Below are 576716 nucleotides of genomic sequence, written 5' to 3'. Positions count from 1 at the left end.
TCAGGGTGGGGGGTGGGGGGGTTGAAGAAAAGAAAAGAAAGAACAAACAAAGTATGCATGGCATCTAGATCCTGGGTACAATGCAGCCAGCGCTCTGTAAGCTGCAAAGCGTCTAAGTTAGTCTATATGCAGAGTTAGTCGCATCATAGCGTTTACAATAGAGGCTTCCGTGCAGTATAATGACAGTACTGTTTTAATGATGGAAAGTAATACTACTTTAACTTTTCAGACTTCTAGTGGCAGACTCTGGATGTCTCGAGCAGGAAGGTGATGGGTCTCTTTCAAGACTGTTTTATGGAAGAAAAGGTTAAAGTTTGGTGTTAGGAGCTACAGCACACATAGCTGCATCTGCTGTGAATAATAAATACTGCTAATTTCACCCCTTATAGCCCGATAAGCCCTCTTCACAGCAGAATAGTAACAGGCTCTTACTAATCTGCCTATATGTTTTTCAGTTTTTGAGACTGCTTTTAAAAACTCATGCAGAGCTTCAGCAGCACAAGGACAGGCCAAGCCAAGGGCAATTTTTTGCTCTTATGCAAGCAGGCAAAATGGCACTTCGGGGCAGACTTTGGCCATAAACTTGTTGCTCATACGAACTCTGACCATGTGGCCAAAACAAACTAAATAGTGTTCAAGAGGTTGGGGCAGGTTCTCTGTGCAAATCGATGTGGCTCTGCGAAGATAAACAGTCTTCTGCTAGCAATTGATGCTGTGGGGTGGCTTGGCCCCTCGTCATGTCTCTGCTGAAATCCTAGGGAGGCTCACCCCCATCGCCTCCCTGCAAATCTCTTTCGTTAACTTCTTCCTTCTTGACTCGGTGTTAAATGAGCTGGGGCAGCCTAATGCGGTGGTGTGGCTGAGGGCTGTGCTGGAGATGTTGCAAGGCTTCTTTTTGCTCCACGTCATAGTGCTGTTTGCTGGTGTACCTCTCTGGGTCATCCTGCTCCAGACAAGGTAAATAGAAACATGGGGCTAATCCTGTTACAGTGTCACGGTCCAAAAGGAATGGTGTATGTTTAGTCCTGTCTTTATCGTTCTACCTGTGCTGGAGATATTTTCCTTACTGCTGGGTAAGCCCAGATGTACACCATCTGCTTGTCTTATGATCTTTGACATGATTGAGAGGCCACCAAAAATACCCAGTGATTGCATACTTTTCAACTGACTGGTATAAAAGGAGAAGATGTTAATAATCAAGCAAATAATATTTTCTGTTTTGAGGCCTCCTGAAATTCTTGTGAGATACGTTTTGAAAGTGGATGCTAAACACTGTGTGTGCGTAAGCCTTTGCATATATCTCTTCCCTTAGCCATATGTTTGAATACACACAGTTTTAGATGAAATATAGCAGAGTCTATTTTAGATGTGTTTGAAAAACTCAGTAGCCTTAGATTGGCTGCCATAGCCTGCTCTTGTCAGCCGTTTCATTTCTGATTTTCTGTGAAGTCGCAGGGTCTCGAGACCAAGTATCTGAAATACGCCTCATACCTCTGGGGTAAAAGTAAAAATATCCTTCTCTGTACACTTTTGAGCAAAATACTTCATCCATTACCGTTTGGAGAGAGCTTGCCTCTGCAGGGCTGGAGCGCCTGTTGCCAGTGCGGAGATCAATGGGAGCCCGAGTCCCTCAGCATCTTGCCAGAGCCCTGCTCCAGATGTCCGATAAAACTCCACGGGGCTCGTGCTTTGAAAAGAGCGTGGGCTATGTGAATTGCTGTTGCAGTAATAAAATTGCACCTATTCCAGATCTTGTCTTCTCTGTCCAATTAGAAGAGCATGTTTTCTGCTTATGGTTTTTAAAAGTTGGCTGACCAGCTGGGTTTCATTCCTTTCTCCTTTTTTTTTTCCCCTTTTTATTTGGTATTTTCCCCCCTCTTTTTAATATATAACATTTGAATCTATGTTCAGTGCCGTTCTCTTTGATAGTTCATATGCTGGTTTATGAGCATGGCAAAAACAAAAAAGGTCAGTTAAAGGTTAAGAAAGACAGTTATCAGGCCTGTATAAGTGAGGTATTTTTAAGGCTCTGCTAATTGGCAGCACAGTTAAAGCATCATTCATAAAATAGTGGGCATTAAAATGACCATATCCACTTTTAAGAGTATGGAGATTACTCCTTTGCCAAAAGGATTAACTCCACCTTCTCATCACTGCCTTTATACCAGGGTGTTTTTCCATGGGAGAGAATAATTTTGGGCATTTTGCCTACAGTATCCAGGCTTATACCCCACGCTATTTAACTGTTACAGCTGGCAAAATCTGGGACTGAAAATGTAGCCATGTAATATGGCAACAGCCAGAACAATAAGACAGGCAAATCTTTTAAATCTGTATTTTATAAAACATCTGTTAAAGAATATTAAGTCAGAAGTTCTGTTCACATATTTGCTGTGTTTCACTTATTAAACTCAAACATTACAGCTTGCCTTATTTTTCTTAATAGAATTACTAGTCAGGCTTAGTAGAAAGATTTTGGAGGGGAGGGGGGAAATCCTGGTTTTTTAGCCTTCTCTGAAGCCTGTGGCATAATGATCCATGCATACTGGCCTGCAACCCCAGCAGATTTTACAAGGGCTGCTGGTTATATTCACCTGGTTTGGAGGGAAACGTAACAGATTTTTCTCCTGATCTGTTTGCCCGCATGCTGAAACGCTGCCATAAACTGTCCTCATTTTGTGTACAGCCTGTGTGTCAGCCTGCACTCATTTTTCTTTTGTCTTTCAACCATCTCTCATTCTGGGTCAGCAAATTCTGGTTTTCTTGAGAACCTCAGTTTCCAAATCAACATCTCAAACCCAAACTAAAACATCTGCGAGGTCTCGTGTGCCAGCTCAGTTCACAGTAACTATAAAACCGAGTGAGGACGGTCCTAACTTAATCCAAATTTTCCAGTATGTTTACAGTGCATTGGGTCAAACCATGAGAAACAGACTCAAAAGTGGTTCCCCCAGGTAAGTTCCTTACCAGCCACAGCCAGTATGGGAAATCCTGACCATACTTCTCCCGGTTAGAAAAGGAGAGAGCCACTTCAGATCTCCAACCATGAGTCCCATCATAACAGCAGAGATGGGAAAGCCCCAGCGCCTTCATTTGGCATGCGGGAGACGTGCCTGGGCGCTGCATGCTGCGGGAAACAGTTCGGCAATTCATGGGACTCAAGGCTCCATCTCACTCTGTAACCCAAGTTGTTGGATACTGTGCGGATGGATACCGTGCAAATTCTTATGGTAGATAGATACAAAAATCAATTATCTGAAAAAGCCTGTTGTTAACTCTTCTAGCACTACTGTATGATAATGACTAGAGTGTCAGGGCAAACAAATGCTTAGAATATTTAAGATACACATATATCTTGTGTCTTGCCACCTTTTCTTGTAAGCCGACAACTTACAAATGTCTTATTGAAGTGTATTACTTAAAATTGGACAGATACTCCTGGGCAACAATTTTCTACATTTGATCAGTCTTGCAAAAAAGGTTGTAGGCATTTGTGACTGCTGGTATATTCATATTTTAAGTATATATTTTATGTAAGAATTTTACCATATCTTCCATCTGAGGAGTATATATGTTTTTGGTTTTTTTACCTGGGCATACTGAAGGGTGACTAGCTGTTTCATTCTGAAGCATTTAAACCCAATAACAACACATATAGACTTTACTAGATGCTTTACTAATTTATTGTGGCAATGTGGTATTTAGACCACTGTTTAAGTGAAGTTTGCCAGTACAGTTAAAAGAAATTGGAGACACCATCATTGCTAAATCACTTTAACATTCAAAGAAGAACTGTAAACATATGCATTCATTTAATTATAATAGTACCAATTATAAGAGAAATTGTAATGCTGAGAGTAGTAGCTTTTATGTGATCATAATAATGGCATATATTTATCTTGGTTTGGCAAGTTAGGTCTTTCTTTAATAGCTGGCTTTGCTTAAATAGAATGTGGTTTGTTAAAACCCACACTAACCCCCACACCCTTCCATTTGTTATTGCCCAAATAATGAACAATAATCATGTGGTATAAATGATTAATGTATACATGGCTTAGCAAGTATCTTTGAGGTTTAGAAAGTGTTTTTATTTTCATTCTTGCACTGGACCAAGCTATAGCCCAATTACATGTTATTCTTTGGTATTGGATAGAAAATCTTTTTGCTTCGGTAGAAGTGATAGGAACTTGAAGCCTGAGTCCACTCTCTTTGAAGTCGATCAGAATTTCAGCGCCAGCCTCCGGAAAAGCGAGCTCATTGTTTCTGGGGCAGTTTGCTTTGTGCGTGTTATCTGATAAATCACAATTTAATGTCACATTTCAAAACAGCCCGCGTAGGAGAGCCAAATCCGCGCATTCCGTTCCTGAACAATTAATACAGTCCACGCGAGGAACACCCCACGGAGGTAGATGTAAGAAGTTGTCCAATTATCCTCTCCAGCTAAAATCTCACTCGGCAGCACATACGGCAGCGTCTTTTAACATGCGTGTGCAGCTTCCAGACTGAAGTTTAGCAAGTTCCGTATCTGTTTTATTTACATCTGATTTCTTTGGAGCCTAATCAGTCCCAGTGATAAAAAAAAAAAACAAAAACAAAACAACAAACAAACTCTTCCCTTTCAAGATTAATTTTTAAAGTGTCAGCCATACATGACTATTTTCAACAAGATTACCCCACGCAAATGAAGGGTGCTTTATCTTGTGCGCCACAGCGAGCGGCACAATGTTGTCACCGTGCTGCAGACAATGCCACCCATTTATAAGAGGATTCAAAGAGTTAAAAAAACGCATTACTTGAAACTTGATATAAAACCTGTGGCCAAAGCAGGCTATGGGCTGGAGCACTTGATTATTCTTTTATCAATAAATAAGAGTGGCATACAGTTAATTTCAGCACTGTAATTGAGCGGTGCATTCTGGGAAGCTGCAAAGCACTGTAAGATGAGGAAATGTTTTAGAGACTAATCATGAGAAGAAAGGAGCCTTTCATAGCCCTTATGATGCTGTTGTCAGAGCTAAAGGCAGATAATGATTCAGTAATAATGGCACATTGTGAATATTTAAGCTGAAAAGATTGGGACAAAATGAGCAGACATTGTTGGTTTGCTAAACTGAACAGTTGGTCTCTGGGCTCCAAAACTATCCACAACTCAAATTTGGGGCTCAGAAGTTGCAAAATTAAAAAATAAAGATGTTTCCAGGATGCTCGCCTGGCACAGGGGTCGTGCATGGAGCCTGCACGGGGCCTCTTCACTTACTTTTGAAATCTGAAATTGATAGTCTTTTCTTTTCTTTTTTTTTTTTTCTACGACTCTCTGAACTGGCAAAGTACAATATGCTGCAGACTGTGTAAATCTCCCTCCATTTAGGTGCCAGAAGAAATCACTTCAGAAGAAAATCAGTTTTAATAATGACCTAAAATATTAAATATAAAATGGAGAGTGTCATATTGCAAATAAGTAGACTCATTTGCATTTTGTCTCCGGGGCATTGGTAGCGCTATAAAGAGACATGCAGCTGAATTTATGTACATTGTCTTTTTTCCTCATTACTACATTCTGGATCTGTTAGTTGTCTTTCTTTAAACATCTGTTAAATGCAGTTTCATGAAGCCGTACGTTCCCATATGTTTGGGAACGGTATCAAAGCGTAGAGCTTTTGGCCTCCTTTACAACCTTTTGTCTCGGAGAAAAAGGTGGATGAGCTCTGGGGCCAGATTCTGCTGAAGTTGAGGGACAGAAGCACTGTTGCTTTCAATAGGAGCCTGATAAGTTTGCTTAAAAATGTAAAGACCAGCACTGATAGGGACAAAGAACATTTCAGCCCTGGACCTTGGTATGTATACTTTAAAAGACTTCTACAATTATTTTTTTTAAAGTGCAAAATTTAAAAAAAAGCAAACACCAAACTTTGGAAGCCCTTAGGGCAAGTTTTACTCTTCATAATTTTCTTATGTGTTAAATCTTGGAGAATTCAGAAAGTTTGCCTGCATGAAGACGGGCAGGAGAAACTGTCTCATGCACTTTTACAGGCACAGTAAGCACTAATTTATTATTATCTTTACAATGACATAAACTATTCCAGCTCTTGTATTTCTTTTATAGAAACACTTTTCTTGTATACTTTCACACAAAGCAGAAGAAACAAACTTCTGCATCTATACATCTGTTTTTCCTTGAGGAAAAGCAATTACTTAAGATAAACAGCTTCAAAACTTTAATCAAAATACAGTTAGGAAAAGTTTATCTTTTTGCAAAATTCTTTCAAAAAACATGCTTCATGTTTATAGTAACACTCATTTTTATCCATATGCTTTAAGTCTGTGTATTTACTTAGCAAGGCAATATTTTTAACCTTTTTTTCTAATCTTTATTTTTAATGAAAAGTTTCTTACAAAGTCATTTATATATTAAGAAAATTTAAAATCCCAGGACCAGGTCCTCCTCTGGGGAAAAGAAGCATTGCTGCAATAGTCCACAGGCACTACAGTTGTCTGCAATAAAAAGAGAAACCCAGTTTCTTCATGGTTTCCAGGGCCCCAATCCTGCATACTTATGCACTTACTTCACTTAACTACTGGAAATGAGATCACCCGCAGCTCTCGTGTGTGCCTGTGCCGTGCAGGGAAGGGAGGCTGCACGGTGGGATCGCTCCCACTACCAAAACAAGCTCCGGCAGACCCTGCCTGAGTCTCTCATGCTGTTTGCTGGGCAGACAAACCTCGGTGGCCTGATTTTGTAGCACTTTGCTGGGCAACTTGTGGGCTTGGCACGACGCAGCGCAGGTGTATCAGTGTTTCTGGAGCGGGGGTGGGGGGTGGCAAGGCGTGGGCAGTGCCTGCACTTTGGTTAGACTGGCTCAGGCAAGTCTCTCATTTGGATTTAGATGATGTTGCCCTCCTCCCATTTGGTTTTGACTTGTCAGTTTGTCACAATTCCCCGGGTAAGAAGCAAATTTTAGTCTGAAGCACTGATTTGATTCAGCGTGCTTGGGTTATGTTTAAGGACTGGTAACTCTACTCTGTCCTTAAAGGCTTTCTTTCATTTGCCTTGCAAAGTTCGGCAGTGTCCCTCTGTCTTGCACTACGTACTGGAATTGCATTCACGATACAGTGTTCAAGTTCATCATCATTATCAGATTTCAGGCAGCTCAGACGCAGTGGTAGTGGGAATCGGAGGTCTGATTTGCCCCAGTAATGAGGTCTGAATCATGAAATGAAGTGGTGCCGCTAAATTCAGTGAAGATCTGGCCCACAGATCCTTTGCCAAATGTAGTCAGATCTGGATGCGGAATTTCAATATCCCTAGTGTTTGGGTTGCTTTTGATCTTTCTTACCCAAGTGATAAAGGTACAAGAAGAACAGATTAGCTTTGGTCCGTCTTAACGGTTAGGAGCCGTGTTGCAGCTCCAGTACAAATCGCAGCTGCACATATAATCCATACTAATAGCTCACTGCAGCAGGGAATTCAAGGCACAAACTTCCCCTTTGCTGCCGTCATCAGAGCCTCCAGTTCACGCCGTCAAGAGAAATTCGTAATGGTCAAGTGCTCGGGTGACAAAGTCTGCGCAGGACAAACAACAATCCCTGATTTGTTTGTTCCACCCTCTCTCTCCCTCCATCCAGGCCATTCGAGTTGTCTGAGAGCACTTCACATGTTGCCCTTGGCCGAGGACAGCTCTGCCTGGAGCTTGTCCAGCTTGGCGTGGAGATGTTATAATAAAGCTCCAAATGATGCTCGTTGCCAGTGAGGAGGGGGATGAGGAAGGTGAAGGAAAAGATGGCGCCAAGGTCATCGTGTTTTGGCCTATAGCAACGTGCTTTTGCAGAAAGACACATTTCTTTCCCGATTTTACTCTCGAACACTGCTCTTAACAATGGTGATGATAATTTCATCAGTGTTGCTGATACTTGATATTTCTCATTTACATTGCATGTTTCGTCTTCAAGGCTCTTGAAGTAATGAGCTAATCCTCACAACATCCCTGTAAATATTATTCCCCCCTTAAAGAAACTCAAGCAAGGAAGTTAAGTAAATAATGTACACTATTTATATTATGATGGCTTATAGGGGTTCTGGTGAAGGTCAGGTCCTCCTTGTACATAGACATTATATAAATAAGAATCTATATAAGTAAATTACTCCTTGACCTGATGAGTTCATACTACAAATATACAAAACGAGCAAAGAATAGAGGAAATAGAGCCCTATCAAAAAACCAAAATGACAAGGAGATTAAATGATTGAATGGAGGTAGTGTCTGGAGACTTGGGCTGAAGTCAGCTCTGAATCCTGGTCTGCTGTGTATATTTGTCCTTTCAGAGAAGAGGATTGTAAAGCCTAGATTATTAGAACTTATTTTTACTAGCAGGTGACACACGTGCCTTTAAAATGTTAACAAGACCTCGATTTTAATTAAAACATATCAGTATCAAGGTTTATATTCATTAGGGATGCAGAATTACCTGTGGGTGACACAGGAACGGTAACTCACTCAGCTCAAACAGCTTTTGGCAGAGTTTTTGGCTTCCTCTTATTTGGCATTTTTTGACTGCTGAAGAACTGTACTTGACAGTCTGTTAGAATGAAACTTAGGTTATTGTCTTAATTTAGCTCGCGGCACTTGGAACTTCAGTGTCCCGTTTGTAAGACAGAAAGGGGTTTCAGTGGCATGAGGGTGAGCAAGCACATTTTTTCTGGAACTGTGGAGAATTATTTTCTTGTTTCTCATTAACTGAGGCTTCAGTTCAGCAAAACACTTAAGCATTTACCGAGCTTTCAACAGAAGTCCCATTGCTTTAATTTAGAAGAATTTACCTTTGTCACAACCTCTGCTTAGAGTCAGTGGCATGTAAGCACCAGCTTATAGTTCGGCATGTGTTAATTGTTTAAATATGTTTAGCCCTTTCCCCAAAGCTGTTGTGAATGTTTAATGCGGTATTTACACTAGCCTTAGCACAAGGACTTGTGCTGTAGGATTGATGCTTAAACATATACTTGCTCTGGAGTATGTGTCAAGTGCTTCGCTTGAATTTTCTGAATTTTTAAATTTCTGTTGGGACTTCTAAGTTTTTAAGAGAAAGCACTTTTCAAGAATAAAATGTCATTTAACATTTAATAAAGGCAACTATCTGCCTAAACCATAGAGTAACTGCGGAACTGGGAGAAGCCCTGAACATCTGCCATAGCTTCTGCGCAGCAGCACAGGACACTGCTAACGCGCCTCTGAAGCGCCAGAGTTTTCACTGCAAACGCAAGTTACGGTGTGCTAAGAGCTTAAATACTGTAATGAGTGCTTACCCCTGAAAAGGAGTACGTGTGGAAAAAATGGCATATTTGGTACTTCAGGAGTTAACAAAAGTAAGGGCAGATCCACTTAGAGAAAGGCCGGGGGTGTGTGTCATTTTTATGTAAGAATTCATTAAAAAATATAATTAGTTTATTTTAATATAGTTATCTCTTTATTATTTAAAGGAAAAGGTTACATGCAGTATATTTGGGGAAAGATTTTATTTAACACTTGGATGCGTTTTGCTCTAAAATGAATGCTTGCTCAAGAGTCTAAGAAGGCTTCATGGGAAGAGCAAAGCAATCTAAGCCATATGTATTGGGCAGTTTGCCAGTTGTTTGCCAATATGCCCAGGCCACCTGGCTATATATGCAGCCAAGTATGCCATTCTGACTAGCCAGCTTTAACCTTCAGGCTGCTTCTTTTTCAGCTCTTAGGAAACTCTAAAGCCCTCCAAAGCGCATTGCATTTCCCCCATGCCAGTAGTTTGTGTGCATCCAGACGCAGGCTGCGCGGTCGCACTGACCAGACAGCTCGCAGCACCCATTTTCAATGAGTTTGCCTTTTGTCTAGAGAGCAGTTCAGTAGCGTTGAACCCAGGCCATAAGATGAGTCTGGAGATAGCAGACTGAAACCTTTACCCATATGCCATAGTTAGACACTTTGACTGACAAGCCACAGTTTTTGTTCCCAATACTGTAGAGACACTGTTTTATGGGTGTGGTTTAGGAAGGATTTTGTTTAATGTAGTTCACCGCTATAATTTCTTTTCCCGAGTATTTGCATGAATTGTAAGAGAAGTGAAGCATTTAGCATAACTCAGGCATTAATGGCATATTGTTTCATTATTGGGGTAATTTATTTAAATGTTTATTCATTAAATTTCACTTGCAGCCAAAAATATCTCAGCATTCTATTAATCTTTAGTTACATTTTGGGTTGTGGGCAAAGCCTAAAACAAGTACAGTATCCATGGCAGCAATTTAACATTTAGTAGATATCAGATATAATTAAGCTATTCTAAATATTGAAATTAAGGTAGGAAGAAAAAAAAAGATTATATTCAATTCAGTAAACACAGCATGGGAAGTTTTGGTGTAGCAGCCAGCAAAATCTTTAACTGCATCCAAAGTAAAGGGCGTGCAGTCTGCTGTAATTGTCTTCTGTTTTAGTAGAGAGCGGTTTGGGGACGGTATAACACGGGGACTTTCCCTCGCTTTATAGCTGTTAATAAATACGGCGGTGATGGCTGCATTTGCAGGCTGGGGAAGGCAGGCGTGCTTCTTTGAGACACGTGCTCTGTGTCTGCTTCACTTTACAGAGGTACGCATATTTTTTGGCGAGCACACGCGTGCTACAAAAACTTTCTGTGCTCTGATCTCGAAGCACGGAGCCTGCGGTTCAGATCAGAAAGCTCCGGGCAGAATTCGCTCAAAATGGCCATGGTTTCCTCCGTTTGCACACCGAAGCCATAAATCTGACACAGCTTCATTTCAAAAGATCCGTGAACCTGAGGGCCTGATATTTGAGACTCAACTTCTCCGTTTGCAGGTGGGATTATTTGTGGAAGTAAGCGAGAGCACGCAGGCATCTCGCTGCCTGGCCGATCCCCTGCTCAGGTGGCAGCAGGACGTTTTTGCAGCTTGCAAAGGCGGGTATGGAAAAACTGACACACAGCCCCCCTTATTTTTTAGGCACAAAACTGAAGATTAAACAAAGGAAGGGAGGTTAAGGCTTTTGAAAAAATTGGGCCCCGAGGGAAACTTTGCCAAGTTTCTCGTGAAGCTCGAAACGAGCAACTTTACAAGGAAAGTTTTGCCATGCTCGGCTCGCCGCACATTGTTCCCATCGCCCTGAAAGCCAGGCTGCTCCCGCACCGCCACCTGCGCCCACCCCGCTCCCCGACAAAAGTGAACCGAGATCAAATGTGGAGCCCACCGGCACTGCAATTTAATCCAGCAGGGTTTGCTGTTGAGTTGCATTGAGGTATTCTTTGTCCCTACAGGCGTGCTGCCTCTGGGGAGCCAGGCATATTGAATTGCTTTAAATCAGAACCCATACTGACATGTTCAAGGTATACTTTTTGGGGAGGCCTGTCTTGGGTTTCCTCCATTAAGAAACACATTGCAGATCTGTGACTTATTAGCGGTGCGTCGTAGCTGTAGCCGTGCAACATCGGTGACACGTTCAATAAAGGCCCAGAGAAAGGCGCTGTTGCAAATGCACAAAGACAGACATAAAGGGAGCGGGAAAGTGTCCCGGTGGGTTTTGCAGTCTGGCAGGTGAGATGCAGCTGCAGCCGCCCCATCTGTGCTACCTTGGCCTGCTATGGCTGTCAGTGTAGGTAACTCGGGCTATGATGGGAGAAGCAGAGCAGAAATTGAGACAGAGAATAAAAATTAAGGTTAAAAGGGAGAATAATGTTCTACGGGCATTTTGGGGATACTAACAGGTCACAAATTTTCACTTTAAACATTCACTGGGTCCCATTTTGTGTATTGCACTAATACATGGCTGGACAAATACACCACTATAGTTTGTATCGTTTGTTTACTCAGCCTTGTATCAATCTGGTGCTTTCCATATAATATTTAATCCAAGTGATGGGCTTCGGGCACCATATTAATAGTATCTTGCCTATCACACGCTTCACTATTGTAAATCTGTTTATTGTTTTTCTGCGTGGGTGCGTGCCGTGCACACACACATTCTTTTTACATTGTTACTCTGTTATTGTCCTTTTATTTATTTGGACCCGGTTTTGCTTTCAGATAAAAAGATTAGTCATAAATAGCAGCTTTGTCATCCAAGAATTTCCAAGCACTTAAATTTTTAAAGGTTGTTCATGAAAAGTTGTTTAAATGGGAGCATTATACTACCGTATAATATTGATAATATTAAGTATCTGCAGTTTAGTTTGTTCCTTGCCAAAGCTTTTCTGCAAAAAGGACTAAGAAGAACTGTGTATACTTCATAGCAATACTGGCTTCTGAGAACGAGATTTTTTCCTCCACCATTTCTGTCTTCCTCTTCCAGCAAACCTTCCTCCCATCTGAACCCACATACTGTATTGCAAATATGCAAAAAGGCTTAGTTCCCCTCTGCTTGTAAACGCAGCGCTCCCATTAGTGGTGAGGCTGCCCATGCCTTTCAGGGGGAAAATGGACTCTGAAATGCTTGGGAGAAATAGCAAAGCTCTCATTCATGTGGCTTGGATTGAAAAATTGAACCCACTCTGCTCATTTGCACCTCCATGCCAAAAAAAAAGAAAAGTGCTGGTGCACTAGTCACAAGTGCAGATGAAGCAAACTAATACGGATTTCCGTGGTCTAATAACAAACAGGGACGTTCTGGTGCCGTTGCCAATTCTGCATGATTGACTGCTAAGTCCAGAGAGACAACCCTGTCCCATTGAAATCAATAGGATTTTTGCCATTGGCTTTCCTGGGACAAAGATTTCATTTCCAGTAATCCACCACCTGATTTTAGGCATGTCATTTAGTAACTGATTTGCTGCCAATTTACAGGAGAAACTTCCCCTACTGAAGAATGTGCTTTCCTTTTTTTCTTTTTTTTTTCCTCCTTTTTTTTCCCTACTGCCTTTACATTTAGTAATAGTTCTTTCACAAAAGGTATCCATTTTTCTTTAGATTTTTTGTCATGTTTTGTTCTGTTGGGGTTTTTTTTGTTGTTGTTGGTGGTTTTGTATTTTACTGCATACCATAACATGGGAAACAGTCCCTCCAGGCACGACTGTTTCAGACGAGGATGTGGTAAGTTAAGGATATATGTTGTTGTGTTGAATTTCATCACGCCTCCGCACATCCTTAAAGCACTGTGACATGCACTGACTTGGAACAGCTAATCCACACCTGGTGACAGGCTACATCACCGTGGTTCAAAATTTCAGCCTCTTCCCTGGTGTATGGGGGGAAGAGGTCATGTTCCCCATGCCTGCTACAGGATGCTAACAGATATAATAGTCAGGACAGGGAAACAGAAGGATCTGTTAAAGGGAGTTGTCGTGATAAACAGGTGTGATATTCAGGTTGCTACTTCAGGGAATCTCGGGAAAGGAGGCTGGTTAGCTGAACCTCAAGCAGATGGTAAGGTTTGTCTTTGCGTAAGGCACAGCCTGAAACGAATTTTGACTTGGTTAGACTGAGGAAAACCAGAGTTGACTTCACAGACTGGTATAGGACTATGTAACGGAGAACAGCACGAGCTCTGTAACTTGTTAGAATTTTGTGTTTAAAATCTGTGTCATCAAAAAGCTGATAACCTTTGAATGAACACAAATGACTGCAGCATGTTAGATAGCCCTGTCGTGGTTCAGACTCTTTTGGGTGCTGAGGTTCCCCAGCTACCACAGTCCTGGGGCTTAGCTCACTACATGGTCTCCACTGGGTTAGCACTGTGTGACTGCTCACACAGATCTGTACGCAGGTTTGAGAGTTGGTACTTAAAGTTTGGGGTTCACATGCAAACGTAGATCTACGGAGAATCAGTCTGGGAGAAACTTTGGAAGTCAGTAACTTAGTACTTCAAAAAAAGAGGAATGTAAAAAATTCTTAAATAAAGCATAAACCAAGGCAAAACATGAAATTAATAAGAACTGAAGGCAAAAATATGTAGTGTGTTAAAACAATAAGTCATTTTGTGCACATACACAACTTATTAATTTACAATTGTATTTCTGGAGGCACTATTTCTGTTCAGAGCTCTCAGTTACTTCAGTATAGGAAACTGTCAATTTCCACTCAGATTCTGTCCGCAATGCTATCAGTTTTATCAGAGTTATTTGTAACCCATATACCAACCTGAATGTAATTAACTGTATATAATTTGTAGGGCTTGCCAAATAGCGAACAGTTATTTGCTACCCAAAGTATTTGTGTAATTAAAAAAATGTCAGCTAGCGTATTAGAAACATTTCATACAGCTGGCTAAATAGTTCAGAACATATTGGTGAATAATATATTAATTCACTGATGTAATACATATTGAATAAACTGTTTTAATAAGTAAAATTGCATTTGACCCATTAGAGCCGAGTCCAATTCCGCAAAGTATTGAGTACCACCTTGAGTTGAATGGAGCTGAGGGCCCTACAGAGGAGGCTTTATCAGGTTGTTAAGTATTAGGGCTTGTGAGTACGGCAGTTAGATGTATGCTTAGGAGCGTTACTGAGTGAAGAATACGGCTCCCCAAGACACTGTTCTCCCAAGGTTTTTCAAATGTGGTAACTAGAACCTTTCTTAGGCATAAAAGTACTTTTGTACTTTTGCATTTGCAAAATCAATATGGTGCCGTTAATGCAAAGTTCGCTTTTTCAGTCTGTAATTACTATGGTCAATATTATACAGTCATTATTAAATAAAAAAAAAAGTTCCCACACTGTATCTAATCAAATTTCAGGTCCTGCATTCTGTAAGTTCATGTTATAACTTTGCCATATTAATGAGGAGCTTGTGCAGCAACCCTGGCTATAGCCATGCAGCTATATTATGTAAGTGTTTTCCTGTATGGTAAGCTTTGTCTGCAGCAGCATATAGCACTTTTGTTTGGTGTAATGCTCTCCTTTCTCTAGGTTTTATATGCCTAATTCAGTACCACGACAAGTCTAGTGAAAGCGGAAACCTAGCCCCTGCCTTGTGGCCGCTGTGCTGTCCATGTCTCTGTCCTTCACCTGTGAAGGCTGTAAGGCAAGATGCCTTGGGAATGGGTTTTTGTTGATGTTTTAGGTCAGTATCAATTCCATGAGATGCGCAAGTGATTTTGTGGCTTTTTATTGGGCTTTTATAGTGTATTCAGAGCAGGGAAACAGTAAATTTAGAGAAGTAATAAAATGAGTTTCTGTATTCTCAGTGTTTTTAATAAAATTCAGTAATTGGCATATTAAAAAGTCACAGAACGGTATAATTTTTACTGCAGGGAATGTCCATTTGAAGAAGGCTCCTGGATCGTGGCAGTGATAAGCAGGCAGCACTGTCTGTTGGGTTACTTATCCACGGCACCAGGATTGTCTGTTGTTCAGATGTGTGAGCTCCGGCCTTGGTTTCCGTTCACGGTTGCCGTGTATCATCGCAAGAGTGATGATAACGCCTCTTCAAGGTGGCATTATAGTGACAGTTTAACATGGCAAACTTCTGCTTGGCAAACAGACAGCGACTGTTAGCCAATATTGGCTGAGACTCGATGATGATACCACATAGTGTATCCTTAAAGAGGATAGTTCTTTGGACTTGATCCCGATCTGTTTTCTGTCATGTGCCTCTCAGTCCAAGGAGAAAAAAGAGCAAATAAATGTATCCACTCTCCTTTTTATGGGTGCGTTCAACTCTCCTTTTTACACGGGTATGCTGAGGAATGGCTTCCTGACAGAAGCTTTTTACTTTCTTTCCTTTTAGGAAATGGTCTGGAGTTTGCAGAATTAGAAAGCGTGCTTCTTATGTGCTAAAAAAGGGGGTTAGCATAACGCTTATCATCTTGATCACAGGGAGTACTTACTATTCATGAGAGACTCGGCAAGTGTGTCCCAGCAAACCCTGCAAGGCAGGATGGAAATCTCCATTTGGTGGGGTTTTTTCAGGTAACAGAGTTAGGGTAATCTCTGGCCTGTGCTCAGTAACTCAGCAACTGGAGACTTCAAACATTAAGATTCTTCTGCCCAAACGCACTGTTAAATCCTCCTTTGCCACTAGAGTACAAAGTCAAACAATCCATATATACTGCTTCTTAATCTCTACTGTTAACGTCTGTTAATGTATTTAGTATTATTTGAAATAGTTGCTTTGTTACCAGTGTAACTTCCCTATGATGCTCTCCAAATGCCTCTCCGTCAGTAAGGTAACTGCAAATGTTAACAAGCACACTTTAAATATGCTGCTTCTATGCATAAATGTAAGTTAACATCTTAACAGGAATTCCATTTTAGTATGTATCATAATGTTTTGATGATACCTTCTGATACTGTCTGTGTATGAAGGATCTCATTCCTGAAGTAACACTGTATTGTTATAAGGTTATTGTTACTTTACAACCTCATTTTGTGAGCTTGGTGATACAGCTGGAAGTGTACGGGCCTTGTTTCAGACAGCAGCCGCTACCGTGGCACCTGTAACTTATGTCCTCAAAAAAATGGGGCTCTGCAGATCTGAAAATGTAGTTTCCTGGTTGTATTGAGACCTCTTTGAAATTTCTGCAGAATTTTTCTTTCTTGATTTAAGCTTTTGGACTCCCTTTTGGCAGCCGGAGTACTTGGTGCATGCATTTTCATGTGCTTTGGTCACAGACTTCTGGGCATGTGCATAGGTTACTACGTGGGTGGAAGTGGAGTTGCATCTTGCTCAGTTCAGAAAAACATTGCTTTTGTCTTGGTTTGTTTTGGAAGGAGCCCTCACGGATCTTGGCTTGAGGCGAAGCTGTTAGGGTGAGGGTCATGACAAGCTGTACGATAGGCGATGAGACTGCATGAAAACCTGTGTCGTGAGCCAAAAAAAGTGCCGGCCTGAAGCCGACCAGATTTATTTTATCCCCACTGCAGCTCAAGTCAGATTGCCTTCTCTACTGCTTCAATGGGAATTTACCGTCCCTTCTTAGGTTCTAGCCCCTGACATCTCAGGAAGATGCGTCTTACTATGTGCCCTGTGCCAGTGGGACTGAGCAGGGACTATTCTCTTTTCCAGAAATACATTGTAAATTGTTGGGCCAAAATAGAATGTTTAAGTAAAGCTTAGAGGTAATCTCTTCTTAAGCATTGACCCCGGGCCTTAGATTTATAAGCTTATGCCTGCTGTCCCACCATAAAACTAAAATACACACTCAAACGTGCAGTATTTACATAATAGTTTGGTGTAGCTTTATAAATGTATGCACTCGTATTTTCTCCTTGCTGTGGAAAAAAAAATAGTCCCAAGGACTTGATTCAGCTAGGCTGTTCAAGTGCAGTGCAATTCGATCCCTGTATCTCAGAAGGTGGATTCATTGCCTGGGGAGAGTCACATCACTTTCTTGGGAATGCCATGAAGAAAGCAGCTGTAAAGTGTCTGCAGGGCTGCCCAGCGAGCAGCTGCCTCCTGGGTGTCCTGGCCATGGCCCCACCGCAACCCTGTAGCTCTGCCTCCTCTTCCTCCCAGGAGGAAGCTGGGGGTGCCTCAGGCAGGACCCCCTGGGGGCAGGATCGCTGCTGCTGGGAGCCAGCACCTCTATTTCTGTCCTTCAGGGACCTGGAGATAAGCAAAACCCTCTAAAGTTAGGAGGGAATAAACAGCTGCAAAGTGAGTTTTGCAATTGAAAAATGTAAAAAATGTAGTATATAAAAAAGAAAGTTATTAAAAACTTAAGATAAGATCAAAACATTCCAGACATTATGGTCTGTGTTCCTGCAGAGCTGTGTAAAAAATGCTGGAGCTTTACAAAAGGGAGCAGCCGAAGAGTTCATATATGTCAAATACTTGGGACCTTGCAGCCCATTAATGTAACAAATTAAAAATAACAATGATGGTCTTACTCTGATACTGTAACACAGTCACATTTTTAAAGGCAGAAAACTTTTCTCATTTTTTTACAACAATTTCATTGGGTTTTTACAGAAGATCTTCTGAGGTTTCTTGAGTGCTTTGCTAACATTGTGACTTTCAGTATAAAATGCACACTAGGATTTACACCCTAACCATACACTTTATAATTGGAAAAGGGTGTTCCTGTGGCTGAGATTCAGCTGCAAAATCCATGGGATTCAGAACCAAGCTTTCATTTTGAACTAGGGCCATGCAAACTCCAAATTAAACATAAAAATACTAGCTAAGATGTGAATATAATGAGTGAAACAGATGATCTGCAGAAAACATGCGATATTTCCTTTTAAATTATGAATGATCAAAATAACACCTATAGTTATTATTTTCCCGGTCTCCACGTAAGGTCAAAAGTGCCTTCAGCTACATGGATGCAAATCTGGAATACTTTCAGCAAAGTTACTGAAACACACAGCAGACTGATTTTGTTGACGAAGAAAAAGAGATGGAAAATATATGGCCTTTGTAACACCTTCTTTCCATACTGTGAATTATTTGAAGCTTTATTTTAATCCTTACTATATTTCATATTGGCTGCAGAGAGTTTTGGAAAATAATCTCTTTTAAACCTGTTGTTGTAATATATGATCAAATATTTTAAAGGCCAAGGTTGGGACTTGCCAGTTGCAAAAAAACCCTCTCTTAATTGCCTAAGTATGAAAGTCAGTTGTCCTCATATACCATCAGAAAAGATAACCATACTTTTTTTCAGCTGTGCTGTACCCTCCATATCTTACTGTCAAGAAGCTTCTTTTGGGACCGAGACGGGTCACGTTGGAAGTCAGTGGCTAATCAGCTCCCACTGCACATTGTCTGCTTTCAGCTTGAATTATCTTAGGCAGACATCCTGGCTAGCTGCAACACAAACCTCTGATGGCTTAAGCCTGAGAAGACCCGAGTTTGGCAGCCACTAAGTTAGCGATGAGAAGAGGAAAAGAAATCCTATCTCTTCTGGTGCTTTTCCCGTCTTGGTTTCCCCACTAGAAATCAATAGGATGGTCGATAGTTGGTTTTGAATTGTTCACTACATGCTGGAGTTTTCTGATGTAAACCTTGGGTGTCTGGGTTTCAGACGCTCTAATGTGTCAGAGGAGGTTTGATAGCTGCCACGGCCATCCCAAGTTACACTTTATTTCCAGTGACAGCGTTTGTAACATGAGAAGGGAATGAATTCAACAGTTATAAGTACAGATCAATCTTATACGATTACTGCCGTGGGGGAGGGAACAGGTTAAATTTTTTAGAGAAATTGATTATGGTCTTTTTTGAACTACACACTGAAGAAGTGCTGTGTGAGGTAGGGCTGCATTTTGGTAATATTTTTTCCCCACAGATGTTTCTGGCTTCATTCAAAATTCCAGGAGTACTGGGGTTTTTGTGCTCACCTCTATGTAGAAATTATTCAGCATGAAGGTACAACGGACTGGCTGAAAAAAGTTTTTATTGATTAAAAAGCACCCATTCAGGGTTCTTTTGTTAGCACTTCCATAAGCAGAACAGCTAAAATAGTAAGAATATTGCATATATGGTATTTTACAACATATGTTTTTTTCTGTTCATGTGAAGGACCTGTAAATATGAAGGAAGCTTGAGTTGTGAGAAATGTTCAGGTCTTTTCTGCATTTAATGAGACAGTCTTACCAGCATAGGTACAAGAGTTGTCTCCTGTGCATCTCTGTAATACAGATTTGTCTTTTGTGACAGTGGTTTGACGTCTGTCTGCCTCACATGCTCTCATCTTTTGTCACATCTCCTCTGAAACAATACATTTCCTCTCTTGCTTCTTGAGGTGACTCAGTTATATATTCTTAAAGCTGTAGGGTTACGGGTGCATTTTCTTCAGTGGCATACTCTAAAAAGTTTAAAAAGAGGATTATTATTTGTATAGATGACAACCCAGAAGTACAGTGAGTTATGCTAACAGAATATTGGAAAAGAGATGAAACATGAGCAGGGGAGCGCTGATGCCTCTACATCGCATTGTTGGGGAATCCATGCAGGTTGCTGCTGTCTGTCTTCTCCTGCTGGCAGATTTGGAGAAGAGACAGGTGGCTGTGCACCACATAGCAGTTCCTCTGCAACAAGACTTTACAGACTCCTCTTTACTTCATCTTCTACTCACTCTATTCACACCTTTGGCCTCAAAAATAGCTGTTTACAGAACTGGACACAAGAAGTCAGAAGGAAGTTTTGTCCTTGGGTCTACACATGGACCTCATCAACTGGCTTCAGTGGGAGTTGACTTCAATAGAGAGCAGCTGAAAACTGAGCCTGGACCATATATATTTGAAAAGCATCACATAACTTGTTGGTAGCTTTGGCAAGGACTTCAGTGAGGGTGCCTGATCCAGTAAAGTGTCCATAGATTTCAAAGAAAATGCTTAAGTTGACCTGCCTTACGTGAATATTACTTGCAAATGTGATTTTTAGATCTGAGAAAATCAACATGCTTAAAGTGGTCCTAGAAAAGTCTTTGAAAACGGTGACGATACATCTTTCATATTACCAAAATGACACTGTTATTTAAAGCGCTGAAACTGCTCTTTGAATTCTGTTTCAATATTTAACCAATAACATTTAAAGATGTGCACATGAAGCAAGTATCTTACCCCAGTACACTTTTAGATATCAATCATGCTGTATTAATTGAAAGGATTTGGTCTAATCTCATAAAGAAACAGGCAAACTCTTGGCTTTTCTCTAAAGTAAAAATATATCACTCATGTCATCCATTACTGTGCTATAATTATGGTAAGTGAAGCAGAACAGAATCGATGGAGCAATTTATCAATGCATTCCCAACTATTCCAGCATGGCTGACGTCATGTGGCTGCAGATACTGTCCTTCAATATAAAAGATATTCAGCAGTGTCAAGACTTTATTCTGATCTACTCCAGCATAATATTTTCATATTTAATATTGTCATTTCAATTATGGTTTAATTAATTTATTTCATTCACTATGAAATTACACTTAATTAGTTGGCTTTAAATTCCCCCCCCCCCAAATTAAAATTTCAAAAGGGCAAAAAAAAGGAGGAGAATAAAAATCCCAGACATTATTTAATTCAGACTTCAAGGTCAAAAAACCCTTACAGTTTAAACTTTATGCTAATAGAGCATAAACTTGATCTTTTCTGTTCCACTCTAAATTATTTCAAGATAAGAAGCAGAATATAATGTGTGTAGTAAGCACTTCCAATAGACATTTGTCTTCAGATATTAAATACTTCCCCAAAATGTCTTTTTAATACTCGGATACTGTTTAGTACCTTCAAATATTTGCCTTTTTACACACTCTGTTTTCCAAGTGTTGGATTTTACCTATATATTATCTTTTAAGTTTTATTCAAATAGGCTGACAGAGTTAGAGCCCATGTAGACTAAACTTTAGTGAAGCAGTCCTGGAGATAGCACTGTTTGTTCTGTAAAAACACTCACCCTGCATTCCTCCTGAAGTTATTAAATGTGTTTACACTACATTAAATATGAAAAATGAACTTCTTCAGCAAAGGGATTGTTTAAAATACTGGGAGAAATATGGCCGGAATACCTTGCTGTTCCCACTGGCCCTGAGGAGCAGTGCTGAGGCACTTCCCCCGGCTCCTCCGTCCTCCTCACGGCCGGAGTGTCTATCTGCAAAACACTTTTCCTACTCCTGGGCCAAAGCAGTTTCTAACAACCGTGCCTTTCTTCAGCTGGCACAAAGTCCTCCTTGGGATTTTGGCACTGTCAGAGGGAAAAGCGCTTCGTCCAAAAACCCGCTGGTCTTGTGGGGTGAGGAGAAGAAGGGAAGTGTTTGTTTACAACTCGCACTGGCATTGGGCTCTCTCAAGAAACCAGGCTTCGTAAAGATGTCTGGCTGCTGGGATGACTTTTTCATCTCAAACTTTCCTTTTTGTCTCTGGGAGAGGAGCACATGGAAAAGTTCATCAGGAAATTGAAGCTGTGAAAGTAGTTTTTCTCACACAACTGCTGCAGGTTTACATGTTGTTGTGTATAGTCTCCCTGTCAGCCCTGGACGTGGCATTTCCTTGTCCGGAGGGGCCTTTGCTCCCTGGTGGGGTTTCCGGGGCCTCGTTAAACAGCAGTGAAAGGCAACATGTCTTCTGTAGCCTTCCGTCCACGGTCTCCCCATTTTGCTGCTGGCTCTGGGGGGAGAGTTCCCTCCATCGGGGCTCCATGGGGGCCTTGGGGCTGGGTGGGCCTGGCAGGGCTTTGCCAGCACCACGCCTGGGAAAGGGTTAAGGCACCCGGGCAGCCTCCACGGAAAGCACAGTGTCCCTCGCTCTTTAAAGATGTACTTGTAAAAACCTGCTGGATGGATTTATGAAGGGTGAGTTTACCTGATATTACACGGTATTGTTTAATTTGGACTATATTTAACCAGCGCTGTGTTGAAACAGTGTCGGCGAGCTCTGAGAGCTTGCCAGGCACATTCTCAAAATGGTTGCCAAGCTGTAAGATGGCTGCCAAGGTCTGACTACACTGAACAGGTCCAAAATGGTGACCAACTTCTCAGAATTTTCCTAGTATTTTTGTTGTTGTTGTTGTTGGTTTGGGGGGTGTGTGTGGGGGGTGGGTTTCTTCCCAAAATAAGGAAGATGCTGGACTTGGCACCAGCCTCTTGGCACTACGATTTATAGTGTCATCCAGAGATTCAAGTAGTTACTGTGTTCTTGTTTCACAGCACTTGGCAGAAAGCTGTGTAGGGGAGGACGTGAGGTGAAATAGCCGGTATAAAATAACATGAGCGTTTTCCTTCCTTGGCTAAAAAGTACCAAACATGTTGGGAGGAAAAAAAAGTTTTTTTTAAAAAAAACAAAACCACATATGTGGAAGGTAGGATATTTGAAAAGAAATCAGCAGAGAGCAGCTTCGACCAAAGCTTCAGAGTTTCTTTTGGGCTCCGTGTCTAAAGTGGTACAAACTTTATCTCCAACAGGTTTAAGATATTTTTTTGATTTTTTTTTTTCCTGCATTTGTTTACTGGAGTTTATAGCAGTTTCTTTCTGGCAGTTGTGCTACTTAGCAGATTGAAATAAAATCATAAGGGTGAATTAAAACACACTGCTGTTAGTGCTGATTAGAATTTTAGCTTAGTGTAAATACCGGATGCAGTGTCCAACTTTTCAGGGACTTGGCATAGACTCAACAGGGATCTCCGGGCTGCACAGGAGACAGTGTGTGCTTGCAAGCTTTTTAAATACTTGGATAGGTGAAACTTAGTGCTTCTGCTGGCGTGTTAGCTTAATTTGGTGTATGTATAATGCATTATATAGTCCAAGGTGGCTGTAAAAAAAAAACACGGAAAAAAAGCGCAAAGGATAAGAATAAAAGGCAAATAGTTTGATCTAAGAACTTTAAATACATGGGTTTTTATTTATATTCTGACCATCCTCTGCTAAATGCTTGCCTGTGCAAGTATAATATAGTCCTAGCTAATTTTTGGATTGCACTTGAAAACAAACAGATTGCCTAAGGACAAGTAATTTTGAAAATACTAAATGGTTCTTTATGCAGCTGGAAAATATTTGTAGTTAGAATAACAGAATGGTAGAAATGCATTTTTTTTCAGTGCAAATACTTACATTCAGGTGGATTATATTAGTAAAAACTCTGTTTTTCATAGTCACACACTCAGCCTACAACTTGTCAGTTTTTATCTGTTAAGAGTTTCCAATGTTTTGAATTACTTCTGTGTATTTTCATCGTTTAAGGAAACAACAGAAAAACAAGCATTGTCATCCCGGGGTGATGAGACAGCTTCCCTCAGTCGGTCATTTGGGAGGTACTAAACCAGCAACACAATCCGCACCCAAGTCCAAATGCTTCATCTCTGCTGTTGCATATCCTCTACTAGTGCTGGGTCAATAGGCCACATGATTTCTCCTGCAAGAATGGCAAGGACCCTGCAATGTACTTTGCCCTTAACCATTTGCTTGAGGAAATTCACAGGGATGCAGATGTCTTTTGCGGTGATATTTGCTGTTTATATCTGCATTTCTCCCATAACCTGTGCCTTTATGTCTTTGTAGAGGTTATAAACATCCCTGTAGTTCGGATTCACCCTCTTTCACTGGCAACCTATATATCCATAGTACTTCCATAGAACGGGGTATTATTTTTAATGATGTAATTTGAACTCTTGATTCTGTGGTGAAAAAATGAGATTAAGACACACAGCCTCTAAAAAAAGCATTGGATACCGGTCAGGGCCCATGGAGTTTAATTGAGCCAGATGCATTTACTGAGTTTATATGCCAGATTCTCTGAAACTTGTTTTCAGGATATTTTAATATTATGCATTACCAAAATTCAGAGCAGTTCAAATTGGAAGGAAAAAAATCAAGAAAAGTCTTACTTATCAATGTGATTGAAAAAAAATCGTTATGGAAACTGGAAGTGAACACTGCTGTCCTTAGTGAAGACTTTTAAGGAAACATTAGAGCAGGATACTGGTGTCATGTTCTCAATTTCATCTCTCTCTTGCTGCCACATTAATCAAAACCTATGAATTTAGAGGACAATGTTTGGTCTGCTTTAAATAAAAAAAGCACAGTGTTTAGGAAATGCTAAACCTGGCTACAGTGCACACACCGGCATAAAAATTGTGGATAACCACATTTTTGATTGAATCTAAGAGTTTATTCTGCTGTATGATTCTTGCCTTTGTGTTTGAGGTCTAGGTAGACAAACCCTCATCATCTGCTGCAAACCCAATTTTAAATTCCTGAAGTTGACTATTTATTTACATAAATATCCAAACATACCTAGTTTATGAAAACTGAACATAACCTCTGAATGCGAAAAATTTGGGAGCCATTAGGACACATCTGTGTTGTAGCTTATACTAAATTATCTCTGGGCCATTTCATACCTTTATATTAGTGCAACTCCTGCATGTAAATTTTTTTTTTCGATTTATGCAGTAGTAGGTAGGAGGAGAATTAGGTCTATGGTACTTTGCTTTAAGTAGCCATTATTAGTTCTAGACCCTGGTGCCATTATACTCTTGTATAATGGAAACAACTCTATTGAAACTAATGAAAATGTGGAGGGAATATTTTGAAACTGGTAGGTCTGAGAAGAGGATCAGGTCTTTTAGTTTACAACTTTTCAGACCTGTGAATTTATCTCCCACGAACAGAAATGAAATCCTTCAGAAGCTTTTGGCACTTTTGCTTGTTTGTATATTCTTCATGTACACATCATGTGCATCTGTGTGTGTCTGTGTGTACATATATATGATATGTGTAAAAGTACTTTTTATATAGTAACTTTCTGCATAGGGCAACCCAAACAGCTGTTACTCCTTTTTATAGCTTCTTTAATCTATGTGCCAACAAGTCAGTTTACAAAATCTGTTTTGTTGATGACTGCTGCGATAATAATTGTGGTGTTTTGTGGCTTGGCAAAAGCCTGGGGTCTCCTCCGAGGACTCTTGCCAAAGCCTTTGAAGGGGTTGAGGTGGATTCACTGCCAAAATGAGTCACCACTCTCTATTTTATTTAGTGTCCTTCTGCCAAGGCCTTAGACACTTTCTGTTTTCATTCTTTTGTAGGCTTTCCTTCCCACATTGTGGTTTCCTTCACAGCCAGAGTAATGTGTTTGCCAGCATAGGTGAGAGAGTGTGGCTGACTCTCCAAATGCCACCGCTAGACTATGCTTAAGGGTTAGTGGTTTAGCTATTGTGCTTTCTCAAAATGAATGTGCAAGATTTAATTATATGCCCATGAATTATAAATAATAATAAAAAAAAAGACTGCTGCATCTGATCCAGCACAGTGCAATAACCTAGAGTAAGGTCAAGGGATTTCAGAGGTCTGTCAGTGTTTACTTCTCCAAGGCTCTGTACTACTGCATCCATTGAATTATTTCTCTTGTGATTGTGCTAGTCAAATCAGAGATGAGTTGCTCCTCTAGAATAAGCTTTTCTTTTGTTTTGTTTGAGGCTGGCCTTTCTACTAACTTTCTTCTCCATCCGGAAGCAGATAATCATTCTGTTCACAGCAGAATAACAGATGCATGGTAGTTATCATAACACTTTGCATGTCCCACCCAGATGTCTCAAAAAATTTGAGAAACCAAGATGAATGGATGTGACATTCTTACATCCTTCATACAGATGTGAAAACTGAGGCACAGAGAAGTGAAGTGATTCAGCTGAAGTCACATAGGAAGTCTGCGTGAGGCCTGGAAACAGAACCCACATCATCTGACTCATTGGCCTTTGCTTTAACCACAAAAACTTCCTTTTTCCCACTATACTGAAAGTGATATGTTTTGGCCTTATTCTAGATAAAACGTTAGATGTAGAGATGGCCTAGATATCCTTACAGTAAAATGTGTAATTCCTACTCGGGTGATGTTGGATGATATGAGTCATGATTTATTACAGTATCTGTGGTTTTCTTAGTGCTGTGAGGTTTTGGTTTGAATGAAGAAAGCAATATGGGGATTTCAGTTAACTGTAAAGCAAAATTAGAGCGGAAAAAACACATAGTACTATAAAGAGTAACGGCAGTATTAGCTTTTCAAACAGCTTTTCTGTTCCTCGTCAATGAAGTGCTACACTATAAGGCAGGCAGCTGAATAGTTCAGTACTGACATACGAATCTTGGTTTTAAAGGGCCTAAAGGAATTAGTCGCTGTGTTCCCCAGAATCGTGCCCTTAAGTGACTATATATACACAGAGGTGCATATAGAGGTGATTCTGCAGGATTGTGAGTGTCACATCTGTTTCTCTGGTAAGGATCTATGTGGGAGCTTACTGTTGCTCCCCAGTATATGCTATCAAGCAAAATTATTCTAAGTGCATAAATTTGAATGTTAAAAAAAAAAAAAGGCAAATGTTACCAGACAGCATAGTCCTTTGTATAGTTTATGGAGTGGAGCCAAATCAGGAGAAATGTTTTCTTCAGTGCTGTTTGCTGTGTGTTTCACTCTTTCTTGATCAAACCCATAAATGATGTATGCCTTTGGCTGGCAGTCTGGTTTGGGGTGAACTTTACCCAGAAGACAATTTAATCTCAGGAGTTTTATATGTCCTTAATGCATAGATCTCATACCCCTTCCATACAAGGAAACATTTCAGCCTTCATCCTTACACCTCTCCAACTTGCTTGGGTTTTTTCTTTCTTACTGTTTCTTCCCCTTTCCCCTTGCTGCCTTCTTTATTTGTTTGGTATGCTCACATACCAACTGCCTGGTTTTTATTTTGTTGCAACTGTTGCACCGTATATGTGCTATACATTTCAAACCCTTCTTTCTCCTTTTATTTTTGATGGTTTGTTCTCCAGGCACAGGACAGAAAATCATTGCATCTTGCTCTACCTGAAGTGTCTTCAAAAGAGTGAAACTGGCAGAAATGATGAGTCACTTAGTGGGAGTCCATGCAGATAAAAAGGCTATTTGTCATTGCCAATTAATAGTGGACATTCAGGTTGGGTTGCTTGTTATCTGCAGTTAGCACGAGAGTGGTAAGATTGTACATCCTTTGAAGACTGTGAGCCCAGGTCCCACCTGGATAACCTGGCTATGCCTGACCAGAGTTTCCTGGGATTGGTTTTGCAGATTGCAAATTGAAGTTGTAATTGGAAAGAAGAGACCACTTTCTGTTTTACAGTCTGAATTAAACTAATGGTAAATGGATTAGGCTGTTCTCTTTTCCATGTTATTCAACATGGGAAGACAGCTACAGGTCTTGTGTCCTGAGTAATCTCATTGGACTAACTGATCTCCAGAGCGTAAGGGTCGGGGAAGGGGAAAGGGAGAAGAGGAAAGGGAAAGGGAAGGGGAAAAAAAGAAACAATCTGTGACTTAGGGAGATTTCCAGGGACAGATTGTATCCCTGTCCTTGGGCACAGGGTCAGGAACAAGTTTTATGCCATTCCCTGTACCAGACACCTTCTTGCTTTTAATGAACCCAGTAATCTTAATCTTCTTTTAAGAGTTGTGCCCTTTTTTCTTCAGAAAATATGTGACGTTGTTTACTCAGGTAACGATTCAACTTTATATGGAGCCTGGATGATTGTGACTGAATTCAATATTAAGTAAAAATTAAGAGATTATTTGTATAGTTCAGCAGCAGCTTGCCTTGGTTATCTGTGTGCCATGGGTTATGAAATCTGCTTCACCAGTGACAGCATTAACAATGCAGGCTTTATTTACAAGAGTTTTATAGTGATACCACAACTGATAGCAATCTCTGTAGTTCCACTGGTTTTAATGGAATTATTCCAGATGTAGCTGTCGATCTGATCTGTAGCACAGCACTCCACATTTTAAATTACCACTGAAGTTTAGGAGAGTTCAAGCAAATTCTGGGACCTAGTGCATAGTTATCACTGGGAGAACCTATTATAATTAAGAAAACCCCACTTTGCAGTAGAGTTAAATTAGGATTTTTCACTCACTGATCTGTATTTGTTATCAGCAGCTAGACTGAGTCAGCCAGACCAGGGAAGATGCAGACACACAATATATATTTATTCCCTTTTCCTCTCATACTGTTTTTAAAGCATTTGCTGAGTACTGTAGCTCTAATTCAAAAGTATCAAAGTTAGGACGCAGAAAAATTTTAAGAGCATGTGGTATATTCTCCATCCTGTAAATGCACTAGCTAAACAAATGATTGCTTTACCTACAGATAAGTAGCAATTCAAGTAGAACAGGAAGAAAACTTTCAGTTCAGTAAAAACTTCTAAAACACAATAAGAGCCTGTGCTATACTGTATTAGAGAATATATTGCTTACCTCGCGGAAGTAGATTGAGGGTATTCATGACCACTGGTGAATTCCCTTGTGTGTAGTAATTTCTGATTATTTGCACCTGAAATTCTTCACGAGCATAATGTTCTGTAGCCAAGGCTTACATAAAGTTCAGGTTTTATTAATTCAACCTTAAAAGCACAGTACTTCGTTCACAGTCATGATTACAATTATTTACTTAAGTAGAAAGAGATATCTAAAAAACATCTTGTGGATTATTCGGAATCTCAGAGGGCTCTTTTATATACAATATTTAATGAGCAATCTACTTCGGAAAGTAACTAGATTTATTGTGGGTAGCTATCCTTTACCCAAGTGATGTGGTATAAATAAAGTGGAAGCCACTTTTTAAACTATTATAATAATAGGAGCACTGAAAGAAATAAAAAAGATGGTGGTTTTTTTTTGGTATGGCAAGCCATAAAATGTACAATGGTGCAGCAGAATGAATGAGTGCCTGTTCAGAAGGGAAACTTTCTGTGTACCAGAAGGCTAACTGCTGAAATAATGTAGCCATTCACAAATATATTTTTTTGTTTAGCAAATAATGAAAGTTGGACAATGAAGTCTTCTCAAGTGCATAATAGATAAAGAAATTAACCGCAAAAAAAGGGAAATAAAATTCCATCTTCAAGATCATGGTTGGATCAATTATAAAGTATTTGTAAAGGCTGATCCTTTGTCTGCAAGGCTGTGTGTGCACTAAAGCCTGCTGATGCTCACAGGATAGACTGCTTTCTGCACTCTTGAAAGAAGCTGAGCCCGAAGGAGTGGTGCACCCTCCAGTCCGCATGGCCTGTCGCGGCTCCGACGTTGTCCTCTCTCTTCATGTCTGGAGCTGTTTGACCTGGCGGGATACCCGTGCATGGCCAGCTGTGATTAGGGCAGCTTTGGCCTGGAGCATTAAAATGAGATCGCTGGCTCAGGGTGCTGCAGCTTGTTAGCAGCGTGGGCCTGATCCACGTGTGTGAGCGTCAGTTAGAGGGACTCTGTCTCAGAAAAAGGATAGGCTTAATCAAACTGTAAATTTTGACCCAGTCAGTCCTGAGACATAAATACTCAGCCAGCAATTATTCTTTTTGCTGTTCTTTACACTCAGCGTTAGTTTTAGGCACTTCTTAGATGTGCTCCATTATCTGTGCCTAAAACAGGGGGGCAATACAGTACATTTCTTACCATATTGCATTATTGATGCTGTAGTTAGAGCTGAGGTGGTATTTTAAGTCTAAATCATATCTTTCTGTGGTTTATATATTTATTAATGGACTTAGATGGGTATAATATGTTATTTCCTTTATGGGTTTGAAATGAAACAAAATGAACAGAATTACTTTATACTTTTTTCCATTTTTATTTATGACTGGTTGGAGCCAGAGCTCTGAAGATTTACACTTGGCAGTGGAGTAAGATGCTGTGCTTGTCCTGCTCTCCTGGTAGGCCTAGTAAATCGTAAACTCTGCAAGGCAAGAGCTCACTCTTTGTTCTTTGCTTATACAGCGCTTAGCAAAATGGAGATCTACGGGGTGGCAGTCCTAGGGGCAGTACTGATAATAATTAGTGTACTGAGACTTGGCAGTGATGCCCCTCCTGTGCAGGGTTAAAGGGTAAGAGCCCTTTCCTAGATCACGTGAAGCAGGGGCGGGCTGTAGGTGTTTCAACAGCCTCAGATATGGGAAGAGTTTCTGCTTGGATTATGGTACCTGCGTAAGGTTGATAAACCTGCAAAGTCAGATATTTGGTGCATTCATCCCTCCAGTGTCCTTGCTTCTTGATCTCAACAGCACACAGCAAATTGTCCTGGAATACATACTGGGTATTGCTTTTGAATAAGGAGTGGAGAAAAATCAGAAAAGAATTTTGCCTAGTGGGGGAACATAAGACAGTCTCAATTTATTACAGGCTTGCCTGTCATGACTAATGGATTCAGCTCTTATTAACTGAGCTGTGACACTTAAACTGTCTACTTTTCTCCAGCTTCCTCCCTCATTTTGGACCAAACTGCATACCTAGCAAGAAGAGATTCTTTTCTCCAGGGTAGATTTTTGGTGTATGAATTGAAGGGGAAGTTCAGGGACAAAGTCCACCACCGTGCATGTATGCCATAGTTGGGGTTATGTGGCACCATCACTTCTGATCATAAGTTTGAGTCTCAGGGCACATATATAAAAACACAACTGTGTAAACATCTCTAATATCTCTGGCTGCCTTCCTCTGCCACCCTTCTCCACTTTCCCCTGCTATTCCTGTTTTATTTAGCCTGCCATTATGAAATTATTATCTAGCAGTGACTAGGCCAACAAGAGCTCTGCAATGGTGTGCTGACTTAGGACTTCAGGTACCTTGGTTAGTCAATTGGATAAGTGCTCCCACCTTACTGGGATTGGCATGGTACGTCCATAATGCCTTAGTGATACCAGAATGAAGCGTCACAGGGAGAAGTGAGGTGACATTTGGAGGAAGGATATGTGCTTGCATGGACTGATTTTATCAAAGATTATTTTTGTAACTTCTTCAGTATGAGAAAACTGTTTTAAGGGGATGGGCCAGATACTTCTAGTCATTGAGTGTTGTTGGGCACTGCAGTGCAGTGAGGAATTGGGTTTTCCAACTCACTTTTTTCAGTTGTAGACACTTATTTTCAGACTTGGGTTTGCTAAATGGAGAAATTCCTCTTTTGGAACCAGCATGAAATATCTGATTTCTGAGCATGTTCACAAAATAATTTACTTTTGATAGGAAGTTTAAGGGAACAAAAAAGCAGACTATTTTGAAGTCTTACATACACTTTTCTAACTAGATCATTGGCTACATGGTAATTTTAGGAAAGGAATGCAGTTCACATTTGAGGAGTAAGTTAAAAAAACCTGAGTTTGAAATTCATCGGAGGAGAGAGACATTCCTGCTTTATTCTTACAGTTTGGCATCAAACCAGTCATATGCAAATTGTAAATTGTGCTGCTAAATAGTTAAATAAGCAGATCTAAAGGGTGTAAGGTTCCCAGATCCTTTGTAATATCCACACAGAGCTCATTTTATATCTTCTACCAATACATTTTGAATCATTTTTCTGATTTTATTGAAGAAAATGTCTGGAATTTTGATAGGAAAGACTTGAAAAAGATAGTTGAATCTGGATAAAATATTCATAGATATAAGAACTTCTAGTACCAGGAAAAGGCTGCTGGGTGCCTTCATGACTGTTCTTCTAATTTCCTAATTTCTGTTTTCCCTGTTTTCTGTGCTGTGTGTTTAAATAAACTCTTCTCCTTCTGTCTTTCACACATCATTGCTTTTTGCTTCAAAGGCTCCTTTTAATAACTTATTCTTTGGTTTAATTTTCTTTTGAACATGAATTGGGCTTCACCAAACACTCTGTATACAGCTCACACCCACAAATAGTGAGAGCAGGGTTGATTCAGTCTACATGTGATTTTGTGTATGGAGCTTAGTCTTTACTGTATTGGCTGACAGAGTTAAGTTTTCAAAATAGTTTCCATTGTAGCTCCTTCTTTTACCAATCCCCATGGTTGGGGCTGCACCTTTTCCTCCCTCGTCTTTGTGGAAAACAGACCACATTCCAGGTTTGCACAGAATCTCTTCCACCATATGTTTTTAGTAATTGTATAGTAGGGAAAAAATCACTTTTCCCTTGTCAGACATTTCTAGCAACACTATTTTTTCTAAAGGGCTTCATCAGAAGTGGCTGAAATTTGAGACTATTCATAGAAATAGTCCTCAGAGAAGATTAAGTTTGAGAAAGAAAATAGAAAATACAGTTAAGCTGTGATTGAAAAACCACTTCTGAGCATGTTCGTAGGAGCCTTGTCTTAACACCGATAACACTCTCTGTTTTTGTGGCACTGAGAAGCAGTCCAAGGGCTCAGCCGGATGGAGCGGATGCCGCGTGCTGGCTGCTGTCAGGACAGCTTTCCAGAGGGTGTCATTTATTAGCTGTTGTGGTAGAAACTTCGCTTTGCACTGGGTTATTTTTGTGCTGTTGCACCTGTGCCCTTTAGTGGGCAGTGGCTGTGTCTGTTGTCTGCTGCATGTAGATGAATCATATGGCACTTTGTGTGGCTGAGTGTAATTCCTTACTTTTAATTTGCTTTTTAGCTTTAATTTTTTATACCTTGTGTGCAAGCAAATGTGTCTTTCTTGCTGTTATTCCTCATGTCTTGCGCTGGACAAACTACTATTGGTGGCAACTTCATGGTAGGGAAGAAAGAAGAAAAATACCCCATTAAAAAAATATGGTGAGATGCTCAGTTGGCAGAGGCAATTAGGACATACAGAGGAGGCAGCAGGAAATCAAATGTTTATTTACCTTTTGGGATGAGTTGCTCAGATTGTAGATAATCCCATTAGAGTAGGAACAATCCTCTTGGATGGTGAGGTCTGTGCAGCACATACAGCCTTGCGACCAGGTTACTGAGGCACCTGGGTGGTAATGGGAATTAGTAATAGTCTTAATATCATTAATAATTTCTGTGCTCCAAAGGGTTTATAGGTATGGAAAGAAGCAATTAAGTAAAAGGTAGTGCTGGTTCTTTGCAGTCTTCCTGTGGTCTATAATGGGACTAGCACAAGGCCCTATAAATAGCTTTGAACATTTTCATCTGCAACATTTGGTGTAAATTGTAACTTTCAGAAACTTATCTTTTATGTGGTGCAGTTTGCTTTTATGTCCCTACTGTCTAATCTTATCTTCCCATGTGCTGAAATATAAAAATTCATTGCAATTATCTTTCCTACTCTAGTAAGATATCAAGGAGTTGGTACATTGTAAGGGGACTGGGTTGAAGTACAATCAACACACATTTTTTGGATCTAAAAATACCAGTGCTTCAAAGGTCATCTAAATGATAAATCCTGTTCTAAGTGTATATATAATACATATGAATGCACACTATAAATTTGTTTTATAGATTTTCATTGAAGTGCTTCACAGTCTGATGATAATTCCAAAATGTTTCGAGTTTATCTGAGGTCGCTGATTCAGTGAGCAAAGAGGGAGAGAGGTGACGGGAAAGGCGGCAGGAGGAGGTTGTGTCCCTTTTGGCCGAGGGCATAAGAGTGATTTGCCAGTATTTGCTATTGAATATGATGAAAACCCATCAGGTTTTTTCTCTTAAGAAGTTGGTTGGACAACAGCAGCCTTCTCCTATGGCCAAAGTCAGTCCTGTTGATTTAAATAGGAATAGGCCCTCGTATCACGCTGTTGAGTTCTCCTTTGTTTCTCGGAGAGCATGTAGGGTGAATGCATGCAGGGCGCAGCTGCTGGAAGTTGCGCTGCCACTGGGAAACTGGAATACTTTTCTGTGTGGACAGTGTGATCCATAACCGTCAGCCCACAACTTAACAGCATTTCTAACAGAGACAATGTAGAAATTCTAGAAGTACTCCGGGAGTGCATGTCCCCTCTCGTGTTCTTTTTCTTTCCATGGGAAAAGATGGATTCAACCAAGGCATTGTAAATAATATAATTGACCGGAGGCATTTTCAGATGCAGAAATGCTAAAATGGATTTTCTCTAACATACAGGGAGAGGAGTCTTTTATTCCTCTCCAGATGGTATAATTTATTTAAGTTTGGTGGTCTTGATATGTCTTTATTAGGAGTAAGAGTAACAGTTTAAAAAGAGGAAGCGGTCAAGGAAACTGAAGGACTCTCATCTCTTTCTCAAAATAATAAGTATTTTTAAGTAGACCCAATGTTTCTTGTACTGGACTAAATAAAGCATTCCAGAATAAAACAAACATGTCTTCCCGTTTAGGCTTTCATTGCACAAGTCCTGTTGAAATTCATACTAAGAGGGCTTGAGAATTTCCCTCCCATAGACAATCCCAGTGTCCGGCATTGTGTCCAGCCTGCTTCACGCTCATGGACAAACACAGCTGGGTGCTCAGGTTTGTGCTCGCAGGAGCTTCAGAGAGAGCTGCCGATGGTAGGAGCTCATCAAATGAAAATGTCTCACTTGCATCGTCTGCGTGACGGGGAGAAGCAAATCTAGTTTTAACTACGCTTTCTGAAGTGTTATAGGCAATACAGTTGCTCTTTTCACTGGATAGTGCTTACTTTTCTTCAGGATCACAAATACTTGAATACAATTACTCAGTCAGCTGGACATCTTTTTCCTCCCATTTCTGCTCGAACAGTAGTAGAATTTAGTGTTGATTTAAAAGACTGTCTGCCTTAAAGCAGATTGCAGAGTTTGCACACTGTGAATTGTAATTAAAGTGTAAGGGGTGCTTATTATGTCAACAACTGGCATGAGAACCCCCGAGCAGCAGGTGACCCCAAACATGTGACGTTTGTGACAGCTAGGATCCTTCTTTCACTGGTTTAGCAATCTGAAAGACCAAATTGAAAGAAGCCCAGAGGCTGTATATTTCATTAAGTCCCAAGGGAAGTGTGGGATACAGCTTCCTTCTGCTTTGCTGGGACGTAGCCAAAAACTTTCTAGAGGCTCTGTTTTTGACAGAGGCTTGCTGAAGGGGGGGGACGGGGGGACGGGGGGACGGGACCTTCCACCAATCACCCATAGGACCATAAATTTGACATTTCCCACAGTTTCTTTGAGGCACTGATGTTGCTGTGTCAGCACTATGTCCCAAATCTTGTGTTGTATTGTTTGAAAAGGAACAGTCAAACTTTCAGGGGAGCTGAAATGTTTTTCTTCATTGTCCAACAGTTCCTCTGCTGCAAAACCACAAAGGATTATAAAACGCACCTCTCAAAACAGGGGCTGATTTTATTAAAAGTAGGTACCGCACATTCACAGAGCGTACGTGTTTTCTGGTGCAGCAGAACACAGTCGGTAACATTTCATCCATGTTCCAAAGCAGACATGAGAATATCATTTGTAGATGTATACAACCTGATCACAGGAATGATAAGAAAAGGAGCGTTATGAAGCTTTATCCTGTGCTAAGTTTATCGCCAGTGTAATTGCAGTTGGGTTATGTCAAGAATAAGCTTGACCCAAAGACTGAATTACATGGTTTGCAACACAGTCTGTAATTTATTTTTAAATAATCGTAACTTCAGTGTTTAAAAAATTCTTCTGTCTCAGACCCTGCCCCATACCCCACTAATCTTTTTGTGGATGACCTGTGGGGCAGCTGGTAAACCCTTGCTTTTTCTGAGCTTGGAGTGTCAGCCCTCCGCAGCGACAGCCTCCACGAGACAGCAGGCAGCACTTCATCGGCTGGTGTTTCCCTTCCTCACTGGACTGTGCATGTTTCAATCAGGAGACTTTTCATCTTTGTTAAGAAAGTTTGACTTTAATTTTTCCAAAATGTTTTGAAAATAGCGAAGGCATGTTCCTTCTCTTCATATACTTGTTACCTGCACACACCTATCGATCTGTCCATCTATCCTACACTATGACAGCGTTTCCTACCAGCTCTATTATGTGCCTGCTGATTCCAGATACTTCACTTCGGTGGCACCTCAATCCCGTGATGGTAGAGGAGTATTTTTGTCCTCCTTAAGTCAGTTTGCATATGTATGTTTTTAATTAGCCTAGGAAGGAGGAAGGCTTTAGGATTCTTGACTCCTGAACATGATTACTGTCAGTTCTGCCACTGATCCAGTAAGTATTTCTGGTCAAGTTACTTAACCTATAGAGTCATGCTCTGCCTAATGAGATACTACAGTAACTAGCATTTTATTAAAAAAAATAGAACAAGTTAGATAAAGATAAAATAGGTTTAATAGTACTCCTATTTCAAAGGAGTATTTTATGAATTAATGTTGATGAAATTCTTTGATCTTGGATGAAAGATGCTTTAGAAATGTAAAATATCTTTGTTATTTGTCATCTCTGTGGCTGTGAAATTTTTCTGAGAAATTAAATTTCTGAAAACACATGCAGAAGGTTTCAGTGTAGCCCTGATTGTTTAATTTTTTTAGTAGACTTTCAGAAAAAGTGACTGGTTTTTTTGTGATTACACATAGCACAATATGTCAGTGTAGATGCAAGTAATCTGGAGTTGTTAATGCAACTTCCTATGTCACTCCTCATTTTGACTTCATATTTTAACACTATTAAAAAATAATAACATTACTAAAATACTGAGAATTTGAACGTAGTTTCTGAGTCCTTCCTATGTACTTTGCCTGGTACAAAACCATGTGTTGCAATTGTTCTCGCAGGATTGCACTTTTATTTCTAACTTTATATGCAGAGTGCAGTTGGACTCTGCAACTGAGAGCTAGGTCCTAAGAAGTGCTTGAACAGAATCTTTGCCATCTCTCAGCTCTGGCCCAGGGCAGCATTAGACTTAAGGTCTTTGCGTTTTTTTCAGTACAGTATGATAAAGACCTGCAAACAGCCTCTGCCCTGCCAGCAAATAAATGTGTGAAAATACTGTTAAAAATGGCAGAGGAAATAGTCATAAATCAATGAGGTGGTTACATTTGGTCTATTCTTAATTTTTTGACAACTCATTTCTTCTGAAAAGTCTTAAGTGAACCATTTTCCAAATGTTCTGTACCTTTACCTTTTTGTAAGGTCTGTTTCTGAAAAAAAAACCCAACCCAAAACAAACCCAAACAAAAACATATTAGTAATATTTTTATCTGGGAAATTTTAGCTTTTTTGTCCAACCGAAGTTTTTCTGTAATGTACTGCTTGCTAAAAGGCACACTCTACAATGCATTAAGTACAACAGAATATTCCTTTGCAGGATTCCCTTTGTTGCAGACATTATTTATGACATTTCAGTCAATATTTGCATGGCAGACTGTCCAAAATTATTTTGTTTTAGGCACATCACTGATAACTGGACCCATACTCTTTTATCATTCTTTTACATTCATTAGTCACTCTGTAGTGTTTTTAACATTTTAAAACACTCATGCAATTCAAAGGAAAATAGATTTCAGCCAAAACGCCTTCAAAATTATCTTTTTTCCTTTGAGTTATTCAGCGATTTTTAACACTTCGTATGTTTGATGTTTTTTTCTTTAGTCTCAGCAAGGCAAAGTTTTTGCAGGCTTTGACTATGCTAAAGATAGGATTTTGATAGAAAAAATGTGAGGTAAACTGAACTCAATGTGAAAATGTTATCAGACGTGGTGTAAGGTGTAGCCAGCCAAAAAAACTGGCTATTTGCCTTCTGTGTAAAAGGTAATTTAAAAAAAAAATTACAACAAACCTAATTAGCAGATATTCTAATGCAAGAAAATGTTGCTGTTAGTAAAGTTTCTTCAATATGCCAGAAAGCAGATGGTGGCAATGGAATAGCGTTTTCTTTTGCCAGCTTTTCTATATGCTTTCTAAACCTGCAAGAGCTTTTGCTATTCGGTATTCAAATTTCTGACACTCTATGATCTTTTTCATCTTAAAACAGAAATAGAAACTGAAACTTAAAAATGTAATCAAGTCAAGCTGTCTGTTCATCAGATCATAACCATGGCTTTAAAAGTTTGATTAAAATTTGGTCTACACAGTGTAGTTACAGGGTTTGAGAGCTCTGGACTTTTTTGTTTTTAATCTTTTCCTCAAAATTTAGTTTTGCAACACTGGGACCAAGTGAAAAGGGATTCAAGGTTGTATTTTCAGAGTCAACACATTAAGCTTAATATTTTTCAATGTGTGTGTGGGGGAAGGGAATCCTACCTTACATACATATGCTCAACTCTTTCATATATTTGTAATGATCTACTGTCCTTTGAGATGTAGATACATTCCATTTCTCCATGTTTTATGGTGATTGTACCTTAGATTTTTCTGTACCTCGGTGTGGTGGCTCTGCACCGAGCCTCCAGGACGTTACTTCTCTCCGAGTTTTAACTTTATCTTCCACTTGTGTGGCTTACAAACACAGCAGAAACACAGAACAAGTAGGCTGCCTACCAAAAGGCTGCTTTTTTTTCTGCCCGAGTCTATGTTGTTGATGCCAACATGATACTGATGCAACAAAACACGTCCTGATTTTTATGGTAATTTTCTGTTCTTCTTCACAGTCTACAATATTGTGAGAGTAGAAACATATCCATGGAGCAGCAATCAGTGGCAATTCTTTGTGGGCAAAATCCTCTGACTTTTCAGTTCAAGAAAGGCTTTGGTCTGATGGCAATAATTCTGCAATTATTTTTAGAAAAAAAGCAAGAGAGGGGAAGGGAGGTAGGGAGGAAAGGGAACTATCGAGCAGCTTTTTCTGCTGCATAATTATATATATATATGTATTTTTGCCAGGAGTTTAATTTTGCATAAAGCTTAAGAAAACCTGAAATGGAAATTTTTCACATGCCACGTTGAACTCGAAGTGCACAGAACAAGGAAAAGACATCTGAAAAAAAAAGTAGAAAAAAAAAAAAATTGGCCACTACAACCAAGTATGTACTTAACAGGGGCTGAAATGGGAGTCAAGTGGAAAAGTGTCAGGTACATCAAAATGAAAGAGAGTTGTGAAAATGGGGCTGCTAGTGTAGATCCACAATAAAAAAATAGTGTCTAAACTTTGTTCACATTGCCCCATCTGTAACTTGATATTAATCTGTTATTGATAAAAAGTCCATGGAATATTAGTTCTCCTTTTCTTTATTCTTTTAATAATCACACTATCTTTTATTATCAGCAGCATTTTTCCCTGTGTCAAATAGAATAGTCCTTAACAGAGAAAATTGGACTGTTCTTCAAGATACTAGTTCTTTTGAAGTATTCTTTATTCTGTTTGATGTATAGATTCCTGCTTGACTTTTTGGTTAATCATAGGAAAATTTTACAACTGTCCTTTAGGATAAAGAGGAGCATAAGAGGTTGAAAAAGGAGGAGGAGGTCAGGTTTTATGCGGAGTTTGTTGATTTGATGAAGGTGTGGTTTTTTCGGTTTTGCTGGCTGATGAAGTCTTGAATGGCTGTGGCTGCAGAGAGACCTTAGCAAGAGGCACAGGCTGAAATATACAAACATGCTGATGGTCTCCAGAAACAGCTAGGTTATTCCTGTGATGTTAGAAAGGCAAGCTTTGGAAAGCACTTTAAGAAGGCTGTGCTCATCATCAGGGAGTGGGTTTTATTCAGCTTTTTGATGGAGGGCAGGTTTGAAACATTTTTTATTCCTGTCTGCTATAGAAAATCTAGAGACCCTCCTTTGTCATGACCTTGTAGCACCGTGCATCTTGGCCAAAGGAGAGGTGCCAGACCGCCAGCTCCTGCTTGGGCAGCGCAGATAAAGAATGAGGATGGTCACTGACGAGAATAGCCTGGGAATACGCAGTTCCCTGCCTTGGGTCCCATAAGGATGAGTTTGTCACAACAAATAAATAACAAGGGGATGGTGCAGGATAGAGATTAATTGGGTGACTGTATTACCACCAATGGAGTCTCACCATATGGCGGACATAATCCTGCTTTACTGATGTTGGTTTACTCACCAGTGTAAAATTGCATAGAAGCAGACCTGGAGACTTTGACCAAAGCTACCAGATCTGCACATCACACAGTTTCATCTTCACTTGCCTTTATACATGAAATCAGGCATTGCAAAACCAGCTATTTAGTCACCCTAAATACTGTGGTTGTTATTGTTAAACTGAGTTAGAAAATTCTCTGGAGAGAAATGTAGAAATGATTTCTTGTTTTTCAAAATACCTAATAAGAAAAAAAAAAAAAAGGCAAGTGAAACAGAAAATGAGAATGACTGGAAATATCCCTTCTAGGTGACTTTGGATCCACTCTACCAAGTAATTTTCTACATAATACAGTTGAAGGCTTCCTAAGCAGGCACATTGTAATGGCTGTATTGGTGGGAGTGATACTTTATTATCTAGAGCAGTGGCTTGAGAGCTCAGCCCCATGCTTTTTGCTCCTTTTAGTAACTGTGCCTCTGAAGGTAAATCACTTAACCTCTATGCGCCTCCTTCATCCCTGTGTAAAGTGGGCATAGTTATGCTCACCTTTCCCACAGAGGTATTGTAAAGCCTAGTTTAATTTTAATAAGGTGTTTTAATTTCCAGGATAAAAGGATGTTCTATAAATATACATTAGAAGTAATAATAGTTTTAATGTATGCCATTATTTCATAACAGTGCTTTTCTAGTTTTAGAAAATTTTTAGTGGTTTGAAATTATTACAGAATCCGTTTTTGTTAATTAAAGATTGACATTCGGGCAAAATTTGTTGAATAGTTCTATAAATTCAGATCCATGTGCACTGAGCATGCCCACAGCCGTGCTCACCTGCACTTTGGGATCGTCAGTACGGCCCTTCGGCTTTTAAAACAACTCTTTGATGCATGTGCTCAGAAGTTTGATGGCTTCTAAATAGAATAGTTCAAATATTTCAAAGCACTTGAGATTCGTATAGTGTGAAGCAATTTAAAATTATTGTACTGCAATTAATTTTAAATAACTGAGCACTGCATATGTCTAGAAACCCATACAGATCCAAATGGAAGCTCTCTAAAAATTGAAATGATTCAATAAATTTAAATCACTCTGAAGAAACGGATATAAGTACTGTAAATCATTTTGTGAGGGGGATAAGCAAATTTTCTAGAAGTGAATCTGAGGGTAGAGACTCTAATTAGATTTTTTATTTTGGGGTTTATGATGATGAAATGTAGGTTAATTTATATTTCCCAGGGATATGAGGGCAGCTCTTGTTGATCCATATGGTTTCTTGTAGCTCTTACATAGGCTGCTTTTTTTTTATTTCCCAAGATTACAGAAACTTAGCAATCCAACTTTGCACATATTTTTTTCCATTACAAATATCTTTCCCTCCAAATCTGTATAAAAAGACATGAGAAAAATATTGGTCCACAGCTAGAAATGCCAAGTATATTTTTAAATGCAGCTAAAAAAATACTGCAGAATTAAAACATTGTGCAGCATGGAAGCTAACATTTTTTGGAGCTGGGCTGCTCAATGAATATGAATTTTTATACGCCTAAATCACTGGTTCAGGTGCAACCTGTATCTGTAGGTACCAAAGTGGATTACAGTCTGATAGCTGTTCGTTAGCTTAGAGCATGTTCTCAGTCCTTTCCTTACAGATGTATTAGAAAGATGCTATCTAATGTAGGAAGGCTGGTAAAAATATTGATGCGAGACCTATGAGAAAGTAATGTCATTTCCATTGGCTTCAGCTCAGCTCCAGGAAAATCCGCGTGCTGGTTCCTCCTGCCGCAGTGAAGCACCGTTGTGTGTGGCTCTCCGTGCTGTGCACTTAGCTCTAAGATTACAATTCCTCCCAAGTATCAGAGCCAGAAAGTAGAAATTAGTGCTACCACCGACGCTTGCCTGACCCTTCTGTTTCACTGTTTCTCTAACAGCCACAGAAAAAATAGGACAACACAGTTCCTCTTCGTGCAAGTGCTCGGCACTTGCTGTTGGCACGCGTGCTTCCTCCAGAGACGTTGCCACCTCTCGGCAAATGGCTTGCGAGGGTCCGGCAGCTGTCCCGCGCCAGCAGCAAGGTGTCCCAGCAACTCGGGTGGGATGGAGCCCTTCGCCGCCCAGGGTGCTGTTCCACCAAGCTACTCATTGCGGTCGGTCCGGGGAGAAAATGTGTTTTTTGAATTTGCTCCATGTCTGGTGGGCTCTTCCTGGGTGGAGGAGCCGCAGAAAGCGAGAGGGGCCCCTCTGCAGGGTCTTCCTTAAGGCCTTACCTTACTTTTAGACAGTTGTCATTATCTTTGTCTAAAGGTCATGGCTAAATTGAATAAAAGGAAAGCTGTGTGTTCCTGTCGATGCACAATGGCAGTATTGACTTTCCTAATCCAGTTTGCTGAGGGGTGAGAGAATTAAATTAGATATCTAAGCACAGAAATTGAGAGCCTTTGAAAACAAAGATAAGGAGACAGCCTGTATTTTCCTTTTCCTGGGAGCTCTGGGCTCAAGATTTTGCAGGTGTGTCATCTGATCCATGGCTTGCATCGATCAAAACTGTGCCAATGCATATTTAATTAGCAAGGGGACCCTGGATGCATTATGGCCATCATCCCTATATTGAATGGACTGTCAGACTTTCTGAATGCTTCCCCACCCCCCCCGCTTCGTTGTTTGGGGAGCTTCTGCATTTTGTCTGAGCAGCTAAAAGTTTCTTTGTTTTTAGCTGGTGATGCATACAGCACCACTGAGGAGAATACAAACAAGTAAAGTCCTAAAGTGTTTATTTTGTCTAGGAAAAAGGGCTGAACCAATTTGAATCCTTTGGGTAACGGATTTTTGTATCTCTTGGAATTAAAAAAACACAGTCGCATGATGTTTACTTTAAGAATATTTTATTATGTTATAATAAAATCTGTGCTCTGGGATTTCTTAAGGAAGCCTTTGATGACAATTTGAATTAAGTCAAAATTAACGTTTGCTACTGCAAAGGAATAAATAGAAAATGTTCCAGAAATGAATCAGTAAGCAGGAATCAAAGGCTGTAAACTGTTTTAAAAACAAACATTTAGAAGTGAATCAAATGCTTGTTTGTAATATCAAGGAACAAATATGGGAATACACAGATTCCCCACATTCTAGGCTATCACACGATAGCAGTAAATCATTTATGGGCTTGTGAGAACAAAGAAAGTTGATTTAAAATGAAACCATTTTGATACAGCTTTAGGGTCTCGCAGCCTCTCGGCGAAGTTTCATGTTCTTATTTCCTACGAGGAGGAAAGTAATCGGGAATTTCTGCGTCCAAAAAAAAGTTAGCCCAGGAGCTGTGGAGATCTTTGTTTGCATCTACCTTGGTACAAAGCTGCCCCAGCAGACAGAGTGTTGCCTGATAAACAGATGTAATACACAAAGTCTGCTTACAATACCAAGCAACAGACTGTGGGCACATGTTTTGGTCTCATTCAAACTCATCAGCATAGTCTAGCTAGCTGTTTTGTTGCTAGTCTACTTACGGGGTAGCTTAGTAGCGTCTTACTGGTGAAGTAACAAGGAGGGGTTTTGCCACAAAAGTTTTGTGGCAAGGGCTCATGGGAAAATCATTTGCATACATCTTGTTACAAAGGCTGACTACTTCCTGGCTTAGACAAAGTGTTGCCTGATAAACAGACTTAACACACAAATGTCTGTCTGGAATAAACAACAGCAAGCTTTGATTTACATTTCCATTATCGAAGATAATCTCTTTCCCAGTGTACAGGAATTAAGAGTCCTCGCCTTATAAAAAAACCAGGCTGGCACCGCAGGGATTTTACCACTGCAGAACCTTATTCGAGAGCTGTGGGGATGGGGTGTACTGTAAGGGGGGTATAAAATAAAACTGGAAATCTGGCACGGATGTGTACATGTGTGATGGTGAGGTGTATGATAATGAAGCACTTTGAACTCCCTATAAAAGTTGACTTGAAAGCGATGGCTGGAGTTAAACAGAGAGCCAGGCCTTGTAGTAGTAGCCACCAAAATAGCCATAAATAATAATTGTAGCATATATGGAGCAATCCCTATGTGTTTATATTATAATGTATAATGAAGGGAAAGTGAGTGTAAAAAAGCCTCAGTCTTGGTGCTGGTTTCTGTTTGTAAATCCCTTAAGCTTACCATGTAAGACTGTATATAACGGAGCATGATTTAGCTATTTTTTTAAAACGTATATAAATCTTTGGTAGAATCCATGCCCAAAATTATAGATGAAAAATTTATTGCATGAACACAACCCAGCCATATAAATTTTTTATTACAAATAGGACTCTGAAACTTGAATAAAATATGTCAGTTTATTATACAATATTCCCCCCCAAAAACATGATATGAATGGAAAATTCAGCTTGTGCTCTTCTGCGGTGCTTCTGTGAGGTGCTGGGCTGGCAGCAGAGGAGAGGGAGCCCACTTTATTTAGCTGCAGAGCAGGCTCAGCATGGGCAGTGGCAGTGCAGCCTTGCTCATCTGGCATCGCCAGTAATTTTTTTTTCTCCCCAATGCGGGGATCACCTTTACTGTTTAGAGGATAGGTGCATTTGCACCTGAGTTAGCACGCTGGCTGCTAGCAAAGGCTCAGTTTCTGGTAGGAGCTGGCTCTATGTAGGTAAAAAATAATCTTGACACCCATTCATTCACTTTGGGCAGACCAGCAGACAATAAGGCTGGTCCCTGTGGTCACTGCCACCCCAGGCTAGATTCAGCACACCCTGGAAAACACGGCATGCCGAGAAAGTGCAAGGACCCAGGAAAGTATCCTGTTTCTCCAAAGTCAGGTAGCCATGAAGTGGCTTAGCATTGGGAAGTGCCATGACACTCGAAGCAGGCTTTTTTGGTGAAGGCGTGTAACAACTCTGCACCATCTGTGTCACGGTCTACAAAAAAGAACAACATTGTCAGTCTGTTGACATTGGTCCTGTCCACGGGCCAGACTTTCCTGGGAAGGTTTTATTCTTTTCAAACAATGGAGTGCTCCCTTCCAGCGCCGCGAGCACTGCTTCCATGCAGCCATCATGCAGCCTGGCTGAAGCTGCGCTACTGCTGCAGCTGAAAAGGAAAATTGCATATTGAAAAGTCCAGAGCTTCCATCCTGGAGGTGAAGGTCCCTGCCTGCTGATGGTTTGAGATCAGGCAGACGGGTGTTGGTCATAACCACCTCAGTCATGTTGGGGTAGCATGTGCTTAAGAAACAGATCCAAAGAACAACAGAGAGACGTAGTAAGAAATGCTACTTTGGAAAAAAACTAGCCTGTTTTGTTTGTGTATTTTTTTTTCTTTATCCCTTAATCATAGTTGATTCTTGGAAGTAAAGACTAAAATAGCTTCCACATGCTTTTTATCCTGTTTCCCCATGATTACGGTTGATACCAGATCCCCTAGAGCTTCTCTTGTCCAGTAACATTGACTCCAGTGAACATATGCTGACTCCAGGTAGTTCAGGGTTAAAAATTCCAACCACTAACTTTTCTTCAACTAAAAAAGCCCCCAAATAAAACCCATTGTGCTATTCAAGGTTAAGCTTCCTCAAATATAAAACTAGATTCCTTCGGTTTTTTGGTTTTTGGGTTTTGGTTTTGTTTTTTTTTTTTTTTTTAAATCAGCAATCTTAATAGTGGTTCCTCACTATAATATTTCCAACTCCATCTGAAATCATTTAAATCCTCCCCTTAATAACATGCACTTTATTGTAATATACAGATTCTTTGGCTTCCTACCAGCCTTAGCTTAAGGCACCAATGAAACTCGTTGCCGCAGGGGGCCGTGGATTCAAGAGGGGCTCGCATCTACTGTATATTTTGTTTTGTATGTTTTCCAATGGCTCTAATTATTGCAGGTGGTAGAATTTAACTGGCAGTGTTGTTGCTAAAGAAAATAGGCATAAAGTGTATACTGTTTTGCAGAGTGGCTATCAAATATATAGAAAAGAGAAAATCAAATGAATTGTTAAACTGCTCTATAGTAAGTGATTTTATTGATTTAATGCAAATGCTTATGAAAACGATCTTCCATTTATATCAATTATGTATGGGCAAAAATTAATTTATTCCTCTGGTCACCTGTTTGGCTAACTGACTCAGCAGGACAGACATTCCGCCTCCCATTGTAGCCGAGCCCGCAAAACACTAAACGTTCAGAAAACTGGAATTTTAAAGTTTCCATGTGCAAAACAACAAAAAAGCCCCGACAGGAGTTACTGCCAACTGCTGAAAAAGCAGAGAGTGAGTGGTGGAGGCTGAGCAATACTCTCTCGTCCTAGGCAAGACTGTAAAATACAACGGCTCTGATTTTGCCAATCCCTTAACCATGTGGCGGCACATTTATATGTACCGGATCATCTGCGGCATCTGAATAAAATCAGGGAAGCAAAATTCTGCATATAAACATTTTGGCTAAGTGCCTTAACTCAGTCTTCTTATCTGGGGTTTCCACAAGATGCCACCTTGCATAACAATGCTGATCATACGCTTGCCCAGTGCATGTTTTCGGTAGCCTCCCCTGATCTCCACTGCAGTATAGATTGGTTTTAATTCTGCCTTGTCCTGCATTTTATTGCCCCGTGCCTCTCCATGAAGAATAGCGCTTAAAGCCTTTGTTGTCTTTTTTAGAAATTAATATTTAATTTCAGCAGAAGGGGTGGGTTAGGGAAAACGTTATCGCAGTAGCCAGAGTAATAAAAGAAGAAAGTTAAGATTCAGTATGCAAACAAATGTCCTACGGCCAGTAGAGTCTCTCTTGTGCCACTAGCTTTGGTGTTGGAAAAACAGCACTCAGCGCAAACAAAAGTACTTTGTTTCACAAAATCCAGGAGCAGCTCCCGCGCTGTGTGCTGCTGCCCACCGGCTGCAGGGCTGCTGGGGAGCGAAGGTGCCAGGCTGGGGGCTGAGTGCGCCAGCGCCCAAGCCCAGCTCCTGCTGCTGCCACTGAGCCTTCATCCCTCTCCTTGCTTAGCTGGGTTGTTTAAAATTTTGAAAGGAAAATGTGCTTTGAGTCCCATATTTCTGCAGTAACTTTTTCAAATACGTAAATTCTTTGTGGAATTCTGACCCTACTTTAAACATAAAGCCCAAACGCTGATTGAACCATGGCTTGCTGGAGGAAAAAAAACCCTAAAAAATAAGCAAAAGCCTAATGCCTGCCCTGTAAAATGAAATCCATTGAATGTTCACTGTGAATGTTAACTAAATATTTTACATTCCTAATATCTTACCTTTGTTTCTACCTTTGTGGTATTGGAAAAATGAAACTTCTTGCCAAAATCGTGTGTCCAGAATCTAAGAGCACTGTGCATGTTACCCGGTAGTCTATCTGCTGTCACTGATTTGAGCTTCAGTTAAAGGTAACTCAGAGTATCAATATTTAAAACAAAATTGCAGAAATGAGAATTAATTTTTTTCACTGAGCTTCATTAGAGAAATTATTAAAAATAATAAATATAAAAGAGAGGAAATGGATTATGGACACACTGGAAAACACATCGCTTTTCAGGACAATTTTAAAGTCATTGATTTTAAGTAGGTGTATCAGAACTGAAGCTTTCTTTCCTAAATCTTCTGAATGTTTATATTCTGAAATTTATCAAAATTTCTTTTGTGAGCACTTTTTTTTACTGGTAGTTTTTAATTTATACAAGATTGTCCTCTAAGCTTCTGAATGATACCTAATGCATACAGTCAGCAGGTAAAAAAAAAAAAATTGAATATTTAAAATAGGCATTTTCTTTATAGTGCTCTGCGGTAATTAAAATCTTCATTTGCTTAAAAGCAAGAAACCTTTTTAAAGCAATAAATTAGCATTGCTTGACCCAAGGTCAATAGTAGTACTGCTTCTTCCAGCACTATTAATACCTCAAAGAAAAAGAAGGGGTGGTGTTATCACTCTGTTGCAATAGAAGTAAGATTTTCAATTTAATCACAGTTAAGTGTCATGACCTTTTGATCTTGCATTGACTTCTCACTGAAATGTGGTCAAATTTCAGACAGCTAATTCTAAACTCTGCAAAGTCAAGGTGAAGTCAGAAAATAGGTTTGCCATGATTGGGGGTGTTTTTGATTCAGTAGCAAGTACTTTCATTCCCTAAGTTTTGTTTCACAGCAAAAACTTTTTTTACGGGATCAATAAATTACAGAAGAGTGTCGGGGTGGGGGGAACGAGATGGGATGAGTGATGATGATGGATGAACAGAGAGATGACACCAACAAATATCTTTCTATTTGTATTAATTGAGAAAACAGTACATGGAGGCATTTTTAAAAATATGTTTTTTCACACAGGTAAAAGGACCTTTTTTTCCAAATCACAGTAATAGAAATAATTGAGAAGGAAAATACTATTTGACTAAAGCTTCTACTAGGAATGATTTTTGAACCAAAGAGCTATCATCTTCACATAAAATAGAGTTAATAATGTGTAAAAAATGCAAAACACTCATATTTACACGTTTGCTTTTATAGGTCATTTTATTATTTTAGGGAAATAAATTGTGTTCGTTGGAGAGTGTTAGCTGGGAGTTTGTAGGACCCATTATTTACACAAGGTCTAAAGCAGTTCATCCACTATCTAGTCTCAATTTATACCACTGCAAATCAGGGGCAATGCCATACATTTCAGTGATCTCGCAGTACTGTAATCACTGCGAAAGTATGACAAAAATCAACTCTTCTATCAGTTTTGCAGATTTTGTTCCAGAAATGTGTAGACAACAATCTCCACAACTTTGTAGTGTTGCTTAGTTACCTTTATACGCCTGCTTGAAAATATGTTTTGAGACTTTACTATGTGTTGGATTAAGGCTCTGGTTTGTATACAACATAGAGGCTGCATTATAAAAAACATGTAGGAGAGCAGTTTAAATATGCCTTCTTTAAAAAGAAGGATTCTCAAAGCTTAATTTATGCTAACACACACACACACACCAAGCACTCTGTGTAGTGCCGTAAACAAGATTCCCTTTTTTTTGCTAGCAAAAATATTACCTAGGCACGGGACTTTTGCATTATCATGTCCTAGTGCAACACTCCTGTCCTTAAGTTTGTGCTCTCAGCCTTTTGAGGAAGTCTGGCGCCTCTGATCTATTTTCCACAGCAGACCCTGTAATTTTTGGCTGTATTTTATGTTTTTCAGATTCAAGTCAATCTGAAAGTCCCAGCCAGCCAAGTGAAGCTGATATTAAGGACCAGCCAGAAAATGGTAAGTTCTTACCTGCTGCTCCTGCTTTGGGATATTAAAACAGCCCATATTTATAAAGATTTTTTTCCTATGTCTAATATAAAAAAATATTCAGAATAATTGACATGGGAGATAGCTACAAATAGGTTGTGTACTCTCCTCATAGTTAAAATGCTACTGTTTCACTGATCTAAGGTAGCATTTGTTTCTCCAGTCCTGGAGACGACTTTTTTTTTTTTTTTGCCCCCCCCCTTTAAAAATAATTTTAATTAGGGAGATACCATTAAAGAGCCTGCTGTATGCAACCCTTATCCTTATTCCTCCATAGCAAAGGCTTTCAATCCCTGGGCCATGAGTCATGACCCCCTAGGGGTGTGTGCTTCATCGCTTTCATTTTTATCTATGTGCTTTTAACTTCATTTTGTTTATTGATGCTCTCACATGACACACTGAAGTACCTAACCTTTGGTATGTGGCCAGCCATCATTTTAGAGTGCAGGATCTCAGATAGTCCCGCGAAACAAAATGGTTGCTTTGAAATATGTTTCTGTAGACCCATTCTGCACTGCAAAAATCTGCTAAACAAAACTGAGCGGCAACACTTCCAAACATTGCAGTTTCAGGGCAAGACTGCACACCTATAAACATACCAGCCGCTCAGGCACGTACCGACTGCAGGACTGATACAGGTGCTACCGGCGTCGTCTGTATTTTTTCTTCGGCGTGCTTTAGAGTTTGTAGCTACTATGGCTAAGCAGGTCAGGGAGGCTCAACTAGAGCTGGTTGCTCCTTCTCTGTATATTTGCAATACCATTGTTTCAGGTGGCAGCGGCTTGAGCTTCTTTGGAAGTAACAGCAGGGCTGTGACTTTTGGGAACACTAATATTCTTTGACAGTTTTAAAGTAGAAGCAATAGCTTCTACTGAACCAATGGCTTGCTTTCTAAAGCAGCCTGAAAAAGAGTCATTCAGTAATAGTGAATTTCCGTAGGGATTGTATGTGAAAGAATAAGTATGTATATAAGGGAACAGCTTCTCTTCCTTTTTATGTTTAAGGTAGACCTCAATAATGTTTGTTGGCCCATCAGCAACTGAGTTTTGTCTTAGTACTTATATTTGGGACTTAGAAATAAGGTTTCCCAAAGTGAAAGTGCTTATTATGAATAGTTTTTCTTGTCTTTTTTTATCCATAGCCAGATCTTTTTGGTAAGACCTAAATGTAGATGGGGTATCCACTGTACTGGGGTCTACTATGCATACACAGGAAAGAATTTACGTGAAGGGTTTATGTCTCTAAAACCTGTCACCATTTGGGGGATATGTAAATCCATCTCATGTAATACAACTGTGACTGCCCTTTCACAGAAAAACTGCTTTTGCCCCAAATCCCTACAGCTGTGTGTGTGTTTAGTGTGCATTTGGGGGACTTTATTAGCAACTGAACAAGCTGCAAGTGGGAGTGAGGTTGAAGGGCTGCACTCATATCCAGACTGCTTTTGGATCAGGGTTTAAACGGCAGATACAATGAAGGAAAGAAGAGGTTTAGGTACATAAAAAACTTCAAAATATCAGCGTAGGACATATAACAGGGCTCATTGGGCTGGTAAGATTTTGGCATTTGGGGTTCCCGTATTTTCCTCCCATTGAAATATGAAAGGTTTCATATTTTGATAGATTTTGTGCTGTTCATCTCTAAACATACCATCTTAAAACATTTCTGTTGTTTCTGAAAGACAGTGCCTAATTTCCCTTATCAATCGTGTTCACAGATATTCTAATTTGTAGCCAAAGGATTGTGAGGTTAAGAGAAGAACTGACTAAACTGTGATTTTTGTTCTGCCAAATCTTCTATTTTTTTGGTGGGGAATATGTTGCCTATGTTGATTAAATCATATTTTAATTTAGAATGTATTAGGCACCAAGCATGTTATTATTTCATGTTTAGATAATATTCTTTCACAGCTATTAAACCACAGTTCTTCTTACCCTGCAGTTTCTTAGTCTTAAGGAAGCCTGTTACACAACAACCTCCCCGAAAAGCAGCAATGTCAGTGTTTAATAATGTAAAATCTGTAAGAGCCTAGTGAAATGAAATATCTCTCATTTGGAGCCTGACTTCTCCTTGTTAAACAAGCTTTTAGTGAATTCTTGGAACTTTCCTGGTGACCTGCAAAAGGTACTTTTTTTTTAATAAACAGGAAAAAGATTTTTCTTTTTCTCAGTTTTACTAAAGGGTATTTTTCCCCACCACAGCAGAAGCCTCCTAACTGATTACGCACCTTTTGCAGTGCCTGTGTGGGAGATTTTCTTTACAAATGCATCTAACGCAGTCGGCTGGCCCTAAAGGGGTTGCTCCCCCTGGGCAGACGCTGAGCTCATTCTCAGCACACACAGCCCCCACTTGCAGTGTACCCAGTGTGTAGATCAACAGAGATCTGCAGCTCTTATCTACTGAACGTGAGGATGAAAGCAAAACTGCAGGCTTTAGAAAATGAAAAACTGCACGCACAGAAACGGACACAATAAATCATATTAACTGCGTTGTTCTACGCTTGCTGTAGACCCACTTCCACAGGGCCTGATCCAAATCCCTCCAGAGTCAATGGGAGTCTTGTAATTGATTTTACTGAGAGTGGGAATGAGCCCGCACAGAGAGGAATTTTTTTTTTTAATCAAAGAAAAATAGTATTGTGAATAATCCTATTCCCACTGATGCTAACAGCTGAATGACCAGATTGAGGGCAGATTTGGAATAATTTTGCATGTATTTCTGGAAGGCACAAAGAAGTGTATCGATTAAGTACTACCTTTTACATTCATGCATTCCTTCATTTTAAAAAAATAAATCTTTAAAGGCCTTGTGAGGGTTATACAGCCTCTCTACTTGCCTGTTAATATCCTTTCTGTTCCACTCCATAAATTCTAGAGCTATTTATTATACACATATATTTTGCATACCTTGAGTAATGTAGGTTCAAAAGGGTCAACTATACAGCCCTGAAAAAGAAGGCCTCCTACTACAGATTTTAATTTATCATTCTAAATTGTATGTGTTATTTTGGAAAGCCTGTATGTCTAACCTTCATTAAAGTGAAGTTCATGGGAAAAAAAGGTTTTCTTTTGGAGAACCACTCCTTTTTTCTAGAGGGCTTTACAGTTGCATTTTCTGGAGCAGAATCATCACAGAGAAGATGGTGACGTCTTCTGCTCTCAGTGGTGGCTTTAACACCAACTCTAGCCTTTTCTTCAGCCTTCGTTACGCCAGAATAGTTTTCAGGGATTCACTTACCCGATCCCTGCTGCAAAAATTTTCAGAAATATTAAGTATTTAATTTTTTTTTAGCGAGGGAGATATCCAGCATGATGGTCATGAAAAGCAAACATGCAGGCGAGACAGGGCTCATTCATGTATGCATGGTCCAAGGTCCCCATGTCTTGTCCTGGAACTGGGAGGGGTAAAGCTAACACGCAACTGAACAGCGTGCACAGTGCTGCTGTCTGTCAGGTCTGTTAGCATAGGAAAGAGCTTCTTGAGAAGGGGAAGAAACCCCAGAATTTGTCTTGTTTGTTATGTAGGTGAGGAAATTTGCAGGAGGGGTGATGAGAGAGGCCAGCAACTTCATTTGAAAGGCAGGAGCATGTTCTGATGTCCTGATATTTTGCTCAAATGAGGTTTTTTTCTGACCAGCTGGGTGGAACACCCGTGTGGAAAATTCCCCACTTTTGTAGTTGCCTAATGGTATGTAAAAGCTTCATTTCAGTTGGCACCGCAAAATGATTTTGCAATTCACCCAATCAAAAAAAAAAAAAAAAAGTTTATTGATTTTAAAAGCTTGTTAAATGTGCTGGTTTGGTGTTGTATTTTATAAACAAACTAGTTTTCAGTGAACTGACGATAACAAAATGGCTAGTCTGATGTAGCAAAGTGACTGCATGCCTGGGGATCAGGAACAACTGAATTCCCGGCTCAGCACTGCCATGGACTCTCTGTAGGGCTTTTATTCTCACTTTCAGTCGTGGAAATGGCTATCGGATAGATTTTCTTTTTGTAAGTAGGATTATTTTAAACTTTTGTAGGAAAACTTTTCAGTCTTTTTGTCTGCAAAGTGGGGATATTTGTGACACTAGCTTTCAGAGATTCATTGAATATTAAAAGTCAAATCCTGCTTTGCTCCAGCTGGAGTTTAACTCTGGAGAAAGGCAAGAAGGGTGTAGCACAAACTGGTTAATAATTGTGGCACAGCACTGTGTTGCTGCTGTCAGTAAATGGATGTCAGACATCCACCAGGCAATGTTTGTGTTTGATGTAGTAGTACTGACGAATTAATAACTGCAGCATAAAGGTACACACAAAATGTGCTGTGTAAAGCAGAAGAATGCTGTGTCATTTTCTACAGACAACTGATGTCTCTCGAGCATGTGGTATTGTGATTTGATAACTCAAAGTTGGTGGCACACTGCTGTAATTGTAGATTAGCAAATTATTTTTAAAAAAGTTGGTAAATTCTCCCATTTCAAGTGAGTGTGACAGCATTCATTATTACAGCTGATTACACATGTGTGCCAAATTCATTGCTCAAACAATTTCTGTAGAGGGAGAGGCATTTATCTAAAAAATGAAAATGTTTAATGCCCAAACCAATTGCTTTCTAGTTTTAATGTATTCTTGCTGCTTTGAGCTGCAAGTACCTTAACAGCACTGCAGGAAATGAAAGGCACATTGTTCTTTGTAACATTAAAAAAAAAAAAGAAAAAAGAAAAACAATGATGTACGGTAACTCACAGAACTCGTTTTTCAACCCTGCAGTAATTACACTGGACTTGTAAATATCATCTGTGAATTGTTTGCTTAAGTAGGGCAGGACTTGAGTATTAAACCTTAAAAAAAAAATTTAAGTATATGCTTACTTTTCCATGCCTAAAAGCATAAAGGAAGAAATTCTAGTCTTTAAGCTGTGGGGGAAAGAAAAGGCAATAGTGGGAACATACGGAAAGAGAAGTTTCCTTTTCTTCTTCTCTAAGCAAGGCTGGTCATGGCAGGCGTAACACCGCTTTGGCTGCAAGGAAGGAGGGGATTATGTGCAACCTGGTAAAATGCAAAAGCAGCTTGTGGAAAGACCTCTCTGCCTTGACAAACAGGGTGCAAACTGCAGACCCTTTCTATACGCTTTTGTTCTGGCCCCAGAACCTGGCATTCTCATTTTGTGCAGTGGGGTAGCTTCAGCCAGTGGAGGTGGTGCCTGGCCGGCCTGAGTGTTAGGCACTCTCCTCGGATGCAGAGTTCAAACCCTCCTCTCAAGCTGAAGCGGGCAGAGGACGTAACTGTTCTTTGTGCTTGTCTCCATCACTCAACCACAATGTAAACGGTAGCTGAGAGCCCTTCAATTCCTTCAACAGCCAAATTTTAAACTGGTATAAATATACTGTCTTCCAAGGGCATCCCTTCTTCTCAGGTCATACTTAACCTTCCATCTCCGTTACTTCAGGTGGAGTCCAGCTGCCTTGTGGGACTGAACTGATGCCAACCAGCTTAACACTTACCAGGGTGATGCTGCAAGTGCAGCAGGACTTGAGGTGTCTGGAGGGTCAGCTGTCCTTGGACAGGCACCTTGATTCCCACCTGAGCAGCGCACGGGCATGAGCAGTTCTCTGTATACACAATGCTGAAACTGGTACTGTTAGAAAGTACATCGTCTCAGTTGACTAGCATCCCTGAAACACCTCCTTTGCAGCAAATAACCAAGCCTTGCAGGAAAAGTTTTCTATCAGTTACAGTTGCAAACAGGGTAATACAGTAATGGCAGCTTTTATTAGTGTTCTTGATCTTGGGATCATTTGCATCAGAATCTTATAAATGCAAGAAGACTCTCCTCTCTTGTTTACAGAGCAACACTGAGGAGTTATCACAGCCTGAGGGGCTAATCTAAAATTAACTTTGCTTCAGAAAAAGCTTTAAAAAAAAAAGCCCTTAGCATTTTCAATGAGGAATCTCATAGCTGGCGGTGAAGTTAAAGCTCCTGGTGATGTCAGCTTGTTTGCACCTTTGTAACTTGCCAGGACCAAATTCTGAATGGATTTGCACCCTTATGGATCATGTTGTCTGCCGGGAACAGCAATGGGGAACTTTGTCCAGGCTTGAAAGCTCCGGCTGAGCAGAGGAGCCCTGGTGGGGCTGGTCTCTTCTGCCTTCCCACGGACTAGACAGAATTGGCTGTGGATTCGAATAGGACCCATCAGCTGATGAAGGTCCAACCTGTGTTTTATCACCCCCTGAGAGAGAGTACATGTAGGCAGTTCTGAGAGCCAGCATCTCCCAAGGAAACAAAAGCAGATATGTCTGGTTATAAATTTAACTTGTGTGATTCAGTCTTGCATTTTTTTCATTTTCTTTCATTACAGATAGATCTCAACAGGAACTAGAAATACAGTGTTTTAATCATAATAGTCTAGAGCTGAAACTTTGCAGCAACCAGCTGTATTTCCCAGCCAGTTTCATAACTGTCATGAAGAAGCAACTGAATAATTAGGAAAGAAACACCATTTTCCCCTTTATTACCATATTTTCTTTGAGATTCGTACTCAAAGTCAAAAGATTTTGTCATTTAGATTGTGAGGCACAGTTACAGCATTTCCAGGATTTAGTGGGTCCTCTGCTAGGCTCAGGATTTAGCCTGCTTATCAGTAGCTGGCACTCTCTTGAGGGGAGCCAGTGACGGCAACAGCGAAGGGTGTTGACTGTCAGTCGGGTGAGATACGTGGTCGTCAATCAGGGTCAGTTCTGCAGCCTCTGCTGGGGCCGAGTGGAGAGCCTTTCTCATCAGTGACCTGCAGTGTCTGAGACTTGGGGATTGACAGAGGACTTCAGTTTTCACTGTTGCTAACCATTAACCTTCACAAGCAAAGCATTCCCACAAAAAATTCATCCAAGGCGAGTATGACAGGAAATATTCAAAGCATGAAATGAATGCTTATAGCATGACAAAGCAGTGCTTGAAAGACACGAAACGTTCATTACGCTTGGAATGGCTGAATGCTGCAAAGGAAAGGAGGAATAAAAATGTGGCTACAGTATAGATTTTTATTTCTTCATATGTGTGTACAGGAAAAAGGCAATGAACCTTTCCAGTGGATAAGGTGCATAAATACAGCTGGGATTATTCTAAGTCATTTCAAAATATATTTATATTCTGTTGCTCCGTTCCTTTCTGTGTATATTTATCCACAAGATAACAGCAAGGGCCATCTAGAGGGCAGCTTGGAAATGGGCTGGCCAGGAGCCCCGTCCTGGGAAGCTCCCGTGCCCTGGGGAGGCGAGTTTCCCCACCTTGCTCTGCAGGGCCAAGGCTTTTCTTGGCCTCGCAGCAGTGCCAGGTTGCTGCCCTTCCTCTGCCGCAGCACTGGGCTGGGGGCGGGCAGCCATGGCAGGGCGCTGACCCCGTGCCGGCCCCTTCTACCCATGCCCTGCCTTGGCGTGTTGAGAGGTGCCTCGGTGCTAACTTTAACCAGTCCTCCTGGGATCTTGGGAAGGGCGGCTAGAACTGTGAGCAATCTCCAGGTTTCACTACAACCGTACTTTTTGTCATGACTTCTTGAGAGACTTGCTGTTTAATTAACAGCTGAGAGTTGTGTTGCGTCAGAGTAATTGCTACTGCCAGAGCGGACCACAGGCTGAAGGATGCTTTTGAATACCATGCTTGCCCACCAAGAAGCTGGGCACTTAGGGAAACAAGTTTATTTGTGGTATGGGCATCGTTTTAATTTTCTGTCCAGTAGAGAGAGGATTTTATTAGTGGGAAGCGAATGTGATGCCAAGGCCTAACTTGCAAAACAAAACCCCAAACCTATCTATTTGTCTTTCGATGTAGGAATTTCCTAATGCTTGTAATGTAAGACAAAGGGAAAATTTTACTTGCAGGAAAATTGCCTTCCACAATAACCAAGAAAAAAAACACAAAACGCCCACACCAGAGCAGCATGATCCAAAATGTGAACTTTTTACGCCTCCCCAACCTTCTAGGTTAGGCTTCCAACCAAGTGATCTTTTATTATCAACATGATATACCCTTGACATAATTTGGCGCAGTAAAGCTTCTTCTGCTGAACTCGTGATTTCATTTACTAGATCTGATGAAAGTTCTGTGAACCACAGTAAAATGTGATAATTAGTAGTTTAATTCTTTTAGGGTGTGCGTATTAATTGAAAAGGCTTGAACTATAAATACAGGGCCTGTGGATAAAAGCACACTCTGAAATCAGTCGCTTATCCGAAGTATTCATTACTTCACATCTATTTAGGTAGTGTCTCTTTGCAGCAGTGCCAGTCGGCTGTTGAAGTGAGTGGGAGCCCTCCACTCAGAGATCGCAACAGCAAAATCCAGGCTGCCTCGCCGCTGCCTCTCATGCGATCGGAAGCACTCTCAGGCCAAAACTTTGCCCTTTGTGGTCAAACCACTGGAAGATGAAAATGTGTGCTGGGAGCTGTGCTCTGCAGATGGTGAAGCACCGGCTCTCTCGCTGTGCAAGCTGCAGGAGACAGAAAGGGGCTGAAGGCAGCGTTTACCGGCCAGCCACCGCATCCTCCTCTCCCGCTCAAGGTGGAGGCGGTGGCGGGTGGTGGCAGTGGGTGGCAGACTGCCCGTCTCTGGCAGCTGAGCGGGGGAACTCTTTCTGCTGCTCAACAAGTCCACCAGAGCATCAGAGGTCCCCCCATGATTCGAGTCCAGCCAGCCTGGCACTTTGTAACAAACTGTATTTTTACTCCTGTAAAAACTCCTGTAAAACAAACTGTATATTTACTTACTCACCATACCTGGGACCGTTGGCACCTTAACCTTCAGCCAGAGCTTGGTTCATTTGGATGTGAATGTTGGAGTGTAGCCCACGGCCACCAAGAGCTGCCATAAGGGATCGTGCTTTCTCGCTTGCGCTCATGTGTTCTTTTGTTCTGACGTCCTGACCGACACAGGAGGTGTTCTGTTGACTGTAGGCCTTTCCAAAGAAATATCTGTTCTATGAAAACCTGTGCTGTTATTTCACACCTTCCTCTGGTTTCTGTGTGTGGTGTAGTGCCTGGATGTATCATACCTGGTTTTACAGGTACAAGGTGATTTTCATTCAAATGGATTTCAGCCTTCATAGTCATATTTGGTTTACACACTCACAAAAAAAAAATATGCATACTGTAGATTCATGGGTTAATCAGGTGTTTTCCAAGTAGCCTTGATTTTTTAAGTCTAAAGCTATGTACGTGAGCAAAGAGGTGCACATGAAGAGCAATGCACAACTGAAATCTGTAGGCTGAACTGTTGGTGTTGTCAAGGGAGAGCACTTTGGTGAGACCAAGCTCCCAGAAAAAGCCTCATCACTTCTATAGCTAATTAGATACTATTTTTTAATTGCAGAAGTTGCTAGATAGGAAATGGAACAAAAGTTTAGGGTGACTCTCACTGAGCTGTGAGAATAAAATCCCCTCCGAAGTCTGGCCGTAGTGTGACTGAAATGGAAAAATACCAGATCTGTTTCTTGGAAAGTGAGAAGGAGACTTTTATTTGCAATGGTTCGCAAATATTTTCCCAGGAGCAACACAGTGAGCGTGGCAAAAGGGGGCAGGAGGAAGGTGAGGCGAGTGAGCCACGCTTATGAACATACTCCTTTAACTCTGCTATTGTTATCTCCTACATAAAGGGCGCTACACGTTGTTTACAGCAGTTCATGTTATTCATGTCTGCTCCTTTTTCTTCTGTCAGTGCCGTGTCTTCAGTTATATGCCTTTTTTTCTGGGTTATGATAGTGTCCAGATAGATTTTGGCGGTGGGGTGGTAGAAAGGTGCCAGTTGATTAAATGTGCTGCTTACTATGTGCATTTCATGTCTGCTGTCTTAACATTTTTTTGTTAACCACTGTTGCAACTGAAGAAAATGCTGAAGTTTGACAGTTGGGAGTTACTGCCGAGTATGTGCTGTAAACTATATCATCCCTCTGCCTTCTCCCTTTCTCCCCCTCCTGCTGAAACCAAGTGATTTATAAAATGCCTTCACATTCTTGAGTGAGTTCACACTATCACCTCCAGGCACTGCACTGAGGAGTCTTAGGAGTGGATGGGAAACACAGATCTGATAGCTGGTATTTTTCTCTGGAAGGGGTTGGGGGGGGCTGGGGGGGGTGAAGCTGATTACATTTAAAGGAGAAAAGTTTCCCGCTGTGCCCCAGAGTGAATCTGTAGTCAGTGGAGTACTTTCTAGTAAACAAGCAATGTATGTGGTTATAGTGGGCTTTTATTATTACACACTGCTATTGTTTTCCATTTTCCTAAGATTTAATTAATGAAGTCATTTTAGAGTGTCTGTAATCATCACCTCCCACCCTCCCTCACTCATACTTAAAGCAAGGGAATCTGCTGCAAGGCACACTCTGGGGTGAGGAGCCGGCACCTAGCTCCTGTCACTGGCAAAAGGAGGTACAAGAAAACGATACGGTTGCTACAGGGGATCCAAATATTTTCCTTCTCTCTCTCTGGCCTTTGCAGAAGGCATGACTGGCACCCCAAGCCCTGGCTGCAGTGTGCCCTCCCGTGGGCTCACTGCCGTGTCTCCCCTGCCCCAGCCCACTGCAGCGCTGCGTGACAGAGGGAGAAGTGGTGCTTTGGTGGTGCGGTGTCTCACCAGGTGAGCCAGGGGACGGGCCAGTAGTTTCCTACTAGCCAGGCACAAGGAGGTCAACACCATCTTTCAGACCATGGTGGGTCAAACCCTTTGCTGGCATTTCTTCTCCCAGGATCATAAGGAAGGAATAACTTGTGTAGCTTGTAACACACATTCATAGAGAATCTAGATCTCTGTCCCTGTTATTTTTCTACTTCAGTTCCTTACTCTTAAAATTTTAGCTGTAACAGAAGGCTCTTTGACAGCTGCATCCCCATCTGAAAACCTGCTGGTGTTTGGGGGGTGTCCCCACCTGACCAGCTTTGCAGTGCAGACCACCTGCAATTTTCCCACATGTTATACCTCAAAGCCCGTAAAAATCAGGGAATTTGCTTTCAGAACGTTTCCAATAGCAGAATGCAGAGAGCTAGCTGGGTCCCCCATGCCGTACAGAGGGGAGCCAATTTTATCGTACAGCAGAGCATGCCATAGCTTGAGCTGCTGGAGGAAGGGAAGAGGTGAGAAGCAGGAGAGGATGGACAGCAGCTTGATGGACTGAGGTGGCTGCGGTTTTGAGGCAGGAGGGGAACTCCACAGATTTTTGTGAGGAAAGGCTCCGAGCAGTGGTATGGTAGTGCCCCACAGCTCAATTTAAAGCAATAATAAAAGGGGCTGGAAAGGGTATGACAACCTGAGCGAACAGCTGAGGAATGAAGCAGCCCAGTATTAGTGAATCCAGATTTCTGTCTGTCATGGCCATGAAGGATGCATTTGCAGTAGGACTGGGAGCCGTCCACTGTTAGAAGGAAAGAGAAGTGAAGATCATCCCGTGTACAATATAAATATAAGTTGTTATTACTACTATTGCAATGTCAGCCGTAAACTGTTCCCATGAGAACAGAGATGCAACATCATTGAAAAAGAATGTCTTACTGTGAAATGGGCAGCAGAAACACTGTGGCATTATCTGCTGGGGAGTGAATTTACCTTAGTGATAGATCATTTATTCCCTCCTGCAAATGAACCAGATGAAGTACAGGAACACAAGGATAACTCAGCAATACTTGTATTTTACAGTCTTCTGAATTAAACAAACAAACACAAAAAAAAGTAGCCAGATATAAATGTAAGGATAGAGGAGCATGGCATATCAAAAGAGATTGCCTGTGGCAAGATAAGCAAAATTTCTTTCAGGTTTCTGCCAACATGTTTTATGGACTAATGCTTGGATTTCATCCCACCTAACATTAGGCATTAAAACGAAACACCAGCTATGAACCTAAAATCCTCACTCTCCCTCTGTAACCAGTGGAGATACTGGGTCTTCTGGGAATTCATCTCTCTCTCTGTGTTGAACCTCAGGGACATTTAAAACCAAGATGTTTCAGGTTAATGCTGTAATTTTAATGAGATTCTGCTGCTAGAGGAAGTTACCCACCCCTCTCCTGCCTATTGGAAAAGCCAGAGTAGACAGAGTTTGCTGCAAGAGCGAAGGTGGATCTAGCAGGGCACATTGACTTGGTTGAATGATTTCTTTTGGGTAAAAGGGTGGACGGTGTATTTACTGTTCATGTGTACTTTCCTCCCTTTCTCTTTTTCTCTTGACTTCTACAAAACAGGAGTTTCTTAGGTAAATTAGCATTGTGGAGAAGTGTTTATGTGCTCTGTGGAAGAATGTGTCTAGGGATGGGCATACTGGCAGCAAGAACTTCCTTCTCAACTCTTCCAGTGAAGTTTTGTTCTAAACTGCCCAAATGGAGCCATTATTCAAAAGTTAAAATGTTCTGTTCCATTTCTTGTTTTCATTCTTTTATGTGTCTGGGGACTAAACTGCTGTGAAAAAAAGCCCATTCTCACAGGATGTCTTGCCTAATTTTGCAGACAAGAGGGGTTCAGCTATTCCAATTACGAGGAGATAAGAATCTGAAATGTTGGGATCACATCCATCCTGAGCTGAACTCTGAATCTTCCAAAGTCCATCCATCATTATTTTTTCCTTTTTTTCTGTATTTCAGTAATGTGAGCAAAGAAGGAACAGAGAAGAAATGGATGTTTATGCATTATAAACCATAATGGATGGGTTTCCTTTTTACTTGAGTTGCTTTAGTTTAATGTAAAGGTCCCTGTGAGTGGAATTCCTTTTCCATTTTCATTCTTTCTGCCTGCTCAACTGCCACTCATCAGCAAAAGGTCTGCCTTTCATGTAAAGTCAGTCACAGTACAAAGTCTCATAATTCACATGCAGAGTACTGTTAGAACAAGTCTGATGGCAGTTGCAGGGCAGGTGAGCCAGGCTGCTACGCATGGTCCAAAATATGACGTCCTGGCCCCTGCAGTATCTTCAGATTGTCTTACATTGATACAGATAGGGTGTCTGACACCGCACTGCCACATTTCTGCATCCCTGTGTATCGTACTATGCCACACAGGACTGACTGCTGGGAACAAGTAGGAGGGTCTAGAGAGGCAAGCCTCCTACTGTAAGAAGAGGACTGCACAGGCTTGGCTGACCAACCCAGCCTCTAGCAACAGATTAATCTCAGGTCTTCACCTTTATACCAAAAGTGTGTCTAAGTTGCTGGAGGCAGCCTTCTGGAGTGAGACATCCCACCACTGTCATCTCAATTCCTTGAGGCACCTCATCCCACCACTGTCATCTCAATTCCTTGAGGCACCTCCCCTGGAACCCCCACATCTGCTACACATGGGATGAGCACATGAAATTAGATAAGGACTAAGAAGGCCCCTCTCTGCCCCTTCTGTTTACTTTGTTAATCTTGAATCCCTCACAATAAACTCACAATTAGTGAACTCTGAGTCCCTCTTTGGGCTCCAGTCTGAGCAGATTACACAGAGAAAATAAATTTGGTCTGTGTTCTGGCCTGACCTTGGCCTGAACCTGAGAAAGTGAATGCCCCTATCACACCAACATGTGTCTGTAGAAGTACAGTAAACACAAACGGGGGTCACTGTCCCTCTCTGTCGTACAGTCCCAGGCCAGGAGTCTAGAGTTTTGGGCTGGCCGCCCAAGCACTTGTTAATAAATGTCCATTCTTAGTCTGTAAAGGAATGTAGACAGGGCATCCTGCCCTACAAAACACAAACTTAGAATAAAACAGAAAGAGAGTCTAAGTCATCATGCGGAGCTCTGCTGCTGGTTTCCACATCCAGCAGTCTTTTCTCACTGGACTTATGCTGCTAGTTTGGGACTTGGCTGGGGGGAGTCATCCACTAAGACACTGTGGGTTCTCCACCATTGTCTGTAAGCGTAGTTGTCTGCCTAACCCCAAGTGCATCAGTCCCTGGGAAGTCAATCAATAAGTCTGTGGGGCTTCCTCCTCAATACTTGGAGGAGGCAGAGCCCTGGCAGAGCCCGGGCTGTGAGGCAGGAGATCCTGGATCACCCAGTGTGGGGGTTGTGTTGCTTCTAGGGTTGCGCAGTACTTTGCCTGTGCATCTTCGTAGTCCCAGCGGAGTCAGTCAGAGACATATTGGGGGGATGACACGTTCCTTGTGGAGACTCATCAGTGCCTTTGCTAGTCATTCCATCCTTTTGTTCTTCTCTGGACACGTCCTACATAACTAAGATGGAGTTGGTGCAGACCTTGGTGGCCATCCAGAGATTCTGTGGTCGTTGGAGGCCCCTTTGTTCTCTGCTAGCAGGCAATGAGGACAACCCCTTCAGTTCCCATCCCTCAGTATGCAGCGTCTCTGTGGAGAGGGTGACACTGCTCTGGGTGTCAGTGCTGTCTGGACAGGAGTTGTAAGCCCAGACTTGTTGGGCACATGGTGTTTGCCAACAGCAGCCTAAACTGCATCCATAAGCATCAAGTTTTGTGTTCTAGGTCTTGTGCAAGCTTGACGCATCCCTAAACAAGCATTACTGCGCTTCCCAACCCATCCCTTTCTGTCTTCTCTGCCACCAGCATACCAGAGCTTTATTTCGGAGACTTACCTTGGTACCCTGCTGTCCAAGGTGAGACAGCCCAGGTGCTTCTGGACAAAAGCTCATGAGGTTTCCCCCATCTTCCATGCAGGGATGTCTCAGGGTGGCCCTGACTGAACTTTGTGAGCTCAGTAATGTGGACAGTCAAGGACAGAACGTATGTGTGTTGTCACACCGTGTCTAGCAGGAAGTCTCTTTCATTCCCAGCCACAGAGATAACTAACACGTAAACCTAGTGGAAGTCGGCCTACTTGGGACTAAAAGTTGTTGAAGTGGAGAAATTACTGTTCTGTACAAAGAACAGAGGAGTAACAGCCTTCGGGAGAGAAAACCCCAAGCAATACAATGGAAAGGACAATAGGTAAACAGTAACATGATTTGCATGGGGTTTATCGTAAATTGAAGTTTGCTCACCAGTGCTGTCAGCAGAGGAGGGGTAAGAAGCAGCTCTGAAGGGAGAGGAAAGCCTGTGGGGAAAAGTGGAGGTGGCTGATCCTGTGACTTAGCTTCCATGCCCAGCATCTTTATTTTCACATCATATTTATACTATCTAATCTTCAGCAGATATTTCTACAGCTTCCATTATCATGGTGTCCAGCCACAGTCTTTTAAAACTGCTTTGGTGTAAAGAGAGAGGAGTGCCAGGAAGGGAGGATGAGAGGAAACAGCTGATTAAGTCACCGGGGTTTGTGTCCATATCACCCAGCAAAGCCGAGCAGGAAGGCTGCCTGCCCTTGCCTGACCCTGGCCCCGGCAGCTCCTCCTGGATGCTGGGCTTTTCTAGAGAATTCTGCCACATGCTCTGAATACATGGATTATTCCTATAACTGTAAACTAACATGCAAATTAAAAAACCCCACACCCAACACTTCTTTTTATAGCCCCCTAATTCTGTGTCCACAAGGCTTCAGACTCCCTTGGTTCAGCTCCGAGCATGTCCGCAGAGGAGCCTTGGCGGGTACACTTAGCTACCACCAGCCGAGGGAGGGTTTTATAGTTCCTAAAATAATTACAGCATCGCTGAGTCTAGTTGTATAATTTCTTGGCAATATACTAATTAAAACTAGATATTTACACACAACACTTATTTAAACTTAAGACTTATTGAGAAGAACCTGCATACTTATAATAGCTATATATCATGGCTTTATCGAGGACCGTGTTTTTCATGCAGATTGAGTTCTCGAGCGCTGTTATTAACATAAATGAGCCCACGGCTTTATGTTCAGGACCAAATACTACCAGGGCATCTGAATCATCCTGGTATTTCATTTCACCATCTAAAATTATTTTTAAAGCACTACATTTTTTTAACTTGCTGTATTATGGCAATTAGAAAACGCTCTGTGTTTACTAGGAACAGAAAGTCCAGCAGAGCTGAGTGTTTAATGTGATGAATAGTGTTAGGAGCTCAAAGAAAAGTCAGATGTGTGTCGGCACTTATCAAAGCTGTTCTGCTGCTCAGAATGACTGTTCGTGATACTTGTTTCATGATAAACTTCCTCAGAACATGATGTTACTGGAAAAAAAATGATCCACTCTGAGAAATACGCAGGTGACACAGTTGAGTCAGCAGCTTGCAACAGTGACACAGGCTTACGTTTATAAAAATCCCCACTGAACTTTTGTCTCCCGCGTGCGTATATCATAGCCTTAAAATCTGTTGCCGCAAAAGTGTCCCGTTTCTTGTCTTCACTCGGTAACTGTTTAACAAAAATCTTCCCACCACCCTGATGAAGAGGTAGATTCCTGGGCTTAAAAGTCTTAATAGTCACAAAACTTTCCTCTTTCATAAGTAATTCACCATATAAATATTAGTAACTCCGGTGACCACTGATAACCCTGGGGAAATGATAAACATGGAAAAAGAACAGACCGCTGTGGAAACCAGAAAATCCTACCTCCCATATGAGAGGGTTTAATTATTGAAGTTGCAAGCATTTCCCCGTGCACAAGCATCTCGGCATTCATAGGTGGAAAGTACCTCATGCTGTGTTTGAAATATCAACTGGATTTAAAAGAAGGCTTTGTGCTTCACTATGGACCTTTCTTAGCCTCCTGCAGATGGTCCCTATTGCTGAAAAGAGACACGACTTGTGGGACGGGGAGACCTCCGTGCCATTTTTTCGTGCTGCTGTAATCCTGCTTTACACCCATGAAGGACTTCAGCCCTTAAGCCCTTACCCTCTTTCTCCTAAATATTAAAATTATTTTCCTGAGTGTCATACTGTATTAAAGCAGAATGAAAATGGGTTTAACAATTGCTGGCATGGGGCTTCTGTACAGCATGTGTGTCACAAATCATGTCACTTTTCAGCAATAGGGCTGCTGCCAGCGGGAGGCTCAGAAATGCTCATGTTAATCAAAAATTTTAATTTCAAATCAAATTGACAGTTTACACATGGTGAGAAATGCTTCTCACCATGTGATATTTCAGTATGCTACACTGGGCAAAATGGGTGCACTTTCCTGTTAAGAATTTTGACTGCAGTATCTGCAAATTTATGGGTTTCAGTGTATTGGGTATGGTGAGTAGTTGATCTAAGGGAGCCCCTTGGAGAATAGGAGACAGAAGGGTTTTCATGCAGCCTGGCACTGGTGAGACGCTGTTGGCACATGCTGCTGGAGAAATGACAGGTATTCAATAAACATCACTATGGTTAAGAGGAAGATTTAAAGGAGGGAGGGGCTGCAGTGCTATAAACAGGATTTGAAACAAATGTGCTTATTTCAGTCTGTGATTAGTCTGAATACCTAAGTATTCCACACCAGTTTTTAAATATCCTTACATTTATTTTCACACTGATGTTCTTCACACAGCATCGACAATAATATTTATGGCATTAATACTGTAGCTAAATTCTAATTTGAAGTAGTGGAAACCCAAGTAAACTCTGCATGTATCGAGGCATGCTCCATTGGTGTGAAGACCAGAACGCAGCTACGTATCGTGCTTACGGCATGCGGCCCCAGCATCAGCTCCTACAAGCCCTTACTTCTGCCAGCAGCTTCCTGGAAGTCAGCGAACAAAATTCAGGAGGCAAAATTGCAGTCAATACTTGATGAGGAGTAAGGGGAGCAAGGACAGTTGATGGAGCCTGTGTGATTGGCCCCAGACAAACAAGTCGTAGAGACCGATGTTTTTAGGCTGTACCAGAAATGGGATGCTGGAGAAGAATGACTAGCTGAAAAGAAATTATCCCTACATTGTTCTCTTTAGGAGGTTTTTCAGCTCTCTGCAGGGTCCTGAGGTTAATGCGATGCCTAGCTCATGACATTGGGGCTTTCATTTTAAAAAGGCCTTGAAGGGGAAAGGAATGGAGGTGGCAGTACCCACCTTCACGTATCTCCCCCTCCAGTGGCCCGTACTTATCGTTCGTCTGCAAGGGTGCAAAGGTGGGTGGGTGCCCATTGCTGGCAGCCTGGGGAGCGCCAAGCAGCAGCACATGCCATCAGCATCCCCGGGAAGCTCAGGGAAACCGGGTGGTTTCTCTGGGCTCATTTGGACACTGAGTCATGCTTCAAACTGAGAAGCCAAACTGGCAATATCACCACAGACCTTGGAGATCACAGCTGTCATTACTCTTGTAACCAGGGTTGATATAAAAATATGAAGATAAATAACTCCTTCATATTATTATTTTCAGGGAGGCAGGCTTTTCTTTTTATTACTCTTTTTATTGTTGGATGCCATAAATATTCCAGAATGATTATCCCAGGGTAGATTTCATCTCATTTACTTCGAAAGGCTTTTGAGGAGGCACATTATTTTATAAGCTGCCAAATGAGTATGACCATTTATAATGATTTTTCTTATTTTCTTTAATATTTGCTTTTTGGATTGAGGAGCTGAAATCAAAATATGCTAATTTAAGACATCTGTTGTTTTTCAAGCTATAGGCCCCTATTGGTATTAATGCAATTTATTTATCAAATTGGTTATATGGTAGAGAGGGATATTCTAAATTTTTATCATTATATGAAAAAACTATTTAACTGTTTTCTCACCCATGTGAGTACCAAAAAGTACCCTACAATGTTAGGAAACATCAGAAACAGAAAACCGCAGCAGACATCTTAGGTCTTGTAGTGGTTGCCATTGCACAAGCTCCTTAACTTGAACTTGAAGGGCTTTCAATGTTTAAAGGTGGCCTTTGTCTTCAAGAGAAAGGAACTATCCGTGTGCCCTCCATTTGGACAAAATCTGACATGATTGATTCCAATCTATGATCGGTTCATTAACGGTAATAAGTTGCCATTAATTCCACTATCTCTGCACTTAAATACAAAATGAGCTGAGCCTCCTAAGAGCTGAAGCCGCTGTGGATCCGTGCAGGATCAGGCTGTTGGTGACACAGCCAGCCTGATCCACATTTGCTCTGATCCGCGTTTATGAATTTGCAACCCAGACTCTGGAGCTCAATATGACACATACTGAAATAATAATTAGGTGTTGTTACTATCAGAGATTCTAAAATGCCGTGGATATGAAAGCAACGTGCAGTGAGACGTTACATGTGTATTTCTGTTCTGATTCAGCTCTGAAGAACACCCATCGTGACGGGTTGGGTGGGTTCCCCAGTGAAGGCGTGAGAGTCCTTTCTCCGGGCCGCCTCGCAGTACCTTCAGATGTTGGTTCCCAAAGGCCACCAAGAGTTTGCAAACTGGAGCACTGGTATCAGAAGTGCACCCACGAAAACTCGCAGCACTTCACAATCCTACTGTCTGCTAGATACAGACGTTTTAGCTAAAAACCAAAAAGGCAAATCATTTACCAATGGTTTTGCATATTGTGAAGGGTTAACAAAACTTTCATTATCACACTCTATTAAGCCAGGACCAGGAAACAATTTCTAATCAACACTCGGATCTGGGCAGGGATTGTGCAGTCTTTTGTAGGAGGCCTCAGATCTGTGTTCTCTATTCTCACATGCTCACTTCCAGCTGTTGTCATTGAAATCCCACATAATCTCCCTGGGTCAAAGGGCAGTCATCCATGACTGCCGCTGTTAGGAGGTTATGCTGATTTCTGTTGTCAAATATTGGCCCTTTTCTCTTTCAATCACTCCCATTCTACTTTTTTTAACAAGAAAGATCCAGCCTAGAATTGTATTACATGACTTTAAAGTCTTAAAAGTGTTCCTCTATTGTACTAACACGACATGCCCTGGACGGTCTAATCCATCCTGCTATGGGCCACAAAGAAAGTTCTGGTGCTTCTTAAAACCTCAGCCAAAGGCAGGTAGCGAGCCGGAGAGAATAACGGTGTGTGCGACATGTGGGCCAGCAGTTGTTTCATACAAAAATGTGTAAATTTGTCCAAGGTGAGCTATTGCTATGGCATTAAAATTAAATTGGAAATAACAAGCCGAAACAGAATTAGGAGCATTTGTCAGGGAACAGGAGAGGTTTCTGTATCACCTTGAATGTATAATTTCTTGCTTAACTCTTCTATAAAAGGTCCATTAATTAAAAATGTGGTCTAATTTACCATTAAAGGTTTATCATTTACAAATTTGAGGAATGCATTTTGTACAAGGCAATTAAAATGAAGCCACTATGCCAGCTCTGGAGATCGGTATTTGGGGTCTGTAGTTAAACGCAGATTTCATTACAGGTATACCTGTCTTCCACCTGAATGGGAGAGACATTCATATGGACAGAGTATTGTGGCTGCGATAGATGGTCTCTTTGGCCCCCACATTTTTTTTAGCTACGAAGCTGACATACGCTGTGTGGCCCCATGGATCTAGCTTCCCATTTCCGTCATGGGATAGTATTGCTTGGTGAGAGAGATACTGCTGTTGAACCTGGGCAGGGTGCGAGGATACAAGTGCTTAGGCAGGGGCTGGTCACAGCCCCGGGTTCTCTCGCCGGCCACCCATGCTTGCCCTGGAGGTGGATGCTTCCCAGAAGCAAAGTACATCTTCCTCCCTGTGCGTGCCCAGGGCATGGGACCACCATGCCAGGCTGCCTGCAGCACCCTGTGTCTGTGCAGGGGGATGTGTTTCTGGAAGGGAATGCATAGGGCTGGGTCAGACCAGGCTTAATAAACTCGCCTTCCAATTAAGCAGAACGTAAATGTTCCAAAGGTCTTGACTGAAGCACGCACACTCTCTCCTTTCCTTTTTTGCTGGAGAATGCAGATTAGGACTAACTCTGTCGCTCCCATCCTCCTCAGCCAGTGCAGCTGTGGAACAGCTAATCTTTTGGGAATCCTTGGGGTGATCCGGGTTCCCTCTGATAACGTCCCCTCTCTCAAGGCCTGCATGTGCTGTGTGATACAGACATTAATTTTCTAATCAATATTATTGCTCCACATTGTTTGTGAAACATGGGATTATCTAGATAGAGGATAAACCCAAAAGGAATCAAGTTGCACTTTGAGCAGAGACGGCTTTTCTTTTAATCAGGCATTTGGTTAAGATAATAGGCTTGAGACCCTAATTGATTATTACTATTTTAAGGTTTTAAGATGGCTATGTATAGTGAGATGCGGAACATGAAAAAGGCTTTAGAAATGGCTTCAGTGCTAGTCTGAGGGACTTGTGTAATTTCAAAACACTGAAAAGGAATCAAAGTCTCCCAAAAAGCTGTTCTCCAAAGCTCCATTGTCAGTCAAACTGTAGTGGAAAATAAATAACTGGATTTGGACTTTTTCATCTTCAAAGGAGTAACTCTTTCCTGATTTAATTTAAGCTTGGATTTCAGGAAACCAGCTGTATCTCTGTTTAGAAAATACCTTGTATATTTGTGGTGCAATCTAACTATTTTATACTAAAAAAAATACTGTTGGATTACACAGGGAAGCCTGCTAATTAAATAACAATAATACCTTGAGCACCTTGAAAACATCTTCTGATATTCAATTAAGGAACAATAACCCGATGAACTTTAACCTATAGACCATATTCAGACTTTCTACATAAAAGTAATTGCATCAGTCATGATTTTCTCAAGCTACAACACAAGCTCTTGATTGGTAGCTCAACGTCTGAGACTCCTTTTTACAGCATTAATTGGGAAAGCAGACAATACTCTCCCTGTAAACTAGATTTTAGGACGAAGGTTAGTTGCCTTTGTACACGTTTACTCATTGAAATAGGAATGTTTGCTTAATAATTCAAAACAAATAGCATTAGACAACAAGTCCTAATCCTGATTTCTCCTCTGCCAGTGTAAATTAGGAGAAAATGAGGTGAAACTCTATTTGATCAGTGTAGAAAGACTTGTTTAAAACTTCTTTGAGATCAGAATTAGGCTCCAGCGATTCAAGCCTTTTCTTCTGGCATCTTTACTGGGATCTAAAAGAAGAATATGTAAATCACATTATGAATTTTCTCCCCAATTAAAGCAGTCGTCAAGTTATGGAAAGATGTTTTTCATGTGGTACTTGTTACAATACTGTTGCATCGCATTTGTATGCTATACCAAACGTGTGATTGGGTAATGGCATATTATTTATTAGTTAGTATCCTGATCTGCTTTATTCATTTGGTCTTATTAGCCTAGGGTTTTTTCCCGCTCAGGAGGGAAAAAACGGTCATCTTGTGAGCCGAAGTGAGGGCTTGCGTAATGAGCTACCTTCTAGCTGCACCTAGACTTGAGTTGAAGGAATGATTCAACAGTATGTTTAAATGCCTGCTTAACTTTGTCAGCCCATCTTTATTTGGCAGAGCAAATAAGCATGTGCTTTAGTCAAGCATGTGATTAAAATTAAACACGTGCTCTAACTGCTTTGCTGAGTCAGGGCCTGCCTTGGCTAGCCAGGTGTCTTAATTTATACCCAGAATTTCAGTGAATGAGCTCTCTTAGATTTTTATAAAGTGAGTTAAAATTCTCTCATCCTCATTTTGAACATCTGCTTTACTACCAAAATGTGACTGTCGCACAAAGCTGTGGAGATAACCCGATCATATACAGCAATTTCAATATCCTATCTTTGGGATATTTAGCAAAAGTATCACAGTGCACGTATTTCAGTAAAGTGCCGTATGAAAAGTAAATCTTGCAAGCTTTTGAGATGTTTAATCATCTTTTCAGTGAAAGAGCTAGTTAATGCTAACATCTGCATATGTAATTGCTTGACTTTACCTTTTTTTTCTCATTCAGAATTAAGTGGAACAGCCAAATTGATATATTTTTGCATTTTGACCCCAGTTAATAAGCGTGAAATACTTACTTCACATATTTTGTCAGTCCCGCTATTTCCCAGTCATTCTCCTTTTACAAGTCTAGCTTCTTTGTCCTTTTTCTCTGATTTTCTTCTTGCACTGTTATCACAGCTCAGCAAAAGCTACAGTCTTGGGCCTGGATTTTGCAATCTGAACTGTCCGGGAAGACCTTTCAACTTTCATGGAGTTCTACTGAACTGTGAATTCACAGACCAACCATGCATCAAAATGAGCTCAAGATACAGCTTTAAGCCTAGGGCATTGCTTTTAGGGGTATCGAGATATTATTAATGATTGGTGAGACGAGCCCCTGATTTCCTAATGTTTATAAGTAAATAACAAATTGGAGAATTGTGAAATTCACCTTTCATTTGTGAAATGTTTATCTTCAGTATTGAAGGATGAAAATCTAATCACTCTCATTGCGTGCTGTTGTTTAATGATTACTAATAACTGTGCGCGCATAAGAAATGTTCCTACAGAAGTGGACATTTCTAGTGTACCCGGCAAATTAAGAATAATGACGGTAGCAGGCCCAAACTAACTTAGTCAACTTTTCTTACACCCTGCGGGACCCTGAGACCTAGAATGTATTTAAAACCATTCTGTGGCGTTTTCATTTCTGGTTTTGTCTCTGTTTGCTAGGTTAAGGTAACATGGCTAGCTGTGCAACAGTCATGCTTTTATTGGATGATTACAAAGAGCTCTAGGTTTTCCTTTAACAAATCAGTCAAATGTCCTACTGTAGCTGTAATTTGGGTTTTTTTTTTTTTATTTTCATATTTAAATTTCACTTTCCCTCTTAGTGTGGTAGGAATCTGCCTGAGAAATGCAGGTGGAAGTGGACACCAGAGCAGAGCCAGTATGGTGCACTGTGAAAAAAAAAACACGTGACAGATGTTTGTAGCATTGCTGAATGCACTTCTGGAAGTTGCTCAGATACTGTCATGATGAGCACAGTATGAGAAGTTATATACCATAGACTGACTTCGCTACCAAGGGCTCTGTGGAGTAGTAAGCGTCCTGGCCCTGGTCCAGCAAGGCACTTAAGCATATGCTTAATTTTAGGCACATGAGTGGTTTCAGTGAAGACCTAAGAGAATTATTTTTAATTCACAGATCATTTAATTCAATAGGCAGGTCTGCTGCAGCATATGAAAAGTAGATCTTCATATTAAAAATACTTGGGAAATTTTCAATGAACAAAGGTCGTGTATGGCCAGCAACCACTTCTAAAAAGCAGAATGATGTAGTCATCACCTTTATTATGGTAAAATACAAAGCAGATCAGCAAAAGCATTTACAATTGTCTGAGAGCTATTTCTAAGTTGAAAATAAGGAAAAATAAAAGCTTGTAAGAACATTTTTTCATTTGAAGTAGAGAAAAATTTATTCTCTTGATGTAAATAAAAACCTTGTTTGCAGATTGAGGAATTTGTTTGTGTTGAATTTCAGCATCAATTTCAATATTTTATAGTACATTTATCTACAGCTGGAGCATGACAGATTTGTGTATATTTATATGTTTGTGTACATAATACATATGTATACACACATACACAAGGAAGCCCAAAGATATACATATACACAGTTTGAAAACTCATCATTATTGCTGAAGTATAAAAACATGCCTGATGCAGAAACTTGTCTCAAGTCTGTTAGCTTAGCAACTGCGTTCATCTGGCACTGTAGAATCCTCACAGAAACAGGGAAGTTCTTCTGTGCAGGAGCAGAATCCGCTGAGCCCTTGGCTGGAGGTGGATGGCTGACCTCACACCAGATCCCTCCCAAACCTTTCCCTGACATGTTTCCTGACATGTCACCCTCCGTAGTCCTGCACACAAAGATGTATTCCTTTTACTTCCCATTCTGCAGGTAGAAATGGCAATGGGATATGTTGTTTTTTTAAAGAAAAAAACCAGAAGAAAGCCAGGGAAACAAATGTGCAGCTTGCATTAGTCCTGTTGCTCTGGTCATTAGAGGAAGGTGCACAGGTATTGCTGGGATGAGCGTGGGGTACGGTAGAATATACTGAATGTAGGGAAATGGTACTAAATCTGGCAAACAATTAACGACAGAGCAGATGGTGCCCCTGCAAAACATTCAATAATATATGTGTGCATGCGCTGGAATCAGTGACTCTAAGTAGGACAACCTAAAAAGGTATGCCACTTATCCTGTGGGCAAGTAGGACTTTACAGTTCTTTTAATAATCTCTTTATCCTGAGGTTTCTCCTTTGACCCTGATTTCAAAAGCAGGAGGTCATCTGGCCGACTAACCGCAGACCTGTAATTGAAGTCCCAATATGTCCCGCGTGAACTGCTGTATCCCACTCCACACGCTTACACTGGGTTGCAGCCTTAAAGCTGCTCCTTTTGTAATTGATCATACCCGTGAAAATTAAATGAACATTTGGTGGTAGGCATGTTTTCAGAGAAGAAGGAAAATACTGTTATGTAAAGTGTAATAACATTTTGATACCGAGTGTAGAGGCATTCCTTGCACAAGGGAGGTGAGCGTGGAAGTGTGCACCCTGGTTCAAAAAGACAGCCCAAAGCTGAAAGTTAATACCTTTCTTAGGCAGTGATTTATTTTTATTTCTGAAAGCTAGTTTTAAATGTTAGAATATTTTGGGGGGTGGGGGGTGCAGAAAGGCATTAATTTACTTCTTTTTAACCAGCTGCTGTTTTAAAATTTCCCTAGTGTAACCTTAGAAAAATGAAGAGTACATCTTTAAATCTTGTTTTGTTTGAATGAATGGGTAGATAATCCTGATCAGATGTTTCTTTAGAGAATAATGTTTAAAACGATTATGGAACTTAGCTGTCCTGTCTGTTTCCTAGGTACAGTATTTTCATTTCAATTGTGAAGTCATTAGGGGTCATCCAAGGTAACCGTTTATTAAAATAGTCCTCTTTTGTTTCAGATTTCCTGTTGAGATGCTTTAACATGTAAAAATCTCCCTGCTGATGTGTCATGTTAGCTTTCTTAACCTCTAGATAGAAACCACAAAGCAGCCTACATAGCTGTATGACTAGTTACCCACCTACATAAACAATAATTACTGCTAAGTGGGAAATTAGATGTCACATTTTAAATCTAAATGAAAGTAAAGTATTTGAGAATACTGTCATTAAATGCTTAAAGCTAATCGCAGTTCTCTCACTCTGTTTGTTTTGTAGGACATTTGGGCTTCCAGGACAGTTTTGTCACATCAGGTGTTTTCAGTGTGACTGAGCTAGTAAGAGTCTCACAAAGTAAGTATTATTTTGTGGCCAGTTTATGTGGTTTCTGCAATCCCAGTTTTTTTTTCTTTGGTTCTTATCGTGCCCCTTCCCCAATTCAGAGACAACAACTTGAAAATTGAGAGTCTTCTCCCCACTTCTTGCCAGTGGACAGTGTTTATGTGCCATGTCTTTTAATGTGGGAAAATAAAACAGTGTAATTTTAAAAAGTAAATTAAAAAGTTTTAATTCTGCAAACTTGCATGCGCAAGTTGGCAAGCTCTTCTGGTACCCAGCTGAAAATGGGCAGACTGTATCAGAGTGCAGACAAATGCTCACAAAGATTGGCTTACCCGGTGGGTCCCTTGCAGGATCCAAGGACTGTATTTTAACCAGACCTCTAGAAATGACATGATCTGTGCACATAAGCCTGGGAATTTTCTTATGCTGCTTTTGCACGTTGTGTTCATCCATGCCACGCATACATGTGTACACCTGCAAATTGATGGACTCATTAATAAGGCCAACAACTGTACCAACCTCAGCTCTGATAATCTCCGTGGTGCAGAGGCATACATCTTGACTTCACAAGGCCTGCGTTTTCCATTAACTGTATGGAATTCTGTCTTCTAGAAGGATTTGTTTTTTGACCTTTAAAGAATGCTAATGCCCCCAGCATGAATGACACACTGCAGCATGATCATTACAGGCTTGTCAATACTCACTAACAACAGTGAATTAAGAGTACCTGTCACCACCCTGTTCCATTGATCAAAGGTGCATTGATTGTATATTGCTATGACATAATCTAGATAGTCCAAGGAGAGAGTATGGATGGTCTCTCGCAGAGAGACTACTGGTAAGCCAGGGCTGTAGGTACTAGGTCTTTGAGGGCCTTTTCTGCAGCTAGTGCAGAGCTATGCAGGAACATCACATTGCCACTGTGCCAGGCAAACCACGCAACTACGTGCCTCTTTAAAACCTCAGGGTTTGTAACCAATCTCTCCAGCACAGACAGTAATAAAAATCGTTCCGCTCCTAGGTAGCAGGGATATTTGTTTGTCTGCTGGCTCTGAGCATGTAGTTTTAAGTCCTTCTGGGGCTGGAATCTAACTGGCACAAACCTAGCAGAGGATTCGTGGGTTTGAGTCAGAACACAGAGCTTCTGTAAGGATTTTCCTGTTCTATTTCCTCTTTCAGAAAGACTTGCCGTAGCTAGTAAATTGGTTTATATTCAAAAATAGGATGCTACAAGGAAAGCATGACATCTTTGTGGGAGATACATGAATGTCAGTTACCTGTGCTGGGAGGAGATGAGAGAGAGAGAGAGAAAGTTTGAGGCAGGCATTTCTCCTGGGTTTTCCTCCCTGACAACTGGTGGGAATTTTGTGAGAACGACAAAGTTAAGAGGACTTAGAAGTCAAGAGGAGCTGCTGAGTGCTCAGCACATTTGCAAATCAGTTCACTTACTGAAGTGCTTAAATAGGGACTTTGACATCTAGCTCACTGTACTGTGTACACTAATTTGCCGGTATCTGCAGCCATGGTGGACAAAAGCAAGCTGTTGCCAATCTTTGAATGTCTCCGTGTTATGTCACTGTATTTCAGTATGAGAGTTCAGGTTTCTGAAGCCCAAAGGATTCACCCTCCCCCTCTGTAAGGCATCTCACTTCACCACAATCTTATCTTCACTGTAGGAACCCTACACAGCAAAACTGCCTCTGGACTCTGTCAGCCATGCTTCATGTGTGCACAGGACAGGGCTGCTACCAAAAGTGCCCCCATTCAGGACTTGATCCTTCACAGCCAGCCCCAGTCCCAGCCTCCCTGAGAGTTTGGCATTGACCTCATAAGCATCGTGTTTCGTGATATTTTTCATGATATCATTTTCCATGATACTTTATCATAACTAAGCTAAAACATTGTGTATCAGAAATCTTAGCATTCAGCATGTTTTGCAAACTATGAACTGTGTCTGAGATGTTCCTTCTGCTTGCCATTGAAGTGCACCACCTCCAAGGATGGAGCACCTGCATGCAGGAAGAGCAGGACAGACATGAGCTTTATTGGAAATAAGAAGGGTATTGGTGGACAAAATGGGCAAAATAAAAAGATTTAGCTTTTATCTGTTCCAGACACAGGGGTTTGCGCGCTTTAATAACCCTGGGAGGTCAAGACCTCGGTTTTATATCCCGTCTACAAGCCAGCACCTCTACCAAAAATAGTGTCCCCAAAGCATATCGGGATATCACTTCAGAACTGACTCAGAGGGAAGTGTGCCAGCAACTGATTTAGCTACACTGCTTTTGGTAGCACCCTGGATTTTCCCTGGAGATGCCCCAGACATGTACTGACCAGCCATAACCTTGTTTACTTTATGAGGTCTGAGAAGCCCACAACCTGACATGCCGTGGGTACCCAGTAGGATATGTTTAGTGTAGAGTCTAGCAGCTAATTCCCAGCAAAGTCAGTATGAATTCACATGCTCATATTCAAAGAATTATTTAACATAGACTTATTTAACTTAGCAGAGCAACAAAGTAATTGCTGAATATTTGCCTGAAGTGGCAGGCAAGGTCTTCCAAAGAGTGTGCTTTTCCGTATAACCCTTGCTGGGTTGCCTGCATGTTCCCATGTCTTGATTTGAGACCGGACTGTGGTTTACTTTTATGCTGGGGAGCTCAGCTTATGAACAGCCATCATCCAGACTCACTGGCAGCTATTAACAGTCTGTAGCTTGAGTAATCAAAATGTCCTCACTCCATTCTCTTGGTTTTACTTTCTAAAAAGTCATTGCTCCTTCAGGAGCCACCACGGCTAGGGAAGGAACAAGCCTGCCTATCCATGGTGGGCCCACACATTTAGTCTCTGCTGTCTTACTGAGTGTGCTCGCTGTTTGCTTTACAAAGAGGTCATCTTTGTGTATGCCTGTTGTCATTTTTCTTTCCACGCTTCTGTTTGATAATATGATGATAGAAACAAGTGATCTCCCATAGTTTTAACTGGCCTGTGGCTGCTGTTATCTAAAATTAATCTCATGAAATATTGTTGGTAGCAATTATGTGCCAGCTTTATTTAGTAAAGTTCCCACAGGTCCACATGACAAGGAGTCTCAAGTAATAGGCAGTTGTCTCCGTCATGCAAATTTGGGGAATGAATTAATCAAGCAAAAGGTCAGCTGTTACATTATCTATCTTACCTATCAGTGCTGATCATCACAGTTTCTGTGAGCTATTGAACAAGTCTAGACTGTTTTGGTAACGGAAACTTGCTTTCTTCAGTCCTATAGATGCAGATTTTCTTTCAAAATGCTACACAGCTACTGAATCTTACAGAGCCTAGTAAAATAGAGAAAGTAGATCATAAATGTTCATCTGAAAAACAGATAGACCCCTCTCCACCTCGTCTGATGTGGATGTTGCAGACAGTGCTGTCAGTTCTCCTACATTATTAGCAGGCAAAGGGTGTGAGCTCCTTTCTAAGTGTCGTCTGTCACCCCAGATACTGGGGAGGACCCCTTCAGATAACAGAGACTTCATGCTTCCATCTCGAGAGAGGTTTGGGCTGACAACAGGAGGCTCAGAAGTTGAAGCGTTGGAGATGTACAGGTTTTGTGAACTGACAGCCAGCTGTTGGCCAGGCAAAACCTTCTCCCTCTCTACCCTTGTTAGGAAAATATTCCGCTCCCTGTGTGCAGCTATCTGCAGAACACTGGAGAACACCCTCTGAGAAAGGTGCCGGCAGAGGGGTGGCCGTGATGCCAAGCCACTGCCAAGTGCACAGTCCTGTTCGCTTGGCAGAGGCTGGGAAGCCGTGGTAGGCTGGAGCAGAAAGAGAGGCATGGCGAACACTGTTCCCCTCTTGGCTTTGAGTCTGTACTATGTGCTCTTGCGCAGAGAGCTGCTGGGAAGATCTCCTCCCTTGGAGGTCCTTCAAGCAGCCAGATAAACTGCACTGCCCAGGATGTGAAGAAAGATTTAGGATTTATGAACATTTGCTAGAGCCAAATCAAACATATTTGTTTTGTGCTGTGTTATTTGTCAAAATGACATCATTCTTCATGCTGATAAACAAGGGAATTCTGACTGCGCCCTGGACTGAAAATGCCACGCTTTGAGTTTTAACATGTTAGTGTGTGCAGTAAGGAGCTGTAAGAGCAAGTGGGGTGACTTTTAATCCTTCTAATGAGCCAGTGAAACCTCAAGCATACAGGCAGCTGTTTACTGCTTCTGTATAAACACAGAAATGGTCTAGCTAATTATCCCTGAAAGAGTGACAGTAATTCCACAGGTAAGGTGTGCTTTTGTGGCCAAGGCGTTTTGGAAGGCTCAGGATCCTGCAACACCGAGGCTGCTGGATGTGGCGGGTGCCAGACTTGGTTAGTGGCAGCAAAGGAGGCAGGGGCTGAAGCTGTCGTGCATGAGGCAGGCAGACAAGTGCTAGAAATGAAAGTAACTGCCACCGCTCCAGGCACGGAGCATGGATGCGGTGGAGGAAACAGAGCTTCCTCATGCCTTTCATCCAGTGGCCAGGTACAGCCGAAACAAACTGCAGGGAAAGTCCTGTGAACTCCAGCACATGCTGGATGCCTATGGCGAGGTGTGGGGTGCCCCAGCTCCTGCCGTGGTTCTGGGCCAGGCAGGCAGCTGCAAGGGGCAGGGAGGAGGCTGCTGCCTTCGTGTAGCCCAGGAGAGGAGAAGAGGCTCTCCTCCACGCAAACCACGTGTGTGAAAGCTGGGGTATAATAAAACAGCGCTCTCTAAACAGCAGCCTGTATGTTTTCTGCTATACTAAGCATTACAGTAGTGAAGGTATTTAAAGTCAGCAGCATAAAAATTAACATTTAAAAAGATACTCTATATTCCTTAGCAAAGCGCTGCTATCCAAAACACACTGTGTGGGCTTGGGTATGAGAGGAAGAAAAAAATATTATAATAAAAAATAGACTGCAGGCATAGAGTGAACAGTTGCCGTGACCTTGCCTTTTGTATGCCATTACACAATTCAATGGCAGTCCACTCAAACCTTGCTCTCGATCAATATCCTATTAAAGCAGCACAAAAAGTCTCTATAAACTTAGTGGTTAGCTATGTTTATAAATGGAACTCAGCATAATTAGATGGTCAATAGCAGGCTGTACTTGTAATTTTAAAATGAACATCACACATTTCATATCTGTTGTATTCGGCAAAACCTCTTCGAATCTAATGATACAGTGTGTAGGAAACAAAGGCCTTGCAAAAAAAAGAAAGACACCCGGCTCCCCTTTCCTCTCGGCAGCAGCAGCACAGTGTGTTTTCCTTTGTTTATGGAGTCACAACACAGGAAAAAGTTTATTAGTCAAATGTCATGTTTCTCCCATTTAACCTTAAACACATTATCACTTTGCTACAGTGTTACACGTGTAATGATCTTAGTCACATCCCAGCCTGTTTGTAAAAATAAATACATAAAAATGGAAAAAAGAGAAACTAAGTATTAACATGAGTAAAAGAGAGTGCTGTATTCCAAGGAAGACAAATGCTGGCCTGGCTGGTTTTATTTAGTGGGTTTCCTGTTCTGTAATTCAATAAATTTTTCAAAATAAGTATTCCAATTGGGTTAAGTCAGAGGGCTTTTTGTTAATTTCTCTGTTATTTTTCTTGACATTTTGGGTGAAGATCTGAGCTCACAAGCTGGCAGTGGAAGGAGCAGGCTGGCAGCAGGGGCAATGCTGCCCCACATCCCTGGGAGCAGCACAGTGCTGGTGCTCAGGCAGAGGTGCCCACTTTCCTCCTCCTCCTTTTTGGGCAGACCTACTCCTCCTGCCCCTCAGAGCCAGCAAAACGTGTCCCATCTACACAGGGATTTTTTTTGTGATGCCAGCAGCTTCAGTGGGAGCTGAGGCCAGCATCAGTTTGTTTGCTTAGAAAGCCTGTGCCCATCAGCGGGCTGGGTGTTAGGGGAAGTGGGGTCCTTCCTCCTCGCCCCCCCACCAGGTCGGAGCCCTGGGTCAGATGGCATCTTGATGCCGGTGTGTAGGTGGAGACTATCGTTTTGAGTCACAACTGCAATTTCTGGCATCCTTTCCTGTTCGGGAGATGTTCCTGAGCTATCAGAAGGTCACTTTGCTGCAGAGTATTTCTTAGGGGGGGAATTGGCCTGGTTTTAATGTTGTTGCCTGGAGTTTCTGCAGGCTGCAGTGTGTAACAGCTGGCTGTGCTGGATGAAGCTTCCCAACTGCTTTGTGTGGGGCCAGAGCACATTCCTGGGGCACAGGAACAGCAATGTGGGGAGGTTGCATGGTGGACTGTCAGATCCTACAATGAAGAGATCTGATTTAGACACGGTTTTGCCACACTCGGCACCACTTTGATCCCTTTGCTTACTCTCCAAACCTGCAGCCTTTGCAGATAAATGCAAGTGTTCCCTTCCCATCAGCTTTCTGGGCCCGTGCGAGGTCGGCAGTCCACAAAGGAAGTGTGAAAAGCCATTTGGAGCAGGCTCGGGTGCCTCTTGGCTCAGCTAGCCACACCGTGCCCGCTCTCATGGCACACTGCACTGCAAAACACAAGGGTGACTAGAGGGGGGCAGGTGCCAGGCAGTGAGCTCCCTGCAGCCAAAGCCCAGCGCAGGAGGTGCAAGGAGCAGTCCAGGTCCACACACAGGGCTTCAACCAAATTCCAGCCAGGAAGCAACCTTCTGCCATGCAGATGAAAAACATTAACGTCTTCCTGACAATCTCAGGGTGGACTCCACACACCAGCATGTTGCTGCGTTTTATGATAGTAAATGGGGTAACTGCAAGCAAAGGTACAAATACCCTTTGCTGAAAGACCTGCAGGCAGGAGCAGGATTTCAGACCAGCGCTCCGTACAACATTTGCCACAGCACTTCTAGGGCCAGAGACCTTGAGCTGGTTGTGGCAGGACTATGGCTCCTCTCTGCCGAGGAGTTTCAGGTACATTGGCCAGCCAGGCACTTGAACCTCTGCTGCTTAGATCTGTTGGTGTATATTAGAGGTGGGCTTTGTTCTTGAACACACGGGCTGCAAACAGGCTGTTGAATGTGGCAAGGTGGTTTGGCCTGTGACAAACAAAGCATCCTTCATGTTTGCTACCCAGGCGGAAATTACTGTGTGATTAGCCCTTTCTACTTTGTGCTGAGTTTACACAGCATTAACAATACATTATTCCTACCCCACCCCTTGCTCTGGAGATACTTTTAATTTTCCTATAGGGCCAATTCAAGGATTGGAACAGAAGTGTCCAGGATTTGGTGAGAGCAATAACAGAGGAGAGATGAGAGAAGGGAGAGGGTCATTATCCACATACCAGTTTTTCTTCCGTATCTGTTTGGAATAGAACTGTTTCATAAATCTTGCAATGCCTAGGAAATTCATTGTGTCTCAGAAAGAAATGGTGCTGTAATTTAGTGCTTGCCTTTTTATGTTCCTGTTTGGAAAACGGTGTGCTTAACCTGTAAGTTAGGCTTTGGTAGGTAGAGGGTGCAGAGGAATTGGTCGGCAAAGGGTTTAGAGAGCACAAGTCTGTTTGGCAAGGAAGTTGCTGAAAACTGTGGAGTAGATGCTGCAGAGAGTACCTTTATGATTGATTTCCATTCAAGTCAGACTGACTGCAGTGTGGTCATTTTTCTAACCCATAACTGCTCACACTGCAGCAGTCTGCTATCTGCAGGGTGTCTGAATTATAGCAGTCCATGTCCGTGTTACCTTTTACACAAATTACTTACACCAGTTTCTTTTTCCATGCAAATTCATCAGTTTTACAGCCTCTTGTAGCTGCTGTCATGAAACTGTTGCAGAAAGCACAAATTGATAAAACGAGCTAATTTTACTATGCTAAATTTTTTCTTTCTTTCTGTTAACACACCCTCTCATATACCCAGTGTGCAGGAAGTGTATGATAGTTAAGAGAAGATGACAAAGGATTTGAGTGTTCTTGTCATAAATTACTTCCCAACTTAATTCCTTTTAATGATCATTCCAGATTTTCTCAAGTTTTAATGGCATTGTGTATTTTCCATCCCCTGCTTTTAGAAGTCCGTGGCTATCCAGGCTATTCCCTTTCTGTCTCAATGACGTTCTTAAACGATCCCTGCCAAACAACAACTAATTGTCTTGTGGGGATGATGAGGCAGCTGCAAAGCTACATTGTTCCTCTGTCAAATCTGACATTGTGAGCTCCTTAAGACTTGGGGTGAAATACTGGCCCTATTACAGTCAATGGCAGCACTCCCAGAAGCCTACGTTTCAGCCCAGACATGTTAGCTGGGTGATAGGACCTATCCTGTCTTCATTTCCTCACTCCTGCCCCATTGGAGTGAAAGATTTTTTCATGTTTGAAAATGGGCCAGATTCTCAGACCAAAGATTAAACTTGGCTCAGCATCCTGTGTGGCACCGAGACTGCTTTGCCTTTGTTGCTGTGAATCAGTGCTCTCAGACAATACATTCCAGGCCAAACTTGTGCATTTTATTGTGGAGTACGTCCTTTTTCAGATGTCTCTGAAATGCGAGAGAAAATCATGATCTGTAGTTGTCTGCTCCCAAAGTTGTATTGTCCTGTAAATAGCAGGGGAACAGCAACAGTGGATGTGGTATCATTTGCTATATAGTGGCATTTCTTTGTGAAATGCATAATCTGTTGCCTTTAACATCAAACTGCTCTGTTCTTTTTCTGTTCCCAGAAGAATACAGCACATGAAGTTCATAGGTTTATGCCTGCAAACTTCAGGGTGTGTAGGAATTCATTATATTTTAATGTAAAACCAAGGCTCTAAGGCAGGGAATTTAAAGTTATTCATATCCCTTACAATAAAACTTAGATGCTGCATAAGGCAGTGAGAGATGAACAGTGGAAGCTAACCGCTGGATAGAAGTTTTTGAGGGTCATATGTCTGTAGCTCTGGTTTAGCTGGAGGAGAGGCCAAAGGAAGACTCAGATGTTCATGGGCAGAAAAGAACTCAGGTTTCTCATCTGCTTTTGTGCTTTCTGCAAGGAGCATTTGTAACCTCTGTGATTGTGGATGTACATCACGTATATACCAAAGGTCCTGAGGTGTGTGTTTTCCTGCCTATACTGCTTATAGATTATGCCAAGCACACTACAGGGATGATGCAGCCTATTTGTAACTATGCCGATAGATGCAATGTTGTCCTAAAAGCAAAAGCAACAAGTTTCATTAAATGTTAGAATGGTATTAATAGAAAAACAGTGCTGAAAGAAAATCTTGCCGTAATTGTTTAATTTTTTTTTAAAAAAAGAATACCTTCAGAGGAATGTAAGAAAGAGTCTATGTTATGGAACATTATATTCTTGCTAAATTTTGCATCTTCTTGATTGCAATGCCAGTTACCATTAGCATTTCCTATTTTCCGTGTCCCACCTGTTCTCATTGTGAAACTAAACACACTCATGAGGAAGAAGAAAATGATTTTGAAGTGCAATTCATGCTTATTCACATGACTTACTGACTGCAATCTCTTTTGTTTCCCCAGCACCAATAGCTGCAGGAACAGGCCCTAATTTCTCCCTCTCAGATTTGGAAAGTTCTTCATACTACAGCATGAGCCCAGGAGCAATGAGGAGGTCTTTACCTAGCACATCCTCTACCAGGTAATTTAATCGCTGCCATCTACCAGGTTACTTGGAAACCCAGGCCAGCACCTTTACTCATCTGGGAAAGTAACCATTAAATTCTTTGACAAGCTGTTTGGAGACCTCAAGATATGGAGCTTTTTCAGATTCACAGAGCTGATTGTTCAATTGGATTGCTGTTAAATTTCTTTTTATATGTACAAGATTCAAATTAAAACTGCTGCATTGACTTGCATAACTTCTGGCTTGTATCTTGGTGTATCAGGAGAAGTTTCACTGGAATTGTTGGAGTTTCACTTGTGGCAGAAGAGAATTTGGAGCATATTGAGATCTGCCACTTTGTCCTAGCAGGAAAGTCTTAAGATAGACTTACATGCGTTCTTTATCTTAGAAAGTGTTATCTGTAAGACTAACATTGTTTTAGGACCTTAGCCTATAATGCATTCTCATTTTTATATAGCATTTAGAAATTTGTGACTCAGCCTTTGGAAAACTGAATTGTTAATGCAGATGACTACCCAGTCTGATTTTGATTTTGGCTTAGATGCCAGATACGAAACAAGGATATTTTTTATTTTTTCCCTTTCACTTTAACCATCCATGAGATTAGATTTATAAACAAGCCCAGTCACTCTAGTAGTCTTGAACACTATTAAGGAACCAGATTGATTTTTTTCCCCCCACAGCCAAAATAGATCACTTATTTCAAAGACATGACAAGAAAGTCTAACTTCAGCACAGGGTTCTTTTACATTTTTATCTCAGTCTGCAGTGCCACCAGCTTTGCAGTAAGCAAGTACCCATGTAAAAAGTCTCTATAGTTGGAATATAGCTGTTGTTTTTATTTTTAAAAAAATGTTTAAAGAGAGGCTCTTAGCAATAACTTCTTACAGTTTGCATTGATTGGAAGAACATTCTACATCTTGCACTTAGTGTGCACATTATGGAGCTCAGTGACTACAATTCCCATTGCATATCAATTAAAAACTTTGTGCTCTTTCTCTTTTGCGTATAAACTGCGTACCCTACAGTGCTTATCATTACCACCATTCTCAGGTAGATTTTACTTGTGACTCCAGAAGCAAAAAAGTGAGGTTATTAACGTTACTTAAGAGCTCAGTTGTTGCTCTTCTATTCTTCTGCAAATAGCTACCACTGATAAGGAGCTAATTATAAACAGCATGGGTAGTTAATAACTTGGTAATATGTTTGTTTTCCTCTCATTAGGCTGTTCCCAGTCAGAAAAAAAAAATATTCCTTAAATACACAGACTCAGCAGAATTATCATGTGGCAATTATATTGTATGCACACAATTTCCCCTATTGACACATAACAATTCTCTAAAGTAAGGAATGGCCAAACCTGCATTCCACGCATACCACAAGACTTATTCTTCCTGTTTCTCACAAAATGATTTTGCATACCTGCCAGCTCCTACCTGTGCAGACCTTTGGGTGGGGAGCTGTGGAGAGGCTGCAAGTTTTAAACCAATAGAAATTGCAGTGGAATATTTTATGTCTGTTAAATATGTTCCCTGTACATAGAGGAGCCTGTTCTTGAATGCCTTAAGTCTTAATAGAACACAGATTTGGTGAAAAAAGTGAGCTGACCCAGCCTTGGAAAAGTACTTAGAGGAATTCTCAGTAACGTCCCCACGCAGTCTGTGCAACTCATTATAGAAAATAGAGCCAAGCTGAGCGTCTTTGGCTTTGGGATCCTCTCCCTGCAGAACTACTGGAGTCTGAGTCAGTGGCCACCAGAGACCACTGAAAGGGCTCTTCTGTCTCCTGAGCCTTTGATGAGGGAGGTGTGATAGGTAACAAGGGAATCCTTTAGTACAGACACTGGTGAGAGAGAACTGTTGGGGACTTTTTGTGCTTGGTGGCATACAGTTGCAGAGTAAAATGCTTATACTTGTAGGGTAACGTGAACATTTGAACCAAGAATGGATTCTTCCATCATTCACTTGTCTATGCTTCTGCTTATGAGGCTGATATCTGGGTCAGTTTAACGGCTACTGTTAAAAGATGGAAAATGTGTTTGAACTGATAAACAATTTGTCTTTCAGAATAATCTGTGGAAAAAACTGACAGTTAAAATAAGTCTTGTATGTCATTACCATATTCATTCAAGTTGCAAAAATCACCCAATACAAATTAAATTCTTGCCTTTTTATTGACTTCTGTGTGCTTTGGGAAATGTCCTACTTTTTGGTCTGTAAAAGCCTAAATGTTAAATTATCTTCTAGTTAAACTCATGTGTGTTCAGGGGTTCAGTCTGGCCTCTGGTGTATCTCACTGACGTTTAGCCATTGGCAACAAAGCAGATCAGAAACAAAAGTGGTGCTGGGGGGTTGGGCGAGCAGGATGGCTGTGCAGGACTGAGACCTTCCCCTTCTCGGGGCCCTAAATCTGTTATAGTTTCCATAACCAAGTTAGTCTCCAGCAGGGCTGGCAAGATACGTCCCAAACAGAAGTACCTTTGTTCCTTTCCATACATACAGTGTTTATTATGTGGGTTTCCTTTCTCAGCTCTACAAAACGTCTCAAGTCTGTGGAGGATGAGATGGACAGTCCTGGTGAGGAGCCGTTTTATACAAGCCAAGGGCGCTCTCCAGGAAGTGGCAGCCAGTCAAGTGGATGGCATGAAGTGGAGCCAGGTAAGCCACGGCTTTCAGGAGCCCAAGAACATGCTCTCCAGTTGTTCTTTTTTGTTATCTTAATACACTGAATGCTGTATAGAAATGTGATCAATTCTAAACATCTTGTCATTTCTTCTGAGGAAAGATCAGTCTAATGAAAGTATTGTAGTGGTTTTATCGCTCCTGCAGCTGTGAATGTTTCTGTAGTGTGTCACTTCTGTATTTTGGCCAAATATCTGAAGTATTTAAATAATGCAGCAAAAGATAGGAGGTCTTTTCTGTCAAAATGTCCAGATTCAGTTCTGGGATAGCGGTGATAATCACTTATCAAAAAGCAGTACCTGTCTGGGCTGTGCTCTACAGTTATACTGTTTAAGTAAATAACCCTAAACTTATATAAGGTAGAAGTACTTTTCAAACATTATACAACACTTGAGCTCACTTAGTAATGACTTTTAAGAGACTTACAGGAGTTGTTTTATTAATCTGTAATACTATGAAGTGTGATTGGAGGCTTCATATCAAAATAGAATTACTGGGCATTACGCTTCATAATGTAGCAGCTGCTCTGCCTCTTCTGAGTTAATTTTTGTGTGTGATCTTTCTTGTTGATCATCTTTTGGGTTATGTTATGGTACATAATTAACTGTCCATTGATCACTTATCCTGAGATCATCTGCGTGCTTAATACTATTGGAAATATTTTTCTGGGTGAGTGCTACATGCATAGGTGAAGTTAGTGCCTCAGTTTTGCTTACAGCTAAATAAGCAAGTATTGCCAGTAAAAATAACAGGTCTTATTTGTTAGACAAAGGCAAGTCGTGCTTTCATCTTCAGCTTCCCAGTGTTTGAGAAGTCCCTCTAAACAACCCTGAGCACCTTTTGCAATATGTATTTTTTTTTCTTTCTTGTTTGTTTGGATTTAAAACAGTATGGTTTTGGTTTGTTTTGAAACAACATATGCTTATCCAGGGCACTGTGTATAATGGACTATAGAGCACAGAAAACTAAATTCAACCTGAATGGCATTAAAATCAGTTCTGTGGGCACTTGGCCAGCCACCTATATCCCTCATCATGTAGGAAACATACCCACAGCTTTCTCTGGAGACCCTGTCAAACAGCTGTCCTTTACAGCATGCCCAGAAAGTCACCAAATTTGGGCTATTCCAGACTGGGAGGGAACTGATTCCTGTGCCTGGGAGCCCTTGGAGGATCCCCTGCCAGCTGCCCTCTCTCCTCTAATGAGGAGGAGCCAGCTTGTGGGCCCTTATTGACTGCAGATGTGGCACTTTGGCAGGAGGAGAGGGTGGACCTGCAGGCAGACAAGTGCCAGGCTCCCTGTCACTGCCTTGCTGCCGCTGTCCCCAGGGCTCTGGTGTTTTCAGTGAGGTGTCCTGCTCAGTAGACACTAGAGGCTGTTTCCTCCATCAGCTCCAGGTTCCAGATGATGTAAGGCAGAGCTTCACCTTGTACTGAACTAGTCTGCTTATGGAGCAGCAAAAACACGAACAAAAGCTCAGCGCCCATTGAAAGGGAGAGATCACAACCTCCTCTGCAGACACAGATGGCTAAAAGCTGACTGGGTCGCTGCTTCTACATCATTGTCAGACTGGGGGCTGACTCCTCCCAAAGTTTGGGGTATTCTCTGTTGATGACAAATGTTCTGCATTTGTGCAACAGCCAGAGGTTGGCTATTAATTTTGCTGTCACTTCTGGTGGTTTTCCCCACATGTGGTCATTACCTCTGGCTCATCCAAGTCCTGACTAGGTGGTGGCACTCAGCTGCTGAGCTGGACAAGAGAAGTACCTAAAGCCTTACACCTCCAAAGCACCTCCACCACTCTTGGCACTACTGGGTGCCCATTATGAAGAAGCATAACTGCCCATGTCAAAATTCCTGAGGTGCTCAGAAAGGCAAGAAAAAGTCAGAGAAGAGAAGGTTCTTCCTTCCTCATGACCTTCCTCACTCAGTACAGAAAAAATCCCAGGTTCTGCTTAGTCTTGCCTGTAAAATGACAGAAAATCACCTTGCAACATCAGGGACTCAAGCCAGGTACCAACTAGATATAGCTCAGATTCACAAAGCTATCTATCACTGTCACGGCTATCAAGAAAGAGCTTTATCCTGCCTGCGTGGGATGCGCTTTCAAACGAACTTTATGCTATAACCACGCAGCCCCACCCCAATACTTCTGCCATGGCTTTCCAGCAGCCTGTCCTCTGAATTCATTGCCTCAGCTTCTCTGTAAAACAGGGTCACCACAAGAGCACGTCTGGCAGAGAGATTACCTAAAGGGCCACAGCTTATCAATGGTGAAGGACAAAACAGTACTGAGGTGTCCTTCCGTTCCAGGGCAACAGTGGCATGTCACTGGCACCAGGTGCTCCCCCGGAGGGACACATCCTGCTGTGGTCTGTGCACAATGCCCTGCCTTACCTCGGAAATCACATGTGGGTCTGATATTGATGTCTGGCCCTTTGTGTTTGGTATGGGTGCTTTATCTCCCGAAGTGTAAAATGGTTTATGAGTCTTCAATGAGGCATCTGCCTAGAAAATGTATTGGTCATCTGAAAGCTGTACAAATTATGTTAATGTCCCGTATTACTCAGTGGCTTGCTGCAGCATTCCTCTCTGAGGGGGCAGTTTTGAAGTCTGGACCTGTTTCAGATCCATCCTTCCCAATGTCTCTCCTTTCCAGGAGTAGGCCTTGCCTTTTATTTAATCTACAGTCAAAATGATGGCAGTTCTAACATACAGTAATCTCTGAGCTTCAGTGTTTCGGTTTTTTCTCAGTGAAATTCACAAGTAGAAGTTTAAAGACTAAAACCGTCTTTTTGTTTGACTTGGCATTTCTTCCATGTCGTTCATTTTATGCTGCGTGGGATAATGCAGGTATGAACAGTGCAGAATGATGCTGGTTCGGAAGGCAGGCTGAAGTTTTATCCTGTGCTGGCAGAGTAGCGTAAGCCAGGTTTCCAAACTCCATAATTAAACCCTGTCCTTTGGGTTACCGTCCAAACAATGGGAGGAGGAAATAAGACCAAGAAAAGGAAGCTGAGACTTGTCTGTGGGATAGATGTTCTGGCTGGGAAGGAAAGTTCAGAGAGGAGCCAGCAGCCAACCTCCCAGCCCAGTAGGATCCACACCAAAGATAATAATATATCCTTTGGCTTTATTGCCTTTGAGTAGACTGCTTCCTTGCAGGAGATTTAGATTTATGCAGAGATAGCTTCTTGGCCTATATGTCTTGACAGGTTTATGGGAGTGAGAGGATGAATATTCTGTCTCTGTGTGTTGCATTTGCTTAATTCTGAGGTGTGCACATGAGAAAAAGTGGGGACTCAACACAGGAGCAGGTGTGAAGCACCTGTATGCTTATACACGTGTAGAGACGGAAGTGCTCATAGCATAGAGACTATGAGAGGGTTGTAGCGAAAGTTGTTGCTTGGGACAGTGCAGGGAAATCAGGTTTGCATGAGTGGGAGACAGGAGAAATGTTGCACTTGAAAGAGAGCACAACGCAGAAGACAAAGGGAAAATAAGAAAACAATTTTAGACCATACAGAAAGAGAAAAAAATATATTGGGAAAAGAAAAAAAAAAAGAACAAAAGCCAAGAAAACAAAGATTTGACTTCCTAGAAAGGAAATATGAAATGGAATATGTGAACTCCTCTTAGAGAAAGAGAGCACTCCAGGCAGAGGGTTATTTACCGCCAGCCGTGACTAGTCTCTACATCTGTCTCCATTTTTTTCTCTTGAACAAATTCCCTTTTTGGATACTTTCTTCCTGCTTTGCTTCCCTGTGATTGCCCCTGTAAGTGGTCTTTGGAGGGCAGGCTGTGTACTCAGAACATATGTGCAAACTGGCAGGAGAACAGAAGAGGACAAAACCACTCTGTGTGCTATTTAGATTAGGCAGTGGATGCTTCCCCTTGCTGACTCTTGGGGTCTCCGCTGCGTGCAGAACACCGGCTGCACCTATTGTCCATCCACAGTCCTTCCTCTGCGCTTTTACATCATGGGTCCCTGCGGCATCTAAGAGCGCCCTGACACCTGTCTCATGTGGAGGCTTTGCTAGGTGTAGGCCCTACCTGCTTCCTATATATACCCTTGGCTGGGTCTAGATCCATATATCCTATACCCACCAGCAACATGACCTTTCCATTCATGGCGTTTCAGACTCATAGTAATGAGCAGAGGACTCAGCCTTGTGTTTTTTACATCTAGATACTTCTTGCAAGCAAGGATGTAGCACTCTCCTTATACGTCAGATGTGACAGCCAAAGCAAAAGCCAACATTAATTCCATGTTCCTTGTACTGTACTCCTTGAGTCTCACATCCATTTACCTGCACTCGAAAGCTCCTGGGGAGCTCTTGGGCCTAAAAAGGCTGGAGTCTGCCAGAAAAGATGAATTTCCTTTCACAACAGGAAGGCTCAGGAAGTAAAACAAAGCAGACATGTAGTAAATTACGTCTGCTTTTCAAATACCTTTTGCGGTATCCTCCTTACCATTACTTTATCTCAGCACTTTCAGTACATAACTCTTGTTAACTGAGAAGAAGGGCAAGAGAGGATAAAGATGATGTTAGCAAGAAAATAAGGCAACATCACACTGGCTTTGAACTCATGTGCAACGCTGGCCTGTGTTCGGTCCTGTAGCAGCTCTGCTTGTAATAAGGGTAAGCCATAATTACAGGTATAAGTTCTTTTAATTCCATAATAAGAGAAGATTGAGTTATTGTATATCAGTATTCCACTTACGCATTTTTTAATGAGTCAGTCCAGGAGTAATGTTCACATTGTGCCTTGTCAGTCATTTTGCAGTGTAGCATACGGAGGGTATTTGCCAATTCTACTTCCATTGTAAACCTACAGCGTGGCATGGAAGAAATGTTTAAGGTGCAAATTCAGGGTATCCTATTAGTTTCTTTACCTAGATCTTCCTGGTACTTGTATTTCCACAAGTGTGTTTGGTCCCTAGAGGACATTAATCCCAGGAAAGTTACTCCTTGTGCTTCATAAGATATCTGAAGGGGCAGTTAGCTCTGCTTCAGTTGTGGTCTTGACCAACTTACAGCACTGTACTCGTCTGCAAAAGGGGTGGAGCTCTGTGGTCCTTCTTCCCCTGAAAGATGGACAGGGCTTTTCATGCCATGGTCGTCCACTGTCCCTTGCCCCAGTTCTGCCCCAGCTGTTCTGCTGCTGGTCATGCTGTGCTGGGCTTTTGTGTGTCTTCACCTTGAAAACCCTGGGAACCAAATGAGACTTCCAGTGCAGAAACCTTAAGGAATTAGTAATACCACTTGCACTGCATGACTGAAAGACATATTTACAGTTCCAGGGGCTTATGAAGTTGATAATATTATATGAACCTGCAGTAAGCTAGAGAGCTCACTGTTAGACTGCTGGACACGTCTTCGGTAGTAAAGATGCTATTAAAGTCAGTCTCATGATTGCTCACTACACCACTCAGGGTAGTGCTGCTCATTCTCATGCCACCAGCTATGGGACTGTCTGAAAATAGTTTCTGAGCAATTTCTATGCAGCTGAGGAGCTGAGATCTTATTTTGGAGTATTTCCCTTGCAGTGACAGTGACAGTGACCTCTAACTTAATGGTACCATGTCTCTCCCCATTGCTGGTTAAGGAACAACCACATACAGGCAACCAGTCCAAATTCTTGTTTCAATAACCCTTTTCTTAAAACTGGCACGGGCTTTCTTCTCATCAGATTCTCAGCATGCAAGAAAACTTGTTCTCCATATTTACTAAGAAAGACTCATTCAGGCATAGATGACCGCAACAGTTTGTTTTCAAAGTCTGTTTGGAATTATATCTTGGAAATGCAAGAGAAAGTGGTATAAGGGAGGTCCTAGATTGTGTTCTTTATGTATTCTTAATGCCCTAAACACAGTTGTTGCCTGGCACTACCTAGAAGATAAAATATGTATAGTGTGTCCCAGCATCAGTGATGCAGAGTGCATCTGATCCGTCCTCAGGCAAAAGCTCTATGGGCTCATCAAAAGACTTGATGCCACACACTAACTCAGAGCTTAGAGGAGCTTCCAATGATTGTGCTACATTACTGCCAATGATTCAAGGGACTGACTGCAGAAAATATGATGAAAAACATGAGAACCATGTATTATACAAAATAAGGAATAGAGAAATAACCCCCTTTTTTACTGGGAAAACATTCAACTTCAGACCTGGAATATTCAGTATCAAGTAATTCTCTGGCATTACATTTCAGCAACTTGCTGTAGTGGGCAGTTTTCACTGGATTGTAACTAGACACAGGAATTTCATGATCTTTATTAATTTCCTTAAGCTACACTGTTTGGATACTCATAGACCTATTTAAGAAAGGCAAAACCAAGGAAATGTCTCTTTTCCTTAGACCAGAAAAGGTCTACATCCAGGATCCCTGCCAATTATATTTACTCAGTATTTCCCAGATGTGACATTGTCTTGCCCTCTGATTTGCAGTGTGTACAGAAAAGTCAGACAGCACACTCACATAGCTGTTAAGATTGTACCTGCCTTGTGCGGCAGCTTCATCACATACCTTGACACATCTATCAGCAGGCACCAGTGCCATTTTTTCCTCCATTGAACTTAATATCTTAAGACGGTGGGAACATTTCACAACCAGACAAAGCTCCAGCCCACGGCATAGTTTGGCTCTTCCAATGGGAGGTCAGAAACAGATCATGTTTCTCTGGTGGCCAGAACATATTGGTTTACAGCAGAGAGAATTTCATCAGGCTAATTTGTGCTGTTAGGCTGAAGAGATGCCATGAACAGTATGGCGAGACAGAACCTGTTGCCTCCCAGGTTCATGCAAACTTCCAGTGTTCATTTTCTCTGCAGAACTTCTGAGCTTTGTTAGACTGTATACAGTGACTAGGACTCTTGCTCCTGTTCACCCCCTTTCCCTGTTGTCGTTCAGACCTGTGCTTCATCTTATCTCCAAGGCTTTATACACAGCTCCCTGCATTTCTCCCCACTCTTACAGCGTCTTCCAAGATCCTTGTTCTGCCACAGCCAAGAAGCAGAGTGTGCTCGGGCCTGTGCAACCTTTCATGCTTCTGTTACTGGTACATGGAATTAAAACATGGCCCCAAGTGCATGCTGCCGCTGAAAAAGTTGGTTTCAAGTGAACGGGTAGGTGCCCGAAATCAAACGTACGATGGGAGCATACTCCAAGGAACTCCAGCTACTGTACAATACAGATATTTTCTTAATGTCTTTTTGCTTTCGTAGACTGCATGTGTTCCCTTATCCCTGCTCTCTGCATTACAGTATCCCATCAAAACACAAGCTGCCCAGTGGTTTTCAAGAACATAAGATTTTTCTTTTCTTGTAAGAGCAATAACACTTAGCAACTTGTACTGAAATACCATATCAGCTCCTTGTCACTGGCAGTCTACAGTTCCTGCCGCTAAAAGTTTAATGCATTTACAGGAGCACTTAGGCATCAAGACTTTGATATCACAATCTGTTAGTCACAGGTGCTACATGATAGGTTTGTGTTAGCACATTATAGATCTTTTATCAGATACTGCACAAAATGTGTGTGTTTCTCTGCCAGGCAACCAGAATCAGACTGCAGCGTAGTTGATGAGTTACTCACCAATATAAGTTGTTTATTTTACAGGGAAATTTTTCTGGAACTGCACCTTAATGGATAACTTAAACTCTAATTGGTCAAGGCCAGCAAAAATCAAGAACTTAATGTGAGCCAGGAAAAATGCAGCAGGTCAATAGTGGTGCTTTGAGCATTGTCAGTCTTTTGCAGTAGCATTCATCCAGTCAAATGATTAACACTACTCATTTGCTATAACAGACATAGTCATTTTGACAGCAAATTACCGCTGGATCAATAGCTCAGCTTTTCTTTGGCAATTCATGAGACCTGTTACAACATGCCACGCTGCTGGCATTTCTGCCTCAAAGTCGTGGAAGGAAGTTAGAGGTGGGGAAAGAACTACTGATGGAAAAGTCAGTTCAGATTGAAAAGTCCTAGATGTTTTCACATCCCTCAAAGGCTCCTTTTTTCCCAGATACCGGACAACACAACAAACTTGGCCCTGAGATTCAACCTAAACTTTACTTTCCATTTTTAATAAAATTAATAATCCCATGCAAGTGTTAGAGCACATGCCTCTGCTTTGCTGTAATCCCCAGAGGAAAACATCCCTTCAGTACAGTCCTGGAGAAGTCAGTCAAGTCAATGTTGTGGCTCTGCTTCTTGCATCTGATTCCAGATGTCAGGAAATGCATCATTTAAAAATGAGTATGGATCTGTAGGAGTTCTGAGTTAAAAAATGCAGAAAGTGTTTCCCTTCAGCTATCAAATTAAAGCTGTGTTTTCGACTGGCCTGGTGCTAGCATTATCCACACATACTATTTTCACTGATTTTAATGACCCAAGTTAAAAGCAGATCTTTGTGTGCTGTGACAACCACAAGATCACTTGAGCTACTTCTGTCTCCACAGACAGTTAGCATCATCTGAATAATTTTTCAGACTGATAGGAAAGATTTAGCGCATGGAAAACTATTCCTTGACAAAGATTGGAACAATGCTTCCTGATGACAATGGGATGCCTGTGATGGGAGTGCTGTATTGGTAGTCCTTGGACCAAACATTCCTCAGACATCATTGCTGGGTGAGCTGTGTTCTGCCACCCATTCTGTTCAACATCCACACACAAAGCAGAGACAGTGATACAGTTAGTGCTTCACTTTTGACACAAAGTGAAAACTATAAGCTTCCTTGGTATTGGGATAAAAGCAGACACTTTCTACGTCTTTCCAGAGGTGAGCTCCGAAAGACAGAAGCACCTCTGTTTCAGTATGGCTGTGCATTTCTTACTGATTTGGAGTCTGTCAAACCTGAATCTTTGTGAGCTCCAGACGGGTCTCCTCTGATGCAGTTATGCTTGAAGATCATCTGATAGTGCGGCTTGGGACTATTTAATTGCAAAATGGAATTAAACACATTGAAAGTATTGTACCTGTCTTCCAAAAGTTGAACTAGTTTTCTTGTTTGCTTCTGAGGCCAATTCAGGATGTTGACTTGGATCTATAAACTCTTCTATAGATTAGATCTTGGTTAGGAAATGGACTACATTCCTTTCATGTGCTGTCTTAGCAGTTGAGATCAGCAGACTTGCTTTTTCTAATGTGTTTGGGAAGCAGAAGCAATATTTTATCTCCTGCGGTATGCTGCTGGTACAGAAACGTTCAGGCTTATTAATTCTTCAGGACACAGGAAAAGTCTTCATCACCTGTGTAGGCAGTCATGGGAAAGCACCCACTGCAAAGACTGCATTGAACTTTTTCTTTTGGAGGCAGCTGGAAAATATTAGTAGTCTTCAGAGCCAATATACAGTACATATTGAGAGCCAGTAAATGATGCATATTATTGCAAATTCCTGTGCACTTCTGCATTTTATAAAACAGATAACTAGAATACTCACCTAGCCAGATCAGTTCCCCAAGGGATGCACATTTCCAAGTAGAGAACAAACCAAAAACACAGAACAGAACACAAATTAGCCAAATAGAATGGCTAAGTGGTTGAAACAAATGGTTTTAAGATCACCGAGTAAGGACCATGACCTCCTTTTGCATCAGTCAAGGCAACTGTGAAACTTTGTGAAAGAAGCTCACCACAAAACAGATGCTGGGCTATCTTAGGTAAATAAATTACCAAAAAATAATAATAAAAAACTCCCCTACACATTTTACAAAGCACAGCTGTGTAAATATTGCATGAGACAGGGGAGAGGGGGAGAGATGTAACATACACCCTTTTTTATGCAGAAGTTCTGCTCTCGGCACTGTTTATTAACATTCCCAGTACAACCATCACTCTACTGCGTAGCACACAGTGCGGCTACTGTACTCCATGCACATATTTTGATCTTTGCTTTAGAGGAGAAAACGGGCTTTATTTTAATGGAAACATTTTCACCCAAACTTAAAATATGCAATGAGAGGTGTTAGGGGACAGAGAGAAGATGGTACAGGACTGGGAACAGGAAGCAGACTATATTACATCTCTTTTTTCTGTTTCCTTTCTCACACTGTCTCTGCCACGCTGACTCTAGATGTTCCTCCGGTTCTGCACAGTGAGGAGCAATCTGAGATCTTAATTTCATTAGAGCTGGATACCTACTGCAATTTTCCTGTTTCTCATCTGCCAGTTACAGCACATTCCAGCCTACAAAAACTGTGGATCTGCCCACAGAGAAGAAAAAATGGCTTTTCTCAGTGAGACTGAACACTCACCTAATCCAGTATGCTGTCTCTGACAAGAGCTGGTAGCGGACACTTAAGGAAAGCATACGACAGCAGGACATGCATCCAGTGATGCTTTTCAGAGTACAGCCTCACAGATTTTGGCAGCAAGGAGCTTGATTTCATGAGCCAGAGGCTCTGTTCACATCTCTGTGTTTGACAACCTTCAGTGGACTTTTCTTTTGGAGATGTGCTCGGATGTTTTTAACCCGTTCTTTATTTTGGCCTCCACAACATCCTGTGGCAGTGACTTCCAGTTTTACTGGGTGCTGTGTAAGGAAGAACCACTTCTTCTGTCTGTTGCCTGATCATTTTGCTTGATGCTCCTTAGTGGTTTTTTTACTGCCTGAAGCAGTGAATAAATCATTCCCTGGTTACTTTCTTTACTTTCTTTCAAGTTAAGTGCTGCCCCAACACTTTGACCACAGCAGTCAGTGAGCATAGGAAAGCAGAGAAATCTGTCTAGCAGCCTGTTAGCTCAGGTAACAATTTGGCTGAGTGGCTGCAGAGCCATCCTATACCTCCAGGAATGTATATGTGCTGGGATAGCAGCTGTGTTGTTCACCCAGAGTGGGTAGTCTGTAACCTTGACCCGTAACTCCAGAGCTCATGACATGAATGCAGTGCTACCCTGTACGGCTGAGCCCCGCTGGAGTGACTGTAGTAAGGACACTACAGCCTATGTAAGGGGCTACTATTAAGTACTTTTTAATATTCTTTCATTTTCCAGCTCCACAAAAACTTAAAATTTATGCAGTATCTTCATCTAGTGTGTATACTGGCTACAGTTCTGATTTCACTGCTGTCTTGCTCAGGGGAGAGCAGGTAATCCATAGCATTCTCCACCTCTGCTTTCCCACACCACTCTTGCACAGCCTGCAGTCCTAGTGAGATCCTCCTTTCTGCTATTGTCTTATGTCAATGGTTGCTGGTATTTTTAGTGTGATATACACCAAAAAGTGTAACATAAGAGATCCTGCTGCTAAAATTAGCTGAAAAATTATAGGCTCTTTTATTGGTTTATGCAGTCTTCATTTGCCTTGCTAGGATTTGTGTGCAGATCTTTGAACCCCCAAAAGCCAGCAAAGTGAGAAGGTACCTGCAGTCTTCGTGTCCAAGAGCAGTACTCTTGAAAAGAATGGGACCATTTAATATCAGCAAGGGCTGGAGGCAAAGTCTTAAGTTCCACCTATATTCCACCTATATAAAGGAAATACTTTTTTTTTTTTTTTTGTAAAGTAAGGATTTATAATCAATGAGTTTTGGAAAATACAAATGTATAGATTATTTCTTTGTACTTAGTGTAACATCCCGTTTTATTACAGCAGCCCACATTTGTCTCCAGGAGTATTATCTGTGATGCAGTAAGCTAATGCACTACCTTGCTCCGAACAGGAGAAAGCACTTTGGATGTAGTCCAGATTTAACCCTGTCTTAGGGCTTGCCTTTACTGTTAACCGAAGTAATGGCACATGAAAGTAAAGCATCATCCTGACTCTTCCTCTGAACTTGGCCAGTCCTAGGTGTGAGGTGCATCTTTGAAGCAAAGGGTAATGGTCATTCCCGCTTGCTCCATGACTCCTCTGCCTCACTCTGCCCTTTCAGTCCTTGCAACCTACATCGCTTTTCCATTCCTTGAGTGAAAAGCACTCGGCCACGCCTAATCTAAATGTGCTGTGCAAGGAGCTGCTTCTGACAGTCAAAGTAAAGGTTCAACATCTGACATCAAATTGATTCCTGAAAATAGTCCTGTCATACAGGCGGAATTGCAAATTCTGGCCATTTGGAGATTTTAAAAATTAAAAGATCTTCAAATCAGCTGTATTTCTTATGCAAATCCCTAGCCAAATGGGAACTTGTAAGTATTAAATAAATTGTTTGCCCTTTATTAATACATTACCATCTAGAAACCCAATAATTTGGGGGGACAGGTTTTAAGAGGGCAAAGCAGTCTTACAAACAACATTTCAGCCATGTCCAGTGAACTGTTGTGCTATTGTGATTTTACAGTATTATTTCTCTACTTTTGCAGGATTTTTCTCTTTAATGTTATGTGAAAAACCCTGAACAAAACCTGGCACTTAATTCAGAGTAAACAGTGTCAGTGACTGAATAGAAACCCGATGTCAAATATACAACCACCCTGGGAAAGTCAAAATCCATTGCTTTCTCATCTCTTCCAGTTGTTGCCTTCTTAAGTGTATTATTCATAAAATTAGTGACTTAAAAATGCATAGAAACATTATTTTTATATTCATCGCGTCACTTTAAAAAAAAATGGTTAAAAATCGATTTGCTGGCCTCTTGGGGAAATGCTGTAATGTTTTTGGCTGTCTCCTACTTTCTGCTGCCAGCTAAAAGTACCATCTGGCTTGTTTAGGGCCCTTTTCCATATCAGGTGCTTCCAAAATTCTCCCCAACCAGAGGATTGTTTCATTGGGTTGCTTTGCCTGCTGAGGCATGTGTCCTGGGCTGGGAATCCTACTGCTTCTGTTCCCTGCCATCTTGCTGACGGTGGTGTGTGTATGTTTGGGCAGCGATCTTGCTGCCTCTCTCCCGAGGACATTTGCATCATTGTCAGCTGCACATATTAAATTGATATGCAGGGCTCAGAAACACGTATCCCATCTTTTGTCCCTTTGTTTGTGCAATTGTTGTGGTTTTAATTCTTCTTTGACACCTGGAATATCACAAAGCTGCTGATAATCTGTTGGCTACTAAGAGAAATGACATTGATAGAAGGATAATGTGTGTCAGACTTATATCTAGATAATTGCAGACACACCCCGAACCCTCACAGCTCAGGGAATGAATATCCTAAATCCATTATTAATTTGGAGAGTCGTATGTGGCAGTTGGCTGCGGTGTCATCCTCTTGCTGCAAGAGTCACTTGCAAGGGATTTTAAAGGACAGTTTTGGTTAATTCTGCATTGCTGTATCGAGTTACGCCTAATATGAGTCAAATCTGGTACATTCTTGCTGCCATTTCGTGGCAGTGTGAGAGGCTGTAACAAAATGGGGTTGGAGTCCTAACTCCTCGCTGAAGGAAGCTTCCCATGTGCCTTCTCCTGCACAGGCATAAGATACCAAGAAGATGAGAAGTGATGCACTATACGTGGTACCAGTTGACGGTGACACCTCCTCCTCAGGATTCTTTGTTTTTCAAATTGGCTGTTTTATTTAGAAATAGAAATTTACCCCTCAAAGGATTTATGAGTAGATTTGAAGTATCGTAGCTGCTAAGTATAGACTTTTGATGTGATCGTATGGAAAGATGGAGCGTGTTTTGAAATAGATACTGCCGTAAGCTGTCTTGTCCTATTTCTAAAATGATCTGTGCCATACACTGCTGACTTTTCCTGTTCATCCATTAAAAAGTGAATTATGAAGAGTGCTGAGACAAACAGATAGTAGCTTAACCTTGTTAGTAAATATCAGGTAGCTGATATATACTGCTAGAATGTTACATCACAGCCTTTCTCTTCAATATAGGTTTATGAAATTATCTTGTTACTATATAAACTGCCTTCGCTGTGTACATTCTTTCAGAGGTTTATTGTTCTTTGTATGTTGGCACAGTAGCATGACTCTGAAGAGTCGGTTCACAATGTGGTGAATTTTAAAGACTTGGGAGATGGCCATATCTATTTTTCAGCAAAGGAATGAAAGCTGCTTTGCCCCCTCCCCTCCCCCCCCCAAGGTATTAAAAGTTTCAAAAGATGTGCTGAAATGAAAAGGAAATAATAACTAAAGACTGGATGGGAAGTAGTGCCTCAGAGTACTGACTTTGTTTGTTTGTTTCCCCCCAAATCTTAATATTTTAAGTACAAGTTACCATTTTAAATCGAATAAACCTGTTTTGTGAACTAGTAAGGTATTTGAACTGTATCACACATTATTCATTTATTTTTGTGTGAGTGCAATAAAAATTTTACAAGCTGTAATCTTGTTCTTTTAATAGAGGGAAAACTATGCAGAATATGTTGCTTAGAGTATTAGATAAGCTACAGTGTGTTAATCAAATATTTTTGTGATATGAGGGCAGTTGAGAAAACAGTACAATTTTTGCTAATGGCACTGGTAAGTAAACGGATCTATCATTACATTGTCATGAAAAGTGACATTGAGCAGAAACACCCTGCCAATCCCTAGAAGATAAGTATTTAATGTAATTAGACAGACACTGTCTCCTTTGTTGAACGTAGCATTAATCACCCAGAGAAGTCCAACTTTATATGAAATGGCTTTTTCTGATATGTCTTTGTATTAGAAAGCTTCTTATATGGTTTTGTCATGATGATATATTTGAAGAAATGACTGCTATAGCTATACAGTTTTCTTCATGACATATCTTGCTGTTCTGTGTTCCATATTTTTTTTATTTAACAATGTTATATTATATAGCCGTGACTTGTTTTTAAGTCTAGAAACCTACATGCATTTGGAGCTGAACCTCTTTGAAACAGTTAATACATTCAACTTATGAAATATAAAAGAAACACAAATAGCTTCCATTATGTTCTTTAGTTCTTCCGATGTGGTGTTAGCACAGGTTCATTCTTAAGGCATAAGCAAAATGTTTCTTGCTTCAAATGCTAGTTCATAGCATCACGCAAAAAAATAACTTCTTTCTATGAAAATCTCATTGTTAAATTGCTGAAAAATGTTGCCCCCTTCCAGAATTCATTGGCACTACATTTTTTTTTCTTTTCTTTTTTTTTTTTTTTTTCTCCTCTGTTGCTTGTAATTTGTACTGTGAAATGCTGTCTGGTTATGAACTGGTATCAATTTGAATCAGTGCACAGCTGTGTCTTCCCACCTTCTCAGTGGTGCAGAGGGCTTTGAAGGGAAAGAATAGGGTTTAGTCAATAGTCAAAGATGACAGCAGACTTCACCGAGTAACAGGTGGAGGTCAAGTTGGTTTATTTGTTGGGATGAACAGAGTGCAGAGATGAAAAATCTTTGCCATAATAAGGTTTAGGAAGAAAATGCTGACTAGTCTAAGCTTTGATTCCAGCTGACAGATCCTTTTCTAGTGTTCATTACTTGATTTCACAGTTCAGGCAATTTTAAGAGGCTTAAAATTATATTTCTGCTCTCCGCTATAAAACTTTTCGATCACTTTCTAATTTTTGCTTTAAGTAAAGTTATAGGGACTCCCTAATATATCACTCCTGCCTTTAGACTCTTATAAAGTCAATATGCCATCAAAAATGTAAGGATAAGCTGGTTTTTTTAGACCCCCTACTTTTACTGATTCTTTTTATAAAGGAAGTAAAAAACTGACATGTAGGCACCAATTCGATTAGAAAATTAAAACTTCAGAAAAACTATACTGAGAAGTGGATAATAGAATAAGCACAGTGCTTAAGAAGTCCCGGTTCCTGTCTGGGCATACGGGATTTTTATGTGTACTGGTAGCAGCATTAATGAAGCTACGCCACCCCAGTGTGCTAAGTTTCAATCACCAAGTGCCGGTGAGCCATGCTACATCCTGAAAGGGAGTCACAGCAAGACCCCAAATAATCAGAGCAGAACGTCCTGACATTGTGTGGCAGTGCTGGGACTGCGATGACCTGTCGGCATCGTTGCATATCAATGCAGCATCACAAAGGGATTTCAGAGGGCTGAGCTGTGAGTGTGTGACTTTCTCCTAGGTTAGCCTCCTGCCCTTCCCCTGTGCCAGCTGCTGGGAGGGGAAGGTGGGCGTTTCTCCTTTCCCACCCTTTTTCTTCCACCACCACCACCTGCTTCCTACCTGCTGGAGTGGGCAGAATAGGATTATCTTTAGCCATTTGCTAAAATCTTCCCCCTCAGACTTTCTATTACTTCTGCATTCATTCTTTGCAGGGAGAGGAAACTCACTGGTCAAACCCTTGGACACCAGAATAGTTGCATGCAGTTTCCCAGGGAGCCAGATAGCTCTAAAGCTTCCCAGTGAGTGACAGTTTCTCTCTTCTATTCTTCTGAAACATGTGTTTTACACATATACTGAAAAATGTTAATATCAATTTACAGCCAGATTCTTGCTTTTTTTAAAAAAAAATATAAAATCTCCCAAAGTATATACACTTAGAGCACCTCAGCACACATGTCATTTTTTTACGTAGGAAAAAGTGTTGGATGCTCTTATACACATAACGTCATTGGGCTTGAAAGCTGTTAGCTCATTCAGAGTTAGAGGCAAGAACACTGGACTTGCCAGCACCAAACTGTGAAACCTTTTTTGTGTGACTAGTAGAAAACTCATGGGGGTAGAAATCCAAAAAAGGGGAGGAGGGGAGGTGTAAAACTGTGCATTTGGATTTGAGTATCTTCAATACCATGATATCAACTTTGTCCTAGAAGTCCTTGAATCACAAATCATTGGAGGCTGGGAGAGTATTTTGGAGAATTATCACTGTATGCTTTCCCTGGTCTTTTTTCTAGGCATCCATTAGCTACCACTGTCAGAGAGAGGATACTGGACTAGGTGGATCCCTGTAATCTGATTTGGCATGGCTATTTTTCTGTGTTCCTAAACTCATGAGATCAAGTTATGTAGGATTATTTCATAATACCAGAGCAGCAGTTTCTGAGGTTCGACAAAGCTATCTAGCAAAGTGTCTAATAAAAGAAAAATCCTGTCCCATACTGTAGCTTTCTTGGTCCAGTGAAGCAGTGTTCTCATGCATACAAATCTTGTAAAGTTGCTTCTGCTAGCTCCCTCTGTCCCTTCATTTTTGTAAGCTAAAGTGCCATTTTCCTCTTTACAGCTTAATTGAACCTAATTGCACCCATTTTCTGCAATGTGGTGTTTTGGTAATTTTACTATTCGCTCGTAAGTTTTCCCTTAAGCAAACTGAAAGCTTCCCCTTTATCACTTCACTGGGCCAAGATTTCACACAGTATCCTGCTTGCTACAAAATATGATAGTGTTCTCTCTCACCTTGTTTCTTTTTTCTTCTTTTACTTTCTTTTATAAAATTAGGATATCTAAGAAACCCCGAACACCGTGGAGCACTACATGGTGGGTGTGCTTATTCAAACAATGCCAATGCTCATGTTCTCGGTGCATAGACATTTTGTGTTGGTTGGGGGGATGTACGAGGTGTCCCTCTTGTGTGGGTTCTCCAGTGTCTAGTAAGGAGAGAGCTCGTGCCAACCACTTTGCCAGAATGATAGCACTGGAGGGAGCACTTACACGTTACCTCTGCCCTTCCCATGCCTGTTTTCATGAAACTTGCAGGGGCTTTTTCTCTGCGAGCCCTCTGCCTCTCCATCAGATGTGTTTTAAATTGCTCAGGAGATGGGAGAGGTGTTGGGAAGATCACACAAGCAGACCTGCAGGCGGCATGGTCATACATGGCTCCTCTGGAAATGATGCCAAAGCCAAACTGCTGTGCTCTGCCTTCTCTGCAATGGGAACATTTTATTTTTTTCCAGGGGGGATTCTTTGTTCCTCCCAGAATCCTAAAGCCATTGGGAATGGAGAAAAATGAGGCTGATTTCACCTATCTGATATCACCTGCCTGAGAGCCGATCTGCTGGAAAGCAGTTTAAGTCTCTGCTGCCTGGGAGCTGCCAAGACTTCCCCAGGAGCTGCCGGCAGCAGGTCTGCAGTGCTGTTCCAGTGGGCGCTCACCAGTGTACAACTGGCAATGGACACTTTCCAGTAAAAGAGCACAGCAGCTGTAGGTCAGCTACAAATTATTTTTTGTGTTACAGAGAAATAAGATGACTGTTCAGTCCTGTGACTGTCAAACCTAGAGAGTCATATGGCAGAAATACCAAGAACCACTGGATAGCAATACATAACAGTTCCATGAGTACACTCTTGACCTGTCAAATTATAAATCCATTCCAGTTTGGTACGATGCACATGAATTCAGTTTGCAACTTGTTCTTTCTTTGGAATAATGTGTAAACTCTTCACCTCAAATTGCACAGAAATCAGGTGACTTTACAGTACGTGGTAAATTACCTGAGCCCTTTTCAATCCTGACCGCAGCTCTTTTATTAATTAAAACATATGTTCAATGGCAGTGTATACCGATTAAGTCTTCAAAACCAATATTAACACCAAAGTTAGTCTTGTCATCATAAAAGTAATTTAAAAACATTACTATGCAGTAACTGAGGTCACAGGTCGAAAAAATCTGCATATTTGCCCATCTCCATCTCATGCCTTTGGCATTTAGCAGCCATCATTGTTATATATAGCCTGGATAGCCAATGATCTTTTGATGACATGCAAATAATGAGCAAATGATTTTTGAGAAAATAAAAAATAATTTTTAAAAAACCAAACATTTGAGTCCATCCTCTTCAGTTACTAAAATTCTCTTTAGTATCACTTGCAATTTAGCATCCATATGCATCTCAGGAAGATATAGTTGAAACATAAATCTATTCTGGGTCTTTTACTTGCAAAAATATCATACCTCAGCTATAATCATATGCAAAGACTTTAGAGGGCTTTGTAAATGCCATCCAAATTTATGATGGCATTTTTTGCCTTACAGCTATAGATGTTCCATCCCCAAAGCACCCACATAAAGGTACATACTCCTATGGATGGCTGCAGTTTGTCCCTGCTGCTATATCTAATCTGCCAAGTATGGTGAAAAACTCTCAAATAACATTTGAAATTAAACAAATGTAGTCATGAATTTCAGACAAGATGTCTAAAAACGTCATTAGAATTTTTTTTAATTTTTATTACAATACATGTTTATACAATGCAAAATGATACCGAAACTAACATTAAATCAACGGGAAAATTGAACTGTTATTTTGCTGTTTATTATGCTTCTCATTAAAGGTTTTAAATATAAAACTCATGCAATTATATTTTGAAGAAATTGGTAATATGTTGAGTACTAGTTTATTAGTTACTGAAAGAACCACTTTGGTGACAAAGCAGGAATGAAGCCTAATTTAAGACCTCTAAAATAATCCAGATGATGCTGTAAACATAGATACAAACAGATAAGCTAATACACTGTGGGAACATTGAACCAAACAATTTAAGGCAGATTTTAATGGGGTAGGATTTTAAAATAATTGTGAATATTGTAGCGCTTGGGTTTAAAATTCTGTAGGCACGATCTTCCAACAGCATGAAGTGATATTTCTCCTTTGTAAATGGAGCGGTGCTCATTTACAAAGGAGAAATTTCAACCTTCTTTTTCCTAAGTGACATCAGAATTTTGATTCTAACTTGAATTATCATTTTTGGCTAAAAATTGCTGAGGAGTCCAAAAGCATTTAAAACCTAAAGCCATTGAATCCATTTAATGCGCCTTTGGCACCTCTCTCTCTCAGTCCTTTTTGAACATTCTGGTCCTCATTTTAATCAATCTCTTTTTATTAAGTTCTTTGGCTCATTTACTTGTATGTGCATTTGCTTTATTTTGTTTGGAACATTTCTTTTGTAGTGTCTTGAAAAAGAGTTGTGACATTTCTTTTGGATAGCTTCTTAAGTATCTGGCAGTCACCTATGATACGATGTTGATGGGTACAGATAGATTAGCTCTGTTTTCCTGATGATCTGTCAGATGTCGAGTTCTGAGGAAACTGGTTGTGTGTGTTGGTGATGCATATGCAGTAGTTTGATAAGTGGATAGAGGGGGAGCTTTCATTTTTCTTCTGTAAAATCACTGTTTATTAAGCTGGATTTAGGCTTCTGAAGCGAGATGCTCACTGGCAGGTAGTTAATCAGAGATCATGGTAACTCAGAATGTGACCAGGGGAGCAAGTATCCATTCAGAACGTAGAAACTAAACAGCACTTCATTAGGATGAGTGAATTTCCATCTGCGTTGTATTTTGCGTATATAGGAGCAACTAATACAGTAAACTGATGGATGGCAGTTAGTGTGATCGTATCTCAGCTGATGACAAATAAAGTTTGCTCAGCACTAAGTAGAACAGACTTGCTATGACTGACAGTATTATAGCCATCAAAATTTCAAGCTTGAAATTAAGAATTCCCCAGGAAAAAAAGAAAAAGGCGGCTGATCAGCATTCCTGTTGATACTGATTTCAGTGAAACTGCTGGAATAGTTTGCACAAAAGGATGAAAATTCCTTGAAAAATTCTTCCCATATATCATATGATTTTTTCTTCAACAGCCAACTTGTTTTTCTGCATCATCTATTTGTTCTGCATGTTGTTGATTTCATGGTCCACCTGCAGATATCTGAGCTTCCATGATTCCTTTTCATGTATCCCTTGAGAATGAAGATCCACACCCTGTTTCATTCATAGGTTTTGTTATGAAATCTCTATCAGGAGTCTAGTGGCAGAGAGCTACTGGGAATATTGGGGTAATTATCCAAGGTCATCTTTGGAGATGACTATTAGCTGGTCTACCAATGGGACTAACTTGAGATGGAGTTATTGTTTAAGATATGGTGCAGTCAGAATAACGTTAGTCATTAACCAAGTGAAATTGGATAGATATACAGATACAGCTACAGCTATAGATTTGGAGAGAAGGGGAATTGTTCTCCTCTTGCACGGCTGTGACTCCATTCACTCCATCAAAGTTAATCCTAATTTCAGTACTTCTGTTAGTAAGGTGCATAGGTATATGGAAAATAGGTTCCTAGATATGTATTTGTTCTGGGAAGGATTTGTTTATTCAATTCTCACGCATCATTTTCTGGTCCATTTAAATATATATCAGCCTCATACATGAAAATTTGAAGATCTTTAGCTGTACTCAAGGAAGACTCTTATGTGGTGCATTTCTAGTACTGGCAAACATAAGGAGGTAGAGGAATTAAAACCATCAAATGCTCCAGTGCCCCTTAGAAGATGAGGAACATGAAGTATTCCTGTGCATTCACTGATTAAACTTGGGCTGGAGGTTTGCGAAGTGCAGAGTTTTGGAAAGTCTTACTGCGGGACTTCAACATCCGTGCAATGGCTCCAGTAACCAGAGTCTCTCAAGGACAAGGATCCCATTTACGCTTGCATTATGCATTGAGCAGAAGGGTGTGATGCATGATGTGGAATGAACAAAATAACTTGTGTGTTTAGGGAAATGCCAAATTAATGAAAATTCAGAAAGCTCTAATGTTGAAAAGGCGCACAAATTCCTTGATAGAAATATAATGCTGCTAACAGTTTCAAGATTATTGTTGTCTGAATTTTCTGCTTATTGTGTACTGCAATTAAAATTCTTTTCAACTGAAAAACCAATGTCAAATTAATATTTCCTTTTGGAAAAAAATACGAAAGCACACATCTTGTTCCATTTAGCACCATCATGGTCTTTGATCTGGTTCCCTCTGTCCAGTGAAAAAAATGGATTCATGTTAATGGGAGCAGGCTAAGACCATATATGTTTGGCATACATATACTTATAGAATCACATGAACACAAGTACAGTAAGTTAAAGTAACACACCCACTCAGACTTCCATCTGTGTTTTACGCCACAAATCCCTTTATTTTCTTTTTTATTTAGCAATTAACTTTTCCATTTATTCTGTAGTTAAAAGCTGCCATAACACAAAAATAGACTGAGTCTGATTTTCTTCTCTTACACTCCAAATAACATTCAGAGGAGACTCAGACCTGAATTACGAAATCTGTTTCCTGAAAGTGCCAGGTGTGACTGTGATTTGGACAACGGTCCTATACACAGAATAGTAAGAAACACTTTTAAACCCCACCTGGGTTACCCAGCCGTTGTGTTCTGGCTGTTCTTGTTTATTCCTTGCTCAGAGCAGATGGATAGAAAGAGGCAGGCAACGGGGAGGATCCTTGGCTCCATTCCCCATTCACCGGCCAGCGCAGCTGAGACGGGTTGGGGGATATTGTAATTTGTTGCTGCCCTGCATCAGAGAGGAGAGAGAGAAGAGTCGGGAGTCAGAGGTGTCCTTATGACTTGGCACTACCCCTTCCTTGGGGCTGTGTGAAGTGCTGAAATCTGGTCTTCAGTGCAGTGGTCCCCAGTATTCATTAGCTCTTGGGGACAATGCTGAGAAAAGCCATGCAAGGCAGCAGCATACTCCCTGGGCTCTGCCCAGGGTAGCTTCAGTTTTAACTTTTTAATTTCCTGCATCCCTGAGCAACACAGGAGGGGAAGCTGCGGACTGGGGACCACTAAATGTGTTAAAACTCATTAGGTATGAAACAAAAGGCCTTTAAAACTAGCCAAGAGTCTCAAAAATGGGTGCCAGAAATTAAACACCTAATTCCATATTTAGTCATTTATCTTAGTTCCTGCCTCACAGTTGTTAATATACACCATGCTGTCTCATAGCCTGATCTTCATAGGCACTGGGCACCTACAATGCTAATTCAAGTGTTGAGACTCTGTACCTAAGAGTGAGACTTACAGCATCAGATGCAAATTTTTCTGGGTGATTAAACCAGAGTTCCCTCGCTCTTGCTCTCAGCTCCTGGAAGGAGCGTCGATAGAATGACCAGCATTGTAACATATGGCTTAGCAAGGGGGAAAAAAAAGAAAATTAGTATTAGAAATGGATGGACTAAAGAATACGCAGGATATATCAGGCACATTAACCAAACATATGGTGCTAAATGAGATATTTTTTTTAAATTGCAAAAAAATTGACATTCCTGGCAGTCTCAAGGATAATGTGACATGGCTGTGATAAATTTAGAAGAATGGGACATATTTTGGCTTGTTCTTGGAAACCTTTTTCTTGCATGCCGACTGTATTTCTTCTTTTATTAACCCATTCAAAGAATGTTTGAATTTTGCTGCTAGAGCACCATGCTAGCGCAACATAAAATGTGAATGATGCTAATTGCTTTGCACTGCCTAACTTTCTGTCATACCCTCCCCTCTTAAAGGACAAAACATGCTTTGGAAATGAGCTGGCAAGCTCATCTTATTCTTTCTTTTGGTCAATATTAAGTGATGTAATTAAGCTCCTGTTTGCATATTCTTCTGAACTAGGAAGCAGCCATTTTTTTCTTGAGATTTGATGGATACAATCACTCAAAATAAAATGTGTCATTACAAACCTCAAACAAAATGAAAACATGGTATACTTGGACTGTTCCAAACCAATACATTTCAGAATACCCTGGGAAAAAAAAAAAAGAAAACCCAAAGTAGTGATAATGCAATCAGAACGATGATAGCAAATATAAAGAAAGTAGGAACCAATTAGTGGTGCCGCAATTTGTCTTCCTATTCAATTTTACAACATAGCGTTACATTAAAATCTCATTTTTCACATGAAAATTATAAAACTCATCCCCACATGAACATGACACTGCTCACCATCGCCATAGTGGAAGGTCATTCAACAGCTTTGTTGTAGCTCCTCAGGTTCCAGTGTTTGGACACAATCACATGAACTTGCTACAGCTTTAAACCATTATCCACTGTTCTCTCTACCCCTTCTCCCTACCATGGTTTAGATGAGTCAAGCAGATTTCTTAGCACAGGGGTAAAAAAATAGTTCCTTTGCTTTCTCAAAAGCTTTATTATCTTTCCCATAACCCTGAAGAGGCATGCAGCTAGAGGAGATGGGGGAAAGCAGGGAGTTCATGAGTCAGCTGAACCATATGGTGCGTAGACTTAGATCGTACTGGGTTGCTTGCCCAGGGCACAGGTACTCAATGTCCCCTCCTGGATCTCTGCTTATGGGCTGCACAACTGTCAGCTGCATGCAGGGCCTTGTGCCTCCATGCAGCAGTACTGCACAGCCTTACAGCTGGAGCAGCTCACAAGCAGGTGTATTTACTATGATAGTCCCTGTGCATAAATAGTTCCTTGTTCTGTCCATGATATTTTGCACTTAGAGGGATGGAGCCTGCCACGTTAAGACCTTCCTGAGGAGCAAACTGAGCCCCTTCCACAGCCCAGCACAGAGGAGAGGTACCCCCAGCCTTGCTGCCAGCAGCGTAGTTCCTCTACCCCTCGCCAAGCACAAATATTGCCACCGACCCTTGACTTTGTGTTTAGGGCTGGGGTTGACAATCATTTGATGCTTCCATCCCCAGTTCCTCCATCATAAGGAAATCTGGGTCAACAGCACTGTTAGTTCTTTTGAGTATGCTTGTCCTCAATCTGGACACTCAAATACAGATCAATACCTGAGTTACATCCCAACATGTCATTTGAGCAGAAATTCAGCAAGCTGCATTGGAATATTTAGTTGAAATACCTTAGTTCAGTCTCCTTTTCTCTCTTACCCCCAAACTGAACCAACTCTTTTTGCTTTTGTCCCTACTTCAAAGTCCTTAAGACCAATAGGGAAAAAAACCCCAAACAACAAAACCCATCAGTATTTTTCTTGTACAATAGTCTGTCAGTTCTAAACTTTTATTTTAAAACACTAAGTAGGTAACCTTTCTTGCTGTGAGGAAAAAGCCACCACAACAGCAAACCCTTGCAGCAGATAGTTTCGAGACAGAAAGCTGCAAGTGTAACACTGGAACTCTAACCATCCCCTTACTTCAACTTTCTGAAACATAAACTGCAAAACCTCACTGAAACCATTAAGACCCCAGCAGTGCAGCGCATAAAGTACAAGAAGGCTCCTGCATATTGCAATCAACATCCCAGGGACTATAAAACCAGTGTTATTAAATATAAAGTTAATAATATTGTCCAGAGATAATATTGTCCAGGCCTCTCTCTTTACTTTATGACAATTAAATTCTATAAAATACAGAGTTGGAAATAAGGTTGAATGACTTTGCCAGTGGAAGTTCAACTTTCACGTGATCTGATATTTTGCTTTTGTACCTGAAATCTCAACTATTCTGCACCTTTGTTTTGCTATATCCCTATGGGTATGCAAAATGTCTGATGTACTGTATATACTGGAAATTATCTGTTTTCAGAGTATGTGCAGATAATCAGAATACCTATATGCCTCTAGAACTATAAAAATATAGAGAATACTACAGACACAACAATCACACATACATGTTCTTCATCTATATGCTGTGATATTCTTTTATCCAAGCATAAATCACATGCAGAAATGGCTCGGACTTTAAGAGCCTGTTGCAGTATATTCATTCCACTAACTTCTTCGGTGCCATGGGCTTGATGTGATATCAACAGGAGTTGTTCTTACAGAGTATAACAAACTGGTTGTATTAGCATTACACCATTTCTGCCTGTCCACAGGAGAGGTTTCACCCAATGGCAACTTAACTCTGATCTTCATTGGAAGCCTTTGATATAGTACAAGGGCATAATAACAACTCTGAAATAATTCCAGTGTGGCTTCTAATACCAAGACACAAATACCATTCACCCTTTAAAAAAAATTTGAAAGCAAAAGGGAACCACATAAATGTATTACTTTCAAATACCTTTGAAGTCAAGAGAGTAAGGAGAGGCAGAGTCTGAACTCAGAAAACTTCATTCTCTAGTTGTGCCGTGAGTCGTGCAGCACATTTAAAAGATCCATTTGCAATAATCTACTAAACCAGTCAGTGAAAGACAGAACTCATAAAAAGCCTGTAAAAATCCAAATGCTCCAGCTATTACAGATTTCTAAAAATAAAGTAGAGTAGGTTTCAGTAGCAATAATAAGCTGCATCTTATTCATATTTCAGATTTAAAAGAAAAATATGGCTGCCTTTTAGTACTCGTTGCTCAGAGCAAACCATGGCCGCTTCTGCCTCAAAAAAGACCAGAAATAAAAGTGAGCTTTCGGCTTGCTGTTGTATTCCATTTCATTTGTCCTTTAAGTTTATCTAGCTGCTTCTGCACCCACTTTCACAATGCATAGGCTGTCGTTCCATGACCTAGCATTATTAAATTGCACTTATCAATCATTCTTGCCAGGAATGCCATCGCCAACTACATTAAAGAAGTCAGAGAAGTCTGGTTTCAGCAGTCCCTCGCCTTCGCAGACCTCCTCCCTTGGAACGGCTTTCACACAGCACCATCGACCTGTCATTACAGGACCCAGAGGTGAGGCCTAACCCAAGAGCCCCCAGGCAGCTTAAACGTTAGCCCTGGCACCCAGTGTCCATGCCAGCACCTTTCCACGGAAAGTCATCGCCATGTGTGAGACACCCACAGTGAGAGGCTGTGCTTCGGAAGCTTGATAACCTGGATGTTTTAGTTGTCAAGACCTGCGTTTGGTTTTGCTAGGCTGGGCTGTTCGGTAAAACTCCTGATGACCATTCAACAGTGCCTGAGGTGGAAATGCTGTTTGCTGGGGGCTTGGGGTTTTATTTGAAGAGGGTGGGCAAAGGGACAGAATGTGTTACAGAGAGTGTCTTCTGCTTGTGTCCATTCATAACATAGATTCAGTCTTAAACTGCTCAAAGCAGGGACCCATCACTCACTTCTGAACCACGCCTGTCTTCCAGCACTGTGGCTTTGTTTCTGCCAGTCATTACTGCTTGTGTTGTTGGTATCAGCGTGCTGAAGAAACACCTTGTTAGGGGACTCCTTTGAAGTTGGTTCCTGCGATGCTTTGGCTGGTTTTCTTCACAGTACTCTTCTGACTGACTTTCCAAGTAAAAGAGATGTCCTCTGGGTCTAGATGTGCTTATACATTTTTGTAAAAAGATGCATTTGCATTTAGCCTAGAAAACTGAATGCAATACCGAGTTCACATTTGCAAAGGAACTCACTTGGGCACAGTAATATACACAAATGAATGAATCTTCTTACAAACCTCTTTGGAAGATATAAAATAGGAATGAATGGTTGTGACATGTTTCTTTCTGCTATGAAATTTTGTCTCATTTAGAGAAGATTATTAAGGAATTGGTCAAATGTTGAAGCATAAAAAGACATATTAGCAATTCCTACTAGAAATTATTTTGAAATGTCTGTTGGGCATTAGTGTGGTTTTACTGAGGGCAGCATAAACCAGGAGGAGCCTCTTCGTCTGCACAGTCCAGGTGATGCGGTGTGAAGTAGTGGAATTGCACTAAATTGAAGTGAGGTCAGAACTGCACTTCATGGGGTTTTGTGCTTTGTTAAATCTACTTGTAGTTTGATTTGTTGTGGTTAGACCCATAAAAATTATTTATTACCCTTAGACACATACCTAGATCCTGAGAAGATATTTAGGCATCTCAGTTCTATACAGATTTCCCTTGAAATTTGGATCTGAGCTATTTGGCAAATATATCTTCTTTTAAAAGCCTTGATAATTGGTGATGTAAGTATGAATAATATGAATGTTCCATTAACATTATATTCAGTGCACATCAGCTGACTCTGAATTGCTATCTTTTAGAAGTTCAGCCATTTAGATTTGAGTTGTTGATTGATTAGTTAATAGGCCTTTCTTTATTTAGCTATGTTTTACCTTACACTTATTTTTTAAGATCATTGATTGCTTTTGTCTGCCCCTGTTTAGACCCTCTGTGTTTGGATTTTTGTGTGGCTGAGAGAGGAAATGCATCACTGGTGAGGCCTTGTTTAAATCTCATCTACAGTCTGTTTCACAAGACTTTTCCTGCACACAAGGGGATATTCATCAGCTATGTGAGAAGAACATTCAAAGACAGCCAGAACCTGAAAGAGCAAAGACAATAATTGCAGTTCCCAAATTTTGTTTGCTCGGAAGGAGATGTCTTTACCAACTCTATAAAGAAGTAACACAGTTTATAATCATCGTGGTTCTTAACAGGTTAACCAAAACTGTTCTTCTGCATTTACTATTTTATGCTTGTTCACAAAGTCTTTTACAGACTTTCAGGAAAAAATCCCTCTGAATCCATCCATGAATTCTTTTAAGTGTCATCATCCTGGAAAAATCTTGTTCCAGACATCGTTCTTTGTACTCTTTGGACATTCCTCTTCAGTATTCTTCTTCCACAGCACACTGGCTGTGTTTACTTCTCTTCTACAACACCCCATTCTGTTAGTAAAGGGTAATATGCTGAGATGGATTATTTTCTGCAAATCCAGCTTTGTTCTTTATCCCATTGCCTTCAGTGTACTTTAGGACAGTAAGCAGAAAAGAGAAGCTTTTCAGGTATCAAAAATGGCGACATGAGGAGTATAATGTAATTGTATAAGAGGGTATAATCTTTGAGCAGTTCATATCCACCGTTAGTTACTGGGATTTGTACCTTTCTGCCAAAATTATAGGTATGACATAGTATATACATGTTGCATGCTCTTTGGATACATACGCATTAGTTAAATGGTCAGTGGCAGGTCATTCTGAGTGGTCTTCAGAAAAGTAAGAGCAGGATTTAATCTTCTGTCTGCAGAGGTATTTCAGAGAAAGGAAAGTCTTTCTCTGATGAGTAAGTAGGTTGCAATCAGAGTAAGCTCCTCAGCCAACTGAACAATTACAAGAAGGTTCAATCTCCTTCTGATGTTCGTATGTGAAAGTTTATCACTTGGATGTGTATATGAGATGCATTTGTAAAGCATGATCAAAATAGACAGCAGAAAAGAAGCTGTAGACTATTCGTGGCAGGTGTTGTCATTGACAACCAGTGATACATAACTTCTCAGGAATATTCCTGAATCTTTCACATTCTTCCAAACATTCCTTAGAATACAGTGCACGTCTTATGCTGGGGTATCCCAGGATACTGAGTGCCCTTCCCAGCGATCCCCACAATGAGTCATTTTGGAAACAAAACTTGCTTGGAGGAAGAGGAGATCCTTAAGAGGATTCTTAGCTATAAGGTGCTCCATTCAATGAACCAGTTGGAAAACCTCTGTTCTCATGAAGCTGTCTGTACTGTACTGTGTTGTGGAAGGCTGTGCACTGGTTTCCTATCTGTATTGGTGCTGCTGCCAGTACTCAGCCCAGCTGGGCAGTAGCCAGCAGAGAGGATCTGAGCTGGCTGACCAGAAGACCAGATGTGCAGTGAGTGCTGGCACATGGATGCCAATGCTTCAGTGACTCCTCAGTAGTTCCAACAGATGGTGGTAAGATCCAAGTTTCTTTGGTGATAAGCTAGCAAAGTGATTCATGGAGCCTCACTTGATGATGGCAGTTTTTTGGGCATGACTCTATGAATGCACCATATGTCTTCTCTGGACCAGTGTGGTTAGGATTCAGTGTCTGGCAGATGGCAAATTGATCACCTATAGGGTGGCTTTAGCGTCACTATCAGTTTTAGAATTTATTTCCAAGCGTTGAAAATTCAGGCAGTTAGATCTCTGTCTCCTACACAGCATACTTTTGTTACCTGCAAGTTAGATTATTTGGTGGTCAGTGTAGCTCACTATAGTACTCCAGTATTGCAAAGCCATCATGTAATGCTGGCATCTTACAAAGTCTCCCAGACATTCGTCCACTTGAACTCTTTACCAGACAGTGAAGGATTGAAATACTATGGGTGACAGCAGTATTTACATAAGTGATTTTAGGCTGCCATGTATTGCTACTTACACTCTAGTGACTTTATTTCTGGAGCTGGCTGAAACATTAAATTGACCACGATCTTGTAAACCTAGGATATACGGCAGCCTGTGCTGTAGAGCATTCAAGCATTTCCACAGAATATAACAGCATAGATCCTGCAAGCCAAAAAGCAAGGAAGAAAAGGCAAGGAAAGAAAAAAAAATAAGAATTTGAGATGCTTATGTTAGGAAGAAAAATGAAGGAGAAACACAATTACAAGAAACAAAAATTCAGCACAAAGGGAAGAACCCAAGGAAGTGGGTGTGTGTGCAGAAAGAGAAGGGGTGAAAGTCAACTAGTGGAGTGGTTCCCATTATATTAATTTTCTCCATAATAAGCATTGCCATTGAGATTTTTATCAGGACAAGGCCTACCAGGGAAACTCCACAGGATGGTACTCTCTGTTTGTGCCAAAGTGGCAAAAACTTCATGTCACATATCTGGGAAGACATTGTGCCTTTCTCTATCAAAATTCTCCACAGGGCCACCAAAATATCAGTGCCTGTTAGCTGTCCTGTCAGCCAGCTTCAAGCAAATGTAAGTGATAATTCCAGCTAACGCTAGCTCGCTGCAGAGTTCCACAGTGTAAAAGGACATTTTGTAAGATCCTATTCCGTGGCTGCTCCTCGATGCTGTCAGCTGGCAGACTAATGTAACCTTCTACTTTCCTTTGAATTTTGACAAAAACAAAGCGGTGCAACTTAATTTCCGATACAGACACCTCAGGCCAGGGAATGGTAATGTAAGAGAACCAAAAGAGGAGAGAGCCACACCACAAGGGTAAGAAAGTTGAGTAGAAGCCTTCAACAGCATTACACTTTTGTGACAGTGAAAAGCAGCGCACCAGTTTACAGTCAGGATAGCTGACTGTGTAGGTGAAGATTTTTATTTTCTCCACTCACTTGGAAATAATATGATGCTGAAGGAAAAACACTTTCCTAACAGATGGCCTCAAGGTCAGGGTTTAGTAATTATGAGATACCCTACCCGAACTGCCATCCACTGCTCTATGCCAGGCAGGGGAGGGCAGAGAGGAAGGCTTGCAAACGGTTAAAGCTTCAGCTAAACAAAAGTCAGGAACCGTGTAATTAAAACTCTACCTTTGTTGTATTGTAAAGAGTTAGCCTGTGACATAGGAAATATTTAAAGGAGCAGGCTGTTCAGCTAATTTGTGTGTGAGTGAACTGCTTAGACAGTCCTATCCTAAATTAACTGTAAGACCACCCACTGAGATTGCCTCATAAAGGGCCATGATTGCTCAGCTTCGTTTTGTATAACCGTTCAATAATTACTAGATAAATGCATAACTAAAAGCTCTATTACACTAATAATTTGTACTGAGATAGATGTGTGGGACACCATGCTGGGTTAATTTGTCATCCCTGCAGCAAACTTCTAAAGAGGGCTCTTTTGCAGAGGAGTTGTGTTAATATGTTGCTCCAGTGAGGACATGTTAGAGCAACCAGATGACTTGGTCGCTTAATCTCCTAAAGAGGCAAAATGCCTGGAGGGTAAGTGCCAGAAAGAAGAAAGGGGGGTGATTAACACAGTGGACCCAGATTTAAACTCATCCTGACAAAAGGAGCTGATCTAACTGAGCAAAAGAATGAGAAAAGGGGAGTGTTAAAAATACTAATAGGATTTCATGCATCCCTGAAAAATAATATAAAAATAAAGTGCTGCAGGAACAAAGTATTTTACCCATGCTTTTACTGATTCTGTGTTCAGTTTCTTTGCTCTCTTTGATGTATCCGTGAAGTTAAACTATATGCTTTAAACAGTGCAGTGAACTATAATATTTTTATCTCTGCTTTATGCTAAATTCTTCTAGCTTCAGACACACACAAAAAGCACATTATTGCTTTAAATATGGAACCCATGTTTAAGCATCAGAGCTCTGGATTTTCAACCTCCTCTATTGACAGAACCATAAATCATGTTAAAGTTAAGTGAATTACTGTAGCGTGGAACTATAGCTTTAACAATGTTTATGTAGTATCAGCTTACCATCTACAGAATGAAAGGGAAAAAACCCACTGATATTAGAAATGGGAATGTGGAGTCCTATTAACTTAACAGCAATATATCACTCCAAAGTCACAGATTCCATTACCATGCCCTTTTTAGTATCAAAGCAGAATTATATCATCACACACATAAAGGTTGTGGTTTTTAAGAGAATTTACATTTCTATTGTAAACTTATCAACTGCATTTCATTATAAGAAAGACATGATATATTCTCCTAGCAGTAGTTTTTATCTTATATATGAGAATACATCATGTGTATTAAAAGCAATAATGATACGCAAAAGTTGCCAGGATTTGATGTGAAGTAGGAATGCTACAAATAGGTTAAATTAGATTGGTTTGACCTCTAGCTATGGTCTGGGAAGGGAGACCTGCTTTCTGTAGGTATGATTTTTATTTCTGTACCTGTGTAATCAGTTCTATAGTATTCTGATCTCCCAAAGGTAGAAGAATTTTGACATGTTTTAAAACAATCTGCTCAAAATAGCTAACTTAACTGGCCCCCTGCCTATGCCAGAATCTGGAACCAGTGCTTAGTTCAGCTCTACAGGTTTTCAAAAGCAGCCTGTAATACTCAGCAATCCAGAGTACACCAATAAACCCTGTGCCCAAACACAGCTTTAAGCATATTTTCCTTTTGCTGGGAACTCCGTGGGCCTTGGCAAAATGTCATTCTGCCTCCCACTTGCTACTGCAAAATCTCTTACAGAAAGTGTTTTTGAATGAAGGGTCCAGGTGGCTTATACCACTCTGGTCTTGAGAGCAGCAGAAAGGGGCTGATGACCAGGCCTGACTCGGAGACACCATGGGTCCGTTTTTTCAGCAGTGCTTAGCCGACCACCTGCACTTGACTTCTGGAGCTGCAAGATGGATGTTGTGCAGTTCAGTCCTTTTTGATGCCCATGGGCAGGAAGAGATCCTCCATCCACCATATTTAGGGTATTTGTATCTCTCTTGCATTGGTCAGCTGTTTATATTATGTTTTGAATGTTTCATCTATGTTTGCCTATATAATATAGAAGTAAGTATTAGTGGTACCTAACTTTTACCCATGCTAAGAGGGTAAGGCCTCTTTTTGTTCTCCTGCCCTGTGATTTCCCAGCCTTGTCGCTGCAAATGGGAATGCAGGACCCCATCCGTCGGAATTTGGTTCATCCATGGACCTGACAGATGTGTTACTAAACAGCCCTTTTGCATCATTATGGGACTTAAGCAATACTCAGGTTTTCCAGTGATCTGAATTCCCTTTGAAGGGCTGGTTCTAGGGCTGCTCAGGCCTACCCTCAGCAGCTCAATATTTAAGTAGAGGCAAGTCCTTGCTAACCTGAATAAGAGATCACTCTACATTTATCACTCTAAAGTCTATTCCTAATGGGCAGTAAGGAAAATGGGGACTTTCAGAAACCTTTGAAAGAGTTATGGGGACACAGCTCCCACTGATATTCAGAAGCGGTTAATGAATTCTCTCAGGACCTCCGCAAATCCCAGCCCAAGTTTCTTAATTATTTTTTTCTTGTTTGGGTAACTGCTTTCATCACAAAAATCTGTGGGCTTGAAGCTATTGTTTTAGGCTTCTATTCTTTACCTCTTGTATTGTATTATACACAGAAGTGCAAGTTCCTTTCAACAAATTTGGATTATTGCCAGATCTCCTTATTAAAAAGTCACTCTTCATATTTCCGATAAACACAGCTGTTTCATGGTGTTTGAAAGCATTTCACATCAGCCAGCATGGTGGCTTAGCCAATTAGTACTCTAATATGGTCAATTTTCAGAATAAGTACCTTTGGGATACAAAGGGTGGGATACATCTTGCATAATTCGAACTGGCACTTGCATCACTTAAATGCTAGGAGAAAGCTTGCAGCACGCAGGGAGTTAAAGCAACTTAGAAGCCTGAAGTGGAAATATCTAGCAGAACAAACTGTTCTATAACATTTCCAGGGAAATGACTTTTAAAAAAATACTTTCTTAATTGTAATGAAGCCAATTATAATGGCCTCAAAAACAAGCTGATAAAAATGATCCTGTTTCATTATGATTATAATGTTACTATTTCTAGGAAGATTGATCAAATTTTAATGAGCTATTAGTAAACTTAATTATCACTTTATAGAGGAGATATCTGAGCATTGTGCCCTAGTGAAGCCAATCCACTGTTGGCCTGGTCTGATGGACTAGCCCTTGTGCCTGTGAAGGAGCAGTGGTTTCGATTCCCGAGATCACTAGTGCCTTTTCCTGAGCGGAGAAGAGTAACACTAAATGACCCTTTCAAAGACTTCAAACAACTATATGAAGAAAGAAATTTCATTCAGTCATCTGGACTTGAAGGGGTTCGCAAGGCTTTTTGGAAGAGGAGACGGAAGGTGGATGGATCAATATGTCTCCCCCATATGCTGCGCTTTGCTGGTGGAGAAATCTGAGTGCTGCAGGTGTGATCACAAATCCCTTTACCACATCAGTGAGCGCTCTCTGGGAGCAAGGATCCCATGCATCTTTATTAGGACTGCTCCTTTGTTTCAGGAGAAGGGCCTGAGAAAGTTACTAAATATCTCAAGAAAACTATAACCTGTTTCAAATTAACTGATTCTTTATTATCTGATCATTCAGTTGAATAGAATTCACAATATTGGCTCTTCTTCATTTGCCTTAGACGTGTGGAGTGCTAACCTAATCAATGAATGCAACTTACTTTTATTGGTTCCTTAGTTTGTTATTAGCTACTACAAATCAAGAAGGGAAAAGACAAGACAGGCCTGCATAATCAGACTTTTGAATTCAGCACTCTGAAAAAGCCTCTTACTTCCATGCTGCACAGCACCACAAACCCGTAAAACACTAAAAAATCCAGTATAGTACGCAACAGCTGTACTGCATAATTACTTGGCCCAATAGCAGTAGTTTTAAAATACTGGTGTATCTGTTGCAGGCCATCATACATTATCATCTCATTTTCAATAAAAAGTCTGGGGTGTTTCAGATGAGCTTCAATGGAATTAGAATCATGTGTGCTTTGAAATATTTATGCTTGCCTTGAGATGGAAGGATAATTCTTGCCTCCAACCCCCTGACCCCCCCCTCCAAATAACAGATTTAATAGTGCCCAGCAGTCCAACTCCTCCATACCTACAGCAGGTAGAAATGAAGTTCTGATCTGGAACACGCATATTTTCATAGGTCATAGAACTTATATTTTATGTCATTTAGTGAGGTCAATAATAAAATATAAATGTCACGCAAGCTGAAAGACGCCGAGAGAAATATGGTTTGGCAGAATGCAGCTGCTTAGGGATACATAAATAATCAGTCAATAAGTAAATAAATAATAGACAAAGACCTATTTTATCTTCCATTTGAAGATCTCAAAGAATTTACAATCACTGATTGAGACTTGTAATATCCCATCAGAAGCACATCGGTAGTAATTGCCTCTTCTCATACACAGGAAAATTTGCATCACTCTAGGCATGTTTTTTGGAAGCAATGACTTTATAAGTTTTATTAAGTGTTTCTGAAAATCATGAAGGGGTTTACCCATGTTCGCTTGCCCCTTTTAGAGGCAAACAGGGAAAAAAGCAACCTGCCTCATGTCCTTCAGCTGATTAAAAATGTTTGTGAGGATCCATATATTTGCAAATACGGTCATGTTCTGCACTCAGAACTTGTTTGAAAGGCTGTTTTTGGATACACCAGAGCTGGTGACCACGACACAGCCATTGGAGTAATAGTCTGTATCCAGGCCAGCAGTTTTTAGACTTTAGCATTTAATTCCCTCTCAATGTGTAATGTTGATGAGTTTAATAGTAGTAGATTCTTCCTCATATCAAACAGCCCTTCTTTTTGCCACTTGAGAAATTTGGTATTTCCCAGTCAGAGACTGCAAAAATAAAACGTTTTGGAAATCCTTATTCCATTTGTTACTTCTTATGCTAATCCATCTACTCGGAAAAAATGAACCCTACATGTGAGTGTATGGCACAGACTGAGAACTGGTGCCTGTTTGCGTTTATTTCCTTCCCTGTCTTCCCTGTGATCAGCAGAAAGCCTTTCGAGGCTGTGCTGAGGAGTTGGCCAAGACTTCAAAGAGGACTCCTTCTTGTGGCACTTATTTTCCTGAATTATGGTCTATCATTCCTGCATTCACTTTTCTTCTTTCTCTTTGGGAAGATCACTGACAAATGCTTTTCACTTTGTTTTCTACCCTGACAACCCAAGGAGGTCAAGGCAACAAAGACCCACTACTTAAATGCCTATGAGTATTTCTAATAACCATAACATGTCTTTCATATAACAAATCAAATTATTAAATGAAGAGCTATACCATGGAAAAGCTAAACATAGTGTGGTCTCAGACCTGCCTTTGAATTTCCGTATGTTCTCCAGGTACAATGTTTTATTCCTTCTTGTTTGCTTGAAATAGAATTTCTATCTCCTTTGCACCCAGCGGAAGAAAAGGAATGGATTTATTCCCAGATGTGTACAAAGGACAGTGCAGTTGCATAACAGTCTCAAATAGTGTTAACAGAGCTTGTGCTAAAATGCATTTTTTTCATAAATGTTCAAAAAATCCCAGTCTAGTTTTTACTTTATTAGATGTTTACCACATAAATTTTCATTTCTTGCTTTTATCTTCATCCTTCATCTTCCATTTGGCATGCAAGGAAAGTGGAAACTATAAAAGCAGATACAAAGAAAGAGAGGAAGAATATGTTTTATATCAAAAAAAGGACAGAAATATTGTAGGCCGATGAAAATTTTGTTGTAGTTATCAAAATGCTTACCACCAACTTTAGTTGAACCACTATTGGTGGCAAAATATTTTTACAAGCTCTAAAATGACTGTTGCTTTCTGGAGAAGGTGATGATACGTTCATACCTGTAAAATGGCTATGATGTAAGTGTTGTTAAAGCAGTTGCACCTCAGGGGCTGGTGTGAGATCAGAGGTTGACACTTCAGGTGGAATTCACTTAACTGAAGGTGCATGCATAGACTGGAGGTATCTGCCTCAGAGCTAGTACTGGTGGGCTCCCTTCACATCCCCTAGTGAGCCATCAGTGTGGTCAGTGAAGTCTGTAGTCAAAGGCAGTGGTCCATTTTGGATGAATTGGACGGCTCCTTAGACACCACTAGTTCTGTTTAATTCTGCATTGGTTCTAAGAGAATTAGCTCATGGTAGACACCCACATTTACTAAGGTGAATCCCACATTATCTCTACTTTTAATAGCACACTTCAAAGTTACAGCCTCTCCCAGGAGTTTGGGGACGGGAAAAGAGCCTTCATTTCTTCCTTTGAAGACCTGGGTTCTTTATCTGAAGAGTTTTCAAATATACTATAATTTAAGATGCAAACTCAGAAGAAAACTATTTGTCTTAAAAGTGAGTAAGAAATAATTAACTAGGTTTGTAAAAAACAAGAGATAAGCCCAGATGTGCAGACAGGTTGAGCAGGCTGGGCACACAGGTGTTTGCCTTGGCCATGGAATAACTGTCAACATTTCCATAACAAGGAGTGTGGGATATGCTGCTTCTTGTTTCCTTTCCCCAAGTGCAGCACGGCAGAGCTAGCACGGCTGTGGGAAGACAGTTTTCCAGTTCAGCCCACATGCCATCATATCTAGCTGTTCCAAGATACAGGTACAGCCCGTGCTGTCAGAAGAGTTTCTCTGGATATACATCTACTTTGATCAGAGATAGTTGAAGGCTGTATGCTAACTTTTGGGTCCTCATCTCCATGCTTGCTTTCAACGGTGGTTTCCTGTTTAGTACCAAACATTTAGTATGCATTTCTCTTTCTCTTGTGAATATTTTGAACAGTATTAAGGGGAGCAGCCTGGGAAGACTTGTGGGGTTAACGAGGGTACAGGGGAGCTTTTCATGGCAAGGACAAGAGCTTCATGTTCATCCCATATCAGCACCCCAGGCATGAGTGTAGCTCTTTTTGGTGGTGGTGTCAAAGCGATCACTCCTATCGAGTCGTGGAGAATTACATAGAAGTGCTGCCCAGCCAACCCTTAGTGTATGTTTATAGGATAATGCAGTAGGTTTCCTTGCTGCTGCCTCTGTGTGCACGTTTTATCCATATCTTCAGGCTCTGAGTTTGCTAATGGTTTAATAATGCTTAAGAAAAAAATATTAATAAAGTGTCATATTATTAAACTGGCAATGAGTAAGACTAAAAAGCAGACTTTAGCTTTTACTTAACCGAGGGTTTTTCATAACATTAGTCCTGAAATGAGTGTTTGCTCATTTGTATTTGATTTTAGTTAACTTTCCTGCATCCCTCCAGTTTTTTGAAAAGTGCCAAAGGCTTTTTTTTCCCCTCTTGTATATTTTACTTACTTCAAAGCCAACAGATGAGTTTCTGTAGGTTACTACCTCCCTTACATAGCCTTTATCCAATCAGTCATGTGTGGTGTACAAGGGCAGTACATACACATGGACACCCTTGAAAGATTACTAGGATAACATGCAAAGGGAGCAACAGGGATGTAACAGTGACTGTTTGGTGAGGAATAAACTATGATGTATAGATGAACTTGTGCACAACCAGATTAATTGGCCATTCTAAAAGAAGAGTGAATTCTTAAAGGGGAAAGGGAGAATTCATAGCACTCTGAGTGGCAGCAGTTACTACCTCATGGTGACAACTAACAGGGGAAACCACTGTTAGCTAACAGGGGTCCAACCCGATGTATCTGGAAGGCCAAGGAACTGGGCAAAGGTGTCACATAACATAGGAGAGCATAAGAGTCTTCAGCTGCACTTGTAGTTTTGCTGAAATCAGCTGTCGTTGAAATATGTCATTGCCAATGGGCTTGTGTACATTACACCTTTACACCTTCACTGTAGTACATTTTCCAGCTGGCTTGTTGGCCCATAAATTCACCAAATTAAACTTCATCCCTGAATGCAAGCTGGGGGCTTGCTGAAGATTTGAGCCTAACATTATTGAGGAGAAACGTACATGTAATTTTCAAAACGATCTTCCCACTTTGTGCATGTTCATTAGATGAAAACATGTTACTTAAAATAAATGTTCCTAAACTGAGGTGGAAAAAATACCCAACAACAGAAAGTGTTAGACCATCTTTAAATTATCAACCATTTATAGTACAATATAAAATAGATTCATATGTGCAAATCCAAGTTATATGAAACGTCAATTAAATCAACCCTAATCTCCCAAGTACATTTTTTTATTGCCTGATTGATGAGGACTGTTCTTAAGGTGATGAATAGTTTTCACTTTCACAAAGGACTGCCGATTCCTTTATATGTGTCCACTAAAAATACAGAAAATCCTTCAAAATGTCTGGCTCTGTTTGCTTTCAGGATCTAGATGAAGCGAGTGTAGGACACAATGTGGTCTAATATATTAATTGTGAAGATCAGATGTATAAACAATACTGTACATTTTAAAAAAGGGCTAAAACTACAGTAGATTTAAACTGTTTTATTTTCCAAAGGCAAAACTCTATATAACTTCTTTGTTTTCTTTCCTATAGCAAGTCCACATGCAACACCATCGACTCTTCATTTTCCAACATCACCCATTATTCAACAGCCTGGGCCATACTTCTCACACCCAGCAATCCGCTATCATCCTCAGGAGACTCTGAAAGAGTTTGTCCAACTTGTCTGCCCCGACGCTGGTCAGCAGGCTGGACAGGTGGGGTTCCTAAATGTAAGGAAGCCGTTTTTATTTCTTCAGAAGTGTTTGTCCTATGTAAAATTAACCATGGGATTATGGGATTATTTTAACAGCATGTTGCATACAGGAACACACCTTGAATAGTCGCTGGAAGAAAAAAAAAATGCTGCTATTGCAAAAATATTTTAAAAAGCAACAAAAAACCTCCCCAAAAAACCACTCAACCACATTGTGGTGAAATTAACTTAAACTGTCAGAGAAGCTGGTGATACAGTGACCTTTTGGGTCCCTCCATAAATGGCTTTGCCGCATATGTTGTAACCCTGGTGGAACTAGGGTTAACAAAATATGAAGGCAGAATAATTTTTATTAATTATTTTTGAAGTTCAGGGGAGAGTGGGGGGGAAAGAGCAGGAAAAGGGAGGGTGAGAAACAGATGTTTCAGATCAGCTAAGTTCATTAAAAAAAAAAAATAATACTGCCTTATAGCACTTTAGATCAAGTTGACCAGTACTTGAACTCAAGATGTTAAAAGTACAGTTTATTATGGTTTGTTATTTCTGTAAGCAGTTATCTTTTCCCCTTATCTCTATGAAAAATTAAGCAGAGTTCCAAAGCTTCAAATAACCATTTTCATTTTTTTTTAATCAAATAAAGTGAATCATCTTGCTATTATTGAAATAGCATTCCGGTCAAACACAGAATTTATAAATTTTATGTAAATCAAATCTAAAATAATGCTCTGAATATTTCATTAAATGTAATGCATGTAACTTTCTCCAGCCAATGAAGTAATAACTGGCAAAATTACTGTTTCTCTCCTGACATACATACGAATCAAAGTGTTAATGAGAATTAGTTTAATTATTAGCATCTAATTTATTACACTTATTTAATAAGCTATATTGTTCTCAGTGCTTTCCTTTCCCTAGCAGAAAAACTGACTCTACTTATTCCAGCTAGTACTGGCTTTGAATAATGTCTGCAATATGTTAGCAGATACATTTATGTCTAGACAACAAATCAATATAGTGCTTTTCTTTTGCCTTGAGTATTCATTTGCTTAATTTATCCCAAACCATTCAGCATTATGAACTGTTAGCACACTCACAATGAACATACAGCAGGGGTCTTCTTGGCAGGAAAGGGACCTAATTGTGAGACAAGATAGTGTTTGAGAGATGCCACTAATATATTAGTTTATTAAAGGTACTGGATGTTGGAAAAATAAATATCCCTGAAGGATTGCTTCTTACTGCAAACACTAGTAACTGCAGTCTTTGAAGTCAGTGGGAGTGCTGTTAAGTTAAATGCAGATGAGTTTGAGTCTTATTTATGCCCTGAACCATTTTTGCTCTAGCACAAGTGTGATTTGCACCTACATGACTTTAAGGCCTTTCGTCAGTGCCAAAGCACGTGAAATGAAAATAAAGTCCCAGGCATTTGCCAGTACGAGTATATTGTCCCCAGTAGTTCAGGCTAATGGAAACCCTAACAGGAATTAAAATATTATTTTCTTTAGCAGTACTTAGAATATGGATCTGTGTTTAAAGCTGAGCTTTTATCATCAATGGAAAAGCCAATGCTCAGTGCCAGAACTGCAGTGAGATCAATTTGTAGAGTGCTGTCGAAAGTGATCTCATCATTTTTGTCACTAAAATGGAACACCTGATTCACAGGCTGTCCTACTTTCTCTTTATAATGGCATTTGGCATCTATCTGTATGGTTTTCAAGTGTCCAGGCTGCGTTACATTTGAAACGTAAACTTAACAGGTTGGGGGAAGGGGTGGCTTTTTTTTTTGAGCCTGCTTCTTGCTTTTGTGATACTTGAAAACACTTTTACTTCCAGACAGGTTTTTCTGGTGATTAATTGAAAGACCACACTTGAATAGCTGGGCCCATTCTGCCTGTGACTGACCACATCCCAGACCAAAGGGAGGGGTTTTTTCCCCACTGTGTAAAATGAAGCAGTTCTTAAGTTCAGTCATTTCTCCATATGATCCTAGTGGTAACTAAACTGTGAGCTACTAACTCAAAAGGGATGTGGGAGAGCAGTTACTTTAATATATACTCATTCATTTTCCTGTAATAAGATATCAGCCTGAGTTTTAAGACCACCAAAAATGCTTGTTTTTTTCTCTTAATGACCAGTATCTTTAAGAAATTTACACTCAAGTTCTAGGCACTGATATCCTAAGGGTACAACAGAGGCACGAGACTGGGGGATTTAAGGGGTCAAAAATATTGCTTCAGCTCTCACTGAGCTTGTATTAGTGGCTGCAGGAAATACAGTAGAATTTAATCCAGGGCAGTTCAGACCAACTGCTAATAGGACAAATGTTTAAAAGTGAGAATTTCCATAGTTTCACAAGGGTTTGAGACCAAGTTCCTTGAAGTCAACGGAGAATTTGACCCAACACTTTCTTTGCCACCTCTCAAGTAATTGTAAATGTATTGAGCATAGCTTTCAACTGGATTGTTAATACTGGAGGTTCCTAATAGCTGATTTTTAGTGTAATTTTTGTCTGTTTGCTTGTTTTTTGGCAGCCCAATGGTAGCAGCCAAGGCAAGGTGCACAATCCATTCCTTCCTACCCCAATGTTGCCACCACCACCTCCACCACCAATGGCTAGGCCTGTGCCTCTGCCAGTGCCAGACACAAAACCTCCAACTACATCAACAGAAGGAGGGGCCACCTCTCCCACTTCTCCAAGTAAGTATAGACGCAGCGGGAACCAAGGGCTAACAGCAGCAGGCAGCGGGCTGCAATCACCGTCTATCGGCTGTTCAGAGATGAGGACTGGACTAGCTCTTGGGAAGCAGGCGAGCTCTCTGCTCTGTATAGAATGGACAAAATTCTGAGCTGCTTCTATAGTAACAAGGAAAGCATTAGCATAAGGTTACAGTTTTATTTCTGACTTTGTTGGCATTTCATATAACCACGTATGAGAAAAATCACGGCCAGTAGCTAAGCTGTGACACAGACCTCAGACCTTTGGGATCCTGTTTACTGTCATGAAGGGACACGTTGGTATCTCAAGTTAGGCTTTGGAGGATAGATACTAGGTGGAAGTCAGACAGATAGCTTCATTGAAAACGTTGCTGCTTATAAATACGGGGCTACACTAACAACTCTTTCGAGATTACTTCGTTTGTAGTTCTTTTGGGAATAAGTCTTTCTAGATTAACCCAGACGTCTTTCCCTTATGACTTGGTTCCTGAGCCCTGCATTTGGGGCAAGAAGCTATGGTATTTCTTAAGCCCAGGAAGAAAGCTTTAATCCTCTCTCCACCACCCACACGGCTCCCATATGTATTTTGTGTAGCCACAAGTCAAATATACAAATTCCTGGATACACACTTGGGGATACCACTTTGGACTCACTCTTCTGGGAAACAAATGCGATTCAGCTGGGTTTGATGCTTTAAAAAAGTCTGGATGTTCAGGGAGTTAATTGTGAAATGATTTAATGAAGCTATGCTCAAACTGACATTTAAAAACAAAAGGGAAGCTTTCAGTGCTTTAATGGCAACTGTAGGGGACTTGTTCCACAGTGAAGGGAGTCCAAATAACATCCACAAACAAAAATCAATCTAATCGAAAGAGCAAATCCCTTTGTGTGCTTTTCAAGCTTATTATTTAAATGCTATATGCCACCACTGCTTGATGTGCAAAGAGGTTTTCACTATTCAGACCATATGAAGCTGAGATTTTTAAAGCTTTATATATTGTTAGGAGATGTGCACAAGTTCCAGGGGGCATTTTTAAAATCTGGTAGTTTTCAGACTTTTCCATTGCCTTCTGCTATGCGATAGTGCACAACTGCAAACTCAGCAAGATGCTCTGGCTCGCTTTGAAATTAAAATGGGTTTTAGTATGAGACAGTCTGGTAAGTTTGTGAACATGATCTTCTACAATCAGGACTTCTAGAATTGATCAGCAGATTTTTGTTTAGCTAAGAAGTTGATTCATTCCCTTCCCTCCTCTTTCTGACCTTAGACCAACACTTGTGCTATCAGGAAGTTTTGATGCTTTCTGATGGGTGATACCGTCTTTTAAGTCCTATCAATAAGATTTGGTGGTGGAATCTAAAAGGTTAATATTTAGTCATAGTTATCACTGAATACAGTCAGCAATGCCTTACTATTTCCTTGTCTTCAGAATTGGGAAAAATGAAACTAGGTCAATGTGTATTTGTCATTACAGTTGTGACTCAGTTTACTGGCAGTGTGTGGTGTCTAAAAGAAAAAAAAATACCAGCATCATTTTAGCAGTAACCTTAATACTTAACTTGTACGATACTGTGATCATGTAAACAAGCTAAATGCGTGTCTGGCCTGATTTTCAGCTGGCATAAAAACTGGCATTTGTCCGCTGAAGTTTGCAGACCACCACCCATCGGTACCCGGCTTGGGCTGGTCACTGTGGCTTAGTGTTCAGCAGACAGCTGCCATGTTAATTGGGAATTGAGGTTTCCTCAAGAGCAGCCAGTTAATGGTATTTAAACAAAAGATTAGGAAAATAATTACTGTTTGTTAATTAGCTACGCTGATGTCTAAACATATAGATCTGTACATACTCGGGCATGAATCTTCCTTTTGTTAAGGGTTTTGAATAATAGCAACTTGAGTTGTAAAGAAGCATATAATTTAATTTAGGGACAAATTTTACAGAGAAGTAGATTGTAGGAAACATTTTCTTAGAAAAAATATTACATGTATACCAAAGCCAGTGGAAGTGGCTGGCCGCATAAGGAGTAAAGCAAACCCAAACTCCTAGCCTCGCAGGGAAGGTTTTCCAGAAGGGCCCACTGGACTCCATTTAGAGTGTCAGTCAGTACCAACCCTCCCATTTTCATCCGTGTTTATTTTTTCCTTAACTAAATATTAGACTCCAAATAGCAAGTGCAGACTCACCAGAGTTTCATAAAAGCCACACAAAAAAGGTGTTTTCCATAGTTACGAACTGCTCGAGTGCACCAGTTCTGGGAGTGTCACTGGGTTATGGCTGACTGCCCTGCCGAGCTTTAGGGTATTGGAAAGCCACTTATGCAACAAAGGCAGGAGTGATGTTAGAGTTTGGCCAGACTCTCTCCTTCGCTCTGTGGAGGAGAATGAAGCCCCCCCCCCCCCCCCAAGGAAATGGAGTGAAAGGGGTTGCCATTTGCTCCATTCTCCCACCCTTTTTTGGTCTAACAGAAAGCCCTCTGCAGAAACAAAATGCAGTTACGGCCCTACCAAAAATTGGAATATGGCTCTCCTGAGGGGTGCAGGAGCCAGGAGCAGCTGTTCAATACAGCGTGGCCTCCTGGGAATGAGAGCTAAAAATCACAACAAGGTGGTTAATGATTCTCCGAGCAATAGTGAAACCCTCCAGCTGTGACATTAACCAAAACATGAACATTAGTGCTGTCCAAGGAAAGAAGAGCCCCTGGAGATGCACACCAGGGATTTGCCTCTACTGGGTGGCCAGGAATGCTCTGGGAGTTAGAAATTTCAGCTGTGAATCCTATCCCTTTGGAAAGCCAGCATTTTCCTCAGTGAGATGACACAATGGCGATGGGATTCATGAGGTTTGGGAGGGTTCATTTTTCCTCCATAAAAAGCCTTTTCAATAAGACACATCCTTGATGTCAGAAGCAGTCCCAAAATTATCTTATCTCAGATCTCTTCTAAATTTTGTTTGGTTGGTAACCCATAACAAACACAACACATTTTTTTCTTGAACTTGACAGTTTCTGGGTTTAATATCTCATTGCCCAAAGAAAACACCACTTCCACTACGTGCCAGTTGGACTTTATCACTATCATAACTGAATCTGAGCTTTAGGATCTGTGGCCCTCATTCCAGTGCAGAGTCTAAACTACAGCCATCCTGTACACGGTAATTTTCAAAGAGCTTTTTTAAACTAAACGGTCTTTTCTAAGGTTCACAACTCTACATGGGGAGAAACTTGGCTATTTTCCCTTGTTGGGCAAGATCGTTATTGGTTAATGTCCCTTTGCAGAAAGGAGTTTTCGTGTTAAACAGCATTTGTGTCAGGACAAGAAGAATGTTCTTGTGGCTATAGTAGTGGATTCATAATCAGATTGGATTTCTCTCCCTTTCTCTGCTATGCATTGACGGAGCACCCTCTGGGCAAGCCGTTGTAGCGTTCTGTTTGCTCCTTTCCCCATCCATAAAAAAGATGGTGATGACTCTATCATTTAATTTGCTAGAATTTGTAGTTCCCTCTCAGATACTCAGCTGCAGAATGCAATGTGGTAGGAATTGCTGTAGTGCACTGTGTTCCTCTGGTCAGTTCTCTCACTACAACTCCACAATGGCTAAACTGACTCCTAGTCCATTGCAAAACAGTATAGCTCTTCATTTCAAGCACATTTACCTGTCATCTTGGTCTGTAGAAGAGAGACCTAGCATTACATTAGGTTATCGCACGCCCAAATCATCTTTACCCACCAAAAGTTTATCCTTTTAATCCAGGACTGTCTGATAAATGACACACTCCTATACTTAATAGAAATTATTTCAGGAAAGTATATTTAAAATTAACATTCTCCTACTGCAGGCAACTTTAAAATACATGACATTCCCAAAACTGTGTGTTTGTCTTGTCTTTCATAAAATTTCTTGCCATTTTGGCTAAATATCAAAGCTGTCTGTGTGAGCAAATGTTCTTTCTCTGCCAGCTCCTGTTTCGCTTGTTCCTGAAGTGAAGCATCACAGCAAATTTGTGGCATCACATGCATTTCCTTGGCTATGCACTATGATGTTGCAAACAATCCTTAGTGAATTCCAGTAGCAGAAAGACTAGGCTGGGCAGGAAGATGTTTCTGTTCAAGCCCAACAGGCCAGCTATCAGCTGGTGTAAACTAGTGTAGATCTGTGCAATTCCCGTGGAGCAAAGCTGATAAAGATCAGGAGAAGATCTGCTTAAGAGACCTGGCTTCTGTTCCTTTCCATGCCTTGGCTTTTCTCTTTCCTAAAAAGGAGTTTGAAGACCCTACCATGGGCTTAGCCTATGTGTACTATAATATAATACCACCCAGCTTTAACCAGTGAGAGCAGTTAGCCCCATCCTAATCTCAGAGCAGAGCATAGGGATCAGAAGTGGTAAAACTTCCAGGCATCCCACCTCCATGTCAGACAAGGGTATTTATATGAAGACAGTAATATACAACTAGAAGCCGTGTTGGTGATGGTCTAAGCAACAGCCGGTACTGCTCCCTTTTCTGAAGCAGATTGCACCGTAACAGGTCTCACTGCTAATGTGTCCATGTCAACTTAATATTCTGAACCAAAATGGCCCCTTAAAATCCGCAAAGATCTTGTGACATTTTACAGTGAAGTAGGACTAGCATCTTGGGAAACTCCAATGTAAAGCTTGCTCTGCATATATGTAGTTTTGGTGCTCTTCATTTCTTGGCTGTAGCAATGTAGTTATATGACCTTAAGGAAATACCAAGCTGACATCCGAGTATTTTCAGAAAGCAAGTTAAACATAGTTTGGAGCATTACAGAAGAAAGGTATACATAGTAATTCACCCAGCAGGATTTAAGGAGACTTTTGTGCATATTATACAGTTTTCAAATGCTTTAGAATTTTTGTTTGAACAAAGAAGCCATTTAAGACGGCATTCTGATGGTTTCTCTTTGATTTTCTACCAAATATCACAGCAAAACTATCTGCCAGTGGGGAACTGTAAACAAGATCTTGAGTTCCTTCCCCTCTGAGTGGAACATACCTGCTCCAAGGGATTAAATGGCCTCTCCGCTCATTCTGCTTCCTTAAAAGTAGACCAGAAGAACCGAACAACAGATGTTTGATTTTTGAGCTTTAAGTTAGTTTTCCCCACTGCAGGAGGAATTTTTAGTCTTGCTCAACATAGGGTTCATTAGTTAGTTTAAAGAAAACCAAAGCCCTCACCATAAAACAGCACAGAAGAATCTTAATGCATGGCACTAGCAACAGAGGTACACCTTTTGCAAACGTGTGGCTTTGAATTATTAAGCAAATTAACACGGTAAAAAGGCAAGGAGAACATCTCACCAAATCTACTCAGTTCATTTCTTCTTTGACTTGCAGATATGAATAACAACCAGTGTACCCGTTCATACTCTAATGTGCAAGCTGCACTGCAGTTTGCAAAATCATCTCAGAAAGATGAATTTGTGCACTTAAAAATTCCTTTAAAACTTTGTGAAGGAAAGGTGTTCCTCACATGATTTTTGCAAGTACTAGCAAACTATTACCTTTTTGGAGTGAAAAGCTCATCTGACCAGAAACAACTGGGAAGGATTCATTCTTAGGAATCAGGAGTGCCTTACCTCCCCTCAGATCAGTTAAGAAATGTTAGTTCTTAATGCAGTTCCTGGGGTTATTTCAGGGGATTGCTCTTTAAGAAAGTGAAGCTGTCTGATATAATTGTAAGAATTAGGAGGCATCATGAGATTTTTATGAGACTTGGGTAGAGAGGGAAGGGAAGGATGTGGTTCCACATGCTCGTAGACTAGGGAACTCCTTGCCAAAGCGCTTTGTGGGATGCAGAACATCTGCACCCAAGGGCAGATCAGGCATTCATCAATGAGAAATCCCTTGTGGGCCATTAAGTATAGGGAGACCCTGAGCTGAAAATAATCAGAGGGTGGGTGGTAAAGAATGTGAGAAAGTAAATATGTGACCTGTTCTGACTCTTCCCTGTGCATCTGCTTATGGCATCTGTGAGAGAGAGGACAGTGGATAAGGTAGAGCATTGGTCTGATTCAGCAGTCTTAAACCAAAGGCTTCTCCAAGTAACATCTCCTCACCAAATATTTTGCCTTCAGAAAGGCAACAGGCTTTCATCTACAGAGACAACTCAGTGTCTTCTCTGACTCTTAACTCACTTTATTTTTCTGTAACGTTGAGGCCTGAACATTATATTTAGCCTGACTGGAATTTGGCAAGTAACTTTCCTTTTAACATTGCTTTTTGTCTCTTCATTGGATAGTTAGATTGTCTGGGGATTTTATTCAGCAGAATGCATTCCCATAAATATATTTAAAATAGACAGAATCACTGTTTGTATTAAGGCGTCTATTTAGGTTATTTGAATTTAGATCTGAACCTGCAAAAAACTGAGCAAGGGAGATTACATGGGGGATTTTCAAAAGAGAGGACTGAAAATGTGTTGAAAGCTTTTGAATGTGGAAGTACGTGGCATTGTGGACAGTTACAGTGGAGAATATAATGCAACAATAAAATCATTAAAGTACTTCAAGTTTGGAAGTAATCTGGGTTCTTGGCTTGCATTGCATTTAATAGCTTTACGTTCATGGGAGCCACTCCAGTTTTTAAAGGCAGCTTCAGCCTTCAGACTGATTGCACTTACCACCCCAGTGAAACTGCAACCCATTAATTTTTTACCGAAAGGATCATCCTAGTTTGTCAAACACATCAAGTGAACATTTCAGAGAGTGCAGACCATAGCAGTATGAAAACCAAAACTTTATATGAAGCGAGAATGCTGGATTAGCTTGAAATAAGGGTCTGATTCTGTTGATAAGCACTTTAATAAATTCACTGCTATTCAAAACTCCATTAAAGTGGAAGATACCACATATTTGAGTGAAAATAGTCAGGCAGTCTCAGGACCTACAGAAGTCTCTTGTGCTGTCCCATCACGGAAAGGCCTGCTGTGGTTCTCTTCTGGGATGGAGAGCCGTGCAGGTGACCCAGCACACTTCTCCCCGAGTGCACGTCATTGCCATCCTGCCTGGCAAGGAGCCCTCCCCCAGCAGCCCAGCTCCCTATGTGTTTATAGCCCCATCATTAAGACCAAACCTTTCCAGTGTCTAAAACCAAACTCTTGCTCTCTAAAACGTTTGCACATTTCTATGTTAAACATCTGCTTAGGTGGCTCTGAGACAGTGTGTTTTGGTGTTGTTCGTGTGCAATCTAGTGCCGCTTCCTCAACGCATGTGTCCCTTCCCTTCACAGCCTACTCGACACCCAGCACCTCCCCCGCAAACCGATTCGTCAGTGTTGGACCACGGGATCCAAGCTTTGTAAATATCCCTCAACAGACTCAGGTGGGCCGCTTTCAACTTCTCTGTATGCCTGCAGCCTCTTCTTCTTCAGTGTACTCTAACGTGTCCCCGCGGAGCCAGCTGCATTGCCGCTGTCACTTCACCCACATGGTCTCAGTAACTACAGTGAAATGTCACTTGCAGTTTGTTTGTCTGTTGTGTTTTTTTTGGGCTTGTGTAGTAATAACGCTGCTTTCGTAACTGGAAAGATCTCTCCTGCTTTCTAAGATAATGGCTTCTAGTGCATAGTTTTTTCCTCCAGGACTGCATTTTCAAAGACTTTTGCTCCAACCTGTTCCCTAGGCAGTGCATTTAAATGCATATGCAAAAGGAGCTCAGAGAGACCCATCAGGTAACAGTGCACCCTAGTCCCCTACCAGATACAGCGGGAGACTGCTCCCATGACTTCCATGTAGAAAACCAGTCTCGAATTCCTGGCTGGCCATTTGCATGGTGGGCTGTGAGCAAGCAGGAGATTTTGTAATCGCGAGCACATCTGTTTCCTTACACAAAAAGAAAAATGTCCAGTTGAGGCAGGCCTATAAAGCTGGGTTAACTGAATTCATAGTCCTGCTATGGTCAAATCAGAAGCTCAAGTAAACATTTGTGTTTCTTTAGGAGAAGGACGAGGTTTAAATGTGCTTTTTCCAAGCTGTATCAAATTCCCAGGGTCGATTAAGAAAATAGTTGTTGGCAGTTTTGTTAGCAGCTAATTTGAGCCAGATGTTGAAAAAATTAAGTCTGTGCTTAATATCATGTTATTGTGGTGGAGAAGGTATAAAAAAGTGGGCAGGACTAGTGCTTTAGGACAACTGCAGTTTGTAGTTTTAAGTCATTGCTTGATTACATTACAGTTCTTTTAAAGATGAACAGCAGAAATGTTTGTAATTTTGTTTTGAGCTGGTTGCGATAACTAAAAAGTAGTAATTCAAATAACTAGCAAATTGGGGAGTAATACCCTTAGCTCTTGTAACTTCTTTCAAATCGTTTATATGCATCTGCATAATTAGTGTACAGATTAATGGCTGTCACATGCCACAGTCCAGTGTATGCATGAAGACAGGCTCCTCGTTGCGATGGCTCCAGCACCTATGCTGTCAATGAAACCCAAGGTGCTCATTACCAAAGACTTTCAGTTTACAGGGCTGCAACCAGATGCCTGTGCACACAACGTGTTTTCTTGCTATCTGTTCTTTGTGTACAATTTGTTAGGGGCTTTAGTTTATAGCTCTGTCGACAGCACAGGTTAAACTGCATCGAATCTCAAACCTTCTCTGCATTAAATAGGGTCACAGAAAGTACACCAGCAGTGCAGAGCGGGGCTTTAACCCGTCAGGTTCTGATTTTTTTCATGCCTTAACAAAACGCAAGCCGCACCCCGCTTTTCAAGCCTCTTCCCTTATTGAGTTCATGTACGTGACAAGTTTTCACGTGCCTTCACATTTAAATCGTATTTCTCCAGTCATTTTGGAAACAACTGGAATACACAGAAATACACAGAAATTGGGAAACGGGGATGTTAAGGTATACTGTTAAAGTCCTTTAGCATTCGGTCTTTTCCTTCATCGCTCAGGAAACTTGAAACCCTTTGGAGAATGCTACTTACCTTTTCCAGAAGACTTGAAAAACTACTAGTTGGTGAATTGATTATGTAGTAAGACACAACAGTATTAAGTCTCCAAAATATTTCAGACATATTTGCAGCATGCAGCCTAGGTTTCCCAGATAAGTTTGTTGACTGGAAACTTTTATCCTCCTTATTTATGACTTAAATCATTTTAAAGTGCTCTAGCCTTACTTTAAGTGCTTCTATGTAATGCAGTATAGTGAATAACAATGCTGTACAGTGAAAAACAATACTCAAGCACAGCTTCCAATTAAAGTCAAACATGCTGCAGTGGGTAAGGAGACTGACTTCCAGTCTCTGACTCCAGCTGCATCTCTTGTGCTTCAATACATCATTACACCACCACAACCCACTTGGTACTAAATATATAATTTATCAGCAAAACTCACTACTTATTCATGAAACAACTCTGAAGTTGACTGTGTTTTAAATCAGAAAAGTGAGGTAAAAATACTAACTGCAATGATTTGGGACTTTCTTAGTGTTCCTCTAAACAAAGACAGGCTTTTGTACTCTTTTTTGCAGGGCATTAGCGTATAGGATGATCACTTAGGATATTTTCAAAATGAAAATATAAAAACACATAGGACTGTGTTATTAAAAGCAGCTGGGGTGGCTGCTTTCCATCAGGATTTTTATAGTACATTCAGAGTCAGCCTAAGATATGGGTCCTGAGGACCACTAACTGCCAGGCCACACAGCTCCCTTAGACAAGAGGAAGCAGTGAGCAGTCAGAGCTTCTGAAAGTCAAGCTTAAATATAAGGGTTAAGCAACTCTTTACTGCTGGAGCAACAAAATAAAAATGAAGACTGTATCTGAACATCTGCTTTTTAAAATTACAGTCCAGCTACAAGCTATAAGAAAACGTTATGGTCAGCTTTTTGGTGGCTCTGATTTTCTCTTCCGATTGGTGGGTCATTTGACTGCAGGCACTAGTTACGCATCATCGTTATTAGTCTTAAAATGCTGCAGAAGTGAGTCTGTGCACGGGGATGTGACAGTGCTGTTCAGCAGAAGTTGCATTTCCCATACATGGGCATTCACAGGCTTTCACAGAACATTGGAATAAAATCGTAGACAAATGTACAACAGCATGGCTGGGTTTGAACAAGGATCATTCTGTCCTAGGCTGTTTTCAAACAACCAAAAGCAGTACATGTCTTTCTTAATGGGCATTACAAAAATTAACAGTAGACATTTCCATTAGCAGCATGTTCTGACTTGTGTCACGTTGCTTCAGATATAATCCCTTAAAGGAATTTTATAGAATTTATATAATATTTTATTTAGAAGAAGGCCATCTTCCTGTGTCAACAAAGGTTGTAGCAGGACGACAACTCCATGACAGAGGAGAGACCAGAAAATAAACTGGTTTAAGTCAGTAGTTCTGATTCAGCAACAAAAGCCCTGAAAGGGCTGTTGCCTTTGTCTGGTTTTAGCAGCTTTAAAACTTTTCAGGGTTTGTTTTTCAATACACTGCCACTGCTTACCCCATCCATCACTCTGCCACTCTGGTGGCTCACTGCGTAATTGTCCTGTCTGGGGGGTTATTTGAATCTAAATTTCTGTTTGAGCTATTAGAAGAAACACTTGACTTGGCATCCTCTGTATATGTTGACAAAAAGGCACAGGTGTTGTAACCTTTGCTTGATAAATCATTTACTTTCGCTACTCGACTCGCAAGCAGTATGGGGGCATCAGCTTTTTAACTGCCTTTTCCATATGCAAATCAGAAATACAGTATGCCTGGGGTACACAGTCTTTAGTTTCAAAAGCAAGCTGGTCTAGATACCTCATGACTAAGTAATAGATAGGTCTCTCGTATTGCCAAGGACTTGTAATAAGGAGAGTGGTAGGGGAAAGGGAAAGTACCATCACATTAATTAGGGACTAGCCTATCAGTAGCAGCAACACTAATAAAGAATAAAGGATTCTGAGTTTGGGGTGGGTGGGTTTTTTTTCCTAACCAAGCGATAAAAGTAATTTTGAAACACAGGATATGCGCTCCGAGTACACGCAGCTGGTAGCACTAAACTAGCAACCCGCTCTTTGTGACCAGAGTTTGCGTTGTCACTCGCCTCTCTAAACAGTGTTTGCTGATCAATAATGCCCTCACTCTGCTCGAGCGTACAAAATTCCTTTGGGGATCAGTGTGCTGTATTCAGTGTGCTGCAGCTCCACTTCACACTAAACATTGTTTACTAGGCTCAGTCCTGTTTGCCACCTACTTACCCTGTATCTTCCTGGAAATTGTATTTCGGATGCTAAAAACAGCTCCTGAACAACACATGCCTGCTCCATCTAATCACTCCTACCTGCCAGTAGCCCATGTGCCTTACACAGTAAGGTTACGAGGATGAACAGAACAGAAACCGCCTCCTACTGAGGCACCCAAGCAGAGGATCAACTGCTTTACCACTGTGAGAAACTAAACAGTTTTCTTGTCCGCTTAAGAGATAAAGTGTATCATGCACCCTCCTGCCCAGCTGTTTTTGGAAAAATCCCTCTCTAAGGTAAACATGCTTTATATCGGATCCATCCCAGTTAGTTTCTAAACCTTAGTTAAGAGAAAAACTAATTAATTATTCCCTTACCTTTCTCTAGGAAAAGGTAGAACTATTTTCTAGAAGAACAGAAGTAGAAGCCTTTTCTGCTTCTGCCTTTGCAGGTTCCCAAAGCTACAGTCAGATCATGGATAGCAAGCCAGGGTCTTGTTTTCTGGCACTTTTCCTGGCGGGGCCCTCGAGCCACCCAGCTACAACAGTGCTCCAGGTAGAGTTCATCCTTCATAATGCAAAACAATTGAAACAAAAGTCACAGAACTTACCTAGCACATGCCAATAAAGTAAAAGAAAAACCCCAAAAGTCAAACAAGCTTATCTAGGCAGTGAAAAGGTAAGTACAAAAACCAGTAAGCTCAAAAGCACAGCCATGCACTTGCTACCAGACTTATAAAGACCAGGTACAAAAATGCACACTGTGAAACACACCTAGAAAAGAGTAATGCTGCCCTATAGTAAGTTGGGAGGGAAATTAATGAAGTTTAGTAAAATATTTATAGTATAAAGAAATTGCTGACTTCTTTAGATCTGCTCCTGTTCTCTGCCTTTCTTGAATTAGACAGTGGTATCTTTGTAGCTTCTTCTTTTAGGCTTTTATTTATCTCTAAAAAACCACCTTATGCCTCAGGTGCGTATACAAACCTAATTGTACAATTACTTTCTTTTGAGAGGCAAGGGAAAGACTATTTTACTTCCCCACAATCCTTTTAGACAGCAAACTGCAACCTGCAATTTTTTACTGGCAGCACTTTAAAACAAAGGGCATGAGAAAAAAATGAGCTTTATGCTGTGTCCTGTAGGTTAGCAGATGTGAGCTCTGTCAGACACGGGAGGGAGGCAAATTCCAGAGTAGATGGTCCTTCTGTGATAACAGCCAGTCGCTGCTGCCTAGACACTTAATTCGGAGGAGTGTGGTGCAGGTGATGCCCCTCACCGCGGCTGGAGGCTGTGCAGGCAGGGGGGAGGCAGGGAAGCAGTCTTGCAGGTAGCAAGGCCTGAAAGCGTATAGGATTCATAGATCAAAGTTGGCATCCTGAACAGGAAGCTAATGCAGTTCCTCCAGAGCTACTGTTCCTGCGGCTGAAACCACATAGCTGTTTTGTGCCCAGGTTCCATTGCCACCCTATGGAAGAAAGAAACCAGTGCACACATTTTTCTTCTGACAAATAAAACATATGCCTCGCTTCACAGGGATTTTCCATTTTTGCTTCTCACTGCACCCCTGCCACGGTGCCCTGCCCTTTGCACTGTCAGAAAGGGACGTGGAGCTGCCAGCCTTGCACACGGCTCGTGTTGATGTGCTTTATTAATGAGTACCACAAGCTGCTTGTCCTTTTCTGCCTCTGCACCCTTCCCTCTTTCTCCCATTTCCCCACACCCAGGCATTGCTCGGGCCAGACAGGCAGCACCTGCTGGCCCTCGGGCAGGAAGGGGAAGGTCAGGGTTTCGTGGTGTCGCTGCAGTGGGCTAACAGCTGAGCCACCGCTTCACTTCGCAGAGCAGTTTGTGGTCAGAAAAAGTGTAAGGGGTGCAAGTGGCTTGTACATTGCAGTGGACATGCAGAGAACGTGAGAGGCTGCAGGAACAAGATCAGGCCTTTTATTTTGGGGATTCTGAGCAGAACTATTTATAAGCCAGGTCAGTGCTACTTGTTGCTTTGGTGACTGTTACTCCGCAGGATAAGAATACTTATCCTCAAGGCTGAACACACCGCTTGTGTTGGAGCGTGAATGAAGAACACTAATTTGGAAGCACTTGTTCAAAGCAGTTCAGCCCCCTGAGAATTACATAGTCCACAAAGTAACTTCCCTAGGCCGGCATGCATGGCTTTGGAAGAAACTTAAGCTGCAAACACTTCTAAACAGAGACTTGACTGCCCCTTTTCTTCTCTTGGTCCATAGCAGCAAATGTAGTGACAGGTTCAGAACATCGTTTGCATGCAGGAGTAACATCTCTTCTGGGTAAAGAAGAGAAATTTGCAGAGACTAGATATAAAAACACAGTTTTGTGGTGTGGGACTGATACTTTCTAGAGCTGCTGAAGTTAGAGGGATTGCTGTCCTCCCTAACCCAGCAGGAATCTGTGGACTTTCTCATATGGGCAATGGGAAGCAAGGGCTGCTCTCCTCCAACACCCAGAACAGAGTTACACAGTGCCCAAAGTGCCATCTGAATTTTAGATTGCTCCTGAGCCTGCTCTACACCCTCATGGATCGCTTTCCTACTAGACATTACAATACACTTAAGAAATGGGACACCCAAAACACAGATCAGAAACAGAACCGTTGCAACGAGCACTTGAGTGTGTGAGAAAAGAAAATTGTATATGTGAGCGCTTAATTTATAGTAATTGCCTGGGCTGAAGGGCATCGAAGAAGAATGGGCTTTTTTAGGCATGAACCCTGTTATGACCACTGACAGTTTTGATCCCTGAGCAAAAAGTGTTTTGTTGCAGAACCAGTGGCACAAAGCTACTGATACGTGACCTGAATGTTGGTCTGTCTTTCGTCTTCCACCCAGGAAACAGCTATACTGGCCTTATCTTGAGGGTGGCCTGGAGATGGCTCTGAAAATGTAGTATAAGTGTAGAGAGGGTGCGCATAGAAATGCAATGTTAATCCCTATCAAGCATCCACAGGTCTCAGACTCTGGGAAGCTGAAAGATTTCAGATTCTGCCTTAGCTTTGTGTTTGGCCATATTAAACTCGCCCTTCTCTTTTGTTGAAATTCATCAAGGAAATGTTGGCTGAATCTTTAGCTAAGCTAAAATTGAGATGGTTCTACCATGATGGGAGCAAAGAGCCCACATGCGGCTGAGTGCAGCATGAGTGTGAGCGTGCTGCTCTGATCGCAGTTGCTAATGGCAGTCCAGAGTGTGTTCCACAGAGAGGAGACACAAAGGTGGCCAGAAAGCAGGGTCACTCCCCAACTCCCATTCCCTTCATTGCCTGCTCAGCTCAGGGCACAAAGCCCATTTAATTGAGTTTTTGTGCAGAGGGGCAGCATGAAATTTCACTCTCAGCTCAGTTCTTGAAAAGCAGAGAACAGTATACCTCAAGAAGAAAGCATATATTGCACTATAAAGGTAAAGATTCATAGAAGACTTCCCAGTACCATCATGTGGCCTTATCTTCAAAGTGGGTTGGAGCTAAATCGGTCCAGAAATGCCTGGGTTAGTCCTCAGCAGGGGAGATCCTTTTTCCTGTGCTTTTTCTTCCTCCTCCTTGCAGGCTCCAGTGAGCAGTTCAGACTTTTTTTGGAAACTAACACTAAGCATCCTATTTCCAATAGATACAGCATACAATTATTTACAATGGATATAGACGAATTTCCCAAACTAAGCAATTAAATTACTGCATTTTTTCCCCCTCCTTACAATAAACAGGAAGCCTGTGTGTAAGGCACCCTTTCTGTGGGTTTTATGGCCATTACTTATGCTCCACAGTAGGGGAGAAGAGAGAGAAGAAGTAAGTGTGGGCCTGGTGGGAAGAGTTGGCAAATGCAGAAATATGATGAATGAGCTGGAGAGATTTAATTTCTTACTAAATTCTCTACAAGCTGTGTAACCTTTCTTTAGCTAAACAATTACTCTAAAAGGCAATGATTTTCTGTGTTTTCATTGAAAAGTCTTCATAATAACAATGGCCTATGTTCTCCTTCTTGAAGAACTTCTGCCAAAAAACAGTTTTCTTTTTTCCATTCAGCAGGAAACTTTCTTTTATTTTTATTTTTTCAATCTCGTATTGCCTGCTAACATGGATTTACAAGGCCTACCACTTACTGCATGGGGCTGGGAAGAAGCTTCCCCTCAGGCCAAATCATTTTGGTCCATCTCCTTCATAGGGATTCTCACATCTTCCTCCCAAGAGGAGTGCAGCCGCTGTCACAGACATCATACCAGACCCAAGTGACCATTTAAGCTGACAAAACGTGACAGTTCCTATGTCCACAGGTACAGAATACTTGGAAGGGGACTCCCAGATTTGTCTTTCAATGGACAGGCAGCAGCTCATGCCGCTGTTGTGGTGGGTGCAGCCAGGAGGGAGAGCAGGCACTGACTCTGGTGTGGTGCGGGAGAGTCAGCAGATACTTTCATTTCATCAGCCACGCTGCAGATGTAATTAAATCAGAGTGGGTGCTGATCCTCACTGAACCACAGGGTCCTGCGACCAACAGGAGTATTGCAAGGACTTCGGAGATGCAGCATGGGCAGAGCACTTCCCTCCTGCAGAGCTGCACATTTGCTCACATACACACATGCATATGTACAGACACACACACAAATCAAACAAATAAGTATAAGGCAAGATTATAGTTATGTGCCTCTTACTGCTTTTACTTGACTTGGCCCATTTCCTGGCGACCCCACGCCTGCCCCCAACCTCCACTGCAGATAATGCTGTATTGGATTAGTCTGCCTCACTGCTGCATCAGGTCCCAGATCGATTTATTGACTCTGTCAGAGTGGCTAGTACAGTAATTGTTACAAGAGCAGAATAGAAAGCAAGAATGTGTCCACATAAAATATAAAAATGACGTTTTGTTCGTTCTTTCCTCTTTCGCCCTATAGATCTTCATGTGTTTACACAGTGGAGAGCACTTTACTTAAGTTAATCAGCTCCTTCTACATTATTAATTGCGACAGTTAGGGTGCTACATGGCGGCAAACGTATTATTGAAAACATTGATCTCACGCTCACGGTGTCGACCTGAGTAGGTTTTGTATTCCTTCCCTTCTTTCGCAACTGCTTTAGGGTACTATCAAATCACATTTCCCTGACTGACAATACGCCATCGATACCATTGATTGCAGAGAGGGGCAGAGAGATGCGCATGAGAAAGGAAGGAGTGTGCAGAGGTTCAGCGTATTCTGTAGGCTTGGAAAGGGGTTGTTGTAAGTTGGTGCTCGCAGTAATTACATGCCTGGCCTGATTTCTCTATTTTGTAAAGAGTAATAATTTAAGAGCTGGAGTTTCCTAAGTGTTGAAGATTTGCAGAGATGGTATGACGAGACCTTTTAAAATGTGTGTAGAATGTATACCCTTAAAAAAAGACATACTGACTTTTTACAAGGGGTTTGGAAGTGCCTTTGAAAGACATTTCATGAAAGTTCAGCTTTCGCAGCTGGTACCTATATGAGCTCCATAAATTCCACACAGCCTGACAAACTCCAGTGGGTGTCACATGTGACCTGGATGGAAAAGGTCAGCAGCTGAATTTATGGCTTTTGCATTTACTGGAACATTAAGATTTTTGCCAACTGCCATATATACATTTTAACAATTCTGCAACCAAAGGATTAGGACCACAATCTACAATGAAGGTCAAAAATTAAAGGCCACAATCCCTACATCCTTCCCAACGGATAGGCATTAAGCTACCTCTGTTCTAAGAATCACCTTTGCTTAATGGCCTCAACATGGAGGTCAAGGAATAAATAAGCTCCAGAGGTGAACACCTTGCAAAATAGACTGTCTTGCTCTGAAATTAATACTAAATTCTGTAAGAAGGGACCAGAAGATGAGAAGCCATTTCTTAACAGAGAAAGGCTGTCCAGTTTGCAGCAGGTTTCATGTTCCCAAGACACTGAGCATCACCTCCCCTAGTGCTGGACTATCCCACAGAAATGCAGGTATCATACAGGGAAAGGACTGGGGCTTCAAATGAAATACGGCAAAATTGCTATAATTTTGTTAAAACCTGCTTATATTTTAAATTTAGCGAAGGTGTCTGGTTTTAGTAAGGACTACTAACAGCACACCAAGTTGTAGCTTTCAAACTTTACCTGGTTTTAGTTCAGAACAACAAAAGGTATTGGTTTGTTTTAGGCACTTCTTTTTATAGTCTATTCTACTTGAACAGAGGTAGAACTGGAAAAGTTGAATATAAAACCAGGATTTAAAAAAAAATTCTACCAAAAATCAAGAGGCTGAACATGAACATATCTTGTTCGCTTAACTACGTAGCCCTTAGTTACTTTGGTTATTAACATTCAATTTTGAAAACAGTACTGACGCTATAATCATAATATTTTCAGGCATATTCACTTGCATGACCCAACTCTTAGATCATCTATACAAATACTGGTTATTACACATTAAGAAATGCAGTTAAAAACATTTCGGAAGCCAAATGAAATGTAATTTTAATTACAAGATATGAGTAACAAAAATCACTACTGATAAAATGCAGCCACCTTTGAAGCTAAACACAGTAATTTCTGCATCGCTTGGAGCAGCTTTGTACAACTTCAGGTCTTCTTTTGTGCTTTTCCCCTAGCTACATCTTTTTAGATATGACAACAGAAAAGGTATCTTGTTTTTTTTAAAAAAAGGGGATAAAGTTAGATATGAAATTTGCATGTGGGGTTGGTATTTTCATCCTAGCATGTGCTAAACAATGGGATTTGAGATTTTGCAAGAACACTTTTGCATATAATGTGCCTTGTTTGGCTCTTCTCTTTGTTTTTTGAAGGACTTACTTGTAGTCTTTTGGGTTAAAGATCGTATCTGTGAATCTATGGTATTGGACCTGACTGTACATTCATTGAAGTCGATGAGAGCAGGGTAGGGAAAATTTGTTACTGGCAAGAGTTTGCTTAGAAATACAATAATATTTTTGTTTAATTATGCTTTTATTTTGCTTATAGCTATGCGCAGTGGAATAAATCTAGTCTTTTTCAAATAAGATAAAAGTTAAAATTCACATTTTCCTTATGGGGAGGGCTTCCAGTGCAGTCATGATGTATCTCTAGAGTTTTGATTTTGTGGCTACAGGTATTATCTCTCAGTGACTCCAAAGCAATATTCCTTGATGTAGCGATGGGTTTAGTGTTGGGGTTTTCCCAGTTTACTGGTCCTGTAAGCTAAATCTGAAAGTCTAGGCCAGGTTACATTCCATCTGGTTCATTCCCAGCAAGGGAGGCTCCACAGGCTCTTTACAAACTCCTTGTCTTCCTGACATAGTATCAAGGGCAGAACTTGTCCCAGTAGTGGGAACCGCTTTATCAGTCCTGTTGATGTTGTGTGCGTCAAAAGAGAGTTCAGATTCTTCTGCAGGCTTTTCAGGAATATGAGGAGTAAAAGTAGTAACATTTAGAAAACAGGAAGTAAAAAAAAAAAAAATAAGATGAGGGAGAGCTGTAATTCTCCGTACAATGGAGCAGCTTGCTTACTAAGTACAAAGAGCCACTTCTGTACAGCCTGTTTTCAGAGAAAAGCCTCACAGTCAGTGGCTCATAAAAGCGGAGGCACCTTTTGATTTTAAGTTCAAGGTTTACATTAGTAATTTTGTCTGTTTTCTCTGTTAGTATTAATTAAATTGAGATAGTTTAATTAGTATTACTAAATTTGATCATTAGTAGTAATTCATTCTGCCTGCCATACTGCACAAATATGATGAAGCAGAAATAACTAAATTGTTTAATTTCATCTCATTTAATGACTTTACACTCCACCAAGACTTTCATTGGCATCTCACAGTATGTGTGAAAATCACTCCAAGCTAGGCCAAGACCCAAGTCCCTTTAGCCAACCATGTCTAATATGTCCCTCCTCATCCCAAGGCAGATCATGTGCTGCACAGGCTTTTCTCATTTCTCCACCGGAGCGCTGGCTACCTCTGAAGGCTGGGCTGGCCTTTCCTTGCCCTGGTCACCCAGCTCCTGTAGCATCCCGATCCCGACGGAGCTGTACGGGACTCATCTGCTAGCACGTCCCTGGCCGGGGGCTCCCCGCAGTGTAATGGGAGAAGTCCTGTCATTGATCCCCATGCCGCACGTGCTGGGGACTGAGTGCTGAGCACAGGCATGGTGCATACCCTTCCACTTTGCTTAATGAACTTTGTTCAGTTTAGCAAGGTACAAAGCATCAGGAAAAATGCAGACATCAAAAGTTCTCGCGTTCAGGAGGGGTTATTTTGTTCAGCCTCTTGGCTTTCTTTTTTTAAGGAAAGATTTGGGAAGAGGAATTCACTGCTGAATTGATTCATTAGTCCTCCAGCTTACTGTCTACTTTAATTTTAAGGTCCATGTGGCAAAAACACCAGAGATGCCTCCATGCCCCAATTTCTGTCCATGTTGATTTGGAGACCAATTTTGATCTCTTTGCGCAGTACACCTAAGACTTGCCAAAACCCCGATTCCTCTTCCTTTTCGGCAGTCTCCAAACCCCAACCTTTCTCTACCCACTTCTGAGAACATGCTGTTGTCCTTGTCCTGGAGTCCCCAGCTCCTGTGCTGTCCCCTCTATCCATCTGCACCTGCCTGGTGTGTGCCCCGCCAGCCCTGATGTTCCTGCTGCCCACAGCCAAATTCCTCTCCCATGCGTTCCGGCCCTCCACCGACCTGTGTCGTCCACCCCCCCCCCCCCCGTATTTTTTGCCCTGCCTTTATCAGGCTGTGCACGCTGCTTTTGCTATCCCAGCAGAGCCATGGGGATGCTCCTTTGCCTGCTTCACCCACAGGCACCCAGCATGGGCAGAGGCTGGGCACTGGGGGTTTTGGGGGGGGGGGGGGGGTTCAGAGGGAGGGCTCACTCTCCCCTCCAGTTCAAGTTGTTATCTCCCCTCGCTTTCCTCTTGTGCTGGGTACTCTGAAGTACTCAGGGAAGTCAAGAAAAGCAGTTGAAAACTACCTTTTGTACCCCAGACTCTGCAGAGCAAAGAGCCAGAGCCTCTGCAGCAGCCTGCCGGCCGAGCAGCCCATCCCGCTGGGACCCCTCGGCCCCATGGGCCCCTCATGTCGCTCCAGTTGCTCCGCTGCTCCCCGCCGGCACGGGACAGAGGACAGTCCCAGGGGCAAACCCCCAGAGTGTGTGTGTACGTGTGTCTCTGTGCGTGTGTGTGTGCGCTCAGGCTGTCTCGCTGCAAATGGAGCTTGGGAGGCCCAGACTGGGGGTTGATTTTCTTTGGATGACTTTCCCCGATTGTCTAAAGCAATAAAAGTAAAGAAACTTTGGGGGAAATGGCGGTTGCGGGGAGATTATTTTTGCAGTCCTGCTACAGGCAAAACTCTTGAGGCTTCAGGGGAGTTTCGCTTGCCTGAGGACTGCAGGAACTGGCTTAAATTGAATAAAACTGTAAGTACAGTATAGGGGACTGGGTAACAGGGAGTTCTGCAAAAGCAACAAAACCGGAAAGCACAATGAAGAATAGAGCGGGTTACGCTGCGGTGAAAGTATGTACTGGTTGTTATAACACCGTGCCTCTAGAATAAATTATGTCCCTTTAAAAAGTAATACTTTAACTGTGGAGCTATATAGAGACAATTAAGACGATATTGTTCTCCTCATTTCCCTCCACCCCCACCCCCCCTCTCTGCAGTAGCTCTGTGGAAACTTTTAATGCTGCAGCTTGAAACTTGGGCCTCTGGGTCTAAAATGCCTGAGAAAGCACTGCGGGCTCTAACTGTAAAACATTCCTTCGGCGGGCCCTGGAAACAGGGCGCGCTGGCGCAGGCGAAGTTCAGAGGGATCACATGTAAATGAGGGCTGGCTGCAGACTCCTGAGGAGCATTTTATTTCACTTAAACCTGAACTTGAACTTGCAAACACGCTGGCAGAGCCCAAGACAGGCAGACCGCGGGCGCGTGGGGCTGGTAGCCGGGGCTGCCGCTGGCCCCCTGCACCCACCGTCAAGGCTGGGGGGTCCCTGTGCACCCACCAGCTTTGTGCCGTGTCTAGGGGCACAAGGGAACACAGGACAACGCGGGCACTGTATTTTCAGGAGCAGGCTCATAGCGCTTCCCAAAGGGCTTGCTGTTTTCCTAACAAAACGCTGGAAAGTCCCATCAGAGCAGTGTGTCTGCCATCCCAGTTTCCATGGGAGCTCCTGGCATGACGTTATAAGCAGATCCAAGTCCCGATGCACACTTTATTTAATAAGAGGAAAGAAATAAGTGAGATTTAGCATAAGAAATATTAAAAAGTGTTGCACTCTAGCAAATTTAGCTGTGCTTCCAGCAGAGGAGAATACAGGGCTGTCTAAAACGCGAGGCGTAAAGTGCAGAATTTGAAAGCCCCTTCACAGCATATTTACTTTTAAATCACAATAGTAGATGTAAACCACGAGGTGGGCTTTAAAGTCATCTTTTACTTCTCTGATAAAATGTGTACTACTGTTTTCTTTTTCCCTTGCAAAAGGCGATGTATGTAGCAGGGGAGCAAGAAGGGTGCCGATGCCAGTGAGTGTCACCCAGGTGTGGTGGCAGAGGTGGCTGCTGGCTGGGCAGGAGGCATGGGGGCAGCTTTCTCTCCCTGACAGCTGTACTTGGCTGGTGGGTCATATTTTGGTCATTTCTGATTACTCCCGAACAATTTTGGCTATGTTTATAGCAAAACTTTGAAAGAATGAATGGACGAAAAAAATTCTTTTTGGCAGTAACTCAGGAAATATCTACAAAGATGTCCTTTCTGGAGCAAGATATTATTTCAGGGTTTGTGTTAGGATCATTTTTACTCTGTGACAGCACATAAAGAGACCAGGACAGAGCAATGAGGTCTGGCATAGCTAAAATCCCCTCTGTGTGTGTGAGGTTATATAGTTTATCAATGCAGAAACCACCACAGGCTTTGAAAAGTAAACAGCTGGCTTGGGTCTCTGTGCTGCTCTTCCGAGTCGTCTGCTGGATTTAAATGGCTAGCCTGCGATTTGTGGAGTGGGGAGAATATATATAGTTTTTCTTTAAAACATGTCAAAAGGCTTTTGTAGCCATGTGTTTTCGTAGTTCCTTTATTTGTTACAGTTTTTCTTTCTGTTTCATTTTGGTTTATTTTGCTTTTACAAACATCTTCCCTGCCACCAGCAAGTCTACAAGTAAATAAGTTTCTATCCCAGTCAGAAAACCTTATGGCAGTGACAAATATCGGAGAAAGCCATCGTCTCTCTCAAAGATTTCATCTCACCATCCATTTAATCCGCTTGCTGTACCTCAGATCTCAAGTAACTTTCATACTGTGGGCTCACTTTAATGGATAGAATCTATTTTTCATGAAAAAAGCAGGAAATAAGCTGTCTTTCGTACAAAGATTTACAAAATGTAATCATTGTTGAAATATTCTCTTTGAACTGCCTTGTCCGCAGGGGTGTCTGGCTCCCAATACCCCCGTTTCTTTAGAACACCCTTACAAGTTCTTCTGGTAGATCAGGTACACTGGTGGTTCTGGTCTTTGATGTCTTGAATGAATGAAAGAAAAGCATAATAAAAGAGAGCTGTTGATCAAGCATAAAATACTCTTTAAGCTGACAGAATGGCAGAGTTAACACATTCTAAGCTGCTTTTAGGTTTTTCCTTTTTTCCTCACATTTTCCTGTGCTTTGTGTACAGTGGGGGTTTTTATTTTTTGAAAAGTCTCTGATCTATGTAGTATGCCGTCCTCTAACAAAAAACAAAATGGGATTGTTTCTCTCTCTTTCTCCCTTTCTTTTTCCTCTCTCTCTTTCACTCCACTATCTTCCCCCCCCCCCCCCTTAAACAGCAAGGGTTACCATTTAGTAGCGTTACTGCAGTTAGCTTTCAGCGTACCACGCAAAGTTTAGAAGTTATTTTGCAGATTTAAAAGTCAATTTACTAGCAAATAAATTAAGTTCTTCAGTTAACTATTTAGAAAACTGGAGGAAAACTGTAACTGGCGAAATGTTCTCGAAGCAAAAGGAAGACCCTCTGTCTAAAAGCAAGATTGTAAACTGAAAGACGGACATAAAAATGACCTCATTGTGAGAGAACTTTCTTTTAAGAGAGTCAGAGAAAAGGGAAAGTTTTCTTCCTGTAGATCTAATTTAGATCTTAAATTCCCATACATTATTTATACATCATATTCAAAGTGCCAGCCTACTCTGCTTGCTGGATTACATTTCAAACATTTGCCATTGATAAGTCTTTGCTGTATTATATTCGGGCTAAATGCAAATATGTCATAGTGCAGTCAACCTTTAATCCGCTGAGCTTCAGGTTCGGGCAGCAGGGGGTCCAGTGCTCAGAGCATTGCTTTATACTTAAGAAACATCTGGGGCCAGCTGGGACACTTTACTGGAACATTCAGATGTCTGGAACAACAGCAGGAGTTACTGTATGAGTGTGTTTTCATAGGTTTGGGAGGGTTTGGGGTGACTTAGTTAAAAACACTAGCTGTTCCCAACTTGAGGTTTGAACCCAAGCAGAAATCTTGCCTGAAGTGAGTTTGTTGGTCCCGGGAGAGAAGTGGTTTGGACTACTATACATTTTTAATAGTCAGCAGGCAAAAGTCCATATTACAAAATTATTGCATGTAATTTAATGCAGTTTGCCACAATTGGCATTCCCGCAAACGCTATTGGATGCAGAGCTACTGTACACATCGCCTGGAGACTAGTGTCCCTCCTGGGACAGGTTTTATCTTCCCTCAAGACAGCATAAATATGCTCGTAGTGGGGCGTGCAACTCTCCTGGGTGTGGATGTTGGACAACCAGAAGATTCACTCACTGTTTTATATCCCTTTGGGGATGACCAACATGCTACTTATGTCCCTTTCGGTATTTTATTTTGGAAAATATAATTACTAAATAATTAATCCCAGCTCTAAGAAAATAACTTACATAGGCACAAAGGTGACCTTGTCTTTAACATTCACCTTTCGGTTTACGCAGTAGCATCAAATTTCATGCCTGGAGAAACTCTGGAGAAACCAATAGAGAAGTGGGATGAATTCAGATGTGGGGTAAACCAAAGACAGTCGCTTTATCTGCAGGAGCCCTCCAGCCAGTCGCACCAGAAGCTGAGTTGCCACTGCCTTCACTCACCCTGGCAGCCTTTTTGAAACTGCATCAAAGCCCAGGTTTGGCCCCTTGCTTTCACACGACGCATCGTGGGGAAGGAGCCTTCCTGGGACCTCTCACAAGGTGATATCTAAAGGACCAGTTTGCTGCTTAGCTGTTTACATTCTCATTTTATCTTTGCAAACAGAAGGACTTGTCACCCTGGTTCACCTTCCTGGGGTTAATGTTTTTGATTGCCTTGAAGTTCTTGAGATGACTGCAATGTCATCCCCAAACAAAGCCACTGAGCTGATGCGCTGTGATGAAGCCTCGCAGGTGCCCGACGGTCGTGGCTCAGGTTCAGCTCGGCTGCTCAAACAGCTGCTTTGCCGGCGAGCTCTAAAGCTGCAAGTTTTCTTTTATTTAGGCTCTTATCAAAGGTGTATTTTCCCGCCCGGGCCTGTGCAGCGGTAGCTTCCTGCAAGCAGAGCTGTGCCCGGGGCAGCAACGGCCACAGCAGTGCGGCAGCCACGTTTGAAGTCCCGATGGCACCGACCCGTCCCACCGCCAAGCAGCGGAACCAGGCTGAAACCTAAAGAAAAAGGCTAGTACAGACCAGGTCTTAGCCCTAAGTGGATTAGGTGAAGCAAAAGCTCCTATGTGTGGAGTTTGTCAGAATTTCAAATGTGTGAATGTCCTTAAATAACCTACATCGCCTGGAGAAATAAGCCAACTGTCACACCCAGTTCTGGATTCCACATTAACAACCTCCTTCCGCAGCGTTAAACTTTGCCCTTGAGGACTTTTGTTTAACTTTTTAATTTGAAAAACAGATAGGGCTGCTTTACAACCCTCGCTTTTTCTGCGAGGTGAAAGGTCCTATTGTTAGGGCAGGAGATGTGCAGGTAGGAGTAAATGTAACGTGTTTGCATTTGATTGTCTTTCTGGTTTAAAACATGTGAGCGGTGCTTAGTTAGGCTTGGGAGCCGGGGGTGAAACACGTTGTGCAGGAAGGCTGGTTTAAGAAGATTTTAATAAACAATGGGCCTGTTCTGGGTTCCTGACGCAGGCAGAAACTGCTACCGGAGTCAGTGAGGCACTTTCAGCTTTTTTCCTTTTAAATATCCTGAATCGCCAAGTGTTTTCTTGCTGTTCTTCCCATACAAAGGGCCCGATTGTCAGAAGTGGCTTGAGGATTTTTGTGTGTCTCTGCTATCTCCAGAAGAGCATAAGAAACAAATAGACTTGCGCTATCAAAGAAACGTAATTGCCATTTCAGACTTCCTGTTTAGGATTCAGTCAAGTAGATATTGTTTATGGTTCATAAAACCTTACTACTGTGAGGATTCTCAGATACTGGCAGCACAGAGTTTCAACTTTCATGGTGCTGTAAATTAGGGGGGAAAAAAAAGTGTGATAATACTCCTCCGAGAACAGTAAAATAGAGCTCTGCAATGGTTAAATGGAATTTTATAAGCACATTCGGTGTGGAACTGTTTTGCATTACATGAGTTGAATACCTTAGAGATGACACACATCTGCAGGCACTTTATTAAATCCTTAGTCAGCACTTTTCAACCTGATGAGATTACTTCTTCATTTGACTGGAGAAAGGGAAGCAAAGATCTCGTACTGGACTGCAGAATTCTTTCTGATGTTTCACCTTGAGCGCTGGGGAAGGACAGCAAGATGCTGGGCAGGACAATACAGACCCATAGCGGCACCGACAACTGTGTGGCAGTAATCGCACTGAGTGGGACCTTTAGCTCCAGTGGGTTCATTTAGCTCTAAACTGGCTGGGAGAATAGTACTGCAAACTAAACAGAGGGGAAATAAAATACTGGCTCTTTTATGAAACGTGCAGAGATAATATCGTCCTGACCGTATTGTGATAGTGCGCGTGATTTAAATGTTGATTTTAAATTAAGAAAGGCAATATGCTGTTCTCTGTCTGGGTGCAGTCAGATAGGTTACAGAATGTGAGAGGATAAAATGGGTAAGGTGGGTAGATGCGAGAGGACAGCCTGCACCACATCGAGCAGTGCTCTGAAAGAAGGCGCAAAATACTTCAGCCATCTGAACGTAGGGATACGGGCTTCTTTTTTCCCCTCTAAGCCCCCTGATTGTGCAGAAAAACTTGACAGATCCTGACTATCAAAACTCCAAATGTGTAATAAGCTTCCCAGACATTTTCATTTGACTCGCGGAGGTCTCCTCTTCCCTTGCAGAGAAGTTTCACAGGTGCTTCAGAAGGACAATAGTGCTCTTCAGACCTAATCCGGGAAGACTTAGACGTGTATGGGAGGCTTGAGGGGGATATGAGATCTTAATATTAAAATGATTAGTAGAAAAGGAGGATCATTCTGTGTGTGCATTTCAGCTGTAAGACGCTCTAAATTAAAACGGTATCCTGAGAGTGGTGCTGGTGGGATCTGATGGGTAAATGCGCTCTCTGTCTCGCTGTTCTGCTGCCTCAGCCCATAAAACATCTCATCCAAGTGGGCTTGCAGGAGCAGGCGAAGCGGGATGCAGCTGTTTGCGAGGTGCTCCGAGTTCGGATCCTGTAAAAGCAGCTTTTTAGTAAAGGCGATCCAGAGCCCCGGCATGGAAGTTTAAAAAATAGCCGCGCGGTTTGGGTCAATCCTGTAAGGGTTAATTAAGTTTTTCATTGGTATTAAGGCCGAGCGGTGTCTGCAGGAGTCATATTGACACCCTAGTGCATGGTAACTCTACTCCTTTATTGACATGTTGCTACTCAGGAGCACAATAGCACTCTGTGTCTGCAAATCATTGCTAAAATCATCTCAAGAAAAAAAAAAAAGTTTGAAAGCCCAACGCTAGACAAAGGCCCCAGAGCTGCACTGCGCCGCTAAAAACTCCGGAGTCAGCAACTTCTATTGATTAAAAACTAACCTTTAAAGTAACTCGCAGAGTGTGTGGTTAGCATTTAAATTTAAACATGTCATGAGTTGATTTGTGTTACTGAATACCAACTCAGAAGGAGTTACATTCACATCAGATTTTTTTTTTCTAATTCCCTTAAGCAGCTAAAGTATTTCATGAAATGTCAATAGGGCAGGGGAGAAAAAAAAGGTGTTTTGGAGGGAGGGGACTTACGCCCAGCCTCGCCGTTTCTTTTCCCATGCAAATAGTCACCCCAAAAAGAAAAGTGTGGGGAGCGACACACAATAATTAGACCTTTGTCTAACTTTCCCAAGTGCCAGAGAAAGACAGATTAATTAAATATACAACAGTGTTGGTTTTTGGAGTGGGGGTCTCTCTTGCTGTGGAGGTCATAAATTAGGCAGAATAAATACTTCAATGTGTTTGCAGCGGGGCTGCTACGTCAGAGCGGCTGGCGGGCGGTGGGAGGGCGCAGCGCGGCTCTTGCTAATGATAGTCACGTCTGGGGCTGTCTGGTTGCCCCTAGCAACGAGACATGATGTAACACCAGGATGAACTTGAACTTGGGGGACTTGAAAAGGGAACAATAGACCAGAGCAATCAATAAAGCCTATTTCAGTGAAGGATTACAGAGCCGCTCTGGGGTAACCTTGTCTGCAAGGCACAGGCTGAATAGCAAGATGCGTGAAGGAGCGCGGTGCGGCGGGGGACGGACCGACGAGCGGACGGCGATGGACCGAGGGGAGCCCGGGGGGAGCCCCGCTGCCGCCCCGGCCCTGGGGGAGCGCCGCCAGGAGCAGCCCCACCTCCGCACCCTCAGCTTCCTCGCTTTTTGCCTTTTTTTCCTGCCTTTTTTTTTTTTTTTTTAATCTGCTTTTGAAGCTAAAGAGGAGTGGCGAGGCCCGAGCAGCTCCCGCCATCCCGGCCGGTGGGCCATGTGGCCGGGCCGGCAGCGAGGGGAGCCAATTGGACATCTGCGATATAGATTTGAACCATCGGCTCTGAAATTTTAACCCCTGTACACTTCCACACTTCCCAGCCCGACCAAAGACTTGTCACACTCCAATGACAAGCGTAAGGGACGAGCCAGCAAAGTTCGGAAGAGTTGGGAGCTGGTGGTGGTTGGAAGTGCCGCTGGCACGGCCCGCGCTCCGCGGCCCGCGCCCGCCTAAAATCAGTAGGGCCCTGCGATCAGGGGGGGCAACGGGACTTGGCACCACTTCACAACTCCTGCCAGAACTTTCCTCTGTTTATGAACTTTACATATGAGAACTATTTGGTTTAATTGCAGCCTGCGTAAGTCTAAATATAAAATCTGTAGGCAATAGATGAAGCCGATACGGGACCGGTGTGTTTGTATTCAGAAGGGTGAGCAGAGGAAGAGTTAGTTAATGAGGTGTATTGGAAGCAGGACAACTTCTCCAATCGTGCTATTTATTTTACCGGTTCCTACCTCCATGGCAAGACCACATAATCTCCGAGTCCCACATGAAACTTGCCTCAGAGTCTTCTGTAAATGTTCATAAATCCTCCCCAGGTTGATTATGCTATCAATCACGTCAGACGCTGAAAAGGAACGGAGGAAAAACTTGGTAAAACTTGTCGTCAGTTTATACGTGCACACATATGCACCTCATATATTGCGGGAGCCGAAGTAAAAACGTGGGGTATCAGCAACAGCACTTTAATACCTGAATCTTTCTTGTTGTACTACTTCACTTCAGGCTAAATAGTTGCCGCTTGTTGGTGTATTCCCACAGCAATATGTCATTGCCAAGTAGCATCCCCCTGCGCGTACAGTCCCAGGGCCTAACACTGCTCTTATTCATCCCGGGTTCAGGTTGGTCTGACCTCACTGGGGCCGAGCCGGGTCTCCCCGGTGCGGTGGCACTGCCCCGACTCCAGCAAAGCCCACTCCAGCTTTCCGACAGTGTTTATTTTCCTATCAAGGAGCAAAATTGCTTTCTGTGCTCTGGGCATCTGCACGGGTGGGTTAAGGACGGTATTGTTGTGGAGCTGAATTCCCAGGGAATTCCTTCCCTTTGGGGGAAGGAAAAAAAAGAGAGAGGAAAAAAAGATTTTCCCAAAGAAAAGCTATTATTTGAGGTCCACGTTTTGTTTTGAAACACAAGTATGGCCAGAGATACAGGACACTTTCGCTGATCCACTTTCCCCCAGATTTACTTTATCCCGGCTTTTCTCTAGCAATCCCCATTTCTCCTAAGAAAACAGCCCTGTTGTTGAATTTCTGTGCATCTGTTCCAGTGAGACAGTTGAAGCAGGGCAGTATAAAGCAACAGATGCTTATGCTGGCACATGCCTAAATACCCAAGAAAACCCCGACTGCAGGGTGATAAATGGCACAGAGAGGCGAATGTGTATCGCCTTTTCAGGGGATTAGACAAAAGTGAACTGGAGGGATCTTCAAGCCATAATCTATTAAAAAGATTGATAACTTGTAACGTGACATGACCCCCGCGTTCATCTGTAGCTATGTCCAGCGACTGTCGATGAAAAAAAAAATATATTGATTTGTACAGTATTTTTAATTAAGCTTTGTAATTAGGTCAATTCGTCACAGTCTCAATTAGCCCCCCTCTTGGCGGTGGAGGCTGGCGGCAATGCCCGGAGCCCTTCGGGAAGCAGTGAAAGTGGGCAGCGGGGCTGATGCTTCTCCTCTCTCTTTTGCAGTCCTGGTACCTGGGATAAAAGTCTCCGCTTCCCACCACCCACCGGACAGACCACCAGACCCCTTCCCACCTCTGTAACACGGAAGCAGCAGCAACGCAGCGCAGCGACTTCACATCGGCGGAAGGGGAGGCGAGCAGACACCGACAGCAAACTAGTACATGGAAATGGCAAACGTTATGGTTGAATGGCAAAGGCCGTAACTTTTTCAAGATTTTATTTTTTTTTTTTTTTTTTAGACAACTTAGGACTGTTGTAATTTCTCATATGGTGCTGGAAATGGTTGGGCTTCATAACTTTTGAAGTGTTTCATTGGTAGTGTAAGCGTTAGGTGACACTGAGTAGAACTAGCCTCTGCTGCTGCTTACCAACTCGCTGTTGTAACACACTTTCCGTATGGAGCCTAACTGTTTTACAGTATCCTCATCGATTTTTCCCATACAGGTGTGAGACTTCTTGAGAAATCATGAAACACACTTAAACTATAACTTTTGTAGTAGCGGAATTCTGCAATATATAACTTACCGGACAGACATAGAGCATGTTTTTCTGTAACATATCGGAAAAAAAATTGCAGGTTTTTTTTTGTTGAGTTTTTTTTTTTTTTTTTTTACAGTCGGCACTTAGATACGTAACATGAACCATAAGAGCATTGTCAACAATTTTTTTCCACTCAATTGCAGAGCGATCTAAAACATCGAACTACTACTATTCACTAAAAAAAAAAGAAAAAAAAGAAAAAAAGTTTGAAATGCTGCACTTACATTTAAAAAAAAACATTTTTCAACAATTTTCAACAATTACACAAAAATTCACGCAGAAATGGGGAAGTTGGTCTGTTTTGACAGAAACTGACAGGAATCAATCAAAACAATCTAATTTTGAATTGAGTAAAGTGCAATTTCATTGGATAGCTAAATATCTTTGTAAGATAGAGATTGTTGAAAATTCTATTTTTGTTTTCCAAGTCCTTCCACCCCAGGACTCTAAATTATTGGGGTAAAAAACAGCCTTGCAAGAAAAAGGGGAGCTATTTTTGCTTTTTATGTTTTTTATTGTTGAACTTGTATCCCTTTAAAACTGAAGGAAAATTAAAAAAAAAAAAAAACAAATCTAATGGTGCTTTTACCACAATATGTTAACTACATTAAATGCTAATTAATCATTTTCTGTTATCAAAGCACATAACTAAAATGAAATCATAATATCTGTTAATTTTATAAGCTAAAAGTCACTATAATGGATTATGCCAATTCTGACAAATTTTACGTGTTTCCGGCAATATAGGGTTTATCAGTTCTCAGACACCTTGGGAATAAAGAGAGAACAGTCCAGAAAGTAAAACACCTTTGTGTCCCTGAACTGGTACATTTTTCTGGACTGCGAAGAAAACATTACAGAAACGAATGATGCTGATCTTACAACTTATGCCAGTTCAAAGCAAGGGCACTTGCTGAAGAAGAAAAAAAGAAAAAAAAAACAAAAAAAAAAAAAACAAAAAAACAAAAAACAAAAACAAAAAAAGTTTGGACCCCAAACGTCCTGTATCTTATGTACAAAAAAAAGGAAAAAAAAAAGAAAAAAAAAAGAGTGCAAGTGATTTTTTCTATCAGACAGCGGAGCACCCCTTTGCTTCACATGCAACTTTAAGAAGGTTTCCTATACTATACATATATATACGTTCTGGTTGGCGAGTCCAGCTAATCAGAGAAAGTCTCTGCATGTTCTAGTGTTAGTAACTAATTTTTATATAGTTAATGTAGGGTAAAGTAGAGTGCATTAAGACACAATATTGTAATCCCTATTCCAGGCACTTGCCTTTAAACTATGTTTGTTCGACCCTTCAGAAGGGTTTCTACTACTGTCCTATACAATCAAGTAACTGAAATTCTTGGGAAGACACTTTGCTCCTCATCTTTTCCCTGAAACAATGTTTTGTTTTGTTTTCTTAATTTGCACGAAACAAAAAAAAAATTCCATATCAATGTGCCTTGCCCTGGATAGCGATTATTTGTGGAATTGTTGCACATGTTCCTATATTGAAAGGGGTTTTTCCCTAGTCAAGCATTTGGAGACACTTTTTGTAAATGTGACTTTTATGTCAGCCATTGTCAGTTTCAACATCTAGAATTAAATAGGATGTTAGTTGTTCCGCAGATAGGAGTAGTGTTTATTGTCCTGTATGGTCAGTGGCAGTGCTATTCTGAGATCTGTAGATGCTAGATTATCAGTATTTTTGGATGTTGCTGCATTTTACATTTTATTTGGAGTCTTCCTTTTTGTTTTGTTTTCTCCCAGATATATGAAAATATGCAATACCTGCTTATATCATGTAGAAAAGCTTAGCAATTATTAATTTTTCTTTTAATTTTTTTTTATTTGACCAAAGTTGGTGCTGCACTTGACGCAGTGTGTTTTAGGTGTTTGTCTTTGTACTTTTGTGATTTTGAATGCACATGCAGGAAGGGCTCTTCTTAGAGAAGCAGTCAAACTGTGAAGCACTAAGCTGAACCCTGCTTCAAGCAATTTTTGTTTTACAACTGTTCCTTTCACAAGCAAGCCTTAAAAAAAAAAACTTCCTTTTTCTTCAGATCCCACACCCATTTTTATTAGCAGACTGCAATCAATCCACATTCAATAAAAGTATATAATGCCCATTTTTATATGCACGTTTTTAAACTTCCAAGTTCTGAAAATTGTTTACTGGTTATTCTCTATTTAAGGAAAAAATAAAATGTTTTGGATTTTCATATGTGTCTGATAAGTGGTTGAGTAGTCATTTTGCTCTATTGTATTGTGTGATTGTTAGTATATGGTATCACATCCTCTAGCCAGCATCCTTTGCCTTCCCTATAGCACTTAGCTGGGCATTACTTTATTAAGACATATGTGCACTAAAAAAAAAATAGCAGCTTTCAGTGCTTCACAGTGAAGGGAAAAAAGCCTAGACAAACATTTTGTCAGAACCTTGCTATGAGACAAGGTATTACCAGTAAATTGGTTGTATATACAATAAAATTGCACCCTTTTTTAAACAAAACAAACTAAGCAATAGTTTGGGCAGTTAGTTGTTTTTAGTGAGCATGTTGTAGTCATGGCTGCAAAGAGAGAGAATTAAACTGCCCACTCAGAAGATATGTAATTTGTATGTTGTATAGTTTTATTGATTACACTGATTTATTCTACCCTATTTTATAATGCAGGACTTTTGTAATGTTGTTTAAATGAGGAAAAATTTCTGTCAAATTAGCTTAGTGGAATTTCTGATTGTTCGTTATAAAGGCAGCGTTCATAGAATTGCTTTTTTTTTTTTTTTTTTCCTTTGGGAACTGGATTTAAGTTAAAAACTTTCCTGTTTCCTTTTTGTATGTATTTAAATACAGTTATTTTTCTTCTCTCAATGGTATAGCATATTCCTATGCTTGAGAAGTATAGGCTACTGAAGAACCATTGTAAATGGACATTACAGGTATGCTGTATTTTTGAAGGTATTTTGTCATATTAAGTTTGATGACGCTAAAGTTAGGGAACTCTGAGCAGAATTGCGAGAAAAAAAAATGTTTTAAAGGCTTTAAAACATTAGGTAGGCGGTCAAGGGTGTTAACCAACAGGGGTTGTAAAGTATTACACACTAAATTAAATTTTCGTTCACCTTACTCTCACGCAGAAAACACAGCAGTTCCGTTCTGTGCAGGTGTAGAGAACAAACAGTGTTTTAGTCCTCCGAGGCAAGCAGGAGCGGGGGCCGAGCAGGAGGGTCCCGCCGGGGGTGTGCAGGCAGCGGGCAGGAGCGGGCAGCAGTCGGGCCAGCAGCCGCAGCCCCTGGCTCCGCGGCCCGTTACGTCCCCGCTCCCCTCCGCGTCGCTCTGGTCGTGCTTTTTGAGTCACGCGAACAACTTTTTTCTCCCGTCTCCTTCTCTCCGGAAAGCGTCAGACGCACAAATACTCTGACCTGTATCCACCCCCCCACCCATCCAAATTTAAAGCCCTAGAAATGGCTTAGCGCGAATTGACTTTTTCTCAAGTTAATTCCTTTCTTTTTTCCTCTTTTTTTTCAAGCAAGGGCACTTGCTTTCATCATGCCGCACACCCCAGCAATGCCATTATTATTTATTCTTCTTCCTTTATAATAAAAACTTTCGGGCTTCAAGTTTAGGCAGCCATGGTACACTTTGTCTCTGTTGCTTGTTCCCCCTCCCCTTAAGGTCGAAGGGGAAAAGAAACACCAAGTTTTCTCAACTCCACAGTATTCAGTCAGCCCACAGGAATATGCAAAATCCCTCTAACATTTTTTTTTTCTTTCTCTAGTTCTCTTTGTTCCGTATATTTGCAGCTTTGTAGTAACAGTGTTATAAAATATTTACTGTACAAAAATACAAAAAAACCCAGATACATAGCCTAAAACAGTTTTTTTTTCCTTGTGGTGAATTTTTTTTTTTTTTTTAAGAATGTCAGTTAATATTGTACTTTGCATTGTGTCTCTGGAAATATCTTTTTTTTTTTTTTGGTAGAAGGCCTCCATCGAACAAAATTAAAACCATAACCGGCATGACAATGTAAGGAGAGCTTCAATGGCACCTAAACAATAAATAAATAACAAAATAAACCTCATGAGGTCTGTCAGAGGCAGGTCTTGTGAAGTTAACACTGCCTGCTAGGCAGGATTTTCATTAAATCAAGCTTACAATGCCAATTTTGTCTTGAAGTCAATGCATGTATTACTGTTTGACAGTAAACCCAGCTATGCCATCATCAAGTCCAAGGCTGCGCAATAGTCTAATTAGTATCGAGTACATTTTCCTTTTATTTTTTCCAATAAAAAAGCAGTGGGATGAAAATTGCTTTGATATATAGCAGGTAACATTGAAGCTATTCCATAGCACTTAACTGTAGTGAATACTGTGTCACCAATTCTGAAATCAATTTAATGTTTAATGCAAATCCATTACATGGTGCTATTACAGGCTGGCAAAATGATTTACAAAAATGTGACAACTTGGGCTCAATTCACTCTGCTTTCCAACAATGTAAATGCATAGCAGTGTTTATCTGCATGAAAACTATGCACTAATCTATCTGAAAAAAAAAAAAAAGAAAAGAATATATCAACTTTGGTATCTACTTTCCGTTTACTTCGATCCTTGCCTTTTCGGTCATTGTTATAATGCCAGCTTTAGGACAGAAAGAATTATAAGAAAACCAGCATAATACCTGATATATTAAAATGTAGTGCCTGTGAAATCTGTATTATATTGCTCTTCTGAAGTAAGATTTTTCTACACCGGTAGCCTTCGCTGTCTGTCAGAACCTTCTGATATAGGTGATGTAAAATAACCGTACAATATTAATGCATGCTATTCCATAATGCTTAGTAGCTGTATGAATATTACTCAAAGTTATGTTAGTCTTTTTTTCTGACTTGGTTCTTGTCAGATAGGTTTAAAGATATTTCACTGAGAACGCAAATTCTGTCTTTTCTTGATTTGGGGTGTTTTCAGTATTTTGGAGGTATACATTTACTTAAATTCAGTATTACTTGTGTTTTGGGTTTTTTTTCTTTTTTTTCTTTTTTTTTTCCTTTTTTTTTTTTTTTCTTTTCTTTTTCCTAGAGGGCAGGACATGGTGTTTGAGACCAGAAATCCGTGCCTGGTAAGATTTTCGTCTCAAAAAGCTACCCTAAGAATTCAGAGAGCTTGCTCTGAAGAACAGATGCATAAAGTTCAAATTTAAGGGACAGTCCTTTAAACCCACAAATGAGATTGAGCTCACATTGCGAGAGATTTCTTAATGGGCAGCGGTTAACCAGGTACCCATGCTTGACCCTTCTTCACACCAGACTTCCTCATATAGAAAGAAAATCCCTTTAAAAAAAAAAAAAAAGAAAAAAAGAAAAAAAAAACCTCATGTGGTTGTTTAGTTTCATGCACAGTTGCAATATTTTTCTTCAGACAAACTCTGTACAAACTTTGGGCCCGATTCATAAAAGCTCCTTTGCTATTAACACGGGAGGCTGGTGGGCTTTTCTCGTCCAAATTGAGGATGGCTTTCTTTCCAAGCGCACGCTTTGGCGAGCCCCGCTTTCCTCAGCACGCGCGCCTGCTGGCTTTCCTCTCCCTCCCCTTCCCCTCTCCGCCTCCCCTAACCCCACCGGAGAACAGGAGTCGATGGGAAGGGGCCACGGAGCAGGCGAGGCAGTGCAGGACCATGCTCCGACACCCCAGACGCGCAGGCTGGCAGGAGAAAAGGGGGAGACAGGGGAGAGGCCGGACTCCGTGCCGCACTTTGGCCGATGCCAGGGGTTTGTAACATGGTGGTACGAGGCTGCTCGATTACAAAAGAGAATCTTGTCCGTACCAGAAAAAAACCACGCTAGATCGCTACCTCTGAGCTCTAGAGAAAACCTTTGCAAAGGCAAACACTCGTACACAACGTGAACTTTTTGTACTTTGTATGCTTTTTTTTTTAGGGAAGACTATTTTCCACTTAGTTAATCTTCTATGCTCAAGCATGAACAAAAACAATTGTGTTGGGTGAAATCCCCCCCTTTTATCTGCATCCACAAATTAATATGGGGGGGGGGGGGGGGGGGGGCGTGGAAGACAAAAAGAAGATGAGTTTCTAGACGGAGCATGGTAGGAAGAGAGTGCCCGGCTTGGCATCCGCCGCCGCTGCTTGTTCTTGTTGCCGGCGCCCTGCGCCCGGCTGCGACTGCTGCCTTGGGGAAAGGTCTGTGAAATTCTTTGCTTTGGAAATACAATCAAGGAGAAATCTCCATTTTGGCTGGCTGTGCGGTTTCTCCGCGCAGCCGAGCTCTGACCTAGCCCTGCCCCACTGCCTGAGACTGGCCCAGCCAAGTCCCTCAGCGTCAATTTGAAATTCAGGGCGCTAAAATTTCCACCGGCCGTGTGAAAGATCTGCTGCAAATTCACTTGACACCCGTGTTAATACCATGTCGTGTTCATTTTTTTTTATGAGTCAGGCCCCTCGTGCCTCTAGTATACTTGTATTGACTCTCATAGTTACCATTTTAGTTTTACTGTGTTCTGTGAAAAAAATTGTAATTGGTTGAGAATCACTGTGGGCATCCATTCTTATTCAACTAAGTCTCCGCAGGTTTTTTGAGCTGGTGTGGATTAGTTTAACTCTTGTATTCAACCATTAGTGCTACCACCTTCTCACATTACAATACAATTACTGGAAGCAAGTACTGCATTTCCTATGCAACAAAAAAGGAAAATAAAAAATTGCTAATGCTAACAGGCTGTGTTGTTATTTACTTTCAGCTGGGGACGGGGGACGGGGGTGCGGTGAGCAGCTGTAGGACCGCGGGCATCAGCGCTGGTCACGGCATTGACCTCTCCGGGTGCGCGGCACCGGTGCCAGCCCTCTGACCTGGGAAGGTCTGGCCGTTCCCCAGCAGCAGCTTCCTCCCAAATCACGGGGCTATTTGGTTAAATCGAGCCGCTGGCATCACATCGGCTGTGCTTCCCCGTGCTGTCACTGTCCTGTCGGCACAAAACCGTTCCTCGCACGATAACAGATTAATCTTCAGCGAACCTCTTGCAGGTTAAATCATCCAAAGTAAGGACACGAAGCACATCTAGTAAAGTCCGAGGAGATTAATTAATTCTTCAAATGCTGCAATATATCTTTAAATGTAGCTAAACTTTAAAAATATTACCCCGTTTCCCAAGAGCCCCGGGTACCAGATGTCAGTCACGTTTTGGCTGTCGCTGTTGCCGCTGGCCTTGCTGCCCAGCCATGCTGCGCTGCTCTGCCAGGCTTCTGTAGGTGTGGGACCAGAAAAAACAGGTTTCTTTGCAACCTTTAAAGTTTTCTTCAAAGTCTTTCACTCTGCAACACCTTTTTCTTAAAAGATACGTGCGGAAATTGATATTTGCAGAAAGGAATTTTTTGCATTTAAGCCATTCTGCCTGTTTTCTACTTCAAAGCCAGCACTGAGGCTGATGAGAGGCGAGGGCCGGTGCCACTCTGCTGCATGGCCGTGGGGGATTGGAGAACGGGACCATCGCAGCGCCCAGCGCTTCCCAGGGCAGCACCAGCTCTTCCATTTTATTTGGGGGGAAATGAGTGTTTTCTAACAAGGGGTTGCCTGACACTCATAAACCACTGCTATTTCCTTTCTCACACCTCCATGTAGTTTTGGGTTTGGCTACAAGGCCAGGAGGGAGCTTTGGGCTGGGCGCCGCTCTAATGTCACCGTCCGGGGGGCCCCAGCTGTGCCCCTTGCCACGTCCCAGTCGTTGCTTCGGATGCGACACCCGCTGGCACCGCTGCATGGTGTGGTGGCTGGCGGCAGGTCAGAGCCCATTCAGTTCGGCAATTTTTCTGATGAAGGGGACTAGACGGTAAGGAAAAGCCAATTCTGTACTTCCAGAAACCCACAGTGCCCCGAGCAGGGGCTCACTAGCCCTGCACCCTGGGAGGAGGGAGGGAGAAGGATGGAGGGGGGGGAGGTGTGAGCCTGCACTCACTCCCACATTTGAGCAGAAAACTCATCTCAAGGCTGCAAGAATGAGCCGAAACGGTGGTGGTGTCCCTTCAGCTTGGAAGCGAGCCCGGGTGTGGGCCAGCCTGCCCTGCAGGGCAGTGGGAGCTGGGGGCTTGCTGCAAGCAGGGGCCATGAGCGGGGGGGGGGCAGGGATGGGAGGGAGGGACAGGCACCTGCCCATGAGCATGGCTGCACCAGTACACACAGAAGAATTAGAATATGCTTAAAAAAAAAAAAGAAAAAAAAAAAGTGCAATTACACCACACAAGGAAGGTTTCTCCCCGTCACCCCATCTGCAGCCAATGCAGCTGGTGCCGCGCCCTCTGCCAGCTCCTTAACTCTGCCCCTTCCTCACCCTCGGCCCCTGGCCCTGCACTCTCATCCATCCCCTCCCCCCTACAAAAATCATTCACTATTATTTACTGATACCCTTTATTATTGAGGGTGTTGGCTGAGGCTGCCCTGGGTTTCGGTGGCGGCACCAGGAGGGGACCCAGGGGGGTGGCCGGCCCCTGCCCCCCACAGGGCCTGGGCACCAGCTCCCCTTTTCTCACTTCTTTTTTTTGCACCTTTTCTTTCACTCTTTCTTTCTCGCTTGCTCTTTCTGCCTGTGAAAGAAAAGGTCTCCATCAGCACCTAAGGAAATAAATCCCATTTATTATTTATCACTATCAAAATGCGTCAGCTTGGCTGGCGACGCAATAAGAATATGCAATAGCCCACTAACAGAAAATTAAAAACTTTGGGTGGAAGAAGTGCAGGGCGGTGTTTAGGCAGAGAAACGCAGGCACTTTGCTGCTCTGCCTTGGAGGGAGAAGCGGCAGGACATGCTTACAGGGAGATTTGTATGGGGCAGAGCCTGCTGCTGTGCATGGGTGAGAAGCCTGCCGCCCCAGCCTTCCCTTTTTTAGTGAGGTGTCATTTATCACCATTGGATTTTTCATCAGTGGAAGAAATATGGGCTGAAAACCCCAACCTGGCCATAAATACCAGAGTCCGCATGCGAGCCCTTTTTTCCCTCTAAAGGATGCTCCATGGCGTGGAGGGTGATGAAGTTGCAGCGAGTGCGGTGGTGACAAAGTATTTATACTGAATTTCTACACATTGGGTGTTTTCACCTTTCTTTCCCCAAGTGCAGATTGTGCCAAATGGCTTTTGTATTGCTGATACATAATCTTCAGAACCTTTCAATCCCCTCTCAAGCTTATTCTTATTGCACAGGTATCCTGACACGATTACTCACATGTCATGAAACATCAGCCTTTTAAATTCCTGCTACTGGCAGATCTGGCTACCTAGTCTCTTCCTTAAATGTAAATGTTCCTGGTGATGCCACCAGAAAGGACTCAGGGGGTATCACCAAGGTGGCGGGTTCATCCAATGTCCTTTATCTGCTGAAGACAAGCCAAGGCTGGAAATATTTATTGGTTCAGTACTTCAGCAACATGGTATTAATTGCCTCCGCATGTTTTGATAGGTAGTTAGCACAAGGGTATAAATGAAAATAGCACCACTTCATTTTAAAATTAACTGCTTGGCCATTCAGCAACATGAGCTGATAAATTATGGCAATAAATTTGTGATGAAGATTTATGCCACCGTAACTTGTGCTCAGGCCCGCAGGCACACTCCGGCAGGGACACGGGCCACAGCTGGCGCCCTCCCTTACCCACAGGCCACTCCACGATTTCTTTAAATTCTCCCAGAAATTTGGATCCAGAAGTTCTGTGACCCTTTGGGTCAGTTTTGGTGCTCCTTTAAAATAAATGATGCTCAGGGGCAAAGGCCCGGCCAGGTGTCCAGCGGCAGAGGGGATGCTCTGAGCCACCTCCCGTTCCTCCAGGCGGACAGAAGGGGAGCCGAGCTTTCCTCTGCTGTTGTTATTTTTATCGAGGCTGTTGGAGAGGAGAGGGGCCACCTGATAAACCAGGCAATCGCTTCCCAAAAACCTTTGAGATATGGAGTCAGGCTGCTGGTGCTGCAAACTGGCAAGATCTAATTTTTTTAATATTATTGTTATTATTACAATTGGCTCGTGAATGGCCTCTCACATGCCAGCACTGGACCAGCATGTATTTATTTCTGTCCCACTCTTCCCTCCTGCAGGGCTGTGGCTCAGGTCAGACCCAAACCTACTCCTTTCCCTGGGTTCTTGTGGGGTTTTTTTGCACCATTTGCTCAGGACAGGAGGCGACGTGCAGGCAGGGGCCGCAGCCCACCCTGTGCCACAGAAATATTCATCTGCGGAGGATGAACGGCAGCTCCCTGCCTTGGGCAGCGAAGAAATTGGAAAATGTTCCTATAAATGTGATTCATACGACTTAACACCTGCCTGCACATTACATTATCCAAACCTATTAGGGTGAAGGAGACGCAGCCAACTATTTTGGTATATGGGGTTTAATTCCACACACACCCCCACCCCCTGTTGTTCATTATTTCCCCACAGAAATTTCATAACCCAGCACCTTTTTTTCCCTTCCAAAGCGAAAGAAATGCTTTTCTTCCAAAATGCTGCATTTTTGTTACTGGGAGGAAGACACACAACTTTTAGAGAAACTTCAGCTGGATGTTGCATTTATAAATAAATGTGACAAATTTAATAGGGTAGGATAGGTATTTGAATTATTGATTGTTAAATATTTAAGCTGCAAGTCCCCATCCATCAGCATGTGTAAGAAAGCTCAGGGCAGATTTATGATGCTGGAGTTTTCCTGGTTAGCTGGCACTTGGCATTTCTATTAATTATAGCCCACACATTCGGTTTTTTTCAGGATTTGTTAGAAGAATTTATAAAAGATGTCCCTATTATACCATTTAAATATTGTTTGTGCAACTGGAACGTGTTTTCTATTGGGGATTAATACACTGTTTGATTTAAAGGAAAATTAAATTAGAAGGTGTAAGTCTCAGGAGGCGAATGCTTTATTTGAGAAGGGTTTCCACCACTGGAGAGCACAAAGTTTTTCTTTTATATATAAATATTTTGCTCTGAGCGTTTCCCGGGGTCTGCGGGGGGTGGGGGTGAGAAGGCTCAAAAGTGCCCTCAGTGATAGGGAGTGGGAGAGGAGGTACACGGGGAGGGGGCAGGATGAAATACATCATCTTTATTAAAATTAAGGGATTTAGGGCCTCCCCCTCTAACAACTTCCCCAGGAAGGATGCGAGCCCCGGGGCAGGAAGGGTCTGTGCGAGGGGAGGAAGCTGCCCAGTGCCCTCAGGTCAATAACATGTCTCCGAAAAAAATACCTCCTGAAATAGGTAGTTGTATGATAGATTGTAATTGCTGAAGAAGAGCCATTATGGCCCATTAGGTCAATACTCTGCATGCCCAAAGTGCTTTAATTAATACATATTTACATCAGGTACAGCAGGGATTTCTCTGAACCATGATATTAAGCCAAGAAAGGCTACTAACGTTCATAATTCAGGGCAGGGGGGGCAGGGGTTTAGTTTCTTAATGCTTTATTGGCACCTTCTAAAAGTGCATCTTGATGTCATGAGCAGCAAGAAAATCTCTGTCTAGCAAGAGCATTGCCCTTCACCTGCGGCGGTGACCCGCGGGGTCCTGCACAGCAGGGGCGGGCAGCAACACCCCCAAAGCTTTGCCAACTCGCCCACCACAACTGCCTCGTCCTTCCGCTCCCGGATGTTCTTTTGGAGTCATAAAAAAGTTACCAGCAAGATAAGTGACCACTGCTGTGGGCTGTGTGGCGCAGCGCGCTCCAGCGGCCGGGCACCGTGGGGTGAAGGATGCTGGCACTGGGAAAGGCGCCCAGGCACCCCGCATTATTTTGGAGAGGGTGACCCACACATTTCAAAGTGTTTTTAAGTCGTAACTTCTGCTTTCAGACAACAAGCCACTGGTCCAGCGTGTGAGGACTGCAGGGCTCAGCCACCTCCCCATGTTGCCCATCTTCCTCCCGGGCACTGCTGTGACACTGCGCATGCTATTAAATACATACCCTTAAACCGCTGCAGTTCGGTGTCTGCTCAGGGCTCAGTCTGGTGGTACGAAACTCCGGGGGCATCGATTTACCTGCTCGAGTAATTCCAAGCATGTGCCTTGATGTGAGAACCAATGGTGTTACATCTCTGCCGGCTCTGAAACAGCCCCTGGGTGGGCTGTGCGTGGGCTGGGAGCTGCCCTGCGTGGTGGGCAGCAGGTTGGAACTGCCCGAGGTAACTCTAAAAATATAAATGGTATAAGGTTATTGATTTTTTTAATTTTTTTTTCCCCCCTGCAACCACAAATTAGAAACGGCACTGCTAAAAATCATTGGTCTATCCACAAATTTTAATTAAAACCTAAATAAATCATTTTCGTCGCTGCACTTGCATATAAACAATGAGGGAGATGGCACACTTACAGCGGCTTGTCAGCGTTTGGTGACTAATGAGTCGCTGTGAAAATACAGTCTGAGGGGCCGGAATTGAAAGCAGATTCCTCGGCTAACGAAGGGCACATGCAACCCTGCCGCGGCCATCGTGGCAGAAGGCACAGAAACCACCTCTCGGGGATGGGAGAGGAAGGAAAAATTTCGTTAAGGCTGGCAGGACGAGTCTTTATTAAATAAAGCGCGGCACTGTAATGCGATATTGCAGCTGCAGCCTTTCGCCACGTTATGCAGTAATGTTTTCCCCTGTCCTTGCAGCAAACAATAACCATATGCTGGATTTGTTACCAAATGTTTATTTTATTTCTTCATTAGTACACCACAAGGACTCGGAAAAACAAGGTTTCATTGCTCCAAAGCGCTCGGGAAGAGTTTTTAACCAGGGACCCAGAGATCTCCTGCAGAAGCGCTCTCGCTGCTGCCCGGTGCCTGCTTGCGGCGGGTGCCGTGGGGACACTGCGCTATCGCGTGTCCCCCTTGCACCTCGGGCCCGGGGGTCCTGGTCGGGGATGTTGGCATGTGTGGGAGCGGAGGAGCAGGGCTGGGTGCCCAGCATCGCCATCCCCTTGCTCCTCCCGGCCCGGGGCACCGGCCTCAGGGCCCTCAGGGACACCAGGAGTTAAACAAATCCTTCTCCTGTGTTTTACAAACTCTCCCTGTCTGATGGGACAGGCAGCCCGGGCGGGGGCGAGCAGTTGTGCAGCAGAAGGGAGTTTCTGGCCACGCAGCAGAGCAGAGACCTCAGCCTCCCACCAGTGAAGCCCACGAGCTGCCGAAGGGCAGCACCCATGGAAACCCTGAGGTCCTGGTCAGCTGTGGCTCCCCAAAAGCCTCTGAACTAAAAGCCAGTTTTATGTAGCAGCCTTCCGCTTTCTAAAAGTGATGGCCTTGGCCAAGCTCTGCCTGTGGCTGCAGGGGCTGGAGGAGCCCGTGGGACATTGCTGGTGCCTTCAGGGACCGTCTCCAGGTGGTGCTCCTCAGGTGGAGAGGCTGTCACTGCATCAGCAGCGCGATGGGCATGGGCATGGCTGTGCTCCACTGCAGAGCTGCTGCCCTGCATGGACCCTTCCACTTCATGTGGACCTTTCTTCCCTGCATGGGCCGCCTCCTCCCCACACGGACTGCCTCCTCCCGGCATGGACCACCTCCTCCCTACATGCACCGCCTCCTCCCGGCATGGACCACTTCCTCCAAGCATAGATTGCATCCCTGCATGGACCCCATCCCCCTCACATGGACCACCTCCTCCCTGCACAGACCAGCAACCCCCCTGCAATGGGAAGGTGTCCTCCCAATGCCAGCATCCCTGTTTTAACCAGTAAGTTTCCACAAATGCTTTGAATTTGACAAAACACGATTTTCTGAGGGAACATTTTCTCCACCAAACATTTAAGGCAGGCCTAAACTTCAAAGTTTGGGATTTTCCCTGCCAAGGGATCGAGAGTCTCCAGGCGAGAGCTGCATCTCCCACACATGCACGCACACAGCTTGGAGCTGCAGTTCCTTAAAAACACCCGACAGCGCAACACTTGCTGCTGCCACACACGTGCCAGCAGCCCTGCGAGCCACAGCAAACAATTTTCAGCAATGACCAAAGAATTGTCTTCTCCCAAAATAGCCAAGAACGATGCTATTTTCACCAAGAATGATGCTGTTACCACCAAGAGTGATGCTATTTCCACCAAGAGTAATGCTATTTCCACCAAGAACGATCCTATTTCCACCCAAGAAGGGTGCTATTTCTTTTTGGGGTGATAGCAACTCACCCCAGAGCATCCCAAGCAAGCAAATGCCTGGAAACGGGAGCTGGGCTGCCTTGCTCACCTTTGCTTTTTGGGTTTTTTTCCAAAGCAGTCTTGTGAAAAGAAAGAAAAATATTGTGTTGTGTGTGCTGCTGCTGCAATTCAAAACCTGGTCTTGACAGGGCGAAAAGAAAAAAAAAAAAGAAAAAGAAAAAGAAAAGAAAAAAAAAAATCAAACTGCTCCCAACTGCAGCACATGCTCATGGAAACAAGATGTGGCACACATGAGGCTGTCCCAGGGAGAAAGTTTGCTAAAAATAACATATGCAGATTATGTACATAAAATGTCATGAAATATCAGCACATAAAACCGTGTGGTGGTTCAGGCTGTTGCAATTACAGCTCAAATGTGCCAGATGAAGGACACGCAGCATTTGGTGTGTCTGCAGTGGGAGCCAGGCATGGGGCCAGCTCCGCTCTCCAGCCGCGGCTGGAGGCACCAGGGCCACGGCTGGCCTCGCCGTGCACCGCCCAGGCCCTCCGAAAATCAGGGGACAGGGATGACCCTTGGGCTGCCTGTAAAGCCCTTGTACCTGTGACAGGTGGGCTCTTGGGGCTGGGGAGGGTTTGGCTTGGGGGCTGCTCCACCGTCCGGGAGCTGACCTGGGCACAGCCATGGTGGGGCTGCCAGAAACCCCCAGGCCAGGGGATTTCTAGTGGTTGGAGTTCACCTGGGCACGGGATGGGGCTGCTGAACCAGCCAGACCTCTGCTTGGAAAGCACAGCTCACAAAAAGCTGGTTTTTAACCCAGAGCATCACTCCTCCTGGGTGGAGCAGGCCCCTCCCGATTACTTTGCCAGAAGAAAGATCCCAGTAACTAATTTTGCTTGTGTATGGGAGGATCTGGAGGCACTCGGAGGCACTAACGAGGCCCACCAGACTCCCCCCGGGGTCCTTTGGGGTGGCATTATAAGGCAGCTGACATTTTCTGTGTTCCCTCTTTAGTCTTCTGGCTGCAATATAAATTTTCCTCAAGTTCTGCTTTTGTTATTTGCATGCATCTACACGCTGTTTGTGTTTGTTTTTACACGGTGACCTACATAACTCATTTTAATACGTCCTGAGGCGGCAGGGCTGGGCTGGAGGGGCGCTGGGGGGTGCAGCTGCTCTGGCTGCAGGGAAGCCATCAGTTCTATATTTTGGGAGGGGACAGTGGGCGACGGCATCCCTTCCCCTCACCGTCCCGCTGCAGCCCTCCGTGCTGGTAGAAATAGTGTCAGGCCATTCCCACTGGTGGCCAAAACCCTGGATGGACTCTTCTTAACTGTCAATTTTAATACAATATTAATTTTGATTTAATTTCCAGCACCTCTGTTCTCTTCCTTCTTTGCTCCTCGTGAGGTAATGGCTCTGGTTAGTGGAAACACAGCGATGCTCAGGGAGCCCCCGACCATGGGAAAGGTGGGGGGTCCCTCAGGCCACATACTCCTGCACATATGGGAATATATATTTTGTTTTGCAATTTTTCCTCACATAAAAGCCACCAGGATGTGCTGCTGTTGTCCCCGTGGCGAGCCCAGCCTGTGCCCAGGCCACCGCTTCTGCCTCTTCTTCACTTAATATTAAATATTAGTAATTCAATATTAGTAAATATTTAGGTAAAATGGAGTTGGCTGTGATTTGGGGAAAATGATAAGTTATGGCATAAAGGCAGTGGGGTGCAGGGACACCCAGCCCGGAGGGGGCACATCCCCCCCAAGGGCATCGATGCCTCGCTCGCAGCCTGGCCTGGGACATCTCGCTGAGCACCACGTGGGCGCTTGGAGCGAGACCCCCCGAGCATCCCGGTGGTGCCAGGTGCCTGTGACAGCCAGCCCCTGCCCTCCCGCCGGGCGCCAGCATCCCCAGCCCTCGTGGGCTGTAATATTCTCCTATGCACGTTACACATTCTGACCACTTTTCTAGCAAATAAAGCTTTCACCCAGCTAGTCGGCCAGAATTAAATTGCTTTACAACACATTTTTATTTCCTTACTCCCTGCAAGGATACTTTTTATTTCAGCAAACGCGCACGGCTCCGGCGGCTCCCGGGGCCAGCAAGGCCCTTTGTGTGGCGCACAGAAAAGCACTGTGATTCATCGCTTTCTCATTATTTTGTCCTTTTGCTGGATATTGGAAGGGATTTTTTTTTTTTCTCCTTCCTTTTCTTTCTTTCTTTCCAGTCCGCTTGAAAGGAGCTGATGGAAGGAAAGGAATATTCTTCTCCCAAGTTTGCTCACGTGGCCGGCGGTGGCTCAGCAAACTTTTCTCGCCGCCATCCCCACGCACGGTACGGTGTGTGCCGGCACGGTGGCGCTTGGCAACCCCGGTGCCGGGACAGCCGTGTGAGGAATGATGCTGTTTGTTTGCTCCTCATCCAGCTATTTGTCACTGGCCATTTTGCCTCCAAAGCTTTAATATTTAATGAGATCCGGGCTGGCCGGGCGCTGTGCAGCCATGGCCGGGCGCTGCGGCAACTTTTCCTGCAGCACGGGGAAGGCTGTCGGGAGGGGGGAGCGAGCTGTGTGCTGCAGCACATGGGACTTTTTTTATTTCCATTGATTTTCAGTTAATAACTTTTAACCTCCTGCACTGAGGCAGCTGCTGACAGGACTTGTGCGGGGACACAGCCTGTGGCAGGCTGGGGCTTGGCTGGGGTGCACGGGCACCTCTCAGCACAGCCGGGGATGCCCAGGGGACCCCAAAGGGGAACTCTGTGGCTTGAGGAACACCCTGACGTGTAGAGGAATTCTAGAGGAATGAAGGCAGGTTAATTAGCATTGATAATATACAGCTGTGGACTGGCTTCAAGGGCGGTGGGTTGGCTGACGTGGATAATGTGCAGCTGTGGCTGGTTCCTGCTAAGTAGTTAAATAGCTCCAAGGGGTAGGGAAGAGGAGCTCTGGAGGAAGCAGAGGAGTGAGTGCTCTGGATGTAGGTGAGACAAGGAAAGGCAAGAAGGAGGGTGGACTGGCCTGTAGAGGATGGAGAAACAGCATGGACAGTAGATGAACTTTTGAAACCTTGTGGGGGATTGGTGGCTGTGCTGGGGCAAGGTGTGGGCACTACTTCTTGAAGTCAACCTGGTATGTGAAGGTAAAAGCCTTGTTGTAGCCAGCTAGTTTGGATAGCATTGTGACACCGATGGGGCACACAGTGTGTCGTGTGTTTGTTTTTTTTTTTATTTAGGAAACAGACACCTTAGCAGGAAGCCCACCACCCCCCCTTGCCCCATCCCCAGGGGTACCAAGCAGCCTTGGTTTCTGCACGCAGGGTAATGGGTTGATTTTCCTTGTTAAAAAAGGACAGGAGGGACAATGCAGAGATCTGAGGTGTAAGTCTTCCTAAAGGTCCCCTCTTCCCTCAGCACTCAACGCTGGGGCTCTCCCACAACTCACCTGGATGAAGGAAAAACCATTTTCCAGCATTTTTCCAGGTGGGATGCTTCCCCAGTTGGAGCCTATGTCACTGTGCTGTGATTCCCCCACCTTTACAGCCCCAGAGCTGGGATTTGGGGAAGCGTTTCTTACTTCTAAATAATACTTCTGCTCCATTTGAGAGGTGTTTAGGGTGAGATTTTGTTTTCTTACCAAAGGAAGGTTGGAAGAGGAGCAGTTGCTTGGCCACTGCTGGCAGTGCTGGTGGGTGCAGGTGGATGGCCACACCTAACATGATGCCCCATGTTCCTGGAGAGGAAAAGCATTTTCCCAGTGAGATTTTTGGAAGGGTCATCCTGGACATGGGGCAGGAAAGCTAGCAACATCTCCCACTCCCTGTAGCACAGGGAGGAGAGGAAAGGGCTGAAATTTTCTCAGTTATTGCTCGATATAAAGGAGGAGAATATAGTGTAGGGCAATTCTTTAAAAGGCAAAGGGTGAGGGAAGGAGAGCTCTCCTCCCAGCCGATGCTAGCCCTGTGCCACCCGCAGGGGATGTGGCGTTGGGGTGCCCAGTGGCAGAGCCTGTGCCGCAAGGGGAGCTGCAGGGGCATTTGTGGGAATGGTGGGAATGCTGGCTGCCCCTGCGGTGTGGGCAGGCAGAGCGAGCACAGCGGGGTGAAACCTTGCAGCCTGATGATGTTTGCAAAGCCACAGTGGCGCTGGCAGCCCTGCACGGATGGGAGCCTCCTGCTAAAGGAAAAGAAATTTCTGATAACTTCAGCTGTAGGAGCAAGGCTTGAAAAGGCACGCCATGGTGCCAGGAGATGAAGGAAAATTAGATAAAATATATTTCTGAAAAGAATTTGAGGTGAGACTCATGACTTTTTAATGGACCGGAGTGTTTTAACTCCCTTTGTGTTGCCGCTGGCTGGTGCGGCTCCAGCTTCGTGCTGTCTAGTCAAGCCAAGGGTCCTTCCCCGCTGCCACAAGATACTGCCCCAGCCAAACTCCTGTGATTCGGCTACAGGGAAGGGTGAGGGATTCATCTGGACATGCAAAGCACTGGATACTGCAGCCAGGAATATGAACTCTTGAGGTCAGCAGTTCAACATCATGCTGTTACACCCATCTCAGATATTTCATTCCCTTTCTACGTCCTCATTATGAGACAGACCAGCGGAGGCATGGCTGGTCCACAGTTTGGGATATTTCATCTTCAATGGCTCACTGGAAATGGACTTTCAAGGCTGCCACATCAATGTGGCAGAGGGCTATGGGGAATGAGCAAACTGGAAGAGGTTGGGTTGGTCATCCAGCTCCAAAACCAGGGCAGGTGTGACAGCCAGTTTGTGTCACCTCTACCTGCAAGTGAGAACGTGAACAGAGCTCACAAAAGCAGCAAAGCTACTCACCATGCACACCCCTTCAAAACCAGTTTCTTCAAACAAACACCACTCTGGGAAAACAGCTGGTTGAGATAACCAGATGTTTTGGGTGCCAGAGGCAGTTGGCCTTCATCTTTTGCCTTCGTGCACAAAATGGAATTACCTTCTGTCACCAGCTTTGTTTGCTGCTGTTGGCACAAACAGCTTTTAAGGGTAGTCTCATCATTGTTCACCTAGGAGAAAGTAATTGGTCAAATTTAATTCAAAGAGACCAATTTGAAAAGGTTGTGATGGACAGTTAGGTCACCCGCAACTCCTATAAATTGCAGGTAGAGTTTTCTCCTTTTCCATATACCAGTTTGATGTCGGAAATGGCTCATTTGCAAGCTAAAGGTTTAATTAGGAGAGAAAAAAAAAGGTCAGCAGAGATCAGATGTGAATTGCAAAGTGCTAAAGAAGTTTACTGTAGCAACGTATTTATTGAGAGCCAAGCTATAGATCTGCTCCCACTCTGCCCAGAATGCTAATAGGCAGAATTCAAAGGGGTGCTATCAACAGAAAAATCATTGATAATACATGGGATGCTTTAAAACTGTTTGTCACCCGTTTTCTTTTTATGATAATCAAAGGGCTTTGCTAAGACCAAGAGACTCCCTTACCCGTCTTGTTAATTGTGGATCCTTCTTCCCAGGTCAGGTTTCTAGAATGTGACACCCTTCAGGTTGCTGTTTCCTCTCCCACCCATCACAATATGAGCTTTGCAGAGGGTATTTATTGCTCCTCATCATCAGGGACACGGTCACGATGTAAATTGTGCCAGAAATACCAATATGATGAAAATTCACGGTGTTTCTTCTTCACCTCACTGTATTCCAGATGGTTTTTATGGGTGTGCAAACTGCAGAAATAAGAGAGCTCTGCACAAGCTCTCTTAAAAGTAACGGGAGCAATAGTAACGTGATTACATGAGGTTTTAGCTTGGTGGCAGGAGCGCTGAGCTGGCCCGGGGCAGTAGGGCCTAAAGTCAAGCCACAGCATCGCTCTCAGCTCCCAGGGTGGCTGCGGGCAGCACCTGTTTCAGTGGTCTTTGGGGACTGGGGCCCTGGGGAGGCTCAGTGGCGTTTCAGGTGCTACCAGCTCTGTGGATGGTAGGAGGAATGGCAGCCCCATGTCTGGCTTTGGACACTGGGTTGTAGCAGACTGGTAACATGCTCTGACACACCTCTGCTCCTGCAGGCAGGATGAGAAGCATCATCACTTCATCTGCATCTCCAGGAGCTGCATGAAGACTCCCCCCATTCCCTCCATCTCCAAGGGGTTCCCACTGGTGGGGACTGGCATCGGTGTGGCTGTGCTGTGACTGCCCTTTGCTGGGACCTTGCCAAGGGGTGCAGGTGCAGCTTCCAGCCTGATCTGCGCTGGGGCTGGGAAGGGTTCAAGGAGCGCTGCTGCTCCATCAGGATCTCTGCAGGTCCAGGCATCCCAAACTGTCACAAAGAACACCACGGTTTGGCCTTTGTTAGGTGGCATACATAACTAATGACTCTGCAACAGTGTGTGGCAGGGTGAATGCTGCAAAGGTCTGCAGACAGCTACCGAGGTGGAGAGAAATCGGAATGGCAGCTGGACCTGGCTGGGAGAACAGGAGCGATTTTTCTAGTCCCTTCCATTGGTTTCAGCATCACTCAGCCCTGCACCCAGTTCGATGAGAGACTGCAATATCACTTCAAGCAACACTGTGTGAAAAAGGACAGACAGCAGATCATATTATAAACTGATGTAATTAAACAGACAATGTTAATTCCCAGCACCTGAGACTCAAGTTCACGCAGTGTTGATAACGCTAATTTCAGTAATTTCAGCAAAGCAAATGGTACAAACAATAGGCGGAGGCCGGAGGAGGCTCTTCACTCTTCTGGAGGATCAGCAACTCACAGCAATTATCAGTCAACAGTTCCAGCTGCCAGGTAAACTGTTAAGACTAAAGTAAACACAGCGCAGCTCCCAGGCTGGGAACACAAGAGCTGTGATTATTTTGAAGTTTAACTATTGCCCCCACCCCTGGTACAGGGAGCGAACTGCCGCAGACCCCGGACACATCCAGCTTCCGACAAAGACACGTGATGCTCCTCGTGCAGAAATTCAAGCGTGCTTCTGGGGTGCTCCATGTTCAGCTGCGACATGCGTCAGGCCTTCAGTTCCCTCCTGCCAGCACCGCCACCTCAGGCCAGCCACGCTCCCACCGAGACATCGGCTCCCACGAGCCTCGCGAGGAGCAGGAGATCCCCTCGTCCTCGCTGGGCGTGCGGGGGGAGCTCAGCCGTTCTGACAACCAGATTGCGTCCGATATCACCCGAGCTGACTCGATAGAGATGTCAAGCGGGAGCAGGTAGCAGAAGTCTGCCTCACACTTTAATTGGCTTACGCTGCTGTAAACCCCGTGCTAAAAGTAAGGCCCTCAGGACGCCATTTGGCCAAACGAGTTGCGTGGGGCTTTGTCCTGGGCGGTGTCCCAGCCTTCCCAGTGACAAAAACAGTGCGTCTCCCAGCACGGGCTGTGTATGGTGTTGGATTTATGGAGCATTCATTATTTTAATAGCACTTATTGACTTAGGGTCAAATATCTTTTTCCAACATTTTTTTTATTTAAGGAAAGAGCCCGTATGTCACAATCTCATGCCTCATCTAATTGGATAAGTGTTTCCTTTGTCCTTGAAACCGAAAAGTAGACCGCGTATCCAGGAGCTACAGAATGAAAAAGCATCTGCCTTTGGTATTTGGCATGCCTCAATTAAAAAACTCGCTGCCTGGGCTATCATTTTTTTTTAAAATTCTGACCAGAGCACTTCTGCTCAGATTTGAGCGGACAGTTCTGAAGGTCGAGCTAGGGATATGTGGAAAAAAACCCCCAACTCATAAATTCTTTGGAACAATATATAGAACATTAATGTTTTACATACAACAGCAAAGAGGCCCAGATCCAGCAAAGCCAAGTTCAGAGTCATGCTGGAAGCACGGGAAGGGCTCGCGTGCTCGCTCCCCTCCGAGCGTTTCTGTGAGCTGGTGCTGGAGTGGAGCTCAGGTCCACTTGCAAGACATGACTCCCCTCCCTCCCACTCACACAAATCTAGCGCTCAATATGCACAAAACATTTCCATCTTTAAAAAATAATTGAAAAGGTGCACCCTGAAGTTCACTGGATCGATCCCTCTGAATTATTTTATTTAGAAGACACTTCATTGTGTCAAAGATTTAATGGAGAGGTTACGATGCCCAGGCTTAAGAATGTCAATGCATTAAAATAGAGTGTTGCAGGGAATGTTAAAATCCTCACTAACGTCTGCCCAAGCAAAACTGCCAGATTTATGAAATATGAAAATTATTATATGGAGTTTAGATAAGACATAGGCTGCTGGGGAAAAGCAGCGTAGGGGCCAGGATCCTTCTGCGCCTATCTTACAAGTAGTGGGACAAAATTCAGCAGCCTCGCTACACTCTCCCCTTTCCCTTGCAACCCTTTGAGCGCCTGCTTCCCAAGCTGAGTCTTTTGCAATGTGTGTATTTTTACGTGAGCGGTATTTCCCGGCACACTTGATGAAATACCTTCCCTTGTTATTTATTGCCCATTAAACGACATACCTTCTGCATGTACCTTCGCTGGACAAAACCTCTTTGCTATCAAATGCAGACCTCAGCATGTCTCGGGCCAGAGCAGCTTGCTGCAATGATCTCTACGCGGGGCTGCAGCTGAGAAGCACGGAGAAAACTCGGGCAGCACAGATCAGGGTTCTCTGCTTATTAAGCAGCATTTCTGGTAGCTGAGAATTACCCTGCTTCACCACGTTTTACATTTCTTGGTGCATGCGATAAGGTTATAATACAGAAGATGGCCAAAGGTTTTTCTCTCTCTCCTTGGGGAATCTCGCTCTTCAGCTGCTGCAGGAACAATTGCGATCCACCAAAGTACTTCTAGGCTGTAAAGTTTCAAGTGAAACGGAAGGGCGGGGGAAGGAATGACAAGTCCTTTTTACTGAAATTCTCTCCCCAAATGGATTTGGCAGAGCCCGGCTCTGCTGATCTTAAAGCAAGGTTTATCATTTGTGCAGGCTGCTGCCTGAAGGGGGAAAAGATCTTTGAAGTTGCTGAATGATGGAAGGGTCTCCCCCCTCCTCTCCCTCACACACATTTTTTAAGGGTGGAGACTGGGAGATGCTCAACTGCCCTGAGTCAGGAAATTACATTACAAATTAAACAATTATGTGTTTTAGTGCTGAGCATCTATTTAGACATTTAGCGTCAAACATGCATTTAGCATGAATTCCGCGGGCATTTATACTTTCCCGCATCACCTGTAATTCTACACTGCATTATTTCGCTCCTTGGCGAGAGCTCCCCCGGTCCGGTACCTACACCTTGAAGAGATTTCTTTGTCGTTTAACTTTATTAAGAAGGCACTGCCTGGACACTGTTGGAGTGACAAGGACTATTTCCTTAATTACTGTACATTGATAATAGCATTTACTCTGGCAGCTCCAGTGCTATTCAATCAAGCAAGATTCAATACAAAAAAGCTGATTTGCCAAAAAAGAGATTAGCATAAGTGCCTACAGTCACATTCTATTTTTGAAGGTAAAGCTACTGTGTCTGTGAGCTTTCTTGTGGGAACTTTATAAAGAGAGATTAATCTAGTTTATCTCCTTCAAAAGATATTTGGGGAAATCGCAGAGAGTCACTGTTTAGGGTCTTTTGGTAATAATTTTCTATAAACATGTAAAATAAAGACCTGCACAGAAAGTGCTAATCAGCAGCAGGAAGGTTGGTTGTTGTTTTTTTTTAATGTGGACATAGCCATTTGTTGTGAAAAACCCCATGTTCCCCAGTTTGCTATTGCTGTTCTTTGTCATTTAATCAAGTGGTGACTGTAGCTGTTGCACTTTAAAATTAAATGCTATTATTTATGGTAGAACTTGTTCTAGTTAAAAATGCAGACCTCAGCACTGTGTACGTTTGTAAGCAGAAGGTTAAGCAGGACATTTTAAATGGTAAAGCAAAGGGCTTAATCAAGGCTGAAGAGCAAAATGCAGTGGGATAACAGATATAGTAAATAGGCATTAATCACCATACAGGCTTAATCCAGGTATTAAGCAGTCTTGGGGCTAATACAAAGACTCACTTACATAAGGACTCATTCTACCAACCCTTAAGTAAGTGAATAACTTTATTCTTGGGAGAAATTTCATGATGTTAAAGGCCCTTGCAATATCGGACCTACGTTATGTCTTTGTAAAATGATCATCACACAGTTATTTTGCCTGAAGGGGATTTCTGAGTTAGGAGGCACGTGGGGGTGTGGCTCAAGAAAGGAAAAAATTGAATCGCCAGCCATGAGGAGCCACTTTTCCATGTTGGTTCCGTTCCGCCCCCCCCCCCCTTGACACTGTCTATTACTGTGACATCAAAATCCGAGCTAAGTACTTCTTGCCAAAGATGGACCAGATAAAATCAGGAAGCCAGTATCATCTCATGGGAGACAGCTCACTTAGCGACAAATTTAGAGACTACAAATCCAGGCTTAGAACACAGTCCTTCCCCAGTCATAATCCAGCACTTGCACACTGGATTTGCATTTAACTACCGATGAACTAAAATTTCAGTTTCAAGAAGATAATAGCACATCTATAGGTACAAAATTCACTATACAATACCTCTTTTATTAGATGCATAGACAAGTGCTTTGAAGTTTAACTAAACACCAAATATTTCAATTCTTTTTATAAACAGACATGTCACACGTACTGACGTGGCAGCACACCAACCCCAGCCTCCGGCCCAGGGTGGGTTTTGGCATCCTGGTCAAGCTCGCCTTACCTAGCCCCGAAACGGAACAGGCGGACTCACGGTAAGGCTGGCACAACCTAACCTGAGGAGAGGGGAAGGAGATGGAAGTGGGGAATGGGGTAGATGGCCATGGTTTATCTATTCAAGGAACAGCAAGATGAAAAAAAAATCCACAAACCTTTAATTGTGAATGTAGGAGAGGGACAGTGATGTAACTGTTCCCAGGGAACACTATTCTTATTTTGTAGAGGGAGGTGAGCCAAGATACTTAAGCTCTAGAGAACCTTTAACACAGGAAGCTATTTATCATAACAAGCTTGGTTGATACTGCTCCCATACTGAACCAATTAGATTAGCCTATTTCGTCATACTTCATAACTTGGGATGATAGGTTTCCAAGCATGGTACAGTGCAGTAATTGAATTTTGATCAAACACACATGGCCCATAACCCAGTATGTGAAACTTTCAGAGCAGTTCACAGCTTTTAAATATCCAGTCAACATGTTGCCAAAAGTACAGGATGTACTTGATGCAAGTGGGAGAGGAGGGGGGGAGCACGAGTCCACGCCGTAACTTGGTACAGCTGTAAAACAAACATTTTTTTGTTCCGATTCTGTTCCTACTTTAGCAAAGGAGCTGAGAGGAAGACAGTGAATGTCAAGTAAGTCGTTTTTCTCCCCAGCCCCCACACCCCCCAGGCACACATTTCCCTTTTAACATTCTTAGATTACCACAACCTTTTAAATTCACTATACTGCACTTACATACTGTATTAGACACACCAGCAATTATGTTTGTTAGCATGACACATCCATTGCTTACACTTAGTTAACAAAATAACTTAAAAGTCGCATGCATCTTCCTCTTAATAACGTTATAATCAATGGGACCATGGAATGAAAGCCCTAAAAACTACCCCCCACCTCTGCATTCCCCAGGCTTCTGCCTCTGCCAACACAATCCATATGGTGGGCAGTCTCGTCAGGCTCAAGGTGAACATTCAGTCAGTTCTTTACAGGCAGTAATCTCCTCCTACATGTTCTTGCCATGTTTTCCCCATGGTAAATCCAAGGAACTTTGAGGAAGACTCTGTGTAAAGGAAACAGAATACATTAATAAATTCATTGCTACAGCTCTACTGACTAGGGGTTAAAGCACCCACCGCAGAACAGGTCCATGACATGGAAAATGCTGTGCCAGACTTTCTTTTGAGTGAGTAATGGCTACCCACGTCAAAGCTGCTCTCTGGCCTACAGCTAAGAGTCTGGTATGCTTAAGCAATGGAGCAGGGTATCACCAACCTCTGCATGTGGTGCTGCCGACTTCTTTCTCACCTTTGAGTGCTCTGCCCTGGAAGGCAGCTCTAGGTATCTCAGCTACCCAAAGGGGAAGCACCAGGGCAGTCACCACCTTCGCTTTCATTGAGGTGGTGCAAATGACATAAAAGATGGGAATTACTGCTGCAGCCCTCCAAAGAGTGTAGGATCTGACGGTTTATCCAAGTGCTTCCAGTTGCACTCTGTGGATCGTCTGCCTCCGAGCCGTCTCACACCTGTTCTGGAGTACGGCTGTGTAAGAGGCAGCCACAGGTTCCAAGGGGAGAAACGGTGCTTTTCAGATGTAACAAAATGTACACCTCATTCAGTCTCGCTGTGGGCTGGGGACAGGTATAGTGTCCTGATTACAGCCACCACCCTGTCAGAGACAGAGTGCAGAGGATGTGCTGGATCCCTTCTCCCTCCTCACCCCATGCCCCACCAAGTTACAATGCTGCAGAGGAAAGGAAAAAAAAAAAAAAGAAAAAAGAAAAAGAATTGGTGTTCAACTTATCAGACTTGGACCAAACCTCAGCTCAAACCAAGGTTAAAGAGGCCTGTTCTAAGCCTCTTAAAGACAGGATTTATATAGCAATTACGGTAATGGAAACTGATCTTTATAATTTTTATACTGCCTAAAATTCTGCTGTGTCATATGCATCTGCAGAGCCTGAGAACTGTGCTTCTCGGAGAGAGCACTGCAGTCTTGAAAGCAGCCATTCAAATGTATAATGGAGAATTATCAGAGCATGAGTACGTTCGAGATTGTAATGCACGAAGAGTAAGAAACAGAAATCCTGGGAAAAGCAAAGAGTTTGTATTTGAGACAAGCAGTATTTTTTAAACACTTTATTTTGTTGGGAGTTTATGGAACTAGACCTTCATTACACATGGTGCAAACAGCGTTGAGACTGCCCTTTTTATTCTTGTATTTCCTTTCTTTTCCTTTGCTACACTCTTATTTCTAGAGAGTGAGCACAGTGCAAAATGCATCTTGGCCAGACAGAATCCTCACATCCACTTTCCAATTTTCTCTGTTGTGCAAGGAAAAATACCGGAGTGCTAAGTCTTTGCTGCATGATAAAGAACAACTTCAGAAGATGTGGAGATCTGATAGGGGGTTTGGCTCCACCTTCAGGAAGCAGAAGGCAAAGAGACAACACGGTTTTAACTTTGAGACGGACCTTCTGCAGAAACTGAAGCCTACAACCTCCTCTTACTGACATCTACTGCTCCCCACTGTGTCTTTGCTTTGTATATATAAAAGATTCCCTGATCTGATGCCATGACATTTCTACGTGCTTGATTCAGCTCTGAAGAGTCCAACTCCTCCTAGAGGTACTTGAGAACTTGTGGCAGGATGTCCAAAGCTAGCTGATACATGACCAAACAGAGCTGATGTACGAACAAAAGTCAATGAAAAGCAGCTTTGAGGTAAAAAAAAAAAAAAGTTGTGACACACAGGATGTCGCAGAGCTTTAACAAATATTATTAGCCATTTCCACCATCAGTGCTGAAGTTTCCATACAGAATGCAATTTTCTCTTATATTCACAAAGATTAGAAAGGTTCTTTGGGTAACACAGATGGATTGAGAGGAAGGAAGAAAGTGGAAATAGTCTTGATCAAATCTCAGTCTAGCAAAACACATTTAAGCATATGCCTAAAGTTAAGCTATTTTTTCTCCTCAGATTCAGGCAGAAGATGCAAACAGAATAATTTCTTGTGTTTCATATCTTGGCAGACTGATGCAAGCTGAACTCAGAACAAAGTAGCTGGTTAAAAAGCACGACTTAACTGAATTAAAATGATGCGTATTTTTAAAGATGCCATATAGTGACCATTTATAACAATGAAAATGGCAAAGTAGTTAGGGATGAGATGACACTGAGTTTGAAAGACTGTATGATATATTAGTGAAATAACAGGCAATCACACAATTAGTGATGGTCCTATGAAGCAATGGAAACGAACGGTTGCTTGCAAAATCCTGCCTTTGGCATTTCCCCAGCTGGGTGCTCAAGCACCCAACCTTACTGTATTCAACATCATTTTCTGGAGGAAACAGGTTTGAAAACTGCAGAGCAAGCAACAAGGATGGCTCTCAGTGCAGAAATGGACTAAACACCTAATGAATCTAAAAATAAAAAAACACCCAAAACACTGAGAAGAGATGCGAGAAGACTGAATAGACGTAGCTGTGTAAGCAAATATAACTGAATATACTCCTGAGGAACAAAGGAAACAATTCTTGATGGGGTGACAACAGATGTTCTCCAAAAAAATTCTAACAGAGCATTTCAAACACAAAGACCTTCCTGTGGAGCGGAGAAGTTTTACTGGCAGACATACAGTAATACATCTTTGGAAACATAACAAACCCCAACATTTAAGGTGTTATCAGGTCCTGAAAGCAAAGTGGTATCTTCATGTAGTTAAGTGGTGGGTGGTGGAGGAGAGAGGAACCATTAGGATAACAAAATACTGTCACAGGAAGTTGCCGCAGCTTAGTCGTGATTGAAATCACAGCAGGAATAACTAGTCAGTGAGTCTGAGTTTGTGCTAAAAGATCTCCAAATCCGCTCTTTTGGAAAATGAGCTCTAAACACAAGTGAAAGATGGTTGACCTACCTGAACAGATAGAATACAGAGTAATTTACTAATACAGCAAGCACACCTAAGTACAACCATGTTTGCACTGTGTTAATGCAAAGTGCCCAAAGCTGAATGTTTCTACCAGCTACTGTTCTTTCAGATCATGGTTAAGCACATTGCAATGGACATTAAAAAAAAAAAAAAAAAAAAAGGAGAAAAAAAGACAGGTTTACGGAGTCATTTTTGTGATGACTAAACCGCACTGGTACTTAGGGAAGATCTGGATTTAACTCCTGGCATGGATCCACAGCATCTTCAGTGAATAGCTTTATACAGGGTTTTAAAGGCTAGACACTTCACATTCTTTTTTTAAACTCTGGCCCTTACTTTTTATGTTCTTCAGTTTTACATATAAAGAATAATACTTCTTTGTCTTGATGGAATATTGAAAGGATTCCTGAATATCTGCAAGACCAGCAGATATAATTTTATCTGGGAATGAAGCAGGAGGATAACACAGTACACTCTAGTTATTTTTATTGCTTTGCAACTGTTTTGGGGAAAACAATCCGGAGAGAAATTATTCCAGTGCAGTCAAAGCAATCAGAACTACAGAAACACTAGGATGGACAACTTGATTGATAGGAGAAAGCTAAAGCAGGCAACAACACAGAAAATCATCATTGGACAGACATTTTGATAAATATTACTGTAGCCAATTTATTATTAACAAGTGGGACAGCTTTACATCTTGCATCACAACTTTTCACAGCCCTTATGGTAAACATGCCATATCTGACAATTACAAGACGAAAACAAAGACCTCAATAACTCTCTACTGGCCCTGCAGTACTATCTGCTTACTCAATTAACCCTCTCTAAACTTCAGTGAGGCAACTAAATAAGCATATAGAACCACAGATACACGCGTTCAGATACAGAACATAATTCCCACAGTATCCAATGCAAATTCCAAATGTTACGCCATCTGTGGCACTGATTTCTAAAAGGCTTTACAGACAAAGGAGAAGGTTGCGAAAGATGTGGAAAGTTGTTAGTACAAGACATGGGATCAAATTAAATACCATCTAAAGGGAAGAGAAATAAAATTTTGCTAAGGCTCACAATATTGCTCTGTCTGGTCACCTGTGGCTTCACTCTGACTGCTATGACAAAGCAGTGCAGTCCTGACAAGAGCGTGCACTGGTACCACAATCCAGAGAGCATCAGAATGAAAGAATCCCACAGCAGATTTTATTTCCAGCATTGGTTGACACACATCTTCTGTTTCTACAGAAACACTGTGACTTGGAATAGCAAGTCTTTCTCTCTGCTGGCTACTTGGTTTCTGGGATTAACAAACTATCTGATGGACCTCATTACTAACCGTATTTTCATCCGATTCGCACAAAATAGCTCCTGTATTCTTTTATGTATAGTGAAGCACAAGACCGACTGCTGAAATCATTAAGTCAAGCCTCTGCTACTTGTACACATGGATGTACATTGTAGAATGAAATCCTGTATCATGAGTTGCCCAAGGCTATTTTTTTATTATAATGTCCATGGCATCTTCCTATTTTCACAGCTATATTATCAGCTTCAGGGTTAAAAAACAAAAAGCAGACAAGTCGCAGGATGATCTTACCATGAGATTTTATTTGATCCAAACATTTATTTTCCATCCACTTCCTGTCTGTTTTTCAAAGTATTTCAGGAAACAAAACTGACATGCACAAAGAGCATTCAGTGAAAGAGACAAAAGGGAGATGTAACAAGTATCAGGCAAGTGAATGAAGCTAATGGTGTTCTTGTCTCTTTGAACCCACAAGTAAATACATGTTAGCAAGTATTCCAAAACTATGTCTTTCTTGCATGAAGGAAAGAATTAATGTTAAACCACAAGTAATACTTTGTGCTTATTCTCATTATATGGTATGTCAGGTTACACCGATATGGAAAAAAAGGATTTCTTTACAAAGCTTTCTGTGCACCAGTCCTAATGTAGATTTGAAAGAGACTAAAACTCACAAATTGCACTTTTAAAAATCTATTCAGGAATCTCATTTTTTGTAATTTCCTTAAAAATACCACTTGTGGACACATTTATAACATTTTGAAAGTTTCATCTCAAACCCAAAAGAATAGCCCACATTTCTGAAAAAAATCTACACTAAAGTTCAGATTGCATGGATTTCTCACTCAGTTACTGCCAGTTTTCATTAGAAGGTGAAGGGAATGCTTAAAATTGGTCAAGTAACATGAAGATTCTGTTAACATGTTTTCTGTCTCTGTGCGTATATACTTTTCTTTAAAGGAACATCTAGGTAAATCTTGCTTGTCCTGAAGACTTTGGTCAAAGAACTTTCAGAACACAGAATTTACTTCACTGAAACACAACTGATCTAAAATAAGAACCTTTTAAAGGCTTTATGAGTACAAAGAATTCAATTCTTGGACATTCTGTAGCTTAAAACATGTGCATCAATTTCTTTTCAGAAAAAAAAGTGTAATCCTGGCCCATCCATGCTAAAACCCTCAACAGACGGTTTGACGGACTGAAGATCAGCATAGCTGTTCTGAACAACTCTTTCTCCACCTCTCTATAATACTCTAAATTATACTTACGGAACATCAGTGCAAACTGTAGAAGTCTGCACATTTCACAAATGGTACAACTTAGTAACAAACTATGTGCTCACCGAAATAGAGCACTCACACAGAAAGTCAGCGCCTCTGAGGTAAACTCAAGTGAACTTGAGGAATTTTCATATTTTATCATCTTTGTTTAATGTACATTTAATATTCAGTTCTGATGAAGCATAATTAAGTCATCAGCAATTTCAGTGGACGACTGGCTCCATCTGCAAAAATAAAATGCACCTATGCATTTGTGACACTTACTGCCAGGGTTAAGGATAGGTCTGCATTTTCCTGAATGTTGCATTGGTAATAGTGAGCCGCGTAAGCCTTGCTCCATAGTAATCTATAATATAACTAGAGCCATCGGAAGGTCCAACGATCTACAAGAGAAAAAGAACCAAGACTTTTCAATATGAAGTGAAATATATACTTTGTGCTAATGTCTCAATTACTGCTAATTTTCCCATCATAAAATTAGTCATGCTTAATTAGTCAAACAGAAACTAGATTTATTTTGAAGTTGTGCTGTAGTTTAACTATTTTAGTGAGCGCTGTCTCAGAAAGAACATTTCCCTAGGGCTTCTAATCAACCAAATTACACAGCCAGGCGCTGGTACTAGGTTAAGCCGATGAGGATTTCAGTCACAAAGTCAGGCTAACAAGTGAGTGTGCTCCAAACCACTTTTCTTGAACAAAGGAGGGTAGACAGGCAAGAATTAGGTTGGTGATAAGTATCTTTGAAATACTGCACAGGTAAGGAGTGGAGAGAAGGAGAGAAGATCATGGCTTTTTTGTTCCGGAAATGCTAAATTGATGTGGGGTCAGCAGGGAGATGAATAGAGAGATGAAAGATACTCTCAACCGTATCTGTAAGTGTTCTGAGGCAAGATCACTGCAATAGCATAGAAAGGAATTTGAGAATGCATATAATTTAAAAGACTGTATATACAAAGATGTATACTTTAAAAATATTTTTCTATAATCATTCCTATATCCACAATGCATTTTAAGTTCATCACAATCCGCAATTCATGCTAAATGGATGCACTGTAGAATAAGACAATCTGACAATTTCATGATGTTGCAAGATGTCACCCCAGCTGGGGATTTAATCATCATGAATCCTACAGTCACAGATCTCAGGTGATACAGAACCTGTATTTGGAGGAGAGGCAGGAAAAAAAAAAAAAAAGCAAGCGGCAATGGCTTCTCTCCTGCTCACTACATGGACACCTCAGACTATGGGCTCCATCAGTATAAAGTACATGCAAATGCAGACCTTCAGGATTCTGGGAACAACAGGACATCGCCTGCAAAGTCCACCACTCCGTGTCACATCAAGATCTCACAAGTTCTGACAAAGTGAGCTTATAGTGCTACAGCTTCCAAGTTATTCATGACAAGTATTTATAGATAGCTAATCTAATTTTTAATTCAAACAGCGAATACATTAATATTTCGTGTCCATATTCTACAACATCAATCTACAAACAGAGCTGACATAGATGCCTTGATTTTTCAATACACAAAGGTTCTTAAGGCTAAAATGCTAAAAAGTATTAGCAATCAAATCAAAGCTTTAACAAATACAGATTTGGATCTTATTTTGAAAGCCCTGACTTACCTGCATTGAAATAAGTATGAAATCAATTAGGCTACCAATTCCACAAAATCCTACAGTGCAGAACTTTAACAAACCTAAAAAGGGAAAATAAAATTTAACCATAGCTTTAAGCCAGTCACTATGAAGTTCATGTGTTTCTGGTGGCAATCACATTCTAACTCTCTCCCCATCCCACCAAATAGACATACATACACACACATATATATATACACACACCCACACCCCTAGAAACAGACCTAAAGTTAAAGATATTTAATTACCAGGGGGGAAAAACCAAACCACATATATTAATATATTTCTACACTTTGAATAGACTTTAAAGATTTTAAATTAAACATTAACCATTTATATTTTATAACAGATACATATTCTTAAACAAGGAAAGGCAAAAGTTGATAACCAAGTCACTAGAAATTTTCTTCTCTTTGATTGAAGCACAGACAGAAAAAAATCCCAGCTTCAGCTGCAAAATTTACGTATTAATAGAAAGAGACTTTCTACCATCCCATGAGTTGCAGCACATACTGATTTGATTTTCAGAACATGCTACTTTGGAGAAGAATCCTTTGTATAATTTTTATATTTTTGCTGAAAAAGGAATTTACTTTGAAGATATATAAAAAAATACAGAAACTTTTTTATAACAGGTATTCAAAAATGTTATTATTTTTATAAATAAATGAAAGATTAATAGAAAATATATGGCAATAGCAACTGAAGATGAATGCTTCATCAGAAGTTGCCATGCAAGGTAGACTTAATTTGGAAAATGCCATCAGAAGAAGGAGACTGCCTTAAAATTTTTAAGTATCAGTAGTTTCTTGTACAATTAATATAATACAATGAGTATTATATACATTGTAAGTAATACTTCAGCTGAGCTAGGCAAACATCTAGGTTATTTTGAAAAGGAGATACTCATTGTGAAGACATTTCCCTCTTTACCCAGGCATAGACAGTATGAAGAAAATACAACAGATACACATTCCAAGTCAGTCGTAGGCTATGCTGTACAAGGAAAACCACAGGTCCCTGCTAAAAAGTATATCCTTAACTGTGCTTACAAGGGCCAGCACACTTCTGAGGCAGGAGAGAAGCATGTTTCAGCCGGTATGGCATCCCAGAGCACCTCCTCACAGACACAAACTGCTACACTGCATAATACCTGCTAGTAAAACCACACGGCTGTTTTCCAAAGAACAAGCATGCTCTTGGTCAAACACCTGAAGGTCTCCTGACCTCCACCATCTCCTTTGCACTCCCTCTCTCAGAAGCAGCAATCTGTCCCACATATGACCCCTCCCCCCCATGCCTTGTTTATGAGGCTGCATGTGGAGGAGAGTGGGGGAATAACTGCATACACACTGCAGGAAGAGCATCCCACTGTCTAGATATAGCTCCCATAGTTGGCAAGATGAAACAAGCCTGATTTATAAACTTCAGGGAGAGAGTTTATAACCTCTCCACAGAAGAACACAGCAGTTAGAACAGGGAAAAAGACCTAACAATGAAGAAGATGGAAGAGTATTAGCAGGATGGCCTTTCAGCTGATGAGAAGAAAAACCTACATACATATTACAACTTACTATGTGCCATTTAGACATGCAAAACCCCAAGCATGTAACTGTTTAAAAAAACTGGTTCCCAGTGGCTAACCTGTACAACTTCCAGCAGCCAGGTAGTCAGCCTGGGTATCAGTACAGGCAGTAGCAACACAGAACATAACGGAAACAGCCAACTAAAGAAATGCTAGCCTTAGGAAACAACAGTTAAGACAATTAAGTAATGTCAAGCTGGTGAACAGTTTACTTTGTTATTACACGCATCAAGTGCAGTCACCACTTATTTGTGATGCTCCTTATAACCACCTCGTCTGAGCTCTGGTCCTGAACCTCACTGCCAGCTAGCATTTAAGGAACCCAGCAGTTCTCTTACCACTGCTGGTTCCAGCACCAGCTCCAGTTTACTTGAGGAACTGGTTGCTCTGTTATGCTACTGGATGTAGAAGAACTGTTTCTGAACCTGGAATTTATTTCTGGAGTGCAGGGTAAAGCTGAGGTTTTTTTCTTCTTCCTCATGTCCCTCCCCACAAGCAGATCACACTGAGAAAATAAACTCAGGGCTCTAAAGCATGGAGGGAAAAAATAGTGCTTTTACGCAGTAATAACTTATGGTTTAGTTCACAGTGTGTGGGAGGGGAAGAAACTGACTTCCTGATTTCTTCATATTTAATAGCTTGTTTGTATTTGTGTGCTCTTTAAGCAAAGGAGAAGGAAAAAAATAAACCAAAGAGCATTTACAGTCTTCACTACACTTGCACAAAGTATTTCAATGCTATTAACCTTTCTTAACCATTTTTGCCAAGGCATAGATGACCTAAAAAAACCCCAATCAACTACTGTCAAGGAATCCAATATACTGATTTTTATTCTTTTCTACTCTTACCTATCTGCTTTTGTTGTCTTAACCTTTCAAAAGCTTGAAAACCTGACTTTGGAGGAGTTTGAGTCTTTTACCTTTGGTTACTGGCTAGAGTATATTCCAGTAGGTTTAACAAGCAAAAGGCATAAAGAACTTCTGTGTAATAACTGAGGATTTATAAATCTGTACTACCACAATATATTACAAAATAACTACTGGAAATTGTTATTCCAAATCAAAAACGCTATACCAAAATAGTGTAACAAAAAGGTGCACCTTACTGACCGCTTCCAAAAATGTATCCTTTTGTGAAACAGATGGACAAACTAAGTGCTAATTATAGAATCTCAGGGAAAAAAGACACAGATGTTAACACAAGATTATCATGAAGGACAGATAATGTTATTAAAAAATCAAGGGTTTGCACTTAATGGACAGAAACTCAAAATTCCTAGCTGAAGTGACAGTAACTTGTATAGCTTTTTTCAATTCATGGCTCCATGCTGTCTAAACTTAAACTTACTCCATTTGTCCAACTCAGAAACAAAGCCAGTGAAAGTAATTCTAACATACTAAGGTATTTCTGTACTTAAGAGCCAGTGGCACTGCCACCCTGGGAATCGGGTCCTAAAAACACCAACCAGAGGTAAGTCTTACTAAAGGTCCCAGCTTCTGCAGAACTGTTATTAATACTACGAGCTAGAATAAAAGTATGCATTTGCCAGCATAAATTCCATATCCCACCGTATCCATATCCATATTTACACCATAAAGTTTGTCCACTATCTTCCTGGTAAAATCAAGCACCATTTAAGTAGCTGGCACATGAGTCAAAACCACTTCTGTTTCAGTGCCTCACAAAGTATGCAGTGGTAAACACCAATGCAAAGCAAAATTATGAATAGCAATAATCATGTTTGCTTATTAGGATTTTATCTGTTGGACAACTAGATCCACTTGTCACTACGCACTCCAACAGAACAGCAGGCTGACAATAATGCAGGAATTTATCTTACTTGACAATAAAGTAAGGATTCTAGTTGTAAATACTAAAACTATGACTGTCAGACTTCATTACTCAAAACATAAGTATACACATACAACTCAGTCATAACAAGCTTTACCTCAAAGAAAAAAAAAAGAAACAAACCTACCTAATGCAGGATAGCCTAGATAAAATCTATCTGCTCCCAACCATCCAAGAAATAAGGACAGAGCCACTGCGACTTTGTAGGAGTATCCATTTCTGCCAAAAGAAACAAGTAATGTGGACAATGACTGCAAAATATATTCACTCATACTTTTGAGAATTAAAGTAGTGACTCATTTGCCTGCTGCTTCAGTTAACAAAAAAAACCCAACAACAAACAAACAAAAAAACCCCACAAACACTCTACAGATTTGTTATTTATCTTTAATTAATAGACACAGAATTGATAACATCAAGCTTTCAAACTGGGTAGGCATTCTCCATAAAGCAACCTCAGCTTGCAACTCAAGTATACTCTTGCAGAATAGATTAAAACTAAATCATGATTTCTTGTCAAGACATAATTCAGTTGCTGATACACTCCCAGTTTCACAGAGTACCTCCTAACAGTTCAGCCCTACTGAGACAACCCTTGAAAGCTAAGAGGTGTACGCATACTGTCTGTAGGCATTAGTCTCACATGCAGCCAAATCAAGAGGAACAGGACAGACAGGTGAGATGTCACCAGAGACAGTAATTGCAATGAGATCTGAAGAAGAAATGAGCCATGGCCACTGGCTGAAGAAGCTGCATGAAGGATTCAACAAAAAGGGTAAGTCGTGTATCCATTTACTACAGTCTAAAAGTAGTAAATGGCACAAACTCACAAAGGAAAAGAACTGTTGACAGTACAAAGATGTACAGTGGTAGAGAGGTAATCTAAAGTTAAGCATCCCATGGTTAGTCATACAAAATAAACAGATACAACACTTTTTGAGATTTATACTAATTGGCACCAGTCTTGCCAACAGCTGGAATAATGTGGTCACCTAAACCACCTGTAACTTTCAGTCACTGCTGATGTGACTTTACAACTTTACACTAATAACTGAGCTGGAAACATATAGCTATCAATACTAGAACTTGCTGCATCCTTTGCTGCATTGGCAAACAGCTAGCTTCTGCAAAGAAAAGCAAACCCAAATGTAATTAGAACTTTAAAAATATTCAATAATTCACTGTTTTGATACGTGCAATACTATGTGCCAGCAATTATTTAATAAGCCCAAATTAAACTCTTGGTTGACAGCTGCATAAAACAGAGTTTCAGAAAGACAGTAGCTGAGAAAGGTCCAAGCACCTTTATTAAGGACTTTCAATGCCAAATAAAGATCTACCTTTTTGCTTATTATCTAGATTTACTGACTTTAAAACTTAATGGCAACATTAAGTGATTAAATCATGGCTCTTACCTCAGTATTTGTTACTTAGCACTTATTAGCAACACAGAACATACTGGGCATTCCTGGAACCTAATGTAATGTAAATTACCATCTTTAAAAGTCTTGCTTGCACCATAAAGAACACTAATAGTTTTATTTAAAATTTGAAATCAACTGTTGGAAATTGTTTATCAACTACAAAGTATCAACAACCTTGCAAGGACACTAAAGCATAAAGAGAGCTCTGACATAAAAGGTGGGAACACAGTTTAATTTTAAATGCTCCTGATTAAAACTAGTAATGAACTGAGCACTCACTTACGCACTGAGATGCTTTTAAAAGCTGAACAGTCTGCACCCTAGTCAACGTCAAACTGACAGGCAGAAGAAATCTAGTGTGAAGTGGAAGCATGTTAATACTGTAACAAGGCTGCATCCACTCTTTTATTTCCTTTGTTTTACTTACTCTTTCAGATAAAAATATGCACCAAAGACTAAACTAGCGAGTAGGAGAATAACATATCCCAGGCATCTAAAGAAATTTATATAATTGGGTAAAAGATGCAATTTCTTTTTGGTTTTTCTTCCGATTTTTTCTTGTTTCCCAGCCACATCCAATCTTTAATTTTTTCTGCACATGCTTCTTCCAGCTACCATGTTAAAAACTTTCTTCCAGCTCTTCCGCACCAGTTGATAATATGCAAGTACTGCTGTAGGTCACAGTGGTTTTGGTGCTCTATCAGGGTCTCTTAGCACTGCTCAAACACTTGTCCACACTGAACTTCACAGACTTCACAGACAATGAAGTTCAGTGTGGACATTTTATGGACTCCTTGCCTGGGAACAGCAATACTTGAACAATAGACATTTCAAGTCTGCAGAATCAGGCCCTGCACATACTAAGCAAAATACACGGTAGACTGTCAATTGGGGGAATTCCAGAATTTGGGGGGGGAAAAAAAAAAATCTACCTCCAAAACATTAAAGTAAAGCCAAACCAAAGCAATCTTGACTCCCAGTACTTCTTTACCGGAGCGGTCTTACTACTACTTATAAACTTTTCCTTGAACTAACACCAGGAGCAACTCAACTTAAACACAACCACTTAAACAAACACATAACATCTCCTGGTCTTTCTCTAAAATAACTGGATCTCAGAACTGTTATCTGGCCTGTTGCTACATCACAGTTTTGGCTAAGGACTACTTGCCGATTTGTCCTTTCCAAATGCTAGGGACAGAGATTAACATGCTGTCCCCATGGTAGGACAATCCTGCTTTGTGAAGATGCCCTCTCAAACTAATTTTCTGGTTAAATGATGTGCAGTTATTTCTGCCAGAAGACAGTTACAGCTTCCATCAAAACTCAGATAAAATGCTGGAAAATCTCCAAAATGCAGTCGAAAGGGAAGGCCTATTGTTGTAATGTTAAACTGGAGATTCCTGCTTAAAATAATGTTTCTAGCACTTAGGTAACATTCAAAATGCCTTACAAAAGGCTCATGTAATGATCAGTGATTAGACCACTCTTTAAACAAGTGCATATATGAAGGATGGCAATACTAATCTTGGTGCCATTTTTAACTGGCTTTGGGGCTTTATCAAGGGCATGCTTAACACTTTCTACATTCACAGCTGTATTTTAGTGGAGTTTTTAGCAAGCCCACACAGGGTCATATTCCTCTGCTGCCATACTAGCAGTCATGGGGCTGGAAAAGCCACAGCAAGTTCTTTTGGTAGCAAAACCATTATTTCATCATAAATAATAGTCATGATCAATTAATACACATCATAAGGAGGATGACATTTTTCTGCTTACGTAGATTCAGGGGCTTATGTTTCTAGAAAATATATTAAACCAAAAATGTATGTAAACAGGAAACTCCAAATGTAAGAATTTCTGTCTACTCAAAGAGGGAGCAATTTTATTAAACTAGTATAGCTCATCTTATTCTCAGTCCCCATCACAGATGGGACTGAAAATGCAATTGTTTCTGCACAAAAATGTGACTGAAGTCTAGCTTGCTAGCATTTAAATTTGATTAGACGTAATAATATGTTTTCTTCAATTTGCTGAGCTTTGACTGTTGAGAAGACTAAATACAGAGAAAATATTTATGAAACTAAGAGGCAGAGCTGTACTTCCGAGTTAGGCAAATTATTGAGCAGTAAGTATCACATCAGTTATTTACCCACTAATGTGATAAGGAATACCCAGCAAATATAACTGTTGTTTTAAATTCCAAAGATTCCAGTAGGACAGAAGAAAAAGGCTCCTGCATGAATCCCACAAAAAGGAGAAACAAATGGTACTGACAGGTGTTCACTGATCATTAGTGTTGGGCAGTTGGAACATTTATTGGTATACAGAGCTCTCCATTGCTCACATGTTTTAGAAAAACTAGGTCCATCATTTTCACGATGTTTCAGAAACAGGCTCTTAAAAGACACAGAAGATCTCAGTAAATACAAAGGTTGTTTGAAAACAGGGAATAGCTCCTCTAGGAGAATTTTTTTGGGGAACTGAAGAGACACTTACACTTCTCCAGTATTTATGCATACTACAACTTAAGCTGCAGCTACAGGCACACTTTACACTGGCATGAACAACTACTGCTGGTGCACAGAGCAGCCTAGTCCAGCCCTCCTTTCTCGACTCTTTTTTATCCTTGAGTTGCCCTCATCCTTGTGCTGGCACAAGCACTTGAAACGACTGTACTGCAACTCACATCGGGGAACTGATCCAAGTTAGTTCAAACCCAGATCAGTCCCTGATTCAGTATACAGTGGGGTACCTCAGGGGAAGGGATGGACGGTGTCCCTAGCCAGCTCCTTTCAGCAGCTGCGCTGATTTTACACATACATGAAACAGCCTCAGCATTTGGGGCAAATTTTTGCCAGGATAAAGTACTAAGTAAAGCAAAGACACAAACATAACTAAACAAACAAAGAAAAGTGGCCAAGGCAAAGACAGATTTACTCATAAACATGCATGTTGTATCCTTATAATACCATAGTGTTTATTAGAGGATTAAGTACTGGGCAACACATGTACCACTATCTTCTCTTCTTCATTCTGTCAACATATCATACTATTTCAGAAAAATGTCAATGTGAAAACAAAGATGAACTATTACAAAAAAGTCGCGTACTTACACATTGCGACACTCAATAGGCTTGTAAAATCCCACTTCATGTCCTGTAAAGACTTTTTCTATGCCAAGGTGATCTTTGCAAGTAATATTTGGCGCTGGCAGACATTGAACTGAGAACAAAAAATTATTTGAAATTAAGCAGTAACTGATTGGGTATTACAGCATTTTTCTGGCACAAGTGAACTAAACAAATAAAGTTCTACTGCACCACTGTCTCGATACAAAGCACAGTACACACACACGTAATGCTTTTTTTTAAAAAAGCATTTTGCAAGCCAGTCCTATGACTAATTTGTATTTTTTCCTTGCTACGTATTAAGCAAAATATACAAACCTAATTGCTGCCCTAATTCTGTTGTAATTTCCATTCTGGCTCCAATATGAGTCAATGGGAAATCTGAACCTGACATACAGAAAACACTGTCACCATGTAAAGCAGTCAAATATTGGAACAAGCTTCCCAGGGAGGTAGCGCCGTCACCATCCTTGGAGGTTTTCAAGATATGTCTGCACGAAGCCCTGAGCAACCTGGTCTGAACTCAGTACCAATGCTGCTTTAAGCAGGAGGCTGGACTGTATGACTTTCCAGAGGTCTCTTTCAACCCAAATTATTATACACTAAGGCTTGACTCTTGAGAGCACCAAAGTGGAAATCACACCAGAAAGTGACATCTGCTAGAAGCCTGCAGTGCGTTACCAGAATATCAGTTACTCTCTACTGTTGAAGTCTGTTGTTTTAAAGGGAAAAATCTCAGTGCTTTACCTGCTTTCTACCAGTTTTCAGTACTTGTAAGTCCTGTTGGTTAATTCCAACACTACAAGCCAAGTTCAACATTTCTTTCCAGATTTTCCAGTAATACACACAGGCAAGAGGACTAGGATTTGAGTATATTTTTTAGAAATATCTACCCATATTGCATAGAGAAAAAAAAATTCTTTCCTGTAAAAAAATAATAATTAAGCAAACAAAACAGTGTTGTTACCTAGAAGAAACCCACAGCAGTTAAAATATATTGATATAGGAAAGGCCAGTTATCCTGTCAACGTCACACCTGTAAGACTCCAAACCTGCCACTCAATGAGTCTACTTTGATGCTTTCAATTAAACCCGTATTTGTTTGGGTGATGGATCCCAGAAAGGTTCAGAAACAGTAGTGCTTCAAGCATGTTCCAGAAGATTACATTTTTATTACTCAGGTAACACTGAAAAAGGAAGTGACTCAAATATTGTGGGGACAATCTAAAAACTGCTGTGTGTAAAACCACTATACAGACACAGAGAAGAACATATTAATTAATTTAGCAAACTTCCTCTACTCTGAAGCTTATCTCTTATTCAATGTGCGGTGTATACAATGCAATCACATGGTAATTGCTTAGACAACTAACGATCCTGAGTTGTGATCAATCTTAAGACTACGTAATATTCTTTCTGCTCACTGGCCATTTGTAATCAGGGACACAATGTCAAAGATCATATAAAGGACTGAAGAACTCAAAAAAGGATCCGTTTTGGAAAGTATTTTCATCCAGTCTCTGAAAAGTATCTGGGAAACCATCACCACCCCTGAGCATCCCAGTGAAGAAAATTATTCAGCATTTTAGAAAGCAAAATATGAAAGACAAGCACACATATGCATTTTAAACGTGAGTGCACATAAAGCGAAACTGTTGTGCTAGTAGCTAACACAAAGACCATTTATTTCAATGCCCAAGAACATCAGAAACACTAAACACATGTAGTAAACCAAGTGATCAATTTAAGTATTTTTTTGTTGTAGTCCAAAGTACATCACAACTTAACATCAAAATAAATGTAAGTGCTTTCAAAACAGAGCCTCACGGCACCAAAAACTCCTGATGATGGAAGGCACCATGTTGCCTTAAAAAAAATATATATTAACAAAATAGAAGATTTTGAAGGCTGTTCTGTCACTTGTCAATCCTTCTAATAAGTATATGCAAAATAACTATGACAGGAATAGTTTGTTTTAATCACAGTAATGCAGGACTGAGCCTAGAGGATATGACATACATTGAAGAGATTTACCAGAAACCTCACTTGCAAATGTACCAATCAGAGACAATTTATTTATTCATTTCGAGTAAAGCATCCAATCCACGTGTTTTAGGCTTTCATACTAATGGTATTACTAATCCCATGTTTTATAAAGCTCATCTAGCAGATACACAAATGCATAAATTGAACACTTCCTTGGAAAATGTAGTTACTGTCAATATGTTATAAATTAGAAATCCTTACCATATGCTGTGTGATTTGTACAATTCATTGGCTCTTGTGTACTATTGTCTATTTTAGGCTCATCGCACATATATGTTCAGGTAATTGAGGAAAACATTTTTCCTATCAAACACTACAACAGGTTTAGCAGTAATTTATTCCACCCTCTTTAAACCCTGAGGATTTAAGATGCACCTTGATGTTAGTTCAGACCCATCCCCCAAAATCGGAACAGCACATTACCATACAGCAAATCTGCTAATCCAATTTAATACACCAAAATATCGCATAAGCTCCACGTTTAATTAGTGCTGCAGTCAGCACTACCTAAAGGAAATACAGTATTTATCCATCACAGCCTCTGTATTTGAAGGCAACAAGGTAGCACACCTAATCTAGTCTTCTTCCCTTATTTCAATATCAGAGTACCTCTAAATTAAGGCATCTGGTTGAGAAGATTAAATCTATAGCAACACAGAACACTTAAAAATGAACATCTGAAATGCCAGAAATTTGGACTAGGGAAAAAAACCAAAACAAAATCTCAACAAAAAAAAAAAAAAACAAAACCCAAAAACTGAGCAGGAACTAATTTCCAGAGGTCTGAACTCCCACTGCCAAGGAAAGCAGGAGATGAAGTTAACTTGTCCAAGATTTGCTTCCTGACACATTTGATTATCAATAACTGTCAGCTACGATCAACAAACATTTTCTGGGGAAGGCCTGACGTGCCTCTGGAGAGTCAGGAGCCTCGCAGCTAGAGCCTAACACCTGCGCCCTGCTCCTCTGGGCAGCGAGGAGGGCTCATGCACCGTGCAAAGCCAACGCGTCTCACTCGAGTGTCCTGCAAAAAACAGGAAGGTGGAAGGATGGGGGAGAGAGGTCTCTCATCCCATGAGATTTTCTAAAGAGAAAAATGTTCAAAGATTTTCAGAGGAAAATCCGAGACGCCCCAAACCTGCACACAGGCACACTGTACCACCCCCAAAACGAACCCAGGCGGCTGCAGACGTGCCCCCTCCCGCTCCTTCAGCCGAGACCCCCTCGGGGCTCCTCACCTGAGGCCTTCCTCGACAGCTACGGGGCACCCCGCCCTGCCAGGCGGCCCGCACACCTCCCCCTTCCCCTCCGCTCCAGGCGGCTGGACAAGCGGCCCTCCCTCCGGCCACCTGGGCCTCGGGCTGCCGGCCCCGCCGCTCTGCCGAGCCCCCGCCGCCCGCCCGGCCCGGCCCAGCCGCGCTCAGGATATTGCCCCAGCCTCAGCTCGTCGCACTTGAGCGGCGGCTCCATGCCCGCCGCTCCCTCCACGGCTGCGCCCGCGAACCAGAGGAGAAGCAGGATCTGGGCCTCCGCCGCGCCTCTCCGCCGCCCCGGCCCCGCCGGCGGCCGCCCCGGCCGGGCGGCCATGATGGAAACCGCCGCCGCCGTCAGCTGACTCGGCGGCCCCGCGGGGAGGAGCGGCCCCGCCGCGTGAGGAGGCCACTGCCTGCGGGGAGGGGCGGGCTGCGGCCCCTGCGAGCCGTTCGGGGGCTGCTCGGGGACGTGGGCTTTGGGAGGGGGGGTGAGCTCAGCAAATATGGCTCCTGAGGCAGCTAATGGCTAGCGCTGAGGGCAGAGCCTGCTCCTACTCAAGATGACATTCGTACAGCCCCGGCGGGGTCGTGCCCTAAGTAAAGATGGCCGCGTTCGCCGCCAGCACCTGGCGGGGGTAGCGCTCACCTGCCCTCACTTAAGATGTCGGCCATGAGGCGGGCTGTCGTTGGGTCCTTGAGCGGTGCGGCACCGGCGGCGGGTACGGGCGCTGCGGGGAGGCGAGTCACCCGCAGCAGGGAGCGCCCGGCGCTGTGAACCGGGCGGCGAGCAGGCAGGCCCGGGGGAGGGCGCGGCCCGGGAGGGGAGTGCGGAGCCCTCCCGGCTCTTCCAAAATACCGAAGCTGTAACTCTGGCCCACCAGGTGGAACCTTACCGCCAGGTGCTGGTACCTGTGTGTGTCCCTGTAGTTTGCTGGGTACGTTAAAAATAATTTTTTAAAAAGCACAGGAGAGGTTAAAGGGATGGTACCTGCCAGTGAACACTCCTGCTGAGCCACGGGTTAAAATGCACAGGAGCCAGATTAAATAAATTGTTTGAAATTGTTACTCTGTTTTCACATAAAATTATGACTGTATTGTTAAAAATGCTTTTTATTTTATTTTATTAAATGAATGCCTGGAGCAGGCAAGATTTTGTCAGTGTTTTCTCCTTGTAAGGTATTTTGAGCAATTACCAACCTTTCCATTATCTCACTTTCTTGACGCTTATGTCATGTTTTCCTAGTGTTTGGTTTTGAAGGAGTGCAGTTTTCCGTTATCAGCTGCTGGGGATCCTGGACTGCTTACAGGAGAAGAAGAGACCATTCCAGGTAAACCTACCCAGGAAAGGCAGTGCTGCTGTCTTAAGTTTACATCTGTTCTGGAAACATTTCCTGAAATACAAGTAGGGACCTAGAAACTGGAAAAGACTGAAAGCAACTCCCAAGATAGTATTTAAGAGAATGCGGTCATTACCCCGACCTTCTGGAAGTCTGTTGGGTTTATAGGTTGTTACTTTGGAGAATGAATGGTGACTTGTATATGAATCTGTCAGTACCAATGAAAGGTTTGTCACAGTCCCAGATATTCAAAAAAAAATCGTAAAAAATGTGGATTTAAAATGTGTGGATGGCTGACAAAGAGCTCAGCCAGCGATAGAAAATATTGCCATCTAACAGCTTTTTGGGAGATTTGTGTAAACTAAATTGGCAGTCTAGAGTTTACCAGACAAAGTATGCAAATGAAAATTGGTACTTGTTTCAGCAACTGGAAGTGAAAGGCCAGGGCCAGAGTGCACTCCGTAATGAACTCAGCCTTCTGAGATCGAGACTGAGGTGCGCTGATGAGAAAAGCGCTTGGCTCCTTTGTCTGCAGTGCATCTCTCGGATGGATAAATACATGACTTGCTGTTCATCACTGTCAAGAAAATTGTCACTTCTCACAAGCGCTACATTAATTAAAATTGAGAGTAAGGACTAGGAAGTTAGGCATTTGGAAGCTGAGTTTTTAAAAAAGGAGGATGAAATGATATGTTCTTAGCATGTTGTGTGCTGTAGTGCAACTGCACTTAGTAAAACAAACGGGCACCAGAATGAGGGGAAATCAATTCTAAATTATGACCTAAAGTGCATTTCCCAACCTTTAGTAGCACTCATCCTACGGAACTAGCAGGGCTGTGTAAGATCTGTTGCAAATGAGCTAGCGAATAGCAGACTAAAAATTGTTTTTTGAGAGTTTCATTTGACCCATTTTATATGTATGTTTAAAAAAATCTGTAAGCAGACTAACGTACAGGTTTCAAAAGCACAAAGCACCTGCAATTCCTACAATTAACTTCAACTAAAATGGTGCCTGTTTAGTATTTTGCAACTAGCAGTCATAAAACTTGGCTTTCACTGCCATCCCAGGCAATGCGCTGTGTCTCTTGGAAGCTGCAGGTAACGTGGTGTTACTCTGGAGCACTGTCAGGAGCAGCGCTGGTTGTAGTAAGTGCTGTGAGAGGCTTGGTGCTCTGTGGGGCAAGTGTTACAGCCCCTCACCTCTGTCCCAGTCCACTTCTTCCTATGGCTTTTGCTGTTCCCTCCTGCAGAAGCAGCAGTGGCTGTGCTGCTGGGGCCAAGCGCCACTTGGCTCACTTCTGTGGGAATTTTGAGTTCAAAACAGTTCTGAATTCGTGTCTGGACACTGATTTACTGTGAATGAGTTTAAAAAAGCTTTTCAGCATCATCTGCACACACATTCTGCCCTCCGCGAGGGGTTTGGTGGCCATGTTGACAGGCATCCCGTTTTGGCCTATGGTTTATAAATACACTGGCAGGCCAGGATCATCTGAAGATTGACTTGGCTTTTCACATTACTCAAAATCTGCTTCCACTAGTGCCTGTGACCAGACAAACGTGCTGTGGGCCAGTCTCAGCCTGCAGATCCCACTCTCACCCCGGCCTGCAGGAGCAGGGTGGACAGGCCAGGCGCCGCGCTCGGGTCATTCCCGCACTCTTCCCGACACCTGAGGGCTCGGCCCTGCTCTGCCGCACCGCTCGGCCGGAGGTGCGGGCCTCCCCGAGCCGGGGAAAGGGCCCTTACCGGCAGCGCTGCTTCTCCCAGGGGCACCGGCGCTACGTGCCTGCCCGGACACGGTCTGCGGGCCGCTCCCGCCCCCGCCGCGGGGCTGCGGCCCGGCCGTCCCCCGGGAGGCGGCTCTCCCTCCGCGCCGCCCCAGCTTCCTGCGCCGCAGGTGAGGCGCGCTCGTTTCCCGCTTCCGCCCAGGTGAGAGCCGGCGGCCATCCCGCCGCTCCGACCGCCGCCGCGTCCCGCCCGCAGGTACGGCGCGGCAGGGGGCCCGCGCCCGCCCCGGCCCCAACCTCAGCGCCTCCCGCCACCCCCCGCCCCGGCGGCCGGCTGCGGCCCAGAGGCGCGGCCCTTCGCCTCAGCAGCGCCCCCAACGCTGAGGGGAGCCCGCCGCTGCCCACCCGGCTCGGCCCCGGCCCCCGGCGACTCGCGTGGGCGTGACTTGCGGTAGTGAAGGCGGCGGGGCCGGGGGCTGCGGGCGCTGTGGGAGGGCGGCCAGCGGGCCGGCGTGCCCTTGAGGGGAGGTCTCGGCGCCCAGAGAGCTGGCAGGTGTGGTATTGGGGAGGGGGCGTCTCTCCTGGCAGGTACTCAGCTTGTTGGGAGGGCTCTTCTGGAGGAGTTTAATGCCGCCTTCAGACTCAGAGGCTCAGCGCTTGGTTGTGGCATAGAACCCTCGGGAGAAGCCATCTCCTGGCTCCCCTCAGCGAACACCGCCGTGGCCCGGCTACCAGCCTGCATTGCCCAGAGGCTCCCGCCTCAAAGCCTTTTAGGTCTCGCACACCTGGGGCCTACCTGACACCCCCGGAAGGTTGGAGAGAGCTGTGCAGCTCCTGATGCAGGGCAAAGGGTCTCTGAGGCGCAGGAGTCGTCTTGGTGTTGTGTTGTCCAGTTTCCATCACTGGGAAGGGCTGTGTCCTGAGGAGGGAGGAGGCTGTGCCCTGAGGAGAGGGGAGGCTGTGAGGAGCAGGAAGGCTGTGCCATGAGGAGAGGCAGTGCCGTGAGGAGTGGGGAAGGCTCTGCCATGAGGAGAAGGGGAGGCTGTGAGGAGTGGGGAGGCTCTGCCATGAGGAGAAGGGGAGGCTGGGAGGAGCGGGGAGGCTGCTCTGTTAAGAGAGAGGAGGCCATAAGGAGAGGGAAGGCTGTGCCTTGAGGAGCGGGAAGGCTGTGTTGTGAGGAACTGGAAGGCTGTGCCATAAGGAGTGCGAAGTCTGTGTGGTGAGGAGAGGCTGTGCTGTGAGAAGCGGAAAGGCTGTGTGGTGGGGAGAGGCGAGGCTATGAGGACCAGGAAGGCTGTGCCCTGAGGAGAGGAGGCGCTGGGGAAGTAATGCACCCTTTGCAACGCTTTCTGTCAGTGCCTATGAATTCATAGATTATTAAGAAAACAGGTTTTTACTTTATTTATGGGTCATTAATAGGAAACCAGTTCATTTGCATTCCTTGTAAATTTTTGAAGTTTAGAAATTTCGTGTGGCTCCTGGTCTGACAGCTCTGCTCCCCCGTGAAGTGATTCGTTAATTGTGTGCATGGTCATCATAATAACTTTAGGATTTATTGGTTAATTTCAGTAGAATACGATAATATTTAGATCTTAGAAACAAGTTTTCCACGAATTTTGTGACAATAGGTTTCTGAGACCATGTTACTGCTCTGTGGAGAGTGGCTTCAGCGTGAGCACACCCCTCTATTAGACTTCAGAGAACCTACACTGGTGCTTCCCTAGAGGCTGAAGTCCGCAGGAATTCAGGTTCTGCTTGTTGAAAGTTCGCATGCCTTGAGAGTGAGTAAGGCTCTTGATCTGCAAGGAGAGTGGTAGTCACAGATGCAGAGGTTGTTTTTTTGCTTTCCTCATCTTCTGGTCACTAATCATATATAACACGTAGTTTGCCCGTGGAGCAGGTGTTTTATATATATATTTAACAGTATTTAGCTTTGACCTGCTTTATCTTGGAGATAAGTGGTGTATTTGTGTTTAGGTATTCCCAGCAATGTTCTGTTGTTCCCTTCTTTCAAGTGCCTGGAGCAGTCAGCACATGCTCTATAGCGCTTTTTATAAATACTGCCACATTACATGGAACAGCAGGTTTTGGTGGTTTCATCTGAAAGGTGTGTGCGTGCTAAGCTTGGTTGTACTGAATTCTGTATATTACTAGGGTGGAAAACTGAGCGTAACATGTAGGACAGCAAAATGTGTTGGAGTAGTGTTTTTTTCACAGTATGTAGTCACTTGATGTTGTGTAAACTATGTAATTTTTAATATCTGAAGTTACAGGTGATGCTGTGTTAGGACGATTTAGGATTAAGATCACATTAACAAATGCTGCTTTCCCTTTCTTTTGCCTTTATCAAATTTTAAACTGTTCAGGCTGAAATTTTCCAAGCCAGAGATCTCTCTGATGAGGAAGATGATATGCACTATATCAGTCAGTCCTGATAACAGGGCCAGGAAAATTTGCAACCACATTAGTGCAGAAAGGGGACTTTGGATTGAGGTATAACCTTGGCTGTTCTGTGGCAGACTGCTCAGGTTGGCCCTGTTAGAAGCCTTTGAAAAATAGCAGCAGTTAGCACTTGTGCAGTAAGGACTCATGGCATCTAACATCCCAAAAGGCTATGCTCATGCTGCATGGGGACAGCCTCCCATGAGGCAAGACCTTCCCTGTAGGCATGTCTCCTGGAAGGACACAGGTTGTTGGAGGCCAAGTTGAAGGACATAGGGCAGAAGCAGTTTTAGTTGTTAGGTGGGTGGGGAAAAATGGCTGGCTAAACGTCGTCCTCCTGAAGACCCCAGCAGAAAAGCCCTTGTTTCTGTCTTTTGGCAGCTCTTTGTGGAGGACAGGTGTTGGTCAAGGCCACTGCCAGGGGTGTCGAGTTCCCCTCTGGCTCTGGGATGTGCCAGGGTAGAGCACCCTGTGTCTCTGTGCAAGTGGCAGGTGTCTGGCAGGGGGGTGATGGCAATGGAAGATTTAAACCTTTCAGCTCTTCTGATGACCTCTGCTGGCATCAGCATGGGGGAATTCCTTTTTTCTTAGCCTGCTTTTGAAGAAGATCCAAGTCTTACGATTTCATACAAAACGTTATGAAACTCTCCCGCTCCTTATGATGCATAGAGTTCAGCTCTCAGAAGTGAAGACAGTAAAAACCCAGATGCACGCTGTGCTGGAGTGTGGAGTCTTTTCTGGTGTTAGAAAACACTAAACTTCCTGGAATTCATTATTTTCTCAATGAATTTACAGTTATGTTGGGAGTTGTGACATAAATTTTGAACTGAGGTTTGAAGTTTTGTCCACCAATAAGATAAATGAGTGGCTGTAGAAATCAGAGAATGGAGCTAAGGAAGTTGAATGTGGAGTAGGTGAACTAATTTTAACAAGGCAAACCAAAGTGTTTTGGATCACTCTTCAAAATTACCACCTAGGAATAGACCTTCTAGTTCAGCAACTGTCTCTTGACACCCTGCTTGGACTTGGCATTGGTGTTTGGAAGTTGTTTAACAATAAACTGTTTGGGCCCCTAAACATAAACAGGTCAATAGTACATGGAGTTGTGTGTTTCTCTGGTGCCCAAAAGCCAGTCTTAAGAGACCTGCCCTCAATTACACATTGCTTGAAAACTTTAAATTAGTTTATATTTTCAGGGATCCCCTCACACCAGGACCTGTTTACTTTAAAACATAACATGCTTCTTCCCTCCTCCCACCCACTCCTTTTAATGAAAGAAAGAACAAAGAAATAGTGAGGATGGTTTTAACTTATTGCACACCAAAAACAAACAAAAAACCCCACCCAAAAACCCCCACCAACCATTAAAGATCATTGTAAGCTGGCTGGAGGCCAGCTTTAATCACAAGGAATCTCAAAGTGTTGTGTAAACTTGAACTGTTATACGAACTGTACCCGAGGTCCACTTTGGTGTCCACTGGTGCAGAGTGGTCTGCAATGGCTCTTAGCAACACTTTGGAGCAGCTCAAGAAGGAAGCTGAAACTTTCTTTCATCTTTATTTCCCCACCTCCTGCACCCCCTTCTCCAGGGGACTTTTGCCTGTATGTCTTACCTATATTTTTCAGCTTAAATTTTTCTTTTTTGCATCTGTACCCATCGTGATAATTGCTATTGTTATACCTGCTGCAATGGGGAAAAGATTAATCTTGGGCACTGTCAGTGTGGCACTTTGAGGCTGTTTTGAATGACGCAGGCAGTTTCTCATGGCACAGTTTGCCAGTGCAGCTGAGCTGTCGGAACTGCTAGCTGCTGCAAGGTGTGGTCCCACTTCCCCGGCATTTCTTGGCCCCCTCCTGTGTGCCAGGGCTGGCAGTTCAGAGCTAACTAGGCAGAAAGCTCACCCTGCCGAAACGTGGAGGTTTTTTCTGCGTGTTTAGCTCCCTGTTCCAGCTCACTATGGGATCAGATGAATAAGTGCAAGTGCAGATGAAAAGGGAAGAACAAAATGCATGAAAGAGGGCTGGAGAGCTGGACCAGCCTATTGGCTTCAGCTATTAGATGGGCATGGTGCTGTCAAGTCATTATTTCCTGCCATGCTGGATTTCTTTTCTGGGTTTAATCTTTTCTTTACCCTAGTGCTGGTTTAAAGGTGTTTCAAGCCATTTTTCCTCATAGGAGTTATTTTGCATCCCTTTCTGATGTTGCTTCACTTGCTTTAGGGTTGTTTTTTTTTCCCTCTTAACTGTTGATGTGAGGTAGAAAAACAGAGGAGGGAAGTGAATGGAGGGAAGTTAAATTGGGAAGAAAGAACAAATTTCCATATTTTTTGTCCTGTTTTGTTAAGATTCATGCAGTATTTTTAGTCAAGAAGGTTAAGTTTTGTCTTTTTTGTTTAGATGAAGATTGAGGAGCGTATAAGGAAATAGTATTTTCATCTGCTCTTCAGAATCTGATCTCAGCACAGAATCGAAGGCTGCATTGCTCTTAGAAGTGTTTTATTTTGAATGGAAAAGAAAATAAAGCTGCAGCACTTACAAAAGTTCAGATGCATTCCTGAAAATCTTTCAGAGGTTTTATGGGTTTGCTGCTTCAACTCTTGCTATGAGTTTGATTTAAAATGACCTCCTAAATCTGTTAAAAGTCTTGCAAAGCAACTCATTTTGCATGGCCCAGGGTGAAAACTGCGCAAACCCACCAAATTCTGCAGGAATTCTGCAGGAGCCCAAACTGCTCAGATACAGTGAAGGGTGCATAAATCTGAAATTGTGGTTTGTGACACACCTCTGCCTTCCCCTCCCCCTTAGATAAATCAACTGGATCTGACTGTTCAGGAGAAGAGAAGCTATTCACCTGCATAGTTAATATTTTGTTAAATATAACAGTGTCCTCCCAGAATTCAAGATATTTTCAGTGTGAGCACAGACAGTGTCAAAGGCAGAGCTGAAAGGATCAGAGGTCCTGCTGGGAGAGAGCCCCTGGAATGTCTTATTCTGGTATTACATTCAGATGCATATAACCCTTTCTGCTCTTGAATTGCAAGATTAAAGAAGTAAATACAGAGGTGGTTTTTTTTTTAATATATAGGGCTATTTTTGTTCCAGAATAATTCCAAATATATTATTCTGAAATTACACAGTTATATACTGGGTAGAGTTAAAATAATATAAATTGTGCTATTAAATGGCTGATTTCTTTCAGAGAAGCTTGCACTCAGTGAAGAAATCTTGTTTCTCATTTATGTTTTGGTATGACTGCCTTGATAGGTTTCAGAATGGCAGGCTCCGCATCAACATAATAACATGCAAGTAAGAGTACAAATTTCTCATCGCTGCTAATTGCAAGTCTGTTGTTTTTATACTGCCATCTAGGCCTTAGCCCCAGTTGGAGACCTGTTCTATTTGGCACTTGTAGAGGAGCATGATAAAAGATACTCTGCACCTTAAAAGCTTGTCATGAATGTAAAAAAGAGAAAGGCAAGCTCACACAGGAGAGGAAGACAGGCTTCTCTGACCTGTTCAGCACCAAGGCTGTGATTAGAACTGACCTCCCTTAGGAACATGTTGGAATAGGGACTGATTTGGCCAGTTTGGGGCCTTATTGCTGTGGTGTCTCATGAGTGGAGGGAACTTCATTGTTTTATAGGGAGATGCAAGGTTTCACCTATATTGCCATGCAGCAGGGTTGAGCTATCATGCTAAGAATACTGTCTACAATTAATCAGGTGGAAAGTATCTTCTAAATAATAGGAAGATTTAAACTGTATGTATATTTGAGGAGATCACAACTTTAATGTCTATATCCAAAATAATTTGGTTGAACATAGCTGTCTTAGTTTTCTTGGCCAATGTTTGTTTTTATAACCTGGATTTTCATTCATATTTGAAAGCGTTTTTCATATTCCTTCCTGTGTGTGCAAGTGACAAGGAAAGATTTTTGAATGTGCTGAGGCTGCAGTGCAGCTAGCTATATTGAAAACTGCTTTGAGTGCTTGGGGTAAACAGGGGGTAGTATTTCTTTTATTAAATTTGTTATAGTTAGCTTAGTATTTTATTATTGCATGTATTGACTGTGTATCTGTTAGGATTCTGCTTGGATATATGATTTATTAATTTCTTTTTTTTTTTAAACCTCATCTAGGTTATTCTGAGTAATTTCAAAAATACCCTTCAAGATGCCTGAAAATCCTGCTGCAGGTATGTAGTCTGAAAGTGATTACTTTTGTTAAGCGGTGAGAAATGAAGCTCCATTCCTAACATGTACTACTTTATGGTGCAGATAAACAGCAGGTGCTGCAGATCCTTGATCGTCTGCAAGCAAAACTGCGTGAGAAAAGAGATTCCCAACATAATGAAAACCTGACTGTTCTACGTAACACACTCAGGAGCCCTTTGTTTAACCACATACTGACTCTTCAGCAATCCATCAAGCAACTGAAGGAACAAGTGAGTGTAAAATTGTGGTTGTTGGTGTGATGATAATTATGGTGAACTTGGAATTTAAAACAGGGTATGTAGGCGTGTGTTAATCGGGGCACTGTCATTAATAAGCTGTAACTTGATGTGAGTGAATATTGGTTTGGGGGCTTTGTTGTTGTTTTTTGTGTTGTTTTTTTGTCAACATAGTATCTACAGAGTCACTACTGAACTGAGAAGTGGTATTGCAACAAACAGGTCATGGGGCGGCATGCTTTGAAAGGGAAACAAAAAGCAGGCGTTGAGAACCACATCAGTGGGGGAAAAAAACATCTGCAAAAGACATCAGCTCTAGTACTTTGAAGTTCTGAAGACAGCTGGAATTGGGATCCTTTGTTTTTCACAGAAGCTAAATACTGTTTATCAGCTAACTGGTAGCATCTTTTGTCCTTAAAAGACATCATCACTTAGTTCCTGCTGACTTGTACAAGAACTGTTAACCTGCTTCGGGAAATAAAATCTAGAAAGCCACTCCTAAAGATTTTCCCGGCTCTGATGCAGACTACGCAAGCTAGCTTTAAAATGACTTGGCTTCAGCAGTGGAAGGAACTTTGTGGATTAGTTTATAATGCCAGCTGACATGTTCTGTGGACATGGGCATCAATGACACATCTGTAGGAATGGGTCTCACCCTGCAACGAGCAGTGTCAAACATGCAAACTTAAAACTAAGGACTAACTTGGGGTACCCTAGGCAGCAGCAATCCCTGTCTCTGCTGTTGCTGCACCTGCCCAGCTGCAGATATGGTGGGGTGGGTGTCAGGGGGACGAGGCCAGCTTGCTGTCATTGCCAAATGTATTGCATGTGTTCCTGCCTGGGTGGCATGGTAGTGGTTGTGCCATTCATTCTGCCTTCTTCCCAGGTTCACATAGGTGCTGCATCTGTTGCTGCTCCTTCCTTCCAAAGCTTGTATGCATGTCTGCAAGCTTTTAAAAATGTACAGAAATGCAAATATATCTAAGATCATACTTTGTGACTCTGGCATAATGGATTTTATATCAAGAATGTTCAGAATTATTGTATCTAGAAAACTTACGGTTTCTTGAAATTTTTTAAGCATGTCTGTCATGAGCAGTTTTATTCAGGATTTTTCAGTTTACTATGTCACACTGAGAATATTTCTGCATTTCTTCATTATCTGTCAGGACTAGAAATTGAACTGCAAATTCTAGCAATGATAGCATGTTCAATGGCGGTTAGTTTGTACCCTGGGCTCTCTCTGGGGAGGAGATAATACAGAACAGGCCTTTGGCTCCAGAGTGACTTAAAAAATTTGGATTCTTTTGCCAAAATTGTCTGTGTTTGCCTGACAGTTGCAACAGTGCTTCAGTGCCTCTTTAATGTTTGGTGCTTTTGTATGTGCTGTTTTTGGAATATTAGAGTGAAAAGAGGACAATGGGCGCGGGCAGGGAAGAAGCACAAAAGATACGGAGAAAATGAGTGGAGTAGAAACAGAGTTGAAACATTCAAAGAACTTTCCTCTTGAAAAACAGTTTGAACTTGATATGGTAACTTGATTATAGCTGTATATTAACATTGCTTAATTTATAGAGGTGGGTATGTTTGTGTGAATAAGCGTATGCGAATGTATGTAGGCTTGCTTATTTGGCAGTTTTCACACAAAATGGTATATGTGGACATCTCTTCTTTTGTTTTTCATAGTTTTTCTACGTCTTTGTTCATTCTTAACAGCTCAATTATATGCCTCCTGACCGTTCAGTAGATTTTGATTTTACTAGAAGAGGGGTACTAGTGTTTGCTGACAAATCAGTTGCTGCTGGGAGTGTGCATACACCTTGCAGTTCACCTGAAGCCAAAGCATCGACCTTCACTCCAAACCTGGGAGTTAATGAATTTAACTTAATCATCAAACAGATGGCAAAGGTAAGGCTCTCAGCTTTAGTGAACAAACTTCTTTTCCTTTAACATCAAACTCTTTCTTTGGAGTGCATTTTCAAGCATGCTCTTTGTTGTGTATCTGGGAGTGTGGTGCCTCCTAGCCAGTAAGAGAGCAGAAGTGCTGAGGATAACTTTTCCCTATGAAAGATGTCAGCAAGGGAAAGTGGTTTGGTGTTTTGTTTTTGGGGTGGGGTTTTGGGTTTTTTTTCTTTGCCAATTTTTTTGTCTGTCTTTCTACCAAACACACCAATGTACAAAAGAAATTTCCGTTGCCAGAAAACGTTTTGGGTATTTGATGACACTTAATTGAAAGTGGACATTTTCTGCAGAAACTTGTTTTGATAGAGAGACTTGTTTTTTCAAGTACATTTTAAATTGGAAATATACCAACTCTGTTAATATATGAACAGTGCAAATGATTAAAAGAACTGGCATGTAGTATTTTATTTAACTCTTCATTTAGTATGTCTTAACTTTGCCAGACAGATGCTGATTTCATTAACATGTGATGTAGCATGTACCAGATGCTTATGGAAGTTATACAGGTACAGACATCGACCCATGTGGGATTGGCATTTATACCACAAACGTATTGTTCTGTGTTATATTGAACCATTAATTTAATTGGTTAGTCATGCTTTCTATAGTAAGTAACTGTTGCTAATTGACTACCTTAATGTAACTGTAATATTTTGAGCATAATTCTTCTCATTAGAGTGTCATCAACTCATCAGATAAAAGATTTAGCAGTAAAGACTGCACATTATTTTGGATAAAACAGCTGTGATAGCAGTGTGTTCTCTAAGTAATATTTCCCAGTAAACAACCCCAAAAATCTTAGAACTGAAGAGCAGGCAGTTGCAGAACCAAACTTTTTTTAGCATTAAGTGTGAAGTTGCAGGGAGGGGAAGGAAATTAATTTCTTTATTTAAAAGCTGCAATCTTTTGAACATACACCTAAAAATCAGCATTAAAAGCAAAGAGAGCCAAAAGACAAGTAATTTAGTTTAGCTATGCAGCATTTCCAGAAATCCCAAATATATTGCTGTAGACAGCACTTCGTTCATAGTTTTCATCCAGTTTGGAATTCATCTCATAACGTGAATGAAGTGTGAAAGCAGCTCTTAAATTCCCTGAGGTTTCAGAACCTCAGAGTGCTTGCATATCCAATACTCTGCTATATTAAAAATAATAAATGGAGGAGCTTTTATAGAAATAACATATTCAGTATTTTGCCTTTGTTTAGTCTTAGGAGGAGAATAATTCTCCCAGTGTTCATAAATTTTTAAACTAGCTCATTCTATTGCATTAAAAATTAGTAAATCAATTTTTTCTGTTTTATTAGGGCAGACAAATAGAATCAATAAAGATTGAAAAGCCTTCTGTTGGAGGTCTTGGATTTAGTGTGATTGCCCTTAAAAATCACAGCCTGGGAGAAGTTGGTATCTTTGTCAAGGAAGTCCAGCCAGGAAGCATAGCTGACAGGTGAGATCTTTATAATTGTATTGGAAATTTGAAGTATTTCCATGACGAGAAAAGTAATGAATTTCAGCTTGAAAACTCTCTCAGACTAACGTGTTTGTCTGGGTTATCTGGCGGGATATTTTGTTGGTGGTATCTTGAATTCTGGCTTTTCAACTAAATGGACTCATGTTTTGAAGATCAGATTTTTAGATGAGTTTTAAATATCCGAGCCATTCATAAATGGAATTTCCAGAAATAACGACTCATTTAAGAGAATCATGTGTACTTTACTAAAAAACAAAAGAAAACTCGGAAAAGATACAAGGAAAATAATAATTAGCCTCCGTTTAAATTTTTACACATTGTTTCCCTGAAAGATTCCGCCCCCCCTCCTTGTTTCTTTGTTTATGTGCCTATGACAATGCCCTATTTATAGTTGGTTTTACTGTTTGTTTCCTGTGTAAATTTAGATCCAGTCCTCCCAACAGATCCCTGCACAGATGTCATCATAGAATTAAGGCTTCAGGCAGTTTCTTCCCGTATTGTCTGTGGGTTTTCACGCAACAACAAAAGACAGAGCAATCCTTTAAAAATAAAATGTGATTGTAAAACCACAAGAGTTGGCATGAGACAAATGCAGTGCTTGGAATTATGTTTCAAGAAAATGTGTCTAGATTTCAAGTCATTGGTGTCACTTTTTAAATAACACATGTCAGGAAGTGCCAACACAGGATGACAAAAAGAGTGGGGAGAGGTTGGAATGATAATGGCTATGGGCCCACAGAGAACACACTAGAGAACACTTAAAGAAAAGCATATTAGGCTCTTTCAAAGTGGAGACAGATGGACTGATCCGGATGTCAAAGGAGGGTGAATATCTCACTTTAGGATTTGATGACCTGCTGCTCACTTTCTTTGATGAGAGAATCTAAAATATGGTTAGTGCTTGAAGAAAGTGATTTCTGGGAAACATCTTAAACATCGCATGATAAAAAGGAAGTTTAAAATGTGTTAGTTAAGATGTGCAGTTATATTGTTTCGGGGTTTTTAAATTTCCCCAGCATGCTTTCCATTTTGCTGCTGAGACAAGATCTCCTGGAGACATTTTTGGATTCCTACAGAGCTTTGAAGGCAGTGTCTGTCTATGTAACAGTTTGGTCTCGTGCTCGGAATGAATATTTAACAAAGGAGATGAGTGATGGTTTCTGTCTTGTCACAAATCTAAATTCATCACTAGGGTGAATTAACTGTGAAATTCATATTATCTTAAGGTATAAGTTGAATTGTGTATTGCTCAAAGAAAGTTTTAAGCCTGAAGTTTGATACTGTAAATTTTGAGTAAAATATAAATATGCAGCTCATTGATCTTTAGGTTAAATAATGATACGAAACAATAACATAAGCCTGAGTTGTAGGTAGTTAGAGATAGTATGGTGTGGTGCTAAACATAATGAAGGATAGTTCCTATTTCATTGCATAACTGGAAAAAAATAATTTTCTGCTCTATAATGCCATAACACCAAGAAAGGATGAGGGCATTTCACTGAATTTTGAATAGAAGCAAAGGAAGAAATTGAGAAAATTCCTGTGCTGTGGTAAAGATGGAACAAAATATGGCTGAGCAGTTCAGTATAGTGTGGATTGCATGTAGTTTGTATGTTAGTGAAGACAGTCTAATAAGCAGATTTTTTAAATATGTAAGTATTGAACCTTGCAGAACTGTGTATTTTGCATGTTCATATTTAAACTACACAAGCCCATTGTGAAGTCACTATGCTGCATTTTAAATTTTCTTTTAATGTTTTGTGAAGGGATCAAAGACTAAAGGAAAATGACCACATACTGGCCATTAATTGCACCCCATTGGATCAGAACATTTCCCATCAGCACGCTATTGCCCTCCTCCAGCAATCCACAGGATCTCTACATCTGGTTGTGGCTAGGGAGCCAGGTCATGGAAACAGCGGAACTTCGGCTGTCTTATTAAATGATATAAATCCACCTGAGACTGTGAGTTGTTGTAATACTGTCAAAAACAGATTTTGAACTAGGCTGGATGGGTTTTTTTGTGGCTGTGTTTGTGTTAGTAAGCTTTACATACAGGGATTTTTTTCTTTATTCGGATTTTATATGTGATGACATTTCATTTAAACTGATCATGCAATAAGTATAAGGCTTCCACTGCAAAGCTGCATGAAGTTGCTATAAAATAGATCCTGGGTTTTTATAGGATAGCAGAAGCTTTAGTAGATCAGCATATTCTTAGCAGCAGGTTCTGTTCAGCACAGGCTGGGTAAAGCATTTTATGAGTATACCCAGCTGAAACCTACTTGTGCTCAGCAATTGAAGATGCTCTGATTACATCTTAAAAGAGTGTAAACATAACCTATCATGAGCGCTGCTTGAAATATCCCAACCAATTCAAACTTAAACTGCTCAAAACAAAAAGCCTTGTCTTTGTTCTAAAACCAAACACAAAGTATCTGTTAAAGAACCTCTCAATCCCTGTTTACATATTGGTTTTTTTTTTAATCTGCACATTTCATTGATTGTGAACACTTTTGTTTTCTTGACCAAGGAGTGTTTGTCACTGGGATGTGTAATAAGCTATGGCTGAACTTCCATCCATCTGTGTTCAAACCATATGGTCCAGGTGGCTTCACTGAATTTGGTCGAACTGCACACCTAAATCCAGGGTTTGCAATATTAGAATCTTAATTTATTATACTAGTAGATTTTGATGAAAATCTGGTCAAGAGCAGTGCTTTCCTTATTCTCAGTAATTATTTCCCTCATGATTATTACAGGGCTAGTGAAATCTGAAGGTTTTAGTGGATAATCAATATTGTTTATTGCACTGAAAATTTTAAAGAATTAAACCTTAACTGCTTTTTCATTGAAAGATCTGCACTGAACAGACTAACAAAATAAAATACAAATATATATATCTCTACAGGGGGTCTTTAAACTTCTTTTATGATATTTAACTGGCTTTGGCAAAGATTTTCAGTATGCTAATAAATCCTTTATTCACAGAAGACTTAAATCTGCCTACTTTGCTCCATTTTGGTTTCTATGAGATATTAATCTGACAGAAACATTGGCTGAGTTTAGATTGCTTAACAGCTTTGTTATTTTCAGATTGTCTTGTAGAACATAAGGTCATGGTACAGTGTAGCTTAGAAACATGCTTCCAATTCAGTATGGCAGAATATTGTGCTGCGCTATTAATTCCGCATGTACTGGTAGTGTTTAGAGTATGTAAGTGAAATAACAGAAATAAGAATTTGGGCAATGCTAAGTGAAACCTAGGCCAGTCCAATCTCCTTGCCTCTGTTTTTCTCTGTTTTCTTCTTGATTTGTGAAAAACTAAAAGGATAGTTTTTATTTTGGCAAGAAAATATTAAAATTACTTTTTCCTGGTATCCTGTTATCTTGAAAGTGAAGGACAAAATGTATGTTTAAAAACAGATGAGAAATCCCACTGCATATTTATAAGGAAATGAAGCTGACTGAACAAAATCCAACAGATCTCCAATATGTAGGGTAGAGAGAGAGATTTGCTCTGATTAATTCTTCTTGTTCCCAGTACATGTAAAAGTGAGAAACGTTAAAGTTCGGCTGAAATTAAAATCTCCTGTTTTTATTAATTGCAGATTCACTGGGGCCACGTTGAAGACATTGAGCTGATTAACGATGGTTCAGGATTAGGCTTTGGAATTGTAGGAGGAAAGTCGAGTGGAGTAGTTGTAAGAACAATTGTTCCTGGGGGATTAGCAGATCGGGTAATTTGTTATATTATGTCACTTCTTGTTTGATTGTAAAGCATAATTAACTGGTTTTGACAGTCTTAAAATAAACGAATATACTTAAACAAAAGGAAGCTGATAGCATCAAAGTCTGAATGCCAATGTATACTTCATAAATAAATATGTTGAAGGTATGATTGAGGAAAAAGTCAGCACCTGATATGAATTAAGTTGTTTCTCAGACATGCTTTGGCTTTTATAACATTGTTAAACATGCAGAAATCATGAAAAGTTGTCTAACCTTTTAATATTTTCAATACTTTTGATTTTTTCAGCCTTTGGTCACTCTAGGGGAGGACAAATCCTCTTAATGGATTTGCATGTCCTCTGTACAATTTGGCACATGTGGCAACAGCTATAGGGACAAACTCTCCAAATGAATTGTTGAACCAAGAGAATCTGCCCTATTGAAGTAATTGCATTGCAAGATTCAGTTTATAGATTGAAGATGTCCTATTTTTAGTGGATTTCATTTTAAAGGGGTTTTGATCCCTGCCTTGAGATCTGACCAGTTCAGGGAGATGCCTAGGGTTGATGTAAAGCCTTTTGAAGTTACTGATATCTTTTAAAGTTGCAGTTTGCAAAGGTAGTTTGCAACCTTTGATTGCTAATCTTTAAAGACTCTGTGCTAACTGTTGATACATTTTAGGAGTAGAATGTGTTCAATAGCAAAAAAAGTTTGGATTTTTAATGTGAATTTGGTCGTGACAAGTTACAATATTTGAGGTCTGGAACCCATGCAGACAAGGTCTGGTAACAAACAAAAGAGAGGTGCTAAGGTACTTCTAGTATAGGATGGAAATGAAAACTGGAGATTTGGAGAGCTTTACTGGAAAATGTTGGCTTTTACTTGATTGCTTCCCCCTGAACCTGTCATGTATAAATGAGCATTTTTTAATTATTGTGTAACACCTGTTTTGCTGTAAGGAATAAAGTGTTTTGGCTACAAATGAAGCATGTAAGTTAAGAACTCATCACATCATTCTCAGCTGAATGAGACATCATTAAGAACATATGAAATAATGAGCACATATAGATGTTAAAATTGGATGAGTTTGTAAATGAGTTTGAGTTAGTTCTGGGAATAACTCTGCTATGATTGGTATATAAATCAATGCACCTAAGGTGCTGGAGCTGTGCTGATCAATACCAGCTGAGGATTTGGTCCTATGAATGCTTGCTTATAATAGAAATGATGATGTAGGTCATGAATCATAATCATCATGTAAAAAACGGTTTGTGTGGGGTCTTGTTACCTTCAGTGGATTTACTCGCCCGAGTTGGAGCTAGTCATGTGGGAAAAGAATTGCCAGGCTAATACAGAAGTATTAGCATACTGAAAAATTCTAAGTCGTCCTAAATCAGAATGCTTTTTATTCTAACCCCTATAGGATGAGGAGTAATCTATGAAACAGCAATACATAACAACTTGTGAGATTATAAAACCTTGTTGCTGCCTGTTTTGCTCTAAATTAGAAGTAACAACTTTCTTAGTCATGGTGCAATTCAACTTTGTATCCGACTCAGTTTTGGAAAGGTTGATTTACCACTGTTAACTGCTGTGAAAAAACCTGCATGATTATGCAAATGCTGCCTTGAATTATTTAGTATGTTGCTGTGGTGGTCAATTTTATGGTATTTTCTTGTATTGGCCCTCATGGCCATGAAGATGCCTCTACATGGTTTCAATTGTGTAATGGAATAGATAGTTTATGTATGGACTGGAAACATGTTTTTGCTGTTTTATTTATGTTTGAAGGACGGGAGGCTCCAGACAGGAGATCACATCTTACAGATTGGAGGGACCAATGTGCAAGGAATGACCAGTGAACAAGTTGCCCAAGTGCTGAGAAACTGTGGGAATTCTGTTAGGATGATCGTTGCAAGAGACCCTAAGTGTGAAATTATGGAGACTCCACCAGCTCCTGTGAGCTGGCCAGTGAGTACATTACCTTCCTTTCAAAATGGAAATGTAAGTATCTGGTGTTTACTTAGGACATTTTTAAGTATGTTTGTGGCTTGTGATCAGAAAGGAGGAAAAGAACGGAGTGTTCTTAAGACTTAAAGTGCTTCTTCTCTTTTGAGTTTCCAGACATTGTATGCCTGCATTTAAGTGGTCATTATTATAGCCCTGCCTTCTATAATTTTTCCCTTTTTCCTGTATGTTATTAATACCTATAATCTTGGGATCAGAATGACCAGCTTTACAGAATTTATTTCAGAGTGGGTAATTTAATTACCAAGACCATAAACGTTATCGATAAATGGTACTTCTAGTTCTCCTTCTTAGCTCATTACATTTTTGCTAATCAATCATTTCTAAGTGAATTTAAAACTTGACTGTGAATTTCCCTAGTCTGAAATCCAGAGCGCCATGGCCACACTAGAATTATTCAGCACAATCATCTTTTTATAAAACATAAGTGTAATGTTTTCATAGTCTACGCTACTGTCTGTGATAGGAAATATATCTAAAAATTTTGAAACTTGTTTTAGCAAATCTTATCATGGTCATATCAAAGTCTCTTGTTTTTGAAGTCATTCTTTTCAGTTTTGAGTAATTAAAATCAACAAATGCTACACTAAGTGTACAGTAGGTCTTGAAACATAAACAAAGCTGTGCTTGTGTACCATCTGCTACTACTGTGCTGCTTAGATTTAGGTGTAGAATCTGAGTAGCCTTTTCTTTCTTGTGTAGTTTCTTGAATATGAGTGAAGAGAGCTTTTTCTTTTTTTTCTTTTTTTCTTTTTTTTTTTTTTTTTAAGCACCATTTTTAAAGGTCAGACTAGTAAAGCAAAAGGTAGCCATTAACTTTGTGTCTTGCATCTCTTTGGAAGACTACTGTGCCTGAAGCTGTCAGTAAAGTATTCTGTGTCCTTCTCAAGTTCCTCTTCTCAGAGACCAGTGTAGTAGGTCTCAAGAGAGATGGGGGGTAATTATGTACATAAGGTTGGAGTCTTAAGAGTGGTCTTTAATACTCTGAGAAAAAGGCTTTCCCAGAGAATCAGCATCTTTGTGAAGCGCTTCTTTTCTGGTTGTATCACATTTTCCAAGGCCTGTATTAGGAAAAAATAACATGGTACTAGTTTTGTTTCCTCTACAAAGTACTATTTTTGTCTCTCCCCCACCTCAAAGGTGGGCATGCATGTTTGTCACTAATGGACCCCAAGCGTTGTAGATGCTGCAGCCTTTCTAAAATGTTACTCCTTCTGGATGTCTTTTCAATGTCCTCCTTATTCCTGCTATGTACTTTACAATTTTGTATATTTCTTTCTGAATGTCATCTATTATTCTCTGAACTAAATAGTGCCTTCATATTTAGATTTGAAGAAACTCTGCTTTCTGGTGTTGAGATATTTGCCGAAATCAAGAATTGTGGCTAATCTGAATGTATTTATTAATTTAATGATTATTTTAATGACCATCAGTTTGTGTCTGACTTACAACAGAACTTTTTCATATAATTTCTCTCTGGTTTCTGAGTACTTTCACTAGCTGTGAGCTTTGGAATATAAAATATTTTCCTTTTCTTTTTTGTAAACCAGCAGAAAGGCATTTTTAATATATGGTTAGGGGTTTTTTCAGTTTTACTTAATATTTTATTTCCTTTACATTTCCTGTAGTAGAGAATAATTGAAACTACTTATGTCTGTGCATGAGCACAAGAAAACAGTCATCTGTATACTCCAAGATACTGACAGCAATGTTAGCAGCCTACTTGTGCTGACTGTGTTTAGGACTGTACTTTGATTTTTCTGGACTGCACTTGTAATGTTTTGCATTCTACCAGTAACGCTACTTAGAGGAAATTTCTGTAGTGCCAGAGCACTGACTGTGAGGGGCTTTTGACTGTCAAAATATCAGGACTTTCAAGGCTATATTATAGCTCCATTTCAGACATTATTATAGGCTTGTTTACTGTTTTCATTCCCTCTTCTAAAGATAAGTGACAGAGTATCAAAACTTATCTTCATCTCTGTCAGCATCTTATGGAGCAAAAGAGTTGAAAAGCAATTAATGAGCTTAATGAGTTGGCTAGCGGAGAGAGGTGTGTGTGATAAGGAGATAGCTGTCCATCGATCTCTCTTTCAGTGAAAAGAAATAGGTACGGCCATAACTCTGGCGTGCTTTTAACATAGGTCCTTCCAAAGCTGATATTTGGTAAGCATTTGATTAAACATCTCTTTTGTTCACTCTTTTAAGAAATGTTTTCCAATTTCCCGGTCCATTTTTTGCTGTTGGCAGTGACACTATCCCTCTTGATTTCATCACTTTAACAGACCTTACTCTGATCATGTTCTTCTTTTTGATCTCATTGGGCTGTATCAGATTACTGAAAACAAACAACTTTATGTATTTTAATTTATCCCTTGCAATCCCAGATCTATGTGCTTGATTGTTTTTTCCCTTTGGTATCACCAATGTCTTTAGTGTGTCCTGTTTGAACTCTGTCTTGCAGTTTTGGTTTTTACCTGTCAAGAGTAGAGTTGCACAGACATACTGAGGCCAGCTTTGTGGCGACCTTTTTCTGTATACTTCTCCAGTGTAAGATCAGATCATACTGTAAGCTTAGCTAGTGGCTTTTATGTTTTTTTGGTAATTGTAGTATGTGGAGGGTTCAGAGAACAAGTCATGTTATGTGCTTCTCTTTTCAAGTATTATTTGTTGTGAGAAGTCATCAGTTCAACAATAAAGCATTTACAAATGAATACTCTTCTTCCCCTCTTAGGTCTTGAAAATAATTTTCATTGAATGTGAGCTAATGAGTCTTTTGCTTCCTATTGCCTTAGACAGTCTGGAGGCTTCCAGTGCTCTTTGCAGTTTGGTGGTGTTCAAATCTGAACAGGATCATATCAAACTTGTTAAGCTGATGTGTGTAAGATTAACGTTTGGAATGGTTTTGTGGTTTGGGATCTAGCATAAAAACACAATAAGATCAAACACCTACCTAGACTGCTGTATTTGCATTTAAGTAGGCAACTGCTTCTGTAGTAGAGATGTGCCTACTATGTATACACATGGTTTCTTTCATTTGAGGGCACTGAACCTCTTTTCTGTTTTGAGATCCCTTTCCTGCTGCCCCTTACTTCTTTAGTAGGTAATAACAAGGAGAGATAAACATCGCTTTTTCCAACAGAAATATGTGAGTGATCACACTTTGTATCTGTACCAGGTTTTTTTACTTCTTAACTGTCTAGTAGAAAGAGCTCAAGCAAGTGGATTCATGACACTTTATCAGGACTAACATATGAAAGGGAGAGAAGAAATTCTAAGGGTATTCAGGGTTTCTGTTGTCTTGTGGGATTGACTGGGGAGTTTGTTACCAAGTGGCAGTGGAATCCAAAGGGAAATGGCCCCTGAGCAGTCTAATGAAAACCTTTGTTTTCCATAAAATTTTCCATAAAATTTCCAAAAAAAAAAATACTATACCTCAGATGGGTATGTGGAGAAAGTATTGGGAAAGAATTCTAAAAATATCTACTGACTTTGGGTCACACCTTATTTCTGGCAAACATTGGGTGTATCTCTTGCAGATCTGATCCCTCCTAAAACAGGAAAATCAAAATCACTACTTCTGATCTTAATTAACCTGCAATATTGTAATGGTACTGGGAAATAATGAGGTTTTTTATTGTCTTGTGCTTTATTTATAGGATAATGCCAAACTTTTTGAGACCTATGATGTTGAACTTATAAAAAAGAATGGGCAAAGCCTGGGGATAACAATTGTTGGGTATGCTGGCACATCTGATGTGGGTGAGTCCTACAGGATTTAGTAAAGTCTAGAATGGAGGCTTCTCAAATACCCTTTATTTACTATGGAGAAAATGGTTAGCACTTCTTTGAAACAGTGTAACTTACAACATCTATGAAGATGGAGAACTGGCTGCAAAGTGAAATTCAGCCACAACATTTTTTGGAGTTGTAATACACTTAAAAAAATAATTCCCACTTGACTGCTGGACTGTGAATTTTAGATGCTTATGTTTTTACTGTGCAAGACATTAAACTGTAACAGACAAGTTCCTGCATGTACAGACTCCAACAGTCAAGTTCCTGTCCACACTGTTCCTTATTTTGCCCCAGCAGTATATAGCATAATTCAGATAACACAAATCAAGAAGAATTTCAGAAAGAGAGTATCAGATGTCTGCAATTTGCCTTAACTTTTCAATGGCAGCTTCAGTATGTACAACGTAACTCAGCGTGCAACTTTTGTTTGTTTAATGAATTGTAGGTGTTAAGAGTAGAAATGATCAGCCAGATTAACTAGTCCATCCCTCTGCCAGGCAAGAGGTGCAGAGAATCTTAGCTGTGCATGGTGTGTATGCCAACTTCACAGGATGATGTACTGTCTTTGGCAGATGGCTGTTTCACTGTCTAAGCTCTGGGAACAGATTAAAATACCTATGCTGGGATATTGGGACATGGAATCAGTTTATGGTGGTTTTTTCCTAAATCCTTTTTAAATTAGAGCTGCTAAATTGTCTTTCCAATATTTGTACCACGAATGATAATATTTTTAAAATGGGCTCAACTGAATATCTGATTTTACACAAAGGGGTAGTGCTTTTTATTCCTTCCCCTTCCTCATGGGACTCAAGAAGGTATTCTGGGAACGTGGTGTAGCTGGGGTTGCTTTCCAGCCCTCTTCTTTCCCAAGAGATTCTCTACTGTTGCTGGTCGGGAATCCCAGGCCAGTGCAGTGAGCACCGGGAACTAGGCTGAGGAGGAGTACATGTCAGACAATAGGAAATGCTGGGTTTGAGGCACTGGTAGAGGAGTTTTGCTGAGCATGGGCAAACCGTGTTGGGCAGGTGTATGAGGAAGGTTAACATTGAGAAAAGGATGGATGAAGTGTCAAGATTCAGTAGAATTAAAGGTCAGCATCTTGTATTTTGCAGGAGTTTGTGGAAGGGAAGGGTTACTGTTTCAACGGATGACTGGTTTTTTTTACTTTTTTTTACTGTTTTTTGTTTTTATTTTGTGTGCTAATTAGAAGTTAGAATTAATAATTAAACGTCAAATATTACAAAGAACAGCTTTTCTGATTTCTATGTTTCTCTTTTTTTTAAAAAAAAAAAAAAGAAAAATCCTTTTCCTTTAAGATTTAAAGTACTAAATTCTTTAGCTATAAGATGATTGAAGTCCTGATCAAAGTACTTAAGCACATACTTTACTTCTAGCTTGGGTAGTCCTATTGAAATCAAATGCAGCATGGATTTAAGTGATTGTGGTTTAAAGCCTGGGTAAGCACAAGGATGAATCCATGGAGGAGGTGGCCTTTTGTGAGCCATTTTAAGGGAAAATTTTTGAGGTCACTGTACAGGTGAGTGTGTCCATGCTGTTTTTTCCATCAGAGATCCTCAGTCATTCTGTGTCAAGCTCTGTGAGTGGTCATGTGCAAGTGCTGGCAGTTTACAGAATCATAACTTTGCAGGCAGAAGTGTGTGAAAAAGGCTGTAATTAAAAAAGCTGAATAAGAAAAGAAACAAATTGGATTAATGTAGTGACTTGTTTCTCTTCCTCCCCTCCCCCTGCCAACAGAACCTTCAGGGATTTTTGTGAAAAATATAATACCTGGTAGTGCTGCTGACCACAATGGCCAAATACATGTTCATGACAAAATTGTTGCTGTAAGTAAAATAGTCTGCTTATATATTTTTGTAGAACTAATACTTAATTGCACATCTCAGTGTTAAAAGAGCAATGTAGTAAAGACTTCCTAAAATTAATTAAACGTTCTGTACTTTGCAGAGGAAATAATTTGGTGGTTCGTATTTGTTTAGGTAGAGTTGTAACAGAAATGAGCTTTGGGTTGCTGTGGTTAAAATATTATTTTATATTAAAAGTAGTAGTAAATAGTAGTTAACTATGAAAGAGGGAAGCATTTGTATTAAAATATTTCAGAGTGGAGAATGTTGGCTTTTGGCCTGAAGTAAAGATGAGCAGCATTAGCTTTTATTTGAATTGAATGGTTTGAGGATGGTTAAGATTTTGCAAGATGTGGCACACTGTTTAATGGTCCTTAATGACTGCGTAGCGTAGTGTGGATACAATCAAAATGTTAATAGTCACAAATTAGGTTTAAAACCCTAAGCTTTAATGTGCAGAAAAATTAAAAAACATTGCATAACAGTGAATTGAATAATAGCCAATTCACAGTGCAAGCAAGAATGAATTACATAGTCTTTTTTTTTAAGATACAATATTTATAGAGATACGATTTTAAATTACTTTTTAAATGTGCACTATGCCAGACCTTCCAAAGTCAGTTTCTCCTTTGTGAGAGCAAAAATTGATACAACCTTGTGCTTTTGTCCACAGCTTTGCAGTTGAAGCCCTTATTGGCGCATGATCTAACAGTGAGGTGAACAGAGTATTTTGGTTGTAAATTAAAACATCTGACTTAATGTAAGAATTGGGTTGTGGATTATATGAACAGTTATGTGTATAGGCTTGTGTGGGGCAAGTTAAAAATCCATGCAAGAGCTAACAGTGATAATGAACTGAACAGAGTTCTAGGTTGACTGCTCTCACTGGGAAGCTTCATTCACAATACTACTCAAGCTGGTTTTTGTAAGCAAAAAAATTGTAGGGGGAAAATCAGTGCATACTTAGATTAGTAAATTCTGTTTTGTGGTCGCCCTGTGAAGACAGAAGAAATTACTGTTGTGTTTCCTTTTAAAATGCATTTTGAAAATGTTATCTAATTAGTGAAATGTAACTGATTTAATGAGATTGTTTTGCAAATACTGCTGTCTTGGGTGAATAACCCTACAATTTCTGCACAAAATAATGTGGATGTTGCTTACAGTGTATGGTACAGCATAAGAATGTAATGCAATGTAATTAATATTATCTGATTTTCTTGTTTGAGGTTGATGGAGTTAATATACAGGATTATACCAACCAAGAAGTGGTAGAGGCATTGCGTAACACAGGACAGACTGTACACCTTACCTTACTTAGGAGGAAACCTACTATTTCCTCAGAAAGAGCTACAGATAGAGGTAATCTTTTTTTTAGCAACTGATTTTATTTTTCACTGCATTTTCAGCTACCTAATTTAACAATTAAGACTAGATACCACATAATCCTAGATTTTTGTAAGGGCACACAAAAAAAAAAGATACTTGGGGAGGAATGGAAAGAAACATAAATGAGAGATTTAGGAAATTTGAGTGCAAAACTCCTGTGTAGCCAAAAAAAAAAAAAATTGGTTCATGACATGGTGTTACTACTTGATATATTTTGCAGCATATAATTTATTTTTTTTTCATCTGTTTTCACAGTGCAGCCAACTGTTCCAGTCTTTGTGTCCCCTGGAGCTGTAGGGACTGAAACTAGTGTGGACACTAAGAATGAGGAAAACCAAGAACAGAAGGATAATCCTCAAACTGAAAAGAAACAAAGTCTAGATAAAACAGGTGGGTAGGATATCTGCAGTGTCTCTTCTGAGTCTTTGGAATTGTCTTTAATCCATTTTCAATACTGATGGGCTGTCGTGGCTTACTCTGTCTTTAGCTTTTGCTCTGTAATGCTTTTTATTCAGGTCGCTCTAAAGTAAAGCTCTACCTGTTAGATCTATCAAATCTTCCACCCCACTCTATCCCCAAAATGAGGTTTGCCAAGAGTGTTCTGTGTCATCATAGATGTCACTGATGAAGGGCGCTGTTAGGCCCTGCAGCTATTGACCTTCTTTCATAACTAGCTGTCAAGCCATTGGTTAATGCTGTCTTTGATCCCAGCGAGCCGTCTTGTTTTCAGCCTATTTATCAGTCATCAAACTCACGCTTCCTCAGTTTCCAAATGAGAATGCTGATGTAAATGGTGTCAAAAGCTTCAGTAAAGTTGAGATGTATTACACCCTTCATCCACATAGCTATCTTGGCAATCAGATTGATCAGTTATTTGGCAAATCTATATTAACTGTTCCGGATTTGCCACCTTACTTTTATGTCTTCCAAAATGGATTCCAAAAGGAAGCATCTCATGATCTCTCCAGGGCCAAAGGTGAGACTGACTGCCCTATAAATTCTCTGGGTATTTGTCCTTGCATTAAGTTGCCCTTTTCTAGTCATTAGCAGTCCCCCTTTGATTGCCATGTTTTGATTTGGGCATTTTTTTGTAGATTATAGACAGTGGAGGTGCAGTCCTTTCAGTACTCTGGAATTAATCTCATAAGCTCTATAGAGCTGAATGCCTCCAGCTCACTGATTCCTCTTTCTAGCCCTGGTCCTACTCTGATGACCTAAGGTGTGCTGCCAGCAATCTTCTCCTGACGGAGATCTGTCCATCCTCCTCTGCTGCCAGGGCCCTGAACCAGATTGCTAGATGAGCAGCATCTGGAGGTGGAACTGTTAAAAGTTCACATTTACTTCCCGATCCAGTGTTGCCTCAGTCACATCTATCTTCTTGCCGTCACAGATCTTAGGCATCTGCAGTCTTTTCAAAGTATTCTGTTGGTTTCCTGTACATCATCTCTGATGCCAATTTGTTGCAGTTTCCTCTTCTGGCACTGCAGTAACTTCATCAGTAGTCCTCTTCCAAGCTGCTTGACTTGATCTCCTACAACCTGTGACCTGAGCTGCAGCATCTTCCCTCAGGAATTTTGGCAGGGTAGAGCTTGATGAAGGACCAGAGGTAGCTGCAGCAGCAGGGACAGGGGACCATGTCTTGTGAAATGTCTCCATTTTTGTAGGCCATTTTCCACACAAATGAGACAGAGGCCGTTTCCATGAACATTTGTCTCACCTGTGTGCCACCTGCCATGTAACTGGCTCCTGTTTGCTTGTCCTGCTTATAGTGCACCTGGTCATTGACACATTTTCTGGAGAAGTAGGAGGCATAACACAAGTTATATGTCCACCTCCTGTGAGATTCCCCACTTGACAATGAATCTCTCCTTGCTTCCTGTTGGTTTCCAGACCCAGCTCATTTACCTTCTGGTATTTATACTGCTGCATGCTGCTTCCTCCCATGCTACTGTTGGAAACGAGAGTTCAGCCTCTAGATACGCTGTTTCTGGCTTGCTTGTCCCGAGCTTACTAGCTGAACTGGAAATTGTTGACTGCACAGGTATGCAGGCAGATGAGAATCTCTAGTCTGGCAAAGGCACAATAGGTGTAAAGACCTGAGAACTGGAATCGGAAGCTGGACAGGAGTTCAAATTAGGCATGTGTTTTTAACAGCAAAGGCAGTTGGACATAGGGGCAGATCACAAAGGCATGGATTACTTTGTTTTGTAGCTGACTTCTGAATCTGTGTTGGAGGTCTTTCCAGAAGGCGTGCTTCAATTCCCCTACAGATTTCTGGGCTCTTCTACAGGAACTTCTGGGTGAATTTCTACAGCTTGTGTTGGAGTCAGCATAAATTATCCTTATGCCTGGTAGTTTCTTAAGATATGTAGATGTAACAGAGGAATCTGAATTACGGCTGTCGATGAATAACAATTTTGCTATGATTGTGGAAGATCTGTCAGTATTAGAGACAACCTGGAAACGAGAGAAATGTAGCAGCTCCTATGTTCCATTCTGTTTTACTTTTCTGTCCAAGCCTTGTAACCAGACATCCTTTGTTGTGACTTTTGCATGTTCCCAGAAATAGGAAGCCAAAACAGAGGTGGTTAAGTAGCTGAGATGTGAGGTTATCAAAGCATTGTTTTAGCTGTATGAATGGAAAAGCATATATTGATTTGTAGTTACAATGGACAAATAACTTAAGGACTTGGCAGCAGAATGTATTTAGAGGCAGAAGAGCCAGGAGGACTTACACTCACAATGACAGAGACTAGAAAAGAGCAACACATGCTGTCCTGTGTCACTTAGCCAGGCCTTTTCTTACTGTGGAACTTTCTGTGCATAAAGTATTTATTTTTTTACTGAAGTGAACCATATCACTGTCAGTTCCTGACTACTTGTGATTGGGTTATTTTGTGTCACAGGCTGCAGATGTCTGCCCTGATGCAAAGAGAACTTTGAGGCATTTGTTAACCTAATACCTAGAGCTGTGCAAAGATGGTATATCAATGCCAGGATCAGTTTATGCTGGGAACTAAAATTGCTTTTACCTGGCTTGAAGTTAACAAACTCTTAGTCTCAAGGTGTCTTATGTAGATATGCCTTAGTGATCCCTGTTCTGCTGATATTTTTGAGCCCTTTTCATAGCAGACCCAAACTGCTTTGATGTGGATCCACTGCCTCTCCATAAATACTCAAAAGCTCTTACTTTCAAAAGGAGTTTGTAATCAAGTTGTATGTATACGAGTGGCTCCCCTTCAATTCTAGCATTGTGCAAATCTCATAATCCCCTTCCTTGTGGTTCTGCAGAGTATGGTGCAGATGCACCTGGGTCTGGCAAGGACTTCATTGCCTGGAATCTATAGCTGCCGGTTGGACCCATATTGATTCCTTGCAGGACCAGTGTGGTATTTCTGCACTCCATTCCCCAGTGCATCATGTAACAAGTTTATTACGTGATTTTTCTGTTCTCCTGTGTATTCAATCCCATTAGCCTGGACAATACAGAGTAATGTGTTTGTATGCGCAGTGTGTCTTAGGATATAAAAATTTAAACACTGTAGATATTATTCGTTTGCAGTTGGATACTGCCCTTGATACCATCTAGCAGTGCTGGTCCTGCTTAGGCCAGCAGGCTAAAGCAGTGGGCATGGCTTTGAAACTGAGTAATGAATCAGAAACATTTAATGCAATGGTAAGCAAGTATCATTGCTTGATTAAACTGCAGGTTTTCATGGTGAAAAGCCTCTTCAAGTTACAAGGTTCTGCAAAAGCTTTATGCAACTATAAAGTGTGTGTGTGTGTGTGTGTATCTCTTGTTACAAAGTTGAAGTATTTAGTTGCAAATTTTACTCATACTGAAATATGACATATATAGGATTTCACCTTGGAATAGAATTTAATGGCCAAGTTTAAATTCCAAAGATAGGTGCTTATTTTGGACATGGTGGTGGACACTTCATTATAATGGTGCTAAAGTAAATACTGCTAATTTAAGGTTCTGACTAAACTCTGGAAATGCTTTTAGAAGTTTAATGTAAAAGGTACGTTTTGTAAAATAACGTATTACTTCCCTTTAAGCTTAGTTGTGTGAAATTCTTATTAAATTGTGTTTCCTGGAGAGGTATTAAATGGTAATTCTGGCCAGGCAAAACCGTGCTTAAGCAGTTCTGTTACAAAGGCAACATGGTTTAGGATGCAATGTGCACGAGGCCTGAAACTTTCTGCTAGCAGACTAGAGGCAATTAACTTAACAGCTGCATCTGCAAGACTGCAGTCTGGGCAGAACTGCTTTCTTTTGCCTTGTAGCACTACTCAAAACCTAAAGATGTGGTGATGCTAGTCAGGCGCTTAAAGACGGCGGGGGAAAAATATCCAACAGTATGGCAAACACAGGTAGTGCATTAATGAAGTGCACTAGAGCACAGTACACATCCTTGTATGTTAAGTTTGTGAAACCAGGAGGAATTTGCAAGAAGAAAAGATCCCGATTTTGAAGAAGCCAGCAATTTTGACTAGGAAGGATGATTTTTACAATACACTTGTGATTTATTCTTGATGCTTTCTAATTAGAAATGAAAAACTGTATGGAAGGGCAGGCTAAATATGTTGAAAGTTGTTGCTAGTGAAAGCTGTCTCTGAGAAGTGTTTTCATTTCTGAGGCCTTGCACATTATAGAAGGCATGGTACATATCTTAGGTCATGGGAAATCCAGCTGGATGAGAGACTAGAAAGAAACTTCCTATTAGCTGCCATGTGGAAAAAGCTGTTCTGAGGAAAAAGGAGCTTTTTAAGTGAATTGGGTGATACCATTGGAATTGGATATATTTAATCCAAATCCCTCCAGCCAACATTTCCACAGTTCTGAGGAAGTTACAAGCAAAGACTTCAAAGTGTGTTTGAAAGAAAGAAGGAGTGGAACTTCAAGTGGAGACGTGCATCATCACCTGCTCTGAACAACTCATAGATTTTGGTAATGTGTTCTAGAAGTGACAAAAAGATCTGTATTCAGCCAGCTGAACACAGTTTACCATTACTGAATTGAACTTCGAGCTTGGCCCTAAGATTCATTACTCCTTGTGAACCTTAAAATCTATATTTGGCTGCACAGGGGATTGCAGGTGCTTAGGTCTTGTGTGTTCATGCTATAACTTTGTAATAGCACAAAAAGAGGTTAAAGAATTTCTGTCCCTAAGTATTTCTGCAAGTAGAAAGAGTAGAAGAACTCACTGGTGTTCTGTTTTTGCTATAGTTGGGAAGTGAATGTAGCAATCCATCTGCGCTTGATAACAAGGCTCCTGAAGACAACTTCTCGTTGGAAACTTCTGTTAAATTTCAATGGAGGAAAAAACCCTTAACTCACAGCTCAGAATTTTGGGACAGTTTGTCTTCCCTCCCACCCACCCCCTTTTTATTTTAAGTAGATAATGTATTTCAGAGAGAACTGTGGACTGTATTTACAAACCTAGGTTATTATTCTTGGTGGGGTTTCTTTTTGGGGACAGGAAATACTTAGCTGAATTGCTGGAGTCCTTGAATATCTGTACCTCCTTGAGCCTATAGATTAAAGATGCTCTGGATATTTCCAAGTGAAATGTTAGGCTCTCAGGAGTGTGGTTTCTCAGTGTCAGATCAGACAGAATTTGCCTATCTGGCTTGACAGAACATTAGTGGAAGAGGTACAGCGATAGGTTATGTTGTGGTGTAAATTAACTTAAATCTTTGTTTTTAATGAGCAGAAAACTTCAAAGTTATGAATTGATGTAAAGAGGAAGTATTGCAAAGTTCATCTTTTATCTTTGCTTGCTACAAAGGTGTTGAAAGCAGAGGCAGCTTGACATCCCATTCGCGTTGGCTTTTGCTAGTAGGTAGGCTCTGAACTTCTCTTGGCATCTTCAGAATTCCCCCCTTGAGGTATTTTACTCATCAGTTTGTGTGCAAAATTGAATAGAATCGTTTAGGTTGGAAAAAACCTTTAAGACCATCAGGTCCAACCATTAGCCCAGCACTGCCAAGTCCACCACTAAGCTATGTCCCTAAGTGCCACATCTGCATGTTTTTTAAGTACCTCCAGGGTTGGGGACTCCACCCCTTCCCTGGGCAGCCTGTTCCAGGGCTTGACCACCCTTTTGATGAAGACATTTTTCCTAATATCCATTCTGAACCTCCCCTGGCACAACTTGAGGCCATTGCCTCTTGTTCTATTGCTTGTTATCTGGGGGAAGAGACTGACCCCACCTCACTACAACCTCTTTTCAGGCAGCTGTAGAGAGTGAGAAGGTCTCCCCTGAGCCTCCTTTTCTCCAGGCTAAACACCCCCAGTTCCCTCAGCCACTCCTCATAACACTTTTGCTCTAGGACCCTTCACCAGCTTCGTTGCCCTTCTTTGGACGTGCTCCAGCACCTCAGTGTCTTTCTTGTAGTGAGGTTGTGATTTACATTCTAAATTTCAGTACAACACATCAGCAATACTAAGTGGTCTGTGCCTTGTCTAGACATCTGACAAACTATTGCAGTCATTCAGGGGAAAAAAAAAACCCCAGTTTTCGGTAATTCAGACCCTAGTTGCTGCTGCTGTAGCTGCTAGATGGAATTTGCTTTAGAGCTTGATTCTTACCAGTTAAACATTGCTTCGGCTTGGAACTTTATATGTGCACTGAGCTTCTGGATGAGGTCAAATGCAGGGCAGCCAGTCATTTTATGCTGTCTAGCTCTGTCAAATTGTCTTACATGAATGTAATACTGCCTTGGTTGCATAAGTTAGAAAGCTGAAAAGATATAAATGTCAAGATAGCCAAGTTCCCACGGAAGACTGGTTTAGAACTGGAGCTTATATTAAAGCTCATGTTACTTACTGGCCTAATTAAACTAGACAAGTCTTTATACCTGCCAAATATATAAATAAAATTTGTGACTGTATTGTGCTGACACAGCCTCTTGATAAAAGCAATATCTTGTCAGGTGTTTTACTTCGTAAGGGGGTTCATTTTGGTGGGAGATGATGCTTCCCTGGAGTGGCAAGCATTTTTATAGCAACAAATTATGGAGTCATGTGAAATTTGTTTTGCAGCCTGAAAGAATGATTTATTTACAGTACTATACAGTACAGAACTCACATCTCATCAATGCAAGCATCACCTCTTCTGCTTCTCAGTTGAATAAATCATGTTAGACGTAGCTGACATTTTGCATTGTTTTCCTAAGAAAGATGTTCTTGATTTGCACTGTTTGATAGACTCGTCTTAATGCACTTTCCTTTTTGGGATTATTCCCTCTAATCTTTTACTTACACTGAATTTTTATTGAAGTATTTAGAAGTAAACATACTTCTGAATGTACAATATGCTTGTAAATTTAATATTCACTTTTATATTTAGGAAGAGTCCCGGTCCCTCCAGTACATGAGCTGAAATCCAAGTGGGAAAACCTGCTGGGACCCGAATACGAAGTTATGGTATGTTATATTTCAATAAACATGTATGTTATTTCTTTAAATTACAGATCTGTGAGCTTAGCATTACAGGCTGTTTATAGAACAGTTTAGTGTTTGGAACAGATCAGTAACATCAAGTTTTGTTTCCTGTAACATCAAGGCTGAAATGTAAGACTGTTACAATGAGGAGTTGTTGGTTTGTTTTAATTGTTTGTATAGATACTATTGTTACACAGATACTAGACAGGAACAGTGATTTAAGAAAATCAACTGTCCTTTTAAATCTGCATCATAGCAGCCACTTAAAATATGTGGTGTTTTTATGATTTCATTTATGATCTGTTTGTTTTATTGTGCACTGGGAAAAAAAGGCTCAGGATAGAGCTCCTGTGTTTCATGAAGAATTTTACAATTTTATTAGGAGAATGAAAGAATGATTTTCGAACATGCTAAGAAAATAGGAAGTAGTTCACAGTAGTCTAACTTTGTGGTGCCAGTGTCTATTAGATATTTCTTCACTTCATATTAAATAATTGCCAAGCAAAAGATTGTTTTGATGAATTGTCATAAGGAGTTGACTGAAATTGTAATTCACTACTGCTTTTCAGTGCTGTTAGCCATTGAGTACAGATAAAAAAGACTCCAGCCAGTGTTCTTTCCGAAGACTTAAAAAATTCTCACCACCACCAAGAAAATGCCCTGTTTTTCTTTGCAATGCTTGTCCAGTTGATTTAGAGACACTTACTTTTACCACTTGGAGTAGCCATCGTTCCAGTCACTTGCTGGAAGATTTAATGTAGCTTTAAGAATTGCCTTGAGAAACTTGCTTCTCTTCTTTCCATTAGCACTCCTTTAAGATCTGAAGTTCGTGTAAGATTATGTACATGATGCAATAAATCTGTTTGGCTGCCCACTTCAGTTGCTTGGTATTCCCATCCTTACATTTCAAGAGTCTAATATTACTTCCCTTAGCACTATCACACTTCTCACAGAGGAGGAAAACCCTCTTAGTTCGTGAAACTGTCCATTTCCAGTTCTTCTTTAGCTGCTGCCAGTAAAATGTCAGGAGTGAAATTGTTAACAAATGGTTCTTTTAAATAATAGAGGAAACTGTTGTGGCATCCCATTGTAAAAGTAATTTTTCAGTTCTTCCAGTTCTTGTCGCCTGTACCTATCTCTAGTCTTGCTTGGCTGCATTCAATAACAGCGTTTAGTTCAATTTCAGCCTGATAGTGCAGTCCCAGTTTGATGCTAACCTCACTCCCACACTCAGCTCCCAGAAAATCACCCTGCAAAGGTGCCTACAAGTTTGAGTATTCTCTCAGAAGTATTTCTCTTCAGTGGAAATAGCTGTTTGAAGAGAGGGTTTGGTGTCACTCATGGCTTCTGTGTTGCTGATCCTTTGTGCTACCAATGGAAGGAGCTGAGATCCTGCTGAAACAGAAAGAGACTCTGGAATTCAGTGCAGGGATGTATGACTCTGTGGTGTTTGTTGCCAGGTACCTAGGTGTGAGCAGTCAAGCTGAGGAGTTAGTTATCAGTCATAGATTCATTTAGTTACAACTGAATGAACGTGAAATGGATTCTGTCTGTCAAGAAAAATACCCTTGGTACTGGAAAACAAGATGCTGAACGCCCTGTTTAAAATTAATCCAAAAGAAAAAGCTGAGGCTTAGAACTGTTTCATGGATACTTTGTTAAACTAGAATTTTCCAGAGGTGCCTGAAGTTTCCTGATTTTTTGCAAGGCTGTATATTTTCCAAATCTACCAAGTGCAGGAATCTTCCCAAACATACTAAACTTCAGTGCCCTAAACTCCAACCCTGGGCCATAGTACACCACGGATGTCATCTTACTACATTTAAAATTGGAGTAAATAACCTTCTAAGGTTAAAGATAAATATGTTAAGGAAGAACAGTACAAGAAAACTGGTGGTGAACATAGTTATTTTATTAATATATATATATATAAAAAAAGATATACTGAAGGGATTTCTTGTCACTGCTTTATATGATCCACTTTGCAATCAGATTTGGTAATTAAACTCATGTATTTCAAGCAATGTTAGAAACATGCTGCAGAAGACGGTGGTTTAGTCTAGATGTTAGATGGATGTACTATAGCCTGAAGTAATAACTTAAGCTATCGTACTTTTCAGATTCTGATTGGCAAGTCAGTTTGGATATTTGTGTCAAACATAATGGCATTTTGTGCTTATACAGGATTACTGAACTCGACTAAAATTGGCACTCGGGCTTCAGGAACAGGATAATATTGGAGCCTGCTAATAGTGCATAATCACCATACTCCTAGCTGTAAATGTTCTGTGTCTGAAAGACTTTTCTAAGATTTGTTTTAAACACTGTGACTTTGTTTAAGTACAGTTTATTTTGCTCATCAGTTTTTTGTCAGAATTCATCATTCTAGTAAAGTCTTTATTGTCATGCTATTGAAAAATATTATCATGTACAATTTTTAGGTTGTGAATGTGGATATGCCCATTACAGATGATTCAGAGCTCCAGAAGTACTCAAAGGTATGACTTACATGATGATTTCCTTCAGGGTATATTATTGGCAGAGTAATCCTAGGAAGGCATGATACAATTCCAGATTGATGTGTTACAGAAGTTTTGTGTCTTTGTGACTCTATTTCACTTTTCAAAGAAAAGGCTGCCAATATTCTACTTATCTTCTGGTAGCATGGGCAAATTAATGTTTTAAAACACACATCCATGTTGTTGAAAGCCACTATAGAATGGGGCAGAGGTTGAAAGTACTCAACAATGTCATCATCCTGCAGAGGAGTTTGCCACAGTGATCGTGGCTCAGGGACAAGGAGATCCATTTGGGCAGGACAGACTTTACATGGCACTTTTCTCTGCATTTTTTTCCAATATGGTAATCTTATTTAAGAATACAGTTCAAATTGCTTTTTCCCCCAAGGGGCAGATTGGTTGTTTGTGCCAACTGTTTGTATAGAGAAGTTATGGACCCTTGCGCTGTAATGCAGATGATGTCAGTATGAAGACTTTATCAACATACGGTGTGTTTAGTTTAATTCAGTGAGCTACTGAATCCTAAATGTGTTTATATTGTGGTAGATTAAGATACATACATTCTCAGCCATACTTGTCTTTTGGCAGCTATTACCCATCCACACTTTGAGACTAGGAGTTGAGCTTGACACATTTGATGGACATCATTATATATCATCAGTTGCTTCAGATGGTCCGGCTGCAACACTTGGTATTCTGCAACTGGAGGATGAACTTCTGGAGGTAAAAGCCAAAACAACCTCCCCCCAAAATAGACGTGATATTATTTCCTGTTTGCTTAGCCTTCTTAAAAATGCTTGTATTAAATTCTAGTTTGGCTGCTGTGTCTGCAATAGTAGTATTCAAGAGCTGGTTGTGGAAGCAGTTTGCGTAGTGCTTTGGAAGTCACATTCATTTTCTTCACAGTTTCATTCCTCCTGTGTGAAGAAAATGTCAAATGCTTGTGACCTCATAGTGACATCATGGTATTTTTTTTCTGAAATATTTTAACATGAGTATCAAGAGTTCTAAGGGCAGCGATAATATTTGTGTTGAATGCATTTGTAGCTGTAGTCCTTTGGCTCAGTCTTTTGAGCAATTTGGCATTGGCTTTTGTGGTGGATAATCTTTCTTAATATTTGTCACTCCTAAAAAATTTACAACAGTCTCAGGAATAGTGGTTCCTGTTACGCATTATAACTGGGTTGTTAAGTGTTGAAAGACATTTGTGTGTATGAGCTAGTACATCAGTTTGTTTAAATATGTATAAAGATATTTTTTTTATTTTTTATGTGTATTGTATGTATATCTACCAGTATCTCAGCCTGCAAGTGAAAAGACATTAATTTCCTATTGAATACTAGCTTTGTGGAATATTTTGAATTTGAACCTTAGTTTTAGTGGGTGCAAAGAACAATTAGATTACATCAATGGGAACAGAATTAGGCCTTCTGAAAGATTAATTTGTTAGGTGTACAGCTCTCTTGCTTTTTACTTGTTGTTCACCCTTTAACATCAAAAATTCACACTGATACCACTAAGACCTAAAACATTTTCTTCAGTTACTACTTAATGGAGGAAATTTTGATTCCTAAAGGAAAGGATTAATGGAATGTTGAAAGTGTTGTTTAAATTCCTTGGCCACTAGACAAAAAATAGTATGCAAAAAACAATAATACAGTACTGTAGAGTAACTTAGGAAACTTTAATTGTATATATTTAACAGTCTTACTTATTACTGTGTACTTACAATTAAGTTCACAGATATGTCCAGACCTGGTGAGCATAAATTTTTTTCTACTCTGTAGCTGGAAAAAAAACCCAACAAAAAAAATGTGCTTCAGGGCTAAAGCTATATATGCCAGGTTTAGCCCAGAGTATGTTTTTGCAGCCAAGTTATAAATCCGCTTAAGTAGGGGCTTGCAATGGAAAAAGTGACAGCCCCATTCCCCAAACAAGCAGCTCTACCTGGGCCTGATACAGTTGGGATTAAAATGTGATCAGCAAGGAATTCACTTTAATATATAGTGAGGTTGAATGCTGATTATTTTTAATGACGTGTTGGAATTATGATAGAAAGTATGGTATTTTTTACACACACACACCCCCACCCACCCGCTGTTTTAGCTAATTTCATTGTGTTCTTTTTTAGGAGAAAATTGCTTCCTTCTGTCCTTCTAGTTTTGTTATAAGATTTCACTCGCTCCTATGATGGCACAACTAGAGTGGTGTGGTGAATGAATGGGGTGTAGGGCACCTTGCATGTTTAGTGGCTGATTCCTGGCAACTGCAAAGGAAGAAATGGGAGTCCCCAAGTCTGCTTGGGAGTGCATGGTAACTCTTCTCCATCAATCACAGTATGCTGAGAAGTGCTGATAACTTTCCACCACACTGCCACTCTCAATGCATTAAAAAATCCTTACGCATAGATACATCTGCTTAAATAATTAACTAATGGATTAGCCTGATAGCTCAGCAGTTGCTGTAATTCTTACAGAAAAAAACCCATAGCAGTTCATCTTACCATGTTGGAGGCCAGTTACACCACTCTAAATTTTCCTCCTTGGCTGGGTTATAGTGTGAGAGGAACTCTGTGTTTCCCAGCAATATAAGCTATATTTACACTGTAAAAAGCACAAAGGAAGAAGTGGAAAAAAATAGACATGGTCAGGAAAAAAATCATGGCTAAAGTGAGACTGCTGCGTAGTCTTGCACGAGATTGTATCCCTCTAAAGAACAAGGAAATCTGGGAAGTATATGGTTAGGCTCTGCCTCAAGTATGCATGTACAGAGGTGTTTACATGTATGTTCTGTATTTACATGCTATATTTTCTAGGATCAAATGTCAGTTCATCTACGTTAGCATTGCAGTTTGGGTATGGAGTGAGGTACTGAAGAGAATCTTCAACTGTCCCCATTTTCTGTGCTTTGGTTCATGTTGTGGAGTGGACTTGGATGTTGTGTACTGGATTCCTAAAACATGACATTTGGTCTTGAGTGCAAACTTGAGGTAGCCTGAAAGAAATCCTTGAAACACAGGTGTTGGGATTGAGTCCATAGCACCAGCTGGATTGAAACTCTGCTCTTCTGGGGCTGCACTGCTCATCAACATAGATGATGTTCACATCTATGACACCTACTGACGTTCTGCTTTCCTCATATTTAAGGATAACCCTATGGTGCAAATAGATATACCCTCATGATATTACAGGTTATGAAATATGTAAAAGAGGAAGAATCCCTGTAGTTTTATTTTCCTGATGAAAAGCAAATACAGTATCCCATTTTTAAAGCAGCATTATTATCTGTCTATCTATCTGTCTTCTCTTTTTTTCTTAAGTCTGTGGTTTAAAACATCCATTAACAGTGGCCTTATGGTATTCTGTTGTCACTCAGGATCTAAAGCTTGTGGGATGGTAAGCTTTGACCCTTGACAGGTTTTTCTGATTAATTGCTTACTGTAATTGGTTAGGTTTTTACTATGTAAACATTCTTGCATTTTTTCTGTAGGTTCTGTTTTAGTTTCAACTATTTTAGTATATTTTAAACAACTGACAAAGTTGTGCTAGTTCTGACTTCAAGTTTTGGATTAGAGATTTTCTTAAAATGTTTTGGAAAATTAATTTTTTTATAGATTCAAACACATAAGCCTAATGCTAAAAAAGAATCCCCAACAAAGAAACAGATGAGAATGAAATAATGCTAGGAAAGATTTAGGGCTAGGAAAAGTAGTGAGCTGAAACAAGTTAGAGGAAGCTGAAGAGAGCAGAGGCATGGTGTATCAGTCAGTAGTCACAAGATCTTGTTGATGAAGTATAAGTCTTATAGTAATGCCTGTATACTTCAGAAGCATATGTTAATGAAACTATGCAAGCTTTATCAGAATCCCTAGGTAAAATTAGAATTTCACATTCAGCTGAGGAAAGACAGGTACATAAAAAAATTAATAGAATTATCTGGTTAGTATCTTTTAAATTATCTTAGTGTGGATGTGTGTTTCCCCTTCTGTGTAGGTAAATGGAGTTCAGCTATATGGAAAATCACGCCGTGAGGCAATCACTTTTCTAAAAGAAGTGCCACCCCCATTTACACTGGTTTGCTGTCGGCGACTTTTTGATGATGGCAGTGAGTCTCTTGTGGATGAACCCACGGTGGGAGTTTCCCTTCCAGGACAAAAGGTAGACTTCTCATGTCATTGAGTTGCATAAAAGGACAATAAGTTTTTGCAAAAGTGCATTTATTTCTGAGAAAGTGATTTGGCTTTCTAAAGACTGTTTCTGTTCTCGTTTTGCTGTTTGATCCAGACCACTTTTCAGTCTTAAATAACATTTCCTAAAATATGTAGTTATATGAGGCAGTTTTGTATTAAATCGTCATATAAAGCTGCCTTTGCCATTCACTTTGGGCTCGTAAGGGACAGCTGGTGTCTCACTAAAAGATAGTTCGTGTTTGCAACACTGGTACTTTTACTACAGTTTATACAGGTTGGTCAAGAGAAACTTCATTGTATTATAAATACAAGGTAGGTAAATCACTGAGCTAGCATGCTGACTATGTACATCCCATTCATCATTCTTACACTTAATAGGTGAGTGAGAGTTCTGAGTTATACTAAATCACATCCTTGCCACCATTAGCTGATTACTTCCATGTTCTGGGTAGGATTTTATAGAACTGGGGGTAAAAAAGAAACTTAATGTTTCTTTCCATTGCAGAAGCTTTAGTCTCAAACTAAAGCTTGACACTTGTAATAGTTGTTCCTATTTGTAAAAAGACTTCTCAACTCTTCTGGTATTTTCTGATATACTTTCCTCTAAGGTGGTGAGTTAAACAAGCAATATGGATGTTTCATGGAAGAATAAGGTGTATAGCATTGCACCTTTTTTGTGAAAGGACCTTTCTGTTGCAATAGAAATTGTCCCACTGTGTTTTTGATACTGCATTTTACTGAACATTTGCCAAGTGCATCCTGTCAGTTGCACATTTTTGTCATAAGGTGATATTGAGTGAACAGAAGTTGTCATCATCTTAGAACGATCTCACAATATTTTTGCTTTCTTTTGTTGAAAGTATGAAGAAAGCATGTGTGAAAGAAAAATTTGCCTCGTGGCAGTGCTCTGTGTAATAGGCATATTCATCCAAAGGAATAAAGCTAAATCAGTATGAAGTTAAAGGTACAAGATTGTAATGTTTTTCTTGGGACATCATACATTGTTTTTTTTTAAAGATTCTATTAATAAAATAGCAGTAATGTTAAAACACACATTTCAAGTTAGACAACAAAAGGTGCCTTTTTGGAAGATGTATCTATGAAGCTGTCGCTACCAAACAACATTGGGTAACTATACCTCTTTCTTCTATACCTTAGCACAAAAATTGTGAATTTCAAATTGCTTTTTCAAACTAGATACTATTTGTATAGTTACAATGTAAGAATTTTTTGTCTGTGTATTTAATGCCACAAGTATCTTATGTGCCTGATCGTCTGGTCTTTCTATTAGCTGTCTGTGGTTAAATCTTTTATGCTAAGATATTTATTTTTCCTTTGTGCGTCTAATGGGACAGCAGAAGTTCATCAACCTGTAACAGGTTAGTAATATTATAACAACTAATTTGACATGTATTCATGGGTATTTGTATGCCAGGTTGAGTGCTGATGCTCAGAACATGTAGGCATAGTCCCAGGGGAGTATCTAAGGCAGCAAGCTGGAGAAAGCTGGATGCGTAATGTTCAATGAAGTTGTAATTCCATAAAAGGTCATATTTTAGGGCATGTATGAGTTATTAATTATCAAAGTACTGAATGAATAGTGTTCATAAAGAACTGAAAGAATAGTATTTGAACTAAAGCTTTTATTTTTCAGGTGAAACCTGAGGAAGACGTTAATCCTGATGAGGAAGAAGGGGAATTAGCATTGTGGTCTCCTGATGTGAAGATTATTGAACTGGAGAAAGACAAATGTGGTTTAGGATTCAGCATTTTAGACTATCAGGTATATTTTTCTGTATACCCAAATACAAAAAATCCCTTTGATCCTTTGTCTTGTATGGTGCCTTAAAATGTTTTGTGATGTTGGTTACTGGATAATGGACTTGGCACTTGGGCCTAGAAACTGTGAAGGAAAAAGTAATTTATTTTGAGGCCAACTCTATAAAGTATATTGTAGAGCTTGTTCTAAACCAGTCTGATTATCGGACGTGATAAAGTGCAAAATCTTTCATCAAAATCCACTTCATAACTCTCAGTTTAATGGCTAAATGTTGGGGAAAGTTTGGTTTTTGTTTTGTTTTAACTTGGAATGACTTTTCAACTATAAGAGTGGCAAGCAAACTTCCTTAGGTATTGCAACATCATTTCCTATGTACCAAATTTAATGAGTCTTTTGCTTTTTCTCTCCTCGCTGTGCCAAATCACCTTCCATTTCTAAATGGGTATAGACCTGTGCTAGTCTGTGATCTGTAGTCCCACTCAGGTCATAGAAACATTCACCCAGGCTTTGAATCAAGCCATGAAAAGTGGTTTTCAGAAGTAGCTTTATTAGGACTGTCCTTCACAGTCAAAAGGAAACATCAGGGCTGACAGGTGAATCGATGTTGCAAATTCAAGTTTCTGTAAACACAAATTTGCTTTAATACATGTATTTAATTTATTAGTAAAAGAATAGAGATTGGAGAACCTAATTAGTAATTTTTCAGTTATGCTTCTCTGCTTAAACTATTAAACCAGTATGCCAGAGATACAGGTAGAGTTTTCAGGGTGAGGGGCAGGGGGCATGTTGACTTTCAGAAATCATTCATAGCTTAAAAACTTGGATTTCTCCAAGAATGACCATTTTAGGGTAGACTATATACTTAATTTTTAAGCTCCTTAGAAATATACAGAGAAATCTTTAATATGGGGGAAAATCAATGAATCCTTCTTTCAAAAATACTGTGTTCAATTAAATATATAGAAACTCTCAAAAACTGTAGTCAGAATGAAATGTTCTTCATTCTAGTCAACATGATATACTTATAAATCTCTAGCCGTCATATTTATAAGGAAATAAAATTGCTGGATCACTCTTCATAATAATATACACATCACATATGAATACTGCCTAAACATTGTAGTTTAATAAAATGTGTTTAACTGTTGTGCATAAATGTCAAGTGATATAAAATTCACTTTTTGATACAGTAAGGCATGAATAGAGAATGAATTAAAATAAAAAATATTTGAAGTGTTATGCAAAACCATTAATTCTATATTTTACCAGTGTGATTTAAGATTACTGAAAATAGATCCTGTTAGTCATTTTCGCTGACACATGTTGTGTTGCAGTGCCAGCTTTACTGTAGAGTTGCTAGGAGTCTTTACAGAGCAGTAATACACAGATTTGCTTTTAAGTTCTCATATAATCAGAATTAATGAAGGCTTTAATAACAGGCTTTTTATTTACTTATTCGCAGATGCAAATACATGAGCAATGTTGTGGTACTTTCAGCTAAATTTAAATACATTCTAATCAATTCTAAATGAGTGGTAAACCACTTAATCTCAGATCTTTATAATTTCAAGATATTTATGTATAAAGTATGCTCTTTTGTTTGGGATTTGCCTCTTAGATCTTTTACACTTTTCATCATCTGCAGATTAATTTTTATAGAGAGATATCTGTGACTGTGTGTGTGTTTATGTAAATACATCCATCACATTCTTGAGTGCAGGGCAAAGAAAATAAATAATTGTCCATGCTAGATTGGAGGCGGGGGAAAAGAAGGATGTGGTTCCTGGGAGACTGTTTGGAATTCTTAAAGCAGATTTGCTGAGAAGCACAAAATTACAGTGAAGTGCTTAATTGTGGCTTAAAGGACCTGGAGACCTAACTCTGTTTTCCAAATTTATTTTTGCAATTTTAACCTCCTATAGGAAGTGAAAGTTGGTTGGTTTTTTTAGGCATATACTTTTTGTTTTGCAAGAGAAGATTCAAGCTTTATAATGGCAAATGACACTACTTGCACTATGTATCCACTGGTGATTTTGCTCTTTTTGAGTAATTATATGATTTTAATTTTTTGTAGATTTTTTTTTAAATGAAGATGGATATTCACATGGTCTAGCTTCATGGATTAGTTGTGTCGGTGAGAGACCAACCTTTCTAGGCTCCCATTAGTGTTGATGGAGGTAGGGTGGGGAGGAAAATACTTTTTAAGAGGTGATTCTGAGCAGAATGCCTATTCATGGTGCTTGTAATTGCGCACAGAAAGACTGTCTCTATCAGTTACAGAAGTTTAAGGAAGGTTTGGTTTTAAGGAAACTGGGGTTTTAAGATCACATTGCTTTTATAAGTTTTGCTTGAAATGAGACTTGAGAAATATTGATAGGACTTTGGAAAGATCAGTAGGAATAGTGAAGCAACATTACAGGAAAAAAAAAAGTGATGCATTGTTGTTCCATGTTACTTTCCCCCACGTCAGGGGGGTATAACATCTTTGAAATGCTACTGCAGTACCAGTGTACACCAGCCCATTCCAGTTGCTTCTTGTGAGAGACTGGTGACTGTTATCTGCAGTATTCAAGAACTCCTGAAATCCTGCTCATACAGATGTGTTCATTTATGACAGTGAGCAATGCCAGATGTGCTGCAGAAGTGGAAGAATGCTAAGCAATTAGAGACCAGGCTGCTTATGGTGCTGTGGAAGTTTCTTCCTACTGCTTTCCATTCATGTTTGTTATTTGTTTTGAAGCGTGGGGCTTTTTACCTTTCCATCTTAATTTTGATTATAGAATTAGATGTGGTGCTGAATACTCTCATGGTGTATAACATAGTATTTGTCATTTTGTTTTCTCAAAACTGACTACGTATTTGACATAAAAGGTATTGTGCCTCAGTTATCTAAAATGCTGTGCTTCCCAAGTCACGCTCTAAAAAACCAGTATTAATAAAAATCCTTTATGAGGTAGAACAGGAATCTAAGTACATAGAAAACTTGAGTGCTGAGATCAAGAAATTATTACTCGGGTATATTAATTTTTAATGGGCTGTCTTTCTAATAATGTTTCATCTATCAAATAAATGATAAGCATATCCCAGGTGACTTGCAGGATATTCCCAGAAATGTACAAGCATAATTCCAATGCCTATATATTTTAATGAACTAATTACAAATTAATTATACCAATTATGCATAATCAATAGTATTTATACTTTGTCCTGTGTTTTCTTTTGTCTGTCTTTAGGGATTTAAATGTTTAAAACAGAGCCGCCTTCTTTTTTTAATAAGGTGCTCTTGAAAGGCCTGTACGCATGTTATTAAAACTGTGGGATACCATTAGAGAAATAGAGTAGACTTACCCTCTTTGCTATAACAGGACTGTATTTATATAGGATACTGTTGAGCTTCCCGTGATCACTATGTATAAAAAAAATCTTTTCCCCCCTTTGCTAAATGTCCTAATTTGTAATTATGTGGTAGAGAATCTAGAATCTTTGAGAGTGCTTCTCTGCTAGCAAGGTCAATACTTGGCGAGAGGGGAGGTGGATGGAGAGGCTGATCTTGTGTTTTCTTGAAATGATCAGTTCACTGATTTTTTTTTTCTCCCGCTGTGATGGCTTATTTAAATAAGAAATATTGAAGAGCTTTTAAAATTAAATCTGTGTATTTTTCTATTGTCACTAATACGTTGGGATCTTGTCAAAGCTCCTAGGCTAGGCATTGCTTTTTCTTGGTAATGCTTGAATGAAAAGCCTGCAGGAGAGGCAGTAGCAGCCATGCCAGTAGGCTCTGCATGCCGTGTGCTTTCTTCAGCTGATAACACATTGTGCTCAGCAGAGACCTGAGGAGCAGCATTGCATTGCTGGTGATTCGATCTTGAACAGGGACCCTGCCCCCCTTTTGGCCATTAAATAGGTGTGCTGTTCAGTCCTCTGGCCAACTTCTCCACAAAGTAATATACTCTGCCTCCCTTAATTTCCTTGTAATTTCACTTGGAGAAGTTGCGCTCTTTTTCACCTCCTGACTAACTTTTATGTAGTGTTGCTGGCACAGTTAGCGGCAAGTATGTTTTGATGGTGAATGAGGGACCCAGTACACTGTTTGTAGAGTGCTTTGGGATCATCTGTGATGCAAGGGACTACAGTAAATGCATATATTGTTCTTTGTCAATAGATGTGAAAGTGTCCAGCTTTAACAGTAAGTTTGCCTAGCCTGAAGCTAAACCTCCTAGCCAGCAAGTCAAGAGCTGAACCATTGTTATTGAGACCAATCCTTTTTCTCAGAAAGAAGTTAAAAGGAAAGAGGGCATGGTATGTCATCAGGTTAAAATAGAGGAGAAATGCTGTATAAAAATGATGGTGATCCCAGGGTGTTAGAGTAAGAGGAAAAGAAAAATCACACAAGGTGAGGACTTCTAGAGAAAAAGAAGAGATCACAGTAGTGTAAAAGGTACTGAATGGCCCTGAAACAGTGTTTCCTGAAGACCTGATACACTCAAGCCAACAGATTCTGTCAGTAATGTTTTACAGAAATATTGGAAGAACCGCAGGTATCTGAATTGCAGATTTCTTGAGGCAGTATTGACCAGAAGGTAACTTGAATGGTCTGATGAGCTTTTATCAAATTAAACAAAAAGCTGAATGGACTTTATGTGGAGCTTAATTTACTGTGCTTTGAAGTCACAGTATTTTAAAGCAGCTGTTTTAAGGTGCGTGAAACTGGAGAGGGCAAGGGTTGGAATAGAAGCTTGACATTTTACATAGCTCTTGGGAATGCCTGTGAGATGCTGTTTCTCTCTTTCTCTCTCGTGCTTGAAAGGTAAGTCCCCAGTGCCTGGCTGCTTTTGCACAGTACCCAGATGCTTTTGCACAGTACCGAGCTGCCCTATAGACCTGTCAGCCAGTAGGAGCTCATGGGCTCACTTGCTCCAAGTGGTCCTTGCCAACATGGGTGTAAATGTCTACCTATCCATCGAAGCAGTAACAGGCATTTCAGCACTGTATGATCTTCATGTTACCCAGACCAGAAACGGCATGAAATGTGCCTGCCTTCGTGAGCCTGGGTCAATCTTTAAGGGGTTCTTACTGTAGTCTAGCAATAGGGACTCCACAGCCGCCTTGTTGCTGGACTTATCTTTCTTATCATTAGCAATTTTTTATTGCAGTTGAACTGAAGTCTTTTTTTGCTGCGCGTTCAGCAGGTTATGTTTTGTCCTTCTCCCAGGGAACATGGGAAAGAATTGTTTTCTCTTATAACAATCACTGCATAGTCCTTCACGGCAGGAAGGGAAGCAATTTAGGTGTCTCCAAATATCTTTCCTCTTTTCTTTATGCCCCAAACAAACAGGCTCCAGATGTAGAGTTACAAAAAAGCAAACTGACTTCATATTTGTAGAAGGTGGTATTCAGCTGGATTATATTTTTTGTCTGTCTTGGTCAGTTCAACAGCAAGATGCAAGCTGGAATGCTTTGACATGTTGCTGGCTAAATGTTTGCCCTGTTGTGATAATTTGAGCTTTGTCTGTCTTGTGATAAGTTTGTTATGAACAAAGAAGCATATTCACATCCTTGTTAAGCACATTTTCACCTGATCATGTGATGGAAACCTGTGGCTTACTGGCAAAAGCTGCACAGCTGTATTAAAACCCAGTTTTACAATGGCTGTCAGCTTGGTACTGGGAAAACTGATAAAGGCAGCTTTTCTCCCATCTCTACAACCCATCCACATTCATTAACATCAAAGTTCTGTAAGCCTCAGTACCAACTGTGTTGGTACTCATCTCACAGAGGATTTGCTTCTCTCCCCCTATGGGAAAGTTCTGTGTCCTTTAAATCATATTAAGCTGCTTCATGTGTAAAATAATTCTTAATAGTGTGTCATGAATTGAATTCAATGTAGCTTTTTGAAAAATTCTCTTGGAGTTCAGCTTAAATACTACTTTTCAGGACCAAAGGGCTGGTGAATGCAATTGAGCACATTCCTGGTAGTTTCTAGGGTGTTTGTGATTAGTGGTTTCCAAAACCTCAGTGCAGTAGTACTAAAAGCATTGGGAGACCAGAAACCACTTCAATAAGAAATCAAAGAGACTGTGTATCTCAGCATGAGTTACAGACAGGTACACAGGAATAGCTTGCTGAGGTAGAGAAGCTGGAGAACTTGGAGGCAGGAAGCCATGCCAAGGCTTGAGTATGCCCTGATGCTGGGCTTGAGCGGCGGGGGAGGTCATCAGTCTGACTTGAAGTGAGAAGTTAAGGAGGCATTTCATAGAATCAGGAAATCATTTAAGTTGGAAAAGACCCTTAAGATCTCTTGAGTCCAACTGTTAACCCAGCACTGCCAAGTCCACCACTAAACCATGTCCCTAAGTGCCACATCTGCATGTTTTTTAAGTACCTCCAGGGTTGGGGACTCCACCCCTTCCCTGGGCAGCCTGTTCCAGGGCTTGACCACCCTTTTGATGAAGACATTTTTCCTAATATCCATTCTGAACCTCCCCTGGCACAACTTGAGGCCATTGCCTCTTGTTCTATTGCTTGTTATCTGGGAGAAGAGACTGACCCCACCTCGCTACAGCCTCCTTTCAGGCAGCTGTAGAGAGTGAGGAGGTCTCCCCTGAGCCTCCTTTTCTCCAGGCTAAACACCCCCAGTTCCCTCAGCCGCTCCCCATAACATTTTTGCTCTAAACCCTTCTCCGGCTCCACTGCCTTTCTTTGGATACATTCAGCACCTCAGTATCTTCCTTGTATCATACCTTCCCAATATGAGGGGCCCAAAACTGAACGCAGTATTTGAGGCGCAGCCTCACCAGTGCTGAGTACAGGGGGGTGATCACTGCCCTGGTCCTGCTGGCCACACTGTTTCTGGTACAAGCCAGGATGCCGCTGGCTGCCTTGGCCACCTGGGCACACTGCCAGATGATGTTCAGCTGACTGTCGACCAGCACTCCCAGGTCCTTTCCTGCTGGGCAGCTTTCCAGCCACTCTTCCCCAAGCCTGTAGTGCTGTGTGGGGCTGTTGTGATCCAGGTGTGGGACCCAGCACTGAATCTTGTTGAACCTCATATGATTGGCCTTGACCCATTGATCCAGCCTGCTGAGATCCCTCTGCAGAGCCTGCCGACCCTCTGGCAGATGAACACTCCGCCCCGACTTCGTGTCACTTGCAGACTTAGTGAGGGTGCACTTGATCCCCTCATCCAAATTGCCATTAAAGGTATTAAAGGGGACTGGCCCCAGCACTGAGCCCTGGGGAACACCACTTGTGACCAGCTGCCGGCAGGATGTAACTCCATTTACTACAACGCTTTGGGCTTGGCCATCCAGCCAGTTTTTTTACCCTGTGAAGAGTACGCCTGTCCCAGCCATGAGCAGGCAGTTTCACAGGAGAATGCGGTGGGAAATGGTGCCAGGGGCTTTACTGAAGTGCAGGCAGACACCATCCACAGCCTCTCCTCATCCACTGAGCAGGTCACCTTGTCACAGAAGGAGATCAGGTCGGTCAGGCAGGACCTGCCTTCATAACCCCACGCTGGCTGGGCTGATCACCTGGTGGTTCCGTACGTGCCGTGGGGTGGCACTCGGGATGATCTGCTCCATAACCCTCCCGGCACCGAGGTCAGGCTGACAGGCCTGTAGCTCCCTGGATCCTCCTCCCAGACCTTTGTGTAGATGAGCATCATATTTGCTGTCCTCCAGTCAACTGGGACCTCCCCGGTTGGCCGGGCTGCTGATAAATGATGGAAGCTGGGTCGGTGAGTGCTGCCGCCAGCTCCCTCAGCACCCTGGGGTGGATCCCGTCTGGCCCCAGAGACTGGTGTGTGTCTGTGTGGTGTGGCAGGTCACCGGCCATTTCCCTTTGGATTGTGGGGGCTTCATTCTGCTCCTTGTCCCTGTCTTCCAGCTCAGGGGGCTGGGCACCCGGAGAACAACTGGCCTTACTGATAAAGGCTGAGGCAAAGGCGATGTTAAGTACCTCAGCCTTTTCCTTGTCCATTGTTACTATGTTTCTCCCTGCATCCAATAAAGGATGGAGATTCTCCTTAGCCCTCCTTTTGTTGTCAGGTACAGAGTGGAGTGGCATATCCTAGGGGTGGCCCTCCTGTCTTTTGTGAGCTGTGACAGCCAGTGCTCTGGACAATACCTGAGTTTGCAGAGGAATTGGAGCATTACTGAGAACATCTGTTTTTCTTTGGTTTGTCGCATATCCTTGAAATAAATGCTAAGCAGTATTATTATTAACCTTTAGAAATGTTTTCCCTATTCCCCCAAATTCTACAATCTGGTTGTTCTTTTTCATTTCCTGCTAGGAAGAATAGCTTTTAATAAAAACAAAAAACCCCAAACCAAAGAAATTCATTATTATTCCACAGATGTCTTCTGCCTGCAAGAGAAGGCGAGAATTTAAAGGGACAAAACTGGAGCTAGATTTTCTGTTAAACTCTTGGCAAATCTCAGCAAGGGTAAGATAATGTAGATGAGACTAGAAGGAACTGTGCAACTGAGTGCTTTCTTTCAGTGAGCATGTGGAGACAGTGGAGCAATGGGCGTGTAAAAGCTCAACCCAGACAGCTCCAAATCTGCTGTTCTGAACCGATGAGATTTGAGGTACGTGTTTGTGCTGATGGATAAGCATGAAGAATTCTGAAAACTCATGCAAGTTATGAGGTATTCTGTTTTCTTAATACCTCACCCTTCTGGAAGATGCTACTCCCTAAATCCAAATAGTGCTGTTGCACTTGGAGGTTTTTTTCTGTTCTCACTGCGATTCGCAGCAGCCTTAAAACTCTCTGCAACCTTTTTGCCTACCCTTCTCGTCTTTTTTGCCATCCATGCTGTTACAAGTTGTCTTTGGGCCAAGTCACTGTTTGCAGATCCTTGTTGCAAAACCAGAGCCTGTCCTGTCTCCCCACTTTTCTCCTGCAGCTTTTTCTGTAATGAATCTTCTGTAATTCATGTGTTTTCTGTTTAAGATGCAAGCTCTCCACGCAGAGGAGAGCTCTGGCTTGTGTGAAAACACACACTGCGCTTCCACAGACTGTTAACAGTGTTGAGGCCAGTGTAGTGAACTGGTGAAGTGCTTGCTGCATTGGTGGATTTTTAGTTCAGGGATTATTTGAATGTGAAAGCTGATCAAACCCAGAATGTGCATTAGGACTACTATGTGTAGGTTGTGTAGGTGATACCATTCATGCTTTTTTTTCCCTTGGCTCATTGGTATTTTTTATTTATTCCCACACATCTCTATCCCTTCTTTATCTCATCACACAGTGGCTTTCCTCCATTTCCTTATGAGTTCAGGGTTTTTTCTTATCTCTGCGGCTTTTCCCTGTAGTCAGCATTCAGTGTGTTTTTTCTGGAGCTGGGAAGTCTGAAAGTGTAAGATATTAAGAGAGTCTAATGAACGTAATCCTTGTGACTTTAGCTCTGTTGAGAGCAAATATGAAAGGCGTATGAAACCTTAGGTTGATTGAGAAGTTTGATAAATTAAAAGATAGTGGTGTGCACCTGAGTCCACTGCACAGCGACACTTTCAAAACTACCGTAGTCAGTGCCTATCTTTGATCTTTTTATTTGAGAATTGGAGTAGTGCGTAAGATCTTTTTCTTTTGATCATTCCCTGGAGGCACTTTTGTTGCAACTATCTGCTGCATATCCCTCTTCCGCAGCAGATGAACATTGACTGCGTAGCACTTGGCAGCTCTGCCAGACCTATGTGGGTTTGAGTAATTGCTGGCCACCATGTTCATTCTTGCTGTAGAAGACTGATATGATTTCAGATCGCAGATGATGAAAGCCTGGTTTGGGAAACCCATTGTGCCACCTACTCTTACTTTGCTGTTCTCTATACTCCTTTGGGTGTGGTTCTATATATTTTGTTTATGTTTTTTCTTTCCTTGTGAGTTCCTGTTTCTTTGCTGACATTTCCCACAACAGAAGTTTTGATTAATGCTGGCTGCACACTAGAGCTTCTGAAATTCATTGCTTTATTCCCTCACTACAGATCAATAAATACTTATGTTTTATTTCCAGTGCTTTGCCTTACATCACAGGAAAGTTCAGCGTTCCTCCTTGAATACGTTCTGTATTTAAGTTTGTATTACTTCAGCACATCAGCCTGTAGTTTATTTCTTTGGTACAGACAGAGGCTGTGCATTGTGTAGTCTTCCTAAGTAGTTCTGCTGACTGCAATCTAATACGAGTGGAAGAGGCAGAAACAAGTCTTAAACGGTTTGAATTTCAGTTTGATTGCCCATGCAGTGGACCTAACAAAAACTAGTTGAGCACTTTCTCAGGGATGTTTTTTCAGGCTTTAGAGTACCTTTGGCAGTTCCTACGGCCAACTCCTGTAAATACATTGGCGCGAATGAACAGAAGGTTTAGACCTTGAGTCTCAATCCTAAGTTGAGGCCGCCTTAAGGAGGGAACTTGGCCTCACTCACACCTGATTCTTCCTCTCTTCCATTTCTGTGGGGAAGTACTTAGTGCCTTTGAAAAGTCTGCAAGTTGTTTACTGTTCTTGACTCTTGCATCCTATCGGCATTGTTGGTGTGTATGTGGAGGGAATGAGTGGTACTTCACAAAATGAGAGCATGGATGAGTATTTTGAGTAATTTCACAACACTGAGCACACAGGTAAATTACTTCATGCACAGTTCTGCCTTTGTTCTACATAACAGTAAGATGAACCTAAAATGCATTTAGTCCTGTACGTTGTTGACAAGTGTATGTTCCTCATACAGTATGCTACAGTGTTGTGTTTTAAGAGTCTTTCAGTCTGGTATCTTATTCACTTGCAAACTGAAGAGTTTTAAATATGGATATGTATGTTAGACCTGGAAGTGGTCCCATGCAAAATGTAATGAAGCGGGATTGCTCTGACCTCTGAGCTCTAACATGTGTTTGTTTTGGCTCTCTCGCAAAAACCTGCAGTATACAAATTGGCACTTGTAAAATTGTTCAGATAAATCAAAATTGGTACAGGAAAAAAGTTTCAAAGTGTTTCTTTTGGGATCCTTTACCATGCTATTTTTGATGTGTGTTTTCAGAGGAGTGTTTTTGTGGCAGTGTGCAGTTTGTTGCTTGAAGAAAGCTAAAATATTCTAGGAAGTCAGGCTAGCTGAATTTAGATCTTAAGTGATGCCAAAACTAATATAGCCTGTAAGTAAGTGAGAGTGACTTTGCACAGTAAATGTCAGTCACCCGCAGCTTTGTCTTACATTTTCATATGAGCCTTTAAAAAAGGAAAACACAAACAAAACCCCAGAAAACGTGGTAGCTGCTTACATCCAATCGAATTATAGCTACAGTCTACTGCATAGGACAGGCTGCTCCTCATCCTCTGCGCATAGCGAGGGCTGTACAGATGGGGATGGACTTGTCAGAGCTTGAAACGCCTCCGGTAGTGCGGGAGCTGGGCTGGCCTGGAGTGCCCTCTCTTGGCTGCTGCGGAAACCTCACATTTTGGTAAGGACGGGGAAAGAATCAGTCGGTTGTTACCATTTTAACTTTCCAGTGTGATGGACAGAGGTAAGCTGTGTTGGTTGTATTTCGAGATTTGCTTTCTAAGGACCTCTGATAGCCAGCAGTGTGAATCTTGGGTGCCCATGGCAAGTTTGAATCCCTCACTTGAAGCCACAATAAAGTTACGCGCTCCAGCAGCATTGCACGTAGTACTCTGTTAACGTGGTGCTCCTGGGACTCTTAATATTTTAGCAGAGCTCAGGTTTTTAAGAGGCTTCATACTGCTCTGAATCCAGGGATCCCAGAGGCAGCAACTGCAGTGGCCCCTGCTTGACTTTGCACTGTTAAATGAATCCAGAACAAATGAGACTCTGAAAATAAGAAGAAAAATTTGACACCTGGACTCCAGCAAACATTTGTGGATTTAGATGAGGAGCAGTAGGGGGGAAGGGAAAGCCTATGGTTCAACATAGTTAAATATATGGTGTGCTAAGTATGAATAAATTGTGACTGTTTTAAACAAGTTCGTATACTCTATGGCTGGCTTGAGCACAAAGGAAAAGACAACAGCTACGACATACTAGTTCCTCAAAGGGTTACCTGGAGGCCACCATCCTGGGCTGCTGCTGGTGCATGGCAGTGGTCAGTTTTCATCGCTTATACAAGCGGCAGAGTTTTTACATTCAGTTCTTTCTTAGCAAAAGAATTTGTGTCAGTGATTGTGAGTTAAAGGGTTTTGTCTCCTGATAGCCTTACTTCTCAGTCTGATTCCTTTCCTCATTGTTCATAAATTATTCATTTGTGTAAAGGAATCCTTCGGCAAACTGAGGTTAAAAGTTTGTCTTTAAATATACCGAGCCTAGTTCATACCCATTTTCAGGTGACCAAATTGCATGGCGCTGTCCTGTGCAGACTCCCTCTGCTGTAATGCAAAGTCATGTAATAATTTCTTGAACTAGTGAAGTTGAGTCACTTCTATATTCTAGTCAAGTACCATTACAACAATATCTTAGCTCTGGGTTTGGGGAGGGAGTTTCTTCCTAGCCTGTAAACTCCATCCACATAAATGAGTCTTTCACTTTAAAGGAAAAACTGAAATCTGGTCCTGACTGCTAGTGACTAAAAATCACTATTACCTGGCTTAATGTGAGCCAAGTAAAATGAATCAAGAGCCTTAGGGTGGGTGTGCAGTCACAGCTAGTGATGTTTAGTAACCTCGAATGGCTCTGGCTGGTCTGTTAACATGAAGGTGGCCCTGAAGTCCATCAGGGCACTGTGGGAGTCAACTGGCCTTTTGCAGTTAGTGTAGAAGGTAAGAATCTGCTTTTCAGCCTGCTGCTAGCACTGCTTGCTTTCAAAAAAAAAGACAGCAACCCACATGGTCCAGTTGCACTCACAATTTACAAGATGTGAATGTGAATTCAGTGTTTGCTGGCCTGTTTTAGCAGGTGGTGTTCTTTGGGGTGCATTTCAGTTTGAGTGTAGATTGTAAGGCAAGATTTAAAAAAAAAAACATTGTTCCTTTTGTTTTGTTAAAGAAAGCAGGCTGCAATCCACAGTTACAATCACTCTCATGTTAAATTATAGAGAGTACTTCTTGATGATTACACCTTGAAATTCAGTAGGTCTGTACCTTTGCATGCAGCTTTTGTTGCATTCCTTGTGGCAATCGCATTGTGATCTGCAGTCACTGATAACAAACACTCAGGGTTTTACAGCACTGCTCGAGTTACTGGCTTAGCCCTGTTACTGTGTAGTTTATATTGCTGTTCTCTTCCTGTGCAATAGCTCCCTCTGCTTGAAAACAGCAGTGTAATTATAACCCCTGCTTTGTGTTTGCCTGATCAACTTTTTTTAATATGGGCTCCTTTTTTTAAGATTTCTGCTGCAGCTCTTCGTGAAGCAATTCCAATACACGGCTAACACTTGTACATGTGGTGAAGCAGCGACGGTAACAGTGCTGTTCTCAATAGAAACTTTGTATGTTTGCAGGAACTCTAATCTACATTTCTAACATGAGGATTAAATTGTGTTGGAACACTTCTTCACCTAAATTATCTCTTTCCAAAACATAATGATTTATTGAAGCCAAAATGTTTTTGTATCAGTAAAAACTTAAGTTGAAACAGGACTGTTTCTCATCCGAAATGTGGTAGTTAAGCCACTGACCTTGAATATCTACATAGAAGAAGCTAATGTTGAGGTTTCCATGTCCTACCTAAGCGGTTCTGGTCTGGAATGAAAAAAATAATGACTTTGGATCAGACAGAGCAGGGATTTGAACTTGATTCTCCCATTTTCTCAGCTGGACTTAACTACTGGGCTAATCATTCACTTGCAAATTTTTGACAGCTTATCTGCATCAGTAAGGATGAGTGCTGGTGTTGTTTTGTTCATTTTTATCGGTATAACTAAGCCAGCAGAAGTCATATTACAAAAGCTGTTGTGTCAGCAAAGGTGTAGTTTTGCTGAGAGAGCGTTCACCCATTTAGGGAACCAGCATAAACCTTGCTTGCCATGGCAATATGAACCCATGACAGGAAAACTTGCTGGTTTAGTTCTATTAGCAAAGCCTTCCTTACGTGAGCGGTGCCTTGCTTGCTCAAAAATGGCTGTCTCAACACAATCGTGATTTTGCGAAGAAGTCCAAAAGATTATTTTTATTTTGCATTGGAGCAAACCCAAAAATTAAAACCATCCTAAAACTCCGTGTCAAAAGGATTGTTTGTTCTGTGGTCAGCTGTCATCAGGTCGGTTAGGCACATGGTTTTGTCGGCAAGGGCAGGCAGAGCTGATTCTCTATGCAAAGGGCAGCAGTTAACTTTATGTTTTCAAAATTCAATGCTCTTAAAGCGAAACCTCTTCTTTTACATCTTGGAATCCTTTGGATTCTTCTTCTGGACTTTCTGCGTTAGTATTTGTTTTGTTTCTAAAAATTTCCAAAGCGTATGCAGAACATGGGTAGCTTGCTATTTGAAATAAATGAAATCCTTTCCCCTTGGCATTGTGTGAGGCAGGTTTGAGCATAAACAGTCAGACAGCCCAAGCATATTGGCACAGGTTCAGTAGGCAGAACACCATTGCGCAGCGGAGGGAGGTTGCTGGGCTTGATTATCAAGACACGATACTTGCAAGGAAGCCTCTTCTGTACAGTGTGGATACCCAGTGTTTGGGAAGATTATAAAATGGCAGGATTAAGCAGTAGAACAAGAGAGAATTATTACTAATATGTATTTACTTGAATTCCGTTTCAGCATGGCTCTTCCTGCTGAACTGTAATTGCAGTTCTCTAATTTCAGCCATTTACAGATACTATATTCATTGCCTCATATGTTTGCACGTACCTTAAAAAAACATGTTCCCTTGGAAAGCATTGTATAGTTATATAAAAATAAAGAGTTAAAAAAGCATTCCTGTTTTCAAATTAACTCTGCTGAATTCATGGTGGTCTTTGTGATTTGATTTTTGCCCCTTTTTTTAATCCATCCCGTGCACTGCATAAGATGCAAGTCCTGAGGGAAAAACAGTACTTGATTATGCGTTTGAAGACACAGTGCATACAAGAAGCATTTCTGAACTTTATGAGCCTGTAGCAAGGGGGCAAAAGGCTAATTCTAATCTTAAAAAGACAACAAGGAAACAAAAAAGCCCCATAAATTTGGTTTGTGTATCTTTCTGCCACTATATAATATCTTATGATCATTTCATTGGATTGAGGATAAATACTTAAATGGCTGAATGCATGATAGAAATGGTACGTGACACAACACAAAGGCTAATACTGGGGAAAAAAATGTAAGTGAAGTCACTATCTTTGTGTCAGATTGCAGCCTCTCCATTGTGTATATTTTCTTCCACTTCACATTCCTCAGTGTGTTCCTTGTCTTCAGTAATAATCTTAATCTTCCCTTGCTGTCCCCTGTATTGTTTGTCAAGGAAGCTTCATGTGTGGAGTAAATGTCTTTCATGAGTTGTCATGCAGATTTGACAAAGCAAGAACACTTGAGAAAACTGCAGTAATATAGCAAATGTATACTACTTTTTCTTGAATGTTTTGGGTTCAATTTTTAATTTTAATTTAATAATATTTTCAATTAGATTTCCACTCTTGCAGTGATTTTTTTTTAACATCAGTTTTGCTCCTATGAAGCTCTTGAATGGCATGCAGAATGGTTATTTTATGTAACATTAGCACATAACAGGCCGGATGGAGGCTTGTGGAAGAGTGCCAGTGTTGTTTTTCTATTTGCAGGTTGGCCTGGCTGTTTCTGTCTATGTAAGAAGAGGGCAGGCAGGTATCAGTCAGCTTTCGGATCTTAAAATTTCTGAATGGTTTAGGCAAGTGAAAGAATATCCTCCTACTGCAAACCTTTCTTTTTGTAAACTGTAAGCCTTGGCAGTACTTTTGAACATCTCAGCAAGCTTCAGTTTGCAGCATTAGGTGATGAACGTGCTTTTACATACTCAATTTAAACATCATCTTTCTAGGGGCTTAGACTTTTTTAAATATTTTTTTTTCAGGATCCCTTAGATCCAACAAGAACAGCCATTGTGATCAGCTCTTTGGTGGCAGGCGGAGTAGCCGAACGTGGGGGTGAGCTTTTACCAGGTGACCGCTTGGTGTTTGTAAATGAGAAATATTTGGACAGCGCCACTTTAGCAGAGGCAGTGGAAGTGTTGAAATCTGTGCCCCCAGGTACAGTTTCTCTTGGAATCTGCAAGCCTTTGGTGGTAAGGACTGACTTTAACTTTTTTTCTGTTTTATTCTATGACATGTATACTGGGTGGTTGTATTTGCAGGGGGTGGGGGGTGGGGGCAAAAATCCAGGGTAGAAGTATGTATGCATGTGGAAAGCAATTAAGTTCCTATACATGTCCAGAAATTGTTGCTAGATGGGAAACAGGCACCTCAATGTCCAAAAGGTCTGACTGGAAAACCAGTGTTCTCAGGTTCCTTCTGAAAGAACATCCATATGGAATCAGAAGACATGTCTGGGCAAACCTATGCGCACTGGCCCTATACGTAGGTGTAACATGGTTTGAGCAATTCAGGAAATCGGTTAAATATGTGCTGAAGTCCATTTCACTGTAAGACACTGCTGAGTGCTTGCTTGAGCTCCACTGACATCAAAGAAACTTAATCTGTTTGAAGTCAAGACTGTAAATTCAAGTAGAATTTCCTTTTTCTAGAATCAGGGCTTTGGAACAGACAGTAGTTTACTAGAGAACACTGCAGTATTGTTCATCAAGGGCACTCAGGCAAAATTAATTAAAGCGTCATCTAATAGAAAGTGCTTGTAATTCAAAGTGGTAGGGGAGTGGTGAAATAGGAATGTAGGAAAGCTGTTAAATGTATTCCTTCCTTTTCTAAAGAAGTGGTATTTCATTGTTCATATGTAGGAAAGAAAGACAAATACAAAGATATCTCTTTATTTTCTACTATATCTGTACTAATATCTCTGTTGGGTTCCTCTCCTCCATTTATGACTTCCCTTTTTTATAATTCTGTATCTTCTTCCCATCTTTTTTCTAAAGGCTGTTTCTTCCTCTCCCTTGGGGTTCATTGAAAAACGTGGGAATTCTCTTGTTTGTTTTCCTTACTCATCATTTCAATTGTCTTTCTAGGGAGAAAGCAAAGGGGAGGAGAACATGCACAGTGTGGATTCCAGCAACATTAAAACTAGCCCTGGATCTCCAGAACCAATAGATAATATTAATTTCTCAATAATACTTGAAGCACCACAGGTATTTGGTTACTCTTTTGGATCAGCTGAAGTTTATCTGGAGAGCTAATGATGTTTTAAAGTAAAACGAATAGTATGTCCTTCAGAGAAGATTTATGTGTTGGATAGACTTCAAGGTGGATTCCCTCTGAAAACCACTTTTTACAGCTAACTGTATAGTAATTGTATTGTGAACAGTAAACATATGCATAGTGCTTACCAATGCAGTTCCCAGTCTGCCTTATCAAATTTAGTTTGTCATTAAAATACCTTGGGTTACCTTGGATATGAAATAGTAATGTTATGTTATTATTAGTCATAAGTAGTTGGTTCAGCTTTGCGAAGAAGGTAAGGTATGGAAGGAGAATACAATTTATTATAATGAAGCAGAACAAGAAAGTAGTCTAGTGCATAAGGCAAGCTTGAAATCTGTTCTTCATAGACTTCCTATGTGGTCTTAGTGATTTCTTCACTCTCATTTTCAAATCTCCTCTTTCTTATTTTCTGAGAAATAGTTCTGTTTATTGTGGGAGGATGAGGCAACTAAAGGTAGTGAGAAAATCAGATACCAGGGTAATAGTATGGCAGATATTATTGCCTGACTTGTGTAGAGTGAGACAGATGTGGATGTTTTTGAATTTTCATCTGTTTGCAAGCATTTTGCAAAATTTTTATTAATTCACATTGGTAAAATGCATTCTTTTTAGGCCAGAAAAGACAATGCATAAAGGATCATCCATCCAGAGCTGTAACACAGTAATAAAAATAAACTCTAGATTTTCTTGTTGCTAAACTTGTCTGCCTGTTTCCAGATACAAACTTATCTTTAATGCTGAAATGGTGTATTAGAACCACCAAAGAAGAGCAATATTACAGGGTAGATGTGGGTATACTGTGCAGAAATCAGCTTGGACATGATATTTACTGATTTTCATGATGTAGAATGGAGTTTGTTGTTTTCTGGATGCATAGGAAGGGTTTCTAGCAGAGCAGTTAGTCCTCTGCCAGCTCAGATTAGTTTTATTTAGGAAGGAGAGAAACAATGTTGTTAAGTATTTTTAAATAAAGTATTTTATCTTAAAGTCCTCCTGAATATAGAAACTGGAATGATCAGTTTGTACAAAATACACATAGAGGTATTTGCTTGTATTATGACAGCATCAATAGTAGCTTAGAGCAGTAGTATAAAATTTCCATCCATTTATTACTTTTACCTGCTCATATAAGAGCCAAGAGTGGTGTGTCATGATGGCTTCCACTCTTATGCACTAGCATAATGCTGACAAAGCTGACTTTAAAAAAAAAAAAAAAAAAGGAACTTAAAGATTTTATATGCTACAACAGTAGACTTTACTGTCATGTTTGCAGTATTCCCTATTCCATTGGTAGCGTCTGCTGCTGCAGTGCAGCAGTCGGTGATTATACATACCTAACTGCTGTATCAGGAGATGACAATACAAATTGCTGTGTGGTTTCTGAACTAAGTCAATTGTTTTATGTAATGATGAAGTTGGTGCCTCTTGCAGAAGTGTTTGGAGAATGATGCTGCAGAAGTGAAGTGAAATAAATGAAGTAAAGATGAGGAGAATTAGAATCTCTTCAGACTGGGTATTTTTTGAGATCAAGGTACACAGGTCAAATAGACTAAAGAAACATTTAATGCTTATGAAAAATGTGCTAATTTCCATATTGCTAATGTCCTGCTTTTGTGCCAAGCTGGTATTACTGCATTGTTTCCTTATGCTCCTGCCTTTCTCTTGTTTTCTCTCCTGTCTCTCACTTGATCTATGCGAACATTTTGACTGGGTTTTTTTCTCATGCATTTGTACAAACCTAACAAAACAGGATTTTGGCACTAAAGGTCAGAAATGGTGAAGTGCCCTGGGGAGTCTGGGAAGGGGAAGGAAGCAGAAAGAAAAACATTTTGATTGAGGACCCCTGAATCTGTGGATTGGTTTCAGTGTTTGGGGTTTCAGTGCCTTGAAGATTGGGTTTGGGCATACATAACGTGGTGGCCTGAAGGAAAGAGAGGAAAAGCTTTCTGTGTGTGGCAAGCTTTCTGGTACCGGTGCAAGACATAAAATTTCAGGTGCCTGTGCAGACTCACTCTGAGCCAATGAATAGCACCCCATTTGATTTAGGAGAATCACAGGGCGCTGGAAATTGGGGAGGCACATGACAAATCCCAGAAATGTTGGGTGTTATCTTTCAGAGTGGTTTTGAATACCTTTTATCTTGGTTTTGTTTTTTGTGTTTTTGGTTTGTTGGTCTGTGGTTTGAATTCAATAGAAAGTTGAGTACTCTTTAATAAAAACAGTAAGGGCATTAGATAATGAACAGTCAGTTATGTCCTTTGTTTCTCTTTTTAGTATGTGGGTCGTCCATTTCCCCTCTCCTCCAGGTTAAAATATTGTGTGGAATATCCAAGGGAGGGGCAAACGAGTGTGGCTTTTGCTTTGGGTTTTGGTTTTTTTTTGGTTTTTTATTATTATTATTGCTGATACTGTTGCATAAGCAAACTTTTGGGCTGTTTTTTATTTAGCTGATGGTATTGTAAGAAATGTGCATGCATTCATAAAGTGACAGCAGATAAGTTTGGAGCACAGAGATACTGAAGCTGGATTTATATACACTTTTTCCTGTAGCTTTTTTTGTGCTATTTAATAATTCTCATTCCCTAACTTCATTCAGGATTGGTTATTCTGAATGGCTACAGCAGTATCTAAGCTGTGCAACTTAAATTTCTTCATATTTGAAAAACAAATTGCAATTGCTAGTTTTGGTATTAAAATCTGAAGTCAGAGAGTGTTGTGGTTTTTGGGTTTTTTTTTTTTTTTAGAAAATGCAAAAGGTTTTTCACTTTAAAAATCAGGATGTACTTTTAATATGGGCCTAACATAAAACATATTTTTGAAAGAGCTAGCAAGAAACATAATTTAAAATCTATATTCCTCTAATGGTTTATGCAGGGTTTCAGAGATGAAACACCTTTTAAAGAAGAACTTGTTGATGAACCAAGTTTGGACCTGGGAAGGTCATTTCAGCTTTCTAAAAATGACAATGAGTATGAGAAGGAGTCCTGGGAGATGCATGAATTTCTGAAACCCAAACCAGAAGAAAAGGATGAAGAACGGGAAATGTTGGTGGACGATGAGTACGAAGAAGATTCAGACTTCCTGAAATATAATGCATCATGTGGACAGAAGGCAACTTCAGAGAGGAACCTCGATACAGAACAATGGGCAAAGCAACTTGAGACTACTGAAATACAAGACTTAAGATCCAGTGTTAACTCAAGTCCAAAACAGTCTCTGGAATATCTACTCAATAAAGATCAAATGGTAAGGGATGTTTTGTCAGTCTCAGTGATGTACCCTGACCATGGGACCCATACCTCAAGGCAAATTCCAGATCTAAACTCTGTAAGGAGTCTTTGTAGTGTTTTAATTACTCGATGAGATCTGGGTACCTCTAACCGACACCAGTCTATCCTGTTGTACATTTTGGGAGGTTCTTTTCGTTACTTAGTGTCTTTATATTTAACTGCTCAATAGTTGGTGTATTTACAGGCATCTTGTACTTGCGTCTTCTTTCCCATCTCTGACTTGTGGGCTTGGTTCTTTTTTTGCAAATTGTACTAATGTGGTGCATGTCAGTATTAGCAAAACGTCGCTTCGTGGTTTTAATAGTCCAGGGGCTTCAGCAGCAATGTCAGTGAGAGGAGCTCCCTCTTTTCCTCAGTATTTTTAATCCAAATCAGTTCCTTGAGCCAGATGATAGTGCAGTTGAGCGGAAAATGATATGGCAGAAGCAATTGTAACAAGCATACTGGTGGATGAAGGAGTAGAATGAGACAGAGCTTCAGGTAAATTGCAAAACTCTTATTTATATGTCCTGCTCAGGTGTTCTGGGAGTTATTTTTTCCCTTCTGCTTTCCTTTGTTCATTTACTTGCCAAACAAAAAAGTGATAATGTCAGCTTTCCATGCACCAGCTTCCAAGATGTATGCTTTTATATGAAAAAAAATGAAGTGGAAGGGGATTCAATTTCACAGCTACTGGAATTTCAGGTTTTGTTTGGCTTGTCCCCTTATGCATTATGTACATAAACAGGCTTCTAGTGACAGTTCTATAATGGAGTGCACAATATTAAATTTATACATTTTTTACTTAAAACCAACAAATTAACAAGAGTAAAGAACTTATTGTCTGGATTACAGACAAGTAGAAAGATAGTTGCTTTATATTGCAATTGCACATAACACTTTTCATACCTCTTCTTAATACAGTGCATAAATGAGCAGTTAGTATTTCATAGTTATCTGAATAAATATGAATGTAGTTGGGAAAATGTGAATGTTTGCTGTAAAAATCAATGTTCATATCAAATACCCTGTATACGGTGATACCATTGCTTTCTAACTTCCTTTTTTCTCCTTTGTGAAGTGTGAAGAAAATGCTAGTTTAAGTTCACTATTTTCTGGAACCCCAGCACACAGTGGCTATCAAAAAGACGTATTTGATACTGAAACTAACCAGTCAGGAGCAAAAACCAAGATGGATTTAGGTTTGTAAGAAGTTTTTTCTTTATCTTATAATTTTATGTTTACAAATTTATATTTTATACCAAAACACAAATTCTGTCAAATGATAAAATATTCAAATGAAGACTTCTGCAGGCTCAGTGCAGTCTGGCTTTAAATAGGTTTCAGCTTCATGATCTTGCTTCCTCCTCCAAATCTTTACCTACAGTTGTCACAAGTGATATTGAAAGCAGCTGCATCTTTGTCCTGCCTGTGGAGAATCACTTTCTTCTGTGTAGCTAATGTCCCCAGTAGGACTCCATGCAGAAATAGGTCATGCCTGCAGTTTCTGTCAGGAATTTGTCTCAGCCACTTTTGATTGCTGATTTTATAGAATTTTGCACTTTAAAAAAAAAAAAAAAGTGACAGCCTATGTAGGTAACTTTACTACAACCAAAATTTGCAAGTGAACTCTATGGTAGATAATTGCCCCATATCTTGGTTTTGTAGTCTGTGCTCAGGAGCAAAGTTTCTCCTTGTCAGATGGCCAGAAATGGATAGTTAGAATTTGGCAGATCATCAAGGAATTAAATTTATGAACCTGCCTGGCGTAGCTACTCACTGGTTGGGAGAAAGGAGGTTAGACTGTTTCCTTTCTTTGTCACTTGCATCCTGTACAGCAGACACTGTGTAAGCTACAGTGGCAGACTGACAACCTTTGCAAGGAGCTCTGGTGGTTCAAGTACAGTTGATACTTAGGTCACCAAAATGGACATCAGTCTTCCCCAGTGTGGTGGGGTTCCACGCTGGGGCAGGGCCTTGTACCGCTCTCCCTGCATAAAGGATGCATTCGTTATTTCTAATCATGTGTTTTTGTAAGGACCTTCTATCATATAAGTTGTACTTAAGCATGTCTCAGTTCCATAAAAATTTGGCTTTCCTGTTATTACTTGACTTCATGTACATCAGAAGCAAGGTGTTACAAAAAAGTGTTTAGTGTGGTCTGAATTTCCTTCAGAAGTAAATGTTCTGTATCTCTGAGCCTCATGATCATGACACAACATCCGCATTTGGAACATGATGAGCTAAGGGGTTTATTTCCAAGGATGATAACTGGTAGATGCAGGGACACAGGCAGCAAAAGTTCACATCTACAACTTTTCTTCTTCAGGTACAAAGCTTCAGATTGATTCTAAAGGACCTGGGCTTGCTGTTGGTTTGGAAGTTATTGAAAAGGAAGAGCTAAAAGGGGAGGATTATGTTTTTTCCAAGAACCTGGAATCTGGGAGAGTAACCACCTTAGCTCAGCCTAGACCAGCATTGTGCAGGTATGGAGGAAGGTATTAGTTTTTGGAAGATTTTCAATTAATGATCTTGACTGTCTCCTTGCTTTAGTTAGCTGATTAGCTATTAAAAGCTGTGTGAAACAGTAAGACATAGATGGCCAGTTCTAGGACTTTTGCCCAAGGAGCTGAATTTTGTCTTGCAACCTGATTAAGTCTTTACTTCCCACATTTCCTCCCCTGAGTATTGGGACAGAAAAGTGTGAATGGCTCTACCACCTACTTTGCTTACAGTAAGGGGAGTATGGATGTGGCCTGGAGGAGAAGGGCATAGCCTTTACTGGCACCATTGGTCATTACTGCTTAAGGAGCTCTACCCTTAGCTCCTTATTATAGCTCTGTCCTCTTGGGTTTCCCTTTCCATTATTCTTCCTTTTGGGAAGACCAGTTCAGCCATGACTCTCAGGCCCGTGCAGGAAATGTTAGTCTTGGCAGTGGTTCTGAGAAACCTTGAGGTGGCAGTGGTTGTAGATACTTTTACACCTGTCAAGTGTCCCATTCTTTCACCACCAGTTTTGGGTGAGTGGGTAGTGGATCTGCTTTTGGGGCCTGTTGATTCAAATCCTCAGTACTTCCCTAATTCATCTGTAAAATTCCCTCAGGGGCAAAGCAGCTCAACAATAAGGTGAAAAGATTATTTGTCCAGCACAACATCCTACTTCCTTTTTGCAGTTTAAAAGTAGCATTTACAGCTCTCAGGATCTACAGAAAATGTGTGCAAGGGTATGTTGTTTCAACCCTTCTGTGAAGGCATGCAATTCCATACTTCCATTGCTATTCTGTGATTCGGTGAGTCACATACAGTATAAAAGTTTAATTAACACTCTATTCTGGAATGTTTAATGGAACACACAGTATCTTTTCTCCCAGTTGCATCGTGATCTGGTTTCTGGTCAGCTAGACTGGTTTTATCAAGAATCAAGGCATATTTATCAGAAAGTAAATGTTAATTGCTTAAATGGTCACTTTGAATGAGTAAATGCAGTGCAGATTTGTATATCACAGAGCAACTTATAAATCTGGTCTGCCCATCATGTTTATTTCTGGAGCATTCCTTAAGTACATTTAAACCTAAATACAAAAATTCCTGTCTAGTCTGTTGACTCTGCACATTTGGTTTACACTGGACAGTGTGAGAAGGTGTTGCTGTCTCAACGCCAGATACAAAATACGTAAGGAATTGCAACCTGGCATGGGTAATGCATTTTTTAATTTTTTTATTCCTCCCCTCCCTCTGCCCCCAATTAGTGAATTACCTGAGAGAGAAGAAGGAGAAGGAGAAGAAACTCCAAACTTCAGCCACTGGGGACCACCACGGACGTATGTTCATGTGATTACATTATTTCTTCCCGTTTACCTTTATGTCTTTTTTTTTCTGTGAGCCCGATTACTTCTCATGGGTTTTTTTCTCCCCTCTTCTGCCAGTAACTTTAAGGTACCTTGTGTACCTTGGGCTTTCTTAGATACAGTGAATTTTTAACAGATGTTCACCAGAACTATGCCTTCTATTTATACAGCTGACTTGGGAAAGCTTGGCGGGTTTACATTGTGGATGACCTACAAGTTCTTGCTCATTTAATAACTCTTAGGTGTGAACAGTGCACGTAGTGCTGCTGTCTCCTTTTCCATGGGTTCTCTGCTAAACTTAATGGCAGAATTCCAAATTGTGAAGCCAAGTTTTAGCCACATCCTCGTTGTATTGCTAACATTTTTAGGTGAATTGTTTTTGTGGTCCAAAATAAAATATGATCAGAAAGTTTCTGCATAAGCTGATTAATGTGCATCTGATACACTGAAATCAGTGTTCAGATAGTTGTATGAAACACTTCATTATTTGTTTAGCATGCCACTTGCAGTTTTTGCCATTTCCAGACAGTTTGCTCAAACTGAAAGAGAATGAGTGTTTACTTGAAGACCTGCCTCTATTTTACCCTGACTTTCTCTGAAATAAAAGCCTATGCCCACTGGGCATGGGTTGGCAGCAGAATTTTGTTCTTTTTGAGGAGTGAGGTCTGCTCAGGGCAAAAAGCCAACGCTGTTGAGAGCATTTGTAGGCTTCTGACTTTATCCCTTTACTCTATTAAATCTTCTTGAAAGACCAGAAGCTTACATTTATTTAAGGCTTAGCATTTATAGTTTAAAAAACTGTTTCAAGCTGTTAAACTACCACATGTATTTTTTCAGTGTTGAGATTTTTAGAGACCCTCACGTGTCTCTTGGAATCAGTATTGTTGGTGGACAGACTGTCATAAAGCGCCTGAAGAATGGAGAAGAACTTAAAGGGATCTTCATCAAACAAGTTTTGGAAGACAGCCCAGCAGGAAGAACAAAGGCTTTAAAAACTGGAGATAAAATACTTGAGGTAAATGTAGATAAACCTACCTTTTCATTCTAAAAAATAAAGATTGACTCAAACGGCTTTTGGAGGAGAGAAGGACAAAATACTGCCACACTTCATGAAGTATTGATGACGCAGTTTTGGAAGCTGAAAGAAACCCCTGGTATCATCTTGTCTCTTTTTTAAGGTCTGACTATGGACCTCTTTTGATATTCTCCTCTTTATTTAGCAAGATACATCCTGGTACCTGATGGGGTAATGAAAAAAAACAGAGTGCCCTCTTTCCATATAAATAAGTTAATAATATATAGAACGTAGACTCTTCATGCTGAAATTTAGGCTGTTATTTTGTGTGTGTGAATTTGGAGTTGTTAGTCTGATCAACTTACTGTTTGGAGTAAATCCCTGATTCTGACTCTGTGCTGATTTTTTTGCTCATTTTTATCCAAATGAAGACTGCTGAATTTAGGTTCCCAAGCTGATAGTGCCATTATTTTATGTGCTTTAGGGTTGTGAGTGATGTTTTGAAAAACTGTTTCAAAGCAAATTTAGTTCATAAACAGGTAAAATCTGAAAGAGTTGTATTATACCTAGCATTATATCTGGCAATCTTATTTCTTACGGTTTTTATCTAGAAGAATTGTTTTGGGAAACATATGACCATCTGTTAATTATGAATACTAAATAATATACTTTTCCTTAAACGAACATGAAAACATACTTTACAAATTATTTCTTTTGACTGCTTTTGGTACGTTACTCAGATACACTAATCTTCTGCAAATGTGTGTGAACTCTTGCAATGACTGTGCCAAAGACAAGCTACCTAATCAAAATAAACATTGTCAGGTTTCTGGGATAGACCTACAAAACGCCACACACGAGGAAGCAGTCGAAGCTATCAAGAATGCGGGAAATCCTGTTGTGTTCGTAGTTCAGGGTTTGTCTAACATACCAAAAGTAAGTTTATTTCTATTTTTATTCTAAAACTTAATAAATGTGTAATATGCATTTTATTTTAAACTTGGCTAAATTCCTTTCAGCAAGTTCCAACATTTTTTGTGTCCATCCTTTCTGTCAGAGTTTCTGCTTATAGACCATGATTGATTGATTACTTGTCTGGCCTGATTTGAAACCTTGTTTCTCTGATGTTAATCAAGTAGACGTAGGTCTGTTGACTAGGTGTTAGTTTAGTTCTCCCACCTGTGTAATTGAGTCTAGTTCCGTGTATTTTAATTTGTTCGTATTTCATAATCTAAAAATATATTCTTTTGTCCAAATGAGCAAAAGTGTAATTAAAATTAGTCACGTTCACACTAGCAGCTCCACATAAAACGTGTCACCAAAGGGATCTGAAGTAGTTGTCTGGGAGCAAGCTAATTTTCAAGAGATTTTAGGTGTCTTCTCATCTTTAAGGCCACGGCAAGTAACCTTTTAATGCCTTAGTAAGAAAAGGCATACAATTCTGCCTGCCTTGAAGTGCACACAAAAAACCCCAAGACTTCTGTTTACTTTTGGTATAATCTGAGAAGTTGATTGGGAGATTTGATGGATTAGTAGACCTGAGGAGACCTCTTTGACAGCTGTAGACAAATCTGGCACCACTGCATCCATTATTTTTCCAGTGCTTCAGGAAGTCTTTCAAAAACTATGAAGACTTTCACTTGCTATGCTGGGAAGGTGCTCAAGCAGTGAATGCAAAAATCACAGTGGTGGTAACTGAGTTGGCTTCCTTTCTGTATCAGCTTTTTGACAGAAAAGATCCAGAAAAGCTATCAGAATATTCAAGTGTTCAGCTGCATCTCTGAACCTTTCTTTCCTAGACAATCTAGAGAGATAAGGGAAAGCCAGATAACTTGAAATTTGAGTTGCTTTGCTTTGAACTGCAGGCTGTAGGAAACTGGACATTCACAGACTTTCAGCAATGCTGTGCAGTCCCAACTCCCAATCATCAAAATAAGGTGCTGTCAGAGGAGTGGGAATATATTAAATTTTGTGACATAGTAGAAGACAAAACTGAGAAGGGCGCAGGAGTAGCCATTTCCTTTTATACAGCCTGATCGTGTGACCCAACGCAAGGCACATCACTTACATTTGTAGGACTTCTTACTTTGAGCTTCAACGATGTGCCTGCCACTGCCTGTAATCGAAATACCCTAAAAGTTTCCCTGTGAAAGAATAAATAACAAGGAGGAGTATTATGTGGGAATATTATGCGAAGGCTAAACATGCTGTCTTTTACAAGGTGTCTGTGTACATGGACAGTGCTCTCTGAGTAACTAAGAACTGACACTTCAGGAGTCTATACTGAGCTCTGTATCAAGGATGTACATCCATTTTGTTGACTTCAGAGTAATGTTTAATTGAATGAAGAGATGGGGCTAGATATCAAACAGTGCTAAAAAAGGGAATGTTTATAAATTCAGTAACAAAATGCAATTTAAAGACTGTACTGCAATGCCCTTCTACATGGGGCAAAATGAAGAGTGTACTGGCATTACCTAACTTTTGATATTTGTATTGCAGCTATAATGCTCTTTCTAATGTGTGTAATATATGCATTGTTTTTCAGGTGGTTTCTGCTGTACTGCCTAAGGGAATCAAAGTCAACAAAGACCAGGATGCAGACAAAGAAAATAAGAGTGATAAGGTATTTATTCTGTTCAATGCTATAACCCAGTTTTACTAAATCAAACTGTATAATAGCATGCGCTATGATAAGCCCCCACTGAAATCTGAAATGAAATTTGAAGTGTTTTGTTGAAATACCTTTGATTCGGGTAATTTTTGCCAAATTTCTGCCAAATACGAGGCAGGTTTCTGACAGATGTTCTGTGGGTCTCGCCTGGGTGCTGAAACCCTGTACTTACTGCAGCTTTCACTGGCATTTTTCTGCAAGTACCTGTTTTGTTCTATGTGGAGACAAATTGATTCTCTCTGTTCAGTAGAAACAGAGAAATAGTAACGTGCACAAATAATATCCCTAATGTGAGGCTGACTGAAATTCAGTAAAATCATGTTATAGGATAATGAAATGGGGTAAGTCTCCTACATTTCCCATTGCTGTGTAAAACAAGGAAATGACCGAATGTTCTGTAGCTGGCCAGCTAATTGTGAAGCAGTTACTGCACAGTAACTTTCAAACAAAGTTTCAAGCAACTACACAGCAGTTTTAAAAGAGAAAAAAATCTGTTTGGTCTAAACCAGTGGGTTTGTTTTAGTTGTTGCAATAAGGGAAACATTTAATTTCTCATTCCCAGCCATATTGCCTAATGGCCTAGGTGTTTTCCTGTGGGAACTGCGCTGACTGATTAGTGTACGTCAGGTACTTTGAGGGTGTCAGAGCTGCAGGAGCAGAGACAGATTTAGTGCAGACAGTAACTTTTGCCCAGTGCAGTATAACACAACAACTAATGAAATTATGAACATTTCATTTGATTCTACTCAGCACTCTGGTGTTTTTTTGGGTAACTGAGAAGGCCTTCTTGCCTCCAAAAGTCTTTTTTAAGACTCCTTTCAGATCCTGTCAGATACAGAAGCTATGAGGCTCAGCTATTAAAAAAAAAATCAAGAAAGGTGTTGAAGTCATGTTTTCATGCCAGTGGATAACACTTATAATGAAGCAGTTACAATCCCCTTTTCTTGGTTTTGTTATCTATATTTCTAATCTCAAAAGCACTCATCCTCTTGCAATGTGCTGCTTTTAATCTCTAGGACTCTAGTGTGTTGCATTCTATAGCGTTCGGAGGTTAAAGAGGGAGCCTAATCTTTTTCAAACCCTTTTCATCTATTGGTGCTGTAAACTGGTGGGTGGAATATAGAAGAGCTTCAGTGCATAAATATGTAGCTCCTTTTTGGCTTTGAACATTGATTCACAAAGCAGTCATACTGTGCTACAGTAGGGCCATCTCTGAGTTGGGAAGAGTTGCTATTAGTGGATTACTAGTCCATGTCCCTATGGGGAATCAGTGATATTTCTAGTCCGGTCTTCAAAGCGTCACAGAAGAATTTGGTTTGAAAGCAGCCACATCCAGCTGGAAAATCTGCCTTCTCCTGTATGTTGAATTATCTTTTTAGTAGTGAACATTTTCTGTGATTTGTTGGTGTTTATCATCCTTTGTTCATCTGTTTAAAAATGATCACTTGAAGTAATTTATGTAACACCACTTAAAACAGTTGAGCTTCTTGTGGGCAAATGAGACTTTAACATTATTTTGCTGGTTGGCTGTTTAAACTGTGCCTTTGCCTCTGTACTGGAAAGAGCTGTGTTAATACAAAAACATGGTGTAATGGAGTACTCTGACGTTATTTACTCATCTGCCTCTTCAGTGAGTCAGGAGGGATGAGAGAATCTTGTCCTGAGACATAGCAAACTGCTGGATAGCTTAGGTCTCTTGTGTAGCTTCACACAGACTTTGTAGCAAGTGATAAGGTCTTAAAAAAGCGAAAGGGTCAACATTTAGACTATGAGTTATTACTAAATTATAGTGATACTACTGATTTCTCATAAGCAGCTGAAAGTGGGGCTGCAGGTTTTCCATCTTTACCTGCTTGGTAATGTAGAACATGAGCCCCCCTCATGCTTTCTGGGTTTTCTGGATTTTGCACAGTGCTGGCATTAAGCAAAAATTGGGAGGTGTATTCGGTGTATTGTATACTTTGGGGAAACAGCTGTCATGTTTCCAAGTGCTCTTACTACACACTTTTAGTACTATTGGATTGAATTAATTTAATTTATTATTGTTATGCTGTCTTCAATGCAGCACTTTCCTGTAATGTTTTTTAAATGGATGGGATGATGTATATCTTATCCCACAAATTTTCTGTGTAGCTTGCATTGTAGTTTGCTAGTTAGACTATTCTATACAAATTTAGAGTTTAGATTTTAGAAATTCATATGCAGGTTCAGCTTTCACTGTATACAGTGAAAAAATTTATTCTGGGTTTGATGTTTGGGTGTTGAGACTTATTTCCCAGCTATAGAAGAAATTAATCACAGGCGTTCTGGTTGCTCTAATGGCATATCGTACTCGGTGTTCCCTTTCTAAAGTGCATCCTGCTATTAGTAGTGGGGTTGCATGGGATATAGTTAAATGTAATTTAGTGAAATCCTGTAGCAAACCAAGGCATGATCCAGTTACTTGGGGCTATAAAAACAGTTGCTCAGACGATCAAGTGCCTTCATTAGATTCAGAGCCTATTCTTTATGCCTGCTATGCGCCGCTATATGCATCATTATAGGAGCTGCCTGTATTTATGTGAGGTAATAGAATTTTATTGTGAGCTATAATTCAAAATATTTTTTAAATTTTAGACAAAATTTAGATGAACTGTTATGTTTAAATATTCGTAGATGCACTAAGAAGAGTTCTTATTTTGTATTTAAACACTACATTTTTATCAGTACCAGATAATTCTGCTGTTGAGTCTCTAATGAGAAACAGGTTACAATTTAATGTTTATTTTTAATCCTTGATTGATATTCACACCTTTCCTGTTTATGATGATACACAAGTATTTTGTCAACACGTAAATGTGCATGTGCAGTTGTATTTTCTTTTTTTCATGTTCAGTGTCACTTCTTGTTCTGATTTCTTGCATAAAAAGCCAATGCTGCAGAATTTGCATTGTAATTACGTGCTGTGTATGTACACATGCAGTGCAGTAGACAATAGGATTATTTTTTTTCTTGTGAGTGGTGGTTACAAAATGTATAACTGTTTGTCTTTGTTAGAGAAAATATGGGGCTCCGCCTCCCATGAAACTGCCACCTCCTTATAGAGCACTTGAAAGACTGCATGCAGAGGAAGCTAATATGAATGAAGAGGAGGATGAGGATGCTTGCGCAGAGAGTGAGTAATACCACAATCATTACGTCAGATTACATTTATGGAACACAATCAGGTTGTGATAAACATATCTGCCATTGTATTATGGGAAGTAGTGCTCAGTGTGGCAATAGCATGTACTCTTCAACTCTGTTCTTACCAAGGGCTAGTGATTTGTAGCTTGGTCAGTCTTCTCTGCCCAGCCAGCGTCCTATAGGAACTCTTCTGAAGAGGTGTAGGAAGGGCCTAATTTATTTCAGTCTAAAACTGTCTAAGCAATGTCTAGAGGACTTGCTTAGGCAGTGATGTCAGCAGTGAAAGGCAGATGTTGTGCTTTACTGTTGTAGTTGCAGTGGTAGTTTAGCAGGTGTGCATTGAGAACCACTGGTGCGCAGTCCTTGTCCAGAAGAGCCTGCAGCTGATCGCAGACAATGCTGTTCAAGCAAAATATTTTCTTTTAAAAAGAAAAACCTGCTGATTCAGTACTCTACTGAAAAAAGGATTCCCCCTTTTTATAGCACCTTTAATGGGAAAGGTTCTGCAATTGTCCAGTTCTGGGTTTTGCAATGAATTATGGTGATATGCACTCTGTGGGAGGGTAGGGACCTAAAGAATAGGATGCAGTGCAACTTGAGAGCTTCCAGCTCTAAGCATCGCTTAGATTCCAGCATACTGCTTTGTTAATTATAACTTTGGATAAGCAGATTATTATTATCCATAGCTTATTTTCCAATAAAATATTTAGGAATACTAAAATTGCAATTAGGAGTCCTAAATTATTTTCTAAAATTAGTTAGCTTTTATTTTTTTTTCTCTTTATACTCTCTTGTACCAAATTAGCATACATGTGGGGTTTTTCTTGGGATTTGGTATGGGGTTTTTTGCCACAGTGATTTTTCTCATCATCTTTTGTCTTGGAGAGGTTTTTGTTTGCCCTAGTTATGGGTAAGCCAAAGCAGAGAGATGCCTTTGTAGCTTTTGACCTTGAGGCGACCATGGCTCCCATTCAGAGTGGAAACTCCTGACTTGGGGCCTGCTGGTGGGAAAGCTCTTCCAGCTGCTTTTGCTGATTTCCTTGGCAATGGTGTGCCATTGAAGCCAAGATAATTAATGAGTTTGGTTGGTTTGTCCCTTTTAGGGCTGCTTTGGTGGAGACGAGGAGGATTTTGGAAGGTTGTTCTCATGGAAACAGTAATGGGGGCACAGAAGCAGGGTGTTCAGCTCTGCCTCTGTTGCTTTAAGGGAATGCTGTGAGTTCTTGAACCAACAGAGATTCTTCCAAAACTCCCCCTTACTGAGTTTGTCATCTCATTTGTTTGAAGTATGTCACATAGTTACCTCAAGAAGTTTTTTCAGTATTTTTGTGGGGAGTGGTAGTGAAGGAGGGGCATTTGGCTGCAGGCTCTGTGGATGTTGGATTGAATATATCTTGAGCTTTCAAACCAACTCTGTAAACCTCCAATTGTAGCAAACAGGTTTCAGCCTGTTATTAAAGTTGTTATTCCTGGTTAAATGATGTCTTTGATAAGTAGCCTGACACCTGAGTTACCTAATTAGGATATGCCTCAATCCAAGTGGTTGCAAGACCAAAGTTAAAACTTTGCACAGAAATAATTTCTTATTCATGGGCTTGGTCATTTTTTAGCTGTTCTGCCATCCCTAGTGATATTGCTAGCTGAGTCTAATAGCTGAAAAGGTAAAGCTGCTTCTGATATTAAATTCATCAATCCTACCAGATTTGGCAGCAGCAAGCAGATCTATTCAGATGAATCTCCTTCTCTCTACCCTTTTCACTGACTGAAGTTGGATGTTTTGCAGTAGCCATCTTTCCCATAAGTCTTTGAAAACCAAGATATGCATTTTCCATTTTATTCTTCCCCACCTCATTCTGGTTTTTTTTTTTAAATAAAAAGAAAAGCAGTCTAAGGAAGCTTAAACTAAGTTTGTACCCCAACCCTTGAAGTAAAAAGCATGTTAGAAATAATCTAACTGTATTCTAATGATATTAAGCATCTTGACAACTCTGGAATGGGCTTTTACAGAGTGTCTTTTTTGTGATAACTTGATAAACAAAGTTTTCTCTGATAAATTCCAGTACAGTATTGGTTTTGTGAACTAGTTGATGCTTATAACTTCTGTCCTGATTCTTGAGCACCTTTCCCAGAAACTTCAGCCCAGGCCAGTACTTGTCTTTTTGACGCTCAACATTTGCATTCTCATATTGGGCTATTCCTTACCGACTTACCCTACTAATTCTGCTGGTTTTGTAACCTTAACTAATAATTTTCTGAGCTTCAGTGAACAGCTGAATTAGATTTATGGTCTTCCTTATTTAGAAGATAAGGTATCTTAAAAGGGAGAAGTGGTGTCAGCTCTGGTGAATCATGTCATAGCCTCTCCTTTCATTTACTTCTGTAGTTCTCAATCTCTGTCAATAGGATGGAAGGCCTTAGCAGGCATTTTGAGGTGGGACAGCTGTTAAATCTGTCCTCTGTTTGTGCTCCTGATGGATTTTATTTTGTGGTTTTAGCATTCTTATTAATACAGCTGCAGTGTCACGAACCTGCTCATCAATTTCTTTCATACTCCAGAAATACTTTACTTGCCTCACTTGACATTTTTTTCTCCTTGCTCGTCACTTCTTTTGACCCATGCTCTCGTCTTTTGTCTCCATGTCCTTCATCATTCCCCATACTGAAAATGAAAGCAAAGCATTGTTAATCTTCCTGCCATACTTTTTCTTTCCTTTCTGTCCCATCCATACTGCCTCACAGTCTCTGTGTTCTGTCCGTTTTCCCCTTAAAGTGGCTGAATAACCTTTCGGTATTGATTTAATTTCCCCTGTGGGATCTAAATCCACTTGCCTTTTGGCAACGCTCCGTTTTATTTCTGCTTTTCCACCATTGAAACTGTAGCTTTCATTGCTGACTTGTTGGAACAGTCATTTTTTGTAGGAGTTCTCCCTTTTCTTTTCAAAGGTTATTTTGAATCCAAATAGGGTTAACCCTTGTTGGGAATAGAGCTACTAGGTAGCTCTTGATTTAGAAAGTCCAGACATCCTCCATGTTTCTGTGGTTTAAGAAGTTTGAAGAAGTTCCAGGTGTTTTTTTTTTAAAATGTGTCGTCTTGCACACAGGACCCTGAATTTCAGACCTGCTTCTTTATATTGCAGTTGCATTTGAACCACCACTACTTCCAGTATTATTTTTTAAGTTCTTAGATGGGTTTTTTTGCTAGACTTAGAGGGCAAGTTGAACATAGTACTTCCTCCTGTTTTATTTCTTCTTTGAGTGATACTGTCAAATATTTATCAGTGTTCAACTCTAACCTTGTGCAATGTGGGGTTTGTTTAATTTTTGCTTTGACTTTGCTGTTTTAAAGGCTTTCAGCTCACATTTTAAAATAGTTTTGTAAAACTTGCAGTGTGTGCAGCCTGCTGCAAAAGGAGCCTTCAAAATGCTTCATCTTTAAGACCTGAAAATGTTACAACATGGGTTTTGAGTTTTTCCTTCCCACTCTGGAAATGCTTGTCCATAGCAGAGGTTATTTTGGAGGAGGTCACTCTCCATGATGAGGCTTTTCAGGCATCACGTTTTGAATACGTGGGATTTTTTTCTTTTTTTTTTTTTTTCTTTTTTTAATCAGAACAAGTAAAAGGAGGGGAGAGCATACAAAGGAGCTATTTGTACTTGCAAGCAGCTGTGCTACAGGCTGCATCAATAGGCATTGGTGTGTTTTCCCTGAGTGGCGGTTGGCTGTAGGTGTGCGCTAAGAATCTGCTAATAGACTAACGTGCACCCTGTTGTGGCTTATTGCTATAATGAGGGGTTAGTAGGAAAAAGAAGCAGAGGAAATGGATGGGCAGAGTAGTTTGTAATGGAATGTTTTGTAAGGTTTTCCTTGGGGCATTCATAACTGTACAATTTAGATATACTTTTGTGATTGAGTAGGAGCAGTCATAAGTTAGGTAGGAAAGACCTTAAAAACCATTGTAAGAAAACTAAAAAGACAACTGTTGGAACAACTTGGAATCCTTAATTTCAATTTATAGTCTAATTTTTATTAAAATATCTTGTCTAATCAGTTGACTGAGATTGATCTGGTTGGTTTCAAATAAGTTTAAAATAACAACAATAGATAATAAAAAAAAATTGTGAAAGGTGACTAAGATAATGGACTAGATACTGCTGTGTTCAGACTTCCTGTCTGCAAGGACATTTAACTGTATCTAATAAGGGATAATAATGCCCCCTTCCTTTTATTTTGTCTCTAGATAATGTAGAAATCAATGAAGCTGTAAGAAAGCGTAATGATTTATCTTCCTAAAATGGTTTTTGAGGAATGGTGATTTCTCCACCAAAGCAAGAGATTTTAAAACTTCTCTAGTATTCTCACTGTGTGCTGCCTCGTTGTGATAAATTCGTGGCTGCATAGGGTACGACGGGAGAGTCTGCGTGTGCTCACGTGTGTAGATTGGTTCAGACAAACCCACACTAGCTGTTGACTAGGTGGAGTTGGGTTGGGGTTGGAAAGTGCTTGGGCATGTGAGCAGGGTGCTCTCATCACACCTAAGGTTTTTAGCAGCTTCGATAGTGTCAATGCTATCCATATTCACATGAGAGGACGGTGGCTTTCATTAAAGACGAACAATGAAAAAAAGGAATAGAGTTCAGTTGGGACTGTGTAGAAGGTATGGTCAAGTACATGGGGTGTGCAGAAATACTGCCTCAGGAAGTGTCTGTATAGTGCTCTGGGTGAAGATGGGAAAACAATCATTGGCGCTTTGGAAAAATGCCAGAATTATTAACAATCACTAAATAAAAACAAAACCACTGATAATCAATATAATTCTTAAGAATGTGACTATTTAGAGTCTGGTTTATGCAAATCTAGGTTAAAACAAAGGAAAAGCAATTCTTAATTTTATTTTAACTGGGGGGGAGGGGGTGTGTGTGAGCGGCGACACCCGAAACAAGTGATCTTCAGGTGAGGCAGCTTGTGTAGCCAAACACTGCCTCTCCAATAGATGTCACTGCAATCAACAGCAAATACAGATGATGTTCAAAGACTAAGATGTAGCTTGGAAAAATGCTCCAAGCTTTATGAAAGCAAAATATTGGCAAAATGGTAACTGCAATATTTAATTTTCTCAAATATAGTAACAAGTGTGTTTAGTACGGTGGATTACCAGCAATCATGCGAGAGCCAAGATTAGACAAATAGAGCAGTGACTTTCAGTTTTTAGCTCTGTGTTAATCTTTATTTAATACGAGTCTGTACTGCAAATCTTCTTTTCCCATTCTTTTCCTGAACCATAATTAGCTAAAATATGTAGGTTTTGTAACCAGTCCTAATATCAGATCCAGAAAGGCTGTACATGCTGGGTAGACTCACAAGCTGTTGTGCCACATGAGGATAGATTATGATGTTGGTGTCATTGTAGCTTGAGGTTGTGGGTTAGTTTGGGTTTTTGTTATTGGGTTGGAGTTTTTTTACTCTATTTGTGAATCACATGCACAGTTCTCATCATCTGATGAAGTATTGCGAAAGGAAATTACATTTTTGATGAAGTAATAGTAAAATTGCAGCTGGGACTTCTTGTATTTTTTTAATGTGTGCTTGACTTAATGCGCTGAACAGATGGCTTTGTGTGTGCTGTGATACATAATCTAAAGAAAGGACAATGAACTTTTAAAATGAAAAAATTAATGGTTTAACAAAATAACTTGAGTATTTTGAGTTGTTTTAAATGTAGCTTTTGGAGTAGAGAATTAGTAAGGACTTCCCAAAATAACTAAGTATATTTATAAATTTAGAGAGAGATTTTATCTTTGCTTTCTTAATTACTAAATTAAGTATTTTGAGTCTTTTCAGTGTTTCAGTTCAGCACTCATTACAGTAGAACTAATATCGCTTCTTCAGGGCTTTAGCAAAATACAAGTTATGATGAAGTCTGAACCTTTCTTATGCTTATAATGACAGATTGGTTTTGTTTTCTGACATTAAAAAAACCCCAACCAAACCTTACACCATGAACACATATCAGTCTTAGGAAACTGCAACATTTGCAGCACTGGAAAATAACATGTTTAATAAAGCCGTTTGGCTAAGAAAAATTAATTTTTAACCCCTGTAACGTGCATGAAAAGCATGCTTAGATAAATAATGCCTATTAACTGCTACTTTGCCATGCAGTGGGTCATTAAGCGCGATAGTACCTGCAGCTAACAGTGATATAAACAAACGTTTGAGGTGACTCGTGTTTGGGGATAGAGATGTCATTCGAATGCTAGCAGAGTAAGCCAGTGCACAAACAGCAGCCGTAGAGCATCAGTGGGTCAGATGTGGGAAACCAGAGATCTGCTTCTCCCTGCATACTTTCATAGGCAGCTTTCATCTGCTGGCAGATGTAACTGTTAGCTTGTGGGTAGCTTGAAATTAATATAATTGATGGCATCTCATAATAGAAACAGACAGACGGTTTGCCCTTAAGGAGAGAAAAATCTCAGAAAAATAGGCCCAAGGTCGTCAGAAGAAAGACAAGCAGAGTCTGTGTATGATGAGGATTTGAGCTGCTTACAGCATTGAATGTTTGTCAGGAATGCAGATATCTTGAAGTACATGCTGGTACAGCAATGGTACAAGGGGGTTTCCCAGGTAAGGATTCAGATCTATCTCTGTATTGTGTTTGATTCCAGCAAGTCTTTTTAAGTATTTTTAGTGATAATTTAGAACTAGTGAAGTGCTGGAGTAGGAAAATAATAGCACAGATAATTTTTTTTTTCTCAGTTTGAAGCATGGACATATAGCATGATCGGAATATTGAATGCATTTAATATCTCTAAAATATTTTGTCTTGTGTTTGTTTATAAATCATTGTTTCTGTGTACATTGGTGTTCAACATTCTCATATACAAAACTGACGTGAGCATGCAGTGCTTAAAGTATAAGAATTCCTAGCATTAAATTTCTTGCTATATAGAATAATCTACTCTTCCCTAACTGTTATTGTAATGTAGAGACAGATGGCTGAATTTTCTTCACTTTGCTTGTTAAGAATGTGTTAGGTAAATGTTTTTAGACTAAAATAAAAAGCTGCTGGGGAATCTAAACTGAATATTCAGCATTTTCATGGTATAAGGAGGCAAAACAAGAATAAAGGAATGTGATAGTAAACAAATGAGCTATTTGCAATGAAGGATAATCTAATCTTTAAATATTGCCTTAGATTGCATTTATTCTTAGGTGTGATCTTTTCTTCCAACATAAGCCAGGTATGAGAATAGCATTAAAATGCTAGGCATGAAATATACTGATTTGATGTTTTAAGGTTATTACATTGTCTAAGGCATGGTGCAGGTTCATGTTGTTCAGGATCTTTGATCTTACTCAGGTGTTACAGATAAGTAATTTCAAATAACTTAACAGATAGAAGATAATGTCTGTGGTATAAATCTGCATACACAGGTACAAATTTGCTGAGAGGGGATAATACAAGTAGATCTTTTTATTGCTCTCATTGAACATAATATCACTGCAATGACTTGCAACTAAAAATATGTAGAAAGGATGTAAATATTTAAACAAATAAATGAAAGGCAAACACTAGCCCATAAAAAGTGGTTATGTGTTTATATTCTTGAATGTTTGATTTTTTTAGATAGGAGGGTATCTTTCCTCATTATAGTCATAAATGATGTTGCTCCACTGCACGAAAAAAAAATATAAATAAATAAAAACTCTACTGTGCATCATGTCTTGTCCAGACTAGCACAGCGTTGCTTTTAGTTAGAATACAGAATAGAATATTTGCATAATAGTGCTGTTCCAAAATGGTCTGCTTGGTTTAAACAGTAGCTGCTCCCAATATGTAGCAGAAGTAAGCCTCTAACAGAAGGGAAAGTAAAAATGTTAAATGACAATAATTTTATTCTTTACAGATGTTACTTAGTTTTCCGTGGTATTACAGTAATTGAGACAGCTGTCCAGAATAACTTCTTTAACTGTTTGGGAAAGTTGACATTATCTTTTGCTCCTCAATCTTAAGACTCAATTCTCGCTTATTCAGTGTAGTGGCTTAGGGGCTACCCATCAATTTACCCTCTGCTTTGAGCCAGTATATAATTGCTCTTTATCAGGATAGCTGGCATTTCAAGAGCAATCCAGGATATTTATCTGTAGGTGTGCTAGCTATAGTACACTGTGACAGACTATTAAAAATGTACTTTATGTCTTTTATTTGCCACTTGCGTATTGAAAACTACTTGCAAGCTAATGACGTTAGAAAGGAGAGCTATATACACATATATGTGTGTATAAAAGAGTGCTAGGTGCATCAGATGAACATCTCTATTTTATCAGCAAATTTAAAATACTTTTGCTATATTGAAATTAGAAGAGATGTTGTGGCAACTGGCTAAAGGACAGGTAGTTCTTTCTGCTACCCCAGAAGTAATAATGAGCCTTTTATTATCGATGTAGTGATGGGAATGTCTGTTTGCTTCATCAGTGCTTAGTGATCATGGCTTGTGCTTCTCTGTCTCTTCTTCCCAAAAAAGTTATTAGAGGAAACGTTAAACCATCAAGCTTTTGGGGATCATCAAGGAAACAGCAACTTTCTGCTGCTGTGAATATAAAAAGTGCACATGTATGTCTGCACATGTGCTGGGCAGAGATGGAGCGGAGGTCTGAGGCGCGTAGCCCTCCAAAGCTGAGGACCGTGTGCTGTGCTGGCACCCCTCTGTAGGGAGCTGGGGGGCTGGGCAGAGCCTGTAGCCAGTGTGCGCGTTCTGCATGGGCGCTCCATGTGCTTCCCAAAGGTGAGGGGTGAGCATCTCCATCAAGACACCCATTAATCCAGATTACCTTGGTGAGTGGGAAGGTGTTTCCAGCAGGCGGATGGCACGCCAGGTAGCACCAACCAGTGGCATCTTGGAGCTGTGTGTTCCCAGCTCTGCCCTTTTCCTGCCCACCACCTGTGCTGTGGGAACCAGCCGCTGTCAGGATCTGCAGCTGTAATTCAAAATCCTGGGGCAGAGTTGATGTTGGCGCCATATTCTGGGGTCATTTTGAGAACGTAAGGGAGAGCGGGGAGCAAAGTGGAGTAATGGAGTTTGTGAGTTAGAGGGTGCAACAGGAGACTGTAACAGGTTACGGGGACTGTCTGGGGTCTTGGTCTGGGGGAAGGACAAGGCTTAAGTGCAGGGGAGGACCCTACTCTTCTGCATGCCTTGATGTGGCGCAGACAGGCCAGCACAGAGCCAGGAGCTACTGCCATCCCAACAGCAGTAGCCAAGTGAGCTAAATTTGGGAATTCCTGTTCAGATGATAAGTGTATTACTGCCAAAGGACAGAGCTACAGGTGAGTTGCATACATTGTCTAAAGCTAGGAGTGGTAAATCTTAAATTTGTCATACTATTTTGTGACTGTTCTCTAGAGACCTAATGCTTTTAACAGTTGTTTTTGTTTTTTTAAAAAATGCTTTCAGCTGCTTCAGAGGGATTTTTTTATCCCTTATCTGAAAACCAAGTGCATTAGCTATCACATATTTATAAACACTTATATATTTTATCTGTGATTTCAGAACTGTAAGCTTAAGAGGCATTTTTTAACCTGTAACAGAGGTGGGAAGTCATCATTTCCATGGTGTGATGGCCCTGGGAATGTTACAAGTTAATGACCGTAATTTCCCATATTTGTAACGTGCTGTTACTTAGACTTGAACAATGTACCTAAATTGGGAGGAATTTGAATTGAAATGCCAGAGTATGAAGACACAAGGTATTTGTTTCTGTGTGCACATGCATGTGGAGCTGTTAATGGCTCTTTACACTGTGCTTGTGAGAGCAGAGAGGGATTACACCATCCAAATGGTTCTTAAAGATATTAGTCTACTAAGTCTCCATCCTTCCAGGTGCTCTGGGAGTAAAGAGCAAGCAGCAGCATTTGCTGTACCTTAAACCAGCAGCAAAGTGTATTCTAAACTTCTAGAAGGTGTAATGGCCCTGAAATTGTCTGGTCCAGTAGAGCCATGACTGTTCTGTAACACAGTTACTAGGGCTGCTCAGCTGCAGCAGATCGGCTGAATGCCCAGGGAGGAGGAGGAATGAGATTCGTTTGGTGCTGGGCACTCCTGCATCCTGTGCCAGGTTCATCTGCGACTTGGACCTTCAAATCTGGACGTTTTTCTGCAGTGAATTGTAAGCTTTAATGCAAACTGTGTTCTGAACCAGAAACTACGTTTCTTTCAAGTGTTTGGCAAAAAAATTAATTTTAAAACCAATGAGGTTAGGCTGTACTTTCCTCCATTTTGTAACCTGTTACTTTCTTAGGGATATGAGAAATTATTTGAGGATCAATACAGTATCATTTTGTTGTGTATAATTAATGTATTTAGATAGACAATGCAGTAATTTTACAGCAAGAGCTCATTTCAGGATTGAGTTGTTTGAAGTATAGATATTTATTTATTTATTTATTTAATACTGTTTTTCAAAGGAAGAAAGCCATTAAATGAACAGCCTGACAGCATCCTATGTCGTGAGGTGTCAGTGAAGGGCTGGGAGAAGAGTGGAAGGGTTAAAAATAAGATGAGACTGGGATGTGATGGATGAGGGACTAAGTAGAGCTGTATGCAAGGATGAGCACAGGCAGCTTATGAGCGAGGACCAAGAAAGAGGTTGAAGGGGATTTTGTGAAGAATGGGGAGTTCAGTGAAGCCTTTAGGGGACAGAATGATGTGGTCATTCTTTTGTGTGAGCAGGAGGCATATTGTGGCATTGTAAATGGGTAGGACTTGCACAGTGACATGCGTCAGAGAGGGCGCCTGCTTCAAAGGGCAGAGCGAGCAGCACCCGCAGCAGCTGCTGGCAGCGAGTGGATGGCTCTTGGCATCAGAGCAAACCAATGGGCTAACCCTTTCGGCGTCCCCGGATGGGTCTGTATAGCAGCCAGTGGGTACATCTGCTCCAGCCCGTTCTCCCTTCCCTTGATAGCTGTGTGTTGGCAGACCTTCCCTTTTTCCTTTTTGGCTGATTTCTGTACTCTGCTCGGAGAGATGCAGAAGAAGTGTTTTGAGGGGAGGACAGAGGTACTGGTTGGGTGCTTTGCGCTGCCTCCAGCCAGGATTTGAGTGCAGAGTTGTGAAGATTTTAACGAGTACTTCTGTGAGTACTGCAGCTAATGAAGTTGGATTCCTACAGATTTGTGTCTCCCGTTTGACTGACTTGGGTGTTGAGGAAGGTGTGATCTCCAATTTAACCTTTTCCTGTGGCTGGAGCATTTCTAAGGGCTTTCTCTCATGTGAATTCTTTGACGCTTTAATAAAGTGTGATCTCACACCGAAGCCTTTTGCCCCCGTCAGAGTATTTGTCAGGTTTCTCTCCTCTGCACAGCTGCCTATTTTCATGAACCTTTTATGGTACCTCTGAGACCCCTAGTCCGCCATCAGATTTGCTTCAAATTGGCCAGTGGGTTCAAAGGTTTTGGGGCAGGAGCTTGGATTGCACAGGGTATGACTGCATAACCTTTGTTCCTATAGCAAAAACAGAATAAAATGATTTACCATATTAGAATTAAACTTAATATAAATTAATAGATCAAAATATAATTAATAAACACAGGACCATAACACCTGCACTGCAGTTCAGAAGACCTGGCATCTCTTCTGGCTTGGTTAGTGTCTGTAGGATGTCTTGGTATCCATCTGTTGTAAGATAGACAAAGCATTTTGAGCCTTGTGGATCCACCATGCCACGGTTTCCAGGGGTTAGATGACCACTTAAATTGAAAATTAAAATAAAATAAAAAGCAATATTCATGGAGTTCCAGCTTACACAAAAGGTAGTGTATATTCCTGAGCAGCAAGTCATGGATGCATCTGAATCATCCCTTTAGAAGGCCAAATTCCACAAGAGGGAAAAAAAAAGTTTAATATCAACCCAAAAGAATTACAGTAAAAACTACCATACCCCACTCTTATTTTTCCCTCAAACATTTGTTTTTTAACTTTCTCTTAGCTGATTTCCTCCTCCAGTCAGAGTGGAGAAAGTAAGTCTGTTTAATATAGTGAAGTTTATCCATTTAGCTCTTCCTGTTGGATAAATCCTTGGAGACTGATTTCTTTTGCCAGAAGGAAAAGAGAGTGTGCTTGACATATTTTTTCAAGTCTCTGGTCATATACATCACCAATTTCCTGATTATAATTGTGTTCATTTGAAAAATGCCCAAAGCTTAATGCATTAATGTCTTTATTTCATTAAAAACATTAAAGAGAAGTTATTTGTTACCTAATAACATACATTGGTACTAAAAAGATCTATTGGAATACTCTGTTCACTTGTTTGTGATTTTTGGTTTTCTTCTGTATAGAAATGAATGCCTTACTTATCACCTTTTATTTGAAATGTGGCATAAGCAAAGGTGTCTGACCTTAGATTCTTTTATTTTACTCTTTGTGGAAGAGAAAACAGGTCTGCCAGACTCTGTCCTTTGGAGAGGTTAAAAACAATCAGATAGAATTTCTGATACAAAATATTGTTTTATTTAATCAAATTTGTCAAGTTTTGTGATGTCATAGGTGCCGCATAAACTTGATTAACTTCTTGAATAGACTCTCAAGACAGCTGATTAAATAAGATGTATGGCTTATTTAGGGAAAGTATACAACTGTTTTATGATTTCACAGTGATATTAAATGGGAATTTTTGTGGGGGGAGGAACTGTTATCTATTCATCTATCCAGATCCCCCCACTTCACCTGATGGAAAAGGAAAATGGCAGTTGGCTGTGTAAACGCAAGTTGCTGTCTGACGGGTACTTAAACAACGGTAGAAAAATCTGTTCTTATTAACGTGGCATACCTAGTTATTTTCAATTTACATCACATAGAATAATTTAAAATTATTCCAAGTAATAAACCCTTACTTTCTCATTTTAAGAAGAGACATTTGAGTTAATTCTTTATTTTATTGCTGCCTTTCTTTTTTGGAATAACAGCATAATCAAACAGTATTATTTCATCCTGGAAGTTTGCATTTTACTTGTTCAGCTGTATGAGAAGTGTTTACTTTGTCATCCTCCTCTAATGTTCTGCTGTTTCTCAGGCTGAAGCTCCACAAGATGAGACCATCTAACTGTGAGCTGAAAGGGAGAGTACCATTTGCCTGTCTCTGCTCCCACCTTCCTCAGTTGTTTATGGTACTTGGGTGCTTGTTGCTCTTTCCTTCCTCAGCTTGTTAAGCCCATGATCTGAAATTAGTGTGCTGTGGGTCCCTTTCCTTCATCCTTTCTTCCATAAGGCTGGAAAAGTTCTTCACCTCTGGGATACAGCTTGAGCTAAGGCACCACCTCAGCAATGAAGTGTACAGGCTGAGTGGGAAGCACATGATGAGAAAGCATGGGCTGTGCGAATGGCACTCGGCATGACACTGCCAGCTGCACCAGGCTGATGAGAAAGCAAAGCACGTAAAGGGGAGCTGCAGTTGCTTCTCCTGAAGCAGGAGGGGAACGTGGGACCATGTTAAAGACACCAGCACAGTGATGCATCGGTGTTTGCTCTTGGCTGAGTCTTGTAGCTCAGTGGCTGGCTTAGGAAAGGGATCTTGTGGATTAGAGTTACCAGGGGTTGCCAGTAGTACTCTCCTAATCATGGGAGAGCCAAGTTGTCTATCAGAAGCTTTGTTTGGAGATGTGGGAGTAGGTCTCTTTCCTTAGTTGCAGGTCTCTTTTGGACTTGAAGCCAAAAGTTGCCCAGTGGTGGCTATACCATTGACTTGTTTGCTTTGTTGTTAGCTGTTTGACATGAATACTAGACATCATAAGTGGAATATACACATCATAGCTGAAGATATGGAAAGATATAGTAGAATAATGATTATTGGATTTTTGTTAATAGAAGAGCCTTAAAAGTGCAATTATAGGTATGTATTTGTTTTGTTCGAAGGCACAGAAATTGGTAGTCTGCTGCATTGTCAGGTGTTGCAGTCATTTTTCATTTCCATTTTGACTCAGCAGTCAAAGGCGAGTCATGACATTGGGAATCAGGTTTATACTTAAACAAACAAAGCCTCTAAGCATTGCTTGATGTTGTAAAAAACGTAAAAATTACTCATGTTCAATTTGATAGCTTAAAAACCCAGGACCTAGAACCAACCCAGGCTCACTCTTTTGAAATTTCTTGGCTCTGCAGGGGCATTGCTTGATGTGGGGAGGTATGGGGTGGGCTGGCCCTGTTCTGCTTACCTAATATTTTGTTTCTTGACTTCATATCCAGAAGTGTGCAGTGATGAGGTGGATATGTAGCACACTAAACGCAGTGCAGAAATGGTCTTCAAATAGCTGGCAAACATCTCAGCAGCTGCGGGGAATTAGAGAGCATGGTTTCAGTGTCCTATGCATAAGCACAGAGGATCCTAAAAGTCATCAGATAGTTTGTAAGTGTTTGTGAAACTGTAATCAGTTTGATGAAAGACTAACCAGATATAAACCTAGCAAAATACTGATTCTGTATAGCTGTCTAAAATGAGAGAGAAAGAGAGAAACAATATTGAACAGTGTTGTGGGGCTGGTCAGGTCTGTTCTGTGAGTATGCACTATCACCTTCTGTCGTCTAAAAGCTAGATGTGCATCTTTTTTAATATTAAAAACTACTTTTTTATTTAAATTGGATTTGCACTTAATTTAAATCAAACATTTTCTGCTTTTAATATGAATTGTAAGTTTTAAATGGCAATCTACGTAAAGATCTGAGCATACTCTAACCTATTAGCATAATTTAAATGAAAAAACTATTCAGGAAAAGTATGTGTGCACCCAGAGAATTGAGAGAAATCTGGACCCAGAACTGACTGTGGTAAAAATCCAGCTTTTGACTTTTTCTTCAGCAGCCTGAAACAAAGACCTATTCTTTCTACAGCTTATTCAACTAATTCAGCGGGAATGAAAATAGCTTATCAAACTTGAACAACTTGTTAGGAGCTGAAAAAGGATATTTTTCTTTTCTGGTCTGTGAATAAAAAACTAAGAGTGTGAAGTTGAGAGTTGTCAGTTGGAAAATTATGGAAGTGTTTGTGGCCATGGTGTGATGGCAGAACCTCCTCCGAGGTCACTGCACAGTGTTTATCGTTAACTAGGTGTTTGTGAAGGCCCAAAGACAGACAAAAGGAAATCTTTGACATAGTGGAAATTAGACCATTTAAAAATGTTTTTGATCACCATAGAACCTCCATTATCTACTGTGAGAATAACAATCCTTTTGTTTAATATTCCAGTTTTAAATGAAAACATTTCAATCAAAACATTTTTCTTATATTAATCACAATTGGCATATTTGTATGCAATATTTTTATTACAAAGCTGTTGCTTATATTTTAATTGCATTCTAACTTCTGTCCAAATACAAATAGTATATAGTATAGAAGAAATGTTTTTTACAATTTCTGATGTGTGATAAATCTTCAGCATTTCAACAGATGTATAGTAAATTTTATATTCCCTTAAATACTTGTGTAGTGTTTTATCCCTATAGCTGGCCTAAAGAAGGAATATACAATGTAAGTACAATCTTTTATTGCAGATATATGTATTTTCGTAGTAACTAACTAGTTACAATCAATCTTTAGGAAAATAACTAAAATAACTAAATTAAAGAGGATTAAAATTTATCATTAAGATCACCACTGAGTTAAATCACAACTAAAGTAGCTGATCATGTTCTGTCTTCCCTGGGTCTTTTCACTGTTAAGACTTGCACTGTATTTTCCAGTATAGCTTTGTGGGCATTTTCCTGGGCTTTACAGTCCCAGATGACTCATTCATCTTTAATCTTTTTAATCACTGTCACAGCATATTTAAAAATTGCTGTACAAGCAAACTTAAACTACTGTGGTGGGGGGGGTTTAATCCAAAAATTTAATTTAGTCATTGTCCAGTCACACTGTTACATAGCTTTGTTGTGTTGCAAGGTAGCGCTGCCATGGGCAAAGCAAGCAATCATGTTAAGTTGGGACACTGTTCCTGCCATCTCCTCGCCACCATCGCTTATCTCAGCTGCACAGCATCATTTCCTCCTCTTCACCTGCTCTTCCACAACCAGGTTCTTAGTCTTTTTTTTATTTTTATGGCTTCTTAGTGCAACTGGTTGCTTCTGTCTGAAGCTTTACCAGCGGCAGGGAGGGGACGCGGGCGGTTTCCCCTACGTCTCACAAATGGTGGCAATTCCCCTGAAGACCTTCCTTTAAGAATTTTCTGTAGATCTTTGTAATCTAATTGTAGATTAACAATCAAAAAGTATTGTTAAGTCCAAAAATCTCCCCATTTTCTCATCCTGTCCCCCTTTAGATGGAGGAGGTTCAGGCTGTCATTGCAGGTTCTTGAATTAAGAATGAATCGCTATGCAGGAGATGTCTCATCACCTTGGCTTCTGAGTTGTCCTATGTGCTGCCTCTTACAACTACTTATTGCTGGGAAAGTTGATGCTCAGTCTCCTAAAAGCCTTTGTTAGGTAACAGATTTTCAGTTTCTGACAATACTCTGATACTGTTCTCTTTAATTAGAGTTCAGTGCAGAAAGATTCCAAGGTAATGACTATGCCAGTTGCTTTGTGGGAACATCATTATTTAAAGATGAAACTGTCAGATCAAGTTATGCTGTATTACTGTCAAGGGAGGAAGAATTTAAATGTTCACAATATTAATTTGTTTGGGTTGAGACCAAGCAGAAAACCAATGGATTAGAGTTCCCCAGTATTCTTTGTTTGGTCTCGGACACCCTTGCTCTTCCATCAAGTGAACAAGCAGCTTTTAAATATAAATGTAGGGAATGGATTATAGATCCTAGCAGAGCAATGTGATCAGGAGCAAACTGGAAAGCCTGCTCCTACCAGAAAGATTGCCTTAGAAAAGAAATTTCTATCCCAATTGTGAGATGCTCTTTTTTTTCCCAAAACTGCATTGTAAAATTGGCCACTAAAATATCATCTGTCACAGCATCTGGCAATCTGATATTGTGTGTGCACGTCGTGCATCGTTACAGATCACTGACACTTGGTGGGCATGTCAACACTAGGTGAGAGCTGCCGTGCAGCAGGCCAGAAGTGCAAGCAATGTGTGTTTAGAGCTATTTCAAATTTCCTTGAGACCTTGCAGATGGAAATCAGTATTTTCTAATGTTCTTACACTGTTAACATATCCCAGCTTCCTGGTGAACTGTTAGGCAAGCCTCAGCACAGTAGGAGCAAGACTGCTTTCCTCTCAGGAGGCGCAGCATGCGTGAGCCTGGTGGCTGTGATAACTGAGCCTTACCTCTGGCTGCTTGGTGCCATCACCACCAAGCGGGCTGGAAAGCTCTGAAGACTGTAGTATTTTGGCCTTAGATGACTTAAACTGCATGGTGCAGTGTAATATACTGCAATATTATACAGTAGAGTATTTGTTTAATGGGATTTTTCTCAGTTATCTTTTCAACAGCTTAAAAATGGGGTCTGTCTTGACGCTACCCTACATTTTAAGGATGTAATTAGTTCAGAATACCTTCAGTTGGGCCTTTCAGTGGGCCCAAACATCAACTGTGATGTGATATATTTTTGCACTTAACTATATGTATCTTCACAGAGGATTTTATCAAAAGAAAAATGTTTTTATTGCTATGACAGTATTTAATCAACTAGTGGCAGTATGATGGTCCAACAGCTAGCCCATTTGGTGTATCTCCTATCTAGAGGAAACAAGCAGTTTTATCAGTCCTGGGGCAACAGGCAAGAAACACATGGGCAGGTTTTGCCAGTCCTTTCCTCCAAAGCCTGTAAGACTGTGGGATTGTCAGCTGGTGCAGAGGCACTCTGAGCTCAGCGTCAGTGCTCCACCAGAGTGACTGATTGCGAGATCACAGCACCCAGAGGAGGTCACTTCTGAGGAAACCCAAGTGCTTTGATGAGGGTTAATGCATCATTTGAAAGGCAAATGAGTGGAAGTATTGTGTGCAGGGGAGGGCAGATTCCCTTATAATCAGCAATTATTAGCATCAGGATGCTCTGCTTACCACAATTTCACTAAATCTCCTTGTCATCGAATGTCCTTGTCACCTAATTAAAAAAGAAAAACATACATTATCTCTTCCTCAGAGAACTTAAATGTTACGTAATGAAACTGTAGCTTTAGAATGAAGCTTTGGGTCTGAAATAAGGAAAAAATTGCTGTCAAGAACTCCATTTGTTCAAAATGTTGACATGAGATGGTGCAAGTATTGGAGATGCTCCCTGTTGTTACAGACTGCATTTACCCTGGTTTTAAGCCAGGGCTAAATGTCACTTTCTTCTCTTGCTGTTTTCTTTGGGTGTGAGAATTTCTTGATTATAGGAAGAAAAAATTAACTATGACTGTTTCTAAATGTCACCTGCTCACAGGAACAAAGTGAAATGGTACTTGAAGTGGATTGTTGAGACTCTTATAATACCCTTCTTCCTGGATTGATTAAAAATCACTAGCAGAAGTTTTAACCTTCCAGTAGTAGAAAGAGTGATGTGAGGGACAAGTGGGATGTAAGGAAAGCATTAGAAGAGAAGGAAACTTTTATTGTGTGAGCTGAAAAGCTGCTGCAAGTGTTTGCATGGTAAGTGAGGAGCAAAATGGAATGGGAGCCTGAGCTGAAGGGGAGCAGTTAGAAGAGAAGAAAGTTGGAGATCCCAAATAATAGCCTGAATCCTTCACAGAAAAAAAGAAGAGGCAGTCTTCAAGTTAGGGTAAGAATGTTGTCTCGGGAGGTTTTAATGCACACTTGTTTTTCACTTGAGTTTGGGTGAGTTGTGTTAATGAGAGTATGAAAGCCCACACTTTAGCTGTTCATGTAGAGAAGGCTTTGTCTGTGTGGCACCTTGTGCATGCTTTCTCCCTCATGTACTTAAAAGTTATGTGCTATTTTGGCTCACAGTATTTTGGGGAGGAAGGAAAGAGATACAGCCATGAAGCACTCTCTCTCTCTCTCTCTCTCTTCCTTGTATATGACAGACATGGGCTCGGGTGAGGAGTGTTAACTGAAGTATGACAAAGTATAATAGAGATGCTGGGTTTTATTTTTCTGTGTAAATCATCGCTTCAGTTTTGGTAAATTACTTCCAAGCAGTGTATGTGAAGCAAAGTGCTGCCAAAGGGATGGTGTGGCTGTCAAAGAGAGGTTGTAGGGGGTGCTGAGTTTCTGGATCAGGTGGGGAACCCCTAGCTGCCCCATCCCACTGCAGGGTTGCTCCCTGCCCACAGGTTTGGAGATAACAGCATTTACAAAGAGGTGAGCCCCAGCAGGCTCTGTCCTCTTCTCTCACCCCCTGAGTGAGGGGGACTGGTCATGACAATCTCTGGCTCTTCCATTTAAATTTGCTAGTTTTGACTACAACTGGCCTATTTTTCTCATGCATGCTGATTGCTGAGAGAACAATTGGAATGATTTTATGGAATTTAAGAAAGCGTTACAGAAATACTTTCTATTTTCCAGTTTAAAGCTTATGAAAACAGACGAGTGTATCGTTTTTGAGATAAGGTTTGAAGAACTGCCTACCTCCTTGGAGACAAATAGAGGGCTAGTGGGAAGATTAAAACAATAAGCTTATTATATTATTAGTAGTGGGAGAATTCTAAACCCCATTTGTTCAATTATGGTCCCTTCAATATGCTTATTTAGGTTCTTGTAAATTGTAATCAGTAAATTAGATGTGGTGTCTTCACAGCTCTAGGGTTAGCTTTCAAGGGACTTCCTACGTTTTTGGGGGGTTTTTTAGTGTTTATAGTGAAATCAAGAAGGGAATTAGTTGTTTGATATGCAAGGTTGGCTCTGTGTAGTGGATGCTGGCTGCATTCTGATATCTATCATTACTAAATGAAAAACAGTGGTTGTGATGCTGCAGCACTGCTGTCTGAGCAGAGTAATCTCGGAAAAGGCTAAGACTGTAACAGTGTTATGTGCTATGTGATAAAAATGGTAGCTGAAACCATTAAAATGAACACAGGCTGATAAATGAGACCATTGTAAAGTCTCCAAAAGCCAGCATATGTTGCTAATAGTTATCTGAGGTAACGCAAGAGGGATGTAAAATCCTCAGTATCACCTTCTATGTACAAATATCATCTGTCATCTCTTTTTGTGCTGTTTTTCCCCCTTTTTCTTTGTTTTTTGACAGTTTTAATATTGAGCATTTGGTACTAAAACAAATGACCTAGCTGAGTCATCCAGAGTGTTTTCTTTACTCTTTTTTCCTTTCTAGATGGACTCTTATTTTCAACATGCAGAGACCCCAATTTCACAAGAAACACCTCTTCCCTTTCAGCTCATTTAACTGGAGATTTCAGCAGGTTTGGGAAACAGGCTTCTCATCCCTTTGCAAGTGCTTTATATACCTTTGTAATTTAAAGAGCCTTTTGCCTTCCTGAGAAGTGGTGTCTGTTTTTTTCCATGGAGATAAATTGTGTATTTGTTGCAATACTAGATCATGCAAACTCCAATATCCTGGCCATATTGTCTCTATTTATTTCTTTTATCTCTCTGTTTAATATAATGGGAATAGTGGCTGAAGCAGGGAAACATATGCAGCATAATAGTATATTGTTTGAAAGCCGTTGTCTTCCATTTCCAGGATCTCTCTTTGAAATGTAATTGTCTGCTAATATAACTTGGAAATATTATTGCAGAAGTGATCACTAGAGCATATACTTGTGCTTTTAGTTCATGTTACATCTGTATAATATTTTTAGAAGAAACTGGATGCAGCCTTAGGTAGTTAAATATTGTTGGTGAGATATGTTTGCAGAAGTTGTGATAGGCATATTGTCACCGAATGTGGAAACAACTCCATGTAGTGCCAAAACAAGAAATGCTGTGTCCCATGTGTAATGCAGCAACAACAGAATTACAATTGCCTTGTGTAAAGTATCTGGTAATGAAGGCAGATAATGGAATTCTTTGCAAAAGCAGATGCTAACTGGCTCCCCAATGCTAGGCAGAGAACTGAAAAGTGATACCAGCTGGAGGGGAGAAAAAACAGCTGAAAAAGGCATTAAAAAGAAGATGCCTTAGATGCACGTTTGTTTAAGCAGTAAATACTTGTTTAAAATAATCTTCTGAGATTCTTATTAAGAGGCAAACAGAGAATACGATTACAATGTTATAGGAAGTCAGCTGGATGCCCAAAGGATATTTGTATGCAGATTGGATGAGTAAAGCAATGACACCGCTGGGAATAGCAAGTTATCATTTACACTGCAAGGCTGGCTGGTGAGGACAGCCCTTGGAAGTGTTTAATTGCGGGAGGTGGGGCATGCAAGAGCCAGAACCTTCTGTTGTTCAGCGAGGAGACAGCATGCCCTGCTAAGGAAGGCATGATTTTAAAAGCAGGGTATCTCGTGCTTGTCCCTACACGCATGAACATGTACACACATGCTTGTGTCTTCTCTGGCAGCAATCAGTAACGGTGCCCTCCTGTTGGGCTGGAAGTGGTGCTCGGCACGTAGCATCTTTGCTGTTTCCTTTGTAGTCTCCCACTATTTTACCACTCCAGTCACCTCAGCCATTTCAAATAGCTGCTTTGTAAATTAATGTGATAATCTAATGAAGGGCTCAGTGCACACAGATGGGAAAACCCTTTAAAAAACCCAGCAAAATAAAACTCTTAAATAAAGCAACTTGATGAGCCCTGGAGTTGTTCTCTGGTTTTTGCCCAGATAAATTTTTCATTACCCAAAGAATTGCTCACACAGTGGGGGATTACTGGTGCAGTTGGAGTGCTGAACTGGGCCTCAGCTCTACCAGGTTTCCAGTCCTGGTCCTGTGTAAGCAGATCAGAAACTTCAGTGGAGCTCTGTCTCATCCCAGGCAATTGCCCTAACTACTAGTTTTTGGAGGACTAAAACTTACTTTTAGTTTCAGCCCAGCATGGAACAGGAACATACATGTACTTCTGAACAGCTAATATTTTTCCCATGTGAGAAAACTCTTTTTAGGCTGCTGCAGCAGGAGGAAACACTGAAGAGTTTACAGACTTACTGATGCTGGTAGTCTCCAAGGGCACTTGTCTGCAGGTAGAGGCTGGAGTGATGTGTCCGTGTGCAGTGTCATAGAGGTGCTACTGCATCGGGCTCGTGTTGGGAAATTTCAAGAAGTTTTAATGATAAGCAAGAAGTGAGTTTTGAAGTGGTCTCTGAAGCTGTGGGGCTTCATCTGTGCAGCACTTAAGCGTGTGTATTCTCCTTGCTCCTTCACCTCTTTTCTGTGTGTCTGAGTACAAGTTGCTGAAAACAAGCTTTAGACTTGTGTTTGGCTCCTAGCAAATGAAAGTGAGATGTGTTGTCCGTGTAAAACAAGCAATGGAAGGAACTATGGCAGAGCAATAATCAGTCAAGAGCATCCCTCCAAAGCACTGATTCTTTGCTTTATCCACAGAAGTGCAATCACTAAGAAATATCTTTTCTGCTGATGACCTGTTCTTAATATTCTTACAGTATGCTGCAGCTACTTGCTGTGCTGTAATGAGTTGTTTGTCTAATTGTGGTGGGCAGAAAATGTCTTAGCGCTCCTCAGGTCTGGACTTCACTTAATGGGAAAAGAATGTTAAACCTCTGTGGTGTGAATAAAATGTGTGGCTGCATATGTGCTTGTATCTGCTGTACTTTCAGAAGCATGGTTTTCAAGACCTTTCCTCTCTTGCTGATTTTCAGTGGGAGGTATTCTGCATACTACGCAGAAAAAAAATACTTTCCAAATTCAAGTAGCAAAACACACCTCTAATTACATTTTGACCCCGTTAGTTAAGAAATATATTAAAGAACTATGCAGCTACATGGATTAGCATTTCATGCAGTTATATGAATTTTTGGCATATAGTTGATAGCAACAAATGAGTTTTCTAATTTTTTATGATATTCTGATTTTGTGCAGACCTCTGCAGGGCTTTACAGCTTTCTGGGGATAACATATCACCCTCAATATAAACGCTCAGGATTTTAGGCTCCAGACCACTGGGGTTTTTGAGGAAACCACAGTGTGGCAGGAAAATGCTGCGCTGTAAATAGTGCAGTGGGAGAGCTGGTTCTTGTCTGTGTTGCTCTGAGTGTAGGTAATGCTCTTGGGTGCATCTGGTCTTGGAGACGGGTGACTGCTCCCCCTATCCCAGCAGTCTGGTGAAGCACCAAGGGCTGCTGCAGCTGGAACTGTTAAGAGGAGAACTGTTGGGGTGGACCTAAGTTTGGCTCAATCACGCTGGCAGCCTGCACAGGAGCTGTAGAAGGAACAGCTCTACTTCATCATCTTTCTTCTCAGCAGTTTTTATTCACGTTTAGTTGCTTCCCTCTCACCTTCCCCATGTCTTTCCCCTCTTGTTGTTGTCATGGGAACATTCACTACAGTGATTAAATCATACTATTAAAATACACTTCCTCAGTAGAATGGTAGTAGCTAATATTGATCTAGCTACTACTGCTGACTCAGGGCATGGTTCAACATATATCTCTTATTTCTTCTCTTAATGCATAATGCAGCAGTGTCTTTCACCTTGGGCTCTGTACTAAAGGTGATATCCAGCCACAGCAAAATACTTTGACCTGCTTTTTTTAAGTGTGGCCCAGCTGAAGCATTGGAGGCAGGTCGTCTTATGAAGCTGTCTTTAAAATCTGCAAAGGACAACCAGACAGAAAAAAGAATTACCCTTCCTATGATTGACCCTCGCTAGCATTATTTATAGATGCTTTTATGCCAGTGGTGAAAAGACATTCAGATCAAACTGTCAGCATTCACAAACACGAAATGTGCTCCAAATAACTTCAAAAGTATATTGTGCTCTGTCACAGAAATGGTTGAAATGTAGATGAAAGACAAATAACTACCTTAATATCAAGTGAGGCTGCATTTTAAAATGTAATCATTCATATACATTGTCACTGACATCTGCTTTGAGTAGTCATCTGCACAGTAGTACATAACGTTAAGCAGAGCATGGTAAGCATATTCCTGAGTCACCAGAAAGAAGCAAAAGATTCTATGAGATGTGAGTTTGCAGTATGTTTGCAACATAAGCATTTCAGTTTCCCACAGTGGTTAATTAACCATCTCTAACTTTATGACAATTTCCTGAAATTGATTGTTTTTGTAAGCTAAGATTGAGGTGCCTCTGGAATTCCCTTGTTTACCCTCCCTTCAAAAAATTTTTGGTTTAGAATCAGCCTGTTGTACAAATAACTAAAATAGTGCTGTTTTAATGTGAATAGTATTTGCCACTGATGCTGCACTTTTCTGTGTGAGCGATAAAGGCACAGCAAATACTATTTTAGAGTCTGTGGTGGAAAAAGATGTCTGTTAACTAAGACTAAATGCTGAGAAGCCATCACTTTCTACCGTATTTGTATGTGCCCTTGAACATCTGCATGTAAGTTATTTTATGTTGTAACTAATTTTATGTTTGATCTTTCTAGAAAAAATCCGGCAACGATATGCAGATCTACCAGGAGAGTTACACATTATTGAGCTTGAGAAAGACAAAAATGGGCTTGGACTGAGTCTTGCTGGCAACAAGGACCGCTCTCGTATGAGCATCTTTGTAGTTGGTATCAATCCAGATGGACCTGCGGGACGAGATGGAAGGATGCATATTGGCGATGAACTTCTAGAGGTAAGTGTTTCCTTTAACTACTAGGCAGGGTTCATATGGAGAGAGGGAGAGGCATATGTGAAGCTATCATTTGAACCTTAAATAAAGCCTGCAAATGAAATTAGGTGGCTGAGGCAAGGAGCTACGCTGATTTATGCCAACTGAGAACTTGGCCTTTGGCAGGTAAATGTGTTTTCAGTGAAACAAAAATCATTGGCCTGTGAAAACTAATGTCTTGTCAGTGAAGTCTGTGCTCTCAGCATGTTCACAAGCTATGCTTAGGGAGGGACTGTTGAAAGGCAGGAAGGGGACAGTAAATCTATCCTTGTAGTGCATATGTGGTTTTACAGGGAAATTCACACCTTACATTAAAAAAAAACAAAACCCCCTCAAAGTTACCATATGTGTTTTTACAGATGACAGGGATATTCCCCATCCTGAAAATAAATTTCATGCTGTAATCTGTTTTGATCTGTTGTAACTTAAAATACTTATTTTCTTTAGTCGTGTCTGGCACAAATTCACCCACAAGGCAAGAAAGCTCATTAGCAAGTATGGTATTTTGTCTTCACTTTTTCTCATATCTCCTTGCTTCACCTTCAGATTGAAAACACAGACTTCCTACACTTCATCTGATTTTTGGCTGTGGCAAAATGGCACTTTGCTGCAGTACCTGCAGTGGTACCCCATGTTCTGATTGCTTAAGCAGTTTAAAAAAATCAACCATCCCTATGGATCTCTTCTTTAGAGAAAAGCTTTCACTAAAGAGCAGGTATATGCTGACCTACTGCTTTCCATGGGTTGTGATTTTTTCATCTTTCAGCAACTGTCTGTGCCATCAGAGAACCATCTATTTTCTTACATTTCTTGACTTGAGAAAGAGCAATTTGATGGCCTGGGGATACCTTGGGAGTACTCAGAATTGTCTAAGCATTTTTCATTTTCTAACAGTTCCGTAATTACGGGTTTTCAATATTCATGGTACAAGAAAGACTTGTTTTGTTCTAATAATACCATCTGAAGTTTATTATTTTCTTTTTAAGTGTGGTAAGTGGTACAAAGGTCTATGCTGTACTGAAGTAGGGTAGGAAAATTACTTTCTTCTTCAAATTTATATTCTTTCTGTCTCTGGCACCCAGTTCTAATGGTAAAAAAAAAAAAAAAGTTGTCCAATTTTGGGTGTATACCAGTTGAGAGGACTCATGGTACTGTTTGCCTCTGTGTGTGTCATAGACCAGGTAGTTCCTGGTTGAGGAAAGGTAGAGCCTTTTGTATCAATACTTTCCCACAAAGAAAGATCCACTGAAGTTTTCTGAAATCTCACGAGTTATTCATTCCAGTGTTTGTTTTATCTAATGTTAAGCATTGCTAGCAGTACTTGAAACGAGACACCATCTGTGATTAATCACATATATCTCAAGTCTTGGGATTTGCATGCTTGAGCCATATTATAAGTAGCATATTCCAAAGTGATGGTGTTGCCCTAATTCCTTTCCCTGTCAGGTTGGAGATAAAATGATATTTTTCTTCAGTGGAAGGAAAGTGATGTTCACAATCTCAAAAATGCCGAATTTCAAATAAACTGAAGTTCAAAGAGACTTTAGTAATAACCTCTCTTGTTTACCTTTGCAATGAAATTAAAGGTGTGTCACCAGTGGGCAGAAGTGCGATTACTTATATGAAAGGATGTAATGATCTCATTCGGGTCCCCAGTGAGTGTGTATCCAGTGTCAAAACATCCTGTATTACAAAGGAATGGGTTGTGCATTAGTCATGTACAGACGTTTTATGTTCGCACCAGTGGTCAATTATTCACAGCTCTGTTTCTTTGTCTTTTAAAAGCATTTCAGTGTTATGTGAATAGCATTGAAATGGAACTAATGGGCATTTACACTGGCAGGGTTTTTTTTTTCAATAACCATTAGGTTCAATAACTATTTCAGTAACCATTAGGAATCCTCATACCCAAGAGGTATACGGGTCAGCAACGGAATGGTTGGGCCTGGAAGGGATCTCCGGAGGTCATCTGGTCCAACCCCTCTTGCTCAAGCAAGTCCATCTCAAGCCAGTTGCCCAGTACTGTGTCCAGAAGGCTTTTGAATATCTCGTACATGTTTTCATGCTACTTCCATGGTAGTGATGCAGAGGTCAAGGTGATCAACAGGCTTCACTTGCGATGTCTTTTACACAAAATACATTGAAAGAGCATTAACAGCAAACTCAAGTGTTCAGGAGTGAGGAAGTGATAGAATCCAGATTGTTTGGTTTTCTCCATTAAAGACATAAAATTAAAGACTATGAATATGGTTGTTGGTCACAGAAGTGTTTTATCTCTCCCATGGTATCTTTCCCTCTTTCAGAGACCTGGATGGACAGTCTTTACTGATGAAGCAACTTCTCTTCCCTTGGGTAGTGTTTCACTGAGTGTAGTTATTAAATTGCTCTAACTGCAGACTGAGCTGCTGGCCATTGCCCGCTGTATTCCATAGAAAAAAGCTATGGGACTTTACAACTACTTAATTCCTAAGCATCTGAGGTAATTTTCCCCAGTATTTTCATCTGTTCATCAGCAAATAGACAACTCTCAACCCTCATCTAACTGCATGTTTTAGGTGTATTTGCACCTCCATCTTTGATTACGCATCAGTTTTGAATTCCAGAATTGGCAAGAGAAGGGATTCACATCTTAGGAAGCCTCTAGCATTTCTGCACTGTCCTGGGGCGCCCCAGTGAATCTTGTTAGGTAGTGTTTCTCCATTAAAATGGTGGATGATGCTGCAGTGTGTGCAGATTATTCCCCACGGGTGTTGGTGGGGGTAAGGTTAATGCGATGGAAATGTAGACAGAGAAATATTACCTCTTCATTTTCCTTTTGAACTGGAGTCTATTTGGATTCAATTGAAGGATGTGGGATGCTTCCAGACGGGCTTAGCTCTCCTTATTCATAAAATCTTTTGTCACTGAATTAATGAAGTATTATTTCACTTCTAGATTCTGCAAAAACCAGTAGTCGTTTGAGGGCACAATCCTGGCTTATTTTCAGAATCTATCCAGCCTATACATAAAGTGAAATGCAGGTCACATAAAAAAATTGTATATAATCATGATTTTTTTAATACATCTTCTGTGATGTATTTTGGATGGGTAAGTTGCTGGGGAAAACAGCTTTTTGAAGGAGGAGGTCCTTTCATTCTGCTTTAATATGTGGAAGAAAGTTGTTTGGGTCAGAATCTGGTCCCTGTGCAAAAGAATGTATTTTTTACATGACGTAAGTTCTGCTTTTCTGTTCTTTTTCCAAGCAAAGAAACCATCTGTGGTGCTCCTGCCTTGCACTCTTGCTGTTTTAGTGCAGGTGTCTGCACTGCTTCTTATCTTATTAGTTTGGGCTTAGTCCTGTGGCTGATTGTGCCCAGCATGGCCCCAGCGCATTCACGTGGTGCTGTACCTGTGCTGTTAAGCCCTGCTGCTCATGAACTCTGCATGGGTCTGTCCTGCTGGTAGGTTTTATTCACACTAAATAATCCACCCTGTTATTATTATTATTATTATCTCTCCATAAGAGAGTCAACAGCATTCTATTAATAAACCAAGCTGTTCAGAGCCCTGTTATGCTAAATTACTGATGTTGGGATTTTCTGCCATCTTTCTGTCCCTGCTTACCTTGCTGAAAATGGGGCAGGAGGTGGAAGGATTTTGCTCGCTTGGATGTTTTGCTATAGGAGGTCACAGCACTTCTTGAAAGAGTGAAAGCTAGTCTTTGTAGTCAGGTGTTGCTGTACAAGTTTGCCTGTTGTCCATTCTGGACTGTTGCATGAAAGGAAATTATTATTCTTTTTTTGTGCAATTTTTGTCACAGCTCAAAGCCAGATGGTTTTTGTGATAAAAGTATTTTTATTGCTATTTCATTTTAAGATTCTTAGATAAACGTAAGTTGTGCTACAATAACATAATAGATACATCAGTATTTCGCCCAAGTAATTGACCTACCCAGCCAAATTCACAGTGCCACTTCTATTTTAGAATGGGTGTGTGTGTGTTGATGTTTTAGTCTCAGTTTTTTCGTTGTGGGACTGTTAATGTTTTTCCTGTGTCAAGACAGTGACTTTGGATATGAGGCAAGTGGCACTACCCCTCAAGACAGACAGTAATCTGAAAGTAGAAGGACAGTGAGGTTTTCACGTGAGAAGAGTAATCTTGAATGATTAACTCTAGTGGTGATTTTATTTTATTATTCCTATGTAAATACCATAGTCGTAGCTTCTGTTCTTAGATTAATTTACTGAAAGGATTGAGGGGTAACATCCTTTTGGTCTTTTCATAGGAGGATACAAAACCTTTTTTCATGTATTTTGTATACAGGCTACCAATTAATTTTAATGTTGGGCAGTGATTTTTAAAACCGAAAAGCAGGTAGAGCTGTATTTGGGAAGCTGGTTGTGCACAAGGGTGCAGGCAATCTGCAGTTTTCTGTTGTCCTGTCTCTTTCTGCACTCTCTAGGTGGGAAACTGCAGAGGTCAGCTGCCTGCTGAGCCAACAGCAAAGCTGAACTGCAGCGCAGGGATGGGGATTTTCTGTCTTTATGGAGTTTTATGGTCTGTTGATCACTTTAGATGATGCACATGTTTGAACGTGTGCCAGGCAAGAAATTTGATGAGGAAAGAATTCATGTTCTAATTAATTATTTTTTCTTTCCACTGGTTTCCTCATGCTTTATCATTTGGGGGTTTGGTATATTTTACGGGGGTTCAGTCTATATAATTTGACTGATCAAAAAATTTTGAAACTTTTCCCATTGTTTCAAAGAGTCTGGTTGTATCTCAACATGCTACAATTCCTGTGGTTAGAAGGAACCTCATGCATTAGTACTAATAATTATTATGGAAAGCTATGCAAGTTCTTTTAGTAGCTTTGGGGTATCATTTAACTTGATTTTCATAAAAATCAGATGATACTAATTTTACAGCTTTCTGTTACTGCCACATAGTAAAAACAGTGCTCTTTTTAAAAATACTGGCATCTAATGTTTCTCTTCTGCAAATTAAAGTTTGAGAAGCAAACAATCCTTTAGATTTTTTTCTCTTAATTTAAGAGTTCGGATTTCAGAGAGTTTGTGCTTTCTGCTACTTTAGCGTATGAAACTGTAAAACAAAACTTTCGTAGGTGAAGGCAATAGTACGTTTGGGATATGTAATTAAATCTGCCATAAAGCAATTTAGGGTTATATTGAAGATTGAAGTGTGCTGACCTGACCTCGTACCTGTAGCATGTTTTTAGCTTTCTCTGTTCTCTGCTGCCTTTCCAAGAAGTTATGTAAAGAGACATTTAAAGAAGAGTTGAGGTTGATTTAGATCAGTTTATTTCTTCTGCTTAGTCGAAGCTTTGTTTTTCTTTTCCAATCTCTAATGAGAACAGTAAAGCACAGATTTATAGGTTTTGACTCCCAGAGTACTATTCGATTAATCTGACATATTACTTTATTTAATTTGAAAGGTTTAAAATGGAGTTGCTTATGAAATCCTAGAAATTCTCTTTTTTGTTATTTTTAAGTAGGCTTTTGTGCTTTGCTCATCACTGTGGTATCTGAAGCTAACAGAACATCAATTTATTTTGCAAAAGAAAGTGACTTAAAAAAAAAGAAAGAAAGAAAAATTAATACTGCCTTGTAATAACTGTGGGACAGTCCAAAACCTTGTGGAGATATATTACTTCGATTATCCTTTCATTTTGATGTAATTAAATAATTATAACTTACAGACCAAGCTCACAGCTAATTAAATTTTGGACTATTTGATACATCTAGTGAATAGGATTAATTTAGCCAGAGTAAAGACTATAAATTTTAATCTAAGAAGTCTGCTGTTTAGAAAAATTGATGGCAATTTAACTAAATCCAAACAATTTGTAAAGCATACAGTATTCCCAGTGAATAATTTATTTTTCAACTTAGAGAAATTAAGTCAACAAACTCACTGAAAGTTTCAAGTTCAGCTTGATGCGAGAATGGAACTGAGCATTCATTTTTACTACTAGATTTTTAAATTTGTCTTTGATTAACAAAGCGTGTCCTAGGATGTTGCTTCTCTCCCTGTCTTTGCAACCATGGCAGTTGCAGACAGCACCATATTAAACCCTTAGGAATGTTGGCATGGTGCTGTATCTTCAGTGCTGATCATTCCCTGCCAGCTCTGACTCTCGTAGACCTTTATTTTGGTTCTTTCTTTGTACAGTGAGTAGCTTGGTAGGTAAATAGTTTGCGATTCAATCTTAATGAATAATCAGGCGTTAGGGTTTTAGTCTTGTCCTTGCATTGTCCTTATTTAACTGATGAACTTGTATGTTGTTTTGACACATTGATAATAAGATGGGAATATTGTGAAGTTGCCAATATGACCAAATAGCCTGTGTGACACAAGGCTATAAGACTTGGACAGTTATTTCTTGCTTGAATGAAAAAATCTTCTAACAACACAAAACCATAATCCAATACAAACATTTTCAGTAACAAAAAGTCCTTCTATAATCATGAGTCAGTTGTTCCTGAGCTCCGTTATCATTATTGTTTTAAACAGCATTGGTATATCAAATGTGAATGTAAATAGTATGTTGTAAATTAAGAGTGGGAGGGAAAAATCGCAGTATTGAAATTAAACTGGCTGCTCACTTTGGAAGGGTGTATGAACACTCCAGCTCCAGAGAGGTGGATTAATATAATCAAGATGTCTAGAGTGAGAATTTTGACAAAGTTAAATAGCAGCTTATTCTGCATGCTTCGAAGCCTCTGGTGCTTGCTTAGATGACAAGACATGGAACAAGATGAACCGTGAACCTGAACTAATATCATGACTCCAAATACTGTTAATTTCAATTTTTTTTACTTCCTCTTTAAAGTTTTGCCTTCTTTTTTGCACAAAATACAAAGTTAAATGTAGCTTTGAATTACTTTCAGGTTTTATGTTTACAGGTATTCAGGTGTAAGTAGATAATTGTTCTTCCGCAGCGCATTGTTTTCTTGATGCTTATTCCAGTCTAAATTGTCAAAGTTGAAGGAAGACAGCTCTGGTAGTCCAACTCCCTGCTGTCAGGGGAGGATGCTTTCCTTCACCACCTTGCTGAGTGTTCACTTCAGCTGAGTTTTAAATCTAAAAATCATCAGGATACAACTAAGAAACTGCTCAAGGGTTTTGTTAATCTTCTTGACATAGTGGCTTCTTTCCCCTCATACTCAGCTCAGCTTTTACTTTCTTTAACTTTATTGTGGTATTCATATCTGCCTTATGTTCTACATGTGATCTTCATGATTGCAGTTTGTGCAATGCCTGAGCTGAAAGGCGAGCATCCTCTTAGGATACCTCTGAGAGGGGAGGCATTAATCAAGAGGAGCCAAAGCCCAAGAAACTAGGTATTGCAGGCAGCCTGAGGTGGAGCACAGTGTTAAATGCAAGCCCTGCATGTGAAATGAATGAAATGCTTTAAATACTCCTTTTTTACACTGCAGGTTATTTTTGTGATATGATACTGAGTATGGTTTTGGTTGGCTATATTCATTTCAGAGATGCTGTTGTCCTTGTTGAAGTCCCACTTGCTGAGCATGGCACTGGGAGACAGTAGTCATCGTGTTTTCCTCAAACTGGGAAGACTTCTAGTTCCTACAGAAAGACAAGTCCTGAAGCACATACTGTGTTAAAGCAAAGCTATTTCCCTCTGAAAACTGCAGCATTTGATTTTTTTGTAGTATTTGGTGTCTGCTGTGCTTAGGTGTTTGATCCATCACAGCAGAAGTGATGTGGTATGCCCTTAAATTGTCCTTTGTCTCCATGGCTATCAGTTCTGTTTCCTTCAGCAGAACTGAGGAGTCAGCACAGTCTTAACAGCAAGTTTTCCTAAACTGCCAGTTGCCTATAGGTAAGGTATAGGAGGGTCTGTCTCAAAATCTGTGCTGTTGTCTTACCTATATGATTCTTCTCAGATCAACTTGTTTTCCAAAAATCTGGGAACAATACTTAAAAACTAGTCTATGGATCTGTGAAAAAGAGTAAAAGATTTCCCTAATTTGTGACTTACTAATAAGGCTAAATTAGCTCTGCATTTGTTCCTATTTTATAATCATCTAGACTAAAACTTGGGAATGTTTTGCTATTAATACAATATTTTTTCATTGATAAATGGGAGTCAAAGTTGTTGAAAATGCAGTATTTTAAAATCCATTCTAAGTCTGTGATTCTGTGGTCTATCATGGAATCAGTATGAGAAGGAGGATGTTTTTAAAATCAAATTAGGATTTATACTTTCTAAAGAAATTTTAAGCAAGCTGATGAGAAATGCTTAAATTGTTGCTGCTGAGTTGCAGGCTACAACCCCATCCTCTTCTGGTAGTTAGCTGAGGGAAGGGGCAGCAGCCTTGGGCAGTTCAAGGCCTGAAAGAGGCTCTTAGTGCCTCAGTACTGCTATTTCTTTCTCTACAGCACTGTACAGATAGGTATCTATCAGTGCAATGTTAGTATTCCTGCCTATATGAACCTTGAAAGTTATATGATATATTTTGCAGACCACGTTTTCTTTGAGTCTTATCTCTTTATACCACAGTAAATTTGGAAGTCTTGGTGGCATAAATTAAAACAATGTGTACTTCTCCACTTACATGAAAACCTTCATTTTCTTTTAACAGATAAACAATCAGGTACTGTATGGAAGAAGTCACCAGAATGCTTCTGCAATCATTAAGACTGCCCCATCAAAGGTCAAGCTAGTTTTCATACGGTAAGAACAGTTCTCATCAAAACATTTGTTTGCACTTTAGCCTATTACATTACATATTTAGCCTGTTTCAAAAATGCTGAACTTGCTCAATTCTCCTTGAAGTAAATAAACCTTTTCCTTGACTATTCTTTTCGGAACAGTTGAAGAGTTCTTAATATTGTAAAAAAAAAAAAACAAAACACCAAAACCCAGAAGACCTAATGTAATTGAGTGTCTGTTTTAGGGGTGTCTGCTGAAGACTTGAGCTGTCCCTGTTGGGCTTGAAAACACCTTGATAAGAGCTTCTCCCAAACTTAGTAAAGTGCTTTAGGTTGGTTCTGCCAGCACAAAGATGGGGGTGGGCAGATTGCTTCACCCAGACTGCCAGGAGGGAGTGAAAATGGTGCATAGACTTGGGGCTGGAGAGGAAGGTGCTGTGAGAGGAGCAGGCAAGTGTAGGGCATGGAGCTGGGTGGCTGTGTGAAAGATAGCTTTGTATGAACATCAAAAGATTTTAAAAGTGAACTAGGGCTTAGTTGTACAGAAGCAGAACCTGCCTTTGACAAGGAGCACTGGGATGGCTTCTGTAGGATGGAATATGCTAAAATAACCTTTCATCTGCATAAGAAGAATTGAAGCAGAATTACATGTAGGTATTTTTCCTCTATGTGTGTGAATTAAGGACACCTTCATGCATTCACTCTGTAGTTCAGGAAGCGTTACTCTTCTGACCCTGGGTGGGAGGTCTGGAAAGAAGCTGCCTCTTTCTCAGAACTTGTATTGCTTTAATATATTGGAATTTCACCGATGCATCTATTCCAGCTGTGACTTCGGTTGGGCACTATTCCCATGCCATTTTGTAATGTAGTGTTCCTACCAACATACACATCATACTTGATATTGTTTTATATTCTTCGCTCATAGACAGCTTACCTGTGAACAATGTAATAATCTGTGTGTGAATGCATATAAATGCGTACATTTACTCGCACAGTTCTGTCTGGTACAGCATACACAGAAATGATGGAAGAGCAGCATTAGTGCAGTGAAGAATGAGTTGCTGTACTTGGCAGCACAGAGGATCTGGAGGAGATTAATGATCTTGCCTGCAGCTTCTGTGTTACTTTCCCCAGCTATTGAAAATTAAACGTCATGTACAACAACTCACTCACCATTACTTAATTGCATGTGGAAAATGTGTCTGGTTGGCTCCAGAGGCAGAACCACAACTTAGGAAACCAAAACCCAGGGCTGAGTTTAGTGCTGTCAGGCAGCACAGAAAGCGTGGGTTTCTTGCGTCCTGCCCTGCTGCACTGAGCATCGCAGCTGGCTGCAGAGCACTTAGCTCTGCAGAGCGGTAATGAAGGGTGTGGGTTAGCTCTAGTTGCCCATGGGCTGGAAATCCTTGGTGCCTATTTTGTATCATGTCTAAGACATAAGGGCCATGTATCTTCTTAGCCATACTTTACCTTTTCAGATTGTGTAGGAGTGGGTTTCAAGGCAAAAAGTTGTCTTAATTATCATAATCAGTAGATATTGGAAATACCATTGGATAAATCTCTTTTTTGTCTCTAGAGGTTGTTTTTTTAAAGAAGTTTCTATTTTTATATACTGCTGCTGAGGTTGTAAACTTGCATGTTCACATTTCCCAAGAGCATGCATCTTGTCACTGCTCTCAGCCTTGCATTAGAGTACACTGACAACTGATGGGTTTGTTTGCTTGAACCAAGCAGCCATTCGAACAGCAGTGAAAAGAAATTTTCCCACTGAGAGAATGTCATTAGTAACTGAAGCACTGGCTCCAATGTGGGGACAAAACTGATGCTGCCTTTTTTTTGATGCATGGTCAACTTCTCATAGTAAGAGGAGTGTTTCAAAATGTTAGCAAAGCCAAACTAGACTGTTTCTCTTAAAGACAAATTTTAAGGAGAAAGAAGAATAATATTATTTTCTCATGCAGACTGTATTCCATGAGCCCATTCTATCTTGGTGCTTCTGATTCCTACACCTTAGACCACAAAACCAGGGGATGCAGTGGACTGAAAACACAAACCAAAAGACTGTGCTGGTCCCAGAAGTCTTGTCCTGGTGCAGTTTGGTAGAAAATTTTTTTCTTGCTTTATCAACTTATTTTAAAACTGTAACATAAAATGGGGGTATTGAAATGCCACTACTTAATGCATGGTGGTGCCAGCAGTAAATAAGTAGTAAATAAGAGGAGCAACAGGCATCTTGAATCTCCATCCATCTCTTGTACATGTGCAATAGCTTTTCCAGCTGAGAACAATGCGCTGAGTGTAGCAGACTTAGCTCTCCTCGTAGGTTTGCTGCTTGGCTGATTTCAGATATGTTCCTGTGGACTCTAATGATCTGGAAAGAGCAGGATACCATTACATTTGTCATGCTTTGAAAATGAGGCGGAGCCAACTGCAATAGAAATAGTACTTTCCTCCTCCTGAGCGCTGTTACCCATGCAACTTCTTTTAAAGGTAGAGGATGCATAGCATAACGTAGCCAAAACACATCCTGGAGCACACAGTAAGACGGGACCACAGCTCACTGTAGCAAAATAACATGTACTGCAGGAGTTACGAGAGAAATGGATTCGGTCTTCATGTGCATGAAGATATTACTATTCTAATTTCACCAGTGAAAGGCCTCAGTAGGTTATAGTTTTCCAGAAACACGTCATTCCACAGTCTAAAAAGTTTCTGCATGCCTAACTGAGCTGACCTAGGACATAAAAGCAAAACTGGTGGGACTCTTGGGCTCCTACTAAAAAGTGCCCTCTTTGATATCCTGAGGCTTTATTTTCTTCAGATGAAGGATACTCAGTGATAAGCATGCTGCTTTTCACTTTGAAGCAGGAAACAGCATCAAGGTTTTCCTATTTCTGGTGTTTTGGTTCAAGTACAGGGCAGGGGGATGTTTCCATAAACTCTTTAATCAGTTACGAAAGAAGCCCAGAAATTCCTGGGCACAGAAAAGCCTTTCTGTGAGAGGTACTGTAATAACCATCATTAAATAACTTGGATTATGTTGCGCCCAAATTTATTTTTTCTAGGAAAAAATAAAGAATAGAAGGTGTCCTCAACCTTATTGAGTTTTTACTAAAATCCTAGCTTACCGTCTATGCTATAAAAATCTGTTCACACATTTTATATACCCAGGTAGTGTTACAATTGCATTCCCACCCTTTCCTGAAAATTTTGCTGATGAGACATAGTGCAGTAAGTGTTGTGAGAATCGTAGGCATCCACTTATATTTGAAGGCTTCTCGCTCTGGTTTATGAGCATCTTTTCCTCAATTCAGTTGACGAAGATTATTTAAAACAGTTGATTTTGGCTACATTCCAAAATATAGGTCGTCACACACCACTGTTTCCCAGTGGTCTCATTAATTACACGAGCTTGTAATAGCATCTAAAGATTTGCAGTTATAGCAGTTACAGTATCGCTTTTTGAGGGTTTTTTGGTTGGGTTTTTTTTGTTTTAGGTTCAGTGCATCTTGTGCTTTGTAGCTTTCTAGAGTAACAAATTTGAAGGCATTTAACCTGCTCACCCAGTTTATCAAACAAACAAACCAATTGCCTGAGCACGGCAAGATTTTCCTGAGATGAAATGGCTCAGTCTTGAGTGCTTCCTTTGATTAGTGTCCAATCATGTTTTATCTGACCTCAAAGTCTTACAGCTGCTGCATTAACTTCCATGCTACTGTGGCAAATATGGGTTGTCTTTTTGATTTCTGCATATCAGAAATAAATAATAATTTGACTGCAGCTTTCCAAGCCATATAAAGGAGTCTTGCTATGGAAGCACTAGTGGAAGTCAGTGGCAGTAGGGCGTGTAAAGGTCTTAACTGCCTTTTGAAATTCTTGATCTGAGTTTTCAACAGGAATTAGCCAGGTAGTAATTTGAGAAAGGGACTTGCTTCTTGTAGGAGTCTCTGTGCCCTAGTTCCCAAAACAGAATGGGGTTTGTATCCATTGTGGCTTTTGTTCATGCATTGTAGGTCCATCTTTTTAAGATGCATAATAAAACGATGTAATTAGATTTTACATCTGTAGTAGGAAATCCAGCTTATATGAGAATGGTCTTTTACAGTCAGAATTTTATGATTCAGCAAATTCAGTGTTTTTTCCATGCTCAATTAACTGCCTTTAATCTGTTTTGGTGCTTCAGTGTCGGTATAATAAGCAGATCAAATATAGTTTGAATGCTTGAATCAAAGTGAATGCCACTGATTGCCATCATCCCTTTGTGTTCGGTTCTGTGATTCATTCTTTGGTATACCTTTATTCCTTAAAAGAAAATTTTCTTGTGCTGTGATGAAACATGAGAAATGCTTTAAGAGTAAAGTACTGTAGGATTTTGCTTATTTAAATACCATCTGTTAGCTGTCCGGAGTCATCCTCCCACGTGGCAGTCATTCTGTAATCATTGCTTTCTGGTGATGGGATGGCAGCTTCTCAGTGCAGCCCACAAATCTCTGTCACCTATCCCCTCCTTCCATTTCTAGGTATAATTGTAAAGACTAATCTCTTGCTATTTATGGTGACATGCAAAGGAGAGAGATCCTTACACTCTGTGAGGACTGGGAAAGTGAGGGCAGTGGCTGGGTCGGACGGTTCTTGGTGCTGTGTAATGCTCTCCATTGCTGTGAATTTGTTACTGAGTCTTTGCTCTTCTTTTAGAGCCTCTATAAGTAACGTTGTATGTTACATGGCAAAGTCTCAAATGCTGTCATGTTTTAGAAATTATTTTTGCTTTGTTTATTCTAACTTACATAATTGGCCATATTTTAATAGTATAAACTCTGTTTTTACTTGCTTTGATTGTTTAGGTTCTTTCATGTGGGAAAGCTTTAAAAATAAGCTCTTGCCAGACACTGTGTATGCAAGTTTGAACTTTTCCTGTTTTCTTCAGAGCTGTTTCCTCCTTGCTGTCACACACATGTGGGAACAAGTGCATGGTTGAGGAAGTTAAGTAATTTGGGCTCTTTCAAACCTTTGATGACCTAAGCTGCAGTTTATGTGAACATTAGTTGTTCATTTAAAATATCTGTATGGATTTGGCTCTCACATAGTTAGGAGTGGATGGAGGGGAAAAGGAGAACAAGACTGTTCTTGCTGTTAGTAAGAGAGATTTTTCAATGAGATGCACAATACAAAGGTCTTGCCTTGACCCAGCTGATGGAAAAATCCAGCATGCCTTTTCAGCATGCAACTTTGCTGCAGTCCCCTTTTCCAAAGGACCTTCTAGAGGGAAAACAAAGATGAGAAAATAAGAGATCCTGACCTGATTTTTCTTTTTTTTTAACAAGCAGGATGTGGACAATATAAATTTTCAATAATCTCCAGGACTTTATGCCCTCATATCACAACCAGAGGGAGTCCTAAGGGTTACTGGGCAAACATTGTTCATTCACTTGGTCTGCAGATCTGTTCCAACTAAGATGTCATGCAACTGCATACAAGCCACTGGGTTTTTTTCTCCTGATTCTTGATGTACTTTGTATTCCCAAAAAGCATCCACAACCTCTTACAAAGCTGTTGTCAAATGATCTTTTAGTGTTGATCAACTGTGTAGTTGCAGGTAGTTTGGCTGGAGGTTCTTCTCCCTTCGTTTAGACATCTAGAGGTCATCTAGACTTCTGTGATTAGTGAACAGTTGTCAGGAACCTCTGAAGAGCAACTAATTTCACCCTGTCCTAAATTAGGACATTTAGGTGCTGGATGAATTGCCCTTCTGAGTGGATCTGCTTTGGGATTTGTCTTGATTTTGCAGTGATCATAGAAGTTTGGACACTATCTTAGACAAGATGCTCTGCTTTAGACAGGTAATGAATCTCATTCAGCATGCTCAACAAGGATTTGCTTAGCATTAGATGACAGTGAGCTTATACCATCACAGACATGAGACACGTATGAGTAAATAAAATGGAAACCAGAAATTGTCCTCAAAGTAAGGCAGGGAACCTGAATTCAAGAATTAAAATTCTGAGGTTGATGAGCAAATGGAAAAAAAATTTAGCTGAGGCTGTGACTTCTGGTTATTGTCTCTAGAAAGATAACTTTCTGAATGCTTCATAGACCATTCCAGCTGTGTGTGACATTCCTCCAGAGTGCCAGAGACAACTTTCTGTTAAGTGCAGCACAGCACTGCAGGGCAGCCTAGCTGAAGCCTTACAGCACAAAGCTTTAACTTCCCTTCAGGCTTACTTTCTGCAGTGTGGAATGAGTAATCCCTTCAGATTTATATTTGTATATTGCTCTCTTTAGGCTTCTTTTTTGCCAAGTGTTTATGGTAGTTAGTTATTAGTCAACAATAACTGTATTTGTCTTTGCTTAAGCTGCACATCTCCTTCACTGGAGGTGCAGTTAGATGGAGCAAAACATGAGAAGTTCTTCTCTTTGGTCAGTGAGAAAGGATGGGGAATGTTCAGGGGTCCTATTTAGACTAGAAAGGAAATAAAATTTAGCAAAGTATGGCAATCTAGTCAAGTAAATCTGAAAATGAGCTTTTCTAAAGTTTAAAGTCTTTACCACTTATATGTCGCTTTGATCTTGCTTCCTGTGACATTTGAAGTGAGGAGAGCTTGTTTCTTCAGTATCGAGCTATAGTTAGTGATGTTTGTATAAGCAATAGGCATTCTAACCTCCAAGCAGATCCAATTCCCATTTTCACTCAGAAACTCATCCTGAGGGGTTAGAAGCAATGAAATTATTTGTGGGAGGAGTGATGAATTCCTTCCTGATTCAGGTTATGTGTAACTGATGAAATATAACCAGCTCTCTAGTGCATGAGCTCAGCAAGGAGGTGGGCTGCTGTCCCAGTGTCTTAGACAAACCGGTGTAAGAGCTGGAACAAGAGTGGTGGATGTTTCTCATTTTTGCAGATGGGGGGGGGGGGGGGGAGGGACGGGATGGGACAGGACAGGACAGCAGCATCTGAGCCTCCCTGCTGCATAAATTGCATTTTATGTTGCTTTGACCCTGAGAGTATGAAGCTGTGTCTTGACTGTGAAGGATTTAGACGTCTTATCCTCAAGCAATATTGAGCACTGGTAACTGAGAACAGCTTTCGCGGAGGTGGTTATGTAGCAACTATTGGCAAATACATTGAATGCTCATTTGCAGTCACTGTAATTTGAATATGATGTTCAGACTTCTAAGCTGTCTGCCCCTGCATCAAAAGAAAAGGATTGCTCCTTTTAGTTGTAAATAAATTCATGTTTTAGTTGAGGACACTTATGGAAGTGGAGAGCAGAAAGAGCAATTTATTATTAGATCTGTCACTTTAAAATATGTTCCCACTTTGATTCTACTTTGAAGCATTCTCCTTTGAAGCAGCATTAAAGTATTTAAATATGTACGAGTCCTAGCAGGGGGAGATTACAAGTTGTGACACTTCATAACCTTGGGATTTTTTATTTTTTGCATATTTTTTTTCCCAGGTAATTACTGTATATGTTTTTTTATTGCTTGGAATAAAAATGGCCATCCATTTAAAACTGCATAAAAATATTTTCCCAGTGATTGGAAAAAAAAACATTTTGTGTGTGTATATATGAAGTGGAAACTAGTTTGTATAAATAATTACACCCCACTTTGTCATACAGATAATGAATTTTCTGTCTAGCAATTTTTAGAATATTTCTTACAAAGGTTTATAGGTACCTTGTTATTTTCAACCTTGCTTCTAATTGCAAGTTATGCAGCATGCATTGTAAGCTACAGAAGTGTTAGTTTTCATGCTGCTTGAGCTTCATATAAACTATTGTCAGAAAAACCTCTACAGTCAAGTAAAAATTGCTAGGTGTCTTAGACACCTTACATTTGCTTATTTATTCTTATAGGTTAGAAAAGCAATATAATTAGATCAATGTCTCATGAAGGTAAGAGGAGGAAAAATGTCCTTGCCTAATATGCCTTATGGGGTAAAATGCACTTGGGAATTGTGAAATGCTTATGAAGTTCATGAGCTTGGTTCTGTGCCTTCCTCAGATTTCTGTGTTGGCCCTGTGCATGGGTGTTTCTGCATCACAGGCCACTCTGGTTCTGATCTTAGCATGGTTTGTGACTCTTGCAAGGCTTTGAGCAGGGCCAAGAGGAGGGGCAGGGAGCGAGTACAAAAATGAGCAGCACAGAACCAATTCCTTTGAATTGTATGGCTGTTTGGTTGAAGATAAGTAAATGAATTCACCAACCTTTGCCTGCAGGATTTATCATTTCAAATGCTTGTGACTGAGTTTCCCATATGCTGCTTTGCTGAGAGCTATTGATTTACAGTGCTGTCTTTCAGTGATCAGAACATGCTAGCTTCATGTGTTTAACTCTTGAGGGATAAAATGAGAGTTTTTCTGTCAGGCACTTCTGTAAAATGTTTTTAAACACATACTGGTCTAATATTTTATTCCAGAAATTAAAGAGGATAAAATTCTGCTTGTGTTACAGTAACCTGGAAAGTAGTAGACAGGACCAGAAATCAATTCCAGAAGACCCACTGTATGAGAAGTCATGTCCTTTCATCTCAAGATCTGTATCTGCAAAGCAGCAATATTACTGATCCTTCCTCTGTCATTTTGGCGAGCAGAGGCTGTGTGATAGTACTGAATCTTTAACAAAATGGAGTTTGCATCATGTGCCTGGCTTCTGTGTTCTGTGAGAGTTATTCACCCCCAAAATAAAAAGGAAGCAAAATCTGGATTCTTTTTTCTTTCGTATGCCTCAGATTTGCCTTAAACAATGTCACTGAAGTCATATTTTACTTGGTTCAGTTTTACAGAGGCCAAAACAATACAGAGTTAATTCCACAAGCCAAATAATTTTAAATGGCAGTAGAGGAAAAACATTAGCATGGCAGAATACTATTTAATTGGGGGGGGAAAAAAAAGGCTTTTAAAAGTTACAAAGTAATCAGATGTGTAACTTAGGAATGCATTTTAAAGAGTAAAAAGAAAAAGATGCCATACATAAGAAACATCTTTGAAAAATAATGCAATTTATTTGTAGGGGGAATCAATATTTATCTGTTTTCTTCCTCTGGCATTTAATAAAAATTCTTCCAGGCTTTTACGCTGAATCTTTTCTAAAAGACCACAGCATATATGAACAAAAAAGAAAAAGCAATCTATTTTAGTAAAACAGGTATTGTATTTCAGTAATGTGAATATTAGACTATAAACAAGCAGTTTACAAATATAGATGCTATTAGAAGAGGCTAACGAAGTATTAGCCTGTCTGTTGATGTGTATGGACCATAAATTCCAACTATGTCCTCTGATAATCCACACAAAATTAGATTTCCAAAGAATGTGATGTCAGTGTGTCCCAGATGAAACTACAGTGGTCCCAAGAAGGGATGTAATCTGTTCGCTAGCAAAGAACAAAAGCAAAAGTGAAGTGCTTTTCTAAGCTCTTAACTTCTAGTAAGAAACAGTTACATTTTATGCTAGCAAGAGTATTTTCTTAATGGGCAAAACCAGCACAAAAGAAGTTTGACCATTATGGTTTAGTGTGTAATGTGTTGTTTGTTTTGTTTTACAGAAGTGAAGATGCAGTCAATCAGATGGCTGTTACTCCTTTCCCACTGCCTTCCAGCTCCCACTCTTCTATTGAGGTAAAGTTGTCGTGGGTGGTTTTTTTTTAATTAGGGATTGCTAAATTAGGTAGATTAATCATTATTAGCTATTCATTATAAATTCAAGCACCCTGTACCTTGTCTAATTAAACCCTGAATCATAAAATGCATTGGATAGGAAGTTGACCTAATAGGCATATTTTCCCCTGTGTCTTTTTTTATTGATCTCATTGTTACTGAAAGAGTGGCAATGGCATTAACAACAGGTATTAAACAGGTTATTGCTGTACAGGAGGAAGAAAAGTCTCCAAATGAAAACCTTGCCATCTCCTATCCTGCTTCTTTTTCAGCTGGTTAGAGTAGCTGTGGTGAGGCTCTTTTGCCTGGAACATGGAAATCCTCCAAACTTCTAAGTTCCTTTTCCCCCAGAATACCCTTCCATCAGCATCTCTGAAAATGAAGTAGGGATGTCTAGCAGCTAGCTACGGTACAGAGGTCACTGTGTACATAGTTTGCATTGCAAGAGGCCCTTGAGACAATCCCAGCCTGAGGGCCCTGGTCCACCAGTTTCTCCTGTGCCCCAGCTTTGGATGACTCCTGTGCCCCAGCTTTGGATGACGGCTGTTTAAGCAGTGAGCTCTAGTGCACAGTGTGGTAGCATGCCATCTTCCAATGCAAAAACTTCCTCAGTGTGGTAATGTTACCAATGTTTTTCTTCATTATAGTTGCTGTCTCAACCTCAGTGTAGACTAATTGCTCTCTTGTGCACCATGAATCCCTGCAGTGTCACCACATTGTTATCATTTTGACATCTTGATATGATGTAACTAAATTTTCTAGATAAAGTACATAGTTAGGCTTGCTGTTGCTTTTTAATTCTATTTCTATTTGAGCTAATAAAGCAAAAGATGTTTTATAATTAAATTGGGGATGAGTCTTGCCTTGAATTGATAAATTCATGTGCATTGAACTCCTGGTATTTCAGTAAGCATTACTGTGATCCCACAGTACTGGTCTACGCTAGGTGATGCTGGATGAATCTCCTGTTCGCACACTTGCTATTGCTTTCCAGATTATATTGCCACTGATGGCTGCTTCCATACAGGCATAGTACTGTACAATGCAAGAAGTGCCTAGTTTTTCTTTGGATCCGAATAATCTTTTGGACAGTGCTTTGGCATTTCGTTCTCTCCTCCATAAAAATAGCATGTCCCAGGTGCAGCTGGTAGATTGCAGATTACTCTACAATTTACAGAGCCCAAGGTCATTTTATTTTTGTTGACTCTTTAATACCTGCATTTGTTTGCAGCTTTGTTTATTATTTGTGTCTTCAGGATGAACGACAAAGCTTTGTTCTGTGGTCAAATGACTGTAATTAGACCCTGTCAGCATGTGGAAGGCAAAGTACTCAGCCACTGCAACGTTTGCATTTAGAGGTGTAGATGCTTGTGGGTTAAGTTTCATACATTAATGGCAAGCTCTTACTATTTATGTTGTGTCTGTTTTAGAAGTAGATGCACCTTTTTACTTCTAGCTAGTATCTTTTATTACGTAAAATAAATGTAACCAGAAGATACTGTTGCTGTATAGAAATTTAGATTGCTTTTCTGTGTCAGCTGTTCCTGTCTTTAAATGAAGCAAAACAAAACTGACATTGTGCATTACATATTGAAATTATATCTTCAAATATCTTTGAAATACCAAATAGATATTTAACATTGTGTGTTACATACGCTGTACAAGAAACTTGTCAGCTCACATTATACAGCCTGGCTAGTATAACAGAATGTCGGGATGCCATGTACTATTGTGTTAATTTTCTTCATCTTATCCCTTTATTTTCATTAAGGTATTTTAATATGGAAAGTGATACAGTAAATGCCTTAAAATAGGGTCTTGCTTCATTGCATGGAGTTGCAGGACAGGGTAAGGGACTTATGCTGTTGTGTAATACTGTGGGCAAGCCACCAGAAGCAAAGTATATTAAATACTAGTTATTGTAATATATCTTTTTTTAAAAGTTTCGTTCATCAGAAAGCCACAGAATGAGATATTTTGTTGCAACTGAACAGAGTGAGCTTTTGTACAAATGAAGAGGTGCTTTACCTGCTCAAGTGCTGGTCAAAACATTTGTGTAATTTTCATTGTGCTTAAAGGTAAAATATCTAATGAAGATTCAGAAATAATTTTGCTTCTAGGACTGAAGAGCTTGAAATTTGATTTCTTGCATGTAGTCTGTTTTGCTTTGCAAGAGATAACAGCTCCAAATCTGGATCAAAGGCTTAAGTGTAAATCAAAGTAATAGATTAAATTTTTTCAATTTCAGGACCTGGTTGGTTTAAAAAAGGGAAGAAGAATTAAGACATTAAATTTTACATGTAACCAAAGTAGTGGTACTCTAACCTTTAAATTCTAACTTAATGTTTTCCCTGAAAAGATGCCATTTCCTATGTATTTTAACTTGAATTGTCAGAGGGAAATAATTTTTCTTGCAATGTATGCTGCTTAAATACATGCTAATTGTTATCTAGAGAAAATACAAGAAAATTCTGATCGGACAAGCTTTTCTACTTAGTATGGTGCTAATGTACGTTTCAGGGGTCATTTTTGTTGGGAATCCTTAATAGAAAGAGAAAAGCATCATGCAGGGGAAAGTTCTGGAGCACAGCTTGGTGAAAATACTTATGTCTTTTGGGCTACTACCTTTGTTTGCTGGTTCTCCAGTAGTTGTCATTGGATGTCATTCACAGTATTCTCACAGTAATGTGTAGAGAAGTACCTGAATCCTGAGGCTACATTTGCACTTCAAGTTAAGGACTGTGTTCCAGTGCCGGCTTGTGAGCTTGGTGGCCATGTGCTCTAGCCAAGAGCAGCATTGGCTTTAGGGATTCCTCCAGGGTGGAGCACTCAGTCCTGCTGCTACCAGCCTGTTCAGATTGTATGTAAGAAACTGGGCTTCCTTTAATGTGCTGAGCATGTGTGAGACTCCCTCTCGACAGAAGTCTGGAGAAGGTGTCTTAGTACAAACTCAGCAGTTTTCACAGTTGATAGGGATTAGTCTGGCCTTGAAAGTTGACCAAGATCTGCACCTAAGTGCTACTATTGGATTACCATGTGGTGCTTCAGGCTGGCCAAGTGGAGACCAAAGTCTGTCTTTCAAAACTTGTATCACTCATTTGTCTTCTGACATTAGGATGCTTTAATTATGGATCTTTTTACTTTTTCATGCTGCAACTTGTTTAGAAAAACAAAAGAAAAGGTAAAATTGTCTGATTTTTTTCTTTAGCTATTATGGGGTTTCATAACTCTGTTTAAAAACTCTTACCAATCCTTCCTACCAGGATCATGGTGGCACTGAACCTGCAAGCAGCGAAGAAGACCCGAGTTTGGAAGTTGTCATGAAAAGTTTGACTGATGAGGAATCCAACAAAGCTGTAAGTGACTTCAAGTGATATTTAATGATGAGTAGAGCTTAGAAAATGGAGGCTTATTGCCTGGATTTGTTTTCTTTCCGCCTTTGTGTTGGAGTATTACAGCACACTTCTGTCAAATAAAATCCAGTACATGTAAGAGCAGAATCAAGCTCTTAGTTTTACATACATAGACTGTTTACATGAAATAAGCAGTCAGTATAATTCATTAAAATATTGAGATAAGAGTTTATATGTAGTATTTTGGCCCTCTCGAGTTCTTTGTCAGTGAGGGGATTGAGTTTCCACTCTTGCCATCCATTTGTGACAAACTTCAGAAGAAAGTGTGGTCTGTAAATCATTTTCTTATTTATATTCATAGCTTCATAAATTCTAAGGCCAAAATGTCTATTATCATAATCTAGTCTTGCCTCCTGAATAACACAGCTATAGAGTTACTCTCAGTAATTTCTACATCAAGCCCATAACTTCTGGTTTAATGTGGTACTGTCAGTCTGCACTGTAATAAATACTGAACTTCTCATTGATGCAGATGAAGTTTTTTGTTGTTTAGTATGTCAGGATTCTGCATTATCAGAAATCTGAAAATCCTTCGGGGTATAGTTCTAGTCTCTTTTTTGGACTCTATGTTAAAAGTGTAAAATGGAAAACTACTAAACATGCTGAAGAGTGACTAACAGACGTACATAACATTTGCTGAGACAGTCTTTTTGTCCAACAGCCTAGTCCTTTTTTCAAGGAGTGTGTTGGCTGTGTATGTACAGTTTGTGTGTGCTGTCCTCAGCACAAGGAAACTGGATGTTTCTGGATATTTTTTATTCCTAGATGTCTTCTTCCTGCACCATAATGTATTTTGCAAAGAGTGTCCTGGGTTTCTCAAATATGAATTGAATATACATAATGTTCTATAGCTAGTAACTGTTTAATTAATGTCTATGAACTCCAAGAGTTAGGAAGTGTTACGTGCTATTCAAGCAGCAGAACTAACCACTCATGTTAAATGGATTGGTTTGTGTTACTAATGGATTACAAAAAAGTTGAGTTATTTGTATTTAGTAGCCTTGTGCAGAATACTCTTTTGATGGGCTGGAATATAAATGAATCAGAGTTTTATTGTATGTGTTTACAGGTGTAATTCACCTAGTTTTATTGCTGTTCTTGCTCAATTTGGCAAGAAACTGTTGAGAGATTACAAGGTAACATGAAAAATTACTCAAAGACTGAAGTGGATAAAAATATATAAAATGTACAAAAAAGAAGTCTTGGTGTAGGATACTGTGCTATGCAGCTTTTTGAAAGGTATTAGAGGAAGCGCCAGTGTAACAGAGAAGAAAAAATTTTGCAAAAATCAAAGATAGGTGTGGAGGGAAGATGCTGCTGGAACAACAGGGAACCCAGAATATATTGGCAGCTTCTTTTCAAACTTGAGGCAAGAAAGAAGAGACCTGTGGAGCCAAAGGGTAGAAGTTACAGTATTTTTGACTGAAAGTTAAAAATAGAAACAGATATGGCGTTGGTGCTAAGAGTTGTCCGGAACAGAGCAATGGCAGAAAGGTAAGAGAAGACAAAGGCATAGATTTGTTGAGAGCCTCTAGGTGAGGTGAACATCAGTGTAGTACTTAGTTTTTCTTTGCCACTGTCCATACCAAGTTATCTTATCTTTCCACTTAAATTGTTCATGTAACAGCAGCTGGCTGCTGCAGTTTACTTTTTATCTCTGTAATTCAAAAAGCTTTATTCAGCAGGCCAGTATTATCCCCACTGCGGCACTGAGGGGAAGTGAGCTGTCCTGGGTCACAGGGGAGACCAGGAGGCAGCTGGGTCACTCTTCTGGCTGCTGCATAGCCCTGCCTTCACTCAGTGGGTACTCACTTAGAGGTGACTCACAGACTTTTCCATTAGATAAATAGATACTGAAAAATTAAGGGCTAGGAGGTGGATTTAGGGAAGTATTCAAATACGTATAGATCCAACTGTTCATTCCATAATGCCTTCAGTTGCGCCAGCCCTTGGTTTAGAGGCATAAATGGATGAAAAGTAATGGTGAAAGCCAGTTTCATAATTTCAGAGTATCCTTTCAATCAGGATTTTAAAACTACATGGCAAATATTTCTAAGTGTATCTTACTTTTGTAAGTGTTGATGGATGTCATCAGCCCCTTCTGATCAGAAGGAAATGGGTTTGTAGTCCTATTGACATTGAGACTTTGACACTGCAGTGCAGCACAAGACAGCTCATTATTCTGAGGAAAAGAGATTTCTCTTGCAGTCTTTTAGTGACTGTTGAGGCAAAAGAAAACAATGCCGTATTTTTCATAGCATGATGGTTGCTACTAGAGCCTAATGCCAGTTCACCATGGTTAATTAATTTCTCAGTCATATGTCAAGAGAAATCAGGAATGTGAAAGTCATCAAGTAAGATCAGGTTCACTGAGTAAATAAAAAGTATGTGTTTATCAGCAGAGATCTTCCACAAGTACGTACAACTCAAAGCATAAGCAAGATGTCTCACCAAGTGACAGCTGTAAAAAAAAAAAAAAATAAATAAATTAAAAATTCACATAATTCGCTATTCATTGGTTGCTGACAAATTTTTCAGTCTCTCCCAAGATACTTTTTGTTGTCACTTCATCACTTTAAAAATTATAAAGTTATATAGTGGACACAATTGTAGACTTCAATGATAAGAGACAGGAAAGAAAACAACTTTATTTCTGAACTGGAGCCAGTGGAAGTGTTAGGCAAAGTCTGCATGCTTATTAGCTGACATTTGAGGTGGCCTGCTAGAAGGTTGTGGGTTTCTGAGGACTGTAGCTATCTTGCTTTCCATAAGACATTGTTGGAAAAGAATTGATATATGGGGTTTTGAGATGTTCTTGAAACTTTTAACTTCACAAAGGTGAAAGTGGCTTGAGCAGTCATTGTCTGTGCTCTGAAGCATCTTCCATCATTAGTGTCCTGGAAGAGCATGTACGTAATCCACTGTGCTGTAGGAGGGATAATTAAACTGATGTTTGATGTGTGAGAATGGATTCATTTTCCTTAAAAGATTTGAACTTGGAACAATAATCCATCTTTACCACAAGCAGAAAACATGTCCTTGAAGTGCTGGCAAAGAGGAGTGGCTTCGCAGAAATGCTTTTGGATGCATTTGAGGGAATTGAATTAGATTAAACCAGTTGGGTCTCAGGCTTATGACAGATGCTGAGTCTACAATTCAGTGCTTGAGGGGCTGGAAATCTTTTAATTTAGGTTCCTTTGGCATAGTCTGAGTTAAAAGAAGAAGATTAGAGAGATTTAAAGGTGATGCATGGTGCTTACTTGATGTACAAGATGAAGTTTCAGATTTTAGTCACATATCAGAATGAAAACAGGACGCATGAAATAATTTTTCGTTGCTCATTAAAACAATCTGTCCCAAAATGACAAAGCAGTCTTCCCATTTCTCCCTTGACACCTCTGATAATATGATGACATCTCTGCTTTATTTTTTTTTTCTTGTTGCCCATTTGGATAATAGTTACAGTAAGCTTGGAGAAAAATGCAGGAAAAAAATGCGAAGGCCGGGGGGGGTGGCAGAGCCTGGAGGGCTTGTCACAATTTAGCGTAATAGAACTCCAGGGAACAAGGCCAGTATTTTCAAGTTCAGTTATCTAAAATTTGATTTATGTGTATTTTTTTTAAAGTACGAATTGTCATCTTAATTAGAAATTCTTTTGAGATGCAGAATATCTCTGTTATCTTTTGAAGTTGGTACTCAGCTTTTCTGAAACCTAGGCTTTATCAGTTTTTTATAACATGGGGTAAGATAACTAACTAATACTGTGATCAAAGTGGCCGAAATTTGGCTAAGAGCTAACAAAGGGAGGACATTGTTTCACTGTCTGGAAGCAGTTGTAGAAGTAGGAGAGAAAAAATACTTTTTAGTGTATTGCAAGGATATGGAAAACAATTAGGATACAAATGGAGCCCATGATTGAAGTGCCATTGTTTGAGATATTATTAATTAAGCTGGATGATGCATTTTAAACAGTTACTTTATTTAAGTGCTGGCAGTATGCGCAGTGTTGCTGAGGACTACCAAAGAAGGGAGAGGGAAGAAGAGAACAGATGACTTCAGATTCCTTCCTGCTGTAGGCACCAAAGGCTCTGTACAGCTACCTGTGTGCTAGAGGCTGGGCACACGGGTACCTGCACCTTTCCACACAGCATGGGTATTGCTGTCCCAGCCGCCCCAGAGTACACACTTCCTTCTTCTTTAGAGCTTCATATTACTCAGGAACAACATAGACCATGTGTGATAATCTCCTCCAAAAAAATCCCCTCAAAATTGGGCATGTTTTTAATAATCCCTGGTATTCCCTGTATTCATACTAGCTTTTCCTCTTCCAAGTTCTGGGTTTCAGCCTTGTGTTGTGCTACAAATGTACTTGAGTGAAAAAAATATCGCTGTGCTTGCCTAGAATCATCATGTTGAGTTTTGGAGGATAATTTATTTAAGCTAATGAGACATTTTCAATATACCTCACTTTCTTTTTTGACTTTTTAGGATGTGAAATGTAAACCTGACAAACCAGTGGTGGCAGATCAGCAGGAAATAGAGGAGCAACCGCCGGAAAATGTATATGTGTTTATGTTAACCAATAAGATGGGGTTCTTGGAACTTGATCTAGTTGAAGACTGGGTGATTTATGGGGGGAAGGGGTTAACTGAGGAGACACTAAAGTAATTTTATTGGTGGAAACTTGAAAAATTACTTCCTTCTCTGTAAGTACATGGAAATAATCACACAGGCTAATGTCAAGGATGTTCTTTGCTGCTTAAAAGTAAAAAAAAAAAAACGTCAACCAAACAAAAAAAGCAACAACAAACCTATGTTATTTGGTATGAGAGGCACAACTGAGAAAGGTATATTCCTGTCCCTACTTCCTTCATGAGTATTTCTGGAAGCACAGTTATCCAGTCATCATGATTTTCTGTTTATTTATGAAGAGAATCTTTTCAGTTCATCTATGCATATTGCTTGTTTCACTTCTGTTGACTTAGAGGATTTAGTCAGGTATGGTAATCAACAGCTAATGATAATGTCCATATAACATGCCTTTCTGTGATTGATAACTGATCTCTTTTGCTTCTGCTTTGTTTCTAGGTCCTCAATCAGATCAAACAATCCAAAACTTCAAGAAAAGTAGCAGCCAACTTAAAAGAGATACCCCTGGTGCCAGCACCTACTTATCTTTCTCCGGAGGGAGAAGTCACGAGCCGTAGTATGAACCAGTTACTTTTTCCACCAGTATAGTGTATATTTAGTACCTTAACCCAGGATCAATTTTTTAAAATTTTTTTCCAGATAACTTTCTCTGAGACTTTTTTCTTTGAACATCTAATGACCTATTATTTTAAGTTATTTTATAAATTGTTTGTATTTTTCTCTCATTTTATGGTTTTTGAGAGCTTGAAGGTCCCTTTGCTTGTTCTTCTTGACTTTTACATACAAAGCTGTTATTCTTCTTTTTAATTAAAATAGAAGGAAGGGTAGTCTGGGACATCTTGTCCATTCCATGGTGCTGGAACATGGCCTTATCTGTCCTGAATGGAATACACCTTACCATCATGATCTGAATTGTGTAGGTTATAACTGAATGAGATGTTCTCCCAGACGTTTACTCTGAACATTTACTCCCAGAAGTCATGTCATTCTCATTTAGGGACTTCAGAAGTGACTCAGAGTAGTCATCTAGTTCAATTTAGATTGGTAAAGGTGAAGACCAAAATACAAGAGCTTAATTAGTTGCTCTCATACAATTCCTTTGATTGTTTTCATTTTCTCATTGAATAGAGTGACTGACTTCTTTATCTTTTCATGTTCTTAGGTGTCTTTCCACTTCCTTTGCCTGTGGATCCAGCAACATGCCCTATAGTTCCAGGGCAGGAGATGACTATAGAGATATCTAAGGGTCGGTCAGGCCTAGGACTCAGCATTGTCGGAGGGAAAGACACCCCACTGGTGAGTTTCTGTTAAACTAATATTTACTGTCTCTGTTGAAGAGTAGGAGACAAAGACAAGGAAAACATAGAAACTAATGATGCAATGATCTGTAATTGCTCTAATTATTCAGTACAGGGAGGAGAAACCAGCAACTTCAATATCCAACAACAAATTGATAATTTTGCCTTGTATGAGATCAGTTGTTTTCTGTCCCTGTTTAAATTCAAAGGTTTGTGTTTCAGTAGTGCTCTCTGCTATGGTCAGTTTACAAATATGTGGTCTTTTCTTAACCATTGTGAATTAAGAGTTTCAAGAAGGTAAGTTACCAGAATGGTTGGACTAGAAATTAATGACACGGAGTTAAAGCTACTTCAGCAAGGTTAACACCTCCATCTTGAGAGTATAAATGCTACCTAGCTGTTTAAACAAACCACGATGTATCTGCTTGCCAGCAAAAGTCCTTGCTGAACAGAACTAAAGCAAAGGTAATCTTTTACTGGTTTTTGTGTCTTTTTGCTCAATCTTGCTCTTGGCTCTGCTGCTTTTAAAAACATTATCTTCCGCTAAATTAAAATGTGTCAGTTGAAGTGTAAACTCATCAAGTTAGTTATGCTAACCCTTCTCTGCCTTTGTTGTTGTGGTTTCCACTCCACTTTCCATCTAAGAGATGCTATGCAACAGTGTAACAGAATGTCAGATTGGTTTTTTTAAATGTCAAATTTAGTTCTCTTCAGATAACAAGTCTGCTGCAGAGATGTCTTTACTGGATTCTGCTGAATCCTCTGCTGCAGAGACACTTAAGGCAATAGAGCTGCTCTGTTACATGCAGTTGTTCCTGAAAATATCATGTTGGTGCATCATAAGCAATGAAGTACTGTGAGTGTCAGCAGCTACAGGCAGTTGCAATGTAGTAATCTTTTTCCAGAGCAAGAAAAAAAAGAAAAAAAAACCAAGGAAGTTGAAAGGAAGAAGAGAGTGTTGTTTTGCAGAATGTAGCCTGTATCTTTTACAGTATTAAAGCTGACACTGGAAAAGGTTCAGCTTTTGGTCCCATTTATCTAAGTGTCCGATTATGTAGAGTTTGGATGCATTACTGTGCTTCACATGGAGATAGATCTGAGTTATGCTGAAGGCTTAAATCAGCCTGTATGGTTTCCAGTCTGTCCAGTCATGCACTGTTTTGTGCCCAGTCCCCTTTTTTGTCAAACGCCTCAGTGTTGAGTAAATTCAAATAAGAAATTCAGCATTAGTCATCTCTCTTGCTTTTTCATTTAACTGGAATTTGGAAGTAATACATGGCGATCTGTCAGATGGAATCTGGTACATGTCTTTCATGAAATTTTAATATAAATAAATGAAAATTATAAATATAAATATCAGATGAGAAATATGCAAAGGATTTTATTCTTTAAATTGAATAAATGGTTTTGGCTAAGTATTATACTTTCATTAGTTTATTCATTAAAGTGTCCTCCTAGGAATTTATTTTTAAAATGCATGTACTTGATTGCAGGAACTGAAATTCACAAAGGGAGGGAGGTCTGACTTCCCACATTTTTGATCCTCACATTACAGGACTTACCAAAATGATTCCCTGTGCTTTTGGTATTTCTGAATTTGCTTGTTCAAAGGCAAGCAATGTTGTTTCAAAGGAAATGAGTTGCTTTTGTGAGACTACTATCTAAGCTTATCTTGTGCAGAGACCCTCTTGGGGATTCTCCATAACTTGCTTATCCAAAACGATGCATGCAAACGCTTCTTCTCAGAGCAGGTACTCAGGGCTGAGTCTCTAGCTGGTGGGATCATCATTGCTCTGTCTACTTTGTACTACTGATCTCCCTCAAAATATTTTGATGCCTTCCTTTTTTGCCATGAAGTCAGAAAAGCTTTTGTTAGAGTTGAAATGAAGTTTACATAACACAGTGAGGAGGAGTAAAAGAAAATACAGCTCAGGACTGTAGGAAAGTTTCTGTCTTCCTGAGTTTCATGGATTAGAGAGGAGTTATAACAAAATAAGCACATGGAGCTGAGTGATGTGTCTTCTCTTGCCATCATTTGTTTTTAACTCAGTTAGATAGATCGACATCTTTTGTATTTTTAAAAAGAAAAAAAAAAAAAAGACTTACAGCATCACTGCTTGTGTATGTGTTATGCTTATGTGGCATAGAAGTTCATCAGTTCTGAAGGTCTTTTTGTGTGGCAGAAATGATGTCTCCAAGATCCACTGTTTTCTGCAGTGCAGAGAAATTAAAATGAAGCTATAATTGGCTTCAGCAGTTTGGGTTTGTTTTTTTAACTATTTTTGAAACAGAAATTGTCAGATCAAAGTCAGAAAGAATGGGAGTAGCACCCTTTGTAGCCTGTCTCTGCAGGCTTCAAGCAGATATGCTGTCTTTTGTAGTCCTGTCGTTCAGATGGTGCACACAGATGAGAGGTGAGATGCCCTGATGGGATCATGGAAATGTGCTCCATCAGGGACAGGGAAAGGCCTGGCAGAATAGGGGTGAATCTGTGGGAGCAGTGTCTGTGCACCGCACAGCTGCAGAGACTTTTTCTTTTAAATTTTTGTCCTTTGAGAAAACAAAGTATGAGCACCCATTTCTTCCTCCTTTTTCTACTAGGATATCTTTTATTTCATACCTGTGCAGATGTGTAAATGCCTACAAAATGAAGAGGGATATGAACTCTGGTTCCTAGAATCTCAGAAGTAATTTGTCAGTATGGGGTATACAGGGAGACTGCTCCTTGGTAGAACTTGTTAAGTCAAAGGTAGCTATGATGAGTATAAGGGCCTCATCTGTGTGGTATTAAAATGTACTTGATCTAAAAATGCTTATCTGAGTGCTGGCAGTCAACGCTGATGCATACCACCAGCTCACATGTGATGGGAAAGCTCACTTCAGAATATTTTGGATCTTTCTTAAATACATGATGTACAGTCCTGCTTTTGGAATAATAAATTTGGCAGCCCACTAAAGGGATGCACTGCTTCAAAATGAAGTATGGGGTGCAACTTTTAAGTCATAACCTTAGGAATCTCATCAGAAATTGCCAGAGACCTGAAGATTACAGCCTGTGAGCAGAGAGGTGGATCTGCTCAGGAGGTTGGAAAGTGATGTCTTAACACCTGTGAAATGTTTTTTGTTGAGAAGATGACCATCCCCTTAAACTGGCAAAAGCTTTCAAGTTGCATGTATTATAAGCAGGGACTAGTGGCTGTGTGCTTAGGGGGAAGCAGATTAGCATCAACTGAAAAGATGTGCTTATAGAAAAGGCATGAGGAAGGAAGGATTGTTGTTGAGAGTTGTCTTCATGTTGTTGATCTTTAGACTGCTATAGCCCTTAAGCAGTCCTATTTCATTTCATTCTAAGGGATGATTTTTATTTTTATTTTTTTCTTTACTGTCTTTCATTTCACCTTCCCATGTACCGCTGAGAGAACACAACACATGACCTCTGCTTTAAAGCAATTAAACTGCAGAGTGGAGCTGGCTGAAGTACAGGGCTTTCAATTTGTAAGAAGATTTTTTTTTTTTGGTTGTAGTCCAATCAAACTTGTAAAAGTAACCTCAGAGTGGGAATTTAAAAAAAAAAAAAAAAGAAAAAAAAAAAAAAAAGTGGTTTCAGAAACATCCCAAAACGATCTTTGAGGCTCTACTCTGCTCCCCAGGACACCATCCTGCCCTGTTGTCCCTCCGGTTGCTGAACTGTATATAAATGCTTGTCAGCTCCACCACTGCTAATAGCAGCCATAAACCTGACAGGGGTGTCATTGTCCCTCGGCAGCTGCCGGTGCTCCCAGGGCGCATGAGCTGCTCCAGCTGCAAGACACCCAGGATACGTGAATGCGGCAGACCTGTTTGGGCAATGCCTGTGGTGCAGCTCTGAGAGCCGCAGGCGCTGCAGCCCCCAGCACACGGGGCAGGACCGTCGTGCTTGGGCTGCCAGTGCTGCGCCTGGACGAGCTGTGACTCTTAGACGTAGAGTTCAGCTTTCAGACTTTGGACGTTCGTGGCAGCATTGGCATGGCGAGCTGGCCCAAGGCTGCACAGGCTGGAACCTTACGGGTCTGGGACGAATAACTGGCCTTTCAGGATACAGGACTCGCAGCACCAGATAGTCCAGCTATTCACCGTAAATTTAGGAAATGTTCCTCAGTTATTCTGCTTTTGATTCATTGTATTCTGCATAAGTTGTTTCAAGGCAAATAAGTTAAAGTAATGAGCTTTTTCCTCGGAAACTTCTGCGAGGAAGTTTCTGTGAGATTTTCTTCGTAAAACGTCTCAAAACAGGGCATCAAGGAATTGTTTAAAAAAAGATGTCCTGGTACTCCTCCAGATGGCATGTGGGGTTAAATCATCCAAACCCCATTATCGTGAATGCTGTGATGTCTTGTCCAGTTAGCGACTTGCAATGAGCCATTTTCTGTAAAACAGGATTGTCAGTTTACAGGGATTTTATTCTTGGCAGGACATGCTAAAAGCATCACTCTAGGATACAAACATTTTCTTAGTAGGTGGGAGCACTGTTTTGCTTCCAGCTGAATAATTTAGTAATGGTTGAGTTGATTACTCATAGTTATTGACTCTGTATTTGCTGCCTGGGTGACTAAGATGCTCAGACATGCTGGAGGGGATTCACCGGTTTCAACACTGGTAGAAGCTGGTACAGGGACATTTCCCTCAGGCAGAGTTAGAAAATTCTGGGAGGGGAGTGCAGAGGCTCAGCTGTGGTTTGAAAAATCACCGTTAAATACTGAAGGGGCGCCTATGGTATAAAAGAAAAACAGATTGCAGGAGTAGTAACCTTAGAGGGTCTTTGGAGGTGGAGTAGCTAGGAGGCGGTCATTATTTGAACTTTACGTAGAAAGGAAGGAAAGCAGCATATTGTATCTGGTGTGTGTTTTATTGTCAATGACAGCAAACCTCTTATGCAGAATTTTTATACTGGGTTATCTACTTTGAGTTTGGTAAATAATTATTTTCTTTTTACTTTTGCTTTCAGCTGACTTTAATAAAAAGCATTTTTAAGGCAATTAACAAACTTTAAGGTACTCCATCTGTAAAATAAAGTGATCCACAAAGCCAGGGAGCTGGAACACTTTAGCAGTGCTCCAAAAAGTAACAGAATATGCCTGCACTCAGCTAACACTAGTTGGTGTGAGAGCTGGTAACGCTGGAGTCGGAGAGGAAGAAGCTTTTCTAACCACCTCGGTTAGCCCAGAAGGCTTTCTGGCTTGCGGCGGAGCGGGGGGAGCTTCATGATGGTGGGGATGCGGTTTGACAGAAGAATATTTAGATTCATTCTGTCAGTGCAGGTGAGTCATACCTTGCATAAATCCCATCTGTTAAGGAAGGGCAAAGGAATATTCAAGAAAACTGTGACTTTAAATTGCAGCTCTTCAAGACCCAGTGTTTGCCCCTGGAGCTGTGAGGGCTAATTACCCTGCTAGGATCTCCTCACTGCCAAGAGCAGGCTGTTACTAATACCAAAGCCTAGTCTGATATCTCTGTCTTGTGCAATGCTGCAGTCAGCAGTGGGGACCTACCTAAACAGGAGGACTGATGTGACTTCTGTGTTACTAAACAAACAGGTGCTCCCTTGGTTGAGCTTTCTTCCCTCCCTCCCACCTCAGTTATATTTAGATTCAGGTAAAAATAACTTCATCAGTTACAGACAGTCGAAGTCTGAGTGACTTTGTAGACAGTTGTCAAGTGCAGCTAAGACCGAAACTGTTTTAGTGGAACATGCTTAACTTGTAACTACAAATGAAAAGCAAGATATTGGCCTCGGGAGGGTTTCAGCAATATATTGGCTATAGATACTGTTGCTATTAAGTCTATTGCACAATGAATGGAACAATAGAATGAAAAATGGTAATAGAGGTCCTAAGTTTTTAATCATGGCTTGGGTATTGGAGAGGAAAAGTTTGTGGCTGGAAGAAAAAAAAAATGCAATCACTTCTTCACCGTCACCCACATTTATAAAACAGAAGGCAATTTAATGACAGTGGTAAATGCAGTTAGCTTGAAATTGTGAGGAATTGCTTTGACTCTTGGTTGGATAATGTTAAAATGAAGTTGGTGGATTCATCATAATCCCAGGATATTAGCTTACAACAGCATGAAAAAAACCAAACTGCTTTATACAGGAGTTATCACAAATAGGAATCGGAGTAGTAAGTTTTGCAAATCATGTATTTGATGGATCTTTGGCAAGGGTTTAGCTGACTGTATAGCTAGCTTGTGTAGCAGTGCCTTGCTTGAAAAAGTTGGTGTCTTCCAGGAGCATATATCAACCATAAAATCTAAGCTAACAATATACAAAAGCAGTAGGACATGTCGGAATGGACTTCAGCAGTATCTTGCTTGCAGCTAGTTGAAAGTACTGGCTTTTGGCCTCTTGTGTCATATGCATTCAGGATCTCATGCAGCCTTTATAACCTGTGTTATGCACGGTACACGGTAAATTTTCATATTTTTTTTATTTCATAAAATAATGAGAGTGAGAGAGTTAACATTTTAATATGTAGTTCTGTGTTTTATTATTCCCTCTAAAATGAGCATGTATACTTTTTGAAAAACTTTGGTTTGCTTTGGCATGTGATTCATAGAAACATAGCTCTTTATCATTCTGACTTAAGTCATATATTTTTACACTAAACATCTTATTACCTTAGTTTTATTATTTCAGAATCAAAGGAGAGCTTGCAAATGTCTATGACTGCAGACTGAAGGAATGTTAATGAATAGTGCCATTGAATTTTCAGGTTTGAGCTTTTCTGATCTTAGAGAATATAACTGTAAGCAAAAATATTATGCAAGCTGAATAAAATTTAAATAAATAAGGTCCAGATGTAACTATAGGGGCCTATAAAATGTAATACAAATATTATCCACTTCCTTAAAATAAATCTGTATTTTAGTATGAAAAATTATATTCATATTGATATTGTGGATTAATCTTTTTTATGGAAGTTGGCAAGTGAACACCATCTCTTGCAAGGGCTTGTTCTTAAATGGGAAACAGACCTTTTGTTTTGACCTTGAGTAGAGAAGTTTTTCAGTATCATGCAATGCAAAGCATTTTTACATTAACACGGTAATACATTTTTACATTATATAGCCTGTTTTATTACAGTAGTGTTTGGCTTAGGATTTGAGGTGCCTGTTAATGGTTTGTGAATGCTAGCAATTGCAAAATATTTGAGTGTTAGAAGGAGGAATATGCAGCACGATGCATTAGATAAACCCCTTTAAGAAGTCAAGTGATTTGCTTGGAGCTGACCTTCAGCTTTTGTGGCTGAACCGTTATCTTTTAGATTCCATTTAGATCTGCAAATGGAAGATCATAGATCATAACATAACTTTTGTAATTTCCTCTGTCTACAAGTAACCAGCAGCTGGATTTAACTACTGAGGGATTCTTACACAGGGCTAATTCTTCAGTGAAACACACTGTGCAACTAGTTGATTTCTACTTTATCTGTGAGCCAGCCTATAAAAATGAAATGACAATTTTACTACTCTGGACAAACTATTATAAAAGTTGAAAAGGAAATAACTACTGATATTGTACTTACCCTGAGAAAGAGATAAATCTCTGATCCTACAGTCAGCAAAAACCTTTGTAGCTTTATTATCTTTAATAAACACTAATTTAGTATAACATTTGTAGCTATGTAGGAAATTTGTTGGAAATGTGTAATATTAGCCTAGGAAAACACAACTTGTCAACTAAATCAGAAAACGTATTTTCCTGAACGTTGTTTTATATGTAGCTTACTTTTTTGCTTCCTTAGGAAAGTATTCTAATCCATGCAGAAAGCTTCCTTTCTTACACCAAATACATAGTTATGGTTAGTGGTAAGATTTGTTCACCTAACTACAGATGAAACAGAGGTACAGGCACATAAAATTCATGTAACTCCAACGGTTTACCCTGCCAGCTTTCTAGCACTGCCCAGCCACATGGGTTCCCAAAATTCTGGTGTCTCTGTTTTGATCTGGACTTTCAGCATTGTTGTCTGTGTGTGCTCGGAAGTGTCTCTTCTGAGAGACAGGCACCTTTTCCCTCTGTAATGATCCTTTGATCCGGGACAAAAGGCTGGCAATGCTCTGGTGGTAGAGGTAACCTTGTAACTAGAGGGCAGAGCTGTGGATCTGGTTTCTACTCTGAGGACTGTTTGGGGGATTTTTGGTCTAATGATTACTGCCTCAAAATGCACGTCTTGGAAAACGTGGTCTGGGATTTTCAAGCAACTAGTTCCTTACTGAATACCTTACCCGGTGTCATTCTGTGCTGACAATTCTTGCAGTCTTCAATGTGTAACAGTTCGCCTTCCTTCTGTGAAGCGCCTTTGATCCTATCAAAATAATGGCTGGATCTCATAGCCTGAAATAGCACAGCAGAGATAAACTCAAAGCAAAGTTAATATTAGCTCAGGTAAAGAAATAGCTTGTTATGAATGATCTGCAGTAGTTAAGGACTATTCAGTACTATGCAAGAAGCCTCTACCAAAATTCAGATCTTTCTCCTTGTCTAATCCAGCCAACACTGGGTATATGGGGATTTCTCTGTTCCAGTTCTTCTGAAATCTCCCTTCTTGCATGCTAATCCACCTTTTCCCATATGATAGAACTTCATTGAAATATCCATGGTACTTAATGTTTGAGCCTTCTTGATGTCTTGTGTCCTTTTACTGGCCTGCCTTCTACTCCCAGCATTTGTGAATAACAGTCTGGGGGCTGATTTTCAGTGGCAAAGTGCACCTGCATTGAAAGCTGCTGCTTGTCCTTCTGAAGAACAGCTGCATACAAAAAATGCTAGAGAGACTGGCTCAGAAGCTATAAACTTTCAGAAAATGTGTGAGCAGTCCTAGCCTTAAGCCAGACAGCTTGTGAGACTTTCTCACCACTGTTTATGGTCCTGCAGGCTTTTAAGGTTCGCTTGGTCATTGATTTTCCTGAATAGGAAGCTGACTTTACCACCTTTCTCCCAAAGGCTCCATCAAGACGGTGCTATGTGGTCATTGCCTGGGGTCTCTGCCATACCAGCTCTTGACATTTAAGATACAAAGATTAAGCTGTCAGTCTTACTGAATTTAATTCTTAACATTAGCATTTCTATTTGTGCTCTCAGCTGATGGGTGAGTATGATATTCTTCCCCTAACGGGTCTCAGAAGTTGTAATAAATCAAACAGGAAAAATATCCACAGCTTGGGGTGGGAGTTGAGATCTGATTCCCTGAGAGTTCAGGGCTGTTCCCTTCCCTCAGGTAGAGAGCAATGCAGTGTAGATCACTCTGTGTGCGTTTTACAAGTTCTGTTTTCCATAAGTGGATTCTTAGACAGGGTGCTGATTTCTGTAAGGTTGTCTTGCCCTCACTGTTTGGTAGTCATTCGCTCTGTACCAATGTTTTTCTTCAGGGTGTCAACCAAGAGGCCCCATAAACTCTTCTACTTGCCTGCCTTTTCTTCCACAGCCAAAACCTCATTTTGTCAGAGTCAGTGTGAGAGTTGTTACTTGTGCACCTTCCCTTAGCTCAAGAAGACTGTGCAGTCACCGTGGTGTTTTGATAAAGCAAGAGGGCTGTAGCTGTCCCACAGCTCACATCAGAACCTTACAAAATACCATCTGATATACTGTGTGGCAGGCTTGGTAAGCATTACTGCTTGTTAACAGATTTGGTGCACACTGTATACAAACCAGGTATGCTCTTGCCATCCTTGGGAACTGTTCTGGCTTGTGGGTGATTTTTCTAGCCATGCAGTATAGATAGTATCAGTACATTCAGATTCATTTCGTTGGACTGCAGGCCCTTCAATACAAATATTAATCAGCCCAGGACAGCAACCTCAGTGGCAGCAGACAAATCCCCTTCTACTTGGTCTTTCACTGTTTTCATGGTCAGATAGTCTTAAGTTTACACCTGCAAGCATGGGCTTTGTTTAGCATGGAAAAAAGCTGTTTGCATGCCCTGGTTTGTGTTCTGCATCTTTCCATCCCATACAAGAAATGTTCAACTTTGCATTAATTCCCAATTTGTATAAGAGTCTCAGACTATTCTTTGTCAAAATATACAAAGATTAAAGCTCTGGTTTGTTGAATGGATTTGTAAACCTTATGAATTATGTGCTTTCAGCAGCTGGGTATCTTTCTTTAAACAACTGTATTCTTGATATGAGAATGTTTTTATTTCCCCCCTTCTGCACGAACAGTTTTTGCAGCTCTGCCAAGCTGTATCATGGAGTGCCATAATCTATATGAAACTGGTAGTGAAAAGAGATGGGGAGGGCTGGGAGTGAAAATCTGTCCAGAGCCACCATAAATTCACAACCTCTAGTTGAACACTGACGCCACTTTCCCTTCCTGCCTCTTGACTGATGGGTTTTGAGCTATTTTAGACCTTGTCTTCTAGAGATAACAAGCATGCAACTGAATTTGAAGCTAGTGAGCAGGAGCTTCAGACATTCAGTAACCAAAACTTATCCTTTAAATAAATGCTGTGCATTGTTTTAGTCGCTATAGACCCTAGGTGGTTTTTTTTTTTTTCTGAGGCACTGAGCAGTCTTACAGCTTAAATCTGTAGCATGTCAATAGAGTCATTGCAGATTAGGGCTTAGATGGCTGTGGTATGACATTACATCTTGTTACTTTGTAAACATCTTTAAAATAGTGATATAATTTTAAAAGTTCAGCATCAGTAGTTTGGTTTTAGTGATTTGTCATGGATGATCAAAACTGACAGAGTCTTATCCAGATCCCACTAGATCCGGTGAAAAAAAGATCTGAGTTAAATGTACTTCTGAGTTAAATGTACTTTAAGCTGATCCCAGAGGTATCGGAGGAAAGATGTCTGTTTATCATAGTTTACAGACTAAGGAAGGTAAGACTCTCATATTTATGCTTATGGCCTATTTAAAAATCTTTACAGTACATCATGGACACATTGATTCATTCTGGTTTAAATTGATTTGATACACTTGATTCAACTACACTAAGATAGTTAAGAAAAACAGTGCTTTGGCAAGTCAGCAAGGTGTTTCCTTCTTCGGGGTAGGCATAAACTGAACAGGAATGTACCTTTTCATGCCATATATATTTCTAGTTCTAGGTCTGGCTTCTAACACATGCAGGAACCACAGTGTAATACTGGATTGTTGCCTTTTTAAATAGATGATGCAGATTATTCAAACTGATAATATTTGGTGGTTCCTGAATCTGACCTTTAGGTATGTGCAGTTTTACATTTAATAATGCATTACTAGGAGAAGCTGGTAACTGCAGTTTGTTGACCATTTTTAAAGCGACTGCAGATGGAAAACAAACTTAAAGAAATGTGATTGAAAGCCCCTTGCTCAGAGGTTAGGAAATGTCACATTAGATACAGTCTGAAAGTGTTTGATTTGACCACTTGTGTACATGCCCAGTCTGCTGTTACATGGTCATATTGCTGTTTTTTCTACCAAACCTCATGTTCATCCACTGCCCTACTGTGTCCTCGTTGAATGATGCTGTCTGAACAAGCTGGTTGATATTTTGTGTTATCTCACTGGCCGCTTCTAAATGCCTTCCTTTGTAAAGCGTTTAAAAAACTAAAAGTGAAGTGTGCTGTGGAAGTTCTAAACCACAGACTCAGCTTTTTGTCAAAGTTACCCGTGATCAGCCTCAGGTGAAAAAATATACATCACTGTCACCCTCCTGGCTTTTACCCAGGCAAAAGTCTGTCGTATTGACTTAGAGTTACATGATCATTTTTAAAACAAAGGTAACCCCCCAAACCCCCCCCACAACAGCCAAAACCCCACAACTGAGAGAAGATCTAAGACACATAGCAGAGGATTTCGGCAATGCTGCTGAGATGGACGTGCATGATACTCTGTTCCCCTGGCAATAGCTGCTTCAGTTATTTCAAGAAAACCCTGCAGCTGCCAGTGGGGTGTATATATATATAATTTTTTTTTAATCAGATTGTTCTTTTGATTTTCTTAATTACCTTGGTACACAGCTCATAGTATTTTGCCTTCATTTATGTAGATTGAAATCTTTTTTCCTCCATCTGGGATGTTTGTATCAGTTGTAATCCATTTGTGATTAAAATCCTTCAGGCTTTTTTCAGTGATTGGTGTATATGTATCAAAGGGAAAGCCTGTGACAGTGGTGCTGTGCTCCAGCAGCAGCGGAGTGGCTGTAGGTACAAGTCCACATCATTAAATAAGGTGTAGTGGGAATGAAAGAGAATAATGTGCTCAATGTTGTCTTGATCAGAGCGTTAGCTTAAGGGCATTTGAGTTTTCTTTCTGTTCAACATGCACCATGTGTGCTGGGAAAGGACTGCCAGGCAACATGGAGGGGGGGGTAGTTAACTTGGTGATGAGAGATGTAGTATCTAACAGTGTTTTCAAAACATGAAGGTACTTTGTTCTACCCCAGCAGCTATTTCCTGCTCCTGCTCCAGGAAGGCGGTGCACAGCGGGGCTCACACGCTGCTGACCTCGCTGCCTTTTGTTGCAAATGCTGCGGAAAGTCTCCTCTTTGACTTGTACATCAAACCCGTGAAGGAGCTTCACAACCGTAGCTGTTTTGGAGGCTATATTTGTCTGAGAACGGGTTATCCGATACCTACATGTCTAATTGAAAATCACCACATATTTATCCAGAACCATTTTAGAGTTTGTAGTAAAGCCGGTTCTGCTCTGAGGCTGGGTGTTTGCTGGTGACATTGGAGAGGGGAGGGGGAGCACATTTTGCACAGTGAAGTGTCCCATCCTGCTAGCTGTCAGGACTGTGGCTGAAGTGCTGTAGCAGGATGTTCACCTATTTGTTTCAGGAGGGGAAAAAAAGAAACAAACCAGAACAATGCAAAGGGAAAGCACCAGCAAGAGAACAGTATGTTCTTTGTAGTGCTTTTTCTTTGGGGACATCTATTGCTGGCAATAAGATTAAATCACTGAAACCTTCCCTGAAGCTACATCTGCCACTGCCTACATTTTCCAACCTCAGTAATAAACTAACATTTGCCATTGTTCGTTTCTTCTGGATTTCATTTCTTACAGATTTAACCAGCGCTATTTACCACAAGGCATTCAGTTCTTGCTTAAAGCTGAGATCTATGCCAAGTCCCTAAAAATATTCATAGCTCCAAAGAATCTGGTTTTAAATAATATCATAAAAAGTAGACTATATTAATACAACGGTTCACACTGAGTTCACATACTGCTGATGCCAATGTATAAAAATGATGGAAGCCTAAGAAGCTCTAGACAAGACTACCCTGAAGTGGTGAACAAAATCCTTTTTACCTTTTTACTGTCTGTCTGTGTTTTGATTACAGGGGTAATTTTCTTATCCCAAAATATTTAACAAAAAAAAAAAAAAAATCTGTGTAACAGTCTTGCTTATCCTGACATGGCGCGCTGTACCTTTTTACTGTGGAGCGGTAGGCTGTGAGAGACAGGTCATGGCTGCCACTTTGCAGGCTGTTTGGGAGGGAGGATTCATGCCACCCCCTTCTTCCCGCAGGATGCCATAGTGATCCATGAAGTTTATGAAGAAGGGGCAGCAGCCCGAGATGGCAGGCTTTGGGCTGGCGACCAGATTCTGGAGGTAAAGTCTCTGTGTGTGTGTGCTTGCTTATGTCTTTGTCATGTATACTTGTATTCAACACAGTGCAGATTTGTTGTAGGGGAAAGAAAGATCATTGAGTAGAATCTGTGTTTGAAGCTTCTTTTCTGTCACTAAGAACGTCCTGACAAATTCATATTTCCTTATATATTCATATAAGCTGAAGGTACAAATTGAGAATATATTAAATTTAATTGAGCAAGGCAGTTCTCGAATTACATAGTTCAGCTGTCATGTCCAATAGCTCAGTATTATTCATCTGTTTAATCTTTCATTTGGAGGCCTGCGCTACCGCCGCCGCTCAAGTATCTCTGCGTTGCCTGCAAACGAAGTGCTGAGCTGGGCAAACACAGGGCGGGAAGGCGAGGGTGGCTGCAGCATCGCTGTGAGCATCCCTGCTGAAAAACAGTGCCCGCCCGTGGCGTAGCTGGGGGAGCTACCTTCTCCTTCAGGCCACAGTTCATAAAACTGGTGAACACACAGAATTATTTCTCTGAATAAATGTAGTGTTTTTCCTGCAGACAAGCATGGAAATCGAGGAGGGAAAGGGTTAAGAAAGAAGTGTTGGTCTGCAAATGAAACGAGTCAGGCAGGGGTTCAGCAGCTGCTTGCAGTGTCTTGCTGTCAGATCAGGACAAATTCCCAGCATGGCCATTAAGGTTTTGGTGTGTAGGGTTAGAAAAATAGCAAGGGGTGCTTGGGGAGTTGTCTTTACAGCTCTTGCACTGAAAATATTTTTTTTAGCGTTAAGGCCGAATGTTATTTTCATTTTATAAATAACTGTGTATTAACAGAGCACAATAATTAGGGGATAAAAATGGGGAAGGTTAATTAATTCTTCTCTGGCCAAACAGGAAAGTGCTAATGTTTGTGTGCCATAATATTGTTATTATTTCAGCTTTTAAAAGTTGTACTAATGAATCAAAAAGATTACTCTGAATTAGTTTCAGATTAGTATGATAAAGTACACATAGATGCCTGTGTCAAGAAAAGAATACTGATGCAGTATACAAATAAATGTGTGCAGAACTGGTACAAAAGAAGAATTGTTATAGATTAGGCTTAATTACCTTAACATAAAATTAAGTATGACTATAAGTTTGCATATCTTGAAATACTGAGAAATTTTTTCACTGCATTAAAACTTACTATGTTATGTAAATGGATTAACATTGTATTGTTATTCAGTTACAGTTCATGATGCTTCCTAAAGAGACTTCAAAAATATTTAAGCATTGATATTAAGAAATAAAAGATGATTTTGTCAACAGAATATTGGCAACACCCTAAAGGGTGTCTGTGGATTAATCTTGGCAAAATTAGGAGATTAATTTCAGGTTGCAATATGTTTTTTTTATTACTTGAACATCCAATGAGAACTTCATGTTCTATCTGATATGACTAAAATGCTAAAACATTTTCAGGTTATCATAAGAGAAATGTAATTGAGTGCTTCAGGAACGGTCTTGTGTGCCATCTATTGGAACAAAGCAAAATAACTATTTAATGTGTCCTGCCTGGGCTTTGCCATTGCCATTTGCTAATGTTTCTGATTCCTTCTGCCTTTGGCTTGGTGGTGTTGCAGAGCCAGAGGAGAAGGAATCTGAGCAGTAAGAGATACAGGAAGCTCAAAGAAGCACATCTCACTTTTTGGTTGTAAGAAAGAAGGAGTCTTTGAGGTTTTAGCATGTGAAAAGAAGGGAAGAACACCCACAAAACTTATACGCCAAAATGTTTTGATTATTGTGATTTATTCTAGGCAGTGGCGCAAAGCACCAAACTCATACTCTGTAGGAGATCCAGGAGCTCGGCCCTCTGGAAATGAGAGCACTAAATTAGAGTGCCGAGGGGTGTCAATTTGACAAATCTGTGCTGTCACACAGGGGTAGGGTGTGATGAAAAGATCATTTATACATGTCATTTGGAAAGAAAACACTGATTATTTCAGGTGAATGGGATCGATCTCCGAAATGCCAGCCATGAAGAAGCTATCACTGCGCTGAGACAGACGCCTCAGAAGGTGCAGCTGGTTGTTTATAGAGATGAAGCACATTACAAAGATGAAGAAAACTTAGAGATTTTCTATGTAGATATACAAAAGAAAACAGGCCGAGGACTGGGGCTCAGCATAGCTGGAAAACGGTAAGAGTGTCTCTCTGATAGGACCACACTTAAAATGAGAAATATTTTGCTTTTTGCCCTGTGAACAACTGTAGCCATTAAATGGAATATGAAATAAAACAAGACTGTAAGGAACAGAATTTGGTATCTAAAGATCTTCAAGGCTGCCATGGGGCTGTGATCTTGGCTGCTCTTTCAGGATATCACCACACTGGTGTAACAAAGGCAGCTACTGCCTGGGAGAGCTCCTAGCATGCAGTGCAAAGCAGGTGTCTCGCTTGGAGTGAGTGTGGCCAGTGGGCATGTGAACTGTGAGCTCACTGTTCTGATGGCTTCAGTGTAGCTTGTCTGGGGCTTGGAGGCCCTAACCATGGCTTTTCTGATTTCAGAATGGGGGGAGATACCTTCCTATTTTCAAATACCAGGATATGCTTTTGAAAATGGATTTGCAAGTTAGATCTAGCTCTGACTCCGGTTCAAAGGGACCAGTGTCAGTGGAAGATGAGAGGCTGGGTTAGACCTAAATCCTGAACAGTATCAGAGTGACTGTACGATACTGTAGACAGCAGTTGTGTGAGTACAGAGCAGAATCTGAGATACGATGGTAGGTAACAGCTGCTTAATAAAATGTGACTTTTTACTGATATATTTCTAAACCATTGCTACTAGATCATTTGAACCAGAGCACTGATAGATTTAATCTTTCATTGCTAGCAGAGATTTATGGCATGATACTGGCGAGCACTTGTTCAGTGTTAGTGCGTAAGAGTCATGTCGTTGTTCTTCTGTATTGCCAAACAAAATTTATTTTCTCAATTACAAATCATCGTGTCATTATCCTGACTGCGTATGGTCAGTAAAGTTTCCACAGCAGTTTTTTACAAGAGTGGCAATGTTTAACCCAGGTGTTGCGAGCAGATTGCGGGTTGGGTAATTAATTTAGCTTATGTAAATTACCCTACAGATGGTAATCGCAGTCTGCAGCCCTCCCGCGTTTGCTTCTGTGCAAAACTTTCTGTACTATTGCTAAGTGCTTCACTTGTAGGGATTTCCACTTCAGAGCCCAGCTTCTGAAGTCGATTAAATGATACCCAGGTGTAATTCAGGTTGTGAAGTGTTGTCTCCTTCAGGGTGAAGGATGCCAAATACCAAATCTTGGCCTTGCAGCTGGCACCAGCTCACACCATAGCAAGCCTCGGGAGCTGGGGCCAGCACAGAGGGGTCTGCAGCCTCTGGGAGGGGACTCCGCCACGAGGAGGCTGGAGCTGATAAATAAATACATTCCCCTTCGTCTGCATGGCCTGCTGCTCTCACAAGCCTCACTGCCCGCTGCAGGCAGACAGCCACAAAGCTGGATTTTCTGCTGCATAACTTGTGTGCAAACTGTAAAAGTCTTTTCTGCAGACCTCCCTGTTCTTCTGTTGAGGGCCTCCAGGCTTCTAGAAAGAAACTGAGCAGACCCTTTAGGGGGAATATAGGAAAAAGTATCTGAGGCTGCATAATTCATTTCAGGCACATCAGGAGATAGTTTAACTCCATCTTAGACCGATCCTTTGCTTTTTATTAATTCAAGTGGTATTTTTCATGAATCTTTATGGATCATACAGTCAGAACAAATGGTTCAAGGGGAAAGACAGCCTTAAATATAGCAAGACATGCCTTGGTTTTAAAACTTGTAGATTTTTTTTACGTGGTTGAGTGGGGCGTAAAACTAGTTCTTCCTCTGCTCACAGGTTTCTTTTAATGTCTCTTAAATGCAAGTAATCTAAATTGGTCTCCCAAAGAATATTGGATTGTGTAATTAGCCATATGCTTCTTGCATTGTTAGAAATGGAAGTGGAGTGTTTATCTCTGACATTGTTAAAGGAGGAGCTGCAGACCTAGATGGAAGATTAATTCAAGGAGATCAGATTTTGTCTGTAAATGGAGAGGATATGAGAAATGCCTCACAGGAGGCTGTTGCCACTATACTTAAGGTGAGTACGTAATACATTTATGATACTGAATTGCAGTTACTGATACTATGCGAGGTAATTATCCTGAAATGCTATTTACACATACACAGGATAGCTCAAACTGATCACCAAGACAGAAATTTCATCTGAAATACCTTTTGTAGATTCATTTAAAATCACTTCACCACTTATTTCTAAAAGTCAGATGATACAAAGTGGGAAAACAGACACATGTAGCATTTAGGCATTTATTTGAAAACACAACTGTCTATTCATATGTTAGAAAAATATTTGGAAACCCGAGAGGCTTGCATATCAGAAATAAAATGCCTTTGGCTTTGCTGTACTGACCTGCAGCTATAAAATGGCAGCTTAAATCCGTTTCAGCACAGCTTTCCATCTTACAGGCTGAAATTGTAGTCTGGGAGAAGTTGCCTTTTTCCATTAAAAAGCACGTGGCTTCTTGAGTCGGAGGAGAGAGCAGGGGATGGCCTGGCTGCAAGTGCCTGATGTTAGCTCCTCCGTATGTTTCCCAGCCCTGGCAGCCTGTACCAAGGTTGAAAGGACAGGTGGAAGAGATGCTGCAGACCCGTTTCTATTCAAAACTGCATCTGGAGACAAGGGCTTTTTCCTTGCCATCACCACTAGTGTTTCTGCATACGATTTCTTTTGTTCTTGAAGGAAAAGGCTAATTATTTCCTTGCTTTTTCCATTTGGGCTTGATACTTGGCCAAAAGTTTACCTATTTAAGAACTGGAAATCTGCAATACAAGAGTATATTATTAAATTGAATCCATATGTGTTAAATTCACCTTTTTCTGCAGCATTTTTACTCTGAAGTTTTTTTCATGGGTATTGTGTGTGGCAAATGTCTGTTAAAAGTCGAGGACTTTCTATTTATTATTACTAATTGGCCCATCTACAGTTTGCCAGTAGGAAGATTCATACTGACTTCAGCAGCCAGGATAAACCTAAATCCAGGGATGGGCACTTTTTGTATTGTCTAAATACAAATGTTAATGTTTTGAGCATTCCTTGTGGTTTTCTGCATGGAGTTATGGTGCTGAATATAAACATAATTCTCTCCAGGAGAGCGTGAAATATTGTAAGTCTGCTTAAATGCTGTACATGATGGGTTTTTTTTTCCAAGTGTGCCCAAGGCCTAGTGCATCTTGAGCTTGGGAGATTGCGAGCTGGATCATGGCTGTCATCACGGAAAACATCGCAAAACAGTCAGGTTAGTGACAAATTCATGTGTATAAAATGGAGCTGTGAAGGGCAGGGCAGGGCATGGGACAATGCACAGGCATGCACGTGAGGCTCTGTCCTTCCATAGACACTTACTGCTGAGGATGTGCAACAACATTTACTGCAATAATTTTGTGTACTGAATTGCAAAGTAAGTGTCATGCTAAAATGCTGATTAAGTAGAAGAACTACTTAATGTATTTTTTTTTGCTTAAGGAGTGTCTTCCTGAGACACACCAAAAGTATGTAATATCTTTCTCAAATGATGATGCCCAGAAATTTTTTTTTGGATCTGCAAAGAATGCTGAACATATTTTCTGCAGCTGTTTTGTCAATCAAAATGAGTTAATGAAACTGAACTGTATCTTTGCCTATCTTATGGCAGAACCACATGAGATCTGCATTCCTCTCAAAGAAAACACAGAACAATTTCCTGCTTCACTTGCTTTTTACCTGAAGCGAGGACAACAATTCATTTTTCAATCAGTGCAGGGCTTTTCCCCCTCTCCCTGCGTCCCCCAATCAGCTCAGACACTGATACCATTAGTATTAAAGTCTGAGTATTGCAAGGGAGAAGAGCAAGGCAAGATGACTCTAGAAAACTTTTTTTAATGGATTTTCCTTCCAAAGACTGACTGCTTTGCCATTATGTTCAAGTCCCCAAGAGAGACAACTCTGGTTCACAGCAGTGCTATTGCCATGGCATATTTTGACCCCTCTGTGCACAAGGGCAGCTCTCAGGGACGGGGGGGACATTGCCTGCACACCTCCCTCTCACACTGTGTGAGCAGACAGGAGAGGCTGCACACTGGTGGGATCCAGCCCAGCCTCCACAAATGCTAAAAGAAGGGTTTGGTTTTGGAAACAGAGGGGAGGACCCGCAGGAGGCTTAGCAGGGATGTGGGTTAAAGCAGGAATGCTTTTAAGGAGGTCAGTAAGAGGGAGGTTTGTCCTTGATATCATGCATGAACAACCCAAAAAGGATGCCAAAATCATGGTCACGTGGTGTGATTTCTTAACTTTCTAAAGGCCAGCAGTGATCCAGCCTGCTGTCTGGGCGGGTAAGTTATCAGGGAGGGCTAAAGCCATGCAGGAGCAGCTGGGCTAAGCCCAGCTTTCAAAATAATGACTAAATAACATTGGAGAAACATCTGCATGCATGCAGCAGGCAAGGAGAAATGAAATAACAGAGTAAAATTATACTGTTTGCATTACATAAAGACAACACTCTTCAGTATTACTTCTTTTTGGTCATTGTATCAACAGCTAGCCTAAGCAAAAGCAATGTAATCAAAAAGTGACAGTTAAAAATTATCCACCCAGTTTTACTATGTAAAACTCATAGCTGAAGAGAAGCAAAATGCCATAGTATCTAATGCTACTCTAGGTAAAAAATCAGATCAAACAATGTCATCCCTCTTTCTTTGTAGCATAAGAGGCTTTTGCAGGAACCTGGTAATCTCTCTATTTCTTCTAACACAAGAAATCTTAATTACTGTTCTTAATGCAGAGTCATTTGGGAGCCTTGATCTCCCTGCTCCTAAGTGACTTGGTGATTTTGAAAACTGAATAAATATTTCTCAGTAAAACCATTCCAAAAGTTGTAAAAACCTTGGCAAATAATACAGCAAATCAGCTTGAATGATTTGCACAACTGCAAGCCACGTTTTAGAAGCTGCTGGCCAAGAGCATCCAGAACTTTTGTCCTCACTTGGCTTTTTTCTTGGTCTGTTGCATACCTTTAATGGTAGAAGTATAAGCCTTGTGGTGCAGGACAGTGATTTCTTTCACGTGCGTTGCAAATTATGTTAACTGACCCATGAATTGGCAACTAGAGGTGGAAATTGTGTTCTGCCTGTTGTTCGTCACTGACAGCTGCACACTGGTCGGTTAGAATAAATGCTGCCAGAGCTTTTGATTCACCGCCTAATGCATTTAGAGGGAGAAAGCTCTGTTGTGGATGAAGAAGTATAGACCAGATCTTTGTTTTGTGTAAGGCAGTTTAGTTGAAAAGGTCTGGCCCTCAGTGAAACCTGTTGTTCAGATGCACTTCTAAATTGATAATTACGTTTCCTCGAGGGACAGTCTGAAGTTAAAGCCAGGTGCAGAGACAGGGAAAAGGAGGGCTGGAAATGGGCAGCCAAGAATTGGTAACATGCACAAGCAGCCATCTTTGGAGGCTCTCCCTTTTGTCACCTGGCATGTTATTCTGGAGATACGAGTAGGTTCTTGGTCAAATGAAAGGAGCAGGGTCAATTACGGGACCTTATAATCAGACAATATATTTGGCTAAAATAACAAAGCCTGTAGATTACTGCCGTGTAACAAGATGGGTGTTAGTGTTGTGCCCACCTTGTGTGAGAGGAGCTGCTGTGTCCTGCTGGGTGCCTCACGTGTGCTTATCATGCCTGTGGGGTGGGTGTATCATGGGAAAGATGCCCACAAGCTTTAGCAGCAGCCATCGTCTTCCCTTCTCGTCAGGTTTGAGACATACTGGGAATAAGCAGAAGAGGTGGTTAATCCTTCTTCCTTATGCCCTCTAGAGCAGAGATGAACAACGTACTGACATACACAAGGTGTGCACATTAAGGGTGTAAAGTGCAATGTGTAGTACTGGGAGCAGTGCTATGGGAGTGCCCACAGCCTGGGGACAGATTTTGGTAGGTTCCCCTTTTGGAAACAAAGTTGGAGGGGTTTGCACTTGCGTGGCCAATGTGGTATTTCCAGCCTGGTTGGCACAGAGCACAGCTGCACCCATGTGTTGCAGGAACTGGTTTAAAATTAACATTTGGGATTGACTCACAGGTTTTGATTTATTTTTAACTTTAGGCAAGCCAGCACAGCGTCCACAGCCACTTCCACCCTGCGCTTGCTCCGGTCCTCTCTACCTTACAGAATTTTGTCAGCACAAAAAGATCTTCAGCAGATGTGTCTCAGAGAAACTCAGGTATAATCTAGACAGCTGTCAGAATAGCTGTGTGTTATTTGCTTTATATTTGTGCTGGTTTAAAAACAAAACTGAATGCTTGAATCTGGTTTTCCTACTCAGCCTCCCAGAAGACGCACCACTGATGTTTTAAGACCTGAACACTTTCCAGCAGATGACATTATTTTTATGTCTACTAGTAGAGTAATGGCTCCTCTATTTAAAGTGCAGAATTCCTGTGCCCTGCTATTCCCCGATGCCCTTGTCAAAGGCTTAGCACAGGCAAGGTTCTCGCATTAGAAAGAGTTTTCTCAGGGAATAAAGCTGCCACCACTTCATTTATATGTTGCTCTTGAGTGTATAAAGGGGTGTTTTGTAATGAGAAACTCACAATGCCCGCTTTGCAATTTGCAGACTTAGCAAGTGCTAAATCTACAATCTGCAGTAGCTCGTGGAGAGCCTGCACGTTTGTGAGCTCTGACCTGCGTCAGAAGTTGGTGACCTTTAGTTGCGTCTGACCACGGGCAGAAGAAGACATCTCTTCTGCCAGTTTGCATGCATTGGAGGAGGCATATGGCTTTTTGGGCAGCCTCCCTCATGCCATTTTGAAGGACCCTGCCTGAGAGTGCCTGTCTCCGTGCCCCAGTTCAGCATCCCCAGGGCTGGGCTTCCTGCTGCCTCAGGTCTCGCAGCACCTCCGCAGTCCTGCCTTCTGTGCTCATAGCAGTTATCTGCACAAGTACACGTGCATGGCGGTGAGAAATACTGATATGTGTTATTAAGAATCATTAACTTGAGAAAGCAACTAATTCTGCCTGCCTTCTAAAAAGTTCTTAAAATAGTTTAATTAAATCTGATAGAAATAGGAGTTGGTATAGCAGAGCCCAGAACCTGCCTACACCATCAGCTTGTTAGGCTGTTTAGTCCCAGTTCAAATGATTGCTTTGAAGTGTTGCTTTTTTATCTTTCTTTATATACATATATATATAGAGAGAGAGAGAGAGTGTACTTTTGAATGTCCTATGGCTAGATATATACCAGCCAGACTTTCTGGCTGTCTATTATTTACTAATACAGCACAAATTAGAAGAGGAAGTCAATGGAACCTCAGCGGTCTCAGACTAGCCATGTGCCCTACCCTTTGTGGTAGGGACGCTGTGATTTATGAATAATAAGCCAATCTTTAATTGAGTGAAATGCACAATAGGGCTTTTCTTCAGGCCAGCAGAGTACTGCTATTCAATAGATTGCAGTGAGCAGCGGCTGCACTACAATGGGCGTCATGGTGGCATCCGTCAGCGGGAGTGATTACATCCGTATTCATCTCTGGGTGAAACAGAAATCCTGTCCTCCTCACATGAGCAGCGCTGCCTGGTTTGGCACAGGAAGGCTCTGCTTCTGCTTGGTGATAACTCTGACTAGGCAGCAAGGGACCATTGTCACCTGACAGTGTTATCTCTTAATTATATTATCTCTTAATTACAGAAGCTAATTGTTTGTTTCTTTATTAGTAGGACCAGATATGGGCCCAAGGACTGTGGAGATAACAAGGGTCAGTGAGTTATTTTCTGTCAATTTAAAAAGCTGACACTTTTAACTGAAGTTGTTAATTTTTGTAACATTCCTCAGAAGTAAAATTGCATTATTTATGTTTGCAGTAGGTTGTTGGATGTAAGCCTGTGTAACGGGACCTGGATGTGTGAGATGCATGTGTCTGTCAAACCCATCTATTTTCTCCCTGTTCCATAAATCAAATGAGTTGGTTACTCCATACCCCGAACATTAACATCTACAAGTTGCTCCAATTGCAAATGTTGTTTTATTTTGCTTTGTTTTAGGGACCAAATGATGCACTTGGTATCAGTATAGCAGGAGGGAAGGGAAGTCCACTAGGAGATATTCCCATCTTCATTGCTATGATTCAAGCCAGCGGTGTGGCTGCACGTACCCAAAGACTCAGAGTGAGTGGAGGGGTCCTCTCAATATTTCCTATTTCATCTGCCGTGTGTCCCACAGAGAAGGAGCCTCAAGCACTTCTGTATATGCCATCACTTTGATAATGTCTCGTAGGCTGCTTTGCCTCTTTTTATATAAAAACAAAATGAACAAAAAACCCCAAAACACAAACCTGCCCTTTCCTTCCATTTTTTAATTATATTGCATCTTGGGATACTGGCATTTGTTGCCCATATTGGAAAAAGTGACGTTACAAGAAAGAACATAAATGCATTTCCAGTGATCTTTGAGCATATATGTTCATCCAGACCCCGGGGGGGGGCAGTAACAGGCTCTCTGGACACCACAGGCATCTTGGGGACTGCAGACTGGGTATCATTTAGAGTCCAAACAAGGTAGAAAACAGATCGGAAGTTAGTTGTTTTATCTTAAGGCCCTTAAAAAGTGATACCAAAAATAAGGCACTTATATCAGACCCACAGGATGTGTGGGTTTCCAGGAATGACCGTGGTGAACGCTTCAAGTTTTGGGGAGAGTTTCAAGGTATTATTAGTATTGAAAAGAATTTATTATGCAGATATATAGGATTGCTTTGGCCCATGAGATTCATTAGTACATGCTGCTACATTCATGCCATGTCTCTAATAGAATTGCACAATAGCACTAAGTGCCAGGGTCAATTTTTATGTATAATTTTTGTGTATAAGAAGTAGTCATCTAGGTTAATTACATTAATAACAGAAATGCCTACTTTCCTGTACTGCATTCAACGTGCATATATAGTCTGTAAGAAAGTGAACTTGTCTGCACATACAGACCCAAACAAATCCTTTCTGGGTTGGAGGACAGCATTGAAAATCTCACTCTCTCTGCAGATGGACATAGTAAAATACAAACCATCTTTGTTTCTCTGATTGCATTGTTATTTTTAAAAAACATGTATTGTACTTGCTCTGAAAATGGTAAATGATCACTAGCAATGCAGAATTCTCACAAAAGGGATCCTGCAAAAGAGAAGCATGACTGTGCAGTGCCAAGTTCACGAGGAATTTTAAGCATTCTTAATTTTAATTTTCCCTAATGCTAGTAATTTTCCATTACTGTTGTACTTTTAGGTTGGAGATCGGATTGTCAGTATTAATGGGCAACCTTTGGATGGGCTGTCTCATGCAGATGCGGTTAATCTACTAAAGAATGCTTATGGGAGCATTATCCTGCAGGTATGGTGATAAATTGAACATGCAGCTGCATGAGGGTAGATAAATGGCATTCAGAAAAAAAAAAAACCCCTAAGCATCACTGGCACAAGGCATCACAGAATTGCAGGGTGCTTGCTGATGGGAATTACACAGAATGAAAGCAAGAAATAATTTTCATTCAAAAATTCTTTATTGCCATTCATACAGGCTTGTGAGCGTGATTATATAAAAGCGTAACAAAGGGAACAAAATAACTTGTTGCTACACATGATAAATCAACAAGCTTCCAAGTTTTTTTTTTTAATTTGAAGTTAACTAGGAACAAGAAATTACCTGTGTGTGCATGTGTGTGCGTGCATGTAACTAGACTGTGACCAAACTGCCCACACTATTAATTTCCTTGTTCTTGAAAGTGGGAGAAGAAAGAAATGCTAACAACATTTAGTAAAAATGATAGCATCATCATTAAGACAGTGCTGCCTAGAATTGATTGTTCTACAGGTAATGAATAATAACACTCGAGAGAGAGAACAGTGTTGTCACTGCCGCATTTATATGCTAGCTAAAAGGAAGACATGTTCTGCCTCTTTGGTTCTAATTGCTGCTTGCCAGTATATTCATCTTCAGTTTATTTTTATGTTTATACAAAGAAATGGGAAAAATATGTGCCAGAGAGAATTCAACATACTACTCATTTGCAGAATTATTGTAACAATTGGAAAACAAGCTTAAGACATACCACTAAAATCTACTCTTAATTTTCTATATCATCACGGCATATTGGATTGGAACACATCTTGAGAGATTTTTGCAAGCTTCTTGCTTGCATTACAACACAAATGTGACTATAAAAAATGGGGAGGGGAAAGAAAAAGGAAAGAAATGAAATGAAATGATAATAAACTTAGTTTTAGACTTGCTTATTCTTTGTTTTGTCTGTCCATGAACTGCTGACCTGGTAAGTGATGAGCCAGTTCCAGAGCAGATGGTGTATTTGTGTAGTTCCATTGAAGTCAAAGGGAATACACAGATATACACCAGCTGAGAATTTTCTGTTAAATTATAGTTATCGTATTGTTACTATCGTTGAGTAATTTCACTTTTCATGTCAACAGTATTCCCTGAATAGTAAATGAAAGCTTGCTGCAGAACCCAGAATTGCTAATCTTGAAAGCTGTAATACAGCGTATTCCACCTCATCATGTATTTAAAAATATTCCTGATGAAGCATGCTGTCATTTGGTCGCTTGCATAAACAAAGAGGTTCTTCTAGAAATGTCTTGGAGTTTGTCAGTTGACGGTTTTAATTCTGCATTTTTGTTGTCTAGCTTATAATGGGTTTAATACTTTTTACAGATGTTACAGGTTTATTCTGATAGAATAGAGTCTGTTTTCCTCTGTTGCAAATCTGTTATGTGAAGGTGGGGTGTTATATTTTAATACCAGCAGAAAGTAGTGTCGATGCCCTACCACAGGCGTGGTGATATGGTACCTTACATGCTGACTACAGGTACTTCTCAATCACCAAATTGCTCTTTTTTATTAAATAATCTAAATGGAATAATCCTATTGCTGTGATAATCATGACTGATATGTCATTAAGTAATTCTGTTTATTATCAGGTTAGACCACTTCATGGCAAACTGCTTTGAAAGGTCAGATTATTGCGTTCAGTGGTGTGGAAAGGCTTATTATCAGTACGTCCTGGGAAGGATGGTAAAGGGGTTTGCAAATGCTGTTTGCAAATGGGAGATTAGGGTCTCAGGGGAACAATCATCCCTTTCGGCTGTTTTGATGCTTTGGTTTAATTTAATTTCTTTTCTGCAGGTGTAGTAATGAGATAAGGGGAAGCTTTTTTACAAGGTTGTTGAACTCTGATATGTTCTCACTGCCAACTGAAGATTTTTGAATATAGATTTATTTTGCCCTCGTTTTATTTAACAACAAAATATGACAAATAACTGGCTGGCACTCTCCCCTGCTGCAAGGGGAAGGAAAACTTAACAGTGTCTTTGGTGGCTGAGCCAGGTGCAGCTATCTTGTCTGCTGGACCCCTTCATTTAGGGCATCCAAGAACCTGAGTCCTGGGATGCAAAATTTGCATGAGAACTAATCTTCCTTCCTAGAAAATGCTACCACCCTCTTGGCTCCAAGTGATTAGAAAGAGGGAAATGTTGTTGTGGAAGGATTGTGAGCATTCATTTAAAACGGGGGATTTATATAATGGATTTTTTTATTTCGAAAAGGTACGTTTCCCTTAAGCCATGTTCACAGCAACGATTGGAAAAAGTACCTGTTAATTTTGATAAAATAAGACCATAGATAGCTAGAGGAAATACTGAAAATATACTTACTGAGTATTTCTCACTGTCTCTGAGCCGAAAACTCACGTGCTGTACAGTTAACGTCAAGCAGAGAAAAATATCTCATTACAGGGAGATGGAGTTAGTGGATAACCATGGCATGTAGTTATTAGGAAATATGTGTCCTTTCAGCTGTAAATACTTAAAATCTAAAACACTTCATCGTGGTTTCCTCAATTTTTTTCCAGAAAAAGCAATGGATTTAAAATTAGGATGCAATGAAAGGTTAAAAAAAAAAAGCTAGAGTGGGCATTGACACTTCTGTGTTTAATATATCCCACTGGGCCTGTAAGCGGCAAGCTTTTATCCTTATGAGGCTAAACCCCTGTGAACGGCAAACCCCAGACTTCGGCATGCAAGTAACTGTTTTTCTCAATACAGCCATAGCTGGCTTTGTACCTGACCTACACAACATTGATACGGTCCAGTTAAAAAGCCGAGCAAGTTTGCGGCCCCATAACCTGTCAAAATGTCATTGACTCTATTAATTACTGTGGGGTGGTAATTCTTGATGGTTTCAGAATAATACAGGAGCCAGAACTGGGAAGTTTAAGAATCCAGTTTGTTGGATTTATGCTGGAAATTGCAGAAAAGTTGAAGCCAAGGATTAATTTCCTCCCTGCTCAGCAAACAAACCAGTCCAAGGTATTTCAGGGCCTTTGCCCCGAAGTCCCTTGGGTCTTTGTATTTTGTTAAAGGCTAAGGTGCTCTCTGTGGGAGACCTTTATTTTCAAGCGCCATCCTGGGCATACTCTTGAGACGTACCTATTTCCTTGACAAAGTAACCTCTTTCTTTGGATTATCCAGAAAGACTGATCCCTCTGCTCACCATCCAAGCGATAGTCACGCAAGGGCAAGAGAAAGCTTCAAAGCAAAGTCTGCATTAAATCCCCAGAAAGGTGGCTGCTATTAACTCTGTTATTTGAAAGTATTGAATTAGTAGGGCATTTCAGAGAGTAGGACTTGTATTTGTAATTTTCTTGGAAAAGAAAATGATCAACAATTGATTTTTCTAATGTATTGGCTATGTTCTACATAATTAGTCTGGATGTCTTTGGTGTTAAGTGAACACACATAGTATTTCACTGCATCCTTCTGTTTAGGTTGTGGCAGACACCAACATCAGTGCCATTGCTACCCAGCTGGAGAGCATGTCTGCGGGATGCAACCTGAACTCTTCGACTGAGCATCCTTCTGAAGATCCCGAGTAAGTCTGCACATAGTCTGCATAAATGAGCTGGATTTCTGTGTGCCATAGGGAAAATCCTAGGGTAGTGAAGGAGGTCTCTCCCATTGCTCTTCCCTCTAATTCTGCATCACCTTTAAAATGAAAACTGTGACTTTCTCCAAGCTGCTTATGGACTCACATCTTCACCTGGTGACCAAAATTGCTTGAGTAAATAAGCACAAAATGCATTTCCAAGCACTAGTTCTGGACATTTTTCAAAAAACATGTATCTCCTTTCTTTTCTGATGTGTTGTGCTGACATGATAGTTATGCCCTTGTCTATTGGCTTCCTTGCCTGAAAGGAGTTATGATTGTAGCAATTTGAAATAATTTGTCATTGCCAGACTAAGGCAAGAGTTGTTAAAAAGCCTGGTATCACAGGCAAATGTTTCAAAACATGACCCAGAACTTTTTTTTGTCTTTTGAATCTTTTTAGCTTTACAGTTCAAAAAAGTCTGATTAAAAAATGTTCTACTTAAAATGCTTCTGTATGGTGAATGAAAGTTAGAGATCTAGCCCTCCCATGACCATGCCTCATTCTCCATCATGTGCTTTTTAGAGCACCTTATAGCATTCCAGTTATCATTTTGAAATTCATTTGATCTTCATTTTTGGTTCATTAGCTTCATTATGTTCCTCATTTTTGTTCTTTGATTCCTTATATTTATTTTAAGGAGCTGAGATGCAAGTTGCTGCCCTACCTCAGGGGGGTTTGAGTATAAAAGTTAAGCCATTTATGCTGCATTCTCTAGTCTTACAATGTGAGATACTGTTTTTATTGCTGCTCTCAAAGGAGAATTGCTCACTTCACAAAAGGATTTGTATTCTGTTTTCATACGAAAATAGTAAGGAAATTTGAATGTGAAAATATGAAGCAGGATTAGGTGGGTGTATGCATTCATTCTGTCCTAAAGAAATGGCTAGATATTAGTCATCATAGGCTACACCTTTACATAGGTGGAAGATGCCAAACAGCTTTTGTCCACAATAATTCTTTCTAAATATGTAGAAATTACTTTTTCAAGTTTGAGATGGATTATATACATATTGAGTGCTCTGAATTCCACCAATAATCTTCCTTTGCTCAGCATAGACAGGAAAAGCCCCTGGAGAGAGTTCAGGCTCTAAGCAATGCGCTGAGCGAGGGGCTCTGGAGTCAGCCTCTGCGGTTACAGGGCACAGGGATGTAGGTCAAATACAGGTTGTTAGAACACAGCCCGAAGAGCCTGCAGTAGAGCTGAGACTATAAACACAAGTGTTCCTGGCTGCATGCTGTCTATTAGACTCATTCCTCTGAAGTCATAACATAAAATTATGCTGCAAGGAACTCATTGCAGTTGCCACTTACACAGACTAAAGATGACAGCTTGGCTGGTAAGAAAGCAAACTCTCCTTTACGTATGTGCAGTGACTGCAGATCAGGGGAGTCTCACTTCTGCATCAGAGATAAGTGCTTTTGTTGAGCTCCTTGTTAAAAATAAGTATTCTCAAAGTGAGGAGCTGAAGTGCACAGAACAGCGTTTGAACTCCGGGCTGTGTGGGACTGTGTTTCAGTGCAAGGGCAAGAGTCATGGTTTGTGACTGCATAAAGAACTTGATAGGTAAATATCTCTGTAAGTGTTCCTTCTGCATAAAGTCCCCAGAGACACACATTGCTATTCTAAGTGGTATTTATTGTGTTTTCAGAGCACCTCAGCCTAAGATTATTACTTTGGAGAAAGGCTCTGATGGACTGGGATTTAGTATTGTAGGGGGGTATGGAAGTCCCCACGGAGACCTGCCCATTTATGTCAAGACTATATTTGCCAAGGTATCTTTTTTTTGTTTGTTTTATTTTCTCCCTTTTTCTGTATTATCTTTAAAAATAAACCTAAGCTTTGGCTTGGATAATATATTATGTAGTAGAGAGCAAAATGTACTGTCTAAGTACATTGATGTAAGTGGACCCAGAACTCACAGCTGGCTTCTCAGTTTATATTACTGGTGGCTGAAACAAGTTGCTTTATCTCAGCAAAATTGCTCTGTGTACTTGGGAAACTTGGTTTTATGCATTAAAATATTTATAAGGCAGTTTTCTATCTGTAAATCTCAAAGAGCCTTCCAAGAGGTACGAAGGCATCACTTTCCCCACTGTACAGGAGAGGAGACCATTCCTGTATCTTTGTGGCTGAGCTTTAGCTGCAGAACCAGCAATAAGCTCCTCTGCCCAGATAGTCACCTCAATGAGAAAAAAGACCAAAAGACAAAAACGCCGTACCTTGTGGCTTGATAATTAATTGTTTGGCTTACACATCAGTCCTGGCTTTAGTTATTCTCCCTTGCTTCCAGCTTGTCTCTCATGCCTCTCGGTGAGTGCTCCACTCCTGTGTGCTGGAGCCACTCACAGCACAGCTGCCTCAGCCCATCTCTGACCCCGGCCCTGAGTTGCCAGGGGGGCACTTGGGCATCCCAAGTACAGAGTGGCTCAGGCCACCAAAGCTGAAGAAGAAACACAACACAGCATAGCCCCAGAATGGCCGCTAGTGTGAAGGGAGGGGTGCCCCTTTTCCCACCCATCCCCTTGCTAGAAATGTGCTCAACGTGGGCCAGTTATTAACATGGTTCAGTTCAGTTATTAACATGGGAAGATAATTATGTGTTTAAACTGATGCTTAGATTTACAAGTCTCTAGATGTAAGCACAGCTGAGAAACCCTTAATCAAAGCTAGAATACAGTGCAGTCACTGCTGGGGCCATGGAGCAGGAGTAGACACCATGAGCCAACCGCTGGGCAGGGCAGGGCTCAGGATTTAGATAAAAGAGCTGCACCGAGGCCTCTGGAGGAGAACAGCCATTACTAAAGCTCTGTGGGAGCTCCTCAGGACCTTCAATGGAGCCCTGCTCCATCCGTGACTTTGGGCAGTACCCAGGCTGTTCTGCTGCGTGAGCTCTGCATTCCTCTCCCTCCCCACATTTTAACCCATTTCTCAGCCCTGGGTGTGGAGTGCATTTACACGCTGCTTTAACAAGCCTCCCCATTATCATAAAAGCCAGGACCAGCCTTCACACCGCAGTTTTTTCAGGGATGAGTTTTCTCTTCTTCCCGAGGGTGTATCACCCACCCACAGTGCCCCAGATCTTGCAGGGTTGGATAGGCAGGGTGAGCGATGGGCAACGGTTGACGCACTCAGGGAGACTTCAGCACTGTCATTTCCCATGTTCCCCACCCAGCTACGGTGGGATTTCCAGTGCTGCATCCCTCCTCATTTCATCCATCAGCATTCTGAGAGACAGGAGGGTTCCATGCTACCAGCCGCTAATGACTCGCTTTGCTGTTTGCAGGGAGCAGCTGCGGACGATGGCAGACTGAAGCGTGGTGATCAGATTTTAGCAGTTAATGGGGAAGCTTTGGAAGGTGTTACTCATGAGCAAGCTGTAGCTATTCTGAAGCGCCAGAAAGGAACTGTAACGTTAACGGTGTTATCATGAATGTCATTGCGCTTGCAGAGATAAGTACAATTATTTTAGAACATCAGTAGAGCTATAATAATACTGTTCAGCCCTGAGCAGGATATAAAGCAAACCCTGGCAAAAATGAATCAGTATTCACCCCATTGCCAGAAAGGGTAGTGTGCATCTCGAGCTTCATTTAGCCTTCCTCATTTATCAGCCCTTCTCCCCGCCCTCCCCTACTTCTGGCGGCTTTTGAGGTTTCTCTGAACAAGTTTAATTAAGAAACTTCAAAGAACAATGTCCATTTTACTTTATTTATACATCAGTTTATCCCCACTAGTCTGAACCCCAGTTACAACTGCTGAACCTGGAATCAGTTCGCACACAAACGAGAATTTAGATCATCAACTGATCTCATCTGATGAGCAGAAATAAATGCCGAGTGACTTGTCATCTCACTCATGATTTACTTATGCTAATTGTCCTTTCAAGTATGCCAGAAAACATTAGCAATGTAATTAAATTACCACTGTTCCAAATGATGAAATATCAAATTCTCCTCTGGGAAATTATTTGTGCTCGGCACAGTAAGTCTGATAGTCAAATGTGAACTTCTCATGTTTATCTCTTTGGGTAGGTCTATGGAAGTTAGTCAGAGGTAATTACTGTGATGTGTCAATTTGCAGCCTTTAGCATGAAAAATAAACTAGGGGAAAGGGAGATTTATTTTTTTAGGCTTTTAAAATGTTTGAGCCTTTTCAGATATTTAGGCAGCATGAACAACAACAACGTATCTCGTTCTATTCTAATTGTATTTTTAAAGAAGAAACAATGTGCTGATATATGCCAGGCATGTTGCATACAAAGGCAGTTGTTGTTGTGCCAAGTTGCAGCATAATTGTTCATCCTGAAACTTTAATGAAGATAAAAAGTTTGCTTCGGCAATGTGATCCTGTAATTCTAGTAATGATTGTGAGCAGTCCCTCTGCACGTTGTCTTTAAGGCTAGATGAAGTTAATCCAAACCAGCAAACCGTTTTGCATTTCCAAAAGTCTCCCCAGGATCAGATAGTGCAGGAAGAGGCTTTCACGGATCAGCGGATGCTTCTTCCTTGGGGCTGCTGGAGTTCAGTTTTGGCTAATACCAAATAACACCAGGCAGTGGTGAGATGATCGCCGCAGAAGACTACTGTGGCAGTTCAGGATTATGTGGTCCCGGGGCTGGCTGCTGTGCCTGTCCTCCCCAGGGCAGAGCTTGCAGAAGGGGATCCCTCAGCCCACTCCAGTGAGTCAGGTGGCTCAGTCGAAGCCCCTGGCTGTTTTTTCGGTTTAAGTTAAGCAAGGTGAAAGTGTGCTGAAGCCCGCGAGGAGCCTTCCCAAGGCCTGTCCTGCTTTGTGCAGTGGGGGTGGGATGCAGGAACGTTTAGCCAGAAGTTAGCAACTTCGTTCCGTGTCACAACCATTCCTGCAGTGATTATATGACTGTGGCCGTAGTGATTTAGCAAATGAATTTGGCAGGCAGATTAATGGCAATGCAAGTCGTTGTGGTTTAATCTTCCTATCCAGAGGAACAGTAGGGTTTTAGAGGAAGAAGCCCAGTCTGATTTGGACTATTTGGTGTAATTTGTAATGATGATGGGAGAAATGAAAGGGGGGGGGGTGTCGAAATTGGCTGCTCGTTTTATGTGAAAAATCCCTGCAATTAAACAGAAAGAAGATTGAAAATCTGCGGTATAACTGAGTAGTGTGGGGTTTGTGTTAAAGGTAGTGTTGTTAGGTATGGTATAGCTAGAGTGGGTATTTCCCCATTTTATGTAGGAGAACAGGTACTGAAGTGAGATGAGCTACGCTGAAACAAGCAAGCTGTGATTAGCTCTAATTGAAACAGTTTTCCTTACTTTACTGAAAAGTTTTCGTAGGTAATCACAAAGTGCATTTAGCCTGCTGGAGCCATTAGTTGGTATTTCATCAACAGTGCCTGGAAGAGACCTCACATTTCCAGTGGCTTCTCACTGCACTATTTGATTTGCCAAGGGAAGTGTTAGTGGAACGTTGATTGTAGACGCACAGAAATATGTCCAGATGTAGCGAACTGGAGAGGTTTTAACAAACTGTGTTTGGTTGCAGAAGTATCCAGGGTATGCAGAAGTTAAAGGCGGGTAGGTGAAGGAGGTACACTCAGAAATAGTGTATGGAATTCATGAACAAAATGTAATGATTCCTCTGTCTGATTATGTTTTTATAACTGTTGCATTCCTACTTTAAGATGTTGCCACATTTAATCTATGAAGTTTTACGTGGCTATTTATTAGCCTATTATGCACATACTGTTCATATACGTAAAGAATAGAATTTATGGGCTGAGATATTTTGCACTTCTTATTGCTCAGAATGAGAGAGAACATTTTCTGCTTCTTGTAATTTGCACTTTGTGTGTTGAATATATTACTGCCAAGAGTTATATTGCAACTAATAGATAAACCAGTGACCATGCAGAGAAGCGTGTGCTGTATGTGCAGGACCAAGTTAGATAATTAAATCTGCATTACGCTTGTCTGGGTTGAGGTGTTCTGGTTTGTTTAAAACTTTATTTCTGTGCAAGGGAAAAAGTAATTAAACCTCCTGATTGTATGTTTATGTATATCAGTAAAATGAGACGTTTTATGACTTCAAAGATTCTAAATAAAGTTCGGTTACATAAGTAGTTCTGTATTTTTATTTTTTATTTAAGTCGCTGTTAAAATCTGTTGCATGAGATGTCTTTGTTTGCTATCCCAAGTAGGGCTTGTGACTGCCCTTCTCAGGCAGCAGGAGCGGCAGTCACTGTAGGAGTGATGGAAGGCTGCGGTGACAGCTGGCTGTGGTGACAGCCAGCCGAGGCTCTGTATCCAGGTAGAAGGATTGACCCCGAGTGAGATAGTCACAGGGAGCCTCCCTGTGCACATCTGCCCTCCGGCGGAAAGATACAGCCACCCACTGAGGTGGCTCCAGCCTGGTAAGTAGTTTTTAATCAGGGGAATGCCACCAAAAATGGTTTGGTTGAGAGACCAAGAATCTGGTGCAGAGGCAGCAAAACCGAGGGATGAAGACACAGGTGCCAAGTGGCTGTTATTGTGCCAGGAGAAATCAAAACCAACACAAAGGATGCTTGCAGGAGGAGCATCTCTACCATAGGCCTCTCGCAGCCCTTCAGAGGTGCCATTCACCACCATTCTGCTCGTATGTACCAGTGGGAAAGGGGCTTCTGCCTTGGTTTGAGGACTCAGCTGTCAGAGCCTTTTCTTTCAGAAGGACCACATGCTGTCCACAGTCCCTCCATCAGCTTCCTCACCTGGAGAGACAGGGAGTAGCCTGCCGTTTGCAGTGACACCATCAAGGACATTCTTGACATCACCAGGAACCATCTTAGAGCTGTTCGCCTTTCTTGGCTAAATCTGCAAAGGAAAAGGCAAGTTATACCTATGTTTAGACTTCTTCCAAAGGCTGGGATTGAGGTACTGTAAGTTTTTTGTGCCCTCCCCACCACGTGAGCATGCCAGGGAGCAAAGTCTGTCCAGGCATGATCCCCACTGCCAAGCACGACTGAGCTCCTGAAGCGCCTGCTGGGTGCAGCCTGGGACAGTGCTCAGGCAGCGACGTGAACCGTGGCAGTGGATGGTGGGCCGGTGCGAGCAGCAGGTCAGCCGCAAGGGATGAGGGGACTGTGTCATGTTATACTGCTGCATAAGGAATTGCCATAATGCCTCTAAATTCCCTGTAATTAATCAAATGGCGATTACCACCCTGGAAGTATGACATATATAGAGCCTGTTGAGGTAATATGATTATGCTGAGATGGAGCAGTTAATGTACCTTCGCCTGGAAGAACTGGAATGAATTAATTTAACATTACACATGTATAAAACATTAGTTTTTACAGTTGTGCTGAGCATTGATATATAATTCCATTATCATCTTTCTCCACGGTTTCACACTTCCATGTCCATTATTTAGGTGTATTTACTTTCTGGTTAAACACTGTCACGGTCATTGTTTTTCCTCTTAGTAGCAATGGACATTTTGTTCTCTAACACGCAATCCTGTGATAACTGGACCCCTTAGGATAGCAGCACATCAGAGATCCATGTTCTGCAGCATCCCAAATGGAAAAGGAACATGAATCACCTTGACCTTGCCTTCAGCCCTGTCCAGGTGGGCTCCAAGGTCTCGGCTGCTTTCACAAGTCTGGTGGGTTGGAGCAGAGTTTATTTCTGATTCCTGCACACAAAGGAAAATACTCACTAGCAGCATAAAACCTCTTTATTCCTGATAGAGCAGCCCTGGCTGTAGGTGTGATGCCTCTGTAACTGCCCAGTTAAAATTAAAAATCACATCCTAATCAAAGTAATTGTAGCAATTAAAACCACATTTGCGTGAGGTTATTCTGCTGTGTTTCCCCATCCAGGATGCCTTGGGCAGAATGCAGACCTGCTGAGCTTGGCTTTTCCTTTCCATCATCCTAGGAAGTAGGTTTTCTCTCCAGAAGTGACATGACGCTGCAGTTGCCTTTACAAAATCACCAGCGAGCTGCCGCAAGGAAGAAGTAAACCAAAAAAGAAGAGGTCCTCAAAGGTCTCCTTTTTCCTGAAGAAATGTACTTTCTGGGAGGGTTACTTGTTTGCAGTTTGAACAGGAATGGTCTCTTCCATCTCATAAAGCCCTTCATTGGCTTTATTTTTTTCTTTTCTTCTTTTTTAACACTTTGATGTGCAGATATGACAGGCCATCTGTTGAAAATAAACATGTTTAGAAGATGGGTTTCTCCTGGCACTCTGGGACTCATTTGCTGCAGGTTCTGGTTTATTTGTATGCAGCAGAAAAGAAACTCCCCTAAACAGCAATGCGCTATCTTTCCCTCCTTTCCCCTCTCTGCCAGGTGGGCCTTTTTACAGATTCGTTACCATTCAAGGAAAAAGGACACTCTGGACGCTTGTGTGCAGCGGTGCTCCTAAAACGCAAACTCAGCAGAAATCTCATGCGGATGGGAGACACCGAGAGCGTGACGCCACACCTGGGAGCTTCCACGAGACAGATGTGAGGACCAACAGCCTGATGTGTTTGCTGAGAGCTGCGTGCAGCCCCCAGGGCTGAGCTGGGCCCCAGCGGTACCCCCTGTCCTCCCACCGCAGCTCAAAGGGCTAAACCGTGGGCAGGAGCCCGATGCCTCCTCACACGGCCCATTGCAGGGTTTGGGGGCTCTTGTATCCCCCAGCACCGATGGTGCTTGGCACAGGCCTTAGTGCTCACCTTACGAGATGGGGTGGATTTGTGCGCCAGAGAGGATGTTTTGCAGCACGGTCATGCCAAAAAACACTTCTCAACAGGGACATTTTTTGCTCCAAGCTGTGTTTGAGCTAGAAGAAGCCCCTGTTACTGGTGACGCCCACTGCTGGCATTGCTGGCAGTCCCTGCCACGGTTTCTCTGCAAGTTTTCTTCCTGAGGATATACTGGCCTGGTGTCTGCCGCTGCTCGCTGGAAAGCAGCTTTAGCCAGTGAGGAGTGCATGTGGGACCTGCCTGTCAGATGGGTTTATTTCTTAGCTGGGTATTTCACTGCTCCGGCCAGCAAAGCAGGAATCGTTGCGCAGCTCCTGATGCTCACAAGAACCTGTTCACTTGCTGCATTGGGGGAAGCAGATAAAACTGGACAGATTATGATTATTATGTGGGCAAATGTTTTAAAATATTGCTGGTTTTTAAATTGGGGAGTGGGGTGGCAAATGGGAACGGTTGCTGTCGGTGTTGGTGTCACCCTGTGCAGGGTAAAGCTGAGCTGTTGTTGGCCATGTGCTGTTTAACCCCCTCAGCACCAGCTTTTCCCCTCACAGATGGCACGTGCCAGGGGTACGTGGTCCCTGGCCTTCGGGTGATGCCTGGGTTTTGGTGGTGTGTTGGCAACTGGTCCTCACCTCCTCTGTGGCTGGAGCACACCCTGCCAGAGTTTTTAAATCTGCTCTTACCTTGCAGACCCAGGACTGAGCGCCTTTGTCTCATTTATCGTATTTCTCTCATCTTTCTCAAAACGGGACTATAAACCCTTATATGGAAACATCTGCCCATGAAAATGTAATACTCCCTATGAGCATTTTTAACTATTAAGAATTCACGTAGTACTTTTCTTACGCTGCTTTCCATTCCAGCTAGCAGCGTGCGAGGGAGGCAGTGCGTTCCCGAGCCCCTTCCGCACAGCTGCCATCGGCTGATGGCACCCGTGCTGGACCAGGGCAGGGACCTGCGCATCCTCACCGAACCACTACAGCGACCGGCCAGGGAACGCTGCGCAGCCCCAGCCGCGGTGGCTGCACTGGCTCCGATTGTTGTGCTCTCACTGCTTTTACTGCTGAAATGGCACTAGATGGAGCAATTGACAAAATATTGTATTTCTGCTGCATTCGGCCCGGGCCTGGTGGCTTGCCAGAGAGGCTGCCCCAAGGGATGCTCTAAGGATGCTCTGTCCTCTCAGCTCAAACCAAGAAAGACAAACTGCCACACCTCTGAGCTGGCGTTTTCCCCTGCAAATAGGTGGGTGCTGCGAAAAGGAGGAGACGTCTGAGTACCACAAGAGATTTCTAGGAAATTAAATCACAGCCCGTCTTGCCCCTGCTGATAACTGCGCTTTGTGGCTGGCAAGAGCGGGGTGAAGCAGCCCCTCCCCACCGAGGTGTGGAGACAGGACCAGGTGCTGGGTGGAAGCCGGGCCCCAAACACCCCAAAGCGGAGGTGCTGTCAATGTGCCCGACACGCTGCCCCTGTGGCAGCTCATTCCCCTCTGGCAAATAAATCTGCCTTTGTGACCGAGACATTCATCTCTTCTAAAAATATTAAATGCTGCTGATAGTCACTGATCTGACAGCACCCAAGCTGCTGATGGGGCGGTTTCTGGATGATAAACTGAGAGGTGCTGATTTTCTCTGCCACCTGTGTGGGCAAGACGAGGGGAAGAAAGAGAAAGCAGAAGCGATTGTGTTTCGTACCCTGTGCTTCAAGTCGGACCCGAGAAACCTGCCAGCCATCGATTTTGCCTCTCCTGCAGCATTAAGCCTTAAGACACTCATCCCAGCACCCAGTTGTCACCCCATGTGGGGAGACAACGGCCCACAGAGGTCACAGGAGTGAAGCCACAGCATGTCCTCACTGCCTGGCTGCGGTCCCACCAATTTAATTACCAGTGGCAGTTGTGTTCACGAGTTGCATGGGACTCGGCGCGCACATGGGGCTCAAGGTGGTCCGCTCTCTCCCTGTGCTGTGAACGTGGCCATGGCCCCGCCGCGGAGGCCAGTGGATGTTTCTTGCCCAGGGCTCCCGGCCCTGCTCCTGGGCGGGCCCTCCTCTGTGCCGTGGGCTGAGGATACTTGATATTTACAGCAGAAGAAATGAGTTAACCTTTAACAAAAGCTAACTGCAATGTTTAAAGTAGCCTGGACAACGTTTGCAAATCACTGCAACTGTTCCATCCCCTTCTCTGTGCTGTGTGATCTCAAGATGATGCCGAGGAACCACCTGCATCCCCACAGCAGGGATGGAGCCCGCTTTGCTGTTTCTTTCCCCAGCCAGAGGCCTGCCGCCCCACAGCCGAGCCCTGTGAGGTTTTCGCCACCCCGCAGGCGCTGAGCACAAGGCAGCCTTTTGTCCAGGCCTGCTGGATCACAGGGACCGCACATTTAGCCACGGACTGGGCGGCGGTTTCATTTCTTGCATATCTTGGAGCTGATGTCAGGACGGCACGGGGGCGGCCGTGGGGGCTGTCCTGCTCCGGGTGGGCACAGCATGGCTGCAGCTCCATGTGTCCCACCCCCACCCCAGGGAGGCGTTGCTCCCGTGCCTTGGCAGCGCGCAAGAGGCAGGAGGAACAATTTGGGCTCATCTGGTTTTCGGTAAGGAGGGGGGAAGCCACCAGCTGGTTTCTTTTGTGTGTTGTATCTGGCATGGGTACGGGCACCAAACCACGTGCAGAAGGCAGCTGGGGTGAGAGGGTCTCGCGTGGCTCTGTCCAGGTCCAGCACCAGTGAGGTCAGCCAGGGCACAGAGGAGGGCTGGGGGCTCCACTCCCCCAGGGGTCCATGCCCCAGCACAGTCCCTTCAGGGTCATGCGCTGTGTGCTTATATGGTGGCTTCAGAACCTGCTTTTGCCATGGAGCTGGAGCCTGCCGGCTGCGGGTGGGGTCTCCAGGCATGAGGCACAGAATCACAGACTTCATGGTTTGGGGTGGCAGGGACCTTAAAGGCCATCTAGTCCAACCCCCTGCAGCGAGCAGGGACATCTCCAGCTCGATCAGGCTGCTCAGAGCCCATCCCACCTGGCCTTGAATGTCTGCAGGCATCCAGCGTCCCCTTTTACCAGGATGGACCTTGGGCGGAGCTGGCTGCAGTTCCTCTGGCATCTCCCCTCTGGCACTGCCATCCCCGTTCTGCCACCAAAGCCTTTGGTGTCCAGCGTCACACTCAGGCAGTCCTGGCATCCCTGGGGACACCCGAGGGCCTTGTGTGCGTCTGGGGTGGGGGACAACATCTGGGTAGCAGAGGGCTTTCTCTGAAGGTAGCGGTAAATTAGAGGGGAGAACCCACAGAATCACTGGAACTGATGCTGTTTTTCAGTCCCAGTGTGGATGCTGAGGGCTGCACAGTGCCGCGCTCCTCCGTGACCACGGAGGTGCCTTGGATGAGACCATCAGAGTCCCCGCTCCCCTCCTCGCATCAAGAGAAAGGGATACGCTAGAAATGGCCATAAGGAGAGTGGAAAAATCGTGTTCAGATGAGTTTCTCGTCATTCTTTCCCTTCATAGCTAATCAGTTCATAGATGGTGAGCTCGTAAAGATCATTAGATTAATTTCTTTCCTTGCTGTGACTTAATTGTCTCTCATTTGTATTGTACAGCGCTCGCACTGGGGATGTATTTTGCTTGTCTATATTTAGTTTGATCTCTACCGTATAAATTAAGGCTGGCTCTGGGGCCCTCTGTGGCACTGGGATCCCGCAGACGATTTTCTGTCGGTTCTGTGCAATCTGGTGCTGCTGCAGCGTGACACTGGGCAGGGGGAGGTGCCGAGGGCAGCACCGAACCATCCGTGGTCCCTTGGGCTCCACATGAGCGGAGGAGCTGCTCGGGGGGGTCACCCCATGGGAGCTGCTCCTCACGGGGCAGATGGATCGAGGGGAAAAGAGGAAATACGAGGCAAAGGAATGCAAACAAACATTCTTGGGATGTAGTTAATCAGCCTGGGCTGCCGGGGTGGGAACAGGAGGAAAAGGGGGATGTGGAGGGAGGCAGGGGAAGGCAGCAAAGCGTGTGCTGCAGCAGACCGCGAAAATGTTACCTCTCCCTGAGTCGCACTACAGTGAGCTCAATATCCCTAGGAATTCCACGGGCAGGAGAAGGCAGGTGCTTCCCAAAGCCACCCTCATCCTTAGCAGAAAATCTCCCATGTTCTGGCTTCTTATGTTGAAGCCAGAAAGTTCACCTCACTCTGGGCAGCAGCCAGAGTTGAAGTGAAATTCCTCTCTGCAAGCGCAGTTCCAGAGCTCTCGGGGAAGTAGTGAAAATTGTCACTTGGATGCTATTACAGCTCTTTTTGCTTGCAGCCGGGGCCTGGTGGCCATGCTGTGGGTGCTCACACTGCTTCTGGGTGCTCAGTGCTCAGCCCCCAGGAACATAAATCGGGGCAATTCCTGCAAAAAAACTCCCACCCTGCCCTGTCTGTGTGGGGAGCTGGGGCATGGGACCTCCGGGGGGCACTGGTCTGAAGAAACGCCTCAAAAATGCCTGATTTAACCATGTGCACATACGTGCAGTCACCGCGGGCCGAGGGCTGTCCTGGCTGTCCTTCCCTGTCCACCGGAGCATCCCTGCTGCCTCACACTGGGAGAGCACCGTGGCAATGGGGACAGGCACAGGAGCAAATGCAGGTAAAGGTTTAACTCGAGTTTATTTGTATGCAAAAGAGGTAACTGCATTTTGGGATAGAGTTAAAAAAAGGCGCCTAGACATCTGAGATGGTGAATGCTTCTGAAAACACGAGGAAAGAAAATGGAGCAGATGGCAGATTTCCATGGAAAACGGAGGGCAGGGGCTGTCCTCCCCTCCCTGCAAGGCAGTAAGTGTTACCGGCGTGAGGATGGGGGCTCGTCCGCGGCTTTGCAATATGAGGGAAGGGTAAAGGCAGCTTAAGAGAGATTTCATCGTGATGTGAATTGACTTGGAAGTAACCAAAGTAGTCTAGGATTAACTTCTGCTTAGTAACAAAAGAAAGAAAAGTAAAAGCAAATCTCCCTAGTTAGCTAATTAGTTTTGGCAAGTAGATCCAGGCTTTTGGTGGTGGCATCCAGGTCCCCCAAAGCCTGTGGAGGGCATCCACTGGGTCCTGGTGCAGCACAGCCTCACGAAACGGCATTTCCCAGCACAGAGCAACTTAATGACAGTATAAAGGTGTTTGGAGAAGTGGGGCTGGAGCCCTCCCTCTTCAGCAGCAGCAGGGGGATTTAAGAGAAACTCCCTGCCCCACGTATGATTTGAGGCGATGCTGGACTGACCCTGTGGGTGCCCCATGGCGGGGTGGGGGGAGGGGCGGCTGGCACCAGCCAACTCCAGCAGCTAAATCACAGCATGGCTTTAGCTGGGAGTGGTTTGGGCATCTGGAGGTTAAGCACAAGGGAAAGGGGAGAGCAGATGCTTGCCCGGAAGGCATCTGTCAGCAAGGTCACTCCACCAAACTCTCGGACATTAATGCATCCTGGGATGGGAATCTGTTGTGATCATCTGGTGCCATGCTTGGGATAACCTGATCCACCCTGCTGTGCCTGAGCATCACATGTGCTGATGCACGGTGCATGTCAATGGGCTACGCTTCCCTGTTGGCTCAAACTTAATTAGGAAAAATAAGAGCCATATGGTAATTCCAAATACAGGCAAAACAATGTCTGTGTGTTTGGGTCTGGTATACTCAAATATTTTCCTAGAGCATTAATTTTTAATTCTTACATCAGACCCACATAAGCAAACATAAATAGGATTTTATACTTTACATAATCCATCCAGCTTGTGTTTGTCGTTACATATACTGAATAATCACTGCCTGCCGCTACATACAGAAGAGCTAATAATAAATATTAGAACACAAACTTACAAGTTAAATGAGATACAGTTAAGTAGTTGATTAAAAGGACAAACATAATCTAAGGTTACAAAAGACTTAAGTATTGCTTTTCTAATGTGCTTTTCTCCTTCATTTTGGTCGCTCACCTGCCAAATCTGTACCAAAAGGAGTGTATAGGAGAGCTTGGAATCATTTGTGGCAATGTGCATAGATTAGGGGGGGTGTAAACAGGCTTAATGAGGAGAATTAGCCATGGGGAACACACGCAGGTAACTGACAGGGTTCATCCCCCTGTACGTATGGAAATCTACTACACCGGCCGTGGCCACCGAGGCGAGCAGCAGGGCTGTTGCAGGAAGGAGCAGTTTGTTCCCCACTCCCCATCCCACTTTCTTCTCACCGCTTGGTCACGCAGAGAGGGACGGGCTCTGCTCGGCGTGGGCTCGCAGGAGCGCTGCAATGTCCTCGCGGGCAGCACGCTGGGCCAGCGACAGGGCTGAGTTACCGCCCTGCGGGGAGGGAAGAGGTGAAGACGTTACTGCCCGAATTCCTGCCTCTCGCCCCAGCCACTCCTGTAATCCACCCAGCTCCATTCTCAACCGCCTCCGCTCCTTGGCCCCATCCCTGCTATTTGCAACCTGCGCGCTGATGATATTTCTCAGCGGGTATTTCACCGCCCAGCAGTTTACCCCCAAAACCTCCTCCCCTGCACTTACTCCCTCGCTTAAAATGAGTCACCGTCCTGCAACCTTCCCGTGGTGTTTTGGGGCTTAACCTCAACTGCACAAAATGCGTCCCTGCCGTGCCCTCTCCTGGTCCCGGTGCTGCCCAGCATCTTAGACAAAACTGTAATTTAGTTAGAACTACAAGTATAGTAACTATACACACAGCCACGCAGCTTGTCGCTGTGAGCCCACGCAGATTTCCACTGGCCAGCTAGGCTGCTCCCAGCCCAGCCCCATCCCATGCAACCCCCTGGAGAGGTGTCTGTTCTCAGCGGGGAGTTAATTGCTGCTAATTTCTTGGAGCTGAAGCTCTGCTGATTCCATAGCCAGGGTTTCATCTGGTTTTTTTCAGATTTACACTGGGCTGGGCTCTTCCCCCAGTGCTCCTGCCCAGGCTACGGCTGGGATGCAGGATGCTGCCACAGCCACCCCATCCAGCAAGCACCGAAACCAGGGCTACTCTCCTAAAAGTGGTCCCCTGACTAGAAAGAAGACCAAAACGATACTTCTTCACTTAAAACCCACCCCCTGGGCATTGCTGCCTGTAAACTGTGATCCCACATGAGTTTTCCCCACCCAGTGCACATGAGGTTGTGTACGGGACCGAGCGCAGCTCCGGAGCCTCACCTTGTCTGTCAGTGTGACCTGGCAGCCGGGCTGGGCCAAGAGAAGCCTGACAATGTCGGCGTTGCCCTGCCGGCAGGCCACCATCAGGGCCGTCGTCCCCTCCTCATCCTGCAGGTTGACGTCAGCCTGGCAGGCGAGGAGGGCCCGCACCATGTCGTCCCGCTCGTGGCTGACCCCCAGCATCAGGGCAGTCTGGCCTCCCTGCAACCGCACAGGGAAAGGCTGAGCACCCCTCACCCACTGCTACAGTCCTGCTCGTTCAGACCGTTATAGAACAATAAGAATAATAATAATGAATGTTATTATTGCATATATAATTGCATATATTTTTTGCATAGTAGATAGAGAGTAATAACATTATTAATGCATATTGCATCTTCTTGCATATTGTTATTAAATAACCCTGGGGCTCTTCAGCAGGTGGTGTGAGAGATGCCTGCTCACTTGCACCACTGCCCTGTCCATGCGGAGGGTCTTTGCAGCAGCATGGCCAAACTGCCCAGCTCCCAGTTGCCCCAGACGTCCCAGTTGTCCCCCTAACACTCCTGGGCACTTTAACTTCGCTCCAGACTAACTTTTACAGCTGGCTGGAAGAAAAGCTGGATGAGGGCACTGTCATCCTGAGACCAAAATGCGTGACACCGTTGAAACAACAGCTTGCCGGCAGACCTGGGGTTCCTATACCCTGGGGCCTACCCCATGCTGCTCCTCCCTGGTATCACTTCTGATTTTTTAGCCCAGAAAAATCATTTTGCAAAATTTTCAGCCTCCCTTTAGCCTCTTCATGTTACCCAGCTCCCGCGTCCCTCCACAGGGAGCCGGTGGGCAGCCACGCTGCAGTTCAACTGAGGTTGCTTTTGTAACTTTTGGGAAGCAGCAACTCCAACCCACTGTCTGCTGCCGAGTCTCAGCCTGGCGCTGCACATGCAAATGATACACCCCGCCGCAGCCCGAGATCTCTACCGGGGACATGGTGATGCCTCAGCCTGAACTGGCGTCGCACAGTGACGGCCATAAACAGGAGGCTACGACGAGCTCAGCAGGAGCCACTTCACAGATGCCTCTGCCAAATAAATACCCACTGCAGGCTGGCTGCCCTCCGCCCGTGGCACGATCCCACACGGGGCCACGCTTGGTTTTCAAAGAAACAACAGAACTACAGGGACGCACCTGGGCAGCTCGCAGGTTGACGTCTCCCTCCTTCAGCAGCTTCATCACCACCTCCATGTCCTCACCTGTTTCGGCAGCTGCCAGCGGGGTGAGCATCACCGCTGTGTAGCCAGCGCGGTTCTGCAGGTCCAGGCGGCACACACCTGGCGGGCGATGTACCATGCATGGGAAGGATTCAGCCCCATGTTGAATCAACCGGAGGGAATGGGAAGCAAAGAGAAAGTTATAGAATGTGTGACATCTTATATTCCTAGAAACAGTTTCCATAATTGTACAGGATTGAGATTTCCCCATGTTAAATATCTAGTCTCGTGAGCGCAGCATTAAACGGCCCTTGGTGCTATGCATTGCTAGAGCTAATTACAGTTGCTAAGGTCAACTCAATTAACTTTGAAGACCATAACGAAACAAAACAAAAAAAGGGTGCCGGAGAGGACAATTAATGCCTTGGGCACATGCCAGTTGTGGAGCTGTGGGCTGTTTGCTTCAACTCCTGCAGCAAGGGAGCAGCAGACAGACGAGCATCACCCAATGAACAGCATAAATCAGTCTTGGCCCCATTTCACCCAATTTCCACCCCAAAGCCCCTATTTACAGCTCCACCAGAGGCATGGGCTGTGTCTAACAAGGGCTCGGGTCCAGCCCTGCCCCAGGGACCCAGCCACCTTGGGCACTCAGCAGCAGAAGGGGACAAACTGCCACAGCTCTCTGCAAGTCTGCAGCAACAATCAGGTTATAGACGTGTATGATAATCTGCCATTTCCCCAACATTCAACAGATTGTCTGGCCCATGAGAAAAGGCCAAAGTGCCTTTATTCTTTCGGAGCATGTGTGCGGTTTCCACCACCCCCACCCCCCACACTAGCTCAGCTGAGATTTTTCTTTCTTCATCACATGCTGAAAGTTCAATAGTTTAACATGGGGTTTTTCTGCAGCGCTGTAGGGTTTGTTATGCTCTCAGGGATCTGACCCTCCTGCTCCAAGCCATGATGTGGCATTTGCTACTACAAGAAGCTGGGAAGCCACCCCATCTCACCTGACTGGGGCTGTGAGAGACACCCCTTGGGCACAGGGATCGCGAGCCGTCCCCAAAGTCAGACTGCAAAGCCCTTAAGACAGGGGTCCTCAAACCTTTTAAACAGGGGGCCGGCGCGGATGCAGTGGCAGGCAGTCATCTGCGGCTGCTTGGTTTCCCCCCCTAACCCCCGGCGGGGGGGGGGGCGGGGGGGGGTCTGTAAATACCAGGGGCCAGATTGAGCACCCTGGGGGGCCGTATCCGGCCCGCAGTTTGAGGGCCCCTGCCTTAAGATGTGTCAGGGCCCTGAGGGCCTTCATGAGCTTTAACAGCCCTGAGGAGCCTCAGCTGGGACCTGTGCCCACACCCACGGGCCCATGGCCAAGCTGTGGGGGAGGATGCTGGTTTTCAGATCAGCTATGTCTTCTGGATGGACCTTGTCCCTGCATTTGCCTCCTGGATGGTCCTTAGCCCCATGCTTGGCTACTGGATGGCGCCCTTGCATTAGGTGGCAGCTGGTCCCCAGCCCCACCTCCTTTTGCTCCTGACTGAACTCCCTGGGAAGACCCTGGATCTCATTCACTGTTTGCCATATTTGAGACTGTTTATGGACCCTGTTACCTGGCTCTGCACACCGTGGCCATCCCCTCTGGGACTGTGCCCCACTGCCAAGAGCAACATCAAGTAACTTCCCCACCCACACCCAACGAAAGCCATGGCTCAGCAGAGTGGCTCTTCCTACCTGTGTCTAGCAGGAGCTTTGCAATCGGGAAGTTGGAATGGGAAACGCTGTAGTGAAGCGCCGTGTTGCCGTTCCTGTCAGCCAGGTTCACCACCATCACCAGGAGCTGGGGCTGGATGGCCCCCAATGCCTTGAGATATGCTGCAACCACCTCTGGGCTGGAAGACTTGCGGCTCGACACCCGGAACCACTCCTGGCAGACGGTGCTCAGAATGTGCCGCTGAAAACACCAAGGTCTCACCGTCACTCCTGGGTAGTCATCCTGCAAACCAATTGCTGCCCCAGCACCTCACCCCACACCACTTTGTCCTCTGCTCCGGCATCCCCCAGCTGGTCTTTAGCTTGTGGTTTTGTGATTACTGCTATAACTTAAGGGGGAAAGGCATTTCCTGTGGTAACTTGAATGAGTAAGCAGAGAAAACCTTCATCTTCTCCCCCCCCCCCCCCTCCCCCTTCTCATTTCTTTTGGCTATTCTAAAATTGACTCAGAGTTCATCTCCGCCCCTCTCCTCACAAAGCTGTCCATGGCATGGGAGGGCACAGCCTGCAACGTGCCGTCAGGATAATCTTATCCATTACATGTAACAGAGCGCGAGAACCTCATCTGAAACGGGATTGAAAAATAGCGGTACCAGATGCTTGTCGCTTGTGGTCCTGATTTCTGAGAGGTGCTTGCTGAGCAGCTGGCAGTCGGCAAGGAAATCTTCAGAGGGTTTGCATCTAAAGGGAAAATACTTCTGTAAATCCATGACTGGACAAAACGTGCAGGAGGTATTGAAGCAGGAAGGAGAACATGCAGTTTAGGTCAGAATATGTTCAACACTTACTAAGTGCTTAACTTTATGGACACAAGTTGTCCACTGACTGGACACATTTTAGGTACAAAATTAAGCCGTTAAATAAGTGTTTAAGTCCAGAGTCCCTGAGCTGTACAGTCAACTTCATCAGGTGCAAGAATCCTTAAAGGGGGTGGGGGGGCAGGATCTTGTTCCTGAATCTGCAAAGAAGTTCACTGTGAAACTTTACATGAGAGGGGAAAAATGAGCTAATTCTCACCAAATATGACTCACTCCATCTTTTCCCCAGTCAAGCGTAGGGCCTGAATCAATCCCCATTAGATTCTGTAGCAACTCAAAAAATACTGAGCTCTTTAAAGCCTTTTCCCGTGTCTACGGAGGCAAGTGGCTGCCTTTGCACTGAGCAGATGAAGCCCTGACCCCAGCCTTGTAGGAGCAACTGAATGCAGCGCTGCGCATCCCGTGGCTGCAGAAACGTGATGGACAGCAGGATCGCTGCCTGGTTTTCTGGTTACCTGTCAGCCTTCTGCTGAGTGCAAGGCACTTCTGCTGGTGGCTCCTGCAGGTCATCACCCTCACGCCTCTCCTGCGAGGAGGTCCCCGACAAAGCCCCCTTGCTTTCACCTCCAGCTTTTGCCTGTGTGGGCTCCAAATCATCAGCTTTTTTCTCCGTCTCACTCTCCCCGTCGCCATCCGATGGGCTCTCTTCACAACTTGTGTCTTCACTTGAAGTCGTTTCGTAGCTATTTGAGGACACCACACGTTACTCACTCCTTCCCCATCGGCAACCACGGGGCCTGACCAAGACTCATTGAAGACACCCACTGACTCCAATGGGCCTTGGATGAAGCCCAGAGTGATAGACAAGTTAAAAGGTTAGAGCCACAGCCAAACTGGGGGTTAGTCTGGTTTTTGGCTTCTTAAGCCAGCAGGAGTGTGACAGAAGCAGTTAATTAGCAGCAGGCAAGGTTACTTCAGGAACTACTCGGCTGGTGTGGAGGGCTGTCCATCGCACGAGCCCCGGCGCGGCCAGGCAAGGGCTGTGTGCTGCCTCCAGGCCGGAGCTGCCAAGGACCTGGCACAGGCCCTGTGGCCAGGTGGGACAGGCAGCATGTTGGCAGCCTTGAAGATTGCTCGACAAAAACTGGGTTTGCAGCTCCAGCACAGACCCGAGTCCACCATTCGAGCAGCCCCACCAGAAAGACCTCTCTTCTGCTTGTCCAAAAGCATTAATAACAATAACATCTTCCACGGGACAGAACATTTCACTCTGAGGGATCCCAAAACTCTTCTCAGGCTAGTCAAGATTCCTTTACTTGCTACAGGTTGTACCTATTTCAGCAACTGTTGGCAGAAGCTCCACACAAGAGTAACACCTGATGAACCCAACAGCAGTAGCCATCAAGCTGGGAAGTCAGAGAAGCATCTGTCTGCAGAAACCAGCGGAGGGACAGTGACATGCACCCTGCCCTCTGCATGCCAGCACACATACTCCTTGGTAGAAGATGTGCCAGTGCTGCCCTTAGAGACACACCTACGGCACACGCTGTATCTAGCTAGCTCAAAGGGCGTTAGGAACTGGGTGCTGGAGCATGTCCTAAAATATCTCCTTCGCCCCAAGGTAATTCCTTATTTACTAGAATAGTCTTTTCTCAGTCCCTGAACCAACTTTTGTTGGTCGTCGCTGGAGCGTGGAGGCAGGTTAGTGGCAGCATGCCCACCCAGGCAGTGCTGACCGCCTCCAAAACCCACCAAAGTTAGTGGGAATCTCCCCAAAGACCCCGCTGGGTTTTGGAGGAAGCCCCAAAAGATGGGTGTGCAGAGGGTGTCTGTCCCCAGGGCGGCCCCTGCTGCTCTGAAAATACCATCATCTTTACTACGGGGTTACCTACAGGTTATCAGTGCTGGATTAAAGAAGGGAGAAAAGCTCTGTTTCAAAGGGCCTTTTAATCAAGAGGTTTGGAGGGGAAAAAAGAATGACTTCTTCAGCAATATAGAGAACATTACATGATAAAAAAGGCAGTTTTGTCTTCTGAACAGATGCTTACCCACCATTTACCCCAACAAACTGAAGATTCTTTTTGGTCCCATTGCCTCCTGCATGGAAACCATAACCTTTCTTTTTCATGATAGACTTAAGACTTGTGGCTGGAGAGATTTCTAGCAAAATACAAAATAATAGATTAATTAAGCAGATGTGCCATAACTATCAGTAACTATTACCAACTTCTAGCAACAAACTACAAATCACAACTGTAAGTATCTTTCTTCATCTTCAGAGATTCTTTTTATGTCTTGCAAAATTATGGCTGCACCTGGCCACAACATGAACCTGCCCTGGCACCTCTAAAATACAGGTCTCAAACATCTCCAAGTCACTGGGAATATAAAGAAAGTGACTGGAAATTATATATGTGTCCTACGAATATAAGTAGGTTTTACTTTTATAATAATGTTTATTTATTTATTTTTTTCCCCAATACTAATGTACTGGAAATCTCTTCTATAAATCTCCTATAATACTACACAGATGAGTCTTTCCATCAGACTTTGGATAGTCTCATTATGTATTGCTTTTAAGTAACAGGTCACTTATCTATTTGCAAGCCCCTCCCCCCCACCCCCCGCCTCGACAGCCTTTGGGTTCTCATTTTCATATAAGCCAAAATTATTTTAGACAAATGGTTGTGAGTGGGGACAGGCCTCTTCCCAAGCCTAGTTACTCAGTTAGCGTGGACTGGTTTTGGTTCTGGTGAACCCCATATGCAGGTCTACCCCAGATGAGCATAAGTCCCATATTCCCAATTGAGAAAAGTAGTTATTTGATGGGATAGCCCAAAGTATGGCCAATTTTTGAAGCTGATCCCGAGTATAACTGAGCCACAGCTTTATCAGCTCCTGCATCATTTGCTTTTTTTCATTTAAGACCACATAGCTTATGATTTGCCTTTCTCATACATGTTTAGGAGGGGCTATTTCTGATCTGACTGATACTAATTACACCACTGCATCATCCCCGCTCAACACTTGAATAATGGGAAGAGCTTTGGCCCAGACAGGTTGAAACCTGTGCCAGTGTTATTTACCCAACTGTTGATAGTGCGTGTTCGAATTCTCCTTATCGGCGGGCCCTTGCGTAGAGTAGGCGGACAGCAACGAGTTTAAGGAATTAACTAATTGGTTCTGAATGGAGCTGAGCTTGGAGGCCGGTTGTTTAATAGCGCTTGCTAACTCAGGGTAGCCATGCTCCAAACACAGCCACTGCTCCTGCAAAAGCTCCTGGATTTTTTTTACGTATTGGCTGATGGGGTCAACAGCAGGGACATCCTCATGGTCAGGGGGACTGTCCTCTTCCAGCCCATCTTGAGGTTTATCTTCTCCAAAGCCTGCCTCGTTTTCACCTGCCCTTGAGCCACTTCTTGTTCCTTGATAGCTTTCTGCACTCACAGCATGAGCAGCCAGACTCTGGGTACCATAGTTATTCCTGTGATTTTGATTGTCATCACCGAGGTGCTCATCAATCTTCAGCTGGGTGAAGCATGGTGCATGAAGTCCAGCCTTGACGCCAGCTTCACCAAAACTTCCAGGTCCCTCTCCACTGACGCTGGTGTGAGCATCTGCCAGTCCTGGATCTCTCCGAGCACCCAGCTTCATTGCCTGCACGTTTGCATTGTCTGCTCTCTGGACACTGCATCCTACGGATTTGGTGGAGACTGGGATATTTACGTTGATGCCTTTATCGTGGGCTTGTTTGGCCCCGGTTACCTGCGAGAGGTCGGTGTTCACCGCAGCATCATAGCACTGCAAAGCCCCACTGCTCCACCTGGACGGCGCCGTGGCCTCTTTGGTGTTTTCCCGGCACAGTTTCTCTTCCAGCTGAGCTTTAGAGCTGGCCAGTAACTTAATGCTTTTCTCCTTCTCCTTGATCTCATGATCCTGCTGCTCCAGCACTGCCCTGATCTGCTCGAGCTCTTCTTTCTTCTTGCCCAGCTGCTCCTCCAGAGCAGCAATCTGCTGCTTTAGCTCAGCAACCCCACCGGGCTCTCCAGCATCACAAGGCTGAGGACCACAGCTCTCCTTGTTCTCCTCAGCCCAGACACTCCCCTCCTCAACTTGCTTCAGCACCTTCGGAGTCATTTCACTCACACTTAACTCCCTTTCCCCAGGGTTCGTGTTCTCCTCCATGAGCTGGCTGGCAGCCAGTGATGCTGGTTCACTCCCAGTCAAGGCGGAGCGACCACTGGTGTCGGTGGCATCGCCCTCCTCACCTCCGCTCTCCATCACCACCTGCAGCTGCGGCGCCGCAGGATGCTGGTTCTGCCACAGCGACTGCATCTGCATCGGTCCTGGGCTGCCTCCACCGGGATGCCCCAAGGAGACATCTTCCTCCAAACTCATCTCCCGGGGGAGATTTAACACTATGTTGTCGGAGCCGGACGAATGCAACACAGGGTGAAACGTGCTTTCGGAGCCACTCCGGTCATGGCAGTGCTGGGGAGGTGGCCAGAGGGGTGAGGGCACCCTCCCGTCCCGCGGCAGGGGCTGGCCAGGCGGCAGTGCAGCAGGCATGCTGGAGGCTCGAAGCAGCTGCGGCCGCCCCCGGAGCTCACCTTCCTGCCACCCCAGCTCTGCCTGCCGCCACGTCTCCGTCAGAAGGGCTTTTCTCCGGTAAGCCAGCTCATCAGTTGCTGGCAAGGGTGCCTCGTTGGGCAGGAGAGGATGGGGGGTCTCCTCCGCCCCCAGTGATGCCTTTCGCTGGGGGAAGGAGCAGGTTGCCGTCCAGCTCTTGCTGGGAGCAGATGTGCATCCACGGGAGCTGTTCTCAGGCAGGCTGAAGTTTCGGGGCAGGGTGCTGAATTTTGGCTGCTTGGCTTTCCGGTGGATGTGAACCCTTCGGATGGTGTTCCCTTTCTCGATGTCATCCACGTACTTCAGAAAGTCCAGGTCCAAGTGAAAGCCGTATGGTGTCTCCACGGAGTAAGGGAGGCTGCGGGGCTGCTCCCTCTCCCCATCAGGTTTGGGTGGCTGTCTGTCTGCTGAAACAACAACAACAAGATGCATGAATTTTGAAGACACCAAAAAATTAACAAAAAGCATATTTAGAGCAGGGGGGAAATGTTACTGCTTTATTCGTCTCCGTTTCAGGCAGGTAGGGGGCTGCCGTTCAGCATTGTGGAGGCTCGTGGTGAAGCTGCAGAGACACAGCAACACGCATAAAGGTCTGATACGGTTTTCCAGAGGTGAATCAGGTAATTGTTGCACTGAGGAAGCTGAAAATTTGCTGAAATCATGGCTCTAATTGGCAATTAAGCAAACAGCAGGTTTTGCAGGCAGAGCTACGTGCCTGTGTAAGTATAAAGAGCTGCCCGATGTATAATAAATCCAGCTCAAAAACAGAAGGTGGAACCAATCTGTGACAATTACATTTTTCAAGGCTTTTGGTTTGGTTTTAACTTTTCAGTGGCACATCAAGCAGGAAAATCATTGCATTGTTTCATCTGCAAACACCGTGTCACAAATTATTCCTTGAAAATGACAAATACAGCACCAGGCAGAGGCTGGACCCAGACAGTGCCAGCCGGGGCTGCTTTACACAGCCGCATCCATGCGAAACACGTGCCTCCCAAGGTGACCGGCTGCACGGCACCGAGCGCAGCTTTTAATTGAGGTAAATCACCATGAAATGCACGACTGTGTGTCTGCCCACCCAGCCGTCACAGGCAAACCGTGCGGCTCCAGCAGTGCAGCCCGAGGCTCCTGGTTTAATACAACTTAATACAGTCGGATCCAGCCTGCAAAATTTCACAGCCCCCAACTTAGGCTTTAAGGGTCTAAGTAGTCAAACCGCAGCATCATTGCTCATTTTAGTTTATGCACAAGTCCCTCAAACCACAGCGGTTTGGGCTGCTTCGCACCTCTTACCAAACAAGCTGCGCTCCGTGAGGACAAGGAGGAGCAGCTCGACCAGGAGAAACCAGGTTTCATGGCTGCTCCCTTTGTCTCCATCCTGGTGTAGCAGCTGCGTGGGGACCAGGAGAACTTGGCATGGCTTTCGGTGCTGCTCATCACAGAGCATCACTGAGATGCAGATGCTTTTCTGAGGGGAAGCAGCACATGAAAGTCAGAGGAATGATGGAGGGAAAACATCACATGGGGTAATACAGCACAAGAGCACAGCCCGGACAGTGGGAGCAGAGGAGATCTGTCCTGGCTATGCACCACAGAGGACAGGAGGACAGTATGTGCTGAACCGAGAGCTGTGACTGTGCTCTGGCTGCGGTTTATCAAGTCTGCATAATACATGAATGATGCATTTTTCATCTCCTGGCCCTACTGCCTATCTATAGAAAACAAGTTATTTACAGTATTTCTGGTAAGGACATTACTTCAAGGCTCGGTTAGGGTGTTTTTTTCAAGAAACAAATGAGCAAACATCCATCCCATAGCCTCCATACCATCTGTCTTCTCCATGGTGTGGTCTAATCAAGCTGTCACTTAAACATCTTCTGACAAGCTAGGGCAGATGAGTTGCTTCACCCTTGAAAAAAGGAAGAGAGATTTTTAAGTTTTAAAAAAGCTCAATCATCTGAACTTAAATCTCTTCTTAAAGCCTTACACTTCTTCACAGCCCACCCCCATCTTCTTTTCCATATTCTGCAGCCCAACTGTGTCTACTAAGCACTTTCAAGCTGCTTAAATCAATAGTTCCTTTTCCAGGGGCAACAATTTGTGCTTCATAGACACATCCCAGGTAGCTGGTTCTTATGAAACATCCCCTGCATTACAGATGGTTTTGACTACAAACGAGGAAAGAGAGACATTTAGGATATTTTCTACTGGGCTTGAGATAGATGGCACAGGGGCTCTTCACTGACGCCTGTAAGCTGGATATATCCAACGTAATCTAACTCCAAAAAGAGCAAGGGATATAAACAGTGCACAGAAATGACTGGTTTGTCATTTATTTTTTTTCAAATCTGTAACCAAAGATTCAAAATTTATATTGAATTCTGGTTCAAATGAAAGCCACTATTTCAGAGCACATCCATACTGTTATAAAGAACCTTCACCACATTGCACTAAACCACTGACAAATTGCTTTCGTATCAGGGAAGATCTTCAGGTGGAGATCTACCACCGCCTACATTGCAAACCTCACATCCTTCCTGGTCTGTACTGCCCTCCAGCTCCTGCCCATCATGTGGACACAGGTCAGACCCTCCTGGAGCACAAGAGGAGGTTAAGGCTGGGAACCAAGAAAGGTCCTGGGTGAAACTTCTCTGCTCCATGCCCTTTGGAAAGACACAGGGAGGAGGCAGGCAAGGGCAAAGGGGGCTGAGGCAGTTGGCCATCGCTGTAGACTTCCTGACTTGCATGAGAAGGACAGCGTTGCTCAGAGTGAGAAGGTCTGGTTTTTAATTCCTGCTGGGAGGGAAAAAGGGGGGTGGGTGGGGGTGGTTCTTGGAGAGCAGATTACTCGTTTAGGATTTTCCTTCAAGTATCTAATTTGGTTCCTAGCCAGAGATGGTCCCACAGCAGCTTGGAAGTCAGTCCCTGCTACTCCAGTGCATCCTTGAGCTCTGCAAGATTCTCAGGGGTAGGACCAAGCAGCACAAAGCCTGCGCTGAGCCAGCCCCATCTTACATTCATCTCATTGATCAAACTGTCAGAGTCTGAATTCATTTTCTGCTTGTAGTATTTCACCTAAGTGAGGGCTTTAGCACTTGACCGTGCTTCCAGAGCTCCCTGTGAAGGGGCTCCAGACAACCTTTACCCCTCGCTTCGCCTGGCACTGTACTTATCCAGCATCAGTCTGGTTCACCTTTCTGTTTTCTCTTCTGCAGTATCCATCAGCAGAACCATCCCTCAGGACCTCTGGCTCATTCACCGTTTCAAGAGCAGCTCTGCCTTGTTGGTCTTCTCCACTCTGCAGCTTCTAAATTCTCCTTTTAACACATAATTATTTCTGCATTGTGTAACTCATCTTTCTTCTTGTGGCAATGGCAAGATAACTGGATATGCAGTGCAGATAAGGATATGCAGACTGTGGCAGTGCTGCTATTATTCTCCTCTAGAAGCACTGAAATAACATAGTTTAACTACAACAAAGACCAGCGGGAAAACAAAGTGAAATCCTGCTGTATTCTTGTCATAGGATGGATACTTTGAAAGTTCAAAATCTTTTAAAGAAACAATTAGTTCTGTCCATCAGGTAGACAGACAAGCTTATTCTCAATGTATAGCTCTGATGGAAAGTTAGGAGGGTCCCAGCTCAAGGAGAACATCAAAACTCTCAAGAGCTCCTCCAGGCTTGGTACCTCCTCGATGCTCATGTGGCCAAATGGCAACACTGATGCCTGCGCAACACCATGCAACCTTCTGAAACACCTTGACCAGCGGCCTCCTGACATGATCTCCTATTGACTGCACTTCTGTAAAGGGCAATTTCTTCTGTTTCCTCCTGCCAATAAACAGCACATGCCAAAACAAACACTAACCCCTTTCTCAAATGGTTTTGAGGGTTTTTTTCAAATTTTCCCATTACAGTCAATTATGGATCTTAGCCACAGTCTGACCAGCTACACTTCACTCTTCTAGGTCAGTTATTTAGAAGGGGGTGGGGAAAGCCAGTGAATACGATGCTTTTTGATATCCAGATAATTACATCTATTTGGTTCATTTATGAGCTGTCTGGGTCCCAACTCTCCAGCCCAAATTGATCTTATGACTTTTCTCTTTTGACCAGTCTACTTCAAAATCACCTCATAAAAGCATGCTGAATGTACCCTGCCAGCTTGCTGATGTTCCCCCATCCCCACCCCTGGGGCAGCTCAGGTGCGCAACGGGTGGCTTTGAGCCAGAAAATGTGGCTCCTTGGACCCCACGGCTGCTCTCTGATGCCTGCTCCTAATAAAAATGAGACCAAAAAAAAAATATGAAGTGATCCACCAGAAGCAGCACACCTGTATGCCCGGGGTCCAGCCCGCAATTCAGGGCTGGCCAGTACTTTTAGGTGGGTCTCCATCCTGCTAATACCTGTTAGGCTGACCCTCTCTTGGGCTCTATATTTGCTGAGTTTTCCTCTATTGAATAAAAACTGGAGCATACTTATTTTCCTCTCTGGGCAGGCAACACCACCACGTGCGCAGCATCGCTGATTTTTACCTATACTACACAGAAAGGCAGTGGGGAGGATTAAGCCAGATTTGAATTACATTGCTTTTCTCAAGGCAGGAATAAATATATACAGAAATGGAAATCAAGAAGCCAAATATGTGAGAAGACAACAGCACACAGTGAAGTGGTTTTATTCCCTGGGGCAGCCCATTTGCAGGCACAATGCACTGTCTTTTTAACTAGTCTTGTCTCAAACACTGGCTCTTTACAGTCACACTTAACCCCTCTTTTACTCTGTCCCACTTGCCAGACAAAGCAACCACCCGCTGGCTCCCCCACCCACCAGCCAGCAGAAAGGAGAGCACCCTTACACCCCAGGAAATTTAAAGAACAAATTAACCATAAAGACAAATATATTAAGAATTTCATTTTCCCAGAGCCTCTTGCTAGCAATTTAAATTGGAAACGTTTAACCATGTGCCTATAAATAAGATAATTCATCCCCACTGAGCAGCACGTTAGCACAGTCTCATTAGCTATAACACAACATTTTTTTGAGCTCTGCCTGTCGTGTTCTCCTGCACTGCAGCAATAGCTTTAGCACTTTGTGGTGAAAGGAAAAACTATCGTTAGAAAAGCATCTTGCCACGTTACCTTCTCATGCTCCCACCTACAAGCCCATCATAGAGCAGAAGCACTTGCCTCCCTTAAAAGCATCTTCTCCCATGCGAGAGCCAGCAACGAAGTATTCGGAGCACCAAACATGCCTTTTCCAGTTGTTAAAAGTTGGTCAGCTAAGCAGCGACCTTGCTCAGAAAGCAAATATAAGTTTAAAACAAGAAGCACAAAAGAGCGATTAATTTTCTAATAAAGCAGACCGTTGCTTTCTTATGACCTTTCTGAGGACAGTTCAAGCCAGCTGTATAAAATGAGTTACTTTTCACAGCACAGTTACCTTTTCCATAGAACACAAAACACTTAAGTGCTGTCACTGGGCTGCCTGCCTTATCATGAAAAATTATTGAAAGGACAGTCAATTATTAATGATACAGTTCTTATTATACCTGATGCTGCAGGCTGCAGCCGGAGCTCGCCCTCCGCATGCTGCACCCTCCCAGGCTGAACGCATTAGTTATTCTGCGGAGCACCTCTCCCAAGGAAATGCAAGCGGCTGCCGCGATGAAACGGCAGCATCTTTAGCAGAAGCCGCAGAAGGTCTCAACGCCTGTAATTAATTCTGCTGAAGCCCCATTCCCATGCACGGAGCAGAAACAGCCCCTCAGCCCTTTACCCTTCTCCCTGCAGCTCCAGCTCCTCCCATCACAGCCATCCATCCACCCTTCCCAGGAGATGCTGAACAGGACGGGTGATGGCAGGAACGCGGCCGCCTGTAACCGCAGCACAGGCAGAGGATGCCTGACCTGCTGTGCCATGCCCAGCTGCTGCAAGAAGGGATGGGTAGCCCTTGGGCTCCTGTGGGTGCCAGTGCAACTCTCCATCTAAATTGCTCAAGCAAACTTCAATGCAAACAACACAAACTTCAAAATGCAGGCAGGTGAGGCAGGGGGCAGCTCATAGAGCAGGCGTGGTGTGATTTTGGGCAGGGTATTTGTGGCATGCAGCTCAGTGATGGGCAGAGTGCCTATCCCAAGCCCCTGGGCTGGCATTCCACTCAGGCATCCTGGATTGCTGCACCCCCAGGCTGGCAACAGAGAAGAAAAACCCTCAGCCTCTGCACTAAACTTGCAACAACTTCATGCTTGCAGAGGCAGAGGGGTTCAAACACTGCCTGGCTTCCCACAGCTGGGCTGCGAGCCTCTTCCAGGGCTGGGAAAGAAAATTCTGAAAAGCAGAGGCATCCCACTGGGACCTGGGGGCTTTGACCAGGGACTCGCATCACGGAGTGGTGCCAGCACCTTTCCCATCCCTTAACAAGCAATGCAACCAAAATGCTCATCTATCTCAGAATACAAAAACATTTTGTCACTGTCTGTCTGCAGAACAGAGCTACTGGCACTTCTCCAGGCTCACGGCACTGTGAAACTACTAAATGTAACTTTAACAGATTAAGTTTGGAGAAAAGCAGAAAAGTTTTCCCTCTGCAGATGCAAAATAGCATGGACACAAGAGAAACAGCCGCAGTTTGTCCTTGCTAGTGCTCCCCAAGACATGGATGGGTTAACTTCTTAACTGGGGAATGAAAAATAACCCCCTATTTCAGCAGCCAGAGAAATGCAGCCTTTCCCAAATGCCGTCTTTCCCACACGGCTCCAGCATCCCACACCACGCAGGGCCATGACACTGCATTGACAGCTTTCTGCTTTCACAAGCAATTACTGAGCTCAGGGTTCAAAATGCACTTAAGAGCACGCTGGCTTGTTTTCTGTCAAATTTTTCTGGTTTAGTTACACTTGTGCATCTTTTCTGAGCATATTCTGTTGCTTATGTTCTCCAGACAAAGCACCATGATGAAAAAAAAAAACCCAACATATTTCTATATGGTGCTGATTTTAAAGTAAGCCTAAAAGAATTGTTTCATTTTCCCACTGGAAAGAGCAAGCAGGAAGCTTTAATTTGGAGCATTTCCTTATTGTAATTACACACATAAGACCTACAGTTTTTCCCAGATTTAATCCCCATGGTCCTGAAGAAGGCCTTCAAGTCTGTGTCCCTTTAAATAAGCTTTTAATGGGGAGCTATGAATGGATAGAGTGAAAACATGAAAATTAATTAACTATGGGCTTTTGATAGCTTCCCCCAACAGGGCCAGTACAGGGTGGGAAATGGGGAAGGGTTTCACCTGGGCACAGCCAGACATTATCCCACAAGTGTAAGGGCTGAGGTCATGGCCTAAAATTGTTGCTGCTCTACATTACGCACTACAGCTGTCGGGGGGATTTTGCTTTGCAGGCTGCTCCCATGGCTGATAGGAAACAGACTGCCACAAAACAGCTCAAACCCATCCCATCAGTCCCTGCCCATCCCCACTACGGCCACCGCTGCTGCCTTGGATGCTCACAGGGCCAGTGGGCAAGGCGCTTGCCTGCCTTCCTCTCCCCAAGCAGAAGCGCTCTGGGATGACAGGTTCGGGCTTCACCCACGGCCCCATACAGACCCACAGAAGGAGCTTGCCCTCGGTACCCAAAGGGTTACACTCAAACCTGCTCCATCCAGGAGGTCTGCTGGATTGCACAACCAGCCGAGCTATTATTGCAAGTGGACATACCAGGAATAAATATAGCCTCTCGGGGAATATTTGTTGTACATATTTTTCAATTCTGTTTTCACTGCAAAGGAAGAAAAATAACCCATTTCCAGTCTGCTGGGGACATCCACACGGGTGGGATCTCTGTTGCGCGGTGGTGGGCTGTGATCGGCTGCCGGCTGGCACTGGCATGGGAAGGAGTTTCCTTCCAGGAGGAAAAAAGAAGTTTGAAAACTTCTGGGATTAAATAAATAAATAAGTAAATAAAAGCAGTTGAAAGTCCTGGTGTGCATTCCAAGAAGTTGTCATGAGGTTTTCCACGGTGAGAGCAAACGGGGTTTCCCCTGTAAGAGATCTGCATTCTGGGAGCCCACCAGCCGCCCTCCTGCATGCATCTGACATGGTGCAATCGTCACCGCCAGCAGCCCCGTGCCCCATGGCATCCCTTGGAAACGGCAGCTCGGACCACAGTGGGCATGGGCATGCACTGGGCTGGTCCGTGCTGCCCGTTGAGGGGCAGAAGACAGCTAAGCAGACCCACAGTTAAAGTGGGGAGACCAGATGATGCCTGAGCCCCAGGAAGCCTGTTGCTATAAACCCAACAGCATCCAGAAAGGTGAGCTTGCAGGCTGAATTCAGCCCAGCCCAGCATGCACCCTGCAGCCAGGCATGGCTTGGCATGGCTTCCCTCTGCACTGGTGTCACCCAGCTGCATGTGCCCAAGTGGAGCAGAACTAGATCTGAGGATGCAAAACTAGTCGCTGTATGGGAAAAGTGGATGTGGCAGGTAAAAAGGTATGACAAAAAAAGGGACATAAATCTTTAAATCCCCTCTGAAAGCAAAATGCCACACAGTTCAGATGCCTGCTTAAAATTCACCCTTCGTTCCTGGGCCAGCGGATGGCTTCAGCACATGGCTTGTAGCAATGGGTACCCTGCAGTGCCGGCCCCAGCATTTTATCACACCCCAGGCTGAAGCTGCCTCGACTGCTGCTTGCCCAGGAGTTCTCAACAGAAGAGCTGGAAGCAGCTTGTGGGTGCTTGATAGTGACAAGCTTGCTCTGCAGCCCAGCAGCTCATGGTTGCACTGGTGAGAGGTTCAGGCTGGCCTCCCACCCTCTGCCAGCCATCACCCTCTCTGCAAAATTATGTACGTGAAGCAACAGAAGGAGCTGGAGCCAGGGGCTGCTCACATGTAAAACATTCTGGAGGCATGCAGAGCTTCACTGGTGTTTGGAAGAGCATCAGACTCATGAGAAATCCGAATAATTGACCCAGCACCACTTAATAAAGACGACGATCGCTTTCAGCCTATGTGTGCAACCCTCAGCAGCCAGCGGTACTTAAACAGCCATTTCAGGCATCTTTTCAAATGGCAGTAATAAAGTTGTGTGGATACTGATTTTATTAAAGCTGCTTATTGCTGTTTAATAAATGTCATGAGCTTCCTGCCAGCATTTCCATTAGAAACGGGTCAGGACAAGACCTGGAGGTATCAGATATCCAAACTCTCACCCTCCTTTATGGCTCACCAGGAGGGGAAAATGATCACATTCATCCCCTCCTCTGATAACCTCTCTTCCAACTGACCTTCAGCTCATTCCAGCCATGGTCTTATAAAAGCTTTGGTTGATTCTCCTGATTTTATCCCATGCCTTGAAAACTGTAGCATTTTCCCTAAAGTATCCTCTCCCAGAGTCAGGGGATCAGAAAAACCACTTGAAGCCATGAATTGAAAGTGCTCCACAGTCAGAAGGCAGACAAAAATCCAAAGTGCCTCATTTCTAATGTTTATTCTTTTTGCCTCAATCCCACAAGTTTAGCAGGGGGATTAATGAAGCCTTCATTTGGCTTCTGGTCTCTTCCAAGCTGCTGTTTTCCATCTTCTTGACCTTGGGAGACCTTGACCTTTGCTGCCATGATACTGAATAAATTCCATGTGGTCAAAGAAGCTGGTAGGGTAGCACCTTTACGACAACACAGGGCTTGATGCATTCTTGGGGCTCCCGCACTCATCCCACTCAAGAGCCAGAGCTTCAGCTTGAGCTGGCTGGAAACATCTTCCATTTCCTAAGGAAAAACAGGATCTTCTGGGCATCTTTGGAAGCTGGGTGTGGAGGGGAACCATCAAACCAAAATGTTCCTGCTTCTTGGGAAAGGCTCTTCCATTTTACTCTCACTTGGCCGCTTGCCAAGACACGAGATGGACAGGGCAGCGCAGGGCAGGAAGCATGTTGCGCCGTGTCTGATCCCCTTGGTGCTTACTGAGAGATGAAACACTGGCGTTTGAGCAACTGGAAAAAACCACCCTGACACACAAACAGGGCTTCTTAAACCCAGCAGCCTAAGAAATAGTCAAAAAGTGTGTTTGTGGTTGTAAAAGTCAAATGGCAATCTGGCATCCCTCCTGTCTGACCCCAGTGAAGGTCCCACCATCAACACAGATCCTCTTCTGCTGGAAGTGGGACTTTTAGGAAAGCCCTACTCTGCATGCCTATTTTTCTCCTTTTCCCTAGGCCACCACTGCAGTCCCCCATGGAGACACAGGGCCATTTTCTGTCAGTTCCTGGGCTGATCCAATGAGACTGGGATTGATCATGCTCCTCTTCAAACTGCAATATTTATTGATTGGGACTGGGGAAGGGATGGACATGCTGCCTTCCTCCTCTGCTGGCGAATTCCACATGGATGCTGGGAGATGGGAGCCCTGCAGCCGCATTTCCCACCTGCTCACCCAGGTTATGGGGAGGGTTTAGGAAGTGGGGGCTTTCCTCCAGTTTTTTGACCAAGCTCAGGCTGCATGTTGCTGGTGTATTTTCAGCTTTCTCACTTGCACCAAGACTCATGTTCAACCCTGATGGACCTAGGAACTGGCTGCAATGATGAATTTAAGTTCATCATGTTTGGAAGACAGGATCCTCTGCGTGCGGGTGGGATTTTCACCACATTTCAGGTTTCTGACTCTGCCAAATTGTCCATTTTGGTAGTTTATTATTGTAATTATGACAATAACTTCTTTTTCATGTGCTGTTTAAACCCTGGGATGGACAGGACCTGAGGCTTCCTGAGGCACAGCACCGGAAACTTCAATTCCACTGAGGTCTAAAATAAATAGGGCTGAAGAAGGAACTCTCTGCAGCTGGTTGCTCCCCACTGCTCTCCCCTAGCACCAGCCGTGTGCGAATGTGCACGGTCGGGATTGCTGCCCTAAGCCAAGGGCTCCTTCATGCCCCCGAGCCAGGATCAGGGTTTTATTGACCAAAGTTTGCATCTCAATGTTCTTGAGCAAGGCAGAGTCACATAATCCCTGTCATATGAGGCATAAAACACAAAAACTTCCCATATTTTCTTTTTTCTCTAACAAATGGGGACATGTTCATCCCTGGTGCTGGTCCCAAAGCTTTCTTAAAAAGACCCAAGATTTGATGCGTAACACTGAGTGATAAAAATTCGACTTTCAAAATATCTGGTGGCTGTAAAACTGCAGGGGGAGGGATCCAAATCGGCAGCAAGCTTGTGAATGAGCTTGTATTCATCTAATGCCGGCCAACTCGAGTCTCAAAACTGCTCCTGATGTGAAGGATGTTTTGAGACCAAACCCCTCCCTCCCAAAATGCGCCCACGCTGAGGGACGCGGAGGCTGTTTCACGGGAAGCAACAATAAAGCGGCAAATAGATGGGTGGGTGTGTATTTTGGTTAGTTGAGGATGAAGGGAGACTTTATGACACCAAATTGGATGGCTCCTGGGGGAATGGGACAGCCCCAGCACTGCACGAAAGGGATGATTTCTGCACCTGGGAGGTAAGACTTTCTCCGTAACCAGACTTTCCGGAAAGCAGCCAAACACGGTCCTGGTTCTCCTACTCGCAAGTGGTTTGGAAACTGCACCGGGAGACTGACAGAGCCCAGAGAAGCAACGGGCTCCAGCCATCTATCTTCCAGGTCCAGGATTATTTTAACAAATCCCTCCTCAACCACAGGTTCCCCAGTCAGGTCACCGTCCATCAGACTGGTTGCCATTTGGGCAGATATTTAAAAAATATATTACAGACAAAGCAACAAATAATCGTTAACCCGAGGTTATGGGTTCCCGCCTCTCATTTACTGTTTCGGAATCATTTAAGAGACCGGCTTTCTCCCTTTAGTCCATCCCAAATCAAACAAAACACCAGAAGACTGCAAAATGGGTATGAAGGTAAATGCCAATATTTTTTACAGTGTTCCCCTTCTCTCTGCCCATCACTGTGGTCACTATCCTTATCCTGCACGAGCAATGTTTTTGGGTGCTCACTGCCTCCATTTGGGCCACACAGCTAAAATACCGAATTTCTGGTTTAGCCCCTGACAAAGCAAACCCTTCCTGGTGGTGTCGCATCCCATAGCTGCAAGGAAAATGAGGTAACTCTACATCACAGTCCCGCTTCCATCTCTGGACAGTGAACACCACACCCAGAGCATCCAGACCATGACTTCCTCCATGCTGAACTTACTTGGACTTGCAGTTGAGATTATCTAACTGGCTTTCTACTGTCACCAATCTCCAGTGATGGTCTACCCCAGTGCAGCGGCTCCCTGTTCACACTCCACTCTGATTTCTCCTGGAGCAGAGTCAGAGCCCAGCATGCCTTTGCCTTAGGCCTGCGAGAACTCCCAAGCCGAACGCCGGGAGCTGACGAAAGTGCTTGCACGGGGCACGCCTGGTCCCGGCAGAGTTGGGCTGCTCAGAAATGCCCTGGCAGCAGCTGCTGCTCTGGAAAGCTGATGCTGCCTGCGAGGGAGAAGCACTGCCCGTCCCCCTACTCGCTGCCAAACGCGCTGCTACAGCGGCCCCTCTCTCGGCCCCCCAAGGATGCAGAAACCCAGAGCTCAGCCTGGCCCTGCTCTGCAGCCAGGCCAGACCTGCGGCTGAGCCCGGAGGGACATGTGGCTCTGGGAAGCAGAGCGCAAACCTCACTAGAGACAGGCATGAGTTACGGCCCCAAGAGTTTCTGTGTCTGGATAGCTGGAAAGCCAGCGAGGAAATGGGGAAAGGCTGGAGGCAGGCGCCGGCGACCATGCTGAGCCGCGGAGGCTGGGCTGGGGCTTGTCTGAACCACAGCTTCATGGCTGGGGAAGGCTTTATGGTTGGGCTTGGAGGCTAAATGCAACTCTGGCTGCTCTGGGATCTCCGTGACTTCCACTGCATTGGCTGGGGTCTGGGGGCCCTTTCCAGCCCTCACACAGGGACATCCAAGGGTTCCACAGGGGCTCAGAGCCTTCCTGCCACCTCCCTGCTGCCCAGCCATGCTCAGCACCTCAGTCCTGCACCCAGGGGTGCACTGGAAACACTCCTGTCCCAGGTGACCCAGGGCTGCTGCTGCCCGCAGGCAGCCACCCGAGGGGCCAGGCACCCTAGGCATCCCCTGAGCACCCTTCAAAGCGCTCCCAGGTGTCCCCGGAGCACACTCTAGAGCACGCCTGAACACTTTTAAAGCATTCCCCTGCACATCCTCCAGCACACACCCTGAGCATACTCCAGCGCACCCCCGGAGCACCCCCAAGCCCCGCCGAGCACCCACTGGAACCCCACCCCCCCTCCCCAAGTATCCCCGCAGCATCCCACCAGCACCTCCCGGCGCGCCCCGCCAGAGCAATCCCGGAGGTGCGGCGGCTCCCGGCCGCTGTGCCCCGCTGTGCCCGCGGCGGGCCGGCCCCCTCCCGGCCCCGGTTCCCCCTACCTGGGAGCGGCGAAGCGCGGCGGGCGCAACGCGGCGGTACCGGCGACCCCGCTGCCTCCCGCGGGCGGGGCCCGGGGCGGAGCCCGAGGCCGCGGGGATGGGCTGCGGGAGCCAAAGGGAGCGGCTGCCGTGGGAGGCCAGAAATCCACTTTTTTTTTTTCCTTCTTTCTGTTGGTTTTTTTTTTTCCTTTTCTTATGACTGCGGTATTGTGCTGGCTCCTTCTTTTTAATGCATTATTTATACTGTTCCAGCTCATCCTGTTTGCACAGATGGAGATCAAGAGCGGCGGGAAGGGGAAATCTGCGGGGACCGGCCATGGCTACAGAACTTGTACCTGTACTTGAGACTGCTGTTCTCTGGTTCAGCTGTTCAACGCTGTCCGGTTTACAGCAGCATCCTGTGCCTTAACGTCAAGGTACCCTGCTACCACGGAAAAAGTAAAGAAAACACGATCAGAGTTTCAGGTGTTGAGCTTCGCGGGTGTGCCTTACCCCAGGTGATTTGCATGCTCGTCACACACCCAGCTGCAGCAAGTTACTGCAATGACAGGGTTTCTTAGGCTGTGGAGGACAGGCAGAAACCAGTAGTTTGCTGACCTGCTGTAACACCTTCAACTTGAGGTGAAGCTTTTGATTTTGCTTGTGTTGAGACACAGAGGCAAACCCCAGCCCTGCTCCCAGCTGTTGCAGATCATGGGAGAGTGGCGGCTCCAGCAACGCTGGGGGCAGCTGCCTGGCCTCCGTCCGGGCTATGAACTCAGCATCCACCAGGGATGAGTGAGGCCTGCTGTGATTCCCCCCTTCCCTCGAGAGAAGCCCAAATACGTTTCAGCTCTGAGTGGGAAATGCTGAATGGGAAATCAGAATCTTCAGTCTCCTGTGGTTCCCATTGACACCACAGTTTGCACCTCTTGGGTTTTCATCTCCAGGCTGAAAAACATGGGGGCCTGTGAGCAGGGCTGCACGGTTGCCAGAGCCCAGCTCGGATGGGTCTGTGGGTGGCCAGAGCAAGGGGGCTCCAACTGTGGGAATGTGTGGGTCTGGAGTGGGGTGTCCCAAGGCACAGTTCGGTGCAGGGTCACGCCTGGGCTCAGCCCCTGGGGATCCCATGTCATCAGAAAGTATCTGAGGGTTGGGCTCCTGCTGCTGCCCACCTGCCAGGCGAGCCTGGAGCCCTCCTCATGGTGCCCAGGCTCCTGGTAAAACAGGAGAGAGAAAATCTCCCATTACCCAGCTCGGGAGTGACTGGGGCTCTGCACAGACAAGGTCGGTGCCCAGCTTGGTCTGCCCTCACCCCCATCTGAGGGGCTGGGGTGCTGAACATGAGGAAGACATTTCCTGATGATTTTCACAACACATCAAAGAATCAAGGCAAAATGTGTCTTAGGGGAGCCTTCAGGCTTCATGCCATGAGGACAAGACCTTCCACTGCTGCTCAGATTATTTTGGCAGGGCCCAAAAGAGAGGGACTGTGATATCAGAAAGATTATTTTTTTTCTGGCATCGTTGGCTGCTGGAGGCGAGAGACAACTTCTACATTATTTTCTTCTCCCTGAGCAGTAAACCTACTTTTATGTGCAGTTGTGCCTTCCAGACACAGCACCTCTCCTGCTGCTCCTGGGATGGTGCAGCTTAACCATAACCCATCCCTTAGGTTCATCCCCAAAGCCAGGACAATCCCTGATCCCCAACAACAACAACAACAACAACAACGAGGCTTTTGCAACAGAAACTTCAGGCAGCTACAGGAAGCTCTTGTGGTCACAGACATTCAGCTGAACTTGTGTTTTGTTCTGTTTTCCCTGGTGGTAGATTAAAGCACTAAAAAGTGTGCATGGCGGGGTAAGAAGTAAAGCGGTGGCAGTTCACAGCACACACTTCTGCAAGCGTGCCCCAGAAAAGCAAGCAACAGCTACCAAAACCCCCACTCCTGAGCAAGCAGAATCAAAACCAGTTCCCCTTTTCAGTCACTGAGGTTTTACTTGCTTGATAACCTGAAGACAAAGAATCTCTCTTCGATGAAATGTTAGGCACTCAGCGGTGTAACATGTAGATGCACAAAACTTCTGTGACCCCTCTTTAATCCAAGAAAGTAACAGCACTTTCAAACAAAACAGGATAAATGAGGAGTACTTTGCTGCGTGTGTAAATGAAACATGATAAATTGTTTAAAAGCGGATTAGGTGAATTTGTGGAGGAGAGCTCTGAGGTGGCTGATGCACATGAACGTTTAAGAAGCCTCCTCAATGCGGCTTGCCAGGAGCCGGGAGGGGACAGCAGGAATGCAGCTATGGCGCAGCCACAGCCTCTCCCTCCCCTTCTCCCACCGAGTCCTTCAGCTCCACACTCAGGCGGTGTCAGAGGCCATATTCTCCGCTATGTAATACCGTCTTGCAAAGTTCAGCTATTCTTAGGCGAGGTTGTGAGTCATTAAGCGCTTTCAGAAATGTTGATTTGTCAAGCCACAGGCACTTAAAATTACTTCTGAAGCCAGACAACCCACTCGGAGGATTTCTTCCTGCCGCAGAAATTACTAGGTGAAATTCCACAGCAAGAGGTCAGCCCTGCCTGCTGCCTGAAATGCTGTGAGCCGGATCCCGCCCAAGGGCTGCCACCAGTTCAGGTCTAAAGTGGTCTCATTTTCAAAGGTCAGTTTAGGAGGGGAAAAGAATAAAAACAACAATGTGGTTTCCTACAGTCTTTTACCACCTGATTGAGCTTTTCTTATGCGTGTGTTTTAAGACGTGGACCAGACCTTCCTAGCTGGCAGTAATGCCTCTGACGGTGGATGGCGGTTTGGGTGGAGTATGGACTCCCTAGGGAAGCAGGTTTCCCTCCAGTGACAGGATTAATTCCTCCCAGAGACACTGCTCTTGCCTGCTCTGCAGTGGGGTTTCTCCCTGCAGCTTCTGCGAGCAGACAGACAGGAGTGGGGTGAGGCTCCTTCCCCATGCTGGGAGGCAGGCAAAGTTAATGTAGTGTTTGGAGCATGTAGCAATGGGGCCAGGGGGCTGATGTGATGGAGTTCTTTTGGAAACGCAGTACAAAATCACTATTGTTCTATATGATGTTACGCTTGTGCCAACATCCATTTTTGTAGACTCTGCAAAGTTGCTCCCCCTTTGCTGTGCTCACAGGAGCTGCCTTGTATGGTCTGCGAATGCTAAAATCCTGCCCCATCCACCCGCACGTGGCTGGCATGCCTATGGCCCGCCATGGGCACTTTTTGGTCGGTAGCGTGAATGGGGCAAAATACTTCTGCAAGTATCTGGGAGCTACAAGAATACAAATATCAGCCTAACAAAGTATCTTGATTTGGGAAGATTTTATGAACCATGCCATAATTATCATAACACTGAAAAACACCTGAGGTGTTTCCCTAACTGTGCATCCCCTTTCACATGCCAAACCAAGCATTCATGCTTCCCTACATGCCCAGCCAGCTGGATGCAGGCAAGAAAAGATGTGGAGGGTAGATGTGACTCTGTGTTTGGGACAAGAAGACAGAGGAGCCAACCTCGTGCCTGTTCAAAAGCTGCCAGCCCCACGCTGTCCTGGGCTGTGCGCATCCAGTGATCCCCAAATAGGTACAGAAAATGCTTCATTTCCTTATGACACATAGACAACTCCTCTAATGTTCACATCACACCATGTGAGCTTGTCTGTCAAATCAATTTGCTACAGTTGTGTTGCCTGAAAGAAACTGCTACATCTTTGCAAGCATAAACGAGAAATGCTATTGCTTACAGTGCAGTCAGCACTGGTGCAGCCACAGCTGGAATTCAGACATTTGTCTATAGACCTCAAATCTACTTAAAGAAAAGGAAATTCTCATTTCAGTTAAACGTGTATCTTGTAAAGTACAATTACCATTTTTCTGTAAATCTACTTTCACTGCTGTATTTTCTGTTCCTGTTTTCTATCAGTCAGCCCAGTCTCCACTACCACTTGCACTAAAAAAAAAGGGTAGAAGAAATCAACTATGCAGAACATGGATTTAGCTAGCACAGAGGTTGTGCAGGAACTGTGACATGACAAAGGGAAGCATGGTGAGAGACTGAGTAAACTGGTCGGCACAGAGCTCCATGACCGACAGGTCACCCAAATGGGCAGGTTACTCAGAGAGGACAAGAGCTCTGCTCGGCACTGGTCTGCAACACCCATGGGGCGCATACCCCTACGTGCTGTATGTATTGCCAACTGGCTGCTCTCATGTGTCTCTTATTAAAGAGAGCTGTTTTCCTGCCATACTGACTGAAAGCAACACAAGATCACATCGAAGGCAAGTGCCTTCGTTCAGCACCTCAGCTCTGTGTCGAGCGTGCTGGCTTTTACTGTGTGCCAGGAACACAGAATATTTCTGTTTTAGAGGAAAGCAATAAAGGACTGAAGGGTGACAAGCTGCAGCTCTGATTTCTAGGTGAAGGAGGCAGCGGGCACTCCAGCAGGTTTTGGCACCGCAGCATAGGCCAGACTGCCCTGCCTGCACACCCTCACCCAGCCCAGTGGCAGCATAGGCTGGTGTGCTCGTGTCAGTGATCGCAGCTGAGTGTGACAGCTACACAGGGAGTGGGCATATGTGTGTTCATGACCCTGGGCTTACTGTGATGAAGCTCTCCACAGGAGAGAGAACACATACACACGTAACAGAGATGCTCAGCTGTTCCCTGCCTTAGCTTTGGTTTTCTGGATTTTTAGTCATATGGGATTTGTCACTCTGGTCCAAGCGATGGTCTGACTAATTCACACTGACCACCATGCTAGGAGTTTCTGTGCCTTAACAATGGTTTAGTGGCTGATGGCTTAGGGGACAACTTGTAATACTCTCAATGAGCTGCCCCTAGAGAAGACCATTTCCCCAGACTCCTGTGGTTCTGTCCTCCAGGCTGAGGGGTGAAATGTGACGCCTCAGCTTCGCAGGCCTCCCATGGACAAAGATGTTATTTGTTATGAAATGCCAACCCTCTTTAAAAGCCAGACAAGGACATTTAATGTTGTGTCTTCTTGGAGCTGTGAACTTGGCAGACTGACTGGTAGCCTGCACGAAGAGACATTTGTTTTCTTTGACATCACTCTCCTGTGTGTTTTCTTTGACATTGCACTCCACTAGAAGGTACAGCCCCTTCTAGTACCAAGGGATGGGGCAGAAAGGAGGAACCGATCTCTTCCTACACTCCTTAACACCATAAAAACTTAATAACGTTTCACCTTTACTGGAGTGATTCCTTCACTTTACTCACATTATGATGTCTTTGACAATAACAAAGCACTGTGCTTAATTTTAATATGTATTAAATCTCTGGGACGGGCAAGGAACCTGAGAGGCATCACTGGATCCCATTCTTCAGTTGAGAGTTTCCAGCAGGGAGTTCAGCAGTTTTGGAGGGAATGGCTCTGTGATGGGGACAAGACCTGGCACAGCACTCCTACAGGGCCAGCACAGACCTGTCTGCACCTCTGCTTTGTCCAGAGGGTGATGAGACACTTGACCACAGCCAGCTGCAGGCAGCAGGCTACGGGGCCGGAGAGGCTAGGCCTCTTCTTTGGGTGCTATGGCTCATGCTGACTGCCAGCAACAGCTGGTGGAGACTGGTCTGTCCTGCACTGCAGAGACACAAAGGGCTCTGCAATACCCTTCCTGATGTGGCTACACTGGGGTGACGGAGGCCTTGCTGTGTAATTCCTTAAAAATCTGGCAGAAATGGCTCTGCTATGCAGAACTGACTGTCTGTAGTTTGGTATTTTTTTAAAACCTAACAAGCCCTCACCTGAATCATGAATCTTCATAGCAGTGGTCTCCCTCCAGGTGGACGTATCCCTCCAGGTTTGAGAGCAATTACAAAATCCATTCTAGGTATGGCTGTCAATGGAGATGCTACCAGCAGATGGTGCAAGAATGTGCAGCTTGTGTTTCTTTCTGTCTCAGCTTCCAGGAGTGAGTTACAGCTCCATGAGATGTTATTTCGACCTAAAAACAGAGATGGGGAGAGATTTTATTTTTATTTTATTTTAATTATGGTTTGTAAGGTAGCAGCTGGCCTCTCATTTGAATTCCAGCCCATAACGGAAAACAGCGCTGCCTCTGCTACTGGCAAAGCTCTGGATCCATATGTTATACTAAACGGAGCAGCAGGCTGTGAGTCGAGAAAGAAAATATGCATAGACAGGCAAAAAGTAGGGAAAACACCCCTAAGGATGCAATGGGACCACTTACAGAACATCACTTCTTTCTGCAGGACAGAACTTAGCTTCCAAAGAGATCTGAGGAGAAATGTTGTTTCAGACCTGGCCGCAGATCCACCTTGCCTGCGGCAGATTTTCAGTGTACAGAACCACATGGTTATATTGTTATGAACTAATCTGCTTTATCCATTATGGGTGTCATTACTGTTATTTTCTTAGGTATAATAGATGTATATATAGCGCCAGAAAGTTTGTAGATCACATCCAACTGTGTTTTCTTCTAAGTTAAGAGAGATATAAATGAGAGCTAAGGCTGCATGCTGCCTGTGGTGTGAGGAGCTATACATCTTGATCTCAAAGGCAATAAAACCTCCCGCACGGCGGCGCACATCATGGTTTGCACACTGACATGCTCGTGGCTTGTGGCTCAGGCCTCCAAGCTGATGTTTGCCTTTTGGAAGCTGAAAAGAAAAGGAGCTCACTGCAGGCTTTACCGTGGAGCTCACAGAACTGTGGCGATTTCTAATTATTATTTCCTGCTTTTCCTGAAGTCTGTATCTTTAAGGATGCCTAATCTAAGGCTTTTTAGACAACAGCTGGCCACACAGGTAAAGCTTATGGGCTAGGTTTTACATGGCAGAGACTCGAGCTGCTGTAACCCCTGAGTCCCTCCCAGGTGGGAAGGAGTTGCTCTGCGACCCACATTAGCAACATCTGGTGAAGAAGATCCCACCCCTGGTACGAGACAGGAGTTCTGCTGCTGCCTGACCTCCCCAGTCTGATGTTAAATCGCACAAACTCATCCTGTTCAGTTACTAGAAACCAGGCAGAGGTACTGCTCTCAAAGGGACTGTAGTTCTACAGTGGCCAAATTGTTCCCACGTGCACCAACATAACAGTATTGAAGTTAAAAAAAACTGATTATGAAATTATTTGAGATCCTCTGAAAGCAGATGTAGCTTGTCAAGTAGGCACAGTTTACGGTTTGTCACGGTCCCCGAGTATTTGCTGTGGGAAAAGTCAGATTTCCTTTCCAGGGTGGTAAAGTGAGTCAGACATTTGTTCCTGTGTTTCCGGTTGTGAAAGGGGGCAGAGCTTGTACAAATTGTGGATCACCAAACAGTAAGAGTCCTAAATATGAATTTCTATTTGTTTCACCTGAAGTCAGTCTTGTCTTGACATTTTATAGTCAGTATTCTCATTTTTGTGAATGGTTTCTTACCTTTCTTGCCATGGGGCGTCTGACGGAGAATCATATTCCTCATGAATGAAATAGGTTTTGCTAGTGTCAACAGTGGAGAGCCCAGCGTAGGCTGCAGACCTTCCTGCGCGGAGGTCCCTGGGTGCTCTGAGCCTGCTGAAAGAGCACATTGTCCACATACAATTTGCAATGTTCACAAAATTCACAGAATAATTCCACCAATACGGGCACCCTGACAGATTTATAAGCCTATCACCAATATGGCTGCAGGGTTTGGAAGTTGCTGTAATTTACGTGATTCAGCAACAGCCAGAGGTTGTGGAGGTGTTTTCCTGCAGGGGATAGTGCTGTGTACTGGAGACTTCCTCTAAGAGTCCAGAAATCCCACCTCTGGGGAATCTGCTCTTTCCAGGCATTTCATATGGTTATTTTTGGCTATGTCTGTGGAGATTTCTGGTTTCCCAGTGCAGCTATTTTTATAACATATGGCTGTTAAGTCTATAGTATTAGACCTAATTTAATCTTGCATGTTTGAGTGTCTCAGGACCATACGTATGTAATTACTGCCTCTTGCACCTGCTCCATCTTTGGTCTGTATTTGAAACACCCCTTTATTGTAAAAAGCCAAGGTTTCGGAGGCTTCTAGACAACAGTCCCTTTATTGAGCACGCTAAGCTGCCATAAATATTTAATTAGGTGTTACTCTATTTTTGGAGAGATACAGAAAAAAAATAAGTCCCCATTTCCTTACATTTAAACAGAGCACCTACCTGCTGGAAAAATTTCCCTGCATTAACAAGGGACAGGGAGACATATATTAAGAGGATGCATTAAAAATTGGAGAGGGTGAAAGGCTGGTAAAGGGGAGATGTCACTAAGCTGAGGGTTCTCTCCTGTAGTTCTCCAAGTGAGAAGAGATGCTGCTGGATGGCTGGTTTTGAGATGGAGCTCTGTGGCTGCTTTCAGGCAGCATAGCACCATGTCAGGCTGGTGGATGCAGCCGCCTCCCAATGCATCAGAAAATCAGAGAATGGTTTGGGTTGGCAAGACCTTAAAGACCATCTAGTTCCAACTAGATGCCATGGGCAGGGAAACCTTCCACTAGACCAGGCTGCTCAAAGCCCCATCCATCCTGGCCTTGAACACTATGAGGGGACCTTCTGCTTCTCTGTATTTTCCGTCTAAACATAAATCATGGCTTTACTGGTATTTTTTAATGCCGAGTCATGGATTGGCTAACCAAGCTGTCCTGGGTATGCCAAGTGGTGACACTGCCTGGAGAGCTTCATGTGCCGTAAACCTTCAGACACAATGATTAATTACCTGGACTGTAATTACAGGTGATGTACACATGTATAGCTATGTCAGAAAGCAAAGGCAGGGGTGTGACTGCACTGCCAAATTGAAAAAAACAATCAGCTGATGGAACCGCAGCTAAGATTTCACCCCACCCATCAATGTAACAGGTCTCCTTGGAGCGTTTGTTAAAATTAGCCAATTATAAGGACTCATCTAATGCACCAAGCATTACCTTGTGTCATTTGACTTGAAATCACCTCCAGGAATGCACAGAGAATCCTGACTTCTCCTGTAGTTCTTATATTTCAAATGCAGTTCAAGTCTTGCTGCCACCTGTATTAGAAAATTGGTCTGATTACCTGATGCAGGCAGCCTATCTTGCTGTGCCCTCGACTTCTTGTCCTGTGGCTTCCTGCCCAAACAACCTCATCTCCTTGACATCACTTCTCTTCATCTTGCTGATTTCTACTCAAGAACCATCTTAAAATTCCCGTCCTTTTCAATGGTTAAAAAATATAGGACAAGATGAAAGGACCAAATTATAAAATCCTGTAACTGCACTGGCCTGTAAACCACCACTTGATGGCACATAATTAAGTACACTAAAATCAACAGCAACTAATGCTTTAATGAATATCAAATTTGGTTACAGAATTCTTACAGTCTGTATATTGCAGTTTTCCATACAAGTGACAGAGGGGAATTTAAAGATCACCCAACCAGAATGTCTCTTATAATTATACTGACTTTGTCTTTAAAAGCCAGAGAGAATTAACTTACAAGTAAAGATGAAAAAATTAAGTATGTATGGTTTGGTCAATATAATGATGATGGGGAATGAGGAAACAATTTGTGAGTATGTTAAGGGAGAGATATTATTTAGAACAGGATGAGGGTTATATGGAATCAGCAGAAAAAGTAAAACACATTCAGGAAGAAGACTGATACTGAGATCTACTGGGCTGCTGACACAGAAGCCTCTTTGAAGAGGGGCATCTGTAAACAGACCCCACGCTTCAGAAAAAAGGGCAGGTAAAGTTTGTTCCAAATGTGTGCTGACCAAGTACACTGAGAGGTACTTTACTGTCTTGTACTTACTTGATGTATTCGTTGTGTGGCAGATGTATTTGTTGATTAAAATAATCATTATACCTATTCAAACTGAGTTGACTACTTCATTATCCCACAGAACAAAGCCCCATAACTACCATGTGAAAAGCTGTGTACACTTCCAGCGTCTGCAAAAATACTCTCTGCTAACACCTCCCTTCCCTCTTTCACTCTGTTACTGCACCTGAAGGTTAAAACCATAAGCATGTAAATGTTCACAAGCCTAACTTTAAACCCAAAGCTAGGTTTTCCAAAGTCACTGATGGTGCTCCTAGGCACAAGTATACCCTACGCTTGTACATGTGGAATTAAGATTCTCAGATTGTAAAATCCTTGGACATGAATAGTCTTTTTATCACGTTTGTTAAAGCAGACTGCAAACCACGCACTTGACAGGGCGGCCTTTTATGAAAACACAATACTAGTAAGTAATAAACAGCCTTAGTCATGCCATTTGCCTTAAGATCTGTCAGGACGTGCTGCCATATCGAACACAAGCCTACCTGGAGGAACTGGACTCCTGCCCTTGGAGTTTATTCCAGCCTGTTATTGATTCAAGGTCCAAACACTTGGAGATTTCATCCTGTCTTGATTGCCCAGCACCTTCCAGCTCTTGGTGAAGTGACTCCTCAGCTGGCTACTCAAACTGGCAGCATAAAGCAGATTTAAGGGATAACAATATTAAGCAACCAAGCAGTTACATGACGTCTGAGCACCACCCACCTGGATAAGACTTCCTTACACATGCTTGCTGTCTCATACAAAAGAACCTCTGTAGTCCTGATTGTCTATTAACTGCAGTGTTAAATTCACTTAGCAACGTTTGCTAAGTGGAGCCAAATGTCATACTGCAGAACTCAGGTTGGGAAATCCAGTGACTTCCAACGGGAGCTCAGTATCTAGCCAACTTCAGAGCTCTGTAAATCCCACTAGGTCAACATATAGGTGAAGGGATGCTAAGGTCTAGGTCTGGGCATGGTTTAAAGTCAGTTATGAAACTAATCCTACGAAATATCTTACTGAATAACTTAGAAAACTTTTACAGAAGTTCTCCAGTGGAGTCACGGATGCCATTTCAATAAACAACTGTTTTAGCTTAACAGGATTTTCTTTTAATATAATTGTTAACACCAGTGCTTTAAAAGTGTGATTGCCACATGGAGTTCCTTAGTTCTCAAGATAAAGATGAATCTTTAAAAGATTTCTGACCTTTAGGGCCAATATTAAATGACATAGCAACACAGCATATAGACTTAAAAGTAGCCGATTCATGTTTTGTAAGATGTATTTACTACAGCAAAGCCTCCCTCATGTTTCTTTCATCTCACACTACCCAAGTCCTGCCAGAGGAGAGCTGTGAAAAATATAAGGCCTTATATGGAGTAAATAAAGAACAATTTTCAGAGCCAGATGAATTTGTGAAATGTGGAAGTCATTGTATATGTAAAGACAAGACCTCATTAACTCACAGCAAGTGAAGCCACAAATTATTGAGGTCTTTCATCATAAACAGAATGATTGTGTGTTCCGCAGATGTTTGCCTTGTTGCAAGGCTGACATGAGATTTCAAATATTTCATTCTTTTTATTAAAAAAATGAAAGTGCCCTTCCCTTTGGGTTAAGCATAGACGGCATCTACTGATGGGGTTACAGGGCCTAGAATGTACTTTGATACATTTCCAGAGGTAACATGATGTATTTTACAAGCTCTCATTAGTTTGTCAAAGATTTTTTCTTTAAAACGCATCTTTAGCCTGGTGGGGGAAAAAAAAAAGTATTCTCTGTAGAACAAGGCCTTTGTAAACAGGGTGATGAAGCTATGGCTACCACATTTATGCGACAGTCAATAAACATACCTACTCCCAACCATCGCCAGACTGAGTCATGCAGGCATCTTTTATGCACAAAGGTTTCTGCTACCCTTCTGGTACAGCCCCACCAGCAGACCTTCGCTGCAGGAGTCAGTTTAAAGAGCAGAACAGAGTATTCTCTACTATTTTCCCACATACCATCTTTTGTGAGCATATTGATCCCTACACCAGAGGTTTTTGCAGTCTTAACAGCCTGAGTAAGAACTATGATTTATTGCATTCTTCATAGCTGTGCTGGTAAAGCCTTTTAACTCAGATCTCCCCCAAGTTACAAGTGTGATCCCTGGTTTACAGGGGGGGTGGGGGCGGGGGGGATGAGCAGAGAAAAAGGCGGGAAGCATATGATAGAGCCACTTTATGTATTTAAAAAATGGGGCTGAATCATGAAACGCATCATCCCCAGTGCGTTATGATGCAACGCCGTGCGGGCCGCCCAGGCTCCGGAGGGGCCGGGGGCCGCCTGCCCCTGCTCTCCGCACAGACCCAGCGGCGAAGGGAAGCTCCGAAGGCCGCAACAGCAGGCCTTGCCCCGCTCCCCTCCGCGCTAGGGCGAGCCACGTCCCTCCCGCAGCGACACACACCGCCAGGCGGGCGCACGACCGCTAAAACCAAGCGGGCTTTCGAGGGGCTGCCAGACGCACGCCCGGGGGCCTCAGGAGCGAGCGGGCGGCGCCGAGACCGCCGAGGGCCTCGGGGCGGGAGAAGGGGCCTGAGGGACGGCGTGGCTCCGCCTCCGGCCTCGCCTGCCGCTCGCTTCCCGCCTCCGGCCGCCCAGCTCCAGCGGGCTGTGCCGGCCCGGGGGGGACCGGCGGGAGGGCCCGGGGGGGACCGAGGCGCCGACCTGCCCGGCCGTTACCTCAGCCCGCTCGAACGACGCCGCCAAGGGCTACGCGCCACTCGCTGTGATTGGCGGAGGGGCGATGCTAGAGCGGGACCAATCCACCGCCGCCGAAGGGGGGGGAATCCCAGCGGAATGGTTCGGCCCAGCCGCCTCCCATCCCCCCTCGCGAGCCCGAGCCCTTTGGCCAGGCCGTTACCAGCGCCCGCGCGCGCCCAGGCAGGACCCCGTGGGCTGCCTGCCGCATTGCCTGACGGCGGCGGCGGCGGCGCGGCCCCGGCGCTGCCGGCGGGGCGGGCGCGGAGGCGTCTCTCGGCCGCCGTGAGCCGGTGGGAGACGGGCTGCCGGCGGTCACCATGGCCCTTCGGTGCTGGCGGGCGGCGGCGGCGGCTTCCGCTCCGGCGTTGGAGTGGGGCGGCCGCGGGCACCCGGGCGCGGGGAGGGGTGAGGGCGCGGGTCCTGGCGGCGCGGAAAACGCGCCAAGTTTCCCGTGGTGGGGAGAGCGGCGCCGGGGCGCCCCGCGGTCTCCATGGCAACTGGCGGGCGGCGGCGGCGGCCCGCGCCGTGCCACCATGTAGCGGTGAGGAGAGGCGGCCCTGCCGCGGCCGCCATCGGCTGCCCGGGGCCCGCCGCGCTGTCGCCGCCGGCGGGCGAGCGGCCTCCCGGGCGGGCGGGACCGTGAGGGCGGGCGGCGCGGGGCCGGGCCGGGCCGGGCGGGAGGCCGCGCTGCCGCGGGGCGGGGGCGGCTGTCAGAGCCCGGGGCGGGGGGCTGCGGGGCCGCGCTCCGCTCCCGCTTCCTCCCCCCGCGCAAAGTAAACGGCGACTCGCGTGTGTGTGTGTGTGCGTGTGTGTGCCAGGTGTGAGCGCCCAGCGCAGCCTCCCGGCCGGGCCGGCCGCGCCCCCGCGCCCCAGGAAAGATGCCCGGGGTCTTGCCGAGTGACAGCGCCGGGCCCGCCAGAGGCAGCCCTTCGAAGAAGAACAGGCTTTCGCTGAAGCTCTTCCAAAAAAAGGAAGCGAAAAGAGCGCTGGATTTTACAGAGTCCCAGGAAAATGAGCAAAAGGGTTCGGAGTTCAGAGGCGCTGAGATGTATGTAAGAGTTCTGCTCTGGATAAGCGTTTCTGGCGAGTTGTGAAGGTAGCCCGGTAGCCCAGCGGGCCTCTGGTGTAAGGGGCAAACACGGCTGCTCCGACCACTCTAAGCCGTGTGTTCGTGCATCGCTGCGTGCTTCGGCACGTACGCAGTAAACCCTGCAGCAAGTTAATCAAACCAAACTAGCCATTTGCTGCAGTAAATTTCTATAACTATTCTAAGAAAACAACTTTGCCACGCTATGGACATTTAGTTGATACAGACTTTTCAATAACTTGACGAAGTTTACGCTATTCAAAGTTAATATAAATAAGGTAGTTACTGGGATGCTGCTTTGTTTAAAGTATGTCAAAATGTAGGCTTTTACAAAATTGAGTTTTAATGGAAAAAACATTTAGTTTTAAAGGTTATTTCTGCTGGAAGGAAAAGAATTGATTGCGTTGCTTACTGTAGCTCATTAGGGTGTTTCAAGCCCTGAGCAAATCTGTCAACTCATTTCATTGCAGGTAGTGAGGAAACTTAAGTGGGAAAAAGAAAAATTGCTTTATCATGGTCAGTTACAAATGTGTTGAAGCCTAAGATTTGGTTCTGTTGTGTCAGTATGGTGCATTAATCGCTGTATATAACGTGCCAGGTTCTTTTTTTTTTTTTTAATCTTTTCTGTGTTTATCCTTTTGGTTTGCATCCAGAAATGAAGTGGGAATCTGGAGGAGGCGACAGTAACAGAAAATATGTGCTAGACATGTTTTTCTTAGTCCTGCCTTTGGAATGAACAAAGAACATGCAAAAGTATTTTAAAGAGAACTTTTTTGGTTCCTTAGATTGGTCTCCTGATAAGTTTTGAAAACTATTGGAACGGAGAGCAGCTTTGCCTGCTTCTTTATAAACCCGTCTCTTTTTGTGTAGGTTGCTGAAGGGAAGTGTTACAGCCTGTGTTTGAGTGCCTAGAGTAGCCATACGAACACTCTCAAACACTCCTGACATGGTTTTGGTCTGTATATATTAATCATTAGTGCTGTAAGCTAGCTCCGAGATGGTGGATGGCCAGAAGAGAGATGGGCATGCATACCAGAAAGTAGTTTTCAAAAATTGTCTCTTACGTGCTATTTTCCTGTTTTCTTTGTTTAATAGTGATCAGGTTGTTCCTGCAGCACAGCTTCCCTCGCTCGTTAGCTGTGAGAAAAAAGACAACATGTTGCCTTTTGTGGGCTTGAACAATCTGGGTAACACTTGTTACCTTAACAGCGTACTTCAGGTAAGGTCATGTTCAGGGTGCCTCGAAAGGGTGATCTTACTTGGTTACACGCAAATGGATGAGATTTGTAGTTTGATAGTACACAGATGTCTGGATGTAGTATGAAGGGAATCTAATTACAGCAGGGGAAAAAAGATGATACTGCAGGAAATGTGGGCACCGCAGGTTGCCTTGACTGGGTAATTATTCAATTTACATACTCTGGGTACCTCCCTGCTATGAACAGTCCTGCATCTTTGTGTGCTGTGCAGTAGCCTTGGGAGATGCAAAGCAACGTGGATATGTACGTGGAGTAACTTCTTACTTTACCAACTGTTGCTTTCAGGTATTATATTTTTGTCCTGGTTTTAAAACTGGAGTAAAACATTTATATAACATCATTTCAAAGAAGAAAGAAACTTTGAAGGATGAAGGAGAGCAAAAGACAGAAAAGGTAATGTATCTCACTACATTCCTTCACTTGTAATTTTGCAAGTGAGGCTGCGTGCCAGAAGTGTAATGAAAATTTGACTATATTGTTTTCTACAGTGCTATTTTGGGTAAAGATAACATTTGAGTTGTTTTGAACTTGTGTTCAGAGTGTCTTTAAACTTGTAAGCACAGTTTGTTGACAGAAGAAATTCAAGAAGATAGCTCACTGTGCTTCTGATGTTAAGATAATTATAATACAGTACTTTCTGTGGATGGACATTGGAGTTTGGGTTTTTAAAATGATGGCTAGTCTAGCTTTTGTATTTGTTTTCTACTGGCAAAAGAACAATATATTGCCTGAAATCTGCTTCCTATTAGCAAACAAAAAAATCAGTCAAATGTCTGTGAGAAAACTGAGTGCAGGAGAGAAAAAGCTTTAACTTGTCGTACAGACAAAACTGCAAGTATGTTTATTCTTTCTATATTGTTATTACAGGGAAATTGTAAAGAAGATCCACTGGCAAGTTATGAACTAATCTGCAGTTTGCACTCATTGATTCTTTCAGTCGAGCAGCTTCAAGCCAGCTTTCTCTTAAATCCAGAAAAATACACAGATGAACTTGCTACTCAGCCACGAAGGCTACTAAATACCCTTAGGTACAAATTATCTTAAATACGTTGTCAGAATTTCCACCTGAAGTTTTGAGGTCATTATCATTGCACAGCATTAGACACTTGTGGAAGGTAGATTGTCTTAAATTCGGGCCATTGTTACAGAAAGTAAGTTTTTCATGTTTATTGTAACCTCCATGATACCATAAACTTGAAAGGAAATTTTCATTAAAAAAAAAAAAAATATTGTTAAGTCCAGCAGTGGATTTAAAACAGTACTTAGCCTTACATATGTACGTTTTCTCTTTGACCTGAGAGGGACTGCTGCTGTGTTGCAATTAAACGTGTGTTCAAATACGTAAGGCTGTAGCCACCTTCCCATGGCTCTCTGTGACAGAGCGGACTCCTCTCTAGGCCTGGAGAGGATCCTCCCCTGATTTTATATTTTAACCCCCTCATTTAAATAGAAATTATGTTAGCCAGTAAGCAGAGAGTAACTAGTCTTCATTGTTTTGCTCGTTTACTTTTAATAGAGAGCTCAACCCTATGTATGAAGGCTACTTGCAGCACGATGCCCAGGAAGTTCTGCAGTGTATCCTGGGTAACATTCAAGAAACATGTCAGCTACTGAAGAAGGAAGAATTGAACAAACTGCCCATGGAAGATCCTACAGCTCAACTCGAGGAAAAACTTAATCAAAATACTGAAAGCAATGGAACTGGCAACCCTGCTGAGGAGGAGGAGAATGTACCTAGTAGCCACATTGGAGACCTGGCTGAAGACAAGCTACTGAAAGGAAATGGGAAAAGAAAAAGTGACGCTGAGGGTGGCAATGTAAAGAAAAAATCCAAAGTGTCGAAAGAGCAAATTGCAGCAGAAGAAAATCAAAGACAAACCAGGTCAAAGAGAAAAGCAACAGGAGAAAAGTTAGAAAATCAAACTGATGCCATTGCCAAGTGTTCCAGTGAAAATGAGAGCGCAAAGCCAACACAGAAGAAGTCACGGCTTAGATTAAACTGGTTGAAATCTTCATGCAAACAGCCTAGTATCCTGTCTAAATTTTATAGTCTAGGAAAGTTAACTACAAACTTGGGATCCAAAGACCCAGGGAAAGAATATGACGACGGTGAGCTTGAAGAGTCATCTGTAAAGTGCGAAAATGGTAACAATATTAAAGAATACCATGAACCAGCGTCTCCCGTGGAAAGCCATAATGAAAAAGAACCAAAAAAGGAAGGTTGGTGAACAAGTGTATGGGATTAAAGATACTATGAATAACAAATCACTATGCGTGGGAAGTCAGCCTGCAGACTGCATAGCCAACAGAGCACTAATTACAAAACTACATTTTCAGGAATTGAAAAAGATTTTTATAAAAGAGAATTGATTTTTATACATGTTTGTAATTATTTTTTTAAATAACTTGACCTGTTCAGCCTAGATCTTAATGAGTATTTCTCTAGCGTTATGTAATCATTTTACAATATAAAAAAGCAGTATATTACCAGGTTTGTATTACTGCGACTACTTGTCATATGTAGAAATAGCAAGTGGATTCCAGATGTAAAGGAAGATTACTCAGGAGCAAACAGAATCAAACCCCATTGGCTATGGCCGCCTGTCTCAAGTCTTTACAAACAGTATCCTCCCCTCCCTGTCCTCTAGTCCTTCCATGTTTCCAGCCTTCCCAAGAACTAGGAAAGACACCAGATGTATTATATATGCTAATTGGCTGGCAGGTATGGATTTTGTTGTCAATGAAGATACCTGTTGAGGGAAGGGCCTTGCTATGTATTTGGTACTTACTAATTTGGAAGTTTATGATTCACCCGCCAGTTTTTATAAAAATTTGAAGGCATGCGGAATCTGTTGAGATTGTATTTCTTCAGCAGATGTGACTAAAATTGGCCAACAAGTTTAGAAAGCATTGGAGAAGAGAACTGAGAATACATAGAAACCAGATGAAAACATAAGTGTGATGCTCCATAAGGAGGCCGACAGTCCACGCTAAGAAGGAAGTGCATTGATGACAGATTTTTCCAGTATGTGACACCATCACACTTCAAGTATAAAAGAAGAACCTAACCTTTAAACAGAATTTGAAATTTGAGGGCCAAAAGAAAGAGGCTTCCTATTTAGGTAGATGATACTGTGAAAATTGAATGTGATAAGCAGCCCTTGTCATCTTTTTTTTTGGGGTTTTTTTTTTCCTCTTCTTTTTTTTTGTTATTCCTGTTTGGAATCCCCATAAGGCCATGTCTGTAACAGGGTGATTTTCCAAGGATAGCCAGGTTCTGAAGTGTCTTTGGAGTAAAATGCATCTTGATAAGTGATCTGGCATATACTTTCTCTATGTACAGAGCTGGCTGCTTTTGAACTAGTGGAGAAGCTGTTCCAGGGCCAGTTAGTACTGAGAACAAGATGCTTGGAGTGCGAGTGCTTTACTGAAAGAAGAGAAGATTTTCAGGACATCAGTGTTCCAGTGCAAGAAGATGAACTTCCTAAAACTGAAGAGAGTTCTGAAAGTAAGTAATTATTAAAAAGAATGGTGGTGTTTGTTTCTGCTTCCACTGAGGAAGGACAGTGCCATTGTTATCAAGGAACAACTGCTCCTGTTTGTGGTAGTTAAAATTAGAGGCTGTTCTGTGATCTCTCGTCCTGATTAACTTTAGACTTTGGAAACACAGGGCTGAAATGTAGACAGGTCCAGATAGTATTAAAATTGTTTCAGATCTTAACACATAACATGGACTTACTTACATTCCTTCACTGATGTATGTGTTTTCCTGCTTACAAATACTTATCTTCTCTGATTTGGGTCTTCTCTTTCTTCCTGGATAAGAAATTCTGCATTTTCTTAATTTTATAAGAAATATCTGCATTTTTGTCTCAAAAATAAAAGAAATTAGAATCCAGATTTTTTTTTTTATTCATTTGCTGTAAAAAATTGTTGGGTTTTTTTTCAGTGTTTCAGACTGTTGTTACTTCAATAGCATTTGTTTTATATTTGTAAATGTTAGTCCCCTGGTATCTTTCACAAATTCTGGTGATCTATATATAGTTTTTAGTTACTTTCAAAAGTAAGCATGGCAACAATATATTTTGAAGTTCAGAAGTTTAAGGAAAACAATTTTAGTTCCCGTGGACTTAATTTGGAGCTGCTTTTTGTATTTTTGCTGCCCCATCCTGTTTTCCCGAAGGACTTCAGTGTGAAGTGTGTGTGGTGGCATTCGTATGTGAAATGCTACGGGCACTGTAGGTGATCTTGTCATCAGCAGTGTGAAGCTGTCAGGGGATGGAAAATGTGGAAAGTGAAAGGGCACTTTCTGGTGATTTTGGAGGTTTGCCTTAATGAGTGAAACTCTGGTCTCAAATACATGCAGCCAGTTTCTGGACGTGGCAACAGAATTAGTACGTGATCTGAACACAAGCTTTGGGAAAACCATAGATTTTGAGTAATAATATCCATTAAGTGATATTTTTATCACTTCCTGAAATGATTCAAAGATTTGAATACACCTTCTATTTCTTACATGTTGAGTGTTCTTTACAGCATTGACAGTTGTTTTTGAACATGCCTTAACTTGACATATTTTGTTTTGTTGTTATTCTGTTGGGGTGCATTGGAAACGTGAATAATAGCTTATCTGTGAATGTAATGATTCTCTTTTATAGTTTCTCCAGAGCCAAAACCAGAAATGAAGACTCTTAAATGGGCAATTTCGCAGTTTGCGTCAGTGGAAAGGATTGTGGGAGAGGATAAATATTTCTGCGAAAACTGCCATCATTACACAGAAGCAGAACGCAGCCTTTTATTCGATAAAATGCCTGAAGTTATAACAATTCATTTGAAGTGCTTTGCTGCTAGTGGCTTAGAGTGAGTATGCAGATTGACTATATTACGAAACAGTGTGCTGAAGGAAGGGAAATCTTACCAGAAGAGATGAAAATATTGTAACTTTTCCAAAAGCGAAAGCAGATTTCTAGGTTGAAATTAACTTAAATCAGTGGGACACAGCCCCTGATTTCATAAAGGATTTCTGTTGTTACCAGTAGTGGCAGAAATTACAAATCTACTTTCAGGAGACTTCTTAACAAAAATTGTTTTACCTATATTCTTACAACAGCCTGATGTCCTGATGTTTCTTTAAAGTGTTTACTTTTTGTTATCACCTGTCTGTGTGAGTTTAGAGGCAGGTTTAAGTACTTCAGTGGAACAAGTAATGAGAAAAAATCTGAATTTTACGGTCATATGATCATAGCTAGTAGCACTTTGGTCTCTAACTGAATGTGAGTACTAAAATTTGGAAAAAGTCAGGAGATAAACGTTTTAAAGGGTTAACACATTACAAAAATTGATCAATTCCTTTAAAAATAAATAATGTCAACATTATTGATGTTCAACTACTAAGCAATCACTTTGATGTTATATACTGTGGAAAACCTTATTTTTTGAAAGATTATTCTTATGAGAGTGTTCTATAACTTTTTTTTTTTTTTCTTCCATACTTAGGAATTTAGGGATTTTCTTTGGGAGGGGGAAAAAACCCCAAACAAAATACCTGTCCCTATGGTACTGTACACAAATGAAACAATGCCATGACAATTTAAGCACAGCATTGTGTAGTAAACTATTTATCCACTGATGTTCAAATAATGAAAAATGACAGAAGGCTTCATCAGGAAAAACTTCTTAAAACTATAAAATACTCCCCCAGATCCGTTAGAAAATTGTCACACCATTAATTGCATTTTTGAGAGCAACTGCACAATTTTAGTAACATTTGCAGACTTGGCCTGTATTTTCAACCTCTCCTGGTATTCACTAAAATGTGACTTTTGCTACCTGCAATACTTTGCTGGATGCAGCAAAAGAATAGAAACTTGTGTTGGTGTCAGCATCCCACTAGCTGGCACCTGTGCTGGAGAGCTGAGCATGCTTCTGTGCTGCAGCTTGTGTTTCACAACCTGATGGTAGGCGTAGCTCCCAGGCGTTACTTTGGGATGTGCAGGAAGTTACTTGGGCACAAACCAGTTCGGCCTTTTATCCACCAAGTTGCCTGTGCTTTGCATTTCCCTGTTAGTTGGCCTGAGAGCTTCAGAGCCACCTTTGCCAGTAGGAAGTGTAATGCATGAAGTCTTCTGTGGGTATTTGTCCCCCCAGTATTGTAGAACTGGAAGTGTATAGGGGCCTCTGGCAGTATACAGATACCAGATATTAGCTGACAGATGATTTGTCAGAGGATGCTCTGTAAGCAAATGCTGGTGACTGTGGTCAATATAAATAAATAAGATTTGTAAAGTAACTAGTGTAAAGGATTACGTAAAGACACTTTTACATGTAGTTTGCCAAGGTTAAAACTAGAATTCTCACTCTGGCTGGTTTTAGTATTTGGTTTTAGGACTATCTAAGTTTCTGACAAAGTAGAAAGGAAGCTTAATCTGTCTCTGCAATGTCTGCTAACTTCTTTTCATGCAAGTTTAGGGTCATAATATACAAAATTGTCTTTTCATTGTTCTGCGTATTATTTGACTGTCACAACAAGTCAGAGAAAAAGTTGCGCACTTCTTAAAAATCCTAATGCTATTGTTGAGCAGCCCTTGGTGTGAGATGGTATTCTAGTATGATTACAGGCCAATCAAAAAACCACGACCTGAGATGTTCACCTGAAAGGAACCCTGAATATTGCCTTCAGTGTGCTTCTACAGCTGCTACTTTTTTGTCTCTGTGAGGAAGTACTTGCAGCTTGTAGGGTAACCAGCCACCTCCTGAATCACTTAACCTCTTCTTCTGTCCTAGCAATCTTCAGGTCCTTGCTCCAAAATACTCAGACCTATATCTGGGTCAGACTGAATCCAGTCTCTTGTGTTCCTTATGTGTCCTCTGAACCATGTCATACATTTTCTGCCAAGTGCTAGCTGCCAGAGATTAAGGAAGTAAGAGTGGAAAAATCAGATGTAGAATTGGAGTCTGTGGTGAAGCTGAAACTGCTTAGAAGATGGTTTCCTGTTTTTTTGGCTTGGACATTTTATCTTGGGCAAACCCATGTCATTTCTAAACATCTTGATTTGGAGTAGTAAAGCACAGATGCAAATCAAGTTGGGAGGAGCAGAGGCTTGTGAGCCAAAGCACTGGCTTACTCCATAATATCCAGAGTCACTCTTATGGTGGTGGTTGAACAGTAAGCTTTGATGGAACTTCCCCCCAATTGACTTACTTAAACTTGTAACCTTTACCGTGAAACTACTATGCATTTCATATGTGAGATGGCAGCGGTTTGCCCTAAAAGTAATGAGACTGTTTCTCTAACTTAAACTAAGATTTTTAAATGAAGAGTCTTCATACAACTTCTCTCAGTGCCCATGTAAATTTGAAATCTTGTCTTCTCAGTTGTGTTCTACCGAGTTTTCTGATAACTGAGTTTGAAATAAATGAAGAGAAATGTAGCAGAGGGAAATGGTAATGTAAATATTTTCAGTTAGTAGGGATTTGCTTCATCTTTGCTAGATGCTGGCTTGCAGAGTGTTTGTTTTTTTTAAATAAAGCAGCCAATGTGCAAATCTACTTGCCTGGGGATGAGTAATTGTCTTTGGCAAGTCTGTGTGTGTGGGGAAAAATGCTAGGCCATATGTGCTCAGAATGTGAACCTATTAAGAGAAACGTGTAACTGGTAACATCTAATTAAGCATTTCCACTATATAAATTTAACAATTGGTGAGAAAACTAGATTTTTGTCGAAGTGGTATCAGGTAAGAGCAGGTGATTGGTTTGTTTGTTTGTTCGTTTTTAATTTTAAAAGGCTTACTTTAGGTTTCATTACAGTCACATTGGCTGATAAGCGACAACAGTGCTTACACCGCTGGAAGTCTTTATTTGGAGTGCTTCACATCCTCGTGTGTTAAAAGCATTGCAGTTAAATAGCTTAAGTCTTTAAGGGTCTATAATAACTTGAGGTGTTAATTCAGTACAGTGGGTAAAGTTCCACGAATTTATGGCCTCAAAAGATGTAGTTGCAGAAATCAAGTTTGTTGTGTATGAACTACTGTGCATCAGTGCAGATGGCAGGAGGCAGAGTACTTGGCATGCAATTTTTCTGTCTTCAGATTCTTATCATTAAGAAGAACAAAAAGCTAATAGGAAAAGATTTCCTCTCTTATTTCCTCCTCTCCAAATCTTTCTGATGCTGGATCTCATTCAGAAGAAAGGTAGAGCCTGTTTTTTAATGTTTTATGTTAATATGATTGTCTTAGTGTGATTGAGTGGAACTGGATTTCTGATCTAGAGTATCAGCAAGCAGTTTCTCTGTTTCTTGACTCACTTCTGAATATCTCTATTTCTGGCTACTAATAATAGGGATTTTCAGAAGATTTAAGTTATATAATTTCTGATTATATGCTCTTTTGTGTTTCTTTTGGTGTAGTCAAATGTTTATGGTAAGCCTAGGTTTAAAATGAGATTTCAGTTAGACTTGAGTGACTGAGGCCATCTGTGTGTGTGTAAATGTATTTATGTTTATAAGCGTTTATGGCTGGGAATGTTAGTGAAATGTTTAGAAGCACAGCAGAGTCAAAACTAAACCCAGTAAAAGAAAAGTAATATTCTGTTACTGCAATTATGCTTATACTGTTACGGCATATCTACAGTTTCCTTGGGTTAAAGATAAGTTATTCTTTCTTTGTGATAAAATGCAAGTTGAGTGATAGGAGTTAGCTCTTTGGAACCCAAGTTTTACAGGGTTGGTCTTTATTCCCCTCTATCTTTCCCTGCAACACCCTAACGGTTGAGCAAGACTGAATCACCACTGAAATCTACTAGGATCATAACATATTGTTAACTAAAGGGGCAAATTAAATTGGGCTGATGTAATATGTAAATCATGTAAGATCAGAATCATTCAAGGTGGCTGATACGCAATAACGTAGAAGATCCAACACTTACTTTCTTTTCAAACTCTTTAAAGATTCTTATTGTAATGAGAGGACTTAAACTTTTCTCATTGTACATGTGTGCGCTACAAACGGAATGCTGAATATGGAGTACTGGATGCTTTTCGGAAGTAAAGCAGCTATAGATAATTGTTTAAAAAAACCCAATAACATAGGATGGTTAATGAAGATTCCCTAGTAATAAGAAAGAGTTGGTAATTTATTAATCTTTAGATAATCATTGCATTAGCATTGGCAGTATACTGCAGTGCACAGAGATGACCTGAGAAAAGTTAATTACTCAGTTTTTCTGAGTGACATTAAAACTAGTTGAAAGTAAAATAGATTTGTATGCCTTTACTTAGTTCAAAGGTTTGGAGAGAAAAATAAACTCTCCAACCCAACCCTGTTTACTTCGACCTTGGATGCTGAAGAGTGTTTTTAATTTTTTCTTAATCTGGAATGCAGGGTGGTGTCTGGGAAGTGCAAGTATTCATGCACAGAAGCACAAATGATAACCAAACAATTCGCTAAACTCCCTTTATCGTTACCATTTAAAAATTAACTTTAGTCAATACTTCAGAAAAAGGGACTTCAAAATAAATAGTTACAAGGCTGTAAGATTTAACGTAGATACTTGTAAAAATTTCTTTGCTGAACAGGGGTGCCTGAGCCAGGCTCATGATAAGCAAGCTGAAAAGCGAGCAACTTCTCACATTCAAATCGCCCATGTCTTTTTAATAGAAGGAAAAACATATAGAGCCAATATATGGGCTGCTTACAGTAGTGTTTATTGTCAGCTGTTGTAGCAAGAGGTTTTAACTTTCCCTTTCTCCTGAAGGTTCGATTGCTATGGTGGACTATCCAAGATAAACACTCCCTTACTGACGCCTCTCAAACTGTCTCTAGAAGAATGGAGCACAAAGCCAACCAATGACACCTATGGATTATTTGCAGTGGTAATGCACAGCGGCATTACCATTAGTAGTGGACACTACACAGCTTCTGTCAAAATTACAGATCTTAATAGCCTAGAGTTAGATAAGGGAAACTTCATCACTGACCAAATGTATGACATGATAAAACCAGAACCACTGAACGAGGAGGAGGCAAGAACTGTTACTGAAGACTACGACGATGGCGAAGTCTCTTTTAGAGTCAATGGAAACACACAGCCGGGTAAAGTTCTGAACAAAAAGAATATGGAAGCTGTCGGACTTCTTGGGGGGCAGAAGAGCAAGTCTGACTGCGACCTGTACAACAAACCTGCTAACCCCGAGAAGTTTCTTAGTGTAGTTACTGAAAACAGAAACCCCGAGTCTAGCAGTAGTAACGGAAGCGCGGAGTGCAGCACGGAACACGGTGAGCAGAATGGTGTTGCTTCCAGTGGACTAGAAAACAAAGCTTTGTATGTACTGCAGAGCCTGAAAGAGTATGAAGGGAAGTGGTTGCTTTTTGATGATTCTGAAGTGAAGGTCACAGAAGAAAAGGACTTTCTGAATTCTCTTTCTCCAACGTCGTCCTCTACATCAACTCCTTACCTACTGTTTTATAAGAAGATTGTAGAGTGATACTGTATTTTGACTGTAAATATTAGGGATTTGCATACACCTGTTGGTCTGATTTGCATCAAAACTACCTGGAAGAAATGGCTGTTTCTGAAGCTACTGGATCATCATGTTTCTGCTCTTTTTGTTCGGTGTAAGTGGCTCAACTTGAATTAACAAACCATGACATAGAACTTAACTCACATATTAACTTTTATGCTGGAGAATAGTGAAATTGCCTTTTAGAAATACCAATTTCTATAGTTCCTAAATGATGCCTACAGTACACAGTAGTGGTTTTAACACAACTCTAGGTCTCAGACATGCCTATTGTATTATTAGCTTTTTTTTTTAATAAAAGTTATTTGTATTCATATCCTGGAGTAAATGTATATTAACTAGCAAATTTCATCAGAAGTTGTGTATTTTTGTAACTTGGGAAGTAATACTTCATATTTAGTCTTTGGGTAATCAGCGTGGTTTATTCTCCTTATCCAGTTCTATACTGCTCGGTGCAACTCGAAGCACAAGAAAAGGGTCTTGTAACCTTGTTTAGTGTATCGGAAGGAACTGAACTTAATAGAAATGTTTGAATGGTCTAATTTGCATCTTGTTGCATAGGTGTTAAATGGGCAAAGTGTAAATAGGTGTGATTAATACTTCAAAACAGGGGGAGTGTGTAGTGTAATTAAAATAATTTTGTACTTCTAAGAGTAAAGCCCTCTAATATGCATATCTGTTTGGGTGAATTTGGAACTTAGTGGTGATCTTATAACAGTTCATTTGTACTTGGAGCTCACTGAAAGGTGGGAAAACGAAAGCATTTGGCTTTGATGCTTTGTCAAGAATGTATATATGAAATAAAATTTATGATACGCATCTGAGACTACTAGATCAGACTTTTGTGTTTGGAGAGGGAAAAGCAGAAAGTGGAAGTGGTTGGGCAGTCTCACACAAAGGCTGGGAAACTGTCTTAGCGAATGGATGATTTAAAGTGCTTTAAAAAAATAACATTCACTGGTTTTTAACAAATTCTTTTACAGCATATCCTAATTCAAGCCTAATTCAAAGGCACTTGACGACTAGAGGCAAGGGGAAAGGGAAACAGATTATTGCAAAACCAAGTGATATGTTTGGCACTAAATACTAGGGATTAAAATCCCAAATCATCTGTTAGATGCTAAAATGTTAATATGAATCCTATAAACTGCAGACAATTAGAATCTTAAAAAATATGACTCAATATTACTTCTGCTGTCATGTGATGCATGGAATGACTGCTGGATGGATGGAATGAAGTGCTGCTGCAGAGAGGGGCAAGGAAAGATATGCAAGATGTGAGTATGCCCTAGTTTTCTGGATATATGTAAACTTTTTCATATAAAAAATAATTTATTTACAGTATAAGCCCAGGAAACCTCTACCTAGTCTATTCTGCAATACCTAGTTTTTTTACAATCTTTTACTACAAGGTAGTATAAACACTGAGGTAACTCATGAGAAGTATCTTTAGTGTATTTTCAGTGTTATGGTGGACCTCTGATTTTTGTACAGGCCTTGATTTTTGCAGTATATCCTAGATGATGACGTATTACTAAAATATGTTTCAGTCTAGAAAGCTTGTACTGTCAATAGAAAAACAGTGTTAAAAGCTGGACTAAATTTAGAGTTGCTTATGAACTCACGCTGAATAGATGTCTGTAGTAATTATCTTCAGCAGATGAGAAAAATCTTGAATTACAAATAGATTAAGACCTTTCCCGCTTCCAAAGCATTGTCACCATAACAAATAATTTCATAGTCTAAACCAAAGAAATAGCTACATTTTACAAAGGAACAGTAATCTTACCTTGCAAGGGTAGCCAAATCACATTACAGAATGCTATTTTTTTTACTGCCTGCAGTATGGGGTTTGCTGAATTTCAGCCTGCAAATGAAAGTTTATTTTTCCACACTTGACCCGAGACCTATCTTATTCCATTGTAGGAACAGGAAAAGTTCCAAGCAAACAAAAACGCTGCTACATTCAACAAAATACTGGCTCAGTGTAATCAAAGGAAGATCCAGCTGCCTTCCATCATGCTATACAGCTTGAGAGAAACTTTCTTTGCAGGCAGCTGAAGAGAAAACAATCAGCTGCAATATGCTGAATGAGAAAACACCCACTCTTCTGGCATATGGATAGATAGGATGGGGTCAGTTTTTTGGAGGCTTTCTTAAGTAAAGCACTTGCCACCCTTCCTGAACTAGTCACTCCCCCCCCCCCGCAACTCACATCCCACAGTTCGCTGTAGTGGAAAACAAAACCTGGCTGAAACGTCCATGATGCTACACTTGAGTTTGGCACAATTGTCGAGCTCTATGTACTGGTAAGCCAGTCAGATTTATGCTGAGGTGGGGCCACCCAGTAAAATCAAAAGATATTTATACAAATTTGGATTAAGCCAGATGCTTTCCTAGCTGGAGAAACAATATACAAGGACTACTTAAATGAAGGTTTCATTCTTTCATGGCTTTTTTTTACCTTTTTCACTTCGTAAATATTTCACATGCCTCTTCATATACTTCTGCAAAGCAACGCTCTCCTTCCTTAGTGTTTGCAATAGGCCTTTGCAGCGGCTCAGGGTAGGGGGGAAGGCTTAGGCTTGAATTAGGCAAGAGTTGTTGGCTTTAGGCAAGAAACTCCATGCAGGCTTCCCAGTGTTACACCCTGTAACACAGGATTACTTGTGGTCACAGGAAACAGTCAGGGAGCAGCAGGCTGAGCAGAGCACAGCACATATTTATGCTACCAAAAGCACCGCCGCTGTGAAGCTGTTGGAACGAAAGAGCATGCGAGAGGGAGCAAAACTTGGCAGTACCACTTGCCTGTCCCCACAGCCAGCGTGCCCTGCACCATCCCGCGGGGTACCGTCCCGCTGGAGCAGGCCATGCACCTACAGCCCGCAGTGGCTCCCACACACAGTGCCTTTCCAGCCCTGCTCAGCGGTACGATATTCCTGCTACGAGCACGGTGATGGTCAGCCACTAATCACTCAAAATAAGCATCAAGAATAACAAAGACCCTCCCCACCCTAAACCTTCCCTGCTGATGCACAAAGGTGCCGGTGCTGCAGCTCCAGCTGCTAAAATAGAAGGGGTGAACCCCAAAGAAACACCCTCAGCATCTTCTAACATACAGGAATGTGTATGTTAGAACTGAAGGTAAAAAAACAATTTCAGTTTCAAATACAAATTGGAAGCGATGATGTATAATTATTGAGATCTTAACCGCTCATGTATAAATGCCATTTTTTTCTTCTATTTTTATATACATAAAAGGTATATTTATATAATTGAAGGTTAATATATATGTGTGTATATATGTATATGGATGCATATTTAGGTATTATAGAGAATAAGCTTGTCTTTAATCACATACCACCTCTTCCAAGGGATCTTGTTCAATACAGAGAGGCAAAAATAAAAAGGGCTAGATGTAGGAGTTGTGTACTCAGCTCCAGTAATGATGTTTCCTTGAAGTGCTGTGTTAGCCACCAAAATAACGGCTGTAAAACAGATGTTTTTCTTTACGTAAGTAACAATGCAAAGAATGCTTTCTATGTAAGCTTTTAACTTAAACTATATGAAGTCCTTTTATGTTCTTTTCCCCCATGAAATTAAGTTTTTAAATTGAAAAAGGGACACAAAAAGCAGTCTAGTTGCATGTACATTGCTAAGATGAATTGCACATTCAAAATTACGAGGAGATGACTGTGCTCTTTGGACTTCCTAGCTGGTGGAAATGACCACGTACACACAGAAGTCATGCTGAAACTCCACTTCACCGGTACCAAACGAGGTGAAGTGGTAACAACACGTGCCTCCATTCTTCTGATGGCCACAGATGGAATTATTTCTCTTTGCAGCAATTTGTACTCAGAGTTACAAAGGAAAAGGAATAATTAAAAAATCACCACTTGGTTAGGAAGTTGTTACTGTAAGACTTACCTTTCTCTGAACCTTTTTCCCAAGGATGGCGAGCTCTGAAGTCCAATGCACAGGGAATTAAAGTGTAAACATTCACATATTTAATAGTACCATCAAAATAACCATCATCACTACATTAAAAACTTCAAAAATGCATTTGCGTATGGTCCTAATATAAATTAAATATATGAACTAAATGTAAATAAATTTAACATTAGGTAATGCTATAAATAAAGGTAAATGCGTTTAGTGTACCTTTGAGTCATAAAAATGCCTTAAAAAACAGGTAAGTTTACAGCTTATCACCAACACTCTGGATACCACTGTCATGATTTTTTTTCAAACATTGATAAGTCTACATTTGACAATTCAGAATGATTTTTGGCCACTGAACACTTTGATGGAAGAAGAGGTGTGTGGGATGTCCAGGACGAAGTCCAAGTTTTATTTCACAATAAAACTTCTTTGATTCCCAGCGCTGATAACAAGGCTCTTTCTTTTCAAAACCTTAATTTTAAGTGCCATTTTATTTTGGTTTTTAACTTGTTTAGATATCCATTTTGCGAAGGCTCATCCTGCTGAAGGAGTCTCTGAGGGAGAGAAAATACAATGATGAGCTCATATTTTCATGATGAAATAAGAAGCCTCATCAGATGATTGATTTTGTACTTGATTTCCGGTATCTCCTACAGCTGGCTACTACAAAAATTAAGTCCACTGACATTAACTCATTGCTTTTCAAATGAATTGGTTTTGGGTCTGCATCTGGGATTACTCAACCGCCCAAGGTTTACCGACATGGAAGCTGATGGAAAGTTTCATTTGCACATACGTAGAGAAATGGCACTAACCATCTGCACTACTGAAATCTTAATTTAAGACTTTCAAATAAATCTCTTAAGTGGAATTTGCCTGGAATACCTGTATTAGACTCCGTGCACAGGCTGAAATTCACAACATTAGAAAATAATTACCATGCCAAAAGCCTGGGTGGGGAAGGAAGCCCTGGTACTCCCACCATCCCCAGTCAGTACCGGACTCCAGCAGAGAACAGCTAGCACTGAGCACATCATCTGGGGGGAGCTTAAAACATCATGAACCTGGGTCATGAGGGAAAGCCGCCTTTCCGCAGTATTCAGCAGACAGAAAAATACATCAAATTCGACTACAGAAACATCTCTAAGCACTGCTGTGTGAGCTGGGAACACTCATTTCCTTCTTCCTCCAGCGCTAAGTCTTGCTCTTTTTGTAAGGTAGTTTTGCCAAGTTTCTCTGTTCACAACATTTTTATGTTTATTCACCATTGCTCTTTACCACTGAGCAACATTTACATGAGGAGAGGTCCAAAATCAGGGCTGTATTCTCCTAAACCAATGGTGTGGACGTGAGCCCAAGTCCACAGTCACACAAATCTCCTAAAGAGTCTGTCGTTAAAAGCATCGTCAGTGTCCTGCTCGGAGCTAACAAAGCGCCCTCCAGCAACCCCCCACCCCACTGACTGGTGTGAGCCCACGATGCCAGGGCAGTCTTGCTGGATTGCATCAGCCCACCTTGCTGACAGGGGATACAACAGGGGTTGTCCAACCAAGGATTACATGGAAAGTACCTGCTGGAAAACACTTCTGTTCCTTATTCTGGGAGCCAGAACCTTGATAGAAACTTTATGTACCCAAATTCACCCTGCGCAGCTGCAGCTGGTGCCAGGGGATTACAGTGCTATGGGCTCTGACCTGCTTCATACATTCCCGGTGGGGTTTTGTGTTCAGTCTTATCGCAGGTGAACAAACAGCCTGGATTCCAGTTTACTGGTCTTCCAGCATGGAGGACACCAACTATTTCTCTACCCTGCCTGCCCCTGGAGCTCCTCATCCCAGTTTTGCTGGGAAAAAACAAGTGTCAAAGTCCTGCCAAACTGAGAGTGGTTTTGAATCTAAAAAGAATGGGATGCAGGATGAAAAAAAAATAATTGTCATAGATCAGGATCGAGAGGAACCATTTGCAAACACCACCTACCATAACTGCTGGGAAGGGGATGTGCTCTGAAGTCAGGACAGAAGGGGAGAGGAATGGACTCAACCAAAAGAGCCACAATTGAAAACAAATAAATGTCACAGGTTCACCAGGAAGATCAGACATCCCAGTCCCGAGTTTTACACCCTCCTTATCTCTGCTGAAAGAGTAAAATCAAATATCCACCTGTGGCACGTGACCGGCAGCACTGCCTTATACAACTGTGGGATCTTTCTATTTATCAAAGGTTGGAGAGCTTCCTTTAACCGGTGATAATTCCTTTCAAGTTCTCGCTGATACTCCTTTTGGTCTGGACCAATCAGGCTCTTGTTCTTGCGCAGAGCATCTTCACATCTAGAAAACAAAAGCCCGTGAAACTTGGGCACATAAAAAAGAACCTGCTTGCTACAGAGTTGTTAATCTAATAGCACCAAAAAAATTAATTCTGTTCCTCTGGGATGACACGTAATATCCTTCTCTATCTTGTATTTTGGGTAATAAAGACTCAGCTAAACCATTTGCTGTCCATGAGGAAAGGAGAGGGTGTCATATTTCCAATTTCCATTTTACTTGTAGAGTGACAACTCCTTTTTTATTTAAATTTACTCTGTAGTTACATTCTGAAGAGAAATGAAAAGCTGATCTCCACATAGCCACTTCCAGCCCAAGAGGATTTAAAGATGTGTAGAACTACTGCTCTCCTCAGGAAAGATTAATAAATAGCAGACTGAGATGTTCATCAGGAACTGTTCTACTTGCAAAGGTGTAATTTCAAGAAAGAGCAGGAAAATAGCTGTATCATCAATGACATTTATTACATATGAGAAAACTACGTTGCCACTGGATCTGTTTGCTTGGAACATTTTTATTTCAATTATATATGCATTTTTTAATTTCTTGGTGCTTGCAAAAGATGCTGGACTAGGACTGCAGCCTGCATTACTCAAGAGGAAAGTAAAGCAGCCATCACATTTCTTGAGAGACTTCTGCCAGCATGCTTCCACTCCGTTTGGAGAAATTGACTTCAGAAGGAAATTAAATCTCCTGGCCAATTCAGCAGTTTCTCCTGACACTGCCAAGCTGTGAGTTCATTTGTGCCAGCGTGGCTAGCTGTGTTTCCTGAAAACAGGAACGCTTGTTCACAACTGAACTGTGATCACCAAGTCATTCCTGATAAACAGCAAAGCCAAACAACTTCAGCCCCTGAAGTCATGGACCAGCAGCACCAGAGAAACAGGGAATCAACTGGGAGCTGCATATGGAAACTGGACAGATGGAGTTACAACATAGATACTCCCCTCTCTGGATATCCCCCATGTTATATTGTACATGTTCCTGTCTGGTGTGGTAGTAATAACTGCATCTGGCAGGCAGCTGGAAGACAATATTCCATACCTTTTTGTGAAGTCTTTGAAACAGAGCCGTAGTTTGTTATGATGTCTGAAGAGCTTTGGATCGTTGGGTATTTCAGACAAGAAAACTTGCGCAACTTCTAATGGTCCCTTTAGAAGCAGAAGAGAGAAAGTTTCTTGGAACCCTCTGTTATATCCAATCACTGGAGAAACTTCTTGCACATAGAAACATTTGTAAAATGCAACATTTCCTTACAGAATGCATCTTAAATTGCAGCTGGTACATCTGGCGTAAATTACTGAACATCACAACAACTGAATCTCTTTTAGGCTTTTTTTTTTTTTTTTTTTTTTTAAATAAAACTCTGCTTTTGGAAGACAGTGTGAGAAAAGGCATCAATTCTACGTTGTTTTCTCTTACAAGGACTCTCGACAAAGTTTGCTCAACTCACAACTAAGACAAAATTTAAACAATGCAGATAGAACCAAGGAATTGCTTGCCAGCACTGCAGACTCAACCCAGAACCTGACACTCCAGCTGATATTTTTCCAGCTTGCGTATTAGTAGAGCTTTACTCTTACTCCCTCAGTTTTTCCTCAGTTTTTCTCCATTCACTAGTTTGGCTTTCCATTCTGTTCAAAAACCACAACAGCACACAACCCTACTTCCACCCACCAGAGCATGGCTAACCAAAGGAAAAGCAATAAAACATTTTTTACTTTTTTATTCTTAAGGGAGAGGGAGAAGCAGGCAGAAACTACTGTGAATGCTAGGAAGAAGCAGGTCACTGAGGGAGTGAGGTCCCTTCTCAGCCACTTTCCAGATCTAATCACATTCTCAGGACTCTTACTCAAATGGCAAAGTCACTGAGAGCAGCTGGTCTAGACCTACCAGTGACCTTAAACACAGCCCATAGATTGAATGGGGAAAAAAAGCCAAGCTAATTTAGAAATAAGGCCCAAAGCATCCACCACACTGATACATACTACCCCAGTGTCTACAACTGGGACAGTGATCCTCACCTGATTTACTGTGGTACCTACTGATCCTTGCAGCACCATCTGCAGCATCTTTGGGTCCGCAGGGTCTTGGTGGGTTGCAAAGGCCAATTCCTGTGTTTTCTTCTGCATGTCCTCTATGGCAACTTCAATGGGTGTCAAAATGATCTAAGGGTGTAGCCAGAATAGAGGACACTTGTTATGGCTGAGACTGCCATCCAGACACAGACTTTCAGAAACACCAAGGTAGCTTTGGGGTCGCACACCGAAGTGGTGGAGGACACCACCAGGACTGGCAGTCTGGACAGAAGCACTTCAGAAATGCATCCTCTCAGTCTTTGTTCAGGAACATCAAGAAAAAGTTTGATTTCTACATGTGTTTCTACATCTGGCTACTCAAGAGCTTTTTGAGGTTGCTTCCGAGCGGGCAGATTTGCATCCCTTCACAGTCACCGCAACCATCTGCCCAGGGTTACAGCACCATGTTAGTGCCTAAGCATTTTCCATTATGTCCCATCACTCTCACCAGCCCCTACCTACCCTTTAAAAATTAATATAGTTGTGGGATAACTCTCTGTAAAGCCTCAGGGCCCCACTGGCCTAGGGCTGCTGAGGCCATGCAAGTAAGCAGCAACACAGAGCAAAGGACACGCTATTCACGCAGAATGGAAGGGAGCAACCTGCATCACTACAAAGCTCACCAAGGGCCTCTGCATATACCAGCTGCTGTGATCTGGATACACTGGTGAAAGAGATGGCAGGACATACTGCATTACTACATCGGTCTGGTTTTAGTTGAGGTAGAATAGGAACAGAGAAAAGTGCAACAGAAACAAGACATTCTTAACTGAAAATGAAGGAGTGTCATACCCAGTCCCTGCAGCGAACACCCAGAGCAGCTCACAACAGTGCCGGCTGCTCTCGCTCTCTAACAAATTTTTGCACCTTTAACAGAGAAGGGACAGGTAGGCTAGTGATGGCCAGGAGGGTGCATCTGTGTTAATGTGATGGCGTGAAGGGACACGGCCATGGTATTAAACTACATGTACACTAGTACATTATGCATGAGTTTCAGCAACATCCACTCCCTTAGTCTCAAATATTTCCCTTCAAACACAGGAAGCTCCTGACAGCACAAGCCTCACCTCCTCTTTGTGAATGACGTTTATCCTGGTTTTAATGTAAGGGAAAGCGTGGGACGTCGTCAGGATCGTTTTACGCTTGAACTGCTCGTGCAGCTCCCCGTGAGCCCGGCCGTCCAGCGTGAAGGGTGTGCAGTACATGAAACGCCGCAAGTTGTAGTTTTTATCGAAGTAAGTTATCCTGTCCTTCATCTCATATGTGTCAAAGTACGGCTCCACGTAGGTTATCTGAATGTAGGCCTGCAGGAAGGAACCCAGGCGTGCATGGTGAAGTACAGAGCCAGAGGAGAAAAACTAACTCCTGTGCCCTGCTTTTTAGCAGTGCAATAACCCAGCTCTTCCCTCTTGAAGCCATCTCTGGAAGAACTAGGAATGTTTTTTGCCTTTGCTCAGAAAAATCACACTTGCATTGACAGGGACTAGGGGTGCTGGTAGCTGCTCAGCAGTTTCTGGACTGGATAAAACACAGCTCACTGCCCCTCTCCTCTCATGCTCTTCACATGAAGCGTTTCCTTCCCTTCCTTGCAGATAATGCCCTGCCCAAAGCCACAGTCCTGTTTCCTAGGCATGCTCCTGTTATTTCTGCTACGCTTAAAGGATGTGGCACAAGAATGACAAAACACTGCAGCTCCAAAAAAGCCAGAGGCCACTGAAGTCCCTTCCTTCCTTGCACTCAGTGGAGACTACAAAGAAAGGCAAGTGCAGCCTGGGCCTCCTCCCTTCCCACCAACCACTACAAGGGCAGGGCTTGTGGCAGGGAATGAAATGGTTAATTCTGCATTCCTTTGCTGGGGTGACTTTCACCAACTGTCATCCCAAGCAGTCAGAAGATGCTCTGTACATGGAATTTCATTGCCTACTTGGTGAAATTCAGGATCTGTCCCCCATTACATTTGCAAACATTCAGGATCTGTTCTACTTCTAAACCTGTACTTGTGTTCTTACCTTGTTAGGATCTAGTTTACATTTGTCCACAGGGTTTGAGTCCTTAATCACTTCAAGCACATCTTCCCCAAATCGCTCTCCATAAAATCCCTACAATCAAGAGCAAATGCATTGAAAGAAAACATCAAATGCAGCCACTACAGAAGGGGGTTGGAGAGACAAATGCGTATTCAGGGGAGGTGAAGCTCAACATGCCTTCATCAGTAGCTGTACTGGGGCTGAATGTGATCTGCTGAACCTAGGAGAATTAAATCAGCCACATTCCAGGGGCAACAGGAAAAAACAAGCCTAACGCGCCCTGGAAGGCAGGAGAACTCGGGAGCCTTCCAACTGCATGCACACACGCTGCGTGGTTCTGAACAAGCCATTTGAGCTTGCTGTGTGTCTGTGAGCTCAACTGAAAACTGGGGTCAATACGGGATCTGCCTGGAAATCAGGTGCTGCATCGGAGCATGGCTTTGCTGGGCTGGGTGAATGGCCAGATTCTGAACTCAGTTTCATGCGCTTAAACCTCAAACAACGCTGCTGCTTTCAGAGCAATGTGACAGCAGCTGAATTGCTGTGAGCAACAACATGACATCAGATCTATTCTAGCAAATGAAGCAGGGCCAGGTCTGCCCTCTGGCCCTACGAACAAGCAGCATGACACAGCCTGGAGCCATGCTGCTGAACGCTCTTCCTCTCCCACTTGGGACTGGCCTTGTCTGTGCACAGTGCCTACGTGGAACAGCCTCCGACCCATGATGTCCCCCAGACTGTGCTAGGACATTGTCTAAACACAGGTTAGTTGGCACAAACCCAGGCCAGACTAACCCTTACGTGGTACAGATGATCGCTGGGTGGTACCTGGAACTGCACCCAAGCCCCAGTTAGATTTATCAGAGATGCCTTCGCTTGTTCAGGGCTGAAACAAAGTTCAGACCTGTGATATCCCACTTCAGGGGCTCTGAAATTCAGCCACCTTACAGGGCCCAGTCTCTACCAGTAGAGGAACATGCTGTGAAGGCAACAAAATGACAACAAATTGCAATACTTCCTGAAAGTCGGACCCTGAAACGCATCTCAGCCTTTTTTCAAGCCCAGATCATCCCATTTACATCAGGCGGCTGAAGAGAAATGCAAACACAGTATGGTACACCAGAAACCCTCAAATGATGATAGCAGGTCTGCAGCTCTTGCTGCAAGATCAGGGAAAACCTGTGGGACTCCTCTCCCTGCATTCCTTCCGCCTCCTGCAGAGGTGGCACTGGCAAGAGGACAGGAGACACCTGGCCCGGCTCTGGGTCACCGCACGGTGCTCTGCAAACTCTTTTGCCAGGCAATGGTTTCTCTCAGCTCAGCCTAGCATCAGTCCCCAAGAGGCACAGCGCTGGTTTTGCCCAACGATTTTCACTTTTACCACTTCCTGTGATTTGGCCCTACAGCTCTTATGTAAGTGATGCAAAAGGAGTTAAACTGCAACTCAGAGAGAGAATGTGAGGGCAGCTACAAGCATCTCACCTCGAGCCTATGGGATATTTCAGCTAACTTTGTTATCGCGGGTTCCTTGTAAACAAACTCTTGCTCATCCAGGTCTCCAAACTTAGTTCCATAAAAACCAACCCGGAAGTAGGTGCCAAACATCCTCTTTCCATCCTAGGTTTGGAGAAACGAGAGGTTATTTCAGTATGGAGACATGCATACCCCCAAGCATGGCTGCAGGCAGGCTCCTGAATTTATGCAAAGTAAAAAAGAAATTAAAAAACCAAGGAAAAAAATTGAAAGAAAGAAGGAAAAGAAAAACACACCTGGAACTCAGCATGAATGCATTTAGCAGCAAACACCGCAATGAAATTAATAAACTAACATGATATTATATGGATCAGTTACGACCATTAGCCCAACCCTGCAATGACTTCCCACCCCAGGAGGAGTCTGGAGGTGTCAGATGTCTCTGAGGAAGAGTCAAAGGCAAGTCCCTTCATTTGGGTAATTATTTCAGGCTCTCCAAATCCTGTGCAGACACCCCTTAAGCTGGTCCGTAGCCTGCAGGTGCAGGGAAGCCCAGCTGCTGGCTGCCTGCAGGACACAGGAAGGATATTGCACACAGCCACCCCTGGGAAGTGCCCCCACCAGAGCCCACGTAAACCACCCTCAAGTAATTGCAGGATTGGGCCGCAGTCAATGTCCAGTTCACTCACACACACACGCAAGTGCTTTTTAAATAGCATGTCAACTGGAAGGTGTTACATTCTCTTCTAGTAACTAATGTCTAGTAAAGAGGGCCAAAGTCACTCCTGGTGAAAGCAGATGCAATCCACTGTATCATGTACCTGCTTCCATTTCAGCCAGTGGTGAATTTGGCCCAGAAATGCAAAAGTAGAGAAACAAGAAAGATTTTTGCTGGAAAAGTAACGAAGAAAATCTGATTAAGAGAGAGAGAAAAAAAAAATGCTTTAAAAATAAATCACACCTTTGGCTTTGTTAAAAAAACTCACGCTGCATGCACAAACTAGAAATGCCTTTCAGCAAGAAACTCTAAAATGTTCACCTTTACTCTCGTGAGAAAGTGTGATGTAGTATATAATGCTCAATGTTTCTGAATCTGGGCTAGTGTTTGGTTTCAAACAGCACTTACAGATGTCCTGGCTGCTGTGTATAGGAGGTGGTTTTTTTAGTATTTTACTATGGCAAAACTGATCTCTTGTAGTGATGGTGAACATGATCTATGGAAGGCAAAGAGGATACGTAAGCCAAAATAATAATAATAAAAAAACCCTCAGGAAAACTCCAGAGACTGGAAAAAGCACTGTCAGGGCAAATCACCGCCTTCTCCTGGGCTGGAGGAAACTCTGAGGCATCATGCTGGAGCTGCCCAGGCACGGCTTGGCTCCTCTTGCCCGAGGCACAGCCAGGAGGACGCGGCGTTGCCTTTTTGGGGCGAGGGCTGCTGCTCGACCCAAGCACCTTCAGGAGGGCAAAGCTCACCGCTGCCCAGCTCTGAAGTGGAAGTGAAGCCTGAAGTGACCAGAGGCAGCAGCAGCCTGTGGGCCACATCTTGGCTTCACTATGGGACATCGACAGATACAAATTCATTGGCTCAGCTCTGGCAAGAGTGTAGACACATGCTCCAATTTAAGAAAACAAGGAGTTGCACCAAGAGTTGCTCATATGCTTAATGTGGCACAGGTGGCTCCTTGGACCCCTGCTCTAGCCCATTCCTCCAAGCATCTCTCCTCCAAACAGGCTTTTACCCAGCTCCACCTGCCAGCGTAGACTACAGGGTTTTGTCACACCACAGCCATCCCCACAAGCACCTCCCAAGGTGCAACCCCCAGCTGCAAAGCTGTTCCTGTTTTATTGGAAGTACCATCTGGCAACATCTGGTTGCTCTTTCCCTGGACTCCCTGTCTTTCTCCAGAGCCTATCCCTCTGGATCTGTATAGGAATGAGCAGCCTATTGAACCCTTAATTTACTCATCACTACCTTTTCAAAGCCGCCACTACCTTTCCAAATATTTGGACAATATTACCTATGCTAAAATCCCCCTACACCCAGCATTTCCAGCTTCCTGTGCCATTTTTTTTCAACTCAACCTCAATGCTATAGGCAGGATTCCAGGCCTGCACTTCCCAAGACACCATCATGTCTGCCTAAGGGGAACTACCATACAAAACAGCTCCCCAGACCTTACATGGGGCTTGGGCTGCTCCATGTGGAAGCTGCTGGGATCCAACCCCAACCCATGGGCACAGGGCAGGCCCCAGAGATGGAGGACACGCTGCTACTGCTGCTCTTCTAATTCACGTGCTTTTTCCTACCTCCTTGGTGAGTGACTTCCAGGGTATAAAGCTTTCACAGAATCTGGTCCCTACAAGGTATCTGCCATGTGGACATCTGCCCAGACAGCTGTTTATTATAGACAGCGTTCATTTATGTTGCTATAAAAATAACAAGAAGGAAGGAAGAAAATCATGCTGTCTGTTAATCAGCACAAATTAATGGGGAGTTCTAGTGGCATTAACTAAACACGTAAAATAAGAGTAATGAGCCGTTGGGAAGTCCCAGGAGCAGTAGCAGCAGGGAAGCCTGGTGAGATTCAGTGCCTCCATGTGAAGGCAGCTCCCAACTTATGTACTTGTTTCATAGTCATGAAAACCAGCTGCACTGATAAATTTGGTTGCTGAAAACTCAGTTATCATAAAGATCCCAAGGAGAAGAGCCAGCAGTGAGGAGCACTGGTTAGCCCCCAGCATGACAAGCATCTTCCCACAAAGCCCTGGATCCATCAGCCACAAATTGTGACTCATGCTGGGGGATCTGTACCTGCAAGCAAGGGGATGGAAACAAACTCCTTTGGGAGAGTAAACGTCTATGGGCCATTCCACCCCTCACATAGACATTCAGTAGCTGCCAGTCCCCTGAGATTAGGAGAGCTGTTTCATGCCTGGAATTAAGGATACGGGATGAGTCTGTACTAGGACCTTTGAAACATAGCAGATACCAAAGTCTATCTAATCACAGAACTGAAAACAAATAACTTAAAAGTACTCCATGGTCTTGTTTCTTTAAAGAGCTAAAAATGCAGATATGAGGCAGAAATTATTAAAAGCATTTCATCTCCTATTATTTTATGAAAAATAATAGGTCTTTGGGAGGAGAAGAGAATGAAGGTGAACACTGAATAGCCATTACAGAACTGGCAGAGCAGATAACAGCCACCATGATTTATGAAGGTTCATGATTTGTTATTATGCATGGTAAATACCTTTCAAAATTGCTGGGAATAAAGTTTTAGAGTTATCTCTTGCACGCACACAAAAAGCTTTGCCAACAAGATTTGAAAAAAATCAGGTGCAAGAGTGATCATCTGCTTTCTTCACCAAGACCAACACAGCAGCAGCTGCCTGGAGGCAGAGTCAGCTTGAAGTACGGAGGAATAAAAGTAACTCCTTCATACGCACTGTGCAGAATGCAAAATCCAACCACCTTTACCAAAATGAGCACTGTTATTGTCTTGCTCAATTCTAACCCAAGGTCCTTTGCAGTGTTGCCAACTATTACAAGTCTTCCAATAACGATTTTCTGAAAGTAGCAGCTCCTGGAGTCCTGCTATTTGATGGCAACCTCACCCTGTGTACTTTAAAAAAACGTTTTTGAATTCTCATGGCATAGCATGAAAAAGATTTTTCCTAACAACTTTCCTAACTGGTAAGTAAACAAAAAGAATCAATTCAACATTTATTCAATGAACAAACACACAAGCAGAAAAACACACTACTTGGTACGTTTAAGCAGATCTCAGAAATGCATTGGTGCCAGACTCAGGATACTTCAGTGCTTGTAGTTGGCAATACTGCTTTCCTTGTGACACGAAGGGGGTCCTGCTGTTGGCATAGCTCTTTGGTAAAATGAAATTGGGGTTTCCACAGTGTAAAACAAAAAACAAAAAGGCGGGGTTGGGGGGGTGGGGGGTGGGTGAGGAGGGGAGAGAAAGGGGGGTAAAAAAAAAAAAATTTCCACAAGTAGAAACTTACCACAACAGACAATAGTAAGAGTGGGGAGGAGGGTCAGCAACCAGGGCGATAGAGGAGAAAACAGAAAGTATTTAATTAGGGAAATTCCAAAAAACAAACAAGCAGCAAATTGGCAGCAAATAAACTTTAAAATAAAAAAGGGTGCGCATCAATTAAAATATTTAAATAAGGAAAAAAGAGCAAAACATGCAACAAATCTGAAAGCTACAAAGCACAAAGATCAGAAAAAGTGTGGTAATGAAGGAGCACGATGAAAGACAAGAACTGAAACCATGGGTGTCTTTTACCATGCAGTAAAACATGACCGAGTGATGTTAGAATCATAACCAACGACAGGATTTTCTTCAGGGGTCGATTTAGGGGCAGACTAATCAAAATAGATGCTCACAGGCCTTACCATTTGTTGGCTATTGAACACGTGTCGTTTACACTCCCTACAACATGTACTCCGGATTCTGTGCTGCCTTATCTGCTGGGGCTTTTCACAGGACCAAGTAAATGATTTACAGGGCCAGCCCTTAAGTGTCAGGGTTTACTTTTAAGCTACTGAATTTCATTTCTTGCTAGGCCGGAATTAAAACTGTTGTTCAGATATTATCAGCCCAAATTATTTATGTCACACAATGCAAAAGAACTTCGGTCGTGGCCCCAGTTCCATAAGCGTGGGCTTAAACGTTCTCCTGTGGTGCAAACCTGGTGTGAGATGGCCCATACAGCATTGCCCGATTCACAGAAAAGCAGACATAAACTGGACAGGTAAAAGTCTAAGCAAATAATCTAACATCATGTTCACAAAACATTTAAAATGTCTTCTGAGACTTCTCGACGTTCATGTACCCACTGCGTCAACCAGACTAGGGCCTGAGTTATCAAACACACTCTGTGTGCAACTGCAGATGAAGCCGACTGCTTTGTCTGTTTTTAATCCAAATATGTGGTTCTCACGGTGTATGTTGTAGAAATGTGAGCAAACAGCCTCTACAAAAATGAAAGCAGCAAAACTGACTCCAGTTAACACAACTGAGCTATTTTACTGCCACATAAAACAGCTATGCAGCAAATTGATTGTTCTTAAATGAACAGAAGGAAGCAGCCTATTCACTGAGATATGGTCTGCACTTGGAGCAAGCCAGTTTTGTTACAGTACCTCTGAGCATTATTGCTTAAATCGACCCCTGTGGGTGGGGTGAAAATATGGTATGAAGGGATGATATTCTGTGTCAATGCTGATGAAAAGAAATATAAACAAATTATAAAAACGAACTAGTGATGATACAGTGGCTCATTCACCAAAGAACCTCATTAGTGGAACACATCAGCATCCATGCACTACCTACAGCTTCTTATGAAGAATTTCCTACTACAACCACAATCGGTTTATTGGTATTTCTTTGGTTAATGAATTGTTTTAACAGCAGACAGCAACAGAAATACCCACAACTAGCACATGTGGGCAAGCGTTGGCGTGAGTCATCTGAAAAATCTATTAGCGTTCTTTACTAACTAAAACGGAGTTACCTACCTCCCAGCCAGTACTCTGTGTAATAAAAAGTAAAAAGCGCATGTCACAGAAACAAAAAAAAAAAAGTTTCAAAGGCCAAAACATGACCATCAATGTAAGGTATCATAAACCTGAAATGGTTTCAATGATTGTAAGCCATCATGCACCCAAAACAGCCTTCTCTTGTCCAAAGGGACACTCCTCTATTGGTTCATTTAACCTCAGAAATCTGGCAATGCCAGAACATGGAGAAAACCACCAGACCCTCAGCTGGATCCTATGAAATCGATGCACTAATCAACATCTACTGAGGAGCTGATGCAGCATAAGGGTAACTGCACCAACAGACAAATGATGTACCCAGCAGCCCACGACCAGAAGGCTGATTGGGGCGGGGGACTTGGAGTAGCACTGGCACATACTGGAGGAAGGCCTGCTGAGTCCTTGCCTGCCCCGACAGAAAGGCATGCACCCAACAGGCCTCTCCTAGGAGGTAACATGTGCTTCTTGAGAGTTGCCAAGTGCTCTCCTCTTCTGCTTAGCTGAGGTCTGTTGAGCTTTAAGAGGGTTAACTTCTGATGTCTCCCATCAAATGCTCAGCACCTAAGCTGGTGGGTTTTGCACCATCTGAGTTTAGAAAGGTTCCTTCAGTTATTTATCCACCATATGAACAGACAAACAAACCCCCAACATTCCTGAATGTTACCTACCAGGCTAAAGGCAAGGTTACAGTGTTTTCCCCCAGCATGCAAAACACAGTTTAAAGTAACATCTGAGACTGGCAGATGATGGCAATTTTTAACCCGTGGAAGTTACAATGAAACTTGGTATGTGATGTTCTCTCATGTTTCTCATGTTAAATGTCCAGAGAGAAAAAAAAAATATCCTGTTAGCAATCTTTGCATTTACTGTGGATTACCATTTGACAATTCTCGCACAATCTCATTACAATGTTTTTTCCTTAATAGGTGGGTTTTATTTGCACTGAGCAGTTTAAGTTTCTTCACAATTCACATTGCAGCTGAAAATTCAAATCATTACCTGGTGAACAATCTTGCTGAACGCTTCCTGGAGTTTACCATGAATAGTAGATAGCTTCTTGGCATCTCTATTAGCTTCATGAATAGGAATAAGGACTTTGTAAACCTCATTAACTGCTTCATACATGCCGGCCTACAAAAATAAGGCCCATCGGATTGGTCCATCAATTCAACAGCAAGAATAATACATACTACCAGCATTTAAATTGTAAAACTGCAAAATAAAAAGGTGGCTTAGATACCACTGTGGCATAATCAGCATCTTTTCTCAAAATACATCCGTACATGAATGGAATAAAATCCTCAGTTACCCTTGAAATCAAGAGCCTGCTGCATTACACATTACTACTAGTCAATAAGATTATTAACTGAATCAAAACTGGAATACTTTGGATGGATATATGCACAAGAGCACAAGCTAAATAGGATCCAAACCAAATCTATGGAATTAAATATGGAAGATTAAGTGCACAGCTCATTTTATTTTAGCACACCTTCAGACTTCTGCATCCATTTTTAGCACTCCATGACATGAGCTTTGTGAAGTTTCCTTAGGATGCCTCCAACAGAGGGGATACAGCCCAGCACAGGCAGACGCTGCATCCCACAGCTTAGCCAGCCCACAGCAGAGGTTCTAGGTCTTTACCCTGGAGTTATTGCTGCTTGTACTTAAACCCACTGAATGACATTTCACATTGTGTTGTGGGAAATAATTCACTTGCTTTCCTTGGTTTCTGATGGATACACTACTACCAGCTCATTAACACTGCTCACACACAAAGCTCTCGGCCCACTCTTTCTGAAGAGGAGGAAAATCATCACGGCCTTTTTTTACTACTGTGAACTCCCAAATGTGCAGTGTGAAAGACACTGGAAACACACAAAGGCCTCTTGGTCCCAGATCCCATTCTTTGCACAGTTCACTCCAGAGGCCAAACTGGGCTGCCTTGAACAACTTCAAATGCTCCACACAAATTAAATGGTTACAATAGAATTACACAACCTCACCGAAAAAACATTTTCCTTCATATTGCCTAGCAATGTAAGATTGCCGAAGAAGATAGGTAAAGAAAATAAAGTATTCTACCATAGAGAAAGATGCTGCAGCCTGTTCCAGCAATCCCACCAGACCAGCTTCTGTAAAATACTTTCCAGAACAGATCCCTTCTTCATCTGGCGATACAACATCATCAGAAACTGCTGACTCTTCCAAAACATTGGAAGATATGTTCTAAGGAGAGATAATGTAGATAAAAGATTTTTACTCAATTTAAACAACACTCAACACTTTGAAAGCCAGCTGATTTTCAATCTAATATTAAAGTTTTTAAAGAGGCAGCTTTCACATGCATTTTATTTAATTTCTTTCTGAACCAGCAAGGTACTTGAGCACATGCTTAAGCTAACTGGGCTGGGCCACCTACACACTCAAAGCCAAGTATGTGCTGCTTGTTTGCTGTGCTCAGTGCCACATGGCTTAACATCACTGGTGGCAGGAACCACTGTCATCAGCTGCACCCACTACACACTGGCTAGATCAAAGAGGTTAAAATCCCATGACTTAAATGGAGAAATACAAAGAACTGGATTCACCCAGCCTATGGATGTAAAGACTTAGGGGAATCAGGACAATCTTCAAGCATAATAAACGTTTGTAGAAGTTGCTGCAATGCCTTCTCCCCAAAATAAACTAAGTGCAGCATGAGTATGTAGGCACAGTAACACCTGGCACATGGAAATACTCTGCACCTCAGCACAGGTGACAAAACCCAAAAATACATTATGGAGGATAATTCCCACCTGAAATGTAACACATCCTACAGGAAGGTATTTTCGGTCTTCCAGCATGCTTAGATACTCAGCCACCAAGGCTGCAGAGTGGACCAGGCACTGGGCTGACTCAGCATGATTGCTCCTCTCAGAGTGCTTTCCAGCCATGTTCTGCAGCCACGTCAGGCGCAGGTCAGGGGAATTCTGATAGCCCTTTGCAATCCTATTTGAAAAGAAAACCTCTGTGATTAGTATTTAGCTACTTCCACTTAAATAACATCCACCCTCAGTGCTAGGCTATCTACAAATATATGAGATAAGAAGCTATACAGATAGAAAGTTACCCTAAATTACGTTACAGATTTCTGATCCTATTAGTGGCAGGCAAGCAACTGCAGCTACCCACTGATGGCAGAATGCTGTTACGGGTGACTGCTGAAGCTGTCGGCCAAAGCTCATACTTCACTTGGAGACTGGTAATAAGCCAAAGGTGTGGGACAATGAGAGCAGACCTGCCTGGTTGCTTACGACAAAATCTCTGCTGCCTTCTAAGAAGCCTTCAGGACCATTCATGCGGACACCACCATGCAGTTTGGTAGCTGGGATCTCAACATGGAGATTAACATATGCATCACCACCAAAAAGCCTTTTGTGCAAGCAGGTCCTGGAAGATCCTTAAGTTTTCCCTGATGCAAGCAGGAAGAGTTGTCTTTACTGAGGTGGAAGATGAGTTTATCAGAGACTGCTGGAGAATGGAAACTACTTTTATCCAAGACAAGCCACATAAACGTCAAACAAAACCTACCAACATCACATTCAAACACCACAAACAGGTACATATCGGTGCACAAGCACTGAGACCTGGAACTGCTCCAGAAACAAGCTCTATAAGGGCTCAAATGTGCAATATGTAGGTCCAAAACCAAACAGCAAGTAGCTGTGTTGTTTTCAGGTGAAATGTGAATCATGCCAAGTAATTTTAAACAGGATTAAGTTCAAAGTAAAATAACTGCTAATAAAAAAACCTAATCAAATTTCACAGCAATACAATCCCTCACGCTTTAAGTACAGAAAGCGCAATAGGTACTAAGCTCCGTTCAAACACCGCGTGGAGTACTGACACCTACTGTCACTACACTGCAATGGTTATAAACTCTACCTGTACATCAAGTCAATCAGCATTTCTGGATCTTCCTGGTGCTCCTTCATTTTAACTGTATCAGAGAGGATCATATGGAGGTTGAACACTAGATCCTGGACCTGTAAAAAATACACTGCTGTATTAACTGGCAATGGGAATCAAGCTACACACTGCTACATTAGGACCACAGTCACTGTGGTGTTTGCATCTTGTCAGAATTAATCAAGGACCTGGGTTTTATCTATTTAGATGATGTTAAAAAAAAAAAACCACAAAACAAAAAAAAAAGTACCTCCTTCATGGAATGCATGCAAATTCCAGCTCTAGATGGGGGTTTAACAACAGCCTGTTAATGAATTACACATTTCTCTTCTGGTATTTCATAGAGTCATAGAATCATGGGATGTTTTGGATTGGAAAGGACCTTAAAGATCATCTAGTTCCAACCCCTCTGCCACGGGCCAGGACACCTTCCACTAGACCATTTCTTCTACCTGATCAGGAAATGTTGTCTCCCTGAGTTCCAGATCTTCTTCAGCATATGTCAAAATGGTCTTCAGGGAACGTCGCAAATATTCTTCATTGAAGTTCTGGGATGTCCCCACCAGGGATGAGAGAGACATAGTCACTTGCATTTTCACTCTGGCAAAGTTCTGCAACAGAGATATTGTTACGGTACAACCTGGAGATACTGCAACGGTCTGCTGCAACATCAGTGCTCTGGTCATTGTACCCTCCTCCTGACGGATACCTGACACTAAAAACAAAACTCCAGTTTTGTGAAAAGGGCTGTCTGAGAGCAGTGATTACAATAAACCTCTGGTGCTGCTGAACTTCATAATCTGATGACAGCATTATCTAGTTCCAGGTGAAGGTTCTCCTGCAAGTTTTAGTTTTCTCTCCTTCTGTACGCTCTCCTCTCACACACCCTGAAGAGGATGATGCTCAATTCCCTCTCATGATACAGCCTTCATTCTAGACAGTTGCTTTTGGTTTGGTGTAGCCTAAAAACTGGAGCCCCTGTCAACTTGCCGCTGTCAATCCACTAACAGCCCCTGGGCCCAGAACCAGCGGGTCCCTCTAGTTCTGCTACCCACTGTAGTGGACTGTAACCAAAGCAGTGTGAACAAAGATGTCTGGAGGAGCACTTTGTGATACATAGCTACATGTATGCCTGCAAAATACCAACTCGAAGAGTTAATGCAGGGAATTTTCTTGACAATTTAAAGTGCAGATGAGTGAGTCAAGCAAAGATGTAATTAGAGGTAAGATCTGAATGAAAACAAAATCCCAGCATTGCTAACTCACCTCCACTTACACAGCCCTTTCATAAAGGACACACATACTAGCTCTGCCACAGAAAGGGCCATGTGGCTGTTTCTGCTCTCACCTAGAGGCGTGCAAAAGCAAGGCATAGGAGAGTTCCTCCAAACAGCACCTTGAATGCAAATTGTCCATTCTGAAGAGTGTAAAAACCTTCCAAACAGACATGTTTGTAAACTCTCGCAGTGGATATTCCAGGCAGGGCTCTGCATCTCTCTATAAACCAACACAAGAGGCAACTTGCCTGCAAAGAGATTCTGGGCATACAGCTCAGACCCTGACACTGGAGACTGGACACTCCTCTTATGCACTGATCAGCAGTGTGAGGTGCTGCAAGATCAGGAGCTAGGCAAAGTCATGTCACTGCTGCATGCCTCTTTACCCTTTGCCTGTCACACTTGTTTTGATGGTAAGCCCTCCAACAGCCCTTCTCCCACAGGAATACACAGAGCTCCATCCAGGAATCCCCAATCACTTTACAGGTAATAACCTAATAAAGTGCAGCAGGGTACTCACGTTCCCAATCTCAAAGTTTTGCCTCATCAGTAGGTAAAGAGAGGCGCTTGCATGCGACCGTATCGTGCTGATACTGCTGCTACAGTGTCTCAGGAGCCTCAAGCAAAGATCTGCACACTGCTCAGTCTCTTCTTCAAACAGCAGCTCAGGGAACTGGAAAAAAAGCACATGAAAAAATTAGTGCTGGGACAGACAGGAATGAGCACTCAGACAAAAAGGCAGGGCAACCCTCAGCAATGAGCATACACTGGCATGACAGGAAGTTCAGTCCCCTCTGTTTTGAGGGGGATGATGCTAATTTCAATCACTTCACTTTTACAGTAAGGCCAAGCATACTCACTGGCAGCACTGGAAGGCAACTTCTTTTACCTGCCCCCACAACTTGCTCCTACATCTACACCCATGACACTGATTCAAATCAGTTCCAAAAGCTCAGGCTTAAAACTTTGAGCTTTTCCCAGTACACTTAGAGAAACCAGAAAACTGTTTAAATGAAGGGCCCAGTAAAACAAATCCATTTTAAGTGAGATTCATACAGCTTAAATTCCACCTGTGCTTTGTGGTCCCGCCTAAACTAGGTGCCTCTGCCCATTTATTGCCAACCAGCAGGAACCCACACCACACTCCAACTGTGTGAACCACACCTCTGTGTGCAGCTGTCAAACCCAACATGCATAAATACAGGTACTGATCATGAAAACCAGTCAGGTTTTATCAATCTCCCGATCACACTTCCTGAAAATCGATACTGCGCAAGATAAAAAACGCTTGGTGAAGTGACCCCAATGCAAAGGAAGAAAAAGTTCTATCTCCATCAGTGCTGCTCAGGATATATTATAGCATCTGCCGAGAATTCACCTTTGAAACCAAAGCCCTCTGTGTGGCGAAGCAGTGTTGGAGATAAAGTGCACTCTGGTTGCAGGCCATGCTGTGCAGAAGCACTTTCAGCACCCCACCGAGGATACTCTCTTTGGACTCCGTCACAGAAACAGTCTGTAGTCAAAAGTAAACCAAGAGTTGCATGAGCAAAAATTAACCTTCCATGTGTGTTCGTGTGTGTATAAGAGAGAGGGAGAGGGAGAAGAACTCTGCTGAAAAGCCCTCTGGCATGGAGAAATTACCCACTTAGCTGGGCCTGCAAAACAGTCACGTTACTAAATCAACCCCCAGGTAATCAAAACGTGACCCGTTTCATTACAGAAATAATGATGCTTTCCACCCAGTGAGGCTCTGACCTTTGGGGACCTTGTTCTACTAGAGGGAAGGTCTGTAGCTGGCCTCTAGGTAGATTATTCAGGTGCAAAGTGCAACTCCTGGGATTCCTGGCTGTCTCTGCAGCTCACACAGATCTGGTAAGCCTGCTGCTGCCTGCTTCCAGCCCATGCCCAGGTACAGAAAGCAGGGGACAAAACTGCCACGTGTCCTTGCTCACCTGCCCACACAGACCAAGGAGCCTGGAAGCTTTCCTGCACCGTGCAAAGTAAGCACAGATACAGGAGGCTGACCTGGAACCTAAGGACTTGAGGCAGATTTGGGAAGGACTACAGCAATCAGAATAAGGCAGGACTTCGGAAATGTTTCCAGTTCATTACTGAGTTTTTGAACAACGACTTCTTATACTACAAAAATGGAACAACTTTCAAGAGGACTAAAGGAAGCTATTGCAATGTCAAACCAGATCGTTACAGGCTGAGGATTAGAAGAGGCATTACCACCTATCCCACTGCAGCAGGGAAGCTGAACAGTTCTGATAGCATTGAGGCAGTTAAAAGCCGCAGGACGGTTTTGTTTAACAAACTGCTGCCTGGCCAGGTGATCATAATGCTATTACATCTCTATTTTCTTATCACACTTACCTGTACAACTATCTCCAGTGTATCCAAAATAATCAGATTGGCTTCCGTTGCAAGATTTCCATCGATAAGTGCCTCGTGTTCTATCTCTGCTCTCGATCTAATCAGACAAAAGAAAGCAATAAAATTACTTTCTGTTTAAGAAGTAGATGTACATATTTTCCAGTCAAAAATATTTTCTCATTAGTGAAAAAACTCCCAGTTAAAACGCATATTTTTATTACCAGACAACACTACAAGGATATTTCAATACAACCATTACGGGACAGGAAGAAAGACTTGGGTTTTTACATATACAAACTTACACAGGATTTACGTTCATCATGCTAGGAGAGATCACGCTACTTTCTGACACTTTGTTACTCTTTCAGGAACACCACAACAGTTTAGAATCAAAATCCAGCTCAAAGCTGGTTTAGTAGCATCGTTAGGCATGCAACAGCACAACCAGGAACAGAACATATGGTTTTATGTTATAGGCTATGGACACAAGGTGGTGCTACACGAGCTAGTGTATCTGCACTGTTGACCCTAGCAGCTAGACCAGCTGCAGCACAGAGGGCATCCTGCGAGGGTGCAATCTTTGTCCTTTTAAGCCACGTTACATTACAGTTCTTGAAGAATACCTTCCTCTCCAAGAAATCTCCAAGAAAAAACACAATTTTGCTCTTATACGCCAGGCACTCATTTTCCTGGAAAGTCTTACAAAATTCATACACCCACTCACACCGGTGGCCCAGGAACTCGGCAGCAACCACCAAAATTCGGTGGCATGAGCTGCCTTTGGCAAAGATCCAGTAGTGTATTTAAAGAGTCCAAGCATGGCCTGCCCTACCACAGGTGCCATCTCCAGCAGACACATACCAGGCCAAATCACAGCAGGAGTGTGACCCATGGGAACTGACAAAATCCAAGCAAAATACACAACAAAGAGGATGGCAGCTGACTTGGCTCTTGGACCTGAATATTGCAGCAACCCTCCCCTGCCACACTCTGCTTCCCCTGGGAGCCGGGCCATACACTCAGTAATCTACTCCTCAGGCTCCAGAACATGAAGGCTTGGGGTCTGGCCCTATATGAAATAATACCATCTGCATAAAATAATACCACCTACAATTAGCTGTGCACAATTCTCGGTGTGAAATGTCTTGCTTATTAGGTTTCAAAGGGCCAGACTCTACCTATGCATGCAGGACACACTTGCAGTGTCATAGCAGTGGAGTGTTGATCGACTCAAGTCACAGTGAGCAAGTATGGATCAAAAAGCAGGTTTCCAGAGTTATCCAAGAAGATTATTTTGTGTAGTGAGATACCATTCTTTGACCATCAAGTTATTCCACAGCTGTTTAACATGTATGTGAGCTCCTTCTGGAAAGAGGTGGGCTCAGATTCAGTGCCAGCAGTGAACTGATGAGTTCTTCAGGCCAAATTTTAATCTAGTGTAACTCTGTCCACAGCTCTGGAGTTGCACCGTGGCAGAATTTGTACCTACACTTCATTAGCAGGTTGGAACACACTGGTCATTTGGCTTTCCTGAAGCCTCAACAGGACTGGAGTCTTGGACAAAAAGCCACTACTCAACATAAAATGAGACTGCATTCTTGTGTTGGACAAAGCAATTAGAAGCTGTAAAGATGTACTTTCTACTCCAGGAAGAGTCAATGTCTTTAAGGGTATCATTTGGCCTGATCTCTCATCTGGACTCCGAGGACACTATATCTCAGTTTCTTCAGAGCTTCACTTGGGCTGAGACTGCTTTCCAAGGTTTGGAACAACTCTTTTGCTGGGAGGACGGAGACTGCAGGTTGCAATTTGAGGAAACAGAAAACGTGCATAGCGAAGCTCAAACACAACTCCTGAGCCCTCTGGAGTAAACCACACCAAGAGAGGGAATTTTAAAGGAAACGGGTGTAATAAGCAGAAAGAGCTCATTCCAATCAGTTGCGCACACACACTGAAAACTTCTGCCAAGCATCACAAACAACACTGTGATGATTGAGTCTGCAGATGTACAAAATGGCAATTTATAAGAACTGCACACCAATGCTACAGTACCTGGCTGGTTTGTGGCTTCTAAAAGCACAGCACATGTGGAAAAACAATCAAAGTGATGGATTAGGACAGGAAAGGAAAGCGAGCTTTGACAACTCCAGAATGCTCTTATGGAATAAAGGAAATATGACATGAGCTATATATGCTATCTGTGAAAACTGTTAATGGACCTTCTCTCTAAATTACAGCTTACTATAGGGTTTTAAGAAGGTAATGGATTACATCATTCTCTTTAAATCCCATTTTTAAATCTAAGAAAGCAAGAGACAGTGGAAAAGCAAAGAGTTAGGGCAGTGTTGCACTAAAATCTGTTTGCACACTGCCAGCCCTGTTCCAGCTGAGGGCCCAAACTCGCTTGCATGAGAGCTAAGTGGACTGCTGCCATTGACCTTCTACAGGGAGAGAGACCCTGTGTTCTCACAGGCATTGTCACATTGTTAATGCAGAAGGATAAGGTAGAGTTACTTGTCAAGCTTTTCTGTGTTTTGACGCCAGTGAGTCATATCCTTTCTCCATCTCAAATTCTCTTGACTTCCAAACGCGCTCCCAGAAGGACTTCTCTCTGCAGGATAATATCAAAACAACAGCAGTCATCTAATGCTAATTTTTTTTGCATGGGTAGCAACCCTAGATTTGTTCACAAGTGACAGTTGAGAGCAAACAATGACTTCTTAGAGGCCAAGGCTGTGGCACTCACCCAAGATGTTTACATGCCCCCTAATTCTGTCACTGCTGAGTGGCACGAGAGGCAACTTTACTTGCAGCAGTTTTGTATGCAAGAGAGCAACGAGCAACACAGACCACTTCGTGCATTGCCACACGCCAGCTCACTCTAGAGCTAACGGAGAGAGGCAGCTGAGATACTCAAATCAGGCAGGCAGCTGTCAGGGCTGGTGAGAAAAGCACCTTCCTCAGACTACATAAGGAGCCTGGGTGTGGCAATCCTCAGCAGTCTGACATTGCTGTTCTTAACCAGCACACAGTGATGTTCTCGGAGTGGTGCTGAGACCCCCCTTCCTACCTCACAGTCTTCTATGTCTTTATTCTCACTGCTGGGAGGGCAGGTGAATTTCAAGTAATAAAGGCAATCAGGCCAGATTAAGAAAAAACCCACAAAGGTCCCCATCTCTCTGAAGTGATTCATTAATTATGGCTCTAAAATATTTATTCAGCTTAGCCCACAATGACTGGTTCTGATTCTCATCCTAACCCCTGGGCCATCCCTCCTCCCCAACAACATAAACAGCAAAAATCATCAGAAGGTGCTTGTTACCCCAACTACTGGCTATTTCAAGACTCATTAAGTTAGCAGAAATATCCAGGTGTTTTCAGAGCTATCAAAGCAAGATCAGGCAGTTTGTTTCCACTCTGATCCTTGCACAGGACGTACTAGAATGTGGCTCTGAAAGATGCTACAACGGAAGAAGTTCAGGCAAGAACACCCCATAAGTGAGATGTGATCACATGCACACAAAAGCAAGCAAGTAACAAATAAACTGCCTGCAGATGGAACTCATGAAAAGTGCAGAGATTTTGCAGACCCAGTGAAGCGCGATGCCAGCTGCAAACAGCTTTTCCTAGGGGCTTCTTTGCCTGAAGATCTTGATGGGTAGAATCCCATACTACAGGTGGCTGCAAGTAACTTGGGGATGGGAGTAGCAGTTTTTGGAAAAAGGGGACAGCACAGAAGACTACTCACCTAGCTGTCCTCTGCTTCTTCGAACCATTTCCTGCCTTGCCCCTATGCTTCCCAAAATAGCTTCTTCAAGTTTGGCTCTCATGTCTTTTGACTTCTTGAATGTCAGACTGTTCATTCTTTCAAATACTTTCTTGCCCTGCAAGTTTCAAATGAGACCATGAGTGGCGATCCTTTCAATCTGGGATATTTTTTAAGTATTAACAAGTCAAAATATCTTTCCTGTCTAAAGATACACAGCAAGCAAGGAATACAGGTTTTACTGCTAGCTAGCTAATCTACCTAGACTCCAGCATTGCTACAGAAAACTCTCTTCTTGTTGATAGCAAGCAAGATGGCCAAGAGCTATCCCCTTGCCCTACAGCAGTTCCCAGATGAGTGTAAAGCAACACAAACTGCTTAAATGAAACAAGGCACAGACACTTGCATGGCTGAAAAGTAAACATGGAAAAAGGCTAGAGGTTGCACAGAGACGTGCTTAGCCTTGGGGTTGTGAATACAGGAAATACTTAGGAGAGAGCAGGAAATGCCTTTCTGCAGTCGTGTAAAGGATGGGAGTGTAAACTTTCTCAGCAAGCCCTAGAAGGAACTTCAGGAGAAGGAACTTCAGGAGGTTTAAACAATGTAGCAGTACCTTGTATTCAAAGCAGGATACACAAAGATAAAGCAAATCCAGCAGGCGATTGAGCTGCAACACTGACAGGTCTGTGAACCATTTCTGCAAGACACTTTCATCTGCATTCTTGAGCACCCACAAGAGACAGATCAGAAGGCTGCGGCTGGACTCCGTTGAGAAGGTGGAGTGCTGCCTGCCACTCTAAAACAGACAGGTCAAGACATTTGCCACACTGTATTTCACGTTCAAACACTCCATCACCAAATGGATCTGCACCAGCTACCACCCCAGCCTGAATAACTACCAAATAGGAACAGAAGGAGAACAGACATTTTTTACTAACAACTGGGAGATACACGTTTCTCCTTCCCAACCCAACAGTTCAGTGGAGCCCACAGACAGTCAAGCTGCAAGAGTGAAGCACCAGTCTGAACCAGAATAATCACGTTATATGAATGAGTTTCAGTTCAGGCAGCCAATATCCACTTCCCTCAAGATGCCTTTAACAACCTCCTGCAGGTTAACAGTCAAGCAGAGGGGCTCCATTCATTATCACATGTATGTATCAGTGTCTCACTTTGAGTGCATGTAAACCCCAGCAAAATAGGGTCCTGACAGGACTAAAGGGAGGAGGATGGAGAAATGGAAGGGCCTGCCTGCTACTGGAATCAAGAGGATTCTCTCCCTGTGCAGAAAACAGGGGAAATGGCCCATGTACGTTTTCAGCTAGGTGGGGTTTAGATGTGGTAGGAATTTTTGCTTAGGGCTTAGAGGTCATAACGACTATTGCACTTCACAGAGCTTTTATCAGATTGTTTCAAAAAATTCTTCTCTTTTCTGAGGTTTGTTGATTTTTATCCCTGCTTGGCATTTTCTTATATCCTCTCTGAAACAGGCAGAACAACACGCAAACATGATTTGCTCCCCCTTGTCTTTCACCCTCTGCCTCCCTGGGTAACACCCAGCTGCAAACCGATATGAGTCCAGGACCTGCATGCGTAAATATTTCTTGTTGACACAGATGGAGGGTCAAGGAATAAGGAGAAATGGCTTTGTACCGATGAGGTGAGTAGAAAACTGCTGGGCCGGGTGAGCTGCGGGACAGATGTTCCTGCGATGGCCATGGCAACTGTCTGGCTTATCATGCTTCCACCCTCGCTTTCGTAATCATCAACAGCGACACAGCTTGGCCTCCCTCGCTGATTGTGACTCTCTGCAGAGAAACACGTGCATCTAGTCAATCCCCAAACTCAAAAGTTTCTCTCCCCAGCCTCCCTCCACAGTGCTAGTTTCATTGAACAGTCTAGGAATGCAAACTGAAAATCATCACACTCATGGGATCCAAGTAAACAGGACTATTATTTCAGGTCATGCAAAGCAAAGAAAACAACCATTTTCAAATGCAACCCACACAGCCTCAGTATCTAGAATGTTTCTGAAAATAGACCTTTTGTCCCTTTGAATACTTCACGCCAAATCTTTGCTCGCAGCTTTATTTGTCATTAAATTCAAAGGATGTAGAAGACAACTCCAAATTCCAAACTATCCCAGATTGGACTCCCTGCCCTGGTCTGAAGTAACCCACCTCTGCTGCTCTTCAGGGCACTGCACAAAGCACCCCTGAAAAGAACTGCTGACAGCGCACACACTGAGAGGAAGAAGAGGAACTCTGCTTATCCTTTGGAATTGCTGTGAGAATTGTACAGTATGTGGGGTGACTTTTTAAGCAGGTCAGAGGCATATGGGGAGGCTGGCTACACATACACAGTAGCCAGCCAGCTGTAAACTAAAATGCCTTGCTAGCTCTTCACTTCATGCAAGCAAGTGCAGCTTTTGAATGTTAACAGTCACTGAAGATACATTTTGCAAGTGCAGTTTAGGAAATGGATGTGAAAACATGTCAAAGTTATAATTCAGAAATAGAAACTATCTCATCCAACACTAAAGGGGTTTGTAGGTCAGTTTTACCACCCAAACACTCAAGTCCCGCGAGCAGGTGAACGTATACTCAAAGCACAGAATATAAAATACCTGTAAAGTCATAAAGCTGCGGCACGGTTTCCATGATCACGCCAATCAGAGGTAGATATAGCATGGCCACCCGGGCCTTTACCTGTGGGTCAGCATACCGTGGATCTGAGTCATGACTGGACAGTAAATTGTGTACCATATTGATGACCTTCTTATGCAATCCAAATAAACTGTTAAAAGAGAGTTGGGTCAAGCAGATTAGTTAATATCTTCAAAGCAAACTATACTTTGTAACTAAAGGGCTTCAAAAAAGAAAAAAAACCCCTGGGTTTTATTTTTAACTTCACATAAACCCACTGCACATTTTTTTTTTGATCTCCCACGGATTTGACAAACGGCTGGCTTTCCACTAAGCCATATATAATGTTCAAAAATATCTTGCAGAAGTGCACACCCAATATAATGTAAGGACTCTCGTATTTTCCATACAAAACCAAAGTCCCAGCTACTGCTATGCTGAAGTATTGAGTTTACTAAAGACCATTAGGAGAACTTAGGGAATATGGAAAACAGGGAGAGAAACTTGAGAGGACAGTGGATTTAGCGAAACCATTTGTTGTGTTCTTTTTTTGTTTCTATTTAACACCATTTACAGAGAGAAAAGCCCTCCTAAGACAGAACATTGCTTTTATCAAATGATGAAGAAGGTTCTGCTTCAGTCCCCTGACCCCCCCATGAAATTATTCAACCAAAACAGTAGACTACAGATCTGTAACTCTGAATAAGTGTCAAAGAAATGGAAGGGTAGAAGGAAAACCCGCAAAAAATGGCCTTCATTATTAAGATGCAAATGATGGCAGAGCCCAAACACCACCCCTTTTGCAGGGCACCCTGCATGAGCCTACTTGGTGCTCATGCCTTGAAAACACAAATTCCCCTGAATCTCTCAAGAACTCGCTCTGCTTCTTTCAATTCCCTCAGCCACCACACAGAGGCAAAACTCTCTCAGAGCAAATAGCAGGTATCTCTGTAGCTATTTGCTTCTGTAGGCAAATCAGGCCAAGAAGACAACTTTACCCCATGCATGAAGCAGCCAAGGAAGCTCATACATTATGCATTAGCAAAACATAAGCTTCAGTGTTCAGACCTGAGGTATTAAAACAAGTGCTGAATTTCAGGCAGTATCCACTTTACCTGAAAAGTAGAGTTGAGTTCTGGTTAAAAAAGATGAGAGGCTTTGACTGGGTTTTTGGGGGTTTACAATGATTAAAACGACACCAGTACAGGTTAGGAGGACATCAGCTAGCTGTAGCTACATGCTTCCTGTGGTTTTTCATCAAGCTGTAATGAGATCCTAGAATTCCTTGTCTATATAATTAGGGAGAGCCTTAACAAGTAGGAAGGAAATGCTTATTTAAGTGACTGGTTCCTTCAAATGAAGGTTAAAGAAAAGTCTTTGCATTATTTTGAAGGAGTGGCACCTGAGTTGTGTTTCTAACAGTTCAAGGGAAACTGCCCTGCAGGCCACAGAACTGCATATAGGGAAAACACACCCAAACAAAGCAGCGCTCTTCAAACCTAGGGCTACATGGATTTCTTTTTTGCTTTTCCAGAACAGAGCAAGTACTGTGGTGGATCGATCCATAGCGAAGAGGAGGAAATATGGCCCATTCAACTTTCTGGCTGATAATGCAATGAACTGATCTTGCCACCCTCCAACCATCCCCTCTGTTACCTCAGCCCTGGCCTGAATTTGTGTCAACACCGCACAGTGTTGGGAAATTGACTTTTGCCACTGAATACTGAGGGCCAAATTCCGATTTTCTCACTTCTGCCTTGTACCATCAGTCAATACGGGCAACATGGGCGCTATGAAATGAACAATATGAGTTAATAAACAAAGCACCACAGCACTGTTTGCAGAGACAATCTGTTCAGGGTCTAGCTGCATGGACTCCCTCTCTGTAACTCTCACATTCAGCTAGCTTCCATCATCTGCATGTTGTAATGTCTTCCAAGGCTGCCAGTGCTCTGGAGAAGGACTGTACCGCACCGTGTCACTGTACGGCACCTAGCACAAAGGGATCTGTCTAACGCACCACCTTCAGGCACCAGGGTACCACAGTCTTGTCTGTCCAAAGAGTTCTTATAAAATGGGTGAGCTAAAATTTAAGATATTTTGCTAAGGGCAAAACACATTTAAGGCTCTGTATCACTTCTCAAGACCTAAGGCAAAGCGCTAACATGATAAGCAACTAGACGGACATCCCTCTCCACTCCTGCTGCAGAATAATGCAACTGGGAAGAATATTGAGCTTTTTCCAGTGGTGGCCAAAACATTTGAATGGCAGGCATGTCTGAACCCTCTGATGATACTGTATGACTGTTAATAGTCTTCATGGGCAAGGGAAGAGCAGAGCTGAACAAACTGGTTTACTTTATATGGTGGATCTACCAGGGCAAACACTGAAGCCTGAGAACAGCTAGTAAGCTGCCAACTGCAAGTCATTCTGGAAAACAATAAACTCCAAATGCATTGCTGGTATACGTCTCCACCAAAATTCAGGAGCTTTGTTCAAAATGCATCTCCAGAGCTGAACTGGTATCAGTGGCCTTTTCCTGTCTGGACAGGGTTTGAGAAAGAAGCTGTCTCCCCAGTGGACACCAGCAAGATCATGCTGATAGCTCCTTTACGCAGCTGGGCAGAGACTACCAACCTGGTCCAAGCTTAATTGCTGAGAATAGCAAGGTGAGAAAGGTCAAGAGGCAGGTAGGTCAGAACAGAAAGTTTGTGAAGAACAAGGGCAAAAGACAGGACCTGATTTCTAACCAGTGAACAGGATGTTCCTATGCTACAAAAAGGATTTCTGTAGACAGTGTATATGGGTAAAATTTGCCACTTTTCCCATTTCAGGCAAAAAAAATGGGACTGCGGTGTGTTATGTACATATACAAGAAAATATTCTAATTTATGGCATCGCTTTCTTCTCCAACTGGAAACAGAATGAATGTTTAACTCCTGCGACCTCTTGGTAAAGGGGCAGAATTAACCATGAATCATCAGCATTTGTCGACTCGGCTGATATTTCTGAGTCCACCTTGAGAAAAATGCCTGTGAGAGAAACTAGGACTGTGGAAGCAATCAATAATTTCCATTGAAAACCATTTTAAAGAGGCAAGGCAGAAATGCAGCTCTAAATAACACAAGTAACAGACTGGATGTCAGGACTACAGGCTACACTCCTACTTCAGAAAATTATTTGCTGCACAAGCCAGGCAAGTCACCAACAAACTCTGCATGCTTGACTGTATTTGTCTATTTATGTAACCCGCAGGGGCCTCATCAATGCATAATTTATGTTTTAAAAGAGCTGGGAGGACCACCGGCAAAATATGCGGTAACATTCAAAACCACCAGCAACAGAAACTTCCTAAATGATGAAAATTATTTTCTTGTTACAATTGAGAAAAGCTGTTTTCCTCTTAGAGCTCCAGCAGTGCCCCTGTGGCAGCTGGGGGCTCCAGCAGGAACCTCTTTCCCTTCTTCTCAGCTGGAAAAATGTGATTGAAATCATGTTTACAGAGTCAGAGCTAAGGAAGTAAGAAACATGAGGGGCAGGGAGAAAAAAGAGGATTCTTCAAGAACTGGTTTCTTATCTTTTCAGCTCACAAATTCAAATCCATTCTGGCCATGCCAGAACTTGCTTTGCATCCACCATTTGCTTGGAATTACAGAAAATTCTTGGGGAAAAAAATTGTAAAGATTTACCCTTCTGCATCAGGATCTAAAATGACAGCCAGTTCTGTTAACACAAGCCCGGCCAAGTAATGCTGTTGGCGGAAAGGCACAGACAATTCAAACATATTTGCAATCTTCTGGTCTTGGACATTTGTGGAGAACCCAGAACTCTGTGAAAAAATCAAGTTTCAGAAGTTGCATAATGAGGCCCCTTGGAACACAGAGTCAAAGCTTATGAAATATATTAGAAGCACTTTTCAGAATTGAACACCATCTCACATAAACTACCTTTTCCCTTTTTTGTTTGGATCTAGGCACATCTACTTATGTTACATCCAAGCTCACTCACTACCTCTTCTATTAATCATCTGTTGTTGTTGCCTTCCCACCACAGGGCAGGCCTTAAGGAAGTTAAGCCAAATCACCTTTAAAAGTGGATTAGTTAAATTTTGAACTCGGGTATGGATGTTCTTAAGAAGGCTTTAATTTGATTTAGTTTATGTAATTTTGTAACTAATTAATCCACTTGAATGACATGTTAATTCAAATTACTTTTACTGAGCAGGCTACAACTAGGCTACAGTGTGCTAGAAAGATCCTTGTTTTGTAAGAAAAAGGTAACACTGGACAAAGCATTTTCTTTAGTGACTTATTCATGCTCACGCGTTTGTCCAATATAGGAGGGGACTAAGTCCCTAAGGACAGTCTGTGGACTCTATGAGGACAGGGATATGGGCATTCTTTTTTCAGTAATAAAAGATCAAAATAAATCAAAACCTACGTGGTATGTAAACCTAATTTCCAAATAAACACTTGGAAAAAATATTAGCAAGCAGAGACTGAAAATACAGGTGATACAACTGCCTCATACGATTTAAGTCTCAGAACAAAGCGCAGCTTGCGTTTTCACAAAGGATCCTTGTCACAGCATACCTGAGAAGTTGCTGAAGACACAGATGGTGATGGAGATGCAGGTGGTGTGAGCAAGCTGCAGGGCAAGTTCAAGGTGACATAGTGTTCATGGCTGCAAATGATGCGAAGGAAGTCCAGCCTTAAAGATGCCAGGTTACTTGGATTTGTTAAGGAATACAGCTTTGAAGACACCTGGCAAATTTACCCCACAAAATTGCAGTTAACACCAAAAAAGAGTATAAATGCAGCCATGAGCCCCCCGTCCCACCACTGCTCCCCAAAAACACTTCCGAAGCAAGAACTGAAGAGTTTGATATCATCAAATGGTCACATCCACATCATCTCCTTGTGCTACAGATTAAACCTCTGATGCACAGGAGCCACACACAGCCCAGCCAACGGCATGTCTATTAATACAAGGTGTATATAACAGCCATATTTATATAAGCAAATTAAGAACTATGTACTTCACATATGATATCCCCATCCTATTGATTTCTGTAGGGAGTTGTGAGAAGCAGGACCACACAGTGTCATGCATTAACAGGTCAAAGATGCAGGCTGGCTAAAATACAGTAAGCAACAAAGCTCAAATGTTGCTGTTCTTGCACCTTACACAAAATGTTTTAAAGACTGTGGGGCAAAAATGAGTCCAAGCTTAAGCTCTTGATACCTTGTCATCTCCTTTGTAGACCGTATCAGCACAGACGTTTTTAGTCAAATGAAAACTTTGTGGTTCGAGGTGATTTCCCTCCCACACATAAAGCAAAAAAGCTTCCCAATGCCTAACGTAGGAACCCTCCTCATGGGGGAGGAGACCCTGCATCCTCAGAAGGATGGAAAGGGAGCGTGGTGATCAATATGATCATACAGGGTCAACGTGTCCTTGAGAGACCCGCTGACAAACCATGGTGCTCCCTCACAAAACCTCCTACTAATTTTGGATTCAATTACTCTGAACATGGTGAACAGAGGGAATAATTCTTTCTTCCCGCTGCATGTCCGTTCACTCAAGGGAGTTACTCCTAATGCACATTTGAGAGTGTAATCAGAGAGGCGTAAACTCTAAATCACTACCGAGAATGCCTTGCTTGCCCTAAAAAGACCTGAATCCCAGAATTGTGTGCCCATACTTTATTGTCTGTCCAAAGAAAGTTAGACTAATAGGCTAAGCTACAGTTCACAGTTAAGTCATAATATTTATCTGCATTCACCTGTTTGTAGCAGGTCTTAATAAGAGCAAAAACAAATCCTCTGTCCATGATAGACAACAGGTCATTGAGGAAAAACGCAAGACTGGTGTTGAGCCTTTCGACCATTTCTGTATCCTAGAAAGAAGGAAAAGAAAAATGGGAAAGAAAATGAAGAGCAGCACACTGTATGTGTTCAAGCAATTCCTGGTCTAGGCACCCGCAAACAACATGCAGGAGGTCTGATGCCTGAGCTCTGACTGGGGTTCAGTTTAATTGTTTGCCATTACCTTCTGAAACCGAGAGACTATATCACCAGCAATTGTGCTGACCAAAGCAGTTACATCATCCATGAAACGCTCAGGAAAACGATTCTTTCTTGGCGCATCCAGTTTGTCAGCAAAATACAAATGATGTACCATGCTCTTCACCTATAGGATATAAATTACAACAAAGTCAGTTGCAGTTGTTGCTGTTCATGTTTTAAACTACAAACTGTAAGACAATAAGCAAGGTGTTTCCAGTTTGCTCACCATCAGCTCGAAGAAGAACCAGGCCTGCTGCAGGGCTGCCTCCCGCACACTCCCGCTGCACACGACCCACTGTAAGGCCAGCTCTTCATGGAAAAGCTACACAGATTCAAACTAGAGTTAGCCCAAGCCTCAAGATCAGCTCGCAAAACAGTCCGCATGAGAAATGGTAGCACGGTCCATGGAAAGTATGGCAAACAATGAGGTTAAGCAAAATAAATAACTGGAAACATGACAGCAGTGGTGGCATCCCTTAAAGAAATCCCCAACTAACAATGAAGGATTATGTTATGATATGTGATATGAGAAACGTTTCATAGCATCTTGCTCCAAAATTGAATTTCAAGTGTCAAAAGAATTTTCCACCCACCCTCCCAAAAAAAAAAAAAAGTTTGGTGCTCAAATTAGTTTAGTTTAAAAGTCTACCTTTCTGTCTGGTCTGATTTTTGCAGGAAAAGGGAGTAAAAAGTGGACATATAAAGCGATTTGTACAAAGATGTATATTTACTGTGAGAAAGGACTTAAAACAGTAAGGAGGAAACATGGGGCTAAGAAACACTCTTTGATTCCTTTTCTCGGGAGGACCAACCCACAGACTGCACATTGTCAGTGATCCCATTTTCATTACACAAAAAGTCGGGCATTTTGCCTTTCTGACATTGTTTAGGAGCATCTCGCCTCCTCCAAGGGAGTGCACTTGTAACTCCCATTAACTTTCTAGAGTCACTTTGGATTAACACCTATGTAACAGAGTTCAGCACACAGCTGTAATGCTAGCCATCTAACACATTATAATTTTGCACACAAGAATGTATCATTTACATGTCTAGACAGCACTATTCATATTTTTAAAGAGCCAGTAATAAACTGGCTCCAAACACTATGGACATTAAATCAGACGAGCTACTCCTGCTTATTTTATTCTTCCCAATTCAACTCTGTCAGGATACTTCATATTCACTACAGCCTGGATATTCAGAGGTGCTAAGCAACAGCAGTTCCTAATGACCTCAGAAAAAATCAGGCTGTAAATAAAAGAATAGATTGCATCATGTTTTCAGAATGACTTGACCTCCCTGCCCCACAATATCAATTGTCTTCACTGAAATCTACCTTTTTAGTTGGTAATCGTCCTGTTAATGTTTGTAAGAAACTTGACGTCTCAGTGTGCGAAGACATACGATTACAACTTCGATCCGTAGCCTACGGAGTGGAGATGAATGAATGATGACAGGACATTAAAGTTTGCTGTGGATGGGTTTTGCAGCTCAAGGACAATGTACGTTTACAAAAATACTGTTCCGACGGTAGGCTTTTACTGTCTTTACAACTTTTTATGCATTCTCAAACTCTTACTCATTATAGATTTGGTTTTAACAAAATGACAGTACTTTTTATTGGTTTAAGACATACAGGCTATTTAAATAACTGCATGTTCTTATGCACAAAGACACTTAATGCTGCAAAGCATGAAACTTTTTCATCATTGTATTTTATCAACATGCATATGTCAAGGAGGTAATACTTGAAATTTCAGTCCGTACCTCTCAATCTACCAGAGACCAAGCACGTGGGGATGTACCCCACAGCGATGCTGCTACTGGCACAGGTAATGAGAAAATTACTGAAGTTCTGTTTCTGCTGAAAATAATTTGCCATGAGTGCAAGTGAACTCCGACTGAATAATTCTGGAAGACTAATAAACTTGCAAGGAGGTGCAGTTGAGAGGTACGTTCAGGGCAACCATGCAGTGGAAAGCAGCAGGCAACAGGGGCTAAATAAATTAACTCTTTCTGACTGAAGCTGCTATAAAGTTTTCATACTTTGCAACACAGAACAGATACAATTGGCCCTAGCAAGTCACTGGTTCCAGCACTCAAATTTACATGTTTTAAGAGAGAATTTTACATGTGGTAATCAATTTTGGTTTAACAATATTCCACTCAAATAGTCATGAAGGATTACTTGATGATGAATAATAAATGCTTGATGAAAATGGTAAAATGGTTCACAACATCAAAAGAAATGGCAAACATGGACAAAACTATGAAGCTGTGATTAATGTTCCCACTTAGAAATGTGTTCCACCTGAAGTTGAAACTAGAGAGAGAGGAAGACAGAGAGAGAGAGACAGACAGACAGACAGAGAAAAGAAAACAAAAAGAAAAGCAGTCACAGCATTTACATTTCACAGACCAGCAACCACTGAAATGAAAGAAGGGGGCACGTTCACGCATTTGCGGTTTTTCATGCAGTGTGGTGAGGCGGTGGTGGAGGAGATGCTAATTTATAAAGTAAAAGTCACATAATTTTCAAGGAATAAATACATAATTAAAAAAACACCAAACCACCAAAATTGGAGTATGCACTGAAAGGAAGATATTCTACAGGAAAACATCAGGGAAAACAAAGCCAGAAAAACCTCTACTGAAGACACCACCTGTGTTGACTCTGCACTTGGGCTGGGGTTGGATCCCCATGGGGCTGCTTTTGGACCACCAGTGTTTACCCAGGAATTGGAGCGGTCTAAACCCTGGGCATGTAATAGAAAGCAGTTGGGAAAGGAAAGAAATATTACATGTTGCATGCCATACAGTAGTCAAAGTTTAGTCCTTAAAAGCAATCAAACTGGGTACACCGCAAACACATCATCAAATAGCACTGTTACAGCAGCCTGAATTCTCAGGTGTCTGTTGAGACATTTTAGTCCAGAGGATTATTTCATATCTCATCACATACATACATCACATTAATCCTGTCAACAGCTCTGGTCCAACCTGTCTTATCTGTAATGGTTAACATTCAAAAACTATCCTCCTGAAAAATCCCACTCTTTCATCAGTTTAAACCCATTCACTTCAGTAGATGGAGCCAGCCTAGACTCAGGGTGTGGCAGAGGAAAATTGGTGCACAGATGTGAAAACCATAAAGGATGCTCTCTGAGGTTTCTGCCACTGTCAGGGTAGACTGCTTGTTAGCCCACAGCGCAGAAGCTCTATAAGCCTTACAGAAACACTGAGGCACTTCAAAGAGACTGACTGTCAGCTCTCACAAGGTTTCCTACTCATGGAATAAAAATGCAGCACCACTGGCAGAGTAACCCTGTGAACAGGATCTCACACAGACACTTGGGTATTTCCTCTGGGCAGCGCAGCACATACCTTTTCTGGAACCAACCTGCTTGGCAAAGCAAAATATCTGAAAAATCATCCTGCTTTGTAAAAGCTCAGTCTAGTTTGTACTCCAAATTCTACTCCTGCAATGGATCATATGGGCAAAAATACTGTGAATCCCTCCTCTCTCTCCACTCCCTTCTCCTCTCAAGACACTTAGAAAGAAGAACGGGAAAAGTTTAAACTTGTGTCATCACCCAGGCTGTTCCCAAGTCAGGAACACCCAGTGGGATGCAACAGATTTTCCTGGGTCCCAGGAACCAGCTCTAACAGAGACAGTTTGGCAATGCCACAATGGAATAGCAGTTCCGTATAAGTTCCACACATTGGTTTTGACCCTTACCTGAGTGAGAGCCTTCAATCCTAGTTTCTGTGCCAGCTTGGGGCTTTTTCCCAATACATGAAAGCAAAAGTGCAGCCCATCTCATCACAGCGATTATCATCAGCTGCGACGTCCACCAAGCCTAACAATCTATTCTCTCAGCAATGAAAAAGCCACCTCAAGGTTGAACCCAGAGTGAGAGCTGTAACCTGGGATTCAAACCATTAATCCATGAAGCTATCCTCTATGCAGAGTACAGCAATGCTGTAATTTTGCTTAAGATGTCCAATAAAAAAAAATACTGAACACACATAAGGAGAGCATTTTAATCTCAATTACTTCTTGGAAGAAATAAATCAAAGTGCTCTGCCCTGCTCAGACCCATAAACATGCTTTATTTTGCTCACAGTGAATTAAAGTCGAAAGGACTTTGCAGAATGCTGAACTAAGCTCATGTTTTGTAAAATCAGATCTAATTTTGAAAATGCCTTTATCACACTCACATTTCTGCTCACAGCCTTCCTAATCATGTCACTCTGGTTCTGGAGATAAAGTCAAACATATACCATGTTTGCAGAAGTAGAAGTAATTTTGTATAAGTCTGAAAAGGGAAATATTCTTCCCTCTTTGGAAAATAAGAGTACAAGAGTTTCTTCTTGCTTGGTAGAGTCACTCAAAAGTTCACAAAACTGCTATTAGATCCTGTTCTACCTCTGGGGTTGAACCTGCAGCTGGATCTGTGCAGGAACATGACACATATTGGCAAAAATCCACTGTCAGAGCAATGAAACTCTACGATCTTTTCTGGGTTTTCCCAGCACATCTCAAACAGTTCACAACACATAAAGTGTAAAATCTCACTATAGGTCTTTTTAGACACTTAATAAATTTGCTTTAGTAGGGCATAAAATTTACACGGCTTCAATTCACAAATGAAGGCTAATTAAGTGGCAGACCTAAAACTTCCTCTGTTAGGAAAATACAGAGAAACCTTCCAAACCCTGCAAAGGGGATGACTATTTGAACTTTCAAAATTAAGTAAGAAGCTGATAAATAGGAGACTTAAAGCATATTTACCAAACCTATAAATATCTTTCAGTACAATAAAAAAAAAAAATACAGGACTCGTCTCAATTCTATCAAACAACAAAACACTATTTGGTTTTTTTAAAGCAGAAAGCCTCCCACAATAGATTCTAATTTGAAGTGCAGGTTCCTTATTTGGGTATATGTGCTTAAACCATTAACTAGGAGAAACAGAATAGGAGGTTTTGAACCCTTTTACTCATTTCAGCATTTCAAGAAGTGTCTTATTTTTGTGTCTTATTAACAAGCAGAAATAATGATATTCAACCACAAGTCTGCATAGTCAGACTGAGCTTAATTTCTGATGCTCAGACTACCCTAAAGGAAAATTTTCCCTCAACAATTGTTCACAGAATAGGTTTTTCTTTAAAGCCTGGAGAACACTTCTAGAAGAAAATCTCTCTTCATTTTGTATTGTGACATTATTCACTAAGCCAGCACGTGTTAAACTTCTGATAGCCTGTGTAAATTCCATATGCACATTAGTGCCTATGGCATTTCACAAAAGGTCAGGGTTGTTTAATTAGCAAGACAGTGAAGTGGTCTTTAAAATATTTTAAGACTTCTAAGTCCAAAATTTGATGTAAGAAATAACAATTTGCCTTCCCACATTTCTTCAGCATCTTACTTGGTCAGCAAGTTATGTTGTTATTCATTTCAAATTGGTAACCTCTTTCTGAAATGATGTTTTTCTTGCTGTATAGAAAACCCAGGACCAACCAGTGTCAAGCCTGCTTAGTCAGGTTGATGACTTTATTAACAAACCTGCTCACTGATCTTCCAAAGGATCGAACGTAACAGCTCTCTGAAAGGGCTCAGGAGTTCATCTGTGCTGGAAGAGCGAAGGGTCACAGGTGGGAAAGCGTCTCATCTTTGTGCAAGTTATCACAGTTCGAAGATTAAAAAAGAGAACCCCAAACAAGCTAAAGCACCCCTCTTGGGGAAGGGAATTACCAACACAGCAGGTGTGCCCTGGCTCATCCCACTATTTTAGGCGCAAAACTGAAGTACTCAAATTGGGACCGTAGCAGTCCTACGTACTTGGAAATCATTAGTGAGGGACAGGCCCTTCTGCAGTAGGTGCATATACTGAGCCCTTAAGAGCCCAAGTAAGACCACGTCAGATGCTTTGCACTGATGTGCCCACACTGGAAAGTCACTTTTAGGTGTGGGGAGTCAGTGTGGGTGCAGAGTTAGCACACCATAAATTCACACTGCAGCTCAGCTGGCTGGACTACAGCTGACTCGCTAACCATCCAAAATCCTCTCTGGCCCATGCAGGGAATAGGAATGCTCCTGCTGTGTGCAAGATACCTGCTCTGGACATAAATATTAGAGAAAGCATCTGAGCAGCCGTTAGTGCTGAATGCAGAGGAGAAGAGAGAGTTTTGGTTTGGGAGGTGAGAGTAGGATCGCAGGGTGGCAAGGGAGGTGATGCAAGGTTTGGGGAGACATAACCAGAGGATATGGCTGCTGGCCATGTGAAAAGTGAGGTAGTAAAACCGTTCTTGTCCTACTGGTCTTGGGGAGACAAGTCCAGAAGGACTCTTGCCCCTAGCCACCACATTTGTGAAAGTAACACTGACAGAATGGTCTCCAACGAGTCAGAGAGAGCAGCAACTATTTTCAAGGAGCAGAGTTTCAGCAGTGTTACCAGCAACTGCTGGAAAAAAAAGTCTGAGAAGGGGCCATTAGTAGGGACATCTTTTCATAGGGAAAAAAATAACAAAAACTTCCCTGTTATTTAAAGATTAAATAAAAGATGCTGAAGTTCCTGGAAGACCCTCAGCAGTGTATGCATACCTTACTGCCAATGATTGAGCGAACTTCATCGTCCGGTGAGGTGGGGGTCCCAGATATATCTGGGTTGCTGTTACTGAGGCTCCGTGAGCGGTTCAAGTTAAGGCTTGCCGGTCGGACAGCAGATCGAGCCATGGTGGCATAATGCACCGATCCCCCTAAGCCACCAGGACCTACAGGGATGTACATCCTGTTAGATCAGCAGTCAGAGCCTTGATCCCATGCTGCTTTACACCAGCCCGATGCAGCAAACCCTTTGGATAACCGGTAGGTCTGGCCCATAAGGAAATCTTCCCTATGCCTTCCCCTGCCTGGTTCTCCAAGGCAAGCAGCAGGGAGAAAGAGGTGGGATTAAAAACCTGTTTTATCCACTGATCTGTGGGAAGCAGGAAGCTCCCTGTGGATTTAGGCAGCCAGTGTAAGGTATGTCTTTAGTTAAAGGGGTATTTTCCAGACTCCACACTTGAAAACCACCAAAGGACTGGGCACAGTTTTAAGTACAAAACCTTCTCAACACCTCTCAGAGGTTTTCCACTCCATGCAAGAAGCAAGTGCTGTGCACAACAGTCCTTCCAGAGCCTAGTTTTCTGTGGCTGTCATTCACACCACCTCTTCCCTCACACAGATATATCCCTTGTTCTCAGCAGGAGTGGAATTAATTTGTTTCCCTCCTGTACCCAGATTGTGTTTTCAAGTACTTCATGCTCTTCTGCCAGTGTTTCAACTTCTGCTGGAACTGGATAAAAGTCCAAAAGTACTAGCGAAGGAGACTGGGAAACGTGAGAGGCCAAGAGTGTACCACATCTGTCTAACCTGCCACAGAAAAAAAACCCTAAAAAACCTAGCATTTTTCCATAATTTAGCCTCATGGCCTTTCAGGGGTGACACTGTTATTTAAGACCATCAAACAGTTAAATTTCTGACATAGCTAACTGTTATTAAACTCATCTTGTAAATGGCTACACTGGATCATAGAAGAAGTTAATAACAGGGCTTGGCAAGGAACCTGCCACACAGTTGAAGCTCAAGAAAACCTGCCAGCAAGCAATTTCTGCTTGCTTTTAACACACTGTGACTTGAAATAAAATGAAAAAAAAAAAAAAAGCTACCTGGTGATGGTGAGTTGGGATAGGTATTTGGTAGGCGAAAAACATAATAAATATAGGAGGCAAGAAGGCTGTTTCTGCCATGCTGGTCCTGGTTTCCATCCAAGTTCTTGTGAAGTCTGTTTATGATTGATGCCATCGCTTCAAAAGATGCTTGGCCCAGGTTAACTGAAAGTAATAAGTGAGGAGTTTGTTTTAGACTGCAGCAGTACCCATGAGCAAATCCTAAACACACACTCTGTCCACCTTCTAAAGGATAAATTGTGAAGCTTGTTAGAGTATAGCAAGCATTTCTCATGAAAAACTGAACCTGGTATTTGAACTGGGTCTAATAAAAACCTTGACAGGAAGACAGGTGTTGCAGTGATGTGGTTCCACTTTTATTAATAACAAATTTAATGAATTTAGGTCTGATTTCTGGAACCAGCCCAACTTTGGGTATCAACTGCAACGGTAACAAGATTAAATCCTTGCTTAATAGATGGATAATATCCTTTGGATATTTATCATACTTTTCGCAGTTCATGATTTCTTCCATTTAAGCCTTAGCCAAAATGTAAAAGATATCAAAAAGAACAATTCCATTGTGTTTTGGAAAAATGTCTGTTCTAAAAATGAGCACAGAAATCTACACATGGACCAAGGTAGATATTCTAAACAAATTAGGGATGAAGCAGACACCAGCTGGAGACTGTAAATCTTAGGTTTTTAAAAACTAGACACCCATGTCCTCAGTGCTCCATACAGACAAACCAAGCCAATACAGAGCACCTAAACAGTGAAAGAGCTTGAAAACATAAAATAAAAATTCAAGCAAAATTCTTCCCCAGAAAGATAACCCTTCTAAAATAAGTTATTGCTATTTCCAAAGCAGTCTTAGATACGAATATTCCATGTCCATGTCCAAAACATCTCGACTGCTATTTTAAATACTAAGGATCTAATCCTGACACCCACTTCAGACTTTTTTTGTACTGCCAGAGCATCGTGCGTAACAGGGAGCAAAGGGAGGGATTATTCATGCTGACAGTATGAGATCCACAATAGCTACAGGAACACAGAGCATCTGCCTCTTCTTATCTTACCTACTTCAAGATTTTCCAAGGTGACTAGTAAGGTTGAAATTCTTACTTTCAGAATATCAGTATGGGACACCTGAAAAGGCTGCAGTGCTAGGAAAATGCTGAGCATCCAACTTATCAAAGTCAGGCTCCTTTCTGATGTCCCAGTTTGGACACCAAATTACTAGTCGTTCTTGGAAAACTTTGTATTAAATACTGTCCCTGTATGTATCACTACTGATCCGGATGCCAGCATGTTTTATTTGGAAGACACATGGTATATTAGCAGCACTAAATTAAAGCATAAAAATGGACTTTTTGATTTCTACATAAATGTGATAAAATTGGAAGTGTCAAAGTTTCAGCTATGTAATTCTCCATAAAACTTAAATAGAATACCTATTTGGCCTGCAATGACAGGAGGTCTTACTACCAGAAGAATCAGTTTGTCAAGCAGGAGATGAAGAAATCGCACTACCGGCTCCAGTTGAGAGGAATTTAGAGCTGAAATGCTGCTCTTCAGTTCATTTTCCAAGTTGTTTTCCATAATTCTCATGTCTCCTATTCGCACAGGGAACATGTGCTCATCCAGAGCATGGACAAGTGCAAAGAACTTGTCAAGATAAGGGTCCTACAAGCAAGCAAAAAACCCCCCAGTAATCAGCAAAAAGTTCCAAAAGTAACTCCACTTTCTAAGGATTTGTATCTCATGGATGGATTCTTTCCCTCCTTCTTCTGTCTGCCTATTTAATATCACCAAATTAGCAGAAACTCAGCATCTTTGAGAGTTCTGCCTGTACATCTAATTCAACTGATACCAGTTCAGAAATTGTCAGGGCAAAATTAGAGGACCCACAGACCAAGTATTCTTTGAAAAACAGACAAAAATGCACTAAAATCACGTTACTGTCTATAGCACAAATAAAATACACAGAAAACATCAAAATACGGGGAGTTAATAAAAGTTGAAACGATTAGTCAAAATCATTGTCATCTTTCTTTTCAGATCAAAGAAAGATGAAAAACACATCAAGAAACAGGAGGCAGGGGGGAAAAGGTAAAACAAGAAAACATCATACGCCTGGACTGTATGTTAGATCTGTTCTATTAAACACAACAGCCTGAGGGCTGAAAACACTGTTGGCCATTCAACCCTTGTGAATAAAGGCCAAACTGCTCATATTTTTAAGCAGAACTTCTCAAATATACTTACAGCAGAATATGGAATAAAAGGTCTGCTGGCTCAGAACTGAAAATAAGATTGTAATTTCTACAAGTAATTATAGTCTTCATAATATCAACTTTGACAGTCTTTCAACTGTCAAAAGGCTATCAAACTCTTTGTATTACAATGGCTGCTCTTAACATTTACCTGAGTGTGGAGGGATGATACAGCAACAACTTCTACATTGAAAACCCCTTTGTGGTTATCCACCCACTTCATGCCAGGGAGTGGAACCTGCAGGTTAATGGGAAGACAAATGAGGACATGCCACAAGGCAGAGCTCTAGGCACTTCTAATTACAGTTGCCATTTCTTTTCCTTTTATTGTCAGATCATACACACATGCCCCCACACAAACACACATATCTACCTAAACTTAACAGTATTTAAGAAATAACTAACCTAAGAGTTAAAGATACACAGGCAGGCGCACGCACACACACACAAAAACACACATTCTCTCACTTTTTAACAGAAGTATTCTTCTGCTGATTTTCAGCATGAAGGACAACTCACCTCTGGAGAAAGCACTGAATAAGCCTGTGGTGGTTTTTCCAATGAAACAGGTAGGCAGAACTGACCAGTCTTTAACCGTCCGTTTTGAAGCATTGGTATCCACTTTAAGGAGAAGGAATTAACAAAAGAAAAAACAAAAACATACACTTGTTAAGGCTTTCTTGAACCTTGCAGGCTTGATTGTCAAATTCTGAAATTCTACAATAGCATGTGAGTTAACAATGATGCTAAAAATTGTTGTTTATGAAATGGCCTATGAATATATCCTGTGCTGAAAAACACAAAGACTGAAAGCACTCACAGTGTATCCGACTGGAGTCTCCAGGGGGGTGTTTTGTTTTTGTTGGCAACTGACGTGGTAGAAAGTAAAAAGCAGGTGGTGGTGATCGGTTAAAGTGGCTGGAAGCTTAATCTTGATTTCCTCATGAAAATCAGGTGATCTGTGCAGAGACCAGACACTCAGCTGAGTCATCAATACAAACAGTGTGGTTTACTACCTCACACTCAAGACCGAATCCTTTGAGTTAGAGTATCCGGAGGAAAGTAAGTATGTGGACTATTCTAAGGGATTAAAGCTTCACTTTCTCATCACCAAGGACTGGAAAAACTTCACATATGCATTTACAGTCCACAAAAAATGAAAGCAGCAGCCCCCTCCTCACACAGCCACTCTGAACCGTGCTGCTCCCCTTGAGCAATAAACTCAAGTTGTCTCAAGATGGAGACTGCCCCAGCCCCCAGCCTGCAGGGCAGGATTTTCTCCCTGGTACAGCTACAAAGATTATCAACACGTTAAGGCCAGGTTCAGCACTCCTTACTCTGGCTGAAAAGAAATTATTTTCAAGACCAATTACTGCCAATCAGTAACTAAAGTCCAAAAGGCTCCAGCAAAATTACGAAGCACATTCTAACATGAGTTTATAACGTAAATCTTCATGACTACTAACTTGAAGCTTGTACTTACAGCATCTGCTGAGCTGGGCTACGTGCTGAGGATTACAGCCCCTGACACAATGTTGGTTTGTACCACAGCAAACAAAGACTCCGGCTCCTACTCATCGCAAAACTCCAACAACAGTATCAACTGACACTGCAGTTGTTGTGACTGCTGTCCAGAGAGTCATTGTTAAATAATTAACACTGAGACAGAGTCACTGGTGAGTTACTCCACTATTCACACTGGTAAAACTTCCTTTGGGTGCGATCACACTACCCATATGGAGCCGTGTCCTTTCACAAGTTGTCATGTGTTTTACCTGTTGTGATATACTACAGCTGTGTAGGCTTCTTTGGAAAATTCAGGACAGCTAGATTTGCCAAAGATGACCTGCAAAAAGGAAAACAACCACAGAAATCCCCCTATAAAACTGTGCCAAGAATTTGTTCCATAATCTCAGAGAGTCGTTTACAGCTCCATTCACAAGTCTGTGCAGCTGTGTACAGTTACATCTGCTTGTTATGTGCCCCTTCACTTACATGCAGTTTTACTTAGTCACTGAAGAGTTCACAGTTTTAATAATCCCAGTTACACATGCACACATATATGGCTGAAGAACTGATGAATGTAACCACCCCTACGCAGATCTTCACCAGGTGTTGATCACTTCTGGCCCTGAACAAAAGTATAACTACCACCTTTAATTTTTCTGGCATAGAGGCAAAGATGCTATTCCAAATGCAAGGGTGTCCACCGCAAACATCTCAGGTTAAAGTACTAGCTACTGCAGTGTTACTTTGCAAACCGTATACAAACATACTCTTTGTTCTGAAATACTGTAATTTTATATTCCTCTGGACTTGTAATTTTTAGATTTATTTCTGTGAAGTTTTCTTTAATACAGTGATTTTATGACTGCAACACGTACTCTGCCTTATCGGCATGCAGCATTCCCATAGAGTGCAAAGTACTTCCCTTACCGGCATAGCATTGCTAGGGTCCTCTCCATACATGAACTGCACTTTTACTGTGATATTCCTGGCAGATCCTTGGCGGTTAGCAAAGTTAAGGCTCTGAGGATAAACATAAAGAAGATTCCTGCAAGAGACAAAGGCATCAGGTGAGCATCTCTATGTGAGAATGAGAGGGTTCACGCCTTTATCAATGCTATTACTTCAACATCTATGGAAACAGTCAAAGTGAAGGGTTTGACATTTTCCAGTAGCCAGGTGGTCTTTTCATCAACAAAAGTGCGCACCTGTATGAGCAATTTGATAATTACCACTTATTTTAGACATCAAAAGTCATAATTTTTTGAACTGCATAATATTGTTAAATAGTTCCTGTTTATATAGGTACATGAAAAATACATCTAAAAATTTTCCAGTGATTCTACAATCTAAGAAGTTAACGTGGAAAGAAAACATATGAATAAAGCAGCACTGAGAAGCGTTCATTTGCTCAGCACAGAGTGGCTGGTTCCTGTTAAACACCCTCCTTTGTGACCTTCCTTTCCCCCTCCCCCTCCTTTTTTTTTTAAAAAAAATCTCCTTACATCGTGATGACTTCAGGTTACACCTCTCCTCTGAAAATGGATTAAACTAAATAGCTATCTGTAGCTTCAGCAGCTATGCAATCCTTGCAATGACTCAGATGGAACAGTGTCTCCAATTCCATGCCTGAATACCACACTTTGGGAAGGACGGGGACCAACTAGAAAAATCACATCTAAGAAGCCAGAATAGTCAGGAGCTTTGGAAAACAGCGGGGATGGCCAGACTGAACCAGGACTGTTTAGTTTTGAGGGAATGGCTGGTGCCACAGGTAATGACAACACTCCCAGGTAGCTAAAGAACTGCTGCAAAGACCAAAGTAATAAAGTGATCATCACATCCACAGGGAATATGACAGGATGTAATGGGCTGAAATTGCAGCACAGGAGATTTAGATTAGATAAGAGTGAAAATGTTCTGACTGTAAGGCTAGTTAAGCAGTAGAACAAATTGCCTGGGAAGGGTGTGAAATCTCCATTTTCTGGTAGCTTTTGAGGACATGTGAGGCCAAGACCTGTCTGGATCAGTTTATAGGCAACGTCAACCTTCACTGCAGGGTTGGGGGTAACATTTTGGAGGCCCCTTCCAGCTCCATTTCTCCCAGTCTACGATTACTTTCAACGCAAGAGTGACAAGATGTGAAATTCTGCGATATTTTCCGTCCTCTTAGCCCTGCTGAGCCCCTGCCAACAAAATGCAAGTTGGATTCACACATCGTTAGCAAAACCGTCCGCTGCAAGCCCCCGCCTGCCCTACCAGCAAGTAATTTATACCTGCAGAAAGTCCTTTGCATGTCCTTTTAGAGACAAAAAAAAAGCCCTTGAATGATTGCACTCAACAGACTCGATTATTCAAAGGAAATACACCTTCTTTTACCCCCGAACAAGTAAAGTGTATGAGTTCTTACACATCTTTTAAAAGTCTGCCTGGAAATCCCCTTTCCATCTCCCACATAGCCCTGCCCACCAGACCAGCATCATTCCCCCTTGGACATCCCAGCTTCTATGGCTCCAACAAGAGGAACCGAGAGGGATGCTCACCACAGGCTGCTGGGCAGCCCAGTGGTTCAGTGGGAGGTCCATGTCACTGCTTGGCACCTGCTAGGGATAAAAGACTGGCATGCTGCATTTTGCTCCAACAATGAAGCAACAATTCTGTAACAAGCCCTGGTTTGTAAGGCAAGAGGAAAAAGAGGTTCCCTTCCCCTCTGTCCCCCTCGGGGAACTATTCAGTGAATCTGAACACAATTTGTAAGTAATTTCCAACTGTTCCTTGTCCCAGAGAGACAAGAGACAAGAGACAACAGATGGGCACAGAAAACTGAAGCGAGGAGCACAGCAGGGCAACATTTTAAGCATAATAAAGCAGCCATTACAGAGTGCTGGCACCAGTAGATTGAAAACAAAAAGACACTTTTTTTGATTGTCAGGGGGGGCGGTAATTCGGTTGCTCAGTGAAGGCACCTGGCACCTTTTTCGATGCCATGAGTACCCAATGCGCACCGGGCTAGCAGTGGGTCAGTCTCCTGGCGGAGCGGCTGGGAAGGTGGGCTGCCCCAGGCTGCCTGCAATTGCACCAGGCATCAGGATCTTGTCAAATGAATCCCATCTGAGGACTTGGTTCCGATGGCCACTCCCTTCGCCCCCCAGTACCCAAGGGTACTCCCTTCTATAGAGGAACAGGCTAATCCTGGTCCTACAGAATTCCCTAAGAGTCTCTGAAGGAAAGGGTACCTCCTCCAGGTCTGTACCTGCACAGAGCAGCCCAGCTGTACAGCTCCAGGAGGCTACACGGGGCAGCATATGAAGCCAGGCTCTTTTCCACCCCTCCAGGCACAGGAATATGCTTAGCTGGCATGTGGGAATTTCTTCCCTTTCAAGTCCTTCATGGTGAATTAAGTTTTTGAATCCCATCCCCATTGGTCACTTTGCCTAATCAACGCTCTCTTACTATTTCAGAGGGGGCTTGTGCCGTTTTTGTTACTCTACTAAATTACTTTGTTCTGGCATGAATACATTTGCTCCTTGATGTTCTTTTTAAAATGAAAATGGATATGAAAATTTACTCTAAAATGTACATTGCTCATAAAACTTTTATTAAGTATTATTAGTGCTTAAGAGAAGGATTTAATGTATTTGTGAAGCCAGGCTACAGGATCCCTATATTAAAACCAGTCTTATGCTTAGGACTGATTTATGCTGAATAGCAGAGATGAGCCTAAACCAAGCTTGCAGTTCTCCTACCGCCTCTTCTGCCAAGGCTTGGCCTGCTGGGAGCAAAGGGGATGTTTCACCAATTTGATGCCACTCTAGGAAGAGGGTGCTAGAGACCTACAAGCAGACACTACAGCTGATGTTACGTGTCAGGCAGGGCTTTGCCTGCATTCATAACAAGCAGCACTGGAGGAAACGCACAGGGTGCTCCCCCACTCACTGCCTCTCAAGCCCTTGTCACGTGAAAGGCTCAGAGGACAGTTATCCCACATTTCATCAGGAAGAAGCTCACCTTGCACAGATCCCACTGTAAGACAGGGGAGCAATGGATGCTTGCTCCTGTTCAGGCAGCTTCTCTCCAGAGGGCTTCCTACTACAGGCATCTTCCTTTTGTGGAAAATTTACACAGGAGGGGAAAAAATCCCCCAGCTTCCAAATCAGAACATGACCCCAAATGAAAAATCCTATTTTACCTTACCCTGCATAGGTAAAAGCTGTGGATCCTCCTGTCTACCATAAGCGCAGTTACAAGAGCCATGGAAAGAGACTGACAGCTGAAAAACTGATAGGAACATGATAAATCTCTTGAAGGAACCGATACCCCTGTCTAACAGCCACCCTGGCAGGCTGACTTCTTGGTTTCTCCTCTGTTACTCTCTCTCCTTTGATTCATTATCTCTCAAGTTCTCATCTTACTATTTGTGTGCACAAATACCAGGACTCAGTAGACTTTGTAGGGCACCAGAGGCGTAACCACCATCCTCTGAAAAAAAAGTGAAACAACTTCTGTGCAAAGCGATGGTAGAAGCTGCCTCACTGCACAGGTGAGATGACAGGCATCAAAGTTGCTGGGCTTTTAAAGGCAAGGTAAGTAGCGTGGCACTGAATGTAGTCTTCAGAAATCAGGAGAGGACATCCCCAGCACTGTATTATATACAAGCAGTGGGAAGCAAGCGGAGAGAACAACCTTCTGGTGGGCCAGACATTGTGGGGAGGTCTCATATCACAGTGTTCAATTCTTTATAAAGGGATAAAGGAAGGAGAAGGAATTGTCCATGAAAATAGCACTGCAAGGCCAACAACCATGCTAGGCATACACTGATGAAACAAAAGGACTGCCAGTCCTTACGCTTTCCGGTAACAGCTACTTCTTGATGATACTACTCACAGATTTCTATCGATAAAAGTTTCATCCAGAAGCTTTAAAGCCAAGGACTTGTGTCTGCATCTTTTATTAAAATGCTAAGCAAAACGCATTCAAAGCTTACACCATTATCTCAAACAGACTTCAAAAGTACTTTCACTTCCATAAAATGAATTACTAAAGGAAGGCGGCTTCCCAAGCCATGGAAATAATGGCACTGGCACTTCTCTAAATATTTATACAATCTGATTGCAGCCATTTTGCAAAATCCTTCATAAAGGTAATAAAATATTAAGAGCTGATCCTAACTCTTAAAGGGAATGTCTTAACTACTATGAAAATTTCCCTTTTCAGTAAAACCCAGAGACCTTTTTCTTTGCTTTATTTCTACTATAAAAATCATTTAAAACCCATTTAATCAGGGTCATACAGGTGCACAAAAGATCTTCAGGACCATGTTTGTTATATACAACTTTCCTTGACTAAGCTAACAGTTCTCAGAGGCTGGATTCCCACTTAGGGTTTCTACAGCCCCTGAATCTTACAGCTTAATCATATCAGAAGGTTTTCTACCCTCTGCTTTCCTGTGTCCTGCTTTACTTATGGATTCTGTGACTGTTGTGACATCTAAAGGTGGTATTTTGTAGCGAGGTTATCACTGCCTGACTTCATTGGCATTAATATGGAAATGTGCTTGGCAGCTATTTGTGGGTTTTTAATATTTGACATCAGAGCATTTTGACTGGCTTTCCCCTTTGGAAAACAAACCTTTCTAAAGGGTGTCCTGTCTGAGCAGTGTCCCAGCACAAGCAAGCTCCTGTAGCTTGCCGAGTTACCGTGTGCTGGCTGAGCCACGACAACTGCAGCACAGGAATAGGCAGTAAAGTTATCGCAGGAGCTTCTCAAGCTGTAGAAACCTAGTAAAACGTCTGACCTCCAGTTGCTTGGGCACTGCTATTTATTGAGTAACCTATATTTTTCTGAAGACTAAGCCAAGAATAAACATTTTCTGGGGTGATGGGATTAGGAAGAATTCAAAAGTATTTGAGACAAAACAGAAAGACTTCTAAGAAATAGCTAAAACAACAGAAAATTATTCATTTGATACCCTGTAAAACCAAAGCCATGAAAGTACTTTGAAGTGGACTGCAGAAAGTCTATACCTTTTTTTCTGGTTTGGTTTGTGGGGGTTTTTTTCTTAATTTTGCAACCAGTTCTTCAAGTTTTGCAGCTCAAAGTCCCTGTGTCAGATGCCAGAGGCTGGATTTTGTTCCCCTATTTAAGAGCAGTGTAAGGGCCAGCTAAAAACTGTACCTAAACTTTGTCTAAAAACTCCAATGAGTTTCCTACAGAAAATACAAATCCTTCAAAAACACATGCTTATCTTACTTTTTTTAAACACGGGAAGTGTTTATTAGCAGTATCAGTACTACGTATCTTGGTCTATCACTCAAAGCAAAAACTATCAAACAAACCTTTCACAGTTAAAGTGTTAAGAACCCTAACAACTTCCCAGAAATGTACAATATAAGAGCCATAAGTGCCACCCAGATCCTGCACATGCTTTTTTTTTTTTTTTTTTTTTTTACCTCATTTGAACAGCTCTTCATAGATTTCCATTGATATTGCCAAATGAGAAAATTCTGCAGGAATGATGACTTAATGCAAAACCTCCAGGACGACCACTGTCCCATGAATAACCCTAATTGTTCTAACACTTTTTCTAACAGAATTTTAGTAGTGTTGAGTAAATATTGATTTGATGAGGTTCTTTAGAAACTAATCTAAAAAAAATGCAATTTTAATAGGGCAATAGGGCATGGCAGCCTTCCACTGAACAGCTTCTCACAGACTAGAACCTCATGGACATCCCTTGTGAAAGCAACCAACTTTGTCAAAGCTAGATCTCTGGAAAAAAGCCCTATGCCACACAGATCAGGGAATTGATCATAAACAGTCATTATCACAATAAAATTAAGAATTAATAGTGATTAGCCTTCGAGCCCTACTTACCAGACTTTCACATATGGAGTTAAAGTGCCGATAAAAAGGCAGAAGCAGAATGATTAAACTGTGTTTCATTTTAATAAAAGTCCCTGCTCAGTTCTGTGTCTCTGTGTAGACTGAGCTTCCCAACTGCATGGCTAGAATATTTTTACTTTGCTCTGCCTGATGACACACCTACCCTGCCCCACTGCAATACCACTGAGAAGCACGTGATTTAGGAAGGCTCCCCAATGGCCGACACCAATATAATACTTACCCACTGAATAAACAGCATTAACCATAATAAAGCTGAATATCAACTCCCAACACAGAATAACACATATAAGTTTGTGTATAACTTTCAACCTATGAGAAGCTCCAGTGCAGTCACTGGCAGTTTTGGGTTGTCAACTGCTGTATGCCTAAGCTTCAGAGAAGAAACAAATGCACAGCCTTAATTCCCTCTCATTTCTCCGCACTAAACTTTGCTCCCACTGCTCACCTGGAGATCTGACAGTGGCATGAGCTCTGGGACACAGCATGAAGTCTTAGCACTTTGCTCACCTCTTGGCTGCTTGTTTACATCCTGAATGCGTTCAACCAGTCAGACTGCAATGAGTTACTTGTGTTACTTTAGAAATGAAGGGGTCATCGTGTTTTCATCCATGCACCAAATATTCAGTACAAAATAAATGATCAGCAAGTGAACGGATGTACATGAGCTATAATGAACAGCCCATGACCAAACTCCTCATTTGCCTATAGCCTCCCAGGCTCAAATGAGTACTTAAGCAAATAACTTCTCCATCACATGTTACATCTGCCAATGGTGAGCAGATAATGCCCAGCCTCAGGTGGCCAGGCTCAGCTAACTATGGCTTTACAAAAGTTGTCAACAGAGAACCAGACAGGTGTTTAGTTGGTGAGAGCCATTCTTCCTGCATCTTCCACCTGCACATTTCCGACCTGATTAAACACAAGCTGCAAAGAATTGAACAGAACTAGGTGAGCACTTGGGTATCTGCATGGGCCTGCACATACCTCAGACTCTTCATAGCTCTTCAGTCTGTCCTGAAAGGCAAAAGCATCTAAAGAGCTAACAGCAAGCTGCAATTCAGATGAAGCAAAGGCTGCTCTGACCCTTGGCAGCCCTACACTCCAGGGCACAGAGCTGTCCTTGCCCTCCTGATCCCCGACTGCACGGTGCTGCCAGAGCCGAGACCTCAGGCCAGAATCCTCCAAACCCTCAGCGCTCAGGGATTTTTAAATCATTATTTTGCTGCTTTGCTCAAGTACTTTAAAATTATGCTTGAAAGACAATTCCTGATTAGCCACAGCCTTTATGAGGCTGTGAATTCATAAATATCTGAAGTAGAGCAGAAAAAGGAAAACTTTACTTAGCCCTTTGCCTTCACAGGTTTGTTCCTTAAGAGACACTTTTCAGTACTTGGTCTCAGCAGTGTACAAGGATGAGGACCTTCAAGACTGTCTACTGCAGTGGGACACCTTGCAAGACAAGAAATTACTGGGTTGGCTTTTTACAGGACAGAACTGCACCTTTGGGTTGTGAAAATGAAGTGCTGCTTCTTGGTACAGAACAGGGATTATTGTTTGCATTTAAGGGCGAGTCCCACATTTGCTTCCCCTCTTTGCCAGCAAATTCTCTTTGAATGCATCCTCGTTCTCCTCAGTGCCAGGCCTGATGATCTACATGGTCCTGCCATTTTTCTGTGCTTTGTTCAGATACTCCAGTAAGTCTGATCCAAATCATACTGGTACAAAATATTCTTCACCAATTCATTGGAGGTCTAAAATACTTTCACGTTATTTCGTTATGGGTGGGGAAGTTACCTGCACATTATCAACCCTTCATCACACAGGAAGTTCAACGTATGAGATAACAACTTCATTTTTAAAATAATTTTTCTATTGATGCTTCATATCATACAGGTATATGTACATGAACAACATCAAACAGGGGAAGAGTTACTAAACATGCAAGAACATAGTGAAAACTGGAAAACTCTCTGAAGTACAGACTATATTATGCATGGATTGATTTTGATTTCTTGGATTACTGTGAGTGATTCCAGGAAGAAAAATGCCTTTCATTCATACTGCAATACTACTCAAAAAACATACATGCTTCCATGCAGAGATCCACTGCAGCACAGAACATTTATTTCAGAGTACTTGTAGACTCGCTTTATGTAATGTGAATCTTAAACACTAAGAAGAATGGTAAGGTGAAAAATGTAAGTGAGGTATTATTTATCTCACTCACCTCTGGAAAGTAGCTCTTAAAAAATAAGTTTTATATGGTGTAAATTACTGCACAAACCTTAACATAGTAGAATCACATCCAGGCAATCTCTGGACCCAATTCCCTCTTTCTCACTTAATCTGAACTAGATGACAAGTAAATCCACTGCAGCACAATGAGTTACATCAGAAAATGGTACAAGATGAGAATCAAGTTGTGTGAATCACCTGGGAATATTTTGCCCTTCCATAGCTTATCAAGGAGCTGCACAACCTGAAATACAGCGTCCAGCGCTCTTAAGTATGGTAAACCCTTTTATATTCCTCAGGCAATAAAAGGAATCTACAACATAAACAAGAAGCAATTTAGGCCCTTATCGAGATTATGACCCAAAATTAATCTATTAAAAAGCGTTGTGTGAAAAACACTATGCCATCAATAACATTTTATAACAGAAGGTCTGGCAGATGGAAAAGTTCAGAACCAGTTTAATCAGCAACATACCCGTCTCTCAGTTTTATCTTCCCAGATATCAACCTACATTCGAGAGGGGTTACATGCGTTCAAATACACACAGTTTAATCATCAACTCGTTGGTCTGCCTCTTCTAAAATGAAGAGGAGTATAAATAGATCAAATTCTTCAACTCAACAGTCACACAGCAAAAACTGTTAGTAGGAAAAGTCTCTGCACCCTGAACAACTAAAGAGTATCAGGAGCAGGAAACATGAAAATCATTCTAGTCTTTCTATTCATTGCCCCACTTGCTCTTTCTGTTAGAGCTGAGAAGGATTATTCCTCCTCTGATTCTGCTGTGTTTCCTGAGACGAAATCAAGATTTGCCATGTTAGATGACGTACGAATCTTAGCCAATGGACTCCTCCAGCTTGGGCACGGGCTTAAAGACTTTGTCCATAAGACAAAGGGGCAGATGAATGACATCTTTCAAAAACTTTACATTTTTGATAGGTCCTTTTATGAGCTTTCACTGCAAACTAGTGAAATCAAAGAAGAAGAAGAACAGCTCAGACAAACTACAGCCAGACTGCAAATGAACAATGAAGAGATGAAGAACCTCTCACAGGAGATGAATTTGAAGATTGAAGACCTCATACAAAACAAAATCCAGCTCCAAGAGCAAGTATGGGGACTGGAAGACAAAGTCACTAAACTGGCCGTTATCCAGCCTTCAATGCAAGAGACAGAAGAAATTTCTTCACTCAAAGTAAGTAGACTTGTGAAAGCCCTTGACACACAAAGCCAAAGTAAACTGTAATGCTATTATCAGTAGTTACGCAACATAAGCTCACGTTTTCTCTTCCTTTTCACTGTACTACTACTGTGTATTTTAAGAAATAAATCACTGCAATAATCTTAAAAGATTCCTGTCTTAATCTGATATATAATTTGTTTTGCAGTAAAATTCCCCAGTGGAATCAGTGAGAAAATTGTGAAATTATAAGGCTCCGTATCTTTTTCAGTACTTTTTGTTGCAAATCAGTTTTAAGAAATTCTGTAATAAAAATGATAAAAAAACTTTGTTAGCAGGAAAATGATGTGATTATCAAACCCATAGGTTTGTGTGCCATTGTGCCATCACCTCATAATAAATGATTCATTAGTATAAAACTAGTATAAAGTACATAAAGTTAAAACTTAGGCATCCATAGTACCTATATGACCTCCAGGACCAAAGAACCTTGCAAGTGTTAATTGACTTAATGTCAATACATACAAGTATTCAGGTGGGTATAAATTTTCCTATGGAAAAGCAAGTATTAACTGTATTTTGCAGAAGCATAAAAAGTCTAAGCAACCTGTGTGAGAAAATACTGGCTGCTTGTGTCAAAGCAGAAAGATGAAACCAGATCTCCCAAATCCCAAGCCAATACCCTGAATGCTGGGAATTGTTCCCTTTTTTGATCAGTGGCATACATCCAGTTTGAATCAAGGGCCAACTTCACAGAGCTTGATTGTTCTGGACATGAAAATGGAAGGAAAATAGCAACAATAAAAAAGGTCTACAAAGCTGCCTGTAGTTTGTCTCAAAAAAAAAATGGGTGTTCACTACAGAGGCAAAGAAATTCACCCCTTCAGAGGCAAAGCAGACAACCCTTTGGAAAAGGAAAGGCAACGTTAAATGGTTTGTGCCTTTCAAACCTGCCCCCGTGACAAGAGTTATGGAGGCAGTGCCACTATGAAGGTCTTCTGCTGTTTCTAACCACAACCCTCCTCCCACCCTTGCTATCCTCAGGCTTTTGTGGAAGAGCAGGACAACCACATCAAGCAACTTCTCAAAATTGTAGAGGACCAGCACGTGCAACTCGACAAACAGCACAATCAAATAATGGAGCTGGAGGACAAGGTACACGAGCCATCTCTATGTCTCTGTTCACAATTTGCTCTCTCTCGTAACACTGAAGGAGTCAATGGCTCAACCATTCCTTTGGGCCAGCCATCCCTCTTGGTCACAGTTTGGGGGTGTAGAAGAGGGTATTAACAATTTTGACCACAAACAGGTACCCTTCTGGGTGGGAGACTGCTGTGTTGCCAGGGAGGGGCTATGGCCAGGGCACAAAACAACCAAGAACGCAGCTTCGAAATACCATCTACCGACACCAGGCTGCTGTGTTTTCTGACTTCTAATTTTCTTTGCCCCTCCGCTCTTATTATCTATCATATTATTGTTCTTCCATTGGTCTTCTAAGTATCATTACTTTCGCCCTCTTTCTTTTCTTCCAATATTCACTCCAACAGGGAGCCGTGTTCTGCCGTTCAGTGTGTTACCGTAACGCTGGGATAACTGACATGCTCATATTTAATTTATTCCTAAGAGGAAGCTATAAAAGGAAAATGCCTTTCAGCCTAAGGAGCTCTGGGTTCTGTGCTCTTTAGATGTTGGTATTATTTTTCTAAGTTATGTCACCTGAGGAAATAAGTTAAATCTGTTTGCCCATTAAGATGCACCTTGTAAGGATGGGTCATTTACTCGCCTCATGAATCCTACATGTTTGGGCAGTGGCACAGCCAACATCCACGCAACCGAAATCCATCACTGCAGTTCTAAAGTTATTTTTATGTTGTAAATTGGGTATCCTAAAGGATTACATTCACAAGAAAAATTATTCTCTGTGTGACGTTGTTCGGCTTGATACATGAACCTCATCATTTCAGAGCCTTGGGAAATTAACAGTCTGTAATTACGGTTCTTTTAGCTAAACCACATAGAGCTCCAGGAACTCACAGAGAACTCCTTCACAGAGGAGCAAACCGAACCAGAGGCCATCCCCTTTCCTGTGCGCAACACCACAGCTGCAACATACAAATCTGATGGTGAGATCTTATCTCTTAGACGTGACTACACAATACATTGCACTCACAGTATTCTCTGTGAAAGTTTTGCGTTGTTTTTCAATAGCCAAAGATAAAAAGCAAAAGACTCTTATGTTATATACAGCACTGTGGGAAGGAGGTAGGTCTCCTGCTTTGGAAAGAACATCATTACCTACTTAGCCCCGCTGCACGTGTACTTGTCTCTGGGGTGACATACAGGAACAATGTCCAATAATGCAGTAATTCTGTCCCCAACCTTCATCCTCCATTCACCTCTTGTAAACATGTGCCCTGACCATCTGACACTTCTGGCATTGCCAATGCCTGCCTTGGAGAGTATGAACAGAGCACTAATTTACTTCACACTGGCTAATTATAAGAACTGGAAGAGCTTTCTTTAAAGTTGAAAGGCGTTTTCAGTCTGCAGCAATGGCAATGGTATTTATTGGGAACTTTACAAGGGGTAGGAAAGTCCATTTGCCAAAGTCTAGTCGTAGGCCTTACAAGGTTTCCAAAACTATCTAGATTGAAAACTTGCCTAACTTAAAACACAGTACAACTTAGTAGCTGTACTACCAAGTCCAAAGCAATTTGCCCATTTAATGACATTTATTCGAAAATAAGATTACCAAAAACATTCCATTTTTTGGTTTGGCTCTATCCCATAGAGAAATTCAAGTTACAAAGCTGGATTAAAACTTATCATATTCAAAACAGGATTTGTAACTCTCTGCTGTTTGCTTTCCTAGGTGCCGCTCCCGACTGCACTGCCCTTTATAACAGCGGCATGCACTCCAGTGGTGTTTACACTATTAAGCCCAATGGCTCAGAAGCTTTCAATGTCTACTGTGAAATGAAATTTGGTAAGACAACTGTCCTAGTGATAGTCCAATTTTCACATAAGTAGTTTCTTATAAGCCAAAAAACTGTCTCTCATCCCAAAGCAGACAAAATCTTATCACGATTTATGTGTTGACTTCTCTTACTGGCACGTCTGTGCTTTGAACTCGGGTTTCCCATATCCTGAAGTGTCCTTAACACTGCTTATATTCTTTACTCACCTCTTGTTTATACCAAGGAAAGGACTTTCAATTACGTGACATAAATTAAGTATAATCATAAAACCAAGCCCCTTTAGCTAATGAAAATGGTGATTATAAATGCCATTACATTGCAATCATTAATAGCTTTTACAATAAAAGCAAACAGTAAACAGTAAATACCTTAGTAAAATTTTGTTCCATTAACAATGATACATCTACGTCTCAACCAACAACCTAACCCAGACAGGTGAGTCCTGCAGACAGGATTCCTGTATCATGTCTGGGTAAGTCAGTAGCTATGTATCCTATAGGTTCAGAACTGTCATGGACTAGAACGCAGCACCTATCCAAACTGTCTTTGTAAGGAACCCATTTGTCCATTCCTTTTGCCACTACCCAGAGATCATGCATCACTGGCCAGTTCCCTGTTCCCTGTTTTTTTCACCCTACAATGCAGCATCCTGCAGCGCTGCTCTGTGTGTGTCCTGCTCAGCTTCCTCGCACAGTCCCTTTGCCACAGCTACCCAGAGAGCCTGGGAACACAGTTATGCAAACGTGACAGGGCCATGTGATTTGTTTGGATGTGTAAACAGAATGGCATGGGGTTGCCCTGTACAAAAAGCTCCTTTGCTTACATTTGTTGAAACTGGTAAAACGAGGGTGTCATGACCTGGTTAGGAGAAAAGAGTCCGCTGCAACCCTGGCATGGGCATGGCCTCCAGCACTTCATACCTTCTGTGGAGCCGCGTTCCCAGCAGTCAAGCGCTATCAGTAGCAGGAGTCTGACAATCTGATCAAACGTCTGGAACATTTTATCTCTCTTTTTTACCATTTTCTCTACGTTTGTGTTTCTCAGCCCTCATAAACAAATGCAACCCAGTTAAGGCAGCTTAACTAAATAAGTCCAGGGAGCTGAGTCACCACAAGTGTGGCAGAGGACACTCAGGCTGTGTTCTGTTCAGCTGTGCTCACTTGAATTTCTTTCATTAAGATTTAAGCTAATTCATTCTGCTTCAAAATTGGAGCATCCAAGACACACTCATGGCCAGTTAATGAGGCCAAGGCCAAGATGAGTCAAGCATCTGCTCTCTGTGCTCAGTACACGTGCACTCAGGTCTGCTGCAAAAGGAAGAGTAAGTGGGATTCATATGGAGCCACCTTCAATGCAAACCCATTTTCTTCTTCACTACAGTAAAGAGCTCACTCACATAAGGGCAGCCACAGCAGTGCAGCCTGTATGTCGGCAGCTGATGGTCTCAGTTACTTTCCATCTTCTCTCTAGTGCTTTAAATACTTAAGCCAAGCTTGTGACTTACTTCCCCCCTTTGCATTTGCAGGCAGTTCCTGGACCGTAATCCAGAGCAGAGTGGACGGATCACTGGATTTCAACCAAACCTGGGATGCCTATACAAATGGTTTTGGTGACCTCAACGGTAAAAATGCCTTTTTTTGTGTCTTTTCTTTGTATCGGTTAATCTGAGAAGCTGCATCTACTTACTGAAAGGTATTCACATGAGAGCAGGCAAAACCTGCAAACAAATCTGAACAGCTTGCCTAATTCATAGAACACCGAAAAGTGCTTAACAGAAAACACAACTCAGTAAAATTCTCAGACACACCTTCAAATGTGTGTTTAGAAATGTTTGCTGAATCAAGGCCAGAATGCTTTAAATGCTATTTTAATTACTGAGATTTTACTATTTACAGAAGCACCTCCCAAGGCCATTAGAATACACACAAATGCAAAACCTCACCAAGTTGTTGTCACCAATTTCTCTCAAATTTCCTGCAATCCTGTTTCCCTTTAAACCACCACAATAATTTTTCCAACCTCAAGACAGCCCGAGGCTGTGTGTGCTCCCTTGCACAAGCACCTCCGGCTTCTCCATACAGTGGCCAATCTTCTCCATAGCAAGAAAGGGTGAGGAAACACCCACATTCCCCTGTTAATCATCAACTTCAAAGAATCTGTAGCACCAAATGCTGCCCAACAACCTCCCCATCCAGCATATTTCCCTATTTTTCTCATACAATGAGATGAGTCTACTTTTGTTTAGAAAATATTTTGACTTTCCAGACACAGCAGAGATCAAAACCTCACCAATGTGGGCTGCAGTATTGACTTACTTCCACCTCTTTTTACGGTAAAGAGCTGCTATATCACAACCTTGCCCACACTTTGGTACAGTAGCTCACAACTGAGGTAGACTTCTACCTGTGAAGTCTGTATGATCATACCGAATGCTATAGTTGCTCCTCGATTGGTCTCCAATTCCCATATACTACACTAACACAAAGCCACATCTTCTCAGTGTCAGAAAGATTTTGCAGAGGACTGCATCAGACTCAGCTATGTCCTACTCAGTCCTGTGCCACATATTCTAAGGTCATAATATATAACAGGCTACTGCTCGTTACCTGTAAATTGTGGGAGTATTTTACTCAACCATCTTGTCTTCTATTGCTTTAAATGCCACCTGCATGTATGGCACTCACATTCAGCTACGCTATTTCTACCTGTGTCAATTACCTATTATGCACTGATACCAGTGGCACTGATAATAAGCTACTTAATGAACATAATTTATGAATCTAATTAAACTAATTATCAAGAATTCTAGGAAAAGAAAAATGCTCAAGTTAAATTCACTTTGTACACATGGGTATCGAAATCACAGTTCAGTTCTGCAGCTCTTTCCTTAAAAAATACAACAATTGCAATTAAGTTTTATGTATGTCATTTGCTTCATTTGTCACACAGTTCCAATTACGCACATCTTGAGCTCCCTCTCAGTTTCACAAGAGGTGGGAAAGTTAAGAGAGAAGCTTCAGTTCATTTATATCTCTTGCTTTTATTGATCACCAGTGTGCAATTAAGAAGAGGTAAACAAAAAGAATGTAGCAGGAGACCTCTGAAAAGATCAACAGTCCCCAAGACTCAAATTATTGATTTGATTAAAGCAATGAATAAACCTTTTTAAATACTGTATTTTCACACATACTACCCGCAGGTTATCCGTAAAAACAAATTAAACAGCAGCTTGAGCGATACAGGGTTTTAGGACAAGTTCATCATATAACCCCTGCCCCATTAACTCTCTGCCGGGTGACTTCTGTCCCCTAATCCTCACCGCTGACATCTCTTGATTCTGACACCATGCAGCTTAGTTGAACATGTATTTTCAGATGCTGATATTCTTAATGTGAACGAGCTACCTGAGGTATGGGTTAGAGATCTGAAAAACATGGTGTGTTCATGCCTAGCTCCATATTTAACAGCACCTATTCACTACAACTTTGCAGAGGAATTCTGGCTAGGCCTGAACAAGACCTATTCCATTACTAAACAAGGAGACTACATCTTACGGATTGAGCTGCAGGACTGGAAAGAAAATAAGCGTTACATCGAGTATGCGTTCAGCCTGGGGGGCCCTGAAACAGACTACACTCTCCAGCTTTCACGGATCTCTGGCAGCATCCCCAACGCCCTGCCAGAGCAAACAGAACTGCGGTTCTCAACTGCAGACCGTGACGTGGACACTACGAATGACTTCAACTGTCCAGAAAGCTACCTAGGTATCAGTATGCTGGGTATATTAACACAGGAGTTTCTTTGTTACATAAAAGACGGTAGTATGCTTTAGTGGGTAGTTACTGATATTAACCTGGCTTTAGATACAGAAAAGAGAGGGTAGCAACATCTTTCTGCTTGCAAGAAAGGGCAGAATACGTTTTTCATTGGCAGGGTCCTACAACGAGGCATCACGATTCTATTTTATAGCTAGGTAAAACGAAAACAGAGTGAGGGTGTGCATACAGCCAACATCAGAAACAGAACTAGCAGCAGAGGTTGAGGGGCAGTTATTCCTCTGATGCTTGGTCTGTTGTGGCAGCCCTAGGTCAGATTGTTTAATCATTCTTTGCAAAAAAAACATTAGACAAACTGACTCTTAACTCCATTTTGACTACAAAACAAAAGTTAAGAATGATGGTGAGTTTCCATGCAAAGGCAGATTTTAAGTGTTTATCAAATATACATGATATAATCACTCTCAAAAGAGCAAGAGAGATGCAAGGCTGAAGACATTTCTCCCTAAAGATAATTTGGTTAAAGGATTCCCAATTCTTTGATTTTCTGAAGCTTTTATGTTTTGCCAGTTTATAGCAAAAAAACAAACAATTGAAAAAGCATTAAATTATTAAACCAGAGGATACAGAATTGCCCTCCAGGCACCTGCTTCATGCAACAAACATTCTGTACATCACTGTAGGCTTGCAAATTGTTAACATCTGAAACAACGCTGAGTGTTACTCAGCTCTAGTGACCACAAAGCAGATGGCCAATTACTTCCAAAGTGCTAAACTTTCATTTTTTAGCACAGAGCCACTGCCAGTCCTTTGCAAGCAGAACTGGGCATACAACTTACAAGGCTTGTGGTTAAAGGACACCAGCCAATAAAAAAGAGAATTTGTTTACACTTCTGCCTCCTGTAGATGCAGAGATTTAACTATTTGTACCCAAGAAAAATATCAGCAAGTCAGAAAGTCAGTTCCAGAGGGTCACGGGAAACATGAAAGCGTGGTGCTAACTTCTTAAGTGTCCCAATTCAGTGGCAGTATTTGTGTGTGCAGTTTTCTATGCACCACTACTTTTATGTGAAGCAGACAATAACAGGGAGCACAGCATCTCTGTATTGGCCCTCAGCTTGCAAGTGTAAGTGGGTATACGTACAAGCACCATTTCATCTGGGCATATTGGGTAATTGTCACTTTTCCCAAAAATGGTCTAAAGAAGATTTATGTTGCAACCAGGAGCTGTCTACGAGGAAACCGAGCACAGTATGTTACGAGTACAATTGACAGTAACTGACATTACAATATTTTTCCTTAGGAGGCTGGTGGCACAGTGAATGTGAGGAAACCAATCTCAACGGGAAATACGTCGCACCAAGGTCAAGGGGAAGACTAGACAGAAGAAAAGGCTTATACTGGAAGCCTAAGAAAGGAAGATACTACCTGCTCAAGTCAACCAAAATAATGATACACCCAACAGATTTAAAAAGTTTTGACTGAATGCTCAACCTGATGCATTTTAATACAGAACATATACAACAACCATTACTACATCAAAGAAGTTCATGTTAAGTTTAATAACAGATGCATGTCTAAATGCATACACTATATGGTGTATTCTGCAATACATAAACCTGAGACTTTTGTGATGGTCTTACAGTATGTTTGGTGAGTACTCTCATTCCCTCTAGCCCCAATGTCAATGTGCTGTAACTTTCATGGAGCTTCTACCTCCCTAGGATGAAACTCTAATGCCTAGGAAACAACCACGTATTCATGTATTAGATAATACTGCTTGAGGGAATGGGTTTTCAAGCTGTTGCATTTTTTTATGGGTTGTATAGTAGGAAACACAAAAAATGTTCAAGTAAACAAAGGGCTGGGAAAATGCTACAGAAGACATTTAGGTATTAAACTATAGGGAAAAAAAGAAATTTCATTTTGTAAAGTAACTAATTTGATGTTCAGTTTATGTTATTGTTGTGGAATGTTTCTATGAGCAAAAGACGGGTACTTCCCCATTTTAAGGTTCTGCATATTTCCAGACAGATTTTCAGCTGCATAGCTCAGGCCAGCTTTCACTGCAGCACTGTACTCACACAGCTACCTAAGCCAGAGCACAGGCCTAATCTTTTAGATACCACACTTCAAAACATAACTTAAGAATGACACTTTCTTACTGGAAGTTAAGAGCTAAGCTTCAAACCTTACTGAAATGAGTAAGAGATCTTTTCTTCTAGTTACAAATTAAATCAGAGACACCCCTTTGTGACCTTTTAGTACACCTACCTAAGGAAATAAATAAAAGACCAAGCGAGCACACAACAAAACACCTTGCAGATAGAGAACAGCTGCCTGTGGCTGCCATGGAGTCAATGGCACCAAGCAACAAACCCTGTAGGCACGACCTATGTGACAGCGTTGGTCCAGCTCCTGAGAACATATTCACATTTGTTTAACTTCAGCTGCAGAATGCTGCGAGGCAGAAGGACCACGGACACACTTGCAGATGCCCAGCTGTGGAAGTGTCAACTGACAAAGACCCCAGTTCTGCAGTTACACTGAGTCATATTGACTTGTATATCTTACCTAACCCTTGTACAGTAAGGATTTTTTATTCAACATTTGCAACCATAGAGAAAAAGTTTTAAATTGTAATGTGTCAGAATGAAACAATGAATGAACAGAATGTACTAATTACATAAAAAACTGTAAAAGTACTTTTAATTCTCATGGATTTATTATGAAGCGATCACACAGTGCTGCTTATTTGTACTGGTGTGTTATAACGTTTAATCACCTGTCCAACCTCTATAAATAAATAAATAAATAAATAAATAAAACTTTAAAAGATATGAGAGAGGAAACTTGATGAAACTCTTTCTTTTAAGCTTTGGTTTAGAAAAAACTGGTTTGTATTTATCTAACTTTTACAACAAGAAGTAACGGATATGGTGAGTAATTTGGTGAAATTACTCAGCTGAAGCAGACAATTCCACTTAGATGTGCAATGTCTTCAAAGATACTGTGAAAAAAAAGCTTTAAATGAATAGTGGTACACAATGAAAAGAGATCTGCTCCCTGCTTGGGCTTTGCTATAGAAAGGTTATTGTTTTCCGAGACACTTTCTTTCTTCCAGATCTTCAGAAGATTTTTTTTTTCAACCATTGCAAACAAAGAAATTATTTTTAAATCAGAATGGAAATATGACTGAAGCAATGACGCAGGTTTTTTTCATTTTTAACCCTAACTTCAAAGAAAAAAAGGCACTGAAAGTGTTCAAAAAGAGTAAAACCAGTAAGACAATTATGACTTTAGCAGACAAAAGAATCTACATAAAACTGAAAAGAACTCAGCTAAATTTCACTGTGAATTCTGGGAAATGGAGAAACCTCCCTCATGTTCTTGTTCACAGCCAAGTTTTATGCAGATGTGTTTGTCCCTTCACAACTGTGTGTTTTCTGCTGTGTCAGTCTGGACCCTTTTTGTGCCTCTGGCACAGCAGACCTACTGATACAGCAAATTTTGCAACAAACCAGATGATAAGGTAGGAATTTCTAGGCTTGCCAGTCTCAGACCCTGAAACGTGAAATGTATTTCAAAACTCTAACCTGTATGTGGTATTTGGAACGTAGACATCCCTGGCAGGAAACTCCAGGATTTCTCTTGTAGGTCTAACTCTGCTGTCTGGGTAAAGTTTGACTTGCAGCAACTCTGGAGTTAGACAGTAATGGGGATTCTCTGGAGCCGGAGATATGTCTATCTTTAATTGCGCTGTAAGAAGAAAATGGTTTTATTAAAATAAATAGAAGTTAATTTAAATCAAAAACTATATTCACGCTTTGCTCCTTTAGGTTAATATCCTATATATTAATATCATAACTAAACAAATTATAAATTACAACCAATGCAGACATGTTAAAAACAAGTAACAGAGAATCAAACCGATATCTAGGGCGACCGGGACATCAGATAATAAGAACCAACAGAAGAGATGTATCTTAACAAGTCCCAAATACTGTTCTCATAGGCAAGTTGAGGAAATGCAGTCTAAATAATGCTACTGGGAGGCCCAACCATAGTTAGAAATAATACTCAAAGTCTCATAAGGAATCTTGCCTATCAAACTGGAAGGGTGCATCAGGAGCTGCTGAAAGATAATCCATACCAAGACTATTGAATGTTTTCCTTAGCAAGTCAGGTGACAGTACTGACCGCACACTTACTGCTAGCGGATGGCACTGAGGTTGGAATGACTGTAAAAACTTAGAAGACAGGAGAATGGGAGAAATGGCATCAAATGACTAAGATGAAACATAAAAAAGAGCAAAGGACTTGCATTAAGTAGGAGAAGGCAAACATACAAACAAAACCTCCAAAAATAATTGGCATGGATCAACTCTGTAGAAAAGGCCTGGGTGACGCAGTGACAATAAGCCAATGTCCAGAAGAAAGCCACAACCATTCTAAGACATATTAGTGCAGTGTCATGTGTAAGACAATGGAGACAAATTAGTCTGCTTTGCTTGGCATGAGGTCTTAGGAGAAGCAGAACAACCAGTTTAGAGCACTGTGCTTGAAGAAAAGCATGGGCAGATTAAAGAAACTCTAGCAAAGAATAACAGGCATATTTAGAATCACAACCTTTAAGGAAGGGTTGAAAAAAACCTGAGATTGGTTAGGCTACAAAACAGAGGTGAATAACAGTGAACTAATAACAGTATTCAAGTACTTGAAAGGCCGTGATAACTGCCTTGAGGGCATGACAGACCATAATCAGATTAATTTGTAGCAAGATAATTTTGCAAAGTTTTCTTAATACCTAACCTCACTACAAGGACAGCTGAGTGCTGGGAGAGATGATCTAAGGAAGCAGCAGGATTGCTGTCCCTGGAGATTTTTAGAACAGGTTAAGTAAATATTGTCAGGAATAGCACAGGTCAGGGACCAGTGATGTTTCACTGCTGGTGTGCCAGAGTTTTTATTTCCCTTTCTCAAACAGAGGTGGAGACTGCTCCTATTAACCAGGTGGGAGCCAGGAGAGAGAACTCCTCTCAGCTAGAGTGGTATTTTACTCAGGAAAACAGGCTCCTCAGTGCTGGGTTTAGTGCCTTGGGGCTTGCACCCTCTTCTCACAGATACTCCTCTGCGTGACAGGAGCTGCATGTGCACACGTACCAGTGAAAACCTGCCAAAACACCATCTTTAGTGCTCGTCATCTTCCAGGAATTGCTGTTGATGACTTCTGAGGGTTTCTTCATCTGCTCACTTACAAGAATTGGGTGGCAATTGGGAAGGACGAACCACATACCTTAACACCAAATGTGAGCCAAAAAGATCCCGCTCATTACCTGTGATGGGTCTCAATCTCCGTAACACTGATGATGGCCGTCTCATGTCAGCAAGGAACTTGTACAAATCTTCATCGCTCAGGCGATCACCCTCCTGTTGGATGTCGGGAAGAAAATGCTTGTCTACACAACACTTCAGGATTGTGAGAGAATGAATAAACCATCTAATACTATAGCCTCTTTCCTCTGAGATATCAAAATGTACCTTCCCAGAACAAGGTGTTAACATTAACATGCTAAATTACAGTTCATTTCTCCATCCTTTTCCTTCCTTTTTTCCTTATTAATCATCATGACAGCTGCAGGAACTTCTCATTGAAAACCTTTTCTCTCCCCATCAATATTATCTTTTTCAAATCTGAAAATGGCTGTTAAAAGATTTCCCCAAAATATCCACTTTTTAGCAAGTATAATAGTTTGAAAAAGTATCCGTCATTCAGGTAGTGATCCTCATTCCTTCTCCTCTGCCTTCTCTTTGGTTTGAGTCTAAAAAAGCCTTACTTTTCAGGAGAAGTGTTAAGAAACGGTGGGAACTGGAAGGAGTCTGTTGTCAGGCTTCCTTGTGCCACATTCTAGTAGGCCAGAATTTTGTTAATTTTGGAAACATTATAGAAAATGTGACTGCCACCCTCTAACTATCCAAAAGTAGAAGATATCTGATAATAAAGGTAATAAATCACAATATGAAAAAAGAAGCAAACAGAAGGAGAAAAATGCTGGGTAGTATTCAATTAGTTGTACTCAGTGGGAGAAAAGGAAGGGGAGATAAAAAATAAAAGACACAGAAGAATCAGAAACTTAAATCTTAAATCAGAACCAAAATTTTCAATCAACATTCAGCAATTTTTAAAGGACAAATTAATAAAACAAGCTCCTTCAAAGTTGCCAAGTGAAAACAACCTCAACGAAGTAAATAAATTTGTAAATCATGACTAACTTAGTGACCAGGTCTGAACTGGGGTACCTTACAAAGAGGGCTGCAAAACATGGTCAGTGGAATGGCTGCATCACCAATGCTGTAATATTTTTTAATTTTTACTTTCTACATTTTGGGTGAATACATTACAGAACTGGATTTTGTGAACACCCCAAGTAAAAGGAACTTCCTGAGCTGCCCTGTGTCTCTAAGGCCCCAGGGATACCGTCTCCAGAGCCCAGTTTCAGTCACACTGAGTTTCATGAAAGCACGGAGCATGGGAGTCATGAGTCACCCTCCGCTCACATGGTTTGCACCAATATAACTTGATGCCCTTGATGACATTTCTCCTTATTTACACTACTGTATTTAAAAGCAGACTTTGGATGGCTACCCACAGTGAAAGTGGCACGTAACCAAAACAATCAAAAAAAAACCCAGAAGAGCTTAACCAACTTTCAGTATATAGAATCTACATCTTTGTATTCTCAGTGATCAAGAAATCAGCCAAAAAAATCCCATTTGTATACTAGTAAATCCCTTTTTATACACAAAGGTGACATTAAAATAACAATTTTCTTTAACCAGATGTGGCATTAAGCAAATCTTAGCAAACATTAGTAGACTGAAACCATTTTCTAGGCTTAACTAAAAATTTTATTCTGTTTAATCGTGTTTTCTACTGCTTCTCAGGAAAAACCCAAGCTCTGGCTAAGAACTGCCACTCAGCAAAGCAGCTTCAGAAATGAAATGCTTTATTATCTCAGGTATCCCTGATTGTGTCCAGTGAACAGATGCCAACCTCAAACCACATTGATGAACCTGGTTCTGAGCCTGCTGATGTTTCACCAGGATTGTCTATCACCCAATGAAACTGAAGGAGCCAACTGACCATCGTGATAAAGGCTATGCAATTCCTAGACCAGGACAAACACCTAGAATACTTTTTGGTACATCCCAACCCAATGAAGTTATCCTCAGGTTTTGTGAACTTGCTTCCATGCACATTTTTCCAAACACGTGTACCAGAAAGCCATCCAGTGCATGTTAGATAAATCTGGAGCAAAATAAACTGGCGTTCTTCTGGGAAGACCCAGTTCTATTAGCTGGAGTGGCCAAGTCACTATGCCATAATGATGCTTTATTGTTCAGGTCAAAACCAGCTAATAATTCAAAATTCCATAACATAATTATTCACAGTAGGCTTATTGAAAGAATCCACCGATCTACTGTGGACCCACTGCTGGCAGAATTAAGCACATGATGTAACAAAACTGCTGCGTGCTGTTCAAAGACATCCTGTGATCAGGGAACAGACATTACATGCATTGAGAGCATCACAAATTAATCATTCAGGTCTAAATTGACTTCACATGATCAAATCACTCTGTCCAAGGAGCAACTCCTTAATTAGATAGCTTCATACAATACCTGTTTAAAGAAGTTTGTCACTGTCAGAGTAGCTGGTCTAAAACTGGTCAAATTGCAAGCCTCATCCCCACTTGTGGTTCTCTCTAACGAACGCCTTCCGACTATACTGGAATTCCGCCTCTCTGACCACGATCCTTTACGTTCTTCAAAAAACAAAAATGGGGAGGAATTAAAAAACAGGAGAAAAACAATAGTCCAAGAGCCTACTTTTATTCCAACCAGGATTTTCTACACAAGAAGATAGGTGCTGCATTTGGAAATTATGCAATAAGCGTGATAGAAGAGGTGGTTATGCTAAGACAATCACACTCCTGAGGCATCAGGAGGCTATGAAGCACAGCTGACTACTTCTGCTCCTCTCACAGCAACCTCACCCCAGTGCCTTACTGCTATTATAAAAGTCTTTATCGTGTGGAGATTTATGTATTTCTCTTGCTCTGAAAGATGATGAAGTTGGCAGTTTTGGGGATGCTGAAGAGCAGTTTCAGATGAGCTATGTGGTTCACAAAGATTAATCCACTCCTTTGGAAAATGTTCATCAGCCTGTAACGCTCTCTCAGTCTTAGAAGCCTGGTTTTAAATAATATAACAGATGGTTTGCTTGTAAAATCCTTGAAAGATAAATCCATTTGTTATCATGGACTTTTCTGTTTTATTTCAACCATGACCCAAGACTACCAGAAGGCCTAGGGCAGGGGGAGGAAAGCGATAAAAGGAGCAATGGCAGCTACAGGGTGTGAATCAAGACTTCAGTAAACTCTGGATTTGTCCACATTCCCTCATGCAGACACCAGATACTGTACCTCCTGTGCCAACTTCTACTTCCGTGGAATCTCTTTCCAAACTTCCAGCGCTGCTCACAATGTTCATTAAATGAATGGCCGTCCAGGCAAAAGGCATGCGATACTTGCCTAGTCTTTGGCAAAACTGCTCTGCTTGGCATTTCAGTTTTTCCAACTTTTCTTTATTCTATGAAGAAAATATTCAATCCAAGAGATTAAAAGGAGAGGAATAGGAACAAAAAGATTCTTTTAGCAGGATTGGTAAGTAACAATGGTATCTTTTCTAACCTGCAATGATTTTGTGCTTCAATAGCACCTTCTAGAGGAGGATCACTAAGCGCTAGGCAAACGGACTTCTGCTTCCCAGAACCTGCCATCAGGCCAACAGCACCAGACACAGGACAAGTGGACAGTCAGAGCGGCTGGCTTCATGCTGTTACCTCCTGAATAGTCTGTCAAAGCCCAGTGAGCTCATCTGCCCACTGCCCTTTCAAGAAAAGCTGAATTTTACTCTGTGAAGTCTGAAATGGCATTTCTTAATGTGATTTTACGCAACAGGTGCTCAGATCATCTGGAGTTGCATGGGAAACTGAGAACATTCCTCAAATAAGCAGTATCATACAAGTTTTGTTGAGGAAAAAGAGGAATATGGGAGGACTTTTCCATAATTCTGCATATTAAAGAGCCATTTTTTGCTCTATAAAGGTTGTTGCCTACAGGCCTCTAACAAGCCCCCAGACAGAGGGCTGGATAACAACAGAGCACGCTGTTTCTCACATTCTTCTAGTTCAGGACATGCTTATGCACTTTGCCTGGAAGATCTTCAAAAATCACCTTTTCACTTACATTCCCAAGCATCCTGCAAATCCAATTCAAAAACTTTACTTAGCCACATGTCAACTTATTGTTCACAGGAAATGTAGTTTTTTACTTTTGTTATCTATATACCTGAGGTGAAAAATACCCATTTTTTCATATTGTGGTGCAGTGATATAAAGACAGAGGTAGACAAAAAATGTTAACTTCTTTAGCTAAAAATGTATTTGAATTTTAGGAAGCCAGAACTTTGTTAGAGTTTGATTGAAACTAACAAATGAACATTCCATCTCCTTTGAAAAAAGCACAAGGGAAAGCCTCTGATCACAAGAAGGGCTGGCATCTCTGTTTCCGTCTTCATCCAGTCCTCACTATAACACTTTGATCTTCACTTCGCTCAACCCAACTGTACAAGAAACCATTTTTGAGATTCCTAAGCACCACTTCACATCTTATCTACCCAAGGTTTCCTTCCCAAGCTCACTTGCACATCTTACAAATTGGAGTTGTAAAACAGCATACTGAGCTCAAGTTAAGAGATTTCTCCTTCTGACTGCTAGTAACATCAGAGATTTGCTGTGCTGTAATCACTGTTGTATTGGAGAAAGCATTTCAGAAAAACAAATAGTAGCCTGTGGGTGAAAAGATCAAGGAAAGGCCATAGTCCAGGTGTCAGTGAATTCTGCAGGTGCCAGCAGCACTCCTGTTTGCTCCTGACTGTACCAAACCTGCAATTCCCACTCAGACTCCAATATACTGCAAAGAGCAACCAGCTACCAACGGCAGAGAATGAGATGGCATTCTTCCCTGTGTGGAAACCTCTGCTTTCAGGCCTGCAAGGAGACAGGCTGCATTTAAAAGGGATGGATTTAATGAGGGAAAGACAAAGAATCCGCCAAACTGGGGCAGGACAATGCTATCCACTGCACTTCACAATTCCCAGGACAATGCCCAAACTGTTAAAGACAGGAATTAAAGGAACACTGTTAATGAAAAACACAAACACTAAAGTATAAAAATCTAAAACTGCCCTTACTATATGTAAAAAAGACAGCTTTATCCTGCTGTTGAGTGTGGTCTTTCTTTACAATATTACAAAAAACAAAAATCAGCAGAAAAAAGCAGAAAAAACCAAACAGAAATACGCTGCAATTCAAAACCAGGCCTGAAGGAGAATCTCCTCTTAACTTACTTCATCCACTTTCCAACCCTTCTAGAGGAAGGTAGAGGTACTGTGATGGGGTTAAGCTGCAGAAGCAATGGAAAAGTTGAAATTTTACTGCATCAAAGGCTGCCTTCACTTGACCCAGCTGTACGCACACAGCTGATCCTCTGGGACAGGGAATCACAGATGACTGAGCTTGATGGTAACCACACATCTCCCCTGTCAGCTACAAAAACCGATGACCTTTAACTACTCTACCCCAACAAGGCATCAAGATTCAAGGGTCTTTGACTCCTTTTTGGCCTTTAGAATTTGACTGCCTTCTTAATTAAAAATGGATCCTTCTAACAACAGGAACAGTATCAGTGGCTGTTAAGTCCAAGGTAAAAGAAAATAATGTATGTTTAATTTGTTAATAACAAAATGCCTTCAATCACTTGTAGCGTGTTTAATCAAAACATCAAAAACATTCTTACCTTTGCTGCATCAGATTCTTTAAAAATCATATAAGGCTCTGCACACTCCCCAATATCTCCCTGCTGTAATACTTTTTCCAGCTGAGAAGGGAAAACGAACCGTTATAAGGACATGTATCCAACAAGGACTGTTAAATTAAACAAACACTAGGAAGCAAAAACTACTACAAAAGAGTTAAAGCTTGATTTCCCTTTGTGAGTCAGGGAACAAGCACTGCACTCAAGTTATTAGAACCGTTAAGTTCCCAGGTCTCCAGCTATAACTGAATCACAAGTGTAAAATATAGGTTCAAAGGGAACCACTTCATTTTGGTTTGATCTGTTCTAGAGCCACTTTCAGCTCATTTTTAAGGTCTTAAAGACAGCTTACACTGTCTTCAGCATCATCATTTTCAGAATTCCATTCTTATTTCTGTTCACCATACTAAGGGCCTACTGCAGCAGCACAAAACAGTGCATCAGATGTGCTCAGCTAAAACAAGCACTATTTTAAATCAGTGTGTTTGCAAATCAAATAAAGAAATAATCAAATAATTAAAGTTAGGCAAAGATTACATTTGCTTCTGAAGTCTGAGTAACACAAAACTGCTTAACACCCAGTTTCTGATAGAAATCTCTTCCCTGTCACATGCATGAAGACTGTTCCTCTCAGCAGAACCCTGACCCTCCCTCCCACGCCCACTACTTTGCACATGCTGTTACTAGATTAGAATATCTTTAAACTTCTCCCATGCTTATAAAGTGCCATTCATACTTCTCTATTAGAACTCCAGGAGGCTATCACAACCTAAGGAACAAAACCACATTCCATCAAATCTTGCACTCCCTGGTGAGTTTATGCTAGCAATAACAGCTGCCTGAAAAGTGGTTTCCCAGTGAGTAAGACCCATGTGAAAATTCACCCTATAAGGCATACTATGCATCTGTCTTATTTATCCCTGGCTATATCCTTTCCATCATCAAATAAAAAAAAAATCACCTAAGCCACCAGCTCCTCTTGGATCACTGGTTTTACAAGCACTAATGTGCAGTCACAAGCTCTTTCAGCCAGATCCCCATCTCATAAATATGGGGTTTTCTCTTCCTCATATCTTGTAAAAATCAGGAGAGTGAATATGTGGACACAGGCAGAACATGATTTTTAGAAGGAATTCAGAGAATCATACAAAAACCTGGAGATCAGAATATCCTCCAACACTACTGAAAGCCTTTCTGTCACCTGGGACTGTTCTGTTATGCCACAAAGGTTTAATTCATTTTCAAAAGCTTATTTCTCGTGTAAGAAGCAGTGGAAAAAGAACTTGCACAAACCTTAGTCAACAGTTCTCAAAACACAGCAGGCAATGTAACTGCTACCTGTAAACTGAAAGCACATCTCAAACATCCCTTTTTACAACAGGATGATTTTTATGCAGAGACCAGCCACAAAAACTGATTCAAATGACAATCTAAACTAGTAACATTTGTGCACTCATTGAATCAAATCAAGGAAGAGAAAATAACTTTTATCTTTGTATACTTTATTCCAGGAGTGACCAATGTGGCATTTTATTTCAGTTAAGGATCTCCCTCTCTTAGCAATTTCAATTCTTAAAGACAGTTGAAAATCTGGCTTAAGGGCATATATCATTTTTGAAATGAGATTCAGATCAATATATATTTTTAAATCACTCACTTATCTATCATTTTAAGGAGTCAGCACATTGTTTCATATGAAAACCAAGGTCAAGCCCCAGAAAGCTGCTCTATATCAAGCAAACCTTTGTGCTCTTTTCAGTTTTTCAGTAATACAGCAATGCATATCTCCACTGAACTGTTTCTGTTACAAGGGAACTTCGCGTACTAAGTAAGAATATCTGAAATGAAACAGAATTCTGTGGTGCTGGTGTTTATACTTTTGAGAAAAGAATTCTGCTCTCCAAATGTAAATAAGAAGTCAACTGCTCAGCCAAACTTGTTTATATTTTATTTTAAATACAAAACAAGAGACAATAATAAATTACATTTCTCTGGCATTTCTTACCTTTATTACCAGAAAGACATCTTGAGAGGGGTAAGTGATAGAAAAGATGGCAGATCTGGCCAGTGTGGATATAGCAGCAGGGGGGACATGTGGACGAAGCATTCCTTTCATTTGTTCAGAGTTTAAATCAAAGTAGAAATTTTCTGAAATCTAAGGAAGAATTTGGATAGCTTCAAGCATTAGTTATACTTCTCATTTTTGCTAAACTCTTAATAAACACAACAATTTCAAAACACAAGTAAAAAACTACCAACAGTGTCTCCTTTCAAACCACATATTAAAAAAAAGAAATAAAAAAAAAGGGCTGCCTCCTTAAGAAATCAAGGCAGGCCAGTGGGAAAGGAAATGGAGGAAACAATACACACTACCTATAAAATTTCCTCCAGCTCCTGTAAGGTATGTAGTTCCATCACAGTACTAGAAATTACAATTGCTATCTGAACTGAAAATATCAAAGTATCAAAATAGAAAATGATCTTTAAGATCATTCACAGGAAAAGAAAAAAAACAACACATCTTGAAAGACAGACAGTGAGCTTTCTATGCTGAAACTCCAAATTCTGGACTGTATCAAGGCTTCAAAGCCAAAATGAATGTGAGCTGGTTATCAACACCAGAGGTCAGTAAAGAACTGACTATGTTAGAAAAAAAAATGGAGTAATGGGATGATAAAATTGGCTTATGAAATGTGATTTAAATATTAAACAAAGTTCACATAATATTCCACATACTCTCATCTACATAACTTAAAACTCAATGCATTAAATTCAAGTCTTAAAGAGATAAATGTCAAAATGCATATTTTTAACATTTTTCTCTCTACTACTGCTACTATCTTGAATTAGGAAAACTAAGAGACTCTTCAAATATTAAATACAGAACATAAATAGGGGATTAAATATATTTTGCATTTCCTGTAACTTAGACCTTGAAAAGACTCCTGAGTTTTGTTTTGATTTTAGCAATTTTAGCACGGATGACTTTTTTGTGCATTATTAAAATATTACTTGGACACATACCATGCTGCATCACAAAAAAGAGATTAAGAAAGTCATAAAAACTTAATCTAAATAAAAGGTTTCAGTTACTTAAGTCCTCTCTGGGGAATAGACTTTTGAAAGCCAAGATCGGACCAGATATATATTCTGATTTCAGGCACTCACATATTAGATAATATTTTTAGAAAAGTGGTTATACTTCAACTGTTTTACTAAGCAGAAGAAGAACACCCAAGATGGTTCATGAAATGCCTTCATCATTCTTCCAATGACTGGTATGTCACTGTCTTCATAAAGGTTTGTTTCCAGAATTAATTACACCCTTTTTTTTTTTTTTTTTTAATACAGGTTTGGTAAGGCTTCAGTGGAAATGTCATCACTCAAGTAACCTACCTTTTTCTTTTCTTTAACATCATACAAGGCCAAACTTGCAAAAATGGGCTCAATTTCTATTTCAAATCTTGAAAGAAAGAAACACATAAAATCAGTTGACCTGCATTTTATAAGAAAGAATAACCTACCCTCTCCCCAAATCATTCCTGGGTGACAGCTGACCACTGTTAAGCTGAGATGTCAGTCAGGAACAGCTGAGTCAACCTAAGGGCTTGCCCCTGCTGAAAAGGGATCTTGCTCCCCAGTTTTGCCCTCACTGCTCTCCTGTCCTGCTTCCTCTGCATTGTCTCTGCTCACTTCCACCAGGACACGCGTTGGTGCTCCCTGGACCTTCTGAAAGTCATTTCAACTCATTGACCCAACAGAAAAGCTGGCATTAGGGTCACAGGACATAAAGCATACTTCCATAAATGCTTTTATCTTCTCCAAGTGTTGCTTGAAAGCTAAACAAAGCAACCTAATAGCTTCCTTAAAGGGAGAGAAAATATTAATTAGGACAGCCGGACCACTTAGCTCCTCTGATTACCTTGAGGAGTTGCTGATTTACTATGCTGACCTGTTGATAGGGCTAAAGAGTCAACTGCTCCTCCCAACATTACTGACCAGAAAGCTCCTTCCCTCGGGAGTTGGGAACAGCTATTTTTGCAATTTTCAACATTTAACTTTTGTCAGAAAACACCCATATCTCAAAAACTCTCTCAGAAAGGCGTCAGTTGTTCAGAATAACTGTTATCAAGTATTTATGCTAACTGGAACACTTCCAACAAAAACACTAACCTACCACAGAGAGCTAAACTTGTTGTTAAATCACCTGGGAAGTTAAAGAAATCAAAAAACATTCAAAATCTGTCCCTACACTTAAGTGAGCAGGGGCTGAAATGCCATTCTCCTCTCTGCACCTCCTCCCTGTGAAATTAACGCCCAGTCCACAGTGGGATCCACCCATGGCATCCAGTCCATGCACAGAGCTCTCAGCTTTTCAGCCTGGAACTCCTTCTGCCAACAGGGAGAACATGCAGGACTGCCTCATCAAACAAGTATTTTCTCTAGTTTTGCAACAAAGGTGAGATTAACCTGAAAATGACCCTGCTTAGGTCATCTTAGCCTTCTCCCTGGGGAAGAAACCATGTACTTCTCTCTGCCTCCAAGCACGATCCTGGATGCTTGCTATTACAACTGTTGAGTACGGTTTCAAAGATGACTGTGGTACACAAACAAGCATGTACTTGGGCAGATTGCTGTAAATTTACAGTCAGCAAGAGATGCTTAAATAGCAGAAATCATTAATTTCCAGCATCTAACTTATTTACACTAAAGACACCATCCTTTGGAGAGGAAGCTCCACTGCTACTGCATATTATGTTGTTCCAGTTCATAAAAGGCTGCAAAATCAGTTCATCTCTATGGCTATATTAGGTCCTGGAGTACTCTACGAGCAGGAGATATGTCCCACACATATATCTCAGTTATGAGCCACAATGTAGTCTAACTGGAGCTCTCTAATAAGAAGGGTTGACCTAACTGAGGACACAGAAGATGAATACAGCAGTGTGGAAAATCAGTTTTGTACTTTATTTCTCCAAGGGAATAACAGTAAAATTTTACCTTGTGTTATTAGAGAAGAGTTATAGGCAATGAACCAGCTGCAGGTAACCCTATATTCAGGAGCTCCACTTCATTAAACTTGTTTAACAGGTTTCTATTCCTCCAGTTAATGCTTGCTAAGTATATAAAGTCTTCACTCTTAAAGGGACACAGTCAAGGTTGTTGAGACTAAACTTCAGCAAATCTTTGGTTGTCTTACATTTGAAGGCTTAAGCATTCTTAATTGTTTTTTTCTTTTTTCCCCTCCTAAACATCCATGTTACAGAGCTGAACACCGATGACTGGCTAACTTCAGAGCCCTGAATGAGTCTAATAAAGCATGTGTGCTAGTAACACGGAACAGGTATAGCTACAGGCTGGCTGGAAAGCAACACAGAGAAAAGCCAAGGAAGGCAAACACTTTCCAACTCTGATGCACACTGCTGTATAACTTATCCTTTACAGAACTGACTTTTAAGCCTATGACCACACCAAACAATGTTACATCCCTTCAAGGGTAATAAACAAGGCAGCAGAGTTATTGCAGATGCACATGGATACAACAGCAGATTTAAATACTCAGTTTCTGTAATGCAGCCGTCTGTTGGAGTGATACTTACTTAAGGGACAAACACTTCACCAGGAGTCTTTGGCCAAAGTGTTCTTTGGGTACTTCAGGGACACTAAGTCGTTCTATAGGCTCCTCCTGAAATTAAGAGACACAACACTTGTACAAACCACTAATAGCATTATGAAGCAAAAAGAAGTATCACTTTTGTCTTCAAAGACACTAGCACCAACTTAATCCAAGGCTTGCCAGCATGTTGCGTACCACAGCAGCTATAAATATGCTAAATTAAATTCCTTTAATGTTTCTACATAATAGGGGATTGCGTAATCATAGAGGAAACCCAGTCTTCAGGAAGTAATATCTATGGCAAGACAATAAGCTAAAAACCACGTGACCCACAAAATAGCTAAGGTTCCCATGGATATTAAACATAGGTGATCTTAACTCCTTTAAATCCATGGCAGACTGACAATTTTCACATTCCTTAAATCCTTCACTTACTTAGGCTCAGCCATATGTATATAAAAATACCTCATCTGGTGCTGGATGTAGTGCAAAAAGCTCCTTATGCCTACTGGACTTCCTCTGATCTTCATTGTGGTGGTCAATCTCTTCATTTGGGGTTCGGTCCAGTAGGTTTGGGAGAAGAGCATCTGGAAGGGAGTTCTTCAGATCAAAAATACTGCATGCCCAGCTGCCCCGGGGAGTATCATCAATCGACATTGAACGTCGTTTAAGGTCATCCTGAGATTCAACAAATTAAAAGCAACTTATAATGGGAAAGGGACTGCACTTTAAAAATGCGATTATAAATTAGGTTTTATGTAGCAAGGTTTTAAAGGTACATTACTTGTTCATCCTGGTAACTGTTGCCATCTGGAGCTTCATCAGACTCAAAGATCTGTTTGGGGAGCCCCTTTTGCCTCTCCTTCTGTTTGTCTAAGGTGTTGGGATTAAATCCAGTTCCCAGTTTGTGGTATCTGAAAACCAAGTATTTTAAATACAATCTTAGCACGCTTTCTGACACCAAATCCAGAAGCAGAATTACAGAACAAACCCAGTATTATCAGCATGGGTCCACTGAAAGCATAAACTGCTCTCTGCAAACAATATTTCCAGTCACCCTCCACCATAGCTGGGTAACAATCCAACAACCAGTATTCCAGTACTACAATGTGACTCTGTTCGACTGTAAAGCAACCCTGGGTGATGTCAAAAGGAGGATTATCAATGGCCAATTAAGGTCATCATAAAATGTGCAATTGTGATGCCAAGCTTAAAACAGGTCAAGAACGTGAGGACTGAAGGCCAGTGGTTCTGCTGGAGCAAGAGCTGACTTGGAGTAGACAATATTAGTAACTTGAAAGCCAAAACAATGACTTCAGGTAAGACTGCATGAAGCGCCCAAGTCCTGAGCACCTCTGGAAAACACACAACTTTCCAACCCCAACAAAAATGAGCATCTTCTCATAGCATCTTTATAAGCAGAATCAGGTCCTTCAGAGCCTTCCAGGGTGTAAGAGTGCTTGCTAGTAAACAGTCTGTCTACTGTTGCTGACAAGATCAGATCTCTTTGACTAACAATTTTTTTGATACCAAATGGTACTATGTCTTTATTTACACACTCATATGGCCAGAGCCACAGCCTCCTTACAATACACACTCTAAGGCAGTCCCAAAGAAGTGCTGGGGTCACATCTCGAATTAATTGTTCTTATCACGCCCCATTACTAAAGTCACCACAGAAGGCTGCACAGACATGTGAAAACCACGGAGATGCTAGCAGGGAATAACGAAAGGGAGGAGAAAAAGGAGGATAGCATTTTCCTCACTAGATTATAATTCCTGGGAGCTGAACAACATGATCTGTATAATCCTCACCTGGAGGTCTGCATTTCAATCACAGCTCCACCAACAAGTGTAAAGTCACTCTAAATCTGACCTAACTTCAGAGGTGCTGGTAATTAATTGCCCTCCTCTGAAGGGGCAAGACAACTTTTGACTGTAGTTCAACAATCACTTACCATGCCTTCAACCCACTCAGGCAACTCTGATGTCTTTAGCTTCATGCCTTCCCTGACACAGAATGCAACCTGCAGCTGATCTGCACAGGACAAAAAGCTCTGGTGTCTCCAACTAAACCCCCTCAGTGAGGAATCACAGCCAGGTATTCCAGATACCAGTGAAAGTCACTGAGAAGCCAAGAGGTGTGCTGGCTGGGTGGGTCACATTGTTCAAGCCTACTACACATGCTAGACTCTGCCCACAAAGGCTGGGAGTTAATAAAGCATCTCTCTCTCTCATGTTTCTTTCTGGTTGGGGGGGGTTGGGTGTTTTTTTTTTTTTGGTATGAGATTACAAAACACATTTTTATTAGGTCATCTTAGCACTGCAAAGCATATCTTCAGCATCCCCTGAAGTGGTTCGCAGGACAACATTAAACCAGTGAATTGTAGCAACAGCCACAAGGGCAGAGCTGTAGCTGTAGTCAAGTCATTTGTAGGTGATGCACATCACATGGATCACTTACTCCTTGACAGTGGCTCTTGAAGTTATCAGGCTTTCAATCATCTGAGAGAGTGTATGTTCCAAGTAAAGCTCCTCAGAAACCTTCCCGCTAATTTGCATAAATTAATCAATGCATGTACGTTCTCTAAAATGTTCACTCATTAGGTAAGTGTTGTGATAGTTCAAATATTAACAATTACTTGTTTAAATTATGTACTTTCTCAAATTCTCTTAGGGACTAAATGAAAGCTGCAGAGGGCACCTTATCTATCAAGGGGTTGTAACTGCACATAAATATTATATAATTACAAAACTAATGCAACTGCTCTCTAAAAAGAGCTAAAAACATATGGAACAAAGAAAGAAACAAATGCTGAAAATAATTTTACTTGTTCGCATTCCCTAATTTCTCCACCATTCTAAAGCAGCAACTGTTGACTAAAATGGCCTAAATTTTCAAAAATGCCCCAAGGGGTTTTGACATCTGAGATCTGATTTTCAAAACACAAAGCATCATTTCAGCTAAAAACAAAGCATTGGTTCAGCTGAGCTAGGCAACCAAAAGCTGGGACACATGGAATCAGTAGCCAGGACGGTAATTTTTGAGCCTACTCATACCAGCTAGTCAACCTGCAAAAATACGAAATCAAGCTGACAAATACCACAGGGAACTCACTTTCTGTTCACAATCGCCCAGTCTTCTGTGTAACTTCTTACACAGTCCCTCACATGGGGGTCCATCTCACTGTTGAAAGAACAGAAACAAACACCTTCAAAACCACAGACACGATAACGACTTCTTAAACACACATACTTTCACTTCGGTTTATATTTACTCTTCCAGGCATCTGCAACCAAAAATTCCAGGCTTCAGCCTTGCAGATACTCAAATGCAGTACAATTAATTCCCTTGAGCCAGGTGTCACCCTGTCACGTCCTACCTCTCTTCAGGCACAGCCGACACAAGCGTTCGACATTCTCGGGGGGTGTACACAACCTCAATGTCATCGGAAGGAAACTCAAGCAAGTCTCTCAGGGGTCCAGACTCCACTGCAATTGGGTGTGTAATAAGGTAGTCCTCCAACTCAACCGGGTCCACTGCTTCTGTAAGCGGTACCTGGGGAAAAACAAGCGACAGAAAGGTCTTAAAACACGCTGAAAGAAAAAAGAAAAAGCACAAGCACATGTTCTACTTTGTTTTTTAAATCAGCTTTTCTGCCTTGTTGAGGAAACTTGAGCTAACATCAGATGATAATTAACCTTAGTGGTGTTAACCTTAGCTAATACACATCACAAAGCTATTTTTCAAGTCTTTATCTTTTATCTGATATGTCTCTGGATATTTCTGTGATGCATACTATCATCACCTAAAAATAAAAACAAACCCCAAATTAAAAAAAGAATTTTCATCTATTTTCAAGAAATTCATCAGCTTGCATCAAAAGAAAATTTTGTACTTTATTCCCCACGTGTATGACTTTGGATTTATTTTTACCGTGCTCTGATCACAAAGGAAACCTTCATCCTGATCCAGGATGCAAGAACTGTTTCAACTTCATGTGCGGCCCCCAAACAGAAATCCAGAGCAGGGGCTGATTTACCAGGAACTTAAGAAGCCACAGAACTCTAAAGACCAACATTATTTTGAATTAAACCACCTCTCTGGAGAGCACAACACAATGTTTGTCTACCACAGATACAAGTTTAACCACCCCTTCTCCCTGATATTAGGCCCTTCAGTGCAACGATGACCCTGCCTACTCCAGGAAGGTACACTGCTCCAAGTAAAATGGACACTTGACAAGCATCTTTACTGGGCACAAAGCTTGCACCCAAAGTGCAAGGAATGACTGAACAAACACACGTGCAGGAAACCAGCAGATTTCACTGGAAATACTGATCTCACCATACCAAAAAAAAAGTGAGCTTTTTCTAGCTACATGAAAAGAAATGATGCATAAACTGGATACATACTCACATTGCATAACTGCATTTCTGCATATGTATATTATATAAATACATATATATATTCTGAGATCATTATGCTCTGAGGCTGTACATAAACATAGACATTAAGAAAATGGAACACTAAAAACAAGTTTTGAGGAACCTGTCTCTACAGCAACTGACAGATTTCCTAGAATTCCCTGGCACACCCCAGCAAAGCTGAGTGCTTTAATATGAGTCACAAATACATGACAAAATTCAGCATTTTTTCTTTACTGCTTCCTCTCTCCTGTCATCCAGATTATTTCTGTGGGACAGGGAACTATCCTGTAACTTGTCTTCTGCTGGAAATACCTTTAAAAAGAATACTTAATAAATAAGTTCTAGACATGCTTCTCAAAAAATTTGCTATACCAATCCCAAATTCCAGTTTTAAAACTTCTATTGCCAAAAAATTCTGAAATGAATCAACTTTTTATTCAAGGAAAAAGACTTGGCTAATGCAGGGGGTATTGAAAGAATCTCTCCTACCACAGCCAACTTCAATGAATACTACAATTTTCTTGAAATACAGAAGGCAAATTCTTCACCAGAAAAATGGCGTGACTCCAATGAAGTCAGGTGAGTTGGACCAGATGTCTTTATGCCAGATAAGAATCTGGTCCACCAAAAAAATATGATGTCTAGGAACTCAGTATTTAGTTCTGCAATTTAGGTAAAAAATACAAAGTAATTTCTGTGTAAAGAAACACACCACCATCATCATCATCTATTTAATTCTGACCCTATAACCTTTCTTCCCCTTCTAATCCTGAACTCTTGAAATGAACTTAAAGTATGTGGTTTGGAGAACTTTTGAAAATGCAAACCAGATACTTTTAATTGTTTTCATCACTGCAACACTCACAACGAGCAGAACTTGTCATTGCTCTTTCCCACATTACAGTTAACATGTCATCACCTCACACTATCTGTTCCTTACATACAGATAGACCAGCTCCATTTGGCACTAGATAACTGACAAAACATACAGCACTGAAGTGTGACAGTTTATTATTGAGAAACTGCTAAAAGTGCATGTTTTTTCAGAAGAGCCGCTGCATGACACTACTGCTACTTCGCGTGCATAGAATCCTTTCTACCGATAAACCTCAAAACCAAAGAAGAGTAAGAAACTCTTTACAAATGAAGATAAAAATAACAAAAATCACTGGGCAAAAGCTGCAGAGGCACCGGGAAAAGACACTTCCCCAGCTCCTCTCACAACCAGTCCAGAGCCCTATCCATGCCGTGATGCAGCTCAGAGCTGGACGCTGAAAGCACCCTCACTGGAAGAAGGCCAGAGGGTTACGGCAGCCTGGGAGGGTGACTTAAAGCTGTTAACTGACCCTATTTTTTAAGCCTTAACATTTTAAGACTTACTTTTACTCCTCCTGCTGACCTCCCTTCCCCAGTGGCAGCTCCAAAGCTAAGGCAGCTTCCAGTGCACTTCTCAGCAAAACTGAGCTGACCATGCAAGTGTTGTGTCTCCATCTGCACAAACTCAATTACCTTCGCAGCTCCCCAGGATAACAAAGAGGAAACTTCTCATTCCCTCTGATTTTACTAATCCACTCATCCTGATAAACAGAAGACAATTACACACAGGTGAGGAAAAAACCCTCTGGATTAACACAGAGTGGAGAGGGATATGCAGGACCGAGCCAGCACAAGACAGAGACTGCCACTGCCCCAAAGACACCATGTTTCCCCATTCCTGGCATTTTACAACTCAAATTTCACTTGTCCAACAAGATCATTGTAATGTATTGGACAAAAGATGAATGAACTGGCTTCGCTAGTTAAAAGCACCTAATCGGGAAAGGCAAGCAGTGCTTAGGGGTCTATCCAACACCGTGTCCCCCGTCTGCACTCCAGGGCTTTCCAAGCCCTTCACACATCTCACGATTAGGCCCAAAGTTGCAATTCACAATTTTCCAGTTTGTCTCTTCAGATGACTATTGTACCATGAAGATGTAAACAAACATAAAAGTCAAACCCAGAAGCTTGTATTAGACTCACCATCTGTGCAGCCAGAAATACTTTCTAGCACCTGAGTAAACAGGCCAAACATAAATTCATGGTTATGAAGAGGAACTACTTCGTGTCAGACTATTGGCAGATAAAAGGCAAGCACATTATTTTAAGCTTTAGATATTTGTGGGGGAAGAAGTGATAAAAGAGGAGGAGGAAATAAGGATGAATAAATGCACCAAAAGGAAAATGAACCCAAATGGTGTCCCCATGTCTGAACCGAACCACGAGAGCTTATCTCATGGCTCTCACTGCTGATGGCTTAACCTTTCCTCCCTCCTGCTTTATGCTCCTGCATATGAGTGCACTCTGCATATTTATGCACTCTGAACCTGTGGATGAGACCAAGAACAGACACAATATACAAGAGGCTATTCCTGGCGTTATCCAGCCAAAGCATCAGTCACCTGAAATCGTCATTTGAACCCATCAGATCGAATGCGCACAGTGAAGGAATCAAGACAACTTCACATAAAGACCAGGTTACCCAACCTCACCATCAACTAAGGAGCAGAACCTGCTCTATCACCTCACCTCCAAGCCTCCAGGCTCAACTTACCTCCTCACAGCACCAGGAAGAATAAGGAGGTACCCAAGAGCCGACTGCCCTGGCCCATTAGGATTGTGATACTTTCCCAGTTCACAAAAGTTCCACTCTTATCCTTGTGCACTCTGATGAACAGCTGATTGCCAGATTACCACAAGAACAGCAAGCCCTGGTTCCAGGTGCATAATAAAAGATTTTGAAATCTGCTGCAGCAGAAATGGGGGAACAGCTGAGGAGCTACAAAGCTGTCCTCTCCCACAGCCCTGCTTGCTGGCAGGCTGCAGACAGCATATCTTCATCCCGCTTCCAGGAAAAAAGCCTTTTCGATTCCTCATGAACGCTCCTAGGAAGCAATAGTAGGTGCCTCCTCCACAAAACACAGCCAGTTTTTCTTCCTCAGACTTCCAAAGGCAGAGGGACGGTTTCAGTCAAGTATTTGCAAACATGCAGTCCACCTACCAGGTGGCTAATAAACCTAATAATGCTGGAGTGTTACTGTAAGAAATCATTGACAGGGTGTCTGTTCCTTCCAAGAAGAGTTTATTAAGGCCCTCCAGAAACCAAAGCTGTACAGGAGCTCCCACCATCTTCCCCACCAGGACTACGGAACAGTCTAAAGTAATGGCAACTACACATGGCAAATAAGCAAAGGAAAGCCTGCTCCCAGAGTTACAATTGCTGCTCTCCTAAAAAATACTCTTCAGTTTTGTGCGAGCTGTAATTACAGAAAGAAATTTGCACAGCCTTTCGGACAATTCCTTAACACAGTTTTCACTCAGTCTTTATCCCAGGATCAGACGCTGCCACCTCACTCAGGGCAAGCACTATTCGTGTTATTAAGATGAACAGGAATACACAGGGAGAAAGGAGCCACCCGGTATGAGTAAAAGGGTCATAACCTGCTCCCTGCCAACGTAAACACCAAATACAATGTCCTGATAAACTGGAAGTACAGAAGAAATCAAACGTGACTCTCCGTTTTTCAGGCTTACACAGCCCAATTACCCCAAATCAAACACATCACTTGCAAATAACATTTCTGCATATATATGTTCCTAACCTGACCAGAGACACACGCTCTGTCAGCTTAATTAAGACACCAGCCCGATTGATTTGGGTTATAGAAACTACTTAACACACACGTTCCATGGGTGCATCTGTGTTGTTGCAGTTACGGCTCTCAGCAGTTGCATCACAAAACCCTATTTCAAAGGTTTACAACTCTTCTGCAGCGTGGACAGTCAAGCTTTCTTCTTTAAGGCTGTGTTATTCTTCACTGTTATATCCCCTTAAAAGCTTGAAAATAAAGCTTCGTTTCCTATCGACTTTGTCCTTCTCTAGACAGCAAACATTGTATTTTGCTGTAGTTTTAGAGCATTGCTAGCCGAAATATGTCTCTCTCCTATTTATTTCCTTCTTTTGAGCACCTACCTGCCTCATCATCATCGGTTACAAAAGAAGCATCTGCACAAACCTGGAAACACAGGCAGAAGCCTCTGCTAGAGTATGTGGTGTAACTCCATGCAGGGTAACAAACCCCCATTTACTTTAGCCAAGCGTCTCACCCAAGGACTGCAGGAGCAAAGGGTGAGCAGGCAGGGAAAGCTACACCCGGTGCACCGTGCTGCAAAGCACACAGCCTGCTCTACCCCACCAAGGAAGAAAAAATAAAAATTCAAAGGCCAGATGTGTATTAGACCTGCTCTGTTGTGGCACTCCTGAGAACAGACTGCAACCAGCTCCCTCGTGCACGGAGCAGACCCCTCTTGACAAGCAGGACTTCTCACCTGGCCCAGTGACCAGGGGTTTGCCGAGCGGCAGTGCTGACCGCGTACGGGGAAGGCAGCAGCAGCCATGCTCAGAGGGAGCTCAGCCAGCAGAAGTGTGCAGGGCAAGGTGATTCAAAAGGCAGCAGGGATGCCTCACTAACAAAGGCAATGGGAATTCTTGCCATAGATGCACTTTTCCATCATGCTCAAGAAATGACCAAAGGATAAGTATTTAATTAGCATGCCTGAACGGCCTTCCTCTCCAGTTCGCTGCCTTTCTGAACCAATTACACCTACACCAGTACCTAAAGACTACAGGTCTGCTCTCCTGGGCACTGTACAGTAGCTCAGTAAGGACCACAGTAGCAACCAGGGAAAAAAAAGGGACAAATATCATCTCAATCTCACAGATACTGGCTGAAGCACAGAAGAAGTCTTATGTAGATCACTGTGGTGTGCCCTGGCATCCAAAGGCATTCAGATTTTCACCTGAAGGACTTTAGCCTATCCTTTCCCCACACAAACAGCTGGGCAGAGGGGATATTTCTAGATCCTGTTCCAGAACTTTGTTGCTTAATTCACACGTGTTGTACTAAGCATCACGAGTAGTCTTGTGGGACATGCTTAGAGCAACACACCCAGCTCCCAGCTATGATTCTGCAGACTCTTCCAGCTAGCATATGTCAGCAGAGACATGAAAACCACTGTGTCCCCCATGCTTCCCTCTCCCTCCCTCACCTCTGCCCTCCCAAGATGCTTATTCTCACAGGGAGCCACAACAGCACTTTAAATGTTTATGATGTGATGGCTTGGCAGGATGCATCTGGCAGAACAAGGATTTGAACTCAAGTTGCTCATAGCCCAATCCAAGACCAATTTTCCTTTTATCTAAAATGAGATGCCTAATTCCTAAGGGCAGAGACATAGTCTCTCTGAGGATCCCAGTACAGTTTGGAGCCTGTAAAAATGACAATGGCAGAGACTGGAAAGTTATACCTCCTGCCTCCACTGTGGGGGTAAAATTCTCTGCAAGGATATGATAAGGGAACTTGAAAAATTAATCTTGCAGAGCTCCTCATCACAGGGAGGATCCTGACTACTATTTTTACTTGGCATCTAGGCACTTCTTCAAAATCAGGGTGATATTTCTTGCCAATTTTGAAAGCAGGACAAAGTTCCATCTTAACTTCAATACCTCCTTAAATATTAAACAATTTATAATGTGCTAAAACTGTAACAGATTGTGCCAAAGCTTCACATTCTAAATTAATACCAGCTTCCCACCCACTGCCTCCCTGGGCAAAATCTTGGAAGGACAGAAGAAGCAGATTAACATTTCAAAGCTGAGCCCCAGCTTTCTCTTAGTTATCCTAGGTCTCCAGGGCAAACAGTCACTTCCCTTGTTGAGCATTCAGGAATGCAGATGGCCTGTTCTTGCTGTGGCAGAATCCCGTCACCCTTAAAGGGATATTGGTTATCTCAGGGAACTGCAACGAGAGTCAAATCTGATGTACCCGTAGGAAGGGCTCAGTGTAAATCTGAGAATATGGGAAATGTAACACGCGTTTAAAAAAAAATATCTGCAGGCAAGTTAAAGAAGATAACAGTTTGAAGAAATATATTTGGTAAACACAGGCATCAGATTTATTTTTAAGTTTGAACTACAGGCCACAGTCATCCTAAGAAGTTTCAAAACATGAGCAGTACAATATTAACCCCTGACAATGCTCAAGTAATTAGAAAACATGTTGGTTTACTTGCATAAAATACGTTTTCTTTCACCTAAACACTCCAAAAATTCTCACGGCTGGATCCAAATTCTAAGAATCCCATTATTTGCCTATTGATATTACTGCATTTCAGAAGACCCACACTCCTAATTTCATATGCCTGATAACTAGTAAGCACAGAGAACTCCTGCATTTAATTTTTTTGCTGCATTTGTAATACATGGAAATATTCAAATGAACCAAGGAGATTCCTAGGCAATCTCTGCTTTTCATCAACAGCTACCAACCCTCAACAAGGATGACACCTCCCCAGTCATAAAGTGCAGTCATTACCTCCCCATACATGTGTATTGCCTCTGGAATGCAGTTCTGTATCTCCTGCTTTGCTCTAGCTCTTATTATTTCTTTTGCATGGTGTACTGAAAGACGTAATTACTATAGAAAGTAACTGATAAAAGTCCTTCATTCCAAATTGTAAACGCACCTCAAAAAATTCTGTAAGCATTCTCTATTAAGACAAAAATTGTTTATGAATAGTCTGAAGCCTCCATTGTTAAGATCTGAGAATTTTTAAGTTCTGGATTCTTTTTACAGACAAGTTCAATGATCTGCAATGTGTGCCAAATTCATGTAATATCACAATGCTCAAAATGGAAAAAGGCTCTAATGAAAGGAAATATTTGTAAATATACCTACCTAAAGGGGGATTCTACATGTAACAAATAACAGCCAGCCACAAAACCAGTGAAATGTTCTATGTACAAATATTGCTAGGTTATTTGCTGTTGTAACTGGTTGCTAATGTAAGAAGCCATTTGGGTATAGAAATGTTAATATTAATCAGAGATTAATTAGTTATCTGGGAATACTATAGCGATTTCTTACCAAACCCAAAAAGCCATGAGTTATGCCTCCAAGGATGGGTAAGAAGAAAGACAGTTTCTCCTTTGATGACTAGGAATAATGTCATTTCACCAAGAGAGTATTTGAAGAACCAAGACTTTGATACAGCAAATGCAAGTGCTGAGACTGATCTGAAGGAGCTACCCTCTGATAAATTGTGCCAAAACCGAGAGTGCAGAGACTGAGACAACAGAAACATCAAAGCTCCATTATTACAGAAATGAAAAAGCCAAACAGTTTGACCAGAGACTGCAGAAAAATCACAGACTTCCCACTTTTGGCAGAAACACTACATCAGATCAGCAGAGATGGATCCCCCTGGACCCTTAGGGTTCACACAGGCAAACCACGGTGGCTCTGAACTGTGCAAGCTGCACCGTGGTAACCACAAACGTGCATGTTCTTCTGAGTGGAAAATACTTGGCACAGTCACGTCTCAATTATCAGTGGAAAATGTAATTCATCCAGTGTATGGATGAATTAACCACGAGACACATGAAGACACCAGAGCTGGGCTGCCTGTGTTATTGAGCTCAGGAGCAGCACAATGGGACAGCTGAAGTGGTTTCTGTATGTGCCCAGGTCAAGAAATACTGTGCCCGCCACACTGATGGGGCGCAAAGCTTCACCTAACAAACCACGCCAGTCCAAGCCACCTTTGGGCACAGACAGTCCCAAGGTGTCAGCTCTGTGCACCTGAGCAGCCCTGCCTGGAGACACCAGCAATGAGCCCTAGCGCTCAGCCAGCCCGCTGCAGCCGCACAGCCATCACGGAGTAAGGCTCAGCCTGCTGGCCGAAGCTCTGGGGACCACAGTGGACCTCCAGCCTCGAGTCTCCTTGCCAGCTGTTCCGAGCTGGCTCTGCAGAGCCACGTGAGTACCCCTGCACAGTGACAGCATCAGCCAGGCCGGTGCAAAGCCTGGGTGCATCCACCCAGCCCTGCTAGCCCAGGTAATAGAGACATGGTTCTCCTATTAGCTGAGCGCTAAAAAGGCTAACAATGCATCTAAGCTGCCTTATTATTGCAAAAGACTGCAAGTGCATATATACAAAGGAACAGCTGCAGCAGCACATCTACACCTTACATGCTCACATGTCCTCTGACGTAGACTTACTCCTTCATGCACTCTCGCAGCCAGTACCAAAGCACTCTCCACCTGCTCTCCTGAGCCTTCACAGGCAATCGGCAGCAACACAGATGACAAGGAGAAAGCAGCTGTAATTTAGCATCATGAAGCAGTGATCTTCCAATTCACTGCTGCTTGCTGGGACCGTGGCAGCATTAGCATGAAAGATTGCAAGCAGACCAACAGGGCCTTAGACTGAAAAATTTTACATTGCAATTTGAATCCAATATTAAGAACTTTTTGCAGTTTAGGGTATTAGCAGCATTTCCACTAAACATCAGTTTGCTTATGCATTGTATCCCCAAAAAAAGATGTGTCACAACTAACTTTAATAAACGAACAGTAGGATTTAACAGCATTTTTAGATTCTGAGTATTTATTAACAGGCCTGTCATGAATGCTTCATTTAAGCAACCAAATTTACTTGGTAGAATAACATTTAGTTACAATTAGTTACCTCTGCTAATGTATAAACTGTTTAAGTTATTGCAGATGAATGAGACTCAGCAACCTTTCAATGGGTATCAGACTCACCAATTTAACATATAAAATGCTCGTGACCTCTGCAACAGGACTCACTCAGAACCCATTTTAGAAATAGTTTTAAGTCACTAAAGAAAGCGCCTGCACCAGAGCAGAGTTAACTGTGAGTAATTGCTAATGGGAGGAGGCAGGGAAGAGGATGTGGATGCCTCTCCCATCCTCCCCTGCCTGATGAGGATAGACCATTCAGCAAGGCAGGGCAAAACCTCCAGGAAACACATATAATGGGAGACACTATTAAGCCTTAATCAGCTTTGAGAGAGCGTTAAGACTTGGCTCATTTTCCTTTTCATTTTAGTGATTTTGGTGATAAAATTACTTGGCTCTGAACACTTCAAAACACCCTTTTTTATGCCACATAGGATATGTTTTCCCTTGTAATGTTTTCCATTAATTTGCACAAATTATTTTTTCTTCTTTTAAATTACACGAAATAAACAGCGAGAATATATAAAGGAACCTATATTCTCTTATTGAATAATTACAGACTATCTTTGAATACACAACCAAAATCTGACATCCGATAAATCCAAGACAAAGCTTCAATTAGTCCAGATAATGCCCATAAACCCCACAGTGCTTTACAAAGATATGTAAATGTCAGCACCTTTATTTCACATGAAGAAAATGGAGCTCCAAGAGCAGACATGGTCAGATCACATCACATCCAAGAATCCAGACCTCTTTATTCCCAGACTAATTAACATCTCTTGTAACAGTGCTCCTTCCTCACACTAACATTCAACTATAGCATAACATACACCAACAGGAAGTATTATCCCTAATCCTTTGGAAACAGCTGTGATTTTTCTGTAAAACAACTGAATATACACTCATTCTGCTTATTTGCAATTTCTGTGAAATGCTGCTCTTCTAATTAAAATATACCTCTACAGGCTGAAAAAAAAAACTAAGAAAGTTTTCTTTTCTTAGGCAAAAAAAAAAAAAAATAAAAAAAAATCAAGTTTTGGACAACAACCAAAAACATTTCAATGACTATCTTTGGCACTCAAAAGTGAAGTACTCAGAAATCCAAGATTTTATAAGTCTTTATCTAATTTGAAGAATATAAATATCATTAAGCAACTTTTTAAGCTGCTTAACGTAGAACAAGAGACGGAAACAGCGGGGCTACAATGGAAAAGTGGTCCAGATACCTAGTGATTATTTTCTGTCCTTTGATAACATCATTTGCCCACATAAAGGGATAGCACACACAGGGGAAAAGAGTAGACTACTGAGTCCATTTGCAGATAAAAACCAAAACGCTGCTCTTCCTACAGCAAAGCTGCATAACAAGCAGCCATTAAACAGCAAACTGAGGCATGGACACCAAGATTCAGAGAAAGCTTTGGGTTGCTTCAACACTAACTCACGCTAATCTCTGACAATCCACAATCCAGCTTCATCCAGGTAAAACTACTGCAGAAATCCAGAGAGCACAATCCGGCCTCCGCCAGGCTGCAGCATGCAGCAATGAGCAGAAATGACCGGTGCAGCAGAGGGTAAGCAGACAGAGTTAAACAAGCACCATAGCACAAGGAGTTGCTCAACAGAAAAAAAAAAAACAAAACAACCTTGGAAAGAAAAGAAAGTGGTTAGTCACCAGGGGTTATAACAGCCTGTAGTAAACAGTCCGGTTCATCAAATAAACAAAGCAAATACTCCATCCTGCAAGATGCTGGGGAATTCTTTGAAAGGAAGTGCAAGCTCTCCACTTTCAGTGCATTCAATCAGTGAGGTTGGTGGCAAGAAGCCCCAGCTCCCACGAGAGAATACTGAACCTCTCGATGCACCAAAAATGAGCATAGCTCGTGGCTTACAACCCTGAACACAAACAGTAGGATGCAAACACACACTCAATTTACAAGTGGATTTACAGAGACTTGCAAAACTTCAAAAAATAAAATGTCCTTAATCTAGCTCCAAGACCTTTCCAGCTTCTATTTCTCAGTAACAAACTGTCAGTGCCTTCCGTTCTGGATTTCAAAAATAAAAGCTCAGTGCTGCAAGGACTGCATCCTGCACAGAGTCCCAATTCGGCACATTTGGTTATACAGGAAAAGCCTCTGAATGCTTTGGACCTGTGTCTGTGGTCTGCAGATCTGAGGGATGTGCAATTAAAATCAGCTTCTCCTAAAGTGTCAGAAGGGTGGAGGCTGACAATAATAAACTGCAAGCTCCTGTACAGTCATTTGAAAGCAGTGTCTTCTCCCCAGCTCTACCAAATACTAAATTAGAAACAGTTCTGGCAGCATTTTGTCTGCTGCTTGTGAAGCAAAAGGGAAGAGACTTGCTAAAATCCAGCTGACAGGTTTTTGCATTTATCCTAGGTTCAACCACATGCAAGTCTGTTGAGTGTGAAAAGTCCCTGCACTGGCTTCAGTCAACAAGAAACAGAATGCTCACCTGAGCACAGTGCTGAGGGCCCTGCATTCACAAAAGCAGACATTTCTCCATACAAATGTCTCCATTGGACTGCGTGTGATGAGACTATCAGACAAATTACCACAAGCCAGCTACTATTGGCAACTGTCAACATAGAATCAGTACTGACCTTATCTGGATCATAACTATGGAAGTGCTCAACATGATGAGCAAGATGCACTGGATAAGAGAGACCACATCCCCACTATTGTTAAAAATCCCCCGGTTCCATGCTGCACACTCAACAATGCAACTTGCTCCCATTGTGGATACAAGAAACGCAAGTCACACACAGCTGTATTAGAATATCCATCATTTTAGCGTTAATTTCCTTATTTAAATCCACACTACCCACCCTACTCCAGGCTTTCAAACCAGTATGACTACACAAAACTGCCATTCAGATACAAGGCCTTCTATTTCTTTGTAAAAGTGTAACAGCACACAAACTTCTGAACCTTTCCAGAGCAAACAGTTATTTCAGCTTCACAGCAGTAATGCGTTTTCTCCACATAATATTTATTATCAAACCAGGACAGGCAGGCACAGCAGATTGATGGATGCCTAAAGGAGAGAAATTAACCCAAAATTCAGTAGAAGCAAACTTCTGTCATATTATGCACCCTCAGGAAATAGACTCCCAACTTAACTAAACATACTTTTCCTATGGACTATCTCCTACAAACTACCGCTCCATGCTTCTGAAGAGCATCTCTGCTCAGCACAGAATTTAGTATGACAAACTAGGAGCTTATCACATCAACCATCACACAATGCAGTTTGATAGGAAAGGCTCAGACCCTGCTTTCAGTTATCATGACCTTTTCCAGGATTTTTATAGATTCTTGCATATATTTACTAGAAAATACAACAGTGACAGGATAATGAGGAATACCAGAACTGAAGACAGGGCTGCCAATACTGTGACCAACAAATCTGATCCTGAATTAAGAATTGCAGGTGAAGATCAACAGGACTGAAGCTTCGAGCACGCACACTTTGATGATGGCAGAATGGAAAAACCTTAGAAATAGGAAGAAAAAGTGGAACAGACATTTCAGAGCAAAAGGAGGTGATACAAGGAAAAACAGTTATCAAAAATATGCTTGGCTGAGGAACAGCTTGGAGAGGTACACAGAAGAGATCATGCTTTATGAAAGCAATGGGGAGTAGAAAGGCAATTCAGCCAACTTGTTCCATGATGAAACCACATGTGAGACAAGTGAGGCACTGCAGCTTGTAGGATGGACATCCAGTGAGTCCTTCACAAGCAGAAGTCTATTTCTCAGCTTGCCACAGGGAAACGGATTCAATGACCCTGAGTGCTCCATCCAGTCCTACACCACTAATAGCAGGGGTCCCTCCCTATTGCCTAATACTGGATTATGCAAAAGACCACAGAGAACTGCCAAGTCAGGGCTTCGCATTATCATTCCACACCCCTACAGAGATTGCTGTGATAAAGCATTAGCCCTGGACACACCGCTCTCATTAACCCCTCCTCCTTCATGCTCACTCACCATTAAGGCTGGGCACACAGCTGACAAAGCCAGCCTTCTGGTCTCCTTGCACTCACAGGGCTGATACAGAGGAAAATGACAGGAATTCCAGCCCTCTTCAATCCCCAATGACTCTGGCACAGCAGGATCTCCTTAAAGATCAACCTTCAGCCTACAGTGAAGTCACTCTTCTAAGCTAGAGGTCAACTCAGTCTTGGAGATCCCTTTTGAGATGATACTAGCTCCAAGGATGCATTTGTGCTCTGTATGAGAAAGCTTTTAACGCATTATGTTGGACACAAAACAGTACATGAACTGAGGAAACTCTATAGGACCCTATTCCAAGACAAGAGAAGAACTCTTGTGAACTCAGCTTGCACAGACCATCAAATTCAGGGCGCATTTCCAGTACCACCTGACCTAATCAACTCTCTTTGAAGAAAACAAGAAGCTATAATATTTGTTTTCTAAGTTGACTACTGCAAAAGAAACTGCTGTGACCTCAAGCAACAACCCAAATCAAAGGAACGCTTCCAGAAATACAGTTCCAGCCTGAAAAAGTATGCTGAACTCTTGACATTTTTACCACCACACTGAATAAATTTTGAATGTACCTGTAGGCCATGCAAGAAAATCTGACTTCAGAACAGGTGATTCTAACAACAAGGCCTACATTTCAGCCACTCTTGAAAGTGGACTGTAAATTTGTAAGTAAATACACATTCCTAAGGAAAAACCACATTCAGCTTCCACAATGACATTTAAAATACCTCTGAAGAGTAGATGAGCCACTGTGGTCCCACTCTCAAGAGCAACAAGAAATGCAAGAAAACAGCCACCTGAAGTGCATGAGCTTGCAAAGAGCTCTTGCAAAGGAGCAAACCACACATGCATGTGGAACTTAATGCCCAGTTCAGGCTGTTCTGGGATAAACCAACCAACATCTGGTCAAGGGAGCCCCTTGTCCTACAAAGATTCTGGAGAAACACAAATTCCCAGCCACACTAACTGATCTGCAAGATAGAGACCTCCAAAACTGATGGGTTTTGCATGGAATTTCCTCTGTGTTATCAGGGCCGATTAGGTCAACAAACTGTTAACATTGCAATTTCTTTCCAAATGGTAATGGAAATAACTATGCACACCTTCTTCAGCCTTCCATGTTCCAAGCATTACTTACAGTTGTATGATGAGAGACGCTGCCTCCAATATTGAGGTTTTTGAGAAGCTGGGGAGACCCTCCATACTGCCCTGAGATCTGCTTCCTGACTTCAGCAGCTACAGTTCTGAAACAAGACAGGGACAACATTATTTCTGTAGAAGAATTAGAATGAAGATGATATATCAAATCCACTTTACACTGCTGTTGGAACGAAACCAAATATTCGTGCACTGGTTGGAATAAGAGTGTCACTGGCCAGCAAAAAACAGACCTTCTATATTAAATTCCCAGAAAATCACAAAATTCTTGCAAGGCTGCATATACATATTCTTAACAGCAATTACATTTTTTTTTTCCTTTAGTGAGCTGCTCCCTTGTGCACATCTGTGACAATAAAATGCGTATGACCCTGAGCACAAATAAACTTGTCCCTGGCAGGCCCTTTCCAGTTCCTACCGAGGAAAAGCTCTCCTCCAGTGCTCTCTGCCACCCTCAGCAGTTCCAAGCCTGGTCACACATCTGCTTCTGTGCTCTGCCCTCTCATTTTCACCCCTTGCCCATTTTTGGTTTTTGCAGTCAGAGAGATGAGGACTGGCAGCCACTTTCCACCCAATATCTAACCCCTTCAACACCCAGCTCAGGGGCAGAAAAGCAGTCCCACGCAGGGTGGGTTGAAATGTCTAGGCAATGACAAACGGGAAACAACCGATGTGAAAGGCAGCAGTGAGGCTATGGTGACTAGCAGTGGGGACAGGCAATGCACTGGCTAGCAGGGCACGGTGCCTTATGGTCTCTGCCAGAGAGAAATCCCACTGCTGGGCAGCTTTTCTCACCAGGAAGGAAAAATGCACATCAATCCTTCCATGCCTGGAGGGTAAAATCCACCCTGTGACGCTCTGGGGTTTTCTATTTTCCCCAATAAGCCACTTTGTCAATGGTAAGCCTGAAAACACAAGAGTTGGGTAAATCCACCAAGTGAACATCTCAGCAAAGGAAGAGCACATCAGAGAGGGAAATGCTGTTTGCCAAAGACTGCCTTAACAAACAGCCATGGGTCGAGCCCTAAGACAACCATCCACAGCAGCCACCTTGTAACCTAGCAGTAAGCTGCAGCTCACCTCAGCAGCAGAACAGGGATAGCCACATTTTTGAGTATGGTGGAAATGGTTTTGTTTCAAAAGTAAACCCAAACCCATGTTTTTCCACACACAAAAAAAACCATTTTTCCTAAAAGCTGCTGACTGCCCTTTGTCTACAGGACCTCACCAACATAAGAGTGCTCTTCTCTAGGAGTCAATGACCATTTTATTAGTGACAAACCTGCTCCCAACTGTCACTCAACACATCACAGCACTGCAGTCCGCTCTGTCTCCCAGAAGAAAGTCCTGGCTCCAAAGAGACTCTAACCAGTGTGTAAGACAGATGAAGAGGCTGCATGGACAAAGGTGGGTTTTTTTCTGCTGTATCTGTCCTCTGTGGGAACAGCATCATGGCTAACAGACTCACTCCTGATCTCTCACTCAAGTGAACGTGCTGTGTCAGCATGGCACATGAGCTCCTAAAATCCTGTCAAGTAAAGATGGTTAAACCTCCCCTGAGCAAAACCTTGACATCAGGGTGGGTTCCTAGCATCAGGACTGCTGTAGCAGTGAATGCTGGTGGGCAGGAATGGGGGCCGGTGGAAGCAACTGATGTCAATGGAAGAGAAGGGAACTCTTAAAAGGGAACTAGCTGGGACAACCAAGCCTACCATGGAGAGCAGATGTTTCCTCAGGCCAGAGTATGGGAGTAAGATTAGCTAAGGAAGCATTATTTTGTCTTTTTTAAAAGTGATTGCAGAAGGAAAAAAAAAAAGTTTTATGTATTCTGGCTGCTAGAAGTCATTTCGTTCATGTTTGCCTTTATCCACAGGAGACTGTGTTTTCACTTCTGGAGGGTGGCTTCTGAAAGCAGACCAAACAGCTCCTGCTGGGGATGGACAACATTCAGGCTGTCTGATTGCCCTCAGAAAAACCATCTTCCCTGCTCCCACCACGTGCACACTCACAGACACGCACACATGAGAACAAACCATGCATGCTGCTAGCATTTATAGGAAAATTTGGAATGTATTAAAATGGCTGCTTGGCATGGAAAACACCACGCATCTGTGGCTGATGAAATTTAAAAGCTTGCCCCCTGGTTGCAGACAATCTCTGGTTTAAACCCAATCTCTTATTCAGTGTGTGTTTTGTGTAATTCCTGATGATACCCAGAAGAGAGCCCTTCACCACATGGCTGGCAGGAAAAATGAGAACCCACGTTCCACCATGCAGCACAGCACAGGAAAAGCTAAAAATCTTTCCCCATTTTCATTGTTTCCAGATGGAAAGTACAGCTAGAGGGGGAACCTGTCCTCAGCTGTGCAGCCGCTGCCAATGCCCAGCCACATTACTCAGCACTGCTACTCCTGCATGCAGTGGCCTCTTACAAACCTGAGACATGCATTGTGATAGAGACTCCAGAGAGGTTCTCAGTCCTTTCTTCTTCTGCATGTTGGTCTCAGCTGGGCAGCTCTGCAGCGGCTGGGAGCTGCGTTGTACTTGGAGCACAGCCTGTCAATACACCCTTAACTCCAGCTATGACTGCACTTTACCCCAACTCAAGGCAGAAGCAAACTTGGCTACCATTATAGCATTGCTCAGGGGCGCTATGAGTTTGCATGGATGCTATTACACTGCCTGACATCATCCCTGCTGAAAAGGTCATTTCATGCAATAGGGGAAGAAACATGGTAAAACAAAAGGGATGGTGGCACTAATCAGCACAGCTTCTGACCATGTGCTGTACATCGATGGCTGCTCCATGTTGCTGCCCTATTAATAACCTCACTGGATATTAAAAATTCCCCTGAAGCATGATCACAGAAAGTCAGAACTGAACAATTGGTTTCACCAAGACGCCATCATTACTTTCAAGTCTTAAGTGGTTCTATCTCTCTGGCTTTCACAATTACCAGTCAAACCTCTTCCCTCATGAAGTAACTGCCCACTGTCTAAAAAAACCTCAAAATTCCTCAGCAGAGACCGCAGGACTTACTACTGCTTACTCCAAGCCTACAGTCTAATCCACAGCTTTTGGTGGCTACCCTTCTGTATCAATGTATTCACAAATGGATTGAACACCATTTTCCCTAATGGAACACATCATGCTTCTGACATTTAGAAACCATCTTCTAATGTAATCTGATCACCACATGTATTTATGGCTAATCTATACTCATTTGGTTTTGTGCCAAATCATCAGTTAGGTTCAGTAATCCTCCTCTCACTCCTTCCTATTCACAAGGTATTCACAAAACTTAGTCATGTCCCCTCCCAGCCTTCCTTCTATGAAGCTGAGCAAGGTCAGGTCCTGCAATAGATTTTCTGCTCCCTGATCACCCTGATGGCTCTTCTCCACCTATGTTCCAGTTGGCAATCACACCTTTTAACACACTGTGTTTCACCCTGACCACTCACTCCAGATAAGGCCTGACCAGGGCTTTATAGAACCAAATGAGTATTTTCCTATTGAGAAAACACCTCAGCTGACTACTTTTAGGACTGCTTACTCACTGCTTCATCACAGAGGTTCACAGTTTCCCTAAAACTGATAACATGCTTGCCTTCTCCTCCTCCAAATTTGTCCATGACAAATGCCATTTATTCATGACTAGTAAGTTCACGTTATATTATAACCCTGAGCACTATTTCTAACTAGAAGCTATGCTTCCCAAACCAACTTAGGTTTAAAAGTTTATTATAGCAAACCCAACCAGAAAAAGAGAAATAAATCTCAAAAGTCTCCAAATGGAAAAAAAGAAATCCATTTGGCAGAACAGACGAGCCATTAACGCTCTTGACAATTAAAAGAACAAATAAAAAACTGCCTCTTTAATAACTATCTTTTATTCAAAATGTAACCAGAGATCCTTAGACAAACATTACAGTTAATTACAGCCCACAGCCTCATGAACGTCTATGTTTAAAGTACATCTTCCCTAGTCATCTTCTTTCTGACCTTCGTCACTGGTTAATTATTGTGTGTGCCTGTGGTTCACACGGGGGCGGGGGGGGGGGGGGGGGGGGGGGCATGGAAAGGCAAAGGCGAGGAAAAAAATCCCCTTGGAAGCGGCTTCTAAAGCAAAACAAGACTGGTCATTCTCAAAGTGCTCTGAGCTGCAAATAACAAAATGAAACCATTTGTTTGTGTTTCCATGTTTCTTTACTACACACAAAAACAAATTCTGTTTCTGTGTGGCTTACCTGGTCAAAATCAAAAATTCTTCCTTCCCACCCCATCCTTAGCTTAAGCAGCATACTGGAAATATCAGTTCTGATATCCCCAAGAAAAGGCTCACCAAGACCTGTCCAGTTATTCCATGCAAGGTTAAGAACTCTGCCTTTTCACAGAAAAGGCGGGTCAGTACACAGTTATCTAGATCATCTGCTGCAGTGATTTGAGGAAGTCTCTCTTTTCCATAGCCCTCCCCATTCTGAAAGAGCAATGCAGATTGTTTGTTTCTCCCCATCCCACTAATTTCAGAACTGTTACTCCTGCCTGTTCTTCATCTTATGTGTCACATGCAGTGACTCTATACTCAGCGAGCCTTTGCCTCTTGAGAAAGACAGCCTGGTACAGTGAGGCATCTGCGCCAACCCATAGCAAAGCTGCTTGTTCTCTCTCAGCGGTGGAGAAAACTCTATTTACATAGTTTACTTTTTAAAGTGAAAGCATCCCTCTCTGTTCAGCCAGCTCACTTGCGTACCACTCTGCACGTGGCTGGAGGCATGTATCCTACTATACTCAGATCTGAGTCCCCACAGCCAAATGGCACTGGCTGGTTGCAAGCATCTTGCCGCTGCAGTTGAGATGACCTGTCCCTCTGCCCCTACGTGCTCCACCTGGGCTCTCTGCCTGCCGACCTGCTCCTTCCAGGCCTGAACCACGGTGTGAGTCACCAAGTATGCGTCGCAGTGGATGAGGGAACCTGCTTGAGGGAGAGCTCTGGCCTTGAGCTTCCCTCCAGTTCAGCCGGGCTCCGGATGCAGCCTTCCTCCTAAACTCCAGGTTCTTTTTCCCTCCAAGTGAACTCTTCTCCCTTTGAGTGAAATGGGTTTGATTTACAACCTGAAGCTGAGGAAATACCCAGCCTGATACTGACCGCTGCAGAGGAAGTGTGGGGTCTTAAATTAACACAGAAGATGAGCAACAACGTGTTCCCTTTTTCCTTACCATTAATTAAAACAGAAAATACCATACAGTGCTGCCTGTGATGCTCTTCTGATAATACTTGATTATTAAGGCTGAAAGCGTCACCCCTAGGCTGCAGCAAAGGGAATAAGCTCCCAAGATACCTTACTGTGAAAATCACCACAGCACTGGATTCTTCAGAAGAGATCAAAGTCACACCTCACATTAAAAAAACCCAACCAAACAAGGAAGCCTTGTACAAAGCAGCAGTTTTGTAGTGGAGCCCTAGAGATGAACTGTTCTCCCCCTGCCTTCTTGCTTGCTTTAAGCAGCCACAGATTTTCTCAGGCTTCCCACAGCGCTGCTGACGCCCGCACGAGACATCCACAACGGCTGCACAGGGGCAGACATTGTGACTACTGAAGAATGGGAAAAAGCTGCTCTGAAGTTTCTGTTAAAAATACTTTCAATTATGCATGATAGTGTTTTGACAATGCAAATGGCATCTGGATGTGGGAAGAGAATAAACTGTGATGAATATCCTGCTGCAACCACTACATTTCTGGCCTGATTCGGTGCTCATGGAAGCCAGTGACAGCTTTGCTACCGGTTTCAGTGGGTGCTGGTTTCACACCATCCCTGTTTTTACCCTGAGGCATGGCAAAAGCGACTGTCAGTCTCCCCGACACATCATTCAGGCATGTAAAAGGACTCTAAATGAACACAAATGTAAGTTTAGCCTTCCCAAGTCACCTTTTACAGTACCCCATCAGTGTAAAGAGAGCTTCAGCAGAAATAAGATGCTAGCTCTGAACATAGTGAACAGAAGTGTTTTCCCTCAGTTCAAAACCATAAAGACAACAAGCTGTGATTACTCCACAAATCTCTCCATATACAATGTAAGAGCCCTGGATGACAGGGAATTTCCAAATCACTGAATGTTTGAGAGCAGGGTCATCCTTCTTCAGCCGGGGCTCTGCTGAAGTCCCCAGCCCCAGACAGCAGTGCCTCATGACACGGTGAGGTTCCTGTCCACACAGAAAGACCTCGGGAGGGGCTGGACCCACGAGGGTGAAAACAATTTTCTCCAGACTACACTGAGATCTGGGGTCTGGAAAACTGAAAATTCTCAGCAAGAGAGTAAAGACCAGTGGCAAAAAGTGATTTTTTACTCTGGGCCTTGTGTGAGGTTGAAATGCATAGCAAAATGGAGGGTAAGGCAGGTATGTTAACCCAAGTCAGGAAGATACTCTTTTAACTGTGGGAGCAGTAAAGGATGCACTAAACTCTTCCTTTTCCAAAAAAAAAAAAGCAAGGAAAGACACTTTAAAAATCATGATGGACTAACCAAAGAACCAGTTCTGGACTCCCTAGATGACCTGATCTCAGGATGGTCCAAGAGCAATGACAAAGCACTGAGGCAGGGGCTCACATGAAAGGCTACATGAGTTTGCCTGAACTGTGTATGTTGTGTGATGTTTAAAAGGTGACTTTTTTTCTTTTTTCTGTATTTTAACTACAAAAACCTGCATACCTTTTCCTCTGCCTGCCCCTGGAAAGACTGGAATGCTGGGATACAACGCGCTTCAATTACCAGGACATTCAGGAACTCAGAACTGACCTTTTCGGTGGTGGGGTTTTCACATCCCATTTCTCTGCCAAGCAGCCCCATACCCACAACACATACTGGGATAATGCCACTGGGAATCTGAAGCACACACAGGTGAAGGGGTGTGCTTGGTGGGAACAGCGCAGCACAACCCCAGAGAGGCCAGGCACGGCAATCGGCTTGGTCGGTACTGAGCCCCCAGCCCTGCTGAGAGTGAAGAGGAAGCTTAGAGGTTCCTCAAGGATAATGTATTAACTGTTTGGCTTTTACTGAGACACCTTAATGAGTGAACTTTACCTCTGCCAGTGTGGATCCTCCCTTCCACTAAGTGTCCTCCAGTCCCCCAAACGGTGTATCAGCTGAACAGGGGTACTAAATAGAAGTACATCTGTTCTTACACTGAGATGGAAAAACAATTAACGTACATGCAGCTCCAGAAGTATTATGATGCTGCAGTTCCAATACAGTTTAATAAAAAATGTATTACCAATTAAAAATTAACAATTTCAGGCAAGATTTCACATATTATTAACCCACTATAGTAAGTTTAACTCGGGAGTTTCTTCTGATGGGAGTCAAGAAGAAATCAGTAAGTACACGTGATGGCCAAAGTTCAGGCTAAAAATCTGTTCTAGTTTAAAGTCTTCCAACAAAAATGCAGCAGGACCTAATCAGAAAGATACGTTGTAACAGACCGTCTGAAACAGATATTTTGAAACTGCTGTAGCAGTCACTGACAGCCGCTATCCCCAACACGTAAAGATTCCAGGACTAATAAACAGATGCAGCATGGCACTGCAGTTCTGTATATACCCCTGAGGTGCACCACACTGGTTGAAGAAAGCACAGGCAGTAAATCAGGACTCTGAAGACCCCATCTGTGGTCCTTTAAGACACAGAACAGCCAAATCTCATGTTTCTTTTCACTCTAGTACTGTAATAACCAGCTTAGAAGCTTGCTTCTGTTTCATAGGCAGGTCTTAAGGTAATTTACCTTCGTGGATCTGAATTGCAACCCATTTGAATTACATGCTATCAGGCAAACCAAGAGCAGCATGGCTACTTCCTGTGAATAAGACAAATGCTATGTCTACCTTGATGAGTAAGCCAAACTGGAGGGCAGCATGTGAAAACATGATGGATTTATTCTTCTTTAAACAATAGAACAGGGGAGAGCTTCCAGCAGCCACCAATACAGCTCTTGGGACTTCCGTATGCGGCTTGCTTGAATCTCTCAACCTCTGAGATAGCGACATTCACAGCAGCATATTCTGTGTCAGCACAAGAAGGGCTACAGCTCTGTCTGGGCACCCCTGGGTTCATAATTTCTTCTGCCCACAAGTTTTTGCCTTCACATGCACTGGATGTGCAGCTCAGGAACCAGGAACTTGAGATTTCTCAGAAGACAACACTACAATATGGGAAATCCCAGAGAGAAACACAGCAGTCTTATAAGTAAGCATAAAAGAAAGAGTTGGAGATGCAACAGCCCTGCTCCTCATTGTGGACCTGAGGTGCAATGAGGGTGCTGACCTCATTGCAGACCACCCGGGTCCTTCCACAGGCACAGCCTCCATGAACAGTAAACTCCACAAATGGATGTGACATGTCAAAAATACCACCTCTGCCTGCACGCACTCACTGCTGCTGTTGGGTTAGTCTGAAAACCCATCAAATGGATTAGCCCAAAAGGTACACAAAGGTGGCACATCTGTGCTACTATGTATTGAACACTGAGATAGTGCCTGACACAGGTAGAAACATTATGAGCACCCACAGTGGTCACCCCAGGGCCATTTTATTTAACTTCCTGTCACAGCTGCAGAACTTTTATGCTCTCACTTCTAGTACTTGTCTCTCACTTGACTATTTCTGTGACTACAATCAAGAACCAGGAAAATGGTGTGGCAGCAAACCCACCTCTCCCTGCTCCCAAGACCTTGATCTGTCACTTTAAACCCTGGCTGGTGCACATCAAGGTTTGCAGAGAACCATGAGAGAGGAGCAATGTCTTCACTCATCTTCAGCTTGCGAGCGGGGTGGGATTGATGCCACTCTTCTGCCTCCTACCTAGCCTTTTCCTTTGACCTCATGTTCCCTCATCCATGACCCTTCTCCATCACAGCTTCTGTAACTGCAACTATTTGTACCTACAGTTTTCTCATTCAATGGCGTGAAAATGATACTCCTTTCACTATTCTCCACAGCCTCCTGAACAGCATCAGCGGAACTGATGGCTCCCACTTCCACTCTGCTGCTAGTTACAGCTAGGAGAGGTACTGCGGTCACCAAAGGCTATTCAGTCAGACCTGCAAACTGAAAAACTGTGGTTCCCACCTGGAACCACATGCTTAACTTGGAATAGAGATCTGCAGAAACCTGGTGTTAGCAGGTAACTTCCTATAAATGTTCCTCTTTAAAAAAAAACACACCACAAAGCAACACAAAACTGTAAAATACAAGGATGTTTAACACTGTGAGTCTCAAGTAGTTCTGCACGTCCAAGGAATTGTGCTAACAGTAACCAGCTGCTTATCACACACAAAAGGAAGGGACCTATTCTCTCCATCTTGCAGGCAGCAAGGAGACGAGCAGGCAGGCTTGGTGCTCCCAGGCGGGGGGCGCCGCGCCGGGACAGGGCCCCCCGCCGCGGGCAGAGCCGGGAGGGCGAGCTCGGCGCACAGCGGCCGGGCTCGCCGCGAGCAGCCGGGCCGGGGCAGGGCCGGGGGCAGGCTCCGCACCCCCGCACCGGCAGGAAAACCCTGGCCGCGCTGCCGGGAGCGCTGGGCCGCCCATTGTGCGGCGAGAGGGGGCTGCACAATGCGCCCGGCCGGCCTTTGTTCGCAGGCAGCTGAATCAAACAGCGCTTTTCCTACTTCCCTGCCTCCCGCCCGCGCCGGCTCCGTTTCCCCAGGGAAGCGGCACCGCGCACGGCCGGCACCGCGCACACAGCCGGCCGCATCCCCCACCCCTTTGTTGTAGACGGGGGGAACCGCAGCCCCGCGGAGCCGGCCTGGGCGGACTCTGCCCGGGCGGACCCTGCCCGGCAGCCCGGCGGGGGGCTGCTCACGGCAGGCCCAGCGCGACGCCCCGGCCCGCGCCCTGTCAGCAGCCCGAAGGCCGGCGGGCGCCCGCGGGCCGCGCTGGGCCCACTCCCCCCTCAGGGGCGCGGCGGCGGGTTCCCCGCTCGCCTCCCCGCCGGCCGGGCCCGGCAGCCCGCTCCTCCCCGGGCCGGGGCCGAGCGCGCCCCCCGCCCCACGGCCGCGCTACCTGCTGATCTTCTGGGCGAAGGCGCGGCGCTCGGCCATGGCCGCGCTGCGGGGCTCCGCGCGGCCGCTCCTCAGCGCTGGCGGAGCCGGGGAGCCGGGAATGGGCGCCGTAATGCTCCGCGGAGGCGCGCACCCGCGCGGCGCAGCCGGCCCAGCTCCCACCCTCGGCGCTCGCCGCGCCCGCCCGCCTCCTCCCCCTTCCCGGGCAGGGGCCGCTCCTCGCAGACATACGGCGGGGCGGAGTGACCGTCCCCGCTCCCCTGCCCAGCCCCGGTGCCGGGCCCTCGGCCCTCGGGGCCGGCCCGGTTGGGCCCCGCACCAGCGGCCGGCAGCGAGGCGGCCTCCGCCCCGCCGCGCTCGGACGGGCTGCTCCGCGCTCGCCCTCGCTGCCGCTTCATCCCCCCAAGAAAACCGAGTGGGTGGGGGTCCCCACGCGTGGCGAGGCGGACGGCGCTTCACCCCGCCAGCGGCCCCCCGCGGGGCCAAGCCGGCTCTCGGCGGCGGGGGAGTGACCCCGCCGGCCGGCCTCGGGCAGCGGCTGCACGGCCCCGGGCTGCCCCGGGCCCTCGGCCGCCCGCACCCCGGCTCCGGTAAGGCACCAACTGTCCCTTCAGAAAAGCTAAAAGCCACCCCTGCCGGGGAGTTAGAAGACAACTGGAACAGCGTCACAGCCACCTTTCCATCCGAAAGGGCCATTACTACCAGTCTCCCCGTAAACGTGTTGTATTTGAGGTCATCCTAATGGGATGAGGAGGTGGAGGGTGGGGAGGTAAAAAAAACCCCAACACTATTTTGGGACTTTAAAAAAAGATTGACCCTAGGACACATTCTGGCAGATAATTCAAAGTCAATGCTACACGACACATGCTGTGCATTAATCTAAACCAAAGAACTATTAATAGTAATCCAGGAAGTGTCCAAAAGTAGCGAGTGTTAATTCATCCCATTCCATCTGTTTGCATTGTGCTAATGTTTCCAGCACACTGCGACTGCAAGATCAGTATACCAATTTTTCCACTAGCAGAAGCCACTGATTTCCAGCTGCACACAATTATTCTGCTTTTCTGTTTGTATGTGTTTACACAGGGAATGTCAGACCCCAAAATCTGCAAATATATACATGTGTGAGTAATCCCACTGGAGTTAATCAGACTCTGTGCACATATAAAGTGAATCCCATGTGGGTAAGATTGTGGCCCGCTACAGAAATGTGCTGTCATCCGTTACACAGATGCACGCACACACGTGCACACAGATGGAGATGCTGCAAAGCAAAGACCTATTGTACACCACGGAGAAAGGGCTGCTCTTCTCCAAGGGGGAGGGGAGCAACTATCCCACAGATGTCTGCCAAGACAAAGACTTTTCCTCTGGAACACTCTGCCTGCCCGTAGAATTGCACACAAGATAAGCCCACCTCACAGTGGGGACAGGGTAAGCCAATGAGCCATTTACCTTCTCATATCTGCACAAGCTGTGGGTGCCCCATCCCTGGCAGGGCTCAAGGCCAAGCTGGACAGGGCTGGGAGCAGCCTGGGCTGGGGGGAGGGGTCCCTGCCCATGGCAGGGGGGTGGGACTGGGTGGTCCGTAAAAGGTCCCTGCCAACCCAAACCATGATGTGACTCTATGAATAAATTCTCACACAGAGTGTGCGCGCTTGCAAGAACAGATCCAAGCATGAAGGACCACCAGAAATGTTTCATCTTTCCCATCCTGCACCCCATATGGAAGTTCCTTTCCAAAATGGCATCAGTCTGAGATGCAGGAGGGCTAATTTAGTCCTGCCTGAAGGGAAAACATCACCACCTAACTCTTTCAAACTGAAAGTGGGAATCCTGCATTTCTGGAAAGGGAAATTACCTTACTGCTGCCAGGAGGTGCAAAGAGCAGTCCGGCCCCAGAAGCCCTGACATACAGAGCACAGAGTATCCAAGGTCAATCACAAGACCTCTTGGATTTTAGGTTTCATTTTCCCCTTGTGTCAGTTACTACCACAGACAGAAGAACTTGGTTAAGTTGTGGGACATGTAAAGTCAGCTCAGTATCATCACCAAAATCTACGTACAGCTTTTTTTTTCTACAACTGATTTGTTAGCGTGGGCCGTTTAAAGACTGAGGGTACACTTCAAAATGCAAGTAATGACACGGGTGACTTTACATCTCTGCCTGATGAGCAGGAGTGGCTTAGCCTGAAGCAGCTACTCACCACCCATACCGCCTGTCCCCTCCACACAGGTGTCCGAGCTCTCCAAAGTCTGTAGCATGAGGACTTAAGCAACGAGTTGCTGAGTTACGATGTCACCTTTGCTCATCTGTCAGTGACCTGCTCTTCACTGACTTTTTCTGCCGCTTAGAGCTTGGCCAGATGAACTCTGGCAGACTTGATTCCAGCTGCCCACCCACCTCTGTGCTGGAGGCAACTGACAGAAGAGCGGTCAGATGAGACATGCCTACACCTCAGCCGAGCCTGACAGATGTGCTCTAACATCTGAAACCGCGGGGAAGGAAAGTCTCTGTGTGGATACCAGAGTTTGAAACTGCTAGCTGAGGTGGGGACACACCTCCTGCTCTGCCACCCTTGCCAGAGAGGCCACAGCCTCACTGGAAGAGCAGGACAATAACTGGGAGCAATAGAGCTTTGATGCGATAGTCTCTCCTTGACAGTGAAGGGCCCCTGCACTAATTGCAGATCATCACTGCAGTAGGCTGCAAAGCTAAAATGCAGCAGGGGACAGAAGCCCACCTCTTTATGAACAGTTTGTCACTCATCTTGTCAAAGCATACAATGTACAGAAGTATCAACAGAGATTAGATAGGGTGGAGTTAGGTTTTTTTAATGTGGAACATCTATGTACAAAGATGAAAAAACTAATTTTCAATTCAAAGATACAAAATGGATATACAATAGATCTCTACCAAATACGGTATGTATTATGTGCTCTCAAGGGAAGGGTATTGCTTTGCAGATAAATAGGCTTTCTCCATAGAACTGGTATAAATATGAACAAAATCCCTCAATTCATTTAAGAGGCAACATCAACAAGTGCATTTCAGAAAAATAACAGAGATTCCTCATTACTTTTTATACAGTAACAGCCTGACACAAGTCTACAAAGTTGGTGTCAATGACTTTGAATAGTTAGAGACCACTGAGGTTGGTGGAAATGCACACATGACCTTGTAAAGAGAACCAAGAGCTTCTATAGATTGACTCTAAATTCTGTAGTGCGTGGAGCATTAATCAAAAGAAGTCAAGGAAAAAGGGAAATTGGGGGGGGGGGAGGGGGGCAGGAAATGCAGTCTTTTACTGTTATAAATCCAATAATGCCAAACACTAAAATTCACGGTATCAACAAATCCTGCCTCCATATCACTGGCAAGTCAGCATGATCGATGTCGTGGCAACACCGTTATTCCCAGTACTAAGGTGAGTGCTGCCACAGACAGGCACTGTGAGTCACGTAACTTTTCTGTCTCATTTTCTCATCTTAAAAGCAAATTAGTTGAAGGAAATGTTTCATCTGAAGAAAGAAACTCATGCTTTGCAAAGAGGAGAATGCGACCAATTGGACACAGACCTGTTACCTGGAATTTCAGTGTACAAAAAAAATTTCTCCAGGCATCTCTTTAAGAACTAGCAGCCTTCTCCAATTCAAAAACAACTGTGGTGTGGCAAATTTTACCTGCAGTAGGAAACAGAACTATTTTCTTTTACATTAGGGTGAAACTGCATGTGATTGATTATGTATTTGGAGTGTTAGGCTGCTTATTTTTCATAAAGTTGTTTGTGCCTGTGTATTGTCCTCAGGGGTGACTGGCATCTCAGCATGAGGGTGAAGACAAATCAAGACGACCTTCAGTGGAGGGACTGTGTATACTGCAATTAATACCTCCATCCAGCTCAGCTTAATTTAAATTAATGTTTGGCTAGAGGCTACATATTTCTAGTAACCAATTTAAACCTGAGAACTTTATCGACATTATGAGCATTCTGAAGTTACTCTGCCTTAATATGTTGCAATTCTTCATCATGTTTTAGAAAGCAAAGAAGGAACGTAGCTTGTTCTATACAGTAGAATGCATCAGTCTTTGAAAGAGATCACTGCCTCCAAAAAGGAGTTAGCCCATTTATGCAGCTGTCAGCAATAAGTACCTGCTGCTCCAGGTAGGTGGTCTCTGAGAAGCTGGGGGGTGATCCTCACCTGTCCTGGATGTGGTAGTACTCCACCAAGACAAAGACTGAGCATATAGTAAATTGGGAGTTGAGGGATGCTGTGAAAGAGGATGGGTCTCCACTGTAGCTGTTTCATTTCCCTTCTAGTAACCTTGCTGATTTGGGGGCTGGGAGGAAGCCCAGCAATTTATCACAACATGGACTGCCATGTTGAAAGTCACATTTTGTTCCTCTCTGATAAACCATGTAACAAAAAGGTGACGCATGAACAGTTCAGCCTACATTTGCGAGCTGCATTTGGGCTAAGCACCTATCTGAAGTTCATGGCCTAGATCCAGTGCTCCATCAACACACATGTATCCGTGAAACAACATGTCTCACACTGAAGGGGTGTGAATGAAGAAGCATTTCAATCAATTCACCAGGGTATGGGGTCCATAAACCACATGCATCCTTTAAAACACATAACCAAAATGCTTTTTGTATTGAGAGTGAATTTTACTTGGCTATAATCAAACTTGGTAAACACGTCATGCAAACACAGACGTAACTCTTTGAGCCTGATAATTATAAGATTAAGTCCTGCAGAAGAAAAATCTTTTGGATTGTAGCCATGAAACATTTCGCAAAAAGCGAACTGATCCTGTGCCTTGTTTGCTAGCAGTCTATTTACTCAGTCCATTGCTTCCTTGTTCTTCTTACGTAAACTTCCTCAAAGCAAACACTCTGAAAACATTTTCCACTGAAAACGTGTCCAACATAATTCAGTAAACAATGTAGTAAATAAGGGATTGCAAATTCAGAGAGCCATCTACTGGCAACTAAGTGAAACGAATTAAATTAATTAAGGGCCAAATCTTATGTCTCTCTTTGCAAATATTTTGCTTTACAGACAAGGAACTGCACATGTGTAATATAAACTGTAAAGCATCATTATCTTCTCAAGACATGTCTGGCAAGAGTGAAGATGCTGGTGTTCTCAGAGCAAGAAAGAGCAGCCTCATTTGCCCAGTGCCCAGATTCTGACAGGCGGATGAGAAACTAGGAGAGTAAAGAAGGAGTAAGGACTCTCCAGGTGCCTGCAGCCTTCACTACATCCCTCACATCCATGTTAGTTCTTTTATAGATGACTCAAGTCAGGCATAGCAGAAGCTAATGACAGCAGAGCTTGAAGCAGAGCCAAGGTGCCCTGAGTACAGCATTTTAAAGACCAGTTTTATAGGGAATGGTGGTATTCATCCCAGACATCAGAAGACCACGAGGGAACCCCGTGGCAAGGAAGGGAGATACTTTGTAGTTCTGGACACCAAATCAAATCGTATCAACTATTGCACAAAGCAAAACATTCTGCCTAGAGCGGAATCTCCCAGCCTGTGAACCTGACCCACAGGAGGATCATGCTTCTGCTCCCTGGGAGAAGCACAACAGTTCCAGGCACTGGTGTTATTTGAAGATGGGGGAAGCAGCAGTGGTGTCTGGTTCCTCCCTTTCTCTTGGACATACCTCCAGAATTTAGGTGCAGCAGCTGGGTAGCCCAGCAGACATTGCAGCAGGAATGGTGGCCAGACTCATACTTCTACAGGAGGAAGAGTTCCTTTTGAAGAAGAGATGGAAATTAGAATCCTCAGCTGCATTAGCCTTTCTGCAGCCTTCTTTGTATGGCAGTACTTGATGTCTGCATCATTTTTGCCTTTATTCTTTCTCTCCTGGCATTATTACTTTCAGATTTCTTCATTTTAATAGATGGGTTCATGAACTTAAAAGTTCCTCAGATAAGGACTCACAGTCTTCCCAACCAAGCTTCCATTAATTTCTGCTCATGTTTATAATTTTCAGGTAGTTTATGTTTCTACTCTGAATATAGCTTACAATCTCTCCCAGTTTAATACTCTGTAAATGCCACTAATATGGTCTTTATTTACTCTTTCCAGGTATTTAACTAAGATCTTAAATTAAGGGTAGCCTTGGCACAGATTCTTACAGGTATCCTACTGGAGCCTCCTCTTGCTTAGCCTAATCCTAGGATAAAGTAAGAAAATCTGGGTTTGGATGTAGTGAGCAGTATGAGTAGAAGCATGCTGGCTAAATCAGTGGAAACGAACACCTCAACAGCAACCTAGCGAGGGGGTAGACTCACTCGGTCCCTTTCATCCTGCGTTACTGCTTGAAAGGATGGCGCACAAACTGCTGCCACAGTGGTTGCACAGGCAGACTGACGTAACCAGGCATGTGAGCAGATCCACACTTCGGTAGACATGTGAGTCTAGTCCAGAAAAGGACCTCGGGGCCACCCTCAGCAGACAGCATAGTCAGAGTCTGGGCATGCAGGTGGGAAAACTTCTAGAAGCAGCTTGGGAGAATCCTTTATGCCCTGAATGGATCCCTCAAGCGTACATGCTGCTTTGCTGCTTTATGGTGTGCATGCATTGACTATTAACCTTGAAGATCCCAAATTCTTTGCGAAACCCATGACATTCTGGAGCAACAGGCTTGCTTCAGAGACAAAAGATTTCTCATAGCTTTTAGTTTTGAATCAATAATGCTTCTCATCCTTATAAAGCTCCATATAATTTATCTAACCATTCTATTTCCGGTAGTGTTGCTAAGCGCAGGCAACCCTTCCACAAGCACGTCTGAGGTTTTCTGTTCTTAAATGGGTGGGAGCAACCTTATTGTCATTTATTTTAACAAGTAGTTCTGTAAGCAGCAGAACTAACATAGCCTAGATTCCAGTGTTTTCCCTTTATCCTATTCCACAGTGTCTTTCTACCTGAGCAGCTATTTCCACAGAAACTGGAGGTATTTACTATCTCTGAAGCTCTGCAAACTTGATTAAATTGCAGAGCAGTTTCAAAACTTTCCAGAGGGAAATAGATCACAGATGGTTTACTTCCCTCGGAAATGAAACTAAAAATAAATGAGGAAAAATTCTCTTCTTTATAGCTCCTTGACCCAAGGTCTGCTCTGTTTAGACAACAGGCAAATGGGTGTTTTGGAAAGCACATACTGTTGGCCAAATGTTTAACGGTCTTTTCTAAATATATTGCAGATTATTGATGAATGCTTAGACGACTTCCCACAGGCGATCTGGTAGGCTAGTGGCAGATACGGGATTACAAACTTCATTCCCCTGACTGCCCAGCAATTCGGTGTTATCTTACCATTCTGCAGTATTTGGTGGGTGAATGTTGTGCAGCCATGGCATCTCTAAGAACCATAATGCAAAAAGTATCCTCTCTAGGGTTTTGTCTTCTTGGCATTGCTGCTTGGCGTTACCCGCTTGGTTTACCTATTAAAAAAAGCAAGACAATTATATTTTCCACAAACACAGATTTTAAATATTTCCTTATTAGTAGTATATTAACTTAGCAGAAATGGAGCTCAAAGATGGTTTGCATGGCCTTTATGCCATTAAAATGTTTTAAGTGTAAACTCTGTGACATTTGTTAGAAGTTTGTTGAATGCAATGTTTTCTCCCACTCCCTCCGCAAATCTTTCCTACAGAAATAGTAATTAATGAATGTGAAGAAAATCCTCTCCTTGCAGACAGTTATTTATGGTTGCCTAAGTAATTATTTTGCAATCAAAGCTTTTTTTGTATGATCTGACTAGTGCAAAAAGCAGAAAATAAATATCTTCATTCTCATAACCTGATTGCCTGAGGGATTTACAATGCATATCCAGATGGCATATTGTGTGGCCTATGAAATCAGGGCATGGTTATTAAATTTCAGAGCAGGAAGGTGCAGGCAACTAATTTCAGGCAAGGGAATAGCCATTTCATCTGATCACCTAAATAATTTTTTGTTCAGCATTTAGCCAAATCCAAGCCACGTTAGCTACTCAGCTCTCAATATTCAAGACCATACACAAACAGACAAGCACATTCATCTTTGTCTTTGAGAATAAAAGCAAAGATGAAACTTTAAAGAACTATTATTCCTCAAACAGGTCATAAAATTCTGAAGGTAGGAGGCCTGTTTCCTTCCGCACTGACAGAATACCCACTACTGTGGGGCCACAGTCCTTCATGAGTTTAGTACAAACAGCAACGTGGTTTTTATTTTTAAATCTTTATCTTTGCTTCAAATATAGAGACATATATGGTGTGCGTGCCACTTTCTGTGTATTACCTCTCCTTTCTAGTTTTGAAAAGGAACAGTAACCACATGTGACTGTTCTTCCAGATTTTTTATCATGGTAGTGTTATTACTATCATGCCACTATACAGAGATGCTTGCTGCTAGGGTCTGAAGGATTCCTAAAAGACATGAGAATTGTGATCACTAATTTACTGGAACACAGAAATGAAGTGCTGTTAGTAAGGGCAAGCAGTGAGCTGAAAGGCAGGGGAAGGATTACAAAGGTGATCTGCTACTTTCCCACCTCAAACCAATACCTAGACCTTTAAAACAAGACATTGTCTGCTTTGAACATTAATACCTCTTTACTTATCACATCTACTACGTGAAATATGTTCTGTGAGATTATGCAACAAAACCCAACATGAAATACCTGAAACGTCCATGCATTTGTACTGAAGCTTAATTTTAAATCATGTGCTATAATCCTGTGGTGATTATAAAAAAATAAAATTAGTCTGATCATCTTTGACCAGCAGAAGGCAGTAAAATCACAAAATGAAAAAAAAAAACCAACTAACACCCAACCTTCTGCATGAACCCAAACCTGTGCTGTTGAGTGCCCAGAGAACGCAGGCACGTCGCCCTTCCCTCACACTGCCCTAGGATGTTAGGCAGCAGTGCCAGTTGCAGTCAAGAAATTCAAGTCACATCCTTTCCAAATCCTGCACTTTTTTTCTTTTTAAACCCTTGGCTCCTGATACAGCCAATTATTACTTTTAAGCAGCTTAAGAGAGATGAATGAAGAACCTACTTTACAAAAGACTAAAACAAACCCCAAAATCCTCAGCACATCTAGTCTAGAAGAGAGGAGATGTAGTTACTTTTACATACTTTTAGAAAACAAAAAAAGCAGCAAGTTGAATTGGAAAAGATGGTTGGTATGTGAACAAACAGGTTATGTGTTCAGGCTGGAGATGTAAGTGCTACTGGCCCCCAGAGAACTTGGAGATTCCGGAACCATTTTGCTGTAGTGGAGTCAAAGAACAGACCATTAAAAAAAAAAACAAAACCCACACACAAAAACAAAACAAAAACCAAAACCAAACTAATACCCGAAAAACAAAAAAACCCCACACAAACCAAACGCCAATAAAAAAAAGAAAAACACCTTGAAGCGACAGCTGGAGAGCCCGCGCGCGCCTGTATGGCCGGGCTGGTGGGGCCTGACGGCGGGGCTGGGCTTCCCGCGCAAAGCCTGCGGCCTCCCGCGCTGCGCCCGCCTTCCCGGGGGCCCGCCTCAGCCCGGCCCGCCTCAGGCGCCTCAGCCGGGCCTGGCGCCTCCCGCCGCGCCCCTTCCTCCCGCCTCCTCAGGCGGCGGCCGGCGCCCGCCCTCGCGCCGGCCTACAGCCCCCAGCGTGCCCCGCGCGGGCCCGCCACCGCGCTCGGCCCGCTCCCGCAGCGGCGCCCGCCGGGAGCTGTAGTTCCGCGTCGTTCCCTCACGGCTGAAGCCCCGGGAGGCCGCTCCTGGGCCGGCTGCGCCACGGAGCTCACCGGGCGGGTAAGCAGCGGCCTCATCGCCTTCTGGCCGCCGGCGGCGGGGCGCCGTGCGAGCGGCTCCTCCACACCCCCCTCCCGGAGGGCCGCGGCGGCGGCGCGAGCTGGGGAGCGTTACCCGCCCGCCGCCCCGTGAGGCTCCGTGAGGGGAGCGCGGTGCGCAGGGGGCAGCGCTGCCCGGGAGCGCGGCCCGCGGCGCCGGGCGGGACGAAACGCCTCAGTGGCGGCGGCGAGGAGGCGGCCGGTGGCGGGCGGGCAGGGCCCGGGGCTCTCCCGCGTGCCCCTCGCCGGGAGGGGTGAAGCACGGGTGGGTGGCCCTGCTTGTGCCGCCGGCGGGCGGCCGCGGTACCGGCGCTGCAGCGGGTTGGCGGGAGAACGGGGCCGCCGAGCGGGCCCCCGGCGGCTGCTGACAAAGCCCGCGGGAGCCGGTGGGAGCGCACAAAGCGCTGCCGCCCGCCGGGAGCTGGGGGGCGAACGGGCGGACAGAGCGGCGTCTGCTCCGCCCGCAGCGCTTCCTCGGGTTTAAATGCTGGATGGGCGAAAGGTGCCGTCTTTGCTACAGAATTTTAAAAAAGGAAAAAAAAAAAAAAAGGCTGTGTTTTTTCACCTGCCTTTTAGAAAGTGTTATTTCTATCTGTCTTAATGTGTGTTTACAGCTGGAAAGGGGTACCTCCTTAAAAATGACCCCTTGGCATTATCCTCTGTCAGGGACTTCTCTGTGGGATTTGCTGACTGTCACCGCTGCTAGTTCAGTTTCTTCCCAGGTAGGAAAAAAAAGTGAAGGGGGTCTTCATTCTTAATTAATAAAGACAGTCACATTTAGACTTCATTCATTCCCATCACTGCAGTTTCATTAGGTTGTTCTTGCGTTGTTAATGAAAACAAACTAATTCTGTTGTTAGGGGGGGTTTCCATGGCTAGTAACAAACTGTCAGCTTGCTGCCATCATCCCCCAGCAGACAGTGATGACAGCTCTGAGAGGACAGGTCTCTTTTCCTTACAGGTGTGTCTTGCCACTCTCTGAAGTAACATTGTCCTAGTAATGTACATTCTAGGTAACTTCTTAAATGAGGCAGCTTCAGTATAAAGCCGTTAGCTTTAGATTTAATAATGGGGGTTGCATTGTGCCTTTTGGGCTTCAATCTGTATTCCCTGTGACATTCTCCTGATGCTGTTCCATTAATTTCAGCGCAGCTATTACTGATGCCTTCTTACGTTGATGGGAAGAGCCCGCATTTTTTCAGTAGAATAAATGTGCCCATTTTGTGTTAGCATTCTTCTTGGGAGTCCTTTTCACATCTTTAGTATAATGCTTGGGAAGAACAGTAACTGGATGAAAGAAAGATGTGCTGGGATGACCGTTGTCTTTTAAAGGAAAATGAGCTTCTTTCTCATTTCAATAATTTTTTCTTCCGGCCATTTCAGAAGGGTAGAGTTTATTTCATTTCTAATTTTAGCCAGAGGGAGCTTTTGTAGGTATTGGCTTTTAAGGCAATCAGTGGCCTCTGCATAAATGACTGTCACTGATTGATCATGTGAAGACAGGCCGGACCAAACACATGTCCTGAAGAAGTTCATCTTACCAGCTTTGCCATCCAGAGTCAGTGATACAGTCAGTCTGTCTTTTTCTTTTTTTCCCTGAAGAAAAGGAAGGGAAAAAAGGCAGGAAATTAAAATCTAACCGTAAACTGTCTTTTTTCTTCCTTGCCTTACAAAACCTTAACACAAGGCTAATCATAGTAAGGTTGTAGCCATTTGTTGTTTTCATTAGCTAAAAAATGTCATCGTCCCCCGTGTTTGTGAGCTTGCATGGCCTCTTGTTCATCAAAAAGCTGTTGACAGATTTTGATGAAATAATGCAATGAAATAGCGGGAAAACATGCTGGGTGTGGCTTGGGCAGTAGACCACTGCTTTCCTTGCCCTACCTACAGATCCCAGAAACAGTGTGGCTGTGCATGTACCCTCAGGCTCCGAAGACATTGGCACCCTGACGTCATCGCACTCTCTTCGATTACACTGTCAGTGGCTGGGTTTTACTTAAAATATGCCACCCATAGAGAGAAGTAACATGGTTTAGAATTCATCCTGCTTTTGATCCCAATTCAATGGAGAATAATGCATGGAAAGGTAAATACAGTTCTAGATTCTCCTTTTAAAGTAAGGAGGTTATGTGTAGCGTCAGTGATGGCGTATGCTCCTGATCCAAGTTTGTTAATTAAATGGGATGGTTTGCTTTTGTTCGTGTCATCATCTGATGTTATCAGAACTTAGCTAAAAATTCAGTGAAGGTTGCACTGATGTACCACTATTGATCAACTTTTGATGTCCCACAAGATCTCCCATTGCAGCAGTAGCTTGTAATTTTTCATCTATCTGTGCAAGGGTTTGAGCTACCAAACAGCATCAAGAAAACCTCCAGTATCTGCTCTTTTAAAGTGAACCGTTGACAGAATACATGCAGTGAAGGAAGCTCTATTACTTAATAGCAAACTCCCTGTTACAAATGGTGCAGATGGACTACAAAGGGTTTTCTCAGATTTCTTAGAAACAGAGATAAAGGTAGTATATATTCTTTCTGTATTATTACCAGTCTAGGTTGCTTCTAAGGTGAAGTCCATCTTATTATGCAGTTTAGAGTCAGTAAAAATGCATTCCCTTCCACTCGTCCCCTTGAAAAATTTATAAGCAGTTTTTACAGAATTCATCTGCAATGTAGTGGCTCTTGCCACCATTTTACCACTCGTAATACCGCTGTACTGCTGTAGACAGCACAAATCAGAAAAGAGCCCTTTTTGCACTGCAATTAATAATTAGAAGAGATATAAAGTAAACACGGATTTTATAACAGTATTCTAATAATCTTTTCATGTTACCTTTCTAGCAAGTTAATTCTGTACAAAATTATGTCACTTACTACACGTTTTCAGTGCTACACATTTTCTGCTTTGCACATGTACACAGCACATCTTGCACTTTGTCTTGCAATTCCTTCAATGCCTGTAAACTTTGGCTTAGAAAATTCTTGATTAGATATCTTGAGGCAATAAACAAGATTTGTTTATTGGTGCTCAGAACCCCTGATGGGGGTGGGGGAGGGAAGTGCTTATTGTATTCTATTCAGCAGAAGAGAATAGCATCTCTTCTATTTAGTGAAAAGCGTGGTATCTCTTCATTTCACTGCCAATTAGAATGAGTGTACTTGTATGCCAGCACAGGTTATATGCTCTAGATCAGTTTGTTGAGCAATAGAGCTGTTGGAGAACATTATATTTTATTTAGCTTTGTGTAGTAATTTTATTGGTGTATATTTGGAATTAAATTATTTTATTAGTTATTCATGGAACATGTGATTGCTTCTCTGTCCCTGGTAGTGGAGGATTCTGCAAGTTCATTACCGTTTCTAGTCATGTTAGGCTTAAGTACCTGTGTGCTCTGGTGGTGATACTGTACCCTGTGTTCTCAGTGCCCATAGATCTGTTTATGTTTTTGTTTTTACAGTAGCAGAATTAAATGACTTGCAAGACAGCGATGGCTTTTTCTCTAGAATTTGAATATGGAGGCCACAGGGACAGATGAAGTAGAAAAGATAAAATCAAAGTTTATGTCTGCATGGCACAACATGAAATACAGTAAGTGAAACAGTGTATGGTAAGATCCTGTCTCCATTGAAATGAACGGAATTTTTCTTGTTGACATGAGTGGGATCATGACTCAGAAACTTAACTAATACCAATAATAAAAATGCAATAAGATTCTTGAAACCGTTTTTACTCCGATAATATGAGCAGCCTGAGTAAACAAACTTTTAATTTTTCAACTAGATTTGCATAATTTCTTTTAAAATTACGTATTTTGAAAACAGTAAATAGATTATGTAAATGACACTGGATTTGCTTAGGCTTTTAAACAGGGATAAAATGGAATCATCTGCGCAAAGATTTTTTTATTTTTATATGTACTTTTCTGGAAAAAATAGGATGGTCTGTGAAATACAAACTGCTGAAGAGTCTACTTCACACACTTGAGTAACGTACTTTTCCACAGTTGAACATCAGTAATTTGTTTATAAGCGAACAAATTTTCAAGTGTGCCCTTTACTAATCTGTCCTTAACCTTAGTTCTTCTAGTTTCCCTCTGGGACTGAGTTTGCTCAGATTTACCACCAGGTTTCTGATAAATTTGTTAATTCTCATAACAGCCTTGGAGATGTCTGGCAAGACAAAAAGATACTTTTTCTTCTACTTTCTTTAAGGCTACCATGTGGCTGAAGGGGAATAGTATTCATTACACCCTATATGTGAAAGGAAAAAGTTAAGAAACTCTGGGTTTAGGATGTGAAAGACCATAGGATTTAGACTTAAGTGAAAAAGCTACTGCCTGGGGACACTGTCAAAACCTAAAAGCAGAATTCTGGCCCTTTGATATTGTACAGCATATTGTACTACCCCTTTTGTGTCTGAAATCTGCAATTTAATTTTGTGGTGTTTAATTAATCCTATGGGAAGAGCAGTACTTCATGCATTTTCACTGGTCATATGTGAAGCCTATTTTATGTTACAGGAGTCAGAAGCCTCACAGAATCGAACTATGCAGTAATGAATTCACAGTGGAGACAAAGCAACTTAAGCTCAGCCTTAGGATTTCTGCATCCTAACAATTTCTGCATAGCAGTGCCATTGTATTAATATTGAAACATTCGTATATGGGTAACATTGTTACTGTTAAACCAGAACTCTATAATCTGTGATCTATAGAACTATTAAACTTTTATGAAAGCAAACCCCAATTTCAGTACATTTTCTTTATATTCCCCTTTCAAGGGTTACCTTTGGCTTAACCAGATGCTATTAGCATTCCTGTTTGGAATACTTCAGTCACAGATGTGTATTTGTTTTGTACCTATTTTAGGTTGGGTGTTGAAAACAAAAACTTACTTCAGTAGAAACTCCCCGGTCTTTCTGCTGGGAAAATGTTACCACTTCAAAACTGATGGTACGTACATAGCACTTAACTCATTCTAATCTTACTTGGCAGGAGCTCTGTGGATATATTTTTAATCTTCTAGAAAGTCTGTCATTGCCAGTTACTGAATTCAAAACGTAACTATGAAAAGCTCAGAAAATACTCATTTAAATATCCATACCGCCACTAATGCGACCCATCCTAACCTGCTTTATTCAGATTTTACACTGAAGTCTTGTTCTTCCTGTATTAGTGCTGTAATTTGCACTTTATTTACCTATCAATTTGAGATTTTCTTTCTAAAAGCTCCTGATTGAAATACTGACAATACCTGTACAAAGAGTCACTACACCAATGCCTTTGATACCATTTTCCAGTGTGCATTTTTTTTAAGAATCTATTTGACCATTTATGTTTAGGTGAGTTAAGTGATTGCTTACTTGCAAGGCAATGATTCTGTTGGCACAGTAGTGCTGGCTGCATTGCGTCCCCCCCATCTGGCACATTTCTGTTGTGTTTGCCTTCCATTTTTCCTTTCTTTTATTTGAAGTGATTGTTATTTTTTGCAAGTTTTCTCAGTTTTTCTAATAGAACAGTTGTATGGGTTTTACTTTCCTTCTAATAACAGGAGCATTGTATCAAGTTGTAACTTCAGTTGTGCTTTGCCTTACAGAATCTGGTGAACTCTCTACAGATGGGTCCAATTTTGATAAAATCAACACAGAGATTTCAGGAAATGTTGAGGAGTTCCGTAAAGATTTTATTTCTAGAATCTGGCTGACCTACAGAGAGGAATTTCCTCAGATAAAGGGGTCTGTGTTAACAACAGACTGTGGTTGGGGTTGCACTCTGAGAACTGGTCAAATGCTGCTGGCTCAAGGACTTATGCTTCATTTTCTTGGTAGAGGTAAGTTTTGAGGGAAGATCTCAGTGTTCAGCATGATAAGCATGGCCATTCTGTGGAGAGTGTGATGGTCTTTATGTAGCCCAATTCGAAAGTACAAGCTCATTTTGAGTCTGGACTCCTTAATAATATTGGAATTGTTACAATGCATCAGAGCAGTGATCTAGCTGTCCTACTCTTCCATTTCTGTAAAAGGAAATACCAAAGCATGCCAGAGGAAGAGACTGGGAACTCCACAGATGCTAACTGTGAAGTAAAACACTACAAAAATGTGTGATCCCGTACCTGAGTATTGTTATTTTCCATGCAAGTGTCCAATTCTCTTGAAACTTACTCATTTCTTGAACTCAGGGTGTGGAAATGAGTTCCACAGCACATAGCTGTGGGCTATGGCAAAAGTGATGTTCTTTTAGCAGTTTTAAAATTGTACATTATTCAATTTCTTCTAGTATTAATGTATTGAGTTAATAGAAGGATTCTAATCTAACTTCAATACATCATTCTTTGTGTTGAAATTTTCAGTATTTCAGTTCCTCCCTCCCCCCCTGCATGTACTTACAGAGGAACTTCCCTTTTTTATCGCTGTCTAGCTCAAAATACTCTCTGTCACAGCTGTTTGAAAGAGGTAGCTTTAAGAGACTTGGAACACTTATTGCTTTCAAAGGCTAGGCGTGCGTGTCCTCCCTATTCCTCCAAGCTGAGCCATGTCCTGCATAGAGATATTTTTGTTTCTCATTAGCCACCTTTTCTTTCCACCTTCTTCTCAATCCCTTCCATAAATCTACCACATTGCCCCTTTCAAACAATTGGTCGTGTCCTCTATCACCACTGCTTATTGTCAAAATGATCCAAGACATGGACCTGAAGCCACCCAGGCATGTTAGTTAGAGAGAATACAGTGTATTGTTTACTCAGCCATTTGCTGGATCCCAGGAATACTTTAGGATAAGATATTTCTGAAAGCCTGTTTTGATAATTCTTTGTACTGTGCATTTATGATGTAAGCTGTGAACATAGTCCCAAACCAGCTGCATCACAAAGTTGTCTTTCTTGGCAGTGTGAGGACCGAACTGTCAGATTGCCTTACTGAATGTTCCTTTTGTGGTGGATACTTAAGTCATAAAACGTTCATTATCCCTTTCAACTGACGGCAAATATCAAGACATATGAAAATACTTCCGCTGAGAACAGAAATCTCTTGAATGTAACTTTTGTTATACATACATTTAAAAAAATTGAAAATCTGATCAGAAGACTACCTGTGAGTAGGAATGTGTAATGGCTCGTTCTAAAGTAACCCCAAACAAAAAACCCCCTGGTTTATATCTTTAAAATCTATGGTTACAAAAAATTCCTTGCACTGTCCCCCATGCATCCTAATCTGGAAAGTGATGTGGTGATTCTGGAGTGCTAGTGTTTCTATGGCAGTCCAAATGTATAGGAAGAAGGAATATGTATGGTCTTTCTGGACTACTTTCCTCATCACCTAGTCTTCTGACAGCTGGTGAATTATCTTTTGAAAAGCTTTTTATGAGGTCTGGGTAGCTTTTGAAACATAGTTAAGTGTTTACATTAAGTTTTTCATCGCTGTTTACTCTTTTCCCAGAGATGTTTTCATTATAGTTTAATGGTATTGTTTCTGTTACAAAGCAAAACTTGACTGCAGTTATGAGCTGGAATACTTACACTTCCACTGCTACGTGGAATGTTCTAGATATTGCTGAATGATGTTGTAAATGAGTTTTTATTTTAAATATTAAGGTGCTTCTAAGTTTTACTTTGAAGTGCCTGTACTTAAGACACTTGACTTAAATGCAAAGGAATAGCAAGGCCTGTGATGTTACATTGAGCTTATGCATGCGTCTGCCTGGGTCTGCAATGAAAAATTAACACGAGGTTTCACAGAGGGGTGCCGCTCGTGGTAAGAGGCATTGATACAAGGTGGTTGTCACACTGTAGTAAGAGTGGGTGGCATGGATTATGGCCATCACCAGCAATACTTGTGACATTACTGGAGCCTTAAGTTTTTTTAGATTTTAGAATTAAAATATCGTTGCCTCTGTGCTTCCTCTTTGTTTCTCAAAGACTTTTACATAGGTACTTCAGTAGGAGCTAGGAGGGCTGCAGTTCTTGCGCCCTGTCAGAAAAGTAATTACTGCCTCTCAGTGCTGTAATGGCGGCTTTCTGACCCTCCAGGAGCTTACCCAAATCTGGCTCACTGAGCAAAAGCACTTCTTCTGTAGGGGTTTGTTCCTTGCTTGCACATGGCAGCCTTCCCCTTCAGGGATGTTTGTTGTAGACCTTCAGGATACATTCTGATCTAAACAGTATGTTCGCTGTGGTCCAAGCAAGGAACACATGCTTTGTGTTGCAAGTAGTTGTTTGAACTTGTGGGAGAGACTTTCAGTCATCTGACAAGGGAAGCATTTCTGTTCTCTAGATATGCTGAACCACCATTATGCTGTAAGAGGAACGTGGTGTGTAGGCTGCATTGTTAGAGAAACCTTTAACTAGAAATGCAGACTGTAGATACTACGCTGAATAATATTTAAACAAGTTTGTCTTGTAATCGAGGCAAAGAATTCACAAATCTAGTGAATAAATAAATGTCTATTTTTCTGCTGATCTGCATTGGCATTTTGCCAGGAAGAAGTGTTTGTTTTTTCATGAATAATTCCTCAGGTTTGCCTATATTTTTTTAATAACTGACAAACCAGAAGAATTAAAAACAACTTTTGAAACGTCTTGTTTGACACAGATAAAACTTTTTTTTAGATGGTACCAAATAGCTAACTTTTTTGTAACCTGTGCCTTGTAATCAGGTATATCTTATATGTTTGACTGGGATCGTGGAGTCTGACCTCTATCTCGGATAATATAAATTGCTAACAAATGTACCACTGTTAGTATTTCATTTCACCTATCATTCAGCAGAAAATAAAAGCAAATTATACTCCACTCGAATTAGTTGTTTACATTTTAACACTGACATTTGCATCTCCATATGTAAAATATATATTATTGGTTTGAGGAACATGGGGGAGAAAGGCACATGCTTTGGTAAGTGTACCAAAACGTTAATGCTAAGCCTAATACGCATCTTAAACTTTCTTGCTGCAGCCTGGGTCTGGCCAGATGCATTGGACATTGACAATTCAGATTCTGAATCATGGACAGCCCATACAGTGAAAAAGCTGACAGCATCCTTTGAAGCATCACTTACGGCAGAAAGAGAACCCAAAATCCTGTCAAATCATCATCAGGGAACATTAAAGAGAAACTGTGATGACAATGAAATGAGAAATGAAGTTTATCATAGAAAAATAATTTCTTGGTTTGGTGACTTTCCACTGGCAGCTTTTGGCTTACATCAGCTAATAGAATATGGAAAGAAGTCTGGAAAAATTGCTGGAGACTGGTACGGACCTGCAGTTGTTGCACACATTTTAAGGTAAAAATACCTTTATTCTTTGTTGTTACCGTGCCTTACACATTACAGGAGAAGCATTTCAAAGTGTCATGAGATTGCTTCGGCTTAATTGAGCATCTAACTGTTCATTACTAGCTTTGTAAAATGTCCATATTAGTAGCAATTCTAGAGATTTTTCACAGGCAGGAAGGGAAATAGCAGTAGGTGCAGGGATTGAACTCTGAGCTTTTATCCAATCTTATTTCAGGAAAAAACCTACATTCCTGTTTTCCTGTATTTTGGGCAGTAGAAGTGCCAAGTATCTCTCCCAGACCTAGGCTTTTAAGTAGAGCTGCATTTAATGAAATGTTCTAAAAACTAACCACACTTTCAACCTTGGAACATGCATAACATTATAGATTATTTTTTTTATATATACTGTAACCTGGGGGCTGTAATGTACTGATAGTGTAATGAAATGTCAGAGCTAAAATTGATGTTTTCAGCATTTCTTTGCACACATCAAATTCTTGTGAAACTGTAAATGTATGGGACTATTAATATTATAATTATATCACAGTAAAAGTAAAAGGACTGTGACATTCAGTGTGGTTAGAAAAAAGTCGAAAGTCAAATTTCTCCATACTGTCTGCCTTTATAAGCCATTTCTTTGAATATTGCTGATTTTTTTTGTTTTGGTTTGTTTTTAATAGCCTTATAAGCTTATGTTCACAGTGGATTCCAGTTTACCTATAAACGGCATCACTAATACATTTTTTAAGTAGCAGAAGCTGAAGTTCATACATTTATACATACATGTGAATAGAAAAATTTGATTTTTAGTATAAAAGTATATTAATCTTAAGTGAACCTGTACTGAAATAGTCAGGTGTATCTGTGTGCATACCTGCAAGTGCATGCAGTGATGTGAGAGGTTAGCATTATTTATGTTTTCTTCTGATTTTTTCTGATGATAGAAACTGTCAGAATTCTTTTTGCCTACTTTAAATTGCAGTAGCCTGTTTACATAATGGGAGCAGGGGGGCATGTGGTCCAGAACAAACCCACTGGTAATTTCCAGCACTGCAAAGGTTTCCTTTCCTAGGCCTCTTTTCTTTCTTACAGCAGTGCTAACAATGTATAGCTCGCTCATAACTTGAGAATGACTGTATTAAACGATTCCTCAAAATATACTGTGAAATAAAGGGATAGTGACCATTTAATGCAAGCGTGTATTGAAGTCAAAGGCTAATCTTCTATTTTGAACAGTTTAATTTCTTTACAAATGTTGTCCTTGATTGATGATCATGCTTCAGACTATCGACATATATTTTCCTTTAGTTTTTAGGCCCGTTACTCTTATTCTTTTGAGGATAGCCTAATATAGCAATTATCTTTTTGAAAATTTTGGTGAAACCTTACAGGTTTTTATGTGTTAGCCTTTATTTTCATAGACATGAGATGCTAATTTGTGGGTAGATAAATGAAGTCAATTAAAGAGATCTATTGAGTTGAAAATATTTCTGTCAGCAAATTTAGCCTTTATTATCTCAATATACATGACAGAAAATTGTTATAAACAGAAGAATTAGGTAGTGAATATGAATTTCAGTGTAAGTTAATGTGTTTCTTTGGGCTTTTTTATGTGGTTTTCATTGTTTCTTCTAAATAATCAGATATTGTCATCTTTGCTTGGTAACAACATGTTGCCATATTACATTGGATACCAAGATCCAGTGTTGAGAAACAAACACACACCCACTCCCCAACCCATCTGTATTTATCAGGAATGGAACGTGTCTTGAATTAAGAAAACCCACCAACCGCCACCACAAAAAAATGGCAAAATAAACAAAAAAAACCCCCAAACCACAATTATAACCAACCTGTTTCTAAAAATCTAATAATTTATGTTTACTTACTGTTAATGTCTTTAAAATCAGAGATTAGTTAAATACTTTTGTCTTTCTACTTAGAAAAGCTGTTGAAGAAGCCAGAGACCCTGAGCTACAAGGAGTTACAGTCTATGTTGCTCAGGATTGTACAGGTAAATGTGGTTATGTGGATTTTTGCAAACATTTTAGATGCTTTCCGTGACTTTCAGTAAGCACTTAATAGTAGAGCTCTAACAGAAAAAAATAAACAGACAAAGGAGTTTTTGATCTATGTAGATGTTTGTTCTCTTTGAGAATCAGGTATCACAACTTGAAAGCTTCGTACATTGCTTGTTGAAATTGCTGATTGAAATGAGAGTTCAATCACTTTTCAAATACTTCAGTTCAGTTACATTTGTCAGTTACATTTTATTTGTCTTCTGCCTCATGGGATTCTTTATGACTTTTACTGATTTTTCTAGTGGAAAAAAACCATTGCACCAGTCTCTTAGACTAGTTAGAAGTCATTTTCGCTTGGAGTTCAAAGATGTGAGCAGGATAGTTAACCCGAGTCAGTGGTAACCTTTCTTCTGCTCCAGCATGGCATTTTAAATAATCAATAACGGGCAGAGGAGCTTAGAGCGCTGGATATTCAGGAGCAGAAAATGATGACAAGATAAACTAAGTGTGTGGTGAAACTTTACACTGATGACTATAGTCTTTCAAATCGAAGCACAATGTATTACTTCAGTAGCCATGTTTAGCTGCCAGAAATTTTAGTTATGTCATAACTGATCTTGGGATAGGACAGACGAGACCGACATCCCGGGGTAATCAATCAAACTAGATTTAAAGAGACACTGCTTAATCATACACTACAAACCAGTTTTGCCTGACGTACAATGACAGTGGAAACTTAAAATTCTATTAGTTTTTTGCTTCTTTGTCCTGGTGATGATTTTTACATCTCTCTTAGTTTGGAGGGAATAAGCAATAATACTACATTAAGTTTTTTCACTCATTTTCAAGGACTGTGCAATGTTAACTTTAGACAGTGAACTTGAGTATTTGTTAAAATCAATCATTGTCTTTTTTCTTTAAAAGCATAGATGTTTGTGTTACTGGTAGGCTTTCAAGTTTTAAATTACTCCTTTTAGAAGAAGTTTATATGAAGTAAATAAATATTTATTGGCTTTCTCCTAACCTACCCCTTCTGCACTTCCTTGGCAATGTATCTTATGTCAGCAGCAGATTACCATTCTATGAAATACTGCTGAAAATGAGGAGGCATAACACTGTTTTTCATCAGTCACCCAGGAGTTGTGTTTCAGGAGGACAGTCCGTTTTTGAAGGACTGCAGTTTTAGTTTGTCAGACTAAGTGATGACATGTTGTAGGTGTGTCTTTGCAAAAGCTAGCAGTTCTGTTTTAAATATGAATATTTCTGTGTGTCTCCTTTCAGTCTACAGTTCAGATGTTATTGACAGACAGTGTTCTTGTATGGGTTCTGGAAAAGCAGACACAAAAGCTGTAATTATATTAGTTCCTGTGAGACTCGGTGGAGAGAGAACAAACATGGACTACTTAGAGTTTGTAAAGGTATGAAATGAGAGTTCAATCACTTTTCAAATACTAGCACGAGGTGATATGAAAAGCGACTTCATGATGGTAATCTTCTACCTATTAAATGCGTGGTGGTGATTTTACAGTTGAAGGTTGTAAAGTTTGACTTTACAGATTTTAAATTTCCCTATTACAAGATCAGACATAATTGCAGAGCACATGATGTCCCTTGGTAAAGCAGTGATAACTGTCCTACTCCTAAAGTAGCTACCTGAAAAGACATTAATGCAGTGGCTGAAATTACAAACGGTAATTTAGTTACATATGCTATTAGAGTTGTGCTATAGTAAGTATCAGACAGCATTTAAAAATATAAATATACCAAATTCCTTATTCCGTTTCTTAATTTCTTAAATGTCAAATGGTTTAAGGTTGTTGCTTGTTTGTTCTTCCCATTTTCTTTTGTCTTTTTCTTCCCTTAAAGAGAGAGGATAGAATTTTTTGATCTCTTTAGTCACAACTTTGGGCGGTTTTCCAGTATCTGGACATTAGGATGAATGTTTCTAAGGACAGTGATGCAGGAATAGCAAGCAGTTACCACAAATAAAAAGAAACTGGAAAAAAAGTAAAACTCAAGGAGAAAGCAGGGGGAAGGAAGGCCTTTGATGTCCTCTTTTCTTCCCTTCCCCCCCCATCCCCCCACCGCACCCACAGCAGAGGTTCTGCATATGGTACTACTACCTGAAGATGTACTGTCATCCTGCCTCTTGAGCACAAGAATACATCTCTTAAGAGATTGTTCTCTTAGCCCTGCTGCTTTATCATTTTCCATGATGCTGTTTATCTGTCTTGGTTTAATTTTTCAAAATACCACAATGTAGTAGCATGAACAAAATCTTAAGTCTGTAACATCTTTGGGGTTTTTTTTTTGTTCTGTTTCACTTTGGGGTTTTTTGGTGCCTGTCTCTTCTCTGTAAAATTTAAGAAAAATACTTGGGTCTCTTTTAATGGCATGGGGAGATCAAGAGATGAAGCCTTTTATTTAAGTGATGGAGCTATTAAATTATTTTTCTTTCCCGATTCTTTTCCTTGTATTTTCAGACAGTTGTTTTTGGAAAAGTTTTAGTTCTTTTCTGATTAATTCTGACACAGTTAAGACAAGCCTGTTGTCTCAGGCGTGATCTACAGCAACCTAACTTTACTTTCAATGTTAACTGCAGAAAAGCCTTTGAGTCAGTCAGGTCCAGGAAGACACACAGCGCCTCTGTTTGTAAGCTAACAAACAGTTGCTTCTGCAACTTTCATAAGGCTTTCTCAGTGACTCCAGTTCTTTAATACTGGCTTTCACTATTGACAGGTATCTATGTCTAGTTTTACCCTGCAGAGGTTTTCTCAGTTTAGCTCTCAAACACACTCTTTGGGCAGTGTGAAATACATTTGCGTGGCAGTGGGTTTCACAGCACAGTCACGTTATCTAAGCTTGCCTGGTACAACTGGCTTTACTGGGGCGATTTCTGCTGCTCATTTACCAAGCCCGGTACTGCCTTTTGCAGTCTGTTATAATGGAGACTGTGATGGAGAGAGATGGAAGCAATGGAGAGGGCTTTCAATTGCATATATTTGTCACTTCAATCTCTATCTTGACTATTCAAAAGAAGCGACTAAATTTCTTGGGGTCTGGATTTAAGTTAAAAATGCAGATTTTAGAATGTAGTACAAGAGGTAATTTTTACAAAGGATTTTATATTTATGGATGAAAATTGATAAATTTTTTATAATTCACTTTTACAAGAAAATTCCCATAGATTAAACAGTTAGTCATTACTCTAAGCAGCTCTGCTCCCTTTCTGTTTCAAAGGCAGAGGATGTGTCCTTAGCTGTTACAGCCTTTGCCTCTGATCTGCCTTAATGGTCTGTAATGCTCAGCCATTGAGGAGCGTTTTTTAAAAAAGCCTTCTCATTCATATTTTAAATAAGAAGTACTTTCTCTTAACCTGTATAAACCATGCTGAAGTTGACTTTATTAGCATCTCAGGTGAGGAGTACAACAGGTTTTGTTATGTTACATTATCATTGTCTAAGCAGAGAAAGTTTTATCTTGAGAACCTTTGGTCTTATTAGTACACTAAATATTAATCATTTTGTTGAGAGCAGTTTTCCCTGCTTATACAGTGATAATGTAACGGTTATACTTTTAATGGTTGATCTCTTAGAGGAGAGGATATAGATACGACTGCCAGCTGATGGAGATTTCACTTTAGCTCAGCTGATAATCTTCCCAGTTTGGGCCACTATCCAAGTTTTTGGACCCAATGCTTGCCTAGTGCTACAGGAACACCACTGTGATTTATGGACGTTTAAAGGCTGTTCCGTTTTCAGAGTGTTTAATGGTCTTGGGCTTCAATTGCATTAGAACAGTTGGGCTCAGCTTTCCAAAGTGCTCAATGTTGGCAAAATTCAGCTCCCACTGGAGCTGGTGGGATAACTAATGGAGAACTGTGTTAAGCCAAGACTGAATATTCACAAATCCTAATGAGCCCTGTTAAGTAACAAAACCTCACAAAAGCGAGAAGAGTAGAAATACGTTGAGGGGAGAGGGAGGGAAGGTTCTTTCCTTCCATTTCTTTGCTAGGTACTTTTAATAGAGAGATGATCAAGGGTGATTTCTTTGGTGTCTGTTGTCTGTGACTGCATCCAGAGCTTGTGGGGGACAGAGGAATTTCAGTCAGGTAAACTACTGACATGTTCTTACCTTGGTAAAATTGCATGTATTACAGGTCAATCCTTCTCCCCGGCACTACAAGGTATATCGATAAAATCAGCATTTTATTACGTAATGATAAATCTGCTAGGTTTGTGTGCTAGCACAGGCACGGGGATTACAGAACCCAACTCTTTTCAACCCGAATGAACAGAAATATGCTGGCAGCACTGGTGTGACTGTAGCCCACGGCTGATATGCCAGCTTTCTGTCCATAGCGGCTCCTAGCTTTGCCATGGGTAGAGGGGTATCTTTCTTTACACTTCCAGACTGAAACGATTCCTGTATTTCACCCCATGTCCCTCTTTAAATCCTATTAGGTGTATTTGTAATGTCTCTTTCTCAAAGCGGCTACATACTGATGGTTCTGATTCCTCTACCCTCACAGTCAACATCCAGTAAGATTTATGGGGCTTGTCTGTTGGGTGTCTGTCTCTCCTCCCATGTTTTGGGCTCTTGTTTTTAGAGCTTTATCTTGTAATTACTCTTGCTTCAACTGGCATTTCTCCCTATGATGTAAAAGTTCATGCTCTAGACAGACTTCTACATTTGAATGCAAAAAGAAGAGGGCCCTCAGGGCCACAGAATGTAGATGTATATGAACTCTGTAAATCTGAACGCTTTGATGCCTTTTGACCAAGCAACCTGTGCTCAGCTTGTATGACATCATGTTTTGTCTCCTCCTCAAAAATGATACTGCCAGTTCTCTCAATCTATGGGCATCCCATGAAAAGGGAGGACTTTCTCTGGAATTTGTGGTGGTATGTTTTCACTTTGATCAGTTGTAAGCCTCTAAAAATTGAGTCAAGGCCCAGAAAGTCATGAATTCAGTCTTAAAAAAAAGAAAATAAAAGAAAAAAAGCTGTTTGCCTGAAAACAGTAAAGGGAGAGCAAAGATTTTAATTCAGTTTAATACTTACTCTGTTTAACACTGTCCTAATTATTTAATGTTCTTGTTGTAGGGAATTTTAAGCCTTGAGTATTGTGTTGGTATTATTGGTGGCAAACCCAAGCAGTCGTATTACTTTGCTGGATTTCAAGGTTAGTGTTTTAATACGTTATGTCTCTCCAATATTTTTCTTTAAGAGTTAGGAAGTTAATATCGAACCAGTGGGAAATAGCATGATTAAAATAGCAAAATGAGTACCTTATTAATTCATCATATCTACCCAAGTCCAGTCATTTGTCATTTACTCCATATGGTAATTGGATTCTGTAAAATGTACATTTAATTTCCGTTGTTGCATAAACAAGGCATAATTTATCTGTTTCACCAAACTTCAGGAGCGTTTGCTGTTACTATCTGGCAGTTCTTATTTACATATTTACTTTTTACTAGTTTAAGTGGTGTTAGTTGATGCTTAAATGACAAGCAATATATTCTTCCTGTCAGGATGAAGTAGCACAATACATTTTTCATATGCAAACTCCAGAATATAATTGTGTGTTTGTAAAAGTAATTTTATCACCCAAAATTAAATGACAGTCTCATCACTTTATAAAAATTCTGCTTATACAAGCATATTTGATTATGCAAAAGTTAATCTGTCCTGCAAAAACCTATGCTTCAGTCAATGAATATCAGCCTGGCAAGCGGTTACTTGCTGGCTTTTTTTTTTTTTTTTTCAGCTGCTCTGCATAGAAATTGGATTGTAAGCAGTGTAATAATAAGGTGTTTTTTGAATTACTTGTCTTCTGTTTTGTCCTTGTAGATGACAGTTTGATTTACATGGATCCTCATTACTGCCAATCTTTTGTAGATGTCAGCATAAAGGATTTCCCTCTTGAGGTAGTATGGATATAGACCTGGCACTGTTTTCTTCCCATATGAATCAAACACTAATTATTTAGAGATGTTCTGGCTAGCTGCATCTTTATGGTTTTACAGTTACATGTTATTTATCAAAGTCCTGCCCTTCTTTATAGGCCTATAATCAACAAAAATGACCAGAGGTTAAAAACTCAATATGGGGTTTTAATTTTTACCTTATTAATCTTTGTCTGTTTCTTCTTTATGATCAGAAAACCTCAAAAATAGATGATCATTCAAAGTATTTTTCCATCAAAGAAAACAGGCAATATTTGCAGATTTTAAACCGGAGTTATTTGGATTTGGCTTTGTTAGTTTGTCTTTTTGGTCATTTTTATTTTATTTTTTTAAAATTCAAGTTGCAGTCAACATCATGGAGAGAATTTACTGTAGTATTCAATAATAGAAGCCTGTTATCTGTTTGGAACCAGAATTCCTGCAGGTTTACTTGCTGCTGCTTTACTCAGAAATTCATCCTGTTTCTATACTGGAGTAGGTGGTTATCATTTTAATTGTAACTTTTGCTCCTGATGACTTTGCAGGTCACTTTTTCTGTCTTCATAGAAGTAGAAATTTTTGAGGCTTACCGGTGAGGTTTGTGCTTGACTAGATGAATTTTACTCAAGTCTTCTGAACTGTTCCTTTTAACGAGTTTTATTATTATTTTTAGTCAAGCTGGTTTTATGGAATAGCAGTTTCCAAGAAACTGACAGGTCTGAAAGTGTAGGTGCTGCATTTGTTCTTTCTTTGCCCCCAACCCCTTTCTAGGCCATGCGTTTCTGGGTTCATGTAGATGCAGTGGATGCATCTTTTTGGGCTGTGCCTACGTCTTTGAAATCATACTTGGCTTTTTTTACAGTGGTGTTTTCCCTTTCCTTTAACCTGTTGCCAAATAACTTGAATTGACAATAGATAAAGCTAAAGGAGATTATTAAAGAACTCAATTTACATGTGCCATGGGAAAACATGACCGGTTGCAGAAGTAAGTGTTCAATAGCAACAGTACTCACAGTAGGAAGTACTCAGCCGCATCCATACAAACTCTCTTCTATCCAACTTCCACGTGAACTTCCAGTCTCCTTGGAGCAATTGTTCATTCAATGTAGAAACACTCTCTGGGTGCATGCACTGGTTAGGACAGCATCAACTGCTGGAGAAGAGTTGGTTAGTTACTAGTAGTGGTTCCTCATGCCACTGTGCTCTGTGAAGTTAAATACTCCTAAATGTGGAAACACAGCTTAAGAAACAATGTATCACATTTAAATAAGGAAGAATATATATTTATCTCCACCACCTCTAAAATACTAGCTGCTCAATGTAGAGTTCTTGAAGGTTCACAGGAAAGTCCCGTAGATCGTGGGAGTGAGTCATACACAACTCAGTCTCACACCTGAGGAACTGAGTAGGTGATCTTAAATCGACTATTTACACTTGGAATGTAAGTCAAATGGTGTGTAATGAAGTCGTGTATCTTCATGGCTTCTATTTTGTAGAGCAGCTAAGAATTAACTTAAACTGGGAACAGTGGAGTGGACTGCAATGGTCCTGTCTATTGGCATCATGAAAAGAAAGAATTGCTAACATATCTTGAAGTTGACCGCAATACTTTAATCAGAATACCATCAAATAGTATTTAGGAAAAGTACTTAAATATGTCGAAGCACTTAACACAGGGCTAATGTCAAATCCTGGGGCCCACTTAAAGCAAACACTACATATTTTTCAGTATTTATACTTAACAAGATGCTTTAATTAGCGGGACATATAATATAGAAGTGAATATAGAAAACTAGAAGATTCCAAATTAAAAAAAGGAACATAGCAGAAAAATGTATCAGAAAATACCCTAGACAGAGTTTCATTATTTTTAGAGATGGCTTTAGTTTTACCCTGTTGAGGTATTTGGAAGAAGAGTTAGCGAGTCCCAGCTCTACCTATTTGTATTGTGGCCGCAGCCAGGGATGATAACCAAGGTCCTTGCCCCTTTGTGCTAATAACTGTAGTAAAATACAGTGCCTTCTCTGAGGATTTTACAGTTTAATTGGGAAAGTCAGACAAAAGATGGGAAGGGCACAGAGAAGCGGAGCTCAAGTGACTTCCTTAAGGGTCACACTGCAGCTCAGTGTCCAAGCTACAAAAAATGCACTTCTTTTTGGTTTCTGTTCCCATGACTAATCCTCCAGATCATGCTGCAGACTGGCATCAATATGAATTTCCAAATAATAATAATAATGAGGTTTTAAAATGTATTTTGAATGTACGCAAGCTGGCAGTTTGGCTTGATCGCAACCTAATGCTTTTCTGCAGACAGAAAATATATTGGAATTTAATGCTTAGTGCATTTAATAGTATTATATCTTTGTCCAGAAATGTCAAAAGTAAACAGAAATTGCTTTCTTAGTGTGGATAGTTGCTTGTTAGATTTATCTGTAGGGAGTATTTTCAAAATTGACAAATTGTCCAGAATAAGTTGGAAATCAATCCACTCTGTATTGGCTTCCAGAATCCATTTGTTTGGAGGAGTGGAAAAAAAAAAGAAAAAGAAGTCTACCCACTTCTCTTTGTTTACGGTGATTTGTGTAGCATTAAGACTGCTGCCCTGAACAGTACAGCACAACTGTAGTTGCAGTGTTGTTGCCGAAATGTGGTATGTAAGGCAGGGTTCGATTTATATATTTGATGACTCAGGAATGAATTTTCAAAATATAATTTCTGCATCTAAAATTTGAACAGAATTAGGAGAAAAAATGGTGACTAAAATCAGTCTTGTAGAAATAGAACTTCTTATTTTCTGCTTCTGTTATTTAGCAGAGGTTTAATAGAAATACTGAGGTTTGTAATCACAAGTAAAGAATTATATACTTCAATATATAAAACTATTACACTGACAGGCACGCTCAGATTAGGTAACTAGTGCTGTCATCTTCTGCAGATCGACTTTTCTGATTGGCAAAAAAAAAAAAAAAAAGACAAAAGCAGTTTCTAATACACAGGCTGCTTGATGTTTGGTGTCAGGGGTTGCTGTTGCTACAGTCAGGTGAGATCGTAACAGTTGGTAGTTACCCTTCATAGAGGAAGCACAGCGGTGTTGGTGAGAAATCTGCGTTGCTCTGTCCTGGTGTTCCTGTGGTGGTAGTAAGCTGTCCTGGCTCTGTGCTGAGCAGCGGTGCCAGAGGAGCTGGGAGCTGTGCACAGCTGACATGGAGCTGTGAAAGGCAATAGCACGGCATATTCACTGGGGAAGTTCATGAAAAACAAAATCTGCATGTTAGTACAGCGGTATCTCTGTTGCAGAGTGGTGCAGACGAGGCGTGTTAGCGTTTGTTACTGAGCAGCTGTAGCAGGATTGCTAGTGATTTAATAGAGGTAGGGTGGACGGGCTAGTCCTGCATGCTGGAAGCACAATAAAGAGGACAACCTTTGAGAGACAGTCAGGGGTGATGAAATAATTTCAGTTATTAAACAGTGAGCTTCACCAAAACTACAGTTCCTGTAACAAATAAGCACAGGATCAGCGGAAAGCATACACTTACCTTTTCTCTCATAAACTGGGAATGAAGAGACTGGGAAAGGGGTTTTGTATTTGTTTGCTTTTTCTTAGAGCATGGCTGCTGATAGTATCGGATTGCTGCACTGTCAGAGCATCATCTGTCATGAAAAGAGATTTCACGTTAGGAAAGAAGCATTTATAAAGCACAGCATGTTGTTTGGTTTTTTCCTACTTGTGGATCAGTGTTACCTAGCTTTGCTTCTGTGGGTTTTGCAGGGTTTTTAACCCGTTTCATTTACTAAAGGAAAATGCATGAGGTTGGTTTATTCCATTATGTCTCTTTTACAGAGACTGGGGGAGGGAGAGGGTCAATGGGCGGTGGTAGTAAAGCAGTAATTGTAAGATAGTGCAAAAGCTGTTACAAATTCAATTTGCAGAAGAGCGTTCACCTCCTCTGCCTTGGGAATATTCATAAAGTACTGCTCTGAGCGGCAGACCTTTGACAGATTTCAAACTAACATGGTGGCGCGCGGAAGTTTGGTATATACAGCGTAAACAGCAGGAGGTTTTATACATGTGAAGAAGAGTGGAATTACTTGAATGTTTGGGGGTGGAGGGGGGAGAAATTACTTGGAAGGTGTGTGCTGGGTTTTAATTCAAGCAATACGGGGGATTGTATGTTAAAGCTGTTGGTGGGAAAAAGTAAATGCATTGGTCTGCACCATTCTAACCGTAACTGTGTATTTCATGTTTTTAATCGTGAAACTTGCAGTCATTCCACTGTCCTTCTCCCAAAAAGATGTCATTCAAAAAAATGGATCCGAGCTGCACGATAGGATTTTATTGTAGAACGGTACAGGACTTCGAGAAGGCATCTGAAGAAATCACCAAGGTGGGTGTCGACCTTACCAAATCGATCCCTCAAGCCAGCATGGCATGCGTGTGCTGCGTAGGGATAAGGGCTGAGAATCAGCTTCGCTCTTCTAAACAGACACAGCCCTCGGTATTTTATTGCCGCTTTTACAATCGTGAGAAACCGAGCCCGTTGGGCGATGGCGGGGTGGCCGGTGGCGGCGTGGCGCGCCCGCCAGGTGGCGCTGTTGAAATGGGAATGTCCGGCAGGCGCCGCGCTGCCGGCGGGGCCGCCCAGCCCAAGGCAGCGCCCGGGCTTCGGCAGCAGCGCTGGAGGCCGGGGAGCGGGCCTTGCCCAGCTGATCTGGTGCTGCCCCTCCGCTTGAAAAACACTGCGAGGGGTTCCTTCAGGTCCAAGCGTAACTGGGGTTTTTTTCTGCCTTGATTAGTACAGCATGCGAGTGTATGAAATACAGCGTTGTTAAGAGGTTGTGTTGGCCGTGGCAGCAAATAACTGCATTTTGTGATTTAAAAAAATAGTCTGTGAAAGGTTGCAGCGGCAGCAGAAGATGGTCACGTATTTAATATTCTAACCACAGTAGTTATCACAGCAGCACAAAGAATTAAATGTTTGCAGCATTCTGAACGTCCTGTTAAGTGGTATTAGTATTATAGCCAACAAAGGATTCTTAAACTTAATAGTGTATATAATCTCTCATAGGTATTGATTGATGCTGAAGTTGTTTCTTTGGTTCTTACACACAGAAGTGGAAAATAGATTTAAAGGAGCAGAAGTTCCTAAGCAACAGATATACGGGAAGTTTAAATAGTGAAGTTTCTATTCTTCCGTGATTTCCTGTTCTATCATATATAAGAAAGAGTGTAACAACATGATAAAAAAACCCTAATTACAAAATTGGTCATATTGGAAGTTCTCTCTCTCTTTTTTCCCCCCTTCTCTCTTTTCTTTCAAGTTTGGGATTAAGTACGTATCTTTTTCTGCACATATGTTGTGAAAATACTCATGGCTAATCTAAGTCTTGGAGCTGGTATCCTGGTACTTTAGACAGAAATTATTTAATATTAGTGAAATTATTTTATATAAATATATTTCAGGCACAATAAGTATGAAAACAGAGGAAAGTTTTGGTACAAATACAGTGCGAGAAATATTCTATAATCTTTCAGTCCTTCCTTCACATGCTTTGGTTTTTCTTGCTCTTCCATTATTTTTCCCTTTGTTTGCAATTTGAGTGCAGTGACTCTTGAACTGCAAAGCACAGTACACTCCCAGTGTGCCCTACGTAGGCTAGACTAAAAAAATCCAGGTTCTCACTGCTTTTGTGGGCAATAAGAGGTGGAAGAAAAAAACCTACCTTTTATTATTTGAGGATAAACCTTATGAGCCATATATTCAGTAATAGAGAAATTAGGGCATTGAAATCAAAGGCCCAAATGGAGTGACTGATGAAACTCCATCCAAATTGCATTCAAGTTACCCTTTGCTTCTGTACTGCCTAGTTAGGCAGCTATTGTTAAGTAGTTTAATAATACCTGGAATTCAATAGCTGATAGATCAGGGAGACCTGGAAACACATCCAGACTTGAGAAGGATGGATTTACTGACTGGCTGTAGTCCTAGTTCTGTTTTGCACTTCCAGCACAAATACCGAGCAGGCACAGCAGTTTGTCTGGCTTCTCCACACCATGTGGCAGAGCCGAGAGGTCAGCAAGAAGCTCTGGCCTTGCACAGCCCCTGGGACGGCTCTGCCTTTCCCTGGCCACAGCCTCTGCAGCTACTTTACATTGTTAGTTAACTGGTACCAGGCTTGTCTTGCTGCTAATGCAGTGAGTTGTTTCCCTATCAAAACCCATGACAGCAAATAAATAATCCACTTGGGCTACAACTGCATTTGCCTGTTTGTAGCCCAGGTTCTCAGCAGAAATGAAAAGTTCTCTGGACTGATGGAGTGTTGAACTTGGATGTAGTTCAGCACAAAGAATTAATCGTTGCAGCAACAACAGTGGCAGTCTGGGTCTAACACTGAAATACTAAAAAATATTGATGTTTATTGAGAAACTTCTCTGTAGAAATCATTGCAGTGGTATCTAAAGAACTTTAATATTCTTTAGAGTTTCAAACTCATCTGTGATCACTAAGTGTGATGTAGCATGATAGTAATTACGGTAACCTTAACCAAGTTCCACTCGACTCTTGTTTAGGCATTTGCCTGTCTATCCAGTTTGTGTTCTGTATTTAGTGTTTCATCCTCTCCCTTAGTACACAGAGAGGTGTTACCTGTACCTGCAGGGAGGGAGGTGTCAGGGGAAGTTGAACACAGACAATGGCAGTAGAACTGCAGGTGTATTTCTGTCCTGATTTGGAGGGACCGTCTTTAAAGGTGCGATGGTTGTTGGGCACCGTGCGTCCCCTGAGATGCAGTGTTCCAAGGAGTCTTCTGTGGGAAACTTGGAATTCGGAGCTGGCCTAAGTCCATCCATCCACTCACAGACCAGCAAACAGCCTTCGTGCGGCTATCAATTTCTCTTCCTACTAAGGCAGCTTGTATCCAGCCCCTGGAGTTGGAAGGGTTTGCATCCAATTATCTAGTCTTCTCAAGAAACAAAGCATTTGTATGTCTTACAAACTTTTTACTTTCTAGCGCTCATTTGTTACTCTTCTTTTGCTTTTGCCTATTAATGTGTGCATGTCTCTCCTATAGCTTTTTACTTTTTTACCCAGGTTTCACATTAAAGTAGCCAAATGCAATTAAAATAGACAAGAATAAAGTGGAAAATTTCAGACCACAGTAAAAATCACGGATTTTGTTATGATTGATTATTTTTTTTAAAACATCCCCTCAGCCCCAACTCTCCTTTTTAAAATAGTTCTTACTGTTTAAAGATCTATTTAGGGGTTTTTTACTGTATTAGATTAATTGTTCTCATGAAATTATGTTTAGTGATATTAGTTCCACACAGGATATACATCTAGGCTAACGTAATTCTGCATGTTACTGCATGACTGTGCTGTTTTTTCAAAGCAGGTAAGAAATTTTAAAAAAGTAAAAAAAATAACCCCCCCAAAACAATTAAGTGTCCAAATCAGCCTGGAAGGGTGAAATGTCTTTCAGTATTTGGCAGATTTTTATCTGCTATTAAAGGTATTTCGCTGATCTGTTTTTCAGTATCTGTCTTTCCCCACCAGCCACTTTTACATGCTCAGTTTTTAGATTTATAAACGTAGAGTTTTGGCACTCTGGTTACTACAGCCTGCTACTGTTGTCAGTCTGTTTTGAGCCATATGCTCTCGATTGGCTTATTGACATAGATGTAGGTGTTAAACTTTTAATAAAAACATTGATTTTCATACATGCTGATTCTACGCTAGAAATATCTCCCTGAGATGCTTAGTTGCCGCAGAATTCATACCTGTGCTTGAGAAGAGTGTTACAGCCGTTAACTATTTTGTAGGGGTTTTTATCTTCCTACAAGAGCTCCAGCTGCACTGAAACAGACAGCACACAGAGGTGATCTGTATGGAACGAGAAGCAGGGTTAGGCATAAAATTACCAGCTACCTGAAGAAGAAATGGAAATAAATGAATGGTTAACGGGAGGAAGGAACATTTAGATTGTGCAATGCTTATGTTTGAATATGATGATAATACAAATTTAAAAATGCGTTTTTTATTTCGCAGTCATCATCAGATAAGTATCACTACTTACTGTATTTCTTTGTTTCCAATTAATATTTTCTCTGGTGCGTGTTTTACATTGTAGATGCTGAAGTCTTCATCTAAAGAGAAATATCCCTTGTTTACTTTTGTAAAGGGTCATTCTAGAGACTATGACTTTGCTTCCAGTCCACTCCATGAAGAAAATGACCTTTTCTCTGAGGATGAAAAGAAAAGATTAAAAAGATTTAGTACAGAGGAGTTTGTCTTGCTTTAAGGACATTTTACACAAGATTATTGGCAGCTGTCCAGGAGAACACTTGCCTTTTCAAAAATAAAAAAAATGTGTCCTCCTCTCCAAAAAAGGCAAGCTTGCGCTGAAATTGGTCTATTTTCATAAAGATAATGTTTTATATGTTAATAGTCTTTAAAATGTCATTTATAAATGTACTTACTAATTATTTTTGTTCACTACTAGTTGGAGGAGTTTAATGTCACGTTGTGCTAGTGAAGATGGAGGGCATTGTTTAGAGCCAGGTATGCTGAAATGTGCCTCTGTCGTGGTCTTGCCCTCTTAAAAAGCTTGGCCAGTCCCTAAAGCCTGACTTGTGACCCTGATGTCATGTCAGCCCAGGACAAACTCCAAGCAGAGGCTGCCAGATGCCTGTGGGGTTTGTGTCGTGGACACATATCCATAGGTTTTGAGACCATGTTTCTGTCTGTAAGCAAAATTTGAGTTCTGTATTCATGTGGTAAGGGTAGAACGCTACTCCGTCTTGCTACGTAAGCCCCAATAGTAGTTAATGCTGTAATCGTGACACACATCCCGAGCAGCACAGTGTAAGAAAGATAAGTTTGATATATCAGTAGTAATTGTCAGTTGCAGTACTGATACAATTATATAGGCTGAATTGTGAGTTAAGATACTATTTAGCAGTATGATTTTATAATGGTTTCTCATTAAGCTTGCTTTGGAGCCTTAATATGAGGAGTGAAGATAAAGTATTACCTTTCTCCACAATTTTTAAAGGTTATACTATTAATATTAACTGCAACCAATCAAAGCAGCTGAAGACAATTATTAGAAGAGAGCGGTGTTTGTTTCCTGTTTCAACTACTATAATGTTGAGGCTTCTCTCCTATTAGGGCAGCTTTTAAATCAACGCAAATGGGGGAGCGGATGTTAAAAATTCTGGGCTGTGATTATTTTTTTTTATATATACGTTATTACTGTACAAATGATTATTTGATGGTGTGTGTTCTCAGATTGCAAACAAATGTACATAAGTAGTTTCATGTTTTAACAAAGTAAATGCAATATTTAAAATACGTATTAACACTGCTTGGAAAATAAAAAAGGTGGGAAAACATTAAATGCATGTGCCTTTTATATTAATATTAGATCCTCTAAGAGTGAATATAATCCTGCATCTAAAACAATATTGTAAGGTGTGAATACTCTGTTTATTTGCAATAAAGGCAAATTTTATTGTTGTGTTGTAAACCAAATGTTAACCTATTCTAAGTGCCGTTCAGGCACAGAAGGCACAAATGTTGCCAATCCAAATAATAAGCATCACGTGTATTCATTAAAACACCTTTTTTCCTTTTATGAGAAAGAAGTGACTAATCGATGGATTTCAGGCAGAACTAGATCATGTTATGTGTCAGGGCTGGAGTGTACCCTTGCACATGTTAATTGAGTTAATATTCCAAAAAGCCAAAACAAGATTGTGTTCACTGGTTTTCAAAAAAAAAAAAAAACCCACGACCCCACACGTCATTTGTCTAAATTAGTAACCTGTGCACTGTTGATGCCTACTAATAATTGGCATAATACTACTTTTAGATGCTGCATGTATGTGAGAATGTTTGGGTTGATCTTCCTTAATATTTTTCATTAATAGCCCAGAAGAGGGAGTAAACAACATATTTATGGAATTTAGATGTCAAAATGAGGAGAATTGTGAATGTCAGTGCAGAGTTAGAAAATAGAAGATTCCCATTTAGTAGAGCACAAGTTTATGTAGCTTTAGCAAAAATAATGCAAAACTGTTGAGTGGTTCCTTTGGGTAACAGCGGACAGGAAATTAGACGTGAAGTTGTACTTTGCTTTAACATTTGAAAAAAAAATAATGCGATCCTGTGCTGCATCATTAAAAGCTCTAGTCACAGAGCGGGGGGATATAATTGGTGTAATCTGGTTTCACTGATGCTCTCCTTTCTGCTTACCTTTCCACGAGGAAGGCGTTAAGTAATTAAAGGGCACAGAAGAACAGGAAAAATGATCAGGAGCCTGCAGGGATGGATTTAAGGAAGATTAACTTGTAGCTATGTGGCTTTGTTAACTCTATAGCTGAAGAGCGAGGCTGGCAAGGGAGGGAAGTGCTACAGCTTACAAATACGTAGTGTGTGTGCACTGGTAAGGGGAGAGGAGTTGGAGTAGTAAAAGGAGACGTCTTTGGGAAAGGGGAAGATGCTCGAGGAAAGCTTCCTGCTGAGGAGCACAAGGCTGTGTAATATTCTCACCTAGGAGCGTTGAAAGTCTTGTCGTGTAAGGCTGTTAAAAACCAAACTGGCCCAAAGGCTAACAAATGCACAGTGAAGAACAATCTGCATTCAGCGGATTAGTTGAATCGATAATGTCTTTTCCATTTACAGCTTCTGTTGTTGTAGTAATAATAATAAAATGTAATAAGCTTCAGAGGCTTTAATGCACAGGAGTCTGCAATATTTGTAATGAAGTTAAAAGTTACATGAAGTTACATGAAATTAACAAACGTGCAGCTGTAGGGTGGACTGCTGTCCCCGATGATGTGGTACTTTTATTTTTTAGAATGAAAGTTACTGTACAACACTGATATATGTCTCAAGTCATCCAAAGACCCACATCTCGTTTGAAAGACTTTATCCATCCTACCCCACTGCAGCCTTCAGCCTTCATAACATTATCGGGAGCAAGCCTGGCAATTGGGACGGTGGCAACAGAACGGCTCATCCCGTACTGCCGGGAAGTACACTTACATTTTGAAATGGGGTAAAACCAGATGGATGTTCTGGAAACACATGATGAAAACAGTAATGATGCTACTTGGTGATTGCATTTTGTCATCAGACTAAAAACTGCTCAGACATGATAATTCTGCAAGTTTTTGACGTCTAGGCCTTTGTACCTCTTGCTGTGCTGCGCACTTACAAGTACCGTGTGGGCCACTCCGTCCCGCTGCAGCAAAGGAAGCGTTATCTGAGATGGGAGCAAAAGGAGGAATTTTCCAGAATGCCACCGGTTGAAGTTCAGGTACCTTAAAAAAAAAAAAAAAATTATCCCATGTGCATGTACCTGCCTAAGCTAGCTGAGTCTCCAGAAATGAGCTGCTACTTAAAAGACTTGCGGTTTGGTGTTTTTGTAGTAGAAACGCTCAAATAGGAATATAAAAGCTATAGTAAGTTAAATGTTTAAAAGAAAAATGTAGTTCTGACATCTCAACAGCAAACTTCTTTGGAAGAGTGAAATAGTTTCATTTGTCTCTGTCTTTTTTCAACTTGTTGATAAAGAAATGTAATGGTTGAAAACACCTTTGCTGAGTTGAAAACACCTTTGCTGAATTTATTTAAATAGTGGAAAATATTTTTTTTACCTTTTTGACTTAATGGTAAGAAAGACTTCAGTGCTAGAACAGCAGCTGGTTTTTGATCCTTAATCTGTTAGTAAATCCTTTAGTTTACCACCACAGTGTTTTATTTGAAGTTAAAAACTAATGGCTATTTTCAGTAATTTTTTTTTCATTTTTTTTGTACAAGGCTTAAACATAGACAAGCCCATAAGTTGCCCTGGTACACTCATGTACAGTGGTGACACAAGTTAAATTACCAAGTTACCAGAAATTAATGTTTTTCGGTAACTACAGGGGACTTTAATTGGAAACTATGTTAATCGCGTAGTAATTCTCTTTACCTCGTCTGCATTATCTCCTGAAAACCGTGCAATTAATTTGTGTCATCACTGTTGCTGCTGCTGCCTTCAAACACAAACCAAATGAGCATTAGTTACTCACACACCCAGCAGTGGCCTATTTTCTTAAAGGACTTCCACAAATCACTGGCTGATTACTTGCTTGCCTGACAGAACCAGACTGCACGTACCACAGAAGGTGGCAAATAGTAGTTCTTTTCAAAGTCTGAGCTTTTAATCACCTAATAACCTTTTCGTTTTTTTCTTTTTTGCCATTTCCTTTTTCTTTAGAAGGAACATTTTTGTGTGTGTTTATAATATCTAATATTAGCTTGACACAACCTCAGGATTCTAAATGATTAGCTGGGACTCTGCCTTCCCCTTCTAGCAAAGATACTGGCCTCATTTTTCAAACTAATGTGAGACCTCAAGGTCCTCTTTGACTTGCCTCTAGCTGAGCAGCGACCAGAACCCCATCACATTTTCAGAATTGATGGCGAAGGTGGCGTCCCTCCCCAAGCACCGCCGGAGCTGGGACTGGGAGATCAGGAAGCCTGTGTGGTGTAGGGTAAAGGAACTCTCAGCGTGACCTGGCTGTGCAGCTCCTCCATGGGGAAAAAAGCCACCAGCCACCACATGTCTTCCCTGTTGGCTCTGTGGCCACTGTTGCCTCAAGCCAAACTTGTGACCTTTAAAAACACCTTTGGCCCGTGCCCACCTTCCCTGCAGACAATCACGAAAGGCAGCAGCTGACTGACAGCTTTACAACCCAAAGTCTTAGACGGGGTTGGAGACGGGTGGAGAAACCCAGTGTGCTGGGTTAAATCCATGGGGAACAAGACAGCAGACCCTCAGGGCTGGCTCTGGGGCAGATGAGAGGCTGGAAGGCTGGTTTTGCCTCGCGGTGTGACTCTGTGACCCATGAAACGGGCGTTTCTAAAGTTGCCGTTTAGGAGAGGGAGTTATTGACCAGTGATGGTAGAGACAACTGACCTCAGAGAGAAACAGCCTGGAGAACTGCAGACCAACTTCCAGAAGGCCTAGAAACAGAAAGATAGTCAAGCCCATTAGTGCCCACCTGCGGCTACCAGCAGAATTAGTTGTTTGCAGTGCCTTTCTTTAAAGACTTGTTTTCCCTCCTGCCAGACCCCCATGCTTCAGCAGAGCTGTAAAACTGAGGCCACTCCAGCTTGTCACTGAAGGTCTCCAAGCAGCTCTGCTCCAGCAACAGCAAGGTGTGAGTCTCCAAAGCGTGTCTCCCTCAGCAGTTACATTTTCCCCACAGCGTTAATGAGACACCCCTAAACAAGAACATGAATCAGTAAATAAGAACTACATAAAGGCAGCTGCTACATTTCCTTACGAGTGTGGCGGCTGGTGTTGAGGCAACGCCACGTGTCGTCCTCACCTGATTTTCAAAGCCAGCACTGGCTTCGCTTCCTGAACAAAACCCGCTCTTCCCTGGCTCCTGTACAAGGCAAGACCTTGTGGGTCTGGATCTGTTCGGAGTTCGCTGGCTCCCAGAGGAGGCTACGTGGCCTTGGACTTTTAAAAGAATGTGGTAAATACACCTGATTGACATTCAGCATGGTGACATGCTCCTTAGCTAAAGCAGCAACAGCAAACAAGTGGCTGCTCTACGTACACCAACTGGCACTCAAACATCAGGTTCATTTATCTGCAATCGGCATGAAAATGCAGTTGGAAAACAGGGAGTGTGAATGTGAAAAAAGGAATCGCCCTCCTCCCCTGAGCGCTGCCTGCCTGCGCAGTGGCCATGGGCAGAGTCTGCCACTCCCGGCTGTGCTAGAGGGGCAACCAGAGGCCCCAGTTGTGGGTTTTGCCCTTGCCCTTGGCTTACAAATTTTCTGCTGTAAGGGAAGTGTTTCGTGGGGTTTTTTTTCCCTTTCAGTTCCCCCTCCAAACCCAGAAGCATTGGTAACAAGAAGGAGACGAGCAGTTCAGTTGCACACAACGCAGCCAGAAGGACACAACAGGGTAGTTGGGGAGGCAGGGAAGGGATCTCCTGCTTGCCATTAATTACAGTAGGAAAATGGACTCACTCTGGAGACCTGATTTATTTCCAGAGTTATTGACAATCTTTTAACTGGAATGATGGAATGAAAAGCAACCGTTAGTGAGTTATGAAAGGTCGATAATGCCACAAATGAATATAAACAGCATATTTGAAATCCAGCCCGCCCCGTGTTCTGTTTATGCAACAATTTCATCCATGGTGATACAGCTTCCAGAGGGGCTGGAGCACCAGCTCTCCTTGTGCTGCCAGGAGCCTCCAAGAGGGCAGAATATGCCAGGTTACTGTACGGTCCGTTAGCACCCTGCAGTTGATTACTGTGGCAGTATGGACGCCTTTCTTCTTCCCCGTGCGTGGAGCACACTTCCCCAGCCCTGCGCAGGAAGGCGTAACACACAGCAGTATTTCAGCCTAATGCTGCTTATGCCATCCGTACGGCTGGTGCCTCTGTCAGCCTACAGCTGCTGTCTGGCAGCACAAAGGTGTTACAGCCTCCCACCGTCTTGGTTAGGTCATGCCAACGTCATGGTAAAGGGGTCTTAAAATGCTGGAAGCTTACTCGCATTGACAAAAAGATGTAGAGGCATTCGAGGGAGTCAGGATTGAGCCCGGAGCGATCATCGTTTGACCTGTGATTGGGTATCTTCATGAGATGGTTTCTGTTGCCTAATTGGATGAACTGAGCTTTATAAACAGGTCCCTTCCCTGTTGGTAAGCAGTTCACGGGCAGCTGTAATTGTTTGAATTTACAGTGTGAATAGTAAAAAGAGCTTTACTTAATGACTGCAGAAGCCCTTCTCGTGTGAGAGCTCTCTGGTATTTATTCACACCAGAATTCACGACGCTTTTGTTTTCTATGAACGCTCCTGCAAATAAAAACTTGCTCACTCTAATGTTTATGAATAAATGTGGTCGTAAATGCCATCAAAGCAAATCAGCAGGGTTTTATTTATGCAGGAAGATGCACAAATAAATGTTTGCTGTTTTCGCCTAGCTTTAGTGGGTGTTGAGGCGTGTGTTAAAAGCAAGGCTTTGTGGGCTCTCCACTCAGCACTCACACGTTATTCTTATTTTCCATCTCCTCCTTTCCTATGTTCTGATCCTGCCAGTGAATCCCTGTGCCCCAGGGGAACGTTATTAAAGTAAATGTTTTAGGTATTTATCCACATCCAGCAGCTTGCTGGGTCAGTGGATAAGGTTATGCAGGCTAGTGGGATTACTTGTAGGATGCCCAGGATTGGGACTCTGTCCTTAGGTAGAGAAGAGGCAAGGGGGGTTGTAACTGCAGCCTCGTGCTCCTTTCCTTGTGGCACCAGCAGATACCCACAACTGCTTTATTGGCATGTGTTGGCTCGTGGAGGGGCAAGGGGGGTGGGTTTTGTCTTATACAGAAGTGCAAGAGGTTATTGTGATCCTGTCTCAATCAGTGCCCTAATTAACTATAGGAGAGGATATTATTTTAAAATGTAAATGCCAAGCCTTGTTAAAGAAAATTAAAAAGCACTGAAATTAATGTAGTAGGAACTGTGGAGGTGCTTAAGCTAGAGTATCTATATTTATTAGCAAGGGAACTGAAAAGGAAGTATTTTCTGATCAGCGTTCAATCCTTAAACCGAGCCATTTGAATGTTACTTACAGAATATAAAGATGTTATGCAAATTTACAAATTTCCCTTCAAAATCTGCAGTAAGGGACTGGTTCCAGGAGTGAATTCTATGTCCCAGCCTCTAAAAACTATAAACGAATATAATCTGAGACTTACCTCTTTCCAGGATTTATCTGTAAATTCCCCTTCTTTTATCAAGATCATCTGGGATTTTGCGCTGGCCACACTTTCAGGGAGCTGGACTTGCTCAGGTCGTTTCCTTCATTCCCTTGTTCCCTTGAGGTCAGCAGAGCACAATAGTACAGAAATTTAAAAATCCACATTCAGCAACATGATAATGCCCATTTCTAAATAACACTATATAAAGGCATCTGACTACTTCAGCCCACAGACAGCCTGAATCAGAAGTGTAAATCAGAACTTGCAACATCAAACCCAAAGTCCTAGATACAAATGCATTAGAATGGGGAGTTCAAACAGAAAACTGGATGTTTTCAAAGGCTTATAGAGAAGAGCTTCAACTGATCACAGAGAGATGCTTCAGCTCTGAACTGTGATCTCAACCTGGCCAAGGTCAAAACTTCTGTTCAGACAATGTTTGTGCCTCCCCTGGAGCAGGTGAGAAGACAGGCCACTTTACGGCAGTGTGGAAACACAAAATAGAGTTTTTGTTAAGTACAACAAGCTCGTGTCTTTGCAAATATATGAAGTTCTTTGGCCTTCACAGTTCAACCAGTGGTTTGTTGTTTTCATGCTAATACAAATTCTTGTATTAATAGGAGCATGGCCTTGGGTTTCTCCATCCGTATGGGAAAAAGTTACTTGTCTGATGGTAAACAAAGAACAGAAGAATTGATTCACTGTCTTCACTTTTAAAAAGATGGTATGAAGCAATAGTGAAGCAATTTTAATTGTGACTGTGTAACACTTGCGATCAGTAAGATCATTTGTGTTCTGTTTTTAGGAATTGGGGTACGAAAGAGTACATACAGCATTAGAAATGCAAAACATGACCGCATGTTCTCAGGATTTTGTCAGTGTTACATGAAAGGGCACTTGTGCTGGGATGCTCAACTCTGAGGGTATTCTCTGTTCAGTGTGTATTTACAGAGATGTATGAATATTTGATTAATGAGTCATGGTCTCTGGAGAAATTTAATAACTGTACTGCTATACAAAGCCAGCTCCTTAACTGTTAACACAGCTGCCAATAGTGTCACTGACACTGGAGCCCTTTCTGCATCTAATATATTCTGTGGAGTAAATTCCTTCGTTACAAGAGAATCCATGGGACACATTATTCGGTTATCTGTTTTGAACTGTTGCAGGCTCAATTTACAGACCCTGATTTGTAAAGATTTTTCCAATGGAAACAAGCAGTGACACATGAGCCATAAAGCAGCAGTTTCATGAGGCTGTGTTGTTACAAAAGTTAGTTGGAAGGTCAGTTCTAAAGAAGAGTTGCTTTAAAAATTCTTACGCGATTGATATTAAAACAGGTGTTAGGGTTGCCCCAATTGCTATTTTCATCAAATATTTTTATAATATACTGTAAAAGCATATTCAATATGCAGGTGAAATAAAGTCTGTCAAAGCTATTGGTTGTGCATGTGCCTTACATGTATATAATCCAGTTCATAA

General features: G+C 41.8%; 8 protein-coding genes and 1 long non-coding RNA gene across 43 annotated transcripts in view; 5 read left to right on the top strand and 4 right to left on the bottom strand.

Annotated features, from left to right (window-relative positions):
- The window catches only part of NFIA (nuclear factor I A), a 359539-nt gene extending 192972 nt beyond the window's left edge, over nt 1–166567 (top strand). Inside the window, exons 3-13 of one of the 11 annotated variants that reach the window (XM_056356615.1) lie at nt 49135–49200; nt 75122–75196; nt 84662–84779; nt 87294–87421; nt 103570–103656; nt 104690–104728; nt 113499–113627; nt 126586–126749; nt 129280–129445; nt 136712–136803; nt 159314–159471. In XM_056356615.1, coding sequence (XP_056212590.1) covers nt 49135–49200; nt 75122–75196; nt 84662–84779; nt 87294–87421; nt 103570–103656; nt 104690–104728; nt 113499–113627; nt 126586–126749; nt 129280–129445; nt 136712–136803; nt 159314–159331 — 1082 coding nt within the window. In that variant the 3' untranslated portion in view covers nt 159332–159471. Of the gene's footprint in view, nt 1–49134; nt 49201–75121; nt 75197–84661; nt 84780–87293; nt 87422–103569; nt 103657–104689; nt 104729–113498; nt 113628–126585; nt 126765–129279; nt 129446–136711; nt 136804–159313 lie in introns of all 11 variants that reach the window. The other 10 variants (XM_056356614.1, XM_056356616.1, XM_056356619.1 and 7 more) reach the window with 10 other exon arrangements.
- A 17887-nt stretch (nt 166568–184454) lies between these two features.
- Nucleotides 184455–204578, bottom strand: TM2D1 (TM2 domain containing 1). 3 transcript variants are annotated; one of them, XR_008824614.1, is made up of 8 exons: nt 204260–204578; nt 203032–203105; nt 201103–201171; nt 200770–200878; nt 196357–196448; nt 192782–192855; nt 190163–191537; nt 184455–185693 (listed from the first exon to the last, which is right to left on the bottom strand). XR_008824614.1 is itself a non-coding variant. In XM_056355573.1 (7 exons), the coding sequence occupies exons 1-6, from the start codon at nt 204415–204417 to the stop codon at nt 191427–191429; spliced, it is 618 nt and encodes a 205-aa protein (XP_056211548.1). In that variant the 5' UTR covers nt 204418–204553; the 3' UTR covers nt 184455–185693; nt 191419–191426. The 3 variants fall into 3 exon arrangements, 1 of the variants encoding a protein (XP_056211548.1); XR_008824615.1 differs by lacking the exon at nt 201103–201171 and having other exon boundaries at nt 204260–204555; XM_056355573.1 differs by lacking the exon at nt 201103–201171 and having other exon boundaries at nt 191419–191537; nt 204260–204553.
- A 2712-nt stretch (nt 204579–207290) lies between these two features.
- PATJ (PATJ crumbs cell polarity complex component) lies at nt 207291–364531 on the top strand. Of its 4 annotated transcripts, none has more exons than XM_056355669.1 (45): nt 207291–207401; nt 213726–213781; nt 213864–214030; nt 215753–215944; nt 217305–217444; nt 219235–219433; nt 221080–221208; nt 222992–223204; nt 226888–226990; nt 228782–228870; nt 230115–230247; nt 230530–230664; nt 237633–237709; nt 240169–240225; nt 240835–240969; nt 244239–244403; nt 246090–246218; nt 262184–262393; nt 263288–263407; nt 266355–266726; nt 267831–267951; nt 269079–269235; nt 270499–270570; nt 271435–271612; nt 272438–272548; nt 274161–274238; nt 277323–277440; nt 301861–302057; nt 310703–310794; nt 320322–320394; nt 323697–323789; nt 328335–328406; nt 328935–329052; nt 329659–329792; nt 343299–343382; nt 345349–345542; nt 347350–347497; nt 348627–348713; nt 351554–351671; nt 353165–353202; nt 353489–353611; nt 354722–354826; nt 358272–358375; nt 360083–360206; nt 361718–364531. In XM_056355669.1, the coding sequence occupies exons 2-45, from the start codon at nt 213760–213762 to the stop codon at nt 361862–361864; spliced, it is 5673 nt and encodes a 1890-aa protein (XP_056211644.1). In that variant the 5' UTR covers nt 207291–207401; nt 213726–213759; the 3' UTR covers nt 361865–364531. The 4 variants fall into 4 exon arrangements, with proteins under 4 accessions (XP_056211644.1, XP_056211641.1, XP_056211642.1 ...); XM_056355666.1 differs by having other exon boundaries at nt 353162–353202; XM_056355667.1 differs by having other exon boundaries at nt 207297–207347; nt 353162–353202.
- A 7240-nt stretch (nt 364532–371771) lies between these two features.
- Nucleotides 371772–407857, bottom strand: KANK4 (KN motif and ankyrin repeat domains 4). 8 transcript variants are annotated; one of them, XM_056355670.1, is made up of 16 exons: nt 407727–407857; nt 406370–406503; nt 404989–405089; nt 403479–403613; nt 401842–402041; nt 396409–396494; nt 384489–384571; nt 383956–384130; nt 381120–383066; nt 380082–380193; nt 378549–378776; nt 377869–377956; nt 377237–377456; nt 375480–375622; nt 374310–374510; nt 371772–373466 (listed from the first exon to the last, which is right to left on the bottom strand). In XM_056355670.1, the coding sequence occupies exons 7-16, from the start codon at nt 384489–384491 to the stop codon at nt 373365–373367; spliced, it is 3219 nt and encodes a 1072-aa protein (XP_056211645.1). In that variant the 5' UTR covers nt 384492–384571; nt 396409–396494; nt 401842–402041; nt 403479–403613; nt 404989–405089; nt 406370–406503; nt 407727–407857; the 3' UTR covers nt 371772–373364. The 8 variants fall into 8 exon arrangements, 7 of the variants coding, with proteins under 7 accessions (XP_056211645.1, XP_056211648.1, XP_056211649.1 ...); XM_056355673.1 differs by lacking the exons at nt 383956–384130; nt 396409–396494 and having other exon boundaries at nt 381120–383069; XR_008824621.1 differs by lacking the exons at nt 401842–402041; nt 403479–403613; nt 404989–405089; nt 406370–406503; nt 407727–407857 and having other exon boundaries at nt 375545–375622; nt 396409–396895.
- Nucleotides 407858–409016: 1159 nt separating this feature from the next.
- On the top strand, nt 409017–422308 carry USP1 (ubiquitin specific peptidase 1). Of its 3 annotated transcripts, XM_056355678.1 has the most exons (9): nt 409017–409155; nt 409433–409662; nt 410797–410920; nt 411246–411353; nt 411828–411988; nt 412477–413180; nt 414304–414468; nt 415619–415820; nt 420711–422308. In XM_056355678.1, the coding sequence occupies exons 2-9, from the start codon at nt 409493–409495 to the stop codon at nt 421438–421440; spliced, it is 2364 nt and encodes a 787-aa protein (XP_056211653.1). In that variant the 5' UTR covers nt 409017–409155; nt 409433–409492; the 3' UTR covers nt 421441–422308. The 3 variants fall into 3 exon arrangements, with proteins under 3 accessions (XP_056211653.1, XP_056211655.1, XP_056211654.1); XM_056355680.1 differs by lacking the exon at nt 409433–409662 and having other exon boundaries at nt 409027–409155; XM_056355679.1 differs by lacking the exon at nt 409017–409155 and having other exon boundaries at nt 409486–409666.
- Nucleotides 422309–425463: 3155 nt separating this feature from the next.
- Nucleotides 425464–532504, bottom strand: DOCK7 (dedicator of cytokinesis 7). 8 transcript variants are annotated; one of them, XM_056355658.1, is made up of 50 exons: nt 532369–532504; nt 522294–522399; nt 507489–507664; nt 507224–507292; nt 504890–505019; nt 504571–504783; nt 504089–504174; nt 501885–501951; nt 500494–500643; nt 498471–498551; nt 496035–496200; nt 495232–495374; nt 492885–492978; nt 491145–491307; nt 471406–471523; nt 470745–470815; nt 469790–469928; nt 469489–469590; nt 469121–469207; nt 468148–468379; nt 466691–466855; nt 465585–465754; nt 461641–461733; nt 460314–460403; nt 459204–459299; nt 458961–459101; nt 458695–458808; nt 457502–457672; nt 456599–456738; nt 452890–453059; nt 451917–452071; nt 450877–451059; nt 450246–450381; nt 449012–449108; nt 446498–446594; nt 445500–445634; nt 444642–444794; nt 443297–443455; nt 442821–442921; nt 441692–441884; nt 440979–441122; nt 439893–440024; nt 438873–438887; nt 433334–433459; nt 431834–431923; nt 430892–431128; nt 429771–429914; nt 428791–428897; nt 427582–427749; nt 425464–425975 (listed from the first exon to the last, which is right to left on the bottom strand). In XM_056355658.1, exons 1-50 carry the CDS (start codon nt 532404–532406, stop codon nt 425933–425935), a joined length of 6396 nt encoding a protein of 2131 aa, XP_056211633.1. In that variant the 5' UTR covers nt 532407–532504; the 3' UTR covers nt 425464–425932. The 8 variants fall into 8 exon arrangements, 7 of the variants coding, with proteins under 7 accessions (XP_056211633.1, XP_056211634.1, XP_056211635.1 ...); XM_056355659.1 differs by lacking the exon at nt 438873–438887 and having other exon boundaries at nt 433334–433468; XM_056355660.1 differs by lacking the exon at nt 438873–438887.
- Nucleotides 480237–489195, top strand: ANGPTL3 (angiopoietin like 3). The gene is made up of 7 exons (XM_056355681.1): nt 480237–480809; nt 481839–481949; nt 482800–482917; nt 483667–483780; nt 485298–485393; nt 487264–487536; nt 488852–489195. Exons 1-7 carry the CDS (start codon nt 480312–480314, stop codon nt 489031–489033), a joined length of 1392 nt encoding a protein of 463 aa, XP_056211656.1. The 5' UTR covers nt 480237–480311; the 3' UTR covers nt 489034–489195.
- Nucleotides 532505–535191: 2687 nt separating the features above from the next.
- On the bottom strand, nt 535192–541926 carry LOC130156826 (uncharacterized). Its single transcript, XR_008824622.1, has 4 exons — nt 541796–541926; nt 541519–541652; nt 539704–539831; nt 535192–538136 (listed from the first exon to the last, which is right to left on the bottom strand). It is a non-coding gene; the product is annotated as an uncharacterized LOC130156826 (long non-coding RNA).
- Nucleotides 541927–542048: 122 nt separating this feature from the next.
- Nucleotides 542049–568857, top strand: ATG4C (autophagy related 4C cysteine peptidase). 4 transcript variants are annotated; one of them, XM_056355684.1, is made up of 13 exons: nt 542071–542185; nt 542838–542945; nt 544114–544309; nt 545681–545811; nt 547091–547174; nt 547818–548051; nt 551169–551499; nt 553434–553504; nt 554793–554929; nt 558617–558695; nt 559367–559443; nt 563727–563846; nt 567589–568857. In XM_056355684.1, exons 4-13 carry the CDS (start codon nt 545736–545738, stop codon nt 567757–567759), a joined length of 1380 nt encoding a protein of 459 aa, XP_056211659.1. In that variant the 5' UTR covers nt 542071–542185; nt 542838–542945; nt 544114–544309; nt 545681–545735; the 3' UTR covers nt 567760–568857. The 4 variants fall into 4 exon arrangements, with proteins under 4 accessions (XP_056211658.1, XP_056211659.1, XP_056211660.1 ...); XM_056355685.1 differs by lacking the exon at nt 544114–544309 and having other exon boundaries at nt 551406–551499; XM_056355682.1 differs by lacking the exon at nt 544114–544309.
- The last annotated feature ends 7859 nt before the right edge of the window (nt 568858–576716 follow it).

The sequence above is a fragment of the Falco biarmicus genome, chromosome 11, assembly GCF_023638135.1.
Source record: "Falco biarmicus isolate bFalBia1 chromosome 11, bFalBia1.pri, whole genome shotgun sequence".
Taxonomy (NCBI): Eukaryota; Metazoa; Chordata; class Aves; order Falconiformes; family Falconidae; genus Falco; species Falco biarmicus.
The sequence above is the reverse complement of the archived record's forward strand: the minus strand, read 5'-3'. Positions and strand labels throughout refer to the sequence as shown.

Coding starts and splice junctions, on each gene's coding strand:
- KANK4 (XM_056355670.1), bottom strand. Junction 380,194..381,119: donor CACGCACTATCAACAGTTGG/GTAAATAACACT, acceptor GTATTTTGCTAG/AAATCTCTCCAGCCACAAGT. Junction 377,457..377,868: donor CCACAAGCGACAAGCATCTG/GTACCGCTATTT, acceptor TGGTGTTTTCAG/CGGCACATTCTGAGCACCGT.
- ANGPTL3 (XM_056355681.1), top strand. CDS start 480,312: ATGAAAATCATTCTAGTCTTTCTATTCATTGCCCCACTTGCTCTTTCT. Junction 485,394..487,263: donor TGGTTTTGGTGACCTCAACG/GTAAAAATGCCT, acceptor ACAACTTTGCAG/AGGAATTCTGGCTAGGCCTG. Junction 487,537..488,851: donor CTGTCCAGAAAGCTACCTAG/GTATCAGTATGC, acceptor ATTTTTCCTTAG/GAGGCTGGTGGCACAGTGAA.
- DOCK7 (XM_056355658.1), bottom strand. CDS start 532,406: ATGGCCGAGCGCCGCGCCTTCGCCCAGAAGATCAGCAG. Junction 440,025..440,978: donor CTGCAGCATCTTTCTCTATG/GTAGAATACTTT, acceptor TTATTTTTGTAG/GCCGGCATGTATGAAGCAGT. Junction 425,976..427,581: donor CTGCCGGTCACGTGCCACAG/GTGGATATTTGA, acceptor TCTCTCCCTCAG/AGACTCCTTCAGCAGGATGA.
- PATJ (XM_056355666.1), top strand. CDS start 213,760: ATGCCTGAAAATCCTGCTGCAG. Junction 214,031..215,752: donor TCAAGCAACTGAAGGAACAA/GTGAGTGTAAAA, acceptor CATTCTTAACAG/CTCAATTATATGCCTCCTGA. Junction 272,549..274,160: donor GTTTGTCTAACATACCAAAA/GTAAGTTTATTT, acceptor ATTGTTTTTCAG/GTGGTTTCTGCTGTACTGCC.
- ATG4C (XM_056355683.1), top strand. CDS start 545,736: ATGGAGGCCACAGGGACAGATGAAGTAGAAAAGATAAAATCAAAGTTT. Junction 553,505..554,792: donor TGTTGCTCAGGATTGTACAG/GTAAATGTGGTT, acceptor GTCTCCTTTCAG/TCTACAGTTCAGATGTTATT. Junction 559,444..563,726: donor TAAAGGATTTCCCTCTTGAG/GTAGTATGGATA, acceptor TGAAACTTGCAG/TCATTCCACTGTCCTTCTCC.
- TM2D1 (XM_056355573.1), bottom strand. CDS start 204,417: ATGGCCGCCCGGCCGGGGCGGCCGCCGGCGGGGCCGGGGCGGCGGAGA. Junction 203,106..204,259: donor GACGAGCTGAGGCTGGGGCA/ATATCCTGAGCG, acceptor AATTACCTGAAC/ATATATGTGCGATGAGCCTA. Junction 192,856..196,356: donor TCTAGGCTATCCTGCATTAG/GTAGGTTTGTTT, acceptor TTCCCTTTTTAG/GTTTGTTAAAGTTCTGCACT.
- USP1 (XM_056355678.1), top strand. CDS start 409,493: ATGCCCGGGGTCTTGCCGAGTGACAGCGCCGGGCCCGCCAGAGGCAGC. Junction 410,921..411,245: donor ACCTTAACAGCGTACTTCAG/GTAAGGTCATGT, acceptor TGTTGCTTTCAG/GTATTATATTTTTGTCCTGG. Junction 414,469..415,618: donor AACTGAAGAGAGTTCTGAAA/GTAAGTAATTAT, acceptor TCTCTTTTATAG/TTTCTCCAGAGCCAAAACCA.